Genomic DNA, 547,363 nt, shown 5'->3' on the forward strand with positions numbered 1-547,363 from the left:
ATCAAATCAGAAGTGTCTACGGCCCCTATTTAACGGATATGATATCATTTTTCACCGGAAGGCTGCGCACGCGCGGCGCGCTGCTCTCTCTCCTCCCGCCGTGTTGGCTTTGACTTCCTTTGTCGGCTGCAGTTGCACCATCCTAGCTTTAGAATACTTCTTCTTTGGGATGTATCTATTCTGTACCCTCCAAATTGCTCTCAGAAACTCCACCCATTGTTGCTCTGCCATCATCCCTGCTTGTATCCCTTTCCAGTCAACTTTGGTCAGCTCCTCTCTCATCTTCCGTAATTCCCTTTACTTCACTGTAATACTGATAAATTTGAGAGGGAGAAGCTAAAGTTAAATTGCAGGGTAAATTCTATCATATTATAATCATTTTCTCCAAAGGGTACCTATACCTTAAGCTCCCCAATCAAGTCTGGTTCATTACACAACATCCAATCCGGAATAGCTGATCCCATAGTGAGCTCTACCATGAGCTGTTCTAAAAAGCTATCTTGTAGACATTCTACAAGTTCTCTCTCTTGGGATCTAGTAGCAACCTGATTTCCCCAATCTAACTGCATATAAAAATCCCCCATGACTATGGTAACATTGCCCTTTTGACAAACATTTTCTATCTCCCATTGTAATTTGTAGCCCACATCCTGGCTACTGTTTGGATGCCTGTATATAACTCCCACCAGGGTCTTTTTACCCTTGCAGTTTCTTAATTCTACCCACAAGGATTCTGCATTCTCCAAGCCTATGTCACCTCTTTCTAATGATTTGATTTGATTTTTTACCAACAGAGCTACGCCACCCCCTCTGTCTACCTGTCTGCAAAGTGTATCCTTGGATGTTAAGCTTCCAACAATGATCTTCTTTCAGCCACGACTCAGTGATGCCCACAACATCATACCTGTCAAGCAACACACACAAAAATGCTGGTGAATGCACAGGCCAGGCAGCATCTATAGGAAGAGGTACAGTCGACGTTTCGGGCCTAGACCCTTCGTCAGGACTAACTGAAAGAGGAGATAGTAAGAGATTTGAAAGTGGGAGGGGGAGGGGGAGATCCGAAATGATAGGAGAAGACAGGAGGGGGAGGAATGGAGCTAAGAGCTGGAAAGTTTTTTGGCAAAAGGGATATGAGGCTGGATAAGGGAGAGTATCATGGGACGGGAGGCCCAGGGAGAAAGAGAGGGGGAGGAGGGAAGCCCAGAGGATGGGCAAGGAGTATAGTGAGAGGGACAGAGGGAGAAAAAGGAGAGAGAGAAAAAAAATTAATAATAATAAATAAATAAATAAATAAATAAATAAATAAATAATGGATGGGGTACGAAGGCTAGGTGGGGCATTAACAGAAGTTAGAGAAGTCAATGTTCATGCCATCGGGTTGGAGGCTACCCAGACGGAATATAAGGTGTTGTTCCTCCAACCTGAGTGTGGCTTCATCTTGACAGTAAAGGAGGCCGTGGATAGACATATCAGAATGGGAATGGGACGTGGAATTAGAATGTGTGGCCACTGGGAGATCCTGCTTTCTCTGGCGGACAGAGCGTAGGTGTTCAGTGAAATGGTCTCCCAGCCGGTGTCGGGTCTCGCCAATATATAGAAGGCTGCATCGGGAGCACGGGTCACAGTATATCACCCCAGCCGACTCACAGGTGAAGTGTCGCCTCACCTGGAAGGACTGTCTGGGGCCCTGAATTGTGGTGAGGGAGGAAGTGTAAGGGCATATGTAGCACTTGTTCTGCTTACAAGGATAAGTGCCGGGAGGGAGATCGGTGGGAATGGATGGGGGGGACGAATGGACAAGGGAGTCGTGTAGGGAGCAATCCCTGCAGAAAGCAGGGGGGGGGGGAGGGAAAGATGTGCTTAATGGTGGGATCCCGTTGGAGGTGGCAGAAGTTACGGAGAATTATATGTTGGACCCGGAGGCTGGTGGGGTGGTTGGTAAGGACAAGGGGATCCCTATTCCTAGTGGGGTAGCGGGAGGATGTGGTGAGAGCAGATGTGCCCCCATCTGAGATTCTAAATTGGAAAGAGGCCGATTTTGATGGTATTAGAAATGATCTGGCAAGTGTGGATTGGGACAGGCTGCTTTCTGGCAAACTTTTACTTGGTAAGTGGGAGGCTTTCAAAAACGAAATTTTGAGAGTCCAGAATTTATATGTTCCTGTCAGAATAAAAAGCAAAGATATCAAGTTTAGCGAACCTTGGTTTTCAAGAGATATTGAGGCCCTGGTTAAGAAGAAGAAGGAGTTGCATAGCAAGTAGAGGCAGGAAGAAACATATGAGGTACTTGAGGAGTATAAGAAATGCAAAAGAGCACTTAAGAAGTTCAGGAGGGCTAAAAGAAGACTTGAGGTTGCTCCAGCAGACATGATGAACGAAAATCCCAAAAGTTTCTACAGATATATTAACAGCAAAAGGATAGCAAAGGACAACGTTGGTCCTCCTGAAGATCAGATTAGTCCTCTAATCATGGATCTGAAAGAGATGGGGGCAATCTTAAATTGATATTTTGAATCAGTATTTACTTGGAGGATGGACACAGAGTCTATGGAAGTGATGCAAAGCAGTAGTAGACAGATAACAGAGGAGGAGTTGTAATATGCTGTGAGGCTAATTAGTGTGGATAACTACCTAGGGCCAGACAAGGTGTTCCCTCGGACAGTGTGGGGGCTAGTGTATAAATTGCAGTGGTCCTAGCAGAAATATTTAAAACACCTTTAGCATGGGTGAGGTGCTGGAGGATTGGAGGATAGCTAATGATGTTCCATTGTTTAAGAAAGGTGCTAAGAATAAACCAGGAAATTATACGGTTGTGAGCCTGACGTCATTAGTGGGAAAGTAATTGGAAGATATTTTAAGGAATGGGATATATGTATTTGGATTGACATGGGCTAATTAGGGATAGTCAACCTGGCTTTGTGCGTGGTAGATTGTATATAACCAATCTGATAGAGCTTTTCAAGGAAGTTATCATGAATGTTGATGAAGGCAAGCCAGAGGATGATGTGTACATGGGCTTTAGCAAGGCTTGAGACAAGGTCAGGAACATTCAGTTGCTTGGCACTCAGGATGAGGTAGTAAATTAGATTAGTCATTGGCTTTGTGGGAGAAGCCAGAGGGTAGTACTAGATAGTTGCCTCTTTGACTGGGGGAGCCTGTGACGAGTGGAGTGCTGAGGGGATTATTGCTGAATCCTTTGTTTTTTGTTATCTATGTCAATGATCTGGCTGAGAATGTAATAAACTTTATCAGCAAACTTGCAGGTGACACCAAGATTGGGATGTAGTGGACAGCAAGGAAGACTATCAAAGCTTACAGTGGGAAATGAACCAGCTGGAATAATGGGCTGAAAAATGGTAGAAGGAATTTAATGCAGACAAGTGTGAAGTATTAAGCTTGGGAGGACAAACCAGGGTAGGAATTTTATGATGAACAGTAGGGCTCAGACGAGTGCAGTAGAACAGAGGGATCTGGGAATACAGATCTATAAACCCTTGGAAGTAGTGTCACAGGTAGATTGACCTTTAGAAATCAAAGTATTGAGTACAGGAGTTGGGATATCATGTTGAAGTTATATAAGATGTTGGTGAGGTCTAATTTGGAGTATTGCATCCAGTTCTGGTCACGGGAAAGATGTCAACAAGATTGAAAGTGAAAATTTAGAAGGGTGTTGCTGGGATTGAAGACCTGAGTGAAAGTGAAAGATTGAACAGGTTCAGACTTTATTCCCTGAAATGTAGGAGCACAAGGAGAGATTTGATGGAGGTATGCAAAATTATGAGGAGTGTAGTTAGGGTAAAAACAAGCATGCTTTTTCCACTGAGTTTGTGTATGAGAAGGTCATGGTTAAGGGTAAAGGTGAAATGCTTAAGGGGAAAATGAGGAAGAACTTCTTCATTCAGAGGGTCATGAAAGTGTGAAACAAGCTGCCAGAAGAAGTGGTGGATGCAGGTTTGATTTCAATATTTAAGAGAAATTTGGATAGGGACATGGGTGAGAGGGAGATGAGGCAGGTTAATAATTTTGCAGGGAATAGATGGGCTGAAAGGCCCATTTCTGTGTTGTAGTGTTCTATGACTCGATTATTTTAGTTTAGGAGAATGAGGGGTAATCTTATTGAACTTATTTAAGTGAGACAGCTGGAGGTTGGTGACAGGTCACGTATTAAAATGCTTCCACTGGTGAGAGAAACTCGAACAAGTGGACATGGTTACACAAAAGGGGGCCATAATTTACCACAGAGGTGCAGAGGAGCTTCACATGGAGGATGGGTGAATCTTTGGAAATCTCTATCGTGGGGTTGTGGAAATTGGATCAGCTGAGGTATTTAGAATGGAGATAGGAACTTCTTGAAAGATCAGAGGATTAAGGGCTGTGGGAAACTGTCACAGAAGAAGAGATATGGCATGGGGAAGATATAATCATATTGAAATCAAGGAGGCAGTGCCATGTGGTCAATTCCTGCTCTTATTTTACAGTGTTCTTCTGTGACAATAGACAATAGACAATAGGTGCAGGAGTAGACCATTCGCCCTTCCAGCCAGCACCGCCATTCATTGTCATCATGGCTGATCATCCATAATCAGTACCCCGTTCCTGCCTTCTCACCCAATTCCTTGACTCCACTGTCTTTAAGAGCTCGATCTAACTCTTTCTTGAAAGCATCCAGAGAATTGACCTCCACTGCCTTCTGAGGCAGAGCATTCCACAGATTCACAACTCTCTGGGTGAAAAAGGTTTTCCTCAACTCCATTCTAAATGGCTTACCCCTTATTCTCAAATTGTGGCCTCTGATTCTGGATTCCCCCAACATTGGGAGCATGTTTCTTGCCTCTAGCGTGTCCAATCCCTTAATAATCTTATATATTTCAATCAGATCCCCCTTCATCCTTCTAAAGTCCAGTGTATATAAACCCATTTGCTCCAATATTTCAACATATGACAGTCCCGCCATCCCAGGAATTAACCTTGTGAACCTACTCTGCACTCCCTCAATGGCAAAAATGTCCTTCCTCAAATTTGGAGACCAAAACTGCACACAATACTCCAGGTGTGCTCTCACCAGGGCCCTGTACAACTGCAGAAGGACCTCTTTGCCCCTATACTCAACTCCCCTTGTTATGAAGGCCAATATGCCATTAGCTTTCTTCACTGCCTGCTGTACCTGCATGCTTACTTTCTGTGACTGATGAACAAGGACATCCAGATTTCATTGTACTTCCCCTTTTCCTAACTTGACACCATTCAGATAGTAATCTGCCTTCCTGTTCTTGCCACCAAAGTGGATAACCTCACAGTTATCCACATTAAACTGCATCTGCCATGCATCTGCCCACTCACCTAACCTGTCCAAGTCACCCTCCTCATATTTCACACTGCCACCCAGCTTTGTGTCATCTGCAAATTTGCAAATTTGAGTTACTGTCACCTTCCTGTCAGATTGAACCAGTCTAGCCACTCTCTTCTGACCTCCTAAGGTACCTCCTAACTCCTCTGTTCTCACAATGACCACATTACTCACCTGAAGTCCCACAAACCTGGTGCGGAAACAGGTCACCCTTGATCCTGAGGAACTGTCCAAGATAAAGGTATATTCAAAACTGCATTTCCACACTTGGAGATTTCAAATACCAGTAAGTTGATAAGTGCACTCAGTGGCCACATTATTAGGTACACCTGTACACCTGCTCATTAATGCAAAAATCTAATCAGTCAATTATGTGGCAAAAACTCAATATATAAAAGCATGCATACATGGTCATTAAGACCAAACATCAGAATGGGGAAGGAATATGATTTACATGACTTTAACAGTGGAATGACTGTTGGTGCCACACGGGGTGGTTTGAGTATCTCAGAAACTGCTGATCTCCTGAACTTTTCTAGAGTTTACAGAGAATAATGTGAGAAAGAAAATACATTCGGTGAGTGGCTTTTCTGTGTGCAAAAATGCCTTGTTAATGAGAGAGGTCAGAGGAGAATGGCCAGACTAGTTCAAGCTGACAGGAAGGTGACAGTAACTCAAATAGCAACAGCATTACAACAGTGGTGTGCAGAAGATCATCCCTTCTGGTAACATGGCAGGATGCTTGGTTGCAGCAGTTTCTAAGGGGCCAACCAAGGGTGTTAATGTCTTTTTAAACATATTTGTTTATGATCACAAGACCCTGCTAGACATTAAGAATTTAAAGGGCTGCCGGTCTAGCCCATCGGTGAGTTGCTGATCATCAGAGAACGTAAGGAAGCTGGATAGTGTGGATCGTGCTGCTGCCAATGTCACAGAGGTGTTGGAGGAGTTAGTGTGCAAAGGCAATGTGAAATCTGGCAATAAGTGATTGTCTTAATCACTTTTCTTATGATCACAAGATGCTATAGGACATTGTTAATACAGGATGCTGCAGTCTGATTCATTGATTTATTGGCTGATAATGGGGGAGCTCCATGGCCTCAGCTTTAGCGAGGATTAGACCTCAGGTTGTGGTATTGCCTGTTTACAGCCACCCAGATAAGAGGCGCTGGAGTCTGTACACTTCACTGGAGTGCCGCCGGGGGTTGGGGGGGATGTGGTGGTGGTGGGTGAAATGGTGGGTTGGTGCTGCCCCCAGTGTTCACTCAGCAAAAGACAAGCCATATTGTGTTCAACTGCAGACTGCTGCAATATTCATGGACTCAGGGTCTTGGACTATGTTATTTTTGTGTGACTGTATTTTACTGATATCTTATATGTGCTTGCTATCTTATATGTCCTGTATGTTTCCCATGCTTTGTATGACTGTAGGTACTGTGTTTCACACCTTTGTCCTGGAGTAATGGTGTTCTGTTTGGCTGTATTCATGGGTATTCATGTAAGGCTGAATGACAACTAAACTTGAATTTTAACCCTGAAGTAGATGGTCTAAATCAGCAGAAGACCATTAACATACAGTTAGTGGCCAAGTTATTAGGTACAGGAGATACCTAATAAAGCGGCCACTGAGTGTATGAGATGTTCGTCATTTTTAATTAAGTTCAGCACTGAGTATTTGTTAATCAACCTGGACATGTAAATTTTCTTTCTTCGAATATTGTGAACTCCAGAGTAATTCAGGCTGAATTTGTGGTAAGTACCGTAATTGCAACATTAAGTGTAGTATTTGACTGCTCCCATCTGCAGACAGACAGTCTCCAGTCAAGGGGAGCTATCCCCCAGGTTACTATAGGAAGTGAGTGAAGAGATTGCTGCTCCATTGGTGATTATACTTGCATCATCACTGGGCATAGAAGTGGTACCTGAAGACTAGAGGATGGAAAATGTTATTCCTTTGTTCAAGAGAGGTTCAAGAAAAGATAATCCTGTGAATTATGGATCAGTGCTGGGCAAACTATTAGAGAGGATTCTTAGAGACAGAACTTATGAGAATTTGAAGAACCCATAGTCTAAGTAGCGATCATCAGCATGGCTTTTTGAGGGGTAGATTGTGTCTCAATAGCCTGATTGTTTCAAGAAAGTGATAAATCAAATCAATGAAGCAGTGGATGTTGCATCTATGGGTATTAGTAAGGCATTCGACATGTTCCATGTGGTAGACTCATTCAGAAAGTCAGGAGGCATGGGATCCAGGGAAACTTCGCTGCATGGATTCTGAATTGGCTTGCCTACAAAAGGCAAAGTGTGGTAGTAAATAGAGCCTATTCTGCCTAGATGTCCAAGACTAGCTGTGTTCCACAAGGATTTGTTCTGGGGACCCCTGCTCTTTATGACTTTTATAAATGACTTGATGAGAATGTGGACGGGGTGGATGACACAAAGCTGATGGAGTTGTGGATAGGGTCATCATACGTTACAACAGAACATTGACAGGATGAAGAGCTGGGCTGGGAAGTGGCAGATGGAGTCTAATCCAGAAAAGTGTGGAATGATTCACTTTGGACTGTTGAATTTGAAGGAAGAGTACAAGGTTGATAGCACAATTCTTAGCAATGTGGAAGAACAGGAGGATTTTGGGGTTCATGTCCTAGATCTCTCAAAGTTGTTATGCAAGCTGATAGCATGGTTAAGAAGGTGTATAGTATATTGGCCTTTATTAGTCAGGGGATTGAGTTCAAGGGCTGGGAGGTAATGTTGCAGCTTTATAAAACCCTGGTTAGACCACACATAGATTATTGTGCTCAGTTCTGTTTGCCTCTATATAAGATGGGCGCAGAAGCTTTTGAGAGTAGGGTAGATTTACCAGGATACTCTCTGGATTAGAGAGTGTGTCTTATGAGGAAAGGTTGAGCAAGCTAGGGCTTTTCACTTTAGAGCAAAAAAGTATGAGATGACTTGACAGAGATATAGAAGGTGATAAGAGATATAACCATACAACATGATATAGATATAGAGTGGATCACCAATACCTTTTGTCTCAGAGTGGTAATGGTTATTATGAGAGGGCATACTAAGGTGATTTTAGGCAAGTATAGGGCAGGGTGTCAGACATATTTACACAGAGTGTAGTAAATGCATTGAATGCACTGCCAGGTGTGGTGATGGGGACATTTAAGGTATTGGCACACGGATGAAAGAAAAAAATGGAAAGTTATATGAGAGGAATCACATATATTGATCTTGGAGTGGGTTAAAAGGTCTCATAACATTATGGGCTGAGAAGCCTGCACTATGCCGTGATGCTCTATATTTTATGTTCTATTTATTTTACAGTTTGTCACGCAGTTAATTGAAACTTGACAGAAGTTAGTGATAGAATCTTACATTAACTCTTTTTGCACACTCCTTGCTCAGGTACCGTCAGTCTATCTCTTCATATAGATGCAGCTATAAAGAAGGCAAGACGGCGGTATTCATTAGGAGTTTGAAGAGATTTGGTCTGTCACCTAAAACACTCGAAAACTTCTGTAGATGTACGGCAGAGAGCATTCTGACAGGCTGCGTGACTGTCTGGTATGGGGGGTGGGGAGAGGGCTACTGCATAGGACAGAAAGAAGGTACAGAAAGTTTTAAATTAGTCAGCTCCATCTTGGGTACTAGCATTCGTAGTATCCAAGACGTCTCCCAGGAACGGTGCCTCAGAAACGCGACGTCTTTGATTAAGGATCTTCGCCACCTAGGGCATACCCTCTTCTCATTATTACCGGCAGGAAGGAGGTACAGAAGCCTAAAGGCACGCACTCAGCGACTCAGGAACAGATTCTTCGCCTCTGCCATCCGATTCCTAAATGGACATTGAACCCACGCACATTTCCTCACTTTTTTTTTAACACATATTACCTCTGTTTTTGCACTAATTTAATGTGTTTAATATATACTGTAATTGATTTACTTATCTATGTCTTTCTATATTTCCATATATTGCACTGAACTGCTGCTGCTGCTAAGTTAAAAAAAAAATTCAGGACACATGCCGGTGATAATAAACCTGATTCTGATTCGGTTTCAAAGATTTGTCCGTCGTGGAAGTGCTAATGCTTATCTGATCTCACTTTATTCCTTTTCCACGGTATAGGTTAGAAGTGTTATGCTTTAAAAAGATGTTTGATGTACAAAGTCTTTGTAATTATATCGCACAAAAATCTGCAGACAGACACCGCATACATTCAAGTGGAGTATTTATTTTGCCAATGTACAAGTTAACGGAGTACCAACAATACAGGCAGACAACATTTGAAAAATAAGATTTACCTTAAAGTTCAAAGTAAATTTATCTCTCTTTACATAAATGAGCACAAACATTAGAGCCATTTACAGCCATTTACACCAAAAACCAAAGCAGTGTAGGGAGGTCGAGAATGAAAAAGGAAAACAAATCGCAGGGATGTAGGGAAATGATTTTTATTAAATAAGGTAGTAGTGAAATATGAGCTGAATATCGAACGGGATTCTGAGGCTGCCGAGTCTGAGACGTTTCTACCTGAGACAATCGGGTACTGGCAGCAACCCATCATTGATCTGTTGTAAGTTATGTTTCAGACAGAACCCAGCTGTGACAGATTGTCACGTAATACACCAACAGTGAATGCTCGCAATGCACCGTTACAATGGGCATCATTGATACATGTGAACGCCTCTCTCATCAGTGCAGAAGAAGACACTGATGGGTGGTTTGCCAATACTGATCTCCTAGAGACCAGAGACAGATAATCAGGAAACAGCCGAGGTAGCTATACGGAAACGAGCAAAGGAGATAGGTGCATTTTCTGTTGAGACAGGGTAGCAGTCTAAAACGGGAAATTAACAGTGGAGATGGACATTTTGCCTAAGATGACCAAGCCAGGATTGTCGGGGGATTGTCAGAACAGGCAAAAGCAACGACCCTGCTCTTTTTCAAACGGAAATGAGACTTGGTGCTGTGGTTGTTCGACGGAAGTGTCGGGGTGAAGACGGGATGACAATGAAGAAGTGGAAGGTTGAGCGATTTTCTAACCCAGCACTTCAAGAGGGGTTGGACTGAGCTCCACTGAGAGAGAATATCCCTACCCCATCGACAATCTACCCAATGGTTGTTGACTGGTGGTCAAAAAATCGGGGGGGGGGTGCACTGTGTGTCAAATGAAAGAAAACAAGGAATAAGATATCTAGAGCTTTTCACACATAAGTAATTTAACAACAAATTCTGTGCGCGCCTCTCCTCATAAAATACACGTCAGAATCTGCAGCATCTCTTCACCGTGAAGAACAATATAATCCTGGCCCAGGATCTGCAGAAATAGAGCGGAGAAAGTTTTCCTCTAAACAAGCTACTTACTACCGGTACCATATACACAGAGCAATATTTACAAAGTGACGTGTTCCCTTAATCAGGGAAATACATTTTCTTCAATATGAAGAAAAGCTAACAACGCTTCCAATCTTATCACGAGATCGATATGCCTGATACTGGAGAACGATTCTCCTACAACGGGTTCACCATCGCCCAGTAAACAAGGAATAGTCTTACACGAATCTGGCTTCTGGTTCAGGTTCTACCAGGGTCTCCAGAGAGCCGCAGTGTTGGTCTGGACTGACCGCTCCGTGCCACTCTGACAAGAAGCCGTCAAGGGAAGGTATACGCCGTAAGGCCGAGCCTTGACCGGACACTGTGGCTGTGTTCTTTGGAAGCGCGTCACCAGCTTCTTTTGGATGTCACTTTTGCCTTCTTGTGTGGAGAAAAAACGCAGAGCCTCCTGTAAACACCGGGAGTATCCTTCGTTATAGTCACGCTCCGAGCCGCTGGTCGGGCAGCTTACTGCGAAAAAAAAGAAACGAATGTGCCGGTTAGACCGAGCAGAAAAATCCGTAATCAAACAATGTCAAGCACAACCTATCGGCCGTTTTACCTCTGAACTGCTGGTTGTGATACTTCAGGTAATTCACCGTCATTTTCAGGATGTCTGCTTTCTCCAGTTTCATGTTCGGTTCTTCTGTTTGAAACTCCCTTCCCAGTAAAGTCTTCAGTTGGTTGATGCTACTGTTTATCCGATCTCGGCGCCTTTTCTCTATTGTTATCTTCATAATCTAAAAATAATACGAATTTGAGATATTTTTAGATGACAATTACTTAAGTTTGTAAGGACAGAGTAGATTGTTAATCCGTGTTGCTGTGTTTGACTTTAGACTTACTTTGCTTTTCTGTTTAGCTATGAACTTTTCTTCCGAGTATTCCCCGGTAATAACAGCAGCAGCATTGGCGGGAGTCATGCTTGACAACCGAGGAAGACTCTCAAGGCTTGTGCTTGGTGCGATACTGAAAGTTGCAGCAGCTCCTTCCTCTATTTATACCGCTGAATTTACATGAAAAAAAGCGGGAGTCCTTGTTTCATGAGGTTTCCCACACTCTCTGGCCAACGAGGGCTTTCAGAAGGACAATAGCCCAATCGCTGCCTTGTAAATGCCAAACTAATGATGGGCTTTGACATTACTTTGCGTGGGAATCTTCGCGGACCATCTGGACAGTCCGTATAACAGAGCAAACCCAGGGGCAATTAGTCACGCCTCGAGTTATGAGACTCTGAAAAGCTGATTTTATGTTTTCCGACACTCTGTGATATTACGCTGCGAAATGGCACCTTGACAGCTACCTTAAATAAACCATTTTACAACAATCGTAAAATCTGCCTTAACGTTATTAGCAAACACGTGTGAAAATGTTTGATTTCCTGTGATTGACAATAAGTGTGTTCGATGTACAATGTGAAGATATATCAATCACCAACATATTGTAAGAATAGTCAAGTAATTAAGAATAGTCAAGTAATCATATTTAAATTTTAATTCTATTGCTTGCTTGATGCAGTTCTAATTTTCGTTACATTCGGCTTCAGATGCATTTTCCCGCGTCCTTGTTTCATGATCAAACTACTTCAATACGCAGGAGCAAGGATCAGCTTTATTCGCCGTATACCGTTACGTGTACGGAATTTTCAAAAATAACAACATCCAACAATCATAAAGGATAAAGAATTACATAAAAAGTAATGGTAGAACTACGAATATACAATACTCCAAGTCTGAAGAATGATCACAATGCGGGAATTTCTTTCTGGGGTCAGGTGTAGTATATTTGCCATAGTAACAGATGTGTCGATATAACGACTCGTCTTCCAGATGTTTACCAGTTTACATTCTTACGAGGAAAGTGAGTCAAGCAAGCTTGGTAAGTGGCAGAAGGACAAGAAGGGACAGCTGTTTCCAAGTAAAGCTATGTATTGTGTGTTGCATAGGATCATTGACCCGTCACACTTTCTACCTTCAAGACGACACGTGGGAAACTTTCAGCAACAATTGACTGACGCCTGGAAAGGGATGCGGGTGAATCACTGCATCACTTCTATTTTAATATTTTGCTGTTTTTCTGTGAGCAAATACGATCATTATTGTATTTAATATAACGCCTGTTGGAGAGACCCGAACTTAATAACTGTTGCGCCAATTCAAATAAGCCATAAACACATGTACTGTACATGTCCAGATAATAGGAGTTTACATGATTTAACATTCTACTGTTATCAGCGTTGCCTGGGTGACTAAATTTAATCAATATTTTCTAACATACTGCTGTGTGGGAAACTGGTAACTTGTTCCATTCAATTCAATAGAAGTTCAAAAGTATTGGACAACCTTTATTTGAGATTCTCAGCGGAAGGTAGTCACTACTTTTTAAAAATAAATATCAGGAAAATGGTTCTGGTTTTATTATAACAATTAATTATTTTCATAACGAGAGGAAGAAGATACAGATACCCTGGCGTATTGGTATTGGTACTTTAATGTTGCAAACAATTTCAGGGGGCAAATATCTAAACATAGCACGTCACCAGATGTTTACCAAACGCTGTCAAAAAGTACCTAAATAAAAGCATGTTAGTCTCTTTCATCTCGTTCCAAATCCAGTGCTTTTGAACTGATTGTTGTCTGATGTCACACTTCAGAACAACACTCACTTTTACGAGCAGGATTTGGTTTAATCGCAAACGTGCGTTAACGCAGAAAAGCGACTTAAAACGAAAGTATTCACAAAGTTTCATTGTTTGAAGATTCGCTGTTCCGGGATAGGATTCAATGATATTTGTAGGTGCTAAGAACACAAAACGCGCTTTACGAGTAAAGCAGGTTAATAATAAGGATGGAAACAGTAAGGAAGGGAGAAAAATTGAAGGAGAAAACATTTTACTCGGATATTCTTCACAACGGATGCTATGCCGCCAAAAAGGCACAACAATTTTGTATAACAGGGTAGAAATATTTTAAGTATTTGTTGCTAAATTTTAGAGAAATTCAATTTCTGAAAACAACAACGTTCATTTCCACTCTTGGGAGAGAAAACATTGTTTATTCTTCTGTTTATTTAGAGCCTCTGGTATCTTGCAAGTACATAAAAATTTTGTAAACATTGATGTCCGGATTCGAAATGTCTGCGATGCAGCTGTTGGGCTCGACCTATGCTAATCTTCAACGCGTGGGAAAGAGGCGACAGAAACCGCCTCACGTCCACTTTCAAAAATCACCAAGCACAGGGCGTGGGATCATCAATGGCACGTTTGTATCAAGGGTTTATAGCTACGGCGCGCAGTGCCACGAAAATATTTGCAGAATCATGTTGTACGCAATTAGATGAATGCAGCCGCAAAACGAGAATGGTCCTTGTCATTGGAATGGAGCATATCAGTTTTGTACTTGAACACCAGATTCGTTTTTCTTAATAACCGAAAGGACACGGCCATCTATTTCAAATGTGCAATGTAAAAGTAGAGTGTGAGAACAGGAATGGCACGTGTATCGGTAGTGTATTTAGAGGAATCAAGAAACTTCAGAATCTAGATTCTAGAGCAAAAGACAAACTTCTAGACTGAGGAATAAGTTATGGGAGGGAGGGATTTGACGATGATTCAGGTCGAGACCTACACCAGTCCGATGCAGATGCTTTAGCAGATGGTCTAGATTTGCTGTTAGTGTTTTAAATATCGGTTATCAAAAATATTTGTTGCTTTGACTGTTTTAATTTTAACATTGTACTCTGTGACCATTCGCTGGGCTGCAACAATGACCATAGAAAGTTTCAGAGAGGCAGTATTTGAGAAGCTCTTGAACCAAGTAGATGTGATTTGTTCTGGACTCACTGTTCCTCGTGTGTATTTGTCTGCACGCTTTCAGAACAGATTTGGTTGCTTATTGGCGAATGCACAACCCACATTAGCAACCAGGATAGAAAGGCAAGAAATCAAAAGTCATTGTTCACTGGTAGGATGAGTTCACGTCAATTACAATCTCACGTGGTAAGTCGAGTTACAGATCTGAACAGGAAAAGAAAGGGTAGTACGTGAGAAATCAGTTGCAAGTAAAAGAACAGTTCTAACGCTACTAGAGCAGCAGGCAAAGCTGCTTGAAAGACTGATGGATACATAGTAAATCTCAAGCTACAGCAAAGCACAGGAGCTTTAAAATCATAGAGCAAAGCAATAGAGTATTTTGTTGGGCACATTACATTATTAAGGTGGAGGGTAATGGCGAAGGGAGTTGAATGCAGAAAGAGAAAGAGTCTAATGCAATAGGGGCTGCACATGCATGTTCTGTAAGAAAGTCAACCTCTAACGAAAATGTAAGGAAGATACAAAATCCTTCCATCCAGAGCTATCAGAAACAGTGGAAAATTATAGCTGAAACTTGCAGGGGTCAGGGGAGGTGTTTCACAACTCCATGAATGTTTGTTGGGGTTCCTGTGCAGACTTAGAACATAAGAAATAGGAGCAGGAGTAGGCTATCCGGCCCATTGAGCCTGCCCCAACATTAAATAAGATCATGGCTGATCTGTCCGTACACTCAGCTCCATCTACCTGCCTTTTCCCCGTAACCCTTAATTCCCTTACTATGTAAAAACCTATCTAACTGTTTCTTAAACATATTAAGTGAGGAAGCCTCAACTGCTTCCCTTGGCAGAGAAATCCACAGATTCACCACTCTCTGGGAGAAGCAGTTTCTCCTCATCTCTGTCCTAAATCTTCTCCCCTGAAACTTGAGGCAATGTCCCCTGGTTCTAGTCTCACCTACCAATGGAAATAACTTTCCTACTTCTATCTTATCTATCCCTTTCAAATGTTGTATGTTTCTATAAGATTCCCTCTCATTCTTCTGAACTCCAGAGAGTATAGTCCCAGGCAACTCAATCTCGCCTCATAGGTTAACCCCTTCACCCCTGGAATCAACCTGGTGAACCTCCTCTGCACTGCCTCCAAAGCCAGTATATTCTTCCTCCAGTAAGGAGACCAGAACTGCACACAGTACTCCAGGTGTGGCCTCACCAGTACCCTGTACAGTTGCAGTATGACCCCCCTGCTCTTAAATTCAATCCCTCTCGCAATGAAGGCCAACATTCCGTTTGCCTTCTTACTAACCTGTTGTACCTGCAAGCCAACTTTTTGTGATTCATACACAAGCACTCCCAAGTCCCTCTGCACAACAGCATACTGCAATCTTTCACCATTTAAGTAATAATCTGCTCTTCTACTATTCCTTCCAAAGCAGATGATCTCGCATTTACCAACATTGTATTCCATCTGCCAGACCTTGGCCCACTCACTTAACCTATCTATATCCCTCTGCAGACTCTCCACACCCTCTGTACAATTTGCTTTCCACTCAGTTTGGTGTCATCAGCAAATTTTACTACGCTACACTCAGTCCTCTCTTACGAATCATCAATGTAAATGGACAACAGCTGCGGGCCCAGCACCGACCCCTGCAGCACCCACTCACCACTGACTGCCAACTGGAGAAACACCTATTTATACCAACTCTCTGCCTTCTGTTGGTTAACCAATCCACTATCCATGCCAATATACTTCCTCTGATGCCATGCATCCATATCTTACTGATAAGTCTCTTGTGCAGCACCTTATCGAACGCCTTCTGGAAATCCAAGTATACGACACCCACCTGTTCCCCTCTATCCACTGCACTCATTACGCCCTCAAAGAACTCCAGTAAGTTTGTCAAACAGGGCCTGCCCTTTCTGAATCCTTGCTGCATCTGTCTAATGGAACTTCTCCTTTCTAAATGTTTCGCTATTTCTTCCTTAATGACAGCTTCAAGCATTTTCCCAACTACAGATGTTAAGCTAACTGGCCTGTAGTTGCCCGTCTTTTGCCTACATCTTTTTAAAAAAACTGGCGTGATATTTGCTGTCTTCCAATCCACTGGGACCTGACCAGAGTCTAGAGAGTTTTGATAAATGATTACAAACGCATCTACTATAACCTCCACCAATTCCTTCAGCACCCTGGGATGCATCCCATCAGGACCAGGGGACTTATCTACCTTCAGGCCCTCTAGTTTGCTTATCACTATCTCTTTAGTGACAGTGATTTTATCAAGGTCCTCACTTCCCATTTTGTCCATAACAACCTTCTTTGGCATATTAGACATGTCCTCCACCATGAAGACCAACACAAAATAGTCATTCAATGCCTCAGCCATTTCCTTATCATCCAATATCAATTTCCCCTTCTCATCTTCCAAGGGACCTACGTTGACTTTAGCCACCCTCTTCCATTTGTATATTTATAAAAACTTTTGATATCAGTTCTTATATTTTGTGCTGATCTACTTTCATACTCTATCTTCCCTTTACTTGTTTCTTGTTCTGTTGCTTTTTAAAGTTTTCCCAATCCTCCAGTCTTCCACTACTCTTTGCGACTTTGTAAACGAGCTTTTAATTTAATATTATCTTTTATTTCCTTAGTTATCCAAGGCTTGCTCTCCCCACACTTACTGTCCTTACTTTTGACTGGAATATACTTTTGTTGAGCACTGTGAAAAATCTCTTTGAAAGTATTCCACTGTTCCTCAACTGTCCTACCAAGTAGCTTGTGCTTCCAATCCATATTAGCCAACTCCTCCCTCATCCTGTTGTAGTCTCCCTTGTTCAAGCATAATACATTAGTTTTAGATCTAACTATTTCATCCTCCATCTGAATGCAAAATTCAATCATACTATGATCACTCTTTCCAAGAGGATCCCTGCCTACAAGATCGCTAATCTTACCTGTCTCATTGCACAGGACTAGAACTAAGATAGTATTTTCCCTTGTAGGTTCACTAACATACTGCTCAAGAAAGCCAACACAGAGGCATTCTATGAAGTCCTCCTCAAGACTTCCTTGACCAACCTGATTCACCCATTCTATGTGGAAGTTAAAATCCCCCGTCACTGCCGTTCCATTCTTACAAGCCTCAGTTATCTCTTGGTTAATCGCCTCTACCACTGCAATATGTTTATTAGGTGGCCTATAGACAACACCCACCAGTGAATTTTTCCCTTTACTATTCTTAATCTCTGCCCGGATGGACTCAATATTCTGCTCCGTAGATCTTATATTGTCTCTTACAATTGCTCTGATCTCATTCCTAATGAAGAGCGCCACCCCACCTCCTCTGCCTATCTTTCCATATTACCTGATACCCTTGGATATTTAATTCCCAGTTATCTCCACCTTGCAACCAGGTTTCTGTAATTGCCACTAAATCATATGCCTTGGAACTGATCCGTGCCTCAAATTCACTAACCTTTTTTCTAATACTACAGGCATTTAGATAAAGTGACCTTATACTCATTATTCTTTTAGAACCTAGTGACCTATGCGATTTTTGCTTTTTACTTTTATGCACTCTACTCTTACTTTTTTCTTCACTAAGTCTAGCTTTGGTCTCTGCATCACTTCCCTCTTCTTTTCTGTGTGGGTTCCCATCCCCCTGCTATATTAGCTTAAAACCTCCCCAACAGCCACTAGCAAACAATCTCCCTAGGACATTGATCCCGGCCCTGCCCAGATGTAGACTGTCTGGATGGTACTGTTTCCATGTCCCCCAGAAGTGGTTCCAGTGCCCTAAGTATAAGACAATAAAGCATCAGGGCAGAATGAGGCTATTCGGTCCATCAAGTCTGCTCCACTATTACATCATGGCTGATTTATCATCCCTCTCAAGCCCATTCTCCTTCCTTCTCCCTGTAACTTTTGACACCCTTACAAATCAAAAATCTTTTGACCTTCACTGTAAATATACCCAATGACTTGGCCTCCAAAGCCATCTGTGGCAGTGAATTCCACAGATCCACCACCCTCTGGCTAAAGAACTTCCTCCTCATCTCTGATCTAAAGGAATGTCCTTATATTCTGAGATTGTGCACTCTGGTCCTAGACTCCTCCATTACTGGACACATCCTCTGCATGTCCACTCTATCTAGGCCTTTCAATATTTGATTAGTTTGAATGAGATCCCCATCATTTTTTCTTTCTAAACTCCAGCAAGTACAGGCCCAGAGCCATCAAACACTCCGTTATACATAGAAACATAGAAAATAGGTGCAGGAGTAGGCCATTCGGCCCTTCGAGCCTGCACCGCCATTTATTATGATCATGGCTGATCATCCAACTCAGAACCCTGCCCCAGCCCTCCCTCCATACCCCCTGATCCCCGTAGCCACAAGGGCCATATCTAACTCCCTCTTAAATATAGCCAATGAACTGGCCTCAACTGTTTCCTGTGGCAGAGAATTCCACAAATTCACCACTCTCTGTGTGAAGAAGTTTTTCCTAATCTCGGTCCTAAAAGGCTTCCCCTTTATCCTCAAACTGTGACCCCTCGTTCTGGACTTCCCCAACATCGGGAACAATCTTCCTGCATCTAGCCTGTCCAATCCCTTTAGGATTTTATACATTTCAATCAGATCCCCCCTCAATCTTCTAAATTCCAACGAGTACAAGCCCAGTTCATCCAGTCTTTCTTCATATGAAAGTCCTGCCATCCCAGGAATCAATCTGGTGAACCTTCTTTGTACTCCCTCTATGGCAAGGATTAGGGGACCAAAACTGCACACAATACTCCAGGTGTGGTCTCACCAAGGCCTTGTACAACTGCAGTAGTACCTCCCTGCTCCTGTACTCGAATCCTCTCGCTATAAATGCCAGCATACCATTCGCCTTTTTCACCGCCTGCTGTACCTGCATGCCCACTTTCAATGACTGGTGTATAATGACACCCAGGTCTCGTTGCACCTCCCCTTTTCCTAATCGGCCACCATTCAGATAATAATCTGTTTTCCTATTTTTGCCACCAAAGTGGATAACTTCACATTTATCCACATTAAATTGCATCTGCCATAAATTTGCCCACTCACCCAACCTATCCAAGTCACTCTGCATCCTCTTAGCATCCTCCTTACAGCCAACACTGCCACCCAGTTTCGTGTCATCCGCAAACTTGGAGATGCTGCATTTAATTCCCTCATCCAAGTCATTAATATATATTGTAAACAACTGGGGTCCCAGCACTGAGCGTTGCGGTACCCCACTAGTCACCGCCTGCCATTCTGAAAAGGTCCGGTTTATTCCCACTCTTTGCTTCCTGTCTGCTAACCAATTCTCTATCCACATCAATACCTTACCCCCAATACCGTGTGCTTTGCTTTAAGTTTGCACACTAATCTCCTGTGTGGGACCTTGTCAAAAGCCTTTTGAAAATCCAAATATACCACATCCACTGGTTCTCCCCTATCCACTCTACTAGTTACATCCTCAAAAAATTCTATGAGATTCATCAAACATGATTTTCCTTTCACAAATCCATGCTGACTTTGTCCGATGATTTCACCGCTTTCCAAATGTGCTGTTATCACATCTTTGATAAATGACTCCAGCAGTTTCCCCACCACCGACGTTAGGCTAACCGGTCTATAATTCCCCGGTTTCTCTCTCCCTCCTTTTTTAAAAAGTGGGGTTACATTATCCTCCGGAGCTAGTCCAGAATCTAACGAGTTTTGAAAAATTATCACTAATGCATCCACTATTTCTTGGGCTACTTCCTTAAGCACTCTTGGATGCAAACCATCTGGCCCTTGGGATTTATCTGCCTTCAATCCCTTCAATTTACCTAACACCACTTCCCTACTAACATGTATTTCCCTCAGTTCCTCCATCTCACTGGACCCCCTGTCCCCTACTATTTCTGGAAGATTATTTATGTCCTCCTTAGTGAAGACAGAACCAAAGTAATTATTCAATTGGTCTGCCATGTCCTTGCTCCCCATAATCAATGTACCTGTTTCTGTCTGTAGGGGACCTACATTTGTCTTTACCAGTCTTTTGCTTTTTACATATCTATAAAAGCTTTTACAGTCAGTTTTTATGTTCCCTGCCAGTTTTCTCTCATAATCTTTTTTCCCCTTCCTAATTAAGCCCTTTGTCCTCCTCTGCTGAACTCTGAATTTCTCCCAGTCCTCAGGTGAGCCACTTTTTCTGGCTAATTTGTATGCTTCTTCTTTGGAATTGATACTATCCCTAATTTCTCTTTACATTAACATACATTAACCTTTTTATTCCCTATATGATAAACATGGTCAGTGTAAGTGATAAAATACACATTTAATATCATTTGAGAAAGTCTGCAGTGTAGTCACTGCTTTGGAAAAGACTTTAACAATGTGAAGGAGGTTTGGTCAGCGTAGCTCATTGTTAATGTAGCCTGTGGGCCAGTGAAAGGAAGAGAGACAAGAACTTCAATATTGGGCCACTTCAGCTCAAGCTAGCTGCAAAATTGTTGCGAGGAGTGGGACATAATCCCTGTATGCATTGTCTAATTGTAACACATTGAACGGCCATAGTGCAGTCAAGTAAAGTCATAATGGAAGAATTTGGAATTGGAATTGATTTACTTTCGTCACATAACTGACATACAGTGAAAAACTTGTCTTGCATACTGCTCATACAGATCAACTACACAGTGCGCTGAGGCAGTACAATGTAAAGTAATAACAGAATGCAGAATAAAGTGCAGCAGCTACCATGCAGAGAAAGTGAAGTGGATTTAGACGATAAGGTGCAAGGTCACAGTGGTGTAGATTAAATCTTATCATACTAGGGAACCTTTCAATAGTCTTATAAAGTTGGGATAGAACCTGACGTCAGCCTGGTGGTACACCCTTTCAGGTTTTTGCATCTTCTTCCCAACGGGAAGAGGAAAAGAGAATGTCCAAAGTGGTGGGGCCGTTGGTTATACTGGCTGATTTACTAAGGCAATAGGAAACATGGACAGAGAATAAGAAGGGAGGCTGCTTTCCATGATGTGCTGAGCTGTGACAATAACTCACAGTCACAAACGGAGCAGTTACTTTACCAAGCTGTGGTGCTTCCAGAAGGGATGTGTTCTATGGTACATTTATCAAAATTGGCAAGCCTTCAGAGGGACATGCCAAATTTCTTTGGCCTCCTGCAGAGCTACGGGCATTCATGAGCTTTCTTGGTCATAGCATCTATGTGGTTGGACCAGAGAGGCTACTGGTGATGTTCACTCCTAGGAACATGAAACTTTGAAACCTCATGACCACAGCCATGTTGATGTCAACAGGAGCATATGCATTGCCCTCCCTTCTTGCAAGTCAATGACCAGATCTTTTGTTTCACTGACATTGAAGGAAAGGTTGTTGACATGGCACCATCTTACCAGGTTCTCTATCTCCTTACAGTAGTACTGCTCATCATTATTTGTGATATGAGCCGCTACAATGGTATCATCTATAAACTTGTAGATGGCATTCGAGCAGAATCTGGCCATGCAGAAATTGGTATACAAAGAGGATAGTTGGGCGATGAGGACAGAGCCTAGTGGGGCAACGAAGTTGAGAATAATTTTGGCAGATGTATTACTGTCTGTCAATCAATCATGGCTGATCCATTTTTCCCCCTCCTCAGCCTTCTCCCAGTAAACTTTGATGCCATGTCCTATCAAGAACCTATCAAGCTCTGCCTTAAATACACCCAATGACCTGGCCTCCACAGCTGCCTGTGGTAACAAATTCCACAAATTCACCACTCTCTGAATAAAGAAATTTCTCTGCATCTGTTTTAAATGGACACCTCTATCCTGAAAATGTGCCCTCTTGTCCCAAACTCTCTCACCATGGGAAACATCCTTCCCACATCTACTCTGTCTTGACCTTTCAACATTCGAAAGGTTTCAATGAGATCCCTCCTTCATCGTTCTAAATTCCAGTGAGTACAGACCCAAAGCTATCAAACATTCCTCATATGATAACCCTTTCATTCCCAGAATCATCCTTATGAACCTCCTCTGAACCCTCTCCAATGCTAGCACATCTTTTCTTAGATGAGGAGTGCAAAACTGTTCACAATACTCAAGGCGAAGACTCACCAGAGCCTTATAAAGTCTCAGCATCACATCCCTGCTCTTGTATTCTAGACCTCTTGAAATGAATGCTAACATTGCATTTGCCTTCCTCACCACCGACTCAACCTGCAAGTTAACCCTTAGGGTGTTCTGCACAAGGACTCCCAAATCCCTTTGCAGCTCAGATTTTTGGATTTTCTCCCCATTTAGAAAATAGTCTGTACATTTATTTCTACTACTAAAATGCATGACTATGCATTTTCCAACATTGTACTTTATTAGTCACTTTCTTGCCCATTCTCCTAATCTGTCCAATTCCCTCGGCAGCCTTCCTGTTTCCTCGACGCTATCTAACCCTCCATAAGTCTTCATATCATCTACAAACTTGGTAATGAAATGATCTATTCCATCATCTAAACCAGCCATTCTCAACGGGGGCCATATGACTGCCTTGGGGGCCCTGGCACATTTGAAGGGGGCCACTGACTGAAAACTGTGAGAAGGGGAGCCCCAAGGGTTTAATGGGGGCCCTGGTAATTGAACTGATGAAATGCCCAAGCAGCACCAAGTTGAGGCAGAAATTCATTAGAGTTTGATTGATCTTCAGAGTGATATAACTGCATGTCGTCAGTTCAGTCAGTTTCAAAAAGATTTTTGGATCAAGACTGATCTGCCGAATAAGTTTACAGCACAGTGGGAAAAAGCCCAAAGATTTTTTATTGCCTTTCCCTCAACATATTTTGTTGAGAGCGGATTCTGCAAGGTAGTTTCCTTGACAAAATCCAGGAACAGAAATGATATCACAACAAGAGGTGACCACCGTCTGTCATTATCTAATTTGGAGCCCGATATCATGAACCTTGCAGAAAAGCACCAAGCTCAAGGATCGCATTAGGCCTGAAAGATGTTTAATTTCATACAGTTTTTTTTTTAAGTTTTGTCCAGTATGTCGAAATGTTCAAGTTTTCTTGGTGTTCAATAATAAATTATTTTCTGTCTATCTGTTCGTGTTGTACCCCTGATTGAAAGGGGGTCCTGGAACCTGAGAAGAGCTCCTAAGGGGGCCGTGGCCAAAAAATGGTTGAGAATCGCTGAACCCCTGATATACAGCATTAAAAGTAATGGTCCCAATACTGACCCCTACAGTACACCACTAGACACAGTCAGCTAGCAGGAAAAGGATCCTTTTATTCCTATTCACTGCCTTCTACCAATCAGCCAATGCTCTAACATTGCCAGTTACTTTCCTGTAATGCTATGGGCGCTTAATTTGATAAACAGCCACATCAACCTTGTCAAAATCTGAAAGTCCAAATATACAACATCCACTGCATCCCCTGCTCAGAATCTCCTCAGAATTCCAGCAGGGAAGATTTTCCATTAAGGAAACCATGTTGACTTTGTCTTATCTTGGCCTGTTTCACCAAGTACTCCATAACCTCATCCTTAACAATGGACTCCAGCATGAGCTTAATGAATTATATATACATTTTGAACAGAATGGTGTTGGTATGTCACCACCCACGTTGGCAGCCTCAAATGCACATCAAAGTTCAAAGTAAAACTTATTAGCAGAGTACATATATGTCACCATATACAACCCTGACATTCTTTTTTCCATGGGCATATTTAGTAAATCTATAAAATAGCAACTGCAGTAGAATCATTGAAAGAGCAAGGACATGGAAGATAACAAACTGTGTAATTACAGATATAAATAAATAAGCCATAAATAACGGGAGTATGAAACAAGATAAAGAGTTCTTAAAGAGAGATCATTGGTTGTGGCAACTTCGCAATAGATTTTATCCAGGAGTCGGATGGTTGAGGGGTAGTAATTATTCTTGAACCTGGTGGTACAAGTCCTGAGGCACCTGCACTTTCTACCCAATTACAGCAGCGAGAAAAGAACGTGGCCTGAATGGTGAAGATCACTTGAACGCATTGTTACCATCGGGGATGATCACACCTCGTTATCAGGTGCGGGGAAGCATGCCCAATGCAGGTCACAGCTAGGGGAGAAAAGAAACAAAGGTTGTTAGCTACAACAGCGGGGTTTTATTTAGTGCCAGGAGAAAAAAAGTTGTGAAGAAAAATATTTACAGGTAGACAAATGAGAGGAGAGAAAAAAACACCTACAAGTATAAAAATTTACAAATATACGAAGGCTTTCGCCATGACAAACTTTATCTTTAACTTTTCAATATAAGTCAACCAATATTCACCAAATACAACCTCCACACCTCTCCAGCAAAGCCAAACTGAGCGTTTAAATCTGCCTCCGCCTGGCCTCAAAGAACCAGGAAATTCTACCGCTGGTCTGAGGGGAGGGGAGGTAAAACATGTGACCTGACCATAATAATTATTTCAGATGCAGAACTGGAACATTTTAAACAGGGACTATAGTTTTGTTCCACAACAGATGCCTTAGTTAAACCCATAGATCTTTATCCACATGCTCAGATGAAAATAAAAGAATAATGCCTCCCCACCAGTGGTGTTGCCAGTGTAGGGTGTGGTGTGCCTGCTCCCACTAACCCGAGCATTATTTTAGGATGCCCAAACGGTACCTCAGGTGTTTTGGGGCCATTCTGCTGTCTACGAACTGAGGTAATGGAGCGAGTGAAAATTAATGAAACTGTTGGAATGCTACGAGTTATAAACTAGTTGAATGCATTAACTGAAGGGATTGTGTTGATTAGCCAAGCAAGCGATTGTTTTACTGTTGGGGTGTGTGAATGGTGAACTCCCAGGAAATGCAGAATGGGAGGGCAAACTGTGGAGAAACTAGAACGGGGACAGAGTGAGGAGGAGTGACAAACTGGGGAAAGGAGCAAGATTAGGGGGAGAATTAGTATTGCCTACCTGTTCTGTCACATGGATATAAGACCAATCTTTCAGAGGGTGAACCTATGGAAAGCACCTGGCCCAGATGGTGTCCATGGCCAGGTTCTAAAATCCTTTTCAGGTCAGCTGTTGGAGCTATTTGCAGACATTTTAACTCCTTCATGCTTCAATCTGAAGTTTCCTCAATGTTACAGAGACCACTATCATCAGTACATGACCAAAGCAGGATAACGTGCCTTAATGACTAGCATGCAATGGCTCTGACATCCCCTATCATGAAGTGCTTCGAGAGGCTGTTCATGGCACGCATTCATTACAGGAGAGATGGTAACACATAATTCAGATGAAAGAAATACAATGAAATTGGATTACAGTAGATGTTAATTTACAGTGAGCAGGGAAATGATAAACTGAAGGATCTTTTTCTGTGCTCCATCTATAAATACACTAACAGTTAATAGCAAGGACATAACAGAAATGACAGTGATTTTGCAGTTAATGATCTGTAATCAAAACACAGATAAACATTCTCAGCCGGGCAGGATGGATTGAAAAGGCAGGGTGTCGGGATTGGAGGCGAGGGTCAGGCCAGTTCTGCTCGCTGCTCCGCTCTTCGTTGCACTGCGGCTGTGGACCTGTTCTGCTGCTCCAGGCTCTGTGTCTGTGAGCTACACAGTGTTATGCTCTGCTGTGTGATGAGCTGAGGCTGTGGACCTGTTCCGCTGCTCCAGGCTTCGTGTTTGCGAGCTACACGACGTTATGCTCTGTTGTGTGATGAGCTGAGGCTGTGGACCTGCTCCTGCCTTTGTACCTGTAGACTCAGTTTTGTTCTGAATTCTGTTGTTTGCTTTTATTGTTTGCACGATTTGTGTGTTTTTTCTGTCTCCGTACCTTGCGTGTTTGTTGGATTTTTTTAATGGGTTCTTTTGGGGTTCTTGTTTTGTGGTTGCCTATATGGAGGTGAATCTCAATCTTGTATTATGGTAAAGTAACTTTCTCACCAGAAGTTTAATATGGCAATGCTATAGTAAACATTTTAAGATGAAGAACACTTCTTTTGTGTGACACTGAGCATATGGAGACAAATGGGTGCATAATGGGCAGAAAATAAAGCTGCCACTGACGGCAACTGTTTATGTTAACTGATTGACATTGCTAGGAAGAGGTTGATTGATGGGGAAAAATATTATTTGTAACTCTATCACAACTAGGTTTTAGCAGACCTGCAGTAATATGAAGACATTCAGCATTTAAGAGTCATAAACAGGCATTCAGTTGCATAAAGCTCATACACATAGAAAACTAGATGTCACGTAAACCAGCTTGTGCCCTATCCATTGAAAGCACAAAGAAAAAACAGCTAAACCAATTTTAAACAATGGACAATAGGTGCAGAAGCAGACCATGCGGCTCTTCGAGCCTGCACCGCCATTCTGAGATCATGGCTGATCATCTACTATCAATACCCAGTTCCTGCCTTGTCCCCATAACCCTTGATTCCCCTATCCATAAGATACCTATCCAGCTCCTTCTTGAAAGCATCCAGAGAATTGGCCTCCACTGCCTTCTGAGGCAGCGCGTTCCACACCTCCACAACTCTCTGGGAGAAGAAGTTCCTCCTCAACTCTGTCCTAAATGACCTACCCCTTATTCTTAAACCATGCCCTCTGGTACTGGACTCTCCCAGCATCTGGAACATATTTCCTGCCTCTATCTTGTCCAATCCCTTAATAATCTTATATGTCTCAATCAGATCCCCCCTCAATCTCCTTAATTCCAGCGTGTACAAGCCCAGTCTCTCTAACCTCTCTGCGTAAGACAGTCCGGACATCCCAGGAATTAACCTAGTGAACCTACGCTGCACCTCCTCCACAGCCAGGATGTCCTTCCTTAACCCTGGAGACCAAAACTGCACACAATACTCCAGGTGTGGTCTCACTAGGGCCCTGTACAAATGCAAAAGGATTTCCTTGCTTTTGTACTCAATTCCCTTTGTAATAAAGGCCAACATTCCATTAGCCTTCTTCACTGCCTGCTGCACTTGCTCATTCAACTCCAGAGACTGATGAACAAGTACTCCTAGATCTCTTTGTATTTCTCCCTTACCTAACTTCACACCGTTCAGATAATAATCTGCCTTCCTGTTCTTGCTCCCAAAGTGAATAACCTCACACTTATTCACATGAAACGCCATCTGCCAAGTTTCTGCCCACTCACCCAGCCTATCCAAGTCACCTTGAATTCTCCTAACATCCTCATCACATGTCACACGGCCACCCAGCTTAGTATCATCAGCAAACTTGCTGATGTTATTCACAATGCCTTCCTCTGAATCATCAATGTGAATCGTAAACAGCTGTGGTCCCAATACCAAGCCCTGTGGCACCCCACTAGTCACCACCTGCCATTCTGAGAAACACTCATTCACTGCTACCCTTTGCTTTCTACCCATGTCAATATCCTCCCCCCAATGCCATGAGCACTGATTTTACCCACCAATCTCCTATGTCGTACCTTATCAAATGCCTTCTGAAAGTCAAGGTACACCACATCCACTGGATCTCCCGCGATTATCTTCCTGGTTACATCCTCGAAGAACTCCAATAGATTAGTCAAGCATGATTTGCCCTTGGTAAATCCATGGTGGCTCGGCCCAATCCTATCACTGCTATCAAGATATGCCACTATTTCATCTTTAATAATGGACTCTAGCATCCTCCCCACTACTGATGTTAGGCTAACAGGGCGATAGTTCCCTGTTTTCTCCCTCCCTCCTTTCTTAAAAAGTGGGATAACATTAGCCATTTGTCAATCCTCAGGAACTGATCCTGAATCTAAGGAACATTGGAAAATGATCACCAATGCATCTGCAATTTCCAGAGCCACCTCCTTTAGTACCCTAGGATGCAGACCATCTGGACCTGGGGATTTGTTAGCCTTCAGTCCCATCAGTCTATTCATCATCGTTTCCTTCCTAATGTCTATCTGTTTCAGTTCCTCTGTTACCCTATGTCCTTGGCCCATCCATACATCTGGGAGATTGCTTGTGTCTTCCCTAGTGAAAACAGATCCAAAGTACTTACTAAATTTGTCTGCCATTTCTCTGTTTCCCACAACAATTTCTCCCAATTCATTCTTCAAGGGCCCAACGTTGTCCTTAACTATCTTCCTTCTTTCACATACCTAAAAAAACTTTTGCTATCCTCCTTTATATTCCTAGCTAGCTTGCGTCCATACCTCATTTTATCTCCCCGTATAGCCTGTTTACTTAAGTTCTGTTGCTCCTTAAAAGTTTCCCAATCATCCGTCTTCCCACTCATCTTAGCTCTGTTATACTTCTTTTTTAATGCTATGCTATCTCTGACTTCCTTTGTCAACCACTGTGGCCACTTTCCCCCCTTTGAATCCTTCCTTCTCCGGGGAATGAACTGATTTTGCACCTTGTACATTATTCCCAAGAATACCTGCCATCGCTGTTCCACTGTCTTTTCTGCTAGGATATCCGACCAGTCAACTTTGGCCAGCTCCTCCCTCATGGCTCCATAGTCTCCTTTGTTCAACAGCAATACTAACACTTCTGATCTGCCCTTATCCCTCTCAACTTGCAGATAAAAACTTATCATATTATGGTCACTACCTCCTAATGGCTCCTTTACTTCAAGATCACTTATCAAATCCTGTTCATTGCACAACACTAAATCCAGAATAGCCTTATCCCTGGTCGGCTCACGCACAAGCTGATCAAAAATGCATCCCGTAGGCACTCTACAAACTCCCTATTCTGGGGTCCAGTACCAACCTGATTTTCCCAGTTCACCTGCATGTTGAAATCCCCCATAACTACTGTGACATTTCCTTTGCCACATGCCATTGTTAACTCCCTGTTCAACTTGCACCCAATATCCATGCTACTGTTTGGGGGCCTGTAGATAACACCTATTAAGGTCTTTTTGCCCTTACTGTTCCTCAGTTCTAGCCACACTGAGTCTACTTCTCCTAATTCTATGTCCCCCCCTTGCAAGGGACTGAATCTCATTCCTCACCAACAGGGCCACCCCACCCTCTCTGCCACCTTTCTGTCCCTTCGATAGCATGTACACCCTTGTACATTCAATTCCCAGGTCTAATCCCCCTGCAGCCATGTCTCCGTTATCCCAACAACATCATAATTACCCATTCGCACCTGAGCTTCAAGCTCATCCGTCTTATTTCTGACACTTCGCGCATTCAGATATGGAATTTTTAACCCATTTCTCATCTCTGTTTAAATTGCTACCTATTGTGCATAACCCAGCTCCCCGAACTCTCACCGGGCTATATGCCCCTTAAATTTTGTTGTCCTTCTTAAATTTACTTACTCTTTCTGCACATCTAACTCTATGCTCCGTCAGACCATCCCTCTGCACATGTATCCTCCTTATCACTCGTTCTGCCTCACCTTTCTCTACTTCACACTTAATATTCCGGAACTGTGTAGTCCCCACCTGTCCTTTATACTTCATCTCGCTATCCTCTCTCACATGCTGGATCCCTGCCCCCTGCAAATTTAGTTTAAACCCCCCCTCCCCCCCCCCCGCCAAGCAGCACTAGCAAACTTTCCTGCAAGAAAGTTCAGGTGTAGACGGTCCCGTCAGAACAGACCCCACATTCCCTGGAACAAAGCCCAATTATCTAAAAACCTGAAGCCCTCCCTCCTGCACCATCCTCTCAGCCACGTATTGATCTGTATAATCCTTCTGTTCCACGCCTCACTTGCACGTGGCACAGGTAGCAATCCTGAGGTTACCCTGGAGGTCCTGCCCTTCAGCTTCACACCTAACTCCCTGAACTCACTACGCAGGACCCCCTCACTCTTCCTACCCACGTCATTGGTCCCTACATGGACCACAACATCTGGATTCTTGCCCTCCCTCTCGAGAATAACCTGCACCCGATCTGAGATGTCCCGGACCCCGGCACCAGGGAGGCAACATACCATCCGAGACTCCCGATCTCCCCCCACAAAATCTCCTATCTGCCCCCCTGACTATAGAATCCCCTATCACTACTGCTGTTCTCTCTTCCCTCCTCCCCTTCTGAGTCGAGGGTCCAACCTCAGTGCCAGAGACAGGACCACTGCAACTTGTTCCTGGTAGGTCATCCCCACCAACAGTATCCAAAACGGTATACTTATTGTTGATGGGAATGGCCACAGGGGTGCTCTGCTCTCTCTGCCTGCTCCCCCTTGATCTCCTGACAGTCACCCAGTTGCCTACCTCCCGTATTTTCGGTGTGACTACCTCCCGATAACTCTTATCTATGTCTGTTTCTGCCTCCCGAATGATCTGTAGTTCATCCAGCTCCAGCTGCAATTCCCTAACTCGCTCTGATAGGAGCTGCAGCTGGATGCACCTTCTGCAGATGTGGTCATCAGGGACAACTGCGTTGACCCTGACCTCCCACATACAGCATACGGAGCACACCACTCCTCTAACTATCTCCCCCATTACCTGATCCCAGATTAATCAGAATAAATGAAAAAGTACCTACCAACCTTACCTTTTTACCTCAGCAAGCATGTACTCAGGCTCACTGGTTACCTCTCACCGAAGACCCCCTTACACCGAAGCCCACTGAGCCAAAGCCCAGCACTCTGCTCCCGCGCACTCCGCTGCCTGCACCGACACTGCCCGCACCTGAAAGTGGGCGTCTTTTTAAACTCCGCACTTTAGTAGATGAGAATTAGTGAAAGTAGTATTAAGTAAATGAGCATTCCACATCATGGTGTTCCCTGAGTTGGGTAAAGTATCTGGCTCTGTGGAGAATATGAAGATCTCTAATATGACCTGTTTTAAGAGCAGCTTTTTCCCCTCTGCCATTATATTTCTGTTTGGCCCATGAACACTACCTCATTAGTCATCTTTTGCACCTTATAGTAACTGTTCACCTTGCACTATACTGTTGCTGCATATTAAGAAATTTCATGATATGCATCAGTGATAATAAACCTGATTCTGAAACATACCCTCTGCCTATAATTTAAGATTTGTATACCAAATTGGTAAAATACTGTACAAAACTAGAACTCCGTCATCTTCCTGTTCACAAACGAAGACAGCATTTCTTGACAAGTAACATATGAAAGGTTTGCTCATCTACGAAACTACTGCAAATATTCCAAGCAATGATGCATAAAGTGTTGCAACGTTTATACAGTCAGAATGATAATCTAGTTGGAGAGCCTTCAAATTATTAATCACAATATCATTTGTGTCAGGTCAGGCTTATGAAAAGCAACTGTGTTCTCATGGAGAAAGAAATGATTTATTCATGTCCGTCAGCAAACTAAAAAAGGTTGATTGCAGACAGTAAAGGAAGAAATGGAAACTATCATCAAAGCTGAATTGTTACTGAGCATGGTTCAACACTACCCCAGATTCCTATCTGATCTAAGCATAGAGTTGATACTATTTAGTAAAGTAAGACAAAGTGAGGATTAACAAAAAGTTTATGGCCAGTTCAAGAAAAGCTTCAGCAGTGAATCATTTTTGGTGCATAACAGCTCTAACTCATTACAGCCTGCTTGCAATGCTTCTAATTATGGGGTTGGTGTAGTGATCACTCATGTCAAGGAGAGAGGGTTTGAGAAGTTCCTCATGTGTACACCTCTCACTCAATTCAAATGTGAAAATAAAGTCCCAGAACTAAAGAGAGGCAATATATTCAGAATGGCAGGGTTTCATCCATTACTATTGGAAAGACCACTTACAATATTTCCTGCTGGACATTGCCGTATGTTGCTTCATGGAAGAGGGAGATAACACTCTCTCAGTATGGCTGTGACAAAGTCAAAACCAAAACTATGCAACTTGGGTGGTTACCTCATGACTATCCTCTGAAGAAATCAAGCAAAGAGAACCAAAATTGTAATGACCAGGTAGGTGAGGAAGGTTATCTAAGATTGCAATGTCATCAGGATCAGCTGGGCCAGTGGAGTGAGCAATGGCAGATGGAGCTTAATTTGGATGACCATATGGTGCTGAATTTTGGTAAGACAAACCAGAGGAGGACCTACACAGTAAATAGGAGAACACTGGGAAATGGTGTAGGACCAAAAGGCCTAGAAGTGCCCTGAGTGGGCCCTGGAAGTAAGGAAAGGAGCAGGGGAACCAGCGGGAGGTGATAGCAGGTGAGGAGAAGAGGTATGAGGGGAGCAAGAGTGGGGAATGGAAGTAGAGGGAAGGGGAGGGGAGTAATTGCCAGAAGTTAGAGGATTTGATGTTCATGCCATCAGGTTGGAGGCTACTAAGACGGAATATGAGGTGTTGTTCCTCCAATGGGGAAAATGTGCAAACTCCACATGGACAGCACCCAATTGCAGGATTGAACCTGGGTCACTGGAGCTGTGAAGTAGTGGTTCTACCAGATGTGCCCCTGTGCTGTCCTTAATTCAAGGGCATTTGCATTCAGTTATCAGTATAGTTACACTACAATAATACATTTTGTTTTAGCTTGATTACAAGATAAATGTTGGTTGGTTCAGAATAGTGTCATGGAGTCATACAGTACAACATTGAATTCTCTAAGTTTCGGTAATCAAAATCTCCCTTGTTTCCCCTCCCCCTTTCTCTCCTTTTCCATTCACCATTCAAATTTCCCTTTCAACCCTTCTCTTTTCCTCCCCTGCCTCATATCCTTCCCATCACCTCTCTCTGGTTCCCCTCCTCCTTCCCTGTATTCCAAGGTTTACTTTCCTCTCATGTTTGATTCCTCTTTCTTCTGCTCTCTACCTCCTCCACCTATCATCTCCCAGCTGCCTACATCATTCTTGCTTCCCCAGACAACTGCCTTCCCCACTCACCTGGTCTCATCTATCACCTGGCCGGCTGGTGGTGCAATGACATCAGCGCCGGACTCTGGAGCGAAGGCTCCTGAGTTTGAATCCAAGTCGGGCCACCCCCGCCCAGAGCACGCTTTCCATCCGTGCTGGGTTGAGCATTGAGCTAGCCACTCGGCCTCGTAAAAAAAAAGGGTCGAGTCAGGAACATGCACCGAACATGCACTCCCTTCTTTGAAATTGCTCTGTATTTTATCAGCCAATTGCTGAGTGTCAAATCATAAACACTAGACAAGAGATTGTGCTGGAACTCTGGAGGAACAAACACAAAATGCTGGAGGAACTCAGCAGGTCGGGCAGCATCTATGGAGAGGAATGAACAATCCACATTACAGGCGGAGACCTTTCATCAGGATTGAAAAGGAAGGGGAAGAGTAAGAATGAGAAGGTGGGGGAGTGGAAAGAGGACAAACTGGCAAGTAATAGCTGAAACCAGGTGAGGGGGAAGATAGTTGAGTGGTAAAGAGTGGGATGATGCGAGAAGCGGGGAGGTGATTGGTGAAAGAGGTTAAGTACTGAAAATAAAGGAATCTGGTTGGAGAGAAGAGTGCACCATGAGAGAAAGGGCACCAGAGGGAGGTGATGGACAGGTGAGGGAAAAGGTAAGGGGGAGCTGATGGGAAATGGGTAAAGAAAGAAGGATGGGGGGAATTGCAGAGCTGTTAGCTAAGATTGCTTTCCTGACGTCTCTACCAGTGTCAATATAATTAGGTCATGGAAGAGATTCGGCCTCCGACAAGAAAACAGTACTCCCGCAGATGACACCGCAAGTGTGAATGCGGTTTTCCATCCGATTGTCACACTCTAGTCACAGCGGCCAGAGGAACAATAGCCGAATCTTCCCTTTCTAAACGAGAAATTGTCCAGAGTTTTTGACTTTTATTGTGTATGTGTTGGGGCCGGATCTCAAGGGGACCATCTGGAGAGGTGGCGTGAGCCAGTAATCCCATGCTAGCGGTGCTCGTGTAAAGTCCTGAGAACAGGCGGAAGAGGTTGGTCTCACACGTGGCACACGAGCAAAACAATCGGCTCAATCGACCGTCCCTCTTCAATTCAGAGCCAAGTGGATTAGTTGTTCATAAGTACTTGCGAGTTCCCTTTAGTCACAGATTTAGAGTTTAATAAAGAAAAATGCAAATGTGCAACTTCCTGTCAGTTGCAATCATTTACATTTCGGCTGTCCGAACCAAGTTTTATTAACAGATGACGATTCAAATTCGACACAAACCGCGGTAATAGTTCAAATGGGGCAAAGCGCCGCAAAAGAAAAGTTCTCGAAGTATTTCCCCTTCTAAACCATGCCTCTAAAGCGTCGGCGTGGGGGTGGGGAGTAACCTTTCGGATTTACTCAGTCTATTGAACAACGCCCATCCCCTCTGCTGCTTGGATGAATGAACTCATTCGCGCCCCACTGAATCGCAACGACTGAACGGATTCCTTTGTCGGCGGCACGTGGGAAACTGCGGCGAGAGCTCGGCACACGGAGGGTCATAGGTTGGACACAGCTGCGCGCCTGTGTATCAACATCCCAGGATCAATCTATCTATGACATGACAATATGAATGTAAAGAAAAGTACTGGTTTGTATTTCCTGTAATATATCTCTACGAATAAAGTTCAGTTTTGAAATACTAAAGAGTTAATGTTTACAGCAAGAACAATTTTACACGCAGCGACAGGTCGTACCGTAAACAGACACGGTGCGTTACTTCTACGTTGCAATTACTCGCCATGTTGTTTAGTATTCATGTTACTTTTGGAGAAGTTGATTTGCCAATGGTTACTATTTGAAATACTTTCTCTCAGATATAGATCCAGGCCATGCCCTCTTCTCGTTGCTGCTATCAGGAAGAAGGTACAGGAGCCTCAGGACCCACACCTCCAGGTTCAGGGACAGTCAACCATCAGACTCTGGGGGTAACTTCCCTCGCTCCCTCACTGAACTGTTCCCACAACCTATTGGTTCACTTTCATGGACTCCCGATCCCATCTTCTCGATATCTGTTGCTTATTTATTATTATTATTATTATTATTATATTATTTTATTTTTTTCTCAGCTCAAGCTAGTAAAACGTAAGGTGTATAGCCGATCACGCTCATTTCTCAGTTGCTAGGAACTTTTCTATTCTAGTGGTGTTTAGTATTGTGGTTTTCTGAAGAATTACATAAATATTGCTGTGCAGCCCTGATTATTTAATACTATTGTGTAGTGCCTTTGAGATAATATCAGTTGTAGATGTTACAATCGGGACCATGAATGTACCCTGTTCATGTTCCAAAGTCTTTCAATTTCCTCTTTTAATTCAGCATATTTCTGGTGTTTTTCACTTATTGATTTCTGTAAGTTGTGTGTTTGGAATGGCTGTTTCTATTAGGTAAATTGTTCTTGCTTGTTTATCCTGTATTATCATATCCGGACGGTTATTATGGATTGTCCTATTTGTCATAATGGATCGGTCGTATGATACTTTGTAATATTCTGACTCTGAAACTGGGTCAGGCTTGTATTTATACTAAGGTAACGATTTATTTTATGAGTTTGTGTATTAAAGCGAGATTTTGATGAATTTGTCACTTAATTGTGTCTGTGTAAGTAATCAGACTGAGTTAAATTGCTACAGCGTCATGTAGTATGTTGGATCGTTTCGGTTTTTTTTCCTAGGCATTTTCTACATTTATCGTCTTGAACTTGTTGGTCTTTTATTATGTATTTTTGATTTTTTTGTGTTAACCACCTGGTCCCTATTATTAAGGTAATATTATTGTTATTAATTCTGTATTTGCACCATTTGTTTTTTGTACTTTGGTTGTTTGCCCGTCCTGTGGGCGCGGTTTTTCATTGATTCTATTGTGCGTCTGTGTATGCCCGCAAGAAAATGAATATCAGAGTTGTATATGGTGACAAATATGTACTTTGATTATAAATTTGCTCTCAACTTTGAAATACGGACACGTGCAACTGCCAGACCTAAAAGCCTTTAATTTGTTCCCGCTCCATCCTAAGGTAACTAAATGGTTGAGGGGATAACTTCACTCGCCCTCTCACTGAAATGTTCCCACAAACTATGAACTCACTTTCAGTGACTCTGCGACTCGTTTTCTCAATATTTAGTGTTCATTCATTATTATTTGTTTTTTCCCTCGTCTTGTATTTGCACAGTCTGTTGTCTTTTGTACAATTATTGTTGTCCGTCCTATTTAATGGCGGTCTTTCATTGATTCTACGTGTTTCTTGTATTTATTGTGAATGCCCACAAGATAACGAGTCTCAGGGTAGCATATAGTGACGTGTATATATTTTGTTAATAAACTTACTTTGAACTTCCTGGGAAAGGCGATTGTTTTTGTCCAGTCGATTATCAAGTGGAGATACAAGTTAAACTTCACCGTTTATTTGCAGCGCTGCTAAAATAGAAAAGGGGGAAATGTTCTCAAATCCATTAACTGTGCATCTGCGGTAATGGCGAAGCTGCGATTTTCAGTGTCAACGGATTTATTGTGGTAGGATTCTCCGTAAATTCTTCCAGCGCCACGTCGACCCATGCCACTCCCTAAAACCAACAAATTCCATCCCACACATTAGACGACACAGGAGGCACGTGTCCGGGGTAATTAACGATAAAGAAATCGACATTTCCAAACTGCATGAGGATCTGCCGCGTCTAATGGTTGTAGTTCACATTAATTGTGTGCATAAACTTGACGACCATTCGTAGCTTGCTATTGTGAGCCGGTTCTTAAAATAAGTGTTACAAGGCGAGTCAATCTTAAACGGTAGAGGAGCAGAAAGATTAAATTAAACGTGGGACACGCCATCAGACGAAGAACAGTATTAATGAAGAGGGAAACATTGAAACCAAGGTACAGTGAAGAACTTCACGCCAAAATTAAATCACAAGCGAGAACAGCCTGTGTAAAAATACTTAAAGGTTTCTGCCGGCCTTTTCCCGGAGCACTGTCCATAACGATGTGTCCCCGGTTCTCTAGTGCACCCTACTGTTACTTCATGCTACTAACCTGGTCTCCCATCCAATAACTTTACAATTCAGTTGCGAAAAAGTCTATTGGAGGAACTCCGCGGGTCATGTAGTTTCTGTGCAGAGTAGGAATAGACAGTCGAGACCGTTCATCTAGACTCAATTCGCACAACTGTGGGTCTGTCTGTTTCTCTGTCCTTTATTTTGGTCCTGTTCCTTTAATAAAGCACACACTTAATATATCTTAGTTCTGATGAGCGAAAGCCGTCATAAATTCCATTGTCCAAAAAAAAACTGCAGATGTTGAAAATCTAAAAGGAAAACCAGCAGAATCTGCTGCAAATAGGTGTGTGGAAAGAGAAACAGTTAGTTATCGTTCATCATAATTGGAAGATAAAGAATAAATGTATAGTCTTAAATTTCAGAGAAAGTTGCAGGAAGAATTCAGGTCAAAATCAAAGTTGTTATCTCTGCTTCCTAGTTTTGATGAAGTATTATGGAGTTGAAACTCGGTTTTTCTCTCGACAGATGCTGCCTAATTTGCAGAGTGCTTCCAATATACTCCTTTCGTTCCAAATTTCCAACATCTGCTATTTTTCTTTAATTTCCTGACTGGCCTGCTTAGTGCTTGTTGCGTTTATTGCTCTGGACTTGACAGTGTTATGAATGGTTCTCTGACAAACATCAGGAAGGGGATTTTCAAGTGTTAAAAAGATGTAAAGCCCTTTAATAAAATGGATAGTAAATAGGAATCTTGTGACTCTCAATCCTATTGCAGCAACAACAAGCAGTCTTAACAGAGCATAATCATCCTGGAGTTTTTCACAGGAGCAATATGAAACACAACTTGAGGCTGAAACTTTTTGAGGATATTACAGTGATAGGACTCCAGCTGTCTGTAAAGGAATGCAGATAGGTTAAGTGGGTGGGAAGAATGAGGTCAATGAAAAGTAATGTGGAAAATCTGTGATTATTTGCTTTGGTAATATGAATTTAATAACAATGTTTCCATCACAAAGAAACCATTCAGCTCCTTGAGTCTGTATTAGCTCTGTACCCCAGGTTATCCCCACAGGTCTGGAAGTTCTTCCCTTTCACACTTTTGATGTGAGTTCAGGTCATAGACAATTGGCCGTTAGACATTTGGTTTGTTGTCCTACAGGAAGACAGCAAAGCGCAAAGCCAGTGGACTGGAAGGTCTCAATCTTAGTTTAATTTAAAAGCCAAGTAAGTTACTTGCATTTACTCAATGAAATTGTAAAAACTCAAGGATGGCTTTGATATACCACATGTATGACAAGACTGAACTCTGATTTTAGAACCAAATTGAACTTTGCCCAGAGATACATAATCGTCAAGTTTATTCTCGTATGCACAAGTACATGCATGCATGGGAACAATGAAAAATTATTTACAACTATAGCACAGACACAGAAGCAGCATTCACAAGGAAAATATAAATTATATGCAATTTTTACATGGAAGAACTCGAGTAAGTTAGAGTCCATTTTAGTGCAAAGTCATCATAGTGTTGCTAACTGCAGTAATGATCATTTTGCCAGCTGGTTTGAGAAATGAATGGTTGAAGTGAAATGGCTGTTTTTGAACCTTAGGTTTCTGTACCACCTGCCGAATGGTAGCCGCAAAAAGATGGCATAGCTGATACGGTGGGGATTTCTGATGACTGATGTTGCCTCCTGTAAATACTTCCAGTGGTGAGGAGGGACGTGCCTAATACCCTCTTCTGCTTCCAACATTCCTGTTCATTCAAATTACCATATCAGACCATGACACAACCAGTCAGGATACCTTCATCTATAAAAATTTGCGAGAGTATTTGGTAACAAGCCAAACCTCTTTAACCTCCAAAGAAAGTAAAGATGTTGACATACTTTTCTTATGACTTTATGGGCTGGGTTCAGGACAAAGGGTCATCTGATAGGTTGATGCTGAAGAATTTAAAACTGCTGATGCTCTCCACTTCCAATCCTCTCATGTGGAACTTCCCTCTCCTTCTCCAAAAAACAATCAACTTTTCAGTTTTACTGCTTTTAGTTTTTAAAACTAAAACTCTTTTAGTTTTAGAAATCCAGCATTTAGGATTCTGCTGATTACCATTTGGAACTGGGACAAATCTGTACTGCAATGGTGATACAAGCCTATAGTGGCATGATCTCTGACACATTCATATGAGTCTGTACAGTGATCAACCTTGTGCAAAATTAGGAGTTGAACCCTGGTTCCAGTTTGAACACAAAGGAGGCTTGACTGCGCACCCCAAAGGAATATGCTGGATGTAGTCTCCTAAAAGGAATTCAAGAAAGGAAATGATAATTGAGAGCAACTGCCCCACTGGGATATGTGCAGTGCTAAGGCATGGTTGGCAGTCATAGAGCTTCTGGAATAAAGCAGAACAGCATTCTATATGCAGTCCTACTTGTATTAAGCACATTTGTATTTTTATCTGGGTTAACAAAACAGGCACAGTAGTATTCAGAATAAAGTTTGTCCCGTAGTTGGTCAAACTGTTATTTGCACTGAGCAATTGCCAGCTTGTGGGCTCCTAGGAATCTGTGAGTGTTTTGAACTGGTCCGGGAATCAGACCAGAGAGATTGGGGTGACAGCAAAGTCATTTCCTTTTCAGGTGGTACATCAGGTCTTTTGTATTGGGGTTTGGAGACCCCAGACTAGGGCTGCAAGCTGGAAATTCTGAACCAATAATGCCAAATTAAATCTGGTTAGGTGGGGAAGGTGTGTGTAGGGGAGAAGCCTTCCTAAGAATATGGTTATTAGGTCTTAGATATTCACATTTTACTCTTTTGTGACCAAGTTTAACCTGTTTCCCATTACACTGCCATCACCAATAACTGATCATTATTTAATCCAGGACTTCACATTTGAGTATCCACCCACAATGCACAAAGCCTCGGACAAAGATGTAGGGGTATCATAAATGATACATTAAATGCACAAAGATAGCTACTTTTGTTCATGCCTCAGAAGGTATGTACAGTCATTGTATGCAAATCTCCGTATGCTGAGTTTCCACCTGTCTCCCTCTGGGAAGGCTCAGCACAGAGAGAATGTTTGTCCAGTCAGGCCACATCACTCTCCAGTGCCAAGTAAAGAAGTTCTTGAGGAGGAACCTTATTCCACTGTTACTAGATGTATAGAAGATTGGCAGACTGGCAGGAGGCAAAGAGTGAGAATAAAGGGGCCTTTTCTGATTGACTGCTGGTGACTAGAGCTGTTCTGCAGTGGTTGGTGCTTAAACCACTTCTTTTCGTGTTATATGTCAATGATTTGGATAATGAAATTGAACGCTTTGTGGCCACGTTTGTGGATGATATGAAGATAGGGGAGGGGCAGTTGTTGCTAAAGAAGCTGGGAGTCTCAGAAGGATTTAAACAGAGAATGGTTATAAGTGGAAGATGGAGTACAGTGTAAGGAAGTGTATGGTCATGCACGTTGGTAGAAAGAATAAAGGCATAGACTATTTTCTAAATAGGGAGAAAATTCAGAAATCAGAGGTGCAAAGGGATCTGGGAGCTCTCGTGCAGGATTCCTTTAAGGATAACTTGAAGGTTGAGCCAGTAGTAAAGAAGGCAAATGCATGTTATATTTAATTTCAAGGTCTAGAATATAAAATGAAAGGATGTAATACCGAGGCTTTATAAGGGATTGGTCAGACTGCACTTGGAGTGTCATGCACTGTTTGGGCCCCTTATCTAAGGATTGGAAAAGATCCAGAGGAGGTTCACTAGAATGATTCTGTGAATAAAAGGGTTAATGCATGGGGACTGTTTGGTGGCTCTGGGACTGTACTTTGCTCGAGTTTAGAAGCATGAGAGCGTATCTCATTGAAATCTATTGAATAATGGAAGTACTCAACAGAGTGGATATGGAGAGGATGTTTCCTATAGTGGGAGAGTCTAGGATCAGATGACACAGCCTCAGATCAGAGGGATACCACTTTAGAACAGAAATGAGGAGGAATTTCTTCATTTAGAGGGTGGTGAATCTGTGAATTCATTGGCACAAATGGCTGTGGAATCCAAGTTATTGAGTATAGCTAAAATGGAGGTTGACAGGTTCTTAATTAGTAAGAGTGTCAAAGATTACAGGGAGAAGGCCGGAGAATAGGCTTGAGAGGGATGAGCCATGATGGAATGGCAGGACAGAATTGATGGACCAAGTGGCTAATTATGTTGCTATGCCTTATGGTGTTATGGTCTTATGATTTTAGTTTAAATTGTGGTCTATGCAAATGTTAGGCTATGCCTAAACATTTTGGCTTAGCATGCATAGGATTTTTTTAATGAAAATAAGATCAAACAGTGAATTTCACTGCATTTAACCTAGATGGGATCTTTTCTTTCATTAAAAACATCTCAGTGGCATCATAAATGCCTAAGCCACGCAGGTTTAGCTCACAAAGCCTTTGTGCAATGAATGGACTGTCAGAAATATTCTTGGACTGCTCTGTGAAAAGGGGAGAGTGGAACTATTGGGTTCTTCTCTGGGTAAATGGACAATACCATATTCCAAAATATTTGCTCACCAGTGCTGACTAAAAGGCACCAGGATGTTGCTGGGATATCGGTGAAGAAGGAAGTCCTGCTTTAGTCTTTCCAGTATGCATGGGTCTAAAGATCAATGATAGACATAAGATGATCATACACGTGATGAACTACTTCCTCCCGAGGGGGGAGTGGGGAGTGCCTTGCCGTTGCACTTCCTTCCGTATATCTCATAACGACAGGACATTGTGTTCCTACTTGCTGACACTTCATCGGCACAGATTGGGTAAAAGCAGCCCTGAAATGTGCCTAAACATCCAGCTGAAGTTGTCCATCACAGATGTTGGCATTTACCCCATGAATATTTGCTGTGAGACATGCTTAGGCAGGGTGCCTCCAATGCAAAGGATCTTTGGGGAAAGGCTATGGTGTAAGACCATTATCTTATCATGTGAGGTTCCAGTCCTTGTTTTGTGTAATTTAATGCTGTATATACACGGACAATTAGGAAAGAGGCTAATTATAATTTTTGTCTTTGGTGCAAGATTTTTTTAATTATGTAGAAATACATGCAGGAATGGGCCCTCAGCTCATCAAGTCCACAGCAACCATCGGCCACCCTTTTTGATCAACCTCAGCCTATCCTAACCAATGTTATGCTCCCCACGTTCCCATCCGCTCCACCCTCCCATATGTTAATAGGCTGAACACTATGTGCAAGTTACCAAGGCCAATTAACCCACCAAACTGCACATTTGAGGGATGTGGGAGTGAACTGAAGCACACAGAAGAAACCCCACACGGACACAAGGAAAAGTGTGTAAACTTCACATGGATAGTAGAATTACACCCAACTCACTGGAGTTGTGAGACATCATCCCTTCCAGCTGCACCATGCTCCTGCCTCTGTGCAGCATTAGTCTTCTTTAACAAGCAAAATAAGTAATCTTGTGTAAGAAAGGTAGCATTCTGATTTCACAATCAAGGTATTAGAGACCTTGTTTCAAATGCTTTTCTGGGGAGCTCAAGACACAATATATTACTCACTACCTTCAAATCTTGCACTGGATTTGTGAGCAGTATGTTTTCCGACAGAGGATTCAGGTTAGGTTCCACCTCAACTCACTGAGAGAGGAAAGTAACAAAGCCACTGGTCCTGAATGGATCCCGGCTACAACCCTCAAGGAAGGCTCCTGCACTGCATTCACACCCTGCTCCTGAAGGTCTGGGAAAAGGAACAACTGCCCTCAGAGCTCAGGGGGTCTTCTAATAGTGACTATATTCAAAAAGGGAGACAAAGTAGATTGTGGTAATTAGAGGCATCTCCCTCCTGTCAACAACAGGCAAAGTGCTTGAACCAACTGACTCCTTCCGCTGTCACAGACTTACTCTTGCCCACGCTGCACCAGAATATGTGGATCCCAGACTGGCCTCTACGGCCACCTGAGGATCCACCAATAGACAATTATACTACAATTCGGAGAACACTGTACTTGACTCGAGTGATCGCACCATTACTACTACTATTAATGAGAAGGAAATAAAGCTTAGGCAGTAAACCAATGCAACATTTATGCAACACAGTCCATATGGCGCATCTTAAAATGTTTTTATTTAGGATGCTACAAAATTAATACTCAGCATAGTTACATTTCTTCAGCATTTCAAATGAATTTTCGGAGACATGACAGGTTAACAGACTGTAAACACCCACAATATTTAATTTCTAATATAAAGGGTTCATTATCTTTCTTTCTTTATTAATCTTTTTATTGATTTAAGAAAAGCATAAATACAATCAAGAGGAGAATTAGTTCAAATATATATATCAGTAACAATATAAACCAAGATTAAGATAGACATGGTCAAAATCATAGATATTGTTAAACTAGTATAAAACACATAATTTTTAAAAATGAAAATAACAATTCTCCCCTTACCAGTTTATGAAAAAAGGGGAAACACATTGGGTTTTGAATGGAAAAGAAAAAAATAACCACTACACTATATGAAAAAAAAACAAAAAAAAGGGACTGGGCAGTCCATTTTGAGGATACGACCAAAAAAGAAAGGTTCATTATCAGCTTCTATATATAATTGCAACTCTTTCAGATGCCGACTTCATTGTCGCAATCAATTGATCACAGAATGGATAGTGTCAAAAGAGTCCACTCAACACATTTGAGCTCATTTATGCAAAGCTGTTAAAGTAATTTTCATGGAGACACAAGAGTTTGCAAATACAGGAACCTGGAGCAAAAAAAGAGCAGTTAGAGAAACGCAATGAGTCATGCTTCATCTATGGAGGGAAATGGACAGTTGAAATTTTGGGCTGAGAACCTTCATCTTGACCACTGTAGGTAAGAGCTCCATCAACCACAGTAGGAGGGAAACAATGTTTCCTAAAAAAGGAAGGACATCTCAGACGTCCTGGATCTGAAGCCTTATCTCAAGAACAGGTGCAGCAACAACAGAGAAACTATGAAAACGGTGTTGGATCCTCATAAGAGAGGGGTGTCGAAGGATGTGTAGTCTAGAATAGCTGCAAGATTTGGAGTAAATGTCAGTGGACAGTTTGACTTAAAAGATAAAGTCAGAGAGATCTAGAAAGGGAAGAAAGGTTTTGGAAATATTCCAAGTGAATTTGAAAGCAAGTTGGAGGTTAGTAATGAAATTGATTAAATTAATGAGCTCTGCATGGATACAAGAGGCAGCAGCTGTGCAATCATCAATGAGGCAGAGAAAAACTTGGGGAATGGTACTCTAGCTGATCAGGTACAAAGACTGCTCCATGTAGTGAAAAAGAAGACATGTGTAACTAGGGACCATGGCTACAACTTTGATTGGTATAAAGTGAGACAAATCAAAAGAGAAGTTGCTCAGAGTAGACACAAAGTCTGCCAGGTGGGGGAGGGTATTTGTAAAGGAGAACTGGCTGGGTCTATGTTTTAGCAAGAAAGAGAAAGCCCTAAGGCCTTCTTGGTGGGGAATGGAAGTGTACACGGGCTGTCTTTGGTAAAGGTGAAGTGATGCAGGCCAGGGAGTGGGTGTTGTTAAAATGATGGAGACCATGTGAGGTGTCCTGGATGTAGAGGAGAACGGATTGGGAAAGGGTCAGGGGGGGCATGGTGGAACAAGATAGAGTTAAATATGAAGAGATAAGTTCAGTGGAGCAAGAGCAGGCATAAATAGTGGGCCTATCAGGGAAGTCTTTGTGAGTTCTGGGTGGGAGATAGAAATGGGCAGGATGGTGTTGGGGAACTAATTGGCTGGAGACTGTGGAGGGAAGATGTCCCACAGTGATGAGTTCCGTGATGTTCTGGGGGACAATGACTTGATAATCATTGGTGGGGTCATAGTCCAAGGGTAGGTATAAGGACGTTTCTAAGAGATGCTGTCTGGCCTCTGCATGGTAGTCAGTCAACCCACCAGATCACAACAGCACTGCACTGAATTTAATGATGAGGTTGGAACTGCTGTGGAGTGAGTGGAGAACCATGCACTCAGAGGGCTGAAGGTTAGAATGGATGAGGTGAGTGAAGAAGCCACTTGAGGTTGGAAATGAAAAGGGTGAGAGAGGATAAAAGGACCAGAAGGAAGTGTCCAAGAGGAAGAGGAATGTTTGAGCTCTGGGACAGCCATGGACCGACATGTCGGAACAAGAATGGGAATTAAAATGTTCGGCCACTGCGAACCTCCGTTTTTGGTGGATGGAGTGGGAGTGCTTGACAAAGCAGCCCCCCCTCAATTTACAAGGGGTCTCACTGGTGTAGAGGAGGCCATATTGGGAGCACCAGACACAAGAGACGACCCCAGCCGTTTCGTAATTGGGGTCTTGCCTCACCTGGAAGGACTTGGGGGCCCTGAATGGAGGTGAGGGGGGAGGGGAATGGGCAAGTCTAGCATTTTGGCCACTTGCAGGGATAAGTGCCAGGACAGACGAATGGTCAAGGGAATCACGGAGGAAGTGATCCTTGTGGAAAGCAGAGAATGGGAGGGGGGAGGGAAAGATATATTTGATGGTAGCGTCCCTCAGGAGGTGGTGGAAGTTGCAGAAAGTGATGTGTTGGATGTGGAGACTCCTGGGGTGGTAGGTGAGAATAAGAGGAATTCCGAGGCTGTAGTATCAAGTCTGAGTGAGAACATTGTCCAAGATCAGATAAGCAGTGGACATCACAGAGGGGGAGCAGTGAGAGAGGGGCTCACAGAACTCCTGATGAATATGGGAGGAAAATCTCTTCAAAGTACACATACCTGGAATGAACTCACAACAGAGCAGTGTAATTGAGATACTGGAGACTGCAGATGCCGGAAACTAGAGAAAAGAGAAAGGTGCTCCTGGAGGAACTTGGTGTGTCAGGCAGCATCTGTAGGGGGAATAGCCATTTGATGTTTCAACTGGAGACCCTACATCTGGACTGCTAAAGCAATTGAATGTAATTTCTATTCTCTACATCCCCCGTCCACAACCTGCATCCAACTCTACCCCGACCTTTCACCCCTTCCAACTAATTTTGACTAAATTTCATACTTCATATCTTCTCTCACCTAGAGACCGATCCAAATGCTGAGCATTTTTCCTCTTGAAAGTAGTCACTGAGTTTCATTACACCAGTTTTAATGCCACGCTCCATAATCGATACCTCGTGGCCACATCACTTACATAACCCAGTGCTGTGTGTACTTAGCAAGAACACTGCAAAGCAAAAGGAATTTACCCTCATCATTCTCATTAATGGCCTTCAAACATCTGATGCTTGGTCTTCTGACAAAATCCGTAATTGCCTCGAAGAAGAAAAATTATTTTCGTCCCTAATATTGGGTAACTAATGCTGCTACAAAGTAATTTTACAACCAGCTCATGAAAACTTACACTTTCTATCCGACCCTGTTTAATTCTATTGCATAATAATGGACAGTTAAAACTGGGATGAGAATGTTATAATATAAACCTTTCGTTGAATTCTCTCAAATAAATGGTTCCTGGGTGAATGGAAATCATTGTTAAGCATAAATAATGAACACTATAGATAACGAGAGTTCAGAAACTACACACACAGATCGGATATTGCACAAATGCAGATAAGAAATATCCCAGTCTAAATTAACCTAACCACCTTTTACATTATGAAGATACGTGGATGTGCTTGGCAATTAATTCCCTAAGTGCAAGGCCGAATTAACATCTAGAATTAACTCCCAGAATTAAGAACTAAATGCTGAATAAAAAACCTAGTAGGTCAGGTAATACCTATGGAAAGAAACGATTGATGCCGTCAGGTCTAACCTTTCGTCAGAACTTCAATATTAAATGTTCCTACTTTCATAGATACGGCCCGATCTGCGACGGTTTTTCAGCATTTTCTTCAGGCGCGGCAATTTTGTTAACTCTTTGTATGCTGAGAAGAACGAGCCAAGTCGGAGCCCATTAACTCTTATTTCATATTTGTGGAACGTATCATCAGTTTAGAATGTTCATGTGTTTACAACGACACCTTTCTGTTCCATTAACATGTTCATGATCGCATTACCACAAACGGTAAGTGTTTCTAAAATGTTTTCATGAGAATAAACTGTAAATTCCTCAAACAGATATCAAAATGGAGATGTCTCCATTACAGGAATCATTGTATTTGCTGTGAATTTTCAAACAAATATTATAGATTGCTAATCTCCTAGTAAGTATAAACCACCTTTACTGGACTCTCCTTCATTCTGACAATATGACTAATATTCTTTTCATCCCGAAATACCTTTTCACCACACATTGCATATCCAGTGATATTTTTTCATCCAAGTACTATATCAGTTTCCGAGTCTAATGAAACGTCTCTGTGTTTCTGCTCTGCTGGGGTGCGCGGATGTCCTGATTTATATTTGATACGCAGTGCGGATAATGCAGATGCGAAGCCGATACCTTTGTTCCAATAGTTGGGGATATCCCTCTTGATCTTGATCAGTAGCTATCTGTTACCAATTATTCTGGCTCAGAATCATTGTAGATGCTCTAAAAATTAAAAAAAAAAGAAGAAAATCTGATTTGGGAAACTAGGATCTTTTAAAATTTGGTGTTTATTTACAGTTATGTGGAAGGAATTTATTTCTTCTTTTTCAATATTTTTATTGATTTCTATATAGAAGAATACAGAGTCCAAGAGAATACATATTATAAAACAAAAGAAAAAATATAATAATACTAGGTATTGAATCACACTAATGAACTCCTTACTGTATATTCATATAGATTAGATTAATTCATATATTAAAATATAAACAATTTTATATTAAAAAAAGATCTACACCCACCACCAAAGCCGAAGCTGCTTGGGAAAAAAAAAAGAAAAAACCTTATCAGATAACAAAATATGCTATTAACCAACTTCTGTACTTTAATGAGAAGTCAAAGATTATGAAAATAATTTCAAAACGGCCCCCACAAATTTTGAAAATCTTGGTTAGATTCAGAAATTGAACAACGAATCTTTTCTAAATTTAGGCATGCCATAGCATCCCATAACCACTGAGCATGATTAGGTAGAACAGCATCCTTCCATTTAAAAAAAAGCGCCCTCCTAGCCATAAGAGAGATAAAAGCCAGAATATGCAAACCAGATGTCTTCAAGATGATATCTGTCCTTCCAACAATACCAAATAGGGCAGTCAAAGGATTAGGCTTAAAATTTACTTTAAAGGGTACAGAAAAAGTTTGGAATACTTCCTTCCAATATTTTCCAAGACTTGGGCATGTCCAAAACATATGAATAAATGAAGCTTCTCCATTGTTACACCTATCACAGTAGGGAGATATATCCTTATAAAAACGAGATAATTTATCCTTGGTCATATGAGCCATATGAACCACTTTAAATTGTAGGAGGGAATGATGAGCACATAACGATGAAGTATTAACCAAGTTAAAATTCTCATTCAAAGTTTCTTCAGAAACTGGTCTGTAAATCTTGTTCCCAAAGATTTTTGATTTTGTCTGAAGAATCATTTCTCATTCCCAACAACATATCATAAAAATTGGATATTGAACTATTATAGAATGATTTCATATTAAGAATTTCATCTAATATGTTCTTATCAGGACTATTAGGAAATGTATATAATTCAGATCGCAGAAAATCTCTAATTTGTAAGTACTGAAAAAAAAGTGTTTTTGGTCAACTATGTTTAGTTGACAATTGTTCAAATGAAGAAAGACTTCCTCCAACAAACAGATCGTGTAATGCCCAATCATTCACAATGTTTAAAGACTACTTCAGTCATAGAAGGCTTAAAAAGATAATTTTTAAAAATGGGACTAAAAAGGGAGAATCTCAATAAACCAAAGTGTTTTCTAAATTGTATCCAAATCCTCAAAGTATGTTCAACTACCATATTTTCAGTTATCTTACTTAAGGATAAAAGAAGTGAAGATCTTACCTGGCGATCTTGATTTCAGGTATTACATTTGAGGTGTTACAGTTACAGCGTTCTGCACTCCCTTCAACAACTGAAAAGATGCAAATACATATATTAGTTCGAAGTTCAAAGTAAATTTATTATCAAAGTACAACCCTGCAATTCATTTTCTTACAGGCATTGAACAGTTTTTTAAAAAAAAAAATCACAATAGAATAAACACCAATGCCTTTGAATTGAAAATCCTACAAAAGGTTGTGGATTCTGCCTAGTACATCACCGGTAAAACCCTCCCAACCATTGAGAACTTTGTCACGAAATGCTGTCGCAGGAAAGCAGCATCCATCATCAGGGATCCTCACCACCCAGGCCACACTCTTTTCTCGCTGCTGCCATCAGGTAGAAGGTACAAGAGCATCAGGACTCGCACCACCAGGTTCAAGAAGAGTTAGTACCACTCAGTCATCAGGCTCTTGAACCAAAGGGTATAACTACATTTGCCCATCCATTGAGATGTTCTCACAACCAATGATGGGAACGGCCAAGGTTATGAACAACCAACGATGGTTAATGACTCTTTATCTCATCATCTCATGTTCTCGTTATTTATTGCTATTTATTTAAACTTGCATTTGCACAGTTTGTTGTCTTCTGCACACTGGTTGGTCTTTCATTGATCCTGTTATAGTTACTATTCTATAGATTTCATGAGTATGCCCATAGGCAAATAAATCTATCTCAGGGCTGTATATGGTGATATATATGTACTTTGACAATGAAGTTTACTTTGAACTTTAGGATCAATGAAAAACTGCATACAACAATGACAGGCAAACAACCCATACGCAAAAGACAACAAACTGTGAAAATACTAAAACAGACAAAAAGGTAATACTAATAAATAAATAGATAAGCAATAAATATCGATGACATGATCTACAGTGAGTTCTTGGAAGTGAATCTATAGGTTGTGGAATTAGTCAGTTTTAGGGTGAGTGAAGTTCTCCCCTCTGATTGAGGGGAAATAACTATTCTTGAAACAGGTGTTGTGAGCCCTGAGGCTCTTGTACATCCTTCCTGAGAGTACAGCAGGAAAGCATTGGCTGATTAATATTATACAATTACTCTCCATCCCGTTCATTTACAAATGTAAGTAGATTTTATCCTTGCCTCCACTAGAATCGTGGGTGTATCGTTCCAAAGATGCTAATGTTTTCGATGTCGATATTGATTGAAGTCATGCCGAAACACTCAAAAGCTCTTGTCTCCAGCAGATCTGTCCAGCGTTCATACAATTATCACTCCAAATATATGGTGCGAAGTGTGAGTTCGAGTTTCTTTGCGTTTCCCACACATTGGCAGCCAATCGCTGCGGCGAGAAGATCAATGGCCAATGTGTGTCTCTCCAAACGAGGCATGAGCCATACTGTTTGACTTACTGCCTGGGGCCGAGTCTCCGCAGACCATCTGGAAAGCTGGTACGAGCCATTAATCTTGGACCAGCGGGGGCTCGTGTAAGGTTATGAAAAGGGCGAGAATATGAGAGCGCAATTCGTCAGTGTCACCGAGCACATACGGATAAAAAAAAACTCCTTGGCTTTTCAACATCTTCCGCCAAAACTGATGCAGGCAAACTTCCAACTAACAAACTCCGCAAAGTTCTGTGTAATTCTGTAATTAACAAAATGTCTTTCCACTGAACGATTTTAATGCTGCAACTTCAAAGGAAACAGCCTGAAATAAAATTTCATCCAGGCTTTAACGTAGCGGAGCGATTAGCGCAGGGCTTTATAACGCCAGCGATCGTAGATCGGGGTTCAACTCCCGCCGCTGTCCGCGACCGCGTGGGCCTCCTCCGGGTGCTCTGGTTTCCTCCCATATTCCTAAAACGTAAGTTGTGGGCATCGGAAGCATGGCTGCCCCAGCACATCCTCACACCCTTTTGGCCGTTGAAGCAAAAAGACGCATTTCACTTTACGATTCGATGTACGCGTGACAAATAAAGCCAATCTTTCAATCTGATAAATTCACTAAAGTTCTGGAACCAGTCAGTGCACGTTAGTATTCAGGCTAAGGACTGCACCGCAACGACTGTCGCCAAGCGTTCTGTTGCAACGTACATGAAATAGCTGAGGAAACAGCGTCTGACGTGCACCGCACCTCACAACCAACCTTCCCGACGCGACCTTTGTTGCTGCTGCTAATGGTTTCCGATGTTCGGCACGTATCACTGTTCAGCTGTGTCTCGATGCACTGACACGGCTGAGTCATTGAGCAGAGGGGGAAACAGCCGCAATGCTCTCCGACACGGCGAAGAGCAAAAACAATATGATAAAACAAGCGCACTATTGCACCTGCAGAGATATGCCAGATGCTACATCCAACCAGAATCACATACACACCAACATTAAAAAAAATCACCAAAAATAATCAAAAAGCGCTATTTTTTTTTCATGTAATAGCAACGCACATACAATGCCGGAGAAACTCAGCAGGTCAGGCTGCATTTATGGAAAAGATTAAAGAGTCGACTCGTCGGGCCGGGACACTTAGTCGCGACTCAAAGGGTCTCCGCCCGATACGTCGACTCGAATCCTTTCCATAGATGCTACCTGGCGCGCTGAGTTCCTCCAGCATTTTGTGCATGTTACTCTATATTTCCAGCATTCGCTGAATCTCTTAGGTTGACTATTTTTGTTCATATGTTACCGGAAAGGTGGATCTTAGTAAAGTTAAAAAAAAAACCGGCAGATGTTGGAAATCTGAACTAAAAACGATGCTGGAAACACTCAGCAGGTCAGGCAGCACCAGAAGAATAATGATTTAAAGTTTCAGGTCTGAAACATGTTGCCAGAATTAGATATTGTATTACTGGGTGGTAACGGGGCATTTAGAAGATGCAGTGGCAACGCTGATGAGTTTCGGAACCTGGTTGTTCTTAATTCCTGCGGGATTTGAATGCTCCCAGGCCTGGTCACAATACTAAATTGCGTTTTATGTTCAGCTTTGCTTTCTCCATTTGGTGATGCAAGGTGGTCACCTGTGTCACTGTTAAAAATCTTGCCCTTAACAGTGGACTGTCTTCTTGCATTTGCTCTACCAAGGTCCAACACCTCACATTTATCTGGGTTAAACTCCACTTGCCATTTCTCTGCCCATATCTTCAGCTGATCTATATTGCACTGTATTCTTTGCAAGTCTTCTAAACTATCCACAATTCCATCAATCTTCATATCATTTGCATACTTAGCAAACCACCCATCTATATATTTATCCGGGTCATGTAAATACATTACAAAGAGATCACTGTGGAACACCATCAGTTACAGACCTCCAGCTCAAATAAGACTCTTCAACCACTATCCTCTGTCTTCTATGCACGAGCCAGTTCAAAATCAACAGGCAATTCACCACAGACCCCAGGCATCTTAATATTCTGGATGCTCATGTATTCTATCCTTAAAAAGTTCTTCAGCTATTTCCTTACAGCTGATGGGAGACTCACCTAGAATTTTTCCACATTCCCTTCTTAAATAGAGGCTCAACATTAGCCACTCGCTATTGCTTCGGGACCTCACCTGTGCCCAGAGAGGACACAAAGATACTGGTCAAAGGCCTACCAATCTCGTCTCTTGCCTCCCACAGAAACCTGGGGTAAATCCCATTAGCCTCGGGGACCTATCCACCGTAATACTCATTAGGAGGCCCAATACTGCCTCCTTCTTGAACCTCCAGATGCTGTAATGTAGTTATATACACTGCACTGATCTCCTGATACTCTATATCCGTTTCCTTATCCTCCATATCCTTCAGTATTTACTGAGGCAAAGTACTCATCAAGTACCTTGCTCTCATTCTCCACTTCCAAGCATATGTCCCGCACCCTTTTATCCTTGAGTGGTCCCACCCTCTCTCTAGTTATCCTCTTGCTCTTGATTTATGTGAGCAATGCCTTGGGATTCCCAATTCCCTTCTTTAATTCTTTTCTTGGTTGTTTAAATTCCTCATGTGTTTTGTTTGATCCTAACTTCCAAACCTTGACATTCTTTTCACTTTTCTTCTTGACTAAATTCATCACCTCTCCAGACATCCAAGATTCTCTTATCTTTCCATCCCTGTCCTATCTTTTAACAGGAACATACCTTTCCTGTACTTTATGTCTGATATGAACTTGCCAGAAAAAAAGGTGCTTCCAATTAACTCTGCTTTGTTCCAGCCTAATGTGCTCTTAGTTTGCCCTAGTCCAATTTAAAACTCTCCTGCAAGGACCATACCTATCCTGAAGGTTAAGGAGTTGTGCTCACTGTTACCGAACTGATCACCCACTGAAACAGCAGTCACCTGGCCAGGCTCATTACCTAACACCAGGTCCAATATTGCTCCTTTTCCCATTGGACTGTCCATATATTGATGTAAGAACCCTTCCTGGATATACTTACAAATAATTCCCCATCTAACCCCCTAGCACTATGAAGGTCCCAGTTTATATTAGCGAAGTTGAAATTCCCCATGATGATAACCCTATTATTTTTACATATTTTCTTAATCTGATTACATACCTGTTTCTCAATGTCCCAATTGCTCTTGTGGGGCGGGGTGGAGGGTGGGGAGATTTTGTAGTACAATCCCATCAAAGTGATTGCACTCTTTCTGTTCCTGAGCTCTACCCAAATGGATTCAGTGTCTGACCTCTCCATTATGTTTCCCCTGAGTGCAGTTGCCTTTACCTCCTTCTCTATCTTTACTAAAACTTCAAAATATCTAGTACATTAATCACCCATTCCTTCCCCCTTCTCAACCAAATTTCAAATTTCAGTAATGACTACAGCATCATCTTCCATGTACTGATCCATGCTCTAAGTTCAGCATAATACCCCCAGCATTAAAATATCCACACTTTAAACTGTCCAACCCATCATGCCTGTTATTTTGATTTTGCCTTTCAATACTTCCCTGCCATCTACCTTCTGGTTTGATCCTTCCCTTACTTGAACCAAGTTGAATATTTGATCCTTTAATTATACATTAAATTAAACTAAAACTTTTCTTGTATTCTCCATCTCTGATAGTGTGCAAAGAAAATTTGGAACGTAAGTATCTGTGTTACTTAACTATTTCTTTCAGTTCTAAAAGCTCCATGATGGAGCAGATCAAAATTGTTAAATTGGTTTATTATTGTCACTAGTACTAGTGTACGATGAAAAACTTGTCTTGTTTAGCAAGCACACAGATCAATTCAACACAACAGGTAGTATGAGGTAAAACAAAAACAGAATTCAGAATTAAATGCTACAGTTACAGAGAATGTGCAGTTTAGGCAGACAAAAAATGTGTAAGCTCATAATAAGGAAGATTCTGAGCTTGGGGGTCCACCTATTATACTTATACATTCAATAGCCTGAGCAACATAGAAGCTGTCCTTCACAGTACATACTTCTGTTCTTAATACTTCAAAATTCCAACTTATCATTTTTTTCTGACTCTGGACCTGAAGAGTTGCAAGATTATTTGGTCAGCTGAAACAGTAGACTAGATTCTGAGGGTGCAATGATGATAAAACTCTGTTGTATTTATTGCTCCTTAAAGTTTGACAGCAATGTTTACATGCAGAAATCTTAACATTGCTGACTGCAGTTCAATCACCTTGAATAGCTTCTATTGTCTTGCAGTCCTCCCCACTGGAATCAGTTGAACAGAAGAAATTCTGAAGATATTTAGGATCCTGTCTTCAGGATGATCAACAGTGTCATAGCTATTGAATGCTGGGGAATCCCTTGAACTAAATTATTGTTTCCTATATTTTGTGAATAAAAGTAATTTAAAAATATTTGATTGCCTGCAATGCATTGTAGGATATCTTGACAGGATCGTGAAAGGAACTATATATAAATATCATTTTATTCATCCTTTTTAACTGATACCTAACTTGAAGTAGCTAGTATCATAAAGTAGCTGCCCATGGCATGGGAGATCACCACATCTTTATCGGAGCTTCACAGGCTAAGGCCAACATTGGCTTGTGGTTGGCAGCAACATCTGAACTAAAATTTCAACATTAGATAACTTTATTTTTGCCATGAGTTCTGGCTGCCATTTAATATCAGCACAATGAAAGATATATTTATAATTTACACAGATTAGGAAGCTGTAGGTGATATCCCCTTTGTTTCATGCAGCTCTTCTCTCGAGTTTCTCCCAGGAGGTTGGTCTCTTCCATGTTGCACTCTCAGTTTTCTCTCATTTCTGTTTTCACTGCTCATTAGGGTTGGGGTTAGGCTCATTCACTGACTGGAGGAGAGTTTTATAAATGTCAAAGCTATATAATGTTTTGTTTTGAGGACACATGAGGCTGAAATATGAGTGAGTGACCTCGCCCAAGGCTGAACAGTTCTGAGGTAACTTTCCCCATGACGTTATCACGGAGGGCACAGTGATTGGCATTCTTTGGTCAACAAGGGCCAGTCAGCCATTAGCTTCCTGAGGAGATACAAAATTCCAGGGAGTCCCCATGGACGGTCTTGAAATCCTTGGATTTCCAGATGAAAGATCTCAGCATGAATCATTGACTGTCTTTCGTTCCTTGGATGCTCCCTTACCTGCTGAGTTCCTCTAGCAGGTTCATTTTTCATAACATTCCCTGGCCACTTGGATCAAAGGCTTGTTTAAAAGTGAAAATCTAGAGCAGTACATTACATGTAATCTCATCTTGAACTTGTACTATGCTAACTCTGTATTGGTACACTGGGGGAACACTGTCCTCCAGGAAGTATTATCTTTTAAGAGGGACAGGAAAGCAAGCCCTCATCTGCTCTGTTCACTAGATGTAAAAGTAACCATGGCACTATTTCACAGAGGGGAACAGAATGATTAGCCGCTGTTCAGGGTAATATTCATCCCTCCATAAACATTCCATTAGAACATTGACTGGTTTATTATCATATTCCAATGTGTGGGAGCTTCCTGTTGACATTTGGACTGTTCCATTTCCTAGCAGAGCTACTGTCTCACAGTTTTCTGACTCCACTGCTGTCTGTGTGGAGCTTGCATGTTCTCCCTGAGACCACATGGGCTTCGTCTGGTTTCTTTCCAGATCCCAATGACATGCGGGACAGTCAGTGAATTAGCTGCTGTACATTTCCCCTAGTGTGCAGGTGAGTGGTAGAAGTGGGTGTGAATGTGTGGATCGGTGTACAATTTATACAGTGATTGGAGTAAGCTGAAGTGACTGTTTCCATGTTATACCTCTCTGGCTCTAATAATTGAAACAAGTTCACATATAACACATGGGTGAATATATAGTATACTGGTGTAAGAGCAAGGCATGCAGTAAGCAGTAAAGAAGCCAAGTGTGTCATTATGGCAAAGAGTAGCTTTTGGAGAATAATAAAACCAGAAAATACTGGGAATACTCTGTAGGGTAGGAATATCTGTGGAAGCAGAAAATAGGATTAAAGTCATAAGTCAATAACATTTCATCAGAAATAAAAATTATTAGAAATCAAGTATCATCCAAGTTTCAGAGAAGATGGAGGGGTGGAGAGAGAGTGAGAGTGTGAGAGACAGAGTGAGAGAGAGAGAGAGAGAGTGTGTGTATGTGTGTGTGAGAGAGGGAGAGAGACTGACTGACTGTGTGGCTAGGCACAACTCAAATGCCATCTATAAATTTGCCGATGACACAACTATTGTTGGCAGAATTTTAGCTGGTGACAAGAAGCCATACAGGAGTTAGATAGGTTAGCTGGTTGAGTGGTGTCACAGCAAGCACGCTGTACTCAAAGTTAGTAGGACTAAAGAACTGATTGTGGACTTCAGAAAGAGTAAGAGGAGGGAACACACACCAGTCCTCACAGAGGGATTAGACGTGGAAAGGGTGAGTAATTTCAAGTCCTTGTGTGTCAACATTTCTGAGGATCTATCCTGGGCCCAACATATCGATGCAATTACAAAGAAGGCACGACAGTGACTATATTTCATTGGGAGTTTGAGGAGATTTGATATGTCACCAAAGACACTCGCAAATTTCTACAGATGTACCATGGAGAGCATTCTAATCCTCATCTGGAATGTTCATTGGGGGGGGGTGGTGGTGGTGGTAGGGTACTGCACAGGATCAAAATAAGCTGCAGAAGGTTGTAAACTCAGTCAGCTCCATCATGGGCACCAGCCTCCACAGCATCCAGGATGTCTTCAAGGAGCGATGCCTCAGAAAGGCAGCATCCATCATTAAGGACACATGTCACCAAGGACAAGCACTCTTCTCATTACTACCATTGGGGAGGAGGCACAGGAGCCTGAGGGCACACACTCAATGATTCAGGAACAGCTTCTTCCCATCTACATTCAGATTTCTGAATGGACAATGAACCCATTAAGCCACTACGTCTTTCCCTCTATTTACACTACTTATTTAATTTAACACACACGGATATCTATATTTCTTACCATAATCTACAGTTTTTATTATTATGTACAGTATTGCAACGTACTGCTGCCGCATAACAACAAATTTCATGACATATGCCAGTCATGTTAGTGATATCCTAATTCTGATTCTGAGTCAGGAAAGTCACAGCATGCCTTGTCAGAAGATGCCATGATTCAAACAGTTGAGATTAGACTAGGAATTGCATGAAGAATTACAATACAATATTATTAAATAATTAATGAAAATATTTCAAACACTAAATGATATTGTGTATACCTAAAATTGGTCTCTTTCCATGTATGTATTTAACCCTAAATTCACAACTGATTTGGGTGAGTCCAGATGTCCTGTTTCCAAGTTTGCTGGTCATTTCAGAACTAGATAGGATTGTGAGTAGGAACAAGGATGTGGAAAGGATTCAAGGGATATAGAGAAACTGAGTGAGTGGACAGGAACATGGCAGAAGCAAAATAATGTAAAAAATGTAATGCACACAAAATGCTGGTGGAAAACAGCAGGCCAGACAGCATCCATAGGAAGAAGCACAGTCGACGTTTCAGGACTGACGAAGGGTCTCGGCCTGAAACTTTGACTGTGCTTCTTCCTATGGATGCTGTCTGGCCTGCTGTGATTCCACCAGCATTTTGTGTGTGTTGCTTGAACTTCCAGCATCTGCAGATTTCCTCATGTTTATGTAAAAAATGTAATGTGTATTTTAATACAAATAAAAGGAAAACAGAGTATTTTTAAAACAGTGAGATTGTGTAATATCTAAGTATTCTCGAATGTCACTGAAAGCCACCATGTACTTGCAGTTCATGATTGAGGAGGCAAACAGCGACATAGCCCAAATGAAGATGTGAATATGGGAATAAAGAGGTTTCACTGTCATTACATTGGGTATTTATGACACTGCACCGATGTATTCTATTTAGTTTTGGTCTCCTCACCTGAAAAATTATACATATACCACAGAGGAAGTGTACCAAGGGTTACTCGAAGGGCCGGGAGGGCCTATTCTGTGCTGTATCTCAGTATGTGCATAAGAAAGGTTTAGGGAGATATGGGTCAAATACAGACAAATGGGACTATTTTAGATGGCATTTTGGTCAGCATGGACAAGCTGGGACAACTTCTGTGTTGTTTGACTCTGTGGCCATGGCTCGAACACAGAACTAGTCAATATTACTTTGCACACAGTGGCACAGTGGTTAGCACAACGCTTTACAGTACAGGCGACCTGCTGCTGCCTGTAAGGAGTTTGTACATTCTCCATGTGACCACGTGGGTTTTGTCCGGATGCTCCGGTTTCCTCCCAAAGTCCAAAGATGAATTGGTTGGTATGTCAATGGGCTGTTGTAAATTGTCCTGTGATTAGGTTAGGATTAAATTCGGTAATTGCTGGCCGGCGTGGCTCGAAGGGCCTATTCCGTGCTGTATCTCAATGAAATAGCACCCCCAATGGGAAAAATTCTCCTCTCCCACATTCCTATTAAATCTCTCCCCTTTCACCTTATACCCATGTTCTCTCGTTCTTGATTGCCCACGTGTGCAGTCACCCTCTCTATGCCTGTCATGATTTTATACACCTCTGTAAGTGCACTACTGCAATGAAGTCATATCCTACCCAACTTCTCCCTTTAACCCAGTGTCGCCAGTCCTAGCAAGATCCCCTCACCTACTCTTTCCTGAGTATTTTCACTAGTTTAGTGATATTTTCCGTTTCGCAGGGTGACCAAAACTGAACAGAATATCGCAAATGCACAGCAATCCTGCCTGACGAAGGTGCCTTCTACACTGGTCTACCTGCGACACCACTTTCCAGCATATACCGGGACTCCCCGTCCACAACAGCGACATTGCTGCATCTTTAAGCTCCCCCGACACCAGCCCGATATTCACACGCCCCGGACCATACATGCCCGCGCGCCGGGTCTCACCGGCCGGTTATTGCTAGCGCACGCGTTTAGTAGGAAGTGAAGGGAGGTCCCTTCCGGATTTGAAGGCGTTTGTGTTGACGGTGTTAGTTGTTGGGGCTGAGGCAGGTTCTTCAGGCGCCATGGGGAAGAGGCAGCACCAGAAAGATAAGATGTGAGTTGGGAGTAGTAACTGTGATTTGGGAGCCCGGGTCTTGAAACAGATACCCCCAGTCACGGGGTACAAACTGCCGGCAGGATACGAACGGTCACAAACTCAGAGAAATATACCGGCCTTGGTTTTAAAATTCTCACCCTCTTGCTGTGATCCATGCTTGGATTTCATTCAGCCCATCTTCCCGTCCTTCATCCCTCGCAGAAGCCCAGGTTCTTCCACTTGTGCTGACCATGCTGCTTGCCATCTGCAACACTCTCAATGCTCGTATTGGCAAAAGGTTGCAGCAAAGTTCACGGACGGTAAACGTTGTCCTTTTACAAAGTTAGAATATATGGCCACGCCAACAACGTGGATGCTTTTCTGAAGGCGAAACGAAGTGTTTTGGGTGGATCAAAGATAAACATTGCTGGATGGGTATACTGTTATGTCAACTCGGCTGATATTTTTTTCCCGAGGCACTGGATCTAGGACAATATCGTCTAAGGGAACCAAATTAGTATGCGAGAAATTCAGATTGCAAACTTTGTTGCTTCAAACTAGGTGTGAGTTCCTTTGAGTGACTCGTATAGCTCAATTTCAGCCTGCCCTTTGTGCTATTTGCATTGAGATTTCTTTCTCTTTTGTAGGTACATCACCTGTACAGAATATACTAATTTCTATGGTGGCAAGAAAGCAGGTAAGTAGGAAGGCTAATTGACATTGAAGTTGTGATTTGAGGTTTCTGTTAACACTTAAGGAAGGGGTATTGTTTATGGATCTGTATAAATTTCAAAAATGCACCCAGTGACCACTTTATTCAGTACACCTGTAAACTTCATTGATGCAAATACTGTATCGAATCAGCCATTCATATGACAGCAACTCAATGCATAAAATCATGCAGACTTGCCCAAGAGGTTCAGTTGCTATTCAGGCCAAACATCAGAATGGGGAAGAAGTGTGATCTAAGTGACTTTGTCCACGGAATGGTTGTTGTGCCAGACGGGGTCATTTGAGTATCTCAGAAACTGCTGATCTCCTGGGATTTTCATACACAAGTCTCTAGATTTACAGAGTATGGTGTGAAAAAAACCCAGTGAGGGGCAGTTCTGTGGATGAAAGTTCCTTGGTAGTGAGGGAGGTCAGATGAGAATGTGTAGATTAGTTCAAACTGACAGGAAGGTGACAGTAACTGAAATAACTACATGTTACGAGACTGGTGTGTAGAAGAGCATCTCTGAATGCACAACACGTCAAACATTGAAGTGGATAGGCCACAGCAGCAGAAGACCATGCCAGGCTCCTCTCATGTACTTAATAAAGTGGCCACTGAGTGTATATTTGGATTGTAAAGTACTTGGAGGAAATTGTTGAACTTTTGAATAATTGTGAATTTAAAGAAATGATGGAATTGAAGCAGTTACTGGACTTTGAATGTGATGTGCTCAGCAGAAAGTGTCTTCAGTTCTGGCGAGATGGTTGAAAGTTGGTTCTGTGTGTTGTTTGATTGCTTCTTCTCCAACTCTACAAATACTATCTGTCAATGTTACTAGAAGTATCACTTGTGAAGGTTTTAAAAGTAGCCATGTTCAAAGCTATGTCTTAATTATGCACCATGTTTTCTATGTAACTGCCTGCATACAAGTAATGCTACTGATGAAATGGAGATTAATAATGGATGTGCAATGCCCTCTCACCTGTTTGATACTTTGGAAGTTAGAAGCTACTGAATGGTAGAGATTTGATGTTTCAGCATCATATTACGATGTTTCAACACCGTCTCTTCAAATCTGTGTATCATGGTTTTGACTTTGCTATTTGATCTAGTATTTAAATGATTCGATACTCAGTGACAGATACCTTCACTGCAGTTAACAATTGAACAGTTCAGTAAAATATTGGGCAGCAGGTTCTTGTGGAGGCAAAGGTATTTCATTACTAGTTTGTTGAATGGTTTAAATACTGTCAATTACTGGATTTTCTACTGCTGCAGCAATCTTACCTGTTCCAGAGTAATACTTCGTAGAGTATTGTTTTTAACACCATTTATAGTACCTGTGTCACACTGTGAATTAGTCGTTCAAGTCAAAAGTTTGGTGAGTTTGATGCTGAAATCAGGTTTGCCAATTTAATATGAACCTTACATTTTGATTTGTTGATAACTATGAGGAGACAAAGTTTGGTGATTTTTAGTCAGTTATGAGGTTGGGAGAAAACTGGCACCAATCATTGCATTTTGCCCCGTGGAACAATTCCAGTCAGCCCTTGAAAGGGATGTGCAGCCAGTATCAGATAATCAGACTGCTGGAAGAACGTGAGCTGGTCAGGCAGTAGCTGCAGCTGCAAAGGGATGCTTAATATTTTGGGTCATGATCTTTCAGCAGGCCTGGCAAAGGGACGGCCAACATTTCGGATGGAGAACCTGCGTCAGGTTGCATCCTGATGTAGAGTCTCAATGCAAAACATCAGTGGTCCTTCTGTCTCAGCAGATGCTGCCTGACCTACTGAGTTCTTCCAGCAGCTGTCTTTTTCTCTGGATCCCAGCATCTGCAGCCAGCGTCATTTTACTGATGTGATATTCAAGAAAGCTGAATATATGTATAAATGCTCTGCCTTATTTTGTTTCAGAAAAATAAATGTTCCTGCATTTAAAGAAGACTGAGCATTTTAATGTTCAATTATAGTTATGGATAGCCATTGTACTCCTGCAACCCAGTTCACTGGTGGCACGCTTAGTGATACTCTAGGGCAGCCTTCTGGTGCTGTGGTGATAGGGTCAGACTGCTTACAGGTTGGTAGCACCCAATTTATCTGCTCAGTTTAGTCTATAGCCAAGTGCACAGCTTGATCCTGGCAGATGTTCGGTTCCTTGTATAATGCTTGTAATTAGATCTGAATTTTAATGAGTTGATCTGATTTACTTCAGAAATGTCATTTCTTTTCTGTCCTGCAGTGATTCCACAAGCCAACTTCCGCCGCTTGCCTTTTGATCACTGCAGGTAAGGACATGCTCGTGCTCTGCTTTCTTTTTACTACTAAAAATTAATGACCGTAATAGTAGAGTAACATTCAACTGCAGGTGGCATTGTATTGTGCAATGTAGAACAAGAGATTATGCTTAAAATTTCACACAGTTTAGACTTAAATCATCTGATGCCATTGTATTATTCTCCAGTACTTATTTTTGAAGCTTTGGCATTCTCTAAAATTACTTCTGGTCTTTCAAGTCATGCCAGCCAGCAACCCCTGATTTAATCCTAACCTAATCACGGGACAATTTACAATGCCCAATTAACCTTCTAACCTGCACCTCTTTGGACTGTGGAGGAAACTGGAGCACCCGGAGGAAACCCATGCATTCCACAGGGAGGACGTACAGACTCCTTACAGAGGATGCCGGGATTGAACTCCAGGACTCCCAACACCTCGAGCTGTAATAGCGGAGTGCTAACTGCTGTGTTACTGTGGTGCACCAGGGTAGTGTAGCGTGACTCTATTACAGCTCTCGGCCTTCCAGAGTTTGGAGTTCAATTCCGGCACCGTTCTGTAAGGAGTCTCTGTATGTCCACCCTGTGGAATGTATGAGTTTTCCCCATGTGCTCCAGTTTCCTCCACAGTCCAAAGACACACTGGGTAGGCTAATTGGCCTTGTAAATTGTCCTGTGATTAGGTTAGGGTTAATCCGGTTTGTTGGGGATTACTGGGGCGGCGTAGCTCGAAAGGCGGAAAGGGCCTACTCTATGTTGTATTGATAAATAAAATTCCTCTTTAATCTACTTTTCCTAGCCTGGTAGGCCCTTCTCCCTCATAGTATATTGCAATTTCCTTTGGATCAATTAAAATATTCAAGTGAATCACTTGCATTCTTCACACTGTCCTTGTGTTTTACAATTTTTGAATTCAATTTTATCTCAATATCTTGTGTTTCCAAAATTTGAGCATTGGTCATTGAAAGTGCATTCTTTTTTTTTAATGTGTGATGTCAATTGTTTGTGTCTGGAGATAATATGTTTGCAGTGTCTTATTCAAGGTTGAATTTGTCATGTTAATTCAGGAGCTAACTGTTTACGACCTGTTTTCTCTCCCCCCCCGGACTTCTGCATTATCTAAACTTATTTCTAAATATTGTGTTAAATATGAGCGAAACCTGAACCATTCATACCAATGGAAAGTTCTGCAAAATGCAAGGCTGCATTTAAAACCAAAAATAATATAGTTTTTATTTCTGTTTCCACCCAATTACAACTTTTCATTGATTTACTGATTTTTTTGAATGAATGTTAATTTAAAGCAATGAAATAATCTATACTGAACAAACTCAACCCAATTAGTTATTGCGCTGTAAGTCATTTAATTTCAGGTTTTAAATGTGATGTAAGGAATTTGTAAGACATTGGAAGTTTGTTTTTGGCATTTGTGCAGTTGTGTTCTGAAGAAAAGTAAATTTTAGTCTCTTGATTCTGCCCAGACCAAATACATTTTTCTAAACTGAAAATCTTTTAACTTCTAATTATTGCCAGCAAGGAAAGTATTTTCTGAATAATGTATGTTTGCAGCTTAAACTGTTCAGGGATAAGAGGCTTTAAAGTATCTTTGGAATCTCAATCTTGAAATGTCTGTTATCCATTTACTTTTGGTGTGCTAAGTGAAAATGATTGTCATTTTGCTTGTTTTAACTTGCAGCTTGTCCCTTCAGCCCTTTGAGTATCCAGTCTGCACACCTGATGGAATGGTGTTTGATCTCCTGTGAGTACAAAAGGATTATTATTATTCAGCATGGCTCACTTTGTGTTTTACATTCCAATGAATAATCAGGAGAGGGATGCGCAATAATTTGGTTAAAAGGCTTTGTTTAATCAGTCAGAATCAGATCTATTATCACTGACATATGTCATGAAATTTGTGGTATCAGCTGTGGAAGAGGGTTTTTTCCCCCTCAGCATTTGCAAAGAACTGGAGGTAATAATCCTGGTTGCATTGCGGTTTTTATTTTTAACTGGGGTCTTTAGTTAAGGCTGTGTGCTATATTCAGATTATGGATCACAGGCTGTCTTTACACAACATTCAAATGAATGGTAACAGTAGAAGAGAGCAGTGCTGGAAATCTAAATGAATATCAGAAAATTTGTACAGAAAGTGAGGTGAATCTTTCCATTTTAAAACTTCATCAAAACTGGCCAGCAGTGAGCCATTAAAGAAACTCGGAATTGTTACTTATGAAGTCTACATTGTGGCTGGTTTGGAACTCTGCAAATGGAAGTGAATCTTTGCCATTGTTGTTAAGATCACCAGACCACACATTGAACATTCCTAGAAGTGAAAAAGGCTGAATTTGGCTTTGTAGCAGGAAAATTGCATTTAGTTAGACTTTCTGATGTCTGGGAAAGGAAGTTACACCATTGCTCATTCTGATAGATTTTCTGCATTTTTGTAATAAATGATTAGACTGGGCTAGATATAACTATATAACAATTACAGCATGGAAACAGCCCATCTCGGCCCTTCTAGTCCGTGCCGAACTATTACTCTCACCTAGTCCCACCGACCTGCACTCAGCCCATAACCCTCCATTCCTTTCCTGTCCATGTAGCTGTCCAATTTAACTTTAAATGACAACATCGAACCTGCCTCAACCACTTCAAAATGTGTGTATTGAAACCATTGCAGCAACAGATTGATGCAAAAATATTTAAGCTCTCAAAACTAAGCAAACAAATTAAACTTTTCATGATTAGGCGTTTGACTTTAGCCAAAGCCTGCTGGATTGTTGTAAATTTTATTCCTAGATTAATCATTTTAAATCGTGATGTTACAATGCCCTCTGCTGGGATTTAATAGGATTGCAATAGTTCAGACTTGATTTGTTTTAAGTTGTGGAGGGGCATTATTATGGTAAAAGTCAGCATGGATTAAATTAACTCTCTGGTCCAATTTGAAACTGTGATGGATTAGATAACTGTTATTTTCAAACAATTTGACTACATTGCGTACCCACCTGGCTTCGACCATCATCCTCTAGCTATCCTCCTACCCCTCTCCCCCACCTTTTCTTTCTGTTGTCTTTCCCTTTCCTTTCCAGCCCCAAAGGAGGGTTTCAGCCCAAAATGTTGAATGGTTATTCATTTCCATAGATACTACCTGATCTGCTGAGTAGCTCCAGCACTTTGTGTATGTTGATTTGCAATCAAGGACTTGTAGGAACATCAGTGTGGACTTTATTACCAAATGGCATAATAGGAGGTTTCGTTCAACTACATGTGTAATCTTTCAAACTTGCTAATAGTGTGGGTGGAAGATGAGATCAAAAAGCAAAATCCATACTTAAGTAGAATTAATGAGGTAACATATATATAAATGGAAAGCAAATTGAGGGAAGGGTGAAGATCAAGTTTAACAGCCAAATGAAGCAGTGTACCTCCTGGTCCATGCTGCTAAGCCCAGTACAACATACACACCCAACACAGAACACGTATAGCACATATAATTATTACAGCAGAAAAACACTCCTAACATTGATTTATTTAAAGAAAGGATTGAACTCCAACCACAATATAATTTACTATTAACTTATCCTATTGAAAGAAATTTGCTTCAATTGAAAAGTCAATTTTATGTGTTTGGAGATAAAAATAAGTTATTAGCATCTCAGTTAAAAGCAGGTAGAGCCAAAATTCAAATTTTAAAAATTCGTAAGGATTTGGTATTTTCTATTTGACATTGAATCTGCACAGTAAGACTGGTTTTTGAAGGGTTCAGTGTAATTGAGTGCAAGAGATATCTGCAGAGAGTAGGATCTGAGAGACAAAGCGAGGAGGGGCATTGGAGCGGTGAAGCTGAAGAACAAAAATGCTTCAATCTATAAATTATGTAAACTGTTCTTGTACCCACCCAGAATGTTGGAGAAGCTTAGCAGGCCAGGCAGCATCTAGGAAAAGAGTACAGTCAATGTTTCCACCCGATCCAGCATTTTGTATGTATTGCTCAGGTTTTAAGCATCTGCAGATTTTCTCTTGTTTGTGATTGGATAAACTATTCTTGTGATGTTTTCTATTTTACTTTCAAAGTATCTTTACTTTTGGAAAAAAAACTAAGTCATGGGCATGTAGGTATTTGAAGTAAATATCAAATCATGCGCATACACCATTTGGTCCCTTGAGCTCATGCTGCCTCTATACACGAATAATATAGTTTGTTATATTCCCAGTATAATTATAAAATTGTCACGAAATACCATCCCAACTTTCTGTATTCTTTCCATTCTAAACTGCATCTGAATATTAATGGTTAAAAAGATGGAAATGTGACTTGATAGAGATGCATAAGATGATAGGAAGCATAGCTAGAATGGATAGCCAGTGCCTTTTTCCCAGGTGGCAATGGCTGAAATGAAGGCAGAATTTTAAGTGTTTGGAGGAACGTATAAGACTGTCGGAAACACAAGAGATTCTGCAGATGCTGGAAATCCAGAGTAACACACATAAAATGCTAGAAAAACTCAGGTCAGGTAGCATCTACCGAAGGAATAAATAAGTCAACATTTTGGGTCAAGCCCTTTGATCACGACTTCATTTAGTTGAAGTTAGGGGTTTAATTTGAAGTTACGACTTCATCTGGCTAAATGCAGAGATCCTCCACTGTTTTGTGTGTGTTGAGTGGATGCCAGATATACACTTTTTATGGAGAGATGTGCGTGAAACACACTGTGAGAGTGATTGTAGAGGCTGGTACATTAGGAATATTTAAGAGACTTGGATAGGATGGAAGAAAAATTGTGTGTTATGTGGGAGGGAAGAAGTAGATTGATCTTGGAGTTTGTTAAAAGGTCGGCATAGCATCATGGGTCGAAAGACCAGTACTGTGTTGTACTGTTCTATGTTGTTCCTGGTTTGGATTTGTTGCTGATTTAAAACGGTTTTGAATAGTTTATGAATTTCCCAGTGATTGATCTTACCTGTGTTTCTGAAAATTTCTTGGCAATTTTTCTGTAGGTCTATCATTCCATGGATAAAGAAATTTGGTACCCACCCCACTACTGGTGAGGTAAGGATCTTCTAATGCATGTCACTTATTGTTGATTACTTGTGAAGGATATCATAACTATCATCAAAAGTTATAAACTTTCCTCAAATCTATTTGTCATAGACAATATTTGTAACTTCTAAGAACAAACACCATCAATGAAAATGGAAACACAGCTTGTTGAAGTATTTTGTGTGCACCTTAGTAAAGGAAGGGGAAAGCATGCATAATATTCCAGGGAAGTTATTAATGGATCAAGGACTGGAACTCACTAAAGCAATGAAAAATCCAGGAGAAATATAATGCCGCTTAGGGCATGATGGCTTGTATCCTAGGGTTTTATAAAGACTTCCAATTTTGATTTAGTTGTCCGATGAGGTAGATGCATTGTGTTTGTAGATGGCGCTGGTATCTGGCAATTCTGCGCGCGCTCTTCTGAGCAAACTGCCCTCTACACTATCCTGTACCCAAGAAACCCTTCTAAACCTCCAATCTGCTACATCTAGCAAGATCAACAACACCATGGCGAAGCTACTGACCCAGCTGGAGATCACTGACGCGCCAGAATTGCTTCTTCAACTCGGGACCGCACCTGGATGCGACCAGCGAGGCCTGGTCCGAGGCCCACCACGTTTCCGGAGACCCATGGCCTGCTACCATGCTGGAGCACTTGGAGACGCGGCCCATTCTGACCAGCACCTCTCCGGAGCAGACGACCACACAGAAGTGACGTCGGAGACCTCAACATGCCCCAGACGCTTCTCCGGAGCAACCACTGTAAAGCCCCGTTGGTGGCCATCCACAGCTGCCGGAAGTGAGGCCTCAGAAATCGAGCCCGAGGCTCAGCTGGAGTGGAGGCCTCCACAACCGTGACTCAGCTCGCAGACTTGTTTCAGCCGGCAGCCGACCCTCTGGGATTAAGTGTTGGCGTCGGGGCCCAACCCAATCGACAGTCTGGGACCCCGGCAGCTGGAAGTGGCAATGGAGCCTCGCCCGTCACTCGGCCCGGCCAGGAGCGCCTGACGACGCGATCCTCCGATTGATCCCCGTGGGACGCGTCCACCAACCTCAAAGAGCTGCCAACAACACACTGCATCAATGGAAACCTGGAAAGATGCACTATTTACTGAGGAAGCGTGGGAAAAGAGCTGGGCTGCTGGTCAGATTGAAGCTGAGGGGCTTCGTGTCCCTCTGCCCACCATCCTACTAGCTAACGTGCAAGCTATAGGGAACAAGGTGGATAATCTTAAAGGGAGATGCAGAACTGCTGTGTATTCTGTTTAACTGAGACCTGGCTCTCCCCTGCCACCCCCGACTGTGCCATCCGACCGGAGAGATCTTTGATCCATTTTCGCATGGCGTCTTCAGGCAAGACGAGGGGAGGTGGTGTCTGCCTACTGATCAACACTGCGTGATGCTCGGACACAGTGGCACTGACAAACTCCTGCAGCCCGGACCTGGAACACCTGTCGGTAAAGTGTCGTCCCTACTATCTGCCACGGGAATTCACTTGGTCATACTGACAGTGGTCTACATTCCCCCCCAGGCGGACGTGGAGTGTGCTCTGAACATACAGTATGCAAACATCAGTGAACTCGAGACCAGGTACCCGGAGGTTTTGCTCATTACAGCCGGGGACTTTAACCAGGCCAACCTCAGAAAGGCGCTGCCAAAGTTATATCAACATGTCTCCTGCCCCTCTAGAGGCCTGAATATACTTGACTACTGCTACACAGCAGTCAAAGTTGCCTACCGTTCTGTCCCACGACCTCACTTCGGAAAATCGGACCATCAGGCTGTCCGTACTTCTCCTCCCAGCTTACAAACAGAAACTGAAGCGGGAGGTCACGGTGTCAAAAGTAGTGTCGCGTTGGACGGAGGAAACGGATGAGGCCCTCCGTGACTGCTTTGAATCGGTGGACTGGTTAGTATTCAAGGACTCGGCAGCTAACCTGGATGAGTATGCCTCAGCTGTCACGGACTTTATCTGGAAATGCACAGAGGACTGTGTGTCTTGCAAGACGATCCGGGTATTCCCTAACCGGAAACCTTGGATGAATTATGAGGTCAAGTCCCTTTTGAAGGCTAGAGCTGCGGCTTTTAGGTCCGGGGATACCAATCGCGACACGGAATCCAGGCGTGAACTCCAGAAAGCCATTAAGGGTGCCAAGAGGCAATATCGAGCCAAGTTGGAAGGCCAGGCTAACCAGAGAGATGCCGGTAGACCTTGGCAGGGTCTAAGTGAGATCACTGGGCTCAAAGAAAAGGCTGGGAATATCAATTAACTGTCGTGCTTCTCTTCCTGACAAACTTAACATATTCGATGCAAGATTCGAACAGAAGAGGAGCATCCTGCTCCCTCTGGATGAACTGGAACTGGTGGCATCGAGATTCATCGTCACCGAGGAGGACGTTAGAAGGGCCTTCCAGAAGATAAACCCAAGGAAAGCGACGGGCCCAGATGGCGTCCCGGGATGGGTTCTCCGGGCCTGTGCAAGCGGGCTAGCTGGAGTGTTTGCTGACATCTTCAACTGCTCCTTGCTTCAGTCTAAGATCCCCTCGTGTTTTAAGAAGGCAACAATAATCCCAGTGCCGAAGAAGAGCAAGGCGGCATGCCTGAATGACTACCGACCTGTGGCTCTGGCATCAATTGCTATGAAGTGCTTCGAGCGATTGATTATGGCACACATCAACCACAGCCTACCGGTCAACTTCGACGCTTTGCAATTCGCCTACCGGAGCAACAGGTCAACGGCAGATGCCATCTCTCTGGCCCTACATTCCTCCTTAGAACACCTGGAGAATAAAGATGCATACGTAAGGCTCCTTCTCATTGACTACAGCTCTGCCTTTAATACCATCATTCCAAATAAACCACCATTCCAAATAAACCATCATTCCAAATAAACTGATTCCTAAGCTCCGGAACCTGGGCCTTAGCACTCAGATCTGCAGCTGGATCTTCAACTTCCTCACAGACAGGACCCAGGCTGTAAAAATAGGGGACTAGCTCTCCTCTACAATCACCCTGTGCATCGGTGCCCACAAGGCTGTGTACTCAGCCCCCTGCTGTACTCACTGTACACCCATGATTGTGTAGCCAAGTTTCCATCAAACTCAATATATAAGTTTGCTGATGACACAACAATTGTAGGCCATATCTCGGGTAATGATGAGTTTGAGTACAGAGAGGAATTTAAGAACCTGGTGGCATGGTGCAAAGACAATAACCTATCCCTCAACTTCAACAAGACGAAGGAATTGGTTGTTGACTTCAGAAGGAGTAGCGGACCGCAGGACCCCATTTACATCGGTAGTGTGCAAGTGGAACAGGTCAAAGGCTTTAAGTTCCTCGGGGTCAATATCACAAATGACCTGACTTCGTCCAACCAAGCAGAGTCCACTGCCAAGAAGGCCCACCAGCACCTTTAGTTCCTGAGAAAGCTAAAGAAATTTGGCCTGTCCGCTAAAACCCTCACTAATTTTTATAGATGCACCGTAGAAAGCATTCTTCTTGGGTGCATCACAACCTGGTATGGAAGTTGTCCTGTCTAAGACCGGAAGAAGCTGCAGAAGATCGTGAACACAGCCCAGCACATCACTCAAGCCAGTATTCTGTCCTTGGACTCACTTTACACTACACGCTGTCGGAGCGATGCTGTCAGGATAATGAAGGACACGACCCACCCAGCCAACACAGTTTTCATCCCTCTTCCCTCCAGGAGAAGGCTCAAGAGCTTGAAGACTCCTACGGCTAGATTTGGGAACAGCTTCTTTCCAACTGTGATAAGACCGCTGAATGGGTCCTGACCCAGATCTGGGCCGTACCCTCCAAATATCCAGACCTGCCTCTCGGTTTTTTTCACTACCCTATTTTCCCTTTTCTATTTTCTATTTATGATTTATAATTTAAATGTTTACTATTTACTATTGACTTGTACTCCAGGGAGCGTGAAGCGCAGAATCAAATATCGCTGTGATGATTGTACGCTGTAGTATCAATTGTTTGGCGACAATGAAGTAGAGTAAAGTAACATCCTTATTGCTGAGACAGAGAAAATAGGAATTATTCACTGCTTATTTTTTTACATCTGATGTGAAGATATTGGGATCTTTGGAGTCAGAGTTTGGAGTACTTAAATTTGAACTAATTAGAGAGGGGCAATTTGTAAAAAGTAGACCATATCTAATAAAACTTTATGAGAAAGAGGGCTCATTGAAACCTACAGAATATTGAAAGTCCTGGATAGAGTGTTCTTCAAGAGGTTGCTTCCATTGAAAGGAGATTCTAGGATCCAAGGGCACAGCCTCAAAATAAAGGGATGTTTCTTAAACTGAGATGAGGAGTTTCTTCTGCCAAAGGGTGATGAATCTGTGGGATTCGTTGCCTCAGAGGGCTGTGGATGCTGTTGGGTGTACTTAAGGCAGAGATTGATAGGTTCTCGATTGGTAAGGGGTTAATTTTTATAGGGAGAAGGTAGAAGAATGGGGATGAGAAAATCAGCCACGATTGAATGGTGGAGTGGGCTTGATGAGCCAAATCGCCTAATTCTGCTCCTATAATCTTGGTCTTGTATAGTTTGAAAATGCAATGGAAGTTGTAGAGAAGGGTCATTTACAGTTATCCAGTCTGGCCTATATGTGACTGCAGATCCACATCAGTGCACTGGACTCTTAGCTGCCCTGAAATGGCCTGTGTCATTACTGCTTCAGCGGATAGAAAAATATTAAATCAAATGGGTCCATTTGGTGTGGACCTCGGCTCTGGATCCCGATGTGCAAAAGTTGCTCATGATCCAGTGAACCTTACAATAGCCCCTCATGTTGTGTTCAAGTTGTTCACAAAAAAAAAGGACAAATCCAATCCAACTGGAAACTGCCCACTTATGCCATTTCAGAGGATCATACCTCCTGGTCATGTTCCAGTCTCCTCCATCACAACCTTCTTGCCCCACCTGTAGGACATTCTGTCCAGAGATGGTGGAAGAGTGAGGTACGGACAAGAAGGAGTAGTTATGAAAGTTTTCGACATTGATTGTAGAGCCCATAAAGTCTCATGTTATCAGAGTGATTCACAGACAAACATCCTCCAGATTATCACCTACTGACCTGGTTCAGCTGCTGAATCAGTATGTTAAATAACAGTTTGAAGAAGCACATAAAGAAGTAAGAGCACAGTATGCCTGCTAGTTGCCAGTTGATGGGGTGGGGGTTAAATTTCCATGTTGAAGATAATTTTGGTAGATCTGTTGGCTTGACTAACATAACTGCTAGGTTGTGTAGGCAGCAGGCAATGAGCCATCCAAAATGAGAGAGAAATCTGTAGACCTTGTCTACATCTGTGGACGATGCATCTGTCCATTTCACCATTGGTAGAAATGATAGTGCTTCTACAAACAAAATTCCTCTCTTCACGTTGTTAATACCATCTACTGTGTTGTATAGCACTATGGGATCAAATCAAAACATGAGCCACAGTGGATCATCAACAGCATCAGAACTGTAAACCACCATTCTCTGTAACCTTGTGGCGTGATAGACCCCTGGATCAAACTTAGATCGGAGAAAAATGCTGGGAGTAGTACCAGATACACCTAAAATTGAGATGCTAACCCACAGGTCCATCTCTGTGCTAAACAACAGAAGCAGCATACAATGTACGGAGCTAAGTAATGTCACAACTAATGGGTCAGGCTGAAATTCTAGTCACGAGTGATGTTAGAAATTAAGTAGTAAATTGGAACTTTTCCATTTTACTGTTCCAAAAGAAGCTATGTGGCAGCCATGCCAGCACCACCTGGCAGAAAAAAGGGTTACTTTCCTCAAGCAGTAAGGCTGATCAACACCTCCACCCACTAACCCGTCACTCCACACCCTCAACCACCACTACTTTGTCATTTCCAGTCAGTCACCTTATATACAGACACTTTATGGACGTAAAATCAATCTATGTATAGAAGCTATCTTATGTTTATATTTATTTGCTTTTTTTGCTGTTGTTTTTTTAATCTTACTGTGTTTATTTGTGCTGCATTAGATCTGAAATAATAATTCGTTCACCTTTACACAAGTTTACTGGAAATGATATTAAACAACCTTGAATCCTGATGATTAACTGAAGGCCTCTTTCTGACTTTGATTGTGAAAAGAACCATTTAAACTTCTCAAAAAGATATTTCAGACCACATGACAGGTATGCAGTGAACAGTACGTTAAGGAAAGATGATTTAAATAGTTCTGTGATAGAAAATACTTGGGAACAAAAGTCAGGCAGAACTTCATGAACAACAAGCAATGCACTTCACTTGAAAAATCTTAGAATGATATGGCGTGCTTGAATCTTATCTTCATTTAATGTACAGATGAATAAAGTGAAAAGGAAGCAAAATCTTTTTATTTGGAAGGATGAAATGCACAGGATAACTGTATTTGTCAACCTTTGACAACAACATGGTGGTGTAGTGTAGCACTATTACAGTGCCAGAGATCATTGATGGGGGTTCGATTCCCGCTGCTGTCCGTAAGACGTTTGCATATTCTCCCCCTGACTGTGAGTTTCACCTGGATGCTCTGGTTTTCTCCCACATTCCACAGTTGTACTGTTAGGTTGGAGAATTGTGAACATGCTACATTGGCGCCCTAAATGTGGCGATGATTGGCCCAGCACAATTCTTGCTGATTTGATTCAAGTAACACATTTCAATGAATATTTCGAAGTGTGTGTGACAAGTAAAGCTAATCTTTAAATCTTTACCCTCTATCAAGCAATAGCTTATCAATGTGTTTGCAGTTCAGTTTTGCTCCCACTAGGTGGTAGCCTTTAGCTGTTGAAACGCTTCCTGTTCGAATCCAAACTATTTCACAGGATTTCCTGATCTGTACATTTCTTCCGATCCAGGCACAAATCGAGTTAAAGTGCAAGGCCTGCTCCCACATGCCTGATAATCTATCCCTAGTGATAAGGCAAAGGCAGCAGGGGATGTAGAAGAGGCTTGAATTGTTTGAGTGCAGTAATCTCTAGGGCTGTAATGATGGAAGGGGTAGAAGTACGAAGGTGCAAATCCACCAGTTGGAAATTTGTGATACCAAAACAATATTTTCCAAAGTGAATTACAAATTTAATAGAGACAAAAGAGTACTTACATCAGTCACGCTTGCAGTGGAATGGAAATTACTCTGGGTGTGTTTGTATAATTTAGTTAGATTATACTCTTGGACAGTTGGGACAGTTGATCACTTGAGTAATGGTTGGCTTGTGGATTTAGCAGAAGTCAAGGACAGCTGTACTCTCAGTGTTTGCCCAGTACACACGCCGGCTGCTAAAGCAAACACATTGTGCTGCTCTCTGTTCCACTGGCTCCCAAATTCACTGTAGTCGTCGTTATAACCAAGTGAATGATTTGTAACTGAAAAGTTACTCAAGCTTACTGTAAATCTGTAATGCTTTAGTAAATATTTTTCTCAGAAATCTGGAGTTGCTCAACAAGAGCGAGAGCGTCTTTGGGGAGGGATAAACAGTTAAGGTTTTGGGTCAAGGCCCTTCAGGACTAGAAAGAAAGAGGGAATAAGCCAAAATAAAAAGGTGGGGGAAGGGAAAGGGATTGCAAGTTGGCAGGTTATTGGTGATAGCAGGTGTGGGTGGGAAGTGGGTGGGAAGGGGAGGAAGGGGATAGCTGGAAGAAACAAAGGGCTGAAGAAGTAGGAATCCGTTAGAGGAGACAGTGGAACATGGGGAAGGAGGGGGGAACCAGAGCGAGGTGATGGGCAGGTGAGGAGAATCGAGGAGGTGACCGGATAGACAGATTTGGCACTGGAAAAACAGAGAAAATGGGTAGCAATTGGGAGATCCTGCCTTTTGCGGCAGACAGAGTGAAAGTGCTCAACAAAGCAGTCCCCCAATCTGAATTGCTTCACTGATGTAAAGGAGGCTTCATGGGGAGCACTGAATACAATTGATGACCCTGATAGACTCAAAGGTGAAGTTTTGCTTCATCTGGAAGGACTCTTTGGGTCCCTGAATGGTGGTGAGGGTGGACGTGTAAGGGTACATATAGCACTTTCGGGGATAAGTGCCTGGAGGGAGATCAGGTTATTTTTGACCTAATATCGTGTAATGAGAAATTATTAATTAATGATCTTCTACTTAACAAGCCTTCAAGGAACAGTGATCATGGTATGGTAGGACTTTAGATAAAAGATCGAAATTGATTTAATTCCATTTAAAACCAGGTCTTGTATTTGAGGATTGAGTTGGAAAAGTTATTTTTGAAATTATACTAAAAATGGTTTGGTAATAACAAATAATAGCTAACATTTAAAGAATGAATGCACAGCCTAGAACAAATATATAATAATTTAAGGCACACAGACCCTGTAGGAATAATGCTTCATGTGTAGCTAACAGGAAAATTTAAAGATATTAGTAGATGAAAGGAAAATGCATAAAATGTTGCTAAAAAGAGCAAAAAGCCTGATGAAAATTTAAGACTTCAGTCAGGCATTAATAAAAGGAATTCAAAAATGATGTAGTGTGGAATATAAAATGAGATATTCAAAGCCTCTACAGATATGTAAAATGGGAAAAATTCACAAAATATATTGCCACACACTCAGACTGGAGAATTATTTAGGGGAAAAAAGAAATTGTTGTAGGGAATTTAAGCAAATATTTTGTGTCTTTTGTCACAGAAGACAAAAAAATATCTGAAATTAATGCAGAACAGAGAGTCTGGTGTTAGTGAGGAGTTAAAAGAAATCAATGTTATTTAAAAATAGTATTAAGTAAGTTATTGAGACTGAAATAATTAAATCTCCATGACCTGATGACCTGCATTTTAAAGTTTAGACAGAGCTAATGGATATACTGGTTATCTTCTTCCAACATTCTGTAGATTCTAGAATGGTTCCCACAGGTTAGAAAATAACAAATGTAAGCTCACTATTTAAGGAAGGAGGGAGAGGAAAAGTTGGAACTATGGACACTAGCTTGCTTCAGTTGATGAGAATGTTCTTGAATCAATGAAGTGGCAGCAGAATACCTAGAAAGAGGAATCATGTTTATCAACTCTGCTAGAATTACTTGAGGTTGCAACAAGGAGATTAGTTATGGGGGAACCAATTATTCTAGGATTGGGAGGCTGTAACTAGCAGAGAATAATGGTGGGGCTCCAACTATTCATATTTGCATCAGTTATTTGGATGAAGGTGTTGGGAGATAGAAACATAGAAAATAGGTGCAGGAGTAGGCCATTCGGTCCTTCGAGCCTGCACCGCCATCCAATATGATCATGGCTGATCATCCAACTCAGAACCCTGTACCTGCCTTCTCTCCATACCCCTAGATCCCTTTAGCCACAAGGGCCATATCTACCTCCCTCTTAAATATAGCCAATGAATTGGCCTCAACTGTTTCCTGTGGCAGAGAATTCCACAGATTCACCACTCTCTGTGTGAAGAAGTTTTTCCTCATCTCGGTCCTAAAAGGCTTCCCCTTTATCCTCAAACTGTGACCCCTTGTTCTGGACTTCCCCAACATCAGGAACAATCTTCCTAAATCTAGCCTGTCCAATCCCTTTAGAATTTTATAAGTTTCAATAAGATCCCCCCTCAATCTTCTAAATTCCAGAGAGTATAAGCCTAGTTGATCCAGTCTTTCATCATATGAAAGTCCTGCCATCCCAGGAATCAATCTGGTGAACCTTCTTTGTACTCCCTCTATGGCAAGAATGTCTTTCCTCAGATTAGGGGACCAAAACTGCACACAATACTCCAAGTGTGGTCTCACCAAGGCCTTGTACAACTGCAGTCGTACCTCCCTGCTCCTGTACGCAAATCCCCTTGCTATGAATGCCAGATGAGAGTGAAACATCATTGGGATCACTGAATGGACAATGGCACAGCAGATGGAATATAATATGTGAAAATGCAGTAGAAAAATAGAAAATTATTGTGTTTTTAAATGGCAACTGAGAGGTCTTGATGTTCAGAAGATCTAGGTGTCCTTGTACACAACTCACTGAACTTTAACAAGCAACCACCGCAAGTATTCAGGACAGAAAAATGACATTTGCCCTGTAAGGCAATAAGATTTCAGTGCTAGAATAAAGAGGGTTGCAGTTATGTAAGGCTTAGTGCCCACACCGAATATTGTGTACAGGTCTGGTCTCCCTATTTAAGGAAGGATATAAAGGGAATGCAGTGAAGATTCACTAAGGGTTTATCCCTAAGTGGAGTTTGTCCTGTTATAACAGGTTAAGCAAGATTAGTGCAAGCTCTCTTGAATTTAGAAGAATGGGAAGTGATCTCATTGAACTAAAATTCTTGGTGGCTAGGCAGGGTAGATACAGGCTAGAAAAGGAGGTTACAGTCTGAAGTTAAGAGGTCTGATGTGTGATGTCTTCACTTGATCATTAGTGAATCTTATGGATTCTCCAACCAATGTTGAGTACATTCACAGAAATGACCAATAAATTTTGGTTTATCAATGAAATCGAAGAGTATATTCCTGTATTGGTCCATGTGGCATGGTATAATAAATGAGTCATCATCTGAATGAGTGAGAGCAGGCAGAAGTTTAACGATAGCTTATTCCTGTTTCTTATGTTCTTAAGAAAAATTTAAAGATGATGAGCTGCCACAGTAATATAGTGGTTAGTGTGATCCTGTTACAACTCGGGCCATGGACTTTGGTGTTCAATTCCGGCACCATATGTAAGAGCTCTGTATGTTCTTCCCATGACCGCATGGGTTTCCTTGAGGTGCTCTGGTTTCCTTCCACAGTCCAACAGTGTACCAGTTAGTAGGTTAGTTGGTCATCGTAAATTGTCTGCTATTGGGCGAATGTTAAGTACGTGGTTTGCTGGACAGTGTGGCTTGTTTGGCATGCTGTATCTCTAAATAAATAATAAAAAGAGTGCTGTGAGAGTGAATTGTGTGTCTGTGGTGTGGTATCACTGTAGTTAGTAGGCAAATTAGGAAACATTAGTAAAGTTGTTCTTTTAATACTCCTTTTAATGTTCTTGTAGTTTTAGTCATTGCTGACTGAAATGTCAAATTCTCTTTGAAGCTGATGACTAGGTTTATAGAAATTCAATGCAGAGCAAGGATGGAAGACAATTATGAACCAACTGGTTGAAAGCTGACAGCCTGTGCTGATGACTTAAGTGTGCAGAGGATGTGCCCTGCTCATGGCAGCTAACTTAATGTGAGCAGTAAGGTTAAAGGAGCACTCTGACAAGTAATCAGGTCTTTTAAGTATAAGGTCACAATGCACATTATCTGTAATTTTATTGTTGTGGTTGAAAGCTTAAATGAAATCTTCTGTAAATTAATTTTCTTAACTTGTTTTGGTGAATTAACCAGGAAGATATGAATTTAATGCTTTTGTGGCAGCCTCCTATTTCACAATTATACACTTTTCCACAGAAACGTCATCTAAAACACAGCTAGTTTTATCTTTCCTTGCATAGAGAAACCAAAACTGCTTCAGAATAAATATGTGGTTTCATCAAAGTTGTATGAATGAAGCAAGATTTAGATTATAAAACAGTACAGCACAGTATGAGCCCCTTGGCCCATGATGTTGTGCCAACATTTTAATCTCCTGCATGATCAGTCTAACCCTTCCCTCCTGCAAAGTCCATAGCTCTCCAAATTTCGTTCATCTATGTGCCTAACTAAGAATCTTCAATGTTTGTAAGGTATCAGCCTCAACCACCACCCTTGGCAGTGTATTCTAGGTACCTACTACTCTGTTTATTTTTAAAAAACACCTACTTCTCTCCTAAACTCCTCCACTCACCTTAAAAAGACGTCCTGTCTTGTGGTATTAGTCATTGCCATTGCCACCTTGGGGGAGGGTGGAGGCACTAGCTGTCCATTTTATCTACGTCTTTTATAATAATATACACCTCTGTCAGGTTGCCTCTCATCCTTCTTCATTCCAAACACACTAAATCTAGCTTGCTCAACCTTTCATGTTCCCTAATCTAGGCAGCATTCTGATAAATCCCCTTTGCGCTCTCTGAAACTTTCACATCCTTCCAGTAATGAAGCGATCAGAAGTGAACACAATATTCCAAATGTGGTCTAACTAGAGTTTTATAAAGCTGTAACATTACGCCTCTTGCACTAATCTCCCGACCTTGGAAGGTCAACATGTCATACACCTAGCTCTGCATCCTATCAATGTCCATTGTAATCTCTGACAAACTTCTATACCATCCAGTGTACCACCTACCTTCATGTCACCTGCAAACTTACTAACCCACCTTTCCATTTCCTCATCCAAGTCATTTATAAAATCACAGAGTAGGGGACCTGGTACAGATACATGCAGAACACCATTGGCCACTGATCTTTGGGCAGAATACACTCTGTGTGCTACCATCCCCTCACTTCTGTGGGCAAGCTCATTCTGAATCCATGCAGCCAAGTTTCCCTGGATCCCATATTACCTGACTTTGTGAATGAGCCTATCATGGACAATGTTGTTGAATGACGTACTAATATCCATATACACTATATCACCTGCTCTTCCTTCATCAACTTGTTTTCTCCCTTCCTCAAAGTTAATCAGGTTTGTGAGGCATGACCTACCTCTCAGAAAGCCATGCTGACTATCCCTAATCAGGTAATGCTTCTCCATATGCTTGTAAATCCTCTCCAAAAGTTTGCCTACAACTGATGTAAGACCCACTGGTCTATAATTCCCAAGATTATCCCTGTTACCTTTCTGAAACAAAGTAATAACATTTGCCACCTTCCATTCTTATTGTACTACTTTTAAGGCCAATGAGGATGCAAACATTCATCGCTAAACGCACAGCAGTCTCCTCCCTTGCTGCTTGTAGTAACCTGGTGTATATGCCATTTGGTGCTTGGGACTTACCTATACTAATGTTTTTCAAAATTTCCAGCACGTCTTCTTTCTTAGCATTGGCATGTTCCAGCATATTAGCTGTTCTATGCTCACATTCATCAAGGTCCCTCTCAGGAGTTCACACAGACCCCTTGCTTATTGGTGTTGGTCTGTGGCATAAAACGGTTGGGAACCCCTGCTCTAACTGGAGAATACTGAAGCAAAGTATTCATTAAGGACCTCTCCTACCTGCTCCAGGTACATGTTTCCTTTTTTATCTCTGATCGGTCCTACCCTCACTGTGGCCATCCACCTGATCTTCATGTATGTATAGAACGCCTTTGGGTTTTCCTTAATCCTCCTCACCAAGGCCTTTTCATGTCCCCCTCTGGATGTTTTTCTTCTCTTCTCAACCATGGTTCCTTCACTCTTACCGTCCTTTCCCAGCCTCAATGGGACAGACCTCTCTGGAACCCCATGCCAGTGCTCCCTAAACAACCTCCACATTTCTGTTGTGTGTTTTCCTGAGTACATCTGTTCCCAGTTTAAGATCCCAAGTTCCTGATTCATAGCATCGTGGCGACCCACTTTCTAGCACACACGAACCGGCGCACACCAGCAGAGAGGCCGGCCCCAAAAAGGGCACCAGGCCATCTTCACCAGCAGGGGGAAAATCCCATGCGCAGAAAGAGTCTGCGATTATGCATTCCCCACAGCAGTCCTGCCCCAGAGAGGGCGGGAACGGGAAGGCTTTAAAGCAGGCCGCGAAGTTTGAATAAATCGCTTTTATCACAACTCTAACTCACCGACTACGTGTGGTTATTTTAGCGCTGTGTGTAGCACACCGCTACAGCATCATAATTAACTCTCCTCCAATCAAGCACTTTTTGATACTGTCTGCTCCTGTCACTGTCTAAGGCTGTGGTAATGGTTCAGGAGCTGTGGTCACTGTTTCTGAAATTTTCACTTGCCGGGAGATCTGTCACCTGACCAGATTTAATGCCTGGTATTAGATCCAGCATGGTCTCTCCTAGTCAGTCTATCCACGTATTGAGTCAGGAATCCATCTGTGTTCCAATATGTTCTTCAATATTCCTATTGTAATTAGGGGGTGGTGGTGGTCTATTGTATACTCCCAATAGAGTGGTTGGTCCTTCCTGTTTCAGACTTCCACCTACTCTGACTCAGTAGGCGATCCCTCCACGATTTCTTCCATTTCTGCTGCTGTAATACTATCCCTGATTAGCATTGCTACTCCCCCCACCTCTTTTTTAAACCTACCTCCTTGTCCCTTTTGAAACATCCAGTGTCAATTTTTGTCCATGTGACAGCGAAGTCTCTGTAATGGCTACAATGCCGTAGCTCCACGTACTGATCCATTCTCTCATCACCTTTATTCATGATACTTACTGCATTAAAGTAGACAAATTTCAACCCATCCAACTGACTGCATTTAGACCATATTCACTGTTTGTCCTTCTTCACAGTCTTTCTACATGTTGCTTCTACCTTTACACTAACTGCTCCATCCTCTGATCTATAACTCTGGTTCCCATATCCCTGCCAAACTTGCTTAAGCTGTCCCCAACAGCTGCAGCAAATTTGCTTGCAAGATATTGGACGCTTCAAATTCATGTATAACCCATCCCTTTTGTACAGGTCGTACCTTCCTCAGAAGAGATCCCAGTGATGCACATATATGAAACTCTGCCAAACTATCCTATCCTTGCCCTCCCTGGCAATCCAAATATTTTTAGCTTCCTACCTAGCTCCTCGTAATTCACCCTTAAGCACCTCATCCCTTTTCCTACCCTTATTGTTGGTACCAATGTGTATCAAAATTCCTGGCTACTCACCCTCCGCTTTAAGAATGCCTGAGATGTTTAAGAGATGTTCCTGATACTGGAACCTTGAAGGGAATATGCTATCCAAGAGTCTCACAGCCACAGAATCTCCTGTCTGTTTCCCTAATTATTGATTCCCCTATCGCTACCACTCTCCTCTTCTCTCCCCTTCCCTTAGAGTTTGACACTTGTTTTTATAATTTCAAAAACCATTGTGATGTAGGTTTAACATATCATTTGTCTTCCTAACAAGATACTATATCTGCATGTAAACTTCCTGTGGCTCTTGTAATGTGACAGCAGGTGTAACTGAATGCCAAGATTTTCTGGGTTCTCACCATTTAAAATAATGTGCTTTGTTACTTGCATGAATAATATCTGATTTCCTCACAGTTTTCTTTCTACTGCCTTTTTTTTACCAGTTTGTCTTAATTTCTGTATCATTTTGGAGACTTTTTTTGTAATTCCTTACAGATTACAATTCCACCTGCTTTTTTATCAGTCATCTCTCTGTCATACTGTGAGTAATTTTGGACCTCGTGTCTAAGGAAGGATGTGCAGGCATTGGAGAGGTTCCAGAAGAAGTTTATAAGAATGATCCTGAGACTGAAAGGATTGACATATGAGGATAGTTCTGGGCCTGTACTTGTTGGAGTTTAGAAGAATGAGGGGTAATCTGATTGAAAGTATACCAAATACTGAAAGGTGTAGATACAGTGGATGTGGAGAGGATGTTTGAAATAGTTGGAGAGTCAAGGACCAAAAGGCACAGATATCCCTCTAGAACAGGGATAAGGAGGAATTTCTTCAGTCAGAGGATGGTGAATCTGTGAAATTAATTGCCACACAACTGTGGAGGCCAAGTCATTAGGTATATTTAAAGAGGAGGTTGATAGGTTCATGATTAGTAAGGGTGTCAAAGGTTACAGGCAGAAGGTAGGAGAATGGGGTTGAGAGGGATAATAAATCAGCCATGATGGGAGGGCAGAGCAGACTTATTGGATGAACAGCCTAATTCAATCCTATGTCTTATGATCTTATCTGCACATGCATGGAAGATGTCTTTGATGATGCTAACATACTGATTCATTCACTCACCCAGAAACTTTCTGACCAATGCTTGGCTTAGATTAAACCAAAACTGCTTGGCTGCAATATCAAATATGGTTTTGAGCTAGATGTGGATAAAAGGGCTGAATCCCAGAGATTGACTACCCTTGCTGCCAAAGGTGGTATTCAGCCAAATATGCATCGAAGATCGCTGGTAAAATTTAAATCCTTGGGAACTGAGGGACAAGTTCACCACAGATCATAAGCTATGGCTGTTGGAGGTCAATTAACTTAGCCCAGGACATCTCCACAGGAATTGCTAAGTGCAGTATGCTCGGCCAAACCATTTTTAGCTACTTTATCAATAACTTGTCCTGTAACACAAGGGCAGAAATAGAAATACACTCAGTGGCCACTTTATCAGGTACACCTGTGCACCTGCTTGTTAATGTAAGTATCTAATCAGCTAATCACAAGGCGGCAACTCAATCATAAAAATTAGCAAACATGGTCAAGAGTTTCAGTAGTTGTTCAAAGCAAACATCAGAATGGGGAACCTAAGTAATAGGAGCGGAAGTAGGCCATCTGGCCTGTTGAGCCTGCTCCACCATTCAATAAGATTATGGCTGATCTGACTATGGACTCAGCTCCACCTACCTGCCTTTTCCCCGTAACCTTTAATTCCCTTGCTATGCAAAAACCTATCTAACCTTGTCTTAAATATATAAATAAAAATGGCCACCACTGCTCCATTGGGCAGAGAATTCTGCAGATTCACCACTCTTTGGGAAAAGCAGTTCCTCCTCATCTCCGTCCTAAATTTACTCCCCCAAATCTTGAGGCTATGTCCCCTAGTTCTAGTCTCACCTACCTGTGGAAACTGCTTTCCTGCCTCTATCTTATCTATCCCTTTCATAATTTTGTATGTTTCTATAAGATCTCTCATCCTTCTGAATTCCAGTGAGTACAGTCCCAGGTGACTCAATCTCTCCTCGTAGTCTAACCCCCTCATCTCCGAAAAAAAAACCTGGCGAACCTCCTCTGCACCACCTTCAAGGCCAGTATATCCTTCCTCAAGTTAGGAGACCAGAACTGCATGGAGCACTCCAGGTGTGGCCTACCCAGTACCCTATACATTTGCAGCATAACCTCCCTGCTCTTAAATTCCAATCCCTCTGGCAATAAAGGCCAACGTCCCATTTGCCTTCTTGATAGCCTGCTGCATCTGCAAGCTAACCTTTTGCGATTCATGCACGGTAGCATACTGCAATCTCTTACTATTTAAATAATAATCTGATTTTCCATTTTTCCTTCCAAGGTGGATGACCTCACATTAACCAACATTGTACTTCATCTGCCAGACCCTTGCCCACTCACTTAACTTACCTATATCTCTCTGCAGATTCTCAGTATCCTATGCGCAACTTGCTTTTCCACTCAATTTAGTGTCATAAGCAAACTTAGATACATTACACTCGGTCCCCTTTTCCAGATCGTTAGTGTATATTGTGAACATTTGCAGGCCCAGTACCGAACCCTGTGGTACACCGCTCACCACTGATTGCTAACCAGAGTAACACCCATATATCCCAACTCTCTGCTTTCTATTGGTTAACTAATCCTCTATCCATGCTAATACATCACCCCCCAACTCCATGTGTCCTTATCTTATGGACAAGTCTTTTATGTGGCATAAATGGAAGAAATGTAATCTAAGTGACTGACTGTGGAATATTGTTGGTGCCAGATGGGGCGGTATGAGTATTTCAAAAACTGCTGATCTCCTGGGATGTTCACACTCAACAGTTTCTAGAGTTTACAGAGAATAGTGCAAAAAACAAAATCCAGTAAGAGGTAGTTCTGTGGTTAAAAGTGCCTTGTTAATAAGAGAAGCCAGAGGAGAACGATCAGACTGTTTCAAACTGACAGGTGACAGTAACTCAACTAACCATGTGATAGAACAGTGATGTGCAGAAGATCATCTCGGGATGCTCAGTCATGTTGAACCTTGAAGTGGATGGGCTACAGCAGCAGAAGTCCAGGAATATGCAGTCAGTAGCCACCTTTAGGTACGGGAGGTACCTAATAAAGTGGCCATTGAGTGTTTTTGCTGATGATTGCATAACGAAATACAGTTTCATTCAGCAATCATTCCATGTTGACCAGATGATAGATCAATTTTCAGCAATGTTAACATTTTTTTTAAACACTTCTTCCTCCATCCTTCCTTTCTTCGCTGCTACTATAACCCAAGGAGGAAGTTCAGCAGCTTCAATATAGTGTACAATACAAGTTAACCATTCTGTCACCAATGGATCCACTATTACCTTCACCACTTACCTCAAACAGCTAGGATGCAGATCATAACGGCCTGGGGGCTTATTGAATTTTAGTCCCATTTACTTGATTTTTTCTTTTTGCTAATCCCTTTGTGAAGGCAGCCACAACATAAATATTTGTTTAATTTCTTTGTCATTTCTTTATCAATATTATTCCTATTGTCATAGTTCTTAAAGGACCAATATTAACTGTAGCTGATTTTTTCCCCTTTAGATATCTACTTTCATGTTTCTTGCCAATTTACTCTATTTTGATTTTCCTTATCAATGTCCTTTGTTAAGATTTTCCTAGTCTTTAATATTTTGAAATTATAAACTTCCCTTCATCTAATACTATAATCTTTAATTTCCCTTGTTACCCACATTTGGATCATTTTTCTCGTTTTTGTCAGCTTAAAGGAAAATGTATCCCGTGTTACTTATGATAGAAGCTAAAGAATTTTCTTGTGATGCAGTATGTAAGTTTTTATTGTGAGATGTGAAATGAATTTAAATTAATCGTCCCAGCCGTGGTTCAGTTGTAGGACTCTTGCATCTGAATCAGAAGGGTCACGCTCTACACCAGAAACTTGAGGATACAATTGAAGCTGAACCTCGAGTGCATTATTCATTGTCGGAAGTGTTCATTGGGATATTCTAAACTGGAGCTATATCCCCCTGTATATCTCTGTGCAAGATTCTCTTACAGTAAGAGGACGAGTCATGTTATCCTTGTATTCAAATGAGTAATTAGAACTCAGTTGATAACCTGTATAGTAATTTACTGTATGCCACTGCCCAATTCTGTAGAAGGATGTTATGTTAATTGACTACCGGATTTTCCAATCAACAACCTGCCCCGATTTTCTCATGTTTAAGGCTGACCAAAGACATACATCTTCAGCGCGTGGCCAAGTGGTTAAGGCATTGGACTAGTGATCTGAAGGTCGCGAGTTCGAGCCTCAGCCGAGGCAGCGTGTTATGTCCTTGAGCAAGGCACTTAACCACACATTGCTCCGGCACCTTCATAGCCCAGTGGCGGTTGGTGCAGTATGGACAACACAAGGCACATTCAGAGATAATGTACGTAAATGCATTTAAAAGCTGCTGTATGTTAATCTAACAATGGTGTAGTGTAATCTGGATTTAATGCAAATTATTATCCCCTACTTAACGTTGAGTATATATATATAGTGGTGCAACTACATTTTACAGGATTTATTTGTTTTTAAATACAGAATATTCCAGATGAGGTATAAGATAAATGAAGGAAGCACAAAACAGACATCAGAAACCTGAAACAAAAACAGAGCATCTTAAAAACACTCAGCAAATCTGGGTACATCTGTGAAGACGGAAGTGAAATCAACGACACACATAAAAGTTGCTGGTGAACGCAGCAGGCCAGGCAGCATCTCTAGGAAGAGGTGCAGTCGACGTTTCAGGCAGAGACTAAGGAGCACCAGGCCATTGTCTCCCACACCATCACCGACTTTATCCTCTCAGGGGATCTCCCATCCACTGCTACCAACCTTATAGTTCCCACACCTTGCACTTCCCGTTTCTACCTCCTACCCAAGATCCACAAACCTGCCTGTCCTGGCCGACCTATTGTCTCAGCTTGCTCCTGCCCCACCGAACTCGTTTCTGCATACCTTGACACGGTTTTATCCCCCCTTGTTCAATCCCTTCCGACCTATGTTCGTGACACTTCTCACGCTCTTAAACTTTTCGATGATTTTAAGTTCCCTGGCCCCCACCGCTTTATTTTCACCATGGATGTCCAGTCCCTATATACTTCCATCCCCCATCAGGAAGGTCTCAAAGCTCTACGCTTCTTTTTGGATTCCAGACCTAATCAGTTCCCCTCTACCACCACTCTGCTCCGTCTAGCGGAATTAGTCCTTACTCTTAATAATTTCTCCTTTGGCTCCTCCCACTTCCTCCAAACTAAAGGTGTAGCTATGGGCACCCGTATGGGTCCTAGCTATGCCTTCCTTTTTGTTGGCTTTGTGGAACAATCTATGTTCCGTGCCTATTCTGGTATCTGTCCCCCACTTTTCCTTCGCTACATTGACGACTGCATTGGCGCTGCTTCCTGCACGCATGCAGAGCTCGTTGACTTTATTAACTTTGCCTCCAACTTTCACCCTGCCCTCAAGTTTACCTGGTCCATTTCCAACACCTCCCTCCCCTTTCTAGATCTTTCTGTCTCTGTCTGTGGAGACAGCTTATCCACTGATGTCTACTATAAGCCTACTGACTCTCACAGCTATATGGACTATTCCTCTTCTCACCCTGTCTCTTGCAAAAACGCCATCCCCTTCTCGCAATTCCTCCATCTCTGCCGCATCTGCTCTCAGGATGAGGCTTTTCATTCTAGGACGAGGGAGATGTCTTCCTTTTTTAAAGAAAGAGGCTTCCCTTCCTCCACTATCAACTCTGCTCTTAAACGCATCTCCCCCATTTCTCGTACATCTGCTCTCCCTCCATCCTCCCACCACCCCACTAGGAATAGGGTTCCCCTGGTCCTCACCTACCACCCCACCAGCCTCCGGATCCAACGTATTATTCTCTGTAACTTCCGCCACCTCCAACGGGATCCCACCACTAAGCACATCTTTCCTTCCCCCCCCCTGCATTCCGCAGGGATCGCTCCCTACGCAACTCCCTTGTCCATTCGTCCCCCCCATCCCTCCCCACTGATCTCCCTCCTGGCACTTATCTGTGTAAGCGGAACAAGTGCTACACATGCCCTTACACTTCCTCCCTTACCACCATTCAGGGCCCCAAACAGTCCTTCCAGGTGAGGCAACACTTTACCTGTGAGTCGGCTGGGGTGATATACTGCGTCCGGTGCTCCTGATGTGGCCTTTTATATATTGGCGAGACCCGACGCAGACTGGGAGACCGCCTTGCTGAACATCTACGCTCTGTCCGCCAGAGAAAGCAGGATCTCCCAGTGGCCACACATTTTAATTCCACATCCCATTCCCATTCTGACATGTCTATCCACGGCCTCCTCTCCTGTAAAGATGAAGCCACACTCAGGTTGGAGGAACAACACCTTATATTCCGTCTGGGTAGCCTCCAACCTGATGGCATGAACATCGACTTCTCTAACTTCCGCTAATGCCACACCTCCCCCTCGTACCCCATCTGTTACTTATTTTTATACACACATTCTTTCTCTCACTCTCCTTTTTCTCCCTCTGTCCCTCTGAATATACCCCTTGCCCATCCTCTGGGTCCCCCCCCCCACCTTGTCTTTCTTCCCGGACCTCCTGTCCCATGATCCTCTCGTATCCCTTTTGCCTATCACCTGTCCAGCTCTTGGCTCCATCCCTCCCCCTCCTGTCTTCTCCTATCATTTCGGATCTCCCCCTCCCCCTCCAACTTTCAAATCCCTTACTCACTCTTCCTTCAGTTAGTCCTGACGAAGGGTCTCGGCCTGAAACGTCGACTGCACCTCTTCCTAGAGATGCTGCCTGGCCTGCTGCGTTCACCAGCAACTTTTATGTGTGTTGCTTGAATTTCCAGCATCTGCAGAATTCCTGTTGTTTGAGTGAAATCAACGTTTCAGATTAATGACCTTCATCAGCCTGGCCTGCTTAGTGTTTCCTTAACTTCCCATTTTCATTTGAAATAAATAATTGACTTTTAGTTCAAACTTTATGAAAGAACCCAAGTGGGATGAACTAAAAGTCCCAATATAATGGTGACTATGTTTCATCCTTTCTGTAGACTACATTGATCTGAAACTGGGAATTGCTGACACTGTAGCCATTGGAATAGAGAAACTTCGTTTCATTTTAGTTAATCAGTGTACATTGCTGTTCCCTTTCGTAAATGTGGAAGTGAATCATGCCATCTCTAGAAGGGAGTGACTTTTTCAGTTCATTTGCATTGCATTGCTTTACACTCCGACAGAGGTGATAGTGAAAACCAAATGCAAAGACAAGCACTTGAAGAATCAAGTTCCCACCAGTGTTTTTCTGTGCTCTTCTTCAATGCTAGTTGCTGCTGGTTAGTCATATTGGATGGGCATTCTTAATTTTTACATTAATCTCGATCCGTTGGTAATCTATTAAGTCAAGCTTGATCCTCCTCATTCCTTTGTCATGGTATCACAGATGAGCAGGAACTTTGACTAGTTTTCTAAAGGAATTCTTTCTCCCTTTCTTCTGCCCTATTCCGTGAGATCCAGAACTGGTGTTGGGACCAGCTGTAATCCATTTTGCCCTGCAGAGAGGTAATTTAAAAAAATCTGGCACCGTCCTGCCCTGTCAAGCTTCTGCAAATACTACCTACTAGCGAATTATAACAGTATTGGAGATGTTCCTTTCTATGAGACTAGGAAGAACGTTGCCTACCTCTGGACGTGGAGGTGAAATGTTCCATTGTGGATTTCAAGACGGAATTGGATAAATAAAAAATGAAGGGAATTTTGCAATGCTGTGGACGAAGAGCCAGTGGTTGGAAGTAGCGAGTTACTCTGTCTGAGCTGGCATGGACATAATGGGCAGAATGCAAGCATGCTTACACATTTTTAAGATCTACAGCTTTGACTGAAGCAGCAAGTAGTTGAGAACCCCATGAACTTGACCGAACTATTAGGTATAATATCATAACTTAATGTATGCAATCCTTACTCCACTATTACACAAACTGCTTGGCTACCAATGCCCTTCATAACAGCACTTATTCAAAACTGTGATCCGATGAATTTAAAAATCTTTTAAAATTTCCATTAGGTTGTTCTTTGGTGTCGCTGAAATTGAAGTCATTTCATTATTGCTTTTGTGTTTGCACAAGTATACTACTCAATCATTTGAAAGAAGGCATTAGCTTTAAGATAATAACTTCTTTGTAATGAACTTTTTTGGCTAATCAGCAACAAGGGCATATTGTGGCTACATCACTAATGCAAACTGAAATAACAGCATGTTTGAACTTTAAAATGCAAACAAGTAAATTCCACATTAAAATTAAATCATTAGTTTACAAATTCTATCAGATGCTAATTCTTGCACTGCAGTAGTGATTGTTTCAAAAGGTTCTGAATTGTCTGTAAGGAGGTGTCCTGAGGTTGTGAACTGTTATATAGATTTATCTATCGTTATGAAGTAAAATGTATTGTATTTCTGTGACAGTTGCAGCATTGTTAGGCTGAACCTGAGCCATTCAAATACTCATGATGATTGTGAACTCTTACTGTTTGGTCAGAGTGTTTTGTGAGAAACTTCTATTTTAGTTTATAGAGTTTAATGAAATATCATCATGAATTGGGGTATATACTGAGTGGCCACTTTATTAGGTTCACATGCTCCTCATGCAAATATCTAATCAGCTAATCATGTAGCAGCAACTCAATGCATAAAAGCTGGTAGACATCGTCATGAGTCCTGCTGAAGGATCTCAGCCTGAAATGTTGACTGTACTCTTTTCCATAGCTACTGCCTTGCCTGCTGAGTTCCTCCAGCATCTTGTGTGTGTTGCTTAGATTTCCAGCATTTGTAGATCTTCTCATGTTTGAGACATGATCAAGAGGTTCAGTTGTTATTCAAACCAAACATCAGAATGGGGAAGAAATGTAGTGTAAGTGACTTTGACCGTGGAATGATTGTTGGTGCCAGACGGTGTGGTTAGCGTATCTCAGAAACTGGGGTTTTCATGCACAACAGTCTCTAAAGTTGGTGTGAAAAACAAAAAAAAAAAATTCCAGTGAGTGGCAATTCTGTGGGCAAAAACTCCTTGTTACTGAGAGAGGTCAGAGGAGAATGGCAAGACTGGTTCAAGCTGACAGGAAGACGACAGTAACTTACAACACATGTTACAACAGGGTGTACAAAGGAGCATCTCTGAATGCACAACTCGTTGAACCTTGAAGTGGATGGACTACAGCAGTACAAAACCATGAATATACTCAGTGGCCACTTTATTCTAATAAAGAGCCCACTGAGTGTATGTTCTTGCGCTTCTATTCAATGCCCTTTATGTGTTAAGATTTTGGTTAAGTAACTTCTGTAGTATGGGAGAGCAATTCCATAAATGTCAGTACTTGTTTTTCGAATATAATCATTGTGGTTAAATACTGAAAAGAATGAATGTAGTTCCTCTTATAGTTAGAAATTGAAAAGTGGATGCTGAGTCAATGAATATTTTTCAAATATAAGATCAGTAGATTGCTGTTAAGATGTCCAAGGATGTGGAGAAATTGTGGTTAAATGATTTACAGATCAGGCATGTTTTTTTAAAAAATTGCCAGACTAGGCTTGGGAAGCAAAGTGGTCTCTTGTCCTTTATGAAATCCTGTGTTGAAATGTGTGACTCTTGCTCAAGAGTTTCAGCCACATTTCCTTGGTGAACTATTCTTTCCACAAGAGATTCTTGAATCTTCAGTAAAAGACTTTAGTCAGTATACTGTACACAGTTTCAGATTGGTATCACTGATATTTAAGACCATGTTCAATTCACGGAACCATGTTCTCCCAAACTGAAAGTTACTACTTCTCATTTTGTGATGATCAGCAGCATATGACAAGTCATTTACCAATACCATGTCTGGAATTTGCGGGGTATTGTAAATGCAAGATTACCCTTGTAAACACGAGGAAATCTGTAGATGCTAGAATTTCAAGCAACACAGATAAAAGTTGCTGGTGAACGCAGCAGGCCAGGCAGCATCTCTAGGAAGAGGTACAGTCGACGTCTTGGGCCGAGACCCTTCATCAGGACTAACTGAAAGAAGAGCTAGTAAGAGATTTGAAAACTTGTAAACTTCAGCAAGGTCAAGACAGCATTGTTACTGACCAGAACCTGCTGGTGATTCCCTGCCTTTGTGGGAATCTGCATGGTGTCCATTGGTAGAACATGTGCTAGGAGGAATCCTCCAGCTTCTTGATCGATCGAAATCTTATGGAATGACAGAACAGTCCAGTCCAGCTTCTATTTCTAAAGTTCACCTTATTCTGTATCCAAAGTACATATCCATCATTTAACACAAGAGCTTATCAAGTTTCCATTGCACCATTGCTGGTCACTTTCTTAATTCTATATCATATCATATCATAACTAAGAAGTCTGGCTCAATAGTTTGCTGCAAAGCTTCCCCAGCTTTTTTTAAGCCAATCTACTTTGGATCGCCCTAATTTTAGCAACTGTAGAAAGATATTTGTTTTAAACCTTGCATAATTACATTTGAAATTGAATCAGAGGAACATTAAGACCGCGTGTGTCCTTTGTTTTATGGAATCCTGGTTAACCCCTTCTGTACTGGATACAGCAATTCAGATCAATGGGTTTACTATACACAATCAGGATAGATCTATAGAGTCTCTCAAAAGCAGAGGTGGAGGAGTATGCCTCATGATCAACTCTTCTTGGTGCACAAATATATCAGTGTTGTCCCATTCTGCTCACCAGACCTGGAATATCCAGCATTTAAGTGCCGCCCTTTTTACCTACCATGGATAGGGTATTTTGACCCCTACCATGGGGTCATTTTGGTAGCAGCTTACGTTCCAGCTCAGGTCAATGTCAAGCAGGATTTAGATGATCTGAGCAATGGCATCAACATGCATGAAACAGCGTACCCTAATGCCTTCACCATCGTTTTGGGAGATTTTAACCAAGCCAACCTGAAAAAAATCACTAAGCAATTACCATCAACAGATCACTTGCAATACCAGAGAAAGCAACACACTGGACCATTGCTACACCACCATCAAGAATGCCTACTGTGCTATTCCATGCCCTCATTTCAGGAAGTCTGATCACCTGGCTGTACTTCTATTCCCTTAGTATAGGCAGTGACTGAAGACTGCAACACCAGTAGTGAGGACCAAGAAAGTATGGACAGGGGAAGCACAGGAGTGCCTACAGGACTGCTTTGAATCAGTGGACTGGACTGTATTTAGGGATTCATCTTTGAATCTGAATGAGTATGCTGCAGTTATTGCCTGCTTCATTAAAACCTGTGTAGATAAGTGTGTGCCTACAAAGACTTACTGTACATTCCCAAACCAAAAGCCATGGATGAACCAGAAGGTACGTTGTCTGCTGAAGGCTAGATCTGTGGCATTCAAGTCTGATGACCCAGGCCTGTACCAGAAAACCAGGTATGATTTGTGGAGGGCTATTTCAAAGTACCCAGGACATATTCAGGGAGCAGTGTGTCCATTATTAAGGACTTCCAGCACCCAGGGCATGCCCTTTTCTCACTGTTAAAATCAGGTAGGAGGTACCGAAGCCTGAAGGCACACACTCAGCCATTCAGGAACAGCTTCTTCCCCTCTGCCATCCGATTCCTAAATGGACACTACCTCACTTTTTTTAATATAGTATTACTGTTTTTTGCGCGTTTTAAAAAAATGTATTCAATACATGTAACATACATCAAAGTTGCTGGTGAACGCAGCAGGCCAAGCAGCATCTATAGGAAGAGGCGCAGTCGACGTTTCAGGCCGAGACCCTTCGTCAGGACTAACTGAAGGAAGAGTGAGTAAGGGATTTGAAAGCTGGAGGGGGAGGGGGAGATGCAAAATGATAGGAGAAGACAGGAGGGGGAGGGATAGAGCCGAGAGCTGGACAGGTGATAGGCAAAAGGGGATACGAGAGGATCATGGGACAGGAGGCCTAGGGAGAAAGACGGGGGGGGTGACCCAGAGGATGGGCAAGAGGTATATTCAGAGGGACAGAGGGAGAAAAAGGAGAGTGAGAGAAAGAATGTGTGCATAAAAAGGAGTAACAGCTGGGGTACGAGGGGGAGGTGGGGCCTAGCGGAAGTTAGAGAAGTCAATGTTCATGCCATCAGGTTGGAGGCTACCCAGACGGAATATAAGGTGTTGTTCCTCCAACCTGAGTGTGGCTTCATCTCTACAGTAGAGGAGGCCGTGGATAGACATGTCAGAATGGGAATGGGATGTGGAATTAAAATGTGTGGCCACTGGGAGATCCTGCTTTCTCTGGCGGACAGAGCGTAGATGTTCAGCAAAGCGGTCTCCCAGTCTGCGTCGGGTCTCACCAATATATAAAAGGCCACATCGGGAGCACCGGACGCAGTATATCACCCCAGTCGACTCACAGGTGAAGTGATGCCTCACCTGGAAGGACTGTTTGGGGCCCTGAATGGTGGTAAGGGAGGAAGTGTAAGGGCATGTGTAGCACTTGTTCCGCTTACACGGATAAGTGCCAGGAGGGAGATCAGTGGGGAGGGATGGGGGGGACGAATGGACAAGGGAGTTGTGTAGGGAGCGATCCCTGCGGAATGCAGAGAGAGGGGGGGAGGGAAAGATGTGCTTAGTGGTGGGATCCCGTTGGAGGTGGCGGAAGTTACGGAGAATAATATGTTGGACCCGGAGGCTGGTGGGGTGGTAGGTGAGGACCAGGGGAACCCTATTCCTAGTGGGGTGGTGGGAGGATGGAGTGAGAGCAGATGTACGTGAAATGGAGGAGATGCGTTTAAGAGCAGAGTTGATAGTGGAGGAAGGGAAGCCTCTTTCTTTAAAAAATGAAGACATCTCCCTCGTCCTAGAATGAAAAGCCTCATCCTGAGAGCAGATGCGGCGGAGACGGAGGAATTGCGAGAGGGGGATAGCGTTTTTGCAAGAGACAGGGTGAGAAGAGGAATAGTCCAGATAGCTGTGAGAGTCAGTAGGCTTATAGTAGATATCAGTGGATAAGCTGTCTCCAGAGACAGAGACAGAAAGATCTAGAAAGGGGAGGGAGGTGTCGGAAATAGACCAGGTAAACTTGAGGGCAGGGTGAAAGTTGGAGGCAAAGTTAATAAAGTCAACGAATTCTGCATGCGTGCAGGAAGCAGCGCCAATGCAGTCGTCGATATAGCGAAGGAAAAGTGGGGGACAGATACCAGAATAGGCACGGAACATAGATTGTTCCACAAACCCAACAAAAAGGCAGGCATAGCTAGGACCCATACGGGTGCCCATAGCTACACCTTTAGTTTGGAGGAAATGGGAGGAGCAAAAGGAGAAATTATTAAGAGTAAGGACTGTTACGAGAATACACATAAAATTAAGATGTTTGCTGGCCTGGGCTAGCATCAGTGGCATCAGCAGTTGGTCTGCCACCTGCCCTCAGGGGAAGGAGAGATAAGGAACAATGGAGCAGCGTCTGGAGATGTGTAATGAAGGGATGTGGGAGAGAGAGCTGTCTGGAGCGGCTCCCCCCCTTTGAACCCTGAACTGTTTGAAGTGATGGACAGGCGATACCCCAGCAGGGGGATAAAAAGGGACAGGTTCGCTAAGACAGGAACACACACGCCACCCGAGGTAACGAGACCCTGGAAGCGGTGCGCCTCTCACGAGTGGGTGAGAAGTGCCAGACAACGACAAGGGTGGAAAGGTACGATCAGCGGGAACCCGGTGTGTGTCCGCCCTTGCCTGGGTGCCGGGTTCACTGCAGAGGATCGACCGCATCTGGAGGAGGGGTCACAGTCGGTGACCTCAGGTGACATCACCAAGGACCCGCCCAAAAGTTGGTCTGTGAGCCATCTCGCTGATCTGTGAGTGAAGCTGTGCTGAATGATGAGTTGTTCCTGTTCTCTCTGTCTCTCTTCCCCCACCTTGTCCATCGCCATGGCAACGATTACTGCGAACTGAACTACTAACTGGACTGAACTTTGAGTCATTTTGAAATTGGTCATTTACCCCTAGACAACGATAGAGCTTGATTGATGCTGTTATCTTAATGCTGTGCACATGTGTGTTTATCATCACTGAACTGTTGCATTTATTATCCTTTCGATTACTGTGTTGCTTGTTTCTTTAATAAAACTTTCTTAGTTCTAGTACTCCAGACTCCAACTGAGTGATCCATTTCTGCTGGTTTGGCAACCCAGTTACGGGGTACGTAACAGGACTAATTCCGCTAGACGGAGCAGAGTGGTGGTAGAGGGGAACTGATTAGGTCTGGAGTCCAAAAAGAAGCGTAGAGCTTTGAGACCTTCCTGATGGGGGATGGAAGTATATAAGGACTGGACATCCATGGTGAAAATAAAGCGGTGGGGGCCAGGGAACTTAAAATCATCGAAAAGTTTAAGAGCGTGAGAAGTGTCACGAACATAGGTCGGAAGGGATTGAACAAGGGGTGATAAAACAGTGTCGAGGTATGCAGAAACGAGTTCGGTGGGGCAGGAGCAAGCTGAGACAATAGGTCGGCCAGGACAGGCAGGTTTGTGGATCTTGGGTAGGAGGTAGAAACGGTTCCTTCGCTATATCGACGACTGCATTGGCGCTGCTTCCTGCACGCATGCAGAACTCGTTGACTTTATTAACTTTGCCTCCAACTTTCACCCTGCCCTCAAGTTTACCTGGTCTATTTCCGACACCTCCCTCCCCTTTCTAGATCTTTCTGTCTCTGTCTCTGGAGACAGCTTATCCACTGATATCTACTATAAGCCTACTGACTCTCACAGCTATCTGGACTATTCCTCTTCTCACCCTGTCTCTTGCAAAAACGCCATCCCCTTCTCGCAATTCCTCCGTCTCCGCCGCATCTGCTCTCAGGATGAGGCTTTTCATTCTAGGACGAGGGAGATGTCTTCATTTTTTAAAGAAAGGGGCTTCCCTTCCTCCACTATCAACTCTGCTCTTAAACGCATCTCCTCCATTTCACGTACATCTGCTCTCACTCCATCCTCCCACCACCCCACTAGGAATAGGGTTCCCCTGGTCCTCACCTACCACCCCACCAGCCTCCGGGTCCAACATATTATTCTCCGTAACTTCCGCCACCTCCAACGGGATCCCACCACTAAGCACATCTTTCCCTCCCCCCCTCTCTCTGCATTCCGCAGGGATCGCTCCCTACACAACTCCCTTGTCCATTCGTCCCCCCCATCCCTCCCCACTGATCTCCCTCCTGGCACTTATCCGTGTAAGCGGAACAAGTGCTACACATGCCCTTACACTTCCTCCCTTACCACCATTCAGGGCCCCAAACAGTCCTTCCAGGTGAGGCATCACTTCACCTGTGAGTCGACTGGGGTGATATACTGCGTCCGGTGCTCCCGATGTGGCCTTTTATATATTGGTGAGACCCGACGCAGACTGGGAGACCGCTTTGCTGAACATCTACGCTCTGTCCGCCAGAGAAAGCAGGATCTCCCAGTGGCCACACATTTTAATTCCACATCCCATTCCCATTCTGACATGTCTATCCACGGCCTCCTCTACTGTAGAGATGAAGCCACACTCAGGTTGGAGGAACAACACCTTATATTCCGTCTGGGTAGCCTCCAACCTGATGGCATGAACATTGACTTCTCTAACTTCCGCTAGGCCCCACCTCCCCCTCATACCCCAGCTGTTACTCCTTTTTATGCACACATTCTTTCTCTCACTCTCCTTTTTCTCCCTCTGTCCCTCTGAATATACCTCTTGCCCATCCTCTGGGTCACCCCCCCCCCGTCTTTCTCCCTAGGCCTCCTGTCCCATGATCCTCTCGTATCCCCTTTTGCCTATCACCTGTCCAGCTCTCGGCTCTATCCCTCCCCCTCCTGTCTTCTCCTATCATTTTGCATCTCCCCCTCCCCCTCCAGCTTTCAAATCCCTTACTCACTCTTCCTTCAGTTAGTCCTGACGAAGGGTCTCGGCCTGAAACGTCGACTGCGCCTCTTCCTATAGATGCTGCTTGGCCTGCTGCGTTCACCAGCAACTTTGATGTATGTTGCTTGAATTTCCAGCATCTGCAGAATTCCTGTTGTTTACGTTTATATTCAATACATGTAACTGTAATTGATTTACTTGTTTATTGTTATTACTATTATTTATTTATTTTTCTCTTCTATATTATGTATTGTATTGAACTGCTGCTACTAAGTTAACAAATTTCACGTCACACGCCAGTGATAATAAGCATGATTCTGATTCAGAAAATATTCATAGCCCCTTACCTCTGCAGTTTCCCCTTGGCTCCATAATTAGAAGACAATGGGATGGTTCCCATCTGTGTGGTGATAATGCCTAGCTCGTACTTTCCAAAATTCTGCCAACTGATCCACTTGTCTAGTTGTTTTACTGCTCTTGGATGAATCACAGTTTCTTTCAGTTAAGGTCCAGTGGTCTACGGACCCCTTGGTTAATGGTAGGGATCCATGGCATTAAAAAGCTTGGGAAACCTTAAGTTAAACAGTAGGAAAAATAAAACATTGTCCTCCATTACCATCACAAACTTCTTATCCATTTGATATAATCCTTTTTCCTGCCCGTTTCCTTAAAATAAACAACCTACATTTTTGGTTTCCCTTTGGATCCTAATCTGACCATTTGACCTTATGTTCTATATCAGCTGACTACATTCACCTCCAGAAAATCGTCCACATTTTTTTCCTCCCTCAACCCATCTGCCTCTGAAATCCACGTATTTTCTATATTCAGAGTTGACATTCTTGTGCTGTCTTGTCTGGCCTTGCATCATCCATCTTTGTGATTAGATAATGGAAAATTGATAGCTGCTCATATTCAATCAACAGCAGGATACTTTTCATCAGTTATTTGTGACCTCAGCACTTCAGTTTAAAGAGTGTTTAAGTCCTTGTCCCTCCACCTATTTTGCTTCACTATTGGCAGCCACTCCTTGAGCATTCTAGCTTGCACAGCTCATATTAATCTTCTCTGAACCCCTCTGCTTCTGCAAAGCTTCTTACTTCTCAAGGTCCACAATAAAATATGCCTCTTGGTTAAAAGTTTTTGTCTCTGCTCACAACGCATTGTTGATTTTTCTTTTGCAATCTGTCAATTCCTTGGTGTTCACATTTCCGAGGATCTCACCTGGTCCCTGAACTCCTCCATCCTGATCAAAAAGGTGCAGCAGCGCCTCTATTTCCTGCGAAGCATCAAGAAAGCTCACCTCTGTCCCAGGATACTGACAGACTTTTACCGTTGTACCATTGAGAGCATACTCATCAACTGCATCTCAGTGTGATATGGCAATTGTCCGGTATCGGACTGCAAAGCATTCCAGCATGTGGTGAAAACTGCCCAGCGGATTATCGGCACCCTATTGCCCATCATTGAGAACATCTACCATAAACGCTGCCTGGGCAGGGCGAAAAGCATTATCAAGGATGCATCTCACCCTAACCATGGATTTTTTACTCTCCTCCCATCCGGTAGGCGCTGCAGGAGCCTCTGCTCCCGCGCCAGCAGGCACAGGAAGAGCTTCTTCCCTGAGGCTGTGACCCTGCTGAACCTCACATCACAGCGCTAGGCAGTATTGCACCCCTGTTGTACTGTCTCAGTACTTTTATATTTGTGTGCTGTAGTACTTACTTTTTATTCGCAGTTGTCTTGTAAATAACACTCTTCTTTGCATTTCTGGTTAGATGCTAAATGCATTTCATTGGCTTTGTATCTGTACTCGGCACAATGATAATAAAGTTGAATCTAATCTAATATAATTTTAGCCCATCTCAAATATGAACCATATATACCTTTGTTTAGATTTCACAAATGTTTTCTTCCTTGGACTGATGTAAAGTACTCATTTAGTTCCTTATCCATATTTTCTGCCCATGATTAAATTTAACACTTGCAATCCCTTTCTTTTTTGCATAAACCCCTATGAATATCTAGATTGTCTTGTATGTTTGCTACCAGTCTTTTCTCGTTTTCTATTTCTGTCTTGCCAACTTTAAAAAAAAATAATTTCTCTGATCTATCTCTAACTGTGGAAAAGGCACCTTATGTGGTTGCTGATGGTAGTAAGGAAAGAAATTTGGCTGTAATTTTTAATCAGCGGATTCATGTGGGATGGTGCCTAAAGATTTGGAACTCACAAGTGTTGTTTAAAAGGGGGGGTGTGGATAAACCCTGTATTATCTTGAGAAAGTTCAAGAAACCATAATTAAGGATGGTGTCAACAGCTGATTTGTTTATGTATTAATAGGAGGAAGCCAAGGAAGGATACACAATTAAGATGATTAGCAAAAGGACCAAATGTGACACAAGGAACAATATTTTTCATAGCAAGTGGATAAAAAGAGAATTGTTGTGGAGTAGTAGTAGAAGGAGACTGAATTCTAATATTATTAAGGAATTGGATAAGCCTATGGAAGAATTTTTCAGAGCTATGGAGAGGAAGTGGTGGAGAAGGAACTGTGAAACCAGCTGGATTGCTAATCATCTCTAATAATAGAGATTTTGAAGTCAGTGAGAGGAAACATGGTTGCTGTGGTGTACGTGTATCACAAGGATAAAATACTGCATCAACAATAAAAGGATTTGTATCAGCATGGATAGAAAATAAAACTAGTAATGGAACAGTATTAGGGAGAGCTTATTTTTTTAAACTGGAAGATAAGTGTACTGTGGACTGCCCCTGGACTCAGTATGATGTCCTTGTTTTTCTTAATACAGATTATTAACTTGTTACAGGGCACAGTTTCCAAATTTGCAGATGACTTGGAGTAATACTGTAAGGATATTGGAGAGTTAAAGGAGAAGAAGATAGGTTGGTGCAAAGGGTGGCTCAGTGGCAGAGGAAATTTAGTACTGAGGAATGTGGTGTGTTCATAGGGGCAATAACTCTACTGTGTGTTTTTTTATAGACTCCAGATAGGGAGATAGATTTTGGAACAGTGCAATAATAATAAGGTTGTTGTGATGGGACGTTTTAACTTTCCTAATATTGATTAGTATCTCCTTAGTGCAAGGGGTTTAGGTGGGGTGGAGTTTGTTAGGTGTGTTCAGGAAGGTTTCCTGACACAATATGTAGATAAGCCAACTAAAGGAGAGGCTGTACCTGATCTGCTATTGGGAAATGAACCTGGCCAGGTGCCAGATCTCTCGGTGGGAGAGCATTTTTGGTGGTAGTGACTACGACTATCTCCTACACCATAGCGCTGGAGCAGACAATTTGGGAAAACATTCAATTGGAGTAGGGAGAAGTATGATACTATTAGGCAGGAACTTGGGAGCAGATGTTCTCAGGGAAATACATGGCAGAAGTGTGGCAAATGTTCAGGGAATGTTTATTGGAGTTCTGCACAGGTATGTTCCATTAAGGCAGGGAAAGGATGGTAGAGTTAAAGAACCATGGTATACCAAGGATGTAGAAAATCTAATTAAGAAGAAAAGAAAAGCTTACGAAATGTTCAAGAAACTAAGTACTGTTAGAACTCTAGAAAGTTACAAGGTTTCTAGGAAGGAGCTTAGGAATGGAATTAGGAGAGCCCGAAAGGGCCGTGAGAAGGCCTTGGTGACCAGGATTAAGGAGAACCTCAAGATGTCCTACTAGTATGTGAAGGGCAAGAGGATGAGCCATGTAAGAATAGGACCAATCAGGTGCGATCGTGGAAATGTGTGCACGGAGTTGGAGGAGGTAGCGGAGGTACTAAATGAATACTTTCCTTCAGTATTTACCAGGAAAAAAAAAACCTTGGAAAAGACCCTGAGAAGACTGAAACACTTGAGCATATAGACATTAAGAAAGAGGTTATGATGCAGTTTTTGAAAAGCATTGAGCTAGATAAATCACTGGGACTGGATGAGATATACTCCACGCTACTGTGGGAAGCGAGGGAGGAGATTGCTGAGCCTCTTGCAGTGATCTTTTCATCATCAATAGGGACAGGAGAAGTATCGGAGGATTGGAGGGTTTCAAATGTTGTTCCCTTGTTCAAGAAAGGGAGTAGAGATAACCCAGGAAATTATAAACCAGTGAGTCTGACCATAGTAGTGGGCAGGTTGTTGGAGAAGATCCTGAGAGGCAAGATTTATGAGCATTTGGAGAGACATAATCTGATTAGGGATAGTCAGCATGGCTTTGTCAAGGGCAAGTCATGCCTTATGAGCCTGATTGAATTCTTTGAGGAAGTAACAAAACACATTGATGATGGAAGAGCAGTGGAGGTGGTGTATATGGATATCAGTAAGGTATTTGATAAAGTTCCCCATGCCAGGCTGCTTCAGAAAGTAAGGAGGTATGGGATCCCAGAAGACCTTGGTTTCTGGATCCAGAACTGGCTTGCCCACAGAAGGCAAAGGGTGGCTGTAGATGGTTCATATTCTGCATGGAGGTCAATGACCAGTAGTGTGCCTCAGGGATCTGTTCTGAGACCCCTTCTCTTCGTGATTTTTATAAATGTCCTGGATGAAGAAGTAGAAGGGTGGGTTAGTAAGTTTGCTGATGACACAAAGGTTGGAGGTGTTGTAGATAGTCTGGAGGGTTTTCAGAGGTTACAGCAGGACGTCTATAGGATGCAGAACTGGGCTGAGAAGTGGCAGATGGACTTCAACCCAGATAAGTGTGAAGTGGTTCATTTTGGTAGGTCAAATTTGAAGTCAGAATATAATATTAATGGTAAGACTCTTGGCAGTGTGGAGGATGTGAGAGATCTTGGGGTCCCTGTCCATAGGACACTCAAAGCTGCTGCACAGGTTGACTGTGTTGTTATGAAGGTGTATGCTGTGTTGGCATTCATCAACCATGGGATTGAGTTCTAGAGCCGTGATATAATGTTACAGCTATATAAGACCTTGGTTAGACCCCACTTGGAGTACTGTGTTCAGTTCTGATCACCTCACTACAGGAAGGATGTGGATACTATAGAGAGAATGCAGAGGAGATTTACAAGGATGTTGCCTGGATTGGAGGGCGTACCTTACGAGAATAGATTGACTGAACTTGGCTTTTTCTCCTTGGAGCGATGGAGGATGAGAGGTGACCTGATAGAAGTGTTTAAGATGATGTGGGGCATTGATCATGTGGATAGCCAGAGGCTTTATCCCAGGGCTGAAATGGCTAGCACAGTAGGGGATAGTTTTAAGGTGCTTGGAAATAGGTGAAAAGGGGATGTCAGTGGTAAGTTTTTCACACAAGTAGTGATTGGTGCGTGGAATGCACTGCTGGTTGCAGTGGTGGAAGCAGATACAATAGGGTCTTTTAGGAACCTCTTAGGTGGGTACATGGAGCTCAGAAAAATAGAGGGCTGTGTGCTAGGGAAATTCTAGGCAGTTTCTAGAGTAGGTTACATGGTCAGCACAACATTGTGGGCCGAAGGGCCTGTATTATGCTATAGATTTCTATGTTCCATGTTCCATTTTGGGTGGTACAATGAGAAGATGCAATATAAATTGCAGGTCACAATTCTACATGACAGAGGGATTCAAGGGTAGTTTCAGGGCAGGTTGATAATGTGACTTTTCTTTTAAAAAGAGCATACGGAACAGGGAGTACAAGAGAAGTTATGAATCTTTGTATAATATTGGCTGGATGACATCTGCAGTATTGTGTTCAATTGTGAGCACCATACTTTACGAAAAATACAAAGCATTTAGAGAGAACGCAGATAAGATTTAGCAAAATGATTCCAGAAATGAGGAACTTCAGGTATTTAAATTAGATTAGATTAGATTATGAGGACATGCAGTCCTCTTTTATTGTCATTTAGTAATGCATGCATTAAGAAGTGATACAATGTTCCTCCAGAATGATATCACAGAAACACAAGACAAACCAAGACTTAAAAAACTGACAAAAACCACATATAGTTACAACATATAGTTACAACAGTGCAAAGCAATATCATAATTTGATAAAGAACAGACCATGGGCACGGTAAAAAAAAGTCTCAAAGTCTCTCGAAAGTCCCATCATCTCACGCAGATGGTAGAAGGAAGAGAAGCTGTCTTCCTGCCATGAGCTTCCAGTGCCGCAAACTTGCCGATGCAGCACCCTGGAAGCACCTGACCACAACCGACTCTTGAGTCCGTCCAAAAACTTTGAGCCTCCGACCAGCCCTCCGACACTGAGCACTATCCCTGCCGAGCGCTTCGACCCAGGCCCCGGCAATAGGCAAAGCCGAAGATTTGGGGCCTTCCCCTCCAGAGATTCTTGCTCGCACAGTAGCAACGGCAGTGAAGCAGGCATTTCAGAAGTTTCTCCAGATGTTCCTCCATGCTTCTCACGTCTGTCTCCATCAAATCAGGATTGTGCATGGTACCGATATCATTTCGGAGCAGCCGCACGTGCTGTGTCACACCGCTATCTTCTCCTCCCCTCCTAGACTGGAAAATCTGGGGTTGGTCTGTTTGGAAAAGAGCAAGTTATGAGGAAATGTGATAGAGATACTTAACGTTGTGAGGAGTGTAGACCAGGGGGTTCCCAACCTCTCAAACCTTTCGTAATGATATTGGTCCATGGCATAAAAACAGTTGGGGAACTCCTGGTATAGACTAAGTTGCCAAGTGAAACTGTTCCCACTGGTGGAGGGGTCAGGTGAGAATGATGGTGATTAGCAAAAGATACAAAAGTGAGATGAGAAACCATCATTTTACAAATCAAGTAGTTAGGGTGTGGAATGTAGGGACATAGTAGTGGAGGCAAATTCAATTATCAAAGGAATTGGATGAAGCTGAAAGGGAAGAATTAGCAGGACTGTGGGAGGAGGAGTGTGGAGCTAAGAAGAGCAATGGAACCAACTGAATTGCTCTTACACAGCATCTGTATGGATCTGATGGTCATCATTTAGTGGCGCAGATAATTTATGGTGACATTGTGTGACTTTTGCTGTATTCTGCAATTGTTCTTTGACAATATTGTTTCTGTTTTGGGAATAAGAAGTGTTAATCAGATGTAATAATTTTGCCAGTGGCCCTGAAATGGTCTTGTGGTATTTTGTAATTTAGACAATTGGAAATAAACTACTAGCAATCTTATGACAGCAATCAGCTGCATGTTTGCAAAGAATAAACAAATCCTCTTTGTGAAATGCTTAAAATCAAAGAAACTGTATGTTCACTGTTTCATTTGAGGATGGACTGGTTTCTCTTCCTCCAAATGCTTCCAAAAATAGCTTTCCACCCGAAGGACGCAGCCTTGTTCTTTACTAAAGAAGGCATCTTCTCTATCTCAGTTCAAGTTAGTATGTACATACTTAATGGGGCAATAACTAGATTGGGAAGCAATTTTAAATTCTTTCTCTGTAATTGATTTATTTGCAGAATTTTTAATTCCTTACGATGTCGTCTGGCTTCAGATGGGCAGCCATTGGCTTTGCATTTATCATATTTAGCATCAGTGTCCTGATGCCAGCTGGATGGCTTCTAAATTGATTCATAGAGGTACCGCTCTGTAATTTGCTGGTTGAGCATGCTGTGGGCTCAAGTGACGATAATGTCAGGCAGCCAGCTGATCTTGGTCATTGTAATTACTTGTCAAGAAACTGGGTCACAGCGAAGTGAGACAAATGTTCAAGCTGCATTGCCTTGGCTACACCTGCTTTGTGCCAAGCTATGGAGTGCTTGGCACACTCTTCATTATTCAGTGTTATATGATTGGGTCTGAGTACACTGTCTGGGACTTCTGGCACATGAAAGTAAAGTGTCATGTTGATCTTTTGATAACTGTTGTGCAGCATTTTAAAGGAACTGGCCGGATGGTTATTTTTGACAAACATCAAGGAATAGTTTCCTTGCCCTCTTTAACAACTTTTTTTGAAAGGAACCAAATTTGGAACTGTAATTGGTGCACTCTTAAAGAATACACTCATTTTAATAACTACTTTTAAGAGAAAAGGTTCTGTAAGAAACTTGATTTTATTGAGGGGAAGAATAACATTCGTTCAGTCAACAGATTAACCTTGGGTAATGTAATCAAGGTATTTTGATATTGATCCATTTGATTACTTGCTATTGAAGAACGACAGAATTATAGCAGTGTTCCAGGAGAGTCACTGAACCTGAGTACAGTCTGGGCAGAAGGATAGTTTCTGCAGTTGGACTATGAAAAGACATGTACTGAGCGTGCCATCACATTGACCCAGGTTCAATCCTGGCCTCAAGTGCTATAGGTCTGGAGCTTTCACGTTCTGCTGTGACTTTCGATGCTGGGAACTCCAGTTTCCTGCCCATCCTATGTGAGCTGAACGATTAATTGACCAATTGGCCCTAGTGTGTCATTGAGTGGTAGGAGCTTGCAGGAGTGAAAGGGAATGTCAAATGAATAACAAAAAAAAAATTGTAAATAACATACACAAAATGCTGGAGGAACTTAGCTGGCCAGGTAGTGTGAATGGAAAAGAGTACAGTCGACGTTTCAGGCTGAGACCCTTCAGCAGGACTGGAGGAAATAATGATGAGGAGTAGAGTTAAAAGCTGAGGGGAGGGGAGAGAGAAACACAGGGTGATAGATGAAACCAGGAGGGGAGGGGTGAAGTAAAGAGCTGGGAAGCTGATTGGTGAAAGAGATACAGGGCTGGAGAAAGGGGAGTCTGATAGGAGAGGACAGAAGGCCTTGGAAGAAAGAAAAGTAGGGAGGAGCACCAGAAGTAGGGAATGGGGAATGGTGAGGGGGGGGTGGGGTGGCCATTACTGAAAGTTCGAGAAATCAATCTTCATGCCATCAGGTTGGAGGCTACCCGGGCAGAATGTAAGGTGTTGCTCCTCAGCCTGAGTGTGGCCTCATCACGACAATGGAGGAGGCCAGAGAAAGATATATCTGAATTGGAATGGGAAGTGGAATTAAAATGAATAGCCTCTGCTTTTTCGAGTGGTTGCTCGGTGAAGCAGTCTCCCAATCTACACTGGGCCTCACTGATATACAGGAGGCCACACCGAGTGCACCAGACACAGTATATAACACCAATAGACTCACAGGTGAAGTGTTGCCTCACTTGCAAGGATTGTTTGGGGCCCTGAATTGTAGTGAAGGAGGAGACGAAGGGGCAGATGTAGCACTTGTTCAGCTTGCAAGGATAGATGCCAGGAGGGACAATTGAACAAGAGAGCGATCTCTTTTATTTTCACTTCGCACTTCCATTCCAATATATCTATCCATGGCCTCTTCTACTGTCATGGAGGCCACACTCAGGTTGGAGGAACAATACCTTATACTCTGTCTGGGTGGTCTCCAACCTAATGGCATAAATTAATACCATTGTTCAATACCATCATCCCGCAGAGACTAGTGGAGAAACTGTTGCTGCTTGGCCTTAGCACTGCCATGTGTCACTAGATTCTGGATTACTTGACAGAGAGACCACAGTCAGCCCATGTTGGCAGGAACATCTCTGACTCCATCACGCTGAGCACTGGATCCCCACAAGGCTGTGAGCTTAGCCCATTGCTATTTACACTGCTAACACATGACTGTGCAGCCAGATTCAAGGAGTACCTGATCATTAAATTTGCAGATGATACCACAGTGGTGGGGCTCATCAGCAAAAATGATGAAACTATGTACAGGGAGGAGGTCAAACACCTTGAGAGCTGGTGCAGGGATAACCACTTGATGCTTAATGTCACCAAAACCAAGGAGATGATTGTCGATTTCAGACGGTCTCAGCCTGAGCACACACCCCTCAGCATCAGCGGCTCCACAGTGGAGAGAGTGGAAAACATCAAGTTCCTTGGGGTGCGGTTCTCGGACAATCTCACCTGGTCCAGGAACACCACTGGGATTGTGAAACGGGCCCAGCAGAGATTGCACTTTCTGAGGAAGGTTAAATAAGCATCACTCCCCACTAACATCTTAACTACATTCTACAGAGGCGTGGTTGAGAGTGTGCTGACCTTTTGCATCACAACCTGGTACTCCAGCTGCAGTGCTGTCGACAAAAAAGCCTTGCAGAGGGTGGTTAAGGGAGCAGAGAAGGTTATTGGGGTCTCCCTACCTTCTGTCCAAGACCTCTTTCAGAGTCGATGCCTCCAGAAGACACGGTACATCATTAAAGACCCCTCACACCCTCTCCACGAACTGTTTGTTCTTCTGCCATCAGGCAAATGTTACAGGAGCATCAAAACTAAAACCACAATGCTACTAAACAGCTTCCTCCCACAGGCAGTTAGACTGCTAAATAGCTGCTCTACCTGACTCTGCTTTGGACACCTTTAACTTGCACTGGACACTTATAACTTGATTTTAACTGACATGTGACTGTTGTGTTTTACTATTTATTGTTATGTTTATTATTTAGTGTTGCGTTTGTTATGTTATGATTGCAGTGCTCCTGAGAAACGCTGTCTCATTTTGCCTTGCAGAGCTGATGTATGGTTAGAATGACAATAAAGTTTGTTGAATCTTGAATCTTGAAAATATTGATTGCTTGAATTTCTGGCAATGGCCATTCCACCCCCCCCCCCACCATTCCCCATCCCCATGTCCCTTTCTCACCTTATCTCCTTGCCTGCCCATAATCTCCCTCTGGTGCTCCCCCGTTTTATTTCTTCCATGGCCTTCTTTCCCTTAGATGCTGCCTGGCCTGCTGAATTCCTCCAGCATTTTGTGTGTGTTACTTGGATTTCCAGCATCCGCAGATTTTTTGTTGTTGATTGTAAATAGTTGGCTGATGTTAGCATACACTTGATGGGCTGAAGAGCCTGTTTCCATGCTGTACCTCTTTGATCTCATCATCAGGCTCGTCCTTGTTATTTGCAACCCTTATATGAGATGTACAGCACAAAAACAGTCCATTTGAGTCCAAGTATTCTGCGCCAATGTTTATGCATTAACAGTTCTATTTTCTAACCACAGTTTGATTAAGTACATTTTTCCTGAATTTCTTAATGAAGTTGGATTTGGCCTGGAACCTTCTGTATTTTGTGAAAGTAATCTGGGTTCTGTTGACTTAATTACAAATCTAGCTGAGTGCAGTTGAGCAATCACTACATGATACATAATCAACAGGTTCCTAAGAGTGATGATATGCCACAAAGCTATTTCACACCAAAATATTATTAGAACAAAAGTCATTTACCACCTCATCTGTATTGCTCCCCTCAGTATTTGTGGTAAGTACTCCATCAAAGCCGTGATCTTATCAGTTGCACCAATTAGATATACTATAAAAGTTTTTTAAAAAAAGCACTAAGTTCCAATGTTACTATCCATCAGCAGTTGTGGTCACTATATTATTGAACGGTGCTTTAGCTTACTGACAGGTTGATTATGGCAAGAGCTTGATTTGTTTTTTGCTTTACCCAGCAAAACCCAAAAAAAAATCCTGAAGGCTTACCTTGAATTCAGTTCTTATTTTATTTCACTGACAAAACTTTGTGCCTGCAGTAAATATCAACAATGAATATTTTAAATTTCTTTTTAATTTACTTTCAGAATACCGCGTGGCTTTAAGAATGCACGTTTACTTCCGACCAATCCTATTTGATTGTGGGATGTTTTATTCAGTGGTGTGACAGTGATGAAGTCAAGTCAAGTCACTTTTTATTGTCACTTCGACCATAACTGCTGGTACCGTACACAGTAAAAACAAGACAATGTTTTTCAGGACCATGGTGCTACATGAACAATGCAAAAACTACACTGAACTATGTAAAAAAAAAACAACACAAAACTATGCTAGACTACAGACCTACCCAGGGCTGCATAAAGTGCACAAATCAGTGCAGGCATTACAATAAATAATAAACAAGACAATAGACACAGTAGAGGGCGGTAAGTTGGTGTCAGTCCAGGCTCTGGGTATTGAGGAGTCTGATGACCTGGGGGAAGAAACCTTTACATAGTCTGGTCGTGAGAGCCTGAATACTTCGGTGCTTTTTGCTCAGATGGCAGGAGGGAGAAGAGTTTGTATGAGGGGTGCGTGGGGTCCTTCATAATGCTGTTTGCTTTACGGATGAAGCTTGTGGTGTAGATGTCTGTAATGGCGGGAAGAGAGACCCCAATGATCTTCTCAGGTGACCTCACTATCCGCTGCAGGGTCTTGCGACCGAGATGGTACAATTTCCGAACCAGGCCATGATGCAGCTGCTCAGTATGCTCTCAATACAACCTCTATAGAAAACATTCAAAAGAGTCAAAGTGTGAGCAGAAAAGGGGTGGAAACTAAAAGGTTTTGCAATTTCATTTTATGAAAAAGTAGAAACAAGTAATGAATGAAAAGCATGAAAGAGCCTGTAATTTTTGTCATTGATTTTTATTTATTGAACAAAGACCAAATTTCTGAATACAAATAAAATAAAGTACTGCTGAATTGAACCAGAAGTAAAATGTGGAATATTTATGCGCAATAATGATGTGAAATCCCCCAGGGGGCGAGGAATTATCCTACTTCACTCAATCTTCATTTATGTCAGGCAGTGATGGCAGTGAAATTAATCAGAAATTAACAATAAAATGTTAAACCGACAAGATTCTGCAGATGCTGGAAATCTAGAGCTATGCACACAAAATTCTGGAGGAACTCAGCAGGTCAGGCAGCACCTATGGAAAGGAATAGCGAACGAATGATGTTGGTTGAGACCCTTCATCGGGACTAAAATGATAATGCAGTATTATTGTTGATAGCTCACAAACACTTTGAAAAAGGGGATTAAACCTCATAATAAACTGCTTGTAAATTTTAGTAGGTGGCTACACATCGAGGAAATGGAAGTCATCCAAAAAACGAAGGATAGATCTATATGGAAAACCATGGTCACTAAAGTCTGCGTCGAATATGGTACCTAGACAGACAGACACAAATTTTAGTCTTGTAGTAATATTTAGAAGAACCAACAGTGGTAGTATGTATATGTAATATTATTTGTCCTTTAATATTAAAGGTGACCAAAATATCATTCCATTTTATTAAAAAATGAAATAAGAGGTGAATGAATCTAGGATGAATTAACTGCATCTTTCTTGCAGAATACAAAATCTTGTGTGCAACAAGTGTTTATGCCTTTTCTTTTGCACTGTATCCTAAACTAGGAAAGAAATGTAATTTCAGATGCTTGCAGATGAAAGCCACCTTCAAAGAAAGGGATTGTTTCAAGGTGGAGAAACACTCTATTTTGCTCAGCTGGGGTTGGAGAGTTATATCTAATAAAATCTCTGCAGTCTGGTAACTGGTTCCAATGTGGCAAGCAAAATTGACTTGATAATGAAGGTTGCTTTAATTTCCCTCTTCTAATTTTTCCACCATCTTCACGGTTCCGTCCACCATTGAAGTTCAAAGCTCTTTTTTGATTAAGCATCACTGTTTGGATAGGAAAACAAAGACAATACTGTAGTTAACTTCTCTCAAATATTGATCCGATGCTTTAAAAAAATCTTGGACTAATTGTCAACTTACTGTCCGCTTTTATCAGTATTTTATGAGGGATATTTCATTGTAGGAATAGTGTTTTTATAAAAAAAAATCTATTGAAACTAAATGGTTTAAAATGAATGGAGGTGATTCTGAATCTCTGCATGTAAGAATTATGACAATGCTCATCTTAACACTGATCTGAATTTTCTTCTCAAATAGTTGCTAAAGTTTAAAAAAGAGAATGTCAGTCAAATTGGATTACACTCATTGATTTGAGGTATTGTTGAGAAATCCATTGATGTGTTTCAACTATTTTGCTCAGTATGCGATGTTAGGAAATTAGTATTTGTCCACTCTTGCCGGGAAGCAAAACTCGTTAGTAATACTGCTTTGTCTCATGGAAACTGTAAAAAAATATATATATATTTAAAACATAATGCAAGAATATGTTGCTGCTATGCAGCTTGTTTCCATGTGACAAACAATTTAATCTACTGATTTCTGTTATGTGTAAATCTGAAAGGAACAGTTGACTATAACCAAATTTAAGTTTATGTCCTATACCAGTGAGGAAAGAATCCAGTCAGGCAGTGACAGCAAGGGAGCATTTTATCAGTGGCCAGATTGTTCACTCGATTCTAGTGAATCGTCTCACTACTGAGAAAATGCCCTTTTGTTGTTACTGCTTGTATTTAGAGCATCAAGGAAAAAATAATTCTTCCGGCTTACTCTCGACCACAAAAACCCTTCCGGCAGGACGCATTCAAAATTGTTATTGACTATTACATGGAGTTGTTCATGGTGTATCAAGAGCATTACATCATTAATTCTGCCGCTAATTTTAGTCAGATGCAAGTTGATGGTCATTCACCACAACTGCATGAACTGCAAACTGTGTTAATTAAACCAGATGGTATCACTCATAGCAGCCTTTCTTGTAAACGTGTTCTCGTTGAAATATCTGATCACAAAGGCTAAGTCCAAATGGGGAATTGGTAACTCAGCTTGAATACTCAGTTATGTGTCACCTTTTAAAGTAGTGAAAAAAATCTTACAGAGCATTATCAATGACATTTTGATGCTTAGTGGGTAAGAGATATTAGAATAAATGATAAAAGTTTGGTCAGAAGGCAGGTTTAAAGGAGTATCTTAAAGACAGCAATGTGGAGAAGTTGATGAAGGATTCTAGATTCCAGGAGGCAGCATGGTAGCGTAGTGGTGAGCACAATGCTTTACAGTACCAACGACCTGGGTTCAATTCCTAGCACTGCCTCTAAGGAGTTTTTATGTTCTCCCTGTGATGTGACTGCATGGGTTTCCTCCCACACTCTAAAGGCGTACCGAGTGGTAGGTTAATTGGTCATTAGACTAGGATTAAATCCAGGGGTTGCTGTGCGGCCCAGTTTGAAGGGCTGGAAGATACACTATATCTAAATAAACAAACAATTAAATAAACAGATTTACAGTCTTAAGTAATGAGTATGATCACTAATAAATGCTTTGTAAAAGGCTAAAGTTGTAGGACAGATGTGTTTAGTGAGTGTTTTATCTAGAATCCAGTCTAATAGTGAGAGAATAGTTTTGAAAGAAATGCCCCAGGGTACATCACATACAAAGTGCTGGAGGAACTCAGCAGGCCAGGCAGCTGCTGAAGGGTCTTGGCCCAAGATGTCAACTGTTCTCTTTTCCATAGATGCTGCATGGCCTGCTGAGTTCCTCCAGCATTTTGTTTTGTGTTGGATTTCCTGCATTTGCAGATTTTCCCTTGTTTATATAAGAACACCATTCCTGTCTTGCACTGATGAGGTGTGCTTGTTCTGAAACCCAGCCAAGCTGCTGATTGTACACAAAAGAGATCAAGCACAAAGGATTTGTTTTCACTACTGGCATTGACAGAGTCAAACATTACATTCTTGGCTCATTGATGCTTAGCAGTTCAGAATTTAAAGATAAACTAACTTTCAATAATGAATTGCAAAACTTTACTAGCAGTATTCTGCAAAATTAACAATTATACTTATAATCCAGATCAAGACATACTTGTTGTAGCGCCATTGAGCAGAGTGACCCTGGGGTCCAAGTACATTGTCCCTTGAATAACGGACACAAAATGCTGGAGGAACTCAGCAAGTCAGGCAACATCTATGGAGAGGAATGAAGAGCCGATGTTTCAAGCTACGACTCTTCGTCAGAGCATAGACCCCCGATAGTAGCAGCACAGGTAGATAGTAGTCATAGTCATACTTTATTGATCCTGGGGGAAATTGGTTTTCGTTACAGTTGCACTTCCAGCTACAGATGAGTGATGAAGAAGGCATATGTTAATCTTAACTTCATGTTTCAAAGCATTGAGTATAGAGATTGGGACATTATGTTGCAGTTGTATAAAGCGTTAGTTTCGAAGCACTTGGAATATTGGCGAAACTGCTTGGACCATACACTTCTGGTTGCCATGCTATAGGAAGAATGTGATTAAGCTCAGCAGGGTGCAAGAAAGGTTCCTGGACTGGAGGGCTTGAGTTACAAGGACAGACTGTACAGGCTTGTTTTCTCTGGAGTGAAGGAAGCTGATGAGTGATTTTATGAACATTTATAAAATTATAAGGGGTAGATTGTTGCATTCTTTTTCTTCTGGGGTAGGTGAGTCTAAAATAGAGACTATGCCTTTAAAGAGAGCGTATAAAAATATAAAAGGTATCTAATGGGGGCAGGTACAATTACAATGTTTAAAAGACATTTGAACAAGTACATGGATAGGAAAAGTTGAGAGGACCAAATGCTGGTATATGGGATGAGCGTAGATAGAAATCTTGATTGGCATGGATGTACTGGGCTGAAAGGCCTGATTCTGTGCTGTACAATGAGGAGCATTTAATGGCTCTGGACCATTACCCGCTAGAGTTTAGAAGAATGAGGGGGATCTCATTGAAACCTATTGAATATTGAAAGGTCTGGATAGAGTAGATCTGGAGAGGATGTTTCCTACACTTGGTGAGTCTATGACTAGAGTGCACAGCTTCAAAATAGTCCATTTAGTCCATTTAGAACAGCGATGAAAAGGAATTTATTTAGTGGTGAATCTGTGGAATTCATTGTCACAGATGATTGTGGAGGCCAAATCATTGAGTGTAGTTAACGTGGAGTTCTTGTTCTTGGTTAGTTAGGGCATCAAAGGTTAGGGGGAGAAGGCACAAAAACAGGATTGAGAGGTATAATAACTTCCAGGATGGGGAATTCCGAGAGTGCCTACAAGGTGGCTCTTTAGAGTAGCTCATGATTGAGCTTGCTAGGAGATTAGCTAATCTGGATTGGGTGTTGTGCAATGAACCAGAATATATGATCAAATTCACACTGAAATTTGAGAAGGGAAGCTAAAGTCAGATTTATCAGTCTTACAGTGGAGTAAAGGAAATTACAGAGGCATGAGAGATGAGCTGGCCAGTATTGATGGAAAAAGAACAATGGCAGGGATGATGGCAGATCAGCAATTGCTTGAATTTCTGGAAGCAATTCAGAAGGCACAGGATATATGCATCCCAAAGAGGAAGAAGTATTGTAAAGGCAAGATGCCATGAGAAGTCAAAGCCAATATAAAAGCCAAAGAGAGGGCATATAATAGAGCAAAAATCAGTGTGAAGTTAGAGGATTGTGAAGCTTTTAAAATCCAACAGAAGGCCACTAAAAAAATCATTTAGAAGGTAAAGGTGGAATACGAAAGTAAGCTAGCCAGTAATATTAAAGCGGAAACCAAAAGTTTCTTCAGATACCTGAAGTATAAAAGAGGCGAGAGTGGATATCAGAGCGCTGGAAAATGATGCTGGAGAGGTAGTAATGGAGGGCAAGGAAATGGCGGATAAACTAAATACGTATTTTGCACCAGTTTTCACTGTGGAAGGCATTATGGTGGAAGTTCTAGGTATCGGGGTCATGAAGTGTGTGAAGTTACCATAACTGGAGAGAAGATTCTTGGGAAACTGAAAGGCCTGAAGGAGATGAATCACCTGGACCAGATGGTGTACACCCCAAGCTTTTGAAAGAGGTGGCTGAAGAAATTGTGGAGACATTAGTATTGATCTTTCAAGAATAACTAGATTATGGAATGCAAACACGAGGAAATCTATAGATGCTGGAAATTCAAGCAACACACACAAAATGCTGGTGGAACGCAGCAGGCCAGACAGCATCCGTAGGAAGAAGCACAGTTGACGTTTCGGGCCGAGACCCTTCGTCAGGACTAACTGAAAGAAGAGAAAATAAGAGATTTGAAAGGGGGAGGGGGAGATCTGAAATGATAAGAGAAGACAGGAGGGGGAGGGATAGAGCTAAGAGCTAGAAAGTTGATTGCTGAAAGTAGAAAGCTGAAGACCTACGCTCTGTCCGCCAGAGAAAGCAGGATCTCCCAATGGCTACACATTTTAATTCCACATCCCATTCCCATTCTGATATCTCTATCCATGGCCTCCTCTACTGTCAAGATGAGGCCACACTCAGGTTGGAGGAACAACACCTTATATTCCGTCTGGGTAGCCTCCAACCTGATGGCATGAATATTGACTTCTCTAACTTCTGTTAATGCCCCTCCTCCCCTTCTTACCCCTATCCCTTATTTATTTATTATTTTTTATTTTTCCCTTTTTTTTCTCTCTCTGTCCCTCTCACAATTACTCCTTGCCTGCTCTCCATCTTCCTCTGATGCTCCCCTCCCCCTTTCTTTCTCCCTAGGCCTCCCGTCCCATGATCCTCTCCCTTCTCCAGCCTTGTATCCCTTTTGCCAATCAACTTTCCAGCTCTTAGCTCTATCCCTCTCCCTTCTGTCTTCTCCTATCATTTTGAATCTCTCCCTCCCCCTTTCAAATCTCTTACTATCTCTTCTTTCAGTTAGTCCTGACGAAGGGTCTCGGCCCAAAACTTTGACTGTGCTTCTTTCTAGAGGTTCTGGAAGACTGAAAAATTACAAATGTCACTCCATTCTTCAAGAAGGGAGAGGGGCAGAAGAAAGGATACTATAGACCAGTGGTGTGACCTCAGTGGTTGGGAAGATGTTGAATTGGTTGATTATTAAAGATGAGGTCTCAGGGTACTTGGGGACACAAGATAAAATAGCCCATAGCCAGCATGGTTTCCTTAAGGGAAAATCTTGCCTGACAAATCTGTTGGAATTCTTTGAAGAAATAACAAGGAGGAAAGACAAAAGAGAATTGGTTGACGTTGTGTTCTTGGATTTTCAGAAGGCCATTGACAAGGTGCCACACATGAAGTTGCTTAACGAACTATTACGGGAAAGATTCTAGCATGGATAATGCAGAGGCTGATAGGCAGGAGGCAAAGACTGGGAATAAAAGGAGCCTTTTCTGGTTGACTGCTGGTGACTAGTGGTGTTCCACAGGAGTCTCTGTTGGGACCAATTCTTTTCACATTATATATCAATGATTTGGAATTGATGGCATTTTCGCAGAGTTTCCAGATGATATGAAGACAGACAGAGAGGCGGGTCATTTTATGGACGTTGAGAGGCTACCAAAGGATTTAGACAGATTAGGAGAATGGTTAAAGAAATGACAGATAGAATGCAGTGTCAGGAAGTGTATGGTCATGCTCTTCGGTAGAAGAAATGTAAGGGTTGAGTATTTTCTAAATGGAGAGAAAATATAGAAAAGTGAGTCTATAGAAAAGGAGTCCTCGTGCAGGATACCCTGAAGGTTAATTTGCAGGTTGAGTCTGTGGTGAGGAAGGCAAATACGATGTTAGCATTCATTTCAAGAGGACGAGAATATAAAAGCAAGGATGTAATGTTGAGACTTCAAAGCACTGGTGAAGCCTCATTTGGAGTATTGTGTGCAGTTTTGGGCCTTTTATCTTAGAAAGGATATGCTAAAACTGGAGAGGGTTTAAAAGAGTTTCACAAAAATGATTCCAGGATTGAATGGCTTGTCATATGAAGAGTGTTTGATGCCTCTGGGTCTGTAATCACTGGAATTTAGAAGAATGAAGTGGTGATCTAATTGAAACCTATAGAATGTTGAAAGGCCTCAATAGATTGGATGTGGAGAGGATGTTTCCTATGGTAGGAGAGCCTAAAACCAAAGGGCACAGCCTCAGAATAGAGGGGCATCCTTTTAGAACAGAGATGAGGAAGGATTTCTTTATCCAGATAGTGGTGAATATTTATTTGTCAGGTCACTCGTCTGAGTCCTACTGGTACCATGCAACCCAGTACTACCTGTCACATGGTCGGGTGGTCGGCGACTAAACCGGCTCCCCCACTAGGCTTGCCTGGTGAGGAGGGTGGCTAGACACCCTGCAGGATGAAAAACAAGACCTGTCAAAAGGTGGATGAACACTCTCATAGGGTCAACGACCATCTAGCAAACACGTGCTGTGAAGCGCGGAAAGGGCATCCCTTGCATTGAAGCTTGGTCTGGCCATTCACTGCAACAGAACTTTCTCCAGCCGCCTTGGACCTCACCATGCCGCTGGATCCGGGAGGGGACGTTGAGAGGGTGGGTCTGGACCTGTGCAACCCCCTACTCACCTAAAATCCAATCACGCACACGCTGTTCCTGAGGAGTGGAGTATCCTCACAAACCCCACTAACTTACTGAAAGGAACCATTATCATCCTATGGGATGGATAGCCAGAGAGGCAGAGAGTGTGAATATGTGGAATTTTTTGCCACAGGCAGCTGTGGAAGCCAAGTCCTTATGTATATTTAAGGTAGAGGTTAATAGATTCTTGATTGGTCAGGCATGAACGGATATGGGGAGAAGATAGGAGACTGGGGCTGAAAGAAAAATTAGAACAGTGATAATGAAATGGCAGAGCAGACTGGATGGGCCAAATGGCCAAATTCGGCTACATCTTATGGCCGTATGGTCTTAATCAGCAATGACCGGCCGACTTATGCTCTTTTTTATGGTCTTACACATACTTAGTTATTTCAGTTAATTTTACCAGTAAGACCTAATGTTGTTTGGGAAGCACCATAGAGATGTTCTGTAATGATCATAAGGGGAGGGGATTCTTATTATATGATTGTGATCTTGTGTGACTGTTGGTAATGTGTCTTTGCACTTTGACCCTGTAGTAACTCTCGTTTTTCTGTATTCATGAGTATTCATATATGGTTAAATGACAATTAAACTTGAATTGAATCGAATCTCAGCAAAGACCCCTTGTGAGTGAAACCCAAACATGACAAATGAGATTCCTTGTCTTCATCTTTCAGCTGAAAGGAAAGGGCTTGTCAGGAACTCTCAAAAAATGGAGGAGAATCACAATGTTTTTGATATTATGAAGCAGGTCTGTCAAAATGGCATTTGGCCATGATCAAGATACGTAAAACTCAGCATGCTGGTGAAAGCTGTGCAGTGTCAGCTATTTAAAGAAATTTTGGCTATTGTTCTTTCAGGAGTATTCTCATTTCTCTGCTGTACTCTGGAATATCCTAATTGATTCAAGATGTAGAATTTCTCAGCTCAGCAATGTGGAGCTAAGGGTTTTGAGTTCCTTTCTGTTTGGGTCCTTGGCAATTGGATTGTTTCACTTTTCGCTCAGCGTGGTCCTCTTATACTCCCTGACTTTCCATAGCTGCTGCAGTCCTACTGCTTGCATTATTTTGCTTGGCAAATACTAGCCTGTGTGGAGATCACAGTAGCTGTAATCCATTTCTGAGTGTTTTCAATTTTCAAATTTGCAGCCTGATCACAATAGGGCCCAAGGGAGGATTTTATTTCTTGTCCTTTGCTTGATTGGAGCTACCTTGTACTCGGTTCCATAGGATGTTGGCAGTGTGCTAGCATTCTGCTTTTGTGCTTGTATATGTTGATCACCAAGTGGTAGTGTTCCAAAGATGTCCTACATATTGGTTCTAATTCTATACTTTTAAAGCTGTCCTTTCAAAGATCAAGAAGATGCTGATCTTGTGAGGTGATATCTACAACTTCCTTCATAGTGAAGCTGGTGTGCCATGTTTACTAGTACCATTATTTTGGTAGGTGGGGCTGATTGAAATTTGTCTTGGATCCTTTGCCAAGCCTCTTTATCCATCCAACATAAGAGTCCTTAGTGCTGTTGAACTAACTTTGCACGTAAGTGTGGTCAACCTTCCTGTTATACTGGGAAACTTGCTCTTTACAGGCACAAAGTTCTGTTAGGATCAGATCACAGTTGGCCTGTGATTCATGAATGCTCAGCCCTATTTTGATTGTTTTCAAACTCATTTGGTCCGGTCTAGTGCTTTCCCTTCCCCAGTACCTGGCGTATAAAGTTCAAGAAGTTGGAGGTAAATTTTATTATCAGAGTACATATATGTCACCACACTCTGCGATTCATTTCCTGCTGCTGCTGCTACTGCTACTACTACTTTGACTCAGGCCTAGGGGGCCGGTGTCGGGCATGATGATGGACTCTCCACTTCTCCCTCTCTCTCATCAGTGTGTTCAGTTCATCTACATTAGCCGCGCCGCTGTCTTCTAGGAGCGTGTTGACCATAGTCTTGGGAGGGCACCCAGGGTTCATCCTCCCATGCTTGGGCTCCCATATGATAACTAGACTGGCAGGTAGCTCGGGGTGGCGTAGACAGTGCCCCGCTATTTGCAGTCTTCTCGCCTCGATTTTAGTGGTGAGCATCGGTAGGTTGTCAGCCATACTCAGAAAATGTATAGAATAATAACTATAACAGGATCAATGAAAAATGAAGTAGAGCATAGAAAGCAAAAAATGTGCAAATGCAAATAACGAGAGCATGAAATAACAAGTAAATTGCATGTGATTAGATTAAGGCAGTCTCATCCTCCATGTTTCCTTGCTATACTCCCCTGTCTTTATCTGTGCTCCCTGGACTTTTCATCCTTTTCTGTCTCTGAGTCTTCTTTCACCTTCTTAGGTGTTTGAAATATTTATTTTCTTGGTCCATCGTTGTTTCCCCCAATCTGCGTACAACTTTTTTAAAAATCTATATTTTTCTGAATATATCCCATAATACCTAATATACTCGGTGGTGACTTCATTAGATACAGGTGTGGAACCCCATATGGTACTCTGCAGCTGTAACCCATCCACTTCAAAACTTGACATATTGTGCATGTAGAGATGCTCTTCTGCGCACCAATTTTGTAGCGCGTGGTTGTTTTGAGTTACTCTTGCTTTTCTGTCGGCTTGAACTAGTCTGGCCATTCTGGTCTGATCTTTCTCAGTAACAAGGCGTTTTCGCACACAGAACAGCCCTTCACTGGATGTATTTTGCTTCTGACATCATTTTCTGTAAACTCTGGAAACTGTTGTGCACGAAAATTCCAGAAGATATGCAGTTTCTGAGATACTCAAACTTCCCTGTCTATCACCAACAATTTTTGTACAGTCAAAGTCATTCAGATCGCATTTCTCCTCTATTCTGATGTTTGGTCTGAACAACAACTGAACCTGTTAACCATGTCTGCATGCTTTTTTATGTATTGAGTTGCTGCCATGTGATTGGCTCATTAGTTATTTGTATTAACCAGTAGGTGTGCAGGTGTACCTAATAAAGTGGCCACTAAGTGTAGCTTTAATCAGTTTCTCTGTTGTAATTAATGCTTACACTTATGTAGTTGAAATTCAACAGGAACGTTCTCAGAGAGTCTCCAACTGTTGGATTGCTGCGAAGATCCTTTCTGCTTGTGTAGATCTTAATGTGCAGTTTTTATTTCTAATTTACCCTTTTGTAGAGTGTCCATCGATAGCTTGTATTTACTGAAATCTACATCTTTACTGTTTGACAGTTTGTCTACTTTTTTACCATCTCTCTTTAGTTCCATCCCTAATTACATGGTGCATTCTTCATACAAGTTATTTTATAACTGAATGGACCACTTTTACTATGGTCTCTGATTATTTCTTTAGTTTGTTGCATTTAGCTATTGCTATTTCTCCTTTCTTGGTTTTTAGAGTCATAAAGTTATACAACATGGAAACAGGCTGTTTGGTCTAGCTGGTCCATGCTGATCAAGGTGCCTCATCTAAACCAGTCTCAGTTGCCAGTGTTTGTCCCATGTGCCTCTACACCCTTCCTATCCATATAAGTGCCTCAGCCACTTCCTCTAGCAGTTCTTGCTATACAAGTGTTCCCTCATGTCTCTATTCAATCTCTGTCCTCTTGCCTTAAACCTGTGCCCTTTGGTTTTGATTTCCTAGCCCTGGGGAAAAAGAATGTGCTTATTCACCCTATCTGTGCCCCTCATGGTTTGATACGCCTCTGTATGGTCACTTCTCAGTCTCCTACGCTCCAAGGAATAAAGGCCCAACTTGCCCAACCTCTTTCCCTAACTCAGCCCTCTGAGTACCAGTGACATCATAGCATTTTTCTATTTCTATTTTTTCATTCTTTGGTTCAGTTTATTTAGGTTTAATTATGCTTTAATCCCTTTTATACATGTAGAAGTGGAATCTTCAGGTTCAATAGTTTCCTGACACTTATACTTGTACATGTATATAGTTTATTGCTTGATCTTGTTAATCATCTGATCCTGGATTAAATGAAGCCTATGTTTGACATGTGTACACATCAGCAATTGGGTCAGCTGATTCAGGCTTCACCAGCTAACTCTCAATCCTGGTCATTTGCTTTTTGTCACATGTTTAAGTTGCTTTCATTAGGCAAAAATGACTGGATACTTTTCTCCTTTTGTTTTTTTTCCATGTTATTCTGTGATGAGAAAAACATTGTCGACGGGACTTCCGGTAGAGCTCATGGAGTGAAGTCATGTTCTTGACTCGCTCCATTACCTCTGAGTTTTTCTTCTTATGATCAGCTATATTTTAACTAACCACTAAGGCATCGACTTTTACAATACTTTGGAACAAATTGGGCTCTTCGATAATGGGATGTTTTTAAGGTCTGCTATGTCTAAGAATGGAAAAAATGGGAAAGACGGCAAACCTCCGGTTAGACCGAAAGGTACCGATCTTCCTCCGACTGAAACACCGGTGACTTTGAAAGCTATATCGGATCTAATTCAAAGGGAAATTTCAACCTCTATTACGGAACTGATTCGTTTGGAAATTTCAATTGATTTCCAGAAAATAGCCGATTCAATCGATAAAATACAATTATCTATTACGGAACATCAGTCGGCTATATCTAATCTTCAAAAATCCACGCAACAAAATGAACTCAAGATGGGGAAAATTGAAGAAACAATTACTATAATGAAGAAAAAACTTGACTTTCTGACCTTTAAAAACTCTGACTTAGAATCCAGAATGCGACAGCAGAATCTTCGAATGATTGGTGTGCGTGAAGCTGTTGAATCTGACAACCCTATGGAGTTTTTTTCTCAACTTTTAAAAGATGCATTTCCTACTGTATTTCCTGACCAACCACCGTTATTGGATCGTGTTCATTACTTTCAAGACAAGGAGAAACTGTTTCGATTCGTTCGATCTAAAGGTTACATTGATTTTTCAGATCTTAATTTCAGATTCGTGGAGGATTTCAGCAAACCAATTCGGGATCAACGGGTTCATTACAGATCTGTGATGTCAGAACTCTAAAAGATGGATTTAAAACCAGCGCTGCTTTACCCAGCACGTCTAAGGATTCGCACGTCGGATGGAGCCCTCCGTTTTTTTGAATCTCCATTGGATGTCCAGAGTTATCTGGATCAATTTTCACCTTCAACATCTTAATCGTAATTTTTAACTATCTCCGTTTGATCGGAGGTTGTGAATCTGTCGGCCTTAATTTTTTTTTGCCTTATATGGGCAGAAAAGTGTATTTTTGATTAATTAATATGGTTGCTAAACTTTCTTTCTATCTGCGTCATTCCTTTCTTTTTCCCAGGGGATTCTGGGTGGTTATTTCCTCAGCGTCATTCTATGTATTTCCTTTGAGGCCTTAAATTTTGTAGTTTTTAAATCTTTTTTTGTAGGTTTTTATAACTAGTTTATGTTAATAATTTCATTTCTTTTTTTTGTTTATTCATAGGGTCTGGGGTTTGTTGCGGTTTTTTTATATTTTCTGGCTTTTTCTCTGTTATATTAAGTGTTTGTTTTAATTGATTTACTTTTTTTTATTCTTTTACTGTTTTATAATTTGCTGATCTTTTTTATATTTATACTTTTTTTTAGTGAGCGTCTATCGGAAGTCATGGGGGTAGTTTTAGTGCTTGCTTCTTTCCGGCTGGTCTGTTTTAGATTTAGCCTTGGGGTCATGGGGTGGGGGGTGGTGGGAGGGGCTTCACGTTTTCGTTTTTGTCTTCTTGGGCTATTTACACTATTGAAGTATTGGTTGCGTTCTCCTTCCTGGTATCTCTTGCTTGTTCTGTTCCCTTTCTGGGTTCGTGGGTCGAGCCTATCGTCAATCCTCCTTTTTGTGGGTTGACTTTAGGGTTTATGGAGTCTATTATTAATTTTGTCTCCTGGAATACTAATGGTCTTAACCATCCAATTAAAAGGAAAAAAGTTTTTAAAGTGTTCCGGAGACTTAAAGCACAAATTCTATTTTTACAAGAGACCCATGTGCGGAGGGGGGACAGACTACGTTTTTTTAAATTCTGGAAGGGCCAACAGTTTCATTCGAACTCTAACGCTAAGATTTGAGGCGTCTCTATTTTTATAGACTCCTCAGTTACTTTTATACAACATGACATTATCTCTGATCCGAATGGTAGATTTCTACTGGTTAGTGGTTTACTATTTAATAAAAAGGTAGTTCTGGTTAATGTTTATGCTCCCAATATGGACTGTCCGGAATTTTATAAATCATTATTCAATCAGTTCCCGAATTTGAATGAGTTTTCATTGATCTGGGGCGGAGATCTTAATACCTGTTTATCTCCAGCTTTGGACTGTTCGGCTCCTCTACGGACCTTACCTAATAAATCTGCAACTTTGATTAATTCATTCCTCTCTGATTCTGGGTCGACAGACATCTGGCGTTTTTTGCATCCTCAGGAAAAAGATTTTTCTTTTTTTTCCACATGTTCACCATTCCTATTCAAGAATTGATTATTTCTTTATTGACTCTCGCCTTATTGCCTTATTTCTTCAGTGATTAAATGTGATTATGACTCTATAACCATTTCGGATCATGCTCCACTTAAGCTTTCTATTAAAATTCAGGCCAATACACAAAATAATAGACAATGGCGTTTTAATTCGCTGTTGCTTCAGGACTTGGATTTTGTTAACTTTATGAATGAACAGATTGATTTTTTTTTACAATCAACTATACAGAGGATATTTCTGTGAACATTCTTTGGGATACTTTTAAAGCTTATATTCGTGGTCAGACTATCTCGTATTCTGCTGCTTTGAGGAAGAAGCTGAAGCAGGAGGAGTTGGTAATTGCGGACAAGATTAAGGAAATTGATAAGAAATATGTTATAGCTCCTTCTGAGGAGTTATATAAACAAAGAACTGAACTTCAAATGGAACACAGTTTATTACTTTCGTCCTTGATTGTAAACCAATTAAAGAAAACAAGAAGTGAATTTTATGTACACAGTGACAAAATTGGCAAACTGTTGGCTAACCAATTGAAATCTAATTATACTAAGTCTCAAATTAATCAGATTTATAATCAAAATGATCGATTGATACTTGATCATGATTTTTAGATGACCTAGAATTCCCTGAGATTTCACAGGATATGTCTTCTATGGTAGATACTCCCATTACCACTGATGAGCTTAAGAATGTTATTTCCTCTATGAACCTGGGGAAAGCTCCTGGCCCTGATGGGTTTACCGCAGAATTTTATAAATGTTTTGCATCTCCATTAATCCCGTGGTTCTGTAGGGTTTTCGAGGCTTCATTAAAACTGGGTAAACTTCCCGAATCTTTCAATAGAGCGTCAATCTCTCTAATATTAAAGAAGGATAAAGATCCTGCTCAATGTGCATCTTATAGACCAATATCTTTACTAAATGTTGATTCTAAAATTTTTTCTAAATTATTAGCAAACAGATTAGAAAAAGTACTTCCTTTTATTATTTCGGAAGGCCAAACGGGTTTTATTAAAGGTCGTTACTCTTACTATAACATATGTACACTGTTAAATATTGTTTATACCCCCTCACAAAATGTTCCTGAGTGTGTTATCTCTTTAGACGCTGAGAAAGTTTTTGATAGAGTAGAATGGCCTTACTTATTTAAGGTGCTTGAAATGTTTAATTTTAGCTCGAAATTTATATCCTGGATCAAACTGTTATATCATTCTCCTGTAGCCTCGGTCCGTACTAACTCTTTAAGCTCACCTTTTTTCCCTCTTTTTTGAGGTACTCGACAAGGCTGTCCTCTTAGTCCTTTATTATTTGATATTGCATTAGAACCTCTTGCAATTGCCATTCGAGAATCTCCAAATATTACTGGGATAACTCGGGGCTTAAAGTCCCATAAAATATCACTCTATGCTGATGACTTACTTTTATATATTTCTAATCCTCAAAAATCCATCCCTGCTGTTTTAGATTTATTAGCACAATTTAGTCTTTTTTCAAGTTATAAATTAAATCTTAGTAAGAATGAACTTTTCCCGATTAATAAACAACTTCCCTTATATCACAACTTTCCGTTTAAATTGATTAATAATTATTTTTCATATCTTGGGATTAAAATTACTTGTAAACACAAAGATTTATTTAAGATTAATTTTTTACTCTTAATTGACCAGATTACTCAACTTTCATCTAAATGATTTCCATTATATTTAACTTTGATTGGTCGTATTAATGCAGTTAAGATTTCCAAAATTTTTATATATATTTCAGGCATTACCGATTTTTGTTCCAAAATCTTTTTTTGATAAAGTTGACTCAAAAATTTCTTCATTTATTTGGCAAAATAAAAACCCGAGACTGGGTAAAATACATTTACAGAAAACTAAGAGAGATGGAGGTTCAGCATTACCTAACTTTAGATTTTATTATTGGGCAATTAATATTCGACATATGAAATTTTGGTTACTTGACCAGGATATACTATCCATTCCTAAATGGGTAGTATTGGAATTACAATCTGCTCAGGGCTATACACTTGGCTCTATTTTAGGTTCCTCTCTTCCTTTTGATTTGAAACGCCTCAAACAGGTCTCTAACCCGATAGTTAAATATACCTTACATATTTGGTTTCAATTCAGAAAATTTTTTGATCTTAACCAATTTGGACTTGCGATTCCTATTTTAGGTAACATATTTTTTCCTCCCTCTTTCACGGATTGTGCTTTTCAAATTTGGAAGACTAAGGGTATTTCACGGTTTTTGGATTTATTTTTAGATGGTTCCCTTATGTCTTTTGAACAATTATCTAATAAATATAATTTATCAAGAATACATTTTTTTAGATATCTACAAGTTAGAAATTTCCTAAGTACTATACTTTCTTCCTTTCCAATGCTTCCTCCTACATATATTTTAGATACTATAATTAACCTTAATCCATGTCAGAAAGGTGCATCGGCTATGATTTATAATATTATTATGAAACTTAGGAAAGCTCCATTTGATAAGATTAGGGTAGATTGGGAACAGGAATTGGGCTCTATCATTTCCGTGGATGACTGGGGCAGATTTTACAATTAGTCAATACTTCCTCTATCTGTGCTAAACATTCCCTAATTCAATTTAAAGTTGTTCATAGAGCACATATGTCCAAAGATAAATTAGCTTGTTTTTATTCTCATATTAATCCTTTTTGTGATAGATGTCTGGGGCAGATAGCCTCTTTAACTCATATGTTTTGGTCTTGTCCTACTCTGGAAACTTTTTGGAGAGACATTTTTAATATTATCTCAAAGGTATTGAATATAGATATCTCTCCTCACCCTATTACTGCTATCTTTGGATTACCTAAAATTTCCAGTAATCTTTCTCCTTGAATGATTGCATTTCTTATTTTAATGGCGAAAAGATGTATCTTACAACATTGGAAAGAGCTTAATGCTCCATCTACCTTTTTTTGATTTTCTCAGACGATATTATGCTTGAATTTGGAGAAAATTAGAAGCAATCTTTATGATTCCTCACTTAAATTTGAACAGACCTGGAGATCTTTTATTCAATATTTTCATTTAATGTAATTTTTTTTCTTCCCCTTTTTGCTCCATAGTTATATTCCCTTGTTTTTTTTTCTACTGTTTTTAATGGAGGTTGGGTTTGAGGACGTGATTTTAAGTCTTTTAACTCTACTTGTTTCCAAGTTAGCCCATTGCTTTGCTTTGCTTTTAGTTTAGTTGCACGGTGGGTTTTTTTTTTCCTTTTTCTATTGATATATATATATAAAAATTAGTATACTATTATGTTACCTTATTATTTTATGTTTAAATTACATTGTTTGTATCATTTCTTTTCTGTTTTAATATCTCCTGTAATTTTATTATATTCTAACAGTGTATTAGTGCCTATATGGCTTACCTTTTGCATACTTATTCAATAAAAAGATTTAAAAAGAAAGAGAAAAACATTGTCAAAACCAGGCACAGGATTTTCAGTTGATAATATAACTTCACATGAATCATCCTTTTTCATGTACAGGTGTCCCCCGCTTTTCGAACATTCGCTTTACGAAACCTCACTGTTACAAAAGACCTACATTAGTACCCCGTTTTCGCTTTCAGAAGGTGTTTTCACTGTTATGAAGAAAGGCAGCACGCGATAAAAAATCAGCGCGCAAAAAAATCAGCGCGTGATAAAAGGCAGCACGCGCCCCGAGCAGCCGCTCTCCCCCGGATTCGGAATGGCATTGCTTTAACATGTTGCATTGAGCAGCCGTTAGCAAGATGAGTTCTAAGTTGTCCGAAAAACCTGAAAGAGCTCATAAGGGTGTTTTATTTAGTGTAAGACTAGACATAATTAAGCGTTTCGATCGTGGTGAACGAAGCAAGGACAAAGTGAGTTTGGCTTGTGAAAGCTGACGAAGATGATGTTGAAGAGGTTTTGGCATCCCATGACCAAGATCTGATAGATGGAGAGCTGATGCAATTGGAAGAGGAAACGATAACAATCGAAAGCGAATGCAGTAGCGAAAGTGAAGCAACTGCGTGAGCTTTTTGCTGCAATGATAAACTACGACTTTAATTTTGAAAGGGTACGTAGGTTTAGGGGATATTTGCAGGATTGTTTGAGTGCTTACAAAGAACTGTGTGATAGAAAAATGGACGAGGCTCAGCAGTCAAGCAAGCCTTCCACAGCAGACGACGAACTTCGACATTGAGGCGGGCAGTCATAGGAGAAGATGAGCTGCCTGTCCTGATCGATGATGAGATGACACCCCCGTGTCCCACCACCCCAACCCCCGGGCCCCGGACAGATACTGTACCGATTAGCGGAGAATGCAGCGGTAGCCAGGAGGCACACAGCACATCTTTAAGAAAAAAAGCCGAAATAAACATGCTAATTAATTAGGTGCTGCCTGGCACGTAATTGTCAGCCCAGATCAGAGGCCCGAAACGTTGACTGTACCTCTTCCTGTAGATGCTGCCTGGCCTGCTGCGTTCACCAGCAACTTTTATGTGTGTAGCTCCCATCTTTAGCTCGAACAAGCCTTATTTTCCTGAACAATATTTTTATGTTTGATAAGTATCTTTTTAATGCACGTGAGATTTCTTCAAAATTATATGCATGGATAAGCAGGGAATTAACAACTAATCAACAAACACAAAATGCTGGAGGAACTCAGCAGGCCAGGCAACATCTATGGAAAGGAATAACCAGTTGGCGTGTTGGGCCAAGACCCTTCATCAGGATACCCAGAAACTTGAAGTCAACCTTAAATGTTGTTAACACTAATTGATACAGTTGTTGGTGCACAGGGTGAGCAATGCTGTTTTTGGTGCTGACTTTTAAGATGAGATATTGAATGTTTTTTTAAAGAACAGGCAGTTATTATATCGATCTTGCAAACATTTTTCTCTCAATTGGTATCACTGATTAACTATTCATTCACTTCACAGATGTTCTTGGGACTGTTGAAGAACTTCCCTTTTCCGTTGCAGCATAGCCACTAGACTCCTTAATGTAATTTTATCTGAAAGCTTTAAAATATTCTAACGATGTCATGAAAAACTCTTTCAAAACTAATATTTATTTTCTGTGTTCTCTGATTATAGTCCATGTGTAGTTTGTCAAATGTTGGTGTTCCCACTTTAATGCCAGCCAAGAATAATTTTGCAGTCACTGACCTGTACATCAACAAATACTCTTCTGTAACCGGTTTCTGTATTAAAACTTTACTAGTGTGGGATTCTTCTCCCCAATTTTTTTTTGCTTTACAGCAGTTTCTTTAAGCAACCCAAGTCTCTTTTAAACTTTTTTAAAAAAAAGGACTCCCAACATTTGCCTTCTGCTGCTCAAGCCATCAGTGAACAGAAGCATATTTAATTGGTTATTGGTACTATCGGGGCACTCTCTGTACTTCTTGCCATTTCAACAGAAAATGGTAGGCTGTATTAGACATGTGGAATATCTTTCAAATGGTTTTGAGCTGATGGCACAGGAGAATAAGGGGAGATTTAATGGAGGTATACAAAACTGTAAGGGTATAGATAGGGTAAATGCAAGCAGTTTTTTTCCCACTGGGGTTGGCTGAGACTAGAACTAGAGCTTAAAGGTGAAAAGTGAAATCTTGAAGGGGAGCGTGAGGGGGAACTCAAAGGGTAGTGATATTGTAAATGCCAGTGGAAGTGGTGGATGCAGGTTCAATTTCATCATTCAAGAGAAGTTTGGATCAGTACATGGATAGGAGGAGCAGGCAGGGCAATGGTCTGGGTGCAGGTCGATGGAACTAGGCAGAATAATAGTTTGGTATGGACTAGATGGGCTGAAGAGCCTGTTTCTGTGCCTTAGTGTTCTATAGCTTCTATGATGTACAAATTTTTATCCTGAGGTAAATTCTTTGCGGCGGTGCCTGTAAATCCAAAGGGCAGATGGATATCCCAGATTTGGAATTTGGTTCTGATTAAAAGATGAAATTAACAATGTGTCTCATCATACAGCTAAGGGTATACAGGAAGTGGAGCAGGCGACAGAGAACCCAACTCCAGGAACACCAATATTGAGCGGCAGGGCAGATAAAATGTTATGACCAATTTTAACTGGCTGAGGATCTGCTGGTCAAGAAGTCTAGAAGCCAGTTGCAGATGGAGCTCCAAGACCAAGGTCCAGAAGTTTAAGGATTAATTTACTTGATATTATAGTGCCCTATAAAGTAGTTGCTTAGGCTTTTGTTACTTGATTACTGACTGGCAGAAATGGAAGCCTTAGTGTGGGTGGGAGAGGGAGAAAGGTGGGATCTCCTGTTTCCTTAATCTGTGGTTCTGTGGATTTTTAAAAATGTTGTCCAGTTGACTGTCCTTCATGTACAATCATTATTCATTGTGCTTTTAGTAAAACAACCAATTTTCATCATCTTCTCTGTCATGGCTAGCTTGATGGATGTAACTAATAGAATTTTTTTTCCAGCACAAGTTAATTTTAATACTCATGCTACCAATCTGTTTCAGATCAGCTAAGTTAAAGATAGATTTTATTGGAAAGCATACTATTTGTTCATGTTGTCCCATGAGCTCTCTTTTACTCTATTTTCTCAATTGCCAAAGCATCGCAGCTCAGTCTCCCTTATTTCTGTTCAGACATTTTGTAATTTTACTTTCACAACTTAGATGACATAAATGACTGTCTACTTCAATATTTATGTTTATGTGGAAAAATGTAACTATTTCTGGCTGAATTCTAAGTGATAGAGGATATAAGCTACACTTATTCTAAAACAAGTGAAGTACATATGGAAACATTACTGCAGATGAAGTTTTAGTGATGAGTCTTCATTCTGAAGCATTAAATCTGTTTTTCCTAGATTTCTAGCATCTGTAGTTTTTTTTACAACTTTAATTTGCGGGTGACTGAAGCTTGGTGGAAAATGTAAGCTGTAAACAGTGTCTTGGAGGAGGAGGATGTGGATGTTTAAGGACGGATCTCCAAAGCTAAAAGTGAGATAGTTGGAGCAACCACTGTTGTTGAAGCAGCAAAAACTAGTTGAGTGAGAAGCCAAAGCTGGAGGAGTACTAAAATATTGTAGAGTTATATGCTTGAGAGAGTGGGAGGCAGGACAATAAAAGAATTTGAATGCAAGGTATTTCTGAATCAGGAGCCAAGATAGGCCAGCACGTCATGTACTAGATAAACAAGGCTGACATGGGTTTGTGTGGGATGTGAGACTATTTTTAAGGAACTTCGACAATTGTTGGGAGACATACAAGCAGGTCAAAGTGAGAGCAACTGATCCAGCTTAAGTATTTTGAGAACCAAGACCATCATACACAGTGTACTTACTTCACAGCTTATGGGGCATGACAATTTAGTATGAGTTTAAACCTGTCGTGATGTGAACTGGGAAGGAATTTACCGCCCATTTTTGATTGATCTGAATCATGTGCACAGCATGAGTGGAGTCTCATGAAAGCCAATCTTCTGTTTCCTGACCTGAATGAAGTTATACTCCAGTTTGCTGATGACACCACTGTCATGCACTGAATCAGTGGTGGTGATCAACCTCTCACAATGTCTGCAAGACTAAGGAACTGATAATAGACTTCAGGAGAGGGAAACCAGCGGTACATGAGCCAGTCCTCATTGAAGGATTAGAGGTAGAGAGGGTTAGCAACTTTAAATTCCTCAGTGTTACTATTTCAGAGGAGCTTTCCTGGGCGCAGTGTCTAAGTGCAATTGCAAGGAAGGCATGACAGCGCTTCTACTTTCTTAGGAGTTTGCGGAGATTTGGCATGACACCTAAAACTTTGGCAAACCTCTATAGAAGTGGAGTGTATGTGTAGCGTATTCAGCCTAGTACATAAAAGGTAAATCCCTTCCTGCTGTTGAGCACATCTACATGAAACACTGATGAAAGAAAGCAGCATCCATCATCAGAGATCACCATCACCTAGGTCATGCTCTCTTTCGCTGTTGCCATCAGGTAGAAGGTACAAGAGCCTCAGGACTCGCACCCCCAGGTTCAAGAACAGTTACTACCTCTCAACCATCAGGGCCTTGAGTAAAAGGGGCTAACTACACTCAATTTCGCTTGCCCCTTCTTTGAAATGTTCCCACAACCAATAAACTCACTTTTAAAGAATCTATATTTCATGTTGTTGTTATTTATTGCTTTTTTTTATATTTGCCTTTGCACAGTTTGTTATCTTCTGCCCTCTGTTGATCTTTCATTGATCTTGTTATAGTTACTATTCTAAAGACTTGCTGAATATGCCCACAAGAAAACGAATCTCAGAGTTGTATATGGTGACATATACAGTGGTGCTAGAAAAATTGTGAACCCTGTAGAATTTTCCCTATTTCTGCATAAATATGATCTAAATGTCATCAGATTTTCACAAGTCCTAAAGCTAGATAAAGAGAACCTAATTAAATAAATAACACAAAACATTATACTTGTTCATATATTTATCGACAAAAATATCTAATATTACTTGTATTTGTTAGAAAAAGTATGTGAACCTTTGGGATTATGCCTTCTACAAAAGCTGTTGCAGTCCTGTGTCCCAATCAATGAGATGAGATTGGAAGTGTGGGTTGTAGAGATGCCCTGTCCTATATAAAAAAAGACACACAAAGTCAGGTTACTGACAGCCTGCTCTTAAGAAAGATCTGTTTATGTGCACCATGCCTTGATCAAAATAACTTTCTGAGGACCTTAGAAGAAGAATTGTAGAGATGCATGAAGCTGGAAAAAGCTACAAAAGCATTTCTAAAGACCTGAATGTTCATCAGTCTACAGTAAGAGAAATTGTCTACAAATGGAGTAATTAAATTAACTTTTTTCAAAAGGCCAAGATGGATCGCACTTCTTAAGGATCCTAACCAGAATGCATCACCCAGTTTTAATTGGAATGTTGGTGGGGGCGGGGGGGGTTGGTTCAAAAATACAGGGAAGAAGTGTAAGATGAATAAATTAATTTTGCTGAGCTGACTATGAAAAGAGTCAGGACAATGAAGAAATATTGTTATCTAGAGCTAAAGAACATACCTTACTAAAACAGTCAGAGAAAGAGAATTCAATGACTGTTTTGAAGTATTTCAAAATCATTTGCTAACTATTTATAGAGCTTTTCTTTTCTGTTCCAGAAATTGGATGTTAAATCTCTCATTAAGTTGAACTACCATAAAAACAATGAAGGTACGTCCTCTCTTTGTCACATTCTATTCATTGAAGAACCATGAAGGACCTTGTAGTTTCGTCAAATGTTTTCTTCACCTGTGTGCATATTCAATACGTTATATGGGGGAAGGGAGAAAAATTGTTTTTTCCTTGAACACTAACATTTTGTATTCTCGCACTATATCACAGCACATTAGACTTAACTGCTTGACAACTCTTAACAGAAATTTACATGAAACTGCCAACTGTGGTAGATAATTTTCTCCACTCTTGAAGATGGGAAGGAACCAAAAGATAAGAAATTATAGGCCAGTTAGACTAACAGTGGTGGTTGGTAAGATGTTGGACTCCATTATTAAGAAGGTTCATGAAAATGGTCCCAGGAATGAAAGGGTTAACTTATGAGGAACATTTGATGACTCTGGGCCTGTACTCGCTGGAATTCAGAAGAATGAGTGGTGATCTCATTGAAACTTATTGAATATAGAAAGGTCCAGATAGAGTGGATGTAGAGAGAATGTTTCCTGTTGTGTTGTGTTGGACCAGAGGGCACAGCCTCAGCATAGAAAGATGTACCTTTAGAATAGAGAATTGAGGTCAATAGACAATAGGTGCAGGAGTAGGCCATTCGGCCCTTCGAGCCAGCACTGCCATTCACTGTGATCATGGCTGATCATCCACAATCAGTACCCCGTTCCTGCCTTCTCCCCATATCCCTTGACTCCGCTATCATTAAGAGCTGTATCTAACTCTCTTTTGAAAGCATCCAAAGAATTGGCCTCCACTGCCTTCTGAGGCAGAGCATTCCACAGATCCACAACTCTCTGGGTGAAAAAGTTTTTCCTCAATTCCGTTCTAAATGGCCTACCCCTTATTCTCAAATTGTGGCCTCTGGTTCTGGACTCCCCCAACATCGGGAACGTGTTTCCTGCCTTTAGCGTGCCGAATCCCTTTATAATCTTATATGTTTCAATCAGATTCCCTCTCATCTTTCTAAATTCCAGTGTATACAAGCCCAGTCGCTCCAATCTTTCAACATATGACAGTCCCGCCATCCCGGGAATTAACCTCATGAACCTCCGCTGCACTCCCTCAATAGCAAGAATGTCCTTCCTCAAATTTGGAGACCAAAACTGTACACAATACTCCAGGTGTGGTCTCACCTGGGCCCCGTACAACTGCAGAAGGACTTCTTTGCTCCTATACTCAACTCCCCTTGTTATGAAGGCCAACATGCCATTAGCTCTCTCTTTCCCTGACTGCTTTAGTAAGGTATGTTCTTTAACTCTAGATAACAATATTTCTTCATTGTCCTGACTCTTTTCATAGTCAGCTCAGCAAAATGAATTTATTCATCTTACACTTCTTCCCTGTATTTTAGAACCACCTCCCCCCGCCAACATTCCAATTAAAACTGGGTGATGCATTATGGTTAGGATCCTCAAAAAGTTCAGTCCATCTTGGCATTTTGAAAAAAGTTAATTTAATTACTCCATTTGTAGTAATTTTAGAGGAGGAATTTTATTAGACAGAAGTTGGTGAATCTGTGGGATTCATCGCCACAGACAACTGTGAAGGCCAGGTCACTGGGTATATTTAATGTGGAGTTTGATAAATTCTTGATTAATAAGGGCACCAAAAGTTACAGGGAGTAGGCAGGAGTATGGAATTTAGAGGGCTAATAAATCAGCCATGATGGAATGGCAGAGCAGACTTGATGGGCGGAATTGAGCAGACACCATTGATTGGAGTTGTTTGTGAGATCACAAACAGTAGTGGTAATGTGTGGCATTGTATGTCAAGAAATTAGAGGGGTAAGCAGTAAGGGGGGTTAATTTAAGTATAGACTGGTCAATAGACAGTAGGTGCAGGAGTAGGCCATTCAGCCCTTGAGCCAGCACCACCATTCACTGTGATCATGGCTGATCATCCACAATCAGTACCCTTTTCCTGCCTTCTCCCAAATCCTTTCACTCCGCTATCTTTAAGAGCTCTATCTAACTCTGAGGCAGAGCATTCCACAGAACCACAACTCTCCGTGTGAAAAAGTTTTTCCTCAACTCCGTTCTAAATTGTCTACCTCTTAATCTTAAACTGTGGCCTCTGGTTCTGGACTCCCCCAACATCAGGAACTATATACAACATAAAAACACTGACTCCTGCAGAACACCACTAGTCACTGTCAGCAAACCGGACAAGGTTCCTTTTATTCTCACTCACTACCTTCTTCCAAGCAGCCAATGCTCTAACCACCTTAGTAACTTTCCTGCAATACTGCGGGCTCTTAACTTGGTAAGCAGCCTCATTTGTGGAACCTTGTCAAAGACCTTCTGAAAGTCCAAATATATAACATGCTGTGCATTCCCTTTCTCTATCCCACTTGTAATCTCCTCAAAGAATTTCATCAGGTTCATCAGGCAGGATTTTCCCGTAATGAAACCATGCTACTTTATCCTATCTTTGTTCTGCGTCACCAAGTACTCTATCACCTCGTCTTTAACAATTGACTTTAACATCTTCCCAACCACTGAGATCAGACTAACTGGTCTATAATTTCCTTTCTGCTGCCTTCTTCCTTTCTTAAAGAGTGGAGTGACATTTGCAATTTTCCAGTCCTCTGGCACCATGCCAGAGTCGAATGATTTTTGAAAGATCATTTCTAATGCTGCCACAATCTTTAATGCTACCTCTTTCAGGACCCTAGGGTGCAGTTCATTTGGTCCGGGTAACTTATGTACTTTTAGGTCTTGCAGCTTTTTGAGCACCTTCTCCCTTGTAATAGTAACTGCACCCACTTCTCTTCCTTCACACTAAGGTCAAAGTAAAGTAATGATCATGGTGTGGTCAGCTAATAGGAGATGATTGGACAATTGAGAGTTGAAGACAGGATATTTTAAATCTAGTATTGTGGAAGAGATAGGGTTCATATAGCTAATTACATTAATGAAAGTGATTATCAATATATTAGAACATTTGAATATAAAGATTAAAAGTGATTTAATTTATAAAAATTAAACTCTTAAATCCAAACATAGTAAACTACAAAGGTCTGAGGAATAAATCGGTAAAGTGCATTAAAAATTGAAAGAGACTGCAGATGCTAGAGTCTGGAACAATAAAAAATACTGGAGGAACACAATGGTTCAACAGCATCTGTGGAGGCAAAGGACATAAGTCGATATTTTGGGTCAAAACCCTACATCAGTACTGAAAGGGAAGAGGAAAGGTTGCCAGTACATAGTAGTATGGGGGGGTGGGGGGATGAGAAGTGGAACGAGATGAGAGGATATCAGGCAAATGGATGCAAGTGAGGAAGTGGGGTAGGACAGATGCTGTTAGGCAATGGTGAAAGCAGATTGGGAGGAGATGATGAGCAGATGGAACCAGATGAGGAGAGAAGGAAGATGGGAGAAATGAATAAAAGGGGAAGTCAACTGGGTGACAAATGAGTGAGTGTGGGAGGATAACACCAGGGGTAACATTGGAAAGCTCATTGTTCATGCTATTGGGTTCTAAATGTAAAAAAAAAGTATGATGCCTAACATCTAAGTGATCAATACATAATTGGGAACAAATTATGGCTGGTAATGGAAACAATCTGGTGGGTAATGGATCTCAAGAGAGTGGGTTTGTTGAATGCCTGAGACGGCTTTTTAGAGCAGTTTGTCATTGAGCTTACTAGGGGATCAGCTATATTGGATTGGGTGTTATGTAATGAACTGGAGGCAATTAGGGAGCTTAAGGTAAAAGAACCCTTATATACCAGTGATCACAATGTGACTGAGTTCAACTTCAAATTTGATAGGGGGAAAGTAAAGTCTGACAGAGCAGTGTTTCAGTGGAGAAAGGGAAATTACAGTGGTATGAGTGAGGAGTTGGCCAACGTCAATTGGAAAGAGCTGCTGGCAGGGATGTCAGCAGAGCAGCAATGGCGTGCGTTTCTGGGGAAAACGAGGAAGGTGCAGGACATGTGTATTCCAAAAGTGAAGAAATACTCAAAGGGCAAAATAGTGCAACCATGGCTAACAAGGGAAGTCAAAGCTAAGGAAGTCAAAAGAGAGGGCATACAACAAAGCAAAAATTAGTGGGATTGAGAAGTTTTTAAAAACCTAGAGTGAGCAACTAAAAGAATCATTAGAAGTGTGACGAGAATACACATAGATTAAGATGTTAGCTGTCCTGTGCTGGCACCAGTGGGATCAGCAGTTGGTCTGCCACCTGTCTTCAGGAGAGAGAGAGATAAGGAAAACAATGGAGCAGCATTTGGAGATGTTAATGAAGGAACGGAAAGAGAGCTGTCAAGATCGGCTCCCCCTTTGAACCCTGAACTGTTTGAAGTGATGGACAGGCGATACCCCAGCAGGGGGATAAAAAGGGACAGGTTCGCTAAGGCAGGACACACACGACACCTGAGGTAACGAGACCCTGGAAGCGGTGCGTCTCTCACAAGTCGGTGGGAAGTTTTGGAAGGCTGGTTGCGGGACCAGGCCATTGACGCACAGGGTGGAAAGGCACGATTGGTGGGAACCTGGTGTGTGTCCACCCTTGCCTGGGTGCCAGGTTCACCACAGAGAAACGATCGTATCTGGAAACGGAGGGGGTCACGGTTGGTGACCTCAGATGACATCACAAAGGACTCGCCCGAAAGCTGACTGCGAAGGTCTGTGTGTGGAAGCCGTTTTGAATATTCATTCATTTTGCTCTCTCTCTCCTTCCCTCCACTGTCTGCGAACTGAACTGAACTAAATTGAACTGAACTTTGCGTCACTTTGAAACTGGTCATTTACCCCTAGACAACGATAGAGCTTGATTGATCCTGTTATCTTAATTCTGTGTACATGTGTGTTTATCATTGCTAACTGTTGCATTTATTATCCTTTTGATTAGAGTACTGTGTTGCTTGTTTCTTTAATAAAACTTTCTTAGTTCTAGTAATCCAGACTCCAACTGAGTGATCCATTTCTGCTGGTTTGGCAACCCAGTTACGGGGTACGTAACATAAGGGAAAAGATGAAATATGAAAGCAAGCTAGCAAATAATATCAAAGTGGATAATAAAAGCTTTTTCGAGTATGTAAAACATAAAAGAGAGATGAAAGTGGATATAGGACAGCTAGAAAATGAGGCAGGTGAAATAATAACGGGAGACAAAGAGATGGCATGTGAACTAATTGTGTATTTTGCATCAGTTTTCACTGTGGAAGACATTAGCCGTGTGCCAGATGTTGTGTGTGAAGGAAGAGAAGTGGGTGCAGTTACTATTACAAGGGAGAAGGTGCTCAAAAAGCTGAAAGACCTAAAAGTGCACAAGTCACCTGGACCAAATGAACTGCACCCTAGGGTCCTGAAAGAGGTAGCATTAGAGATTGTGGCAGCATTAGAAATGATCTTTCAAAAATCATTCAACTCTGGCATGGTGTCAGAGGACTGGAAAATTGCAAATGTCACTCCATTCTTTAAGAAAGGAGGAAGGCAGCAGAAAGGAAATTATAGACCAGTTAGTCTGACCTCAGTGGTTGAGAAGATGTTAAAGTCATTTGTTAAGGATGAGGTGATGGAGTACTTGGTGACGCAGAACAAGATAGGGTAAAGCAGCATGGTTTCATTAAGGGAAAATCCTGCCTGACGAACCTGTTGAAATTCTTTGAGATTACAAGTGGGATAGATAAAGGGAATGCAGAGCATGTTATATATTTGGGCTTTCAGAAGGTCTTTGACAAGGTTCCACAAATGAGGCTGCTTACCAAGTTAGGAGCCCGCGGTATTGCAGGAATGTTACTAAGGTGGTTAGAGCATTGGCTGCTTGGAAGAAGGTAGTGAGTGAGAATAAAAGGAACCTTGTCTGGTTTGCTGACAGTGACTAGTGGTGTTCTGCAGGAGTCAGTGTTGGTACCACTCTTTTCATGTTGTATGTAAATGATTTAGATGATGAAATAGATGGCTTTGTTGCCAAGTTTGCAGATGATATGAAGATTGGATGGATGGGCAGGTGGTATTGAGGAAACAGGTAGGATGCAGAAGGACTTAGACAGATGAGGAGAATGGGCACAAAAGTGGCAAATGAAATATAATGTTGGAAAATGCATTGTCATGCACTTTGGTAGTAGAAATAAATATGAGGACTATTTTCTAAACAGGGAGAAAATCCAAAAATCTGAGACGCAAAGTGACTTGGGAGTCCTTGTGCAGAACATCCTAAAGGTTAACTTGCAGGTTGAGTTGGTGGTGAGGAAGGCAAATGCAATGTTAGCATTCATTTCAAGAGGCCTAGAATACAAGAGCAGCGATGTGATGCTGTTGCTTTATAAGGCACTGGTGAGGCCTTACCTTCAGTATTGTGTACAGTTTTGGGCTCCTCATCTTAGAAGATATTTACTGCCATGGAGAGGGTCCAAAGGAGTTTCATAAAGATGATTCCAGGAATAAAAGAGTTATCATATGAGGAACGTTTGATGGCTCTGGATCTGTACTCGCCGGAATTTAGAAGGATGAGGGAGGATCTTATTGAAACCTTTCAAACTTTGAAAAGCCTAGACAGAGTAGATATGGAAAGGATATTTCCCATGGTGGGGGAGTCCAGGAGAAGAGGGCGCAGCCTCAGCATAGAGGGGCATCCATTCAAAACAGAGATGTGGAGAAAGCCAGAGGGTGGTGAATTCATGGAATTTGTTGCTATGTGCAACTTGGAGGCCAGGTCGTTGGGTGTATTTAAGGCAGAGATTGGTAGGTTCTTGATTGGACATGGCATCAAAGGTTACGGGGACAAGTCAGGAAATGGAGTTGAGGAGGAGAAAAAAAGGATCAGCCATGATGAAATGGTGGAGCAGACTCGATGGGCCAAATGGCATAATTCTGCTCCAATGTCTTGTAGTGTTATGGTCAAATGTGTATCCCCTTTAAGAAATGAAAAGTCAGCTGGGAAAATGGTCCCACTATGGTAAAAAGTTAAGTTAAACATACTAATAGATCAAAGGAAAATGTTTAAAATGCATTAGAGCAGCAAGATGCCTGATAATGCCCAAGTTTCTCACATAATGAGTTTCAGAAGATTTTTCTGATCTGAAGGTTACTGTAACATTGTAAAAATAGTTAATTTGGAAATACATGGGATACAGGGGTTAATTGGGGTAGCTGCTTATTAGGGAGAACTCTTAAAGAACAAAACTATTTAAGAGGATAACTAGGATTCCCGTTGTTTATTTGGGATACTATGCTGCTTAATTGGGACAGGAGATTGTTGGCAAACAGTTTTCAACTAACATCAGTTGGGTGCACTTGTGTGGCTGTTAGACACTATACCATGCTAAGAGAAAACAGTTTATAAACATCATTAGCTACGTGTGTTTGTGCTCAAAAATCAGTGATCTTTGTCACTGATAGTTGACAAGAAATAAGCAGTAAGACAATTCAGAGCAACACACAAAATGCTGGAGGAACTCGGCAACTCAGACAGCATCCTTGGAAATGAACAGTCAATGTTTCGGGCCAAGACTCTTCTTCAGGACTGGAAAGGAAGGGAGAAGATGTGAAAATAAAATGGTGTGGGAGGGGGGAGGGCTGTTTTGCTCACTAGTTTCAAGCATTCAGGCTTTGAAATGCCAGGAGTGAAAATGAAACACTTTCACTACTTCAACAATTTCAGAACTACAAAGAATTTGAAGAAATCAATGTTGATTATCACAATGAAAATGAAGATTTGGAGGATACAATTGTCAAAAACATTGTATGAAGGCAGTCCGTTATCTGCATCAGGTGTCTGCACTGATTTTGTTCTTTTACAGTCAATCAAGAGAATGCAGAAGTGTACCTTGGGTGAATTCCTCTGTTGGTAACTAGTAGGAACTAAAACACAGTTTAATAGTATTGTAGTAATATTGGTAGTGTTCCAATCTGCTCTGTGTTTTATTTAAATGCATAATTCGTAACTCAGTTAAATTAGTCCTTTTTATACCTTTTTAATTATTTCTATGAAACTTCGGCTAAATAGGGCAGCCACTTAATTGGGCCAAAATGTACCAATCCTGATGTTTCCCAGTTAACCAGAATCCACTGTATATTGGAATGAATGTATGAATTGTGTTAATTCATTTTCCAAGTGACATCTCTTTCAGCAAAAGTATTGCTGCTTCTAAGATTCTATCCAGTGTAACTAGTTGTTTGTGAGTGCACCCAGACTTGTCTGAGTTTAATTCCATGTTGATCATTTCAGCTAGCATATAATGCATGTGGGAAGTGTCTTTATTTCATAGTCTAAATATTTAATATTATGATTCTGGCTTGTACTAAGCTGGTCCCAGTTCAGTTAGTGCAGTGCCAATAACTAGATCAAAAGAAGTAAAGTAAAATGGTTAAATTTTCAATGTTGTTTGAGTGATTATTCACTTTTTAAAAATAAATAGTTGGTTATCATTGCTAAATTAAGAAAAGAAATTTTTAAATTGCATGCTTTCTTCGTTCTTTAGCCTGTCTACTGACTAGTTCAGCGCTACGTCAGTGTGTTGTTTGGAAGGCTGGGTGTTGCCAAAATCTTAGTTACTGTTGTTTTCGGAGTCTTTATTAAGCTGCATTGTTACTGTGTAAACAAAATAATATTTTACGTTGAGTAAATAGCATCAAATTGGCTTTACACTGGATCATTTGTATTTTTAAATACAACAAGAATATTACTGTAATCTTACTGTTCATAGGCAGCAGATCATTGTATTCTGAACGGAAAGTAAATTTTTCAATTGATTTTTTTCTGCTTGGGTAAATTGTGTTATGGACAAATCTAATTGACTAAGGGTATTCACAAAGAGCATGATCACTGTGCACACACTACATATGGTTGTAATCAATTGATATCCTGTTCAATTCAGCAACCCTATCAATAAATAGCAATAAGCATAAAAGGTAAAGTTAAGTGGTTTATTGTGTGATTTGGGATAATTCTGTGCTGAATTATTGCCTATGTGGTTGCGCCTCATTAATGCCATCCTGTAATGGACAAGTCACAAATTCTTTTCTGAATTACAGCAAACAGCAAGTGCATTTCAAAATGTACTACTTTGGCTAGAGAGCGATTTGAAACATCATGAAGTTATCAAGGCATAATAAAGTTCAAATGTTTTCTCCTTTGATGTCAGTCAGATGGATGCCATTGTATTGGGCTTCTATAGCAAGTCCTATGTTCTCACTGTTATGTAAATTCCTCTCCCTAGTCACTGTTTTAAAATGAACCAGACTCATCAGTTTTAGCCTCCAAGCTGATATTGTCTTTAGCCTTGCTTCAACACCTTCAGATCTGAATAATCTGGTCCTTCTGGATGAACAGGATGAATGTGATGAATAGCATGCATTGCTTCCAATGGTTTATCTACTTCATCTAAACTAATACTTCCATTAGGAGGCCGTGTGGTGTGTTGGCCTTCATCAATCGTGGGATTGAGTTCAAGAGCCGTGAGGTAATGTTACAGCTATATAAAACTTTAGTGAGACCCCACTTGGAATACTGTGTTCAGTTCTGATCACCTCTTTACAGGAAGTATGTAGATGCTATATGGAGAGGAGATTGACAAGGATATTGCCTGGATTGGAAAGCATGCCTTATGAGAATAGGTTGAGTGAACTTGGCCTTTTCTCCTTGGAGCAATGGAGGATGAGCAATGACCTGATAGGGGTGTATAAGATGATGAGAGGCATTGATTATCTGGATAGCCAGAGGCTTTTTCCCGGGGCTGTAATGGCTAACACAAGGGGGCATAGTTTTAAGGTGCTTGGAAGTAGCTACATGGGGGATATCAGGGGTAAGTTTTTCACGCAGAGAGCGGTGGGTGCGTGGAAGATTCAAAGATCCAAAAAACTTTATTGTCGTTCAAACCATACATCAGCTCTGCAGGGCAGAATGGGACAGTGTTCCTCAGGGGCAGTGCAATCATAACATAACAAACGCAACACTAAATAATAAACATAACAATAAATAGTAAAACACAACAGCCACGTCAGTTAAATCAGTTATGTGTCCAGTGCAAATTAAAAGTGTCCAAAGCAGAGTCAGGTGGAGCAGCTATTTAGCAGTCTGATTGTCTGTGGGAGGAAGCTGTTTAATAGCCTTGTGGTTTTAGTTTTGATGCTCCTGTAACGTTTGCCTGATGGCAGAAGAAAAAACAGGTCATGGAGAGGGTGTGAGGGGTCTTTAATGATGTACCGTGTCTTCTGGAGGCATCGACTCTGAAAGAGGTCTTGGACAGAAGGTAGGGAGACCCCAATAACCTTCTCTGCTCCCCTAACCACCCTCTGCAAGGCTTTTTTGTCGACAGCACTGCAGCTGGAGTACCAGGTTGTGATGCAAAAGGTCAGCACACTCTCAACCACGCCTCTGTAGAATGTAGTTAAGATGTAAGTGGGGAGTGATGCTTATTTAAGCTTCCTCAGAAAGTGCAATCTCTGCTGGGCCCGTTTCACAATCCCAGTGGTGTTCCTGGACCAGGTGAGATTGTCCGAGATCTGCACCCCAAGGAACTTGATGTTTTCCACTCTCTCCACTGTGGAGCCGCTGATGCTGAGGGGTGAGTGCTCAGGCTGAGACCGTCTGAAATCGACGATCATCTCCTTGATTTTGGTGACATTAAGCATCAAGTTGTTATCCCTGCACCAGCTCTCTCAGTGTTTGACCCCCTCCCTGTACATGGCGAAGGTGGATACATTAGGGTCTTTTAAGAGACTGTTATATAGGTACGTGGAGTTTAGATAAATAGAGGGCTATGCGGTAGGGAAATTCTAGGCAGCTTCTAGAATAGGTAACGTGGTCGGTACAACATTACCCGACTGCTTTGAATCGGTGGTCTGGGCCGTATTCAGGGATTCATCTTCAAATCTGGATGAGTATACTGCAGTTGTTACCAACTTCATTAAAACCTGTGTGGATGAGTGTGTGCATACAAAGACTTGTTATACATTCCCAAACCAAAAGCGGTGGATGAAGGCCAGATCTGTGGCATTCAAGTCTGGAGATCCAGGTCTATACCAGAAAACCAGTTATGACTTGTGGAGGGCTATCTCAAGGACAAAGGGACAATTTCAAGTGAGGGTGGAGGTGACATTGGATGTACGATAACTCTGGCAGGGTCTGCAAGACGTTACTTCTCACAAAGCAAAACCCAATAGCATGAATGGCAGTGATGCTTCACTACCAGCTGAACTCAACACCTTCTATGCCCGCTTTGAAAGGGAGAATATAATTATAGCTGTATGATCCCTGCTGCACCCGGTGACCCTGTGATCTCTGTGTCAGAGGCCGATGTTAGGCTGTCTTTTAAGAGAGTGAATCCTAGCAAGATGGAAGGTCCTGATGGAAACTTGTGCCAACCAACTGGCGGGAATATTCAAGGACATTTTTCAACCTTTCACTGCTACGGGTGGAAGTTCCCACTTACTTCAAAAAGGCAATATACCAGTGCCTAAGAAGAATAATGTGAGCTGCCTTATTCCCCGGTAGCACTCTGATCTACAGTGATGAAATGCTTTGAGAGGTTGGTCATGACTAGATTAACTCCTGCCTCAACAAGGACCTGGACCCGTTGCAGTTTGCCTATTGCCACAATAGGTCAATGGCAGATGCAATCTCAGTGGCTCTCCACATGGCCTTAGACCACCTGGACAATACAAACACCTATGTCAGGATGCTGTTCATCGACTATAGCTCAGCATTTAACAAAATCATTCCCACAATCCTGATTAAGAAGTTACAGAACCTGAGCCTCTGTACCTCCCTCTGCAATTGGATCCTCGACTTCCTAACCAGTAGACTACAATCTGTGTGGATAGGTGATAATGTCTCCTTTGTGCCGATGATCAACATTGGGGCACCCAGGTATGCTCTACTCTCTCTATACCCATGACTGTGTGGCTAGGCATAGCTCAAATACCATCTATAACTTGCTGATGATACAACCATTGTTGGTAGAATCTCAAAGGGCATACAGAAGTGAGATATGACAATTAGTGGAGTGGTGTCACAGCAACAACCTTGCATTCAACGTCAGTAAGATGAAAGAGCTGATTGTGGATTTCAAGAAGGGTAAGATGAAAGAACACACACCAATCCTCGTGGAGGGATCAGAATTGGAGAGTGTGAGCAGTTTCAAGTTCCTGGGTGTCAAGATCTCTGAGGACCTAACCTGGTCCCAACATATCGGTGCAGTTATAAAGAAGGCAAGACAGTGACTGTACTTCATTAGGAGTTTGAAGAGATTTGGTATGTCAACAAATACACATAGATGTACCATGGAGAGCATTCTGACAGGCTACATCACTGTCTGGTATGGAGGGGCTACTGCGTGGGACCGATAGAAGCTGCAGAAGGTTGTAAATCTAGTCAGCTCCACCTTGGGTACTAGCCTACAAAGTACCCAGGACATCTTCAGGGAGTGGTGTCTCAGAAAGGCAATGTCCATTATTAAGGACCTCCAGTACCCAGGGCATGCCTTTTTCTCACTGTTACCATCAGGGAGGAGGTACAGAAGGTGCAGAATCACACTCAACGATTCAGGAATATCTTCTTCCCCTCTGCCACCTGATTTCTAGATGGATATTGAACCCGTGAACACTACCTCACTTTTTTAATGTATATTATTTCTGTTTTTTGCACAATTTTTAATCTATTCAAAATACATATACTGTAATTGATTTACTTAATGTATTATTATTATTTCTTTTTTTTCTATATTATGTATTGCATTGAACTGCTGCTGCTAAGTTAACAAATTTCATGACACATGCCGGTGATAATAAACCTGAATCTGATTCTAAATGAGTCGTATTCCACAGCGTGGAAACAGGCCATTCAGCCCACTTTGTCCATGCCTACCAGTGGGCACCCTTCAATCAATGAAATGAATTTTGCTTGAAAAGAGAACGAAAGTTTTGTATTTTGAGTACTCATTTGATCATCCTTGTCATCTGTTGGTCTTTTGGGCTGTCGTCGTCATCTCGTGTGAACCCTTGGTGCCTAGGTGGCACATGAGGCCTCTTCGGTTTCTGTAGCGGTTAAGATTTTACAGGGTAGGGTTGCTGGCCCTACGCCCAACCCCCAAACTGGAGGACCAGAAGCTGTATTCGTCTGCCCCTTCACCTGGAACCTGCCCAGCAAGGTTGAACCTACCAGGGACTGAAGTCCCAGCTGGTATAGCTCCCAGGATCATTAAGGCACACAAACCTCCCCACCACGATAAGGAACAGCACATAAGGAGGCTTTTGGGCTGTGGCTCATACAAACCAGATGAACTTTGCTCACCTGTTTCATCATTCTCACCACTAATAAACTCCACACCCATTTCTTCTCCCTCACGCTCACTTGCTCTACCTCGCCCTCCTTCATTAGCTCTCTTCATCCCAAGTCCCTTCTCCGCACGTTCTTCCTCAATTCCCTATCTATGTTCATCAAATTCATGAGGGGTACACTTCTTCCCACTTCTTACTCTTCCTAGTGGGCACCCAATCACCTAAACTCTACAGTAGATTAAAATAAGAAGGTTGCAGATGCAGTAAAGTTTGTAGCCTCTATAGTGGACAGTTAAGAAAATGGTCTCTAAGATTACAACAGAATCTAGATCAACCAGGAAATTGTGCAGGGCAATGACTGATGAAATTTAACTTGGACAAGTGTAAAGTGATAGATGTATGTTAAACCAGAACCAGTGTGCAAAAGACACCAAACTGTACAAATACAAAAAGAATGAAGAAGTAATGATAACTAAATGAGCAATAAATATCAAGAATAAAAGATGATGAGTCCTTGAAAGTGAGTCCATAGGTTGTGGGAAAGCAAGGATGTAATGTTGAGGGTTTATAAGTTACTGGTGAGGCCTCACTTAGAGTATTGTGAGCAGTTTTGAGCCCTTTATCTAAGAAAAGATGTGCTGACATTGGAGAGGTTTCAAAGGAGGTTTAGGAAAATGATTCTGGGATTGAAATTCTTGTCATATGAGGAGTGTGTGATGGCTGTGGAACTCATTGCCGCAGTTGGCTGCGGAGGCCAAATTATTGGGTATACTTAAGGCTGAGGTCGATAGATTCTTGATTAGTCAAAGTGTGAAGGGGTATGGGGGGAAGGCAGGAGATTGGAGCCGAGAGGGAAAATGGACCAGCCATGATGAAACGGCGGAGCAGACTTGATGTGCCAAATGGCTAATTCTGCTCCTCACATCAAAGTTGCTGGTGAACACAGCAGGCCAGGCAGCATTTCTAGATGCTGCCTGGCCTGCTGAGTTCACCAGCAACTTTGATGTGTGTTGCTTGAATTTCCAGCATCTGTAGAATTCCTTGTGTTTGCATTCCTGCTCCTATATCTTTTGGTCTTATGGACGTACACAGTTAATGGCAGGGCCTTGGGGAATGTTAGCCGACAGTGAACACTTGAAAGCCCTCCTGACTAGTTCACTGAAAGTGGCAACGCTGGTAGACCGGGTGGTGAAGAAGGCATATGGTATGCTTGCCTTCAGTGGCTGAGGTGCTACACAGGAGTTGGGATTTCATTGTAGAATTATGTAAATTGTTGATTAGACCACAGTTGGAGTATTGTCCGCAGTTCCTATTGGCTCACAACAGAAAGGATTTGATTAAAGGAGAGAGGATGCAAAAGGTTTCACAGGAATGTTGCTTGGACTGGTGGGTTGAGTCATAAAGAAATGTTGGCAAGTCTTGGAGAGGAGGCTGACAAGTGACAAACAGAGGTTAATAAAGTTATGAGGTGAAAGGCAGTGGAATCTGAAACTAGAAAGCACATTTTTCAAATGAGGTGGGATAGAGGGGATCTGAGAGGCAAGTGTTTACACACATTCGAGTGTGGGTATATGAAATGAATTACTAATGGCAGAGGTGGATAAAATTATGATGTTAGAAGGCTTTTGGACAGGTACAAGAATTGGAAAGGTATAGTAGGATATTGATCAAATGCAGGCAAATGTGATTAGTGTAGAGATGGACATATTACTCAGGATGGGCAAGTTGAGGCAAAGGGCCTGTTTGCATAACTCTATGAATCTCCCCCACAAAGTGATTGACATTGCTTGGACCCATGCGAGTTTCCATAGCAACACCTGTGATTTGGCAGAAATGAGTGGAGTTGAAAAACTTGTTCATTGTGGGAGTTAAGTTCAGCCAAACAAAGGAGGCTGATGGTGGAGGGAGACTGTTTGGCCTATGTTCAAGGAAGAACAAAGAGTATGTTTGATTCCTAACTTAATAGTTTGGACAAAAAGGTCATCAATCTGAAATGTTAGCCAATTCTCTCCCAACATCGTATCCTTTTTTATTTTCTGATTATAGCATCTGTATATTTTATGCTTTTTGATTTTACAAAGATTTGCAGTTTGTTTCTTATTAGTGCTTTGGAATGGAGCAGTAGTGCAGCTGCTTTGCAGTGTTCATTGTACATTACTTCCATTTCCAATGATACAGCTTTGCCAGTGAAGCACTAACAATGTTATCTAGCTCGCCATGTGTGCTATTCAGATTAAATGGATGAATATACATCTGTAAGGAACAAAAGCTGCTTTTAGTTTCAGTACACAAAAATATGATATTGAAGTACATTTGCAATTTTCTCAAATATTGAAAAAATTATCTCCGATATTTTGATATAAATAATCTTGTTACGTCCATATGATGGAATGTTTCCTGCTGTGTTTTGATGCAGTTTAATTCTCAGAAAATTTCTAGACTAGCTACATTTTGTTTCCCATTGAGATTCTGCGTCTTAACGCTTCCTACTTGAAGTTTAAATAAGAAACATATTATTCAATTTGAATAAGGTCCATTACAAAATAAAATTGATATCCCTAAGAGATAGAATATCTTCTCAATTCGTAACACATTTTGGGGACAAACAGCAGAACACTTTGAACTTTATATGGTTCACCACATTTACAATGTGCTGAGGAAACAATGTCTTAAATTGTAATTTTTCAAAATCAACAGTATTTCTTCACCACTCTGTGAATGATGTTTTGCCTGTGTTACCAGTGGCACCTTTTATTTCCAGCTCTTTTTACAGTTGACTTAAAGTGTGGTATTCCCAAATAGGTCTAGAATTCCAACTTGTGATACTTTTCAAAAGCCTAGGTCACTCAAAGAATCAAAGTTAATAGCATACTTCTAGAGTCATTGCATTGGCGGATATTAAATCACTGCTTTTATTTATGATGCAGCTTCATGGAAACATAGAAAACCTACAGCACAATACAGACCCTTCGGCCCACAAAGTTGTCTTGAACATGTCCCTACCTTAGAAATGACTAGGCTTACCTATAGCCCTCTATTTTTCGAAACTCCATGTACCTATACAAAAGTCTCTTAAAAGACCCTATCGTATCCGCCTCCACCGCCGTTGCCTGCAGCTCATTCCACGCACTCACCACTCTCTGAGTAAAAAACTTACCCCTGACATCACCTCTGTACCTACTCCCCAGCACCTTAAACCTGTGTCCTCTTGTGGCAACCATTTCAGCCCTGGGAAAAAGCCTCTGACTATCCACATGATCAATACCTCTCATCATCTTATACACCTCGATGAGGTCACCTCTCATCCTCTGTCACTCTAAGGAGAAAAGGCTGAGTTTACTCAACCTATTCTCATAAGGCATGCTCCCCAATCCAGGCAACATCCTTGTAAATCTCCTCTGTCCCCTTTCTATGGCTTCCACATCCTTCTTGTAGTGAGGCAACCAGAACTGAGCACAGTACTCCAAGCGGGATCTGACCAGGGTCCTATATAGCTGCAACATTACCTCTCGGCTCCTAAATCCAATTGCACGATTGATAAAGGCCAATACACTGTACGCCACCTTAACCATAGATTCAACAACGCAGCTTCTTTGAGCGCCCGATAGACTCAGACCCCAAGATCCCTCTGATCCTCCACACTGCCAAGAATCTTACCATTAATACTATATTCTGCCATCATATTTGACCTACCAAAATGAACCACTTCACACTTATCTGGGTTGAACTCCATCTGCCACTTCTCAGCCCAGTTTTGCATCCTATCAATGTCCTGCTGTAACCTCTGACAGCCCTCCACACTATCCACAACACCTCCAACTTTTGTGTCATCAGCAAATTTACTAACCCCATCATTCCACTTCCTCATCCAGGTCATTTATAAAAATCACAAAGAGTAAGGGTCCCAGAACAGATCCCTGAGACACATCACTGGTGACCGACCTCCATGCAGAATATGACTCATCTACAACCACTCTTTGCCTTCTGTGAGCAAGCCAGTCTGGATCCACAAAGCAATGTCCCCTTGGATCCCATGCCTCCTTACTTTCTCAATATGCCTTGCATGGGGTACCTTATCAAATGCCTTGCTGAAATCCATATAAACTACATCTACTGCTCTTCCTTCATCAATGTGTTTAGTCACATCCTCAAAAAATTCAATTAGGCTCGTAAGGCATGACCTGCCCTTGACAAAGCCATGCTGACTTCCTAATCATATTATACCTCTCCAAATGTTCATAAATCCTGCCTCTCAGGATCTTCTCCATCAGCTTACCAACCACTGACATAAGATTCACTGGTCTATAATTTCCTGCGCTATCTCTACTCTCTTTCTTGAATCAAGGAACAACATCCGCAACCCTCCAATCCTCCAGAACCTCTCCCATCCCCATTGATGATGCAAAGATCATTGCCAGAGGCTCAGCAATCTCCTCCCTCGCCTCCCACAGTAGCCTGGGGTACATCTCATCCGGTCCTGGCGACTTATCCAACTTGATGCTTTCCAAAAGCTCCAGCACATCTTCTTTATTAATATCTCTAAGCTCAAGCTTTTCAGTCTGCTGCAAGTCATCACTGCAATCACCAAGATCATTTTCCATAGTGAATACTGAAGTAAAGTATTCATTAAGTACGTCTGCTATTTTCTCCAGTTCCATACATACTTTCCGACTGTCACACTTGATAGGTCCTATTCTTTCACATCTTATCCTCTTGCTCTTCACATACTTGTAGAATGCCTTGGGGTTTTCCTTAATCCTGCCCGCCAAGGCCTTCTCATGGCCCCTTCTGACTCTCCTAATTTCCTCCTTAAACTCCTTCCTATGAGCCTTATAATCTTCTAGATCTCTAACATTACTTAGCTCTCTGAGCCTTTTGTAAGCTTTTCTTTTCTTCTTGACTAGATTTATTACAGCCTTTGTACACCATGGTTCCTGTACCCTACCATAACTTCCCTGTCTCATTGGAATGTACCTATGCAGAACTCCACACAAATATCCCCTGAACATTTGCCACATTTCCTCCGTACTTTTCCCTGAGAACATTTGTTTCCAATTTAAGCTTCCAATTATCTGCCTGATAGCCTCATAATTCCCCTTACTCCAATTAAATACTCTTCTAACTTGTCTGTTTCTATCTCTCTCCAATGCTATTGTAAAGGAGATAGAATTATGATCACTATCTCCAAAATGCTCTCCCATTGAGAGATCTGACACCTGACCAGGTTCATTTCCTAATACCAAATCAAGTACAGCCTCTCCTCGTGTAGGCTTATCTACATATTGTGTCAAGAAACCTTCCTGAACACACCTAACAAACTCCACCCTATCTAAACCCCTCGGTCTAGGGAGATGCCAATCGGTATTTGGGAAATTAAAATCTCCCATCACGATAACCCTGTTATTATTGCGCCTTTCCAGGATCAGTTTCCCTATCTGCTCCTTGATATCCCTGTTACTATTAGGCAGCCTATTAAAAACACCCAGTAAAGTTATTGACCCCTTCCTGTTCCTAACCTCCACCCACAGAGACTCCATAGACAATCCCTCCATGGCGTCCACCTTTTCTGCAGCCGTGACACTATCTCTGATCAACAGTGCCACGCCCCCACCTCTTTTGCCTCTCTCCAGGTTCTTTCTGAAACATCTAAAACCCGGTACTTGAAGTAACCATTCCTGTTCCTGAGCCATCCAAGTCTCTGTAATGGCCACCACATCATATCTCCAAGTACTGATCCACGCTCTAAGCTCATCCAATTTGTTCACAACACTCCGTGCATTAAAATGCATGCATCTCAAACCTTCGGTCTGAGCGTGTCCCTTCTCTAACACCTGCCTGTCCTACCTCTCACACTGTCTACAAGCTTTCTCTATTTGTGAGCCAACCTCCTCTTCCCCACTCTCTTCATTTTGGTTTCCACCCCCCAACAATTCTAGTTTAAACTCTTCCCAGTAGCCTTAGCAAACCACCCCGCCAGGATATTGGTTCCCCTAGGATTCAGGTGCAACCAGTCCTTTTTGTACTGGTCACACCTGCCCCAAAAGAGGTCCCAATGATCCAGAAATCTGAATCCCTGTCCCCTGCTCTAATCCCTCGGCCACGCATTTATCCTCCACCTCATTCTATTCCTGTTCTCACTGTCGCGTGGCACAGGCAGTAATCCTGAGATTATGCCTTTGCAGTCCTGCTTCTCAACTTCCTTCCCAAATTCCTGTACTCTTTTTTTTCGGACCTTCTCCCTTTTTCTGATGAAGGGTCTCGGCCCAAAACATTGACTGTATCTCTTCCTATAGATGCTGCCTGGCCTGCAACTTTTATGTGTGTTGCTTGAAATTCCAGCATCTGCAGATCTCCTCGTGTTTGCTCATTTGTATTGTTCCTGATTGCATTCAGAATCTTTACTGAACCATGAGAATAATAAATAATGGACAATGAGTTTGAGTCAAAAAAAAGTATTCAAAGCATTAATTTTATGTAAAAGATCACTTACTATTATTTTGCTTCTCCTAGGAAAGTATCACTGCCCAGTGATGTACTCTGTCTTCACAAACAACTCGCATATATTGGCAGTTAAGTCTTCGGGAAATGTCTATTCATACGAGGTGGGTAATACCTGTTTTGATTGAGAAATCCAAAATAACACTTTCTATTAACCTCTGGGCCATTTCTATTCTTTAAGAGCAGAACATGTGCGAAGTCAGACTGCATCTGTGAAGAGCAATAAAAATGCAATTTCAGGTTGGTGACTATTCATCAGAACCATGATGGAGGTAAATAAAATTCATGACAAAAGCTTTGCCCCTGTCAGAGGATTTTTGGGCAAGAGACTTATGAGAAGATTCAATGCTGGTGAGAAGTCATCTACTGAACATCATGTTTTTTCCCTCCATAGACACAACCTGACCTTCTAAGTATTTCCAGCAATGTTTGTTTTTATTTCATAATCTGCAATTTAATGTTCTTTGAAGAACCAGTCCAATATTCAGGCATGCACTGTCTTTTGTGTTTTGATGTATTGTGAGAAAGCATTTGATAATTACCCATGATTAGAATTTTCTGTTTGCTTTTTAAAAATTGAAGCAATGGTACCCTCGTTGCTCGACTCTGAACAGTAAATAATGTTCTAGATCAGGGTCTCCCAACTTGAGATCCACAGACTCCTTGGTTAACGGTCGGGGTTTAGGGCATAAGAAAGTTTGAGAATCCCTGGTCGAGAGAGCAGTTGGCCCAAAGGGCTCCATAATATTTACATCTTATAACGCTATGGGTAAGTACGCCAAATAAAAGGAAAAGGGCATAGCTTGAATACTGAGTAAGTATTTGATCTTGATCCTAATCAAAGAAACACATACTGCCAATACATCAGTAGGAATGGAAGTTATTCAGATCATAGAAAAGAGAAAAACCGATAAAGAAGAAGCGCAAGGAAAACTGCCTGAACGACTATGTAATAGTCAATGGTGGTGCCAAAGGAGCTGTAAAATATGCTGATAGACAAACAAGGCAGTGACAAACAATGCAAACACAAGGAATTCTGCAGATACTGGAAATTCAAGCAACACACATCAAAGTTGCTGGTGAACGCAGCAGGCCAGGCAGCATCGCTAGGAACAGGTACAGTCGATGTTTCAGGCCGAGACCCTTCATCAGGACTAACTGAAGGAAAAGCTAGTAAGAGATTTGAAAGTAGGAGGGGGAGGGGAGATCCAAAATGATAGGAGAAGACAGGCGGGGGAGGGATGGAATCAAGAGCTGGACAGGTGATTGGCAAAAGGAATATGAGAGGATCATGGGACAGGAGGCCCAGGGAGAAGGAAAAGGGGGGGGGGAAACCCAGAGGATGGGCAAACGGTATAGTCAGAGGGACAGAGGGAGAAAAAGGAGAGTGAAAGAAAGAATGTGTGTATATATAAATAAGTAACAGATGGGGTACGAGGGGGAGGTGGGGCATTAGTGGAAGTTAGAGAAGTCAATGTTCATGCCATCAGGTTGGAGGCTACCCAGACAGAATATAAGGAATATAAGCTCTTCCTTCAGTTAGTCCTGACGAAGGGTCTCAGCCTGAAATGTCGACTGTACCTCTTCCTAGAGATGCTGCCTGGCCTGTTGCGTTCACCAGCAACTTTGATGTGTGTTGCAGTGACAAACAAGTCAGTTCAACTACTGTAACTGCAGTTTTAGCCCCTGGTGTTTAGTCCTCAAAATGTGCCTGGAATTTTACCATTTTTGATAATTACTCCCTGTAGGATGTTTAACTCCGTGATCTCTTATTAATCCAACCTCAATGCATACAATATGACCAAATCTGCAGTAGCCAAAGTAGTTTACATTATGTTTTGGTCAGAGAAATGACCCTTATTGCAACTGACAAATTCCTTTTCCACAGTGCTCTTGCCTGTTTAATTAGCATGTACATTAAAATCACCAGAGATATTTGCAGTTCCCTTTTTACATGACTTTTATATTTCCTTATTCATGCTTTGTCCTACCTTGAAACAATACTTATGAACTACTTTTCCTTGAAAAAGGATCTAGTGCTTTTTTACTCTTTCCTCTCCCCTGCTTTTCCTTATTTCTTGTAAACTGATTTCACATCATGATCTATTGCATTTATTCTCTCTGTTACACTTTATAACTTCCTTGGTTAAGAATGTGGTACTCTACCTCCTTCCCTGTTTGCCTTTTATTTTAAAACATAAAGTGGTGTGGAATATGGAGCTCTCAATCCTGGTTACTCTGCATCTACAAGTCTGAAACAGTTTTAAAATCAATCGCCTTTGATGCATCAACTCATCTATCTTGTGTTCATTCGTAAAAAGTCTTGAAGTTCAACTTCTTACAGATGAAAGGCTTCAATGATAGGTCTCAGCCCGATACGTTGACTGTTTATTCCCTTCCATAGATGCTGCCTGATCCACTGACTTCCTCCAGCATTTTCTATGTTACTCTGGGTTTAGAGCATTTGCAGAACCTTGTGTGTGTATTTTTTACAGCCGTTACTCCAGTTACAATTTCTGTTTTCTGCCTTTTCCTGTCATACTTTGATTTTTTGTTCATTACCTGTGCCACTGCTCTCTCATTTATAGACCATGGAACAGCACAGTGCAGGCTCTTCGGCCCCCAATGCTGTGCCAACCCTTTAATCTGTTGTAAGATTTACTCACCCTTCCCTCCTACAAAGATCTCCATTTTTCTTTCATCCATGTGCCTATCTAAGAGTGTCTTAAATGTCTCTAATGTGCCTACCACCACTCCCGGTGGTTCCATGCACCTACCACTCTGTTTAAAAAAAAACAACTAACTCTGAGCCCCCCCCCCCATGCTTTCCTCCAATCATGTTTCTTTTTCATTCATTAAACTTAATGTCAATTGAACCACTCACCGCCCCACTCCTCTAATTAGTGTAAAGCCCTGTCTATTTGATTTTCGAGCACAGTTCGGATGATGCCCACCCCAAAGAAACAGCTCTTCCTTTTTCCAGCATTGCTACATGTGCCCCATGAATTGGAATACATTTCTCCCAAATCAAATTTTCAGCATACAGTTACTTCTCAGACCTTACTCACCCATTACCAATTTGCTTGTGGTTCAAGTCGATAAACTGAAGATTATCACCTTTATGGTTTTCTTTTACAGTTTTGCCTGCACTGCTTGTAATTCTTTAGCCAAACCTCCTTACTAATTCTAACTGTGTCAATAGAGCCCACTGAATGATGACAACTTGGCTTCTACCTCTCAATCTAGGTTCCATTACATCCTAGAAGAGATGTCCTTAAACCATAAGCATGAGGAGAGGTTGGAGAAACATGGATTGTTTTCTCTGGAGCATTGGACACTGAAAGAAGATCTAATAGAAGTTTATAAAATTATGAGAAGTATCGATAGGATAGATGGCCAGAATCTTTTATTACAGAGTAGAAATATTGAATATTGGAGGGGTTAGCTTTTAGTGGATGGGGTGGAAACTTGCAGGGGATGCTTGGGGCAATTTTTTTTAAAAAAACAGATTGTAGGTGCCTGGATCATGCCATCAATAGTGTCGTGCCTTCTTTGTAATTGCATGAATATGTTGGACCCAGGATAGATTTTCAGAGATGTTGACACCCAGGAACTTGAAGGTGGTTGAATTGCTGCAGAAGAGACTGACTGGTGTGATGAAGGATTTGAGCTACAGGTTAGAGTAAAGAAGGTGGGATGCCCTTGTTACATTAAAGAAAATTGGGAGGAGATTTGATGCCGTGGTAGCAACTGTATGTGGCTGTTTTAGATTGGTTAAATAAGGTGAAGCTGTGCCTTTTAGCTGATGTTTTGAGGGCAATGGACATATTCAAAATGATGGGTACATGTAACAAGGGTGTTTTTAAAAACCTTAAAGAGTAGTTTTCAGCTGGAACTTATCACCTTTAAGAGTGGTGCAATCTAATTAGACCAGAGCGGCCAAAAGGGAATTGAATAGAAGCAAGGAGGTCTAAACAAAAACAAGTTTAACTGTCATTCAACCATACCTGAATACAGCCAAGTGAAACAGCGTTACTCTGGGACCAAGGTGCAAACACGGTACCAATAGTCAAATTTCTCTGCAAGGTGCTGACAGTGGGACAAATGATCTCTTGTGAGTTCTATGATTAGGTTCCATAAATAATCAAAAAGGCTAATGGCTAATGGCCTTTGTATTTAGTGACTTGAATCCAAATGGGAAGAAATTATATTGCGCTTTTCCATAAGCCTGTTTACAACACTGTTGGATAACTTGAAGAGGTTTTAGGGATCATACTCTAAAGTTGATGTATTAGCCTTTCATTTTGCAATCAAAATTGTATACATGAACTGAGAGTGGAGATATGATCTGACAGCCTTGATAACCATTACACATACATGGTTTCAGGATGGCATAGATCAAGACCTGAATATCAACGGGTGCATGATATGTGATGGCCAAGAAGTTAAGACAAGTTGGAGGAGTAGCTCGGTTAATGAATGATGGTCTTAGCATAATAGAATGGGGAGCAGGATATTAAATGCAAGAAATCACTTGTTGGTGTGCTACATTGGTCTTATAATAGATGGAGTATTTAGGAAGGTATAATGGGAGCTTGTCAGAAATGTATGGCAACAGTCAATCGTTTTAATCTAGAGATGCACACTAGTGAAAAAAACATCAAATGAGCAAAGAGAGCCTAAATAAAGAGCTCATAGTGTTTTCAGTATGGTTTCTTGGAACAGTATGTTGTAGAGCTAACTAGGGAGCATGTGATTTAAGACTGATAACAAGATAAGATTGATTACTGATTTAGTAGTGAATACTCCCTTAGGTAGCAGTGATCATAGAATGAATTTATACATTCACTGGGAGGGAGAGAATAGTGGGTCCAAGACAAGTAATTTAAAATTCAATAAGTGCAATCATGAAAGCAGAGCAGATCATGATTGCACTTGTTTAAGTTTAAATTACTTGTCAATGCTCATTTCTTAACCATGAAGTAGTTAATTAGTTATGCGATTGGTTATTTGAGATGAAGTAGCAGCTATGCTATCTATGAGCATAAATTGTAGACATGCGGGGGATCTTCTAAAATATATAACATAAAATCTGCCCAATGCAAAAGAAGTATTCAAAGGGGAGGATCAACTATCCATTGCTAACTAAGGAAGTAAAAGGTAAAATCAAGCTGAAAGAAAAATCATAGAATTATTCAAACATTTAAAAGTTGATTAGAAAGTTGGATAGAATACAGATGTCACCAAAGATTAAAAAGGAAGGAAAAACTGGAGTGCGTAGTAAAACTAGGTAGAAATTCTATAGTTAATAAGTGTTTCTGCAGATATTTTAGAATGAAAAGATTTAGATTGAATGTTGGTTGCAAATCAAACAAGTCTGAGGAATTAATCATAGGAAATATGGAAGTGCTGAATAAATTAATCAAGTATTTTGAATCATGATAGTATATACTTATAAAATAGCAGAAAATGGGAATTGAGGGGGGGAGAGTAACTGAGGGAAGTTTGTCACCAAGGAAATTGTGTATCGAACAAATTGCTGTCAAGTTCCAGGTCATAGGGCACGGAAATTGGCTCTTTAACGTAGCTCGTTCATGTAGACCAAGATAACCATCTAAGCCACCGTGGAATTGCTGAGCGACACTACCACATAGAAATATTTGATGTTGTCGGCGGAGATTTCTTGCAGGATGAACTGGGCCTTAGCTTGTATGAACCAAGTGATGGCATTTTGCTCCCAAATCTCTGGCAGTTTCAAAGCGACTGCATTGGCCAACATGTTCAGTAACTCCGGAATCGTCCTATAGCAGGGTCATGAATGTAGGTTTTCGCAAATCAAGCAAAGTTTTAACGAAACACATAACACATTTAATTGAACTCCAAGACCCCCACAACAAAAGTGTGTTAAAAACCTTTTAGGTAACAACGTCATCACGTCAGACCAGCCTCTTAAAGTGAAATGCCAACTCAATGTCAATGGCTGTGATTTATGTACAGTGGGAAAGGAGTTCATTGGGGAGCAACAAATAGACAAAGGAATCATGGAGAAAGAGGAGAGTGATGGTGGGGATCATGTTCGTTGAAGATGCTAGAAGTTGCGGAGAATGTTCTGCTGCAGGCAGAGGCTTGTGGTGGTAGGCAAGGACAAGAGGAATATCCCTGTTAAAGTGATGGGATGATGGATTGAGGGCAGATGTGAATGAGGGCAGCATCAATGGTGGTATGAACATGTCTTTTTCCCGTTTAGGCAGTGTAATGTGTGGTGACCACAGTGTTCAAATCTCAACCTTTTCCAACTGATATAGACATAATGAGCCAAATATTCTCCTATGCCACACATTTTGTGATTCGATGATCTTCCATTTCTGCTATACTCGTGGTTAACTACAAATTTGAAATAATTAGCTTACTTTTTTGCATCTAGGTTATTTGTATAGCTTCAGCTACCATTTTTTGTGCTTTTAACATGGCTGGAAGAAAGTCATTATTTTCCTTCTATTCAGGCTGTGGAGCAATTGAACATTAAGACCAAGAATTTTCGAGATCTGCTAAGTGACGAACCTTTCACTCGGGAAGACATCATCACACTACAAGTACGGAACCTTTCCTTCTTTTGCTTTGTAGAACTGCTTAGGAAATGTCAGTAATCATGTTGCTTTTAATTCTGCATTATGCAACACTCAATGGCCACTTTATTAGGTACACCTGTGCACTTGCTCATTAGTGCAAATATCTAATCAGTCAATCATGTAGCAGCAACTCAATGTATACATGGTCAAGAGGTTCATTAGGTTCATTTATTCAGACCAAATATCACAATGGGGAATAAATGATTTAAGTGGCTGACCATGGAATGTTTTGAGTATCTCAGAAGCTGCTGATTTCCTGGGATTTTCACACACAACAATTTCTAGAGTTTACAGAGAATGGGGCAAAAAACAAAAGAATATTCAGTGAGCGGCAGTTCTGTGGACGAAAATGTTCTTTAAATGAGAGGTCGGAAGAGAATGGCCAGACTGATTCAAGCTGACAAGAGGGCATCAGTAACTCAAACAGCCACGTGTTACTACAGTGGTGTGTCCTCTGAATGCACAGCACATCAAACCTTGAAATGAATGGGCAAATGCAATAGAAGACCATGAACGGACGCTGTGCCACTTTATTAGGTACAGGAGTTACCTAATAAAGTGGCCACTGAGTGTAAATCTGCAGTTAGTAAATTATGTAGTCATTTATTTAAATGGTGAAAAAGTAAATTATGTATTTATTTAAATTGTGAAAGACCGTAGAATGCTGTTGTGCAGAGGGACGTAGAAGTGCTAGTGCATGAATCACAAAAAGTTAGTTTGCAGGTACAACAGGTTATCCTGAGGGCAAGTGGAATGTTCGTTTTCATTGGTGGAGCAGTAAGTGAATATAAGAGCACTTAATGATCACTGATGAGCTTTCTATGATTGGACTTTAACTGAATGATCACTGATAGGACTTAAAACATTTTGAGAAAAGAACAGGACTTTCAATGAAATGCCATTCAATCTATTTATTGTCTTTATCTGTTACCAAATGAATATCACTGATTTATGATACTGTGTAAACAAAAAAATATTTCAGTTCATCAGCAAATTCCTTATTAACTCTAGAATAAGAAAAGACATAAACTTATCCAACAAATTTTTTCATCCAGGTTGCAATTAATGCATTTCTATTTTATCTATAAAAATCGCTGCATTGATTTTTTATTGTGTTTGTAACATTTTTTTTAAAGCTTTTTTTCTAAACTTGGTCTTATCCTATTTTATATTCATGAGGTTGCATTTCATGGCCCTATAGAGCTCTATTCAGAACAGTACTCAGTTTTATTAGGTGAAGATAATCATGAGCTGCAGTAATATGGAAAACAAGGTAATTGAGTGTCAAAGGCAGATCTAGATTGGCAAAAGCAGTTCTAACATCCAACCAGTGGCATGTGACATTGGAAACAGTGGACCGTTTAAAGATGAAAAGCAATTGAAAGTATATCGTAGATGTATCATGTTTATATCCACATTAAAAATAATTGCTCAAGAATGCAATTTACCCAATAGATAAATATCTCCATAAAATTCTCATGGAAATTTGGAGTGCTGGAATGAGCTCTCCTTTGTCTGAGGTCTTGCTTTATTAACTGTGCTGGTGACCAATTTTATGACATTGCCTTAGTTATTTGATACATGAAGAATAAAACAATTACCCCTTATTTCCATCACTGTAGGATAATGGTTTGTGTCATTTGAAATCCAATAGTTGTATTTCATTTTGCATTGATTTCATATTTCTTTACAACTCAGGACACTGCATAACCCTCAGAGCAGTCCCATTGCCCCATTAATTTACTTGTAATATATATTTTCACCTGTTCCCATTACATCTCCCTGATTCTCCCACTTGCCGCATATGCCAGTGTAATTTATAGTCACCTGTTAATGCTTTGCGATTTACACATTCAACATTGAATCTTCCCTTTCTCAGGCAAGTAACTCAAAGCTACTGTACTGTGTGCACTAGCTAATGAATTTTCTGTTAAAAGTGGATAACTATGGAATCCGCTAATCCCACATTATTATAGCCATTGTATAAATGAATTAACAATATATCACTCTTACCATCTCTCAGTGGTTAGAGGTCAAACTAGTAGCAAGCAATAGATTGTACAGCGAACATCATCGATTTAATCTGGAAACTTTTCTAAAGACCAGAGGCAGCATAAAATCTAAGTGGGATATTTTGACAAACAAAATGTGGAATGGTGTCATGTAGGAATTGTGTGCTTCATCTCAATCTCAGATATAGCATTAAAGTTGATGTATAAATATAGTTGTTGCTGAGTAGCAAGCTTCTGGGCAAGTAAATAAGTTTAGGGAAGTTGATTGATAATAGATTTAACCAAGCATACTCATTCTGATTTCTAAGTGCAACACCACTATATGTAGTCATTAAAATAAAAGAATCTATTACATTTATTTGATTTATAGTCTTATAAGTCAGAAAGAAGATTTGATGTGCTATTATAATTATTTTTCTTTGAAGACATGACCTGCTTGCAGTGATGGTGTTCGTTAGCAGTTTTCATATAAAAAAAAATAGATTTTGTCCATTTGCATCCAGTTGGATTGTCATGCTATAGTCATATTCATACTTTATTGATCCCAGGGGAAATTGGTTTTCGTCACAGTTGCACCATAAATAATTAAGTAGTAATAAAACCATAAATAATTAAATAGTAATATGTAAATTATGCCAGGAAATAAGTCCAGAACCAGCCTATTGGCTCAGGGTGTCTGACCCTCCAAGGGAGGAGTTGTAAAGTTTGATGGCCACAGGCAGAAATGACTTCCTATGACGCTCTGTGTTGCATCTCGGTGGAATGAGTCTCTGGCTGAATGTACTCCTGTACCCGACCAGTACATTATGTAATGGATGGGAGACATTGTCCAAGATGACATGCAACTTGGATAGCATCCTCTTTCCAGACACCACTGTCAGAGAGTCCAGTTCCAACCCCACAACATCACTGGCCTTACGAATGAGTTTGTTGATTCTGTTGGTGTCTGCTACCCTCAGCCTGCTGCCCCAGCACACAACAGCAAACATGATAGCACTGGCCACCACAGACTCGTAGAACATCCTCAGCATTGTCCGGCAGATGTTAAAGGACCTCAGTCTCCTCAGGAAATGGAGACGGCTCTGACCCTTCTTGTAGACAGCCTCAGTGTTCTTTGACCAGTCCAGTTTATTGTCAATTCATATCCCCAGGTATTTGTAATCCTCTACCATGTCCACACTGACCCCCTGGATGGAAACAGGGTGCTATTGGAATGTTTAAACCTTCACTTCGATATATAGTAAATTACTAGAGCACAAAACCTGCACAAATCGACTGAAAAGCAATTGCTAATATTAAAGATTTTTATTGGCATTTTTTTTCATAATCAAGGCCATTAAAATCCAAGTTGATAGATTTCTGAGAAGTATGGTGACCTTCTACCTTTCAAATTAAAAATAATCCAACTCCAGAATTTTCAGTTTATCTCAAGTCTAGTTTAGATAGAGAAACTTTAGGATCATTGTTTTATGTAAGAATTTGCAGCTATCCTTGGGAACAGGCAGCTGGTTAAAAGTAATGTCTTTTACAGTGGAGCAAAGAGAATTACAGGGTCATGAGAGAGGATCTGGCCAAAGTTGATTGGAAGGGGACACTAGCAGGGATGACAGCAGAACACCATTGGCTGGAGTTTCTGGGAGCAATTCCGAAGGTGCAGGATCAGACAACCGTGGCTGGCAAAAGAAGTCAAAATCAGCATAAAAGCAAAAGAGAAGGCATATAATAGAGCAAAAATTAGTGGAAAAGTAGAGTATTGGAAACTTGTAAAAACCAACCAAAGGCAATAAGGACAGAAAAGGTGAAATATGAAGGTAAGCTAGCCAATAATATAAAAGATGATACAAATTTTTTTTCAGATATATAAAGAGTAAAAGAGACGAATAAAATGACACTGGAGGGGTAATAATGGGGGATAAAGAAATGGCAGACAAACTTAAGTATTTTGTGCCAGTCTTCGCTGTGGAAGACACGAGCAGAATGCCAGAAATGCGAGAGTGTTGGGGCAGAAGTGAGTGTCATTGCTAATACTAAGGAGAAGGTGCGTGGGACGTTGACAAGTCTGAAAATAGGTAAGTCATCTAGACCAAATGGACTACATCCTGGGGTTCTGAAAGAGGTAGCTGACGAGATTGTAGAGGCATTAGTAATGATCTTTCAAGAATCATTAGATTCTGGAATGGCTCCCAAGGACTGGAAAATTTCAAATGCCACTCCACTGTTTAAGAAGGGAGAGAGGCAGAAGAAAGGGAATTATAGGTCAAATAGTCTGACTTCAGTGGTTGGAAAGATGTTGAAATCCAGAATACTTTGAGGCACGTGATAAAATGGGCCAAAAGTCAGCATGGTTTTCTAAAGGGTAAATCTTGCCTGACAAATCTGTTGGAATTCTTTGGGGAAATAACAGGTAGGATAGATATTTACAAGGCATGGGAGTCAGTTGATGTTTATTTGAATTTTCAGAAGACATTGACAGGATGTCACATGTGAGGCTGCTTAACAAAATAAGGTGTCCATGGTATTACAGGAAAGGTAGTAGAATGGATAGAAGGCAAAGAGTGGGAATAAAAGGGGCCTTTCCAGGTTGGTTGACAGTGACTAGTGGTGTGCCTCAGGAATCAGTGTCTGGCTGTTTCTTTTCACATTGTATGTCAGTAATTTGGATGACAGAATTGATGGCTTTGTGATCAACTTTGTGGACAATACGAAGACAGCTGTAGAGGCATGTGGTGTTGAGGAAGCAGGGAGGCTGCAGAAGGACTGATAAATTGGGGGAATGAGCAAAAAAGTGGCAGTTGGAATATAATGTATGGAAGTGTGTAGAGAGGGAATAAAGGCGTGAACTATTTTGTAAATGGGGAGAAAATTGTGTGGAGGGATTTGGGAGTTCTTGTGAAGGATTGCCTAAAGGTTGAGTTGGTGGTAAGGAAGGCAAATGCAATTTTGAGAGGACTAGAATACAAAAGTATGAAGATTTAGACTTTTGTCTAAACCCAAGATCTTTAAGCAAGGGGTCTGTGGACCCAGTTTGGGAACCCCTAATTTAATTGAAGAGATTGATTCTAGTTTGTGGATGAATCGAAGATAGGTGGAAGGGCAGGTATTTTGAGGAAGCAGGGTGCCTGCAGAAGGACTGAGACAGGTTGGGAGAATGGGCAAAGAGGTGGAATGTAGTTCAGGGAAGTGCACAGTCATGCACTTTGGTAGAAGGAATAAGACAGTGGTCTATCTAGAAAATGGGGAAAAATTTGAAAATTAGAGGTGCAAAGGGACTTGGGAGTCCTCGTGCAGGATTCCCAAAAGATTAACTTGCAGGTTGAGTTGGTGGTAAGGAAGGCAAATGCAATGTTAGCATTCATTTTGAGAGGATTAGAATATAAAAGCAAGGATGTAATGCTGAAGCTTTATAAGACATTGGTCAGACAACACGTGGAGTTCTGTGAGCAGTTTTGGGCCCCTTAGCTAAGAAGAGATTTTCTGGCATTGGAGAGGGTCCAGAGGAGGTTCACAAAATTATCCCAGAAATGAAAGGGTTAACATGTGAGGTGAGTTTGATGACTCTGGGCCTGTCCTTTGTGGAATTTAGAAGAACGGAGGTGGGTCTGATTTAAACCCATTGAATGTTGAAGAGCCTACTGTAGATTGAATGGATGTGGAGAGGATGTTTCCTATTGTGAGATAATTTGGGACCAGAGAGCACGGCCTCAGAATAGAGGGACATCCATTTAGAACAGAGATTTTAAAAAATATCTTTAGCTAGAGGGTGGTGAATCTGTGAAATTCAATGCCACAGATCGCTGTGCAAGGCAAGTCATTGGGTATATTTAAGGTAGAAGTTTGTAGGTTCATGATTACTCAGGACATCAAAGGTTATGGGGTGAAGGCAGGAGAATGGGATTGAGAGGGATAATAAGGCAGCCATGGTGGAATAGTGGAGCAATGGGTCGAATAGTCTCATTTTGTTTCTATGTCTTATGGTTTTATCTCTTTATTTTCAAACATGGTGGATTCCAGTTAATTGGGCCATTGGGTAATCAGGGCAGATGCTTTATTGGGCCAACGCATAAAATACAAAAACTAATTGAGAAAAATAGCAGGAATTTCCTTTGTTTATTTGGGACTCCAAGCTACTTAATTGGGACAGGAGACTGTCGTCGAACAGTTTCAAACTAGTGTCAGTCACGTGCATTTGCATGGCCGTTAGATACTACACCGTGCTTAGAGTGAACAGTTTTCTAAATGGCGTCAGTTGGGTGTGTTTGTATTCAAAATGCAGTGATGTCACTGTGTGTCTGACAGAGTGATCAGCAGCACTGGGGCTCCATAGGGGACTGTCTTGTCTCCCTTTCTCTTCACCATTTACACCTCGGACTTCAACTACTGCACAGAGTCTTGTCATCTTCAGAAGTTTTCTGATGACTCTGCCATAGTTGGATGCATCAACAAGGGAGATGAGGTTGAGTACAGGGCTACGGTAGGAAACTTTGTCACATGGTGTGAGCAGAATTATCTGCAGCTTAATGTGAAAAAGACTAAGGAGCTGGTGGTAGATCTGAGGAGAGCTAAGTACCGGCGACCCCTGTTTCCATCCAGGGGGTCAGGGGGTCAGTGTGGACATGGTGGAGGATTACAAATACCTGGGGATATGAATTGACAATAAACTGGACTGGTCAAAGAACACTAAGGCTGTCTACAAGAAGGGTCAGAGCCGTCTCTATTTCCTGAGGAGACTGAGGTCCTTTAACATCTGCCGGACGATGCTGAGGATGTTCTACGAGTCTGTGGTGGCCAGTGCTATCATGTTTGCTGTTGTGTGCTGGGGCAGCAGGCTGAGGGTAGCAGGCTGAGTTGCATGCCATCTTGGACAATGTCTCCCATCCACTACATAATGTACTGGTTGGGCACAGGAGTACATTCAGCCAGAGACTCATTCCACCGAGATGCAACACAGAGCGTCATAGGAAGTCATTCCTTCATTCCTTCCTGTGGCCATCAAACTTTACAACTCCTCCCTTGGAGGGTCAGACACCCTGAGCCAATAGGCTAGTCCTGGACTTATTTCCTGGCATAATTTACATAATGCTATTTAACTATTTATGGTTTTATTACCATTTATTATTTATGGTGCAACTGTAACGAAAACCAATTTCCCCCAGGATCAATAAAGTATGACTATGACTATGATAGCTGTTGAGGAATAAGCAGTATGATAATTCAGAACTGTTTTGCTACTGCTTTCCCAAGCCTTCAGGCTTGGAGATGCCAGAAAATGCCGGGAGTGAAAAGGAAATTACTTCACTACTTCAACAAGTTAGGAACTATGGAGAATTTGAAGATATTGACAATCATCTTGAATGTTGCAATGAGAGTGAAGATTTGGAGGATGCAATGTCGAAAGCATTGTATGAAGGCAGTCTATTATTTGCATTAGATGTCTGCGCTGATTTTGTTTATTTACAGTTAATCAAAACATGACAGCGTACACTGGATGAATTCCTCTGTCATTAACTTTTAGGAGTTAATACACAGTTTTATAGTATTGTCGTAGTATTGATAGTGTTCTAATGTGTTTTGTATTTCATTTAAAAACACAATTTGTCACTCAGTTGAATAGGTTACATTTTTTAATATCTTTAACTATTTCCTTGCAAATTTGGCTAATTGAGGCAGCTGCTTAATTGGGCCAAAATGTGTCCAAATTATCTGGAATTCACTGTATATTAATTATTTTTTTGAGCACATGCTTGTTTTGTTGAAATTGATAGAAGTCTGTGCATCACTCACCATTTGTTGAAAATGCTGCAACTCACGAAGTTACTTTTTCCCTGATCAGCTTAGTTTCTTTACCCAGGTGTTATACAAATTCCAAAGACATACTGGTTGGTAGCTTAATTGGTCATTGTATATTGTCCCATTGTACATAATTAAGATAGATTTAAATCATGGGATTGCTGGGTGGTGTGGCTCAAAGGGCCAGAAGGGCCTTCCACACTGTATAACAATAAATAAAAATAAAAATAAGTATTTTTTTCTTCCACTAATTTTGCTTACTCTTTAATCTGCAGAAATACTGCTCTCTTAAAGTTATCAATTACCAACAAATCCAATACTTCTAACTTTCTACTGAATGTAAAAAGCTATTTATTTTGATAGTTCTAAGCACCAGAAAGAGGAGCTGATTATAGCTGAAGCAAAAATTGGAAGGGTAGTTCTCTACAAGTCATCATTACCATTCAGTGCAACAGTGAGTGATTTAATAAAACCACACTCAGAGTCAACCAGATACAGATTTACAAAATAGTGGTTGCCATTGTTACACAGTGATCGGAATGTAGATGAGATTGGATTGATAGGGTGGCGTGGCATTAAAAATGTAACATTTAACTAACTGAACAGTGTAAATGTAGATGTCAATCAGTATCTGTTAGGGGAAAAAAAGGCATGTTATTTGTAATCCAGTTATCAGCCCCTTATCAGAGCAGACTCTGAAAACATCATGTTCTTCCAATGCCACTGACTGAATTGCTGAAATGTTTTTCAGCTTCAGTTGCTCCACATCTTCCTTTTGTCATTTTCTTGTTGTTATAGCAACAGCAATGTGCGTAAACATTAGTTCATGCAGATGCCGTGGATGCCAGTGTTCTGAGTTAATTGTTGGAAAACATCTCTGGATCCCTTTGGAGTTTGTTGTTACTAGTAATAGTTGAATTAAGCACTAAACTAAATTAAAAACTTGGCTTGTATCTTCAATACAAGCTGCTGTAAATTATTTTTAAATATTAAGAAATATTTACAATGGTTTAAATGGCATTGTAACTTTTGAATTCACTGCCAGGATACCATCCACATTCTGTGTAAAATAAACTTGCATCTCAGAGCCCCTTTAAAATTCTTTTCTCTTTCCTCAAATGTGTCCTCATTTGATATACCTACTAAGTGAAAAAGATTTTGACTATTTGCCCCGCTGTGCCTCTCATATTCCTATGTATTTCTATCAATCCTCTTCCTTCACTCCAGGAAAAAGGAGCCCAGGCTCTCCAATCTGTCCCTGTTACAAAAGACCTCTGGTCTTGGTAGCAACCTGGTGAATCTCTGCACTCTCCAATGCAATCACATCCTTGCTATAGTGTGACAACTAGAACTGCATGGAATGCTCCACAGGCAATGTTTTCTGAAGTTACAGATTGGGAAGTAGGACAGTAACAAATGCTGATGGACAGAGAGACTTAGTCATCCAAATCATAGTCTCCTTCAAGAGGAAACACACATTGATATATGAGAGAGGCTTTCACTTTGCTGGGGTTATACCATAGGCCTCCCAATAGTCAGTGTGAATTAGATGAATAAGTCGCCATCAAATTGCAGAAAGGTTTAAAAACAATAGATGTGATTTGACAAATGGGAGGATTTGACAATTGGGCTTCATAAAGAAGTGGTAAAGAAGGCACATGGCATATTTGCATCCAAAGGTTGAGTGTTAGAATATGAAGCCCAATAACTTTAGCCATCCAAGGTTCTCTAATCTTGCCATCTTTGCCTTTCACCCTTACCACATTAGCTGGCCCTGAATCCCTGCTGTCTTATAAGACTCCCATTTGTCAAATCACATCTATTGTTTTTAAACCTTTCTGCAATTTGATGGCGACTTATTCATCTAATTCACACTGACTATTGGGAGGCCTATGGTATAACCCCAGCAAAGTGAAAGCCTCTTTCATATATCCGCAGTTCTGCCCTTAGGCCCTTGTTGTATGATTCCCCCCAGGATATCCTCTACCTACTGATGTGATGTTCTCCCTGATCAAAAGTGTGACACCCCATGCTCTTGTTGAATAATCTTCCTTCCATCATTCCTTAAACAGGTTTTGAGTTTCAAAATAAGTGAACTGATGTCAAATGGGTCAGAGACACTGGAAAATGGCTATTTAAATATTAGATGTAAAGCCTTTTATAACGTGCTCTGTAATAGGCTAATGAATAAGATCAGAGGGTTCAAAGCCAGGGTACAAGTAGGAGAATGGTTTGAAAACTGGTTTCAGGATAGAAACCTCTGTGGGAGTGAAAGGTACCTGCTCACTGTTGATGAGGATGTTTTGTGAAGCTCCAGGGAGGTCAGTGTTAGATCCACATTGTGCATTACTGATTCAATCTTAGAATCAAAAACATAATTTTCGGTACCATGGTAGCTGGGACATTGGAGTTGAATTCTGCCACTTTCTCCATGTGACTGGGTGGGTTTCCTCCAGATCCTCTGGTTTCCTCCCATAGTCCAAAGGTGTACTGGTTAGTAGGTTAATTGGTCATTGTAAATTGTCCTGTGATTAAGCTCTGGTTAAATGGGGGGGGGGGGTTGCTAGGTGACCTGGCTCATGGGGCTAGAAGGGGCCGTTCTGTGCTGCTGGATCCCGAAATAAATAAATTGAATAAATTCTAAATTTAGAATGACGCTAAACTGAAGTGGGGGTGATAATTTAATTTTGAGGAAGTTAGCAACAGTAGGATATTAACAAACTTGCTGAATAGGCATTTGGTCATGAATGTGAAAACAGATTAATGTGACATAGTAATTTTGGTAAGAACAAAGAAGACTAATACTTGGAAGATATGAACGTAAATTATGGATCTTGGAGTACATCAACATGAAAAAAAATGTGCCATAGAATAGCACAGCCACAAAATCAGGATGCTAATGTTTATTGCTAGAGACTTGAAAAGGAGAAAAGATGCACTAAGCTTGTATCAAATCTTGGTTTAGACATTCAGTATACTGAGTGGAATTCCGATTTGCCATATTGTGGAAATGGCAAGGTTTACGAGGATGAAACCTCTAAGGAATTATACAGGTCTCTATGCAGCAAGATAGACCTATAAAATTTTGAAAAATCTTGGTAGAAGGAATGCCGATAATTTTATCGAAAGAGTGATGAGAATTTGAGCTCTGGGAGTGGCAGGGTGGATTCATTTAGGGAGGTTAGTCAAGCCAATGATGAGAAGAGAATGAAGGGTGACGCTAATAGATTTAGGTGAGGAAAGTTGAGAGGAAGATCAAGTGGACTGGTTGAATGACCTATTTCTGTATCACATACATATCCTATTCTAATTAATGAACTGTTGAGACGTTGTCATCACAGAGTGGTGTTGGTCCTTCAGATTCTTGATGTGTAAATTGACAGATGTTTAGAATGTAATAAATTGTATTGGTCAAAATGATCTATGCCATGTCTTATCTTATTATAAATTGTTATAAAATATCTGCCAATCTGACAGAGAACAAAATCTTCTTCCAAAACCTCATGAATAAACTGTCATCTCTCTACTCCCCATATTTTTGTTAACTGCAATCTTATTTATCTGGAGACAGGGAATAAATGCTTCAGTTTCTTATGTTGCATCTCTCCTTCTCTTCAGCCAGTGGTCATGCTTTTATATTTTTGAAAAGGTTTTGGAAGGTTTTTGCTAAAAAAGAAATTTTGATGACCCTCTTCTTAGTTTTCTCAAAGTTATGCTCATTTAAAAAAAAATCTACTCTCATATATCTGGCATTGGGACAATCCATCATTTCAAAACAACCTAGATACTCCCAGTCAAAGAGATGCACAACAATGTTTAGACTTCTATTTACACTCTTCTCCAACAGCACTGGAGTACCACCAGCCACCACCCAAGCAACCTGATGTGATTATTATCCCAAATCTAGTACGAGGCCCCACTGAATGCTGCAGTCTCAGATGTACTGTACTCGGTATGCGACACTGAGCTGAGGCACAATCTGATTTCTCAGGTAGACCTAACATATTGTATCGATATTGATCACATTTACAAAGTCAAAGTAAATTTATTTTCAAAGAGTTTGTATGTCACCATATACTATTTTGAAGTTCATTTTCTCGTAGACGTTTACAGGAAAGTAAAGATATATTGAAAAAACTATACATACATTAAGGACTGACAAACAACCAATATGCAACAGAAAACAAATTGTGCAAACAAACAAATAAGTAAATAGATAAGTAAATAAGTAGACAGACAGATAAATAATACTGATAAGTTGTAGAATCCTTGAAAGTGAGTCAATAGAATGTGGAATCAGTTCAGAATTGTGGTGAGTGTAATTGTCCATGCAGGTTCAGGAGTCTGATGGCTGTAGGTAATAAATGTTCCTGAACTCGCTCATGTGGGATCTAAGGCTCCTATGCCTCCTGCCCGATGGTATTAGCAATGCCTGGATGGTGGGAGGACTTTGATGACAAATGCAGCTTTGTTGTGGCAGTGCTCCTTGTAATGTGCTCAGTGGTGGACTGTAAAGGACTGGGGTGCATCCACCATTTTCTGTAGACTTTTTCATTCCTGAATATTGAAGTTTCCATGCTAGGCCATGATGCTACCAGGATACTCTCCACTGCATCTATAGAAGTTCATCAAAGTTCTGGTGAATGCCAAATCTAAACAAACTTTTTCCTGTTTGTGGGATCTTGCTCTGCATAAGTGACCAGGTCCAGGGTTTTCCCAGCATCAAGTATGAACTTGCAACAATTCTGCTACTGGGGAAGCAGAGCCACAGTGGGTTCAGGACTTGCATGTTTGCATTGGAATCCCAAAGTTCTTGGCATTTAGGTGGGGAAATGTCTGCATGCTCATGTGCCCCATTGACTGCATAGTGACTCTGACTACACTCAAAAACATGCAATTTTTTGTAAAATTATTTGAGATATCCAGGGCATCATTAAAAAACACAGTATAAATGTGTTATTTCTTAAATGATTTATTTTGGTACATAAAATGTGAAGCAATGCAAACAAATAATAGAATTGTAATGTGGACTCTGGGACAAATAAAACAAACCATCAGCTTTCTGTGCACAGATATTTGAAGGTGGAAGGATGATTAAAATCCTGTTTAAAGAAAAAGCATACAGGGTCCTTGACTTCTTGAGCAGACGCAGAGTTAAATATAAATAATTTTGCTCAACCTATATAATCATTGATAACCCTAATATTACATGCAAGAACATAAGGGCTTTGGAGTGAAGTTTACAAGAGAAATGCAAGGACAATCAATTTCATTTTCATGAAGTAAGTAGAGAAGCTGCCTAATAGAGATAGGACATATACTGTCACGTGACTGGCAACAATGAATATAGAATTGAGTCAGGTCTTATAAAAACAAAAAAGCATTTATTAAACTTTGCTCATTATTATTAAAAAGATAAACGACCTTAACCGGAAGTAAACTGCTATGTGGCCATTTAACAAACTGCCAAACTCTGTACTAGTTCTTAAAGCGGTAAATATGAAAACAGTTCTTAGAATGGTAAATTTGAAAGTCCAAGAGATTTATACAGTCAATTAGGAAAGACTTTCCTGAAGTAAAGAATTTCTCGAAGACTCAACGTTACTGCCAATCCCAGCCGGAACCTGCCTTGTCCGCAGGATTCACGACGACGGAAATAAAATGGTTTAAAGGCACTGACCTTTTCCTCTGTAGAATAGACTAGATACTACACAACCTTTTCTGCTGCTTTTAGCAGAGGTTATCTCATGCAGATCATTCTTATTTGAACGAATTCAATAATGGTCGATCCTCTCCAAAACCGCCAAATGACTCCTTCAGGTTCCTGACTTCAATATTACTGAAAAGGTACATCAACAAATCTGGCAGCTATTGGTGAAACTGCCGGCCCAACACTTCTGTACCTTACAATAGACAGTAAAAATCTGTTTTAAAATTAAACTGCGTCATGGGTCAAATACGCAGCAAAAACAGAGCATCTAACACAAAACTAAACTGAAAACTAACTGCGTCTGTATCTTATTTTACGGCGGTCGGCATCCAGCTTAATGGTGACCCAGCTTAACTGCGTCACCAGGGGTCTACCCTTATATACCCGGTGAGAACAGGTCATCATGTGACCTCACATTGGCAGGAAAATTACATCATGTGACCTCCGCAAGACCATTACATCATCCTCATAAGACAGTCACAAGATATCCATGAAGTATGTAACAATACTGTAAATTGGCAAGGGAGTAAAAGAAAGTTGTTGCACAGAGAGATATAGGGGTCCAAGTCTATAGTTCCCTGAAAGATATAATGCAGTCTAGTGGTGAAGAGGCCATGTCAACTCCCTATCTTTAAAGATTGGGGCAAAGAATATAAGAGTTGTGATATTATCTTGCAACCTTACAAAATACTGGTTAGGCCACACTTGGAATATTACATGCAGTTCAGGTCTCTTAGGAAAGCCGTATTGTGCTGGAGAAGATGCATAGGAGATTCACCAGAATGTTGTCTGGATTGGAGGAATTTAGCTATAGGGAGAGATTGGGCAGACTGTAATGCTGTCCTTGGAGTCTGAGTGGTGATCTGAAATAGGAAAATAGGTTGAGAGGAAATAAATCAGCCATGATAGAATGATGGACCAGACTCAATTGTCTAAATGGTCGGATTCTGCTCCTTTGTCTTACAGGTCTTTAACGGGACCTATTCTCTCTTTAGCTACTCTTTACTCTTAATATACCCCTATAGCCCAGCCACTTTGTACTTTCCCCTTTTCTTACCTACAGTTTCTTTTCATACCCCCTCCAATTTCTGAAAGTAATTTGTCCAGTTGACAAGTTGTATACTACAGTGAATGCCAGTGTGATTGTGTATGTAATGAGCAAGTACATTATTGTTTTCCATTTGCCCTTTTCATCGCGCTGAGTAGAATTCAATGCACAGTGAAGCCTGCTGTTCTGAACTATATAGGAATAAAATCAGTTGCATCTTGTAGGTTGATCACTCTACCACAACAGCTCTGACAGCTGAAGAACAACTTGGCTTTCTGCTGTTTTATTTAAACTGTGTTATTACCCCTGAAGCTGTATCTTTTTCCTTAAACAAGTGTTGCAGAACAAGATATGACAAGAAAGTACAAAGGATAAAATCCTCAAACTTGTGCTTATTATATATAGAACAAAAGATATTTCTGAGTTTTATGTTCTTTGGCCTTAATTGTAATTTCTGTTTCTTTAACTTTTATCTGCAGGATCCAACCAATGTTGATAAGTTTAATGTTTCGAACTTTTTCCATGTAAAAAGAGGCATAAAGGTTCCTGATCCAGGTAAAGAACTTCTCTCACTCATAGCTCTGCAAATGTTGGTTTGTTTGTTTTTTTTTGGCATGTGCGTGTGTGCATCTGCGTGCGCGAGATGATGTCTTTTTCAAGCCTTTACAAGGCACCAAGCAAGAGAGAGAGAGACTGTGTGGCGCGCCACTCCTCATACAGCCATTTTCGCAGTATTTTTCCCTTTTATTTTATGAGGTAGAGTTGCGATCTCAACACTCAACCCAGCACAGATGGAAAGTGTACTTGGGAGCAGCCCCGACTGGATTTGAACCTGGGAACCTCTGTTCCGGGGTCCGGCGCTGATGTCATTGTGCCACCAGCCGGCCCACAAATGTTGGTTTTAAAGAAGCATCATTTGATTGTGAAATTCTTTGTAGAAAGTAGGAAATCTTCCTTAAGTATAAGTGTAGGAACATTAAATAGATGCAAGAATAGACAATTCATAAATTCATTTTAATTGTCACGGCGTTTCTTTGCAATTTATCTTCTACCTTGCAGGTCTGGAATAACTATACCTTTCTATTTCACATAATTTATTGAGTTTCATTGGATTTTAATAGTCTCCTTTAAAAGTTATTTGTAGACTAAATCTTGAAAAATATTTTGATTTACATAAGAGCATAAGAAATAAGAGCAGGAGTAGGCCACCTGGCCCATTGAGCCTGCTCTACCATTCAATAAGATCATGGCTGATCTGGCCATGGACTCATTTCCACCTACTTGTCTTTTCCCCATAACCCTTAATTCCCCTACTATGCAAAAATCTATCCAGCCTTGTCTTTAATACATTTACTGAGGTAGCCTTGACTGCCTCATTGGGCAGGGAGTACCAGAGATTCACCACTCTTTGGGAAAAGCAGATCCTCCTCATCTCCGTCCTAAGTTTGCTCCCCCAGATCTTGAAGCTATGTCCCCTAGTTCTAGTCTCACCTACCAGTGGAAACAACTTTCCTGCCTCTACCTTATCTATCCCTTTCATAACTTTATATGTTTCTATAAGATTTCCTTTCATTTTTCTGAATTCCAGAGAGTACAGTCCCAGGCAACTCAATCTCCCCGCATAGTCCAACTCCTTCATCTCTGGAATCAACCTGGTGAACCTCCTCTGCACCACTTCCAAAGCCAGTATATCCTTCCTCAAGTAAGGAGACCAGAACTGCACACAGTACTCCAGGTGCCGCCTCACCAGTACCCTGTACAGTTGCAGCCTAACCTCCCTGCTCTTAAATTCAATCCCTATAGCAATGAAGGCCAACATTCCATTTGCCTTCCTGATAGTCTGCTGTACCTGCCAACCAATCTTTTGTGATTCATGCACAAGCACTCCCAAGTCCCTCTGCACAGCAGTATGCTGTAATTTTTATCATTTAAATAATAATCTTCTCTTTCATTTTTTCCTTCCAAAGTGGATGGATGACCTGGCATTTGCCAGCATTGTACTCCATCTGTCAAACCTTTGCCCACTCACTTAATCTATCTGTACCTCTCTGTAGGGTCTCTGTGTCTTCTGCACAATTTGCTTTTCCACTCAATTTAGTATCATCAGCAAATTTAGATACACTACTTTTCCAAATGGTTAATGTATATCGTGAACAGTTGCAGGCCCAGCAACAACCCCTGCAGCACATCACTCACCACTGTTTGTCAACCAGCGTAACACCCATGTATCCCAACTTCCAGCTTTCTATTAGTTAACCAATCCGCTATCCATGCTAATACATTACCCCCAACTCCATGCATCCTTATCTTATGGATAAGTCTTTTATGTGGCACCTTATCGAACGCCTTCTGGAAATCCAAATAAATAATGTCTGCGCTTGTTATATTCTCAAAGAACTCCAGTAAATTTGTCGAATAGGACCTGCTTTTGCTGAATCCATGCTGTGTCTGCCTGATGGATTCATTTCTTTTCAGATGCCTCGCTATTTCTTCTTTAATGATAGCTTCAAGCATTTTCCCAACTACAGATGTTAAACTAACTGGCCTATAGTTACCTGCCTTTTGCCTACATCTTTTTTTGAACAGTGGTGTGACATTTGCTGTCTTCAAATCCATCAGGACCTGCCCAGAGTCCAGAAAATTCTGGTAAATAATCACCAAAGTCTCTACAAACAAGGGGAAATCTGCAGATGCTGGAAATCCAAGCAACGCACACAAAATGCTGGAGGAACTCAGGGCAGGCAGGCAGCATCTATGGAAAAAGTACAGTTGATGTTTCGGGCCAACACCTTTCAGCAAAACTGGTCTCTCCTCAGCTTTTTTTTCTGCAGGAGTGTGGGAAAGTTGGGAAGGAGAGTCCTTACAGATTATTTTTAGGAGCAGTCAGGCATATAGCTGAGGAAGGGGTCATTTCTTCCCTCAATACTGCCAATCATTGTTGGTATAATTTCATAGAAATAGGAATGCAGGAATATACACTTCAGTTAGCAATATTTGGAGAGACAAATACTATATCATAAAATATCATTTATAACTTTAACCAACCTGTTAATGTTGGTTATGTCTATCACCCCTGTCTATCATGCCTTCACCTTCCCACTCTGCACATACCTCATTTTGTGTGAATATTGTGCCTTTTGACCGAATGTTGTGTCTTTATTTAAGAAGTGGTGTAAAGAAGAACCAGAAACTTGCCAGTCTGTAGAGGGCTCTGAGGGATAAGTTACATGTGCATGTAGAAAGGCAGGGGTTTATTAGGGGTAGTGAGCATAGCTTTGTGTAGGGGAGATCATGCCTTACAAACAATTGATATTTTTGATGAACTGACCAAGAAGTTGATAAAAGCTTGGTCTATATGGATTTCAGTAAAGCCTTTGATTGGGTTCATGGTAGGCTGCTCTGGGAGTTTAGATCGCAAGGAATCGGAGAGAGCTAGTTAGATACCTGTTGACCTAATGGTAGGAAGCAGAGAATGATGATGGAAGGTTGCTTCTTGGACTATAAGACTATGACTAATGATGTACCTCAGCAGTTAGGGCTGGCTCATTGCTTGTCATCTATATCAATGATTGGGATGCAAATTTACAGGGTGCAGTTAGCAGATGACACTAAAATAGAAGGTAATGTTGACAGAGAAGAAAATCAAAAATTCCAGAATGATCTTGATAAGCTAGGTAAGTGGGCTGAAGGATGACAAATGGAGTTTACTTCAAGAAAGTCTGTTGCACTTTGAACGTCAATCAAAGTAGGACTTTCACAGTGTTGTGAAACAGAGAGAGTGGAGTTCAGGTCTATTGTTCCATGAAAGTGCAGTCACAGGTAGACAAGCTGGTCACTTCATAGCTTGTCACACCAGACAGCCAGCCAGCCACTCTAGTGTTGTTTGGTTGATGTTGAGCAGGTCAGTGTCAGCTAAATCAGGTGAGAGTGGGCAGTTGCACAGAACGTGTTCAATGTTCTGCACCCTTTCGCCACACTCACAGGATTCGCTGGTCTTTAAACCCCACTTCACCATATTGTCTCCCGCCCTACAAACTCCCGCTCTCGCTCTGTTGAGAGTGCACCACTTCCATCTGTCAGGCAGTGCCCCATCTGGCAACATTTCTGTGGGGTCTTGCGCTGTATTGTTTGGTGGGTTTCTGGCTTCTGTTTGTTGCCAAAGGTCAATCCTGTATGTTTGGGGGGATGTTCCATACAGTAGTTCCTCCACTGTAGCAAAGCTTTCCCTCGATTTTAGGCGGTTGGAAACTGGCACATGATGGTGTAGTGGGTACCATGGATCCGAGTTCTGTTTACCTTTTTCAATTTTTGTTGTAGTGTGTGTTTGGATCTCTGGGGGAGCAATGCCTGCAAGTCTGTAAATGATGTTAGTGGGTGTGGGGTGCAGTGTGCCCATGATTATTCAGCAGGCTTCGTTAAGCAAAGGGTCTATTTTCTTCGCATGGGCTGATCTGCCCTACACAGGTGCACAGTATTCTGCAGGTGCATAGCAGAGTGCTAGGGCAGTTGATCTAAGTGTGTGGCAGTTCAAAAATATCCTCGAAAAGATAATTGAATAAGTACATGAATAGAAAAGATTTCAAAGGATTTGGGCCAAAAGAGGCAAATGGGATTGGCTTGGATAGGCATCTTTTTCAGCATGAACTACTTTTCAAAATGTCTGTTTCTATGTTGTATTTATGAATATCTTTAGGTTTATAACAACATTAGCCCAATCTACTCAACTTGTACTACTAGATTAACTCTCTCATTCTAAGAATCAGTCCAGTCTGTTGTATTGTTCTGGGGAGACAACAGCACATGCCTTATCCTTGGTTGAGCAAGCTAGGGCTTTTCTCTTTGGAGTGATGGAGGATGAGAGGTGACTTGATAGAGGTGTACAAGATGGTAAGAGGCATAAGTAGAGTGGACAGCTAGAGCCTTTTTCCCAGGGTGGAAATGGCTAATACACGAGGGCATAATTTTAAGGAGATTGGACAAAAGCACATGGGGAATGTCAGAGGTAGGTTTGTACACAGAGAGCGAGGAGTACATGGAATGCCCTGCCGGGGGTGGTGATAGAGGCAGGTATATTAGGGACATTTAAGAAGCTGCTAGACAGGCACATGGTGATAGAAAAATGGAGGGCTATGTAGGAGGGAAAGGTTAGGTTGATCTTAGAGTAGGTTAAAAGCTCAGCATAACATCGTGGACTGAACGCCTGTACACTGCTGTAATGTTCTATGTTCTGGTCTGTCCAGTCCTTCATTGGCCAGTGTTTATCAGTCTAATCAAGCTCACCATTTCCTTTAGTTTTGAGAAACTGCCAGTTGGTTTCAAGACTAACATTGAAATTTTCAACCTATGGTGATATTTTGGTATACAGCAACGAAATACAGCAAGGTGTAGCAATGCCATCTATATCAACAGGTTAAAAACTTGGCACTTCCCTGAACCCAATAATTAAAAATGGCTCATTTTTGATTTTGCCTCAAGTCTGAAGTTATTCACTACAAAGGCAACACACATCAAAGTTGCTGGTGAACGCAGCAGGCCAGGCAGCATCTCTAGGAAGAGGTACAGTTGACGTTTCAGGCCGAGACCCTTCGTCAGGACTAAGGGTCTCGGCCTGAAACGTCGACTATACCTCTTCCTAGAGATGCTGCCTGGCCTGCTGCGTTCACCAGCAACTTTGATGTGTGTTGCTTGAACTTCCAGCATCTGCAGAATTCCTGTTGTTTGCACTACAAAGGCATGTCACTTTCATCCATTTTCCCAATTCAAGCTAATTGCTCTGCTCTTTTGGTTAGATGTGGACGTAGATGCTTCTTCACTGGGTGGAAAGTACCATTTGTTGAACTGTATTGAGCGGATGGTGATGGAATTTAGTGAAACAGCTTTAATGCACTGATTTTGCTATTACACTTCTTTACTTTTCACAATGCTTGTGATATCTAGGGTGGCTTAATTGTGTAGCTGGTGGTTTTACTGCTTCACTGTGACAGAGGCCTAATTTTAATCCTGACCTCTGTTGTAGTTGGTGTAGATATTGCATATTTTTCCTGTGACTGCCAGTGTTTCCTCTGGGTTCTCCAGTTTCATCCTACATTGCAAAGATGTGCAGGTTGGCTCTGGTCAAGGTGATGTGAACGATGTCATGGCTCAAACTTGGTTGTTACTTTTTGGGTTTGTAGGGATGAGAGGGGAGTTGGGGGTCAGGTTACAGTTTAGGACAGGGATGTGGGAGAGTTGGAGGTCCAGGGTAGTTAATGAAGAGCCTAAGCAGGAGTTCAAGTCCAGGTCGAAGCACTCCACAGTGGAATGTCAGCAATCTGTGGTTGAAAATCAGCAATCCTGAAAGTCATGTCACAGGTGCTGAGTATATCAGAAATCCCGAGGTTGGAGACCGGTCCTGGGTGAGATCCAGGTATAGGCAGTAGTCATGAGGGCACTGGGGTCAGAGATCTGTGCAAGTCTTGAAATCGAGGTCCGTGTGTGTCTGGTAGTAGAGGCTTGAAGGTTAAAGCTGGTGAAGTCCAGAGGGCAAAGCCAAAGGTCGAAGCCTGAAGGTCAAAGATCAAATGCAGAAGCCCAAAGGAGTCAAGAGTCACTGGGATCAGAAGTCCAAAGATCAAACTTGTAATCAAAGTCTTGTATGAAGTCCAGAGCTGGAGACCTGATGTCTGCGAGTCTGAGAATCTGGAGACAAGGACTGGAAGCCCTAAGGTGGCCTTTCCTGGGTTTGGTGGCCTGTCTGGGTGTGTGATTGTGTGTGTGTTGGGAGGGTGGTAGGAATGGGAAAGGGGCTTGCTTTGCTGTTTATGTTTAATTGTTGTTATTGCTGCTTGTTTTGTCCTGTGGAACATTGTGGGCATGCTACATCGTTGCTGGAATGTGTGGCAACATTTGGGGGCTGCCCCCAGCACATCCTTGGATGGGCTGTTTCAAAGTGCATGTGATTAATAAATCTGAATCTGAAGTTAGGAGAGCAATTGGATGTTGTAAGTTGCATTTGTGTGTTTCGGAATGGTTGGATCTAGTGAGGGTTTGATGAGAACATGGGATTAATGTAGGGTCAGTGTAATTAGGTAGTTGATGGTGGAGATGGTCCTTGATAGTTGAAGGCCTTGCTTTATCTCTCTCTGATTCAATAACAAATGTGTTGTTTTATTATTATCAATCACCTTTTTCTTTCTTTCTTAATTTCGCTGTGCAAGTGCACTTATCCATGTAATTAGGGAGGTTCATGTTGAATTGTACACTCACTGGTGACACCAAAGGAAGGAGTTTATTACATTACATTGCAGATCTCTAAGCTTGAAATGTGGTCCTGGTTCCTACTGTGTGAAAACAATTTATGAAGAGATGCATTTGTAATGAATATAATGAATTGGAATTAGATTTGAAAGATTAAAGAAAATATGAAAACTGCTTGCAGTCAGTTGGAAGAAAAGTTGTGGTTTGTCTATACAGTTAATTAGCCTGGATTATATACTCCACGAAATTTGAGGTTCAAGAATTTTAGCTATAGCTATTCTTAGTTCACACCAGTGGTTATTTGGGCATGGTACTGGAGGACTGCCAATATGAAATGAGACAAAATTCAGATGAAAAGAAGACTGCTTTATTGAGCTACACACACAAAATGCTCGAGGAAATCAACAGGTCAGGCAGCAACTCTGGACAGAAATGAACCCTTCACCAGTCTCAGCCTAAAATATTGACTGTTTATTTCTCTTCATAGATACTGGATGACCCGTTTGAGTTCCTTCAGTATTTTCTGTGTATTGTTCAATATTTTCAGCATCTGCAGAATCTCTTGCGTCACACCTGTTTTATTTATTGCAAGTAGACAATAAAATAGGATAAGTGTAGGATTAGTTAATTGCTTTATTTGTTAGTGGCCTAGTCTGTGGGCTGATGAGCCTGTTTCTGCTCCCTATCTCAAATGATTGAATATCTAGACAGGGTATTGCTGAATGGGGCATCACTACTTAACTGGTTGGCACAATATCCTGTGAAGTCACTTGATTTATTCAGAATAACTTGGGTGGTGTGCTTAATTAAAACAATGTATTCTCAATCAGTTAGGTACTTCAATAAAAAAATTTTATGCAAGAGCTGAAATTCATTTCCTCTGGTTTTCTCTGTAACACACAGAACCAAAAGAAAAGAATAATATTTTAGAATTTCACTCATATCCTGTATATTTTCTAGATGAGGAGAAAGCAAAGTCAGACCCATCCTACTATCTGAAAAACACCAGTCTGGAGCTAAGGGAAACTCTGTCTGAACTATACAGAGATTATAAAGGCGATGAAATGCTGGCGTCTATTATGAAAGAACCAGGGAAAAAGGAAGTGGATAAAATAAACGCGGTGAGTTCAAGTATTCATTAATATATGATAATAAATGATGGCATTTCTTGATAATGAAAGTACCATGTTAAAGGAAAGGAGCAATAGTTTTAATCTGTGAGGAAGCTGGGAAGATTGTCAACACAAATTGGGAGAAAAATTTCAAATGACAAATTGCCCTCTGTTTTCATGCAGTTGAGGCCTTCCATTGTTGGTGGTCATTCATGGATATTGCATTCTAGCTGTCTACGTGATACACAAGCCAGAGCAGTAGGATATGGAGGTTGGGCAGCATCAGTCAGAAACGATGAGTTGATGTTTCGGGCCCGAACCCTTCGTCAGGACTGAAGAATGAAAGATGGGGAAGGATTTGAAGAATGCTTGTAGCGTCAGTTGATAGACCACTAATTCAAATTACTGGTTATCAACTGATGCTACAAGCATTCTTCAAATCCTTCCCCATCTTTCATTCTTCAGTCCTGACGAAGGGTTCCGGCCCGAAACATCGACTCATCGTTTCTGACTGATGCTGTCCGACCTGCTGAGTTCATCCAGCATACTGAAAGTGTTGCTTTGATCTTTTACAACATCTGCAGATTATTTTGTATTTAGGATATGGAGAACAAGCTGTTGCCCATGCAGCATGCTGCCCCTCTCCGCACAGCTGATGAATTCAAAGGAACTGCAGAGATGGATACAGTTTGACACCAGTGGTGTTGCAGTCAATGTTGAACTCAACTTTGGTCTGCCTTAGGGACTCCAGCTCCAGATTTTACCTTGGGGTTTACTCCCAAAGCCTTCCGCTTGAGTGGGTATAGCTGCAAGTCAGTGGAGGTTTGAGATCAAAGTTTTCCTTCCAGGTGAGTTGTCAACCATGACTGATTGAGCCCTATCTACCTGAAGCAGCTGATTTTAAAGTGCCAGAAACCTGTCAGTATAACTGGTTCCACCCGGCTTAGTAGCTAACCAGGAGCTGGACTTGGTTGTCAGAGGCTATTTGAGAAGCATGCTATTGGGAGCATTTAATAGGCAGTGTGAGTTTATCCCCACTACCTCCCCTGGCTAAGACGACCTTAAGGAATTAAATGTAAACTAATAGGTATCTGAATGTCATTTACTTGGAAAATTTCAGTTTCTTCTCTATTAAATATGTAAGATTTATGAATGCCCATTAGACAGAAATTTAGAGCAGTTCACGTCAAATATACTGACAGCAAATGCAAGGTGATTGAGAGCTGAGTACTCTGCTAAGATTAAGATGCTTTTAACAAGTTATTCCATGAATCAGAGTTTATTTTAATGTTGAAGATGTTATGTAATTTCATGTTGTTCGGTAGTTTCCTAGCTTTTCTTTCAGAAGCACCTAGGAAAAAAAAACCTAAGCAGAGTCTGCAATGTTTTACCAAACAGAACTGTGATTGATAACTCTGTTGGAACTTTTTGAGGATATTACTAGTTGAATAGAATAGGTATTTTCAGAAAGATTTTAATAATGTACCATGCAAGTGATTGATTTACAAGGTTAAAGCTCTTGGGATTAGGGGTAGTATACTGGCGTAAGAAGAAAATTTGTTAACAGAGCCAGAGATGGGAATAAACTGGTCTTGCTAGTTTGGCAGGTTGGGAGAGTGGTTATTGCAGAGATGAGTGTTTTTGCTTGACCTGTTCATAACCTATATCAGTGCTATATTTCATAACTAATGCTATAAAACTAGGCAGGATTATGAGAATGAAGGAGATGTAGGCCAGTTAAGTTTGTGGGCAGTAGCATGGCAGATGAAATATAATGCAGAAAAATGGGAAATTGTCCACTTTGGAGCATAAAACAGAAAAGAAAAGTAATTTTTAAATAGTGCCAGACTAGGAAAGGCTGATGTTAAAAGGGACTTGGATACTCTTGTGCACATTATGCCAAATCAACTCAGGAACACTAAGCAATTAGGAAGACATATTGGATGTAAACATTTGATACAAGGGACTACACCTGAAATATTGTATGCAGTTTTAATTTCCTTAATCATAACAGAATATGCATGCCATGGGGTGTTGGGGGGGGGGGTGGTTGCAGATTCACTTCTGGAACATCAGTTTTGCCTTAAGAAGAGAGATTGTATAGATTAAGCCTGTGTTCTCTAGAATTTAAAAAATTAGAGGAAACTATTGAAACATAAAAATATTGTGCAGAGTTTGATAGGCTGCATGCACAGAGGATGTTTTCCTTAGTCAGGGAGTCTAGAACCATTGGTCACAGTCTCAGAATAATGAGTAGATTATTTAGGATTGACATGAAGGGAAATTTCTTCAAACAGATGATAGGAGCATCAATAGTGGAGGAAGGGAAACCCCATTCATTGAAGGAGGAGGACATCTCTGATGTCCTGGAAAGGAAAGCCTCATCTGGGAATGGATGTGGCGGACACAGGATTCAAGAAAAGGGAATAGCATTTTTATAGGAGACAGAGTGGGAAGAGGAATAGTCTAGATAACTGTGGGAGTTGGTAGGTTTATAAAAGATATTGGTAGACAGTTTGTCTCCAGAAATAGAGACAGAGAGATTGAGAAAAGGGAAAGAGATGTCTGAAATGGACCAAGTGAATTTAAGGACAGGTTTGAAATTGGAGACAAAATTACTGAAGTTGATTAGCTCAGCATGGGTGTATGAGCAGCACCAATGTAGTTGTTAATGTAGCGCAGAGTGAGTTGGGGAGCATTACAAGGTAAGGCTTGGAGCATGTATGCAATGAAAAAGCAAGCATAGTTGGGGCCCATGGCTACACCCTGAGTCTGGAGAAAGTGGGAAAACCCTAAAGAGAAATTGCTGAGCCCAAGGACCGATTCTGCTAATTGGAGGAGGATGGTGGAGAAGTGGGGACTGGTCGGATCTGTGATTGGAATGTTTCAGTATTAAACAGCAGAACTGTGCTGTGACTTTGACTTGGTGTTTTAGAACAACCCCTAGAAGGAAACTTCTAGTATCCAACTTTTCATTCAGACACCAACCCAGAACATCCAGGTGATCTGAAGGGTGGTTCACAGTACCTATTGTGTGAAAAGGTGAAGTAGAAAGATACTTCACAATACAAAACCCTTTTTAGAAATTCTATGCTGAACATGTCTTCTATATGTAAAAATTTGACATTTTAACACAAGCTAGCAGACACACAATTCCTTCGTCATAAGAGCAAGTATTAGAAAGGCAAATGTGCAACTAGATCTAAATGTAAAAGCACTAATGTGATTAATTTTGCATCAAACAGAAAGATAGCTGATACATCATTCAAATAAACAGGGAATATGGAATTTTTTGATACTTCATGAACTTAACAATACACAAATAGGAAGGAATTTAATCACATGATTTCTGCAGCTCACTGTTTCCCAATTGTATGTACTACCAGAAGTTGACACAGTGAGTAACAAACCATAAAGACTGGCTGCAGAGAAAAATATAATAAAATACAAGTTAAATACAGTCAGATTGTGAAAACAAAAAAAAAGACTCGTGCTTTTGATTCTTTCAATAGAATGTAATATTGTTCTACAATTGGCAAGCCTGTACTTTCAATGCTGATATTATTCAATAACTGAAGCTTGCCTGTGTAACTTTAATAAACTGTGTCACCTATTAGTGATGGAGGCTCCATCAAAACTGCCATTTGAAAACAAAAGATTTGCTTCTCTTAAAATTATCTAATATTTAGTGCAAGAATACATGAACTTAGAGCATAGAAGGGCAGCCTCCCATTTAAACCCATTCTGACATTGATCAGAATTATGTCTGATCTTCCACCTCAATGCCATTTTTTCCACTATTCCTCTTTCTTTCTTTTTCAATATTTTTATTAATTACTTGCATAGACGAATACAAAATACATTATGGTGTTATGGAAACAGAAACGAGATTGAATTTCCCCATAACTATGTATTGTAAATTAACCATAATATTGAAAAGGTATATTTTATTCTAATCTAAAGCAAAATCAAAACCCCATAACAAAATAGAAAAAAAAGAGAAAAAATACAGAAAAAAAAATCTGTTTGGTTAAAAGAAAAGGAAAAAAATTTCTGACATATAGTCGTAAATTCAAACATATAATAGCTATCCTCATTGCTGACCAAATCGAAAATTGTGAAAGTAGTTCCAAAAGGGTCCACATAAGAGGATGCAGGGTGACTTGGATAGGTTGGGTGAGTGGGCAAACTCATGGCAGATGCAATTTAATGTGGATAAATGTGAAGTTATCCACTTTGGTGGCAAAAATAGGAAAACAGATTATTATCTGAATGGTGGCCAATTAGGAAAAGGGGAGGTGCAACGAGACCTGGGTGTCATTATACACCAGTCATTGAAAGTGGGCATGCAGGTACAGCAGGCGGTGAAAAAGGCAAATGGTATGCTGGCATTTATAGCGAGAGGATTCGAGTACAGGAGCAGGGAGGTACTACTGCAGTTGTACAAGGCCTTGGTGAGACCACACCTGGAGTATTGTGTGCAGTTTTGGTCCCCTAATCTGAGGAAAGACATCTTTGCCATAGAGGGAGTACAAAGAAGGTTCACCAGATTGATTCCTGGGATGGCAGGACTTTCATATGAAGAAAGACTGGATGAACTGGGCTTGTACTCGTTGGAATTTAGAAGATTGAGGGGGGATCTGATTGAAACGTATAAGATCCTAAAGGGATTGGACAGGCTAGATGCAGGAAGATTGTTCCCGATGTTGGGGAAGTCCAGAACGAGGGGCCACCGCTTGAGGATAGAGGGGAAGCCTTTTAGGACCGAGATTAGGAAAAACTTCTTCACACAGAGAGTGGTGAATCTGTGGAATTCTCTGCCACAGTAAACTGTTGAGGCCAGTTCATTGGCTATGTTTAAGAGGGAGTTAGATATGGCCCTTGTGGCTACAGGGGTCAGGGGGTATGGAGGGAAGGCTGGGGCGGGGTTCTGAGTTGGATGATCAGCCATGATCATAATAAATGGCGGTGCAGGCTCGAAGGGCCGAATGGCCTACTCCTGCACCTATTTTCTATGTTTCTATGTTTCTATAATGGTGAAAAAATCTTATCTAGGCATAGAAATAGAACAGCTAATCTTCTCCAGATTGAAACGTGCCATAACATCAATCAACCAATGGGCATGAGTAGGTGGAGCGGAATCTTTCCATTTAAGCAACAAAACTCTTCTGGCTAAAAGAGAAATAACAGCCAAAATATGCAAATCATTCGGCTTAAGAATAAAATCATTTCCTCTAACAATACCAAACAAGGCAGTCAGAGGGTTGGGTTTAAAGTTTACTTTAAAAAGCTCCAAGAAAGTTTGAAATACCTCTTTCCAAAATTTATCAAGCCGCAGGCAGGACCAAAACATATGAATTAGAGAGGCCTCTTCGACATTACACCTACTACAGTATGGAGAAAAATCTGAGTGAAAACAAGAGAACTTATCTTTAGTCATATAAGCTCTATGAACCATTTTAAATTGTAAAAGAGAGTGACGCGCTCATAACGAAGAGGTGTGAACAAGTTAAAAAAGTTCATTCCAAGTATCCTCATCAATTGAAATCTGTAGGTCACATTTCCTAGGGGTTTTTAATTTTGTCTAACGGAATGTTTTTCAATGCCAACAACATATTATAAATATTAGATATAGATCCATTATGAAAAGGTTTCAAAGTAAAAATTGTATCAATTAAATTTTTATCTGGACATTTAGGAAATGTATAAAGTCAAGAACGCAAGAAGTCTCTAATTTGTAAATATCTAAAAAAGTGAGCTTTACGAAGATTATATTTAATATAGTTGATCAAATGAGGAAAGTCTATCTCCAACAAACATATCCTGAAAACATTTAATACCTAGTCTATTCCACTCTTTAAAAGAAGGTTTAAAAAAAAATTGGAAAAAATGGGACTAGAGAGTGATAAACCAAATAACTCAAAGAATTTTCTAAATTGTAACCAAGTCCTCAAAGAATGTTTAACTACAAAATTATTAGTTAAATTACTTAAGGATAGAGGAATTGAACAACCAAGAGAAATAGCAGAAAATTTATTAACAGAATTGACTTCTGAAGAAACCCAAACCGGACATTCTTCACGACTAATGTAATATATCCAAAATGTAAGGTAGCGTATGTTGACTGCCCAGTAGTAAAACCTAAAATTGGGAAGGTCTAATCCCCCATTTTTTTTTTAGCTTTCTGAAGATGAACATTGTTTAATCGTGCGATTTTATACTTCCATAAGTAAGAAGATATAATCGAATTTAAAGAGTAGAAAAAGGATTTAGGAATAAAGACAGGTAGGGCTTGAAATAAGTATAAACATTTAGGCAAAATATTCATTTTAATAAAATTACTACGTCCAATCAGCGATAAAGAAAGGGGAGACCAATTTGAAAGTACCTTCTTAACGTATTCTAAAAGAGTGAAAAAGTTTTCTTAATAAAGAAATTTATAATTCTTAGTAATTGTTATACCCAAATACGTAAATTGATTTCTCACAATTTTAAAAGGAAGTTCAGAGTTAACTGATACAAAATTATTCAAAGGAAAAAGTTCACTCTTGTGAAGATTAAGTTTATATCCTGAGAACTGACTAAATTCAGAAAGTAAAGAGAGTATTGTGGGTAGAAAGGACTCCACATTAGACATGTAGAGCAAAACGTCATCAGCATAAAGCGACACCGTATGAGTGATACCCCTCCTTAAAATACCTGATATATCAACGGATTCACGAAACGCTATGGCTAAAGGCTCTAAAGCCAAATCAAAAAGCAAAGGACTCAAAGGACAATGGTTTAGAACTCTGAGAGTTAGTGAGAACCTGTGCAGTGGGAGATGAGTAAAGTAATTTAATCCATTGAATAAAATTGGGGCCAAATTTAAATTTATCTTATATTTTAAATAAATAATTCCATTCAACCCGGTCAAAGGCTTTCTCAGCATCCAAAGAAATCATGCATTCCAAAGTTTCTTTAGAGGGACAATAAATAACATTCAGTAAACGACGAATGTTAAAATGAGAATAACGATTTTTAATAAATCCGGTCTGGTCATCAGAGTTAGTAAAAGGCAGAATGTTTTCCATCCTATGAGCCAAAAGTTTAGATAAAATTTTAGCGTCAACATTAAGTAAAGAAATAGGTCTGTAGGAAGAGCTATCAGTTGGACCTTTATTCTTTTTGAGAATAAGTGAAATAGAGGCATCATAAAAAGATTGTGGCAACCTACCTAATTTAAAAGAGTCAGAAAGAACAAAGTAAGTGAGGAATAAGCAAAGGAGCAAAAGCTTTGTAGAACTCTCCAGAAAATCTGTCAGGACTAGGAGCCTTCTCCGAACTCAGAGAATGGACAACCCGGACAGTTTCCTCAGAAAAAAAGGTTGATCTAACCATTTTCGATTAACCTCAGAAAGTGAGGGAATGTTTAAACGATCCAGAAAATTATTCATAGCATAATTGGCTTTAGGGGAATCTGAACTATACAGTTTAGTGTAAAAGTCTCTAAAAGTATCTTTTATTTCTAATTGATCAGAAGTTTTGTCACCATTTGCTTTGGAGATTTCCTTAATTTGACGTTTAACTGTTAAAGTTTTAAGTTGATTAGCCAAAAGTTTGCCCGTTTTATCACCATGAACATAAAATTGACTTTTATGTTTTAAAAGTTGAGTTTCAACAGGGTAAGTTAAGAGCAGATCATATTTAGTTTTAACTTACACACATCTTTTACACAAAACGGGATCGGGATCAGAAGCATATTTTTGATCGAAATGTTTCAGCTGATTGGCTAAGTCAGTTCTCTCCTTATTAGCTATTTTCTTAATGCTTGCAGTATAGGAAATAATTTGGCCTCTAATATAAGCCTTGAAAGCATCCCAAATAATAATAATAAGTGCCGTCAAGCATATTCTCTTCAAAGAAAAAAGTAATTTGACTCTCTAAAAATTGTAAAAAAAAAGCCTTATCTGATAGTAAAATTGGATTAAAACGCCAAAATCTGTTTGATCGAGAAACAGCTGGAAGATAAAAGAACGGGGGCATGATCTGAAACAGCAATTTCTTTATAATCACAGGATCGAACAGAAGGGTATCAAATGACTATCGACACAAAAATAATCAATCCTGGAACAGGTATGATGAACATGAGAAAAAAAGGAATATTCTCTACTTATTGCGTGAAAAAAAGGCCATACATCAATAATGTCACATTTCATTAGAAAAGATTGGATATAGACCATAAGACAAAGGAGCAGAAGTCGGCCATTCGGCCCATCGAGTCTGTTCCGCCATTTTATCATGAGTTGATCCATTCTCCCATTTAGTCCCACTTCTCCGCCTTCTCACCATAACCTTTGATGCCCTGACTACTCAGACACCTATCAATCTCTGCCTTAAATACACCCAATGACTTGGCCTCCACTGCTGCCCGTGGCAACAAATTCCATAGATTCACCACCCTCTGGCTAAAAGAATTTCTTTGCATTTCTGTTCTGAATGGGCACCCTTCAATCCTTAAGTCATGCCCTCTCGTACTAGACTCCCTCATCATGGGAAACAACTTTGCCACATCCACTCTGTCCATGCCTTTCAATATCCGAAGGGTGTCCCCTCATTCTTCTAAACTCCAAGGAATACAGTCCAAGAGCGGACAAACTTTCCTCATATGTTAACCCTCTCATTCCCGGGATCATTCCAGTGATTCTTCTCTGTACCCTCTCCAACGTCAGCACATCCTTTCTTAAATAAGGAGACCAAAACTGCCCACAGTACTCCAAGTGAGGTCTCACCAGCGCCTTATATAGCCTCAACATCACATCCCTGCTCCTATACTCTATTCCTCTAGAAATGAATGCTAACATTGCATTCGCCTTCTTCACTACCGACTCAACCTGGAGGTTAACCTTAAGGGTATCCTGTACGAGGACTCCCAAGTCCCGTTGCATCTCAGAACTTTGAATTCTCTCCCCATTTAAATAATAGTCTGCCTGTTTATTTCTTCTGCCAAAGTGCATAACCATACACTTTCCAACATTGTATTTCATTTGCTACTTGTTTGCCCATTCTTCCAATTTATCCAAGTCTCTCTGCAGACTCTCTGTTTCTTCAACACTACCGGCCCCCCCACCTATCTTTGTATTGTCAGCAAACTTAGCCACAAAGCCATCTATTCCATAATCCAAATCGTTGATGTACAATGTAATAAGAAGCGGCCCCAACACGGACCCCTGTGGAACGCCACTGGTAACCAGCAGCCAACCAGAATAGGATCCCTTTATTCCCACTCTCTGTTTCCTGCCAATCAGCCAATGCTGTATCCGCGTATGTAACTTTCCCGTAATTCCATGGGCTCTTATCTTGTTAAGTAGCACATGTGTGGCACCTTGTCAAAGGCCTTCTGAAAATCCAAATGTACAACATCCATTGTATCTCCCTTGTCTAGCCTACTTGTAATTTCCTCAAAAATTGTAATGGGTTTGTCGGGCAGGATTTTCCTTTAAGGAATCAATGCTGAGTTCTGCCTATCTTGTCATATGCCTCCAGGTACTCTGTAACCTCATCCTTGACAATCGACTCCAACAGCTTCCCAACCCACCGATGTCTAGCTAACAGGACTATAATTTCCTTTATGCTTCCTTGCCCCCTTCTTAAATAGCGGAGTGACATTTGCAATCTTCCAGTCCTCCGGAACCATGCCATAATCTATCGACTTTTGAAAGATCATCGCTAATGCCTCCGCAATCTCCACAGCTACTTCCTTCAGAACACAAGGGTGCATTCCATCTGGTCCGGGAGATTTATCTACCTTTAGACTATTCAGCTTCCTGAGTACTTTCTCTGTTGTAATTGTGACTGCGCCCACTTCTCTTCCCTGCCACCCTTGAGTGTCCGGTATACTGCTGATGTCTTCCTCAGTGAAGATTGATGCAAAATACTCGTTCAGTTCCTCCGCCATCTCCTTATCTCCCATTACAATTTCTCCAGCATCATTTTATATTGGTCCTATATCTACTGTCACCTGTCTTTTACTCTTTATATACTTGAAAAAGCTTTTAGTATCCTCTTTGATATTATTTGCTAGCTTCCTTTCATAGTTAATCTTTTCCCTCTTAATGACCTGCTTAGTTTTGTATGCTTTTAAAAACTTCCCAATCCTCTGTCTTCCCACTAATTTTTGCTTCCTTGTATGCCCTCTCTTTTGTTTTAACTTTGGCTTTGACTTCTCTTGTCAACCACGGTTGCATCCTTTTTCCATTTGAAAATTTCTTCTTTTTTGGAATATACCTGTCTTGCACCTTCCTCATTCCTCGCATAAACTCCAGCCACTGCTGCTCTGCCGTCCTTCCCGCCAGTGTTCCTTTCCAGTCAACTTTGGCCAGTTCCTCTCTCATGCCACTATAATTTCCTTTACTCCACTGAAATACTAACACATCAGATTTCGGTTTCTCTTTTTCAAATTTCACAGTGAACTCAATCATGTTATGATCACTGCCTCCTCAGGGTTCCTTCACCTCAATCTCTCTAATCACCTCCGGTTCATCACACAATACCGAATCCCCTAGTGGGCTCAACAACAAGCTGTTCTAAAAAGCCATCTCGCAGACATTCTACAATTTCTCTCTCTTGAGATCCAGTGCCTACCTGATTTTTCCAATCCATTTGCATGTTAAAATCCCCCACAATTATCATAACACTGCCCTTCTAACAAGCCTTTTCTATTTCCTGTTGTAATTTGTAGTCCACATCACTGCAGCTGTTTGGAGGCCTATAAATAACTGCTATCAGGGTCCTTTTACCTGTAGGAGGCAGATCTACTAATATTCAATCGTTTCAAAGATGAACGTGTCTAAAACAGGGTCAAGACAACAATTAAAATCCCCTCCCAAGATTAAAGAGTACAAATTTAAGTCTGGTAAAAAGGAAAAAAAATGTTCAAAAAAGCCAGGATCATCTATATTCGGAGCATAGAGATTAGCAAAAACATAGAACATAGAATAGTAGAGCACAGTACAGGCCCTTCGGCCCACAGTGTTGTACCGACCCTCAAACGCTGCCTCCCTTATAACCCCCCACCTTAAATTCCTCTATATACCTGTCTAGTAGTCTCTTAAATTTCACGAGTGTATCTGCATCCACCACTGACTCAGGTAGTGCATTCCATGCACCAACCGTTCTCCGAGTAAAAAACCTTCCTGTAATATCCCCCTTGAATTTCCCACCCTTTACCTTAAAGCCATGTCTTCTTGTATTGAATAGTGGTGCCCTGGGGAAGAGGTGCTGGCTATTCACTCTATCTGTTCCTCTTAATATCTTGTATACCTCTATCATGTCTCCTCTCATCCTCCTTCTCTCCAAAGAGTAAAGCCCTAGCTCCCTTAATCTCTGATCATAATCCATACTCTCTAAACCAGGCAGCATCCTGGTAAATCTCCTCTGTACCCTTTCCAATGCTTCCACATCCATTAGTTTGTTATCTAGTTTCCCTGAGACTATAACGAACCACCCATTGGGGTCAGACATTACATCATGTTGAACAAAAGCAATTGAATTGTCAAAATCCGAAGCATCTCTAGCTTTGGCTTGAAAGGAAGAATGAAAAACTAGACCATTCCAACGTTTAAACAGGCGCCCACAGTCAGATCTACGAACATGTGGCTCTTGTAAAAAAAAAATTGAGGCATTCAATTTCTTAATATAGATAAAAACCTTATTGCACTTCACAGGGTGGTTTAAACCTTTCATATTTAAACTAAGAAAATTAATATTGTATACCATTTGATTATGTTTAAAACAGAGGTTAAACATAAACCACTGGAATATACCAAAAATCCAAACCTTAAAAATTCAAAGTGCTTGACCAAGCAATAGATGAGGCAGGGATAACCAAACAGCTGATAAAAAAAACACTCCTGTCCACCCCCCCCCAGGAAAAAAATCACCCAAGTGAGGGCGAAAGCTAATCTACTGATAAATCCCTCCCCCAACATCTTATTGGCAAAGCTCCAAGAGAAGAAAAGATTAGTACAGAATGAATTCCAACCTAGACTAAATAACCTTCAAAAGAATTTTAAAAAATCGAAACATAATGTTTGCAAAAAATAATTGCAAAGAAAACTTACTGAAGTTAAGTCTATTAATTTTCCAAACAGAAAAATAAAAAAGAGAAGAAAAAGAAGAATTATTTATGAAAATATATCAAAAAAAAAATTATTCAAAGAGAAAAGTAATAAACAAGTAAACTGCACAATTGCAACGAATTAATCAGTCAAACTGAGGGAACAAGGTTATATGAAGCAGAAATAAACATTTAAACTTCTGGAGTTGATAGACTAAATATTATTCCAAAGAGCTAAAGAAGAGTTCAAAACATCATGTTGAAAAAAAATTAACTCAGCAAAGAAAATACGTAAGAACAGAAACTAATTATAAGAGTATACGAGAATAGAGGAGAGAATTGTTCAAAAAAAAACATACTAAGCCATTAGATTGCAAACACCCAACAACAAAGAATTGGTCAAACTAATGAAGCTTAATTTATATGATACAGTAATAAACAGTTAGTCTTCTGGACATGATTTGGCCTGAAGAAAATCGTTCACTTCCTCAATTGAACAAAATCACTTAGGAGATCCATTTTCCAAAATGATCCTGAGGCAAGCAGGGTAATTTAGTGAAGTTTTATAGCTTTTGGTGTATAACTCCGCCATAACCTTTTTATACATAAAACGTCGTTTAATACCTCAGATGAATAATCTTCGACCAGTCTTATCTTATAGTCTTCAAAACTAATCATACCTAACCGACGAGATTGGCGAATTATAGAAATCTTAGTTTGGAAGTCACGAAAAGCAATTATCGCAGGTCGAGGTTTTTGTTGAGAAGCGGGTCTAAACACTGGGATTCGGTGTGCCCAGTCTATTCTTGGTGGAGTATCCAAAACATCAGAAAACAAAAAAAACCAACAGATTTGCAAAATATTCTGCAGGTCGCTTGCCTTTGACCAACTCAGGAAGACCCAAAATTTGTATATTGTTCCTTCTTGATCTATTCTCTAAAGCGACAATCTTTTGTCTTAAAGATTCAACGATTTTCGATTGTTTATCTCTGAGCTTTTCCAATTCATCCGTCTTAGTGTCCAGTCTGGTTAAAGCATCTTCAGGTTCTTGAATCTGAGTGGTACGTTCCTGTAAAGTGTTTTGCAAAGTCTGCAGCAGAGTCTCCAATCGTTTAAGATCTGTGGTAATTTTTAAACATACACCCGAAAGTTGTACAGACATTTCGCTCTGAGCTTTCTGAATTAACTCCGCAAGAGCTTCCATAGTCACAGAAGGATCCTCTTCTTTTTTTGAAGTTTTAGCACGAGACATCATAATACTCCAAAAGTAAGTTTTTCAAAGCAGATTGGATTCAGTAATTTAAAAAGAACGGAGCTGTTTGAGAAACGCATCTACTGCATGCAATGACAGTAGGAGGAGTCCCACTATTCCTATTTCTGTCAATTCCCTTCAAACATGAAATCTGTGCTTTGGAGACAAAATTGCTGAAGTTGATTAGCTCAACACCAATGCAGTTGTCAATGTAGTGCAGAAAGAGTTGGGGAGCATTACAAGGGAAGTCTTGGAACACGTATGCAAAGAAAAGGCGGAAAGGCAAGCATAGCTGGGTATCATGCAGGTGCATAAATTACCAAGGCAAGTAGATCTATTGGACTTCTTTCTTGCCAGATTTAAAGATCTGTTTTACATTACTTTTCCTCTGTTCTTTTGTTGTGCCCCCAAAGGAGAGAAATGTGGAAAAGAAAGAAAAGGCACACACAGCTCTAAATACTGGAAGAACTCAGCCAGTCAAGTAGCATTTGTGAATATTACAGGGAAATCAACCTTAAACATAGTATTGTAACACCCTGGAAAAGGTTTCACTGCTAACGTAATGGTCTTTCTGTAGAAGCAGTGTTTGAGTTATGATTAGAGATAACAGGTGCCATCCAATCAGGGGAGCGGATTGTGTCTGACACCAGTGTGAGCTGGGGTCTTTGGTGGGAGATGAAGAGAGAAGACGCTGAAGAGAACCGGTCATAGGATTCGACCTGGTGAGGGACTGTGATTCAATGGAACAAGGTGCGAAGGTCTACTGAGGATCATTGAATGTGACTTTTGGAAGAGTTGAGCTCCAACTTGTGCACATTTGACTGTTTAATTATAGTAGGCCTGTTTTGTTGTTTTTCCTCTTTTCTTTGCTAACCCTTTAGTTAAGTTAACATTCATAAATATAATCTCTTTCATCGTCTGCAATGTGCTGTCTGCTATTTCTTGGTACTAAGTTGTAACAGGGTAGCAAATCACACAGCATGCACACAAACCAAGGTTTAGAATGGGAGAAACGTCCCAATCTCATGGGTTTGGCAGGACCGGAGTATGTATTCCCTAGACCTATGCAGCCCAGAGAAACTGGGATTTCAGTATTAACGTTAAGCATTTCTAGATTAGAGTACTACCATAATAGAGACTATACTGTATGACAAATAACTGCAACCTATGGAAAGCAGTTTATAATGTAAGCGTTTGCTTTATTCCTGGATTTCAGTGCTTTAAGAGGGATAGAGAGGGAGGAAAAAGGGGAGGAGGGGTGGCATTACTGGTCAGGGATACTATTACAGCTACAGAAAGGGTGGGTAATGTAGCAGGATCCTCTTTGAGTCAATATGGGTGGAAGTCAGGAACAGGAAGGGAGCAGTTACTCTACTGGGGGTATTCTATAGGCCCCCTGGTAGCAGCAGAGATACAGAGGAGCAGATTGGGAGGCAGATTTTGGAAAGGTGCAAAAATAACAGGGTTGTTATCATAGGTGACTTTAACTTCCCTAATATTGATTGGCACCTGATTAGTTCCAAGGGTTTAGATGGGGCAGAATTTGTTAAGTGTGTCCAGGATGGATTCCTGTCACAGTATGTGGACAGGCCGACCAGGGGGAATGCCATACTAGATCTAGTACTAGGTAATGAACCGGGTCAGGTCACAGATCTCTCAGTGGGTGAGGTTGATGTTCTGGAGCATGTTGATATTAAGGGAGAGGAGATGTTGGAGTTGTTAAAATACATTAGGACAGACAAGTCCCCGGGCCTGACGGAATATTCCCCCGGCTGCTCCACGAGGCGAGAGAAGAGATTGCTGAGCCTCTGGCTAGGATCTTTATGTCCTCGTTGTCCACGGGAATGGTACCGGAGGATTGGAGGGAGGCGAATGTTGTTCCTTTGTTCAAAAAAGGTAGTAGGGATAGTCCGGGTAATTATAGACCAGTGAGCCTTACGTCTGTGGTGGGAAAGCTGTTGGAAAAGATTCTTAGAGATAGGATCTATAGGCATTTAGAGAATCATGGTCTGATCAGGGACAGTCATCATGGCTTTGTGAAGGGCAGATCGTGTCTAACAAGCCTGATAGAGTTCTTTGAGGAGGTGACCAGGCATATAGATGAGGGTAGTGCAGTGGATGTGATCTATATGGATTTTAGTAAGGCATTTGACAAGGTTCTACATGGTAGGCTTATTCAGAAAGTTAGAAGGCATGGGATCCAGGGAAGTTTGGCCAGGTGGATTCAGAATTGGCTTGCCTGCAGAAGGCAGAGGGTGGTGGTGGAGGGAGTACATTCAGATTGGAGGATTGTGACTAGTGGTGTCCCACAAGGATCTGTTCTGGGACCTCTACTTTTCGTGATTTTTATTAACGACCTGGATGTGGGGGTAGAAGGGTGGGTTGGCAAGTTTGCAGACGACACAAAGGTTGGTGGTGTTGTAGATAGTGTAGAGGATTGTCAAAGATTGCAGAGGGACATTGATAGGATGCAGAAGTGGGCTGAGAAGTGGCAGATGGAGTTCAACCCGGAGAAGTGTGAGGTGGTACACTTTGGAAGGACAAACTCCAAGGCAGAGTACAAAGTAAATGGCAGGATACTTGGTAGAGGAGCAGAGGGATCTGGGGATCCATGTCCACAGGACCCTGAAAGTTGCCGTACAGGTGGATAGGGTACTTAAGAAAGCTTATGGGGTGTTAACTTTCATAAGTCAAGGGACAGAGTTTAAGAGTCGCGATGTAATGATGCAGCTCTATAAAACTCTGGTTAGGTCACACTTGTGGAGTACTGTGTCCAGTTCTGGTCGCCTCACTATAGGAAGGATGTGGAAGCATTGGAAAGGGTACAGAGGAGATTTACCAGGATGCTGCCTGGTTTAGAAAGTATGCATTATGATCAGAGATTAAGGGAGCTAGGGCTTTACTCTTTGGAGAGAAGGAGGATGAGAGGAGACATGATAGATGTGTACAAGATAATAAGAGGAATAGATAGAGTGGATAGCCAGCGCGTCTTCCCCAGGGCACCACTGCTCAGTACAAGAGGACATGGCTTTAAGGTAAGGGATGGGAAGTTCAAGGGGGATATTAGAGGAAGGTTTTTTTACTCAGAGAGTGGTTGGTGCGTGGAATGCACTGCCTGAGTCAGTGGTGGAGGCAGATACACTGGTGAAGTTTAAGAGACTACTGGACAGGTATATGGAGGAATCTAAGGTGGGGGCTTATATGGGAGGCAGGGTTTGAGGGTCGGCACAACACTGTGGGCCGAAAGGCCTGTATTGTGCTGTACTATTCTATGTTCTATGTTCTATAACAGTCCGTAAATGAGAATACCAGATATTGCTTAATTCTGACCATATTGCGGTGAATCCAATGCATCTCAAACCTTTCCTTTTGAAACGAGCCCATTTCACTTCACTTTATTTCTCTATGTTTGGCAGAGGAAGAAAGAATTTTATCACCATCAATCCTGGCCCATTTCAGGACGAAAATAAAAAAAAACTGCAGATGTTAGAAATTTAAATAAAAACAGAATGCTGGAAATATTTGTCAGGTCAGGTAGCATGATCTGAAAATAAGAATAGAGTTAGTATTTCAGATTGATGACTTTTCTTGGAACTGAGTGAAATATAACAAAGTTACAGAAAGGTGAAGGGTGCAGAGAACAAAGAAAATGTCTTTGGTAGAGGGAAGATGGAGAGATCAAAGGTTCCATGTGATAGTGGTGTTTGTGTTATCTAGAATTTCTTGTCTGCTGTTGGAGCTGTACTTTCCAATTGTTTTAGATGTCTCTTACATTTATTCAGTTTTCTGTTTTGTCTGTGTGGCTCTATCTGGGCTATACTTGGTTACAACTTTCCAGATCTACCGTCAGGATTCTTACTCATCTTGCTTTGATGGTCAAAAGAAAATCTTAGAATGTCCTTTTAAGTTCAAAAGCTGTCTACTTTTTAGTATTGCCGTATCCTCCAAATATACAATTATCCCCCTTGTCCTCTCACCCTCTTTATCCTCACATCCTGTGATCCTTCTCCCCTTCCTCTTCATGTCTTCGGCTGACTAAAGTCCTGTGCTATGGGGTTGCCTCCATTAATCTCTCCAATATACAGTTCCTTTTTAAGGCCTCCCTTGAATTCATCTGTTTGAGTTCTTTTATCTCTACTTTTCTGTAATCATGTATCAGTCAATCAACTAAAGTCTTATTTTGTTAGCTGAATTGTGTAATGGAAATTATTATTTCACTGTACCATAGATAGTTTGAATGCTTCTTTGCTGTAAAACCCCTTGCAACTAATTTTAAAATTTGATTGGTATCAATAATTACGTGATTTGGTAATTGACCCCATATTATGTCAAAACTGAAGAGATAGAAACATAGAAACATAGAAACATAGAAAATAGGTGCAGGAGTAGGCCATTCGGCCCTTCGAGCCTGCACCGCCATTTATTATGATCATGGCTGATCATCCAACTCAGAACCCAGCCTTCCCTCCATACCCCCTGACCCCTGTAGCCACAAGGGTCATATCTAACTTCCTTTTAAACATAGCTAATGAACTGGCCTCAACAGTTTGCTGTGGCAGAGAATTCCACAGATTCACCACTCTCTGTGTGAAGAAGTTTTTCCTAACCTCGGTCTTAAAAGGCTTCCCCTCTATCCTCAAACTGTGACCCCTCGTTCTAGACCTCCCCAACATCGGGAACAATCTTCCTGCATCTAGCCTGTCCAATCCCTTTAGGATCTTATACGTTTCAATCAGATCCCCCCTCAATCTTCTAAATTCCAACGAGTACAAGCCCAGTTCATCCAGTCTTTCTTCATATGAAAGACCTGCCATCCCAGGAATCAATCTGGTGAACCTTCTTTGTACTCCCTCTATGGCAAAGATGTCTTTCCTCAGATTAGGGGACCAAAACTGCACACAATACTCCAGGTGTGGTCTCACCAAGGCCTTGTACAACTGCAGTAGTACCTCCCTGCTCCTGTACTCGAATCCTCTCGCTATAAATGCCAGCATACCATTCGCCTTTTTCACCGCCTGCTGTACCTGCATGCCCACTTTCAATGACTGGTGTATAATGACACCCAGGTCTCGTTGCACCTCCCCTTTTCCTAATCGGCCACCATTCAGATAATAATCTGTTTTCCTATTTTTGCCACCAAAGTGGATAACTTCACATTTATCCACATTAAATTGCATCTGCCATGAGTTTGCCCACTCACCCAACCTATCCAAGTCACCCTGCATCCTCTTAGCATCCTCCTCACTGCTAACACTGCCACCCAGCTTCGTGTCATCCGCAAACTTGGAGATGCTGCATTTAATTCCCTCATCCAAGTCATTAATATATATTGTAAACAACTGGGGTCCCAGCACTGAGCCTTGCGGTACCCCACTAGTCACCGCCTGCCATTCTGAAAAGGTCCCGTTTATTCCCACTCTTTGCTTCCTGTCTGCTAACCAATTCTCCACCCACACCAATACCTTACCCCCAATACCGTGTGCTTTAAGTTTGCACACTAATCTCCTATGTGGGACCTTGTCAAAAGCCTTTTGAAAATCCAAATATACCACATCCACTGGTTCTCCCCTATCCACTCTACTAGTTACATCCTCAAAAAATTCTATGAGATTCGTCAGACATGATTTTCCTTTCACAAATCCATGCTGACTTTGTCCGATCATTTCACCGCTTTCCAAATGTGCTGTTATCACATCCTTGATAACTGACTCCAGCAGTTTCCCCACCACCGACGTTAGGCTAACCGGCCTATAATTCCCCGGTTTCTCTCTCCCTCCTTTTTTAAAAAGTGGGGTTACATTAGCCACCCTCCAATCCTCAGGAACTAGTCCAGAATCTAACGAGTTTTGAAAAATTATCACTAATGCATCCACTATTTCTTGGGCCACTTCCTTAAGCACTCTGGGATGCAGACCATCTGGCCCTGGGGATTTATCTGCCTTCAATCCCTTCAATTTACCTAACACCACTTCCCTACTAACATGTATTTCGCTCAGTTCCTCCATCTCACTGGACCCTCTGTCCCTTACTATTTCTGGAAGATTATTTATGTCCTCCTTAGTGAAGACAGAACCAAAGTAATTATTCAATTGGTCTGCCATGTCCTTGCTCCCCATAATCAATTCACCTATCTAATTCTATCAAATATCAGTTTTCTTTCCCTGTTCCTTTTGGAGATTATGTAGCTAGAAATATTTTGCTGTTAATTTTATCTTACCTTTAGTTCAATTTCTGACAAGGACTCCTGTATATGTTCAATTCTCTATAATGAATCTCTTGGGAGTAACTCTACATATTGTAGATGTGTTAATCCATTTCTTAACTATTGTAACATCTGAAGTAATCTTAGTTGTTATTATTTTAAATTTTTCCACTTACCTGTTCAAATTTATGTAAGATTTCTTTCTTGTCCAACCCACCATTGCCATTAGCTTCATTGTTCACACTGTTTGTAGAATGATGTCACCCTATATGTTCACAGTTGCTGAAGGTGATGAAATTTGATGCTGCTCGTCACAGTTGAAAAGAATGTGATCTAGCTGTCTAATCACAAAATACCCCTACTGTCCTTTTACTCAAAGTTAACATTTAATGATTCTTCTCCACACTTGCTATAGAAAGGGAAATGTGCATTTCTTTCTTATAAAGAGATTGGGCAGGCTAGAATTTTATTTCTTTGAACATAAGAGATTGAGGGGTGACCTTGTAGAGGTTTATAAATCATTAGGGTTATAAACAGACTGAATGTGCATTATATTTTCCCTGGGAAACTCCCCCACACCCCAAAAGGCAGGTATTCTATCTGGCCACAGCTGATGTAAAGAAGACCCTAGCCAGGGTCAACCCACATTAAGCTGTGGGACCTGATAACATAACTGGTCAGGTGCTGAGGGACTGTGCAGCCCAGTAAACAGAGGTTCTAACATGCATCAACATCTCTGGAACTGTCCACTGTCCCTGCAGGCTTCAAGGCAGCCACCATCATTCCAGTGCCTAAGAGAGCAACAGTAACCTGTCTCAGTGATGACCGTCCAGTGGCACTGATCTCAGCAATAGTGAGCTGCTTTGAGTAGCTGTTTATGGATCGCATTAAATCCCATCTTCTTGCTATATTGGACCCCTTCCTGTCCACTTACTGTTCAGATCGGTCCACTGATGATGCCATAGCATCTGAACTCCACTCCATTCTGTCCCACCTGGAAAATGGTGCCTCATAAACCAGGATGCTGCTTATTGACTTCAGCTGTAACTGGGTCTTGGACTGCTTGGCAGAAAAGCCACAGTCAGTCGACATTGACAGGGACAACTCTAGCTGCATCACGCTGAGCACCTGGCCCCCCTCCCAGGGCTGCCTGTGTAGCTTGCTTCTGTTTACGCTGTTGACACATGACTACACTGTTAGACGCACTTCAACCCAAATCATCAAGTTCACTGATGACACAACAGTGGCTGGCCTCAGCAACAACGACAATGGGACGGCATACAGAGAGGAGGTACAGCAGCTGGTAAGATGGTGCGAGCACAACTTGGGTCCCAATGTGGACAAAACCAAAGGGATGATAGCGGACTTCAGTAAGGTGCACATCTCAGTGCACATAAATGGTTCCTCTGGAGAGAGTTAGAAGTGGCAAGTTTCTGAGATTGCACATAACAGACAATCTCTCAGCACCATCTCTTCGGTTAAGAAAGCACAGCAACATTTCCACTTCCTGAGGAGATTGAGGTGAATGAGACTTCCCACCCCATTCTAACCAATTTTTACAGGAGCACCTTCGAGATTCTCCTGATCAGCTGCGTCACTATCTAGTACGGGAATTGTCAGGCATCAGACTGCAAGTCCCTACACAGGGTTGCGACGACTGCTGAGGTCATCGGGGTCTCTCTTCCAACCATCAGATATATTTACCTCAAGCACTGCATACATAGGGCCCTTAGCATTGTTCAAACTCCCTCCCATGCACCCAGCAATGTCCTTGACCCCCTACCATCAGGTAGGAAGTACCGTGGCATTAGAACAAGAACTGTTAGGATGGCAAATAGCTTCTCCCCCTCTCCCAGGCCATAAGACTACCGAACTGCCTGTCACCACTCAGATCTCATCACGTATGAGTCCATCAGTTTTCTGCATTATACTGTTTACTTTTTACTGTTTTGTAAATGCACCTTATTATTTGTTAATTTATTTATGGTAATAATACTTTGTGTTCTGTGTGTGAGTTATATCTACTGTGCTGTGTACCTTGTCCAGAGGAGAGTTGTTTCATTTGGCAGTATATATGTGTATGGTTGAATAACAATAAACTGAACTTGAACTGAACACTATAAGGCATAACAAAGGTGAGAGGTGAAAGATTTAAAAGGGATCTGAGGGACAACTTCTTCATGTAGAGGACGGTGCATATGTGGAATGAGCTGCCATAGACGGTGTTTGTGGAAGGTAGAATAACAACATTTAAAAGCCAGAGTAACACACACAAATGCCAAGGAACTCAGCAGGCCAGGCAGCGCTTATGGGGGGGAAGTTCATGTTTCAGACCGAGACCCTTTATCAGGACTGGAATTGGGAAAGAAGCTTAAATAAAAAGTTGGGGGAAGGGGGACGAGTACAAGCTAGCAAGTCCAGACCTAACCAGTTCCCCTGTACCATCACTCTGCTTCGTCTAGTGGAATTAGTCCTTACTCTTAATAATTTCTCCTTTGGCTCCTCTCACTTCCTCCAAACTAAAGGTGTAGCTATGGGCACCCGTATGGGTCCTCGCTCTGCCTGCCTTTTTGTTGGCTTTGTGGAACAATCTATGTTCCAAACCTATTCTGGTATCTGTCCCCGACTTTTCCTTCGCTACATCGATGACTGCATTGGCGCTGCTTCCTGCACACATGCTGAGCTCGTTGACTTCATTAACTTTCACCCTGCCCTCAAGTTTACCTGGTCCATTTCCGACACCTCCTTCCCCTTTCTTGATCTTTCTGTCTCTATCTCTGGAGACAGCTTATCTACTGATGTCTACTATAAGCCTACTGACTCTCACAGCTATCTGGACTATTCCTCTTCTCACCTGTCTCTTGCAAAAGTGCCATCCCCTTCTCGCAATTCCTCCGTCTCCGCCACATCTGCTCTCAGGATGAGGCTCTTCATTCCAGGACGAGGGAGATGTCCTCCTCTTTTAAAGAAAGGGGCTTCCCTTCCTCCACCATCAACTCTGCTCTCAAACGCATCTCTCCCATTTCAGGCACGTCTGCTCTCACTCCATCCTCCCACCACCCCACTAGGAATAGGGTTCCCCTTGTCCACACCTACCACCCCACCAGCCTCCGGGTCCAACATATTATTCTCCGTAGCTTCCGCCACCTCCAACGGGATCCCACCACTAAGCACATCTTTCCCTCCTCCCCCCCCCCGGCTTTCAACAGGGATCACTCTCTACGCGACTCCCTTGTCCATTCGTCCCCCCCCCATCCCTCCCCACCAATCTCCCTCCTGGCACTTATCCTTGTAAGCAGAACAAGTGCTACACATACCCTTACACTGCCTCCCTTACCACCATTCAGGGCCCCAGACAGTCCTTCCAGGTGAGGCGACACTTCACCTGTGAGTCGGCTGGGGTGATATACTGCGTCCGGTGCTCCCGATGTGGCCTTCTATGTATTGGCGAGACCTGACGCAGACTGGGAGATCGTTTTGCTGAACATCTACGCTTTGTCCGCCAGAGAAAGCAGGATCTCCCAGTGGCCACATATTTTAATTCCACGTCCCATTCTCATTCTGATATGTCTATCCACGGCCTCCTCTACTGTAAAGATGAAGCCACACTCAGGTTGGACGAACAACACCTTATATTCCGTCTGGGTAGCCTCCAACCTGATGGCACAAACATTGACTTTTCAAACTTCCGCTAATGCCCCACTTCCCCCTTGTACCCCATCCGTTATTTATTTATATACACACGTTCTTTTTCTCTCTCTCCTTCTTCTCCCTCTGTCCCTCTCACTATACCCCTTGCCCATCCTCTGGGTTTTTTCCCCCCTTGCCCCTCTTCTTTCTCCCTGGGCCTCCTGTCCCATGATCCTCTCATATCCCTTTTGCCAATCAACTGTCCAGCTCTTGGCTCTATCCCTCCCCCTCCTGTCTTCTCCTATCATTTTGGATCTCCCCCTCCCCCTCCCACTTTCAAATCTCTTACTAGCTCTTTTTTCAGTTAGTCCTGACGAAGGGTCTCGGCCCGAAACATTGACTGTACCTCTTCCTATAGATACTGCCTGGCCTGCTGCGTTCACCAGCAACTTTGATGTGTGTTACAAGCTAGCAAGTGATAGGTAAGACCAGGTGAGGAGGAAGGTGGGGTGGGGAAATGATGTGAGACATCTAAAAGACATCTGGACAGGTATGGGAATAGGAGGGATATAGAGTAATATGGGCTACACATGGGCAGAGGGGATTAGATTGGTGGGCATCATGGTTGTCATGGGCAAGTTGTGCTGAAAGGCCTGATTCGGTGCTTTAAGTGTGCATTGTAGATACCCATAGCTGAAGAGGTAGTGTCAGAAAATTCGTAGTCCCAAAAAATTTCTCATGACATGTTAAAAAAAAAATGATGAAACACAGAACATTATATTATTTAGCCAGTGGCATACTGGACTAGTAATTTAGAGAATCAAATTCAAATCTGAACATTTAAAATTTGAATTCAATTTTTAAAAATGTTGAATTGAGTAGAAATGACTGTACTTTCAGTTATTCTAATAACTCAATTGTTCACATGTCTATTCCAGGAGAAGAAAATCTTCCATACTTACACTGTCTGCACAGCATGCCACACCAATCCACTCTCACATTAGCCACCCTTGAGCTGTGTTTACAATCCATTGAGGTAAATGAAAACTGTGACAAAGAATAACCCTGCACTTAAGGCAGTGTAGAAGCTTCACCACACAGACCAGGAGGTCTAGTAGGCAGCCCATAGACATTGTGACAAGTGCAGTTAGAAATGGGCATTAAATGCCACCCTTCCCTGCAATACCCAGCTCCCAGCAAGATCTATTTTTAAAAGACAGCAGAACTATTTGCTGAAATAAATTTGACAAATCTTGAAAGAAAGACCCCATAAGTTAAGTTTTTTTTTAAAACACAAAATGCATGAAGAAGGGTCATTGCCCAAAACGTTCCTGTCCATAGATGCTGCCTGACCTTACAAGTTCCTTCAGCATTTTGTGAGTGTTACTTCGGCCTTTTTTTTACGGGTTCCTTGAATGTCAGATTTAGGACAGTAAATGCTCATGACAGATTGGAGACGTGTGTGAAAATTGAGGATTAGTATTCTGTGTTATAATTAAGTGAATTAAATAAAAACTTGAATGTTTTCCACCACAAATCAAATATAGTGCATTGATATGTCCATGTGAAACCATTTAAATTAACAAATCTTTTCATGCACCTTGTCACATTTAATACTGATGCAAAACAGACTTGGTCTGAGCATAGAGAATTAATCTTTTCATTCATCAACCACAATACCTACATTTCCCCCGTTCAAAACTCAAGTTACCTTCCTTCCTTTATCTGCACTGTAGTAGAAATCTTCTACCATGAGTAAATCTTAAATAGTTGCTGTTCTTTTTCTATTTTCTCCATTCATTTAACTATATGAAATGTAAGAAGGGGTCATGCTCAGATGGCATGCATAAGTTGCCCAGTAGCTGTTTGGCAGAATCTCTGAGGGTCCTTTTCAGTCCGTGTGTGCCTGACTCTCTCTGAATGGTTCACTGTGAATGAATGGATACAGCAAATCTCTGTATGTGATCAGAATCAGGTTTAATATCACTGGCATATGTCATGAATTTGTTGTTTTACAGCAACAATACAGTTTCATACATAATAAAAAATATAAATGACAATAAGAATATATATATAATTAGTAGTGCAAAAAAAAGATCTTTAGTGATGTCATATTGGCAGATTATCGAGGCTATTGAATGTTACTCCAATTAATGCTCCAACACACTTTGAATTTATTACTTTTAGATGTCACACTGTTGTATAACAAGTTTTCCAGCAAACCCAATAAATGTAAAGCAAGTACAGGAAATAGAGCCAAGATAGTTTCAAGCTAACATGGAAGCCAGAGTGCCTATGAGTTTGTATTATACTTCAGAATAAAAAAAGACAATTTCTGAATGTGTGGATTGTTGGGGTGCTGGGGACTCATAATGTTAACACTGAGGAGTTTGATAATAAATTGCATATGGATTCAGCAAATAATTAACAAATGAATTTCGACACCAATAGAAGAGAACATTTTTGTAGGAAGATTATGGTGCCACTTTTTAATTGGCAGTTGGGTATCTAAATGAGAAAGGAACAAGGATATCTTGAAGCATCCTAATTACTCATTTATGGTCAGATGGTCTGTTTGTGTACTGTATATCCATGTAATCCTTTGATGTCTTCATTCAGGCTAATGTTGGGTATGCTGTGAAATCTAGATTTCACGTTACACCTTCAAGCATATTTGTAATTTGATCATTTGTATGCCATGCATTAAATAAATTCAAGTTACAAACTGTTGCTTTGTTCTGAAACAGAAGTAAAGAATGGTTTTTTAATTAATTCAGTTAAAATTATTGATTTAGTATTCATTCTAAGATGTTCTGGAAGTTGGTGTTCGTCACAAAGGTATCCTGCATCTGTTGGCTTATTCCACTGATGTGCATCCTCTGTGTTCTGTAAAGGAAATGAGCTAAGTGTGCAGCATGAGGTCACCCTCTCATATCTTAAAGGGATATAGGATTGTCTAGGATGATGTACAAAGTATAGGATCACCCATGATCTTTTTGTAAGGCAGTAGTAGCTTGGACCACCATATGCTTATGTCTGTTCCAATTGCATATGTTTTTAGTTTGCATTTTGGAGGAAAAAATGGATTTCATAAAATTGTTGTTGCTTCTTTCTACAGGCACATTATTCTACAGGAAAAGTCTCAGCTTCCTTCACATCCACAGCAATGATGCCTGAAACTACACATGAAGCAGGTAAAACAGATTAGCTCCTTCAGCTACATGTAATATTGGGATTAAGTCTTTGTCGGTTTAGACTGTTATAGTTGGTGCAATGCTCATCACTGTCTTGCCACTCACCAATTAAAAACAGTGTGTGCTATTTACTTTACAAACGGCATGCGGTTGTTCCTTTGCGTGTCAGTATAAAAAGCAGCATTCTGATTGCCAATACACTTAATAAGAAAAAGCCGCCTGGCTCAGTAAAGAAATGTTGAATTTCGAGGCTAATCTTAAAAAAAGTGAGGAAAAATAGCCAGCAAGCTAGAACAGTACATCAAGTACATATGATTTTAGTTTAATAATTTTGAACTGTAACCACAGTGCATGCAATTTAAAGAGATGAGAAATAGAGACCACAATCTTTATAATACCATTGTTTTCAGATGGAGGTTGATCTAAGTTAGTGTTGATATTGTTTTTGGAAGGGTCTCTAAGTTGAAATTCTTAACATTTCTTGATGTAAAATTAGGAAAATGTTCTAAAAATAACCAGAAGAAAAATAAGTGAGCACCAATTTAAATAAAAATGGTTTAGTGCTCTATCTAAACAGTTTTGATCCAGACTTTGGGTCCTGTCTTTGTGGAGTATTCAGGTACTCCCTAAGTCTAAGTGCTGTGGATGCTGTGGTGTCCTTCCACTATCCCAAAGATGTGTTCATCCATAGCTTAATTAGCTATGGTAAATAACTGCAAGTGGAAGTAGAAAGAGTTGATGGCCACATGGGAGAGAATAGCTTATGGGGAAATAACAACAAGAACAAGATTCATGGGATTACTCTAAGACTCGCTGGACTGAATGGCCTCCTGTGTTGTAAGCAATATTTAAAAAAGAATACAGAAGTATGATATGCGGATGTGGTGAAGTAGGACTGTGGCATTTGCGTTATGATTCCATGGTTTCAAAGTTTTCTTGCAGTTATAGGTAACTGACAAACTACAATCCACCTTAACCAGTCACTCCTCCTGCTCTCACACTACCATTAACCACAAACCCTCCCTCCAACCACACCCTATCACCTCAACAATGACAGCAGCTTTCAAAAATGAAAATACTCTAATTCCAGGAATTGTTTCACGTGGCCAACAACACGTAAAATGCAGTATCCCTTAAAATGGAAGAACCTAGAGATCCATTGCCTTGTTTGACTCTGTAGGTTCCATTGGCTCCATGATGTTAGTCATAGTAGTCATAGTCATACTTTATTGGTCCCGGGGGAAATTGGTTTTCATTACATTTGCACCATAAATAATTAAATAGTAATAAAATCATAAATAATTAAATAGTAATATGTAAATTATGCCAGTAAATTCTGAAATAAGTCCAGGACCAGCCTATTGGCTCAGGGTGTCTGACCCTCCAAGGGAGGAGTTGTAAAGTTTGATGGCCACAGGCAGGAATGACTTCCTGTGACGCTCTGTGTTGCAACTCGGTGGAATGAGTCTCTGGCTGAATGTACTCCTGTGCCCAACCAGTACATTATGTAGTGGATGGGAGACATTGTCCAAGATGGCATGCAACTTGGACAGCATCCTCTTTTCAGACACCACCATCAGAGAGTCCAGTTCCATACCCACAATAGTACGAATGAGTTTGTTGATTCTGTTGGTGTCTGCTACCCTCAGCCTGCTGCCCCAGCACACAACAGCAAACATAATCGCACTGGCCACCACAGACTCATAGAACATCCTCAGCATCGTCCGGCAGATGTTAAAGGACATCTTTCCTCAGGAAATAGAGACGGCTCTGACCCTTCTTGTAGACAGCCTCAGTGTTCTTTGACCAGTCCAATTGCCTGTTTAAATCAAGCTGAAGCATTATATGTTGGTCATGAATATTGGCCCATGCTACAATTCAGCTAGGTCATAGCTGATTATTCGAATCCTATTTATTCGGTTTGGTTCCATTTTATGTAATGCCTTACCTATCACAAAACTTCTTTGGAATGTTCAAATAGCCTAGCTAGAGCACTACCACTCTTGGCACTAGGAGCTCAAACAGTAAGTAAGGCAAATATGTTGTCTAGATTGATGCTGATGGAATACTGTATTGTTGAAAGTGTGAACTTTTGTGTAAAGTGATGAACTGAAGACAGATCTGCTTGCTCAGGATGTTGAAAGGCCTCTTTTCACTTAAAATGTCCCCACGTCACAACACCACCAAAGCTGAATTATTTGTTCATTTGTTTTTTAGTTGCGCAGAGCTTAGTTTGAGCAGAGAACAGTTTTCCTACATAATTGTCCAACTTTGGGATGTCCTTAGAACCTGGCTTGGGACTGGAACTTTACAAAATATTTTGAACTGTGAGCTTTCTGAAGTGAATCAGTTGTAAAAGAAATAACAAATATATTACAGCTCATTATAAGCCCAGGCTCATACATTGTGTAAGCATTTTCACCGCAAACACTTCATCAGATAGGCTCTTAATTCTAGCTGTTCTGCCATCCAAAGGGCATACATGAGTCAAATATTGACTCTCCTTAGGATAGTATACTCCTTAACAGAAACAGTGGCCCACAACCATTGAATAAACACGGAACAGAGCACCCTTCAGGCTATTAAATACAACCCACTCTCACAGACTATTTCATTCTCTTCTATTATCTTGTTCTTTGCTGATAGTTCTGCAAATTAACTTCCTTTAAGCCATAGAATCAGAGATATGCAGGGTGGAAATAGGCCCACCTAGCCTGTGTTGACTATAACACACTCATTAACACTGGACCTACTGTCCATTTACTGTTTTTTTTACTCTCCCAATTCTCTGTTTCTGCATTTCCATTTGAAACCCCTTGTTCATGTACTCCTTCTACCATCATAGGCAGTGAGCTCCAGGTGATGGCAAAGCGTGTTTAAAAAAATTATCTTTGCACCCTCCCTGTAGATTTTCTCTGTCATTTTGATTCTATGCCATTGGCCCTGCTGAAGGCAGCAGCTTCTTTATTTAGCCTGCCCAAAATGGTTATATTCTTCAGCATCCCCAGCAGGTCTCTTCTCAAGTTGTAAATGAAATCCCTCCATACTGAAATCATTATTTTAACTTTTTTCTGCACCTTCTCTTTGATCTAACTTCTCTTCTCCATATGATGCACAGCTGTGTCTAATGCCTTGCCTAGTGGTTCTGTGGGACCCTCTTCATTCAGAAACATGAGAACTTATTGAGGTGTATGGGCTGGGAGAGGGGAGACCAGAGAATGGCAAAACAAACGTAAGAGGAACAAACTAATCTGCTTAAATATATGGTAAAATGTTTTATTTGGTTGCCACTGGAACAACAAAAATAAATTTATTTTCCTCAGCATTCTGCTACGGTTACTGCAAACATCAAGACTACGTAAGATTAATTAGAGCTTGAAGCTTCATAACAACCTATGATCAGATTTGCACTATTATGCTACTCTGTCATTAAACCAAACCTCTCCTTCCATGTATTTTTTTATAAAATATTGAAAAACCTCTCACCTTTGTCCTCTTTTATAAAATATGCAGTGACATTTTACTTTCCAGTTTGAATTAGAAATATTAATTCTTATATATGGCATGTACTGGTGGGTTAGAAAGACTAACTTGGTATGGTGTGGTGGGCTACTCAATTATTATACTTACAGATATTTCAGACTTTGGCTTGGCAATATATGTAATTAGTGATTGGTTATTTTGGTTCTCTATTATTTTGTTATATACACTGAAAAGATCACAGGACATGAGTGTTTAATTTTCATCTGTGCATGAAATAAAAAATGTGAAAACCATATCTGTTCTACACTCATGGGATGAACTTGCCAATGACAAGAAGTAGTTCCATATTGACTATTGACAGCAAGTTCTCATAAGTGCATTTGAATGTTCATTCGTTTTACTGTGCTAATCAAATGCAGAAACAGAACAGTAAGGCAGTGGGATATATAGGTTTCTTCCAGTTATAAATTCCTGCAAAGTGTTTCATTCTGTGGTTTGCTAAATCCCTTGAAATCTACAGACCTGAAAACAGAAAAATAAGAGACATTCCCCCGTAGATTTTTATCACTAGAACTTTATAGAATATGGCTAAAATAACCTTCCTTTCTGAATTTGCTGTTCAATACATTCAGCTCCATTTGCTACTAATAAGTTTCATTGAAAGGAAAGATGTTGTTTGAAGTAGAACCTCATATCCCAAATTCAGAGAGACCCTTCAGTTTACACTCCTGGTGAATAAAAGCCTCATTGAGGGCTCTGCTTCACATACCTATTCTTTGACTATTCTATTTGTTCATTTAGGTTCAAATGCTTTTGTATAATAGCCCAAACTCCACGTGCTATGAAATAGAAACTAAAATCTAGACCACAGCAATTTCTTTGAGGAGTTGCAGATTTGTATTCTGCTAACAGGTCTATTCTGGGAACATTGGAGCAGTTGACTATTCAAACACTAACCTGTGATTTAATTGTGGTTGACCTATACTTGATTTCCACTTATCCATCTTTATATCATTTGAACTGCTATCTGACAAAAATCGTCCAGTCTCTGTCTTGCAAATTCTGTTTATCTCCTTATCAGGATCCACATCCATTTGTTGGTAGAGTTCCAGGTTTTTATTATCCTTTGTGTGCAAAAGAGATTTCCAAATTCATTCCGAAGTGTCTCAGTTCTCATTTTAATACCATGCCCTTGATTCTAGGATTTTCCCACTGGGAAGTTAAATACTTTTTCTGTAACTTTTATATTGAACATTTTTGATATAAAGCTTGAGAAATCCAAACCAAACTTTATGCAACATGTCCTTGTAATTTACTCCTTTTAAGCCCGGTGTCGTTTTGGGGTATCAGTAGAAGCTAGCCCAAAGCAAATGCATGCCATTGACAAAGACTGGAATAAAAATATTGCCTGCTATGATGGATGGCGTCATGGTGATTTTACAGGTGCAATATGAGTCTCATTCTCATTCAATATCTCATTCAAATGGTGTGAAAAGCACTAGAGAAGAGTACCCCAGCATCACTTTCAGAGCACTGTTTTCACAGTCTCAGTTTGCTTTTAGAATTTCTCATGTTCATGGAAATGCTTCATTTGGAAACTGGTGCTTGCTCATGAGACAAATGTGAGCTTCTACCTTTGAACAGCTTTGAATAATTTCTCTTTATGTACATAATATAAGGTGTACCAATAGCAGTGAAGAGTTCTGGTAATTGTTAGAGTGAGGCTTAAAAATCAATCAGCTTACATGATCTTGTTTTGCTGAAATTTATCATTCATGTTGAATAATGTTCAACTGGGAACTTGATACCACCTTCACCTTTTTCAGTTTTAATCCAATAGTGAACAAAACCAAGTATTTTGTAATAATTTCAGAATCTGTGGAATATTATAAATTGCTTCAATAAATCTTTAGTTTCAGTTTTCATTGTCTTTTATGTATTTTCTTTCCTGTCTTTACAATTCCTCCTCTATCTTCATTGAAACATTAAAATCCACCTGCTTTTTGCTTCATCTTCTCCTTTCGTTATCTCAAGGATCAAATAAATTTGCCATATACATCTGTAAGTATTAAGAATTTGCTGTGTTGTTTTGCTCAGGGTGCAACATGCAACGCAAAACAATGTTAAATAATTATAAATCATTATGTAAGAATAAAGCTAGAGGTTAAAGTACAAATATGGAATAAGGTGTATATAAATACAGGTGTCCCCCGCTTTTCGAACATTCGCTTTACGAAACCTCACTGTTACGAAAGACCTACATTAGTACCCTATTTTTGCTTTCAGAAGGTGTTTTCACTGCTACGAAAAAAAAATTCAGCACGCGAAAAAATCAGCGCGAGATAAAAGGCAGCGCGCCCCGAGCAGCTGCTCTCTCCCGGATTCTCGCCAGCATTGCTTAAGCATGAGCCTGTGAGCAGCTGTTTGCAAGATGAGTTCTATGGTATTTGAAAAGCCTGAAAGAGCTCGTAAGGGTGTTACACTTACGGTAAAACTAGACATAATTAAGCATTTTGATCGTGATGAACGAAGTAAGGACAATGTGAGTTTGGCTTGTGGAAGTTGACGAAGATGATGTTGAAGAGGTTTTGGCATCCCATCACCAAGAACTGACAGATAAAGAGCTGATGCAATTGGAAGAAAAAAGGATAACAATCGAAACTAAATGAGTAATGATAAAGTACGACTTTAATTTTGAAAGGGTACGTCGGTTTAGGGGATATTTGCAGGATGGTTTGAGTCCTTATTAAAGAACTGTGTGATAGAAAAATACGCGAGGCTCAGCAGTCAAGCAAGCCTTCCACATCAGCCACAGCAGACGACGAACCTCGACCTTCGACATCGAGGCGGGCAGTCATAGGAGAAGATGAGCTGCCTGCTCTAATGGAAACAGGCGACAAGATGACACCCCAGTGTCCCACCACCCCAACCCCCAGGCCACGGACAGATACCGATTTGTGGAGAATGCAAAGGTAGCTGGGAGTCACACAGCACATCTTTAAAAAAAAGTCGAAGTAAACATGCTAATTAATTAGGTGCCACCGACACGTAATTGTCGGCCCGGATCAGAGACAACGCAATTGGAAATCGGCACTGATCTGGGCCGACAATTACGGGCGGCACCTAATTAATTAGCATGTTTATTTGGGCTTTTTTCTTAAAGATGTGCTGTGTGCCTCCTAGCTACCGCTGGACCACTGCGTTCTTCGCTGCAATGTATCGCTTAGCGGCCTGGAGGGTAGGGGGGGGCCACTGCACCACCCAAGCTCCGACGACTCAGTCTAACACACCATCATCAGTGTGCTCGGCGCTGTCCCGATTCCCATAAGTGATACTACACTGTACATACATTATTTCTACTTTATATCGGCTATGTATTTTTACGTGTTATTTGGTATGATTTGGCAGCTTCACAGCTTAAAGGTTACTGGAGAGCACTTGCGCGTGTTTTTGCCAACAGCGCTTGCGTGAGATTTTCTGCCAATGGCGCTTGCGTGAGATTTTCGCTCCGGAGAACAGTTCAGTAATGATTGTGGAAAAGTATTTCTACTTTATATAGGCTGTGTATTTATCATATCATTCCTGCTTTTACTATATGTTACTGTTATTTTAGGTTTTATGTGTTATTTGGCATGATTTGGTGGGTTATTTTTGGGTCTGCGAACGTTCACAAAATTTTCCCATATAAATAAATGGTAATTGCTTCTTTGCTTTACAACATTTCGGCTTACGAACCATTTCATAGGAACTCTCTACCTTTGGAAGGCGGGGGAAACCTGGACATAAAAAATAAAACATGTCTACAATGTAAACAACATTATTAAAAAATGGTTTAAAGTGGATGGTGGTAGTTGGTGATGGGTGACCTCACCTTAACTCACTTACACCTTTCCCAAGTCCTCTCTTCCTGACCCGCTCTTTCATTCACTCAGTCACCCTCCATCCTGTCCCCTAATTAGTTCACTACATTTATACTACACATTCACTTCCTGCTGCCCCATTTATAATTTCTTTCCTTTCCTCAGACGAATTTGCATTTGTTCCTCTTATTTTTCCTTCCTCAGTCTCCTGTCTCTCCCTTTACTGGCACCACCACTAGTGTTCCCATGTCACTTGACCTAGTTTCTCCAGTAGTGTGGCTTCCCTGCCTGTAAACCATGACGTTTTCATGTGTAGACATCTAATTCACTGGAATAAATTAAGGATTAAGTTCAGCTATACAGTACATGTCTTCTGAAGTTCTATGTCAGTGACAGAAACCTGGAGATAGGTTGCATTTTTATTTCAATTCTTCAGTGACATGTAATTTGAAACGGTGACTAGAATGTAGCAAGAAAATACTAAGGTTAGATTTCGCTTTCTTCTATAACCAATCTAAATAAGTAAGATAGGAACTATTAATTGTAAATTGCCTTGTACCATTCTGATAATCACACGATGAAGCAAAAAGGTGTTGTTAACAAAGCAGAACAATTAAATACTATCAGCTATTTTACAGAAGGTACAGACTATGCTGTGATGATAGTCCCATTGATAAGAAGTTTTGACGTGGTGGAAGCTCGTGGCACAACGAAGTATATGAATCAGAAGTAGTTTCAACATTAGAAGAAAGATCTGGAGTTACGGTTCTGAAGTCACCGGGTGCAGCATTGTTCTACACTGGGTCTTGTCACTATCAGAGTTTGTATAAACATTAGAATTATACCCAGGACAGCAAGAGAATTGGTTACTGCCCAAAATTTTATAAAAGTATTAAGTACCATTACAACCGTTCGCTATAGCCTTTGTCGAAAAAAAAAATTTGCATTCTTTTAAGTGAGACTTGATCTTAAGACCTGAACAGTTGATTCAGTGATCTCTGCTGTTAAGTTAACCCCACCACCAGATCTCTTGTTAACATTGGTGCCTAACCATGATTACTGCTGTGTGAGCTCTGACCAACTACCTCACCCTGAAAAATCCTGATTTGTTTATTTGATTAGAATGGAATCAAAATGATCAAACGTTTCTGCCACCATACTTCTCACCACTTAGCCAAACTGTATCAAAATGATTTCTCAATTTGCTCTTGTAATAGGTTCTTCATCTTGCTAATTGTTGGGCTTCTTTTAGCTCCCATTCCCCTTGGTGTGCAACTGTTGAAAAGGTTAAACATTAAACTTTACTTTTATCTTTCCTTCACAGCGGCCATCGATGATGACCAGGTCCGTTACCGATATGTCAAAAAGAAGGGCTATGTCAGACTCCACACAAACAAAGGGGTTCTCAACTTGGAGCTGCATTGTGAAATGGTTTGTACATTATTTAGCTTCACACTGATCGTTTGCAAATCCTTGCTATAATGTGAAAAATTATGTTATGCAGACACAAGACACTGCATATGTTGCAATCTGAAGAAACACACAAAGAACTGGAGGAACTCACCGGACCATGTTGCATCTTTGGAGGCAAATGAATAGTCAGTGTTTTGGGTCAAGACCCTTTAACTGAACCGAAAGATCACTGGTATTAAAAAGTGGAAGGGAGGGGTGAAGCAAGAGCTGACAGGTGATAGGTGAATCTAGGTGAGGGGGCTGATAGGCAGATGATGGAGGAGTGGAGAATGGGAATGATGTCTGAAGCTGGGAAATGGTAAATGGAAGTGACAAAGGGCTGACGATACTGGAATTTGATAGTAGAGGAAAGTGGAACATGGAATAAAAGGGAGGGGGCGTGAGGAGGAGAACTGATGGATGGAGTGTGCAGATGATGGGCAGGTGGAGGTGGTGAGGGAGGAGAAAGAGAGACTAATGGGGGCCAATTGGATCAGATGGGCACAGAGCAGAAAATTAGAGAAAAGGGGTGGTGGGGCAATTACCAGAATTTTGAGGTTAATATTCATGCCACCAGGTTGGGAGCTGCCCAGGCAGGATCTGAGGTGCTATTCCCATCATTTTGTGTTTATTTTCATTAAAACACAAGGTGTATGGCAGTTGAAAGTTTTACCTTGCACTCGCTTACTTTGTCAGTTTTCAGTTTGAAACAGTTTTTCTGAAGTCCTAAAAGTTTAGCTCTTGAGAAAAGTGGACACTGAGTCTTGAGGTATTGATTACTTTTCCCCTTTGGAGATGTGTACACCAACTTCCATGATTTAATGTAATGCAGAGAAAATAACTTCTACTCCAGATGATATAGATTTAGTGTGAAGGGTGAGAAATTTAAAAGGGATTTGAGGGGGCCTTTTTCACCCAGAGAGTATTGAGTACCTTGAGTACACTGCTGGAGAGATAGGGGCAGAGCTTCTGACAGCATTTAGTAAGTGTCTAATTGAGCACTTGAATCCCCGAGACATAGAAACCTGGAAAATGGGGTTATTACAGATGGATTCCTACTGGTTAGCATGAATGTGGTGGGCCGAATGGCTTGTTTCCATGCTATATAACTGAGCCTCAGATAACCAGGACTTGAACCTTTGAAGATGTGATCTGGATAGGCGGAGAATGACCTCTTTCCCAAATGTAGTTTGATGGCATGAAGGTAATGCAGAAAACAGAGAAGAGATTGTTCATCTGCAGAGGCGCATCATCATTGCTAAATGCCTTGAAATGAAAAGCTGGTTAGATACTGAGCATCTCTGTCCAGGCCGGCATTTATCACCTTTGAGAGGTGAGAGTGAAGCATTTTACAAATTTCCCTCGCTTGGGATGCAGCACCCTTTCCAATCTCTACCTGCTTATTAAACTCCCCCATGACTATTATAACATTGCCCCTTTCACATGCCTTTGTTTTTAATCTCCCATTTTAATTTATATTCCACATCTTGGCTACTGTTCAGGGGCTTGTATATAACTCCTATCAGGGTCTTTTTACTCTTTCAGTTTTTTAACTCTACCCACGAGGATTCTACATCTTCTGATCCTAAATCATCTCTCTAAAGATTTGATTTCATTTTTTACCAAGAGAGCCACACCACCTCCTCTGCCTACCTCCCTGTCATTTGGATACAATGTGTATCCTTGGATGTCCAGCTCCCAACTATAATCTTCTTTCAGCTACAATTCAAAACGTTATACTTGGCAATTTCTACCTGTGCTACAAAATAATCCACCTTATTCATAATACTACATGTATTCGAATATAACACCTTCAGTCCTTTATTCATCTGTCTTTTTGATTTCCCCCCATGTTACACTTTAACTCATTCCTCTGACTGCAATTTTGCCTGATCATCTGCCTGTCCTTCCTCATAGTCTCACTACACAATGCATCGACTTGCATACCAACGACCCCATCTTCTAACCTTTCACTCTGGTTCCTATCCCCCTGCCAAATTAGTTTAAATCCTTCTCAACAGCACTAGTAAAACTGCCCACAAGGATATTGTTCCCCCTCGGGCTCAGGAGTAACCTGTCCTTTTTTTTAACAGGTCACATCTTCCCCAGAAGTAATCTCAGTGATCAGAAATCTGAAACTCTGCCCCATATACTAGTTCCTCATCCACTCATTCATCTGCCAAATCATCCTATTCTTACCCTCACTGGCATGTGACACTGGCAGCAATTCGGAGATTACTACACTGGACTACTCTGTTTTTCAGCTTTCTACCTAACTCCCTATATTCTCTCCTCTGGGCTGTCCCTTTTCCTACCTATGCCATCGGTAGCAATATGTACTATGACTTCCTACTGCTCACCCTCCGGCTTTAAGATGAGTGGACCCGATCTGAGACATCCCTGACCCTGGCATTTGGGAGGCAATAAACCATCTGGGTGTCTCTTTCCCATCCACAGAATTTTCTGTCTGCTCCTCTAACTATGTAATCCCTTACCACTACTGCTGTTCTCTTCCCTTCTGAGCTACAGAGCCATACTTGGTGCCAGAGACCTGGTCACTGCGGGTTCCCGTGGTTGGTGACCCCGCCACCCAAGCACCCCAACAGCAGTATCCAAGAGATATACTTATTATTGAGGGGAATAGCCACAGGGATTCTTTGTACCGGCTGCCCGTTCCCTTCGCCTCTCCTGACAGTTATCCAGTTACATGCCTCTTGCAGTGTGGGAGTGACTACCTCCCTGTAGCCCCTATCTATCACCACCTCAGTATGAACCAAAGATCATCCATCTGGAGCTCCAATTCCTTACACAGTCTCTAAGGAGCTGCAGCTTAGTGCACTTTGTGCAGATGTAGTTATGAAGGGAGACAGTGGGTCTCCCAGAGTTCCCATATCTCACACAAAGAACATACTACTAAATCTAGACCCATTCTCACTACACTAGCAATGTACTTGTAGACAAAGAAAGAGAAAAATAAACTTGTTAGAAACTTAGAGCCTCTGCTGAAGCCTGTTGAGCCAAAGCCTGGCTGCTCTAACACTGACAACTCCACCAATGGCAACTCCTACAATGGCTGCTCCTGCTTATCAGTCCCTGCCAAGTGCCTAAGTGATTGTTATGATTGCAGCCCACCGAAAAGTCCTGAAAGGCTCCGAAATCTTTTTATCAGCACATTGTCCAACAGCAGACCCCAAGAGCAGACACTGATTACCAGCTAGTCGAACGAATGAACCATTTGCTCAAAATGGAGAAGTATTGAGAACTTAAGATCTGTCTGGGAATATGTAGTGCACCATTTTCCACACCCACCTCCCTGTTCTGCCAAACTCCTACTGCCTCATCTCGAGGAGTTGGCAGCTCCCACTTCAGGTGCAGATACAGTACTGGAGTGGAAACAGGACCGCCAAAGGGACCACTATAAAGAAGGAAGACGTATTTCAATGGCAAACTTGCACAGAATAGGAAGTAAATAATAAAATCAAGAGGGAAAGATGATTTTGCTGTTTTTCTTCTTCGGCTGTCCATCGATTTTCGATGTTGACTGAGGCCTGGGCAAGCTTGTATGGAAGACCAGCAGTTGCCCATGCTGCAAGTCTCCCCTCTCCACGCCACAGATATTGTCCAAGGGAAGGGCACTAGGACCCATACAGCTTGGCACGGGTGTCATCACAGAGCAATGTGTGGTTAAGTGCTTTGCTCAAGGACACAACACGCTGCCTCAGCTTGGGCTCGAACAACTTCTTCTTACGCCCTTAACTCCTGGTGGAGCCATCGGGGCACCGTCATGACAAGCTTTGCACCAGCTTTTTGGTGTGCTCATCATGCAGTGTATCTTGGGCATCTGAAACCTGGCGGAGCCCATCCCTCTCCAGGTTTGACCACAGCTGGTTTCCTCCAACTAGGTGGCTCACCTTGGTCGTGAACACGTGGCCGTTATAGTTCATCTGAGAACCTTGCCGCAAGGGCCGGTGACTTCATTATGGAAGTCTTTCACCCAGTGGTGCCGTGTTAACACCACCCTCACGTGGTTTAGCCCGCCAGCCGAAGCAGTTTACTGGGGTATCGCGCTTGGAGCCAGCACGAGATATTTAGGAGATGGATGAGGACCAGTGATGCCCATCCACCCTGTCTGGTAGGGAGCAGCATGCCAGACATCAAAGATACTACCTCTATCCAGAGCCCTGAGGCTCGAACTAGCGACCTTCCGATCACTAGACCGATGCCTTAACTACTTGGCCATGCACCATATGTTTTTGACAATTATAACTGAAGTATCATGGCTATTTACTTTTTAAGTTAATTTTCAGTGTCAGAAAGTTTGTTACAAAATAATTATGATAGAATGAATCACTGGAACGACTGAAGCCCTAACATTTTCTGTAAGTGGTCCAGTTGTAGTTAATCTGTTGTAGACTATTAGACTATTGCGTTCTAATAGTCTCAATGCTAATCACAAAATCTGGGCTTTTGCATGGTCACAAGTTAACGAATTTATTCACAGCAATGTCCCATAAACATTGCTGCAATAAATTTTCAACTAATTTGCTTTTTATTGGTTAAAATATAAAAACTATTTCAGACTTCGGAAGCAGCACCCCATTTCTTGGTCAAAAGTATCATGTAATCTTTAGAGAAGAGAGGTAGTTTTGGTTCAGTGTCTCATCAGAAAGCTGTGACAGCACAACAGGTAGAGTGTCAGCCTGGAATTCAGGTTGCATCAGTGGAGTGGAGATTGAACTCCAGATCTCTGATTCAGGTAACAGTGCTGCTGTCCAGTTAAGGTTGAAGATAGAATATTCAAAATTAAAAAAATCTGGGGAAAAGAATGAGAAAGACCTAAAAGTTTAATCATTTGAACTTTTCATTGATGTGAATAGGATGTGATCAAAACCGAGTAAATCAGAGTCGGCATTCAGTAGCTTTCTCCCCAACCCTAGTTTTCTCACTGTTCCTTCAAAGATAAGGAATGGTACATTTCTATCAGCAGTGGCATCCTTCCAATGCTTTTCTCAATTGACTGTGTATTTAGCAGCCAAAGCAGTAAGTGTCAGCATAGTATTTAGCTATGAAGACTTTTGGCATAAGCAGAGAGTTCTGTTATCACCCAATATTGAAATGGTGCATTTCCATTGAAATTTATTGGATGGTGATAGAAAATAATTTGTTTTAATTGCCACAATTCCTCCTCCTAGTATTTTGGAGATTGCTCTTGACCCAGATGTTTAATTATCCAGTTAGGGTAGTTAAGAAAGCTTATGGGGTGTTAGCTTTAATAAGTCGAGGGATAGAGTTTAAGAGTCGCGATGTAATGATGCAGCTCTATGAAACTCTGGTTAGGCCACACTTGGAGTACTGTGTCCAGTTCTGGTCGCCTCACTATAGGAAGGATGTGGAAGCATTGGAAAGGGTACAGAGGAGATTTACCAGGATGCTGCCTGGTTTAGAGAGTATGCATTATGATCAGAGATTAAGGGAGCTAGGGCTTTACTCTTTGGAGAGGAAAGAGGATGAAAGGAGACATGATAAAGGTGTACAAGATAATAAGAGGGATAGATAGAGTGGATAGCCAGCGCCTCTTCCCCAGGTCACCACTGCTCAATACAAGAGGACATGGCTTTAAGGTAAGGGGTGGGAAGTTCAAGGGGGATATTAGAGGAAGGTTTTTTACTCAGAGAGTGGTTGGTGCGTGGAATGCACTGCCTGAGTTAGTGGTGAAGGCAGATAGACTCGTGAAGTTTAAGAGACTACTAGATAGGTATATTGAGGAATTTAAGGTGAGAGCTTATATGGGAGGCAGGGTTTGAGGGTCGGCACAACATTGTGGGCCGAAGGGCCTGTACTGTGCTGTACTATTCTATGTTCTATGTTCTATAATATTAGCGAAAACTGCAGGTTTTCAAAGTCCGATAGTGTTAACTGCTTCTCTTTCCACTGATAGCATATGACCTGCTGAGTATTTCTCGTGTGTTCTAAATTTCCACCTGTAAAACAACAAAATCGTTGTCAAACTATATGTGGTGCTTGTCTTCTAAACGTTCAATGGCTGAATAAAAATAATTAAGAAGAAAATGATTTTTCAAAACAAAATTCTAGTAGAGTTCCAATACCACCAAATGTAGATCATATTTGTAACTTGGGATTTTTCTTGGAATGTATCACACATCTGTGCGTTTGGATAAGAGCAGGCAGTCTGGGAACATCAGGAGATGTAAGAGATATTTGGAATCTTTGGATTGTTTTATTTCATCGTGTTTAACTACTTCTTTGCAGCATTATTTAAGCTCATGGACTCCAGACATTTATAATGTAGTTTTTAAGTATCTAGACAACTGAGAACATGTGTATAAGTTTGTACTATCTTTTTGCTTTGTACCAAGTCTAAAGACCTTTACACTGCTGTTCACTTCATTAGCCACCAGGAGATGCACTAGGCTAGTGAAGGCATGAAGTGTAAGAACAAAAAAAATAGCTGATTCCCCAGAATGGACAGTGGCACCTGAACCAGCACAGGTATTATACTACCCGTCCCCTGAATAATGTATTTTGAATTATGTATGCACGTTTCAAGATTGCACTCCAGGAACCTGAGGCTAAAGAGGAAAACTGCTCATTGTGTTCCTCCACTTTCCCATGTGACACAGGCTACTTTAGGAGCATTTGGAGCACAGAGATTCAAGTACTGGATACAGAGTCTGGCTGCAGTATAGTATTCATTTACTTTGTGCAAAGGGCACAATGAGTAGCAGGGAAGTGTGCTGCCCGTGACCAGTGAGAAGATTCTGGGCCAAAAAGTCCCAACCTTGAGCAGCAGAAAAGTGGGGAGAAAAGTTTACGTTGAATATCCTCGTAATAAGTTTGAAGAATATTTCATCACATATTTAATATATATTTCAATGATAGTGTCTCAGTTGTCATGGAGAGCCAGCTTTTGAGTGTAATGACAATCATATAAATCCCTCCTTTAGATTTAGGTAGAATTGTTCATACCTTGAATGTAATCTCTGTTTAGTGCAGTGTTGCATCAGGGTACCCTGTACTTTATTATAAATGACATTTCAATTCTGGCAGTTATGTTTAATTGTAGGGGTGGGGGTATTGTGTGCTCAAATGGGTGTGGGGCATGTGCAAATGAGTGGGTTCAGCTTAACTTAGTAATTAAGCTTTCAGTTATTAGACTTTTCTGAAGGTTCTTTGGAATGCTTGTATCATGCTTCATGAATATTACTGAAGATGTTTTTGTCAGCTTGGTCTCCTTAATGAACCTCATCATACGGTAGGCTTATTCAGAAAGTTAGAAGGCATAGGATCCAGGGAAATTTGGCCAGGTGGATTCAGAATTGGCTTGCCTGCAGAAGGCAGAGGGTGGTGATGGAGGGAGTACATTCAGATTGGAGGATTGTGACTAGTGGTGTCCCACAAGGATCTGTTCTGGGACCTATACTTTTCGTGATTTTTATTAACGACCTGGATGTGGGGGTAGAAGGGTGGGTTGGCAAGTTTGCAGACGACACAAAGGTTGGTGGTGTAGTAGATAGTGTAGAGGATTGTCAAAGATTTCAGAGAGACATTGATAGGATGCAGAAGTGGGCTGAGAAGTGGCAGATGGAGTTCAACCTGGAGAAGTGTGAGGTGGTACACTTTGGAAGGATAAACTCCAAGGCAGAGTACAAAGTAAATGGCAGGATACTTGGTAGTGTGGAGGAGCAGAGGGATCTCGGGGTACATGTCCACAGATCCCTGAAAGTTGCCTCACAGGTGGATAGGGTAGTTAAGACAGCTTATGGGGTATTAGCTTTCATAAGTCGAGGGATAGAGTTTAAGAGTCGCGATGTAAATGATGTAGCTGTATAAAACTCTGGTTAGGCCACACTTGGAGTATTGTGTCCAGTTCTGGTCACCTCACTATAGGAAGGATGTGGAAGCATTGGAAAGGGTACAGAGGAGATTTACCAGGATGCTGCCTGGTTTAGAAAGTATGCATTATGATCAGAGATTAAGGGAGCTAGGGCCTTACTCTTTGGAGAGAAGGAGGATGAGAGGAGACATGACAGAGGTGTACATGATAATAGGAGGAATAGATAGAGTGGATAGCCAGCGCCTCTTCCCCAGGGCACCACTGCTCAATACAAGAGGACATGGCTTTAAGGTAAGGGGTGGGAAGTTCAAGGGGGATATTAGAGGAAGGTTTTTTAGTCAGAGAGTGGTTGGTGCGTGGAATGCACTGCCTGAGTCAGTGGTGGAGGCAGATACACTAGTGAAGTTTAAGAGACTACTAGACAGGTATATGGAGGAATCTAAGGTGGGGGCTTATATGGGAGGCAGGGTTTGAGGGTCAGCACAACATTGTGGGCTGAAGGGCCTGTACTGTGCTGTACTATTCTATGTTCTATACTTTTTGGTCTGAAAGATGGGATTTAACAGTTTTTCAGATGGCCTGGAGCAGCAACTGTTTGTATTGTTCTGCAACATTGTTTATGCCACCAAGGTATCTTACTGAGCTCTAATGGTGATGGCTGATATTTAATGAGCTTTCTGCACATTAATAGTTTGGTCATGGGAGATTTTGGTCTCTATTGTGACAGTTTCACCTCTAGCACTTGGAATCAGGAGAGCCATTTATGCCCATAAATCCACAAAACTGGCATTTTTATGGCTGATCTTCGAGACTGGTTGTGTGTTGTTTTTATTCATTTCCAATGAGGCAGTTAGCATTAGACCCTCATTGACAGAAGAGAAAAAGTAACTGGGCTCCTCCCTTTCCTTGACGCATTCACAGAAATTGGAAGGCAGTGTAATCAAAGCTCTAAACGGACAGTATTCCAACTGTGGGATGTTCTGTCAAGTCTCACTCAGCAAAACAATTGTTTCTCATCCATGATTAAAACTGTTTCATTTCCTTGAAAAATAGATCCTTAAAGAAATAGTTGTCTGTCAATCAGACCTAGTGTATCCTATTGAATACATTCATAATTTTAATACATTGAAATTAGATTGCTGTCTAAGTTAGTAACTCAGAATTGCAGGCAAGTTTATACATGCCGCCATCTAAATTCATCATTTCTTGCCCTGTGTCATTTTTGTGTAGTTGTGTTCTACCATCCAGGGATGCTGTGGATTTAAATTTTCCAGGTGCAGCTAGCACCTTCCTTACTGCTGAACAACTCTCACTTTGATAGGATCTTCTGACAAGAGCTTCCTGATTGATATCTGATATGCAGCACATAAATCCCATAGAAATACATCGACAAGATGTTGTGATATGCAGCACATAAATCCCATAGAAATACATTGACAAGATGTTAAACCGTGTTCCAAGTTTAACCAGCTGTTCACAACATTCAAAAGCTATTAAAAATTTAATATTTTAGCAACATGTTGGAAATTTATGAAGAATATAAACATTGAAACAGTAAAAAGAGCACTAAATTTGTTTATATCAATACAACGACAGTTTAAAAATGCAAAGCAACTTGCACAAAATGCTCGAGGAACTCGGCAGTTTAGGCAGCATCTATGGAGAGGAATACGCAATCGAAATTTTGGGTTGAGACTCTTCATCAGGACTGGAAACAAAGGAAGAAGAAGTGAGAAATGGGGGGGGTTTGTGGAAGAGTATAAACTGGCAGGTTATAGTTGAGACAGGTGGTGGGGGAGGGGGAGATGAACTGAGGAGCTAGGAGATACAGTATAGGTGGAAAAGAGAAAGGGCTGAAGAAGAAGGAATCTGATAGGAGAGCAGAGTGGACCCAGGGGAAAAGGGAAAGGAGAACATGTACCAGAGGCAGGAGAAGCGATAATTTTATTTAAGGAATTAATTTATTTCATTTATAGTCGTAGTCATAGTCATACTTCATTGATCCCAAGGGAAATTGATTTTCGTTACAGTTGTCCCAACCAAGAATAGAGTATAAATATAGCAATAATTATTTATTTAGAGATGCAGCGCAGAAAAGGCCCTTTGAGCTGTGCTACCCAGCAACACACCGATTTAATCCTAGCTTATTCATGGGAAAATTTACATTGACCAGTGCATCTTTGGACTGTGGGGTGGGGGGGTGAGACGGGGGAACTGGAGCACTTGGTGGAAACTCACACGCACATGGGAAGGAAGGTACTTACAGAGAACGCTGGAATTCAACTCTGAACTCCGATGCCCTGAGCTGTAATAGCATCGCGCTAACTGCTATGCTGCCACGGCGGCCCAGTAGGGGCATGGTAAGATGGGAGCCAGAATGGGAAATGGAAATGAGAGAGAGTGGGGTGGGGGGAGGAATGACTGGATGTTAGAGAATTTAATGTTCATGCCGTCAGATTGGAGACTACCCAGATGGAATATGAGGTATTGTTTCTCGAACCTGAGAGTCTTTGTTGTCATTCTTCTCAACTGTAGCAGATGGAGCAAGTTGGCTTTTCACTGCTGAACTCTATGATCAGTCCAATATCACAGCACAGTTAGGACAGCCGCAAGGATCTGCCAGAAGTTCAGGATTTCCTCATTAGTGTACAGAGGAATCCGAGGCATATAGTATATTATGCAAAACTAAACAAAAAAATTAGAGTCCAACTGAAGTAATATTTGACTGATGATCCTTTGTACTTCCCTCCAACATTCACTTTAGCATTTTAGAATACTTTTATACTGATGTCTTGTTTTAGTACTATGATTACAGTGTGTACTGAATCACTGTACTCTGTACTTTCCAGCTTCTCACTATAAAGAAAATACTGCAAGTTGTTTTGTTGGATCAAAGCAGTTCCTTCATTTTCTGCTATCTGCTACTTCTTTGCTCCTTCACTCTATAGATGTCCCTTTATAACTTCCTACTCCTGGTAATCAAGACAGGTAAAAAGAAAGGAAGCATATTAACAAATTAGAAACTTCAACTAAAAATGCGTTTTTTTTCCCACTGCCGTGATTTCCTGTTCTGTAAAAAGGTCAGTCACTGCTTGTCCCTTGAGGTTAAGAAATTGTTCGGTTGACACCATAGGGTGCAGTAGCAGTGTAGTTACCTTAGAATCTACTGGGCAGAGTACCAGACTTCTCCAGATGCATGAGTTCAAATCTCACCATGGCATCTGGGGGGAATCTACACTCAAGTGTTTGACAAAAATTTGCAATGAAAGTAATAGTCTCTGAAACGCTAGGCATGAAACTGGATAGTTGTAGAAAATGCCCCGCATTCATTTCAGGAATGAAAATCAGCCATTAATTTGGCTAGACAATATGTGGCTCCAGACCCACTGATGTGTTTGATTCACACCTCTTCCTCTTCCTCAGTTAAGGAACAATTAGAGACAGATAATAATATTGGTGTCCCAAAGGCCACACCTGTAAACAAGTAAATGAACAAATCTAGCAATGAGCAAAATCTGTCATTAAAAGAGAGCAAAGCACCTTTTCCAATCTAAAGCAATATAAAAGTTTGCATGATAATATTCATGGAATGCTATGTCCTTGCCCAGTGGTTCCCAAACTCTGTTGGGTTACCGCCCTTTTGGCTCCCAGGCCACGTACTCAGCACACCCCTCTTCCTTTCCAGCCATTACATAAAAGGTATAAGGAATTCTGATTTATGATACACAGCGAAAGAAAATAGAAATTGCAATTTCAAGGCAGTGACAAATAATTGCAAACACAAGGAAATCTGCAGATGCTGGTAATTAAAGCAACACACATCAAAGTTGCTGGTGAACGCAGCAGGCCAAACAGCATCTCTAGGAAGACTCATGACAAAGGGTCTCGGCCCGAAACGTCGACTGTACCTCTTCCTAGAGATGCTGCCTGGCCTGCTGTGTTCACCAGCAACTTTTATGTGTGTTACACAAATAATTGCAAACAATATTCAAATCCATTTAAATTTACAAATAAAATAATTATAGTAAAACAGTTTTAGAGCATACATTAGTAGTCCAACTATTCACTGCTTCATTGTTTTTTCACGTTTCAATGAGATCGATGGGCTTGGTGCAGTGATATCAGCTTCTCAACATCAAGCCGAATGTCACTTAGGAGTCTCAGATCACTATGTTCAATAATTTGCAGTCTGTTTCATTGCTTTGAAAGCAGTTGGGCGACTGCTCTGAAAACACACTTCACTAAATATGATGTTGCAAAGGCAATCAAGAACAACCTGATCTTTTTCCACAGGACAGTGTTCAGAGATTTCTTTCTGCAACCAAAAGTCTTGTTATGATTTTTTGAAACTCAGCTTCAGCTGTAAAACATTTTGTAGCAAGATTAGTTCTTCCATCCTTGCTGTTAGTTCTTGATCATTGATCAGGAATGGATCTATTACCCAATCTAGAAATTGGATTGAGAGACAATCCTGAAATCTCTCTGATATATCTTTATGCAGCTCACCCAGGTGGGCACAGTATACTTGAAGATCATCATCTGGTACCCTTTCTTTCTCTTACAACGCAGAGAGGCTCAGAAATTGGAAAAGGTCACAACGATCAAAGTTGCACTTAAATAGAGTTAACTTGGACTGGAGTGTGGAGACGACTGATTTGACTTTGACAAGATTCACATCATTTATTTGCAATTGAGGATTGATTTAATTAAACTTTGCAAATAACTCTGACAAATAAGCAGTGCCATATCTAATATTTTTGTGTTGATTATTGAATGAAGCAGTTGAGTCTTCAAAGAATTTTATCAATTATGAGGCCTGTAATCCCTCTGTAGCTCCCCTTGCTACCGAGCATTTCCCACTGCCCCCTTTATCTTTATTGCTGCTTTGGAAACTCCCACCGCCCCGGGGGATGTTATCACCCACTGGAACCACTGTCCTAGCCCATACTTCTCCCTTGGCCAGCATGTTAAAACAGCAAAATATTAGTATTTTTGAAATTTGGCAATGCCATTATCATTATTGTAAAAGTTAAAAGTAAATTCAAAAGTTCAAAATATGTATATGTCACCATATACTACCTTGAAATTCTATTTCTTGCTGGCATTCTCAGCAAAACAAAGATATACAATAGAATTAATTTTTAAAAACTATGCACAAAGTCAGACAAGCAACCTTTGTGCAAAAATAAGACAAACTGTAAATACAAAAAAACTTATAATAATATATAAGTAAAAAATACTGAGAACATGAGTTGTAGAGTCTTTGAAAGTGAGCTGATAGGTTATATTCAGTGATCAGTTTAGTGTAGAGGTGAGTGAAGTTATCCATGCTGGTTCAGGAGCCTAACACAAGGAATTCTGCAGATGCTGGAAATTCAAGCAACACACATCCAAGTTGCTGGTGAACGCAACAGACCAGGCAGCATCTCTAGGAGGAGGTACAGTCGATGTTTCAGGCCGAGACATCAACTATACCTCTTCCTGGAGATGCTGCCTGGCCTGCTGCATTCACCAGCAACTTTGAGGTGGTTCAGGAGCCTGATGGTTGAAGGGTAAGCTAATGGTGTGGGACCTAAGACTCCAGTGGAGGAATGTATTGTAGAGGAAGAGACTGTATCTGAGGTAGAAATGAACAGCCACCTTTAAATAGAAGAGGTGGCGGAGTAAATAAAGAAACTGGATAGGCCAAATACATTAAGAAGAGCTATTAATGGTTTCCTAAATTCTGGACAGGTTCCAGCATACTGGAAAATGACACCTCCTGAAAAGTGAGATAAAACAGGGAACCAGAGTACCTGTGGAGCAAATGACTAGAATCCATCATTCATCTCTAACAAGGCCATTAGAAAATTCTGATTTGATGAGGCTGAGTTGACATGCTTTATCAAGGAAAGAATATGTTTGACAGAGCTAATAGTCTTTGAGGATGTGATCACGAGTGCAGCTGAAAGGGAATTTTATTCTCAATGTTGGAATACTTAAGGGATCATTTTAAAAGAAAGAAAACAGTAACAATCATGCTGGTCTTTTAGTGTTCAGTGTCTCTGCATCAGTATTAACGACTTATAATATTGACTGATGAATTAGTCAATAATATAAAGTTCTGTAGCAAACAGACCTGTAAGAATGACGAATCTGCAATGGAATATTGACAAGTAAGCAAACAAGAAAGTGGCATCTGGAATATAATATTGGAAAATGTGAGGTTATTGAATATGGTAAGAAGCATTGAAAAACAGAATACTTATTAAATGATGAGAAACTGGTAAATGTTGGTCTCCAGAGGTATCTGTAAATACTTGTTTATGAGATTTAGAAAATATATGGGGGTATCAAAGCAATTAGGAATGCAAACAGAATGCCTTGCTTTACAGTGGATTGGAATATAAAAGCTCAGCTTGGTGAGACCTAATACTATCTGTAGTTTTGGACCCATCCCTTGGAATGAGTGCAGTATGGTTTAACTAAGTTAATTCTTGATCTGAGGGTGTTGTCCTTTGAAGCAAGTTTAAATAAGAATGCCAGATAATGGAATGCTGAGCAGTGATTTCAGTGAGGTGTGGGAGATTCTGAAAGGCATTGATAGGGTAGACGGGGCCTATAGCTGGAGAGTCCAAGACTAGGAGATAAGGGGCGAGCTATTTTTAAGCTAGATGAGAAATTAATTTCCTCAAAGGGTTATAAATCTTTGAACATCCATACACTGGACTTTGGGATATCAGTGTTTGAATATGTAAAAAGGCAAGATTGTTGCAGTTCTGGATGCTCGAGGGAAATGTGAATGAGGTGTGGTGCCAGCTCTGAACCTGTTAAATGGTGAATCACGCTTCTGGTGCTAAATAGCCAAGTCTTGTTAGAAAAGGTACTCAAATGAGGATTAATATTTGGCTTACTGCTCTTGTTGAGATAGCTTGGTCATATGGTTTTGGATGCACAGACTATGATATCAAGGAAGGTACAAAATTAAAATATTGTTCAGAAGAGTAATAAACTTCAGGAGTCACAGAACCAAGTGGATGAAATAGATCATGGAAAAATATGGAGTGATGCGCTGATGAACCAAAATTGCAACGGATGGTGTGAATTAAATGGGATAATTTTAAAAAGTGTGCAGTTTGAGGCTATAGATATTAAAAATATTTAAGGATTTTGCTGCAATAGGTTAAACAGTACATTTTCAGTGGCAAAAAGGTTGGTTGTCAGAAGACAAAAGTTTAAGGCAGTGAGCCAAAATCTACTCAGCACCTCTTTATTCAGTACACCTGTACACCTGCTCATTAATGCAAATATCCAACCAGTCAATCATGTAGTAGTAACTCAAGATTTAATATTGTTTAATGTAATTTCCAGTTCACAAATGTAAAGGAGAATGAAATAATTGTTAATCTGGATCCGATGCATCACAAAAAATACACAGTAAGATAAGGAACACGAAAACAATTAAAAACACAATAAATAGAAATACGTAAGCTAGCTTATATATTTAGATTTATTGTGTGCCCAATGCATAAAGGCATGCAGGCATGGTCAAGAGGTTCAGTCATTCTTCAGGCCAAACATCAGAATGGGGAAGAAATATGATCGAGACGTAACGATTGCTGAGTTTCTTAGAAACTGCTCCTCTGAGATTGTCATCCACAAGTCTCTACTATTTACAGAGAATGCTGTGAAAAACAAAAAACATCCAGTGAGCGGCCATTCTGTGGGTAAAAACACCTTGTTAATGAGAGAGGTCAGGAAAATGGCCAGACTGATACAAGCTGACAGAGTGTGCAGAAGAGCATGTCTGAACACACAACACGTTGAACCTTGAATTGGATGGGCTACACCAACAGAAAACCAAGAAAATACCCTCAGTGACCACTTTATTAGGTACAGATGATATACACTGAGTGCATATAGATAACATGAGGAAAAACTATGTTGAAACTCGAATGCAGATCTGAAAATTAGTAATAGCTGGCCCAGTAACAATGATCAAAATTGAACTAGAAAGCTAAAAGAAGAAAATGCAGAGTTTTAGGGGAAGAGAATGACTATCAGACTAATAAGATTGATCAAAGGGCAGATATGATGAGCTAATAGGCCATTAACTAACTACTCTATTTGTGATTATGAGAATGACCCAGTTCAGTAGCTGGAAAATGACATGACACAAATATCATACAATGATTTGACAGTGAAAAATCCATGTTTCATATATGTGGTCAATAACCTGTTATTAATCACATGGTATATGAAACGGTTGTTGAAAATCTTGTCGATGAAAATAAATCAATGAAGCAATCCTACCTTGAGCACGAATGCTTAATAATAGATTAAAGATGTACAATTTCTGAACAGCAGTAATTTTGATAGAGCTGCATGTTTTCCATGAAAATGCTGTAATAGCTTTTAGATATTTCCATAGCAGTTACTGCTTGGTTTCTTGGCTCTGTTTTTATTTAAATGGAATTTTCCAAAGCATTCATATCCATGTGCTAATAATATTGCATACTGACTAAGTCACAGCAGCAGTCGTTTACAGCCTGTGCCAAATCATATTTCTTTCTGGTAGTGTTCCTCGAAGGGATTCAGTCAGCTATCCATTGAAGCCCTGGTTCCTGAGCAGAGTGAAGAATAATATTGCATTACTCACATATAGATCCCGTTCTTCTTAAGCCAAAAGGACGTATCCTGTTTTTGAAGCAGCAGGAGATCTGAATTAGTAAGGATTTTAAATTTTCAACAATTTAAACATAAGACATTCTGCAAATAATGGACATCCAGAGTAACACACAAAATGGTGGAAGAACTCAGCAGGTTCCTCAGCATCTATGGAAAGGATTAAAGAGTTGACGTTTCAGCTCGAGTGCCTTCATCAGGACTGGAATGGAAGGGGGAAGAAGCCATAATAAGAATGTGGCTTGCAATACCATCTAGAAGGTGATAGGTAAAGCCAGGTGAGGGGAAAGGTGGGGGAGGGGTGGATGCAGTGGGAAGTAGGGAGTTGAAGAAGGAGGAATCTGAGAGGAGAAAATAGTGAACCATGGGAGAAAGGGAAGGAGGAGGGGCACCAGAAGGAGGTAATGGGCAGGAGAGGATTAAAGAAGGGATAATTTCAAAATGTTAATGGCTCATTAATTCAATAATTACTACACAATAGCCAAGACATTCTCATCAACTGAATTTACTTTGGTGAAAGAAACAAGAAAGCTGAACTAGGTACTGCCATTAATTTATTCCCCATTTCTTAAGAATGTGTATACTTTCAGCATTTTTATTGAATAGCCGCAAATAGCTCAAGAACAATGTGTATTCTTGTTGTTTTAAAAACATTTTTTGTAGATGTTGGCCTGGGACAAGAGACTGACTAATCTTTCTAGAGAATTTTGAAGATTTTGCGGAGGCAACATTGGTGATATCTTTGCAATAACTTGATGTTCCTGTGGCAGATACTCCAGGACTCAGTAGCAAATATAGGATAAAGATCACTGCTACTGAGTTAGCCTGGAGTTTTATGTAGATCTTGCACAAAGTTAGATTACTTCATAACAGGAAATGATTTGTACATGTCACCTCATATTCTATGCTGAACTAAACTGCAAAAAATTCCATAATTAGATTCCTGATTATTCAAATATCCACTTGCCAAAGTACTACAAATAAAAATAAAATTCTGCAGTTGGTGGATACGGGTAAAATTAATACAGGAAAATATAATTGTCTTTTCTCTGTTTGAATTTCATAGACCCCAAAGACATGCGAAAATTTCATCAAATTGTGCAAAAAGGGATATTATGATGGAACAAAATTTCACAGATCTATACGGAACTTCATGGTGAGTCTATTGCTTAATGATTTTGAAATCCATCCTGTGCTATGATACTTGCAGTTCACACCAATTAAAGGTGGAAATTCAAGATACAAACTTGATGTTCTAGGATTTACTGATGTTAGTAAAAGAAAAAAACAGGCCATTTTTTACATTTTGATAGAGTTCATCTATAAAATCCATTTTGCATTAGGAATTTCCTAAGAGCGCTTAAGCTTTCAACCTACTGTGGCAGTTTATGTCATAGTCTTTTGAAATGTATTACATTTACTGAGCTTCAAGTCATATATGACACTTTTTAGCTCAAATAAAATCCTAAAATAATTATGTTATTAAGCATAGGTAGCCATGAATAAATATTTTTCTATGTAATTATGTAATCCTATTGCTCTTATTTAAAAGGTATGGGTGTTCATTTACAGCTTTAAAATGAAATAAATTCTGTACTGATCTTTGTTTTAAATTCCATGAAACAGATTTTTTGATAAGCACTGAGGTAGCTGCCCCTTGATGACTTCCTACAAAATTATTCAAAGGTCTGCAAATATATTTGGTGCTCACTAGCCTTATTTCCTGAGAAGCACAATTGCGTCCTATAAAACTACTTGCAGTTTTGCTCAGTTAACCATACGATAGCTTGCACTTGAATTGGTAGCATATCACATGCATTTAAAAAGTGTTTCATTTAAATTACCACATTTAAACAAATTGATACCAAGGCATATGGAGTATTATCTACATCTCACCTGTATTGTAGTTTAGTTGAAATTGTTACACTGTGATACAGGGCATTAAATCTTTAGATATGGCCATGCCAGCATTACTAATGCCCAACAGCAAGCAATGTTGGTGAACGGATCTCCACAGCACAATGAGAATTGTGTGAGCAGGTATCCTTGTGGTGAGCAGCAGCTGTCATTGCTCCTGTGCGTATCCTAATGGCCACATTATTTTGTATGCTTCAAAAACGCTAACCTAAAAACGAAATTAAAGAGTTTTTAACCTTTCAGTAATCTGTAGGTTCTTGGCATTTTCCCTTTTTTCCCCAATGACTGCAAGATCACATAGTTTGGATTGACCAGTTGCATATCAATAAGTTCATTAGAATATTAAACTGTCATTTAACTTATCTATCAACATCTCATTTTTTTTAATCCAGTTTTTGAATTTTATTGCTTATTTTTAGCCATTCAATTTCATTAAATATTTTTAAAATGGATTTCTAATCTTTTCAGCTTTCAGACAGAAAGAGCAAAGTGGCTGAGAAGGCTAAGACTACCATTCCTGGTTGCCTTAGATTTCTCAGCCTCCTAACTTCCGCTGTCTGAATCTTTCCTGTTTCACAGTACATCCAAGTGACAATTCCTGCCTTAGACATATACTAATATATTATTAATAACTGTACTTAAGACTGTAATTTAAATTATAAAGCATTGTTGAATACCACTAGGGTAACACATTGCTCTGTCTTTAAATATAAATTTCAGTGATGTGTATGAAATAATAGAGAATAGTAGAGAATAGTTGTTAGTATTGAACTTGAAGCAAAAATATTCTGCTGAATTATTTCACTCACTAGGTTCAGAGCATAGCTCTCATCAAATGTGATTATGAAGCAGTATATTGCAGTTGTTAAGTTGGACAATCCATCTCCCATCTCCGTGGGAGAGAGAAAATAATACCTTATGGCAATCTATGAAAAGATACATGGCATTTCTATCTAATTCTTTAGGTCAATCTGTCAAGTTATAACAAATCGTTAACACATGATACAAGTATTAGCCTGTAATGGATAATCTTTTCGATTGCTGTCACGTAATCTAAATGTTGAATCCCTCATGAGCACGATTGCACTTTATTGGGCAACACAAATACAGGACATAGCAACTGCAGCAATTAAACATTTTATTATAATTTCTTGGTGTTTGAATCGTACATGCTATTTCAATTTTAAATAGGTACACTTATTACCATATAAATAATGAAATATAAATAGACTAATCATAGTCGGACAGGTTAACTATTTCCACCTGAGCTTCCTGAGTTCTTGAATAGCTTTAAAATTTTGAATGTTAAACTATTTGCCACCTCTCTTCTATCAATTATAATCCTATCTCCTATTTCTTCCACTGTTCAATTTCTTTTATGAAGCCAGTTATGGGGTACTTATTCAGTATCTCAGCCTTCTGCCTCCATGAAATTTTGCCCATGATCATTATGACCATGATTCCTTGTTCCTATTTTACTGCTTGCCAAGAATTGTTCTTTGCCACTCTGCCCTTGTGCTCTTCAATGTCTTCACTGCCTGGTTACTAACTGTACTCTACCTGTCTTGGATTTATGTCTGGAGCTGTGAAAATCCACCATTGATTATCAAATGTTTTCATAACCAGATTTAGTTTCCTGCCCAGCTGATCTATCCCATCTTGTTATATAAACAACATAATAGTTGGACAGTTTCAGCTTGAATCTTTCTTTGCCTGTTCCAAATAGGTGTAATATTTTATTGAATAATATTACCTAGGTTCTCCTCCAATTAAATGCTCACCTTTTGCTTTACTTTATTGTCCACACAGAGGTTCAGTATCCCTTTATTCAAAGCTGGGTTAGAAATGTTTTGCATCAAGAACTACGTCATCTTAGTTGCTATTTATTTCAACTTAAAAGTTCATACTAGAATAATTATGGTCCCCACTAACTAGTTTTGAATGTCTCTGATATGTGCTGCCACAAATTGGCTCCTCTAACTCTATCAGTATTTTAATTTTTAATAACATCTAGAAAGGTAAAAACTTGCTTTCTGTTCCTGGGCTTTGAACCATCCATTATTACATTGACATCAGATCAGTATTGCTACACAGCTCTCCTATGCTCTTGGTCCCTGACATATCCATGCTGAATATCTTGCAATATCTTTTTTTCTGGCTTGACAATGCCAAATGTTGAATATCTAATCCTCCACCACCTATCAGTCGTTAAAGTACAATCAATAAAGCTACAAGTTCACACACTATGACTACTGAATTGTCACAATAGATAAGTTAAAATTTGAAGTGTTCATCTTGTCTTCAACTGCATTCACCATATCCATTGTTTTGCAGAATTCAGTGAGTTAACATAGAGCATAAATTTTTGCCTAACAGTTCCTGTATTTTTAACTTCTAAATTTTCCTCCAGTGTCCAATTGAAATGATCTGTGTAATTGGATGTGCATAATTTTGATAGCCTTTGTCATTTTTTTCTAAGCACATGTTTCTCTATTGAAACTTGCTTACTGCCAGTTTCAGCACTGGTATTTAGAGCAGCTATAATGGTCCTCCATCTTTGGCAGCATTCAAGACTTCTCTCATTGTGTCAGTAGCTTCCTCTCGGTTTTCACTACTGTCAGCCTTGAGAGTCCTGCTTGAAGACTCAGGAATACAGTCGCACTCAGATGTAGAAGGATTCTTGATTGCAGTTTCTGTAACAATTTTGCTTTACTAGTCAGAGATGCTAGCCTGAGATGAATCTCTGAACCCGGAGGGCAACTTTTCTGTTGAAAATTCGCCCAAATTATCTGGCATGTTTTAAAGATTGTGTTGTGGTTTGCATTCTCTTGCACCTAGTTGGTAAACTCGATAGCCATCACCATGTAAAGATACAAAGACTGGAAATAGTGCAGAAGTTTTTAAGAGTTTTAAACTATCTGAGTGTTGTACATTTTGCAGTACATTCTGGTTAATTGTGACACATTGACACCTGTATATTTTGGCTCCATTAAACAACTGTCCCAATTAGCTGAATTTCATGGAAATCCTTAAAAAGGTGTACAAAAAAAAGGCAAACAGAGCAACTTATTAGGTATTTAAAGAAATACATATTAGAAATAAGTATCAGAAACTAATAAACTGTTTTACTTATTGATGGAAGAATTCATCCACTTTGTGTTCTTTTGACTGTAAGTGAACAAAATCTGCGCAAACATCTAATGCAGTAATCTAGTGCATCTAGTACAATGATGTCGACGATTACATCCTCCAAGTCTTCATTTTCATTGTAGCATTCAAAACTATTGTCGATACCTTCAAATTCTTCATCATTTCTAACTTGCTGAAGTAGTATTCAACAAGTTAGTAACAAGAAACCAGTGAAATAATTTCATTTTCACACCTGGCTGTTTCTGGCATCTCCAAGCCTGAATGCTTAAAATCACAGTGAACAAAACTGTTCTTACTTGTCTTACTGTTTGTTACTCACCAACTATCAGTGACAAAAATCTCTGCTTTTTGAACACAAACACGAATGTGATGCTATTAAAAAACTGATTTCTCTAAGTATGGTGTAGTGCCTAACAGTCACACAAGCGCACATGAGTGACGCTAGTTAGAAACTGTTTGGCAGCTGTCGTCTGCCCCAATTAAGCAGCATCATATCCCAAATAAAGTAAGGGAATCCCGGCCATTTTCTCGATTAGATTTTATTCTTTATCAGTTGTCATAAATAAGTGGCTACCCCGATTAACCAATAGCCCAATTAACCAAAATCTACTCTATTTAGTTTTTATTTGGCCTGCTACCTCCCTCTGTAACTGGATCCCCAACTTCTTGACCAACAGAGCACAATTAGTAAGGTTAGGCAGTAACACCTCCACCACAATTATTCTCCACACTGCTGCCCCCTATTCTACTTGTACACTCATGAATGCATGTCCAGATCTAGCTCTAACTCCATCTACAAATTTGCAGATGATATCATTGTAGTGGGCCACATCTCAAATAACAATCTAGAGTACAGGAAGGAGATAGAGAGCTTAGTAACATGATGTCATGACTACAACCTTCCCCTCAATGTGAACAAAGCAAAAGAGCAAAGTATTGACTTCAGGAAAAGGGGTGGTGTGCTTCATTCTGCCTAAATCAACAGTATTGAGGTTGAGAGCTTCAAGCTTTGTAGCAGTAAACATCATTAATAGCCTGATCCAATCATGTAGATGACATGACCAAGAAGGCTCACCAATCCCTCTACTTTCTCAGGAAGCTAAACAAATTTATCATGTCCCTATTGACTCTTACCATTTTTGCAGTGCACCATAGAAAACATCCTGTCTGGATACATAATGGCTTGATACAGCAACTGCTCTGCATGTGACCGCAAGAAACTGCAGAGAATTGTGGCGAGAGCTCAGCACATTATGGAAACCAGCGTTCCCTCTGTGGACTCTGTCTATACTTCTCACTAGCTCAGTAAAGCAGCCAGATAATCAAAGACTCCACCCACCACATACATTCTCTCTTTACCCCTCTTCCATCAGGCAAAAGATACAAAAGCCAGAAAGTTCATACTACCAGGCTCAAGGACAGCTTCTACCCCACCATTATCAAACTATTGATTTCCTAGTACGATAGGATAGACTCTTGGCCCCACAATCTACTTGGTTATGATCTTGCACCTTATAGTTTACCTTCACTGCACTTTCATACTTTATTCTACATTCTGTTATTGTTTTAACTTGTTCTACCTCAGTGCACTGTGTAATGATTTGATCTGTATGAACAGTATGCAAGGCAAGTTTTTCCACTGTATCTTAGTACATGTTTTAATAATAAACCAAGTCCTGTTACAAATCCTGAAACCTTTAAGTTTTTAATGGCTTCATCATACTATTTTGAAACTCCTTTCACTTATTATTGATGACTCCAGCAACTTTGCTCTGTGCAATAATTGACCATTAATTATATAAATGAGCCTGGATTTCTTTGTGCATGGATGCTTTGCACTGTACTGCTCTAACGCCATCAGATAAAACACTCATCTTCCAACTCAATTGCTTTATCCTATTTATTTGATGTAAATCCCCAGCTCCTGTGTACCTTTATGGTTGTTGTGCATCCTCCCAAATGGTTCCATAATTTTGTTTACTTTGTATCTGTCACATCCAAATCGTCAATAATTGCAATGTATGGTATTAGTCTCAATATAGAGTCCCATTCCTGCCCCCAAATAGATCTTCTATTTGTGATGACCACTTGCCTTTCACAGAGTTTCAAAGTTTACAATAAGCTAAAAACTTTTCCATTGCCAGCAGCCTTCTACTATATTTATACATAGAGTCAGAGAGTTAATCAGTACAGAAATGGGCCCTTCAGCCCAAATTGATCTTGCCAACCAAGTTGGCTTTCTGACCTCGGCCTCCTTTTAATGAAAGTTCAAAGTGAAATTTATTATCAGAGTACATACATGTTACCATATACAACCCTGAGATTTTTTTTCCTGCGGGCATACTTAGCAAATCTACAGAACAGTAACTGTAAACAGGATCAATGAACAACAAGCTGTGCAATTACAAATATAAATAAATAAAGAGCCCTTAAAGTGAGACCATCATTTGAGGGAACACCAAAAATAGAATGAGTGTAGTTATCCCTTTTTTTTCCCCAAGAACCTGATGGTTGAGGGATGGTAGCTGTTCTTGAACCTGGTGGTGCAAGTCCTGAGACATTTGTACCTTCTACCTGATGGCAGCAGTGAGTAAAGTGATGGCCTGGGTGGTAAGGGTCTTTGATCATTTCTAACCATCACAAAAATAGGGAAATGGTTAACTGCGTAGAAAATAACATAACTTATTGGGGAAAATTGAAATGATATCGGGAAGTACAAGGGATTGGAATGCACTTTTCAGAATGTAAGCACAGAAGCTTGAATTTGAAAGACCATCTTCTTAGCTGTTAAATTTTATGATTCAAAGTAAATAGCTCCTTTATGAAAACTGTGAGCTTTTTCTTGTGAATCAGCAAGCTGAAATTGCAGCTGTATTTCCACATTATCTGTTTGCACTGAAAAACGAATCTCCTAAAGAAATTGGAACTCATCCTGGAAAGAACTTGTCCTTCCTTTAACTATTCTGTCACCCCATACTTAGCAAGCACCACAAGATCCACATACCCCAGCAAACTGGTATGGTTTCTATACTCAATTTTGGATGTCTTGGTCATCTTGCTTCTAGTTAACAGTCATCACAAGATATCCCTTCAGCAAGCCTTTTATTCCTTCACATTGCGTGGTTTCTTCTTTCTTTCTTCATTGCTCCTGAACATCCTCTGTCCATTGCTCCTGTTTTTGGAAAATCTATCTATAGATTCTCAGGCTGGTCACTTCTATTAATGCCTTACTTTTATTACCTCTGCTTTCAAATCTCTCTCAGCTACTTTTTTTTCCATTTCCCACACTGCCCAATATTTACAAAGTGTCTTGCAAAGCTATCTCAGGATTTCCCCCCATTAATGAGCAATGTTGTGGAAAATTTATGGTATAAGTGAACGCACTATCAAAATACAAGTTGTTTCTAGTACTAGAGTACTATCTTTCTTTTTTTCCAGATTCAAGGAGGTGACCCAACTGGCACCGGCACTGGTAAGATTTTGTCCACTTTTGAAATGGAGTTCATTTCAACAAGGTTCTTAATAAATAATGTATGCAGGAGGGAGAAGAAACTAAGGATGTTCTTCCTGCATGAAAGTAGTCTGTTGCTGCCTCTGTTTCCTGGTGCTCTGAATGTTGATAAAGGTTGGGTTTTGGAATCCGTACTAATCATCTGCACAATGCTCCAATGTTTATCAGTCAAGCAGAACTTGCTTTTGAATTATTTTCACATGTTTCATTTGCTCTGTTCATGAAGTTGAGGCTCAGTGTGACATTTCAAATTGTAGATCCCAGCACAAAATATTGCATTTCTATATTTCCACCTTCGTTTTTCGTATGCAGTCGAGTTGGCATATGAGAGTTGCCATAAAACTCTTTGTCTTCATACAAGCAAAGTATGGCAATTAGTTGATGCAATGGATTCTCAATATACACCTACCTCTGTGTAGAGGATAACTTATTAAATTTGATAAGTCAATAAAGACAAATTTGTTGTATTTCCTTTGTTAAGTTGAGAAATTAGATCAAAAGATAATGCATATTGCTTTCAGTGGCTGATGTGTGAATTACTGATTCTAGGCATAGACATTGCCACCGGGAGTTGTCGGAGTTCCCACTAATTGTGCCCTGACACCTTGTCACCTGCTTTCTCTTGTTGTGGAGCTGCATCAGGGAAGTTCAAAGTAAATTTATTATCAAAGTACTTAGGATATGCTTCTTTGAGATTCATTTTCTTGCAGGCATTTACAGGAAAAAAAATTGCAATGAAATTTTACAAAAAACTATACATATCCAGACAAAGACTGATGAACATGTGGAAAGGAAAGCAAACCGTCCAAAGAAAGTGGAATTTATTCCAGCAACTTCAACCATCTGTAAATAACTTTTGGAAGCAGAGATGTTTTGAGAGGACGTTCCTAATCTCCTAAATTAGGGAAACTTTTAATTGGAGTAAGGGGAAATATAATATGAGGCTATCAGGCAGGAACTTGGAAGCATAAATTGGGAACATATGTTCTCAGGGAGACGTACGGAAGAAATATGGCAAACGTTCAGGAGATATTTGCGTGGGGTTCTGAGTAGGTATGTTCCAATGAGACAGGGAAAGGGTACAAGATTCGTGGTGTACAAAGGCTGTTGTAAATCTAGTCAAGAAGAAAAAAAGAGCTTACGAAAGGTTCAAAAAACTAGATAATGATAGGAATCCAGAAGATTATAAGTCTAGCAGGAAGGAGTTTAAGAATGAAATTAGAAGAACCAGAAGGGTCCATGAGAACCTTGGCAGACAGGCTTAAGGAAAACTCAAGGCATTCTGCAAGTATGTGAAGAGCAAGAGGATAAGATGTGAGAGAATAGGACCAATCAACTGTGACAGTGGAAAAGTGTGTATGGAACCAGAGGAAATAGCGGAGGTACTTAATGAATACTTTGCTTCCGTAATCACTACGGAAAAGGATCTTGGCGATTGTAGGGATGTCTTGCAGTGGACTGAGAAGCTTGAGCATGTAGATATTAAGGAAGAGGATGTGCTGGAGCTTTTAGAAAGCATCAAGTTGGATAGTCACCAGGACAGAACGGGATGTATCCCAGGCTACTGTGGGAAGCGAGGGAGGAGATTGCTGAGCCTCTGGCAATGATCTTTGCATCATCAATGAGGACAGGAGAGGTTCCGGAGGATTGGAGGGTTGTGGATGTTGTTTCCTTATTCAAGAAGGGGAGTAGAGATAGCCCAGGAAATTACAGGCCAGTGAGTCTTACTTCAGTGGTTGGTAAGTTGATGGAGAAGATCCTGAGTGGCAGGATTTATGAACATTTGGAGAGGCATAAAATGATTAGGAAGAGTCAGCATGACTTTGTCAAAGGCAAGTCGTGCCATACGAGCCTGGTTGAATTTTTTGAGGATGTGATTAACCACATTATTGAAGGTAGAGCCGTAGATGTAGTGTATATGGATTTCAGCAAAGCATTTGATAAGGTACCCCATGCAAGGCTTATTGAGAAAGTAAGTAGGCATGGGATCCAAGGGGACATTGCTTTGTGGATCCAGAACTGGCTTGTCCACAGAAGGCAAAGAGTGGTTGTAGACAGGTCATATTCTGCATGTAGGCTGGTGACGAGTGGAGTGTCTCAGGGATCTGTTCTGGGATTTTATAAATGACCTGAATGAGGAAGTGGTGGGATGGGTTAGTGAATTTGCTGATGACACAAAGGTTGGGGGTATTGTGGATAGTGTGGAGGGCTGTCAGAGGTTACAACGGGACATTGATAGGATGCAAAACTGGGCTGAGAAGTGGCAGATGGAGTTCAACCCAGATAAGTGTGAGGTGGTTCATTATGGTAGGTTAAATATGATGTCAAAACATATCATTAATGATAAGACTCTTGGTAGTGTGGAGCATCAGAGGGATCTTGGGGTCCGAGTCCATAGGACACTCAAAACTGCTACGTAGGTTGACACTGTAGTTAAGAAGGCATACGGTGCATTGGCCTTCATCAATCGCGGGATTGAGTTTAAGAGCCAAGAGGTAATGTTGCAGCTATATAGGACCCTGGTCAGACCCCACTTGGAGTACTGTGCTCAATTCCAGTCGCCTCACTACAGGAAGGACGTGGAAACCATAGAGAGGGAGCAGAGGAGATTTACAAGTATGTTGCCTGAATTGGGGAGCATGCCTTATGAGAATAGGTCGAGTAAACTCGGCCTTTTCTCCTTGGAGCGATGGAGGATGAGAGGTGACTTGATAGAGATGTACAAGATAATGAGAGGTATTGATCATGTGGATAGTCAGAGGCTTTTTCCCAGGGCGGAAATGGCTAGCATGAGAGGGCATAATTTTATGGTGCTTAGAAGGGGAGGTGTCAGGGGTAAGACTTTTACGCAGAGAATGGTGAGTGCGTGGAATGGGCTGCCAGCGGTAGTGGTGGAGACGGAAACAATAGGGTCTTTTATGAGACTCCTGGATGGCTACATTTTAGAAAAATAGAGGGCTATGGGTAAAGCCTAGGTAGTTTTCAGGTAGCGACATGTTCAGCACAGCTTTGTGGGCCGAAGGGCCTGTATTGTGCTGTAGGTTTTCTGTGTTTCTATCTCAGCATTCATGGTCTGGTTGTTATCAAAGCTTTGTGAAACGGATATTGAAAAATTGTTAATTCTTATGTTATGTACCCCGTAACTGGGTTGCCAAACCAGCAGAAATGGATCACTCAGCTGGAGTCTGGATTACTAGAACTAAGGAAGTTTTATTAAAGAAACAAGCAACACAGTACTCTAATCAAAAGGATAATGAATGCAACAGTTCAGCAATGATAAACATACATGTACACAGAATTCAGATAACAGGATCAATCAAGCTCTATCGTTGCCTAAGGGTAAATGACCAGTTTCAAAGTGACGCAAAGTTCAGTTCAGTTCAGTTCGCAGTAATCGCTGTCGTGGCGATGGACAGTGGGGATGGGGGGAGGAGAGAGAGAGCAAAAAACGAATGAATATTCAAGGCTTCCACACACAGACCTCCGCAGTCAGCTTTCGGGCGAGTCCTTTGTGATGTCATCTGAGGTCACCGACCGTGACCCCTCCATTTCCAGTGTTACGAGAATACACATAAAGTTAAGATGTTTGCTGGCCTGGGCTAGCATCAGTGGCATCAGCAGTTGGTCTGCCACCTGCCCTCAGGGGAAGGAGAGATAAGGAACAATGGAGCAGCGTCTGGAGATGTGTAATGAAGGGATGTGGGAGAGAGAGCTGTCTGGAGCGGCTCCCCCTTTGAACCCTGAACTGTTTGAAGTGATGGACAGGCGATACCCCAGCAGGGGGATAAAAAGGGGACAGGTTCGCTAAGACAGACACACACGCCACCCGAGGTAACGAGACCCTGGAAGCGGTGCGCCTCTCACGAGTGGTGAGAAGTACCGGACAACGCACAGGGTGGAAAGGTACGATCAGCGGGAACCCGGTGTGTGTCCGCCCTTGCCTGGGTGCCGGGTTCACTGCAGAGGATCGACCGCATCTGGAGGAGGGGTCACAGTCGGTGACCTCAGGTGACATCACCAAGGACCCGCCCAAAAGCTGTTTGTGAGCCATCTCGCTGTTTGTGAGCCATCCCGCTGGTCTGTGAGTGAAGCAGTGTTCTGAATGATCAGTTGTTCCTATTCTGTCTCTCTTCCCCCACCTTGTCCATCGCCATGGCAACGATTACTGCGAACTGAACTACAAACTGGACTGAACTTTGAGTGATTTTGAAATTGGTCATTTACCCCTAGACAACGATAGAGCTTGATTGATGCGGTTATCTTAATTCTGTGCACATGTGCGTTTATCATCGCTGAACTGTTGCATTTATTATCCTTTCGATTAATGTGTTGCTTGTTTCTTTAATAAAACTTTCTTAGTTCTAGTACTCCAGACTCCAACTGAGTGATCCATTTCTGCTGGTTTGGCAACCCAGTTACGGGGTACGTAACATAAGTGGGGTTCTCGTCCGCGATTTTGAACGCTAAATTTGGGACGGAGTAAATTGATTGGGTTAAAATTCCCGAAAGAAAGAAAAGACAAACAGCAGAAATGGAGGTTGAGGAATTTATAAAGGCGCCGACCTTGGAGGCATTAGAGGATGCCAGGAAATCGGAATTGATAGCTGTGGCCAAACGGGTGAATCTTGCTAAGGTGAAGTCGACAATGAGGAGAGAGGAGATACACAGAGCTATTGTAGAGCACTATGTATCTAAAGGTGTGTTTCCCCAAGGTGAGCTGGGGGTGGTGTCTATTGAAAAACCTGCTGGAGACGCGGTACAGGTACAGCTTGAAAAACTGAGACTCGAGCACGAGTTCCGGGTACGGCAGTTAGAACACGAAGAGAAGCAGTTAGAAAGGCAGGAGAAAGAGAGAGAGTTAGAAAGGCGGGAGAGAGAGAAAGAGGTAGAAAGGCAAGAGAGAGAAAGACAGTTGGAGAGAGAAGAGAGAGAGAGGGACAGACAGTTGGAGAGAGAGGAGAAACAGAGGGAAAGGGAATTTGAGCTGGAGAAGTTAAAGATAAGGGCCGAGCAGGGGCTCGTGCCGAACCAAGGTGGAGGGTTCCGGGCGACCCAGGAGGTTAGGCTGGTTCCCCCATTTGACGATACCGATGTGGATCGGTACTTTCTCCATTTCGAAAAAGTGGCCATAAGTCAGGACTGGCCAAGGGATAAGTGGGTTGTTTTACTTCAGAGTGTACTGAAAGGGAAAGCCCAACAAGCTTACTCCGCTTTATCCGCGGAAGATGCCCAGAAGTATGAGGTGGTGAAGGAGGCCATCCTCAGGATTTATGAGTTGGTCCCGGAGGCATACCGGCAGAGGTTCCGGAATGCGAGGAAGCGGTGGGACTGCACGTATTTGGAGTTTGCTCGTGAGATGCAAACATATTGTGAGCGTTGGTGCGCCTCGAAGGGGGTAGAGGGGGATTATGACAGACTGCTGCAGCTGATTCTGATTGAGCAGTTTAAAGGTTGTGTCCCTGAGGGTATGAGACCCTACCTCGATGAGAAAGAGGCAGCCACGTTAGCCGCAACTGCTAAGTTAGCGGATGAGTATGCGTTGACGCATAAAATGAAGGTTGCCCCGAGTAAAGGCTACCAGAAGGGTATTCAGGACGGCGGGGAGAGTCCGCCGGAAAAGTCAGAAAGTAAGCCGGGGACTAGTGAAAAGGATAAGGTAGACCGGGAGCAGTCTGGTAGGAAGTCTCCTGGGGTCGTCTGTTTTAATTGTGGGAAAGTCGGACACTTTGCGTCCAGGTGCTTTGCCCCAAGGAAGGAGACGGGGAAAGGAAAAGCGGAAATTTTGAATGGCTGTATTGAGCTGTTAAGCGAACCGCTAGGGAAGGACAGGTCTGAAAAAGTCCAGGAAGGGCGCGAGAGGTTTATCTCGGCCGGACTGGTGTCAGTGAAGGAGAGGTTAAAACCAGTTCCAGTGCGGATCTGGAGAGACACGGGAGCGTGTCAGTCACTAATACTGAAGAGTGTATTAGAGTTTAGCTCAGAGACCCAGACTGGGGAGGTAGAGGTCAAAGGTGTTGAGGAAGGGACAGAGTCGGTCCCTTTGCACCAGATACATTTACAGAGCAACCTGGTCTCTGGACTAGTCACGATCGGGGTGAGGTCCGAATTACCGATGAAAGACGTGGAAGTCTTGCTCGGTAATGACATCGCCGGAGGAATCGTGTTCCCAGTCGTGAGATTGACGGGTCAGCCTGCCAGCATGGAGGCCCTGCCCGCGATGGTGAATTTGGCTGAAACATTTCTGCCAACCTTGTATGAGACAGGGTGTAGTGAGATAAGAGGTAGTGAGGGAGCTGGGACGGACGTAGCAGTAGCCAGGAAAGAATTTGTGCAGACGCAGGAGCGAGGCGAGGGGCTGATGGGTTTTGCCGAGACCGCTCTCTCTGACACAGCCTTGACAAGCTATTGTGCGGATGAGGAAGTGCTAAGGAAGAAAGGGAAATCAAGTACGGTACCCGCAGATGAGGAATGGGGGTTGGTGCAAAAGAGTTATGGGGATGAGGTTTTTAACATGGCCCACGAGGTACCCCCCGGTGGACATTTTGCGGTGCTGGAGGAAACAGTTGGTGGAATCATGAAAGAGATTTACCGGCTGCCCAGGGGGAAAAATGTTATTGATCATGACCGACGCGAACTGAGACGGTCACCGGCTTTTGATATGCTAACAAACCTAGTCGGTGTTAGCGTGGAAATCAATGAAGCTAGGGGCCCCCTGCTAAGAGGAAAAAACCATTTTGAAAAGATTAGGATGGGATCGGTCAGATGGGAGAAGGCTATTGTTTTGGCCAGGTCTACTGATAAGGTCTCTCCCTTAATCCCCGAAGGAGTAATTAAACGACTCGCACCCATGTGTTTGATTGTCCCGAGGAAATGCAAAGAACTGGGACGTTGGGTGATTGTGGTTACAATAGGGCAGCCAAGTAAACAACACCCATATTTTTTGAGTAATTCAGTGACTAAAGGGCTGATGACCACAGAGGTGTGTATTGGCAATTTAATACGGCTGTCTGAAGCCAGTTTGATAGTGAACCTTGAAAAAAATGAATTCGGCCACACGAGGGTCACCTACCTGGGAATTGTGGTGACACAGGGGCAGCTGGCAGTGATGCAAGCTACAATGCAGGCTATCGCTGACCTCCCAACCCCGACAGACAAGAGGGCCCTCAGAAGGCTCTTGGAGATGGTGGGGTACTGCAGGAAGTTTTGCAATAACTCTGCGGTCAATACCCGTCCCCCTCCTACTAAGCCCTTGCGAGAGAAAATTGAGTCGGAATGGGACGACCCTTGTTATTGTGGTCCGGGACAAAACCAAATGAGAGGTTACATTGGTCGCAATTCATCAGTGTTTTTGGCCACTATGAAGTTTGCTGAGTTGGAGCCTGGTCTAAGGGATTATTAATAACACGTGTAAAAGGAACAGAAAATGTGATGACTGTCTGTCAAGGTGTTGACAGCTTCAAATTCTCTGTATTAGCTAAATAACTGTTAAAGATGTATATTGTGTATGTATCAGATAATGTAGTCATGTTTGTAATTTTTACCTCCTGGTAAAAATCCTTAAAGGGGGGAAGTGTTACGAGAATACACATAAAGTTAAGATGTTTGCTGGCCTGGGCTAGCATCAGTGGCATCAGCAGTTGGTCTGCCACCTGCCCTCAGGGGAAGGAGAGATAAGGAACAATGGAGCAGCGTCTGGAGATGTGTAATGAAGGGATGTGGGAGAGAGAGCTGTCTGGAGCGGCTCCCCCTTTGAACCCTGAACTGTTTGAAGTGATGGACAGGCGATACCCCAGCAGGGGGATAAAAAGGGGACAGGTTCGCTAAGACAGACACACACGCCACCCGAGGTAACGAGACCCTGGAAGCGGTGCGCCTCTCACGAGTGGTGAGAAGTACCGGACAACGCACAGGGTGGAAAGGTACGATCAGCGGGAACCCGGTGTGTGTCCGCCCTTGCCTGGGTGCCGGGTTCACTGCAGAGGATCGACCGCATCTGGAGGAGGGGTCACAGTCGGTGACCTCAGGTGACATCACCAAGGACCCGCCCAAAAGCTGTTTGTGAGCCATCTCGCTGTTTGTGAGCCATCCCGCTGGTCTGTGAGTGAAGCAGTGTTCTGAATGATCAGTTGTTCCTATTCTGTCTCTCTTCCCCCACCTTGTCCATCGCCATGGCAACAATTACTGCGAACTGAACTACAAACTGGACTGAACTTTGAGTCATTTTGAAATTGGTCATTTACCCCTAGACAACGATAGAGCTTGATTGATGCGGTTATCTTAATTCTGTGCACATGTGCGTTTATCATCGCTGAACTGTTGCATTTATTATCCTTTCGATTAATGTGTTGCTTGTTTCTTTAATAAAACTTTCTTAGTTCTAGTACTCCAGACTCCAACTGAGTGATCCATTTCTGCTGGTTTGGCAACCCAGTTACGGGGTACGTAACACCAGATACGACCGCTTCTCTGCGCTGAACCTGGCACCCAGGCAAGGGTGGACACACACCAGGTTCCCGCCGATCGTGCCCTTCCACCCTGTGCGTTTATGTCCCGGTACTTCCCTCCGACTTGTGAGAGGCGCACCGCTTCCAGGGTCTCGTTACCTCGGGTGTCGTGTGTGTCGCCTTAGCGAACCTGTCCCTTTCTATCCCCCTGCTGGGGTATCGCCTGTCCATCACTTCAAACAGTTCAGGGTTCAAAGGGGGAGCCGCTCTAGACAGCTCTCTCTCCCATCCCTTCATTACACATCTCCAAATGCTGCTCCATTGTTTTCCTTATCTCTCTCTCTCCTGAAGACAGGTGGCAGACCAACTGCTGATTCCACAAGACAGCTAACATCTTAATCTATGTGTATTCCTGTCACACTATCTCTTACAAAATTCAATAACAGTGCAAAGTAGTGATGTGTGTTGTGATAATGGGGAACTGGCTTGAAAATAGAGTAGAGGTCAAGATCAGATCAGCCACAGTTTTACTGAATGACAGAACAGAATCAAAAGGAAATTCCTGTTCTCACATTCTTTCTGTCTTGATGCAAATGAAATAAATAAGTCTATGAGCTGGTCATCTCTTTTGCAGCTCATGACATTGGGAAATCTTAAGTATTAATCATATTGGTTTATCTTGCAAAGCATGAATTGTGATGAGGAACATTTGAAAGGTAGTGTAGTTGCTGACCATGGAAGGGCTGTTCATTATCTGGCTGGCTATAATTGGATTTGTCTGAACAATATTGTAGGAAATATTTTTAATACAACTTTTGTGGATGCCATCCACAAAAAGTCTTTTCTTTAACAGGCTATCTTTTTAACCTTTTGTTTCCTTTTATTCAAATAATTCTTTCAACAGTGTACATATAGCATATTTTGAATCATACTGACAATTTCATGAACCCCTACTTTATTGCATTCTTGTAAAATTTACACTGCAACAGATGACAATATGAATCGTAGACTATTTCCAAATCTTGTGACAATACTCAATTTGCATTGATTTAAACTTGAATTGCTCTGCCAGCCTTAGCTCTTCCCACAGGAACAACATGATACAGATTTGGAGTCAGGAGGCCATGCTATCACAGTTCTATCATCAGTATAGATGAATTTTACTCATCCTTGACGTATGTACTCTCAGCAATTGGTGAAATGTAGACTTGTGCTATCACAAACGCAAAGCAATTGAGAGGCAGTTGTATATTCTGCTTATATTTTTGTCTGAAACTGAATGGTTTAATTTTCTTAATTTTTCACTTTGATCAAAATAAATTGTTAGATCCAACAAGGAAAATAATATTTTTAGAAAGTACCTTTGGATATTATGGTTATAATGTCCACTAAATAGATGGAACTCCAGTCAGTTTAAGTTTAGCTAGTACCATTTGGCTCCAGAACTCATGATAACATTGGTCCAGACGTGAATCAAACAGCTAAATTCCATAGTGTAAACAACAGGAATTCTGCAGATGCTGGAAATTCAAGCAACACACATCAAAGTTGCTGGTGAACGCAACAGGCCAGGCAGCATCTGTAGGAAGAGGTGCAGTCGACGTTATGGGCCGAGACCCTTCGTCAGGACTAACTGAAGGAAGAGCTAGTAAGAGATTTTGAGAGGGGGAGGGGGAGATCCAAAATGATAGGAAAAGACAGGAGGGGGAGGGATGGAGCCAAGAGCTGGACAGGTGATTGGCAAGAGGGATACAAGAGGATCATGGGACAGGAGGCCTAAGGAGAAAGAAAAGTGGGGGGGGGGGTACCCAGAGGATGGGCAAGGGGTATAGTGAGAGAGACAGAGGGAGAAAAAGGAGAGAGAGAAAAAGAATGTGTGTATATAAATAAATAACGGATGGTGTACGAGGGGGTACTTATGCCCCAGCTCCCCCTCGTACCCCATCCGTTATTTATTTATATACACACATTCTTTTTCTCTCTCTCCTTTTCTCCCTCTGTCCCTCTGGGTACCCCCCCCCCCACTTTTCTTTCTCCCTAGGCCTCCTGTCCCATGATCCTCTTGTATCCCTCTTGCCAATCACCTGCCCAGCTCTTGGCTCCATCCCTCCCCCTCCTGTCTTCTCCTATCATTTTGGATCTCCCCCTCCCCTCCCACTTTCAAATTCCATGGTGTACTCACCTACCTTTCTTTGGTCTTCTCCAATGCTGTAGGGAGGCCAAATGCAAATTGGAGGATCATCTTTTATTCTGCGTGGGTAGTTACAGTCCAATGGTATGAATATTGAATTTCTTTTCTTTTTCAATCTTTTTATTAATTTCGAAGTATAGAAACAAAACATAGCAATAATACAAATAGTAGGAGAAATATTGTTACACTTAGGAAAAGTAATTGTAAAATCAAATAGTGTAAGTTAACAAAGCTCCCAATCATGTAGAACTGACAACGGATAATACAAATAAAAAAAACTGGAAAAAAATCATGAAAAAGAAAAAAAAACAAAACCAAAAAAAACCAAACCCCATCCCCAAAGAAAAACAGAATTAATCAACTAAACTAAAAGACTTAGACAAAACTAACAACTTAAAAATGGAAAAGAAGAAAACCTTAGTGTCGACGACTCCATTCCCCTCCAACAACAGTACAGAGAGATAAAACAAGTTTGGAAATGATCAAATTACATCAAGTGAAAATGCTGAATGAATGGCCTCCAAGTTTTTCAAACTTAATGGAAGGGTCATAAACTGCACTTCTAATTTTCTCCAAATTCAAACACACCATAGTTTGTGAAAACCAATGAAATACCTTAGGAGGGTTAATCTCTTTCCAATTCAACAAAATGGACCTTCTAGCCATTAAAGTAAGAAATGCAATCATCCTTCATGATGAAGAGGTTAAATTATTTAAGTCTATCATTGGTAGTCCAAGGATAGCAGTAATTGGGTGAGGTTGTAAGTCTATGTTTAGGACTGTTGAAATAATATCAAAAATATCTTTCCAATATTTCTCCAACAAGGGACGTGACCAAAACATGTGGGTTAAAGAAGCTACCTCGAAATGACATCTGTCACATATTGGATTAATATAAGAATAATAACGAGATAGTTTATCTTTGGACATATGAGCCCAGTGCACTACTTTAAACTGTATCAACACATGTTTAGCACATACAGAGGATGAATTCACCAACTGAAGAATTTTTTCCCATTTCTCAGTCGGTATATTAATCTCAAGTTCTTTTTCCCAGTCAGCTTTAATTTTATTAGAAGCATCAGGACATAAATTCATAATTATATATAATTGCTACTACACTTTTCTGAGAGAGATTTAAATCTAAGATTTTTTCCAGAATGTCCATTGGATATGAGTGTGGAAAATTAGGGGAAACAGTAATTAAAAAGTTTCTAATCTGTAAATATCTAAAAAAGTGAGATCTGGGTAAATTATATTTATTAGAGAGTTGATCAAAAGACATAAAACAATTATCCAAAAATAAATCGCCAAAAGATATTATACCTTTGGTTTTCCAATCAAAGTAAGCTTCATCCATATTGGAAGGTTGAAAAAGAAAATTTGATATAATGGGACTTGCTAGAATAAATTGATTAAACCCAAAAAATCTTCGGAATTGAAACCATATACGTAAAGTATGCTTAACTATTGGGTTATTCATTTGTTTATATAATTTAAAAGAAGTAAAAGGAAGTGAAGTTCCTAAAACCGAACCCAAGGAAAACCCTTGTAATGAATTAGATTCAAGATTTACCCAATGAGGGTTCAAAGATATGTCCAAATCTCGTAACCAAAATTTTAAATATCGAATATTAATTGCCCAGTAATAAAATCTAAAATTCGGGAGGGCGAGCCCCCCCTCCTTTTTAGATTTCTGTAGATACCTTTTACCTAACCTAGGATTTTTATTCTGCCAAATATATGAGGAAATTTTTGAATCTACGTTATCAAAAAAAGATTTTGGGATGAAAATTGGAACCGATTGGAATATATACAAAAATTTGGGCAAAATGATCATCTTAATAGCATTAATCCGACCAATCAAAGACAAAGAGATTGGCGACCACTTGGTAAATAAAAGTTTAATCTGATCAATTAAAGGTAAAAAATTAGCTTTAAATAAATCTTTATATTTTTTCGTAATTGTTATCCCTAAATATATAAATGAATCAGTAACCAATTTAAATGGTAAACATCCATAAGTAGGTACATGCTTATTTAAAGGGAATAATTCACTCTTATTAAGATTCAATTTGTAACCAAAAAAGTTACTAAATTGAGCTAACAGATCTAAGATAGCAGGAATTGACTTCTCCAGGTTAGAGATGTATAACAACAAATCATCTGCATATAATGATAATTTATGTATTTCGTTTCCACGGGTAATACCAACAATATTTGGCGAGTCACGAATAGCAATTGCTAAAGGTTCAAGACCAATAGTAAAGGACTAAGAGGGCAACCTTGCCTGGTGCCACGAAAAAGACAAAAAAAAAGGAGATCTATAATTATTTGTACAAACCGAGGCTACCAGGGAGTAATATATAACAATTTAATCCAAGATATAAATGTCAAATTAAAATTAAATTTCTCAAGAACATTAAATAAATAAGGCCATTCAACTCTGTCAAAGGCTTTCTCAGCATCTAAAGAGATAATACATTCTGGGGTAGTAAATGAGGGGGTATAAACAATAGTCATTAACCTCCTAATATTAAAGGATGAATAGCGATTTTTAATAAATCCAGTTTGATCCATAGAAACAATTTGAGGTAACACCTTCTCCAATCTACTTGCTAGAATTTTTGAACAAATTTTAGAGTCTACATTCAGAAGAGGTATCAGTCTGTATGATGCACAATCAGTAGGATCTTTATTCTTTTTAAGAATTAAGGAAATAGAGGCTTCGTAAAACGATTGTGGTAATTTACCTAAACTGATTGCTTCCTTGAATATTCTAGACAACTTAGAAGAAAGAATGGAGGAAAAAAATTTTTTAAATTCCACTGTAAACCCATCCGGACCGGGTGCTTTACTGGAATTCAATGATGAGATTGCAGTTATTATTTCTTCCTCTGAAATGGAAGTTTCTAATGATAGGGACTCTTCGGTTGATAATTTCCGAAAACTCAATTTACCTAAAAAAATCATGCATGAAGTTAGAATCATGAGGAAAATCAGAGTGATATAAAGAGGTATAAAATTCTTGAAAGGTTTGGTTTATCCCAACATGATCAACTGTGAAAGTATCATCCTGTTTGCGAATCTTAGTAATTTGACGTTTAACCGAATCAAATTTCAATTGGTTGGCCAGTAGTTTACCCAATTTATTGCTATGAATATAAAAATCACTTCTAGTTCTCATTAATTGATTTTCGATCAAGGATGTTAATAATAAGCTATGTTCCAATTGGAGTTCAACTCTGTGTTTGTACAGCTCCTTACTGGGAGAAATAGCATATTTTTTATCGACTTCTTTAATTTTATCAACCAACAAAAGTATTTCATTGTTAACACGTCTTTTCAAACCGTCCGAATAGGATGTAATCTGACCACGGATATAAGCTTTAAAGGCGTCCCAAACAGTTCCATTGGAAACTTCTTCCGTAGTATTAGTTGAAAAGAAGAGATCAATCTGCTCCTTTATAAATTTGACAAAGTCCTGATCTTTTTTTTTAATATAATTTTTATTGAGTTTTCAAAAAGAATACATGAAAAAAAAGAATCTACCCTCCCCCCTCCCCTTAACCCCCCCCCCATATATAGTCCTACCTAAAAAGAAAGAAAAAGAAAAAAAAAGAAAGAAAAAAAAGAAAAGAACCGCCTGGTTATTGGGAGGTTTCCACATGCTCCATGGGATTCAAAATGAATTTGGTATAATTATTCGTTACTTTCCCCAAGTAACCAAAGTCTTTATCGGAGCACTTAAATATGCCATCCTATCTTTTGTAAATAAGGGCACCAAATATTCAAAAATGTTACATATTTATCTCTTCAATTATAAGTAATTTTTTCAAGTGGAATAGAACTAGCCATTTCATTATTCCAACGATCCATACTTAAATACGAATCAGATTTCCAAGTAACTGCTATGGTCTTCTTAGCTACTGCCAATGCAATTTTTATAAATTCTTTCTGATATTTATTCAATTTAAGTTTCGGGTTTATCCCTTCAATATCACCTAATAAAAATAATACAGGGTTATGTGGAAGTTGAATTGCAGTAATTTGTTCCAATAAGATTCTTAAATTTATCCAAAAGGGTTGAATTTTAAAACAAGACCAAGTAGAATGTAAAAAAGTACCAATTTCTTGATTACACCGAAAACATTTATCAGAAAAATTTGAATTTAATCTATTTATTTTTTGCAGTGTAGTATATAATTGATGTAAAAAATTATATTGTACTAATCTAAGTCAAACATTTATTGTATTTATCATACTGTCAAGACAAAGTCTTGACCAATTTGTTTCATCAATAATAATATTCAGATCTGTTTCCCATTTTTGCTTTGACTTATGGGTTCCTTGTTTAATTGTCTGTTCTTGAATCAAATTATACATACAAGAGATAAATTTTTTAATTTTCCCTTTTTGAATTAAAATTTCAATTTCATTAGGTTTTGGCAAAAACATTGTTTGACCCAGCTTACCTTTTAAGTAAGCCCTTAGTTGAAAGTAACAAAATAAAGTATTATTAGATATTTTATATTTACCCTTTAATTGTTCAAATGACATCAATATACCTCGTTCAAAACAATCTCCTATAAATTTAATCCCTTTTTGGTACCAATTATATAAAAGTTGATTGTCCATTGTAAAAGGAATAAGTCTGTTTTGGAACAAAGGTCTCCTTGCTAATAGAGATTTCTGTGTTTCATTATCAACATTTATCTTATTCCATAGATCAATCAAATGTGTTAATATAGGAGATTCTTTCTTTTCCCATATCAATTTAGATTCCCATTTATATATAAAATCTTCAGGTCTATTTTCTCCTATCTTGTCTAGTTCTATTTTAATCCATGCTGGTTTTCGATCATCGAAGAAAGATGCAATAAATCTAAGTTGATTTGCTTTATAATAGTTTTTAAAGTTTGGAAGTTGTAACCCTCCTAACCCAAATTTATATGTCAATTTTTCCAATGATATTCTTGACATTTTACCTTTCCAAAGAAATTTTCTCACACATTTATTTAACTCTTGAAAAAATTTCTGTGGCAATTGTATTGGTAATGTTTGAAACAGATACTGTAATCTAGGAAATATATTCATTTTTACAACATTGACTCTACCTACTAATGTTATTGGTAATATCATCCATTTGTCAAGATCTTCTTGAATTTTTTTCAATAGTGGTAAATAATTAAATTTATATAAATTCTTTAGATCATTATCAAGTCTTATACCTAAATATTTTATACCATTTACCGGCCATCTAAATTGGGTTACTAATCGACATTGACTATAGTCTCCTTTAGTAAGAGGTAAAATTTCACTTTTATCCCAATTTATTTTGTAACCTGATACCTTCCCATATTCATCCAATCTAGAAGATAATTTATATAACGAATATTGTGGATTTGTTAAATAGATCAAAACATCATCAGCAAAAAGATTAATTTTATATTCCTCCTGATTAACTCTAAAACCCATAATTTCTGGATCAATTCTAATTAGTTCTGCTAATGGCTCCATTGCCAATACAAATAAAGCAGGTGATAGTGGACAACCTTGTCTATTTGACCTTTTTAACTGGAATGGTGTTGAAATTTGAGAGTTTGTCACCACTTTAGCTTTAGGGTTAGAATTTAAAGTTTTAATCCAATTTATAAAAGATGTTCCTAACCCATATTTTTCTAGTACTTTAAATAAAAAATCCCATTCTAATCTATCAAATGCTTTTTCTGCATCCAAAGCTACTACTATACTCTTCTCATCCCTTTTTTGTGCCAAATGAATTATACTGAGTAGCCGAGTTACATTATCTGCCAATTGTCTATTTTTAATAAATCCTGTTTGATCCATATGTATTAATTTTGGTAAATATTTAGATAATCTATTCGATTAAAATTTTTGCTATTATTTTATAATCCGTATTCAATAAAGAAATAGGCCTATATGATGCTGGTTTCATAGGATCTCTGTCTTTTTTTGGCAATACTATTACAATCGCTGTTGAAAAAGATTCTGGAAGTTCCATAAAAAGAGGAAATAATAAATCTTTAAATTTTTTATAAAATTCAGGTGGAAAACCATCTTCTCCTGGAGATTTATTACTTTGGAGTGATCCTAAAGCTTCTTCAACTTCTTTTAATGTAAAAGGCATATCTAATCCCTTCTGTTCTTCCAAATTCAATTTTGGAAGAGAAACTTGTGATAAAAATCTTTCTATCTCATTAACATCATTTTGGGATTCTGGTTGATATAATTCAGAATAGAAATTTTTAAAAGTTTCATTTATTTCAAGAGGTTCATAAGATATTTTATTTGCCCTTGTTCTAATTGCATTTATTGTTTTGGAAGCTTGTTCTGTTTTCAACTGCCAAGCAAGAATTTTATGTGCTCTCTCACCTAACTCATAATACCTTTGTTTAGTTCTTATAATTGCTTTTTCCGTTCTATATGTCTGAAGCGTATTATATTGTAACTTCTTATTGACAAGTTGTTTTCGTTTTTCTTCTGACATATATCTTTGAGATTCTTTTTCTATTTTTGTAATCTCTTTTTCCAATTGATCTAGTTCTGCCATATATTCTTTCTTAATTTTAGACGTATAACTTATTATCTGGCCCCTAAGATATGCTTTCATCGCATCCCATAATATAAATTTATCATCCACTGAATGAAAATTTGTATCCAAAAAAAATTGAATCTGCTTTTTCATAAAATCACAAAAATCTTGACGTTTTAATAATGTTGAATTAAATCTCCATCTATAAACCACTTCGTCCTTATCAGCCATTATTATTGTCATTAATAAAGGGGAATGATCTGATAATATTCTTGCTTTATATTCCATATTTTTCACTCTGTGTTGAATATGCATTGATAATAGAAACAAATCTATCCTTGAAAAAGTATTATGTCTATGGGAATAGAACGAATAGTCTCTTTCTTTAAGATTGATTCTTCTCCATATATCAATCAGATTTAAATCCTTCATCAATGATAAAGTTAAATTTACTACCTTCGATTTTATAACAGCCTTGGTTGATCTATCTAAGATTGGGTCTAAGCAAAAATTAAAGTCTCCTCCAATTAATATTTTTTCATGCGCATCCGCCAAATTCAGAAAAGCTTCTTGTATGAATTTTGCATCATTTTCATTTGGTGCATATATGTTCATAAAAGTCCATAATTCAGAAAAAAGTTGACAATGTATAATCACATATCTCCCCGCAGAATCAGTTATTACATTTTGTATTCTAATTGGTAACGTTTTATTGATCAAAATTGCTACTCCCCTCGCTTTTGAATTAAATGAAGCCGCAACAACAATACCCACCCAATCTCTCTTTAGTTTCTGATGTTCTGTTTCCGTTAGGTGCGTTTCCTGTAAAAAAGCTAAATCTATCTTCATTTTTTTAATATGTGTTAAGATTCTTTTTCTTTTCACTGGTCCATTAAGCCCGTTAACATTAAAACTCAAAAAATACAATAAATTAGTCATTATTCTTCACAAAGTTACTCCAATCTAAAACATTATTTATCTTCTCAACTTTCATAGTTCCTTGGGGAATCTCTTTAAACTTCGCCATGTTGCTATGTGTCTCCCTCCCAACCTTCCAGGCAGAAAGAAAAAAGAAGAAAGAAAAAGTACAAAAAAAGAAAAAACAAAATACCCCCCCACTAATGTTGTGAACGAAAGGATACACAACACTACCCCCCTCCATTTTGCGGGTCGTGGCAAAAGCCACGCTTGCACACATGACTAGTGTAGCAATCGATCAGTGCTTCTTCCAGCTCCCCCGCAACAAAAAAAACATTTTTTATATATATATATATATATATATATAGACAAAATTAGTATTACTATTTCCGACTAGTATTCCTCCAGTTTTAACCTTTCTTACCCCCCTCGTATAATTAATAATATATTTATACATTCATCCAGCTTCAAAAATCCATCAAGCCATTCTTTAACCCAATCTTCATCTTCAATCTATCTCACTCTCCTGGGTTTGTTCTTGTGTCTGGTGAGTTTTCAGAGAATCTCGCACAAACTGCTCTGCTTTCTGATAATCATCAAAAAATCTTTTTTCTCCACCAGACAAAAAAATCTTCAAAGTTGCAGGATAACGCAGTGTAAATTGATAACCATGCTCCCATAGGGTTTTTTCCACTGGATTAAATTTCTTCCTTCTCTTCAAAAGTTCGTAACTTATATCAGGATAGAAAAAAACTTTGTTTCCTCCGATTATCAATGGCCCTTTTCTATCTTTGGCAGCTCGAGCAGCTGCCTGTAGAATCCTTTCCTTGTCTTGAAATCTTAAGAATTTTATTAAAATCGATCGTGGTTATTGGTCATCTTTTGGTTTTGGTCTTAAAGCTCTATGTGCCCGCTCAATTTCAATTGATCAAACCTCCTCTTCCAGTTGCAAAACATCCGGGATCCATCTTTGAAAAAGTTCTATTGGTTTATCTCCCTCTATACCTTCTTCAAGACCAACAATTTTAATATTATTACGTCTACTAAAATTTTCTAACATGTCCACTTTCTCCAAGAGTCGGTTTCTTTCCGAATTCCAGACAAGCAAATCATTTTCTGTTTTTTCCACTCTATCATTCATATGCCCCATTGCTCTTTCCATCTTCTGAAGCTTCTTATCCATTTTGTCCTGTCTTGCCATAACTTTATCATAGCACATCTTCGTATCTCTAAGTTCTTCTCTTACTTTTCTTAATTCAGCCGTTAATTGCAATATAGCTTCTCTCATATCACTATCATCTCCTTTACTTCCAATCGTTTCCAGTTCTTCCTCCTCTTCTTCATCTATGTTCTCTGCAGAATCCGATTCTGACTGTGAGTCATTTTCAATTGCAGTGGCTGTCGGTTCTTGTAGTTTGTATTGTGTCGGTTTGCACATGTGCTCTTCTTTGCGCATGCGCATTACCGGTGTCTTCTTCGAAGAAGCTGTTGCCACCGCCGTTGCTCCCTGTTCTACCGAAGGAGATCCAACCTGAGTCCGAGGCTCCATCGTTGCAGTAGGCCCTTTTTTCTTCCCGTCTCGTGGCTGCTTCGCAACAGCAGACTTCTTTTGTTGCGGTTTAGGAGGCATATCGTAAAGTAATCTTACAAAGTTTATAAATAGTTTTCAGAAAATATTTACTAACTTTGTTTTATTTAAATGGTACTTTACTAACTTGTTGCGGGAGAGCTGGATTTACACGTCTTAATCCCACGTCATCACGTGACGACCCCCCAAAGTCCTGATCTTGAAGCAAAATAGGGTTAAATCGCCATTGTCTGCTAGTACAAGAGGTGTCCATTAACTTGATGGAAAGTTTCATTGGAGCATGATCTGAAATAACAATACTGTCATAATTACAATCAACTACATATGGAATCAAACGAGAGTCAATCAAGAAATAATCAATTCGAGAAAAAGAACGATGATCAGGTGGAAAAAAAGAAGAATTCCTTATCATTTGGATGTAGAAATCTCCAAATTTCTGAAATCCCAGAATCCAACATAAAAGAGTTAATAATAGTAGCCGACTTATTCGGTAAAGCCGGACTAGCTATGGATCTGTCCAACATGGGATTAAAACATAAATTAAAATCACCGCCCATTATCAACATATACTCGTTTAAGTTAGGAAAGGAAGTGAATAAGTGTTTAAAAAATTCAGGATAATGCACATTCGGAGCGTAAACATTAACCATAGCGACCTTTTTATTAAAAAGTACCCCAGTAATTAACAGAAATCTGCCATTAGGATCTGAAATAATGTCTTAATGAATAAATGTAATTGAAGGATCAATAAAAATTGAAACGCCTTTAATTTTGGCTTGAGCATTTGAGTGGTATTGTTATTCTTTCCAAAACTTAAAGAAGCATTGATTGTCCTCTTTGCTTACATGAGTCTCTTGTGCAAAAATAATATGAGCATTCAGTCTTTGGAACACTTTGAAAACCTTTTTCCGTTTTATTGGATGGTTTAAACCATTTGTATTCCAAGAGACAAAATTAATAGTATGAGGCATAATTGAGAATTAACCCTTTGGTGAGTAAGGGGTTAACCATAATGTGAGCTCATGAAATCGAAGAGGATTACATGATTAGAGAGGAACCGGAAATCTCGACACTGCGGACATCTTTGTAGTTCTGAATCAGCCCAATAGAAAAAATTAGAAAAGAAAAAGACTATCCCCTCCCCCAACCCCAAGAACTCCGAACTAAGCCAAAGAAGGCTGAAGAAAGCTCTAGCTAAAACTAATTCTAACCCCATTTCTGCAGGGGGCAACTCCAAAAATATATGTTAAATAGGTGACCTCCCAGAGACTAATAGATGTAAAAAATAACCAGTATAATAATTAGTCTACATAGTAAAAATTACTAAAATATATGAAATAAAAAAAACTTAGTCAATACGTATAATTAGTTATAGACGAGTAAATAAAAAATCACTTCCAAAAGGAAAAAAAGGATTATGGGAAGAAGAAGCATAAGAACATGGCGTCCCGAAAAAAAAACAAAGGAGGTTATACAAAGAGAAAGACAAGTCGCCATTTTAATTATGCAAAAACCAAAAATAGGAAACATATAACTAAAAATGATCGTCGGATCAGATCATTAGTGATAACGAAAAAGGAAAAGTTAAAACAAAAGGTTAACTAAAGGAAAATGATGTTATTCACAGGAGATGAGTATTCTATATAAGTTATAGAATAACAACTATGGTAATAAACAAAGAACAAAAATCTTGGGCTTATAAAAAACCTTCATCGCACGGTAGTAAAAGGTTTATTTTAAAAAAACACCAGAAAAGAAAAAAAAATTGGTGCTGGAAGCACCCGACACAGATTAAGAGAGGGTGTCTGTATCAGATGGGAAGTTATCATCCAAAAAGCTTCGAGCGGCAGTTGTAGAGTGGAAGACACGACGATTACCATCGGGAAGAGAGATTCTGAGACGTGCAGGATACAATAGTGCCGGTTTGAGTTTTTTTTGATAGCATTCCGACATTAGAGGTTTAAAAGTCAGTCGTTCCTTCATCACTTCAGGACTGTAATCTTGAACTATCCTGAAGGAATGCTGGCGATACTTCATCACCCCTTGTCGACGAGCAGTCTGGAGAAGTTGTTCTTTAACATTGACATAATGGAAATGAAGAATAACTGGTCTGGGTGTGGAAACAGCCGCTGCCGACTTTATCCACAGTATATGATGGGCGTGGTCAAGTAATGGGGGATCGTTGGGAAGAACTGAACCGAACGAATCCTTTAAAAGTTGAGCAAAGTATATTGCAGGGTCTCCAATCTCAACATCCTCGGGTAAGCCAATTAAACGTAAGTTTTGTCTTCTCGATCGATTCTCAAGATCAATAACTTTGGATTTAAGTTGTTGGAGTTGTTTAGTAGTCGAAGCTAGATTCTTCTCTAAGCTCTCAACTTTTGTGTCCGTCTTCTGAGATTTAGTATCCAGTTCAGAAATTTTTGCATCGTGTTTTTGAACATCAGAATCCAGGGATTTTAAAGAGTCCGTGATTGAGTTTAAATCTTCATTGAGGCTTTGACGATGTTGTTCAAATTGAGCAGTTAAACTTTCAGATAGTTTTATCCGATGCTGCTCAAACATTTCCTCCATAACTTCATAAGTTAATTCCGTTTGTTTGGAATCGCCTTTCTTCTTTCCTCTGTTCCCATCAGCGTCTTTCCCATCTTTAGTTCTAGATCTCGTACTCATTTCTCTAAGCTCGAGAGTTACAGTTGACAAAAGGAAATCAATTAATCAGTAAATCAAGAAGATAAAGTAAATCTTCTGGTGTACTTAAAGTTGATTAGATCAAGAAGATCATAGGTTAAAAAACGGATAACGGGAATGGAGCGAAGCCAAAGAGACGACCTCACTCCATGAGCGCTCCCTGCAGAATCTCGAATATTGAATTTTTGAATGTCAGATGACACATTCTCCCCTGTGTTCTCTGTTCAGACACATTCATCTGTCAGCCTAGCTTACTTTCTTTGTACGTTCCTCCCATAGCTTCCTTTTCATGGTTTAGTCTGCCCATTCCCTCCCCATATGGGTCCACCCATCACATACTTGCTTTTATCCCATAAGACATAGGAGCAGAATTAGGCCATTTGACGCATGGAGTCTTTTCTGCCATTCCAACATGGCTGATCTATTATCCCTCTCAACCTGATTCTCCTGCCTTCTCCCTCATAACTTTTCACACCTTTACTAATCAAGAACCTATCAACCTCCGCTTTAAATATACCCAATGATTTGGCCATCACAGCCATCTGTGGCAATGAATTCCACAGATTCACTACCCTCTGGCTAAAGAAATTCCTCTCATCTCTATTCTAAAGGGACTCTATGTACCGGCATCCCTCACAGTACATACTGGCAATCCCTCCTGTTCCCAGTGCAAGGTTTCAACCTGCAATGACTACTTCCACATTTTGCCTCCACAGATGCTGCTTGACCCACTGAGTTCTTTCAGTGTTAGCTTTTTGTTCTAGATTAAAGTATCTACAGTCTTTTTGGTTTTTTTTTAATCAACTGATTGAGGTGGCTAGTTATGAGCATGTAACTTTTTGTGCCAGATTTATTTGTGGTATGAGGGTATTACTGGCAATGCAACCATCTATTTCTAAACATCTCTGAATGAAGAAGACTGAGAAGAGACTATGATATTGGTAGCTTTGGAGGTATATACAGCCAAGGTTAAAAGGACAGCAAATTTACTTCCCAAAAAAATGCATTAGTGAACCAAATCAATTGTTGCGGCTTTAATTCCAGGTTCATGTACAGTATATATTTGAATTTAAATTAAATGACTACCTTGGGGAATTCACACTTATACTCTAGAGCAATAGTTCAAGGCTTTAGCTGTTAATACAGTAACATAGCTGCTACACTGCCATCCCTAACAGTATTCCCATATGCTTGCATTGCTGCATCCTTGAATATTAGAGACCAACCTTTTGGATACTGTGAATCCTCAACAATCTTAGAATAATACGGCATTAATTCTTATAATTTTCTACACGACATGCTGTCTAATTATCATGAAAAAGTTCAAGGAAATTTTGAGTCTCTCACTGCAGCTGTTGCTGCTGAAAACTGTAGGCCAGTTGTTCATCTCAATGTTCAAAGTAAATTTATCAAAGTACGTGATCACCAGATACTACCCTGAGATTCATTTTCTTGTGGGCTTTCACAGTAAATACAAAGGCGCACAACAGAAGCAATGAAAAACTGCACACAATAACGGGCAAACGTCCAATGTGTAGAAGACAACAAACTGTGCAAATGCAAAAAAGTATATATTAGAAAGAAACAAATAAGCAACAAATATCAAGCAGATCAGTTGTAGAATCCTTGAAAGTGTGACCATATGTTGTGAAATTGTTGCAGTGAGTGAAATGTCGTGAAGGTATCCTCTCATTCAAGAGCCTGATGGTTGAGGGGTGATAACTGCTTCTGAGCCTGGTGGTGTGGGACCTGAGGCTCTTGTACCTCCTTTCTGATGGCAGCAGGGAGAAGAGAACTTGGCCTTGTCCTTGATCATGGATGCTGTTTTCCTGTGATAGCGGCCCTTGTAGATATGCTCAATGCTTTATCTGTGATGGACTGGGCTATATCCACTGTTTTTTTATAGGTTTCTCCATCCAAACCTTGGTGTTTCCATACCAGCTGTGATGCAACCAGTTGATACACTTTCCGCCACACATTTATAGCAATTTGTTAATTAAGCTTCCCTTGGACTAGCTTGAGTAATCCTACTGCAAAGCTGCAGTTCCAGCAGTGCTGTAGGAAGGGTTTGCATGTTTCTAATGTACGTAGTCAGCCCTGTGCTTCTCAGTTTGATTCCAGAGGTACCATGTTTAAGCATCCTTTAGAAAGTTATTGACATTCATGGTTCAGATTCAGATTATTTACTAGGCATACATTGAAATATACTGTGAAATTCATCGTTAACATTAACGACCAGTACACATAAGGATATGCTAGGAGCAGCCCGCGAGTGCAGCCACATTCTGCCACCAACGTAGTATGCCTACAATACCCAATGAACAATGGTTAACAGAGGCTCCATCTTCCTCTCACTCCAACCCTCCCCTCTCCATTGACACCCCCAGCCTCCCCCCTCCCCCCTCTGATCCCAGCTCTCATCCGTGCCGGGTCTTTACCATCCCTTCCGACCTTCAACTGTCAGAGGCAGAACGCTCTGTTCTCAGTAAGGGCCTCACCTTTGTCCCCCTTCGCCCACACCTCAGCGAGTTCCGTGTTCGCCACGATGCGGAACTTTTCTTCCGCCGTCTCCGTCTCCGAGCCTATTTCTTCGGCAAGGACTCTTCAACCCCCACCGATGACCCCTTCTCCCGTCTTCAACCCTCCTCTTCTTCATGGACACCCCGCTCTGGTCTTCTGCCTGCTCTGGATCTCTTTATTGCTAACTGCCGATGGGACATCAACCGTCTCAACTTCACCGCACCTTGTCCCCATTCCAACCTCACTCCTTCGGAACGCTCTGCTCTCCACTCCCTCCGCACTAATCCTAACCTTATTATTAAACCCGCCGATAAGGGGGGGTGCTGTTGTAGTCTGGCGTACTGACCTCTACCTCGCCGAGGCACAGCAACAACTCGCGGATACCTCCTCTTATTTACCCCTCGATCGTGACCCCACTAAGGAGCACCAGGCCATTGTCTCCCACACCATCACCGACTTTATCCGCTCAGGGGATCTCCCATCCACTGCTACCAACCTTATAGTTCCCACACCCCGCACTTCCCGTTTCTACCTCCTACCCAAGATCCACAAACCTGCCTGTCCTGGCCGACCTATTGTCTCAGTTTGCTCCTGCCCCACCGAACTCATTTCTGCATACCTTGACACTGTTTTATCACCCCTTGTTCAATCCCTTCTGACCTATGTTCGTGACACTTCTCACGCTCTTAAACTTTTCGATGATTTTAAGTTCCCTGGCCCCCACCGCTTTATTTTCACCATGGATGTCCAGTCCTTATATACTTCCATCCCCCATCAGGAAGGTCTCAAAGCTCTACGCTTCTTTTTGGATTCCAGACCTAATCAGTTCCCCTCTACCACCACTCTGCTCCGTCTAGCGGAATTAGTCCTTACTCTTAATAATTTCTCCTTTGGCTCCTCCCACTTCCTCCAAACTAAAGGTGTAGCTATGGGCACCTGTATGGGTCCTAGCTATGCCTGCCTTTTTGTTGGGTTTGTGGAACAATCTATGTTCCGTGCCTATTCTGGTATCTGTCCCCCACTTTTCCTTCTACTATAAGCCTACTGACTCTCACAGCTATCTGGACTATTCCTCTTCTCACCCTGTCTCTTGCAAAAATGCCATCCCCTTCTCGCAATTCCTCCGTCTCCGCCACATCTGCTCTCAGGATGAGGCTTTTCATTCTAGGACGAGGGAGATGTCTTCCGTTTTTAAAGAAAGGGACTTCCCTTCCTCCACTATCAACTCTGCTCTTAAACGCATCTCCCCCATTTCACGTACATCTGCTCTCACTCTATCCTCCCGCCACCCCACTAGGAATAGGGTTCCCCTGGTCCTCACCTACCACCCCACCAGCCTCCGGGTCCAACATATTATTCTCCGTAACTTCTGCCACCTCCAACAGGATCCCACTACTAAGCACATCTTTCCCTCCCCGCCTCTCTCTGCATTCCACAGGGATCGCTCCCTACACAACTCCCTTGTCCATTCATCCCCCCCCATCCCTCCCCACTGATCTCCCTCCTGGCAGTTATCCGTGTAAGCAGAACAAGTGCTACACATGCCCTTACACTTCCTCCCTTACCACCATTCAGGGCCCCAAACAGTCCTTCCAGGTGAGGCAACACTTCACCTGTGAGTCGACTGGGGTGATATACTGCATCCGGTGCTCCCGATGTGGCCTTTTATATATTGGCGAGACCCGACGCAGACTGGGAGACCGCTTTGCTGAACATCTACGCTCTGTCCACCAGAGAAAGCAGGATCTCCCAGTGGCCACACATTTTAATTCCACATCCCATTCCCATTCTGACATGTCTATCCACGGCCTCCTCTACTGTAAAGATGAAGCCACACTCAGGTTGGAGGAACAACACCTTATATTCCGTCTGGGTAGCCTCCAACCTGATGGCATGAACATCGACTTCTCTAACTTCTGCTAAGGCCCCACCTCCCTCTCGTACCCCATCTGTTACTCATTTTTATGCACACATTCTTTCTCTCACTCTCCTTTTTCTCCCTCTGTCCCTCTGAATATACCTCTTGCCCATCCTCTGGGTCCCCCCCCAACTCCATGTCTTTCTTCCCGGACCTCCCGTCCCATGATCCCCTCGTATCCCCTTTTGCCTATCACCTGTCCAGCTCTTGGCTCTATCCCTCCCCCTCCAACTTTCAAATCCCTTACTCACTCTTCCTTCAGTTAGTCCTGACGAAGGGTCTCGGCCTGAAACGTCGACTGCACCTCTTCCTGCAGCTGCTGCCTGGCCTGCTGCGTTCACCAGCAACTTTGATGTGTGTTGCTTGAATTTCCAGCATCTGCAGAATTCTTGTTGTTTACGGTTAACATAAGCATATTTAGGAAACTATCCTAAAGGTTTATGATGATTTCTTCAGCAGTGAAACAATTGTCAAAGTAGTGACTATTTCTGTTTTATTCACTGAAGGAAATAAATGAGTCACTGCATTTTTCCTAGAAATCTAGAAAAATAGATAGTGAAATATGAAATATTCATTGTTGCGACATAATTCAAGTTGTGGAGGGAAAGGACATTGTCGTTCTTTGCTCTTGAGCAATTAAAGAATGTTATTTTGGCCAGCCTTTGAAAATATTGGAGGCAGAGCTACTTTAGAGCTACAAAGAATCAATTTCATGCATCCTTCCAGATCAACTGTATTCATTTGTAACTTATGGAACCTTGGTGTGGCAAAAGCTGCAAATACATTCAAACGTAATTTGCTGATGATAGAAGGGCATGAGAGGAAACATAAATTATTATCTTTTTTAAAAGAAATCTCTTTCTGCTGTTACAGCTCTTTTTTTGTCCTGAACAATTGCAGCCTTCAAATCCAATTTTCCAGAAAACAAAATCATTCTAGCTACATCTACTACTTCCTGCTCCTGTCTTTTACTGCACACTAATGATATAGAGCATAGAACATCACAGCACAGTACCTGTCCTCATATCTGCTCAGATCGCTGATCTTTCCATTTTCTTACCCAGTTAAAGCAACTTGGAGTATCCTCTGTAAAATCTGATTCTGAGGAGGTCCTTCATTTCAAATTGCCCCCCACCCCCCATTCCATTATAGGTTTAATATTCATTTCAATTTCCTTGGGTTACCTGGGATTAAAATATAAAGTATCTCATTAAATGTGTCTGTTTTTGTTATAGTCTTCAGTGAATGCTTAGAAATTTTGAGTTTTTTGTCCATCAGAATTTCAACATTTCATCTGCTGACATCACTTCGGAGGTTCGGAGCTCTGACTTCCTTTGAACTAGAACATTTGTGGACTTGCCCTGTCCACATTCCTCCTGTCGTAAAATTCAGTTGATTTTCCTGTACCCTCCATCTTTCTTGAGCTTTAATTTTTCCTAATTAGAGGGCACTTCTAAACACTTGCATGCCTTAAATCTTGAATATCCTGTGGTAAATCACTTTGCAAACTAATAGCAATAGTTTGGCGATGGAAGCTAGATCTATAAGCTTGCAGCTTTCTGGAGACTAATTGTCCTAAGTGGTTTACTTGAATGCATTTACTTTTATACAATCTCCTAACTGTGGAATATTTTGCTTCTATTATTTTTGCCCTTCTTGAAACTCTTTTAAGCTGGTGCTATCCAAGAACTGCCTCTTGTCTCTCCTTTAAAAACAGATGCAAAACTGAGCTCTTTGTATAATCTTTTGGTCATCCTTACCATGCCACATCTTCTCAGTTAACTATATGCTGCCTTTGAAGTGTTTTGGGAACTTTTTCCATTGATGGAATGATAATAATTATCATATGATAAATATGATACTGTAGCGGTGTGCTGCACACAGCGCTAGAATAACCACACGGAGTCGGTGAGTTAGAGTTGCGATGAAAGAGATTTATTCAGACTTCGCGGCCTGCTTTAAAGCCTTCCCGTTCCCGCCCTCCCTGAGGCGGGACTGCTGTGGGGAATGCATATTCCCAGACCCTTTCCGCACGCGGGATTTTCCCCCTGCTGGTGAAGATGGCCTGGCACCCTTTTTGGGGCTGGCCCTCTGCCTGCGCGTGCTGTTGTGAGCCGGTTCGTGGGTGCCAGAAAGTGGGTCGCCACATAACCCCCCCCCCCCAGAACCGGCGATACCTCCCCCAATGTCCACAGTCTGAATCAGCCTCTATTTGGGAGGTCTGCCCCTGCGCCGTGGTGCCTGAGCCTGGACCGGCTGCGCCAAGTCCACATGGGCCGGTTTGAGTCGGTCCACCGTGAAAACCTCCTCTCTCCCCGGTTCTCTGTTGCGGGTGTCGTAACTTGTTGGAGGTAAGACGCTGATCTCCGCTCCGGTGTCAACCAAAAAGCGGCGTCCCGACTGCTTGTCCCAGACGTACAGGAGGCTGTCCTGATGGCCTGCCGCCGTAGCCATCAGCGGCGGCTGGCCCTGGCGTTTCCTGGGAATTTGCAGGGTGGTCTGCAGCGGCGGGCCTCTGTGCCCCACCGCTGGTGGTAGAAACACCATTGTTCGTTGGGCTCCTCACTTGTGTCGCCGGGTTTTGTAGGCTCTGCTGCCGGGCCTGGTCTGGTCTGTCGTTGGGCACGCGGCTTGGTGATCTGTGCGACGGATGCCCCTCTCTCTTTCCTGGCATTCCACAGCACATCTGCTCAGGCCGCCACCTCCCGGGGGTTGCTGAAATCTGCGTCAGACAGCAGCAGGCATATGTCCTCAGGCAGTTGCTCTAGGAACGCCTGCACAAACATAAGGCAGGGTTTGTGTCCTTCAGCCAGGGCCAGCATCTCGTTCATTAATGCTGAGAGCGGCCTGTCTCCCAAACCATCTAGGTGCATTAAGCGGGCAGCTCGTTCGCGCTGTGAGAGTCTGAAAGTCCTTATGAGCAGGGCTTTGAATGCTGTGTATTTGTCGTTCTCCGGGGGCGACTGTATAAACTCCTCAACTTGTCCAGCAGTCTCTTGGTCGAGTGAGCTCAGCATGTAGTAGTAGCGAGTGGACTCCGAGGTTATCTGCCAAATGTGGAATTGTGCTTCTGCTTGTTCGAACCATAATTGGGGTCGCAGCGTCCAGAAGCTTGGCAGTTTTAACGAAACTGCGTGAACAGATGCAGCGTCGGTCATCTCTGGTCCAAATATTGTTTGGGCCGTCGGGGTCACCAATTGTAGCGGTGTGCTACACACAGCGCTAGAATAACCACACGGAGTCGGTGAGTTAGAGTTGCGATGAAAGAGATTTATTCAGACTTCGCGGCCTGCTTGAAAGCCTTCCCGTTCCCGCCCTCCCTGGGGCGGGACTGCTGTGGAGAATGCATATTCCCAGACCCTTTCCGCACGCGGGATTTTCCCCCTGCTGGTGAAGATGGCCTGGCGCCCTTTTTGGGGCCAGCCCTCTGCCTGCGCGCGCTGTTGTGAGCCGGTTCATGGGTGCCAGAAAGTGGGTCGCCACAATACCTTACTTCACATTTTATCCTTTCAGTTTGCTGCTATGAATATTAGCTGTTTTCTTTTCATGCTCAGTCATCAGTTGAATAAGAAATCTGTTGTTGAAGCTGGCTTTGAGTTAAAAATAAATTCTGATTTAAGTCAGAATAAATAGATTTTTTTCCATTCCTGACTTCCAGTCATTGCCACAAACAAAACAGTCTCGTGTCTGGTTCTGATCTGTTTTAGGATGAAGTACCAAATATTGTTTGGGAATGCTACGTATTCTGTATTAATATTTATGGAAATACTAAGTAGGCTGCCTTGATCCAACAAAAGTAATAAACCAGGATGGCATTCCATGACCTAATCTGAATCTAAATTTTTTTGGGGAAGAAATCTAGTTGGGAATTCAGAAGAATCCAATTTAATGAACGGCATTTAGTTGAAGTGAATGCAATGGATACACTTAAGGAGAGGCTGGGCAAGCATACAAGAAAGAGGGGAATAGACTGTTAGATTGGGTAAGAACCCCCTGCTGCTCCATTGGTTTTGCGTGCAAGTTATCTGAAATTGCATCATAGTTTCTGATATTTTACTGTGGTCCCACTGCACTCTTAACTATGGTAGCAGTTTCATATTCCCATAGATTAGCAAGTTCTCTGAAGCAATCAATAGCATATGAATTAGGATAACAGTAAAATATATTGCAATAAAAGAGGAAGTACTCCCTCAAATTGGTTCGCATTATATTTGTGGTAAATGATACTGGTGAGGGGTAGGAGGATGTAATCACAGTCGAGTCCTGGCTAAAAAAAAAAGTCAGGGCTGGGCACTTATTCCTAATTGGAGTCTAGTCAAAAAAGTGGGACAAAGTATTGATGAAAGAAAATTGTGATGGCATTTATAAACATCAAATGTTGTTTGTTAGATCTAGGAAGCAATGAAGGAAGTATATTCTGCTGTGCTTTATTTCCACAGTGACCTCTTAAATAGAAGAGGGAAATAAATGTTCAGATTTCTGGGTAGCTTGCAGAAAGTTGCAAAGGGATGCTAAATTCATCAATATGATGTATGTTTTACAAGTCATGCACAAAGTTTACAGGTTAGCAAAATGTGTAAAACTTCGAACATTTACGGGGACACCTAAGCAACCAATCTCTTGCTGTTGTGCGCTTGTTATTCTATCTGTTGTGTTTATTGTGAGCTTCATGAAAGCAAGGAATTTCCTTGCACTCTGGTGTGTGTATGACAATAAACTAATCTAAAACCAAAACTGGATCTGAACAACAGGTCCAGGTGCATAGATCACTGAAATTGGCCACATAAGTATATGGCATGGTTGCCTTCACTGATTGGGGAATTGCTTATAAGGTAAAGGAAATCACATTGCAACTATATCAAACTTTGTTTAGACTGCAGTGGAGTACTCTGTGCTGTTCTGGTCACCCCATTACAGGAAGGATGTGGGGACAGAGGAGATTTATCAGGATGCTGCATGGATTAGAGGGTATGGGTGATAAGGTGTGGTTGTACAAACATGGGTTGTTCTCCCTGGAAGCTAGGAGGTTGAGGGGAAACCTGATGAAGTGTATAACATTATGGGAGGCATAGGTATGTTAGACCGAATCAAGAAAAGTGGGGATATGTAACAATATTAAAGATTGTAGAACAATATTAACAACTTCTAATTTTTTTAAAAATAATAACTGAGTAGGAAGATAAGAGTGGAAAGTAATGGAAAGGAGTGAAGATTTCTAAAAATGCCCAAGAGCTTTCTGGATCTGCTCATTTCACCAATAAGGCAGTTCTATATCCAGTTCTGGGCATGTTTCTGGGAATTCCTGGGAATCTGATCACACCACACTCAGCTTAGAATAACAATGGAAAAGGAGGAGCAGAAACAGAATCTGGAAAATATTCAATTGGTTAAGTTATCTAATCAGTATGACTGCTTGTTCCTGCAGCTCACCAACATTATTTGCTATGTACAGTATTCATTTTAAACTGATTTGCATTTCTTCCCAATCTGATCCATCTCAATTACAAAATAACCTCCATTTTAATTGTGCTCAATTTTTCCAGTCCTGTGTTTGGCTTTTATCTCCACAGTGCTTCATCTGGGGCCCCAATGTCTGAAAATGATTTATGTAGATAGATACTTAACCAAGCCCATCAGTTCTAATAGCCTTGGCACCAGTGAATTCATAGAGCTTGTGTTAGTTACGCAAATTGTTCTCTCTGTCATGAAGCAAATGAACCTGAGCACTCCAGCCTATCCCATGTTAGGAGTGCATCTGCCCTGAAACTAATAACTGAATAGCATTCCTATCTTACAAACATAATGAGAGCGATAAAAGGAATGTGCAGACAGATGTATCAAGAGGCTAGAGTGTTGCTGAAGTATTAGGCGCTGGCGAATTGATTGAATTGCTCAAAGTGAGATGTCTCTTGCTCAGAGCTCCGCATGGCATATTACAAGTACAGAGTGCCTCATTCAAAGCAACGATGAAGCTGAGGTATTTATAAATAACCTCTTTGTTATGTTTGTCTCCAGGTGGACTTTGCAGCCACTTAATAATTATACTTCTTCTAACAGATGGTGCAGTGTTTATATAAACCAGTCTGAAGTCCTTCAGTGGATGAATAATGATTGGCAAATAAACTGATCAAGGGGAATTTTCAAGAAGATGCTTTGGTACAGACAAACCTGTTTCCTTGAGGGAGAAAGGAAGGGAAGGATTTAAAGGAAGAGCTCGTGGGGGGAGGGTCAAAATAGACTAGACAGATTAAAAATTAGAAATTAAAGGGGCTACTGAAGCTGAAAGCCCAGAGGTATAGCGATGAACCTATTTCAATAACGTTGTGCAAACAATTGTCAAAATATCTGCTGCTCCAATTGCAGTATCTTGGTCACAGTGAAATTTAACCACTCCATCATTGGCAACCTGGGACTGAAGCTCTGGAAATTCACTTCCAAAACCTCTCCACCGTTCTACCATTCTTTGAAAAGCTCCTTAAAACTTCCCATTTTGACAATGTCTTTGCTCATCATCCTTAAACTCTACTGATCAAATTTGCAGAATGCTACTCTATAGTATCTTGGGATGTTTTACAGCATTAAAGCTTCCACAGAGATGCCAATTCTTGTTATAAATTAAAGTTTAGATATGCTAGTGTGAGCTTTCTGTCATGTGACATTAAATATGCTTGTTGATCAAGAGGCCAGCCCTCCATTGGCCGGGGTTGACCATGGATGTTGCATCCCAGCTGTCTCTTCAGTCAACAGTATGATATGGAGGGCAAGCTGTTGCCCATGCAGCAAGCTCCCCCTCTCCATGCAGCTGATGAACCCAAAGGAACAGCAGAGACCAATATGGTTTGGCACCAGCGGCATCGTAGGAATTGCCATTCAGTGTTGAACTACCTTAGGGACTCCAGCTCCAGTTCTTTCCTCGGAGTTTACTCCCAAAGTTTCCCCATGAGTGGGTATAGTCTCAAGGCAGAAGAGTTTTGAGACGAGACTTTTCCTTCTAGACGAGCTGCCAATCACAGCCTCATTGCCGGAAGCAACTGGTTTTAAGGCACCAGTAACCCATCTTTGCCACTTCTCCTGTCAGTAGAAACAGTTCCACTGACCTTTGTAGCTAAGCCACATGTGAGGGCCAAGTACTGGAGTTGGTTCTTATTTGAAACGCACACCATTGGGATCATTTAATAGGTAGTGGGAGCTTAACCCCACTACTCTTCCCACAAACCGCCCCCCCCCAGCTTGTAACTTTGACAACCTTAAAGAGCTGCTTGTTGATAAGACCAGTAATTTCTAATAGCCTTCAAGTTTGATGTTTTACTTACAAGAAATTTGTGGAGGCTCCTTGCTCCCACAGTTGAGTGTTGAGTGCCCAGTTATGTGGATTAAATCTTCCCTTAGACTAATACTGACAATGACTGAATGGCAAATATAAGCTTAATGTGTTAGAGCCCTGCTATCCTTCAAACTTAATGAACACAGGAAAAGGAAAATACAATCCTTCACAAGCATAAACATGCGATTCTGCAGATGCTGAAAATTCAAAGCAGCACACAAAATGCTGAAGGAACTCAGCAGGTCAGGCAACATCTATGGAAATTCATAAACAGTCGAGGTTTCAGGCTGAGACCTTTCATCAGGACTGGAAAGGAAGAGGGAAGAAGCCAGAATAAGAAAGTGGGGGAGGAAAAAGAGTATAAACTAAAAGAAGCCAGGTGGGTGGGGGAGGAAGTAAGAATCAGGGAGAAAACTCCAGTGCCCCTCCACCTTTCCTTTCTCTCATGGTCCACCTTCCATCCCTTTATCTTTTTCACCTATCACCTCCCTGCTGCTTACTTTCTCCCCACCCACCTGACTTCAGCTATCACTTTAAAATTTCTACTCCTTCCTGTCCCTCCACCTTTTTATTCTGCATTTTTTCCCCTTCCTTTCCAGTCCTGAAGAAGGGTCTCGGCCCAAAACTTGTTCATTTCCATAGATGTTGCCTGCCCTGCTGAATTCCTCCAGCATTTTGGGTGTTATCTTTCACAAAAGGCATTTAAGTAGCCAGCAAATTACTGATTAGGTACTGCAGCATTGGTTATATTATTGAATTGCTGGAACTGACGTAGCTCTTGGTCAGAGCTCTGGATGGCATCAGTCAGCTGCAAACACTGTGGTGTCTTGTACAAGCTAGAGATAAAGCTTCGATATAACTAACCTCTTTTGTGTTTGTCTGTAAGTGGGCTTTGCAGCAACTTAACAATAAACTGCTTCTGGCAGATGGTGCCGAGTTGAGGGTTGTTTACATTGACCCAGCAACAGAATTCAAAATGTGTACAAGCTCCAAGCTCTGCTTTTCTGCCATAACAGGTGTTGCTGAGAGATTGAAATATGCAATTACTTAAAGTAAGATTGGATTGTGTACGTCATGTGGAGTGGCAGTTTTTGTATTTCAGAATATACTTTATTCAAAAATAAAATTATAAATAATAAACCATTCAATAACTTTCCATCCTTTACATACATTTCCATTATAGTCTGTACATAATCCATACTTATGGCCACCCGCGTGGCACTCCAGTTGTTCACCTTACCACATCATTGTTCTGGAGTGGCAGTTTTTTTTTATTTCAAAATATACTTTATTCAAAAATAAATATATACAATAAACCATTCAATAACTTTTCATCCTTTACATACGTTTCCATTATACTCAATACATATCCGTATTTATAGCCACCCACGTGGCACTCCAGTAGTTCAGCTTAGCATATCATTATTGAGGGGTATACTCCCCGCCCACCGACCCCTCCCACTCCCACGGGTGGAGAAACCTATACTGTGGTCCTTCCCCACCGGGCCCTTGCGGTGGCTGCACCGAGTTTCAGTGCGTCCCTCAGCATGTACTCCTGCAGCCGAGAATGTGCCAGTCGGCAGCATTCTCCCACGGACATCTCCATGTGCTGGTAGATCATCAAGTTTCGGGCCGACCAAATAGTGGCAGTTAAATGTTTGACTGATACCAGAACCGCTGAGGCAGAGGTAGATGAGGAGATATGTCTTCCCTTTGCTCAGTGGCCCTCTCATTAAATTTGAGAAGTTCAGACTCATTTGTTTTACACAAGAATAACCATAACTCTAGGTGCTAATTATCTAGAAATTATTTTTTCTTTTGTGATTAAGGTTAAAGTGATGGAACATAGTAACCCTTGTATCTGCCCTTGGTGCATTGAAAGATGGGTGCAAATGCAAATATTGAAATGGTTAATGGTTCCAGCTGGCGACTGAATTAAAATCACAATTTGAGCTTCTCAATTTGAGCTCAAAAATAATTTCACATTTCACTGTTTATGTGTATATGTGAAATTAATGAATAACCTTGTAATCTTCATTTGAAGCAATTCTAAGTATGAGCATGTTAGAATTTTTGACAGAATAATAAAAATACACAACACAACAGCATTTGAAAAGGAAACATAGGTTAATATATTAGTAGAGCCTCTCCAACAGAGTCTAACTGCAATCAGCTGTGCCTTTGAATATTTAATCTCTTTTTCTTTTGCTGAAATCACTGCCTTGCATTTCTGGTGTTTTTGTTTTTAATTGGAGAAAAACTTGAGATTGTTTTGCTTTTAATTGAACTGCAAGGTCCACGTATCGAAGGTGACCTTGCAACTAACGCAGTGAGTGAATGGTCTGACTGCACACACTATGTACTGCACTGAGTCTCATTCATCACACTAACAGCCTGCAGGAGGCTGGCTGGATCTCACTAAGGGAGATCGTCCCGCTTTAGGTGCCACATTCAAACGAGGTAGTAAGTGAACATGAGCTGTCCTCATTAATTCAAGCTGTTGCCTCGACAGGGCATCAGGCAACCTGATTGGCTACAATGCAATAACATTGAGGAGAATGTTGATGCGATGAAAGCTGACAGTAGTCGGGAAATTAAATCACAGCTCAAGCGATACCTTGGTGCTTGTTCAGATACAGGGTACATACCCAGTCTTCCTCGTGCACACTTCTTTTTCTTTTTCCTCTTTGAAATGGAACAAATAAATGTACACCACTGATTTTGATATGCTAGGGCATATCAACAACTGACTCTGTTCCTTCCATTCATTACTGATTATTCTTTGCTAAGTAAAGTGATGCACGCCAAAGAATGGCACGTTATGTTGAAATTTGCTTCAATAATTATTCATTGTATCTTAGCAACCTGCTAATAGATGACTGATGATGTATTTGTGAAAATGCCTTCCTTTCCAGGTGCTGTGCTAACCACAGTGCATCACGCTCTGCTGGAAGCTTCATTTAACTCATCAAAGCCCTTTTGATTCTTTGGGTTTTTCAGTGGGCCCTGGTGTGTACAAGTCAAGCCAGCTAAAGCATCAGTATGTTTTTGAAAGGTAGCAAGGGCATTTGCTGTGTTCCGGCTGACTGACTATGGCAGCATATTTGCTTCCAGTAAAGAATACAACAGTCTGAACTTGTCTATCCTGGTGTGTAATGTGAAAATTCTAAATGACTGCAACAATGTTTGAAAGCAGTAATTTAGTCAAATTATAAGGATCCTGGGACCAGCAGGCATCAGAATTTGAAACAATAATTATCTCACGATTGCAATATTTAATGTAGTTCCTTTCAAAGAAAATGATTTCTATACCCCTTTGCCTTGACTATGACTAGAGTTCCTGAAGTGGTTGAGTGCTGAGCAATAACTTAAATTTATACAGAATTATTTTTACATAAGGTTCCCAAAAGTCACTTTAAAGCTGTGTGATCAAATGTTACAAAATTCAACAATGCCATAAAAGAATATGATAGCAAACTAGAGTCCAGCTTGCAGTGAGGAGAATGCAGAGATAATTTAAAGAGAAATTATACCGAGGGCAAGAATTTTATATGGTGATAATGGAGGGTTTCGTGTTTCCTAAAGATTAGATTAGTAACGATGTTGAAAAAAAGTTAAGAAGAGGTTTGCTGAAATAAGTTCAGGAGTGCATTGTCTTATTGATACGTTTCCAAGCTAGTAGGGAGGCATTGCTAGATCTGTTGCTAGAGAACTAGAGAAAACTGGAGAAAATCTCAGTGGTAGAATATTTTGGAAGCAGTAAAATAATCATAATGTTTAGATTCGCTGAAAATGTGCTGGAAAGTTTTATGATTAAAAGTGTATCAGTTTTACTGGGCTGAAAATGGATTTGGCCAAGATCTGCTTCTTGACCTTATGAATATTTTCAACAGTTTCTTTTGGAGATCATCTGTGATTAACCAGTCCTCACTGCCCTCTCTCTGCTAACACCACCACCATTTGTCTTAATCATTTCCTTTGGTCTCCACTCTATCACAGACAACTAGTTCACCATTCTCTCTTCGTTGTACCTTGAAGCATGTTTAATTTCTAACTTTACCTTGTTCTGGTTAAAAGTCATTGACTCTACTTCTCCTTCCATTTATTTGTTATTATTTTCATTTGTATATCAAGCTCCCAATGTACTCAGTTTTTAGTTTCAGACAATAAGACCTCCTAGGTCTTATTGCATATTTGGCCATTTGGTCCATCATGTCTGCCTGACCATTCCACATGGCTGATATATTATCCCCTTCAACCCCACTCTCATGCCTTCTACCCATAACCTTTGATGCCCTGACAAATCAAAAACCTACCAATGTTCACCTTAAATATACCCAAATGATTTGGCATGCACAGCTGTCCGTGGCAAAGAATTCCACAGATTCACCACCTTCTGGCTAAAGAAACTTTTCCTCATCTCTGTTCTAAATTGACATCCCTTAATTCCTAGACTGTGCCTTCTGGTCCTAGACTCCCCCACTATAGGAAACATTTTCTCTGCATCCACTATCCAGATCTTTCAATATTCAATAGATTTAAATGAGATTTCCCCTCTGTCTTTTAAACTCCAGTGAGCATAGGCCCAGGGCCATGAAGTGCTCCTCACATGTTAACTCTTTCATTCCTGGGATCATTCTCATGAACCACCACTGTACACTCTGCAATGCCAACACATTCTTTCTTTTATAAGGGGCCCAAAGCTGTTTGCAAAACTTCCAAGTGCTATCTAACCAATGCCTTATAAAGCCTCAGCATTACATCTTTGCTTTTATATTCTAGCCCTCTCAAAATGAATGCTAACATTGCAATTGTAATCCTTACCACCTGAAAGTTAACCTTTTAGGGAATCCCAAATCCTTCTGTAACTCTGATTTTTCAATTTTATCCCCTGCTACAAAATAATCCACACATTTAATCATTCTGCCAAAATGCATATCATGCACTTCTCTATATTATATTCCATCTGCTACTCATTTGTCCATTCTCCCAATCTGTCTGAGTTCTTTTGCAGACACCCTGCCCTTCCACCTATCATCACATCGTCTGTGGATTTGGCCACAAATCCGTTAATTTCTCAATCCAAATCATTGACATACAACATGAAAAGAAGAGGTCCCAACACTGACCCATACAGCACACCACTAGTCACCCACAGCCAACCAGAAAAGACACCTTTGTTCCTACTTTGTGCCTCCTGGCTATCAGCAAATCTTCTATGCATTCTAGTACCTGTCCCATAATACTGTGGGTTCTTATTTTGCAGCCTCATGTGTGGCACCTTGTCAAAGGTCTTCTGAAAATCTAAATAAACAACATTCACTTACTCTCCTTTATCTATCCTGCCTGTTATTTCCTCAAATAGTTCCAACGGATTTGTTAGGCAAGATTTCCCTTAGAAAACTAAGTATTGTTTGCCCAAAGGGTGTGTCCAGCATTTTCTTTTTCAGTTGTCACCAGGTTAAAGGGGAATCAAACTTGGCAAGCATGACTCATAGCAAATGGATGCCTTCAAAATGCTCATTAATGCACATATATTAATCAGCTAATAATATGACATCAGCTGTGTATAAAAGCATGCAAACATGGTCAAGAGTTTCGAATATTGTTCAGATCAAGTGCCAAAATGAGGAAGAAATGTGAACTAAGTACCTTTGACCATGCAATGAATGTTGGTGCCAGACACGGTGGTTTGTTTATCTCAAAAACAGCTGATCTTCTGGGATTTTCATGCACAACAGTCTCTGGAGTTTACAGACAATGGTGCAAAAAATACAAAAAAAATCCAGTGAGCGGCAGTTCTGTGGGCAAATATGCCTTGTTAATGAGCGAGGTCAGAGGAGAATGTCCAGACTGGTTCAAGCTGACAGAAAGGTGGCAGTAACTCAAATACCCCACGTTGCAACAGTGTTGTACAAAAGAGCACCTCTAAACACACAACACATTGAACCTTGAAGTGGATGGGCTACAGCAGAGAAGACCACGAACATACACTCAGTGGCCACTTTATTTGGTGCAGGAGGTAGCTAATGCAGTGGCCACTGAGTGTAGGTCTGTAACTGAGAAGAACAGGTAAGACAACTAGTGTCTGCTACTAAAAACAATAATTTTTATATGTGGAAAGAAAGAGGAAGCAGAATGAAGCAGAAAAAGATATTTTATAGTAGAAGACAGATAGACTGTGTGAATGAGAATCAGGCCAAATATAGAAATTCAGAGAGAACATTAAGAAGGGGAAATAGAAGAGTGAAAAAAATATTTCTTCACAAGACTGTAATTATATGATATTCATTGTTCAAAATGCAGAATTCAGTGTTACATTTACAGAAAGTGCACTGCAAGCAGATTATAAGCTGCAAGGCCGTGACGAGGGAGAGAGTGAGGCGAAGAGTCTGTCTTATTTAGGGGGACCATTCAGTAGTCTTTTAACAGTGGGAATAGGCACAGTCTTTGAGTCTGGTGCTACATTGCTTTGAGAATTTTGTATCTTCTGCTCAGTACCATATGAAATGGGAAGCAGTGCTCCTCTAGCTTGTACAGAAATATTCATTTTTTCTTTGGAACCCTTGTCTGCACTCTGCCTGTAACCCCTGATTACCTGGGGACATAAGAATACAGATTCCGGATTCTGGAGCAATTCCCCTCCTCAAATCCAGGCCAACCTGTTGGATTTTGGCTGTTTCCACCACAACAATGAGACTAAGCACACATTAGAAGTACACGACCTTGTATTCTACTTGGGTATAAACAACTCAGTGGTACAAAAATTCAATTTCCCATTTTCAAGTAACACAGAGTTCAAGTCCCTTTGGTTTCCTTTCCCACCCCTACTGGTTTGCCCCCCACCCCCCCAGGTTCTCTCCAGTTTTGCACCTTTATCCATTCCTCCTATTCCCCCTGCACTTTCAAAGATTTGTTACCTGGTTCCATCTGCCCATCACCTACACACCCCAAACCACCTGAGTTTCTTCTGCCTGTGTCTTTTCTTCCTGTTCCCTCTTCCGCCTGGTTCCATTTGCCCATCACCCATCCATTAACTGTTTCTGTTTATTACCTTCCAATCTCTGGCTTTACCTTCCCCACTCCCCTGCTCCACCTGGTTCCATCTGCAGATCACCCCCCCCACCTCACCTGGTTCCATTTATCACTTACCTGCTCCTGCACCAGCCCACTCTCACCTCTGTACCTGCTATTGTCCCTCCACCTTTCAGATCTAATCCTGAAGCGTTGACTATCCATTTACCTCCACAGGTGCTCCTTAACCCACTGAGCTCCTCCAGCAGTTTATTCATCTGGTTCCCTTAGTTTTGAATATATTTACAGGATCAGTGTCCACAGCTTTGGGGATGAGGAATTTCAGACACTTAAAACACCTTGAGAGAAGAAAGCCTTCCTCATCCCTGTATTATGTGGGCACCATGTTACTATGAAACTGCACTCTGGTCCTAGGGGAAATATCCTCCCAGTATTTACCTTGTCAAGTTAATCTTCAATAGTTCTATTTAATATCAGAGAAATATATGCAATATACATCCTGAAATTCTTATTCTTTGCAGACATCCACGAAAAGGGAAGAGTCCCCAAAGAATATATATATAAATTAATATATATATAAATAAGAATATATATATTTTAGCTAGGGTGCCTAAGATTTTGCATAGTATTGTATTTGTCAATGAGGAGCAGAGAGCGAGTTTGTAAATCTGGCTGGAGCAAGGAATGTTGGGAATGGTGAGAGTGGAGTATTGCAGGAAGGGTGTGGGACAGGTAGCAGAGAAGGAGTGCCAGGAGCGGGGGAGGGGTGCTACAGGTGCAGACAGCAACCCTGCAACACCAGGCAGGTCATTTAATTCCAAATGGTTTATTGATTATTTCAGAATGTCTCTTTAATGATTCCCACTCCCTCCACTCTCCCTTCCCCTTTTCCCAACCATGATTCCACTCTCCCTGCCCCCTTCCTATTTTCAGTCTGCAATAGAGACCCATATCAGAATCAGGTATATCATCACTCACGTATGTGAGTGTAGTGCAATACATAAAATTACTACAGTAATATGCAAAAGTCTTAGGCATACGAACTATATATATGCACCTAAGTCTTTTGCATAGTACCGTTAGTTTCAATAATATTGCCTACCATTCTTCAAAACAAAATAAGGATGAACATTCCATTAACTTTTGCAATTACAGTGACCTTCATTCCTTCATTGATATCCTAATGTCAGGCTTGCAGCTTTTTTAAACGTTGCTCCATCTCCACTGTCTTAGCTATTTCTTTCACCACAGATTTCCTTGTGTTTGTATTTCTTTCACTCATTGGGTTTGACTGTCTTTGTTGTGTGTGTTTCTTTAATGGATTCTATTGTGTTTCTTTGTTTTGTGGCTACTTGCAAGAAGTCTAATCTCAAGGTTGTATCTGGTATACATACTTTAATAATAAATTCACTTTGAGCTTGAACTATTCCTTGTGAATGTACTCTTAAATTCCACCTTCTCCCTTGATCATTTTTTAAATTTTCTTTTACTGTTTTCCAAATTCTCCAAATCCTGAAATTTGCTTTTTTTCGGTGTCATTTCTGGTAAACTAGAACCTATACTGTTCTGTAATGTTCTAATGTTCCAATGTAACGTAATATAATTAGTGGAAAAGTACATAATTCACAACCACTGACATTGAATAGGTGCTGTCGACGTTTCAGGCCGAGACCCTTCGTCAGGACTGACGAAGGGTCTCGGCCTGAAACGTCGACTGCACCTCTTCCTAGAGATGCTGCCTGGCCTGCTGCGTTCACCAGCAACTTTTATGTGTGTTGCTTGAATTTCCAGCATCTGCAGAATTCCTGTTGTTTACCACAGACATTGAGTTGGGCTTCACTTTAACAGGCTGATCTGACGCAATGAGGTAATTATGTAAAGGACTCTTACCGCACTTTGTGTTCAGTGTTTGGAGTACCATAAATGAGTTGTTACTGTTTTTCTTAAACATAAAACACCTCATGCCACTTTATTTGTGAAAATCTGCACTGGTGATCCCGATACTCTAGGTTGATTCCAGAGTTATTGAACATGTGGGCCAATTCAGTTGCTTTAAACTCCCAGAGTTTTAGGAGCAAAATGCCATTGCTTTGTTTGTACAAGATGAAGCTCAATTTGCACTGCGAGACAATACCAAGTTCTACCTGGTGGTAAAGTCGCTCGGCAACTCCACGGCTGCAAGAGTGGTGAGTCTACTAGAACCCCTGCCTGAACACAATAAAAACCGATCACTGAAAACTCATCTTTAACAGACTTTTGGACTGTCAGAGTCTGAGCATGACAATCAGTTGTTCTCCTTGCCTGACTTTGGTGTTGTTGGTCCTTTGGAGCTACTGGACCACATGCTGTCTCTCCTGGGAAATCACTCTTCAAGGAGCAAATGCCTGATCAAGTTCGCATAACCCTTGTTAATGCACCTGTGTAAGACTATAGGGAGCTGGCTAAAATGGCTAATGATCTACTCTCAGCCAGACTGAGATGCATCACTCCTCTTCCTTTCCCTGCCTGAATAATGCCCCCCCTCCCAACATGAGGATCCCGTGGATGCAAAGCAGATGATGCCAGGCCTGTGTTTTTACCACGTTCACTTTGGTATGAACGCTAGGAAGGGCCAACCACCTTGCAGCTTTGACAGTGCCTGCACATCAGGACATCAGAGGTCTGTGAACACAGTGGGTTCCACTTGTCAGAGTTGTCTCCTGTTCATTATGTACAGCCTTTCAGGGCGATGTTCCTGTGTGACACGGGTGCTCGAGTGAGTGTGCTGTGAGCATCTCCTATTGATGAGAAGGCAAAGAGTGATGAAACCTTGCTGGAGGCTGCCAAAAGCAGCAGAATCCAGACTTATGGGATATGTGTGACGCTCTGCTTCTGTGGGCGATGTTACACATGGGACTTCATCCTGGCTGAAGTGGCTAGACCACTGCTCAATGCAGATTTCCTGGGTACTGATCTTAAGAACTGCTAGCTTGTGGATATCAAGGACTTTGGGTCATTAGCTGGACAGTTGATTTTTTCCTAAAATCCATCTAATTAGGGGCTACCATCAGGTGCCTGTATGCTTGGAGGACATTCTCAAAATGGCTGTGATAACCCCGTTTGGCCTCTTTGAGTTTCTGTGCATGCCATTTGGACTGAAAAATGCAGCACAGACTTTCCAACGGCTGATGGACTCTTTTTGCCGGGATGACACACTTGTCACCAATGCATCCAAATCTGAACATGTATCTCATCTCTGCACACTTTTTGAGCGCTTAAGCCAACACAGGTTGATTATTAATACTACTAAATGCCATTTGTCAACCACTGACTTGCTGTGCCATTGCAGAAGGTGCAAAACCCTCCCATCAAAAGCAGCCACTATTATGGATTTCCCATTGCCCCGCACTACTAAAAAGTGACAGGAGTTTTTAGGCATGATAAATTTCTACCACAGCTTCATTCCACAAGCTACTGAGCTTATGCTTAAAGGCAGTATCCCTAATCACGTGCTTAACTGGTCAGCAAACATGACCAGGGCATTTGAAGATACCAAACAAGCTCTTTCCAATGTGACCCTGGTGGTGTACCCACTCCCCAATGCACCAAAGCCGTTGCTACTGATGCTTCAGACTATGCTGTGGGTGCTGTGCTGGAATGGTTGGTCGAAGGCCTTCTTCAGCAGGCTGCTCCGTCCCCCTGAAAGGAAGTACAACACATTTGACTGTAAGCTTTTCTGTCTCTATCTGGCTGTCTACCTTTTTCTTTTTCTTTTTCTTTTTCTTCTCAAGGGTCACCATTTCAGGGGAAAAATAATGCCATGACTGATTGCCTCTCACGGTTAGCCATCGAGAACCTAGGGATTGACTCTGCTGCCATTATAGTTGACCAAGCCACTGACCCAGAGGTCCAGGTCCAGCAATAAGGGGCTGTAGCTGGCTGACATTAAGTTCAGGGAAACTGGGGTTTCTCTCCTGTGCGATGTCTTAATCGGTCACTCTTGCCCCATAGTGCACAAACTGGAGGCGGACTGTTTTTGACTCTGTACGTAGCCTCTTGTATCCAGGCCAGAAGGCCTCACAGAAACTGGTTGCACTGAAGTTTGTGTGGCACAGCCTTAGGAAGGACGTGCATGATTTGACTGGAGGCTGTATAGAATGCCATTGGTACTTTTTCAGGACCCTGAGTGACAGTTTGACCATGTCAATGTCCTCCCTCTCCCATAGTTTCATGCATCTACTTACCATGGTGGACAGTACCCCCAGGTGGCCAGAGGTTGTCCTTCCAGCATCGACAATGGCCACAGACATAGCTCGGGCGTTCACCAACACCTCAGTTTGGTGCCCCATCTGATATTTCGTCTAGTCATGTCCCCTATTCATTTGAAACCTCTGGACTGCGATGGCCCAGAACCATGCCATTAGGCTACGTCACTGTTCCTTAAAGGCTGCTCTGAGGGCTTCCCTTACAGATAAGTGTTGGCATGATCATCTCCCATGGGTCCTGCTGGGACTTAGATCAGCTCCAAAAGAGGACTTGCAGTCATCCATGGCTGTTGGCCCACAGGCAGCCGTTACAAGTGCCAAGTGATTTTATTCCTGACACCATGACCACCTGGTCAACCTCTCGATTGTTCCACCCACCTCGGTAAGTTCAATTCCTTTGCACCTATTCTTACCTCCTATCATGGCGTGCAGCACTCTTCCGGTTCTTGTTGACCTAAATTCCATCTCATTTGTTTTTGTCCTCCATGATGTACACCAACATCCTCTTAGGCCCCCTTATGCTCCCTCATTCCAGTTTTTGGAAAGGAGAAGAAAAACTGTTATCATAGCTAGGAGGAGTAAACCTGAATGTATTTTGTTAGATCACTTTAAACAGCCCACCAAGATTTGGAGGATTCCGCTACCAATCCCCTGCCGTCACAAGTAAGAGCTCTGAATGAGCCAGAGTCACCTGCTGTTCCTCCACCCATGGTACGTAGGACCCAAGATGGATGACTCGTCCGAGCTCCAGACAAGCTCACGATGCTGGTTTTAGTGAATCTGGGGTGGACTTGTGTATGGTAATGTAATTGGTGGAAATGTGAATAATTCACAACCACTGGCATTGAGTTGGGTTTCACTTTAAGAGGGTGGTCTGATGTGATGATGTAAATACATAAAGTACTTTTACTGCGCTTTTTGTTCAGTGTTTGGAGTGCAATTAATGAGTTGTTAAGGTTTTGCTTAAGCATAAAACGCCTTATGTCATTTTATTTGTGAAAGCCTACACCAATAATGTCTGTAATTTCTTTAGTTATCACCAGTGGATCATTCTTCCTGCAGTGTTCTTTGTCAGTGGGATTTATATGTTGAGAATTCTGAGGCTTTCATATTTCTTCAAATCTTTGCTATGTTTATTAACCCACACATTTTGTGACCTATCTATTTTGCCAACCTACTTTAGTTAATCCATCCTTCATACTGACTTAATTCACACTGGTTTTCACCTTTCGTGTGTCACACTCAAACTCAAAGTAAAGTATGGCCATATTGTAATTGCTTTCTCCCCTATGATCCCTTTCAACAAATCACAAATTGACCTTTACCTAACTTTAGATTTTATTATTGGGCAATTAATATTCGACATATGAAATTTTGGTTACTTGACCAGGATATACTATCCATTCCTAAATGGGTAGCATTGGAATTACAATCTGTTCAGGGTTTTATACTTGGCTCTATTTTAGGTTCCTCTCTTCCTTTTGATTTGAAACGCCTCAAACAGGTCTCTAACCCGATAGTTAAATATACCTTACGTATTTGGTTTCAATTCAGAAAATTTTTTGATCTTAATCAATTTGGGTTAGCGATTCCTATTTTAGGTAACATATTTTTTCCTCCCTCTTTTATGGATCGTGCTTTTCAAATTTGGAAGACTAAGGGTATTTCACGGTTTTTGGATTTATTTTTAGATGGTTCCCTTATGTCTTTTGAACTATTATCTAATAAATATAACTTATCAAGAATACATTTTTTTAGATATCTACAAGTTAGAAATTTCCTAAGTACTATACTTTCTTCCTTTCCAATGCTTCCTCCTACATACATTTTAGATACTATAATTAACCTTAATCCGTGTCAGGAAGGTGCATCGGCTATGATTTATAATATTATTATGAAACTTAGGAAAGCTCCATTTGATAAGATTAGGGTAGATTGGGAACAGGAATTGGGGTTTATCATTTCCGTGGATGACTGGGGGCAGATTTTACAATTAGTCAATACTTCCTCTATCTGTGCTAAACATTCCCTAATTCAATTTAAAGTTGTTCATAGAGCACATATGTCCAAAGATAAGTTTGCGCGCTTTTATTCTCATATTAATCCTTTTTGTGATAGATGTCCGGGGCAGATAGCCTCTTTAACTCATATGTTTTGGTCTCGCCCTACTCTGGAAACTTTTTGGAGAGACATTTTTAATATTATCTCCAAGGTATTGAATATAGATATCTCTCCTCACCCTATTACTGCTATCTTTGGACTACCTAAAATTTCCAGTAATCTTTCCCCTTCAGCCTGTAGAATGATTGCATTTCTTACTTTAATGGTGAAAAGATGTATCTTACAACATTGGAAAGAGCTTAATGCTCCAACTACCTTTTTTTGGTTTTCTCAGACGATATTATGCTTGAATTTGGAGAAAATTAGAAGCAATCTTTATGACTCCTCATTTAAATTTGAACAGACTTGGAGATCTTTTATTCAATATTTTCATTTAATGTAATATATACCCTTCTTGTTTTTTTTACTGTTTTTAATGGAGGTCGGGATTGAGGACGTGATTTTAAGTTTTTTAACTCTGGTTTCAAGTTAGCCCATTGCTTTGCTTTGCTTTTAGTTAGTTGCACGGTGGGGGTTTTTTTTTTCCTTTTCTCTATTGATATATATATAAAAATTAGTATACTATTATGTTACCTTAGTATGTTATGTTTAAATTACATTGTTTGTAGTTTTTTTTTGTATTAATATCTTCTGTAACTTTATTATATTCTAACAGTGTATTAGTGTCTATATGGCTTACCTTTTTGTATACTTATTCAATAAAAAGATTTAAAAAGAAAGACAAATTGACCTTTTGTCATGGCATAGGACAAGATCTGAAGTAGGTTTTCCTGTTATTAGTTTCATGACATGTAGCACCAAGAGCTGTCCCAAATTCATTATTTAAAGACAGCTTTCAAGCAACATTGGTCACTTTGTTTTATTTTGCTTATTCAAGATGAATTTCCCTACGATTATTAGAGTCCAGTGGAGGGTTTTCACCTTCTTTTCCTGTCCAATATGTTGGTTGACCCACAGATTTCTTCCAACAAAATGTTTGTTGCTGTAGATTCCAGTATCTGCAGTTTCTTGTGTCTCTGATTATTAGATCCCTTTCACTTAAGTTCATCTTATTTCTCCAGTAAAACCATCTTTTATAGGGTCTTTGTTGAAGTTTTTTTGAATTTGCAATATCGATCTCCTAAGGCAAGATTATCCTTTAAGGTGGCATGGTAGTATTGTGGCGGGTATAATGCTTACAGAAGCAGCTGTAAGAACGAGACTCATATCCTGCTGTTGTCTGTAAGAAGACTGTACAATCACCCTGTGGCTGTGGGTCTCCTCCAGGTGCTCTGGTTTTCTTCCACACTCCAAAGACATATGATCAGGTTCAGTAAGTTGTGGACATGTTATGTTGTTGCCAGGAGCATGACGATGCCTGCGACTGCCCCCAAGACATCATTGACGCAATGACCTATTTCTCTATATGTTTTGATGTTTTAATGTACATGTGACAAATGTAGCCTGCTTTGTCTTTTATCTCTAGTTTTGCTATTACGTCACTATTTAATATCAAGGTTTCTTTGCCACCTCACCACATGCTGTACATTTTTCCCAACACCAGCACAATGTTATCCACTCTCTGATACTAAGCATCAAAGACTTGGGAATATTCAATTTGTGATGGCCGTTGCAACCATGCCCTAGCCACTAATCCTTACAAATTCCACACCCACGGAACTCTATGAAGATGTCTCTTCTGCCTATTTAATGTCTAGTTTATTTTTTATGCTTCTTCTAAAAGTGGTCTACCTTCTCCCAACCCTTTCATCCTTTTATTTCACTCTGTTATTTGCATCACTGTAACAAAAAAAAATCAGATTTATGTTCACATCTTTTGTATTTTCAAATGTCTGTCTTCTGATTATAGTTCTACATAAGTGAGTTTACATTTCATTGTATTACAACTGTAACTTTTATTCATTATCTTTGAGTAAATTCATACTTAACAACCTCTGTGCCTGGATTAGATGTTGCTCATGTTGACTGAGAAACTATATGGTAATCCCAGTCACTTTAAGTTATAGCTCCCCCTCCTTGCCCTTGTCCCCTTGTTGTGATTGCAATTAGTATTGTTTGTTGGCTAATTGTTGTTTAGCAAGTGTCTGATTTTTCTCTGTCATTGCCAGAAGGAGGGAATTGGAGAATTTGACCTGGGTCTGATATTTAGTTTTATCTGCATTACCAGCCAGGATGAAATATATGCAGATAAAAATAAGTGAATGTATGAAAGATCAGTAGAACTAAATAGTCATTGTACTTCCTGGCTTTGTTCTTCCTGTGTATTTAGCTTGACCACTATTTTTTTAACTGTTCCTGTTGTTTGTTAAATTGAGCTTTATCTTCCTGGCCAGAAGGTATTGGTGATAACCAGGTGCAGCTTGGATAATGGGTCATCTATTTTTTATTTTAATATATTAACATTGCGTCAAACCCTTAAATTTACATGGACTGTGCAGTCTTGGTAGCCCAACACAGCTTGAAAGCAAGGGTATTTTTCACACTGTGTCATTGAGAATGCACAATGTTAAAGAGGACTTGTGGTTACGCAATTACAGTAGGAATACTTCCACCAGAGTATTAAACTCATAATTGTTATTTATGTAATTATTAAATTTATTCAGTCAGCAATGGTAACAGTAGTACTTACAGGACAAATGCACAAAATGCATACTTATTACATTTCTTTTCCTAATAGATTGTTGTAAATGATATGTGTTGGATGTATTCACGCCCCAGTTGGTACTTCATATTGTTGTAGCTGTAGATACAATCTTTGCAGTGCATTTACTTTTGCTATTGTTCCACAATGTATTTCACAAAGGGCAAAATGGACGCCTATTTTTATATATCATATTTTACACAAAGCCCAAGTAATTGGTGATTGATTTATTACTGTCGCATGTGCTGAGATACAGTGAAAGACTTTTGTTTTCATGCCACCCAGATGGATCATTTCATGCATAATTTTATCAAGGTAATACAAAAGGAAAAAAAAAGCACAATGCTTAATATAGTGTTACAGCTACAGAAAAAGTGCAGTGCAGAGAGGCAAAGTGCAAGGGCTACATCCAGATGGGATGCTTTCTTTCTATGATGCATCTCTTAAAAATGCTGAGGGTCATCAGATACATGCCCAATATTCATAACCTCTGGTGTCCTTTATTGTCCATACTGTCCACATGGCTGGGCCGGGACAAATTGTTGTTGTGTTCCTCTTGTTAATGAATCTTGTAAAATTGGTTTCCACAGTTGTGCAAAGCATGTTAATAATTGCATAGTTGAAATACTGTTACCTGTTTCAATGTTATATATTGCCATTTGGATATAAATTAAGTAGTGCACAATCCAAAGTTCAAAGTAAATTTATTAACAAAGTATGTATATATCATATACAACTCTGAGATTCACTTTCTCGCGGCATTCACAGTAAATACAAAGAAATACAATAGAATCAGTGGAAGACTGTACACAAGATTGATAAACAACCAATCCGCAAAAGACAACAAACTGTGGAAATACAACAAGAAAAAAAATAATAGTAAATAAGCAATAGATATTTAGAACATGAAATGAAGAGTCCTTGTGTGAAAAGATCAGTGATAGGGCAAGTGAAATTATCCCCTCTGGTTCAAGAACCTGATGGTTGTAGGGTAATAACTGTTACTGAACTTGATGGTAAACACAAGGAATTCTGCAGATGCTGGAACTTCAAGCAACACACATCAAAGTTGCTGGTGAACGCAGCAGGCCAGGCAGCATCTCTAGGAAGAGGTACAGTCGACATTTCGGGCAGAGACCCTTCGTCAGGACTAACTGAAGGAAGAGCTAGTAAGAAATTTGAAAGTGGGAGGGGGAGGGATGGAACCAAGAGCTGGACAGGTGATTGGCAAAAGGGATATGAGAGGATCATAGGACAGGAGGCCCAGGGAGAAGTAAAAAAGGAAGTTACGGAGAATTATATGTTGGACCCGGAGGCTAGTGGGGTGGTAGGTGAGGACAAGGGGAACCCTATTCCTAGTGGGGTGACGGGAGGATGGAATGAGAGCAGATGTGCGTGAAATGAGGGAGATGCGTTTGAGAGCAGAGTTGATGGTGGAGGAAGGGAAGCCCCTTTCTTTAAAAAAGGAGGACATCTCCCTCATCCTGGAATGAAAATGCCACCTCCAACGGGATCCCACCACTAAGCACATCTTTTCCTCCCCCCCCCCCACTTTCCGCAGGAATCGCTCCCTACGCGACTCCCTTGTCCGTTCGTCCCCCCCATCTCTCCCCACTGATCTCCCTCCTGGCACTTATCCTTGTAAGCGGAACAAGTGCTACACATGCCCTTACACTTCCTCCCTTACCACCATTCAGGGCCCCAGACAGTCCTTCCAGGTGAGGCGACACTTCACCTGTGAGTCAGCTGGGTGATATACTGCATCCGGTGCTCCCGATGTGGCCTTCTATATATTGGTGAGACCCGACGCAGACTGGGAGATCGTTTTGCTGAACACTTATGCTCTGTCCGCCAAAGAAAGCAGGATCTCCCAGTGGCCATACGTTTTAATTCCACATCCCATTCCCGTTCTGATATGTCTATCCACGGCCCCCTCTGCTGTAAAGATGAAGCCACACTCAGGTTGGAGGAACAACACCTTCTATTCCGTCTGGGTAGCCTCCAACCTGATGGCATGAACATTGACTTCTCTAACTTGCGCTAATGCCCCACTTCCCCCTCGTACCCCATCCGTTATTTATTTATATACACACATTCTTTCTCGCTCTCTCCTTTTTCTCCCTCTGTCCCTCTGACTATACCCCTTGCCCATCCTCTGGGTTTTTCCCCCCCCCTTTCCTTCTCCCTGGGCCTCCTGTCCCATGATCCTCTCATATCCCTTTTGCCAATCACCTGTCCAGCTCTTGGCTCCATCCCTCCCCCTCCTGTCTTCTCCTATCATTTTGTATCTCCCCCTCCCCCTCCCACTTTCAAATCTCTTACTAGCTCTTCCTTCAGTTAGTCCTGACGAAGGGTCTCGGCCCGAAACGTCGACTGTACCTCTTCCTGGAGATGCTGCCTTGCCTGCTGCGTTCACCAGCAACTTTGATGTGTGTTGCCTGAACTTGATGGTGTGGGTCCTAAGACTCCTGAACCTCCGTCCTGATGACAGCAATGAGAAGAGAGCATAGCCTGGTTGGTGATGGTCCTTGATGATGAATGCTGCTTTCATATAGCAGTGCTCCATATATACACTAATTGCTGGAAGGTTTGCCTCTTTAGTCACTTAACACGTGCATATACTTCCTCCTTTGTAAATGAAAGGACAGTTCAGTTATTTGAGAATAAAATCTCTATTTGGTTTCCCCAAGTTGAACCTTTCACCCATTTGAAGTGGACAAGGTATAATCAGAAGGTTTAAACACAGAAACAGGCTGATGGTTATGCTCCATAAGAACTACCGCTTTGGGTCCTTCGTCTGCAACTCTTCCAGTAAATATCACAAATGGGAGGGGGGATGGAGACCCAGATGATCCTCTCGGCAGTTTTTACTGTCCTCTGTAGGGTCTTGTGGTCTGATGCCTTGCAGCTTCGGTTCCACACAATGGTGCCAGACAGGACACTCTCGATGGTGCTCCTGTTGAAAGTTTTTGGAAAGGGGCACAGGGAACCTTGCATGCCTCAATCTCCTCAGAAAGTGTAGGCACTACTGTGCCTTCTTGAGTAGTGAGGAGGTGTTGTGGGAGGTTAGATCACCCTTTATGTGCACACCGCAGTACTCTTCACCCTCTTAACGTGCAATGGAGAGTCATTGACCTGTGCTTTCCTGAATATCATCTGTTTTGTCTTGTCCACATTAAGACTCAGGTCTTGAGCCTCTATCTCCTCTCTGTATGCTAACTCATCATTGATGTTGATGAAACCAACCACTGTCGTATCAACAGTGAACTTGGTGATGCAGTTTGAGCTGATTCTGACAGTGTAGTTGTGAGTCAGCAATGGACTGAGCACACACTCTTGAGGATACCAGTGCTCAGTGTGATGGAGCCTGAGATGTTGCTGTCAGTTCAGACAGATTGGGGTCTTTCATCCAGAAGTCCAAGATCCAGTTACTGAGAGGGGTGTAGAGCCTTAACGAGGACAGTTTACCCACCAGCCTCTGAGGTATAATCATGCTAAATGCTGAGCAGAGATGGATGAACAATGTCGTGTCGTACAAGGGAGCATTTTTTAAGTGGGACAGGATGGAGTAGAGATCGGAGGTTATGGCATCATCTGTGGACCAGTTTGAGCAGTAGGTGAACTGGAAAGGGATTTTATACAATCCATTACCAGCCACTCAGACACTTTATTATTGTAGAAGTCAGTAATCATTTAGGCCCGTAACCGTTGGCCGGATAGTTCCATCTATCTGCTCCCAGCTTCTGGTGCTATTCCCACTCTGCTTCCCTCATTCTCCACCCCTTCACCTGGATTCACCTGGCTGTCTTCTGAAAGGTCACAACCCAAAATGCCAGCCTCCATAGATGATGCCTGGTCTGTGTTACACTTGCCCTGGTTCTGCAATTGTACTGAAGAGTGTACCTGTAGCGCTCAGCATCTACTTGCACAAGTATGTTAATCTAAGATATAACAACGTCTAATTTAACACGTTCCCTCCCTTGCAGTTTTCTAATACTCAGAGCAATGGATGCCACCACATTTTACCTAAACAGAGGTAACCCGCGTGCTCATCTGTGAACATGTAAAATAATGATAATGCACAATATTATCACTTTTTTATCCAGGTTTTCCTGCTCAGGCTTCTGAATCCAAATAGCTTTTTACTAGAGAATGAGTTTTCCGTCAGTAGCATTTCTCCCCCATACCAGCTGGTTATTTGCTTGCCTCTTCATGTCCCTTTTTCTGTTCCCAATCTGGGGAACAGCTACTCCTCTCACAGTTCCCATTCAAAACCTTTCTTTCTTTCACCTTTGGAATTTAATAAAGATACCATCTGTTCCTAGTGAATAGGGACTTTGATTGTAATGTTGGCCGTTATATGATGCATCAGAATTGGGTTTAAAATCACCAGCATATGTCGTGAAATTTGTTGTCTTTGTGGCAGCAGTACAAGGCAATGCATAACAATAGAAAAAACTGAATTACAGTAAATATTAGAATCAGGTTTATTATCACCAGCATGTGACGTGAAATTTGTTAACTTAGCAGCAGCAGTTCAATGCAATACAGGACATAATGTAGCAGAGAGAGAGAGAAAAATAATATTGATGAAGAAACAAGTAAATCAGTTACATATATTGAATAGATTATTTAAAAATGTGCAAAAGCAGAAATACTGTATATTAAAAAAGTGAGGTAGTGTCCAAAGCTTCAAAGCCCATTTAGGGCAGCTAAATTAAATAAGTAGTGCCAGATGAGAAATAAGAAAGTAGTGATGTAATGTTCATGGGTCCAATGTCCATTTAGGAATCAGATGGCAGAGAGGAAGAAGCTGTTCCTGAATCACTGAGTGTGTGCCTTCAGGCTTCTGTACCTCCTTCGTGGTGGTAGCAATGAGAACAAGGCATGACTTGGGTGATGGAGGTCCTTAATGATGGACATTGCCATTTTGAAGCATTGCTGCTTGAAGCTAGTTCACATTACATTTTGCAGAATGAGCCATCTAGCATGCATGTTGTAAATATTTTGAACTTTAAAAAAAACTGTATCCATTTCTTTTTCAAGGCACAACAGGAGTTATTCTTAAATCTGTCAATGAAAGAAAACTAAAATCTTAAAGAATTAAATCTTTGTGGAATTCAAAATTTTGTGTAGCCCCCTGATAAGCCTCAGGCTCACTCAGCTCGCTTTCGTCTAGGGGAGTAGCCTTCGGCCCCGCCAAACTGGATAATCAAGTTTGTGTGGATGTTGTGTGATGTACCCCACCCCACCAAATAACAGACAATACACCATATGCGATTAAATGATTACACTTTATAGATCTTACTGGAACTATGTAATTAACAGAGATAAAATATAAAAGGAAAGTAAAAGGCGCCAAACTTATCAAAGTTCAACCACTTCGTACACAACAGTTGGAGCTCAATTCACGGAGTCTTCTTTCCACCATTCGATCCCCTCCGACCTCTTCGACCCGCCGCCTGGGACCAACCACGGTCGACCAGACACTCCACACGAGTCTGTCTTCGTCTCCTCTCCTCGCCAAAGACCCTGGGCCTGGGACTCCCGCTTGGGGTCTGTTCCATCGGCCAGCTTACAGCATCGCGTCTCCTCTCCGTCCCCATCGCGCCTTCTGCCCCAAAGCCCGCGAAAACAATAGCTTACAGCAGCGATCCTCAACCACTGGGCCGCGGACCGGTACCGGGCCGCAAAGCATGTCCTACTGGGCCGCGAGGAAACAATATGATTTGGCGATAAGAGTCAGCTGCACCTTTCCTCATTCCCTGTTACGCCCACTTGAACGCACGCGAGGTCAATACCCACGTGTCATCCATGTCAGCGCGGGAAGGAGATCAACTCTTCGAGCTTGCAAATGACGGTGGGCTGAATAGTATGTTTGACATAACGTCTCTGTCGGCATCCTGGATCAAAGTCAAGGCTGAATATCCTGAGATAGCCATGAAAGCACTGAAAACGTTGCTTCCATTTCCCACATCATATCGCTGCGAAGCGGAGTTTTCTGCAATGAATGCAACGAAAACTAAATTGCGGAATAGACTGGACATAAGGAACCCCCTTCGAGTATCGCTGTCTCTCATCACCATCTTGTTGCAGGGAAACAAACCCAGGGCTCCCACTGATTCATACGGGGAAAATAAGTGCTGTGTTTTTAATATCTGAACGTTACATAAAATATTATGATGCTATTGACTTACTTATATAACCATATAACAATTACAGCACGGAAACAGGCGATCTCGTCTCTTCTAGTCCGTGCCGAATGCTACTCTCACCTAGTCCCACCGACCTGCACTCAGCCCATAACCCTCCATTCCTTTCCTTTCCATATACCGATCCATTTTTTCTTTAAATGATAATATCGAACCTGCTTCTGCCACTTCTAGTGAAAGTTCGTTCAACACTTACTTCAAGCTCCCCTGTCCTCCCCTGATAATTGACTTATCACTATATTCATGCGAGGAAAATATGCGCTGTGCGTTTAATATTAAATTCGTTAGATAATCCCTTTTAGAAATGAAATTGAGTGTATTAGCCACTTATCACCTGTATTCCGGTCGTGATTAACACCCCCCCCCAACAGAATTGTCAAAAACGATTTGTAGAAAAAAATCGGCACATACATGCATGCGCAAGTCACACATGCGCACTGGTGCCCGTGCAAGGCTTCATGGTCATTGTAGTCTTTCTCGGGGTAAACACAGCGTATTTGACTGCTGCTACTCTTGTCCGTTGGCAACCCTAATCTCCCCCCCCCCCCCCCGGCCGCCAGGTTGGCCAGTCCTCAAGAATATTGTCAATATTAAACCGGTCTGCAGTGCAAAAAAGGTTGGGGACCCCTGGCTTACAGACACACAAGAAAGAATAAGATCTATCCCAATTGGTTAGCAAATGAATACAATTCTCTTATTAGTAATTCTAACCCAAACAAGCTGCGAGAGAGAAGCACTTTCTCAGCAGCTAACATAACAAAGAAGCCATTTTATTAGCCTTAGCAGTAACATAAAAGAAGAAACCACTTACACTCTTCCCCCCCCACCAAATTTAGTCATGTCCTCATGACTTCTAAATAACTCGCCAGCCCTTCCTGCAGACACAAAAACCCAATCCAGGTACAAACAGTGACATTGCTCCCCAAACAGTGGACCTTACACCCTGTTCTTCAGGCGCTACATAGGCCAAGCTATCTGGGAGTTTCCTAATCCTCTGAGACCTCCGAATTCCCTCACCTAAACCCTTCAGGCTCGGACACTACTGGGGATACCTCGGGTCTGCTTGCCAACTCCTCTCTCAATTTCTCACTCATGCTCCCACTGCAACTCGGAGCCCCCGTCCCGTGTCCGGGGCCCTGCTTCTTTTCATTCAGGATCCTGCAGTAACCCAGGCTGCCCACAGCTAGCCCTCCCCACTACACCTGACTCAGGGGGAGAAGGGCCAAAAGTCTCTTCCTCAATCAAGGGGAAGTTAGCGAAAAGCAGCATGTACCACACATCCCGCACATCATCCTTCGAATCCATATTCTTCCCCATTTCCTCAATCGGTAGCTGCTGTTTGATTTTCTCCAAACTGAAGCACTTAGCCTGGGCTGCCTCTGCAGCCTCTTCAGCCTCCTGCAATCGAGACGTCAGCTTCTTCTCTGACTCCTCCAACTCTCGCCCCAGTCTCAGCAGTTCTGACTCAAGCTTCGTGGCCATCTCCATTTGGGACGCAATTACACCACCAGCTTCTAACAATCTGTTCTGGATCGATTTCTTCAGTTTCTGCTGATCCTTTCGAAGGTTGGTCATTGTTTCGTCTCTCTGGATTAATTCATCAGTAAATGACTGCAGTTTCGGCTCGGAATTCCGTTTTCCCGTCTCCACTTTGACGAGCGTGAACTCCAATTCTTCAATGGTTGTCCCAAAATTGCAACACTCCATCTCCAGCCTGCATTTCTGAGCGTTCAGTTCAGCGGTACAAATCTCCTCTCTTAGCCAAACACTCAGGATCTGCGTCTTTCTCCAGACCTGGCACTCGTTCAAAGAAAGTTTTACTTTGTGAATTTTTTGTCGCCCGGGCTCCAGCACTCGCCTCATATCGTAGCCCCCAAGGCGAATCCAAACCCTAAGCGATCATCCACATATGCCAAAACTCCAAACACCTCCACATCCCCCATGGTCTTCCTCATGCCCCGCGGGAAGGATGCAGGGGCTCTGGATATTCCCTGTGGCATCTTTTCAGACCGGAAAAATCCTAGGGGACCTATAGCAGCCGTCGTCACCTTGTCGGCCTCACTCATCGGGATCTGGCAACATCCACTCCTCAGGTCCAGCACATTAAACCACGTCGCACCACACAAACAGACCTCGCGCCTTTGGCCCTCAGGACCATATTCTGGTCAAAGACAGTGCGCCTGTTCAAAGTCCTATAATCCACACACAAGCTGCCTACATCTTCCACAGCTACAGGGTCCAGTCGCTGCAACCTCTCTCTCACCAAGGGGTCTTCAGCGGTCAACTCCCCTCCCTCGTGGTATTTCGGAGCGTCTACTAAGAGGGTCTCAGATAATTCCCCCAGGCCGTAGCACAATCGGGTCTCGTTTAAATTCGGTACCGGCCCAAGGCTGCTACACACGTCCTCATGAGCAGCTCGAAACACTGGGTGCACAGACAATGCCCCCATGAACTCCCGTTTCACTGACCAATAATCGTCTTCTGGATAATCACTGGCACTGGTACCCCAAATCTCCAGTGCCCTTAATGTTGTCAAGGGTAAATGCTTCAGAAACCGGTTGTAAAACGAACTGTACAACAACTTTACCATGGCTTCCATCTATCCGTAATGACACCCGAGGGCGTGGTCCCTCTAAGCCTTCAGGAATAGGGTCTTTTCCTTTCGGAAGTTCCTTGGTACATTGCTGGGAACGTGCTCCCCCAGAGACCCCAAGCCACTCCCCCACTGGGCCTCCACTAAGTTTCCCGACACCTCTCTGATCAGCTGAACAACTGAGGGAGGGGCTGATCCCCTTAAATGATCCCCTAGCTCTGCATTTTACTTCCAGTCGAACCAGACTCATTTTCCCCTGCTTTCAGATAACTGGCAGCTGTCACTACAGGGTAATTGACCCTGACAGTTCTAACACCGTCAACAGCCTGCCTACTCAAACTTGCAACCAATCCCTGCCGCTCTCCTTCAACCGAGCACTGCCACTCATCTAACAACTGAGAGGTCCACTCTGCCCGTGTCTCACACGCCTCTGCCCCTTTAGGGGTGGACATTATCCCAAAAACCACGCGGAGCCTGCCATAGCTGGAACATTTATTTGCAGACACTACCTCCGAATCAGACCACTCTTTCCTCTCTCTCCTAACAGTATAGACAGCCCATGGTCCCACCTCACCTGGGGCACCAATAGACACTGGCAGTCCCACCACCATTTCGTCAGCGCTAGTCTGAAATCGAACAAAGACCTCCGGTGTACCAACAGCCACCCCACCCACCACTTATGCAGTAACAACCAGTAATTCCACAGAGGTACGCCAGCTTTCCGTCCCCACAGCATGCATAATTTAAAGAGGGCGATCACACAGCTTCCTACAAAAAATCCATATTCCGGATGAGTAACCCCACAATGTAGCCCCCGGTAAGCCTCAGGCTCGCTCAGCTCGCTTTCGTCTAGGGGGAGCAGCCTTCGGCCCCGCCAAACTGGGTAATCAAGTTTGTGTGAATGCTGTGTGATGTACCCCACCTCACCAAATAACAGACAATACACCATATGCGATTAAATGATTACACTTTATTGATCTTACTGGAACTATGTAATTAATAGAGTTAAAATATAAAAAGAAAGTAAAAAGCGCCAAACTTATCAAAGTTCAACCACTTCGTGCACAACAGTTAGAGCTCAATTCACGGAGTCTTCTTTCCACCATTCGATCCCCTCCGACCTCCTCGACCTGCCACCTGGGACCAACCACGGTGGTCAACCAGACGCTCCACACGAGTCTGTCTTCGTCTCCTCTCCTCGCTGAAGACCCTGGGCCTCTGACTCCCACTCGGGGTCTGTTCCGTCGGCCAACTTACAGCATCGCGTCTCCTCTCTCTGTCCCCATCGCGCCTCCTGCCCCAAAGCCTGCAAAAACAATAGCTTCCAGACACACAAGAAAGAATAACATCTATCCAAATTGGTTAGCAAATGAATACAATTCTCTTATCAGTAATTATAACCCAAACAAGCTGCGAGAGAGAAGCACTTTCCCAGCAGTTAACATAACAAAGAAGCCATTTTTATTTTTAACATAACAAAGAAGCCATTTTATTAGCCTTAGCAGTAACATAAAAGAAGAAACCCCTCACATTTGCAAGACATGTTTGACCTTGATGTATAATGTCCTACTTTGTTCGATTTTAACACGCCTAGCTACTCACCACCAGAACTGATGGATGATGTAGTAACACTTATCACATTTACAAATTGGTTGGAAACTAACTACTAACTAAATCAGGGCTCTGGACCTTATTCTAGCAGCTGGGATTCAGTTGGTTAAGTTTTTTTTGACTGGCAGTGAATGGCCTCCTTTATAATACGTTTTCTATGATTCGTGTGGCAAGTTTTAGCACCAGCAAGTTCAGATGGATGAATATATTCCCTTGTTACCATAGTTTATCCCTGAATTAATTTACAATACCAGTTTTGATTATTGAAAAGGGATTTATTCTATTGCATGTTAATAATGTTACCAATCTATTTCTAAGTATTTAACATAAAATTCTAAATCTCAAATTGGGAATTAAAAAAAAACCAAAATGTTGAAAATGTGGCCTTTTTCGCGTTTCTGTTGAATTCACTGCCACTTCTCTTCCAGGAATATGTAGCCTGCAGAAGCTCTTCTCCACTCTCCAACAGGATTTCCATCTGTCTCTCTTGCCTTGTTTACCCTTGCCCCCATGGTGTCTCATTCCTTTCTTGCTTTTGAAAAGGTGTTGACCTAACCCTGCTTCAGTAGCCACATCTCTTTCCTTTGCGTCAAATAGGGCAGAGCTTGTACTCTGTTACGTACCCCGTAACTGGGTTGCCAAACCAGCAGAAATAGGCCACTTGGTTGGAGTCTGGATTACTGGAACTAAAAAAGTTTTATTAAAGAAATAAGTAACATAGTACTCTAATCTTAAGGATATAAATGCAACAGGTTAGCAATGAATAAACACACATGTACACAGAACTAGGGTAATAGGAATCAATCAAGCTCTGTCGCAGTCTAGGGGTAAAATGATCAGTCTCAAGTGACGCAGAGTTCAGTTCAGCTGAGTACAGTTCGCAGTAATCGCTGTTGTGCCGTTGGAGAGAGAGAGAGAGAGAGATAATATGCAAATTCTGATTCACACAGACCTTCGTTCTTCGCAGTTAGCTTTTGGGCGAACTCTTTTATGTTTTCTGTGGTCACCGACTGGGACCCCTCCGTTCCAGATACGACCGTTCTTCTGCGGTGAACCCGGCACCCAGGCAAGGGCGGACACACACACCAGGTTCCCGCCGATCGTACCTTTTCACCCTGTGCGTCTATGGTCGGTTCCCGCGACCAGACGTCCAAACTTCCACCAACTTGTGGGGGCACACCGCTTTTCCAGGGTCTTGTTATCTTGTGATCTCGTGGTGTCATGCCTTAGTGAACCTGTTTCTTTTATCCCCCTGCTGGGGTATCGCCTGTCCATCAAACTTCAAACAGTTCAGGTTCAAAGCAACCGGTCTGTCAATACTCGGAACTGTGTCTCTTTTCGTTAATCTCTCTCCTCTCTCATTAACATTTTGAACGCTTCTCCATTTGTCTCTCTTATCTCTCTCATCAGCATAAATCTTCTGATAACTTGGTTTTTCGTCACAACTCTTAAAGAAATTCTAGGATGCTCCAAAACAGCATGCCATGACTTTTACTCTCAAATAGGTCTGCAGCCTTTCTGTTCGGAAATGACTGCCACTTAGCCACATCTTTGAAAGCTACAGTTAGATTAGCAGTTCAAACAGGGAGCTGCAGTTCTGTAATTACATTAACCCATCCTCAGTCTGAAGGTTTATTTCCACCTATTTTCAGGTTTCTTCCAGATTATCTGGTGTCCATTTCACCCAATTATTTTCGATCAACAAAATTAGCTGTGCAAAGCAACTGTGTAAGTTGTTTTCTTGCAGTTAAAATGAATGGTTGGGAAATGATATCTGAAACATTTTTCCTACTACATTAACTTTTTATATTCTTAAAGACTAATAATATAATTGTAACATTTATGGATGTTTATTTCCTGCATTCATTTTCAAAATAATTACGTTTTCTTATTTCCAAAAAGGATAGGAAGGAAGCAATTATGTATTTTAATGAAGTTGTACCATCCTCACACTTTAAATGTTAATGCTTCCTTCCTATCTTTGTGCTTATTAACTTCACACATTAGACAATGTGAACTACCTGCTGCATCTGGGCACCCATTACTGCTCTTGCTGCCTCTGGGATCCACTCTAGCTCCTCAATTTGTATCCACTACCACCCCCCCACACAGCACACTCTCTCCCATCAATACCTCTGCAGTCCCTCTTCTGCCATCACTTCTGGAATCTTACTTCAAAATTTCCTGAACCTTTACAAATGCACTGGCATTATTGTGTGTAATGTCCAAATCATCTACACAAGAATCCTTTGTAAAGGTGGTTTCTGTAGAGGCTTTCTCAGGTTTGGCAGAATGAATACTCCAAACATCTTGTATGGAAGATGCCTCACTGCTTTATTACTAAGAAGATGGATGGTGTCAATGTGATAAGACAACAACTAACTAGTTATTTATGTTTATCTTCAACTTGTCCAAACACAGACTAATTCAATATCAGACATGTCTTGACTTAATTTGAATCAATAATCTCAGTAAGAGGTGTAGAGTGCAATAGGTTTTGATTAGATTTGCCTAGTAGTTTATCATCCATGATTTTGAGAAAATTTATATGTTCCCCAGACTGACTCACTTAAAAATAGTTAAGCAATCTGTTGAAGTATTCCAAACCACAGTCTCTATCCATTGTAGGCTCCTGGATTTTGCGTCGTGATTGTCTGCCTACTGTCCATTTCCCAAAATATAGCTACACTGCTTTTCTCATCACAAGTTTCAACAAACCATCACACAGCACAATAATGAGAAGGTGTTGCTCCATTTATCCAGAGTAACATACTGTGTATTTCATTGTTCAGTCCCTGGGTAAAACAACTTATATTTAGAGGATTAAACCCTTTGTCAAAGTGCGATTTAAAATAAACTGATGGGAAATTTTATTGTATTTAAAAGCACAGTACAAAATGTATGTGTTCATCTATACTATTCCACAATTCTTAAAAAAACACTGTAACATCATAAACTGAAAGACTTGCTTTTCCCAGGAGCTTAAATTAGTCAGGTTTTAACCCCCAAGAGTTGTTTCTACTTTGTCCCTGGAAAAGATCATGCAAGTTCTTTATCATGAAAGGTAGTTACACCCTAGGAACAATCACATTCTTTGCCTTGCCTTTTGGAAGAGTGTTTCTAAGTAGGCATTATTTCTAACATGGGGTATTACTTATACTGTTATAGAACATGTAGACTCAATTTTGTATCAGTAAAATTAAGTATTTATAAAGAGGCAAATAGATGTACGTTTGCTGCTTTTCACTCATATCTGCACTCTATTTGTTTCAGTAAGTGGAAAATACTCAGTAAAACCACACCCGTAAACATCTGACATGTCTTGAAAGATAAAGCCCAGTATTTACAAAGAGATTGAAACCTAGAATTGTTCCAGGGTTTGTATTAATCATTATGGTTATATTTGTTATTAAACCATTCTTGCTTGACATGCTTCCATTATTCAAGGTAAATTCCAAAAGTAAATCTATATTCAAAGTACATATGGTATATGTCACCATATATTACTTGGAGATTCATTTTAATGCAGGCATTCACAGTGAATACAGAAACAATAGAATCAATGACAAACTACACACAAATGCAGACAGCAAAACAACCAATGTGCAAAAGACTAATTTTGTGGAAATAAAAAAGTAAAACAAAATAATAAATAAATAAATAATATTGAGAACACGAGTTGTAGGATCCTTGAATGTGAGTTGAAGTTTGTGGAATCATTTCATTGTTGAGAGTGAAGTTATCCACACTGGTTCAGAAGCCTGATGGTTGAAATGAAATAACTGTTCCTGAACCTGGTGGTGTGGGACCCAAGAGCCCTGTACCTCCAATTGAGTTTTCAGGTAGAAAAAGTATTCAGATGGACAGGCTAATGAATCAAACACTGTATGTAGATTCTTGTCACTGTATTGCTGAAACTGACAGTTACCTCTAAAGTCTTCATATGCTGAGTAAAATCCAAAAACCTATATATCATTGTCAGTGACATCCTGCTCCCCTGCATTGCTCACCATTGGAGATATTCTCAGATAAAACATCTACTGGAAATTGAGAATTTAAACATTTTATATAAACGTGTAATAAAATCCCACAGGAAAAAGATCTCTAATTTACAGGGCTCATCTGACATTTTAACAGTATCAAAGCCATAATTAGCAAAAAAACACACTGTTTGCTCTAAAATAATTTTAGATGTGGATTCTTACAACTTTTGAATATTTCAAAATTCTATATTTTTCAAATAATTTAAATATTTTGTATTTTTAGTAATGTTCTCTTTTAGTTTTATTTCTACCTTAATTTTGTATACATTTCAATCTTTTGTTTAATTTCTGTGAAAAGTTTAAAATTTAGCTCAAAATTGAAACTTAAATTTATAACCATATAACAATTACAGCACGGAAACAGGCCATCTTGGCCCTTCTAGTTCACGCCGAAATGTCTTGTGCAATCTATGAAAATTATTCACTGTAACTGGGTGCTCAGTTGCCTTCATGACATTGCTGTTGCTGAACAATGGATGTTTTGGTTGCTAAAATGAAATTAACATCAAGGAAATGAGAAATTAATGGAGTAAAGTTCATAAGATCTTTGTGGACTGCTCTTTATATTTAGATCAACACCAACATACTTTTTTCACCATTTCAAAATAAGGGCCTGAATTTTGAGGCATGGTATGTGACTATTTAAAGACTTTGGGCACGTGGCCAAGTGGTTAAGGCATTGGACTAGCTACCTGAAGGTCATGAGTTCGAGCCCCAGCCGAGGGAACGTGTTGTGTCATTGAGCAAGGCACTTAATCACGCATTGCTCTGTGACGACACTGGTGCCAAGCTGTATGGGTCCTAATGCCCTTCCCTTGGACAACATTGGTGTCGTGGAGAGGGGAGACTTGCAGCATGGGCAACTGCCGGTCTTCCATACGACCTTGCCCAGGCCTGTGCCCTGGAGAGTGAAGACTTTCCAGGCCCAGATCCATGGTCTCGCAAGACTAATGGATGCCTTTAATTTAATTTAAGGACTTTATAAGGCTAAAAAGGTACTCATTCTGTTTGGGCTTATTGCACTCACAGCTTTCCACCAACATCAATTATTCTTATTCCAAATTTATTCAAGACAAATTAACAAAGATTGATTGCTAAGAGTAGTAAACTCTATCAATGTACCAAGTGACTAAGAACATGATACAGTGCTTTGAAAAAGTATTCAGCCCCCAAACATTTGTTCATATGAATGAGTATCACAACCAAGGATTTTTATCAATTTAACTGAGAATTTTTATTTGTGAATAACATGCTCCTTTTTCACACGTAGAAACCAAAAACAAGGGAGCATTGTAAAGCATGAAAAACTAAAAATTCAAAACTGGAATGTCAGCAGTTCAAAACTATTTGTCCCCCTTTGCTCAGTACTTAGTTGAACCCTATCACAGCCAGTAGTCTTTTTGGACAATGTGATGAAGCAAGATTTACCCATTGTTTCTTGCAAAATTGCTCAAGCTGCACCAGGTTAGTTGGGGAACAGTGGTGGACGGCAATCTTGAGATCATACCAGAGATGTTCGATCGGTTTAAGGTCAGGACTCTGGCTGGGCCGCTCAAGGACATCAATTTTCTTCAATTGAAGCCACTCTATGTTTCCTCTGACAGTGTGTTTTGGATTGTTGTCCTGCTGAAAGATGAACTTCCTCCCCAGTTTAAGCTTTCTGGCAGAGGCTAGCAGGTTTTTATTCAGGATTCCCAGTACCAGCTACTGAAAAGCATCCCCATGGCCTATGCTACATCCATACTTTATAGTAGGGGTAGTGTTACCCAGCTTATGCACTGTGTTAGATATATCCCACATGTTGGCTGGTTGGCATCCATCTCGAAGGATAATGATCATCATCACAAGCCTGGGCAGAACGTCTGGAGATCCTGAGATGCCCAATCATCAAGATCCCCCTCTCGGCCTCACCAGTATAGTCCAAAGGAAAGCTTATGAAGCAATACATTTGGCACCAGCTTGGTTACAGGAACTGCTGGAAGGATGTTCAATGATGTCTAGCTGCTTGAGGGGCTCCACTCCGGATTTGCTGTCTGGGTTTACTCCCGTAGCCTTTGTCTCTCCCAAGACAGCCCATAAGGCAGTGGGGCTGCTTACCCACAAGCACCAGGGCATGTCCACATACCGGTGGGCCTGCATGCTACATGTGCAGGGGCCAGACCTCTACCCTGTCCTCTGCAGTTCAGCCTGAGTCCGAAAGGAGTTCAGTTTCCATGTGTCACCAACAAGGAGGCACTACATGAGGCTTGCTGTTGGAGAGGCTATGTACTGGCAGGGAAAGACTTTAGACATTCAGCTCTCCTTTTCATGAGACTGCTAGCTAGCAGTGGAAGCTGAAAGTGAGGGGGACAAGCACTACCCACTACACTACCGCACTAGACACATCGCACCAATCATTTTGACACCACACGTACTGATGAAAAAAAGCACATCCTTGCCCGTAAAGATTTTCTAAAAAGACTACTAGCTGTAATAGCTGCAAGAGATTGTTCAACTAAGTACTGAGCAAAGGGAATGAAAAACTTTGAACTGCAGGTGTTGCAGTTTTTGAATTGTTAGTTTTTCATACTTTACAAGTTTCCCTGTTTTTGGGCTCTACTGTGGGGGAGAAAGGACCATATCATTCACAAATAAAAATTCTCAGTTATATTGATCAAATTCTTTGGTTGTAATACTCATTTACGTGAACAAAGACACTGTAAATGGGCCGACTTCTTACCTTTAATCTAATATTTTCAGAATCAGAATTAGGTCATGTGACGTGAAATTTGTTAACTTAGCAGCGGCAGTTCAATGCAATACAGTCGGCCCTCCTTATCCATGACTTCCGCATGCGCGCATTCAACCAACCGCGAATCAAGAAAACCCAGAAGTGCTCTTCCAGCACTTGTTGTTCGAGCATGTACAGACCTTTTTTTCTTGTCATTATTCCTTAAACAATGCAGTATAACAACTATTTTACCTAGCATTTACATTATATTAGGTATTATAAGAAATCTGGAGATGATTTAAAGTATACGGGAGGATGTGTGTAGGTTATCGTGGATCGGGATAGAAAGAAAAACGGAAGTTCTGCTACTAAGTAAGTCAGAACAGGTACATCTGGTATATTTAGCGTCAATTAGTCAAAGGTTTGTCTTAGTTTATAGTATATATTTTACCTTTCTATGCATATAAAACAGTTAAGAAACGTATGTTTCAGTGCCGGGCTCGGGAACAGAAGTTCCCGAGTTCAATCCAGTGACAGATTGCTCCCGAGCGCGCTCTCCACCTGTGCCGGGCTGATGTGCAGGATCAAAAACCCAAAACCCCAAAACCCAGTAATTAAACCACTGCATTGCTTAGTAATAATTGTAGCTTTCATCGGGGCAGAGCCTTTCTCACTTTATCCTTTAAAATTGTTCCGATCGTTGACCGACTGTAGCCTAGCGCTTTTCCAAAGATCGATGGCGTTTCACCTCTTTTTGATTGCTTTATTATTTCCACTTTATTTTCCATCGTGATTGTGATTATTTTCATGAACAGAAACACTGCAGATTCAGAGCTCTGCCACCGGGTCCTAATGTCCACTGCACTGAGACAGGTTAAATAAGGTCCGGGGTTCCACTGGGTCCTAAGGTCCACCACATTGAGACAGGTTGAATAAGGGACTTGAGCGTCCGTGTTTTTTGGTATCCTCGAGGGGTCCTGGAACCAATCCCTCGTGGATAAGGAGGGCGGACTGTAGTTAAAGACAGCCCACAAGGCACCTGATGGAATGCACCCTCGGGTTCTGAAGGAAGTAGCCAGAGAGATTGTGGAGGCATTAACGATGATCTTTCAAGAATCGATAGATTCTGGCATTGTACTGGATGACTGGAAAATTGCAAATGTTACTCTGCTAGTTAAGAAGGGTGGGAGACAGCAGAAAGGAAAATATAGGCATGTTAGCCTGACATCAGTGGTTGGGAAATTGTTGGAATCAATTGTCAGAGATGAGATTATAGAGCACCTGGAGGCACATGACAAGATAAGCCAAAGCCAGCATGGTTTCCTGAAAGAAAACTCCTGCCTGACAAACCGACTGCAACTCTCTGAGGAAATTACAAGCAGGGTAGACAAAGGAGATGCAGTAGACATGGTGCATTTAGATTTTCAGAAGGCCTTTCACAAGGTGCCACACATGAGGCTGCTTAGCGAGATAAGAGCCCATGGAATTACAGGGAAGTTACTAGCCTGGGTGGAGCATTGGCTGGTCGGCAGAAAACAGAGAGTGGGAGTAAAGGGATCCTATTCTGGCTGGCTGCCGGGGGGGTACCAGTGGAGTTCCACAGGGTCAGTGTTGGGACCACTGCTTTTTACGATGTATGCCAATGATTTGGACTACAATATTAATGGATTCATGGCTAATTATGCCAATGATACAAAGATATGTGGAGGAGCGGTAGTGTTGAGGAAACAGAGCCTGCAGAGAGACTTAGATAGTTTAGGAGAATGGGCAAAGAAGTGGCAAATGAAATACAATATTGGAAAGTGTATGGCCAGGCACTTTGGTGGAAGAAATAAACGGGCAAACTATTATTTAGATGGGGAGAGAATTCAAAATGCAGAGATGTAAAGGAGTCCTTGTGCAAGATACCCTGAAGGTTAACCTCCAGGCTGAGTCGGTTGTGAAAAAGGCGAATGCAATGTTGGCATTCGTTTCTAGAGGTATAGAATATAAAAGCAGGGATGTGATGTTGAGGCTCTAGAAGGCACTCATGAGACCACACTTTGAGTATTGTGTGCAGTTTTGGGCTTCTTATTTTAGAAAGGATATACTGACATTGGAGAGCGTTCGGAGAAGATTCACAAGAATGATTCCAGGAATGAAAGGGTTCCCATATGAAGACCGTCTGGCAGCTCTTGGGCTGTATTCCTGGTGTTCAGGAGAATGAGGGGGTCTCATAGAAATATTCTGAATGTTAAAAAGCCTGAACAGATTAGATATGACAAGGTTATTTCCCATGGTAGGGGATTCTAGGACAAGAGGGCATGACTTCAGGATTGAAGGACATCCATTTAGAACTGAAATGTGGAGAAATTACTTTAGTCAGAGGGTGGTAAATCTGTGGAATTTGTTGCCATGAGCGGGTGTGGAGGCCAAGTCACTGGGTGTATTTAAGGCAGAGATAGATAGGTTCTTCATTAGTCAGGGCATCAAATGGTATGGGGTGAAGGCAGCAGAGTGGGGATGACTGGAAGAATTGGATCAGCCCATGATTGAATGGCAGAGCAGACTCGATGGGCCGAATAGCCCACTTCTGCTCCTATATCTTATGGTCTTAATATAGAAGAGAAAAAAATAAAAATAATAATAATAAATCAATCAATCAATTACAGGTTACATATATTGAATAGATTTTAAAAAGTGCAGAAAACATATACTGTATATTAAAAGAAAGTGAGGTAGTGTCCAAGGGTTCATTGTCCATTTAGGAATCGGATGGCAGAGGGGAAGAAGCTGTTCCTGAATTGCTGAGTGTGTGCCTTCATGCTTCTGTACCTCCATCCTGATGTTAACAGTGAGAAAAGGGCATGCCATGGGTGCTGGAGGTCCTTAATAATGGACACTGCCTTTCTGAGACACCACTCCCTGAAGATGTCCTGGGTACTTTGTAGGCTCGTACCCAAGATGGAGCTGGCTAGATTTACAACCCTCTGCAGCTTCTTTTAGTCCCATGCAGTATCCCCCGCCCCCAATACCAGTGTATTTGTTGACATGCCAAATGTCTTCAAACTTCTGATGAAGTATAGCCACTGTCTTGCCTTCTTTATAACTACTTGGATATGTTGGGATCAGGTTAGATCATCAGAGATCTTGACACCCAGGAACTTGAAGCTGCTCACTCTCCACTTCTGATCCCTCTACGAGGGTTGGTACGTGTTCCTTCGTCTTACCATTTCTGAAGTCCACAATCAGCTCTTTCGTCTTACTGATGTTGATTGCCAGGTTCTTGCTGCGGCACCACTCCACTAGTTGGCATATCTCACTCCTGTACACCCTCTCGTCACCATCTGAGATACTACCAACAATGGTTGTATCGTCAGCAAATTTATAGATGGTATTTGAGCTATGTCTAGCCACACAGTCATGTGTATATGGAAATTAGAGCAGTGGGCTAAGCACACACCCCTGAGGTGTGCCAGTGTTGATTGTCAATGAGGAGGATATGTTATCACCAATCCGCACAGATTGTGGTCTTCCGGTTAGGAGGTCAAGGGTCCAATTGCAGAGGGAGGTAAGAGGCCCAGGTTCTGCAACTTCTCAATCAGGATTGTGGGAATGATAGTATTAAATGCTGAGCTATAGTCGACAAACAGCATCCTGACATAGGTGTTTGTGTTGTCCAGGTGGTCTAAAGCTATGTGGAGAGCCACTGAGATTGAGTCTGCTGTTGACCTATTGTGACGATAGGCAAACTGCGATGGGTCCAGGTCCTTACTGAGCCAGGAGTTCAGTCTAGTCATGACCAAACCCTCAAAGCATTTCATCACGGTAGGTGTGAGTGCTACTGGTCAATAGTCATTAAGATTGTACTGAGAGCATCCTGAGCAGCTGCATCACTGCCTGGTTCGGAAATTGCACCATCTCGGATTGCAAGACCCTGCAGCGGATAGTGAGGTCAGCTGAGAAGATCATTGGGGTCTCTCTTCCCACCATTAGACATTTACACCACATGCTGCATCCGTAAAGCAAACAGCATTATGAAGGACCCCACGCACCCCTCATACAAACTTTTCTCCCTCCTGCCATCTGGCAAAAGGCACCAACGTATTCGGGCTTTCACAACTAGACTATGTAACAGTTTCTTCCCCCAAGCCATCAGACTCCTCAATACCCAGAGCCTGGACTGACACCAACCTACTGCCCTCTACTGTGCCTATTGTCTTGTTTATTATTTATTGTAATGCCTGCACTGTTTTGTGCACTTTATGCAGTCCTGGGTAGGTCTGTAGTCTAGTGTAGTTTTGTGTTGTTTTACGTAGTTCAGTGTAGTTTTTGTATTGCTCATGTAGCACCACGGTCCTGAAAAACGTAGTCTCGTTTTTACTGTGTACTGTACCAGCAGTTATGGTCGAAATGACAATAAAAAGTGACTTGATTTGACTTGATTAAGGCAGCTCATTATTCTTCTTAGGCACTGGTATAATTGTTGCCTTCTTGAAGCAAGTGGGAACGTTTCCATTAAAACAATACCAAATGTGGTTCCAAAGTTTTCATCCTGACAGGTGGATATCACTTGTTCCTCTTTCTGCTATTTAATTTTACTCCCATTCACCCCATTTCCTGCTATTTTTTAGTTTCTCTCGATTTCTATTTTTTACATTCATTGAGGAGAACATGCTGTGTGTGACTGAAGGTACCAGGTGTTAACACAAACTTAAATAGACTTTAGTAAGGCATTTGACAAGGTCCCTCATGGGGCGCTGGTCAAGAACGTTCAATCACTCAGCATTCAGGATGAGGTAGTATATTGGATTACACATTGGCTTTGTGGGAGTAGAGGGCCTGACTGGAGGCCTGTGACTAGTGGTGTTCTGCTGGGATCAGTACTGGGTCCTTTGTTGTTTGTCATCTACATCAATGATCTGGATAATAATGTGGTTAACTGGATCAGCAAATTTGTCGATGACACCAAGACTGGGAGTGTAGTGGACAATGAGGAAGGCTATCCTGGCTTGCAAAGGGATCTGCATCAGCTGAAAAATGGCAGATGGAATTTAATGCAGAGAAGTGCAAGGTTTTGCCCTTCAGAAGGACCTACCAGGGTAGGTCTTACACAGTGTGTGGTAGGGCACTGAGGAATGTGGTAGAACAAGGGGATCTGGGAATACAGGTCTGAAATTCGTTGTAGTGGTGTCACAAGTAGAAAGGGTCATAAAGAAAGCTTTTGGCACATTGGCCTTCATAAGTTAATGAATTGTGTACTGGAGATGGGATGTTATGTTGAAGTTGTATAAGACATTGGTGAGACCTAATTTGAAGTATTGTGCAGTTTTGGTCACCTATGTTGTAAGAATTACCTCTTGTAACAATGATCAGTGAGGCACAGAGAGATCTGTATTTTCCGACAAGTACTTTTATTGTTTAAAAGAACAAGTACGTGAATTCATACACTAAATACCTTCTGTGCACACCCAGTGAGTATCCCTGGCTCTCCTGAATAGTCAAAGAATAGCAAAGGTATTACCCGGGTAAAGGAGTTTCCGCTGGTCAGGCGTTCCTCGTAGTCCCAATTCAGTCACCACCTGTTTCACGCAGGGTCGCTCACGCTTGTATCCATGATGGTTATTCTTCAGCACACATGAAACATCCACTTTTATATCCATTCATTTTCAATTCAAATATCGCATTCCAGTGTTATTGGCCACAGGTCATGTGTCCGTTGTTTAACATCTTGTTATTGGCTCTGCTCCAAGCCAACATCTATTTATTGCCCTCTTCCCATCAAGTGACAATCAATAATTTATGGCTCTTTGTTCTCAATCAGCAACGAGCTGGAATCACTCCGGGCAGGCATCAACCGCAACATTCACAAACTATAAAATATAATGTTATATCCAACCAAAGAACCTCTCACAAATAACTTCTTATTTGGAAATGATCTCCAGTCCAGCAAATTACCTGAAGTATCATTGTATCTTTTTTAAAACTTTGATCAAGTCAAGCATGTCAAGCTCACAAAATGGAGAATAGAGTGTCTTCACAAAATGGCAGCCTCCATCCCCCAAGTACACAGCAAGAACAAAGACAGCTAGTTTGTCTGCTTCCATTGTCCTTGATTCATTTGAATTCACTGATTTATAGAATGTAGTTCTTTCTGGCCAACACCTACCTGGAGGAATGGTGTAAACAAGGTTGAAAGAGTTCATAGAAAATTTGCAAGGGTGTTTGCCGGGTCTGGAGGACCTGAATTGTAATGAAAAATTGAAGAGGTTAGGACTGTAGTCTTCAGAATGTAGAAGATTGAGAGCAGAGTTGATAGGGTTATACAAAATTATGAGGGGTATAGACAGGGTAAATGCAACCAGGCTTTTTCCACTGAGGTTAGGTGAGACTACAACTAATGATCATGGGTTAAGGGTGAAAAGTTTAAGGGGAACTTCTTCACTCAGAGGATCGTAAGAGTGTGGAATGAGCTGCTAGCACAAGTGGTATATGTGAGCTCAATTTCAACGTTCGAGAAGTTTGGATAGGTACATGAGTAGTCGGGGTATGGAGGACATTGGTCCCAGAGCAGATCAATGGAGTAAGCAGTTTAAATGGTTTTGGTATGGATTACTATAGATGGGCCTCGGGACCTGTTTCTGTACTGTACTTTATGACTCTTAAGTGTATTGTTGTAGAGTCATAAATTTGTTACAGCAAAGAGGCCAATCATTAAAGTGTCAATATTCTAACAATTTGGAATATAAATATTGTTTTTCTAATGGTGTGCATGCATGGAAGACTCATTTATCTTGTATGCTCACATAGCTCACAATTGCAGCAAATTGTGGCCTATTATAGTCTCACTTACCAGTGAACTATAACAGACAAACTCTGCGAGGCCAGCTTGTAGTGTCAGCAGACCCATAATTGCCTTGTGTTGAAGCAGAGGATCTATCTTTCTTGCCTGAAGCAACCCTGACTCCAACAGTATGACCTACATATGACAGGGCTTCCATGGACACAAAGGAATTTCCACACTTGAAATGCCGCTGAAAACATTGCACCCATGAAGTAGCCGGCTGTCAAAGATGTTTGATTTATTTCATAGTTTGAGGTATGTAAGAGTTGGTAAAACTGAACTAAATAAGTTTCAGAAATAATTTTAAAGTCTCTCTTAAGTCTGTAACTGCAGACAGCTACAAAATTTACCGCTGTTGAAACAGCTAAACAGCAGCAAATTTTCCATAATCCCTTGTGACATCAGGTGAAATCTTGCCTGAGTATTCTGTATCATTACTCCCAATTACCATCATTTTAATTTGGTGAACTGATCCCATAATTTAAGAGGAGAAAAGCATGATCAGTCTTGTGAATGTAATAACACAGAGGATACAGTATACAAGTGCTACTTTTTAAACAGTGCAGCAGTCGATGTAACACTGGAAGAAAAATATTTTGCAAGTTTCCGCTTGTGGTTGTTAGTGTTAGATCACATTGGTGTGTGCAAAATTGATAAGATTCCTTCAATCAAACAGAAAATTGGAATGTTTTTCAATTATACAGCCAGAAACAAAACCAAACACATTTAAAAATTCAGAAACTCTGAATTATTTTTACCCTGCAATGCCATATCCGTTAAAATCGTTGCTCAACAGAAGGATGCATGTTGCTTCAGGCAGTTTTTGTGTTCAGAAAGTGAAACTATTTCACATTGATTTATGAGCAATTGTACAAAATGATGCAAATGCCTCAGTCTTGCTTCCAATTGATCCATTCTGCGCTGATACCCAGCAGTGCCGGTGTATAGGTAGCAGATATAGAGAAGTACTTCACATTGACGGTTCTTGCTCTTTATACTTTCAGGTGGTGAGTCGTACTGGGGGAAACCTTTCAAAGATGAGTTCAAGCCCAATCTCTCCCATGCAGGCCGAGGCATCCTCAGTATGGCTAACTCTGGGCCCAACACAAATAAGTCGCAATTGTAAGTGACATTATTCCATCCAAACATATAAGAAAGCAAGATAGTTACAAATATTTGTGTTACTCTACAAATATTTTATTATATTTGTTGAGAGAAATACATTTGTAAAATTCTCTTCCTGAATTTTTATTTAAAGGATTTAGATTTTTCACCCTAAAGGGAAAACATACTTAAGTATTCTGGTCTTTTGTTGAAACTAAGGCTTTATAATGTTCATGGAAGAGTTACTCCAACTTCACTTCCATTATGCAGAATTTCAATTCACTGCCATGCTTTGATTCAATTCAAATCACACAGACTCCTGGATCCAGGCTGAAAAAATCCTCCCATAACTTGAATTCTGTTAACTGATGCATTGACTATTGTTCATTGTGTTTTCAATGTGATATGATTTCATTTCAGTCTCCTGCATTTGCACTCAGTGATAACTCCTGTTAAAAAGTGGCTATTGAATGTATGGATGTGGTCTTCTCCTCTGACCACTTTCTAACAAGACATTTTTGCCCACCCAACTGCTGTTCACTCAATTTTTTTTTTTTTGCACCATTCTCTGTAAACTTGTGCATGAAAATCCCAAGAGATCAACAGTTTCTGAGATACTCAAACTACCCCGTCTGGCACCAACACTTATTCCATGGTGGAAGTCACTTAAATCACATTTTTTTCCCCATTCTGATGTTTGGTGTGAACAACTGTATCTTTTGACCATGTCTGCATGCTTTTATGCATTGAGTTGCTGCTACATGATTGGCTGCTTATATATTTACATTAACAAGTAGGTGCACAGGTGTACCTAATAAAGTGGCCACTGAGTGCAGAAAAGGAGCAAATAGTATTTCCTGAGAGAAGAGGTTATCTAAAACATTGCACATGGGCAGTTTTGGTCAACTTTGGAAAAAGATTGGAGAAGTTACTATCTTCTGAGCAAAGAAACAATAATGCTGGCTGACAGGAATTGGGAACAGAGAGAACTAAAAAAAAAAACAAGCAGCTATATTTTGATGCATGATATTTGTATGGTGCAATATTAGAATGATGTTGTAGTGATTATGTAGATCTTCCTTCTACTTTTAAGTAGGAAGCCATGATCTAGAAATCCAAATTAAAGTTCCCATTTGATTATATGCATTGCCTGTAATATTTGAAAAAAATTAACTTAATATATAACCACAGAATTCTCTAGATGCAAAGAAATGTATTTTTTTCATTGCATTTCCCAATTTTCAATCTATTCAGAAGTGACTTAATTGCTGATCTCCGTATCTTCCTTAAAGTAGATAACTGGAAATCATTGTCATGCTATTAAATCTTGAAGAACCAAATCCTGATGTTAAATATCCATATGTTATGTATATACATATTAATGCATTTTCACCATTTCTTTATGATAAACTAAGTGGAAGTCTTGTTAAATAACCACCAATACTGGGCTTAATAAAATGTTGGTTTACTGCCTGTTAAAATACATGTTTATCTTCCTACCCATGGTTTGCGTTCTTTCTACAGAACTTAAGATTTGAAGATAAAATTATTATTTATGTTAAGTTGTGCTTTTGCTTTAATTTTAGCTTCCTGGTTCTCATATATAGGAACTGTTAACTATTTAAAGCCCAACTAAATTAGCTTTGCAACTTAATAGGTTAACTTCTGTCAGATGTCAATCCCAAAAGCAGATTCTTATAATTGTCTTTCTGTTTTCTCAGCTTCATTACCTTCCGTTCGTGTGTCTACCTAGACAAGAAACACACAGTCTTTGGAAGGTAAGTGGTATTAGATATTATCTCCATATGGCAAAGGATATGTGAAAGGGTTTAAAAGAAAAACTGCCACTGTTGGAAGTTCACAGTAGATTGGTCAGAATTAGTAAGGAGAAAGGACAAGCTTTGTATATGAGACATTTTCTTCATCGGTGTGACTCTTTACAAATAAAGATATTCTTAGTTTTCTGTTTGAGTACAAGAAATGCCTCAGTGATGCCTGATTTCTCCATCCTTGCGTATAATTTTTATTTTAATGTTCTCCATGAATTAGAGGGCCAAGACAGGAAAGGAAATGTGTCAGTGCTCCTCTTTACTCACATACGACACTCCATTCATTTGTATTAGAGATTGGTTTCTTTATTTGTAACCATGCCCAAATAAGTTTGATATCATTCCTTAACCAGCAATTGCCAAAGCCCCTCAGAAATTTTGCAGGCATTGTGACTATGAAACTGGAAATTTGGTCTTAACTTTTATGTTGGACTAGATAAATAATGTTTTTGCCGAGAAATGGAAGTGCTCATACTAAAAGTGAATAAAATTTTACTGTTCCATTTCGCATTTTGTAGGAAACCCAAGGAATTATTAAACCACATGGGTTTCAATTATAAATCCTGGAATCTTCCGTCCAATGAGATACCTAGCATGAGCACTCCAATTTGTTCTATACATTCTGAATTGCAAATATATTATTTTATAATATATAAAATAATTTTTAGCAAAAATGGATGCAGTTTCAAACTCATCTGTTTTTTCAGTTGCTATTTTTTAAATTTATTCATTTACGGGTGTTGCCGTTGCCAGCAAAGCCAGAATTTATTGCCCATCCCTAGTTGCCCTTGAGAAGGTGGTGATGAGTTGCCTTATTGAACCACTGCAGTCCCTGAGGTGTAGGTACATCCACAGTGCTGTTATGGATGGAATTCTATGATTTTGACCCAGTAACAAGGAAGGAATGGCAATGTGTTTCAAAGTCAGGATGGTTAGTGACTTGGAGGGGGATTTCCGAGTGGTGGTGTTCTCAGGTATCTGCTGTTCTTCTCCTTCTAGATGATAGTGGTCGTAGGTCTGGAAGTGCTGCCTTTGGTGTGTTGTTGCAGTGCATCTTGTGGATAGTACACATTGCGGCAACTGTTCGTCAATGGTAGAGGGGTTGGTTGCTTGTGGAAAGGGTACCAATCAAGTGGGCTGCCTTGTACTGGATGGTGTCATGGTTCTTGAGTGTTGATGGAGCTGCACTCATCCAGGTGAGTGGCGAGTATTCCATTACACTCTTGGCCTGAGCCTTGTAGATGGTGGACCGGCTTTGGGGAATCAGAAGGAAAGTTACACTCCACAGGATTCCTGGCCTTTGACCTGCTCTGGTAGCCATGGTGTTTATATGGCTAGACCAGTTTAGTTTCCTGTCAATGGTAACCCCCAGGATGTTGATAGTAGGGGATTCAGTGATGGTGATGCCACTGAATGTCAAGGGATGATGGTTAGAACCTGTCTTGTTGGAGATGGTCATTGCCTGGCACTTGTGCGGCTTGAATGTTACTTACCACTTGTCAGCCCAAGCCTGAATATTGTCCAGGCCCTGCTGCATTTGGGTTTGAACTGCTTCACTATCTGAGGAGTCACGAATGGTGCAGACATGATGCAGTCATCTGCAAAGATCCTCACTTCTGACCTTATGATGGAAGGAAGGTCATTGATGAAGCAGCTGAAGATGGTTGGTCCTAAGACACTTCCCTGAGGAACTCCTGCAATGATGTCCTGAGGATGAGATGTTTGATCTCAAACCACCACAAACATCTATCTTTGTGTGAACTATGATTCCAACCATCAGAGGGTTTTCCCACTAATTCTGATTGACTCCATTTTAGCTAGGGCACCTTGATGCCTTACTTGATCAAGTGCTGCCTTGATGTTGAGGGCTATCACGCTTACTTCACCTCTGGTACTTAGCTCTTTGGTCCATGTTTCGACCAAGAAGGTGATGAGGTCAGGAGCTGAGTGGCCTGGACAGAACTCAAACTGGGCATCTGTAAGCAGATCGCTTGTCTAATGAGACTCCACGTAATGCAAATATGTGAACTTCTCATCGAACTATGAAATCCAATAGCTGTATACTATATTTATAATTTTATTTGTGTCAATCTTTATACACATTCTGTAGACTATATGTGTCCAGATGAGGAAAATTGTTCCATCCTTTATCCCTAGAAATGATTGGCCCAATTGAATCCGGACTCTATTTCTGGTTCATCGACAGAGTTGTAAAGATGTTAGTAGCTAATTATAGATTTCAAAGCTCCCTTATCCCCAAATCTGCTTTAAAATGGTTTACGTTCAGTTTTCAAATAAAGCAAATGCCAAACTTTTACTCAGGACCCTCCAGTCTTTTAGCACTAATTTAGAACACACCTTGTCATTATTTTTGACCTTTGTACTCTGCTTTGTGTTCTCTCACTATACCATGACTTTGATTCCTTGTTCTTCTTTTCTGATCCCCAGTATATAACCAAATCCTTAGCCTGTTTGGCATCTCTCCCTTAACCTGCTGTCATGCTATTGCGTTACTGTTTGGTGTCCATGCGAATGCCTGAGGGTCAAGTGAGCATTGCTCTATCCCTGGTGTTGAACCTTACCAACATTTTGGTTTTGAGTAGTTGGAAGTAGCTATTTGTTTCTCATCACTGATGTTCTCTGTAATTTACTCTACTACATAAACACCAGTAATTTTAATGAGACCTAAGTTTATCAACCACTGTAAACTGCCCCTATTTTGTACTTAAGTGATCAAATTTAGGGGTAGTTGATGGGAATGTGAAGGGAATAAAATGGGATTAGTGTAAATGTGCCCTTGTTGGTAAGTGTGAACTCCTTGAACTGAAGAGCCAGTTTCTGCGCTGCCTATCTGTAGGACTATTCAGAATCAGAGTAATTTTAATTTTATTGAATTGGTCCATCACATTATAGAGGCAGACAATTGGCTGCTTTATGCCGCAGGTGTGCACGGGTCATTGTGCCTACTGCACATTAGCTGTGATCCACTGATTCCATATTTTCAAAGGTTCAAAGGTCCAAGTTAATGTCAGAGAAATGTATACAATATACATCCTGAAATGCTTTTTCAACACACAATCATTTGTTATCTTCTTTCTCTATAAGGCAGGGGACTGCTCAAATCAAATTGATCCAATGGCCAAAACAAACTGGACCCAAGCCTGAGGACTGTTCTTTTTAATGTGTGACGTAACCCGAAACTAATAAATATACTATGTTTTTAATATATTTTCCACGATTTCTTTATGGTAAAATAACTTCTTATCGGGCTTAAGCCAGTTGTCAGAGGGAAGGATGATGTTTTGGCCTGGGGCTCTAACAGGTTGGCAGTATTTCAGTAGACTTTCCTCCAGGCACTGCCCAAGAGGTCCCTCTCGTCTCCCACCCCCACCCCTCTTTCTGACTTGTCTGACTGAAGATCAACTCCCAGCCTCGGTTCCTTTGCATTCTCTCTCAGGTCACCAGCATAAGAAGCTCTTACACTGGATATGGTACACAGACTGGCACCCAACAGTGGCGCCAATTTTTAATTTATTCAAACAGTTGGTCTGACTCTAGGACTCAAGTAATTTTTTTACCCAACATATCAGAATCAGAATCAGGTTTATTGTCACCGGTATGTGATGTGAAATTTGTTAACCTAGCAGCAGCAGTTCAATGCAATACATAATCTAGCAGAGGGAGAAAAAAATAATAAATAAAACATAATAATAAATAAACAAGTAAATCAATTACATATATAGAATAGATTTTTTTAAAGATGTGCAAAAACAGAAATACTGTATATTAAAAAAACTGAGGTAGTGTCCAAAGCTTCAATGTCCATTTAGGAATCGGCTGGCAGAGGGGAAGAAACGGTTCCTGAATCGCTGAGTGTGTGCCTTCAGGCTTCTGTACCTCCTACCTGATGTTAACAGTGAGAAAAGGGCATGGCCTGGGTGCTGGAGGTCTTTAATAATGGATGCTGCCTTTCTGAAACACCGCTCCCTGAAGATGTCCTGGGTACTTTGTAGGCTAGTGCCCAAGATGAAGCTGACCAGATTTACAACCCTCTTAGCTTCTTTCGGTCCTGTGCAGCAGCCCCTGCATACCAGACAGTGATGCAGCCTGTCAGAATGTTCTCCATGGTACCACTATAGAAGTTTTTGAGTGCATTTGTTGACATACCAAATCTCTTCAAACTCCTAATAAAGTATAGCTGCTGCCTTGCCTTCTTTATAACTACATTGATATGCTGGGACCAGGCTGGATCCTCAGAGATGTTGATACCGAGGAACTTGAAGCTGCTCACTCTCTTCACTTCTGACCCTTCTGTGAGGATTGGTATGTGCCGCTTTGTCTTACCCTTCCTGAAGTCCACAATCAGCTCTTTCGTCTTACTGGCGTTGAGTGCCAGGTTGTTGCTGCGGCACCATTCCACTAGTTGGCATATCTCACTCTTGTACGCCCTCTCGTCACCATCTGAGATTCTACCAACAATGGTTATATGCTCAGCAAATTTATGGATGGTATTTGAGCTATGCCTAGCCACAGAGTTATGTATATGCAGAGAGTAGAGCAGTGGGCTAAGCACACACCCCTGAGGTGCGCCAGTGTTGATCGTCAGCAAGGAGGACGTTATCACCAATCCGCACAGACTGTGGTCTTCTGGTTAGGAAGTCGAGGGTTCAATTGCAGAGGGAGGTACAGAAGCCCAGGTTCTGCAACTTCTCAATCAGGATTGTGGGAATGATGGTATTAAATGCTGAGTTATAGTCGATGAACAGCATCTTGACATAGGTGTTTGTGTTGTCTAGGTGGTCGAAAGCCGTGTGGAGAGCCATTGAGATTGCGTCCTCTGTTGACCTATTGTGGCGATAGGCAAATTGCAATGGGTCCAGGTCCTTGCTGAGGCAGGAGTTCAGTCTAGTCATGACCAACCTCTCAAAACATTTCATCACTGTCAATGTGAGTGCTACGGACGATAGTCATTGAGGCAGCCCACATTATTCTTCTTAGGCACTGGTATAATTGTTGCCTTTTTGAAGTAAGTGGGAACTTCTGCCCGTAGCAGTGAGAGGTTGAAAATATCCTTGAATACTCCCACTAGTTTGTTGGCACAGGTTTTCAGATCCTTACCAGATACTCCATCAGGACCTTCCACCTTGCGAGGGTTCACTCTCTTTAATTAGGTCTCTAGATGAGCACTTAAAAGCTTAAGCTATAGACCAAGTGCTAGCAGAAGGAAAGACTATTGATAGTTACTTAATAGGCACATTGGGCTGAAGCACATGTTTCCATGCTCTTTGACTAAAGTATTTCAAAGTATTCAACATTAGGAAGGACAAGAAAAAGGAAAATGAAGTGGGATATTGCTCAGAGTAAAGGATGATGTCAGTACAGTAGATAAAGAGACTTGGCTTAGAAGCTCGTGGTATAAAATTATACCATGAGACAAACTGTCTATCAATGTACTTTACAAACCTACCAATTCCCACGGCTATCTAGACTATACCTCTTCCCACCATGTCTCCTATAAAAATGCTATTCCCTTTTACCAGTTCCTTTGTCACCGCCATATCTGTTCCCTGATGAGGCTTTCCTTTCCAGGGAATCAGAGATGTCCTCCTCCTTTAAAGAATGGGGTTTTTCTTCCTCCACCATCGATGCTGCCCTCACCCACCTCTCTTCCATTTTCCCAGATGTCTGCACTCACCCCATCTTCCCATCACATTAACAGGGATAGAGTTCCATTCCTCATTCCCATTCTGACATGTCGGTCCATAGCCTCCTCTTCTGAGGCTACTCTCAGGTTGGAGGAGGAACACCTCATAATCCGTCTAGGTAGCCTTCAACCTGAGAGCATAAAGATTGATTTTCCAACTTCTGGTATTTTTTCTACCTTTCGCCTTCTATCTTCTTCAGTTCCCTATTCTGTCCCACCCACTTTTTCTTTCTTCTCCTCACCTGCTTATCTCGTGCCCCTGGTGCCCTTCCTCCTTCCCTTTCACCCATGGTCCACTCTCCTCTCCTATCAGATTCCTTTTTCTCCAGCTCTTTACCTTTTCTACCTATCACTTCCCAGTTCCTTTCTTCATCCTCCTCCCTCACCCATCTGGCTTCACATACCGCCTTCTAGCTTGTACTCCTGCTCCTCTCCCCCACCCCCACTCCACCACATTATTCAGACGTGATCCCCCTTCCTCTCCAGTCCTGATGAAAGGGCTTGGCCTGAATCGTTGATTGTTTATTCCTCTCCATAGATGCTGCCTGACCTGCTGAGATCTTGCAGCATTTTGTGTGTGTTGCTCTGGATTTCCAGCATCTGCAGAATCTCTTGTGTATAGAATTAGAATCCGTCTTAGTGGAGCTAACAAGCAACAGGAAACAAAAAACAGAAAACATTCGTGGGGATTGGGGACCACTTTGTTGAACACCTGCCGCAAAGGCAGGATTTCATGGTGACCACCCATTTCAATTTGATCCCATTCTCTTTCTAAAATATTGGTCCATGGCGTCCTCTACTGCCACTATGAGGTCACACTCAGGTTGAAGGAGAAACACCTTATATTCTGTCTGGGTAGCCTCAAACCTGATGGCATGAGCATAGATTTCTCTTATTTCTGACAATTTCTCCCTGCTCATCCTTCTCTCTTTCTCCATTCCTGATTCTGGCTCCCTCTTACCCTTTCTCTTCTCAGCTGCCCATCACCTCTCTCTAATGCCCCTCCTTTTTTCCCAGGGTCTGCTGCTGTCCTCTCCTATCAGATTCCTCCTCCTTCAGATCTTTACCTCTTCCACCTACCCCACTCCCAGCTTCTCACTTCGTCCTCCCTCCCCCACCCACCTACCTTCCATATCATCTTTTTCACTTATCTACTTCCAGCTTGTACCCCTTACCCTCACCCCACTTTCTTATTCTGGAATTTTCCCCCTTCCTTAATGACAGGTCTTGGCCCTATTTCCCTCCATAGATGCTGCCTGACCTGGGGAGTTCCTCCAGCACTTAGTGTGTGTTCCTCAAGATTTTCAGCATCTGTAGAATCTCTTGTACTTGTGATTAATGTGTTGACTGTTTGTCAACAGAACTAGGTTAAGAAATTCACTTCTCAACTCATAATTAATCAAACCTCACACTTGTTTGTGCAGAGACAGTAAACAACGTAACCATGTTGACACCAGACCCACAACTTTGAACATGAATTTTACTGTTCCTCTGTACCAATACTCACTCAGACCACTTGTTCAATTTATAACACCGAAATAGGGGATCTCCGTTGGCCAGGTGATCGACCCTTTCATCGCCCAGCCCCTGGCATGGGGGTTCTTCCTTAGGATGCTGGGTCTCTGGAAAGTGTTATTACTGATAGCTCACTGGAAGTGTCCACTTTTATATCCATTCCTTACCAATTCAAATATTGCATTCCAGTGCCATTGGTTGTAGGTCATCTGATTGACCTTTAACACCTTTTTTATTGGCTCTGCTCCAGGCCAACATCCATTCATTGCCTTCTTCCCAGCAAGTGACAATTAGCAATTTACGGCTCTTTGTTATCTTCAATACCCAGCTCGAATCACTCCAGGCAGGCACCAACCCCAACATTCACAAACCTCCATATTATATCAAAGAACACCTCACAAATTACTTCTTTGGAAATTATCTTTAGTTCCACAGGTTACCTGAAGCAGCATTGTGTCTGCTTTAAAACACACAAAGCAAAGCAACTCCCTCTCACAAAAAACAGGAATTCTGCAGACGCTGGAAATTCAAGCAACACACATCAAAGTTGCTGGTGAACGCAGCAGGCCAGGCAGCATCCCTCGGAAGAGGTACAGTCGACGTTTCAGCCAACACTTCACCTGTGAGTCGGCTGGAGTGATATACTGCATCTGGTGCTCCCGATGTGGCCTTCTATATATTGGCGAGACCTGATGCAGACTGGGAAACCGCTTTGCTGAACACCTATGCTCTGTCCGCCAGAGAAAGCAGGATCTCCCAGTGGCCACACATTTTAATTCCACATCCCATTCCTATTCTGACATGTCTATCCACGGCCTCCTCTACTGTAAAGATGAAGCCACACTCAGGTTGGAGGAACAACACCTTATATTCCGTCTGGGTAGCCTCCAACCTGATGGCATGAACATTGACTTCTCTAACTTCCGCTAATGCCCCCTCTCCCCCTCGTACCCTATCCGTTATTTATTTGTATACACACATTCTTTCTCTCACTCTCCTTTTTCTCCCTCTGTCCCTCTGACTATACCCCTTGCCCATCCTCTGGGTCCCCCCCCCCCGTCTTTCTCCCGGGCCTCCTGTCCCATGATCCTCTCATATCCCCTTTGCCAATCACCTGTCCAGCTCTTGGCTCCATCCCTCCCCCTCCTGTCTTCTCCTATCATTTTGGATCTCTCCCTCCCCCTCCCACTTTCAAATCCCTTACTAACTCTTCCTTCAGTTAGTCCTGACGAAGTGTCTCGGCCTGAAACGTCGACTGTACCTCTTCCTAGAGATGCTGCCTGGCCTGCTGCGTTCACCAGCAACTTTGATGTGTGTTCCGTCTCACAAAATGGAGGATGTCAAACAGCTCCCCAAAGTGTCAGCCTCCATCTCCAAGCAAGTGGCAGGAACAAAGATAATTGATCTGTCTGCTTCCAGTGTCCACTGTCTGCTTCCAAACCCATTTGAGTTTGACAATTTCTTCCACGTTTTAAATCCACCATGGCCAACAAATGGGGGCTGTTTTCTTGGGTCTCTGAATAGTAATTATGATGTATCATAGTGTAAATTAGGAAGTCAGAGGTTGTGAAGGAGCTTTAATCAACATATAGAGTGGTTAAATTAAACTAGTACTAACTGTGGATGATGAATTCCCAGAATATTTACAAGTATATTTCTAGATTGGTATGTTGAGGAACCAACTTCGTCAGGCTGATGGCAGAACAATAAAAAAAAGATAATTAATTTTGTTTTAATGTGGCTGCAAAGAAAGTGTGCCCATCACATAATAGAATTTTCCAGTAAGTTCAAAACTGATGTGGTTTAATCTGTACAAAAGAAACTATAAAAGTACAAAGTGCATGTTGGTAAGATTGGAAAGCTACATTAAATACAAGAATGCCTAGTATTTGAAAAAAGCATTATTTGTACACTAGTGCTCAAAGATTCAACAGGAAAAATGATGCAATCATAAATTAGAGGAAGAATTAAAAACACATTAAAACTCAGAAAAAGGCATATAAGTTTCAAAAATAAGCAGGAAGCTTGAAGACTAAAAATTCAGCAAAAGATGGCCAAGACATTGATGAAGAAAAGGAAAATAGAAAATAAAAATAAACCAGTGGCAAACTAAAGTGATTATAAGAGCTTCTGTCAATATTAAAAAAAAGAAAAGTCTAACAAGGGGAAAAGGTGGATTCTTTAGGGATAACTGAATAAAGCTAAGAAATATTATAGGAATGGCAGCGGAATTAAATAAATCCACTGAATGTTTCTCAGTTTTCAGAGGAGCACTGAGGAAACCTCTCAAATAATATGAGGCAATGAAGGCTGTAGTGCAACTGAAGAAATAGAAGGTATAAACGGTAATGCTGAGATCCTACAAGTGAACTTAATAAGCAGGAAAACTAAGTAGATCTCAATCCTGGAGCTTTGAAAAGGGTGACTGCGGATGCTCAGGTTATTCCCTTAGAAAGCTCTTACAAATTTTGGAATGAATACTGCAGATTGGTTTATTGAAAATTAAGTTGATATATTATTGGCTTCTGTATCAGAGTACAGTGAAAACTTTGTATTATCCATTCAAATCACTTAAACACTTTAGTGCAGTGAGGTACAACTCAAGGCATCGGAGTTCAATTCCAACGTTCAATTCCAGCATCCTTTGTAAGGAGTTTGTACATCCTCCCTGTGGAATGTGTGGGTTTTCCCACACAATAAGGTACAAGGCCATAATAAGGTAGATTGTGAGGACAAAACTCCATCTTAGTTTACCAAAGGTACAGTCAATAGTCTTATAGTAGTAGGACAGAAGCCACACTTGAGCCTAGTGCTACATTCTTTCAGCCTTCTGTATCTTCACCCGACTGGGAAGATGGAGAAGAGAGAGTGTCTGGGTTGAGTGGGATCTTTGAATATGTTGGCTGCTGAGGCAGTGAGAGGTGTCGACAGAGTCCACGGAAGGGAGGCTGGTTCCTATCCACAACTCTTTGCAGGTTCTCATGGTCCCGTGCAAAGAAGTTGCCATACCAAGCCATGGTGTATCTATACAGATTGGTAAGGATCTAATGGGACATGCCAAATTTACTTTGCCTTCTGAGGACATAGAGGTACTGGTGTGTTTACTTGGTCGTGGTGTCTATGTAGTTGAACCAGGACAAGCTTTCAATCCTGTGAATCTTGGCACCGCTGATGAAAGTAGGAGTATGTACACCATGCCCCTCCCCTCCCTTTCTCAATGACACGCTCTTTTTTTTGCAGGAAAGGTTGCTGTTATAACATCATGCCAGAAGGCTCTCTATTTCCTTCCTGTACTCCGATTCATCATTTCTTTTTAAACCTGGCCCATATGGTGCTATTTGTAAAGTTGTAGGTGGAGTTAGAGCAGAATCTGGCCATGCAGTCTCAGGGAGTAGAACAGGCGGCTAAGGACGCAGAGTTGTGGGGAACCAGTGTTGAGGATAATCATGGTTGCTGACTCTCTTGACTGATTGCGGTCTTTTGATCAGGTAGTGAAAGATCCAATTGCAAAGGGAAGTGAACAGTTTCTGATCTAGGTGTTTGGAGATGAGTTTGCGTGGAATTATATTACTGAAGGCAGAGTTGCAGGCAATAAACAATAAACTTATTACAGATCCCTGTACTTTCCCAACCTGAGATCCACTGACCTCTTGGTTAATGGTGAGGGTCCATTAACCTTGAAAAAAGGTTGGGAGCCCTTGGTCCAGTGTAAGTGCCTTTACTGTCCAGATACTCCAGAGATAAGTTTATGGCCCAGGAGAAGGCATCTACTATGAGCTGTTTGGTGGTAGGTGCATTGCAGTGGGTTGAGCTTGTCTGTGCAGCTAGCAATTGTGATTCTGCTAGTAAAGAAAAGAGGAAGAGAGCATGCAGGGAACTGCTGACCCCCTAGCCTGACATTGATGGTAGGTAAAATACAGGAATCTGTAGTAAGCATTGTGAGATGAAGACAGTTGGAAAATAATATGATGAAGCAGAGTCAAAATGAAATTAAGAAATTAAAGATATAATTAGCTTCATTTGTTACATGTACTGCACATTGAAACATGCGGTAAAGTGCATCCGCCCTGCTCTGCTGGGGGAGAAACTGACAACGATGCAGGTGGATGCTTTCCTGGTGTCATGGATTGTTGATTACCTGACTGACAGACCACAGTACGTGTGCTTGCAACACTGTGTGTCCGACAGAGTGATCAGCAGCACTGGGGCTCCACAGGGGACTGTCTTGTCTCCCTTTCTCTTCACCATTTACACCTCGGACTTCAACTACTGCACAGAGTCTTGTCATCTTCAGAAGTTTTCGGATGACTCTGCCATAGTTGGATGCATCAGCAAGGGAGATGAAGCTGAGTACAGGGCTACGGTAGGAAACTTTGTCACATGGTGTGAGCAGAATTATCTGCAGCTTAATGTGAAAAAGACTAGGGAGCTGGTGGTAGACCTGAGGAGAGCTAAGGTACCGGTGACCCCTGTTTCCATCCAGGGGGTCAGGGTGGACATGGTGGAGGATTACAAATACCTGGGGATACGAATTGACAATAAACTGGACTGGTCAAAGAATATTGAGGCTGTCTACAAGAAGGGTCAGAGCCGTCTCTATTTCCTGAGGAGACTGAGGTCCTTTAACATCTGCCAGACGATGCTGAGCATGTTCTACGAGTCTGTAGTGGCCAGTGCGATCATGTTTGCTGTTGTGTGCTGGGACAGCAGGCTGAGGGTAGCAGACACCAACAGAATCAACAAACTCATTTGTAAGGCCAGTGATGTTGTGGGGATGTCCAAGTTGCATGCCATCTTGGACAATGTCTCCCATCCACTACATAATGTACTGGTCGGGCACAGGAGTACATTCAACCAAAGAATCATTCCACCGAGATGCAACACAGAGCCTCATAGGAAGTCATTCCTGCCTGTGGCCATCAAACTTTACATCTCCTCCCTTGGAGGGTCTGACACCCTGAGCCAATAGGCTGGTCCTGGACTTATTTCCTGGCATAACTTACATATTGCTATTTAACTATTTATGGTTTTGTTACTATTTAATTATTTATGGTGCAACTGTAACGAAAACCAATCTCCCCCGGGATCAATGAAGTATGACTATGACTGTGACTATGACTATTTTTGCACTGCCTTTTCAAGATAGCAGGCAAAAGTTCCAACTAACCAGTTCTTGAGCCTGCATTACTCACAACCTGTGTCATCAGTTTAGCTGAGGGGGCAGAGTAATATTTCTACCTTTGCTGATGACACGAAGCTAAGTGGGGATGAGAGAAGTGATGAGAATGCTAAGAGGCAGCAAGGGAATATAACCAAACTTAGTGAGCGGTTAGACATTTTGGCAGATGGAGCAAGGTGAGGTTATCCATTTTGAGGGTTACAACAAATAATAGGCATTTTTTAAATGGTAAGAGGTGAGAACATGACTGTCCTTGTACACTTGTCATTGAATGGTTAGGAAGGTTAGGAAGACAAATGGTGTGTAACCTTTAGAGGATTTCAGTACAAGAATAAAAATCTTATTACATTGGTCCTTGATCACACCATATCTTGAAGTTCTTTGTATGGCTTTCATCCCCTTACCTAAGGAGAATATATTTGCCCTGGAAAGTATGTAGTGAAGGTTCAAAAGACCAGTTCCTGGATATCAGTCACAATATGAGAAGATATTATTTGGGCTTAAATTCTGCTCCTTAGAGTTTTGAAGAATGAGGGTGACTTCTTTTAAGAGCTACAACTTTGATGAGGGCTATATGGGCTAGGTATGAGGGATGGACTAAACTGAAGAGCTATTTCATCAAGATCAGCAGCCATCTTATTGAATGGTGAGCATGCTCAAAGAACTAGGTGGCCTGGCCCTGCTTATATTCCATTCATTATTATGTCTGGTAGGGTCTGACTGGGCTCAGTTCAGGTCATCAGACACTCTACCGCAAACACTGCTTTGCCCTTTTGTTGTATATAATTTAGAAAAACTGAAAAAAATGTTTGAATGCATTCCATTGAGCTGAATAGCTGTTGCCAGGAATTGAAATGTGATCTATTTGAGATACTTCTGGGTTTCAATTACCTGAAAGCATCTTGCCTACACAGGATTGAGGCAAGCGGTGATTCTAGATGCCAAAAGGAGCAGAAGGACAAAATAAGCAGCCGCAGCAAGTTATTGTGATTCTGAAAGCTCACCCTGAAGTGACAGTGGTAGCAGATTCAGCAATAATTTTCAAAACTCGTTCAAGATGCCCATCTTTTATAATTAATAAACTGAATAACAGTATTTGCACATAATGTTAGAGATGTGTTCAAATGAAACATTTAATGCAAAATGAAAATGTGGAATGCAACCTAGATCAAATTTTACAAATTGATATCAGTGGGCAACAGCAGGACTTCAATTGGAAGGAAAGGCAGATGAGAAGATGGTGGTAGTTAAAGCATTCTATCTTGTTTAAGAATCTATTTTGAACTGATTCTACTCAATTCAACTGAGTAAACTTAGAAAATTTAGATGATAATACAGGATAGTAATAATAAACATCTCCCATTAAAATTGAGGTAAAATGATTTAAAGAAAGATTGAAGCTTCTTCATCTAAAAGCACAGAGGCATCTGTAGCACAATAGATTAATGGCACAAATAAGAAAATAATAGGTATGATTCAACAACTGTTATGAGGACATTATAAACTGATCAAGATTTGCAATTAAATTCAAGATACTTACCAGAAGTGCTACAGCCTGACAGTAAAGGATGAGAGCCAGGCAACTCAGAAAACAAGAAAGAGAAGTCTATGGATAAAGCTGGAAAAGCAATGGACCTGAAATGTTGGGGTCAGGGATGTTGTCCATAGTCCCCTCATTCTGCTCTTGGTAGTGATAATGGAAGGGAAGGTATAAATGGGGAAGTTGGAAATGCATGTCAGGTCATATAGTCATCATGAGAACCTCGGCACATAGACTGAGGAAAATATTGAGCAGTAGTAGTGTGGAGAATCAGTTTTGTATCTGGGAAATGGCATGTTTAACCACATTGGTATGGGATTCAAAGTACCGGTTTGTATCACTTCATCTCATCTGAATGTTCTGAGGAATTATTTTTAGAGTGTATTTCCACCTCACTTCATTGTACATTGTGTTTGGGCTTAGTGATTCCCTTGTATTGTTTTAAACTTTGTGTAGATGCCATAGATGTCTGCAGCCTCAGGGCAGCGACACTGTCTATGGTGCAGATTTATGTATATTTGATCGAGGGTAAGTATCATGTTTTGTTGCATGAGCTTTCTTGATAAAATTGCCTTCCGCAAAGGGAGAATTATGTGTTTCTGCCTGTATGTGTCAACCATTGGTGCTTGAGCAGGAGTTATTTTTAAAATTTGAAATGAATTCACTCTTTGTTCTTGTGATATTGGCTTTAAAACACTTGTGTCATTCACTTTAATGGCCCAGGCAAAATGGCACCATTTAAAAGTGATATGCCTTTCATTGGCAATTCAGTGAATCATGTGGCTGCCAAAAATCTTAATTGAACAAACAATATGCTGAAAAATTCAGTTTATGTAGTTTTATTTTACAAAGACTTAATTCTTCCTTTAATGAGCTACTAGTTATCAAATTCAGTTCCCATTAACTTTCTCAGAATCTGTAAATGCCAAGAAATGGTGGAGCTGGTCAGAGTTGGTGAACAGTTCCTTTCAGGGCTTCCCAAAGTTACTCCACCTCTTGCAAGATGAGTATAGTGAGTGATGGAATACTCTTCACGCTCCTGGATGGAACAGCTGCAACAGAATTCAAGAAACTTGTCACCATCTGAAACAAAGTGCTCAATCAGCAGTCTATCCTCCATTTTAAGCATCTATTATGGCGACTAATGTCAAAATGTATTGCAACGGCTTCCAAACCTACGTCACTTCAGAAAAACAAGGAAATGGTTCAAGGTGTGCATAAGAGCAAACTCTCCTGCTAATAGCATATTATCTGAAACTACCCAATTTGTAGTCTATTGGTCTTGTTTGTTAGTTGCCACGTCAGGACAAGATAATTTCTAATTGCCCAGCTTTGTAGAAGTATTTTCAGCACAGGAACTATAGTCAGATAGTCAAATGGCTCAAAGACAGCTTTTATCCCATTTATAGGACCATTGAATGGTCACCTACCTAGTATGATAAGATAGACTCTTGATTTCACAGTCTTCCCTGTTAGAATCTTGTCTGCCTGCTCTGTACTTTCTCTGTAACTGCAATAATTTATTCTGGATTCTGTTGTTGTTTTCCCTTGTACAACCTCAATGCACTGTTGTAATGAAATGACCTGAATTGGATGGCATACAATACAAGTATTTTACATCACTTCATACATTTGACAATAATAAACTAATTTACCATTTTACCAGTTTACTTTTCAAATGACAATATGGGTAAGAAAATCAATTATGGCTGTTGAACAGCACCCATAACCCCAGAATGATTGTTTTAAACATTGAGGCTGGCGCGTGGCCAAGTGGATAAGGCGTCGGTCTAGTGATCTGAAGGTCGCTAGTTCGAGCCTCGGCTGAGGCGCAAGTTGTGTCCTTGAGCAAGGCACTTAATCACACATTGCTCTGCGACAACACCGGTGCCAAGCTGTATCGGCCCTAATGCTCTTCCCTTGGACAACATCAGTGGCGTGGAGAGGGGAGACTTGCAGCATGGGCAACTGCCGGTCTTCCATACAACCTGGAAACCTTTTCCAAGGCGCAAATCCATGGTTTCACAAGACAAACGGATGCCTATGTAAACATTGAGACATAGTCTAATGATGTGAATTCCAGGTGAGTTACAATGTGTTTTTCTGCCAGTTCCGGTTTATTATGGAAATTTAGTCAAGCACAAGATCTGGATCATAGTCATAGTCGTAGTATAGTCATAGTCATACTTTATTGATCCCGGGGGAAGTTGGATTTTCGTTACAGTTGCTCCATAAATAATAAATAGTAATAAAATCATAAATAGTTAAATAGTAATATGTAAATTATGCCAGGAAATAAGTCCAGGACCAGCCTATTGGCTCAGGGTGTTTGACCCTCCAAGGGAGGAGTTGTAAAGTTTAATGGCCACAGGCAAGAATGACTTCCTATGACGCTCTGTGTTGCATCTCGATGGAATGAGTCTCTGGCTGAATGTACTCCTATGCCTGACCAGTACATTAAGTAGTGGATGAGAGATATTGTCCAAGATGGCATGCAACTTGGACAGCATCCTCTTTTCAGACACCACCGTCAGAGAGTCCAGTTCCATCCCCACAACATCACTGGCCTTATGAATGAGTTTGTTGATTCTGTTGATGTCTGCTACTCTCAGCCTGCTGTCCCAGCACACAACAGCAAACATGATCGCACTGGCCACCACAGACTCATAGAACATCCTCAGCATTGTCCGGCAGATGTTAAAGGACCTCAGTCTCCTCAGGAAATAGAGACGGCTCTGACCCTTCTTGTAGACAGCCTCAATATTCTTTGACCAGTCCAGTTTATTGTCAATTCGTATCCCCAGGTATTTGTAATCCTCCACCATGTCCACCCTGACCCCCTGGATGGAAACAGAGGTCACCGGTACCTTAGCTCTCCTCAAGTCTACCACCAGCTCCCTAGTCTTTTTCACATTAAGCTGCAGATAATTCTGCTCACACCATGTGACAAAGTTTCCTACTGTAGTCCTGTACTCAGCCTCATCTCCCTTGCTGATGCATCCAACTATGGCAGAGTCATCAGAAAACTTCTGAAGATGACAAGACTCTGTGCAGTAGTTGAAGTCCGAGGTGTAAATGGTGAAGAGAAAGGGAGACAAGACAGTCCCCCGTGGAGCCCCAGTGCTGCTGATCACTCTGTCAGACACACAGTGTTGCAAGCAGACGTACTGTGGTCTGCCAGTCAGGTAATCAAGAATCCATGACACCAGGAAAGCATCCACCTGCATCGCTGTCAGCTTCTCCCCCAGCAGAGCAGGGCGGATGGTGTTGAACGCACTGGAGAAGTCAAAAAACATGACCCTCACAGTGCTCGCTGGCTTGTCCAGGTGGGCGTAGACACGGTTCAGCAGGTAGACGATGGCATCCTCAACTCCTAGTTGGGGCTGGTAGGCGAACTGGAGGGGATCTAAGTGTGGCCTGACCATAGGCCGGAGCAGCTCCAGAACAAGTCTCTCCAGGGTCTTCATGATGTGGGAGGTCAATGCCACCGGTCTGTAGTCATTGAGGCCGCTGGGGTGCGGCGTCTTTGGCACAGGGACGAGGCAGGACGTCTTCCACAGCACAGGAACCCTCCGGAGCCTCAGGCTCAGGTTGAATGTGGCGAAGTACTCCACATAGCTGAGAGGCACAGGCTTTGAGCACCCTGGTACTGACACCATCCGGTCCTGCAGCCTTGCTTGGGTTGAGACGTTTCAGCTGTCTTCTCACCTGTTCAGCTGTGAAGCCCACCATGGTGGTTTTGTGTGGGGAAGGGGTATAGTCATGAGAGCAGGGTGGGGGACCTTGAGGAGGGGTATGAGGGGAGAGTGGAATATGTGTTGGTTGGGGGCAGATAACAGATGACTCGTGGGGGATGGGCAGGGGCCACAATGTCAAATCTGTTAAGGAACGGGTTAAGTTCATTGGCCCTGTCCACACTGCCTTCAGCTCCTCTGTTGCTAGTTTGCCAGAACCCAGTGATGGTCCTCATCCCTCTCCAGACCTCTCTCATGTTGTTCTGCTGGAGTTTCCACTCAAGCTTCCTCCTGTACCTGTCTTTAACCTCCCTGATCCTGGCTTTCAGGTCCCTCTGTATTGCCCTCAGCTGCTCCCTATTTCCATCTCTTAAACGCCCTCTTTTTAGCGTTCTGGATGTCCTTAATGTCCTTTGTTACCCATGACTTGTTACTTGAATAACAAAGGACAGTTCTTGTCGGAACATTGCAGTCCACACAGAAGTTGATGCAATCAGTGATGCACTCTGTGAGCCAATCAATATCCTCTCCATGTGGCTCACAGAGTGCCTACCAGTCTGTCACCTCAAAACAACCCTGGAGCACCTCATAAGCCTCCTCCGACCATTTTCTCATTGTCCTCGAGGTTGCAGGTTTACTCTTCACCAGAGGCATGTAGCAGGGTTTTAGGTGCACCAGGTTGTGATCTGACCTTCCCAGTGGGGGGAGGGGAGAGCAGCTGTATGCATCCTTAACGTTAGCATACATCAAATCCAGAGTCCTCTCCCCTCTGGTTGTACAGCTCACATACTGCGTGAAGTTGGGCAGTGTTCTCGCCATGATAACATGGTTGAAGTCACCCGAGATGGTGATGAGGGCACTCGGGTGCTGGGTTTGTAATCTGGCTATGACGGTGTAAATGATGTTACACACCAACGTCGGGTTGGCAGAGGGAGGGATGTACACAACAACCACGATTGCATGCGAGATTTCCCTTGGCAGATAATATGGCCGGAGTCCAACAGCAAAAAGTTCAATATCCGGGCTACAAACACGTTCCTTGATCGTAATATGCCCAGGATTGCACCATCTGTTGTTTACCAGAACCGCAAACCCCCCCCCCCCCATTACACTTACTGCTCTCAGTGGAATTCCGGTCAGCTCAAACGGTCTGGAAGCCCTCTATGGAAAAGCTTTGATCAGGTATGTCCTCGTGCAGCCACGTTTCAGTAAAACACATGACACTACTCTCCCAAAATGTTCTCTGACTCTTGACAAGCGCCATCAATTTGTCCATTTTATTCCCCAGCGATCTCACATTTTCCATGATGAGAGACGGGAGACACGGCTTATAGCTTCTCTTCTCTATAAGCCTCTTCCCTCACTTTTTTGATCCCCCTCTGCATCCTCTGTGTGTTTTCCTCCAGATTTCAGCCGGATGTCCACTGCCCTGTTCGCTAAACCTGCCCTCGTGAGCGCAATCAGCTGGTCCCTGAAATAAACAATGCGGCCATCCTGCTGCCACGCTAACGAGACGTGTCCGAATGTAACTATTTCCAGCATTAAAAAAAACAAATAAAACTCTCTGTACCAGCATGTCAGAGAGGGTGCAGCTTCAACGTGTTACCGTGAGAAAAAAATACAACAAATAACCTGAGTTAAAAAGTTTACAAAGTAAGAAACTAAACGGAGCAACTGTAACCGGCTGCATGCACGACCAGTGCATGCGCACGGGATCTACTATAATTTGACGCATACACTCAGTAGCCACTTAATTAGGTACACTTGTTGACCTGTTGACCTGCTCATTAATGCAAATATCTCATCAACCAATCATGTGGCAGCAACTCAATGTATAAAAGCATACAGACTTGTCAAGATGTTCAGTTGTTGCTCAGACCAAATATAATGGGGAAGAAATGTGATCTAAATGACTTTGACCATGAAAGAATTGTTGGTGCCAGACAGAGTGGTTTGAGTAGCTCAGAAACTGCTGATCTCTTATGATTTTTCTAATCGGTCTCTAGCCTTTTACAGAGAATGGTGTGAAAGGGAAAAAAAGCATTCAGTGAGCAGCAGTTCTATGAGGGAAAACGCCTTGTTAGTAAGAGAGGTCAGAGGAGAATGGCCAGACTGGTTCAAGCAGACAGGAAAGCAACAATTAACTAGAAATAACATATACCTTCCTCGTATATTAGTTCTATGTCTGTGACTTCCCAAATTACGGTTGTAATAGTTAAGTTAACATTACAGTTACAGTGCTACATGGCTGTTATTGTGACCAGAGCCAGGATCCAGAGTGTGGGAGGGGTGTGCGCCCAGAGCTAGGGTCAGCTGTGGGCTGTCAAAATGGGTAGCTGTGATAGCAATTCTGCTGTTTCCTGCCTCATTAGTAACCATTTGGTACAAGCTGTAATGGGTGTGAGTAAATTCAATGTTCAGTCAATCTCCTCCTTGTCAGTCTGCAGTAGGTTAAAAGTTGCCTGTTTTAACTAACTGAAACTTGGAAGATGCTTATAAATCAGAGCATTGAGTATAGGAGTTGGGATGTAATGTTAAAATTGTACAAGGCATTGGTAAGGCCAAATTTAGAGTATTATGTACAGTTCTGGTCACTGAATTATAGAAAAGATGTCAACAAAATAGAGAGAGTACAGCAACACACATAAAAGTTGCTGGTGAACGCAGCAGGCCAGGCAGCATCTCTAGGAAGAGGTGCAGTCGACGTTTCAGGCCGAGACCCTTCGTCAGGACTCTACAATGGTAGAGTACAGAGAAGTTTTACGAGAATGTTACCTGGATTTCAGCACCTAAGTTACAGAGAAAGGTTGAACGAGCTGGGTCTTTATTCTTTGGAGCGTAGAAGGTTGAGGGGGGACTTAATAGAGGTACTTAAAATTATGAGGGGGATAGATAGAGTTGACGTGGATAGGCTTTTTCCATTGAGAGTAGGGGAGATTCAAACAAGAAGACATGAGTTGAGAGGGGGCAAAAGTTTAGGGGTAACATGAAGGGGAACTTCTTTACTCAGGGAGTGTGTGGAATGAGCTTCCAGCAGAAGTGGTAGGTGCAGGTTCGATATTGTCATTTAAGGTAAAAATTGGATAGCTATATGGACAGGAAAGGAATGGAGGGTTATGGGCTGAGTGCAGGTCGGTGGGACTAGGTGAGGGTAAGCATTCGGCATGAACTAGAAGGGCCGAGATGGCCTGTTTCCGTGCTGTAATTGTTGTATGGTTATATGGTTATAAGATGAACTGCACATGGAAGTTGTTATATCCATGGAGGACTTCACCCTGTACGTTGTTGCAGCCCTAGTGTTACGGCTAGTGGCCTTGGACGTAACTGCATTTTTTTTATTATTCACGACAAGTATCCCATTGTAGATTATGAATAATTGGTGTTATTGGAAAGTGTCTTGAGAAAAAAGTGGATGATGGAGGTGGAAGCGTGAGCCAGTGAGTTGCAAAAGGAATGGCCCTTTCCAAAAGGTGAAAGGGGGGCTGGAATGGCCATGTGGAAGTGAGGGCATGGTAGATATTGGCAGCAAAAATGAAGATGTTTTGTACCAGTGCAGGAAGCAGTGCTAATGTAGTCATCGCTGCACCACAGATAAGGAAAGGGGACTGAAAGGGAGTTTCACAATCTACTGCAAAAAGATTGAAATAGGTCACAGCTGTGCAAACTCTGTGACCACTGTTTCGATTTTGAGAAAGTCAGTGGAATTGAAGCAATGTCATTCAATGTCTGAGAAGATGAAATCCAATCTTCTCAGAGCCAGGACATCAGTACTGGAGTCCCTCAGCCGAACTATCTTTAGCTGCTTCATCCATCAGAAGGTCACAAGTGAAGATGTCCACTCGTTTCCCAGTATTTACTTACATTTACAACTCCTGAGGTAGTGAGACATGTAGAAACAGCAAGGCAACAACGAGATGTGGACCAATAATAAGGAAGTAACATTTCTCCCAACAAACCACCTGCACACTACAGTGAGTGCAGTGGCATTAGCATTGCTGATTCTCAGACCATTAGCTTTCTTGGGTCATCACTTTCACTACTGAGAGACTAGATTGAGCTGGCAAATGCAGTAGCTACAAAAACAGCTCAGAGGCTGACTCTCCTGAGCTCAGTGGTTCACCTCGTGACTTTCCTGAATCCTTGCAATATTTATCAGATGCAAATCTGAAATATGATTGAGTGCTTTTAATATCTGGTTAGATATTGGAAGAAAAATGAAGTAGGTACTATAGGAGCAGATGAGTCTATAATTATGTAATGCTTACAATTTTAAGCATAGTAGTACAGAAAAAAATGTGATTCAGGGCTTATAAATATGGCTTTGGAGCACACAGTGAGCAAATTATAATGGACCTTTAAAAGCAAGAGAAAGGATTTACTGGAATGCCTTTAAGAGTAAAGGTTTGTGTGACAGGGAAAGGTGGAGAAGCTGGGATTAGTCTCAAAAGAGTAATAAGGGTTGAAACTGATACAACTAAGATATTTAAAGCGATCCAGGCAAAGCAGGAAAAAGAAACTGTTCTCTTTGATGAAACGTTCAAAAAATAGAGGGAAGGAGATGGATTTAAAGTGATTGCAAAAGAATCAAAGGTGACATGATCTAAAACTTGTTTCTCCATCAAGTGGTTAGCATCTGAAGTGTATTACCAGACAGGTAGTGGAGGCAGAGTTCAAAAGGCAATACGTTTGGAAAGAACAACATTTTGTGGGTCTCTGGTGACCAGCTGCACTGCTTTTGTGGAAAGTCGGCTTGGATTTGAAGGGCTGGAAAGTGGCCTTCTTTGCTGTTTCTATTCCAGTAACTCATTCAATATGTGGAGCAACAGCAAGAAGCTCAACAGTACCCACTGCACAGCAGCCAATTAATTTGGCATCTCCTACCATCCCCCTAAACAATAACGCCTAGTTTCAGTATGTACAGTTTACAAAGGTAGCTAAGCAACTCACCAAAACCTCCTTTGAATCAATTCACAAACCTACAGCCACAACAGCCTTGAAGTTCATGGAGACCAGGCAAAAGGGAACACCTTCATCTGCATGTCCTTTCAGGGAGCTTATAATTCTACAGAAACGTATTGCTATTCCTTCATCATTGTTGATTTTAAGTCTAGGAACTTCCTGTATAAAGACATTTTAAGTACCTTTTCCACAAGAGGTGTTTCAGTTTCATGTAGCAAGCTCAGCTCCAGCTTATATGCAGTTGGAGATGAACATTAAGTTCCTGCCTTGTCAGCAACACTGTAGCATAAATGAATGAAGTAAAGGTTTGCGTTTCAGTGCAAGCGATGTGAAGCAGGCGATAGCTTTATTGGCCAGCATCAATCAGAATTCCTTCCTACTTAATTGGCTGTAAACTGATGTAATCAGAATATAGATGATCAGTGAGAATAATAAAATACAGGCTTAATAAAAACTTTGTAGTATTAAGCATAATAACAAATTACTGCCGCAAGGTTCATAGGGATGGTTTGAGGACAGAGTTGGGATCAGATTAGGATTTAGGGAGAGGGATGTGGGGGAATTAAAAATTAGGCCAGAGTCTAGGCCTCTGCTCTGCATTCAAAAACCAGTCGGATGAAGGATACACATGGACAGACCAGTGAGGACGAGAGCTGGTGTCCCAACCCTTCACCTGCGAGTCTACAGCAGGTTCCAGGATCAGGTGTCTGTGCGAGCTGGAGGCACAGGGTTCGGTGAGCACTTAAGTATGCAAGTCAGTGAGTCTGGAGTTTGGGATCCTTATTTGTTGTCATAGGCAAATGCTGGGTTGATGCTGAGGACTGAAGCCCAAAGGTCAATTGGAAATCCGTAAGTCAAGGCCTGATGGCCGGAGTCCTGGATCTGCGAGTCTGCACGTCCACCAGGGAAGTCAAAGGCCCAATGTCTGTGAGTCCACTGAGGCTGGAGATAACCTGTCTTGCGGTTGGAGGACTGTCTGTGTATTCATGGGTGGAAGGAAGGACCACTTTCCTCCCATCCTTGAACACACACTGACAGTCGCCCAACTTGCTTTGCTTTTGTTCTGTTGTTTTTGATTACCACTTTCTATCAGATGACAATACAAAGCCCAGTCTGCCCACAGCACTGTTCTGAAGAAGTGGGGTGTGCGGTTTCCTGGCCAGTATCTCACCGTCAATCAACATTATTAGAATTAACTATGTGGTCAGCTATTTCATAATGGAATGAACACCCTACTGTGCTCCAATTGGCTGCCATATTTTTTACATGACAACAGTGACCACACTGCCTACGCTATCAATCATCTGTTCCCATCACCTATATGTGCCTCTTTTGGAATGTTCTGGTTTGCGATAATTGCGTGCATATCCCTTTCTTTAATTACTTGTTTGCATTCAACAGCTCCATACAAAGTGCTTAGATTTGTAAAGCAACATCAACCTAAGGGGAACAATCGCATCTGGAGAGACTGTCAAAGCATTTTAGATTCTGATGATGGACGGTCAGTTCTGCTGCAAGGGGAGAAGCAACAACACATGGTCTGCAAGATTCAACATTGTTTAATGTTTTTTCCAGAGGACAAGTGTAAAGGAGAACAAAATAATTGTTACTCCAGATCCGATGCACCACAAAAACACACAATAAGATCAAGAACACAATAGTTAAAAAACACAATAAATATAAATGCTTAAAATAGCATATATATAGGTTGATTGTATGTTGACAAAGTGAGGCTAGGCACAGCACGCAAGATGACTGACAGGAATAGTTAAGGCAGTGAATGGGGTGAAAGTCTTGAGTTGGGAGAAAGTTTGAGTAAAATGGGTTTATGCTTGTTGCACTTTAGAAGAATGGGAGGTCTCATAGAAGTATATAATATTCTGAGGGGGTTGATAGGGTATCTGTACCTTATGCACTGTGACCAGACGTTTAGATGGGAACATGCATTTCAAGGCAATGAATTGATTCAGTCCTAAATATGAGTACTGACGAAACAATGCAAAGAGGTGCAGCTTCTAAGAGGGACGATGTTAAATATTAAATAGGTTTAAAATTTAAATATGCTAAACTATTCTATTACAGAGTGGCAGTGATACAAGCTCATAAAAGGCAAATATAGCAATGATATTGGTGAATTGTGTACATGAAGTGTTGTAAGGCAATAGAAACTGACAGCTCCTCAGAGACTGTGCTAGGGATCTGGAGCTGCAGCTTGATGACCTACTGCTTATCAGGGAAAGTGAAGAGGTGATAGACAGGAGCTACAGGGAGGTAGTCATCCCTAGGCTACAGGAGTCAGAACACTGGGTCACTGTCCAGAGAGGGAAGGGAAATGCCCGGATAGTGGAGCACACCCCTGTGGCTGTCCCCCTCAGCAACAAATATCTTGTTCTGGATGCTGTTGAGGGGGATGACCTGACGGGGGACACCCACAGTGACCGGGTCTCTGGCACTGAGCCTGGCGCTGTTGTGCAGGAGAGAAGGAGGGTGAAGAGAAATGCAGTAGTCGTGGGGGATTCAATAGCCAGGGGAACAGACAGGAGATTCTGTGAGCCTGACAGAGATACCCGCATGGTGTGTTGCCTCCCAGGAGCCAGGGTACAGGATGTCTCGGATCGAGTCCAGAATATCCTGAAGGGGGAGGGTGAGCAGCCAGTTGTCTTGGTACATGTTGGTACCAATGACATAGATAGGGCAAAGGAGGAGGTCCTGAAGAGAGATTTCCAGGAGTTAGGAAGGAAACTGAGAAGCAGGATCTCCAGGGTAGTAATCTCGGGATTGCTACCTGTGCCACGTGCTAGCGAGGGCGAGAGTAGTCGGATCAGGCAGATGAATGCCTGGCTGAGAGACTGGTGTAGGGGGCAGGGCTTCAGATTCTTGGATAATTGGGATCTCTTCTGGGGGAAGTATGACCTGTTCAAAAAGGACAGGTTACACCTGAACCCGAAGGGGACCAATATCCTGGCGGGAAAGTTTAATAGAGCTGTTAGGGAGGGTTTAAACTAATTTGGCAGGGGGATGGGAACCGGAATGATAGAGCAGAGGAAGGGGAAAACAGAAATAAATCTAAGATAGTGAACAGTAAAGATGTCAGGAAAGACAGGCAGGTGATGGGGCAAATGTGTAGCCATTGGGATGAGTTGCAGTGCAATAAAGTTGCAGTGAAATCAAAGCAAAAAGTATCAAATACTGGTCTTAAGGTGTTGTACTTAAATGCACGCAGCGTAAGAAATAAGGTGGATGATCTTGTTGTACAGCTACAGATTGGCAGGTATGATATTGTGGCCATCACTGAGACCTGGCTAAAGGATGCATGTCTCTGGGAGCTGAACGTCCAAGGATACACGGTGTATCGGAAGGATAGGAAGGTAGGCAGAGGGGGAGGCGTGGCTTTATTGGTAAGAAGTGATATTAAATCATTAGAAAGAGGTGATATAGGATCGGAAGGTGCAGAATCTTTATGGGTTGAGCTAAGGAATAGCAGGGGTAAAAGGACCCTGATGGCAGTTATTTATAGGCCTCCAAACAGCTGCAGGGATGTGGACTACAAATTACAACTGGAAATAGAAAAGGCTTGTCAGAAGGGCGGTGTTGTGATAATTGTGGGGGATTTTATCATGCGAGTAGATTGGAAAAATCAGGTCGGCACTGGATCTCAAGAGAGAGAATTTGTAGAATGTCTGCGAGATGGCCTTTTAGAACAGCTTGTTGTTGAGCCCACTAGGGGAACGGCTGTACTGGATTGGGTATTGTGTAATGAACCGGAGGCGATTGGAGAGATTGAGGTGAAAGAACCCTTAGGAGGCAGTGATCATAAAATGATTGAGTTCACTGTGAAATTAGAAAAAGAGAAGCCGAAATCCGATGTGTCGGTGTTTCAGTGGAGTAAAGGAAACTACAGTGGCATGAGAGAGGAACTGGCCAAAGTTGACTGGAAAGAGACACTGGCAGGAAAGACGACAGAGCAGCAGTGGCTGGAGTTTATGCGAGAAATGAGGAATGTGCAAGACAGGTATATTCCAAAAAAGAAGAAATTTTCGAGTGGAAAAAGGATGCAACCATGGTTGACAAGAGAAGTCAAAGCCAAAGTTAAAGCTAAGGAGAGGGCATACAAGAAAGCAAAAATTAGTGGGAAGACAGAGGATTGGGAAATCTTTAAAACCTTACAAAAGGAAACCAAGAAGGTCATTAAGAGAGAAAAGATTAACTATGAAAGGAAACTAGCAAATAATATCAAAGAGGATACTAAAAGCTTTTTCAAGTATATAAAGAGTAAAAGACAGGTGAGAGTAGATATAGGACCGATAGAAAATGATACTGGAGAAATTGTAATGGGAGATGAGGAGATGGCAGAGGAACTGAACAGGTATTTTGCATCAGTCTTCACTGAGGAAGACAGCAGTATACCGGACACTCAAGGGTGGCAGGGAAGAGAAGTGTGTGCAGTCACAATTACGACAGAGAAAGTACTCAGGAAGCTGAATAGGCTAAACCTCCTGGACCAGATGGAATGCACCGTCGTGTTCTGAAGGAAGTAGCTGTGGAGATTGCGGAGGCATTAGCGATGATCTTTCAAAAGTCGATAGATTCTGGCATGGTTCCGGAAGACTGGAAGATTGCAAATGTCACTCCGCTATTTAAGAAGGGGGCAAGGAAGCAAAAAGGAAATTATAGACCTGTTAGCTTGACGTTGGTGGTTGGGAAGTTGTTGGAGTCGATTGTCAAGGATGAGGTTACAGAGTACCTGGAGGCATATGACAAGACAGGCAGAACTCAACATGGATTCCTTAAAGGAAAATCCTGCCTGACAAACCTATTACAATTTTTTGAGGAAATTACCAGTAGGCTAGACAAGGGAGATGCAGTGGAGGTTGATTTTCAGAAGGCCTTTGACAAGGTGCCACACATGAGGCTGCTTAACAAGATAAGAGCCCATGGAATTACAGGAAAGTTACATACGTGGATAGAGCGTTGGCTGATTGGCAGGAAACAGAGAGTGGGAATAAAGGGATCCTATTCTGGTTGGCTGCCGGTTACCAGTGGTGTTCCACAGGGATCAGTGTTGGGGCCGCTTCTTTTTACATTGTACATCAACGATTTGGATTATGGAATAGATGGCTTTGTGGCTAAGTTTGCTGACGATACGAAGATAGGTGGAGGGGCCGGTAGTGCTGAGGAAACGGAGAGTCTGCAGAGAGACTTGGATAGATTGGAAGAATGGGCAGAGAAGTGGCAAATGAAGTACAATGTTGGAAAGTGTATGGTTATGCACTTTGGCAGAAAAAATAAACAGGCAGACTATTATTTAAATTGGGAAAGAATTCAAAGTTCTGAGATGCAACGGGACTTGGGAGTCCTCGTACAGGATTCCCTTAAAGTTAACCTCCAGGTTGAGTCGGTAGTGAAGAAAGCGAATGCAATGTTGGCATCCATTTCTAGAGGAATAGAGTATAGGAGCAAGGATGTGATGTTGAGGCTCTATAAGGCGCTGGTGAGACCTCACTTGGAGTACTGTGGGCAGTTTTGGTCTCCTTATTTAAGAAAGGATGTGCTGACGTTGGAGAGGGTACAGAGAAGATTCACTAGAATGATTCCGGGAATGAGAGGGTTAACATATGAGGAACGTTTGTCCGCTCTTGGACTGTATTCCTTGGAGTTTAGAAGAATGAGGGGAGACCTCATAGAAACATTTCGAATGTTAAAAGGCATGGACAGGGTGGATGTGGCAAAGTTGTTTCCCGTGATGGGGGAGTCTAGTACGAGAGGGCATGACTTCAGGATTGAAGGGCGCCCTTTCAGAACAGAAATGCGAAAAAAAATTTTTTAGTCAGAGGGTGGTGAATCTATGGAATTTGTTGCCACGGGCAGCAGTGGAGGCCAAGTCCTTGGGTGTATTTAAGGCAGAGAATGATAGGTATCTGAGTAGCCAGGGCATCAAAGGTTATGGTGAGAAGGCGGGGCAGTGGGACTAAATAGGATAAAACGGATCAGCTCATGATAAAATGGCGGAGCAGACTCGATGGGCTGAATGGCCTACTTCTGCTCCTTTGTCTTATGGTCTTCATTTGTCACATTTACTTTATGCAAAAACTCTAAAAACGTGACCGTTTCTCCAACTATTTTTCAAACAATCCATGTCTTATTTGCATTCCTTGCTTCATTTATGCCAGTTGTGCTGCTTATGGTTTTGTGCCAGAAGTATCTATTATAAATATCAAACCATTGGTTAGTATCTTCAGTTCTATTTGATGTTGTATCGTAAAATAATCAGTCTGTTAAGCGCTTACAGGGTACCTATAGGTCATCCGCAACACCTTTCCTGAACATTATTATGAGATGTAGCAAGCACTGATTGAAAATTTATATTATCGCACAAGTCCAGAAGGAAGTGTACTCCATTATTTTTGGTTGTGAGCGCATCTATTCCCTGTTGTCAAAGTTTCATTGTCAGACATTACATTGAAGTTAATTCTGCTTTGCATTTGACTGCATTATTCAATCAGTTTTCCACAGATTAGCAGCCTGGAGTTTCTGGGTGAGAAGTTATAATATCCTCGGATGTTACTAAATATTTAATCAGAACTAGATATGAACAAGAGTGGACTACTCAGTGCTCTGACGCTGCTCCACCATTCAATATGATCATGGCTGATCGTTATCACAAACCATACTCTCACTCTGTTCTCTCGCACCTTGACTCCTTTTGTGTCTGAAAACCTGGGGTCTGTGACAGTGAATTTTATAGATTCAGCACCCTGTGAAATGAAATTTATCCCTAACTTATCACCAATCTCTTGGACTATAATTTGCAACCAATAACCAATTTCCCCCGGGATCAATAAAGTATGACTATGACTTTGACTATGACTATTCACTGCAGTGACTATGGTTTCTTGTTCGAATTGTGGCCAAGAGAAACATCATCCCTACATTCATTCTGTGTAAGCATGACAGAACTGTGTTAGTTTCAGTTAGATCCTTTCTTATTCTTCCAAACTCCATCTAGTGAATATAAACCTAGATCTAATCTTTATTGTGACAGCAGTGTCCCACCCCAACAATCAGTCTGGTGGATCTCATCACACTCTGACAATGACAGATATGTCCTTTTTCAGATAAGAAAACCAAAAACTGCACACAGTGCTGCAGGCGTGGACTCACCGAGGCCCTACATAATTGTAACTAGCCATCCTTGATTCTTTGTTCAAGTCTTCTTGAAATGGTCTTGAGGGCTATCTTTTGCCTTAACTGCTCATTGTACCTGAATAGTTGCCTTCAGAGACTGGTGACCCTAGTTTCTTTTTCTATCAACACTTGACAATCTAACAAGACTTAAGTAACACACGGGCCTTCTGTTTTGCCTCCTGAAGTAGATAATGTCACATTTTTCCATATTATACTGAATCTGGCATGTATCTATCCACTCAGTCAACTTGACTGCCATATTGCCATTTCTTCTTACCTTGCCACAATTCACAATCCCATGTAGTTATGTGTTGTTGGCAAACATCGAAAGATTACATTCTGTTCCCTCATCAGATCCCTGATAGATACATTATTGATGGTTGAACCCTAAGCAGTTAATCAGAAGTCAAAGCCCAATGGCCGAAGCCCGCACACTGGGGGCTGGAGATCAATGGCCCAGAGGCCTGTCCTGGACTTGGAATCTGTCTGTGTGGTAGGGTGGGAGGGAGGAAAGGGGCTTGTTTTGCTGTTGTTTTTACGTTTGTTGTGTTCTGTGTTGTTCTGCTGAACATTGTGGGTATGCTATTTGGCACCGGAATGTGTGGTGATAACTGCGGGCTGCCCCCAGCACATCCTTAGGTATGTTAGTTATTAACACAAACAACACACTTCAATGTATGTTTCAATGTACTTGTGATAATTAAATCTGAACCTGGATCTGACTGTCTGATAATATCCATTTATTCCCACTCTCTCGAGAAACTATTTCAATACAGTGTATTTTAACTTTTGCGGTAACCTTTCTGTCGGACTTTATCAAAGACTTTCTGAGCAGCTAACTGCACTATGACCATTTAATTTCCCTTAGCTATTGTACCAGTTACTTCCTCAAAAAACCTCAGTAAGTTTGTTAAATCTGATTTCATTTCATAAATCTATGTCAATTTTTAAAAATTCCATTTATTATTTTCCAAGTGCCGTGTTATCTCATCCTTCATAATAGCCTCCAAATTTCCCCACCGCTGATGTTAGGATAACCTTTCTGAAGTATCCTGTTTTCTTCTTCACCCCTTTTTAAATAGTACAGTTACATTTGCCCCCATTTAATCAGCAAGAATTATTCCATAATCTATACATTTTCAGAATCTCGGTGAGGGAAATTTCCAGGTCCTAGGAATATATTGGCATTCAGAGCCATTAATTTTTCCCAGCACTTTTTTGTCGCTAGTATTAATTTTCTTTCATTTCATTGGAGAGGGTTCAAAGGAGATTCACGAAAATGATTCCAGGATTAAACGGCTTATCATATGAAGAGCCTTTGATAGCTCTGGGCCTGTACTCACTGGAATTCAGAAGAATGACGGGGGAATCTCATTGAAACCTATCGAATATTGAAAGTCCTCAAAAAAGTGGATGTGGAGAGGATGTTTCCTCTGATGAGGTAGTCTCAGACCAGAGGACACAGCCTCAGAATCGAGGGACATCCATTTAGAACAGAAATGAGGGATTTCTTTAGCAAGAGAGTGGGGAATCTGTGAAATTTGTTGCCACATGCAATTGTGGAGGCTGAGTCATTGGGTGTATTTAACGCATAGATTCATAGTTTCTTGATTAGTCAGCATGTGAAGGAATACATGGGGCTAAGGGGGAAATGGATCAGCTATGATGAAATGGCGGAGCAGATTTGATGGGCCAAATAGCCTAATTCTGCTCCTATATCTTATGATCCTTCATTAAGTTGCAGAGTTGTATTCTGCACACACACTTTGCTTCTAAAATGAACCTTTGAAATTAAAGACGCAAACATGAGAAAATCTGCAGATGCTGGAAATTCAAGCAACACACACACAAAATGCTGGTGGAAGGCAACAGACCAGGCAGCATCTATAGGAAGAAGTACAGTCGACGTTTCAGGCTGAGGCCCTTCATCAGGACTAACTGAAAGAAGAGATAGTAAGAGATTTGAGAGGGGGAGGAGAGATCTGAATTGATATGAGAAGACAGGAGGGGGAGGGATGGAGCCAAGAGCTGGAAAGTTGATTGGCAAAAGGGATACAAGGCTGGAAAAGGGAGAGGATCATGGGACGTGAGGCCTAGGGAGAAAAAAGTGGGGAGGGGAGCCCAGAGGAAGATGGAGAGCAGACAAGGAATGATTGTGAGAAGGACAGAGAGAGGAAAAAAAGGGGGGGGGGAATCAAAATAAATAAGGGATGGGGTAAGAACGGGAGGAGGGGCGATAACGGAAATTAGAGAAGTTAATGTTCATGCCATCGGGTTGGAGGCTACCCAGACGGAATATAAGATGTTGTTCCTCCAACCTGAGTGTGGCTTCATCTTGACAGCAGAGGAGGCCACGGATTGACGTATCAGAATGGGAATGGGATGTGGAATCAAAATGTGTGGCCGCTGGGAGATCCTGCTTTCTCTGGCGGACAGAGCGTAGGTGTTCAGCGAAACGGTCTCCCAGCCTGTGTTGGGTCTCACCAATATATAGAAGGCCACACCAGGAGCATCGGACGCAGTATACCACACCAGCCGACTCACAGGTGAAGTGTCGCCTCACCTGGAAGGACTGTCTGGGGCCCTGAATGGTGGTGAGGGAGGAAGTGTAAGGGCAGGTGTAGCACTTGTTCTGCTTACAAGGATAAGTGCTGGGAGGGAGATGGGTGGGAAGGGATGGGGGGGACGAATGGACAAGGGAGTCGCATAGGGAGCAATCCCTGCAGAAAGCGGGGGGGGGGGGAGGGAAAGACGTGCTTGGTGGTGGGATCCCGTTGGAGGTGGCAGAAGTTAGGGAGAATTATATGTTGGACCCGGAGGCTGGTGGGGTGGTAGATTAGGACAAGGGGAACCGTATTCCTAGTGGGGTGACGGGAGGGTGGAGTGAGAGCAGATGTTCGTGAAATGGGAGAGATGCGTTTGAGAGCAGAGTTGATGGTGGAGGAAGGGAAGCCCCTTTCTTTAAAAAAGGAAGACATCTCCTTCGTCCTGGAATGAAAAGCCTCATCCTGAGAGCAGATGCGGCAGAGATGGAGGAATTGCAAGAAGGGGATGGCATTTTTGCAGGAGATAGGGTGAGAAGAGGAATAGTCCAGGTAGCTGTGAGAGTCCGTAGGCTTACAGTAGACATCAGTAGATAAGCTGTCTCCAGAGATAGAGACAGAAAGATCAAGAAAGGGGAGGGAGGTGTCAGAAATGGACCAGGTAAATTTGAGGGCAGGGTGAAAGTTGGAGGCAAAGTTAATGAAGTCAACAAGCTCAGCATGCGTGCAGGAAGCAGCGCCAATGCAGTCGTCGATGTGAAATTCTTGGTTTCACAACACTTCTAGAAAGTAACTTCTATCTTCTCCAAGAAAATGTATTTGTTTAATTGTTCTGCTGTTTCTTTGTTTCCCATGATGAAATGTCCTGTTTCTGGCTGTAGGGAATCTGTAGTGTAGAACATTTTCTTACATGTTTGTCAAAGATTTAGCATCTTTACATCCTCTACAAATTTACTCTTTTACTCTTTTGCTTTCTTAATCAATTTCTTTTTCCAACATTTACTGAAATCTAAGCTTTTCCCAAACCTCAGGTTCACTGCTTTGTTGACCATCCCCGGATCAAATACTTTCCTTGATTCCTTTTGTCAGTCATGGTTGGATTGTTTTTCCTTTCCAATTTTTACACAATTGTACAACGATTGTACTTCCCGCCCTATGTCCCATAAATATTTGTTATTGTCCATCTATTGTCATGCTGTTTAGTGATGCTTCCCATCAGCAACTGTTTTGTTTTTCATTGTTTTGAGTTGGGATCCTAGTTCTGGATTGATTCACTTCATTAGTCTATGCTGGCTGTCAGAACAATTGCATGATTTGCATTTCCTCACTTGCCCTACATTTTCCTGCAACTTCCCTTTCTTTCCTACTTGACCATTAATTCCACCCACTTCTCCAACCTCCCATCTACCAAGGCAGCTTACAGTTACACAGTGCATAATTAACCCATTAGCAGGCATGTTATGATGCAGGAAGAATTTGGAGCACCCAGAGAAAACTCTGGGGAGAACCTGCAAACTACAAAGAGAAAGTACTGGGGTCAGGATTTAATGTAGCTTGCAAAGTTTATGAGGCAGCAACTCCACCCACTGTGCTATTGCACCACCATTTATGATTATGTTATGGTTACACTCTACTAGACACCTCAGAATAAGATTGATTACTACTCCTTTCTCCTTTCACAATACTTTATCTACGCAATCTGTTCCCCAGTTGGCTAATCGACATTCCAATCCGTAAAGCCATCCAGTCACAATCCAGAAATTCTTATCCCACAGTACTGTTATAAACACAAGAGATTCTGCAGATGCAGCAGGTCAGGTAGCATCTGTGGACAGGAATAGAGTCAGAACTGTGAAGGGTCTCAACCTTGAAAAATCAATTCTTCATTCCTTTCCATAGATGCTGCTTGACCTGCTGAGTTCCTCCAGAATTTTGTGTGTGTTATCCGCAGTACTGTTGATACTTTAGTTTGCAGATATAGGTCGCACATGTTTATTGTGATATCCTTGCTACATGCCACTTCCTTCTTGATAAGGTTCCCTACGTTACCATTACTATTTGGAGCCTATAGGGAAGATATATTAAAGAATCTAAAGCATTTTGTACTATGTTTATTGTTATATATTTTTATTATCAATGAAGTTTATTTTTGAAATAAACTCCCTCCATTATCTTCACCCCAGTACTTCTTAGCTCTCATCAGACTGATTCGACATAATTTTCTGAACTAAAGCTCTTTCTCATTGTTGCATTGGCTTTTTGCCTGTCCTTCTTAAACCCTGCTGTTCATTGAATACAGTAACTGATGAAAGATAAGTGACCCTACATTTCGGTGAAGGTTGTGTGTTCACTTAGGTTGAATTAGTAGTGCACTTATTGTTGAAAGACACAGCGTTCATTAACAAAGGTTTTCCAGATGCAACAATGCTCAGCGCAATCGTGTTTTAAAGTTATTTGGATGGTTAATGGTTATGGTTTGGATGGTGAATGGTTATCACAATTTCAGTGGGAACTTATAAAATGAGTTTGAAATCCAGTCCAACTTAAGCAGGAGGGCTGAGACTGGAGTTGGATGGGTTTAGGCCAGTGGTCCCCAACCTCTGGGCCGCGAAGCATGCAAGGGTGCAGCGGTAGCCGGAGTGCACCCAGCACATCTTTAAGAAAAAAGCCGAAGTAAACAAGCTAATTAATTAGGTGCCGCTTGGCACATAAATGTCGGCCCAGATCAGAGGTGATTGCCGATTTCTCTTGCTCCACACGATGTTCACTCCTCCTTCCAGGGCGCTGGAGCCTTTAGCTGTTCCATTGTTTGGTCAATTTAAACGCCAGCCCAGACAGGCTGAAAAGACAGGGCTGTCAGGATTGAGGTGACATGTCGAATCTACACAAACTTTTAATAAAGTATAGGCACTGCCATGAGCTTTCTTTGTAATGATGGTTACGTGCTGGTCCCAGGAAAGATCCTCTGACACTTTTCAGAGAGAGAAAAACGTCAATCCTTAATGCCGAAGAATTTAAAGTTATTGACTCTCTCTACCCCAGTTCCTGTAATGAAGACTGGCTTCTGGGCGGCACCTAATTAATTAGCTTGTTTGTTTCGGCTTTTTTCTTAAAGATGCGCTGGGTGCGCTCCGGCTACCGCTGCATCCCTGCATGTTTCGTGGCCCGGTATCGGTCCACAGCCTGGACGTTGGGGACCACTAGTTTAGGCAGAATAAATGTGGCAGGAGACTTGTCCTGTGATGACCTGCCAGTAGATGTCACTGTTGTGCAGATTTATAAATCTGCCAAAGCTATTTCTTTTGTTAAAAATATCTTGGTAAATATTCTTGCCTCTTGCAATAACTTATGAATTATACCTCCAAACTCTCTTCACTAGAGGACACCACTATAACACTGACACGGGAGACCACAAGCCAGTACAGTTGTGAAACTTTATCCTGTGTTTTCTATTAAAGAGGAGTAACCAGCAATAATGGGTGACAGTGGAGATACATCTCTACCAAGATGTAGCTCAGTCAGGGTCACATAAAGCCATGGGAGCAGGACCAAGGAAGCAGCATCCATCCTCAAGGACTCCCACCATCCAGGCCATGCTCTCTTCTCACTGCTGCCATCAGGAAGGAGGTCCAGAAGCCTTAGATCCCAGACCACCTGTTTCAGGAACAATTAAAAACTACCATCTACTATCTATCCTGAACCAGTGTGGATAGATTCACTCAGCTCAACTCTGAAATGATTCTACAACGTATAGACTCACTCCATAACTGATGTTCGTCGTGTTATTTACCAATATTAGTTGGCACGTTCGAACTAGCTGAGCTTTACCATCATTTTGTGAAGAGCAGTGACAGAAGTCACCCTGCTCCTATCTGGTGACACAGAAAGTGCAAAAGTAATCCTGCTTTAAAATGTGTCTGTATAAATTAACTATTGGATTCCCTACCCATCAGGCACACTGAAGCAGTTCCAAGAGGAGGTTCACCATTAAGTTCACAAGTGTACTTAGTGTTGCTGACCTTGCCAGCACCATCCATGTCCTGTAAATGCATTGAACAACTATATGGTCCGATCTTTACATGTTAAATCAACCAGTGTGATTTATGAATGCATCAACACGTTGCAACTGCATTATTTTGAAGAGGCAAAATGCAGTTTTCTGGGTAGGAAAATTTTATCAGCTAGGGAAGACTCAGAGCTTTCTCAGGGACTTATACTATAGTTATCTATATATGATAAATACCAAGCCATTTCAGGACAAAAAATGAAAATAAAAAAGGCAAGATCATTGCTGATAGACTGGCCAAAGTGTTGCCACTTAACTATTCATCAGTGTCATTTGCTACATCCAGTGCTCCTGGTGCGGGCTCCTCTACATTAGTGTGGCCCAACACAGATTGAGGGATCACTCCAATAACATCATGCCACAATCCGCTGTTACAGCCAGGGTCTCCTGGTGGCCAGCCATTTTACTTCCTCTTTCCATTCCCACACTGACATGTATGTCCATGGCCGCCTCTACTGCCAAGTTGAGGCTAGGCACATATTAGCAGAGCAACCGTTCAGGAGTAGGGGCATTATCTTGAAGTTATAAGTCATTGGTGAGGCCAGTTTTGCTCAATATGTTATAGGAAAGACATAGTCAAGCTGGAAAGGATGCAGAAAAGATTTATGAAGATGCTGCTTGGACTAGAGCGTCTGCGTTATCAGGAGAGGTTGGAGTATAGACGATGAATGGTGACCCCAATGAAGTTTATGAAATCATGGGAGGAGTGGGGTATGGATAGGATGGGCGGTCACAGTCTTTTCTCCAGGGTTAGGGAGTCCAAAACTAGAGGGCACAGATGCAAGATAAAAGGAGAGAGATTTAAAAGATATCTGAGAGTTAACTTCTTTACACAGAGGGTAGGGAGGAACTAGAATCAGTGGCTAGAGGAAGTGGTCAAGGGAGGTACGATTGCAGCATTTAAAATGTATTGATAGGTACTTGGGTTATGGGTCAAACACAGATAACTAGCAGGGAGGAGGCTGTGGTCGGCGTGTTTCCATGTTCTATACTCTATATGGTTAGGGCATGGTATCTGAAGGGAGCATAAAACATACAGGGGTACGCCACTAGCGCATATGTAGAAGATTGCAAGGAACCAGTTGCATTCACAGGAAAGTGTGAGAGACAAAGAGGATAGTGACTGCAGCCTGGAAACAATGCTCAGAAAACTAGACAATGTTCTCTTTTTTTTGGAAAAGTAAACATATCCTTTACAAAAAAATTGGAGCCAAGAAACATATGTTTAATCAGATCCAACTTGTAGCAGAAACTTGATAGGCCTCATTCTGATAGTTGCAGACTATAAATTGTAAATATATTTTGGAAGTTTTATGGCGTGTTGCAAATTAAATAGCTTGAAGAGTTCAACCTGTCAATTTTATGAGAAAGTTGAGCTACTTATTCATTGGCTGTCTAAGCTCGAAGCAAATCCTTGTGTTCGTTTGGTCAATTTTCTGTTTTTTCCCATTTATCATTTTACATACTGTGTCCAACAAAGTGTCATAGGAATTGAAGAGTTAACTTTTCCATTTCTACCTACACGGGCAGATTTATCTTTGTGGAAGTTGATTCATTTCTGTGAAGGGGTTCAGGGAGTATTCATTGTTTATGAATCCATATTCTGTATTTTTTTTAAGTGAGGTGCAAATCTTTTGTGTGGAATTAGATCCAAGAATGGCAACAACTGTAATTTATTTGTCTCACTTTCACTCAGTGGAAGTCTAATTGGAAAAACGAAGAAATGTATGATTAGCCTTTTTACATGGGGCTTCCTTGTTATTTTAGCCTGATTTTGTATTGACAGATGTCTCTTTCAGTGGGTTTGTGAACAATATTGAACTTCAAGTTCAAACTTATTCTCATGTGACTATACATATACTGTATCCAACCAAATGAAACAACATTCCTCTGGACCACAGTGCACCCACAGAGCATATGTTTCACAGCCTGAGGGAAGAAGCTGTTACCCCGTCTGGCAGTTCTAGTCCTGATGCTCATGTAACTTTTTCCTGACAGTAGTGGGTCAAAGAGATTGTGGGATGGGTGGTAGAGGTCCACTCATCTCTAAAATTGTATGAACTATGATGTTCACACAATTTTAACATCAAAGATGTGTATCCTTTTAAAAACCATGTGCACCCATTGTTTTCCAAGTGCAGTTCAAGACTGTGGCTTTGTTGGTACAAAGGAAAAAAGCATTTTGTTTTTGTAAAATTACTATACTAGAAAACTGTAACTCCAGGTCCTGCTGTGTGCCTTTATAATTTATTTTGTTTTCGACATTTGGGAATGTTCTTGGAACTCAATTTAAATAAGGATTATTGGAAGAATTGTTCAAATTGTATGAAGCGATAAATTGTGGACTACTCAGCAATTTTGCACACAGAGGATCTAGCTGATTGCCACAGAATTCAAGAAATGTGACTTTTTTTTGCTTCAGGGTATATAAAACCTGAGTCTATACATCAGGGTCCATTGTCTTCTCAAGCTTACAACCATTTCTTGAGTTACTGGTGCTGCCTTTGTATATTAAGTGATGTTCATGACTCTTCTTCCCCGAGTCCTCATTCCAGATACTTTAATGTAATTCAGACTGCCACAGGGAAATGCCAGAATTTTGCAGGCACGTTCTAATGAATGAAGCCAATAACTTCACCAGAACTCAGATGAGGGAAATTCCAAAATCACCCAGCAGGTGCGACATCATCTAGGGCAAAGGATATGCTGGATAGCGACCCACTAGCGAAACATTCTATTCCTTCCACCATTTTGTACCATCCACAAAAGCCTCTGTAGTAATGGGCCATGTTTCAGCAGCATTTTCCTTACCTGTGACTTCTACCACATGGAAATATGAGGACAGCTTGCTCATAGGAATATTGCTGCCATTGCTGAGTCTAACCTTGAATTCTCTTCAAGAGGTTAAGAAGGTAGCTTGTCTCACCTCAATGGAAAAGAATAGGTGAAAGATAAATACAAGGCCTTCCCCTGGTGCCCACATCCTGTGTCTTAGTCAAGCAAACATATGTTGGCAGTTTCTGAGAGCTATTTGGTTTTCACACGGAGAAATAATAGTGTGGATTACATCACTGATCCTGCTTGTTGTATACTGCAGGGTGAAACTTATATAGGCCTGGTTCAGACATACTAGGCTAAGATATTTTACAGGCTGAGCCAATTAAATTTAATTTATTTGCACCCAACATACAGAAAGAAGCTCAGAGCATAGATATGTAATGTGAAATAAAAACACACACACACACACACACACACACGCGCGCGCAAAAAAAATTGTGAATCCTTTGCAATTACCTGGTTTTCTGCGTTAATTACTCATGAAATGTGGTCTGATCTTCATCTAAGTCACAATCATAGACAAACACAATTTGCCTAAATTAATAACACACAAACAATTGCACTACTTCTCGTCAATACTAAGTACACCATTTAAACAGTCACAGTCCAGGTTCAAAAAAGTATGTGAACCTCCAGGGTATCAGGTAGGACTTCCTCCTGCTAACTAGTGCTGTGTGCGCAGAGATTCCTTATGAATGCTGGTATATTTGTAACTTGACAGGAACTATTGCAGGTACAGTTGTCTTGAAATTGATGACACTTTTGTCTGACTTTACTAAGACTTGAACTTTAGATTTTATTCTTTCTTTGTGAACAAAATACACTTCCATTGCTTGTTAAATCTAATCAAATAACTTCAGATGTTTCACCCAACATTTCCCACTAATTTGGAGATCTTGGCGAAGAATTTGCCTGTAGAAATCCAAAAAGTGGACAAAATCTTTTCAAACTTTTTTATGTAATTCTCTTCTGTGCCCATGCTCCTAGTGGCCTTTTTCATGCCTGTCTAGTGCTATTCAAAACATTAGTTTCATCAGTTCTTTGTTTTTATTTAATGTCAGTTTTTAAATATTTCACAAAATCAAAATGTTCTTTGGTCAGGCTGCAAACTGAATTATACTGTGATTTTTTTTGTTGTGTACTTCTGGTATTGCTTGGATACTATTTTCAAAAAAATGTTTGAGGTTTTGAATTCATCAATAGGATCAATGAGTGTTTTTTTTCTAGAGTGTATGCTGCTTTTTATAAACCGAATCTATGTCCAGTGATTGAAGTCCCTATTTCAAATAATGCTTTACAGTGTGCAGTTTATTTGGTTGCCTTTAATTATGGATCAACTTGCCTTTGAAGTTTTCTTTAATCGCTTTTGTGAAAAATCCCTTTTTCCTCACTCTGTGCACAGAAGCTGGTAGCAGCAACCATAAAATCTTCACTTTGAAGTAATTGTTATTAAGGTGTTTGTCTTGTTACCCTGAAGAAAGCTTCTGTATTTATAATCAGCAAAATGAAATTTGTAAGTCCCAAAAAAAAGAATATTTTACTTAAATATTTAAAAATGAAATATAACACCTTCTATACAGTTCCAAAACAATTTATCATATAGTGTCTCAGGCATGGAAAAAAATCCCATGGAATTTTCCAGAATTATATCCAGCAAAAGTAGAGAGTCATCTCAAGAGGCAGGAACCACTTGGCTGATACCTGGTCTCTAAAGAAGCAATTTCTGCTCCACAGGAATTTCTTAGCTTTTAAACTTACACAGCAGATGACTCTGGATTTGAACTAACCTCATCCCATTCCCTCATTTAAGATTATTACAACTAAAAAGAGGCAGGCCCACTACAAAACCCCCATTTTAATCCTGTTTTTTTTTTCATTGAAACCAAAAGAGTAAAAATAAACCTTTTAGCACAACCAGCTTTTTCATTCAGTTAGTTACTGCCTGTTAAGCCACTGGTGTGTAGGGCAGTAATGAAGGTGCTTCATCTCTGTCTGTCCTTGGCCCTCTTCTCTATTGTGTGGTTCAGATGTGTGCCCAGGTGTGGCTCCTCTCAGTTTTCACTATTGTCAGTCATGCAAATCCCAGTTGGAGACTCAGGAATACCATCGCACACAGATACAGGATTCTTCATTGCTGTTTCTGTAACATTTTTTATTGACCATTTCACTGAATGTTTTTGATGTAAGTGTGATTAATCAGAATCTTGTCAATGGGAGTTATGGCATTCATTCTGTCGTATGTTTGTTCAACATACACAGTTTGATTAAGTAAGAAGAAGTGGGCTGTGGTTTCATGGTGTATCTGGAAATTGTATTTATCTTTTGTTTCTGAGATACATTTCATCAGTTCTTGGTCAGCTTTGTTTCATGTTTACAATTTATTCTTAATAAATAGATTTTCTATCTGCCATACTTGTTATGTTTTCAGTAAATGCAGTCCATTCGTATGATTCATTCAATCAATTATTGGGCATCAGTCCTTTTGACAATTTAGTCCATTCTTCTCTTTTCCTCCAGCTTTAATATGGTATATTATTCATATTGGAGGTGCATTATATACTGGAGAATGCAGACAGTGAAGTGTTTTATAGGCTGCTCAGTTACGAAGTGAGGATGTGATGTGCTCCATGGTTTATGTGTTGTTACTACTACTGCTGCTGCTACTACTACTACTTCTTCTTCTTCTTCTTCGACTCAGGCCTAGGGGGCCGACATCAGGCACAATGACGGACTCTCCACTTCTCCCTCTCCCTCATCAGTGTGTTCAGTTCATCTACATTAGCCGCGCCGCTGTCTTCTAGGAGCGTGTTAACCATAGTCTTGGGAGGGCGCCCAGGGTTTGGGCTCCCATATGATGACTAGGCTGGCAGGTAGCTCAGGGAGGTGTAGACAGTGCCCCAATAATTGCAGTCTTCTGGCCTCGATTTTAGTGGTGAGCATCGGTAGGTCGTCATAGAGCTTAATGTTCGTCATGTGCTGTTGCCAACTCACGTCAAGAGCCATCCGGAGCATTCGTGTATAGCAACCATCTAGAGACTTCCGCGTAGTCTTGGTGAGTGCCCACGTCTCGCATCCGTACGTGAGAATGGACTCTATGACTGCTATGAAGATCCTCTTTTTAAGTCCTCAGGTCAGTTTCATCTTCCAGATTTCCTTCATGTCGTTCATAGCCCTCCACTATGACTCATCACTCTTGACCCAAGGTACTTGTAGTCAAAGACTTTCTTAATGGTATCATTCTTTACGGTCTTGAGAGTACCTTCATTGCAGTTAAACACCATGTACTCTGTCTTTTTAGTGTTTAGGTGAAGTCCAACTTTATTGCACTCAATTTCTGCTTTTGTCAGTAGTTGCTGTGCTTCCTCCATCTGGTCAGAGGGCAGGACTATGTCATCTGCAAAATCAAGATCTGTGAGCGTAACTGGTCTGACCCTTTTGGTTCGTCATGGTTTTATGGTAAAACCAAGCTTGTCATGATCTTTGGTTGCTTGACATAGAGCATAATCAAGGACGATTATAAAGATGTAGGGTGCCAGAGTGTCTCCTTGCAGCGCTCCAGCTAGGAGTTCGAACACTGCTGTTTCTCTGTCTGGTGATACAACTTTCGCTATGGTTTTGGTATAGCTGGACTCTATTGCTCTCAGTAGATGGTCTGGCACTCCGTAAGCTTTCAGGGTCTTCAGCATTTTACCTCAGTGAATGGAGTCAAAAGTTTTGTGAAAATCAATGTAAGTAGCACGGCTGGTAGGTTGTTCTTCTTGACTTCCCCGATGATTCTACGGAAAGCAAGTATATGCATTACTGTTGTGCACTTCTGCTGAAAACCATTCTGATTGAATCTTAGCTTAGGGTCAATGGTGGTGCAAATCCTGTTCAAGATCATCTGATTGTATAGCTTTGCTAAGATGCAGGTCAAGCTGATACCACGGTAGTTATCTGTCTTTGTGAGGGATCCAGACGTGGGGACTGGGATAATGTTTGAGAGTGACCACTGTTCTGGTTTGTCGCCTTTCATCAATACCGTATTACGTATGTCCAGCAAGATGTCGTCCAGGTTGCAGTTCTTCAGGACATCTGGTGGTATCCCATCTGGTCCAGCGCTCCTGCCCTGTTTGAGTAAATATTTGGCCTTCTTCAATTCCTCAATGGTGAATGGGCCGTCATTGATGTCAACTTGAGTTAGTATCATGGGTATATCCTCTTCTTCTTCTGTGATCGTTGATGGGCTTCCCAGCAGGTTCTTAAAGTGGGTAAACCATGTCTGGACACGGTCCTCTGCTGGTTTACCACTTATTTGAACTGGGGACTTCTTCCGTCTGCTGATCTCGTTGACTAGGCGCCATGCTTCTCCATGCTGCCTGTCTTCATTAGCAGCCTCTACCTCTCTAATCCTCTCAGCTAGTTCTTCTTCCTTCAGTTGGTTGTAGCTGGCAAAGAAATTCTTCTTTGCTGTTTTGAACTTGTCTGTTAGCTCTTCTGTTTCACTCCTTCTAAGTTCAGCATGACAAGCATTGACCACACTTCTTACTGTGACAACGTCAGGATGTTTCAAGATCCGGCTCTTCTTGATTCGCTTCACAGTAGGCAAACTCTTTGTTCCACCTGTGTGTGCATCTATGAGCCATTGGTAGCGGTCAGTAGCAGTCTCTTCCTCCTCCCTTTCCAGTGGGCCGAAGCGATTTCTCACCTCCACTGTTCACAGGGCTTGAAGAATAGGTTGTGAGGAGAATGCCTTCCAGTCTACCTTCTCCTTGGGACCTGTGGCTTTGGTTGCTGCGAGCTTAGTCTCACTTGCATTGACACTACTCTGTGATCAGAACTGACCGAGTTGAAGGTGCTGTAGGCTTCTGTGTTGATCACACAATTACGCCATTTTGTTCTTACGAGGATGTAGTCGAGCTGTTTCCTGTAGATGGAGGCTCTGTTTTCATATGTCCACAGTTTACCAGATCTCTTCTTGAATTGTGTGTTGGCGGCAATGAGACTGTGTTCCTGGATGAAATCAACTAGATATTGTCCATTTCTGTTGGTAAAGTCTTGGTATGAGTATGGAACATCTTCCAGCCTGACCTGGGTATTAAAGTCACCGAGCACAGCTGGGAAGTTATGTGTTGGTATTGAAGTGATAGCTTTGTGAAGTTTACTGTAGAAGGCCTCCACCTCCTTCTCCTCGCTGCAGTTGTGCGGAGAGTAACAGACGATGACAGAGGTCACCAGGTTTCCACTGAATTCCGCAGTAAGAATTCTGTCACTGCCTTCTTCGCCTTGCGGCTCAACATCAGCCCTACTCCACCTTGTGCTGATATCGTCAGCGGCTCTCTCCATGCGGACGAGGTGAGAAGATGCATCCCCTCTACCTCTGTGAACCTTATCTCTTCCTCACTCCATTTCATGATGGAATCACATTGCAATATAAATCATTGTTCCCAGTATGGTACATTATAATTATAGGCAAGTGGTCGAGAAATTGCCACTGATTACATCAAAGTCCTTTAAACCCATTGATCTTTTGGCTTGTCCAACACTCATAAATTCTTTAGGAATTCAGTATCTTTTAAACTTACTGCATGTTTGTGTACTTGACAGACTGTTATAGGATACTGCTATTGCTTCAGTGCTTTCTAAATGTTCAAAGGAATGTTGCAAGTGGTTCTTCCCCCACCCCCACCACAATTCACTTCATTGGCTTCACATTTCCATTGTTTTGCATGTTATGTCATGACTAATGCTCTTTTTCGCATTTTGATGCAGCCAGCATTTCTTAACAGGAAACTAAATATTTTGCCTGATTTTTCACAATACTGAGTAAAAAGCACTTGCAGCCCAGATACTGACTTATTTTTGTTGGGGTAGAACGGTTTATACTTTTTATTTTCCAAGGTCTTGTGCAAATTACAGTGAATAGTTATCTAAGGCAGGAAAACATCTATTGTAGTCTGGAGCAACTTCCGATATTTTCTCCCTCTAACTAGACCTACTACTGAACCAATTTCAGGGGCAAGGAGCCTGGGAATGTTGGTGTTATGTCTCTGTGTCAGGATGTGATATCAGCAGTTTGGAAACACTCCACTCTGTGTACTTGCTGTGTATTTGCTGTTAACTAAAGCCAGGTTAAGCCTTATAAACCTAACAAAATGAGTGTGTAATCGATTTATGATCTGTCATTATTTATGAATTGCTTGAGAATTAGACTTTTGGATCACTTAAGTTTAAAAGGCAACTTAAAGTACAGCCATTATACCAAGAAATGATCTTGTAATGCCGTGGTAAAGGTTTTACTTCTAATGTATCAGGGTATTTCATGTAATGGTTTTTCTGTAGAAGCAGTGTGGTCTGCTGGCAGTGTTTGGAATACTGTTAAAGATAAAGGATGCTTAGGAATGTGTGTGTCATTCAATCAGGAGGGTGGAACTGGGAGAAGGTTCTAGAGAACGCTGGGGGAGCAGCTTTTGTGACGGACAGTGGTGTGAGTCGAAGCCATTATTCGGTGGGAGATTACTACATTACTACATTAGGTTTTGATTATGCTGTCATGTGAGGCTCATACTCAGCTTTCTGAAACCAGAGAAAGACTTGTTAACGCGAACTGGCTGGATTCGCTCAAGCATTTTTTATTTTTATGAAAAATATGGCAAATACTCACTTGAGTGTATTTGTACCAGTACTTGACCTTGCCATTGTTAAAAGATTGAGATCGGTGACCTGTAAAGTTATCTTGTTCCAAACGTTTTCCCGTCCATAAGCAATTCAAAATAACAACACGAGCACCTCCAGCACTTGCCTCTGCTATGCTACGTAACTCCTCAACAATTCATTTTGGAAATAGTGCAGGTTCCACATGGTTATGCAATTCATTAAGGTGAGCAGATTCCTGAGAAAATTAATTCATTCAAATTAATGCCAATGAGATGAAAGATCTGTTAACTTTCAGGTATGTATAACCATGAGCTGGACCATAAAACTTAGGAACAAAATCAGTCCATTTGACCCATTGAGCCTTCTCCCTCCATTCTCCTGCCTTCTCCCTTTGTGATGCCCTTACTAATCAAGAACCCATCAACCTCTGTTTTAAATATACCCGATGACTTGGCCTCTACATCTGTTTGTGGCAATGAATTCCACAAATTCACCACCGTCTGGATAAAGAAATTCCTCCTCCTCATCTCTGTTCTAAAGAGACGCCCCTCCATTCTGAGGCTGTGCCCTCTGGTCCTAGACTCTCCCACTATTGGTCCTTCCTCAATACATCCACCCTATCTAGGCCTTTCAGTATTCAGTAGGTTTCAATGAGAACCCCCCACCCCCATTCTTCTAAACACCCAGGGTCATCGCTGCTCATCATACTAGGCTGTATCATCCTGGGACTACACTTGTAAACCTCCTCTGGACACTCTCCAATGTCAGCACATCCTTTCTTAAATATGGGGCCCAAAACTGCTGACAGTACTCCAAATGTGGTCTGACCAATGCTCATAAAACCTCAGCATTTCACTCTTGCTTTTATATTCCAGTTCTCTTGAAACAACTGCTACTGCTGCTCTCGCCTTCCTTACAACCCACTCACCCTGCAGGTTAACTTTTAGGGAATCCTGTTCTAGGACTCCCAAGTTTCCTTGCCCTTTTGGTTTCTGAATTTGCTTCCTATTTAGAAAATAGTCTATGCCTTTATTCCTTCTACCTAAGTGCATGACCATCTATGACTGTATTCAATCTGCCACTTTTTTGCTCATTCTTCTAATCTATCCAATCTTTCTGCAGATTCCCTGCTACCTCAGCAGTACCTGCCCCTCCACCTACCTTTGTAATGTCCGCAAACTTGCCACAAGGCTATTAATTTCCATTATCCAGATCATTAACACATAACATGAAAAATATTGGACCCATCACCAACCCCTGCGAAATATCACTAGTCAGCAGTAGGGCTGCCAACTGTCCTGTATTAGCCGGGACACCCCGTATATTGGGCTAAATTGGTTTGTTCCATATGGGACCGCCCTTGTCCTATATTTCCCCCACTAAGGTAGAGCGTTCCTATGAAACCGTTCGTAAGCCAAAATGGCGTAAAGCGAAGAAGCAATTACCATTAATTTATATGGGAAAATTTTTTTGAGTGTTCCCAGACCCAAAAAGTAACCTACCAAATCATGCCAAATAGCACATAAATCCTAAAATAATACTAAATTATAGTAAAAGCAGGAATGATATGATAAATACACAGCCTATATAAAGTAAAATAATGTATGTACAATGTAGTATAGCACGTACATGCATGCGCACACAGGTGCCCGCGCAAGGCTTCATGGTCATGGTTGTCTTTCTCGGGGTAAACACAAGTGTCCAGTATTTGACTGCTACTTTTGTCCCTTATTTGTGAGTGAGAAAGTTGGCAACCCTACCAGTACCCAACCAAGAAAGGCCCCCATTTTCCCACTCTTTGCCTCCTGCCAGTCAGCCAAGCTTCTCTCCATGCTAATGCCTTTTCCATAATTAATAGTTTAGCAACCTTATGTGCAGCACCTTGTCAAAGGCCTTCTGAAAATCCAAGTAAACAAAATACCCTAATGTTGTTTTTGCTACTTGTATTGTTTTGCTGAACATTGTGGGTATCTGAATGTGTAGTGATATCTGCAGGCTGTCCCAACACATCCATGGGTGCACTGGTTGTTAAACACAAACAACAAATTTCATGTGATAAATTATCCTGAATCTGACTCTTCTTTGTCTGTACTTCCTCATGAACTCCAGCAAGTTTGTAAGGCAAGATTTGTCTTTAAGGAAACCATGCTGACTTTGGCCTATTTCATAGTGTGCCTCCAAGTACCCAAAAACCTCACCCTTAATGATGGATTCTAACATCTGGCCAACTTCTGAAGACAGGCTACCTGGCCTATAATTTCCAGTCTTTTGTTTAGCATTCCATGTTAAAATTATGAATGACATTTGCAGTTTCCAGTCCTCTGGGAACCATTCCAGAATCTAGTTCTATCTCCCAATGTAATTTGTATCCCACATCCTGGCTACTGTTCAGAGGCCTGTACATAACTTCCATCAGGGTCTTTTTTTTATTATTGCAATTTTTCAACTGTACCCACAAGGATTCTACATCTTCTGATCCTATGTCACTTCTTTCTTGAGATTTAATTTCATTTTTTACCAATAAAGGCATCCCACTCTCTATGCCCACCTGCCTGTCTTTTCAATGTGATGTGTATCATTGGATGTTAAGCTCTCAGCTGTGATCTTCCATCAACCACAACTCTCCAATGCCCACAACACCATACTGCCAATTTCTAACTATGTTACAAGATCATTGACCTTATTTCATATATTGCATGCATTCAAATGTAACATCTTCAGTCCTGTATTCAGCACCATTATCTTCATTATTGTCTTAAGATAAATTCCTATCCCTTTCTAAGCTATTTGGCTTTTTCTTTATTCTGGAGATTTCCGTAACCTCTCCTGCACTCTCCTACCTTTTTACTTTATCCGTATTTTTCCAAGATGTTGAACACCCTAACACCCCCCCCCCAACTACCCCACAGTTTAAAACCCTATCCACAGCCTAGGTATGCAATTTGCCGGAACTGTGGTCCCAGCATAGTTCAAGTGGAGCCCGTGCCATCAGAACAGCTCCATCCTTCCCCATTTTAGTTCTGCATTTTAAGTTAGTCCATTGCTGCTCAAGTTCGGTCTGCATAACCAGGGCTTTCTGTGTTCTTTCTACATTTTCGGTACCCACATGGACCACAACATTCCTCTGCAGGCCAAATGAGATGTCCTGAACCAGGCACCAGGCTGACAACACAACCTTCTGGACTCTTGATCCTTGCGATAGATGGTAGTATCTAACCCCTGACTCTACTATCCCTGATTATAACTGCATTTCTCTTCCCTCCCAATATCCGGCAAACTAGCAACAGAGGAGCTGAAGGCAGTGTGGACAGGGCCAACAAACTTAACCTGTTCTTTAACAGATTTGACATTGTGACCCCTGCCCATCCCCCACATGAGTCATCTGTTGTCGGCCTCCAACTAACACATATTCCACTCTCCCCTCCTACCCCTCCTTACAGTCCCCCACCCTGCTCTCATGACTGTACCCCTCCCCCACATGAAACCACCACGGTGGGCTTCACGGCTGAACAGGTGAGAAGACAGCTGAAACGTCTCAACCCAAGCAAGGCTGCAGGACTGGATGGTGTCAGTACCAGGGTGCTCAAAGCCTGTGCCCCTCAGCTATGTGAAGTACTTCACCATGTATTCAACCTGAGTCTGAGGCTCTGGAGGGTTCCTGTACTGTGGAAGACATCCTGCCTCGTCCCTGTGCCAAAGACGCCGCACCCCAGAGGCCTCAATGACTACAGACCGGTGGCATTGACCTCCCACATCATGAAGACCCTGAAGAGACTTATTCTGGAGCTGCTCCGTCCTATGGTCAGGCCACACTTAGATCCCCTCCAGTTCGCCTACCAGCCCCGACTAGGAGTTGAGGATGCCATCGTCTACCTGCTGAACCGTGTCTACACCCAACTGGACAAGCCAGCTAGCACTGTGAGGGTCATGTTTTTTGACTTCTCCAGTGCGTTCAACACCATCCGCCCTGCTCTGCTGGGGGAGAAGCTGACAGCGATGCAGGTGGATGCTTCCCTGGTATCATGGATCCTTGATTACCTGACTGGCAGACCACAGTACGTGTGCTTGCAACACTGTGTGTCCGACAGAGTGATCAGCAGCACTGGAGCTCCACAGGGGACTGTCTTGTCTCCCTTTCTCTTCACCATTTACACCTCGGACTTCAACTACTGCACAGAGTCTTGTCATCTTCAGAAGTTTTCGGATGACTCTGCCATAGTTGGATGCATCAGCAAGGGAGATGAGGTTGAGTACAGGGCTACAGTAGGAAACTTTGTCACATGGTGTGAGCAGAACTATCTGCAGCTTAATGTGAAAAAGTCTAAGCAGCTGATGGTAGACCTGAGGAGAGCTAAGATACCGGTGACCTCTGTTTCCATCCAGGGGGTCAGTGTGGACATGGTGGAGGATTACAAATACTTGGGAATACGAATTGACAATAAACTGGACTGGTCAAAGAACACTGAGGCTGTCTACAAGAAGGGTCAGAGCCGTCTCTATTTCCTGAGAAGACTGGGGTCCTTTAACATCTGCCGGACAATGCTGAGGATGTTCTACGAGTCTGTGGTGGCCAGTGCTATCATATTTGCTGTTGTGTGTTGGGGCAGCAGGCTGAGGGTAGCAGATACCAACAGAATCAATAAACTCATTCGTAAGGCCAGTGATGTTGTGGGGATGGAACTGGACTCTCTGACGGTGGTGTCTGAAAAGAGGATGCTGTCTAAGTTGCATGCCATCTTGGTTAATGTCTCCCATCCACTACGTAATGTACTGGGTGGGCACAGGAGTACATTCAGCCAGAGACTCATTCCTCCGAGATGCAGCACGGAGCGTCATAGGAAGTCATTCCTGCCCGTGGCCATCAAACTTTACAACTCCTCCCTTGGAGGGTCAGACTCCCTGAGCCGATAGGCTGGTCCTGGATTTATTTTATAATTTACTGGCATAATTTACATATTACTTTTGAACTATTTATGGTTCTATTACTACTTATTATTTATGGTGCAACTGTAAGGAAAACCAATTTCCCACGGGATCAATAAAGTATGACTATGACTATGACTACTATTGAATGGCTCCTTGAATCCGGTGCCATGGTTCAGTTTCAGAATGTAGGAATATTTCACAGCATTGAACATTAAGATTGTGATTCTTTAGAATTAAGCTGCTTCTGTTGAATGTGCAATCCACTTTGTTCCTTATGAGCTTTTTCTCTTTTCTAGGTTAGTCATCTACTGTGCTCTTGCTCTCACTCTTGCTGTCTCTGAGCAGTACCTCATCTTTCTACACCTGCTCCAGATTGACCAGCCTATTCTTTTACCACCCTGTTTTTCTCTCATCTTTGTTGCTTTGTCTGTCCTACCTTCCATTCTAATGTGGTCCTCCCTTCTTGTTCTCTCCTCTTCTCCCTGCTCTTCCTGAATGTTAAAGCCAGTTTATCATGAGCTTTTTCCAGTTCTGTTGGGAAGTCTTTGATTTGAAATGTTTGATATCACTGACCACAAAAGCTGCCTGAACTGCCAAATATTTCAAACATTTCCTGTTCTTTAATTTCATTACAGCATTTGCTGTTCTTCGTTTCTCCTTAAAGAAAAAATATACCAAAAACGTAATCAGTAAACTTAATATAATTTAGACTTCAGAGTTATGTTTTAACTATTAAAGTTATTGTAGTTATTGTCTTATATCAAGCATTCTGTTTCTAGCTTACAATAGATATGCATAGAATGATTTGTGCATGTGGAAAAAGTGTTTTGATTTTTAATGTTAAGTTGTGTGCCAGGGCTCAATCCTGCAAACACAGCACGTTGGCTGAATCCACAATGTGGACGTAATGGACAAACATCTAGGAAAGTCACTTGCAAAATGAGATTGACCTTGACAAGGAAATTAGTTTGCATGACATTGATCTGATTGTGCATACAAATTTCCCCCGCTATCCGACGGTAGAGCGTTCCTATGAAACCGTTCGTAAGCCAAAATGGAGTAAAGCAAAGAAGCAGTTACCATTAATTTATATGGGAAAAATTTTTGAGTGTTCCCAGACCCAAAAACTAACCTACCAAATCATACCAAATAGCGCATAAAACTTAAAGTAACACTAACATATAGTAAAAACAGAAATGATATGATAAATACACAGCCTATATAAAGTAGAAATAATGTACAGAATCGGGAAGATTTAGCCAAAACCGATTTGTTGAAAAAAGTCGGCACATACGCGCATGTGCACACACCTGCCTGCGCAAGGCTTCACGGTCATGGTAGTCTTTCTCGGGGTAAACACAAGTTTAAAGTGGGCATCTTTTTTTCGTAAAAGTGGAAATCCTCTTTTGGTTAGCGAAAACAGGTACTGATGTAGGTCTTTCGTAAAAGCGAAGTAGCGTAAAGCGAACGTTCGTAAAACGGGGGACACCTGTATGATGCTTTGCAAGTACTATTACCTGGCCCGTAAAGTGAAATTCTGCCAAAAGTAGCCTGTGCCTTCAAGTAACAAATGGGTTTTGCACGGATTACTAAAAGGAAGAAACTGCCCACATCAGTGTTCAAAATTGCCAGAGTCATTCTGAAACCATGACTCTTGGTTAAACTTGGTTAAGCGTCATCCTGCATTCTTCCCTGACATGCTCCAGTGGTAATAAACCATATTCTGGTCTTCTGAATTACCTCCTATTCTTCCAAATTGTGTGTGATTACATGCCTATTGTACTTTATCTTAGACATATTCTGCAAATAAGTCCATTAAATATTCAGTATGCCTCATCTGAGACATTATACTATACTCTTAAGCATAGTGATGCAATTTGTATATGTGATTTCAGTACGATTTCATCATGCTTCAAGAAGTATATGACATGACAGTAGAGCTTTGATGGGAATGGTAGTTTGGCTAAGGGAGATATCTTGGTATCTGGACAGTGTGTGAGGTTTCCAGTTAAGAAACACTGGGTGAATGACTCAAAAATTAAGCGATGCTTCAAATTCTAACTAAGAGATTACTTACGGGTGCTTCATTAAGGCCACTGTGTATCAACAATGTCAGTAAGAATGAAGACTGAGTGTGGTGTGGTCTTAGATGAGTTAACCTGGAAGATAACAACACTTTGCAATAGTTTCTTGAGATATGACATGGCTTTCTATCCCTGCCTGATTCTTGTAAAGTTATCAATAACTATATATTGTAAACTAGTGAACTTTGTGCTGTTTATCCTGTAATGCCCTTCCCTACTGCAAACCGATTTCAGTGTTTTTGAACTGACAGTTTTGTCTCCAGTGATAAGAATATAGTGCTGCGAGACTGATAAATGAAATCCACTAGGCAAGCACTAACCTGTTACATGTCTGAATTCTCACAAGCACTGCTGTAGAGCATGCACTGATCTGATGCTGAATCCTGAGTTATCTGCTCCTCAAGCAGCCAGGCTCTCCATTGCAACCTTTCTTATCCATCTTTATTTTATTATTACCACTTATATCTACAATACTAACTTGTCTTTTTCAGCCACACTGATCCACAGCTCAGCACCATTTCCTGATTTGTTTGGTTAATGATTTTTATTTGGACTTCGGCTTTTTATTTTGACTTGTATTTTTCAGAAAGAGAAGGGAACACTTGCTCATTTGTGAACCACTAAATGCTAATTATTTTGAAACACATCGAACTGCATCTTCTCAGGGTCTTTGGGAAAATAAGCCATTTTCCCAGCTTACCTAAGCTTGACACTTCTTCCCATTGATTGGAACTAAAACAGTTGCATACTTTCTCTACTGTTCGAACAAGGAAGGATTTGTGTTGAAGTGACAAAGTGTATCTGGAGGCATTGCTTTTAATCAGACCAGGAAGACGAAGATCATCCAGCATTCTTGCAAGTATGCTTCAACAAATATATAGGGTTTTAAAACCCTTGTTGGCAGTTTTTTGATATGAAGAGAATCAGTTCGGTTTCTGTGGTAGTGGAGGGTAAGCTAAAATGGGTCATCCATTAGTACTTCTGCCTAAATATTATTACAAATTGTCTTTGGCACTCGTATGTTGGGCTTTACTATCATTGGTGAAACAGATGTTCTTGCCATTATTTCCTTCCATTACCTGTATACTTGTCACCTAGAACTAATGTCGAAATAAAGCTCTGATCTGCTGGCTGTGTATCATAGCTGCGTCTATTGCTTTTTGTGTTTGCTATTTACCCCTATGCTGCCCTTGAATTTTACTCATCCGTAATGATGATCAGGATGTACCTCCTTGCACTAATGATGAACCAGTCATGGTCCCCAGCTTGATGGGAATGTTAGGTTGTGTGAAATACAACTCTTCTGCCTATGATGACCCGCAGCATCTCATGGATACCCATCTGTGATTCTCCATGCCTGTTTTCTATCTACCTAGTTTACGTTGATGACATGACGTTGTGAAGACGGCTGTGTAATGGTTTGCTTACCACCTGTCTTGGGTCTAGTCTGGTAGCTATGTTTTCCAGAGAGTAGTGCTGCAGTGTTGAATTTCCCACCCATGTTCCTCTTAGAATCGGAATCAGGTTTATCATCATTGACAAATATCATGAAATTCGTTGTTTTGTGGCAGCAGTACAATGCAAGACATAAAAAATTAAATTCCAATAAGAAATATATTAAAAAATAAATAAGTAGTGCAAAAGAAAGCAAAATAGTGAGGTAGTGTTCATGGGTTCATAGGCCATTCAGAAGTCCAATGGCAGGGGGCAGAAGCTATTCCTAAAATGCTGATGTGTGTTTTCAAGCTCCTGTACCACCTCCTTGATGGTAGCAAAGAGAGGAGGGCATGCCCTGGCTTAGTGCTGCTGGTAGGTAGTGTTCCATAGAGAGTGCTCACCATCTGGGGGAGGGTTCCTTGGCTGTGTTTGATTTCTGCAATGCAATATCGTGCTATCCAGAGTCAATGTAGAAGACCTCCTGGTCCACTCCTTCTTGCCTCTATACAATATGCTGGTTAGAGGATTCTGAGATGATGACTGTACTAGGTTGTTGTTTCAGAAGTCTGTGGGACCGCTCCTAATTTAGACACTGGCCCCCATTTGTTTGTGAGGAGAATTTTGCATAGTTGAGTGGCTGGGGAGCAGCTTTCTCCATAAAATAAACTCAATGAACAGGTCAGTGCCATTTGATTTCATCATTGTTGCATTTATTTAATGCACAGGACAATTAAATGTCAACCACATTGCTATTGTTCTCCAGCCTGGAGTTACCAATTGGCAAGCCCAGATAATGGCAGCAGACTTCCTTTCTTCAAAGGCCATGATGGACCGGATGGGTTTTACGTCAATCCAGTATTCCATGATCACTGTTAACAGACTAGTTTTAAAGTAAGTGATTATTTGAACTCCCCAGCTGCTGGGCTGGGATTTGAACTCGTATGTTTGTATTGTTAGTCTGGGTCTCTGGGTTTCCAGTCTGCACATTTAACTTTAGGGTAGTTTTATCTCAGTAAGATCGGATTGGTCTGGGCACTGCTCCAATCTCATCCCCTTGTCCTTTGATTTCCTTTGTTGTCTTCATTAAAAAGGAATGAGTCATAAAATCGAATGATTTATTTAACTCTGTAGTGGCAAGGGTAATGCAGTTAACTAGCATACAATGAAAGAAAAAATAAGTCAATACACAGAAAATGCTGAAAGAATTCAGCAGGTCAGACAGCACCTGTGGAGAGTAATAAACAGCAGACATTTCAAGCAGAGCCCTTTCATCGGTTCCTGATGAAAGGCTCAGTACGAAACGTCGACTCTTCATTCCTCTCCAATAAAGAGTTTGGGAGCTGATAGCATAAATGTAACTGGAAGCAAGAAGTTCAGTGGCTCACTTCAGTAAGCTTAGATAGGAGCAAGGAGTGTGATACTGATTGAAGTCAGGGACTTGCATCATCCATGGATTACCGAGAGATAATCAGAAACTTTAATAAGAGTGATCTCTTTTAAGTGCAACTCCGGTGCCAAGTCAGCTAATCTCCTAATAACATGCTTGTAGCCTTGATTTGTACGTGGGGTATCAAAGCAAGATCCTTTAAACCCAACACTACCATTCTGTACATATTGCAACTGGGTTTTCAAGAATTTGAGGTTTTTAAGAGAAGCATTCATGGTAAAAGTTAACTAAATCTTTTACAGTACCTCAGCTTTGTGGTCCGTTGCGGTTTCAAGAATTATGTTCATCATAATTGACTGAAGCTCAATCCCCTGCCCTAATCTTCCTAATGATCTTGAACTGTAATTTGTCAATGGCTTACATCCTGGTAGTCATCAAAGTAAATGTGAATGAAGGAACAGGTGCTGTTCTCTTTATTCACTCACCTGTGTTGGCTGTTCCCCCTGTCCATTCTTTGAACTGATGGTATCTATTCCACAGTTATTCCAGTTTAATGCTAACGTGTGAGTTACAGTGCATGACATATTAGATGTAAAAGACTTTCTTTTGCCTTTCACAACCTGAAGACCTCCCTAAAGCAAACAAGTACTATTGAAATATAGTCACTGTAGAAATAAGATGCCGATTTAAGCACAGAACTGTTATGAGCCTATAAAGCAGGAGGCAGGCTTCATTTATAAACAACTTTCTGTAGAATACAATTGGCCATAGCACACTCCGCGCATCAAGATGTCTGATGTGTGGGGTTATGGTGGTGAGGCAAAGAGAAGTAGCAAATAAAATGAACCTTGTGAGTAGACACACACACACACACGCACACACACACACTTGTTAATTCCATATTACTTGTACTATTGAAATCCCTTCAAAAATGAATTTGTTCCAGATCTACCAAATGTTTAAATTACAATTCAAAAAGAAATGCCTCTTCCATTCCTCCCCTCTCCTGCTGGATTTTCACAGTACAGCACAGAAACAGTCCTTTCAACCCATCTGGAACATGTTGACCATTTTGCCTATCTGCACTCATCCCATTTGTCTTCATTATATCCTATTTTGTATTAGCTTGTCTATTCAATTGCCTGTCTAAATGTATCTTACAGGTGGTAATTGTATCTAATTCCACCATCTCCACTGGCAGCAGTGTCAAGGTATCAACACACACCACCCACCCCATTTCCCCAAACATCTATATTTGGCCATCTTTCCTCTTCCTCCCCACCTGCACTACCTACCCCTGAGTCTTAATACAGGGTCTCAAACTGAAATGTTGACCCTTCTCTTTTGCTTCCACAGATTATGAAAGCCCACTGAGTTCCTCCAGAAGTTAGTCTGTACCTCCTGTACCTAATAAAGTTGCCACTGAGTGTATGTTCATCGTCTTCTGCTGTTGTAGCCCATCCGTTTTGAGATTTGAAATGCTGTGCATCGAGATGCGTTTCTGTCAACTTGAGCCAGTCTGGCCATTCTCCTCTGACCTTTCTCATTAACAAGGAGTTTTTGCCCCTGGAACTGCCATTCACTGGAGAGTAATTGGAGAGTGCTGTATTGCACGGAGGGGAGGATGGTAGGCTGATAATTGGAGAGTGCTGTATTGCACGGAGGGGAGGATGGTAGGCTGATAATTGGAGGGTGCTGTATTGCACGGAGGGGAGGATGGTAGGCTGATATTGGAGGGTGCTGTATTACACGGAGGGGAGGATGGTAGGCTGATAATTGGAGAGTGCTGTATTGCACGGAGGGGATGATGGTAGGCTGATAATTGGAGGGTGCTGTATTGCACGGAGGGGAGAATGGTAGGCTGATAATTGGAGGGCGCTGTATTGCACGGAGGGGAGGATGGTAGGCTGATAATTGGAGAGTGCTGTATTGCACGGAGGGGAGGATGGTAGGCTGATAATTGGAGGGTGCTGTATTGCACGGAGGGGAGGATGGTAGGCTGATAATTGGTGAGTGCTGTATTGCAGAGAGGAGAGGATGGTAGGCTGATAATTGGAGGGTGCTGTATTGCACGGAGGGGAGGATGGTAGGCTGATAATTGGAGAGTGCTGTATTGCACGGAGGGGAGGATGGTAGGCTGATAATTGGAGGGTGCTGTATTGCACGGAGGGGAGGATGGTAGGCTGATAATTGGAGAGTGCTGTATTGCACGGAGGGGAGGATGGTAGGCTGATAATTGGAGGGTGCTGTATTGCACGGAGGGGAGGATGGTAGGCTGATAATTGGTGAGTGCTGTATTGCAGAGAGGGGAGGATGGTAGGCTGATAATTGGAGGGTGCTGTATTGCACGGAGGGGAGGATGGTAGGCTGATAATTGGAGAGTGCTGTATTGCACGGAGGGGAGGATGGTAGGCTGATAATTGGAGGGTGCTGTATTGCACGGAGGGGAGGATGGTAGGCTGATAATTGGAGGGTGCTGTATTGCACGGAGGGGAGGATGGTAGGCTGATAATTGGAGAGTGCTGTATTGCACGGAGGGGAGGATGGTAGGCTGATAATTGGAGGGTGCTGTATTGCACGGAGGGGAGGATGGTAGGCTGATGAGCAGTGTGAACTGCATTTTCCGAGCGTTGAACGAACTTGCCCAAGTTGGGCTGAGATGTCAGCCTCTCCCTCCCGAATTACCACCTTCAACTTCTCCACTGACTGACTTATGGGAGTGAACAAACTACCAGTGTAGTAAAAAATTGGAGGGGAATTTTCATTCTAAATATAATCCAGTGTGGCAATTTTTGAAGAGGAGGTGTAAGATGGAAGAGGAGAATTCTGGGCGTAGCCATACAAACAATTCTGATGAGGTTCATGATGGAGAATTACAATCTTCTGAGTCATTTCACTGCACTAGTGCAACAACACACACAAAAGAGAGTCTGTCTTTACAACGAAAGCTACTGATCATTGGGTTTTACATGGACTAGTGAACCTAGTGAACCAAGTTGTCCTATTCCATTGTGCCTACTCTATTGCATACAACGTACAAATGTAGCAACAGCTCCAGTAAAATTTAAAGGACGCTTAACTTCAAGTACAGCCACATGACATGTAAAAGTGCTGATTATTTTAAACAGCTATTGGAATCTCAAAGCAATCAGATGAAAGCTATTGAAAATAACATCACAGTTTGTAAAAGGGCTCAGGAAGTAAGTTATTTAGAAGCTTTAAGACGAGTTCACTAGAGAATGTTCAAGAAACTGTGAAAGCCCATCTATCTCCTGCTGCATACAGAAATCCGGTGGCTTAGCAGAGGAAGAGTTCTCAACAGGGTGTTGGAGCTGAAAGGTGAATTGCAGGAGTACTTTCAAGAAAATAGTAGCCAGATTTTGCTGAGTGCTTTGAAGATGAAGAATGGCTGCAGAAACTGCCCTACTTAGCAGACATTTTTCATCATGTGAACCAGTTGAACAAGTCTCTGCAAGGCCCTGGAGAAAATGTTTTGACTTCAAGTGACAAGATTTTTGGATTTGAAAGGAAATTGAATCTTTGGAAAAATTATTTTCCAAAAGAAATCTTGAAATGTGTGAAAATCACTGCTGCTTGGGCTTGAGAGTGAGGAAGGATATCAGAAAGTCTCAAGTCTAATTGAAAACCACCTGGAAGAACTGAAGAACAAAATTAAACAGTACTTTTCCTCCCTTTCAATACAAGTGTATGACTGGGTGAGGGACCCTTTCTGAATTTCTACTCAGCCTGAGAACTTTACTTTGAGAGAAGAAGAAGAACTTTGTAATCTGTACCTCTGATCATGCACTCAAGATGAGATTTACTGACCTGCCCCTGGACAAGTTCTGGGTTTCTGTGAAAGAAGAGTATCCTGCTATTCATAGGAAAGTAGTGAACATTTTGCTACCGTTTTCAACTTTTGTTGTCATTTGTGTGAGCAAGCTTTTTCTTGTTTAATGAGCATCAAGAGCAGGGATAGAAATTGTCTCATTTCAGTTGAAGGTGAAATCCATGTGTGCTTATCTCAAGTTCGACGCAGAATTGAGAAATTTATTATGCTTGCCTTATGAGTTTTTAAAATTTATGAAAGGGAAAGAAAGATTAATTTCAAGAAAATTCATTCTCTACTCAAAAGAGCATTGGCAATTATTTTTGGTTTAATATATCTGCAATTTACTGATCACACTAATACACCATGAACTGTAGATATAATAATTTTTACGCAGGGGTTCCCTGAGACCTGGAAATCAGTCAGCAGTTTCTGAGATACTCAAATGACTCTGTCTGGCACCAGCTATCATTCTACATTCGAAGTCACATTTCTTCCCCAATGCATGATAATCATTGTACTTCCTGCATTTGCTCCTTAAATGTTAGCTCTGTTTTGGTTTTAGTTTGGCTGACCTTGGTAGTTTTCTGGTTGCATATTATCACTTATATTATTATTCCAACATACAGAGTGGAATCTGAGAGAAGGAATTAAAAGTAGTAAAACACTAGTTCAAACTGCAGTGTGATGCCTTAACTGTTTGCCTGTCTTGGACAGGCTGTGGTAAGACCAATTCAATATCCATTGCCAACACTTATCTGAAATCCCAAAATTATCACGTGTAGGTTACACATTGTGGCTAAGTAATCCTAAAACAAAGATATGGATTTATTTTCAGAGCTGGTGCAGTGAGTAACTAGCCTGTGTTTCACTGAGCATCTCCAGCACTCAGGAACAGTCAAGTGGACCAGCATTAAATTTGTTCCATTAAATCTATCAAAGGGTTTTCCAGAGCTTGGTGATAAAGTGTTGATGAACTGAAGCAAAAGTCTAAAGTGTAGCAGGATTGCATATTTGAACGATGATGTTTTTGGTAACATTTCACTGTTCCTGGAATCCTCACTTTTGGAAGAGACTTGTTATCTTCTGACCTTGCTGCTGTTATGTTTGATGCTATCCTGTTTAAGCTAATTACAGAATGAAGTTCTTGAACATGAATTCTGATAATATTTGTGAGCAATCTAAAATAGTACATTGTCTACACTCTGGTTAACTGTATACATAGCCACATAAATGAGAATCAAATGTATTATCATTTACATACTGTGTCATGAAATTAGTTGTTTTGCATCAGCAGTACAATGCAATACATCAAATGTACTGTAAGTCACAATAAGGAATATATATACACTGTATATAAAGACTTTATGACTAGATAAATAAATAGTACTAAAAGAGAGCAAAACTAGTGAGGTAGTCTTCACAGACTATTCAAAAGTCAAATATGTTGTACCTTTTCTGTTGTCTTTGCTCAATGCTTTTAGTCTGTTTTCACAATACTCAGCACAGAGTTATCACAGAGTTTCCACTTATTCAGGAACTGCAATAGTTAGAACCTTTATTTATACAGCAAGGCTAAGGGATAAATGTGACATGACTGCTTAATCAGCAAGATGACTTGATAATGACTGAAGCTTCATATCTTCACATTCTTAACTGATTCTATCAAAGGTGCTTCAGAGGGCACTATTTACATTGTGCAAATGTACAGCAAGCCTCTTTTATTATTTGCAGAGGGAATAATGTTTCCATCGTGATAGCATCACATGCTGGTGATAGTGTGTTCCAATGTAGTTTGTTATTCCACTAGCTTTATGAAAAATGAAAAACAAACTTTGCATTGTGGTGCTTTCCATTACCTCTGAACAGCTAAGTTTCCTTAGAGATAATTCCCTTAAAGTATAGTCACTACTGCACCTAATTTTTTTGCCTAATCCCCAGTGCTTCCATTTTAAAGGAAAGCATTGAAAATTTGTTCCTTTTCGGATGAAACTCATTGCATAATTGTCTGTTATCAAAATGGTTGATCAAGGCCCGATGATTTTGGAAAATCTTCTCTGAAGACAGCACTGATATTGCTCTTGAATTAATTTCATTGATCATGGACCTAAGCTGCTGGTAGTGGTACCTTCTGTATTGTCAGCCACAGACTCCACATCACTTCTGCCCCTATTGGCATTATTGACCCTCTCAGCATTTTCCCTGTACCAGTTCTAACTCCCACAGACTTGCCAGCTTTCAGGTTGGAATCTGCTGTCCATCGTACCAACCCCCACATCGCTCAAGTTCGGATTGTTGGCTGGTTTTGACATCAACCTACTCCAGTCCTATTCGAGTGAATGGGAGGAACTGATGATCCAGATCCTCGAGCGCTATAATCAATCTGTGGTAGAATCATTTATCAGAGACCATAACTATATTAGAACATAGAATATTGCAGCATAGTACAGGCCCTTAAGCCCACAATGTGGTGCCAACCTTTTACTCTAAGATCATTCTAACCCTCCCCCCCCCCGACATAGCTATCTATTTGCCTTTCCTCCATGTGCCTAAGAGTTTCTTAATGCCCCTAATGTAGTTGCCTCCACTAGCACCCATAATTTAAAAATAACTTGCCTCAGACATCACCCTTATACTTTCCTCTAATCACCTTGAAATTATGCCTTCTGGTAGTAGCCATTTCTGCTCTGAGAAAAAGTCTTTGTCTGCCCACTCAATATATGCCAACTATCATCTTGTACACCTCTGTCAAGCCATCTCTCATCCTCCTTCACTCCAAGGAGAAAAGCCGTAGCTCGCTCAACCTATCCTCATAAAGCATACTCTCTAATCCAGGAGGCATCCGAGTAAACCTTCTCTGCACACTCTCTAAAGCTATAATGTGGCAACCAGAAGTGTACACATTATTCCAAGTGTGTTCTAACCAGGGTTTTATAAATTTGCAACATTACTTCATGGCTCTTGAACTCAATCCCCTGACTAATGAAGGCCAATGTACCATACACTTTCTTAACAACCTCAGCTTGTGCAGCAACTTTGAGGGATCTATTTGTTACATTGCTGTTACATAGAATGTATTTATCCTTATAGCAGATTCCTATCATATGCCCATCCTTCTATTCTCATCATGCTTGCATATTGCGTGGCTCCAAAGCAGAGTGTACACAAATGATTTCTTGCTAATTATCATCATTCATCATGTCTTAGGATTGAAGAGATTACGGATATTGTGCGTTTAATATTTCAGTAATATTGTAAATATGTTACTGATTAAACATGCTTTGTTTAAGTAATTCATTACAGGACTGAAGGTGTTAAACGTGAATGTGCGCAGTATTCAGAATAAGGTAAATGAACTTGCAGCACCGTTGCAGATTGGCAGGTGTGATATATGAAACCCATTTTTAACCAGGCGTCTCTAGAGATGCGGCTCGTTAGCCACTCGTTAACCAGACTCAGCGGTGAGAAAACCACCTTTATCAGATTCCGTACAGCTAGGATCAATATGACTTGGGTCCCACCAAACCCGGGAGATTGGGATGTCTTGCCCACCCGAACCCCGATCTATGAATACTGTTTAACAACTGCCCCCATGCAATCGCCCGTTGGCAAGAAATAACACAGCATACAATTATAAAGTATGTTTACAAATTTCAGCTTTATCGAACAGTTAGTAGGAAAAAGAAAAGGAAAGAAATAAGATGGGCCCTTTACAGTTAACCCAGTCCAAATGTGCACACAAGTTGGAGCTCATCTCATAGTTGTCTTTAACTCACGCACTGGACCCATGGTCTGCATGAAAGCCCACACCACCTTCCAAATGTTGCTCAAAATCCATCTCGAACAAATGGGCTCCCCCACGGGAATATTGGCCCTTCCTCCTTGAAGACATTCATCTGCATAAGGCACTTTTTGCAACAGGGATGACATCCTCAGCCATCTTTCCTCCTGTCTTCTCCCAGCTCCTGCCAGAAAGACCTTGACCCACACCAGTGTCCGTCACAAAAACCTCTCCCCCCAGCGTTCTCTAGAACCTTCTCCCAATTTCACCATCCTGATTAAATGATGCTACATTCCTCATCATGAACATCACAATCCCTTATCTTTTGCTCAAACCCAAACATGCTGAAAGCAGAACAGACTGCTGTTACAGAACTGCTAAAATGAAATACCTACAGCATAGCAGTAAAAATCTTAACCAGGGTGTTACATGTTGCAAGCGTCACTACATCATGGCTGAAAGAAGATTATAGCTGGGAGCTTAATGTCCAAGGATACACATTGTATCAAAAGGACAGGCAGGGAGGCAGAGGGGGCAGTGTTGCTTTGTTAGTAAAATATGAAAAATGAAATCAAATCATTAGAAAGAGGTGACATAGGGTCGGAAGATTTGAATCATTGTGGATGGAGCTAAGGAATTGCAAGGGTAAAAAACCCTGGTAGGAATTGTATACAGACCCCCAAACAGTAGAAAGGATGTGCTGTACAAATTACAATGGGAGATAGAAAATGTGTGCCAAAAGGATAATGTTACAATACTCGTGGGGATGTCAATATGCAGGTAGATTGGGAAAATCAGGCTGGCGCTGGATTCCAGGAGGGGGAGTTTCTAGAATGCCTACGAGATGGCTTTTTAGAGCAGCTCATGGTTGAGCCCACTAGAAGATCAGATATTCTGGACTGGGTTGTGCAATGAATCAGAATTGATTAGAGAGTGTAACATAAAAGAACCTTTGGGGGCAAGTGGTCATAATATGATCGAATCCACCCTGAAATTTGAGAAGCAGAAGCTAAAGTCAAATGTATCAATATTAATGTGAAGTAAAGGGAATTACAAAGGCATGAGAGAGGAGTTGGTCAGAATTGATTGGAAAAGACCACTGGCAGGGATGACAGCAGAGCATCAATGGCTGGAATTTCTGGAAGCAGTCAGGAAGGCTCAGAATATATACATCCCAAAGAGGAAGAATTATCCTAAAGGAAAGATGACACAACATTGACTAACAAGAGAAGTAAAAGCCAACATAAAAGCCAAAGAGAGGGCATAATAGAGCAAAAATTAGTGGGAGTAAGTAATTAAGAAGGTAAAGATGGAATACAAAACCTAATAATATTAAGAGGATACCATAAGTTACTTCAGATACATTAAGTGTGAAAGAGAGGCAAGAGTGGATATCGGACCGCTGGAAAACAATGCTGGAGAGGTAGTAATGGGGGACGATTCTAGCATGGATAAAACAGTGGTGATTGGCAGGAGGCAAAGATTTGGAATAAAGGGAGACTTTTCTGGTTGTCTGCCAGTGACTAGTGGTGTTCCACAGGGGTCTGTGCTGGGACCGATTCTTTTAATGTTATATGTCAATGATTTGAATGATAGAATTGATGGCTTTGTTGCAAAGTTTGTAGATAATATGAAGATAGGTGGAGGGGCAGGTAGTTTTGAGGAAGTAGAGAGGCTACAGAAAGACAGATTAGGGGCATGGGCAGAGAAAAGGCAAATGGAATACAATGTCAGGAAGTATATGGTCAATGCACTTCGGTCGAAGAAATGAAAGGGCTGACTATTTTATGAATGGAGAGAAAATGCAAAACACTGAGGTGCAAAGAGACTTGGGAGTTCTTGTGCAGGATTTCCTAAAGGTTAATTTTCAAGTCGAGTCTGTGGTGAGGAAGGCAAATGTAATGTGAGCATTCATTTCAGAGGACTAGAATATAAAAGCAAGGATGTAATGTTGAGACTTCATAAGACACTGGTGAAGCCTCACTTGGACTATTGTGAGCAGTTTTGGGACCCTTATCTTTGAAAGGATGTACTGAAACTGGAGAGGGTTCAAAGGAGTTCACGAAAATTATTCCAAGATTGAATGGCTTGATATATATATAAAATTTAGTATACTATTATGTTATCTTGGTTTTTTATGTTTAAATTACATTGTTTGTAGTATTTTTTTTGGTATTGATACCTTCTGGAATTTTATTATATTTTAACATTGTATTAATGTTTATATGGTTTACCTTTTTGTATACTTATTCAATAAAAAGATTTAAAGCAAGATTGAATGGCTTGTCATATAACCTTATAACCATTACAGCACGGAAACAGGCCATCTCGGTCCTTCTAGTCCATGCCAAACTCGTACTCTCACCTAGTCCCACTGACTTGCACATAGCCCATAACCCTCCATTCCTTTCCTGTACATATAGCTATCCAATTTAACTTTAAATGACAACATGGAACCTGCCTCAACCAGTTTTGCTGGAAGCTCGTTCCACACAGCTACCACTCTCTGAGTAAAGAAGTTCTCCCTCATGTTACCCCTAAACTTTTGCCCTTTAACTCTCAACTCATGTCCTCTTGTTTGAATCTCCCCCACTCTCAATGGAAAAAACCTATCCATGTCAACTCTATCTATCCCCCTCATAAACTCAACCTTCTATGCTCCAAAGAATAAAGACCCAACTTGTTCAAACTTTCTCTGTAACTTAGGAGATAAAACCCAGGTAACATTCTAGTAAATCTTCTCTGTACTCTCTCAACTTTGTGGACATCTTTCCAATAATTCGGTGACCAGAACTGTACACAATACTCCAAATTTGGCCTTACCAATGCCTTGTACAATTTCAACATTACATCCCAACTCCTATACTCAATGCTCTGATTTATAAAGTCCAGCATACCAAAAGCTTTCTTCACCACCCTATCCACATGAGATTCCACCTTCAGAGAACTATGCACCATTATTCCTAGATCCCTCTGTTCTACTGCATTCTTCAATGCCCTACCAATGTCCTATTTTGATTAGTCCTGCCAAAATGTAGCACCTCACATTTATCAACATTTAAACTCCATCTGCCATCTTTCAGCCCACTCTTCTAAATGGCCTAAGTCTCTCTGCAAGCTTTGAAAACCTACTTCATTATCCACAACTCCACCTGTCTTAGTATCATCTGCATACTTACTAATCCAATTTACCACCCCATCATCCAGATCATTAATATATATGACAAACAACATTGGACCCAGTACAGATCCCTGAGGCACACCACTAGACACCGGCCTCCAATCTGACAAACAGTTATCCACCACTACTCTCTGGCGTCTCCAATCCAGCTACTGCTGAATCCATTTTACTACTTCAATATTAATACCTAACGATTGAACCTTCTTAACTAACCTTCTGTGTGGAACCTTGTCAAAGGCCTTACTGAAGTCCATATAGACAACATCCCCCGCTTTACCCTCGTCAACTTTCCTAGTAACCTCTTCAAAAAATTCAATAAGATTTGTCAAACATGACCTTCCATGCACAAATCCATGTTGACTGTTCCTAATCAGACCCTGTCTATCCAGATAATTATATATACCATCTTTAAGAATACCTTCCATCAATTTACCCACCACTGACGTCAAACTCACAGGCCGATAGTTGCTAGGTTTACTCTTAGAACCCTTTTTAAACAATGGAATAACATGAAGAGTGTTTGATGGCTCTGGGCCTGTATTCACTAGAATTCATTGAAATAGTGAAAGGCCTTGATAGAGTGGGTGGTGAGAGGATGTTTCTGATAGTAGGAGAGTCTAATACCAGAGGACACAGAAAAGAGAAGAGTCCCTTTAGAATGGAGATGAGGAGAAATTTCTTTAGCCAGAGTGGGGTGAATCTTTGGAATTCTTTGCCACAGGCAGCTGTGGAGGCCAAGTCTTTGTGTTTATTTAAGGCAGAGGATGACTCTTGATTGGTCAGAGTATGAAGGGATACAGGGAAATGGCAGGAGATTAGGCCTGAGAGAAAAATTGGATCAGTCATTGGTTGACTTAATAGCCAAATAGCCTAATTCTGCTCCTATATCTTATGATCTATTACGGGTCATATGTAAAAACTCATGAATTACATAGGTCAGGACACTACCATGTGATACATGCACACCTCACTTAAAGTAAACAAGAAGTTAGAATCATATTTAGAACTGAAGCAACTGTTGATTGCAGAACACTTTCGGTTTCATAAGCAGAATCAAAAGGAAGGAATCCATTACAGCGTACATGGCTGAATCAGAGATTGAGCATTGTCAGTTTGGTAATGGGCTTAATGACGCTCTAAGAGATCATTTAGTTTGTGGAATCTTACAAGAAAGCATTCAAAAATGGCTTCTAACCTAATCACATAATACATTTAAAAGAGCAGTTGAAATTGTATCAATGGAAACAGCAGACAGAAATGCAATTGAGTTGCAGTCAGGAGTGAAAGTGAGCATGAACCAAATTGCAGTGTCTAAACAGATATTGGCCTAGCTTAACAAATTCTGCTACTGTTGTGGCAGGGGCTCACATACACCAGACCAATGCAGGTTAATGGACAAGCAATATGGCTTACACCAGAAGTTAATGGGAAATTAATTAAAATGGAATTGGACACTGGTTCTGATGTTTCAATCATTCCATAAAATGAGATTGAGCAATATTTCAAAGATACTGAACTGCAGCCTACAGATATCCAGCTAAGAACTTACACTGGAGAAAAGATAACCCCTGTTTGAATGATGTTCATAACTAACTACAGGAAGGCCAGCATTGTGGGAGTGCGACTGGCTGAGATAATTACAACTTGAATGGAGATCTCTCAACTATTTGCATGCCACATCCCCTGCAAGCGAATTAAGAAGGGCACTAGATGGTGCCACAGCAGTGTTCAAGGATAACACTGGTAAATTCAACCATATCAAGGGTAAAATAGAGTTAAGTGATAGTGCTGCACCCAAGTTTTGCAAAGCCCCTTCAGTTCCTTATACTATCTCTGATAAAGTAGTCAGTGAACCAGATTGCATGGAAGCTAAAGGTATTCTTTCACCAAGGTTGAGTTGAGCCCATGGGCAATACCAGTGGTCCCAGTAGCCAAGAAAAATGGGTCTGTCAGGATCTCTGGTGTTTTAAAGGTTACCATCAACCTTGTACTGAAAGTAGATCTAAATCATCTGCCCAGGATAGAGGACATCTTTGCAAACCTTTTGGGAGGGAAATACTTTAGCAAAGTGGACTCAGCAGAGGCCTACCCACAGATGGAGATGGAGGAAAAGTCCAAAGTTGTTTCTTACCATAAACACTCAGAAAGGGCTTTATCGCTATAAAAGGCTTATTTGTGGAGTATCATCTGCACCTGCACTCTGGCAAAAAGCTATGGACCAGGTGCTGCAAGGCTGCCCAGGCAATGTTCAAAGCAGTGTGAAGTGGCTTTCAAGTGGCAGATGGAGTTCAACCCAGATAAGTGTGAGGTGATTCACTTTGGTAGGTTAAATATGATGGCAGAATATAGCATTAATGGCAAGACTCTTGGCAGTGTGGAAATCAGAGGGATCTTGGGGTCCATAGGACACTCAAAGCTGCTACGCAGGTTGACTGTGTGGTTAAGAAGGCATACGGTACATTGGCCTTCATCAATCGTGGGATTGAGTTTAAGAGCCGAGAGGTAATGTTGCAGCTATATAGGTACCCCACTTGGAGTACTGTGCTCAATTCTGGTCGCCTCACTACAGGAAGGATATGGAAACCATAGAAAGGGTGCAGAGGAGATTTACAAGGATGTTGCGTGGATGGGGAGCATGCCTTATGAGAGTAGGTTGAGTGAACTCAGCCTTTTCTCCTTAGAGTGACAGAGGATGAGAGGTGACCTGATAGAAGTGTACAAGATAATGAGAGGTATTGATTATGTGGATAGTCAAAGGCTTTTTCCCAGGGCTGAAATGGCTGGCACGAGAGGGCACAGCTTTCAGGTGCTTGGAAGTAGGTACAGAGGAGATGTCAGGGGTAAGTTTTTTTAAGCAGAGAGTGGTGAGTGCGTGGAATGGGCTGCCGGCGGCGGTGGTGAAGGTGAAAACGATAAGGTCTTTTAAGAGACTCCTGGATGGATACATGGAGCTTCGAAAAATAGAGGGTTATGGGTAAGCCTAGGTAGTTCTAAGGTAGGGACATGTTCAGTACAGCTTTGTGGGCCAAAGGGCCTGTATTGTGCTGTTGGTTTTCTATGTTTTTATGAAATGGTGATGGCAGGCACTGTACTCGTACATTATATCCAGTGAAGCTTGTCTGTGGCATCACATTATGGTATAGGTGCAGTCAGGTCACTGTTATGAGTGATAGGGGTGAACCCCCCATAGCCTTTGCATTATGTTCCTTATGGCTCCAGAGAAAAATGATGCACAGAATGACTGAGAGTCCCTGAGCCTGGTTGGGGATGTAAAATATTTCAACCAGTACCTTTATGGGAGAGATACATTACAGATAATCAACCTCTCATGTCCGTTTTCAATCCACAGCAGCAGTATGAATGTAGAGGTGAACTCTGTTTTTTGGAGGACCCAGTTATAAGAATGAACTCAGGAGGAGGACTAATCATGGAAATGTTGATGGATTGTCCCGTTTTCTCTTGGAAAAGGAAACGCTGAAGAAATTTACAAAAAAGTACATACCTCTTAAAGTGTTCTCCCTAACGCTAATCAAAAGTCTCCCTATTATGGCAGAGGTGATCCAACGGGAAACCAAAAAAGACCCCACATAGTCTTAGGTTTATGTGGCCACCCAAAATAGCTGTGATGTGCAACAGAAACTCCAGTTTCCCCAGTTGTATCTGCGCCAAGAAGAACTTGCCGTTGATGCAGATTGCCTTGTGTCAGGATGGAGAGTAGTTGTACCATCCAAGCTGAGAGGTAAAGTATTGGAGGAGCTATATGCCAGTCACCTAGGTGTGAAAATGAAAGCATTAGCTCAAAGCTTTGTCTGGTGGCCTGGGACAGATCAGCATTGTTGGGGATACCAGCGCGTCAAGAAAATGCCAGGGGTGGTTCCTCTACATCCCTGAGAATGGCCTGCCTTGCCCTGGCAAAGGATTCATATGGATATTACCAGACCATTCTTAGGCACAACTTTCTTAGTAGTAGTGGCTGCAGCTACGAGGCCAGAGGTGATCTCAATAGCCTTCACTGCAGCCTCGCTCACTGTTGATGTGTTGAAAGCCACTTCTCAAGAACTGGTATTGCAGATACTTAGTCAGTGACAATAGACCACAATCAATGTACTCTCCATCACACCTCTATAGAAGTTTGTCAGAGTATTAGATATCATGCCAAATCTTGCAAACTTCTAAGGAAGTAGAGCTGCTGTCATGTTTTCTTTGGGCATAGAACAGGTCCTCTGAAATGATAATACCAAGGAATTTAAAGTTGCTGACCCTCTCTACTTTTGAATCCATGATGAGGACTGGCTCATGGACTTCCAGTTTTCTCCTTCTGAAGTCAATAATTAGCTCCACGGTCTTGCTGACATTGAGTGAGAGGTCATTGTGGCACCAGTCAGCCAGATTTTCAATCCTCCTATATGCTGATTCGTCACAACCTTTGATTCAGCCAACAGAAGTGTTGTCATCAGCAAACTTGAATGTGGCATTGGAGCTGTGATTAGTCACACAGTCGTAGTGTAAAATAAGTAGAGCAGGGGACGAAGCAACAGCTTTATGATGCACCTGCGCTGATGGAGATTTTGGAGATATTGTTGCAAATCCGAACTGACTAGGGTCTGCAAGTGGGGAAATTGAGGATCCAATTGCACAAGGATGTATTGACGCCAAGGTCTTGAAACATTGATTAATTTTGAGGAGATGATAGCATTGAATGCTGAGCTGTAGTCCATAAAGAGCGTCCTGATGTATGCATCTTTGCTGTCTAGATGTTCCAGATGTTAAATGAAGAGCCAATGTAATGGCATCTGCTGTGGACTTGTGCTGGTTGGCAAATTGGAGCAGATCGAAGTTGCTTCTCAGTGAGTGATGTGCTATGACTCAGTGCAAAGCTGCAGTATGTTACTTCCTCCCAGACCTGACTTGAAGTGAGATACTGTGAGAGATTCGGAAATAGTCTCTGGATTTAGCTGATAGTTAGAAACTGTTTTGAGCTTAGTGTTTTGTGCTGTTAAATATGATATTGGGTTGCTTTTTATCCTGCCTACATGCAATTGTGGGATTCTTTTAAATGTCTTGGTTCTGAGATTAGGTTGCATTTTCAACTCCCTTTTTGTGTATCAAACTTTGTGAGATGTATCCCAAACATTCAAACAAAGCTGCATCTGTTCATGCCTACCAGCCTGGAGCAGTGATGTCCTGTACGTTGTACAGCAGACATAGAACATAGAACAGTACAGCACAGCAAAGTACAGGCCCTTCGGCCCACAATGTTGTGCCGACCCTCAAACGCTGCCTCCCATATAAGCCCCACCTTAGATTCCTCCATATACCTGTCTAGTAGTCTCTTAAACTTCACTAGTGTATCTGCCTCCACCACTGACTCAGGCAGTGCATTCTACGCACCAACCACTCTCTGAGTAAAAAACCTTCCTCTAATATCCCCCTTGAACTTCCCACCCCTTACCTTAAAGCCATGTCCTCTTGTATTGAGCAGTGGTGCCCTGGGGAAGAGGCGCTGGCTATCCACTCTATCTATTCCTCTTATTATCTTGTACACCTCTATCATGTCTCCTCTCGTCCTCCTTCTCTCCAAAGAGTAAAGCCCTAGCTCCCTTAATCTCTGATCATAATGCATACTTTCTAAACCAGGCAGCATCCTGTTAAGTCTCCTCTGTACCCTTTCCAATGCTTCCACATCCTTTCTATAGTGAGGTGACCAGAACTGGACACAGTACTCCAAGTGTGGCCTAACCAGAGTTTTATAGAGCTGCATCTTTACATCGCGACTCTTAAACTCTATCCCTCGACTTATGAAAGCTAACACCCCATAAGCTTTCTTAACTACCCTATCCACCTGTGAGGCAACTTTCAGGGATGTGTGGACATGTACCCCAAGATCCCTCTGCACCTCCACACTACCAAGTATCCTGCCATTTACTTTGTACTCTGCCTTGGAGTTAGTCCTTCCAAAGTGTACCACCTCACACTTCTCCGGGTTGAACTTCATCTGCCACTTCTCAGCCCACTTCTGCATCCTATCAATGTCTCTCTGCAATCTTTGACAATCCTCTACACTATCCACAACACCACCAACCTTTGTGTCGTCTGCAAACTTGCCAACCCACCCTTCTACCCCCACATCCAGGTCGTTAAAAAAAATCACGAAAAGTAGGGGTCCCAGAACAGATCCTTGTGGGACACCACTAGTCACAATCCTCCAATCTGAATGTACTCCCTCCACCACCACCCTCTGCCTTCTACAGGCAAGCCAATTCTGAATCCACCTGGCCAAACTTCCCTGGATCCTATGCCTTCTAACTTTCTGAATAAGCCTACCATGTGGAACCTTGTCAAATGCCTTACTAAAATCCATATAGATCACATCCACTGCACTACCCTCATCTATCTGCCTGGTCACCTCCTCAAAGAACTCTATCAGGCTTGTTAGACACGATCTGCCCTTCACAAAGCCATGCTGACTGTCCCTGATCAGACCATGATTCTCTAAATGCCTGTAGATCCTATCTCTAAGAATCTTTTGCAACAGCTTTCCCACCACAGACATAAGGCTCACTGGTCTATAATTACCCGGACTATCCCTACTACCTTTTTGAAATTATTTCAAGAGGAAATGAAAGTATGGTGAAGGCTGTTTAGTGAATAAAATGTACTTTGACTTTTAGAAATGAGCTTCTATTACTCAAAATTTGTGGATGGCTGATCAAGCTGATGGCAGGTTGGCTAGCTGGATTGAAATCAGTTTTAATAGAAAGTAAAAAACTTCAATGATTCTTCAAATAAGCATCTCAGTTTACTCTGTGTGTTCTCACCATCAACCCCCCCCCCCCCACTCTTGGTTGTAGGAGAACCCACATCTAGTTAGATTAAGTTTATAGATGACACTAAACTTTGTAGCTGGAAATTACTTGCAATCAGAGGACTCCAGACAGACCACATGAGATAAAAATGGAAGCAGAATGCTGATGCTTCTGCATTGCCAAGGCTGTCTGTAGCGGCAAAACTCAAAACAATTGCCGTGAGCCTGTGACCGCCAGTAGGTTGTTATACTCAGCTGCAATTAAATGATTGTTCTAAAGAATCAAATTTCTTATTCTGATTCTTTACTAGCAATTAGCAAACATACAATTAAATATTATCTCAGCGGTCAGCAAAGATAAAACCACGGTCCCAAGCTACAAACTGCCACAAAATAAACATGAATATGTCTTACCCCTTTCACTTCTACCACACTCTCACTCACGTGACGAGTTACCGTAATAAATGCGCAACACAGAATGCATGGCACCTATATTCCAGCCCCCTAATTGTTATACTATAATAATTACAAATACATGCTATTAAGACACAGGAAACATGAAATCTCAACATTTACACAAATGTCCTCTTTTGGTAAGCAGCTGGATTGTGCTCTTTTACCAAACCAGGTTGTCCTTCTTGACTATATTCAGGAAAATCCGCCTTGAAATGCTGATGCCAAAGCTTATTCAAACACAAAACTGAAATCCCATAACTGTCAGCTCTGGCCAAGCGTAGTCTCTTCCAGCACCATGGTCTCCTTTCAGTGATCCATTAACAGTCCAACCCAGCATTATTCTGCTGCATAGGGTCCATCATTAACACTGTGAATCACTTGGTCACCTCTATCAATAGCTCAATTTCTGAATCAATTTCCGGCAAACAAACATGTTTCAGGTGAGACCATTCCTGAAGATCTCTCTGATGAGGAATGTTCCCTTTGTGGACGGGCATATGTTCCTATGTATGGATGTTAGGCAGTTCACAATATTTCACACTATCTAAGCCAACCACTTCCAATCCTGAAACAAAGTAGCTATTCACAACCTTCTCTTGACCCATTGTGCATAAGAGTATGTATGTTCCTTTTCCTCTCAGGTTAAGCTTCTTTATGAGGTCCACTGTGCAGAACACTGCTGTACTTCCTTGATCTAGGAAAGCAGAAATAACCACTGTCTTGTTACTCTTCTTAGACTTCATCTGAACTGGAATTTACTGTAAGCTTACAATCATGATCACCAGCCTCCATAAGACCATTAGATACCACGCCAGTACTCACTGCTCTGTTTGCTTCATTCATGACTTTTTTTCAAATCTGCACCCTTTTCATCAGAGTGCAGATGAAGTATGATGGGATGTTTGCCACCGCATATCTTGCATGAAAGGCACTTTTTGCAATCCTTGTTGATGTGTGCCCTACACAAACTACCAAATCAGACACCATTTTCTTTTTGGAAGACATACTTCTGTTTATGAATTTTTTTTTATCAACTTAGAGCCTGAATCCAAACTATGCTCATTCTGGCAGAACAGACAAACCTCATCATTAGTTCTAGGCTCAAATTTTTGCTTCAGTTTCTACAGTAGCCACGGTAGTGGCAAAGCGGCTTCCTTTAACTTCAGAATGAATTTATGATCCAGTCTTGTTCACACCTTTACTTACTGCCAGCAACGGAGCTTTGTATTTTTTTCCCTAACAATGGGCGTGTAGCAATCTTTACTTGCTTTTTGATAAAATCAACAATGTCACTGAAAGTAACCTTGTGATTATGCCTTTTGTGTAGTTCATACACACTGATCAACATTCTTTCCAAAGTTCATCAGGCAATTTATTTATGACAATCTTCATATTCAATTCGCTCAAGGCCTGAGCATCTTCCATAGCCTTGTAACAACTCCTAAGAAAAAGACTAATCTTGAAAAGTTTTCACATCAAGAAAGAGCCTTTTCTATGTAGGCTTCAGAAATTTTCTGCTCATCACCAAAATGTTGCTGTAGTAAAGTTTGAGTCTTTCGATATCCTTCCTCTGGACTGGCCGCTAACAACTTTTGACATGCTCTCTAGGGTAATCTCCATCGTCCTGTTTGAGATTATAGAGACAGTCACCACAATCTTGCCTTCAAAACTATCCTTGAAACCCTTCATAAATGAAAGATACTGCAATGGATTGTCATTGAAGATTTGAATCTCTTTTTTAGACAGAGATGTAATGCATTGTTGTTGCATCACTATGGTTGTTATTTCCTTTCATGTCCTTATGGCTTCCAGCATGGCATTTAGATCTTTATCATCTGAAACATGAGTGTCATCATACCATAAGTCAATGTTCTCAGAAGCACCTTGTGCTATTGGATATGGCATAGGTTCAAAGTACCTCTTTGGTACAGGCTGAGAGTGAACTACCTCTTGGGGTTCAAACTCGTGGCTCATAGACTTTTGATTCTTGAGTATGTTGGATTTTCTCTGTTCCACATCAACATAGGAACTCTCACCAGAGAACTGCTCTGCTGGAGCACGATTAGCACACACAGCATTTGCAGCCCATAGCACTTTAACTCTGACTATCTTGCCTGCAGTTTCTTTCTGCAACTTAAGCTCCTCCATCTTTCTTTGGAGTTGTTGTTCCTGGTCTCTTCAAAGCTGTTCCTGGCTTCTTCGAAGCTTTTCCACCTTTTCCTCCAAGGTACGTTTATCTCTCAATATCTGTTGCCTTGCGTACTACTCAGCTAGATCAGCCTCCATTCTAATGCATACCAGTGTGATATCAAACACATGGAATGTGTTGCTTGTGGCTGCAGAACGTACTTCACGCATGTTAGGCACACTGCTTTCAGCTTTATACGTATTAAAAGCTTGTTCTTTGACTATGTAAATTTTCACTTGCCCAGAGAACTGACCTTCAATATCACATATTTGTTTAATTTCTCTCTTAGCTTCAAGCTTACTGCTTCTAGCTGAACTCATTTTGTCTTCCAAGCGCACAAAACGAGACAAAACAATGGTAGATCCAATTCAGCTTTTCGACAATGGAAGCAATTATTTCAATTCTTCAGCATTTCAACAAAATCAAGTGTTGAACACTTCAGGCAAAACCCGCTGTAGAGCTTTCCTCTCCACCAATTAGACACAGCAATGCTGACCACTTCAAAACTGTGTTTCAAACCAGATAAAACACACATTGAAAACAAAAGGTAGTATTTGCCACAATCTACTCCAGGCTGGTCAGAATGCTGATGTTCATTTGGTATATCTGTCAAAATCTTTGCTGACAAAATGTAGTGACAAAAAATCTCATCCAAAAATCAAAATGATTTCTGCTAGCCTGCAGCCGCCACGGGTTGTTACACTTACATGACGGACCCTCAGCTCCAATGAAATGATTGTTCCAAAGAGTCAAATTCCTTATTTTGTTCCTTTATTAGCAAACATAGAATTAAGCATTATTAAGCGTTTTCTCAGAGGTCAGCAAAGCTATGACCTCCGCGGTCCCGAGCTACAAACTGCTACGAAATAAGTGTGAATACATAACTTAATTCCCTGCACTGTTACCACACACCCACTAATGTGACTAATTATCATAATAAATACGCAACACAGATTACATGGCTCCTAGACCATCTATAGACCAAACATCCAATGCCCTGCCCTTCCACTGAGAGCTGTGATCATCAAGGATAGGGAGACACTCAGAATCTTCAGAAGGGAACATTTCTTTAAAATAAGTGCCTGTGACTCCATCCCACAGCAAGTAATTTTGTCCAGCCCAGCCAACTAAAATTGGAAGTTTTTGGAAACTGATGTCCTGCTGACATTATAAAACTTAGTGGAGAGGAACTTCAATCACAATTGCACAATCACTAACAATCCACCCCACCAACCCACACTACCACTACATACACATCAGCCAGTCCTCCCCTGCAGCCCCTCAGCACCATTCAACCCTCATGAATTATTTTACTCTTACGCTCCACACCTCATACATACACTGACACAGCCACTGTCCTATCATGTTTTCATATGCCCTGCTGCTACCTAGAAAAATTCCTCTTGCCAAGAGTCACTTGTCATTTTATCATTTCTGTCATAATTTTATGTCTGGATACTCCTGCACCTAGTGTCACTTTATGTACATGCATAAATCAATGTATATAAGATAATCTTATCTACATGGCCGTACTCAGTTACTTTACATTGTGTTTTATAGAAATATTTTTTCATTTATATTTATTGTGTTTTTCTGATGCTGCATCGAATCTAGAGTATTAAGCATTTCACTCTCCTTTAAGCTCTTGTACTGAAGAATGACAATAAACCATCTTGAATCTTGATGATTAGAGCTTGAGGATGCCGTAATTGTGGCAGCCTTCAAGAAAGGAGGCAAACTCTACTGCAGTAACTGCAGGAAGATCTCTCTCAGAGGAAGTGGTTGTGGAGATCCTGGTGGTGCCTTTCCCTGTGGGACTGCCACAGGGAGTGGTAATGCCAAAATCTCCACAGCCACTTCCTCCCAGTGGATGAAGAGCTACTCCCGAACCGCAATATGGATCCGTCCAATTAAAGGCACAGTAAATGCGATCTTTAGCTTTCAACAACTCCAAGCAAAAGGTAGCGGCTCAATGTTATCTGTCATTATTCAGGCAATACTGCTTCCGGACTCCTTTCCCTATAATTATTTTTACATAGTTTTATTTTAATCTTACAAAGCTCTGGTTTTTGGCAATTCTCTAGAAATAAAAGAATAATAGAACCTGGCACAAGGCCTGTGTCCTCTGACGTATACTGTAATTATAGCTTGTGCTTTTTAAAATTTTCCTTTATCAACAGGAAAGTCTTGATGGTTTTGAAATGTTCATATTTTGGTGGACAAAGAGGACAGAAAGTACAGTTTGTAGGATACTCAGTAGCATAGCACCACTGTAAGGTTGCACAACACAATTAACTTTACATACCTTTTGTCAGTGGATATCCAGAGTAAAGGAAATACATCATGGATATGGATACAAATGTGTTGATAAGCATAATGTCAATGTGAGGCATTGTCAGTATGGCTGTTTGCATCCTAGAATGACGTAGGTAGTTCTCTCTAAATTAGCTTGGGTGTTTTGAGTCCTACAGTAAAAGTGCATTTTTAAAACTTGATTGTGATTAATTTTATCTACTTTGTCATCAAAAAGGAATTCATTAAAGTGGATTAAGGGAAGAGCAAACGGATAATTGCAAGAACCAATGCATTAAATTACTATGGTCAAGATATCAAAGAGTTGAGTACAGGTTTCCCCCGCCAGCCGAAGGTAGAGCGTTCCTATGAAACGGTTTGTAAACCGAAATGTCGTAAAGCGAAGAAGCAATTACCATTTATTTATATGGGAAAATTTTGTGAGTGTTCGCAGACCCAAAGATAACCTACCAAATCATGACAAATAACACACAAAACCTAAAATAACAGTAACATATAGTAAAAACAGGAATGATATGATAAATACACAGCCTATATAAAGTAGAAATGCTTCTCTACAACCATTGCCTGCACAGATCTCCGCAACGAAAATCTCACGCAAGCGCTCTCGGCAGAAAATCTCATGCAAGCGCTGTTGGCATAAACGCGCTCTCCAGTAACCTTTAAACTATGAAGCTGCCAAATCTACCAAATAACACATAAAAATACACGGCCGATATAAAGTAGAAATAATGTATGTACAGTGTAGTATCACTTACGGGAATTGAGAAAACAGTGCCAAGCACACTCATGGTGGTGTGTTAGACTGAGTCATCGCAGGCTGGGTGGTGCAGTGACTCCCACCCTTCGGGCCGTCGACCCGATACATTGCCGCGAAGAACGCAGCAGTAGCCGGGAGGCACACAGCACATCGTTAAGAAAAAAGCCGAAATATCAGAGGCGATGCAATCGGAAATCGGCACTGATCTGGGCCGACAATTACATGTCGGCGCCACCTAATTAACTAGCATATTTATTTCGGCTTTTTTCTTAAAGATGTGCTGTATGCCTCCCGGCTACCGCTGCATTGTTCGCGAATCGGTACAGTATCTGTCCAGGGCCCGGGTGGTGGGACACGGGGGTGTCATCTCATCGTCGATCACGGCAGGCAGCTCATCTTCTCCTATGACTGCCTGCCTCGATGTTGAAGGTAGAGGTTCGTTGTCTGCTGTGGCTGATGTGGAAGGCTTGCTTGACTGCTGAGCCTCGCGCATTTTTCTATCATAGAGTTGTTTGTAAGTACTCAAACCATCCTGCAAATATCCCCTAAACCTATGTACCCTTTCAAGATTAAAGTCGTACTTTATCATTGCAGCGAAAATCTCACGCAGTTGCTTCACTTTCTGCATTCGGTTTCGATTGATATCCTTTCCTCTTCCAATTGCATCAGCTCTGCATCTATCAGTTCTTGGTCATGGGATGCCAAAACCTCTTCAACATCATCTTCATCAGCTTCTACAAGCCAAACTCACTTTGTCCTTACTTCGTTCACCACGATCGAAACGCTTAATTATGTCTGGTTTTACGCTAAGTGTAACACCCTTACTCTTTCAGGCTTTTCCGACACCTTAGAACTCATCTTGCTAACGGCTGCTCAATGCAACGTGTTTCAGCAATGCCGTTCCAAATCCAGGGCAGAGCGGCTGCTGGGGGCGCGCACTGCCTTTTATCGCGCGCTGCCTTTCTTCGTAACAGTGAAAACACCTTCTGAAAGCAAAAACAGGGTACTAATGTAGGTCTTTCGTAACAGTGAGGTTTCGTAAAGCGAACGTTTGAAAAGCGGGGGACACCTGTATCTGACTATTAGAAAAATTAAAAAATGAAACGACACAGATAAAGATTTTAGATTGCTTCAAGGAATGATTAATAGAAATTGACCAGTAGTTCTGCTGTTCATGGCAATATGCAACTGAGCCACACCAGTCAATAGGCCCAAGGTTCAGTTCCTGTTGATGTAGCAAATCGCACAGAAAAAAAAGAGCAACCTATATTTGAATAGTACCCTTCTTAGTTATAAAGAGATCCCAAAGCACATTAAAGCCATTATGGATTCAAGTTATTTTGTAGCATTCCTACAAGTAGATTGGTGCCCTGGGAGAGGGTGGGAAAGGGTTCTATGGAAAATTTTCTGGAAAAAAATCATACATTGGTGTTAATAGAAGTTGGTCCACAGCATTCCTGCCTATAGCTGAACAAGATCACCTTGCGTGATATCTAGGTTAAAGAACATAAGAAATAGAAGCTTAAGCATTCAGCTTTTTGTGCCTGATCATCACTCAATAACTTAAGTGATCGTATACATTACTGATCCAATACTTAAGCATCAATCTTTGTCTTGAAAGTACTGACTGACTGAGTCTCCACACCCTACGTGGGTAGGGAATTCCGAATATTCACCACACCTTTCACAATTACCAGGAGATCAGATATACACATACTCCAAATGTGATCTCACCAGGATTCTATATAATTGGAGCAAGATGGCTCTACCCTTGTAATTACATTCTCTTGCAATATAGGTCAATACTTTGTTTCACTTTCTAATTGTTTGCTATACCTGTATGTTAACTAATGATGATTCCTGTATAAGGCATTCAAGTGCCCATGAATACCAAAATATTTTACCTTCAAAAATATACTCTCAATTCTTACTGCAGATATGCACAGCCTCACGCTTCTGCATATCATAATGTATATTCTGAACCATTTCTTCATCTTCCCTACAGCCCACACAGCTGTCTGTCATGAGGAAATCTGGTTATGTTATTATTTATTTCCCTAATCCAAATCAATGATATAGATTGTGAATGACTGTAGACCAACACTGATCCTTGAAGCACCTCACTTGTCACAACCTCTCAACTTGAAAATTTATACTATTCCGCAGTTGCCACTAGTTTATTATACCCAATATTGAGCTCTCCCATCCTGTTTAATAATCTCGTATAATTGTCTTCTCAAAGTCCTGGTGCATAACATCAATAGATTTACTCTTATTTATTCCGCCAGCTGCAAGCTCAGGAAAATTCAAACCAATTTGTCAACATGATTTCCCTTTCCTTAGTTTATGTGGGGTTGAACCGGTCCTGTTATATTTTTCTTAGTGTACTGTTAACATATGGGAGAATTTCCCTTAGTACTGACTTCAGGTTAACTGGACTGTAATTTCCTGTTTTCTCATTAGTTTCTCCTTTTTTAATTATTTTACTAATACTTCACATTCAGTTTTAGTTTAATTGTCATTTAACCATACACATGTGTACAGCTAAACAAAACTTAGTTCCTGCAGGGCAAAGATGCGAAACGAAGTACATACAGTCACGCTAGCTCATATAATTACAATAGCACATACAGTCACAAAATAGTTTGTTTCTTTGATCTCCCTTTCACCCTAGATCTGTTGGTCGCCACTATTTCTAAGCTTCTTCCCTGAAGACTGAAACAAACAACTTAATTTCTCTGCCATTTCCTCTTTGCCTATTATAGTTCTTTCTGTCTCAGCCTACAGGAGAGTCACAGTGCTCTTAGTTAATTATTTCTTTTTGACATATCTATTGAGGCTTTCACTGTCTGGCTTTCAGCTTCTCATTAATCTACTTCTGCATTTTACTTCCCCTCTCCTGATCTCCCCTCCCTTGTTGAATTCTAAAATTTTTCAATTTCTTTTTGGCAATAATTAAGTCTGTTCCTTTGTTGTAATGTTATTTTTTTATCTCCTCTTGATGGCCACAGCTGGATCACTTCCCTTGTTGTAATTTTTGCCTTAAAATTGATATACATTGCTTGTAAACTGCAATAATGCTCGCCAACTAATCTGCTTTTCCATTTTGCCTATCTCTGTGAAAAGTTGTAAACTGAGACTTCTAATTCTCAACCTTTGTCACTTTGCAGCCATGTTATTGGTAGTTCCCATTTATTTCTATCTGTGCCATTGTCATGAATACAGAGTTTATTCAGATAATTAACTTTTAACTCTTACCTGCTTACCATCCCCACCCCTTCATGGCTCTGATTGGTTATAATATTTGCCTGTGCTTTCCCTTCCTGACTGACTGATGATTATTACCCATTTCGCTGTCTTGCAGTTGCATTTGAAATTTCTCTGTATCTTTATTAGGTGTTTAGTTTAAAGCCTTATCTGTAGCCCTAGCTATCCTATTTGCCAGGACACGGTTCCCAGCTTGCTTCAGAGTTTAACCATGAAGTATGGCCATGTGGTGGGGTATCAGGTGCCAACCATCATATGATAGCTCACATCAACTCCTTCGGGTGAGGAAAAAATGGCAGAGTATGCCAGCAATCACATTATCAAGCTTTAATAGCAGTGACTTTGCACACTGATTACAAAGAGGATAAATAGAGGCAGGTTGTAGCAGTTACACAGGATGCAGTATCAGTGTTGATGCTGAAGATTTTAAAGAGTGTGAAGAGTTGTAAATATTCTGTTGCCAATGTAAGAATTCATGGGGTGGCACTTGGAGTTGCCAGTCAGACTCTCAATTGGTAGTAAAAACATAACCTGAGCCAATAGATAAATTCTGTCTATTATTGGACTGTCTTGATGAAGGGTCTGGGCTCGCTTCATCGACTGTTTATTCATTTCTATCAATGCTGTCTGGCCTGCTGAGTTTCTCCAGTATTCTGTGTGTGTTGCTCTAGATTTCCAGCATGTGCACAATCACTTGTGTCATTGGAGATATTGCCTTCTTCTTAACCTATCATTACTGTTGCTGATGTTTCTCCAGGCTGGTATTCTTCAGTCGAATCCTCGGTTTCTAAAGGAAGTACTTTGTAAACCATGTCACAGAAACCATCCAGACGAGGCAGCAGCACACCAGGACAGATGGTTGTTTGCTGGCGTGAGTCACTGTGAAAATGTGGGTGTGAAGTTTTTGAAATATCCAGGTGGCTTGATGTGCCACCGTTCCGTACTCATTAGCTCTTTCCTTTCATTAACAATCTCTAATGACAAAAGGCTAGTGAGCAAGGAGATCCAGAAAATGATTCTTTTTGCTTGAGTTGCTGTAATTGTGACATCTATGGTTGTAATAACAGAAGAGAGTTTGAGGGCTTTTCCTCTGCCTGCTGTCTGTCTTTTCTCCACTGGGTCCTTGCTAAGGCTTTACTGCATGGGTATTGGAAGTAGACCTCAAATCCTTGTCAATACTGACATTAAATTGATATACCAGAGCTAATAGAGAGATTGCAGTTTATTTTCATGACAAGTGAATTATAGTCTTTCATATTCTTGGTTTTACTCTCTAGAAGCATTCTGTTAACAATGTTTGTGGTCACTTGAACAAGTGATGACAGATCATGCAGATTATATCTTGCTGCAGAGATTTACGGTAATCATTCAGAACAATCTTTCCCATATTCTCCAAGGTAGTTGTAGCCTTCCCAGCTGGGTCCAGCTAATCTGGTCCAGTATGGGAATCAAACGTGGAACCAGTTGATTTGTACGGTGGTGCTAGCCACCACAAAAACATCTGCACCAGCATGAAATCAGGGACCTTTCTATGTAGAGTTAATTAAAGTACCTGCGGATTATACTGTTCTAAAGTGTGTTGTTTAACCATATGCCAATTACTAATACTCATGCTCAGGATTATGTAGAATCTTGGGAGGCAAAAGTGAAGCAACAAAAGCAGGAAATAAACTGGCATTCTGTGTTAAATTGTAAAGGAGCAGGTGCAAAATGCTGGTTTAATTCCATCTGGCACAGTGTATGTGATCTGAGTCCATATTTTGTTCTGTATGGTGTGTTGTAACATCTTATTGTAGTGCATCTTTTCTTTATGAGGAAGTATTAACCGTCAAACGTTTCTTTTCCTGTGAAAACTAAACAGGGGGATAGTTTGTAAATAGGGCAACATGCATCAAATTTAGTTCAGCCCTCTTTCTTTCACCTTCCCTCTCTTTTTCTCATGTAACTGCCAACAGAACCATTCTGTCTCAGGATACATGCTTCTCTTGTTAGTCTTTCTGACAAGACTGTGGTTCAGAATAGCTCCACCATAAAGAAAGGAATAAAGCTTTGTTCTTTTAACACTTAAACTTTCCGAAGTTTCCTTGGCCTTTCTATTTAAGTATGGCATTTATAGAAATGTGATCCATAAAGGTGACATTGGATTGCTTCAGTATCAACAGCAGAAAGAAAGATATTTGTGTGTACCTTCATTGTTTTAAGAAGACACCACTAATAAAACATAAAGAACTAAAAGGAAATTTCTAAAGCTGAATCACAATGTTATTGTGTGACTGGATGTTCTGTTCTACTCAGTAATACAATTTCAAGTTGCTGGCAGCCACTCCTCAGTTTTACACCAAGGGAACTCAATCTGATAAAAAGAAATACTTACATTTTTTATAGCATCTTTGACAGTCACAGAAAATCCCAAGGAGCTTTACGATAATTAACCACTTCTGAAATTTAGTCACTATTGTGTCTAATATGACAGCAAGGTCCTGTATGCAACAGTGTGATAATGGCCAAATCCTCTACCATTGGTGTTCCTTGAGGGGAAAGAAAAAAATCTGGGTCACTTTGAGCTGATTGGGGAATCACCAGCATTCAGCTGTACCTGGATGGGGAGGTTCTGGACTTGAACAGTCTACCACAAGACAAGGATATATTGAGTGACAGATGCGAGTGACAAATCCAGATGGTTTCACTATAAAGTTTCTCTCTCTCTTCCACACAATACTGCCAGAAGGTAGTTTGTGTTTGCTTGACAGGGTGAGCAGTGGCTGAGCTTAGTGAAAATGTTCCATCTCAACAATACTGAGAAGTGCTTCTCTGGGTTTAAGTCTTTGGAGCAGAACTTAGACCCATAGCCATTTCCAATTCCCATTCCTGTTCCTAAATGTTCGCCCATTTTGTGCCAAGATGAGGCAATCGTCAGGATGGAGGAGCAATGCCCTATATTCCATTTGGATCGCCCCCAACCTGATGGCATGAATATTGATTCCTCCTTCTGGTAAAAAAAAATCTCCTTCCCTTCACCTCTTCTTCTATTCACAACTCTGGCCTCTTACCTCTTCTCACCTTCTTTCACTCCTCCTTTTTCCTGGTATTTCCTTTATTCTAACGTCTTCTCCCTTCCTTTTCAGAACTGAAGAAGGGATTCAGCCCAAAATGTTGACTGTTTATTCATTTCCATGGCTGCTGCTTGACCCGAGTTCCTCAGTGTTTTGTGTGCGTTGCTTTGGATTTCCAGCATTTGCAGACCTTCTCATGTTTACCCATTACCATTGCTATAAAATAACAACTGATACAGGTGGCCTATATTCCAGAATCTTTGTAGCTCATTCATTTTTACTGAGAAGTTTTGGCATTTGGTGGTCTTGTGATATTCATAACTATTTTTCTTGCTAACTTTATCCACACATTTCACCTCAACCACCACTATACCCGCATATTTTTGTCTTTTAATCCTAGTTTATGTAAATAATTACAGATTGAGAGGTCATGGTTCTAATACCTTGCCTTTTGTGAAGCTGCATTTAACAATAATGTTTGAATGAAGAGATCTACAGTACATACGCATATCTTTGTCAGACCATTTAAACACTGTGAATTTCCCCGTGACATTAACCATATATTCCACCTGTCATAAGTACACGAGCTTCTACAGATGTTTGAAATCCAGAATAACAAAACACAAAATGCTGGAGGAACTCAGCAGGTCAGGCAGCATCTAAAGAGAGGAATAAACAGTCGTAGTTTCAGGCTGAGACCCTTCATCAAGAATCATGAAATCGTGCATTCCTGATGAAGTGTGTCAGCCTGAAATGTCATTTGTTTATTCCTTTCCATTGATGCTGTCTGACTTGCTGAATTCCTCCAGCATTTTGAATGTGTTATTCCACCTGTAAGTTTTTTAACATAATCACTGTGAGGTTTGTTTGCAGTTAGCCAGAAGGATTGATGGCTCAGGGTCAGACCAGTTAAATAAGCTATCTAATCCCCATGGATAAACGTTGCTATACTTAGGTGACCAAGAACTGCACTCTGTAACGTGCTGACCAGTTTGTCACCTTCAGCGGAGTGCTGTCTTATAAATAAGATTTTACATCTGAACCTTATTTAAGTACAAATTGTTCATCTTTGAATCCCATAGACTAATAAACTACAAATCTGCTGTATTAAAGAATTTCAATTAATCTGTTTCCTGGAATTCTCCAGATATACATTTAAATAATGCTGTGATCAAACATGGTTATTTCAAAACATCCCACATCAATGTGTTCTATTGGCAAATTAATTTAACAGCTAGAAATGATTCGGCATGCGACGTCAATGACAGTGACGCATCCATTGTGTGAGGTACTTCAAAATTAAGCGACCTTAAAGTTCACTGACATTTTTTCATTTAACACAGACTTGCAATATCAGATTGATCTTCCAGCCTCCAATCTTGGTACTGATCAAGTGTATGAGTATTTGTCTATATCAGACTGATGGCTCACTTACCTTCTCCCGCTCTGCTGTGAGACAAAGTAAAATATATTGAGGCACAATTTTTTGCACAGTGGGCCCAGTTTTATATTCACAACACCAATACATTTAGAAATAGTGCGTGGACAGAAGCACACAAGGAACAATTACAACATGTAATGGGAATTTAGATAGATATATTTTGGGGGGGGGGGGGGTGCTTCGAGTCCAACGCAGGCAGCTAGGTCTAACATGGACCAATTGGGCTGAAGAGCCTATTTCCATGCTATATGACGCTAAGGAAGCCATTCAGCCCATCAAGCCTTTCAAGACAATTTCATGAGTTATGAAATTAGTCCTTGAGATAAGCAATGGAAATAAACTAGTTTTCCCAGTCCTGATTACTGATATTTTCTTACTGATGTATGGGGGGGAGGGGGTGATTGATAAGTTCGTGGCCTGAGGTAGGAGTCAATTTTAGAAAACCTAGCACATTTATTTTTCAACATAGTCCCCTCCTACATGTACACACTTAGTCCAGCGGTCGTGGAGCATACGGATCCCTTCTTTGTAGAAATGGTCTACAGCAGGGGTGATTGATAAGTTCGTGGCCTAAGGGACAAGGAGATGCGTTATTAACTTCGAACTTTCTGCATTTATCACTCAAAGAGTTGAACTGCACATGCATGTAACAAAAGCATCTTGGACCTCCAGGGGTGATTGATAAGTTTGTGGCCTAAGGTAGAAGGAGATGAGTTATACAGCTCTGGTTACATGCACGTGCAGTTCAACTCTGAGTGAAAATGCAGGAAGTTTGAAGTTAATTACTCATCTCTTTCTACCTGAGGCCACAAACTTATCAATCACCCCTGCTGTGGACCACTTCTGGAGGTCCAAGACGCTGACTTCTACAAAGAAGGGATCCGTATGCTCCACAACTGCTGGACTAAATGTGTAAATGTAGGAAAAATAAATGTGCTAGGTTTTCTATAATTGACTCCTTCTACCTTAGGCCACGAACCTATCAACCACCCCTGGTACATTGCTTGAACAGCCAATGAAAGGAAAGATGACCAAAACACCTTCACGTCCTTGCAACACCCAAAAGTATTTTGCAGCCAGTGATTCATAATTTTTTTCAGCAATGTTGCTTAAAGGCTCAAAGTTAGTCAGAATCCTAGGAAGACCCATCTGTTCTGGTCTGAGGCGTTGTATTTCATAATTATTTGTTTATGGCAGTGTATGGCACATCCATTCAGCACTCCGATATCTGACAAGTTAGTTGCTTTTCAAGCTTCCCGAAGTATTATCAATGAGGTGATTAGTTGTGCAATTTTTGCATATCATTCGTGTGATCAATTCTGAACAATGCTGTTGAGCAGAAAGTGAAGTTGAACATAAGATGCAAGCTTAATCCAAAAATGATCAGTGTCAGGGTGTATGTCGAGACAGGTCCTGGACATATTAATTCCTGTACCTGACTGCTTTAAAACTGCAGCTCCAAATCAATGAAAACTCGTTCAAATTCGGAAACTGATCAAACAATGATTTATAAAATTCCGGACAATCCATATTAGGAGCATAAACATTAACCAAAACTACTTTTTTATTAAATAGTAAACCACTAACCAATAAAAATCTACCATTCGGATCAGAGATAATATCCTGTTGTATAAAAGTAACTGAGGAATCTATAAAAATAGAGACGCCTCGAATCTTAGCATTGGAGTTCAAATGAAATTGTTGTCCCTTCCAGAATTTGAAAAAACGTAGTCTGTCCCCCCTCCGTACATGGGTCTCTTGTAAAAATAAAATTTGTGCTTTAAGTCTCCGGAACACTTTAAAAACTTTTTTCCTTTTAATAGGATGATTAAGACCATTAGTATTCCAGGAGACAAAATTAATAATAGACTCCATAAATCCTAAAGTCAACCCACAACAAGGAGGATTGACAATAGGCGCGACCCACAAACCCGGAGAGGAAACAGAACATACAAAAGATACCGGGGAAAAGGACGCAACCAGTACTTCAATAATGTATATAGCCCAAAGAGAAACAAACTAAAACGTGAAGCCCCTCCCACCACCCCACACCCCAAGACCCCAAGGCAAAATCTAAAGCAGACCCGCCAGAAAGAAGCAAGCGCTAAAACTACCCCCATGACTTCCGGTATACGCTCCCTAAAAAAAAGGTATAAATATGAAAAGGATCAGCTAATTGTAAAACAGTAAAAAAATAAGTAAAAAAAAGTTAGCTCAATTAAAATACACACAGAACAGAACAAAAGCCGGAAAATATATATTAAAAAAAAACCACAATAAACCTCAAACTCATGAATAGACACAGCAACAAAAAAAATAGGATTATTAACATAAAGTGATTATAAAAAGCAAAACAGAATAAAATTTTAAAAAAACTACAAAATTTAAGGCCGCACAGGAAATACGTAAGATGACAAAAGGGAAGTAACCACCCAGAATCCCCTGGGAAAAGAAAGAAATGACGCAGTTAAAAAGAAAGTTTAGCAGCCATATTAAGAAATCAAAAGTAAACTTTTCTGCCCAAATAGGGCACAGAAAAGTTAAAACCAACCAATTCACAGCCTCCGATCAACGGAGATAATTAAAAAAAGGCAATTAAGATGTTGAAGATGAAAGTTGATCCAGATAACTCTGGGCATCCGATGGAGAATCAAAAAAACGAAGGGCTCCATCTAACATGCGAATCCTTAGACGTGCAGGGTACAGCAGCGCTGGTCTTAAATCCATCTTATAGAATTCCGACATCACGGATCTGTAACGGACCCGTTGGTCCCAGATTGGTTTACTGAAATCTTCCACGAATCGGAACTTAAGATCCGAAAAATCAATGAAACCTTTAGATCGAGCGAATCGAAACAGTCTCTCCTTGTCTTGAAAATAATGAAAACGTAAAATAACATGCCTAGGTCTATCTGACCTAGACGAGTATGATGGGATTCTGTGAACACGATCCAGTAGCGGTGGTTGGTCAGGAAATACAGTAGGGAATGCATCTTTTAAAAGTTGAGAGAAATATTTCATGGGGTTATTGGCTTCAACAGCTTCCCTCACGCCAATCATTCGTAAATTCTGCCGTCGCATTCTAGATTCCAAGTCAGAGTTTTTAAAAGTCAAAAAGTCAAGTTTCTTCTTCATTACATTAATTGTTTCTTCGATTTTCCCCATCTTAAGCTCACTTTGTTGCGCGAATTTTTGAAGATCAGATATAGCCGACTGATGTTCCGCAATACATGTTTGCATCTTATCAATTAAATCGGCAATTTTCTGGAAATTAGTTGAGATTTCCGTATGAATCAGGTCTTTAACAGAGCCTGCAATTTCCGTACGAATCATCTCCCTAACAGAGGTTGAAATTTCCCTCTGAATTAACTCCGATATCGCTTTCAAAGTCTGTACTAATACATTTCACTAGCAATAATAAAACACAAGTTCAGTATTCCTAATTGAATAATTGAATTGAAAATCAATGTCAATAATGAAACTACACAAATGACATTGAGCTTACTTTTTGGGAAGGAATTTTTTTGCCCTTGTTTGCGACTCCAGAGAATGCTGGCCTTTGTCCTCAGAAGGAATCAAAACCAGGAGAATATCTCTTCAGGCAATCAGATTGCACAACTTTGCTGAACTAACATAGATTAAATCAGGAATACAAGGTAAAACCCAACTGCAAGAAAGCAAAATAAATAAAGGAAAAGAAAGAAAGAGATTAAGATTGGTCTTTTCTTTCTTTTTAAATCTTTTTATTGAGAAAGTATACAAAAAAGGTAAGCCATATAAACATTAATACAATGTTAAAGTATAATAAAATTCCAAAAGATAACAATACCAAAAAGAAAATACTACAAACAATGTAATTTAAGCATAAGAAACCAAGATAACATAATAGTATACTAGATTTTATATATATCAATGGAAAAAAAGAAAAAAAAACCCCAAAAAAAAACCCACCGTGCAACTAACTAAAAGCAAAGCAAAGCAATGGGCTAACTTGAAACCAAACAGAGTTAAACTTAAAATCACGTCCTCAATCCCGACCTCCATTAAAACAGTGAAAAAAAAACAAGAAGGGTAAATATTACATTAAATGAAAATATCGAATAAAAGGTCCCCAAATCTGTTCAAATTTAAATGAAGAATCATAAAGGTTACTTCTAATTTTCTCCAGATTCAAACATAAAATCGTCTGAGAAAACCAAAAAAAGGTAGTTGGAGCATTAAGCTCTTTCCAATGTTGTAAAATACATCTTTTCGCCATTAAAGTAAGAAATGCAATCATTCTACGGGCTGAAGGGGAAAGATTACTAGAAATTTTAGGTAGTCCAAAGATAGCAGTAATAGGGTGAGGAGAGATATCTATATTTAATACCTTAGAAATAATATTGAAAATATCTCTCCAAAAAGTTTCCAAAGTAGGGCAAGACCAAAACATATGAGTTAAAGAGGCTATCTGCCCCGAACATCTATCACAGAAAGGATTAATATGCGAGTAAAAACGCGCTAACTTATCTTTGGACATATGTGCTCTATGCACCACTTTAAATTGAATTAGGGAATGTTTAGCACAAATAGAAGAAGTATTAACTAATTGTAAAATCTGCCCCCAATCATCCACAGAAATGGTAAGCCCCAATTCCTGTTCCCAATCTACCCTAATCTTATCAAATGGAGCTTTCCTAAGTTTCATAATAATATTATAAATCATAGCCGATGCACCTTTCTGACATGGATTAAGGTTAATTATCAAATCTAAAATATATATAGGAGGAAGCATTGGAAAGGAAGAAAGTATAGTACTTAGGAAATTTCTAACTTGTAAATATCTAAAAAAATGTATTCTTGATAAGTTATATTTATTAGATAATTGTTCAAAAGACATAAGGGAACCATCTAAAAATAAATCCAAAAACCGTAAAATACCCTTAGTCTTCCAAGTTTGAAAAGCGCGATCCGTAAAAGAGGGAGGAAAAAATATGTTACCTAAAATAGGAATCGCTAACCCGAATTGATTAAGATCAAAAAATTTTCTGAATTGAAACCAAATACGCAAAGCATATTTAACGATCGGGTTAGAGACCTGCTTAAGGCGTTTCGAATCAAAAGGAAGAGATGAACCTAAAATAGAACCAAGTGTATAACCCTGAACAGATTGTAATTCCAATGCTACCCATTTAGGAATAGATAGTATATCCCGGTCAAGTAACCAAAATTTCATATGTCGAATATTAATAGCCCAATAATAAAATCTAAAGTTAGGTAATGCTAAGCCTCCATCTCTCTTAGCTTTCTGTAAATGTATTTTACCCAGTCTCGGATTCTTATTCTGCCAAATAAATGAAGAAATTTTAGAGTCGACTTTATCAAAAAAAGATTTAGGAACGAAAATTGGTAATGCCTGAAACACATATAAAAATTTTGGCAAAAAAAACATCTTAACTGCATTAATACGACCAATCAAAGTTAAATATAAGGGAAACCATTTAGATGAAAGTTGAGTAATATGGTCTATTAATGGTAAAAAGTTAGTCTTAAATAAATCTTTATGTTTACAAGTAATTTTAACCCCAAGATATGAAAGGTAATTATTAATCAATTTAAATGGAAATTTATAATATAAGGGAAGATGTTTATTAATCGGAAAAAGTTCACTCTTACTAAGATTTAATTTATAACCTGAGAAAAGACCAAATTGTGCTAATAACTCTAAAACAGCAGGAATAGATCTCTCAGGATTAGAAATATATAAAAGTAAATCATCAGCATAGAGTGATAATTTATGGGACTTTAATCCCCGAGTTATCCCAGTAATATTTGAAGATTCTCGAATAGCAATTGCAAGAGGTTCTAATGCAATATCAAATAATAGGGGACTAAGAGGACAGCCTTGTCGAGTACCACGAAAGAGAGGAAAAAAAGGTGAATTTAAAGAGTTAGTACGAACCGAGGCTAGAGGGGAGTGATATAACAGTTTAATCCAGGATATAAATTTCAAGCTAAAATTAAACATTTCAAGCACCTTAAATAAATAAGGCCATTCTACTCTATCAAAAGCTTTCTCGGCATCTAAAGAAATAACACACTCAGGAACATTTTGTGAGGGAGTATAAACGATATTTAACAATGTACGAATATTATAAAAAGAGTAACGACCTTTAATAAAACCCGTTTGGTCTTCCGAAATAATAGAAGGAAGTACTTTTTCTAGTCTGTTTGCTAATAACTTAGAAAAAACTTTAGAATCAACATTTAATAAAGATATTGGTCTATAAGATGCACATTGAGCAGGGTCTTTATCCTTCTTTAGTATTAAAGAAATTGATGCTCTATTAAAAGATTCCGGAAGTTTACCAAGTTTCAAAGAAGCCTCAAAAACCTTATAGAGCCAAGGAATCAATAAAGAAGCAAAACATTTATAAAATTCAACAGTAAACCCATCAGGGCCAGGAGCTTTCCCCAGATTCATAGAAAAAATAACATTCTTAATCTCATCCATTGTAATGGAAGTATCTAATAAAGAAGACATATCCTGTGAAATCTGAGGAAAGTCTAACTTATCTAAAAAATCATTCATATATTTAGAATCTCGAGGAGACTCTGATTGATATAAAGAAGAATAAAAATCACAAAAGGTTTGATTAATCCCCACATGATCCAATATCAATCGATCATTTTGGTTATAAATCTGATTGAGTTGAGATTTAACATAATTAGATTTCAATTGATTAGCCAGCAGCTTGCCAATTTTATCACTGTGAACATAAAAATCACTTCTTGTTTTCTTTAATTGGTTTACAATCGAGGACGAGAGTAGTAAACTGTGTTCCATTTGAAGTTCAGTTCTTTGTTTGTATAGCTCCTCAGAAGGAGCCATAACATATTTCTTATCAATTTCTTTAATCTTGTCCACAATAGCCATCTCCTCCTGCTTCTGTTTCTTCCTCAAAGCAACGGAATACGAAATAATCTGACCCCGAATATAGGCTTTAAAAGTGTCCCAAAGAGTGTTAACCGAAATATCTTCTGTATGGTTAATTGTAAAAAAAAGCTCAATCTGTTCATTCATAAAATTAACAAAGTCCGAGTCCTGAAGCAACAGCGAATTAAAACGCCATTGTCTATTGTTCGGTATATTGGCCATAATTTTAATAGAAAGCTTAAGTGGAGCATGATCCGAAATGGTTATAGAATCATAATCACATTTAATCACTGAAGGAATGAGACGAGAATCAATAAAAAAATAATCAATTCTTGAATAGGAATGATGAACATGTGAAAAAAAGGAAAAATCTTTTTCCTGAGGATGCAGAAAACGCCAAATGTCCGTCGACCCAGAATCAGAAAGGAAAAAATTAATCAAATTTGCAGATTTATTAGGTAAAGTCCGTAAAGGAGCCGAACGGTCCAAAGCTGGAGATAAACAGGTATTAAGATCTCCACCCCAAATCAATGAAAACTCGTTCAAATTCGGAAACTGATCAAACAATGATTTATAAAATTCCGGACAATCCATATTAGGAGCATAAACATTAACCAAAACTACTTTTTTATTAAATAGTAAACCACTAACCAATAAAAATCTACCATTCGGATCAGAGATAATATCCTGTTGTATAAAAGTAACTGAGGAATCTATAAAAATAGAGACGCCTCGAATCTTAGCATTGGAGTTCGAATGAAATTGTTGTCCCTTCCAGAATTTGAAAAAACGTAGTCTGTCCCCCCTCCGTACATGGGTCTCTTGTAAAAATAAAATTTGTGCTTTAAGTCTCCGGAACACTTTAAAAACTTTTTTTCTTTTAATAGGATGATTAAGACCATTAGTATTCCAGGAGACAAAATTAATAATAGACTCCATAAATCCTAAAGTCAACCCACAACAAGGAGGATTGACAATAGGCGCGACCCACAAACCCGGAGAGGAAACAGAACATACAAAAGATACCGGGGAAAAGGACGCAACCAGTACTTCAATAATGTATATAGCCCAAAGAAAAACAAACTAAAACGTGAAGCCCCTCCCGCCACCCCCCAGCCCAAGACCCCAAGGCAAAATCTAAAGCAGACCCGCCAGAAAGAAGCAAGCGCTAAAACTACCCCCATGACTTCCGGTATACGCTCCCTAAAAAAAAAGGTATAAGTATGAAAAGGATCAGCTAATTGTAAAACAGTAAAAAAATAAGTAAAAAAAAGTTAGCTCAATTAGAATACACACAGAACAGAACAAAAGCCGGAAAATATATATTAAAAAAAAACCACAATAAACCTCAAACTCATGAATAGACACAGCAACAAAAAAAAATAGGATTATTAACATAAAGTGATTATAAAAAGCAAAACAGAATAAAATTTTAAAAAAACTACAAAATTTAAGGCCGCACAGGAAATACGTAAGATGACAAAAGGGAAGTAACCACCCAGAATCCCCTGGGAAAAGAAAGAAATGACGCAGTTAAAAAGAAAGTTTAGCAGCCATATTAAGAAATCGAAAGTAAACTTTTCTGCCCAAATAGGGCACAGAAAAGTTAAAACCAACCAATTCACAGCCTCCGATCAACGGAGAAAATTAAAAAGAAGGCAATTAAGATGTTGGAGATGAAAGTTGATCCAGATAACTCTGGGCATCCGATGGAGAATCAAAAAAACGAAGGGCTCCATCTAACATGCGAATCCTTAGACGTGCAGGGTACAGCAGCGCTGGTCTTAAATCCATCTTATAAAATTCCGACATCACGGATCTGTAACGGACCCGTTGGTCCCAGATTGGTTTACTGAAATCTTCCACGAATCGGAACTTAAGATCCGAAAAATCAATGAAACCTTTAGATCGAGCGAATCGAAACAGTCTCTCCTTGTCTTGAAAGTAATGAAAACGTAAGATAACATGCCTAGGTCTATCTGACCTAGACGAGTATGATGGGATTCTGTGAACACGATCCAGTAGCGGTGGTTGGTCAGGAAATACAGTAGGGAATGCATCTTTTAAAAGTTGGGAGAAATATGTCATGGGGTTGTTAGCTTCAACGGCTTCCCTGACGCCAATCATTCGTAAATTCTGCCGTCGCATTCTAGATTCCAAGTCAGAGTTTTTAAAAGTCAAAAAGTCAAGTTTCTTCTTCGTTACATTAATTGTTTCTTCGATTTTCCCCATCTTAAGCTCACTTTGTTGCGCGAATTTTTGAAGATCAGATATAGCCGACTGATGTTCCGCAATACATGTTTGCATCTTATCAATTAAATCGGCAATTTTCTGGAAATTAGTTGAGATTTCCGTATGAATCAGGTCTTTAACAAAGCCCGCAATTTCCGTACGAATCATCTCCCTAACAGAGGTTGAAATTTCCCTCTGAATTAACTCCGATATCGCTTTCAAAGTCACCGGTGATTCAGTCGGAGGGAGATCCGTAGCTTTCGGTTTAACCGGAGGTTTACCATCCTTGCCGTCTTTCCCGTTCTTAGACATAGCAGATCTAAGTATCATCCAATTGTCAGAGAATTCAGTTTAATTCAAAGTATTGTAAAAATTGATGCCTTAATAGTTAATTAAAGTATAGCTGACCATAGAGAAAAAAACTCAGAGGTAATGGAGCGAGTCAAGAACGCGACTTCACTCCATGAGCGCTACCGGAAGTCCTCAGATTGGTCGAGATTAAAAAAGCACAGTATTAGTTTATTATGAACTTTTGATGTTCTCCAATGATAATTGGAACTTGAAGGAATTAGTGCCCCGTACTTGTGAATTCATAGATTCGTGAAGTTATAGCTAAAACTGGACCTTTAACCCAACCAATGTGAGAGCATCCTTCAGGAGGGTGAACCCACAGAAAACATTTGGACCAGATAATGTACCTGGCCAACTACTGAAGACCTGTGCTAATCAACTGGCTGGAGTGTTTACTGACATCTTCATCCTCTTGCTCCAGCAGTCTGTACCCACCTGCTTCAAGCAGGCTTCAATCATACTGATGCCCAAGAATTTACTAACCCGCCTCTATAACTATTATCCAGTAGCATTTATGCACTGTAAGGAAGTGTCTTGAGAGGTTGGTCATGAAACATATCAACTCTTTCCTGGAGTGACTTTCATCCGCTCCATTTTGTCTGCCATCACAATGTGTTGACGGTAGATGCCATTTAATTGTCTCTTCATTCAGCTCTGGAACATCTGGACAATGAAAATACATGTTGTACATCACAATGTTTTTTATTAACTACAGCTCTATATTTGACACCATCATTCCCTCAAAACTAAACACGAAGCTCCTGGGCCTCTGCGCAACTGGATCCTCAATTTCTTCACTTGCAGACTCCAGTCAGAATGATTTGGCAACAATATCTCCTCTGCAATCACCGTCAGCAGAGGTGCCACACAAGGCTGTGCTCTACTGCATCCCCCTGCTCTACTCTCTTTACACTTATGACTGTGAGGCTAAGTACAGTTCCAATGCCATATTGTTGTTGGCCAAATCAAAGGTGAATTCCTAGCTTCCCAAAGCGCATTACTTCACAATTACCTGAGTGAATTTCATCCGCAATTCCCTTGCCTACTCTCCCAAGTTGATTTATAACCTTAAGCAACCTTTTTCACTATCCTCTACATCACCAATGTTGGTGCCAGCTACAAACTTACCAATCATGCCAGTGCATCCTCGTCCAAATCAAATAGCTGAGTAGCAGAGTGTTTGCTAGTGGTTTAGACTTAACAGGGCAATGTAAGTTCAAGATTAGAACAGTTTACCAGCAAAAAAAAAAGTGGAGTGGATACGCCTCATTTTGTTTCTGACATGTTTTAAATAAGTATGCAAGTTCATACAAATGTGATGGCTGTCACCAAGGAACTGGAGTGATGAAGCCTGTGGAAGGGGAGGCCAGAGTATCTCAAACAGCAACAACTTTGTTTTCTTATTCAACCACGCTTGTTGTCTATTCTACCTAATAACCAAGTGCTGATAGCTTGCAAATACCAGATTAATACCTTACGTCCCATACCCCCAGGGTCAGGAACAGTTATTAACCTTCATCCATCAGGCTCCAGAACCAGCAGAAGTAACCTCAACTCTGAGCTGATTTCACAACCTAGCAACTCACTTTTAACTCTGCAACTTATGTTCTCGTTATTTATTTGTCCAGTTTGTCTTTTTCACATTGGTTGTTCGTTGGTCTTTGTTGTTTTCACTGATTCTGTTGTATTTATTTGTCCCACTGTGAATGCCTGCAAGAAACTGGATCTCAAAGTAATATAAGGTGACATATATGTACTTGGAATAATAAGTTTACTTGAACTTTGAACTGTCGGTTAGATGAGATTTTGAAAGTCATTGGTGATGTTTGTCTGATTTACACAATTTATCTTTGGAGGATTGAATGGGGCCCAGAGACCATAAGACAAAGGAGCAGAAGTAGGCCATTCGGCCCATCAAGTCTGCTCCGCCATGTTATCATGAGCTGATCCATTCTCCTATTTAGTCCCACTCCTCCGTCTTCTCACCATAACCTTTGATGCCTTGGCTACTCAGATACCTATCAATCTCTGCCTTAAATACACCCAATAACTTGGCCTCCACTGCTGCCCATGGCAACAAATTCCATAGATTCACCACCCTCTGATTAAAAAAATTTCTTCGCATTTCTGTTCTGAATGGGCGCCCTTCAATCCTTAAGTCATGCCCTCTCGTACTAGACTCCCCCATCATGGGAAACAACTTTGCCACATCCACTCTGTCCATGCCTTTCAACATTCGAAATGTTTCTATGAGGTCTCTCCTCATTCTTCTAAACTCCAAGGAATACAGTCCAAGAGCGGACAAACGTTCCTCATATGTTAACCCTCTCATTCCCGGGATCATTCTAGTGAATCTTCTCTGTACCCTCTCCAACGTCAGCACATCCTTTCTTAAATAAGGAGACCAAAACTGCCCACAGTACTCCAAGTGAGGTCTCACCAGCGCCTTATAGAGCCTCAACATCACATCCCTGCTCCTATACTCTATCCCTCTAGAAATGAATGCCAACATTGCATTCGCCTTCTTCACTACTGACTTAACCTGGAGGTTAACTTTAAGGGTATCCTGTACGAGGACTCCCAAGTCCCGTTGCATCTCACAACTTTGAATTCTTTCCCCATTTAAATAATAGTCTGCCCATTTATTTTTTCTGCCAAAGTGCATAACCATACACTTTCCAACATTGTACTTCATTTGCCACTTCTCTGCCCATTCTTCCAATCTATCCAAGTCTCTCTGCAGACTCTCCGTTTCCTCAGCACTACCAGCCCCTCCACCTATCTTTGTATCATCAGCAAACTTAGCCACAAAGCCATCTATTCCATAATCCAAATCGTTGATGTACAATGTAAAAAGAAGCGGCCCCAACACAGACCCCTGTGGAACACCACTGGTAACCAGCAGCCAACCAGAATAGGATCCCTTTATTCCCACTCTCTGTTTCCTGCCAATCAGCCAACGCTCTATCCACGTATGTAACTTTCCCGTAATTCCATGGGCTCTTATCTTGTTAGGTAGCCTTAAGAGTGTAGAAGTAGAAGAAAGAGTTTAAGTTAAATCACAGTGTCAATTTATTTGATATGGGACAATAAGTGCTAGCACCCAAGTAACTATGAGTGTGGTTGTGCACAGTTGCAATACCAGTATAATTTATGAACAGAACACTGGAGTTTATTGTAAATGGGGATTGAGGAGCGTGTCATAGGAGATGCTGAGGAATAGACATGAAAGTCAAATTCAAAGTAAATTTATTATCAAAGTACGTATGTGTCACCATATATTACCTTGAGATTTATTATCTTGCAGGCATTTACAGGAAAGTAAAGAAATACAATAGAATTTAATTTAAAAACTATACATAAACAAAGGCCAACCAGCAACTATTGTACAAAAGAAGACAAATCATGCAAATCATAAAGAAGTAAATAAATAATACTGGGAAAATGACTTGTAGAATCTTTGAAAGTGATTCTATACATTGTTCATGAAGGTGAGGGTGCTCTGGTGTAGCGCTGGTAAAATATGTCTACAGTTGACAACAATCTATGTATGATTTTCATCATCCAGTTATACTCACCACCTGATATTTGGTTCCAGTAGGTTTAGTATCAATTCATAGGTGTGAGATGTCAACCAGTGTGGCTGAGTGTAGGTAGGTAGATAGCTCAGACATTGGAGGCAAATGGGATGTTGCTTTTTCCCTTGCAGGCTGGGTTATCATAATGTAAAAGCAGGACATCTGGATTCACTGCTGAAAGATCCTTAGATCATGCACTTACAGAATTGACTACTTACAAGTAGTTTACTCTTCTGAGAATCTGAAGCTGAAATCCAGGTTTGCAGTCCAATGGTTAGAACTGTTTGAACAGTTAATACATCTTCTATTTACAAACGTAGTTTAGACCTTCATCTTTAATTCATACTGACCACCTTTCAAAGCATGTTAACGGTTTGCAAAGCAAACCAAGCTCCCTGCCTCGTGGAAAAAAAGTTAGTATGGGGAGAACTGCCTTGAGTTGATATTAGTGACAAAATGGTTTTGCTAAATATTAGAATTTATCCTTTTCTAACATAAATATTTTAAAATGTTATGCATGGCGTATTACTAATTATAAAACTCTGTCAGGAAGGAATTGATGGCTCAATTAAAACAATTATTCATTCTTGAGACATGAACTTTGCTGTCAAAAACTATCATTTATGCTGTCAAAACCATCAATTTCTCACTGCACTGGATAGATCATGTGGACTGGTATGATCCATATGAGAAAGATTGCTGTTAGACTGGGGTTTTCCAGGATTTAAACCTAGCCGGGATTTACACCAGAATGGAAGTGTATTTTTGCATTGAGAGTTGTGCGTAACTTGGAGGAAAAAATACAGATTGCAATGATCCCGTTTATTATTCCTACATGTTTGGTCCAACTGTGTGGCTTGATAGTTATTTCATAGGTTAGTTAAAAATCAATTGCATTCTGGGGTCTAAAGTTGCATTTAGATTTCTATGAAAGACTTCATTCCAGTAGTTCATATTCACTATATCAGCTGACTTTACTTAGCTTTAACTCTAGTTTATTTAGTTAGCTGACTTTAAATTTCCCAGCTGTCAGCTGTCAATTCCCATTGAATCTCAGGTTTACTCGTCCAGTAATTTAATCACCACACTACTATTCCTAACAAAATTAAAACATAAAGATTTTTGTTGTGTGTGGAATTAATTCTGAACATATTAGTTCTTGCTAATAGCAAATATTTACAAGTCGAGTACTGAAGTGGATGAACAACCATGTCGTATCGAAAGGTTCCAGCAGCGTGAGAACAAAACCAGGCAGGTGGTAACTTTCTCTCAGGAAATGGCACCATCCTATTGATCATGCACATATAACTCGCATTAAATGTGAATAGTCTCAATTTCTGTAACAGTCTGATCTGGTCCATTACCCTGTGGCAATGATGGCATTTTTACAATCTAATGATTATGAGGAACTGTATCCATCAAGTTCATTTGGTTTTCTGCCCTTCCTGAATGCTGCAAATAATTGATTGTCAATATTAAAAGTTCTGCCCTTCCATATGCTGCAAATAATTGCTTGTCAGTATTAAAAGTTCATTAATTTGTTGGACTTTGTCAATTTGCAACGGTGAGCTCTCAGAATTACAGAATTTTGTTAAGTCAAAGATCTTCACATTTACAGGAAAATGAGGAAGCTGATATACCCTCTTGCAGTTTTGTTCTTTTGCAAGTACCTGCAACACAATGCATGTCAGTGTGTTATTTCTTTTTGCAGAGTGGTTGGTGGCTTTGAGACATTGACAACCATGGAGAATGTGGAGAGTGATGTAAAGACTGACCTGCCAAAGGTACTGGTAACCTGTTACTAGCACAACTTTAGACAGTCTATCCATCTTTTCCACATTTTATATCATATAATGGTCAGAAATTAACAGTTGTATTCCTATCTTGAATGAAGCGTGAGTGAAATCCTGAGTTTGCAATGGCTGGTATTGAGGGACTGGATATTTGTTACTGAAACTGATTACCAAAGTATGATTTGTTCAGAAGGGCCACTGTTTTGAATATCTACGCCAACAACAATAGCAACATTTTGCATTTTATTAGTGGCGTTGATGTTGAAAATGCACAAGAAATTTTCACATAATTAGCAAAAAGACACTGGTCTAGAATTCCTAGTTCTGTTGGAGTCCACTTCTGATCTACAAAGAACATTCCTCGGCTGTCACGAAATGTGAACTGTAAGGGTTGGCCGTTCCTATTGTAATTGTCTAAATCCCTAAAAGAATTCCAGTTGCTTCAGAATGTGGAAGAAAATATGTCAATTCATGCCTCTTTGCCTATCATATCATAAGATCCTTGACCTCAACTCCACTCTCCTGTTCAAGCCCATATCTATTGTTTCCAAAATTTTCATCAGTCTCAGCCTTGAATATAGAACATAGAACATAGAATAGTACAGCACAGTACAGGCCCTTCGGCCCACAATGTTGTGCCGACCCTCAAACCCTGCCTCCCATATAAGCCTCCACCTTAGATTCCTCCATATACCTGTCTAGTGGTCTCTTAAATTTCACTAGAGTATCTGCCTCCACCACTGACTCAGGCAGTGCATTCCACACACCAACCACTCTCTGAGTAAAAAACCTTCCTCTAATATCCCCCTTGAACTTCCCACCCCTTACCTTAAAGCCATATCCTCTTGTATTGAGCAGTGGTGCCCTGGGGAAGAGGCGCTGGCTATCCACTCTATCTATTCCTCTTATTATCTTGTACACCTCTATCATATCTCCTCTCATCCTCCTTCTCTCCAAAGAGTAAAGCCCTAGCTCACTTAATCTCTGATCATAATGCATACTCTCTAAACCAGGCAGCATCCTGGTAAATCTCCTCTGTACCCTTTCCAATGCTTCCACATCCTTCCTATAGTGAGGTGACCAGAACTGGACACAGTACTCCAAGTGTGGCCTAACCAGAGTTTTATAGAGCTGCATCATTACATTGCGACTCTTAAACTCTATCCCTCGACTTATGAGAGCTAACACCCCATAAGCTTTCTTAACTACCCTATCCACCTGTGAGGCAACTTTCAGGGATCTGTGGACATGTACCCCGAGATCCCTCTGCTCCTCCACACTACCAAGTATCCTGCCATCTACTTTGTACTCTGCCTTGGAGTTTGTCCTTCCAAAGTGTACCACCTCACACTTCTCCGGGTTGAACTCCATTTGCCACTTCTCAGCCCACTTCTGCATCCTATCAATGTCTCTCTGCAATCTTTGACAATCCTCTACACTATCCACAACACCACCAACCTTTGTGTCGTCTGCAAACTTGCCAACCCACCCTTCTACCCCGACATCCAGGTCATTAATAAAAATCACGAAAAGTAGAGGTCCCAGAACAGATCCTTGTGGGACACCACTAGTCACAATCCTCCAATCTGAATGTACTCCCTCCACCACCACTCTCTGCCTTCTACAGGCAAGCCAATTCTGAATCCACCTGGCCAAACTTCCCTGGATCTCATCCCTTCTAACTTTCTGAATAAGCCTACCATGTGGAACCTTGTCAAATGCCTTACTAAAATCCATATAGATCACATCCATTGCACTACTCTCATCTATATGCCTGGTCACCTCCTCAAAGAACTCTATCAGGCTTGTTAGACACGATCTGCCCTTCACAAAGCCATGCTGACTGTCCCTGATCAGACCACGATTCTCTAAATGCCTATAGATCCTATCTCTAAGAATCTTTTCCTACAGCTTTCCCACCACAGACGTAAGGCTCACTGGTCTATAATTACCCGGACTATCCCTACTACCTTTTTTGAACAAGGGAACAACATTCGCCTCCCTCCAATTCTCCGGTACCATTCCCGTGGACAACGAGGACATAAATATCCTAGCCAGAGGCTCAGGAATCTCTTCTCTCACCTTGTGGAGCAGCCTGGGGAATATTCCGTCAGGCCCCGGGGACTTATCTGTTCTAATGTATTTTAACAACTCCAACACCTCCTCTCCCTTAATATCAACATGCTCCAGAACATCAACCTCACTCATATTGTCCTCACCATCATCAAGTTCCCTCTCATTGATGAATACCGAAGAGAAGTATTCATTGAGGACCTCGCTCACTTCCACAGCCTCCAGGCACATCTTCCCACATTTATCTCTAATCGGTCCTACCTTCACTCCTGTCATCCTTATTTTCTTCACATAATTGAAGAATGCCTTGGGGTTTTCCTTTACCCTACTCACCAAGGCCTTCTCATGCCCCCTTCTTGCTCTTCTCAGCCCCTTCTTAAGCTCCTTTCTTGCTTCCCTATATTCCTCAATAGACCCATCTGATCCTTGCTTCCTAAACCTCATGTATGCTGCCTTCTTCCACCTGACTAGATTTTCCACCTCACTTGTCACCCATGGTTCCTTCACCCTACCATTCTTTATCTTCCTCACCAGGACAAATTTATCCCTTACATCCCGCAAGAGATCTCTAAACATCGACCACATGTCCGTAGTACATTTCCCTGCAAAAACATCATCCCAATTCACACCCGCAAGTTCTAGCCTTATAGCCTCATAATTTGCCTTTCCCCAATTAAAAATTTTCCTGTCCTCTTTGATTCTATCCTTTTCCATGATAATTACAAAGGCCAGGGAGCGGTGGTCACTGTCCCCCAGATGCTCACCCACTGAGAGATCTGTGACCTGACCCGGTTCATTACCTAGTACTAGATCTAGTATGGCATTCCCCCTGGCCGGCCTGTCCACATACTGTGACAGGAATCCATCCTGGACACACTTAACAAACTCTGCCCCATCTACACCCTTGGAACTAATCAGGTGCCAATCAATATTAGGGAAGTTAAAGTCACCCATGATAACAACCCTGTTATTTTTGCACCTTTCCAAAATCTGCCTCCCAATCTGCTCCTCTGTATCTCTGCTACTACCAGGGGGCCTATAGAATACCCCCAGTAGAGTAACTGCTCCCTTCCTGTTCCTGACTTCCACCCATATTGACTCAAAAGAGGATCCTGCTACATTACCCACCCTTTCTGTAGCTGTAATAGTATCCCTGACCAGTAATGCCACCCCTCCTCCCCTTTTTCCACCCTCTCTATCCCTTTTAAAGCACTGAAATCCAGGAATATTGAGAATCCATTCCTGCCCTGGTGCCTGATTCCTATGTTCTGCAAAAGAGCATTCCCCCACCCCACCATGGAATAAGGACTTTAAAAGATTTAATCCTCCAGGTGATTACCTTTTTCTCAGCTTGATCCTAAATACGCCCATTTCTTATCTGATATCTAGCCAGCAGAAACAGATTTACAGCAGATACCTTGTTCAAATAAGCAGCGGCTGAAAAAGATAAACTTTATTGATTCTTAAGTAGATGTGTGTAATGAGCACTGGGGAATGTTAACACCTAATGGTATTAACATACTTTTTGAGAAAAGGCCTGGCTGCTAAATTCACAAAGGCAACTCTGCACTACATTACACATCAGCGAAAAATGAATTTTAAATCTTATTTTTTCAATTGTAACTGTTCATAGTTAACTACAGAATAAGGCAAAAATAAAATTTATAAGCTCCTAATAATTTAACCTGAAGAATTCCATGGATGTTTATATATCTCGCATGTGCGTTATTTTTTCCAGGCTTGGTGTCAAACTTTGACATAATTCATTTAATATTCATAATAAGAATAGCTGAACCCTTTTTTTCTGTATGTTCACAGGAAGAGATCAGAATTGAGAGCACAGCAGTATTTGTGGATCCTTTTGAAGAAGCAGATCTTCTGGTGAGTTCAAAGAAAAGATGGAATCACGTCATTAGATGTTTTTTGCACTCTAGCCCTGCAAGAATTCCGTACCAGTGATGGTTAAAGGAGCACATTAGCTCATAATTAATAAGAAATTGAATTGTGTCATCCTAATCCAAAATTAATATACAGTATATCTGTTTGGTTTATGTGTTAGTAGGCTCTCCTGTTTGGAGAAAAGGTTATTTTAGACCGAGTGCTATAAACCAAAGCAGGATTAATTAATCAACATGTACAGTATTTAAAAAAATCTTCTGGGGGATTGTATTTCAACTGAGTTACACATTAGGGTTGAGCAGACTCTTAAATTCAAACAAAGTCAATCATGTAAACAGAGATGGCAATGGACTAAAGTAGGGTTGGAAATAGGATATCATGACATTTAATGGGTGGATAATGTAGCAGGATCCTCTTTTGAGTCACTATGGGTGGAAGTCAGGAACAGGAAGGGAGCAGTTACTCTTTTGGGGGTATTCTATAGGCCCCCTGGTAGCAGCAGAGATACAGAGGTCAGATCGGGAGGCAGATTTTGGAAAGGTGCAAAAATAACAGGGTTGTTATCATGGGTGACTCTAACTTCCCTAATATTGATTGGCACCTGATTAGTTCCAAGGGTTTAGATGGGGCAGAATTTGTTAAGTGTGTCCAGGATGGATTCCTGTCACAGTATGTGGACAGGCTGACTAGGGGGATTGCCATACTAGATCTAGTACTAGGTAATGAACCAGGTCAGGTCACAGATCTCTCAGTGGGTGAGCATCTGGAGGACAGTGACCACCGCTCCCTGGCCTTTAGCATTATCATGGAAAAGGATAGAATCAGAGAGGACAGGAAAATTTTTAATTGGAGAAAGGCAGATTATGAGGCTATAAGGCTAGAACTTGCAGGTGTGAATTGGGATGATGTTTTTGTAGGGAAATGCACTATGGACATGTGGTCGATGTTTAGAGATCTCTTGCAGGATGTTAGGGATAAATTTGTCCCGGTGAGGAAGATAAAGAATGGTAGGGTGAAGGAACCATGGGTGACAAGTGAGGTGGAAAATCTAGTCGGGTGGAAGAAGGCAGCATACATGAGGTTTAGGAAGCAAGGATCAGCTGGGTCTATTGAGGAATATAGGGAAGCAAGAAAGGAGCTTAAGAAAGGGCTGAGAAGAACAAGAAAGGGGCATGAGAAGGCCTTGGTGAGTAGAGTAAAGGAAAACCCCAAGGCCTTCTTCAATTATGTGAAGAAAAAAAGGATGACAGGAGTGAAGGTAGGACCGATTAGAGATAAATGTGGGAAGATGTGCCTGGAGGCTGTGGAAGTGAGCGAGGTCCTCAATGAATACTTCTCTTCGGTATTCACCAATGAGAGGGAACTTGATGATGGTGAGGACAATATGAGTGAGGTTGATGTTCTGGAGCATGTTGATATTAAGGGAGAGGAGGTGTTGGAGTTGTTAAAATACATTAGGACAGATAAGTCCCGGGGGCCTGATGGAATATTCCCCAGGCTGCTCCACGAGGCGAGGGAAGAGATTGCTGAGCCTCTGGCTAGGATCTTTATGTCCTCGTTGTCCACGGGAATGGTACCGGAGGGTTGGAGGGAGGGGAATGTTGTCCCTTTGTTCAAAAAAGGTAGTAGGGATAGTCCGGGTAATTATAGACCAGTGAGCCTTACGTCTGTGGTGGGAAAGCTGTTGGAAAAGATTCTTAGAGGTAGGATCTCTGGGCATTTAGAGAATCATGGTCTGATCAGGGACAATCAGCATGGCTTTGTGAAGGGCAGATCGTGTCCATCAAGCCTAATAGAGTTCTTTGAGGAGGTGACCAGGCATATAGATGAGGGTAGTGCAGTGGATGTGATCTATATGAATTTTACTAAGGCATTTGACAAGGTTCCACAAGGTAGGCTTATTCAGAAAGTCAGAAGGCATGGGATCCAGGGAAGTTTGGCCAGGTGGATTCAGAATTGGCTTGCCTGCAAAGGCAGAGGGTCATGGTGGAGGGAGTACATTCAGATTGGAGGATTGTGACTAGTGGTGTCTCACAAGGATCTATTCTGGGACCTCTACTTTTCGTGATTTTTATTAACGACCTGGATGTCGGGGTAGAAGGGTGGGTTGGCAAGTTTGCAGACGACACAAAGGTTGGTGGTGTTGTAGATAGTGTAGAGGGTTGTCAACGATTGCAGAGAGACATTGATAGGATGCAGAAGTGAACTGAGAAGTGGCAGATGGAGTTCAACCCGGAGAAGTGTGAGGTGGTACACTTTGGAAGGACAACCTCCAAGGCAGAGTACAAAGTAAATGGCAGGATACTTGGTAGTGTGGAGGAGCAGAGGGATCTGGGGGTACATGTCCACAGATCCCTGAAAGTTGCCTCACAGGTGGATAGGGTAGTTAAGAAAGCTTATGCGGTGTTAGCTTTCATAAGTCGAGGGATAGAGTTTAAGAGTCGCGATGTAATGATGCAGCTCTATAAAACTCTGGTTAGGCCACACTTGGAGTACTGTGTCCAGTTCTGGTCACCTCACTATAGGAAGGATGCGGAAGCATTGGAAAGAGTACAGAGGAGATTTACCAGGATGCTGCCTGGTTTAGAGAGTATGCATTATGATCAGAGATTAAGTGAGCTAGGGCTTTACTCTTTGGAGAGAAGGAGGATGAGAGGAGACATGATAGAGGTGTACAAGATAATAAGAGGAATAGATAGAGTGGATAGCCAGTGCCTCTTCCCCAGGGCATCACTGCTCAATACAAGAGGACATGGCTTTAAGGTAAGGGGTGGGAAGTTCAAGGGGGATATTAGAGGAAGGTTTTTTACTCAGAGAGTGGTTGGTGCGTGGAATGCACTGCCTGAGTCAGTGGTGGAGGCAGATACACTCGTGAACTTTAAGAGACTACTAGACAGGTATATGGAGGAATATAAGGTGGGGCGTTATATGGGAGGCAAGGCTTGAGGGTCGGCACAACATTGTGGGCCAAAGGGCCTGTACTGTGCTGTACTATTCTATGTTCCATGTAAACAATGCTACATTTTATAGAAACATTTCCTAATTTTCATATGAATACAAATTCTTGAGAATTGAAGAACTCCATTAAAGATTATATTGGAATTAACATAAGCTTACAAAAATGTCACAAGGATAATAAACCTGAGGATTACTAAGCTGTTTAAAATCATCAAAGGATGACAAAGATACAGAATGAGAATAAACAAAAGATGATATTATACTACAAGCAATATCAAAATGGATTTGAAAGTGATTATAAAACAAAATGAAAGTAAACCATTGAAACAAAGGCAGTAGAAATTATAATGGAGCATAAGCTTGCTGGACCTTTAAACTGACAATAAAAACTTTGGTAAATTATGAAGGAAAAATGTTAGTGAAACTAGTATAAGTCCTCTCCAATTAGAAATGGAGCTATTATGATTGGAGCAAAGAAATGGCAGAATAACACATACTTTGATTTTGTTTCCACAAAAGCACAAATAGTGGCACGGTTCCAGTAACCCAAGTTCAATCCTGGCTTTCCGTGTTCTGTCTGTGTGGAGTTTGCATGTTCTCCTTGCGATCACCAGGTTTTCTTCCAGTCTCTAGTTTCCTCCATATCCCAAAGATTTGCGGGTTGTTGGGATTGTTTGCCACTGTTAATGGTCCCTGGTGTGTAAGTGAGTAAGGACTTCATGGGAGTGTGAAGAGAATATATAAAGTTAGTGTAAATGGGTGCTTGTTGGCTGGTACACACTCAGTGGAAGCAAAGGGTGTTACTCCATGCGGTATGAATGCATGACTCCATATATATTCGTGAACCAGTGGTCTATAGACAGGGAGGAAAGAAATGGGGTGTAAGGCTAAAAGATTCCATTCATCTTGTAATCTGCATCTCAAAGTACCAAAGTGAGTGGCCCTAGAATTATCAGTCAGTAAATTACAGATTGGCACAGTAGCGTAGCAGCTAGCATAATGCTAATTCAGCACCAGCAACCTGGGCTCAATTCCACCAGTGTCTGTGTGTTCTTCCCATGATGCGTGGATGTTTTCCAGCTGCTCTAGTTTCCTCCTACATTCCAAAGACTTACAGGTTAATAGGTTAATTTGTCACAGGTATAATTGGACAGTCTGGGGCAGAAAGGCCTGTTACCTTGCTGTATCTAAATAAAATAATTTAATCTAAAGTCAGTAGTGGGGAAAATGCTGAAATCTATTCTAAAGGATGCAGTGACAAAACACTTGGAAAGCATTAACAGGATTCGATAAAGTAGGCTTCTGATAAGATCCGATAATCAGTGGTAAAAGGTCAAATGAAAACACATGGGATAGTGGGGTAATATGAACTGAAACTTGGTAAATAGTCAGAGAGCAGAGTTTGGGCTCCATCTGTTCATAATGTATATCAATGGCTTGATGAAATTTATTATAACATTTCTAAGTCTGCAAATGACACGAAGCTCAAGATGGGTTATGAGCTATGAGTAGGATACAAAGAAGTTTCAATGCGACTTAGACAAGTTCACTAGATGAGCAAATGGATGGCAGATACAGTTTAACATGAAAAAATGTGAGGTTATCCACTTTGTTTCAAAAACAGAGTGGCAAAGTAACCTAAGTATTAAAAGATTAGCAAAAGGAAAGGGACATCCAGATATGAGTATCCTTGTAGAAGCACAAGTAAATAGGAAGCCCAAGTGGAATGTTGACCTTCATTGCAAGAAGACTGGAATACAGGAGAAAAGATGTCTTGCTGTGGCCAAGCAAGCCTTGGGAGATCCACTCTGGAATTTTATGTGTAGCTTTGGTCTCCTTCTCTAAGAAAGAATGCTCTTGGCTTGAATGGAGTACAACAAAGGTTTAATGATGTGATTCCTAGGATAGTAAAATTGACTGAAGATGCAAGAGTCTGCAGATGCACAGACCTGGAGTGAAAAACACAAATGCTGGAGGAACTCAGCAGGTCAAGCAGCATCTGTTCCCACTGATGTTTCAAGTCAAGTCCCTTCATCAGGACTGAGAATTAAGGTGGCGGGCGGCGGGGGGAGCGGTAGCTAGTATAAAGAAGGGAAGGAGAATGGTGAGGAACTTATCTGGCAGATATCCCTGACATTGCTGTCCTGGGGAGATCATGTCCCAGGAATGCAGAAAGAATCTGTGAAGGTTCTAAAGAAGTATTGAACAGGGTCTTATCAGTGAATGATACAAGCAATTTACCTAAAATTGTGCTAAAATAATGTCTAAAAATAAAAGACAAGGCTAACTGGTTTAGGCAGCCTTGGTTATCAAGGGATATTGAGGCCCAAGTGAAGAAAAAGGAAGCTATATCAGGTATACACAGTTAAGATCTAACAAGGAGCTTGAGTATGAGAAAGCAGAAAAAACGAGGAAGTCATGGGGTTACTCTGGCGGAAAAAAATCCCAATGGCAAGAGGATAGCAAGGGACTAAGTTGATCCTCTTGAAAATTAACGTAGTCATTTATGCATGGAACTGATAGAGATGGGGGGAGATCTTAAGTTAATTTTTTGCAATTTACTTGGGAGACAGACATGGAGTCTATTCAACTAGGGATAAAAGTACTGACATCATTGACTGTATCCAGATTATGGAAGAGGAGGCGCTTCTTGTTGTGAGGTGAATTAGGGTGGATAAATCCCGAGGGCCTGGCGATGCAGAGACATCCTTAGGCACGGGTGAGGTGCTAAAGGACTGGACAATAGCTAAAATTGTTCTGATGTTTAAGAAAGGCTCTAAGGAAATTCTAATCGGGTGAGCCAAGTTAGTCATGGGTAAATTATTGGAAGCTATTCTAGCCGACAGCTAACATCAGAATCTGTCTGCTTCACTGATACCTGCAGGAGAAGGTGATCAAAGTTCAAAGTAATGTTTAGGGCACCATGGTTGAGTAGTGGTTAATACAATGCTAGTACAGCTTAGAGTGTACTAGCAGATTTAATTCCAGTGCTCTTCTGTAAGGAGTCTCTGTACCTCCTCTGTGTGAAATGCTTTTTATTTAAATATTTCTTACTTACTTACTTACTTATTTAGCTAGCTAGCTAGCTAGCTGGCGATACAGCATGGAGTAGGCTTTCTGGCTCTTCAAGCCCCACCACCCCAGCAACCCCCAGCAAACCCAATTAAGCCTAACTTAATCCCAGGACAATTTACAATGACCAGTTAACTTACTCGGTACATGTTTGATCCGTGGGAGGAAACTGGAGGACCTGGAGAAAACCCACGCATTTGACGGGGAGGACGTACAGACACTCCTTAGAGAATGGTGCCAGGATTGAAGTTTGACCTCTGGAACGCCCTGAGCTGTAATAGCAATGTGCTAACCACTACGCTACCGTGGCACCCTAAAAGTTTACTTTGAACTTTGATCACCTCCCCCGCAGGTACTGGTAAAGCAGATAGTTTTCCACTATTTTAGTAATATCAGAAATATTGTTTTGCGGTGAAATTAGCAGGATTTGCTGTCAATCCAGTAATAACACAACTGTATCTCTTCTTATTTGTCCCCACTACTCCCCACAAACTGGGGACGACTTACTTAACCCCTGGGCTGTAGGAATTGGGGTTAGGATTGAACCCATGTCATTGGATAGCGAAGCAGCAACTCCACTAGCACGTCACCGTGCCCCATTCGTTAAATAGGATCTGATTAAGGAAAGTCAATGTGGCTTTGTGTGTGGCAGGTTATGTCTAAGGAGCTTACAAGAAGGCTGATGAAGGAAAGGTGGTGGACGTAGTCTACGTGGACTTTAACAAGGCCTTTGACAAAGTCCTGCATGGGAGGCTTGGCATTCAGGATGAAGTAGTTATTGGCTACATGAGGGGCAGGACTGGCAGCTTAATATTCCAGGGTTCTGATGTTTCAGATGTGATCGAGGCAGAGGAGTGAAAGGTGGGGGAGTAGCATTGCTTGTTAGAGAAAATATTACAGCAGTGCTCAGGCAGGACAGATTAGAGGGCTTGTCTACTGAGTCCTTATGGGCAGAGCTGAGAAACAGGAAAGGTATGGCCACATTAGTAGGATTGTATTACAGACCACCCAATAGTCAACGAGACTTGGAAGAGCAAATCCGCAGAGAATAGCAGGCAACTGCAGGAAACATAAAGTTGTGGTGGTAGGGGATTTTAATTTTCCATATATTGATTGGGACTCCCATACTGTTAGGGGTCTAGATGGTTTAGAGTTTGTAAAATGTGTTCAGGGAAGTTTACTAAATCAATATATAGAGGGACCAACTAGAGAGGATGCAATATTGGATCTCCTGTTAGGAAACGAGTTAGGACAAGTGACGGAAGTCTGTATAGGGGAGCACTTTGGTTCCAGTGATCATAACACCATTAGTTTCAACTTGATCATGGACAAGGATAGATCTGGTCCTAGGGTTGAGGTTCTGAACTGGAAGAAGGCCAAATTTGAAGAAATGAGAAAGGATCTAAAAAGCGTGGATTGGGACAGGTTGTTCTCTGGCAAAGATGTGATTGGTAGGTGAGAAGCCTTCAAAGGAGAAATTTTGAGAGTGCAGAGTTCGTATGTTCCTGTCAGGATTAAAGGCAAAGTGAATAGGAATAAGGAACCTTGGTTCTCAAGGGATATTGCAACTCTGATAAAGAAGAAGAGGGAGTTGTATGAAATGTATAGGAAACAGGGAGTAAATCAGGTGCTTGAAGGGTTTAAGAAGTGCAAGAAAATACTTAAGAAAGAAATCAGGAGGGCTAAAAGAAGACATGAGGTTGCCTTGGCAGTCAAAGTGAAGGATAATCCAAAGAGCTTTTACAGGTATATTAAGAGCAAAAGGATTGTAAGGGATAAAATTGGTCCTCTTGAAGATCAGAGTGGTCAGCTATGTGTGGAACCAAAGGAAATGGGGGAGATCTGAAATAGGTTTTTTTCGTCGGTATTTACTAAGGAAACTGGCATGAAGTCTATGGAATTAAGGGAATCAAGTAGTGAGATCATGGAAACTGTACAGATTGAAAAGGAGGAGGTGCTTGCTGTCTTGAGGAAAATTAAAGTGGATAAATCCCCGGAACCTGACAGGGTGTTCCCTCGGACCTTGAAAGAGACTAGTGTTGAAATTGCAGGGGCCCTGGCAGAAATATTTAAAATGTCGCTGTCAACGGGTGAGGTGCCAGAGGATTGGAGAGTGGCTCATATTGTTCTGTTGTTTAAAAAAGGATCGAAAAGTAATCCGGGAAATTATAGGCCGGTAAGTTTAACGTCGGTAGTAGGTAAGTTATCGGAGGGAGTACTAAGAGACAGAATTTACAAGCATTTGGATAGACAGGGACTTATTAGGGAGAGTCAACATGGCTTTGTGCGTGGTAGGTCATGTTTGACCAATCTATTGGAGTTTTTCGAGGAGGTTACCAGGAAAGTGGATGAAGGGAAGGCAGTGGATATTGTCTACATGGATTTCGGTAAGGCCTTTGACAAGGTCCCGCATGGGAGGTTAGTTAGGAAAATTCAGTCGCTAGGTATACATGGAGAGGTGGTAAATTGGATTAGACATTGGCTCAATGGAAGAAGCTAAAGAGTGGTAGTAGAGAATTGCTTCTCTGAGTGGAGGCCTGTGACTAGTGGTGTGCCACAGGGATCAGTGCTGGGTCCATTGTTATTTGTCATCTATATCAGTGATCTGGATGATAATGTGGTAAATTGGATCAGCAAATTTGCTGATGATACAAAGATTGGAGGTGTAGTAGACAGTGAGGAAGGTTTTCAGAGCCTGCAGAGGGACTTGGACCAGCTGGAAAAATGGGCTGAAAAATGGCAGATGGAGTTTAATATGGACAAGTGTGAGGTATTGCACGTTGGAAGGACAAACCAAGGTAGAACATACAGGGTTAATGGTAAGGCACTGAGGAGTGCAGTAGAACAGAGGGATCTGGGAATACAGATACAAAATTCCCTAAAAGTGGCGTCACAGGTAGATAGGGTTGTAAAGAGAGCTTTTGGTACATTGGCCTTTATTATTCCAAGTATTGAGTATAAGAGTTAGAATGTTATGATGAGGTTGTATAAGGCATTGGTGAGGCCGAATCTGGAGTATTGTGTTCAGTTTTGGTCACCAAATTACAGGAAGGATATTAAATAAGGTTGAAAGAGTGCAGAGAAGGTTTACAAGGATGTTGCCGGGACTTGAGAAACTCAGTTACAGAGAAAGGTTGAATAGGTTAGGACTTTATTCCCTGGAGCGTAGAAGAATGAGGGGAGATTTGATAGAGGTATATAAAATTATGATGGGTATATATAGAGTGAATGCAAGCAGGCTTTTTCCACTGAGGCAAGGGGAGAAAAAAGCCAGAGGACATGGGTTAAGGGTGAGGGGGGAAATGTTTAAAGGGAACATTTTGGGGGGCTTCTTCACACAGAGAGTGGTGGGAGTATGGAATGAGCTGCCAGACGAGGTGGTAAATGCGGGTTCTTTTTTAACATTTAAGAATAAATTGGACAGATGCATGGATGGGAGGTGTATGGAGGGATATGGTCCGTGTGCAGGTCAGTGGGACTAGGCAGAAAATGGTTCGGCACAGCCAAGAAGGGCCAAAAGGCCTGTTTCTGTGCTGTAGTTTCTATGGTTCTATGGCTTAGTGGGAGAAGCCAGAGAGTGGTAGCAGATGATTATGGTAGGCAGAAAGTTTGAAGTTAATAACTCATCTCCTTCTACCTTAGGCCACGAACTTATCAACCACCCCGATGAGTTATTAACCTCAAACTTTCTGCATAATCACTCAGAGTTGAACTACATGTACATGTAATGTGAGCTGTATAACTCATCTCCTGCCACCTTAGGCCACGAACTTATCAATCACCCCTGTTGTGGGCACTTTCTGGAGGTCCAAGGTCCGTATGCTCCACAACTGTTGGACTAAGTGTGTAAATGTAGGAAGGGACTATGTTGAAAAATGAATGTGCTAGGTTTTCTAAAATTGACTGCTTCTACCTCAGGCCACGAACTTATCAATCACCCCTGGTATAAGTAGGTGAGTTATGATGTACCTTTACAAGATGGTTAATCCAGATCTAGAATATTAGGTAGGATTTACGTCTTCATGCTTAACAAAATGTATATTTGCACTGAAGGGCTTCAAAGCTGAAAGTACAAGTATGTTACCATATACATCCCTGAGATTCATTTTCTGTGGGCATACTCAATAAATCCATCAAATAATAACTATAACAGAATCAATGAAAGACCGCACTAACTAGGGCATTCAAACAGTGTGAAAAACACTGTGAAAATACAAAAAGGAAGAATGAATGAATGAATAAATAAATAAATAAATAAATAACCAACCAACCAATAAGTATTGAGAACATGAGATGAAGAGTTCTTGAAAGTGTTTTCATTGGTTGTGGGAGCGTTTCAATGATAGGGCAAGTGAAGTTGAATGAACTTTGACTCAAGAGCTTGATGGTTGAGGGGTAATAGATATTCCTGAACCTGGTAGTGAGAGTCCTGAGGCTCCTGTACCTTCTTCCTGATGGCAGCAGTGAGCAGCGAGCAGGTCCTGGGTGGAGAGGGCACTGATGATGGAAGCTGCTTTCCTGCGACAGCGTTTCATGTAGATGTGCTCGGTGGTGAGCATCCTTTTAAGACAGCTGGGTAGAATTTCTTCTCTCAGGGTTGTGACTGTTTGGAATTCTTTACCCAGGGAACTATGCAGGCAGACTCATTGAATATTGTGATGGACAGACATTTGAAATGCAAGTTTGGGATGGGGGCAGTGGTGGGCAGGCAGGAAAGTGTTTTTGAGGTCAAGATTGGATGACTGTAATCTTATTAAATAAGAGAGTAGCTGGGAGAGGCCAATTACCCTGCTGTTCTATTAGCATTTATATTTTCAAGACATTTCCCCTGTGGTGTGCTTTCCCCATTATTACATCTCACGGATGTGACTTACTAATAACTTACAATGCTCGTTATTTCATGTCATGTTTATAAAGCAAGGAACTTATATAACCATATAACAATTACAGCACGGAAACAGGCCATCTCAGCCCTTCTAGTCCATGCTGAACTCTTACCCTATCCTAGTCCCACCGACCTGCACTCAGCCCACAACCCTCCATTCCTTTCCTGTCCATATACCTATCCAATTTAACTTTAAACAACAACATAGAACCTGCCTCAACCACTTCTGCTGGAAGCTCATTCCACACAGCTACCACTCTCTGAGTAAAGAAGTTCCCCCTCATGTTACCCCTAAACTTTTGTCCTTTAACTCTCAACCCATGTCCTCTGTTTGAATCTTCCCCACTCTCGGTGGAAAAAGTCTAACCCCGTCAACTCTGTCAATCCCCTTCATAATTTTAAACACCTCTATCAAGTCCCCCCTCAACCTTCTACGCTTCAAAGAATAAAGACCTAATTTGTTAAACCTTTCTCTGTAACTTAAGAGATAAAACCCAGGCAACATTTTAGTAAATATCCTCTGTACTCTCTCAATTTTATTGACACTTTTCCTATAACTCAGTGACCAGAACTGTACACAATACTCCAGATTTGGCCTTACCAATGCCTTATACAAATTCAACATTACATCCCAACTCCTATACTCAATGCTCTGATTAATAAAGGCCAGCAAACCAAAAGCTTTCTTCACCACCCTATCCACATGAGATTCCATCTTCAGAGAACTATGCACCATTATTCCTAGATCCCTCTGTTCTACAGCATTCTTTAATGCCCTACCATTTACCATGTATATTCTATTTTGATTAGTTCTATCAAAATGTAGCACCTCCCATTTTTCAGCATTAAACTCCATCTGCCATCTTGCAGCCCACTCTTCTAACTATCCCAAATCTCTCTGCAAGTTTTGAAAACCTACCTCATCATTCACAACACCACCTATCTTAGTATCATCTGCATACTTACTAATCCAATTTACCACCCCATCGTCCAGATCATTACTAAATATGACAAACAACATTGGACCCAGTACAGATCCCTGAGGCACACTGCTACACACCGACTTCTATAATAAAGTCCATTACAATGAGCCAATAACAGTTTGTCTGTCTATCCCCCGTACAGAGCCTTTCTGAACTGGTTTCGTCAGAAATGACTGAGTATTTCTGTACAAGTAGCATGCATAGTCAGGCAGCCTCTCCAATTGAGCAACTTTGCATGGATCTGGGGCAGAGCATTGACCCAGGTCTTATCTGTAAATCAAACAAACGGCAGATGCTGGAAATCTAAAATAAACTCTGAATCACTCAACAGGTTAGGCAGCATCTGTGGAAAGAAAAGGTTAGTACTCCAGGTTGGAGACCCTTCCTCAAAGCAGCCATTCTGGTGAAATTCTCCAACCTGAAATGTAAACTCTGTTTCTGTTTCCACAGATGCTGCTTGACATGCTGAGTATTTCCAGCAACCTGAATATGTACCCATCTCACCTCACCTCACCTCACCTCACCTCACATCATTACCCTGTTGCAGCAGGAATGATTGCAGGTAGAATGTGTCATCCTGTTTTGGAAAATTAAGCACCAGAGGAAAAGACTTTTCTTCCATATAGCTGGATGTTGCAGGTTTAACTCATTGTACTGTACAACAATTATAAGTTTGTTTTATGCACTTTAATATACGCAGACAGAAACCCTTGTGGATGGGGTGAACGTTTCCTTATCCTTCATTTCTTTATTATTAGATTGCAGCAGAAAGGGAGAAAAACAGGAACGAGGAAGAGGAGGAAAAGGCCAAAGCAAAGCCATCAGAGCCTAAAAGCAGTGCAAATACTGCCCCAAGAGCCTATCGACAAGGAGTTGGGAAGTATATTAACATGGAAGCTAAGTAAGTGTCATTTTATAATTTCAAAGTGCATGAAAACTATCAGCTCTTCACATCAAATGCGGCAGGGTCCAGGAAAATGTAGCGTGCATCTTCACACATGGAGAGCAAGTGTCATCCAGGCGACTGGGTAGATTTCACCATACTTGCACGCTGACTTCAGGAATTTGTTATACTTCCAATATTAGCTAAAGACATGAATCCTTGGGAGAAATTTGTGCAGAAAACTTCCCAATAGTTTTTATTTCACTCTTTAATGGAGATCCTGCTGAAATGAGAAGGATAAGAGAGTAATTGAAAGTGTCAGATAATTCCATCTTTGGTACAATAACTTTATATTAGGTGCTGGGCACAGACCCAGCAGAATTTTGGGGATGTTGACTGGTGACAGAGTAGTGGCTGAGTGGTGCCTGAATGTCAGCAAGATCAAGGAGCTGATAATTGATTTCAGGAGGGGGAAACCAGTCCTCATTGGACGATCAGAGGTGGAGAGGGTCAGCAACTTTAGATTCCTTGGTGTAATCCTTTTGGAGGACCTGTCATGGGCCCAGTAGGTAAACGCAATTATGCAGAAAGCACGGTAGTGCCTCTACTTCCTTAGGAGTTTGCGAAGATTTGGCATGACATCTAAAACTTTGACAAACTTCTATAGATGTGTGTTAGAGAGTATATTAACTGGCTGCATCACAGCCTGGTATGGAAACACCATGCCCTTGAACAGAAGATCGTACAAAAAGTAATGGATACAGCGCCATCCATCACAGGTAAAGCCTCCCCACCTTTGAGCACATCTACACAAGGTGAGACAGGAAAGATGTAAAAAGAAGCTGAGGGATAACTTTTTCACACAGAGGGTGATTGGTGTATGGAACAGCCTGCCAGAGAAAGCTGTAGAGGCAGGTGAAATTACAATGTTTTAAATACAATTTAATGTATGGATAGAAAAGACAGGATTATTACCCAAACAAGGCAAATGGGACTCGCTCAGATAAACGTTTTAGTTGGTGTGAATAAGTTGGGCCAAGGGCCTAGTTCCATGTTTTACTCTATGACTGCATTACGACTTGCTGTGTGCATTTCCATCATATTGTTTTAAGGTTGCTGATCAAATAGTCTGTTTACCACTTGAGATTTCTGTGTCAGTAGCCTCGAAACATCAAAGGTCAACTTTGAATTTGCTGAGGGAGAACTTAATTCGTGGTTTGGTGCATGCTCTGGTGTGGTGTTGCATACAGTATCTTTTTTTCAATACCTTTCTCTTTTCTGTGCTAGAAAACGGATAGCAGAAGATCAGGACAGCGGCCCGTCGACCAGCAGTAGCAAGAAAACCAAAGGGATCACTGGTTTCGGTGACTTTAGCTCATGGTAGAGCTCGGTCTACAAAGCAAACATGCAAGAGGAGAGAACACCAAACAGGAATACTGGCTGCCCACTTTACAAGATCTTTCCATGTTCAAAAGGAACTCTAAAGGATCTGCAGGTCATCAGATGTGTGACTGATTTTCCACTGGAGGACTCTTCCTCTGCTAACTAGAAGTAGTGTGAGATGGGGGAGAAAGGTGAATAAACTAAGCAATTCCTGAATTTCCATCCTAGCACAAATGAGAATTTCATTCTTTGCTGAGACCACATTCTGGATTTTGTCGAATGTCATATTTGCGGACAATGGAGTTAGCCATTTTTTCTCATGAAATACTTTTTTATTGTGGTTTCAATTAAACCCTTTTGGATTTTGAACTGAGGTGATTTAATCTGTCCTTTACCCGGCTGAGCCAGAAGAACAGTATGCTGAGATGGAGAGTTGTTGCATTTATGTTGTGGGCATTTCTTCCCTCCCGTGTGGTTGTTAAGACTGATTATGGTTAAGAGATATATTGGTTGTTGGTTAATAGGTATCTCTTAATTCCATGTACTTATCCAAACTTCTGTTAAATGTTGAAATCGAACCACATCCACCACTTCCTCTGGCACTCCTCTGTGAGGGAAGAAGTTCCCCCTCATGTTAACCTTAAATACAATTTTCCCTATTACTCATGTCTCCAAGTCCCAGTAAAACCCTTGTAAATTTTCTCTGCATTGTTTCAATTTTATTGATATCTTACCTGCTGAATGCAACTCAAACAACACTCAAAAGATTCAGTATACCCAGGACAAAGCAGTCTCCTTGATTAGCTCTCCATTCACCACAGTTGGTTTCTTTTTCCAAGAGTGCACTGTGGATGCCATGTGTACCATCTACAAAATGCAAAGCACCTTCAAGCACACTCCAAAAGCACTTTCAACCTCTCAAGATGTGGCAGCAATACATGTGTACCTCTCCAGTTGCTGGTTCTGCTGACTTGGAAATATGTCACCATTCCTTTGTCACTGTTAATTCTAAGTCCTGTACCTCCCTGTTCAACAACATTGTGGGGGCACTTTCACCAGAATGACTGGCAGTAGATAATGCTGCTCTTGGCACTAGCACCCAGATGCTGGAAAATGAACCAAATAAACAGAAGTGGGTGAAAAGCATGTACTTGATCTGGCCGATGTGCAATTATCAAAGTTGGGTTTCATCCCATGTGCACATGCAATGCAAAACTTTCTTGCAACAGCATCACAGAGACATATACAGAAATTTTACAAAGAACAACACAAATAAATACAAAACAAAAATGAATTTCAGTGCATAATCAGAAAAATCATATGCCAAATTTTACTCCGTACATCATCACCCCTCAATTTGATGAATCTAAGAATTTACCTGAAGTATTCATAATGAAAAATTACTTATTAAGGCCATAGAAGTTGTAACATATGAATTATAGTCTATTTGTACAACTGATTGTGGGCAGTCGTGAGAGGGTATGTCAACGTCACAGCTTCCCCCTCCCCTCCTGATATAACCCCGTACAAATACACAGTGAGTTCGTGGCTAAGCAAAAGGTGAACTTGATCTTCTGCAAGGTTAACCTTTTGCTGTGTAGTCTGGAGTCTGATGTGATTGTCACTTAAACTCAGCAAAGAATAAGAATGCTGGGCACATAGGAAAAGAGTTGTTATGTGGAAGGCAGTCAACTTGAACTTAGTCGGTTTTGGGACATCACTGGCAGTAAAAATTCTGCTTTCGGAGTACTGATAGGGATCCCAACATCTTAAAAAATGTCGGCGCTACAGAGTGTCGGATCAGCAGCCTGAGCACAGCAGACAATGACAAGGCCGGCTAAAGCAGATATTTGTCAGCAGCTGGGTCTGTTGTACAGCATAACTTGTCTTGAGTACACAGATACAGTAGTTAAATACAGCATGTTTCCATCACAGACTTTGCGTTGTCACTGTACCAACAACCAGCACTTCAAATACCTCTGTTTTGTGTGTCTTCTGATTCAAGACCAGTGAAACCAAATTCAAATGCACATTCACTAATGATAGCCCTAGCTGTTGCCAGCACACTGAAGAGTCTGAGGTCTTGGGCATCAGTTAGGATTGGCTACACAAGTGCAGCTGGCTGCAGTGACAACTTACTCCAGTTACTGCAGTCCAACGTCCGTCTTTACTCAGTGCCAGGGAGAGGGAAAATATGACTTACTCAATGCTGAAGCAGCATTCTTGTTGCACATGCAGATCGTGAAACAGAATTCCAAATGAACCGGTCATCCTATTTGAGGTTTGGAATGGTCACAGGGTTTGATTACTGATACCCACATGACCAAGGGCATCACATGCTGACGGATACTAATTCACTCCTGGAATTTGGATGTTACCAGCAAGGTCAGCATTTAATCCCCATTCCTGAGTGCCCATGTGCCGAGTGGTTTACTAGCCACATCAGGGATCAGTTTAACACGTCTACCACTTAATTGTGAGCCAGAGCCACTTGTGGACGGAGAGGTTACAGTGGTGAATCTCCTCCATCTAGATGTTAGGTTTCTACAGCACTCCAGTAATTTCTCAGTCACTATTGTTGTTTGCTTTATGGCATTGAAAGTCATTCCTCTGGAAAATTAAACCACGCCTCTACATTATTAAAATAATAAATTAGCACTACACCAACATACCAATTGAGGCATCAGTCTGACATGGACAGGAAGCCAGTGTGGGAGAGTTTTTAAAGTGGAACAGCCATTGCACTAGAACAGCTCCACTCACTCGGCCTCAGAAGTCTGGGTCCAGTGGTACAAACACAAGTCACAAATTGGGGTCTTCCTTGTTTGCAGTGGATGACCATGACGTCTTCTGTACCTCGTCATGCTCTTCGCACTCCCCAGAGCATTGCAGTACAGACTGTTAAAATGGTGTACTTGGGTTTGGCCGTGGTCACATGCAAACAGCTACCTGCAGCCACACATGAGAGCTGAGTGTTCAGTGGGGACCAAAGGTGAGTGAGGTACCCTGGAATAGGCATGATAAGCCCCTTCACCAGAGGTGCTACCCATTCGTGGACACCCCATACATCTACATATAAAATATGTCTCTGCCTGTGTGTATTACAGTTTATTCCAGTTAATTGGGCCATTGGTTAATCAAGGCAGCTGCTTATTTAGGAAAACAATTAAAAACAAAACTAATTGAGAAAATTGCCAGGATTGCTTTTGATTATTTGAGACACTATACTGCTTAATTGGGATAGGAGACAATTGCTGAGCAGTTTCTAACTATCGTCATTCCCGTGCACTTGTACAGCCGATAGACGTTACAGCGTGCTTAGAGCAAACAGTTTTTAAGTAGAGTTGTGTGTGTGTATATATGTTTGTTTTTATATATTACCTACCATAATAGCAGCACGTGGATGAAAGAAAAATGGAGGGCTATGTGGGTGGGAAGCATTTGATTGATCTTGGTTAAAAGGTTGGCACAGCTTGTGGGCCAAAGAGCCTGAGCTAATTTTGAAAATCAGTTATTGGTTGTGAAGGAAAGGTCAGCAACCATCATGCGCTCAACAAAGTCACACAAAGGACTGTAGGACTTTATATTATGAATAGGAGGCCATTCAGTCCATCATGTCCATTCCAGCTCTCAGTGGACTAATCCCACCAGTTCCACTTCCCTTTCTTTGTTCTACTCTCCCTCTACAAATTATTCTTCTCACTTACCCATTGACTTCCCATTCTTTTGCAACTTACCCACACTAAAGAGTAACTTACAGTAGCATTAACCTGCCATCACATCTGTGATGTGTAGGAAACTAGAGCACTTGACCGAAGCCCACGTGGTCACAAAAATACATGAAAACTGAACATAGACAGCAGTCAAAGTCAGGATTGCATGCACGTTCCTGGATCTGTGAGGCAGCAACACTGACTGCTGCCCAGTCTTCTCTTGGTTGTAGTGGAAACATTAGGTCGCACACCAAAAGAACCCCACATTAGAGATAAATTACTATGGGACTTTTCATCCAGCCAAGTAAGCAATCAGACCTATGTTCAATAAAATAGTGGGTGTTTTTTTTTTGGAGGGATGGTGACTTTGACATATCAGAAAGCTTCCAATAGCCACTTGCCAAGATTTGTTTGGACAAAGCTCACACATCTGTCCCTCTCCTGTGTCTTTCTAAAACTGGCTCGTTCTTGTTCACAACTCCCACATCTCAGGCCGAGTCCTCATTGTTGTCTCTGCTGCTTCTTCAACATTTCCTCTCCTCCCATTCCTTGCCTCCTGTCTCTCACCCCTCATTGTTGGTGTCACTTCTGTTTTTACCAGTGACATTTGTCTTCTAAATATTTTGAAGCACACTAGCCTCATTGTAAGAAAGCTTTTGTATTTAAATAGCACGATCAGTAGTGAACAAGTGAGCTCAAGGATCTCACCCAGCTACCAGATCATTCCAAAACATGGGTTTTCTCCTGACCAATTGATATTGAACAGAATCAGAATAAGGTTTATTATCACCAGCATGTGATGTGAAATTTGTTAACTTAGCAGCAGCAGCAGCAGCAGTTCAATGCAATACATAATATAGAAGAGAAAAAATAATAATAAATAAATATGTAAGTCAATTACAGTATACATAAATTGAATAGATTTTTAAAAATGCAAAAAACAAATACTGTATATTAAAAAAGTGAGGTAGTGTCCAAGGGTTCAATGTTCATTTAGGAATCGGATGGCAGAGGGGAAGAAGCTGTTCCTGAATCGCTGAGTTTGTGCCTTCAGGTTTCTGTATTTCCTGCCTGATGGTAACAGTGAGAAAAGGGCATGCCCTGGGTGCTGGAGGTCTTTAATAATGGAAGCTGCCTTTCTGAGACACCACTCCCTGAAGATGTCCTGGGTACTTTGCAGACTAGTACCCAAGATGGAGCTGACTAGATTTACAACCCTCTGCAGTTTCTTTCAGACCTGTGCAGTAGCCCCTCCATACCAGACAGTGATGCAGCCTGTCAGAATGCTCTCCACAATACATATATAGAAATTCTTGAGTGTATTTGTTAACATGCCAAATCTCTTCAGACTCCTAATGAAGTATAGCCACTGTCTTGCCTTCTTTGTAACTACATCGATATGTTGGGACCAGGTTAGATCCTCAGAGATCTTGACACCCAGAAACATGAAACAGCTCATTCTCTCCACTTCTGATCCCTCTATGAGGATTGGTTTGTGTTCCTTCGTCTTACCCTTCCTGACGTCCACAACCTGCTCTTTCATCTTACTGACGTTGAGTGCCAGGTTGTTGCTGCAGCACCATTCCACTAGTTGGCATATCTCACTCCTGTATGCCCTCTCGTCACCACCTGAGATTCTACCAACAATGGTTGTATCGTCAGCAAATTTGTAGATGGTATTTGAGCTATGCCTAGCCACACAGTCATGTGTATACAGAGAGTAGAGCAGTGGGCTAAGGTACATTAGTGTTGATCGTCAGTGAGGATGATATGTTATCACCAATCCGCACAGATTGTGGTCTTCCAATTAGGAAGTCGAGGATCCAATTGCAGAGGGAGGTACAGAGGCCCAGGTTCTGCAACATCTCAATCAGGATTGTGGGAATGATGGTATTAAATGCTGAGTTATAGTCGATGAACAGCATCCTGACGTAGGTGTTAGTGTTGTTCAGGTGGTCTAAAGCCAAGTGGAGAGCCATTGAGATTGTGTCTGCTGTTGACCTATTGTGGTGATAGGTAAATTGCAATGAGTCCAGGTCCTTACTGAGGCAGGAGCTCAGGCTAGTCAGACCAATCTCTCAAAGCATTTCATCATTGTCGATGTGAGTGCTACCAGGCGATAGTCATTAAGGCAGCCCACATTATTCTTCTTAGGCATGGGACCTGGAGGAACCTCTGACAGCAGCCAATCTGACACAAGACTTGTGATGTGCCGCAGCAATTTAACCCATCTCCCAAAAAAAAATGAAGATAAGAGACTAGAGATGCTGAAATCCAAAGCTAAACATTCCAGATGAATGGTGTCTACTAGAAATGTTGACTGTGCCCTTCCACAGATGCTGCCTGACCTGCTGAGTTCTTCCAGAAGTTTGTTTTTTAACTCCTGAAGAAACCCCTCTGTCAAGAGAGAAGCCTTCTTTGAACTGCTTAGCCTATGCTTTGAACTCACGACCTCTGAGTTACAAAAGCAGGTCCAATGGAGGTTAGAGGCGACAAATTTCATTTTTCAACTTTAAAATATATGTTGTTACTCATCTCAAATTCATCTTTCGTTTGATTATTTCAATGTGACCTAATTATAATAGATCTGCAAGACTTGAATAGTATTTTAATTTACAACCCATTTATCACAATGAAGCAACTTTCATGTAAATCATATTGATTTATTCATAAGAATCATAATGGTCAGATCCATCATCTAAATAAGTGGGTGGTCAATGGCCACTTCAATCAGGACAGCTTTTTGAGGCACTTTGGTTCTACCAGACAAGAGTCAGGATTAAACCTAATGTTGGAGAAATTAATTGTGTGAGTGACCAGATTGTCAGGTGGAGACCGTATCGAAGGCCAATTTCGGTCTGGTAAGTCAGAGCCTGAAAAAAGTAGGGTGAGAGTAGGTACTTGCAAGTAAGTCTTTTTGGAATGAAATAGTTCAGATGCTGGAAATCCAGAGTAACACACAAAATGCTGGAAACACTCAGCAGGTCAGGCTGCATCTATTGAGAGGAATAATTCCAAGATACAGGAATAAGATCCTATATCTTGGATCTCTGGCTTGCTGAGCTCCTCCGGCATTTTGTGTTCAGGGCCAACATGTTCCCATGACAGTGAAAGTACAAATCCAGACAACTCTGGATGCCTTAGGGGAGATAACAAGAATTAAAGTATATGGCAGGTATGGAGAAATGTGTTAATGAAGGCTGTGCAGTTGATGTAGTCTGATGGATTTCTGTAAGGTCTTTGACAAGGTCCATGATGGGAGCCATTTGTCCAAGTGCTTAGACCCCATGGGATCCAGGAGAATTTGGTAATTAGGATTCAAAACTGGCTCAGTAATAGTAGAAAGAGGTGATAGTAGAGGAGCATTTATGTATGAGGAGAGTTGTCATGCTACAGGACGATATTGATCAGTCAGTAAGATGTGCAGAGCAATGCCAGATGGACTTTAGTCATGATTGTGGCCATGCATTTTGGGAGACTACACAATAAATGGTGGGGCTGTGTAAGTTTTCTGCAACAGTGGAGTATTGGTATACAAATCCAAGGATCCCAGAAGGTAACAACATATATAAATGGTTGAGGGGGCATATTGGACACTTTCATTGATCATGGCATAGCATGGGCTGCAGGTTATGGTACAAATGTATAAAACAGTGAAATGTTACGCTCAAATTAACATGAGAAAAGAGATACAGCAGGATGGTGCCTACATTAAAGCATTTAAGTCATGAGGAGACCCTGAATGGGTTGGGTTTGTTTTCTTTGAAGCAGAGGAGACTGAGGGAGGAGCTAATTGAGGGAAATAGGTACGACCGTTGGTTAGAAACTTCTCCTCATGGCAAAGTTATAAAAGCAAATTACAGAGGTTTAGAATAAGGAGGAGATGATTTGGAGAGGATCTGAGGAAGAGTTTTTTTCTCTCCCAGAGAGTGGTAGAATCTGGAATGCACTGCATGAGAGGGTGATGGAGACAGAACCCCTCACAAAATGTAAGTTTATTCAATGAGTCCTTTAATCACCAAGGTATTGAAGGCCATGGACAAGTCCTGGAAAAGGAAACTAGTTTCAGCAGGCTCTTGATGGTCAGCATGGAAATAATCAGATTAGATTAGCTTTATTTGTCACATGTACATCAAAACATACAATGCGTCATTTACATCAAATCAAATCAGCAAGGATTGGGCTAAGCAAGTGTTGCCACTCTTCTAGAACCAGCATAGCACACTCTCAATTCACTAACTCTAGCTGTACATCTTTAGAATGTGGAAGGGATCTATGTCTTATGGTCTTAAGGTCCTAGGAAATCAGAGCATCTGGAGGAATCCCACATGATCACAGGGAGCATGTACAAACTCCTTACAGGCAGTGGTGGGAATTGAACCACAACTGGTGATTGTTGGTTGGTGCTGTGAAGCAATGTGCTAACCCCTACGTTACCATGCCACCGGTGGTGGGCCGAAGGCCTGTTACTATGTTCCATTATTCAATTACAAGGTGTGACACCGATGGGCAAATTGAAGGGGGTTCCAAGGAACTAGTTTTCTAGCTCAAATCCCTGTGGCACATAGTTAAAGCTCAGAGGGAATGGGTGAACCTTGGCCTGTGGAATGATTGGGAACAGACTTCTATTTCTAGTTAGCTTCAAATGAGAAGTTTCCAAGAGGTTACCAGTCACATACTGGCCTTTAAATAGAGGCATTTCTAAAGATAGAAAGGACAAGAATGTATTTAGTGCCTTATCACATCATTCAACCGTCTCAAAGCATCTCACAGGCAATAAATAGTTTGCAGTGCAGCCACTGTTTGTATGCAGATGAACAGATGGTAACTTGTACATTAAAACCACATGTCAGCTAGTATAGCTTTCCTGGTTTCTCCAATATGAGGCGCAATTGCTCAAATCTGAAACAACCAGTCATTTGCACTCTGGTACATTGAGAGCAGGCTGGTAAAGAGTGACCAAGTCAGATTTACTCCAAATCAACTATTGACAAGATGACTATATTGATCTGTTGCAGTCACTCGTGTGCAAAAGGAAAAGAAAACCATTAAAATGCCAACAGCAACAACAGCTTTTGCTTAAGAACATTACAGCCCACCTCCCAGAGCCATAGCCCTAACACTAGGGGACACTGCAGTGAATTAATGCGACCTATTAATGGTCAAGCTGGTTAAGCTGCTGCCTCAAATATCAAGCAACCCAAGTTCAGTCCTAAACTTGGGTGCTGTCTCTGTGGAGTTTGCACGTTGTCCCTGTGACTGCATGGATTTCATTCTGTGTCCCAAAAAGTAGGAAGTATATAGATTAATTGACCACTTTAAGTTGTCCCTTTTGTGGAGCTGAGTGGTAGAATCCGGGGGAGTTGATTGGTTGTGGGTGGAATAAAATAGCATAGGATCCATGTAGATGAATGGTTGATGGTTGGTGTGGATTCAGTGGGCTAAGGCACCTGATTCCGAATGTGTCTCCCTTTGACTCTAATGCAATTTCTGGTGGCTGTTGAAGTTGGATTTTAATGAGAACCTTCCTGGCTCAGGCAAGAATAAGGATTTTGACTTTGTATTGGAAATGGGAGACAATAAAACTCCAGTGGTAAAGTCAGGAAGTTAAGGTCAGCTTAGTGGGGTGGCATGAGATTTAACTGGTGCAGCTGAATTTTGGATGGGGGACGTCACATGCCAGACCTCACCAAGGAGTCAGCATTGGAAGGGGTGAGAAGCTTCAGGTTTCTCAGTGTCGACATTTCTGAGCGTTGACATCCTGGCACCAACGTACAAGATCAGAGAAAGCTGCAGAATATTGCAGACTCGGCCAGTGCCATCATGGGCAAAAGCCCCTCCCCACCATCGGGGACACAAGCCCCTCCCCACCATCGGGGACATGGAGGCACACACTCACCATTTTAGGAACAGCTTCCTCCCCCACCACCACCACAATTAGATTTCTAAATGGTCCATCAACACTCCTCACTTTTTACTCTATCTGCTCTACTTGTTTATTTTTATACATACATCTTATTGTAACATAATCATTGTTTTGTGCATTACACTGTGCTGCTGCCACAAAACAACAAATTTCACAACATATGTCAGCTAAAAAGCAAATCAAAAACACCCAAACACTAATCCCTCCTACCTACAAAATGACCATATCCCTCCTCCTTCCTCATATTCATGTGCCTATCTAAGCATCTCTGAAAAGCCTCTAATGTATTTGCCTCTACCACCATACCAGGTAGCACATTTCAGTTCTCTGAGTAAAAAACTTACCCATCACATCCCCTTTGAACCTACCCCCTCTCATCTTCAATGCATGCCCTCTGGAAAACAGATACTCCCCGTCTACTCTGTCTATGCCTCTCATAATCTTATAAGCCTCTATCAGATCTCCCCTCAGCTTCTGCTGCTACAGAGAAAATAACCCAAGTTTATCCAGCCCTCTAAACTAGGCACTGTCCTGGTAAACCTCTTCTGCACCTTCTCCAAAGCCTCAACATGCTTCCCATAGAGGGGCAAACAGAACTGTATGTAATACAGGAATAGTCCAGATAGCTGTGAGAGTCAGTAGGCTTATAGTAGACATCAGTGGCTGATGTCTACTATAAGCCTACTGTCATCTATTTAAAACTCAGATGTTTTGGCATCGGGCTTCTTCACTTGTACTCGCTGATGTGCTTCCCAGCAGCAGCATTGCTAAAAAGTGATGAAACGGACGATTCTATAAGGTTAATGTCAAATGATCTCGGAACTGGAAAGATCAGGAGCACTGCTCTGATGAGCTAACCCAGCCTGTTCAAAACAGCGGAGCTGGCGGCTTCCCAGCCAAACACCGGGGAATTTGTGGTGACTGTAAGGAAATCCTGCTGCAGTAATGATTCACCTGTGTGTATCTATAATGCATTGTGCAGACAGGGGAAAATAAATATTAGTTGGACTGACAAGGCACTGGAAACACCTCAAAGCATAGTTAACTTAAAAATGCTCAAATCCACAACTTATTTCTCAGGGAAAGTGGGGCTATTTATACGTAAATTATCCAGTAAAATTCAGGCCTCTTTTTAAGTCACCTTTGTCACAGACTGATACATTAGTTTAATATTAAACGTAAATGGCCATACAACAGCAGCTCATTGAGCCAACAGTGTGTTATGTCACTGAAGCACAACATTGAGCAAAAAACTGGCATCAGGTGACAAAAGCATGTTAGTGAAAGATCATAAACATGAGAGAGTTTGCAGATGCTGGAAATCCAGAGCAACACACACAAAACGCTAGGGGAACTCAGTAGGTCAGACAGCATCTAAGGAAATGAATAGACAGTCGATGTTTTGGGCTGTGACCCTTCTTCAGGCCTGAAAAGGAAGGGGGGAAATGCCAGAATAAAAAAAGTGGAGGGAGGGGAAGGAGGTTGGCTGGAAGGTGACAGGTGAAGCTGGGTGGGTGGGAAAGATCAAAGGCTGGAGAAGAAGGAAACGATTGGAGAGGAGAGTGAACCATAGGAGAAAGGGAAGGAGGAGAGGACCCAGGGTGAAGTAATAGGCAGGTGAGAAGAGGTAAAGGTCAAAGTGGGGAATAGAGGAAGAGGATAGGGATGGAATTTGCTTACCAGAAGGAGAAATCAATATCTATGCCATCAGGTTGGAGACTAACTGGGCTGAATTTAAGGTGTTGCTCCTCCACCCTGACTGAGGCCTCATCTTGGCACAGGAGGAGGCCATGGACGGACATGTCAGAATGGGAATCAGAATTAAAATGTCTGGCCACCGGGAAGTCCCACTTGTGGCAGATGGAGCAGTTAGTGAAAGAACAGCTTTTAAGAAGTCTCCTAAGGAAGAGGGAGCAGGGAAATCTTGGAAGGGTTTTTCCAGAGTGGAGCCTCAACATCTGAAGGTTTTGCTGTCCAGGATGGGTTGAAGAAAGTGTGGAATGAACATGGTGGTGTATGTCCCTCCTGGCTTTTGTTCCTATATTATGTTGTTACTTAGAAAGAAATATCCATAGACTTTCTCTCAAGGTGGAAATGGCTAATACAAGGGAGAATAATTTTAAGGAGATTGAAGGAAAATATAATGGGGGAGGGATGTCAGAAGTAAGTTTTTTACACACACAGTGGTGGGTGCGTAGGTTGCCCTGCCAAGCATAGAGAGAGATACATTAGGGGCATTTAAGAAACTCTTAGATAGGCACATGGATGATGGAAAAATAAAGGTTATGTAGGAGGAAGGGTTACATTGGTCTAAGAGTAGGTTAAAATGTCAGCACAGCACTGTGGACTGAAGGGCCTGTACTGTACTGTGAAGTTCTGTGTTCTGTAACTAGCTGTCCTCCCTCCAACCCTTCTATGTTGTATGTCCATGTCTCAGGTACCCTTCACTTTCCTCATCTTTCGTCAGCCCTTTCTAGCACCTTCTCCCAGACCCTACCCGAGTCGCTTGGCTTCTGTGAAAGTCTTCAATGTACCTGCAGACCATTGTAGTACCAGTCATGCACTCCGGTGTCACAGGGTGAGCAGATTTCAAGGGAGTGAAGGAAAGACATTGAAAGAACCAGGAAAAGATCCAAGGAAAAATGGTTTATAACAAAGGGGCAGGAAAAGGAGAACAATGGAGAAAGCACACTAAATGAAGGTACAGTAATTGGTAAAACAGCTCAATTAAGGCAAGAATTAGAAGAGGAGTTGATATTTAACACAAAGTCTTCCTACAGGGCCACTCAACAGATGTTTGATTGGATTCTCATTAACCTTTGTGCACTGTTGGGAAGTAATTGACCTGAAATTCAAGGTTAAGATGACGTAGTCAACATGGATTCCTCAGGCGACATCTCCAGATAGCAAATCTCTCCATTTATTTCACTTTTTCTACGTCTTCTGCTTGTTCTTTTTGCCTTGTTTGTGTTACTGTAACGTTTGGAGCCTGTGACATACAGTTTGGAACAGTGGAAGGATCCATTTCTCTGCTGTGGTCAGGGAGCTGCTTCTTGGAGATCAGAGACAGGCAGGGGGGCACAGAAAGATCCGAGAACACAAGCTGGAAAAGGCCAGAGACAAGGAGCAGGGTCATGAACGACTGCATTTCAAAGCGGCAAGGAAGACTGAGGCATCGAGCTGAATGCAGCAGGGTCAGTGATAGCTCCCAACGGAAGCATTCAGACTGGTTTAGCAGTCACTCTACAGTGGGACTGAGCTTGTGCGGTCACTCTCCTCGTATGCAGATGAAAATATGTTTCTGATATTCTGACATTTATGTGAATATTGTACTATACTTTATATTGGTTTCCTTCAGTTTTTTGGTGTTTTCTTTCTTGTGGCTGATTGACGGGTGGGTGATTTGTTAATTTTTTTGTGTGCAAGGGGGGAGTTGGGGGTTTTGATGCTACTGTCGCTGTTTCTTTCAACAAATGAAGGGGTCGGGAATTGTTATTGTCGCTGTGTTTTCTGTGGGGGAGGGGGTCGGTGATTGTTATTGTCACCATTTTTTCTGCAAGGAAGGGGTTCAGGGATTGTTATTGTCACCGTTTTTTCTGTGGGAGGAGGTCAGGGATCATTACTGTCACTGTGTTTTTCTGTGAGGGAGGGGGTCAGGGATTGTTATTGTTGCTGTGTTTTTCTGTGAGGGAGGGGTCGGGGATTGTTATTGCTGCTGATTTTTCTGCAAGTGAGGGGGTCAGTGAATTGTCATTGTCGCTATTTTTTTTGTTGGGGAGGGAGTCGGGATTGTTATTGTTATTATTTTTTTCTGCGAATGAAGGGGTCGGGGATTGTTATTGTTGCTGTTTTTTCTGCCAGCGAGGAGGTTGGATATTGTTGCTGTCACTTTTTTTGCAAGTGAGGGGGTCAGGGATTGTTATTGTCGCAGATTTTTCTCTGCAGGGGAGGGAAGGGGATTCTTGGGGTCTGCAAGTTTTGTTCCTTTTCTTTTTATGCCAGGGTGGGGGGCAGAGAGTTGACTCTTTCCTTTCATTAACTCCCATGGTCTTTCTGTATCTCATGGCTATTTGGAGAAGACAAATATCAGAGTTGTACTTGCATACTCTTACAATAAAGTTAACCTTTGAACCTTTGAAATGATGATATCTTTGTTTCTCTCTACAGATGATGTCTGACCTGTTGAATATTTCCAGCATTTTCTCTTTTTATTTCAGCTTTTCTAATGATTTTTATGAAGGGAAATCCTGCTGTCTTTATCCATAGAAACAGGAGTCCACAGATGTTTGAATCTGAAGGAAAAAATGAGCTGCTGGAGGAAATCAATGGATCAGAATGCATCTGTAGAGGGAAACAGACAATTGGTATTTCAGATCAAGACCCTTCATCTGGACAATAGAGTGGAGATAGCTTGTATGAAGAAGTGGGGAGAAAGGTGAGGAAAGACAATAGATGGATCTGGGTGAGGAGGAGTTGGTTGTCAGGTGATGGTTAAAAGGTGGAGATAGTGACAGAGGCTTGGAGGTAACAAAGGCCTGTTATTTTCATTGCTTCCTAACATGGATCCACCTATCGCTTGCCAGCTTTCGCCCCACTCCATATCCCCACCTCTCTTCTGGTTATCTCGCCCTCTTTCAGTCCTGATGAAGCATCGTGACCTGAAATGTTGACTGTCCAATTCCCTGCACAGATGCTGCTTGAACTGCTGAGTTCCTCTGGCAGTGCTCTGCTTCTTTCTTAGTCCAGTCTGACCTCTGTGTGGCTCAACACCCAGAGAGGGTGGTTGACCATTCACTACCCTCTGAAGTGAGGGGAGGCCTCTGCGAACTAGGGATGAGTTCAGGATAGGCAGCAAAACCCCATTCCCTGAAGGAGTAACTTTTAAAAAAGGGCCAATGAAAACTCTTTCAGAACAATCCAATCTTGTGGGAAAGTTCTGCTAGGAAAAGACATGCAGTAGAATGTGAATAAGGACAAAGGAACAAAGCTATGTGGAATGGCTAAGCTGATTACTGATTACAGATTGCGCTCTGGCATAATCGTAAATTAATTGAAGCCATGCTTATAGTCTTAAATACCCAAGCAAGCAGTGTATTACCTTGCCAGTGGACTCGAATACAAGGGCATGCAGCTGTTCATTGGGTTCCATTCCTTGCGCGCCAGTAGACATACAGTATACTGGAGAGGTTGGATAGAGTTAATGTGCAAAAATTCACAAAGATTTCAAAACTAAGGAGCAAATGTAAGGAAGAAGTTGTCTGTTCAGTAATTTCACCCACAGGGTGATTGATGCCCAGCCACGGGAGCTGAATCGGACAGCATGGCCGTGTGGCCGTTAGCGTGATGTTGTTCCAGTGCTACCCATCACCAGTCGCTGTCCATGTCCTGTCTACAAGGAGCTTGTACATTCTCCTCGTTGCCGTGTGTGTTTCCTCTGGGCGCTTTGATTTCCTCCTACGTTCCAAAGACGTACAGTTGGTGTTACTGAGCTGTGGGCACGCTCTGCTGGCACCGGGCACCGGGAGACCAACACACAATCCCTACTGATTTGATGTGACACAAATGGCTCATCTCACTGTATGTTTTGATGCTTCAGTGTAAATGTGACAAATAAAGTTAAACTTTATGAGAAACAGACAAACAGTCAGCAATCAGACCGGGTCTGATGGTGAGGACTTGAACATAAAGGCATGGGGCGCGGAGGGGGCAAACAACACAGGGAGCCTAGAGCTCCGCTGTCACGTACCAGGGAAGCTGAAGAGGTGTCTCTGAAGAGAGGATGTGACATTAAAAAGCACACTGTGCTCTCTCTGATGTCTTTGCGTGTGCCTAGTGAATACTGCGTATATCTGCTCCGGGTAGATGGAGGCCCCACATCTGATTTAGGAAACACGTAACAACACTGCGTGCTGAGGGAGGAAGTAAGTGAAGGAGAGAGTGCTGAGAGGAAGGGAGGCTGCAGATTAGGGTCACTAGGGCAAGGGAAGAAGGTGTGGCAGTCTCATCAGTGCTAGTGTGTTCAGAGTGCACCTTGTCAGTGCTCGGTATCCACACAAGTGTGTGTGATGAAGTCTGGTCTCACCCTCTTTGCGTATGGACAAGTCTGAGTGATAGCAGGCATGTAAAACCCACACAGGCACCTTCCACTGTTCAGGAGTGAATGCAAGTCTTCCCTGGTCCCAAGTCATTGTTGAGACAGGGCCACACAAGGTTCCACTATGGGTATTTTATTTTCTATTCCTTTCGAATTAAGCTTAATACTGGTAGGGTTGAGGAGCGTTTTGGAGTTTATATATGGGTTTCATACGCATCCGAAGTTTGCCTATCTGTTTTCTGATGTCTTCTTCCTGTTTCACCCCTATTGAGATACTTATTTTCGAAAGTATTAGATCCATATTTTTCTTACCAAAATGTAATATCACATATATACACTTGTGTTAAAATCTAATAGCCAATCATGTGCCAATTGCATACATTAATAATATTAATAACACTGATAAACTAGTCCTGGGCTTTCACCTGAAATGCTGATGGTTTCTTTTCACCCACAAAGCCTGTTCTTCCCACTGAGCTCCTCAGGCAGACTGTTAATGGCCACACATTAATAATCTTGCGCTGTAATTTGATACTTTCCTCCTTAGCATTGATTTTCTGCCCCACTCTAATGTGGTTGCCTCAATAAATTAATTATGGGAATAATTTAGTCCCAATAGACGATAGCCTCGTTTTCACTATGAATGTTCAGTCCCTATACACTTTTATACCCCCTTGAGTCTCTCCGCTTCTTTCTTGACAACAGACCTAACCAGATCCCATCCACCTCCATCCTCCTCCCTCTGGCAGAGCTGGTCCTCACACTCAATAATTTCTCTTACAACTCCTCCCACTTTCTCCAAACTGAAGGTGTAGCAATGGGCACTCACGTGGACCCCCAGCTATGCCTGCATTTTTGTGGCTACATGGCACAGTGCATGTTCCAAGCCTTCATTGCTAATCCTCCCCAACTCTTTCTGTGCTGCATTAATGACTGTATATCTGCTGCTTCATGCACTTGTGCTGAGCTCATCAATTTCATCAACTTTGTCTCCAGCTTCTACCCTGCCCTTAAATTCACTGAGTCCGCCTCTGATACCTCTATGCCCTGTCTCAATCTCTCTCTATCGATATCTTTTATAAACCTACTGACACTCACAGCTATCTTGACTATACCTCTTCCCACCCTGTCACCTGTAAATATGCCACTCCATTTTTGGTAGTTTCTTCATCTGTGCTACACGTGTTCCAAGATGAATCTTTCCTTTCCAGAACATCAGAGATGTCCTCCTCCTTCAAAGAACAGGGTTTCCCTTCCTCTACCATTGATGCTGCCCTCACCTGCATCTCCTCCATTTCTCAGACATCTACCCTCACCCCATTTTCCTGCTGCCTTAACAGGTATAGAGTTCCTCTTCTCTTTACCAAACACCCCATGAGCCTCCACACCCCCCAGCACATCATTCTGCACAACATCCGCCATCTTCACCAGGATCCTACCACCAAACACATCTTCACCTCTCCCCATCCCCACTGTCTGCTTTCTGCCGGGATCGCTCTCTCCATGATTTCCTTATTCCTCCCCACTAATCTTGCTCCTGGCACTTGCCCTGCAAGCAGAAGAAATGCCACACATCCCCATTCACCTCCATTCGCGGCTCAAGCCAGTCCTTCCAGGTGTGGCAGCACTTCGTCTGCTAGTCTGTTGGGATCATCTCCTGTATCCGGTTCTCCCAGTGCCGCCTCTTCTATATCAGCGAAGGGCCGCTTTGTCGAGCACTTTGCTCCGTCCGCAACAAGACAAGCAGGATATCCTGGTGTTCAACCATCTTAATTCCAATTCCCATTCACATTCTGACATGTCAGTCCATGGACTCCTCTACTACTACAACGAGGCTACTCTCAGGTTGGATGAGCGACACCTCATGTTCCCTCCACCTAGGCTTCAACCTAATAGCATGAACTTCAACTTCTCTAACTTCTGGTAATTTCTCCCCCTCCCCCTTCCCTCTTCTTCCATTCCTTTCTTTTCTCCTCACCTCCATATCAATGTCCTTCTCTTTCTCCCATGGTCCAATCTCCTCTCTTATCAGATTCCTTCTTCTTCAGCCTTTTACCTTTTCCACTGGGGTGTATGGGGTGTCAGGGAGGGGTAGCACCTCTGGTGGAGGAACATGTCGTGTCCTTTTCAAGGCGGTTAGTCCACCTTTGGTCCCCATCTGGCACTCAGCTCTCACCTGTGGCTCCCCGTAGCTGTTTGCATGTGACAGCGGCCACACCCCGGGCAACAGCTTCGACAAGCCGGCTAAACCAGGTGAGGGTAACCGACGGGTCTCAAACCTTCAGTGAGATAGGGAGTTGTCTATCCCAGCATGTGAAGACAGACTCTGGCGGATTGAGCAGATGAGACCAATGGAAGGTCCAACAGTCAAGAAGACAGGTCTCTGCAAGCATCATGGAATGTGTAGAGCAGGACAAGACACAGAAGACATCCTGGTCATCCACTGCACCTAGTCCCATCTCCAGCCATCTCGACTCTGTCTTGCCACTGGATCCAGATGGGAATTGGGAAGAGAGAGTGAGGCTGACGCTACGCAACTCTCCCTCACTTAAATCCAAGTCACACGCTAGTCTCGACACCATCAAATGGTGTCAAGGTCCTCACCAACTGGACGATGGACGAACACATCTTTTCCACCTCTCGCCTCCCAGCTTCTTACTTCATCCCTGCCTTCCCCCACCCACCCTGGCTTCACCTATCACCTTCCAGCTTCTACTCCTTCCCTCCCCCACCTTCTTATTCTGGCTTCTTCCCCCTCCCTTTCCAGTTCCTGATGAAGGGTCTCAGCCTGAAACATCAGCTGTTTATTCCTTTCCATAGATGCTGCTTGACCTGCTGAGTTTCTCCAGCATTTTGTGTGCTTTGCTCTGGATTTCCAGCATTTGCAGAACCTGTTGAGGTTATTAATTCTGGGGCCCTGCTTTCCACAACTCTGTATGGTTGTCCTTTACTCTTGTTTGCTCTGCTTTTGTCTTGAAATCAATTATTTATCTGTTCACAGTCACTTGTCCAGTGACATTGGTCCAGTGATATTTCCCAATATCCCCAGATTTTCCACACCTTTTCTTTAAAATTGAATTCTGTAATGCATAAAATTTCTAGCCATAATATGTAAGTTTTATCTTTGCATAAGGATTCAATTTTCTGCCTTTGATATTGTCCCCTGGATGTTTTCTGACTGCTTATTACGTTTGCTACTTACTGACTCTCTGGCTCTGCACCTTTTCCAATGTATTATTAAATATATGTGATAGTCTATGCCCTAGATTCTTTTCAAGCTATCAAGGGGAACTGATGTTAAGATTTTCACCCTTAAGATAAATCACCCTCTGACTTTGCAAATTCCAGGGAATAAAACTTCAGTTTCAGAAGTCTTCTTCTTGGAGACTCACCTCTATCGTCTAAATGTTCCACCCCCCCCCAACCCCCACCACCACGACACTCTGCACTTCCTTCACAGACGCACTACACAGGCACATGGAATTCCTCCACAGACACACTGAATCCCTCCACTAACACACTGCACTCCGATCATAGACACCCTGCACCCCAACCAGAGACACACTGAATCCCTCCACTAACACACTGCACTCCGATCATAGACACCCTGCACCCCAACCAGAGACACACTGAATCCCTCCACTAACACACTGCACTCTGATCATAGACACCCTGCACCCCAACCAGAGACACACTGAATCCATTCACAGACACTCTGTCGCACTGAACCACTCCAGCTAAAGAATTTCATTAGCCAGAGGATGGTGAATCTGTGGAATTCGTTGCTACAGACGTCTGTGGAGGCCAAGTCACTGGGTGTATTTACAACGGAGGTTGATAGGTTCTTTATTAGTAAGGATATCAAAGGTTACGGGGAGAATAGGGTTGACAGGCATCCAGGTACTTCTTCCAGGTTAATTTACTCCTTCAATCCTGTGTAATGTCATTGCTGCTTACAAAGTGATCTTGAAATTGAAGAAACTATATTCACTTTTAAGAGCATTACCATTCAATTGACAATGGTAGCCCTAAGCTTCCAGTTGCCTGTCTTTTAACCACTCCATCCCACTTGACTGACCAGTTTGTTGTCTTTTACAAATTGGTTGTTTGTCCGCCCTGTCTTTCATTGATCCTGTTACGGTTCTTGGATTTATTGAGTATGGCTGCAAGGAAACAAATCTCAAGGTTGTGTATGGTGACATGTATGTTGATAATAAATTTACCTTGACCTATCTGTCCAAAGCCCGCTGCACTGCTCCAGTGGGGAAGAGCTCCTCAGGTCCCTTAGAAACAACATCTCATTCTTCACCTGGCATTTGCAGCTCTCCAGACTCAGTAATGAGATACTCCCACCCCTCAATCACCACTTAGCTCTGCTACCATCAGAACCAGCCATTTCTGCCATCAAATGCCATCAGCTTATCCTCCTCTAACATTAACTGTGTCTCTCTCTCTCTCTCTCTCTCTCTCTCTCTCTCTCTCTCTCTCTCTCTCTCTCTCTCTCTCTCTCTCTCTCTCTCTCTCTCTCTCCCCCCCTCTCCCCCTCTCCCCCTCTCCCCCTCTCCCCCTCTCCCCCTCTCCCCTCCCCCCCCCCTCTCTCCAGCTCTGCTGGGATTTCAGAGCTTCTCTTTTTGGTTTCAGTTCTCAATAGTGCCTCTGATTGACACTTAACTTCACTGTCTCTTTGTTCTCTCTCTCTCTCCAGTTTACTCATTAATCTGTTCACCAGAACATTTGTAAGCCTGGTCTCATCTTTCCCTATCCCAATCCGACTCTTCAGTCTCCCACCTTCTCTGCTTCTGGAATCTATCTTTTTTTCTCTCTTTCCAAGTTCTGATGAAGGGCCTTAGACTGAAACATCATCTCTGTTTTTCCACAGAAGGTGGTCAACTTGCTGAGAAGTTACAGCATTTTCTGTTCTTCAGCTTTCCTGTTGTATTTTTATTCATTCATTGCCTTACTTAACTTGCTGTTGACTTTTGGTGGGGTTTATTTTTTCATGGTACAGCATTTTAAATATCCCTCTGTTATTCTACAGCAGTCTTTGTTAATATTGTTTTACTTCACAGGGTCCATTCTGGTCACTCGAAAATAAGTTTCACCTCAGTTTATTGCCCTGGGATGCCCTTTCTTTCTTAATCATTAGCTTAAAATATTTTTAATGTTAACATGGTAAATTGATAAATTGGTTTATTATTGCCACGTGTACCAAGGCACAGTGAAGAAATTGTTTTGCAAACAACAGGAATTCGGCAGATGCTGGAAATTCAAGCAACACACATAAAAGTTGCTGGTGAACGCAGCAGGCCAGGCAGCATCTCTAGGAAGAGGTGCAGTCGACGTTTCAGGCTGAGACCCTCATATTGTTATAAATTACAGTTATAAAACTATAAATTGTTTTGCACACTGTTCTTACAGATCAAATCATTACACAGTGCATTGAGATAGTACAAGGTAGAACAGTAATAGAGTACAGAATAAAGTATAACGTTTACAGAGAGAGTGCAGTGCAGGTTGACAATAAGGTGCAAGCTCATAGTGAGGTAGATTGAGGTCAAGAGTCCATCTTATCATACCCGGGAACCGTTCAATAGTCTTATGACAGCAGAATAGAGGCTGTCTTTGAGCTTGATGGTATGTGCTTCCAGGCTTTAGTATCTTCTGCCTGATGGGAAGGGGGAAATAGAGAATGCCAGGGTAGGTTGGGTTTTAGATGATGCCGGCTGCTTTGCCGAGGCAGTCAGAAGCATAAATAGAGTCCATGGAGGGGAAGTTGGTTTCCATGAAAGTCTTTTTCTCAGGTTTCCTACTTCTATTTCATTTCTCTACTCTGGTTAATTCCCCATTCTAAACCAGTAGTAAACCCTCCCATACTGAGCTTCATATGTACAGGTTATAAAGCATGCTGTACAAACTCCATACCTTTCCTTCCTTCATCGGTCCAATTAACTAGATTGGTGAATCTCCCTCCTCATGCTTCTCTCATTCCCTGGCAATCTCCCTGATAGTGCTGATGAAGAGTCTCGGCCCAAAACTTTGTCTGTTTATTCCTCTCCGTAGATGCTGCCTGACCTGCTGAGTTCCACCGGCATTTCGTATGTGTTCTCCGGATTTCCAGCATCTGCAGAATCTCTTGTGTTCCGCAAAACCTCCACAGTCACACCACATTGGTCTTTGTTTGTAACCTCAAGTTCTTTCATGCTGTGAGGTGCTGCACACTGTCCTCATAGCCACCGCACACAAGGTGTTGTGACTACCTCAGCCCACCTGAACACTAATTCTCAGGTTCGTTGTGAGTTCTCACTGCTCTCCTGTGTATGTGAACTTTATTCTGCCCTTTCACAGCATTTTTCCCATCCAAAGTTTTCCTTCTCATTCTCTCCCTTTTCTTTCCTGTCTCTTGCTCCCATACATCCCAAAGCACATGTTGACCAGACTTTTAAAAGAGTGGTGCTAATTGTCTTGAATAAAAATCTAACCACAGCCCCTCCCCTACTCTGCTGATCTCAAAGCAGGTGCCCTGTCGAAATAAGGGAAAGTAGATGAAATGTTTAATTACCTGCCGTTCAATTCAGAACATGATGCTTAGTGTAAAGCCCTGGTGAAAGGGTTCATCTCTATCCCAGAGAACAGGCTTTCAGAGCCCCACACTAAATGTGAGGTGGGTGAAAGGTTAATCTGACAGGAGAGAGGCAGCTGTGTATGAATAGCCGGTTTGGTTTTGGGGTCTGTTTGCAGGTTTTGTGTTTCACAATATATTGTGTTCAACCCTGAGAAACATCTTACAAGCACCCTAATAAAAAAAGATTGTCAGAAAAATTGGCACAGAGGTCGAAAGAGAAAAAATATGTTAAAACATGCCAGACTTGGAAAGTTACCTCAGCATTCTGTCCTGGAAACTCTAAAATTAAACACCAACTGCATAAATTTAGACCAGATAATTCTCCCAGAGTAATAGCTATGTGTTAGCCACATGTGTTCACCGCAGGCATAGACTTACCCTTGAAGCTACAGCAGTACCACAGTCACCTTTCCAACCAGACAATGTCCAACAAGAACTTTGGACAGGTACTACTTATGAATCAGACGAGATGCGATCACATTTTCAACTGAGAGTTACCTATGTTAAGACATATCCTTGCTGAATTTCCTGCTGATTCTGGCTTGGTGAGAAAGGCTGAAGGTAGTGGACGGATGAATTTCCAAATGGAAGTCTGTGACCAGAGGCTATCAGTGCTGGAAACCTTTGCAATAAATACTGTATTAACATTGAGGTGTGAATGCGTGATGTATTGCGACTGACATGAAAATTGGTGATGGTCTGGATAGGAAGATTGCCAACAGTAGGATATAGGTCAGCTGGAAAGTTGGGTGGGGTATTGGCAGATGGAACTTAATCATGATACAGGATGCATTTTCATTAGTTATATAAGGTAAATATATATATATATGTATATATGTGGTGTGGTGAACAGAGAGACATTAGGGTCCAAGTCCATAGTTCCGTGAAATTGGCAACACAAGTGAACAAAGTATATAGCATATTCTGGGGATACAGAATATGGTTTTGATTCCTTGGATGTCATGTTGCAACTTTGAAAAACTCTGGTTAGGCCACGCTCGAGAACTGTGCACAGTTCTGCTCAGTACTCTATAGGAAAGATGTGGTTGCTCTGGAGAGAGTACCCAGGACATTCACAAATATGTTCTCTGGATAGGAGGACTCAAGTTATGATGAAAGATTGGATGGGCTGTTCCTATTTTTTTGATGTAAAGGAGTGAGAGACAATATGATAAGTGTATATAAAAATATTAAAGGCATAGACAGAGTATAGTCAGAATCTTTAACCCGTGTAGGGTACCAAAAACAAGAAGGAATAGATTTAAGGTGCAGGGAAGGAGTTTTAAAGGGGATTTGAAGGGAAAGTTTATCACTCAGAGTTGCACATATCTAGGATATACTACCCAAGGAGGTGGAGGAAATACAATCACACCACTTAGACGTGCACATGAATAGGCAAGGGATAAAATGATTTGGATCTAATGTGAGCAAATGGGACTAGTATGGATAGGCAGAACAGCATGAAGGGCTTGATTCTGTGCTGGCTGACTCTGTAACTCCACAGAGGAACAGAGAGATGGTGAATGGAACCCTACTCTTGTAGATCAGGGTCTGGATCAGTGAGTTTGCAGCACAGGTTAGATCCCTGTGCACAATCTGCAAAATAAACACAGCCAAATGTTTCTTTCCATCCACCCCAGAGCTCCTGTTTCAAGAACTGTAAGGGCCAGACAGGCAGGTGAGTTTACCTGGTTCAGCCAGAATGAACTAGTTTGTTTTAGACAATTAAACTCTATTAGCAGTCCTGCCATATTTGTTGGTCCCTAACTCTTCTATCAACCTGCTGGACTAAGTTCAAAATTTTGCTTGATAGTGCCAGTGTTGGAGGGGAAATGATGTGTGCAGCATATGGGGTAAATAGAAATAGTAACAGTCCAGATTTTGGGGCATTTGATTTGAAGACTCAAAAAGATGAAGCTGGTTTCTTTAGGGTCAGAAAGTCAACTGGCCAAGTAGAACCAATACAAGTTAGCATCAAGTACTCAGGAGGAAGAATGAGGCTGTGAAGTCAATTCCCTTTTGTGTTGTATTCTCTTTTATTTTCCTTTGGAAATGCAACCCGGAATCTGAAACATTGATATGAGCACCCCAATATTTTTGTTTCACTTTCCACTACACATAGCTTGCACATGGGTTCTGGAGCCATGAAATAAAGTGGACCCAATTGTTTCATCAGGAGTTTCAAAGTTCCAGAATTCTTTCCAACTTATACTGAAGTTAATTCTTTCTCAAATGAAGAATTAAAGGATCATTTATTAAAGAATAAATGTAGGTTCAAATTGGAATTTGTTTATTATTGTAGTGTACTGAGGTGCAGTATAAAGCTTGTTTTTCATATTGTTCATACACATCAAATCATTACAATGTGCACTGAGATAGTACAAAGGTAAAACAATAGCAGAATGCAGAATAGAATGCAATATCTAGTACAGGGAGGCGATAATGTCCCGGATCATAGCGAGGTAGATTGTGAGGTCAAGGATCCATCTTACCATACTACAGAATCATTCAACATTCTTGTAGCAGTGGGGTAGAAGCTATCCTTAGCGTGCTGGTAGATGATTTCAGGCTTTTTCATCTCTCTGAGAAGAGCAAATGTCCATGGTGACATTTATTTATTGATTATTTATTTCTTTTTGTATTTGTAAAGTCTTGTTTTTTGCACACTAGTTGAAAGCCCAAGCTGGTGTGGTATTCCATTGATTCCATTATGGCTATTATTCTATATGGATTTATTGAGTATGCCCACAAGAAAAATGAATCTCAGGGTTGTATGTAGTGACATATATGTACTTTGATAATAAATTTACTTTGCATTTTGAACTTTTCTTCAACTAGAGGGTGGTGAATCTGTGCAATTCATTGCCACAGACAGCTGTGGAGGCCAAGTGAGAGGGTGTATTTAAAGCAGAGATTGGTAGTTTGTTGATTAGTAAAAGGGTTAAGGGTTATGCAGAGAAGGCAGGAGAGCAAAAACAAAATCAGCTATGAGCAATGGGAGAGCAGACTTAGACCATAAGACCACAAGACAGGAGAGCAGAATTAGGCCATTTGGTCAATCAAGTCATCTACCCCATTCAATCATGGGTGATCTTCCTTTCTCCACCTCAGCCCCACTGCCCAGCCTTCTCCCCGTAACCTTGATTGCCAGGGCCAATCAAGAACCTATCAATCTCCACCTTAAATACACCCAACAACCTGACCTCCAAAGCTGCCTGTTGTGAACCTCCCCTGAACCCTGTCCAAAAGCCTCACAATTGCCCGATAAAGCCTCAGCATCACAGCCCTGCTCTTAAATTCTAGACCTCTGGAAATGAATGCTAACATTGTATTTGTCCTCCTCACCACCAACTCTACCTGCAAGTTAACCTTTAGGGTGATCTGCACAAGGGCTCCCAAGTCCCTTGAATATCAGATTTTTGGATTTTCTCCCCAGTTAGAAAATAGTCTGTGTGTTTATTTCTTCTACCAGAGTACACGACCATTCATTTTCCAACATTGTATTCTTTCTGCCACTTTCTTGCCCATTCTCCTAATCGGTTTAAGTTCCTTCTGCATCCTGCCTGTTTTCTCAACACTACCTGCCCCTCCACCAATCTTCGTATCATCTGCAAACTTGGCAACAAAGCCTTCTAGTTCATCATCTAAAACGTTGATATACAGCATAAAAAGGAGCGGTCCCAACACCGATCCTTGCGGAACACCAATAGTCACTGGCAGCCAACGAGAAAAGGATCCCACTATTCCCACTCACTGCCTCCTACCAATCACCCAATGCTTTAACCTGTAATACCATGGGTTCTTAACTTGGTAAGCAGCCTCATAGAAACATAGAAACATAGAAAATAGGTGCAGGAGTAGGCCATTCGGCCCTTCGAGCCTGCACCGCCATTTATTATGATCATGGCTGATCATCCAACTCAGAACCCCGCCCCAGCCTTCCCTCCATACCCCCTGATCCCCGTAGCCACAAGGGCCATATCTAACTCCCTCTTAAATATAGCCAATGAACTGGCCTCAACTGTTTCCTGTGGCAGAGAATTCCACAGATTCACCACTCTCTGTGTGAAGAAGTTTTTTCTAATCTCGGTCCTAAAAGGCTTCCCCTCTATCCTCAAACTGTGGCCCCTCGTTCTGGACTTCCCCAACATCGGGAACAATCTTCCTGCATCTAGCCTGTCCAATCCCTTTAGGATCTTATACGTTTCAATCAGATCCCCCCTCAATCTTCTAAATTCCAACGAGTACAAGCCCAGTTCATCCAGTCTTTCTTCATATGAAAGTCCTGCCATCCCAGGAATCAATCTGGTGAACCTTCTTTGTACTCCCTCTATGGCAAGGATGTCTTTCCTCAGATTAGGGGACCAAAACTGCACACAATACTCCAGGTGTGGTCTCACCAAGGCCTTGTACAACTGCAGTAGTACCTCCCTGCTCCTGTACTCGAATCCTCTCGCTATAAATGCCAGCATACCATTCGCCTTTTTCACCGCCTGCTGTACCTGCATGCCCACTTTCAATGACTGGTGTATAATGACACCCAGGTCTCGTTGCACCTCCCCTTTTCCTAATCGGCCACCATTCAGATAATAATCTGTTTTCCTATTTTTGCCACCAAAGTGGATAACTTCACATTTATCCACATTAAATTGCATCTGCCATGAATTTGCCCACTCACCCAACCTATCCAAGTCACCCTGCATCCTCTTAGCATCCTCCTCACTGCTAACACTGCCACCCAGATTCGTGTCATTCGCAAACTTGGAGATGCTGCATTTAATTCCCTCATCCAAGTCATTCATATATATTGTAAACAACTGGGGTCCCAGCACTGAGCCTTGCGGTACCACACTAGTCACCGCCTGCCATTCTGAAAAGGTCCCGTTTATTCCCACTCTTTGCTTCCTGTCTGCTAACCAATTCTCCACCCACACCAATACCTTACCCCCAATACCGTGTGCTTTAAGTTTGCACACTAATCTCCTGTGTGGGACCTTGTCAAAAGTCTTTTGAAAATCCAAATATACCACATCCACTGGTTCTCCCCTATCCACTGTGCTAGTTACATCCTCAAAAAATTCTGTGAGATTCGTCAGACATGATTTTCCTTTCACAAATCCATGCTGACTTTGACCAATCATTTCACCGCTTTCCAAATGTGCTGTTATCACATCCTCGATAACTGACTCCAGCAGTTTCCCCACCACCAACGTTAGGCTAACTGGTCTATAATTCCCCGGTTTCTCCCTCCCTCCTTTTTTAAAAAGTGGAGTTACATTAGCTACCCTCCAATCCTCAGGAACTAGTCCAGAATCTAACGAGTTTTGAAAAATTATCACTAATGCATCCACTATTTCTTGGGCTACTTCCTTAAGCACTCTAGGATGCAGACCATCTGGCCCTGGGGATTTATCTGCCTTCAATCCCTTCAATTTACCTAACACCACTTCCCTACTAACATGTATTTCGCTCAGTTCCTCCATCTCACTGGACCCTCTGTCCCCTACTATTTCTGGAAGATTATTTATGTCCTCCTTAGTGAAGACAGAACCAAAGTAACTATTCAATTGGTCTGCCATGTCCTTGCTCCCCATAATCAATTCACCTGTTTCTGTCTGCAGGGGACCTACATTTGTCTTTACCAGTCTTTTCCTTTTTACATACCTATAAAAGTTTTTACAGTCTGTTTTTATGTTTCCTGCCAGTTTTCTCTCATAATCTTTTTTCCTCTTCCTAATTAAGCCCTTTGTCCTCCTCTGCTGAACTCTGAATTTCTCCCAGTCCTCAGGTGAGCCACTTTCTCTGGCTAATTTGTATGCTTCTTCTTTGGAATTGATACTATCCCTAATTTCTCTTGTCAGCCACGGGTGCACAACCTTCCTTGATTTATTCTTTTGTCAAACTGGGATGAACAATTGTTCATGTGTGGCACCTTGTCAAAGGTCTTCTGAAAATCCAAATATATAAAATCCACTACATCCCCTTTATCTATCCTACTTGTAATCTCCTCAAAAAATTCCAACAGGTTCATCAGGCAAGATTTACCCTTAAGGAAACCATGCTGACTTTGCCCTACCTTGTCCTGTGTCACCAAGTACTCTATAAAAATTGACTCCAACATTTTACCAACCACTGAGGTCAGTCTAACTGGCCTACAATTTCCTTTCTGCTGCCTTCCTCCTTTCTTAAAGAGTGGAGTGACTTCGCAATTTTCCAATCCTCTGGCACCATGCCAGAATCCAATGATTTCTGAAAGGTCATTAATAAAGCCACTACAATTTCTACCGCTACCTCTTTCAGAACCCTTGGCTGCAGCTCATTGGGTCTGTGTGACTTACGTACCCTTAGGTCTTTCAGCTTTTTGAGCACCTTCTCCCTTGTCACAGTAACTGCACTCAGTTCTTTTCCATCATACCCTTCAATATCTGACACACTGCTCATGTCTTCCGCAGTGAAGACTGATGCAAAAGACTCATTGGGCTGAGTGACCTAATTCTGCTCCTGTATCTTATACTCTTTCAGTTTGTTTTTACTCATCAAAATAATAGAAGTGATATCACCAATGATATTTAACAGATGAAGTGCTGTCATCGGGAAAGTTGCAAGAGACAAAACCAAAAAATAGCAAGGATCTCAGCTTTAACCATTGACTATCCCTCTGCCTCCACGGGTGGTTCCCGATCCAGCAAATTGATTCCTCCTTGCAGAAATAAACAGAAACCCAGCATCTATTCCCACATACAGGTATCTCTGAAAAACATGCATTTCATTCGGAGTCTCCTTAAAGGGACGCCTGGGAGATGCACCTGTTTAAACTTGAAGGCTAAGAGTCAGAGAAAGGCAAGCAGGAAGACCTAGGTCAAGTAAGAGAACTGTGATGAGGGAAGTGTAATGTATTCATAGATTTATATTTACAAGCAACAAGAACCTCCACTGAATGACCTGAGTTCAGTTGTAATTGCTCAGTATGTACACTCACTGAAACACAAGAGCCAATAATTTGTGTCTTGCTAAGTCGTTTCCAAATCCACCATCAAAAAGGCTGGAGCACTGAAATGGGAGCAGCTGCAAAGGATCTATCTCAAACTGCATGGAGCCATCATCGTGGCAGCCTTTCTTTATTGATTCATTCTTGTGGTGTGGACATTACTGGCAATGTTGCCATTTACTGTCTACCAATCAGTCTTCATTCTTTGGTTCTGGAGTAAAATTTTGTCTCCAAGGACTTGAGTACAAAGACTAGGCTGCCGCCAGTGTATGGAACTGAAGGAGAGTTAGTATGCAAAATGCAGTGTTTCAGACAAAACATTACTGAAACATTCCATCTAATCTCCTAGAACAACATAACAAAACAAAAAACAGGAAGATCTTATTTTATCAACAACTTACGACATAGTAACTCTAGCCTTCCCCTATCAGAAATGTACATTTTGTCCTTTCCATCTTTCCAACCCTCTCTGCAACTTAAAACTAACTTGTTTTCTCTCTTCCCCAGATCTGATGAGGGGTCTCAGACCTGAAACATTCATTCTCCTTCTCTTTCCACAGATCCTGCCCAACTTGTTAAGTGTTTCTGCATTTTCTGGTCTTATACACATTTACTACATTTGTGGTCATTTTGATTTCCTTTTCAACATCAACATCAAAGTACATTAATTATCAATTTCTTTAATCTTGTCCACAATTGCCATCTCCTCCTGCTTCTGTTTCTTCCTCAAAGCAACGGAATACGAAATAATCTGACCCCGAATATAGGCTTTAAAAGTGTCCCAAAGAGTGTTAACCAAAATATCTTCTGTATAGTTAATTGTAAAAAAAAGCTCAATCTGTTCATTCATAAAATTAACAAAGTCCGAGTCCTGAAGCAACAGCGAATTAAAACGCCATTGTCTATTGTTTGGTATATTGGCCATAATTTTAATAGAAAGCTTAAGTGGAGCATGATCCGAAATGGTTATAGAATCATAATCACATTTAATCACTGAAGGAATGAGACGAGAATCAATGAAAAAATAATCAATTCTTGAATAGGAATGATGAACATGTGAAAAGAAGGAAAAATCTTTTTCCTGAGGATGCAGAAAACGCCAAATGTCCGTCAACCCAGAATCAGAAAGGAAAAAATTAATCAAATTTGCAGATTTATTAGGTAAAGTCCGTAAAGGAGCCGAACGGTCCAAAGCTGGAGATAAACAGGTATTAAGATCTCCGCCCCAAATCAATGAAAACTCGTTCAAATTCGGAAACTGATCAAACAATGATTTATAAAATTCCGGACAATCTATATTAGGAGCATAAACATTAACCAAAACTACTTTTTTATTAAATAGTAAACCACTAACCAATAAAAATCTACCATTCGGATCAGAGATAATATCCTGTTGTATAAAAGTAACTGAGGAATCTATAAAAATAGAGACGCCTCGAATCTTAGCATTAGAGTTCGAATGAAATTGTTGTCCCTTCCAGAATTTGAAAAAACGTAGTCTGTCCCCCCTCCGTACATGGGTCTCTTGTAAAAATAAAATTTGTGCTTTAAGTCTCCGGAACACTTTAAAAACTTTTTTCCTTTTAATAGGATGATTAAGACCATTAGTATTCCAGGAGACAAAATTAATAATAGACTCCATAAATCCTAAAGTCAACCCACAACAAGGAGGATTGACAATAGGCGCGACCCACAAACCCGGAGAGGAAACAGAACATACAAAAGATACCGGGGAAAAGGACGCAACCAGTACTTCAATAATGTATATAGCCCAAAGAGAAACAAACTAAAACGTGAAGCCCCTCCCACCACCCACCACCCCAAGACCCCAAGGCAAAATCTAAAGCAGACCCGCCAGAAAGAAGCAAGCGCTAAAACTACCCCCATGACTTCCGGTATACGCTCCCTAAAAAAAAGGTATAAATATGAAAAAGATCAGCTAATTGTAAAACAGTAAAAAAATAAGTAAAAAAAAGTTAACTCAATTAAGATACATACAGAACAGAACAAAAGCCGGAAAATATATATTAAAAAAAACCACAATAAACCTCAAACTCATGAATAGACACAGCAACAAAAAAAATAGGATTATTAACATAAAGTGATTATAAAAAGCAAAACAGAATAAAATTTTAAAAAAACTACAAAATTTAAGGCCGCACAGGAAATACGTAAGATGACAAAAGGGAAGTAACCACCCAGAATCCCCTGGGAAAAGAAAGAAATGACACAGTTAAAAAGAAAGTTTAGCAGCCATATTAAGAAATCAAAAGTAAACTTTTCTGCCCAAATAGGGCACAGAAAAGTTAAAACCAACCAATTCACAGCCTCCGATCAACGGAGATAATTAAAAAAAGGCAATTAAGATGTTGAAGATGAAAGTTGATCCAGATAACTCTGGGCATCCGATGGAGAATCAAAAAAACGAAGGGCTCCATCTAACATGCGAATCCTTAGACGTGCAGGGTACAGCAGCGCTGGTCTTAAATCCATCTTATAGAATTCCGACATCACGGATCTGTAACGGACCCGTTGGTCCCAGATTGGTTTACTGAAATCTTCCACGAATCGGAACTTAAGATCCGAAAAATCAATGAAACCTTTAGATTGAGCGAATCGAAACAGTCTCTCCTTGTCTTGAAAATAATGAAAACGTAAAATAACATGCCTAGGTCTATCTGACCTAGACGAGTATGATGGGATTCTGTGAACACGATCCAGTAGCGGTGGTTGGTCAGGAAATACAGTAGGGAATGCATCTTTTAAAAGTTGAGAGAAATATTTCATGGGATTGTTGGCTTCAACGGCTTCCCTCACGCCGATCATTCGTAAATTCTGCCGTCGCATTCTAGATTCCAAGTCAGAGTTTTTAAAAGTCAAAAAGTCCAGTTTCTTCTTCATTACATTAATTGTTTCTTCGATTTTCCCCATCTTAAGCTCACTTTGTTGCGCGAATTTTTGAAGATCAGATATAGCCGACTGATGTTCCGCAATACATGTTTGCATCTTATCAATTAAATCGGCAATTTTCTGGAAATTAGTTGAGATTTCCGTATGAATCAGGTCTTTAACAGGTCCTGCAATTTCCGTACGAATCATCTCCCTAACAGAGGTTGAAATTTCCCTCTGAATTAACTCCGATATCGCTTTCAAAGTCACCGGTGATTCAGTCGGGGGGAGATCCGTAGCTTTTGGTTTAACCGGAGGTTTACCATCCTTGCCGTCTTTCTCGTTCTTAGACACAGCAGATCTAAGTTCCATCCAGTTGTCGGAGAATTCAGTTTAATTCAAAGTATTGTAAGAGTTGATGCCTTAATGGTTAATTAAAGTATAGCTGACCATAGAGAAAAAAAACTCAGAGGTAATGGAGCGAGTCAAGAACGCGACTTCACTCCATGAGCGCTACCAGAAGTCCCCCAAAGTACATTAATTATCAAAGAATGTATAAATTATACACCTTGAGATTTGTTTGCTTACAGGCAGCCACAAAGCAAGAAACTCAAAGAATCCAATTTTAAAAATATAAATAACCAATGCGCAGAGAGACGGGGAAAAACGCACACATCATGCAAACAATAGCATTCCGAACCAGATTGAGCCCTTAGATCTGCTCCCCGGAGCAGCTGGAGAACTAGGCCCAAGCCTCAATCTCAGTTCACCATATTAGCAAGGAAAAACGACAGCCAGCGTAGGGGTGGATGAATATTATGGGAGAGCGAGTGAAATCAGCTTGATCCTCACCTCTGCACTCAGGCTTTCAAGTCTATCTGGGCTGATGTTTAAATTGTCTAAGCACCGGTAAATGCGTGGCTAAAGAATGGGAACAAGGAGCAGGGATTCAGATTTCTGAATAATTGGGACCGCTTCTGGGGCAAGTGTGACCTGTACAAAAAGGATAGGTTGTAAGGGATCAATATTCCTGTGGGCATGTTTACTAAAGCTGCTGGGGGTGGTTTAAACTAAAATGGCAGGGGGATGGGAACCAGCATGATGGAGCTGAGGATGAGCCAGCAGGTTTACAAGTAGTTGATGGGTGTAATAAGAATGTAAGGAAGAACAAGCCAATGACTGGGTACAAATGCAGACAGGGCAAAGAGTTAAATTGTAACTCGGAGGGCAAAGAATGGACTGAAGATGCCCCATTTAAATGCATGTAGCATTCAGAATAAGGTGGATGAACTCGTGGTGCAATTAGAGATTGGTCGGTATGACGTTGTGGGCATCACTGAGTTATGGATGAAAGAAGGCCATAGTTGGGAGATTAATATTAAAGGATATAGATTATATCGAAAGGACAGGCAGGAAGGCATCGGCGCTGATGTGGCTCTTTTGGTAGGAGATGGAATTACATCTTTAGAAAGAGGTGACATAGGGTCAGAGAATGTTGAATCTTTGTGTGTGGAGTTAAGAAACTGTAAGAGTAAAAAAAAATATTATGGGAATCGTATATAGGCCTGCAAATAGTAGCCAAAATGTGGGGTTGAGATTGCAAAGGGAGCTGGAAAAAGCATATAATAAGGGTAATGTCACAATTGTAACAGGAGACTTCAATATGCAAGGGGATTGGGAAAATCAGGTTGGTGTTGGATCGCAAGAGGGGGAATTTGTTGAATGCCTATGAGATAGCTTTTGATACAGTAGTGAAATTTAAGAGACTACTAGACAAGTATATGGAGGAATTTAAGGTGGGGGGGTTATATGGGAGGCAGGGTTTAAGGGTTGGCACAACATTGTGGGCCGAAGGGCCTGTACTGTGCTGTACTATTCTATGTTCTATGTTCTATAATATGATTGAATTCAAATGCAATTTGAGAGGAAGAAGCAAAAGTCACATGTATCATGATCGCAATGGAACAGAGTGAACTACAGAGGCATGAGACAGGAGCTTGCCCAGGTGGATTGAAGGAAAATTCTGGTGGGGATGACAGCAGAGCAGAGATGGCTGAATTTTCTGGGAATAGTTCACAAGCCGCAGGAGAGATACACAGAAGACGTTATCAAGTGGCAGGGGTAGGCAACTGCAGCTGACAAGGAAAGTTAACATAGAAACATAGAAAATAGGTGCAGGAGTAGGCCATTCGGCCCTTCGAGCCTGCACCGCCATTTATTATGATCATGGCTGATCATCCAACTCAGAACCCCGCCCCAGCCTTCCCTCCATACCCCCTGACCCCTGTAGCCAGAAGGGCCATATCTAACTCCCTCTTAAACATAGCCAATGAACTGGCCTCAACAGTTTACTGTGGCAGAGAATTCCACAGATTCACCACTCTCTGTGTGAAGAAGTTTTTCCTAATCTCGGTCCTAAAAGGCTTCCCCTCTATCCTCAAACTGTGACCCCTCGTTCTGGACTTCCCCAACATCGGGAACAATCTTCCTGCATCCAGCCTGTCCAATCCCTTTAGGATCTTATACGTTTCAATCAGATCCCCCCTCAATCTTCTAAATTCCAACGAGTACAAGCCCAGTTCATCCAGTCTTTCTTCATATGAAAGTCCTGCCATCCCAGGAATCAATCTGGTGAACCTTCTTTGTACTCCCTCTATGGCAAAGATGTCTTTCTTCAGATTAGGGGACCAAAACTGCACACAATACTCCAGGTGTGGTCTCACCAAGGCCTTGTACAACTGCAGTAGTACCTCCCTGCTCCTGTACTCGAATCCTCTCGCTATAAATGCCAGCATACCATTCGCTTTTTTCACTGCCTGCTGTACCTGCATGCCCACTTTCAATGACTGGTGTATAATGACACCCAGATCTCGTTGCACCTCCCCTTTTCCTAATTGGCCACCATTCAGATAATAATCTGTTTTCCTATTTTTGCCACCAAAGTGGATAACTTCACATTTATCCACATTAAATTGCATCTGCCATGAGTTTGCCCACTCACCCAACCAATCCAAGTCACCCTGCATCCTCTTAGCATCCTCCTCACTGCTAACACTGCCACCCAGCTTCGTGTCATCCGCAAACTTGGAGATGCTGCACTTAATTCCCTCATCCAAGTCATTAATATATATTGTAAACAACTGGGGTCCCAGCACTGAGCCTTGCGGTACCCCACTAGTCACCGCCTGCCATTCTGAAAAGGTCCCGTTTATTCCCACTCTTTGCTTCCTGTCTGCTAACCAATTCTCCACCCACACCAATACCTTACCCCCAATACCGTGTGCTTTAAGTTTGCACACTAATCTCCTGTGTGGGACCTTGTCAAAAGCCTTTTGAAAATCCAAATATACCACATCCACTGGTTCTCCCCTATCCACTCTACTAGTTACATCCTCAAAAAATTCTCTGAGATTCGTCAGACATGATTTTCCTTTCACAAATCCATGCTGACTTTGTCCGATCATTTCACCGCTTTCCAAATGTGCTGTTATCACATCCTTGATAACTGACTCCAGCAGTTTCCCCACCACCGACGTTAGGCTAACCGGTCTATAATTCCCCGGTTTCTCTCTCTCTCCTTTTTTAAAAAGTGGGGTTACATTAGCCACCCTCCAATTCTCAGGAACTAGTCCAGAATCTAACGAGTTTTGAAAAATTATCACTAATGCATCCACTATTTCTTGGGCTACTTCCTTAAGCACTCCAGGATGCAGACCATCTGGCCCTGGGGATTTATCTGCCTTCAATCCCTTCAATTTACCTAACACCACTTCCCTACTAACATGTATTTCACTCAGTTCCTCCATCTCACTGGACCCTCTGTCCCTTACTATTTCTGGAAGATTATTTATGTCCTCCTTAGTGAAGACAGAACCAAAGTAATTATTCAATTGGTCTGCCATGTCCTTGCTCCCCATAATCAATTCACCTGTTTCTGTCTGCAGGGGACCGACATTTGTCTTTACCAGTCTTTTCCTTTTTACATATCTATAAAAGTTAAGGACTGTATAAAAGTCAAGGAAAGGGCATATAAGGTAGCAAAAGTGAATGGGAAGTTGGATGATTGGGAAGCTTAAAAATCCAACAAAAGGCAACTAGAAAAGCTATAAGAAGGGAAAAGTTGAAATATGGAGCAACTAACCAATAATATAAAGCAGGATACTGCACATATTTTCAGTTATATAAAGAGTAAAAGGGAGGTGAGAGTTGATATTGGACCACTAAAAACTGATGCTGGTGAGTTAGTAATTGGGGATAAAGAATAGTAGATGTACTTAATGAATACTTTGCATCACTTCTTACTGTGGAAAATACTAGCAAAGTGCCAGAGGTCCGTGAGTGTCAGGGAGCAGGAGTGAGTACCATTGCTATCACACAGGAAAAACTGCTAGGCAAACTCAAAGATCTGTAGATTGATAAGTCACTTGGACCAGGTGGACTACATCCCAGAGTACTGAGAGAGGTTTCTGAAGAGATAACGGATGCATTGGTCATGATCTTTCAAGAATCACTTGATTCTGACATAGTCCTAGAGGACTGAAAAATTGCAAATGTTACTCCACTCTTTAAGAAGGAAGGAAAGCAAAAGAAAGGAAATTATATGCCAGTTAGCCTAACCTCAGAGGTTGGAAAAGTGTTGGAGTCTATTATTAAGGAAGAGGTTTCTGGGTACTTGGACACTAATGATAAAATAAGTCGAAGTTAGCATGGTTTCTGTAAATGGAAATCTGGCCTGACAAACGTGTTGGAGTTATTTGAAGAAGTAACAAGCAGGGTGGATGACATTTACTTGGACTTTCAGAAGGCATTTGATAAGGTGCAACACATGAGACTTCTTAACAAGATAAAATCCTGTGGCATTCCAGGAAAGATACTGGCATGGATGGAGAAATAGCTGACAGATGAGAGCCAGCGAGTGGGAATAAAGAGGACCTTTTCTGACTGGCTGCCAGTGACTAGTGGTGCTCCTCAGGGGTCAGTATTGGGACTGCTGCTTTTCACATTGTTTGTCAATGATTTGGATAATGAAACTGATGGCTTTGTGGCAAAGTTTGCGGATGATATAAAGATAGGGCTGAGGAAGCAATGTGACTGCAACAGGACTTAGATAAACAGGAAGAATGGGCAAAAAAGTGGCAAATGGAATACAATGTTGGGAAATGTATGATAATGCATTTTGGTAAAAGGAACAATGGTGCAGATTATTATCTAAATGGGGAGAGAACTCAAACATCAGAGGTGCAGAACGACTTAGGAGTCCTCGTGCAAGACTCCAGAAGCTTAATTTACAGGTTGAGTCTGTGGTAAAGAAGGCAAATGCAATGTTGGCATTTATTTCAAGGGGAATAGAATATAAATCCAAGGAGATAATGCTGAAGCTTTATAAGACACTAGTCAGGCTGCACTTGGAATATTGTCAACAGTTTTGGGCCCCTTATCTCAGAAAGTATGTGTTGCCATTGGAGAGAGTCCAGAGGAGGTTCACAAGGATGATTCTGGAAATAAAGGGGTTAACATATGAGGAACGTTTGACAGCTTTGGGCCTTACTCATTTAAATTTAGAAGAATGCTTGAGGATCTCATTGAAACCTACCAAATGTTGAAAGGACTGGATAGGGTGGATGTGTAGAGGATATTTCCTCTGGTGGGGGTATCCAAAGCTTGATGGAACAGGCTCAAAACTGAGGGGAGGTCCTTTAGCACAGAGGTAAGGAGGATTTTTTTTTGCCAGAGAGTAGTGAATCTGTGTAATGCTCTGCCACAGACTGCGGTGGATGCCAAGTCCATGCACATACTTAACTGGAAGTTGATAGTTTTCTGATTGGCTGGGCATCAAAGGATATGGCAAGAAGGCAGGTGTATGGGGTTGTGTGGGTTCTGGGATTAGCCATGATGGAATGGCGGAGCAGAGTCAATTGGCTGAATGGACGAATTCTGCTCCAATGTCTTATGGTCTTAGGGTCCCAGCTCAGCGACACACCTGGGCCACACAGCCTGAAGCCGTTCTCCATCTCACCAGAGCTAGAGGCCATCTAACTTCACACCACCAGGTTAGGTGGACATTCATTGAAATGCTTCCGCATTGAATCCGCTCCAAATCGTTCACTCCAACAGTATTAACCCTGCCTGTGGCCATCTTGACCACGTTGCATTCCAGTTTTGCAATATCCATCCTTCGAATCAGCTTCCCCTCTGCTTGCTTCTTCACTGTTTACGGTGATAGTTGACCACCATCTACTTCAGTAAAGGTGTTATTAGTCATGTTTTAATCGTATTTCTTGCCTTCAAAATGACCATTAAATTGTCTCACAACTTCAGTACTTAATCTCACGGTTAAATTAAAATATTTAATCTCAGGATTAATGAAGTTTTTTCCTTACTTGGACATGAAAACATAGAATATTACAGCACAGTTCGGGTCCTTTGGCCTACTATGTAGTGCCGATCTTTTAGATTACACTAAGATCAAACTAATGCTTCCCTCCTACATAACCCTCCATTATTCTATTATCCATGTGCCTGTCTAAGAGAGAGTTTCTTAAATGCCTTTAATATATCTGCCTCTCCCACCACACCTGGCAGGGTGTTCCACGCACCCACCACTCTCTGGAAAGAACTTACCTCTGATATACCTCCTATATTTTCCTCCAATCACCTTAAAATTATGCCCCTTGATAAGATTATGGTTCAACCACAATGTGGAGTATTGTGATCAGTTCTGGTCACCTCATTATAGAAAGGATGTGGAAGAGTTTAAAAGGAGACGATACTTCTTCAGTGGATTGATCGGGGCACGACAGCGCAAGCGCGTGGATGTCAGCCGGTGAGAACAGTGAGAAGAGTTTAAAAAGAAGATAGCTTTATAGAGCAGGGAGACAGAGTAGGAAGGCTTTGGCTCAACGGCTTTAGCTTAGGTGATAACGGGTCGAGGCGAGGTAGGTTATCGGTGTAGAATACAGGCAGGAAATATGTGTGTGAGGCTGATGTTCTGTGCTCACTGTCAGATGTGGGATGCAGCTCGATGACCTTCGTCTGGTCAGGGAGAATGAGGAGGTGATAGAAAAGAGCTATAAGTAGGTAGTCACACCGGGGCCTCAGGAGACAAATAAGTGGGTAACAGTCAGGAGAGGGAAAGGCAAGAGTCAGATACCAGGAAGTACCCCAGTGGCTGTCCCCCTTGTCAATAAGTACTCCTGTTTGAGTACTGTTGGGGGAGACAGCTTATCTGGGGGAAGCAACAGTGGCCGTGCTTCTGGCACAGAGTCTGGCCCTGTGGCTCAGGAGGACAGGGAAAGGAGGAGGATGGCAGCAGTGATAGGAGACTCTATAGTTAGGGGGTCAGTCAAGTGATTCTGTGGACGCAGGAAAGAAACACGGATGGTAGTTTGCCTCCCAGGTGTCAGGGTCCACGATGTTTCTGATCGCGTCCATGATATGCTGAAGTGGGAAGGAGAACAGCCAGAGGTTGTACTACATATTGGTACCAACGACATAGGTAGGAAAAGGGAGGAGGTCCTGAAAACAGACTACAGGGAGTTAGGAAGAAAGTTGAGAAGCAGGACCACAAAGGTAGAAATTTCGGGGTTATTGCCTGTGCCACCTGACAGTGAGTATAGGAATAGAGTGAGGTGGAGGATAAATGCGTGGCTGAGGGATTGGAGCAGGGGGCAGGAATTCAGATTTCTGGATTATTGGGACCTCTTTTGGAGCAGGTGTGACCTGTACAATAAGGACAGGTTGCACTTGAATCCGAGGAGGACCCATATTGTGGCAGGGAGGTTTGCAAAGGCTATTGGGGAGAGTTTAAACTACAACTGCTGAGGGGTGGGAACTGAACTGAAGAGACAAAGGAAGAGGTGGTTGGCTCACAAATAGAGAAAGCTTGGAGACAGTACGAGAGGGAGGATAGGCAGGTGATAGAGAAGGGAAGTGCTCAGATGGATTGTTTGAGATGTGTCTATTTTAATGCAAGGAGTATTATGAACAAAGCGGATGAGCTTAAAGCGTGGATCAGCACCTGGAGCTATGATGTTGTGGCCATTACAGAGACTTGCATAGCTCAGTGGCAGCAATGGTTACTTCGAGTGCCAGGCTTTAGATGTTTCAGAAAGGACAGAGAGGGAGGCAAAAGAGGTGGGGGCGTAGCACTGTTGATCGGGGATAATGTCGTGGCTACAGAAAAGAAGGAAGTTATGGAGAGATTGTCTACGGAGTCTCTGTGGGTGGAAGTTAGAAACAGGAAAGATTCAATAACTTTACGGGGTGTTTTTATAGGAAAAGTGTACATGGAACCGAAGGAGATAGCAGACGTACTTAATGAATACTTTACTTCAGTATTCACTACGGAAAAGGATCTTGGCGATTGTAGGGATGACTTACAGCGGACTGAAAAGCTTGAGCATGTAGGTATTAAGGAAGAGGATGTGCTGGAGCTTTTGGAAAGCATCAAGTTGGATAAGTCACCGGGACCGGACAAGATGTACCCCAGACTACTGTGGGAGGCGAGGGAGGAGATTGCTGAGCCTCTGGCGATCACCTTTGCATCATCAATGGGGACAGGAGAGGTTCTGGAGAATTGGAGGGTTGCGGATGTTGTTCCTTTTTTCAAGAAATGGCATAGAGATAGCCCAGGAAATTATAGACCAGTGAGTCTTACTTCAGTGGTTGGTAAACTGATGAAGAAGATCATCAGAGGCAGGATTTATGAACATTTGGGGAGGTATAATATTATTAGGAACAGTCAGCATGGCTTTGTCAAAGGCAGGTCGTGCCTTACAAGCCTGATTGAATTTTTTGAGGATGTAACTAAACACATCGATGAAGGTAGAGCAGTAGCTGTAGTGTATATGGATTTTCAGCAAGGCATTTGATAAGGTACCCCATGCAAGGCTTATTGAGAAAGTAAGGAGGCATGGGATCCAAGGGGACATTGCTTTATGGATCCAGAACCGGCTTGCCCACAGAAGGCAAAGAGTCGTAGTAGACAGGTCATATTCTGCATGGAGTTCGGTCACCAGTGGTGTGCCTCAGGGATCTTGTCTGGGACCCCTACACTTCGTGATTTTTATAAATGACCTGGATGAAGAAGTGGAGGGATGAGTTAGTAAATTTGCTGATGACATAAAGGTTAGGGGTGTTGTGGATAGTGTGTAGGGCTGTCAGAGGTTACAGTAAGACATTGTTAAGATGCAAAACTGGGCTGAGAAGTGGCAGATGGAGTTCAACCCAGGTAAGTGTGAGGTGGTTAATTTTGGTAGGTCAAATATGATGGCAGAATATAGTATTAATGGTAAGACTCTTGGCAGTGTGGAGGACCAGAGTGATCTTGGGGTCTGAGTCCATAGGACACTCAAAACTGTCGTGCAGGTTGACTCCTGGTTAAGAAGGCATACGGTGCATTGGCCTTCATCAATCATGGGAAATGAATTTAGGAGCCAAGAGGTGATGTTGCAGCTATATTGGACCCCGATCAGACCCCACTTGGAGTACTGTGCTCAGTTCTGGTCGCTTCACTACAGGAAGGATGTGGAAACCATTGAAAGTGTGCAGAAGAGATTTACAAGAATGTTTCCTGGATTGGGGAGCATGCCTTATGAGAAAAGGTTGAATGAACTCAGCCTTTTCTCCTTGGAGCGACAGAAGATGAGAGGTGACTTGACAGAGGTGTATAAGATGATGAGAGGCATTGATCGTGTGGATAGTCAGAGACTTTTTCCCAGTGCTGAAATGGCTAGCATGAGAGGGCACAGTTTTAAGGTGCTTGGAAGTAGGTACAGAGGAAATATCAGTGGTAAGTTTTTTAGACAGAGAGTGATGAGTGTGTGGAATGGGCTGCCGGCAACGGTGGTAGAGACAGATACGATAGGGTCTTTTAAGAGACTCCTGGATAGGTACATGGAGCTCAGAAAAATAGAGGGCTATGGGTAACCCTAGGTAATTTCTCAGGTAAGGACATGTTCAGCACAGCTTTGTGGGCTGAAGGGCCTGTATTGTGCTATAGGGTTTCTATGTTTCTATGTTTCACACTTTAGAATTCCCTTTTCCGTAGAAAAGAGTACAAGTCTTTTCAGTCCTTCCTAATGGCTGTAAGTTCTCAGTGCTAGCAATCTCCCTGAATATCGATGAATCTGTCCTTTTTGTGGTGTTGAGGTTCGAACTGCCGAGATTATCTGAGTGTGTAAAACTTGAGTCATTTATATTTTACCACTTATCCTGCAAATGTGCTGCTGGGACCTGTAAACTTCAGTTGCCAGGTTTAATGATTTGCACCTGAGTTGTGTTGCAGGCATCAGTAAAAAAGAACAACATTTCAGGAAAGGCACTTCGTTTATTTATCAAAAGTCCCTTGTGTAAAACATGAATCAGTGTTTGTGTAGACTCCTTCCTTTCTTTTGTATTGAATCACAGTGACTGTCAATGGTTTCAGGGTCTCTGTCAGAACTCATTTCCTTCATGTTAGAAATTGCAAGCACGATTATCTGCCAGACAGCCAGTGACTTGGCAAATACCAAGAGTACAGGTTTTTTAATATAATGTCTCACTTCCTTGAGAGGGAGAAGGAGAGAGAAATCACGCTGGTATAAATAAAAATAATAATTAAATGTTACAGACTGGATGTGCTCATGCCTCAGCTTTGGCCTTTGACTGATGTTAAAATAATTTAGTTCTGCCAACTGCTGGCTTTAATCCAGGGATGAGTCATTCCTATGAGATCAGAGCCTGACTGACATCATGTCCAAGAATAGAGTCAGGGTAATGGAACACAACTGTAAATCTACCTCTGACTACACAGCGCCACAGGATTTAACACCAAGAGCCATAGGAACTGTTAGTTCAACATCCTTGGAAACAGCGTGCTGTGGGTTTAGGAAATCTATTAGCTTGCTATTGTACCAGACTAGGCCTAATTGTCATGGGCTCGAGTTATTCAGTCCTCCTTCCCCCTTGCCCTGTCGGCCGACAACAGCTCCCCTACTGCCCTGCCATCGTCCCTTGGTTTAAGTAGTCTTTTTTATGGCTCTGCCCTACAGTGTTGCACTGAGCCTGAGTTGTTTCCAGAATTGCTTGGATAATTAGCTCCTAGGGACTCCAAGACAGTTCTGCCGAGCTGCCAATCCCTTCGCTGGGCAGTAAACAGGGGAAGAGATTTTAGTTTATTTTCTCTCATCCTACGCCCTAAAGGCCCTGACATTTCTTTTCACTGCTGATCAAAATTCATTATTCAAAATTCGAAGAAGGAAATCTGAGAGTCGGAGCGGGAGTGCGGAGAAAGACATTTTTGAAATTTTCCTTTTTTTTTCTCCAACGGCGTTCAGAGAGGCGGGACTGCGCAGGCGTGTGATGTCGGGCAGTGCAGCGTGGCAGATTTAAAAGCAACAGAGCCTCATACAGCGGGCAGTGTAGTTTGCAGGCTGCGGAGTGAGCCTGGAGCAGAGTGAAGGCTTAAGGGCTTCGGCTCTACGGGCTTAGGCGGAAACGGGCGAGGCGAGGAAGGTTTGGTATTCATTTTCTGTTGTTATTTGAGAAGAGGGGCAGTATGAGTGTGAGGGCAGTTTGTTGTTCTCGGTGTCGGATGTGGGAGGCCCTGGAGTCTCTAAGCCTCCCGGACGTCTACATCTGCACCAAGTGCATCGAGATGCAGCTCCTAAGGGACCGCGTTACGGAACTGGAGCTGCAGCTCGATGACCTTCGTCTAGTCAGGGAGAGCGAGGAGGTGATAGAGAGGAGTTACAGGCAGGTGGTCACACCGGGGCCACGGGACGCAGATAAGTGGGTCACGGTTAGGAGGGGGAAGGGGAAGAGTCAGGTAATAGAGAGTACCCCGGTGGCTGTGCCCCTTAACAACAGGTACTCCTGTTTGAGTACTGTTGGGGGGGACAGCTTACCCGGGGGAAGAGCCGGTGGCCGTGCCTCCGGCACAGAGTCTGGCCCTGTAGCTCAGAAGGGTAGGGAAAGGAAGAGGAGGGCAGTTATGATAGGGGATAGTAAGGGGGTCAGATAGGTGATTCTGTGGACGCAGTCCAGAGACCCGGATGGTAGATTGCCTCCCTGGTGCCAGGGTCCGGGATATTTCTGATCGTGTTCAAGATATCCTGAAGTGGGAGGGTGAGGAGCCAGAGGTCGTGGTACATATAGGTACCAATGACATAGGTAGGAAAAGGGAAGAGGTCCTGAAAGGAGAATATAGGGAGCTAGGAAGGGAGTTGAGAAAAAGGACCGCAAAGGTAGTAATCTCGGGATTACTGCCTGTGCCATGCGACAGTGAGAGTAGGAATGCGATGAGGTGGAGGATAAATGCGTGGCTGAGGGATTGGAGCAGGAGGCAGGGATTCAAGTTTTTGGATCATTGGGACCTCTTTTGGCGCAGGCGTGACCTGTACAAAAAGGACGGGTTACACTTGAATCCTAGGGGGACCAATATCCTGGCAGGGAGATTAGCAAGGGCTACTGAGGTGACTTTAAACTAGAATGGTTGGGGGGTGGGAATCAAATTAAATAGGCTAGGCGAGAGGAGGTTAGTTCACAACAGGGGGATGGGAACCAGTGCAGAGAGACAGAGGGGTGTAAAGTGAGGGTAGAAGCAAAAAGTACTAAGGAGAAAAGTAAAAGTGGCAGGCCGACAAATCCAGGGCAAGCATCAAAAAGGGCCACTTTTCAACATAATTGTATAAGGGCTAAGAGAGTTGTAAAAGAGCGCCTGAAGGCTTTGTGTGTCAATGCAAGGAGCATTCGTAATAAGGTGGATGAATTGAAAGTGCAGATTGTTATTAATGATTATGATATAGTTGGGATCACAGAGACATGGCTCCAGGGTGACCAAGGATGGGAGCTCAACGTTCAGGGATATTCAATATTCAGGAGGGATAGACATGAAAGAAAAGGAGGTGGGGTGGTGTTGCTGGTTAAAGATGAGATTAACGCAATAGAAAGGAAGGACATAAGCCGGGAAGATGTGGAATCGATATGGGTAGAGCTGCGTAACACTAAGAGGCAGAAAACGCTGGTGGGAGTTCTGTACAGGCCACCTAACAGTAGTAGTGAGGTCGGAGATGGTACTAAACAGGAAATTAGAAATGTGTGCAATAAAGGAACAGCAGTTATAATGGGTGACTTCAATCTACATGTAGATTGGGTGAACCAAATTGGTAAAGGTGCTGAGGAAGAGGATTTCTTGGAATGTATGAGGGATGGTTTTTTGAACCAACATGTCGAGGAACCAACTAGAGAGCAGGTTATTCTAGACTAGGTTTTGAGCAATGAGGAAGGGTTAATTAGCAATCTTGTCGTGAAAGGCCCCTTGGGTAAGAGTGACCATAATATGGTGGAATTCTTCATTAAGATGGAGAGTGACATAGTTAATTCAGAAACAAAGGTTCTGAACTTACAGAGGGGTAACTTTGAAGGTATGAGACGTGAATTAGCTAAGATAGACTGGCAAATGACACTTAAAGGATTGACGGTGGATATGCAATGGCAAGCATTTAAGGATTGCATGGATGAACTACAACAATTGTTCATCCCAGTTTGGCAAAATAATAAATCAAGGAAGGTAGTGCACCCGTGGCTGACAAGAGAAATTAGGGATAGTATCAATTCCAAAGAAGAAGCATACAAATTAGCCAGAGAAAGTGGCTCACCTGAGGACTGGGAGAAATTCAGAGTTCAGCAGAGGAGGACAAAGGGCTTAATTAGGAAGGGGAAAAAAGATTATGAGAGAAAACTGGCAGGGAACATAAAAACGGACTGTAAAAGCTTTTATAGATATGTAAAAAGGAAAAGACTGGTAAAGACAAATGTAGGTTCCCTGCAGACAGAAACAGGTGAATTGATTATGGGGAGCAAGGACATGGCAGACCAATTGAATAGTTACTTTGGTTCTGTCTTCACTAAGGAGGACATAAATAATCTTCCAGAAATAGTAAGGGACAGAGGGTCCAGTGAGATGGAGGAACTGAGCGAAATACATGTTAGTAGGGAAGTGGTGTTAGGTAAATTGAAGGGATTGAAGGCAGATAAATCCCCAGGGCCAGATGGTCTGCATCCTAGAGTGCTTAAAGAAGTAGCCCAAGAAATAGTGGATGCATTAGTGATAGTTTTTCAAAACTCGTTAGATTCTGGTCTAGTTCCTGAGGATTGGAGGGTGGCTAATGTAACCCCACTTTTTAAAAATGGAGGGAGAGAGAAACCGGGGAATTATAGACCGGTTAGCCTAACGTCGGTGGTGGGGAAACTGCTGGAGTCAGTTATCAAGGATGTGATAACAGCACATTTGGAAAGCGGTGAAATGATCGGACAAAGTCAGCATGGATTTGTGAAAGGAAAATCATGTCTGACGAATCTCATAGAATTTTTTGAGGATGTAACTAGTAGAGTGGATAGGGGAGAACCAGTGGATGTGATATATTTGGATTTTCAAAAGGCTTTTGACAAGGTCCCACACAGGAGATTAGTGTGCAAACTTAAAGCACACGGTATTGGGGGTAAGGTATTGGTGTGGGTGGAGAATTGGTTAGCAGACAGGAAGCAAAGAGTGGGAATAAACGGGACCTTTTCAGAATGGCAGGCGGTGACTAGTGGGGTACCGCAAGGCTCAGTGCTGGGACCCCAGTTGTTTACAATATATATTAATGACTTGGATGAGGGAATTAAATGCAGCATCTCCAAGTTTGCGGATGACACGAAGCTGGGTGGCAGTGTTAGCAGTGAGGAGGATGCTAAGAGGATGCAGGGTGACTTGGATAGGTTGGGTGAGTGGGCAAATTCATGGCAGATGCAATTTAATGTGGATAAATGTGAAGTTATCCACTTTGGTGGCAAAAATAGGAAAACAGATTATTATCTGAATGGTGGCCGATTAGGAAAAGGGGAGGTGCAACGAGACCTGGGTGTCATTATACACCAGTCATTGAAAGTGGGCATGCAGGTACAGCAGGCGGTGAAAAAGGCGAATGGTATGCTGGCATTTATAGCGAGAGGATTCGAGTACAGGAGCAGGGAGGTACTACTGCAGTTGTACAAGGCCTTGGTGAGACCACACCTGGAGTATTGTGTGCAGTTTTGGTCCCCTAATCTGAGGAAAGACATCTTTGCCATAGAGGGAGTACAAAGAAGGTTCACCAGATTGATTCCTGGGATGGCAGGACTTTCATATGAAGAAAGACTGGATGAATTGGGCTTGTACTCGTTGGAATTTAGAAGATTGAGGGGGGATCTGATTGAAACGTATAAGATCCTAAAGGGATTGGACAGGCTAGATGCAGGAAGATTGTTCCCGATGTTGGGGAAGTCCAGAACGAGGGGTCACAGTTTGAGGATAGAGGGGAAGCCTTTTAGGACCGAGATTAGGAAAAACTTCTTCACACAGAGAGTGGTGAATCTGTGGAATTCTCTGCCACAGGAAACAGTTGAGGCCAGTTCATTGGCTATATTTAAGAGGGAGTTAGATATGGCCCTTGTGGCTACGGGGGTCAGGGGGTATGGAGGGAAGGCTGGGGCGGGGTTCTGAGTTGGATGATCAGCCATGATCATAATAAATGGCGGTGCAGGCTCGAAGGGCTGAATGGCCTACTCCTGCACCTATTTTCTATGTTTCTATGTTTCTATACCTGTCTAGTAGTCTCTTAAACTTCACTAGTGTATCTGCCTCCACCACTGACTCAGGCAGTGCATTCCACACACCAACCACTCTCTGAGTAAAAAACCTTCCTCTAATATCCCCTTTGAACTTCCCACCCCTTACCTTAAAGCCATGTCCTCTTGTATTGAGCAGTGGTGCCCTGGGGAAGAGGCACTGGCTATCCACTCTATCTATTCCTCTTATTATCTTGTACACCTCTATCATGTCTCCTTTCATCCTCCTTCTCTCCAAAGAGTAAAGCCCTCGCTCACTTAATCTCTGATCATAATGCATACTTTCTAAACCAGGCAGCATCCTGGTAAATCTCCTCTGTACCCTTTCCAATGCTTCCACATCCTTCCTATAGTGAGGTGACCAGAACCGGACACAATACTCCAAGTGTGGCCTAACCAGAGTTTTATAGAGCTGCATCATTACATCGTGACTCTTAAACTCTATCCCTTGACTTATAACACCCCATAAGCTTTCTTAACTATCCTATCCACCTGTGAGGCAACTTTCAGGGATCTGTGGACATGTACCCCGAGATCCCTCTGCTCCTCCGCACTACCAAGTATCCTGCCATTTACTCTGTACTCTGCCTTGGAGTTTGTCCTTCCAAAGTGTACCACCTCACACTTCTCCGGGTTGAACTTCATCTGCCACTTCTCAGCCCACTTCTGCATCCTATCAATGTCTCTCTGCAATCTTTGACAATCCTCTACACTATCTACAACACCACCAACCTTTGTGTCATCTGCAAACTTGCCAACCCACCCTTCTACCCCCACATCCAGGTCGTTAATAAAAATCACGAAAAGTAGAGGTCCCAGAACAGATTCTTGTGGGACACCACTCGTCACAATCCTCCAATCTGAATGTACTCCCTCCACCACCACCCTCTGCCTTCTGCAGGCAAGCCAACTCTGAATCTATCTGGCCAAACTTCCCTGGATCCCATGCCTTCTAACTTTCTGAATAAGCCTACCGTGTGGAACCTTGTCAAATGCCTTACTAAAATCCATATAGATCACATCCACTGCACTACCCTCATCTATATGCCTGGTCACCTCCTCAAAGAACTCTATCAGGCTTGTTAGACATGATCTGCCCTTCACAAAGCCATGCTGACTGTCCCTGAGCAGACCATGATTCTCTAAATGCCTATAGATCCTATCTCTAAGAATCTTTTCCAACAGCTTTCCCACCACAGACATAAGGCTCACTGGTCTATAATTACCCAGACTATCCCTACTACCTCTTTTGAACAAAGGAACAACATTCGCCTCCCTCCAGTCCTCCGGTACCATTCCCGTGGACAACGAGGACATAAAGATCCTAGCCAGAGGCTCAGCAATCTCTTCTCTCACCTCGTGGAGCAGCCTGGGGAATATTCCGTCAGGCCCCGGGGATTTATCTGTCCAAATGTATTTTAACAACTCCAACACCTCCTCTCCCTTAATATCAGCATGCTCCAGAACATCAACCTCACTCATATTGTCCTCACCATCATCAAGTTCCCTCTCATTGGTGAATACCGAAGAGAAGTATTCATTGAGGACCTCACTCACTTCCACAGCCTCCAGGTACATCTTCCCACCTTTATCTCTAATCGATCCTACCTTCACTCCTGTCATCCTTTTTTTCTTCACATAATTGAAGAATTCCTTGTGGTTTTCCTTTACCCTACTCACCAAGGCCATCTCATGCCCCCTTCTAGCTCTTCTCAGCCCCTTCTTAAGCTCCTTTCTTGCTTCCCTATATTCCTCAATAGGCCCAGCTGATCCTTGCTTCCTAAACCTCATGTATGCTGCCTTCTTCCACCTGACTAGATTTTCCACCTCACTTGTCACCCATGGTTCCTTCACCCTCCCATTCTTTATCTTCCTCACCGGGACAAATTTATCCCTTATATCCCACAAGAGATCTCTAAACATCGACCAATTGCAGAGAGACATCACTGTCAATTAGCCACTCAACCGGCTAAATGATCTCACTCCTGTACACCTCCTTGTCCCCATCTGAAATTCTCCCAACAATTCAATAGTTTAATTTAATATCAGAGAAATGTATGCAATATACATCCTGATATTCTTGTTCTTCACAGACATCCACGAAAACAGAGGTGTGCTCCAAAGAATGAGCGACAGTAGAAACGTTAAACCCCAAAGCCCCCTCCACTCCTCCCTCCCATGCACAAACATCAGCAAGACAACAACCCCCCACACCAACTTACTTCAGCAAAAAGCACCAGCACCCTCCACCCACCAAGCAAGCAAAAGCAAAGCCCCAAGAAAGACCATAATCTGAAGTACCTCAAAAACTAACCATTCCCCCAAAACTTCGACCTGACACAGGCTCTCTATCTCTCTTTCTCTCTCTTCTCAATAAAAGGACAGAGAGGTGTCGCAGTGAGAGGGGAGGTATATCAAAACAACTCCCTGATTTGCGATAATAAAGTCTCTTTAAAAAAATTTTTTGACTCAAGAAACAGCGCAAATTCCCCCCCATCGATGAGAGAGAGAGAGAGAGAGCACGTGATTTGGCACGTACAAAGCCCCACCAACTGATCCGCCATTTCCAGTGTTCCATCTTCTCCCACGATGCTTCAGTTCTGTCTAGTCATGAGTGTAGAAAGAGTAGAGTAGCGGGCTAAGCATGCATCCTTAAGGTGCAGCAGTGCTGATTGTCAGTGAGGAGAAGATGTTATTTGCGATCTGCACTGATTGTGGTCTTCTGATGAGGAAGTCAAGGATCCAGTTGCAGAGGGAGGTACAAAGACTCAGATTTTGGAGCTTGTTGATTAGTACTGAGGTTAGTAGACAGCTCAACTATGACAATATGTAAAAAAAAACTACATGTCAGGCCTGCACAGGCAAGCACTTCCCCGTCTCCTACCAGCTAACAGGAGTTACCTGCCACTCACTTCCAACTCATCACCTGCAGCCTATTTAAACCCAGCACTCATCCACAGTCAGCCTCAACCATTTACTCCTCGCCTTCAGTTACCTTCTTGCCTTGTGTCAAGTATCTGTTCTCTCTTATAGCCCCTCGTGACATATTATTTTACAGTTTATTATTAAAGTTATTCCTTAGCACTAAATCATCTCCACTGCTCTGTGTCTGAGTCAAGTCTCCTCTACATCTCCAGACACTGTGAAAGATACATGAAAAGTAATTGATCCAGAAACACCCTGCCAGATCCTTCCTCTCCCCATCCAGCAGGAGAAATAGAGTGGATCAAGAGCAGTTTGATGGAAATCCTTGTTCATGGTCCTGTGACTAATCTCCAGTTTCTCAAAGCCTGGCCATAGAACTAAAATACTGTTTTCACTTTTACCCATAATTTTGTTACAAACAAAATCAGCATTCAGACAAAGAGAAGGGCTCCAGGTTCATTCTTCTGGAATTCAGAAGGATGAGAGGAGATCTTAGAGAAACATATAAAATTATGAAAGGGATAGATAAAATAGAGGCAGGGAAATTGTTTCTACTTATAGATGAGACTACAACTAGGGGACATAGCCTCAAGATTTGGGGGAGTAGATTTAGGATGGAGATGAGGAGGATCTGCTTTTCCCAGAGAGTGGTAAATCTGCAGAATTCTCTGCCCAGTGGAGGCTACCTCAGTAAATATATTTAAGACAAGGTTGGATAGATTTTTGCATAGCAGGGGAATTAAGAGTAATGGGGAAAAGGCAGGTGGGTGGAGATGAGTCCATGACCAGATCAGCCATGATCTTATTGAACGGCGGAGCAGGCTCGACGGCCCAGATGGCCGACTCCTGCTCCTATCTCTAATGTTCTTATTTTCTTATGTTCAAATCCTTGGCTAAGTACAGCTGGAACTAAATGTTATGTAGAGATTCTGTTCCTATTCAGTGACTGGCCCTAGAAAAGCTGGGAAGACTGAACACAGTTGTGAAACTCTGGGATTAACGAGCAAAAACAAAGAACAGGAGGAACTGAGCAGTTCAAACAGCATCTGTGGAGGGAAATGCAGACACTCGAGGCTTGGAGAGAGATAGGAACAGACAAGTTAGAAAAGTGTTTAATTGGAGTAAGGGGAAATATGAGGCTATCGGGCAGGAGCTTGGAAGCATGAATTGGGAACAGCAGTTCTCAGGGAAATGTACAGAAGAAATGTGGCAAATGTTCAGGGGATATTTGCATGGAATTCTGTATAGGTACATTCCAATGAGGCAGGGAAAGGATGCTAGGGTTCAGGAACCATGGCGTAGAAAGGCTGTTTTAAATCTAGTCAAGAAGAAAAGAAGAGCTTACGAAAGGTTCAAAAACTAGGTAATGATAAAATCTAGAAGATTATAAGGCTAGCAGGAAGGAGCTTAAGAATGAAATTAGGAGAGCCAGAAGGGACCATGAGAAAGCCTTGGCGAGCAGGATTAAGGAAAACCCCAAGGCCTACAAGTATGTGAAGAGCAAGAGAATAAGATGTGAAAGAATAGGACCAATCAAGTGTGACAGTGGAAAAGTGTGTATGGAACTGGAGGAGATAGAAGGGGTACTTAATGAATACTTTGCTTCAGCATTCACTATGGAAAAGGATCTTGGCGATTGTAGGGATGTCTTGTAGTGGACTGAAAAGCTTGAGCATGTAGGTATTAAGAAAGAGGATGTGCTGGAGCTTTTGGAAAGCATCAAGTTGGATAAGTCACCAGGACTGGATGAAATGTCCCCCAGACTACTGTGGGAGGCGAGGGAAGAGATTGCTGAGCCTCTGGTGATGATCTTTGCATCATCAATGGGGATGGGACAGGTTCTGGAGGATTGGAGGGTTGTGAATGTTGTTCCATTATTCAAGAAAGGGAGAAGAGATAGCCCAGGAAATTATAGACCAGTGAGTCTTACTTCAGTGGTTGGTAAATTTAGATTAGATTAGATAATGAGGACACGCAGTCCTCTTTTATTGTCGTTTAGTAATGCATGCATTAAGAAATGATACAATGTTCCTCCAGAATGATATCACAGAAACACAAGACAAATCAAGAATGAAAAACTGACAAAAACCACATAATTATAACATATAGTTACAACAGTGCAAAGCAATACCGTAATTTGATAAAGAACAGACCATGGGCACGGTTAAAAAAAAAGTCTCAAAGTCTCTCGAAAGTCCCATCATCTCACACAGACGGTAGAAGGAAGAAAAAAAATTCTCCCTGCCATGAACCTCCAGTGCCGCAAACTTGCCGAAGCAGCACCCTGGAAGCACCCAACCCCAGCCGACTCTTGAGTCCATCCGAAAACTTCGAGCCTCCGACCAGCCCTCCGACACTGAGCACCGAGCACCATCTCTGCCAAGCGCTTCGACCCCGGCCCCAGCAACAGGCAATAGGCAAAGCCAAGGATTTGACACCTTCCCCTCCGGAGATTCTTGATCGCACAGTAGCAGTGGCAGCGAAGCAGGCATTTCAGAAGTTTCTCCAGCTGTCCCTCCATGCTTCTCATGTCTGTCTCCATCAAATCAGGATTGTGCATTCCCCCTACTTAACAAATATGATATAATTTCGGAGCGGCCGCGTGCGCTGCGTCACATCGCCATCTTCTTCTCCCCTCCCTAAATTTATGGAGAAGATCCTGAGAGGTAGGGTTTATGAACATTTGGAGAGGCATAATATGATTAGGAATAGTCAACATGGCTTTGTGAAATGCAGGTCATGCCTTACAAGCCTGATTGAATTTTTTGAGGATGTGACTAAGCACATTGATGAAAGTAGACCTGTAGATGTCATGTATATGGATTTCAGCAAGGCATTTGATAAGGTACCCCATGCAAGGCTTATTGCGAAAGTAAGGAGGTATGGGATCCAAGGGGACATTGCTTTGTGGATCCAGAACTGGCTTGCCCACAAAAGACAAAGAGTGGTTGTAGAGGGGTCATATTCTGCATGGAGGTCAGTCACCAGTGGTGTGCCTCAGGGATCTGTTCTAGGACCCCTACTCTTTGTGATTTTTATAAATGACCTGGATGAAGAAGTGGAGGGATGGGTTAGTAAATTTGCTGATGACACAAAGGTTGGGGGTGTTGTGGGTAGTGTGGAGGGCCGTCAGAGGTTACAGCGGGACATTGTTAGGATGCAAAACTGGACTGAGAAGTGGTAGATGGAGTTCAACCCAGATAAGTGTGAGGTGACACACATAAAAGTTGCTGGTGAACGCAGCAGGCCAGGCAACATCTCTAGGAAGAGGTGAAGTTGACGTTTCAGGCCGAGACCCTTCGTCAGGTAGTCCTGACGAAGGGTCTCGGACTGAAACATCGACTGCACCTCTTCCTAGAGATGCTGCCTGAGTTAGTCCTGACGAAGGGTCTCGGCCTGAAACGTCGACTGCACCTCTTCCTAGAGATGCTGCCTGGCCCGCTGCGTTCACCAGCAACTTTTATGTGTGTTGCTTGAATTTCCAGCATCTGCAGAATTCCTGTTGTTTAAGTGTGAGGTGGTTCATTTTGGTAGGTCAAACATGATGGCAGAATACAGCATTGATGGTAAGACTCTTGGCAGTGTGGAGGATCAGAGAGATCTTGTTGTCCAAGTCCATAGGACACTCAAAGCTGCTGCGCAGGTTGACTCTGTGGTTAGGAAAGCATACAGTGCATTGGCCTTCATCAATCATGGGATTGAGTTCAGGAGGCGAGAGGTAATATTGCGGCTATATAGAACCCTGGTCAGATCCCACTTGGAGTACTGCGCTCAGTTCTGGTCGTCTCAGGATGTGGAAACCGTAGAAAGAGTGCAGAGGAGATTTACAAGGATGTTGCCTGGATTGGGGAGCACGCCTTATGAGAATAGGTTGAGTGAACTCAGCTCCTTGGAGCGACAGAGGATGAGAGGTGACCTGATAGAGGTGTATAAGATGATGAGAGGCATTGATCGTGTGGATAGTCAGATGCTTTTTCCCAGTGCTGAAATGGCTAGCACGAGAAGGCAGAGTTTTAAGATGCTTGGAAGTAGGTACAGAGGAAATGTCAGGGGTAAGTTTTTTATGCAGAGAGTGGTGAGTGCATGGAATGGGCTGATGCCGACAGTGGTGGAGGCGGATACGATAGGGTCTTTTGAGAGACACCTGGACAGGTACATGGAGCTCAGAAAAATATAAGGCTATGGGTTACCCTAGGTAATTACTAAGGTAAGGACATGTTTGGCACAGCTTTGTGGGCCGAAGGGCCTGTATTGTGCTGTAGGTTTTCTACGTTTCTATGTTTTTAACCATAAAGCACAATGCGAGGTGGTGAAATAGGTCACCCAAAATGTGTTATAAACATTAACTGTTTCTCTTTCCACAGAAGCTGCCTGCCTGACTTGCAGAGATTTTCCAGCACTTTTTGCTTTGTTACAGGTTTCCACAGTCTATTTTAATTTTCGTATAAATGCAGTATTTCTTTCCTACATTTTGGCCCCCAGTGCCTCTAGAATTGGGATGTCGTTTTCCAATTCAGTGCCTTTGGGAGAAAGCTGCAGAAAGTGCAGGAGGAATGCAAGTTGTGATTATATACTTCACTGAAGGATTATTGGAAGACCCTTGATTCAATTTCCTAAGACATCCACGTTTTTGGAAGGAGATTTCTTCATCCAAAGGGTTCTACGTTCAAGAGTACTGTGGGAGTTACTGAATGAGAGAGTAAGCACAGGGCCAGGTGGCTTTCTGATCCTATTTCTAATGTTCTTACTGTTTATCTTCCAAATCCCAATAAAAGTTTGCAGTTCTAATATTTTTCTCCTCCATTCTCCATAAAGGAGTGGGAATGTTTCTGCAGCTGAGTGTGGTCTCTGTAATGGTTACAGGGCAACATCAAATGAATATTTAGCAGTTGTTGAGCTCAATTTTTGAACACTCCATCAACTCAGGATTAATACTCTGGTGGACATTTGCTACTTTATTGGATTATTGCCTCAAGGAATATAGGAATCTGGAATCTGGAAATATCACATTCCAACCACAGCAAGACAGAGAGAATTTTCACTTGCTTACTTTGCACTTCACAGAATCTTTGTGGGAGCATTAATGGCTCCACCCCCCACCCCCACTTTACTTTGGAGGACCCTTAAGAGAACTGCAATGGTTTACTGGATACAGTCACTAAAGCCACAATCCTCATTATCTTGAAGGAGGTTGTCTATCTGGATTATATGTGTGGAATGAATGTCAGTCCAGGATTGGAGAGTGAAGAAAGAAGTGAATAAAGTTGGAGTCATTCAGCGGTTTTATAAAGGATTGACCTTATTGAGTTTTCGTTCAGAAATAGTGACATGTATCTGAGATAACTCCTGCAACAGCAGGGAAGTTTGTGCAGTGTTCACTCGCCAGAAAAGGTTCAGTTCCTTTAAGCCGTTTTATTTCCTTCGTTGTGAATCCTTTGGAGAATCAGCAGTAACGTCACGTCTTCGAAGAACTCTGTTTCCAGAGAAGTCTCTCCTTATTGACTGTGTAAATCACTTGAACTTTCGAATTTTACGCCTTTAAGAACTGTTCCAGAGCTGCCTTATAGCAGTTAACTTCCGGTTAAGTTAGTCGTTTAAATATTTTTCCGCTATTGTTGAGCAGAGTTTAATAAATGTTTGTTTGTCTATAAAACCTGACTCAATTATATATTCATTGTTGCTGATTACGTAACACTATGGAGAGAGATGGACAGTGAATGTTTTGGGTCAAGACCATTCATCTGGGCTGAAAGAAAGCGGGAACATAACCTTTATAAGAAGGTGGAAGAAAGGGATGGGGCAACAGATGGCAAGTGAGAGAGGAAAATGAAATGATACCAGAAGAGGCAAGATGATAGGTGCAAGTAACAGAGGGCTGAAGGTGAGGAAATCTGATAGACAAAGTAACCATATTAACAGACACCCACAGACACATTCAGTGCAAAATCCTGTCTGATGCAATCACCTACCGCTCTTTCTTACTTCTACCTATCAGCTGCCTGGTCTAGCTCCACATCTTCCCTCCACATTTCAATACTGACGTTCTCCCCTCTTTCTTCCAATCCAGGTGAAAGGACCCAATGAAAAATATTGACCATCTATGTGTCTCCATTGACCCATTGAGATCCTCCAGCATTTCAGGTTTTACTTCAGACTCCAGCATCTGCAGTCTCATTTATTTCAGGTCATGTAATCTTTTTTTTAATGAAAAACTGCTCAGATTTTCATTTTCTTGATCCTGATGGGAAATCTTCACGAGTGCTGAGGAGGGGAATGTTCTTCCTCTATACCACCCAAATTTCTGGCTGTGTATTCTCAGATTCATTCCATACATAATCCAACCACACAAATCCTACCTGCAAAGTACATATATCTGCAGGCATAACCAGTGGAAAAATATATACATAACCACAAAGCACAAATACACAAACACACACCACTCAAGTACATGTACACACATAAGTACATTGTGCGCATGCCTTGTGCTCAGATAAAGCAACGCATATACAGAGCCCAAACTAATGTTGTATTCCCTATACGCATGCACACACTTTCCTTATATACTGCCACACACCCTAAACTCAGCCTACGTACTCACAAGCAAGTGCCAGATATTTACATTCAACCTGAGCCCTCTCTGAGGCTTCCTTCGATCAGGGTTGACCATGGATATTGCATCCTAGCTGTCTAAATACACAAGCCTGAACAGTACAATATGGAGAGCAAGCTGTTGCCCTCATAGCAAGCTCCCCCCCTCCAAGCAACTGATGAACCCAAAGGAATGGCAGAGATTGATACAGTTTGGTACCAGTCGTAGGAGTTGCCGGTCAACATTGAACACATTGTAGGACTGCCTTAGGGACTCCAGCTCTGAATTTTTCCCTCAGGGTTTACTCCCGAAGCCTTCCCCATGAGTGGGTATAGCCTCAGCAACAGAGATTTGGGATCAGATTTTTCCTTCTCCTAGATGAGCTTCCAACCACAGCTGATGAGCCCCATCTGCCCGAAGCAACTAGTTTTAAGGTGCCAGTAACCCACCTTTGCCCCTTCTCCTGTCAGCAGAAACAGTTCCGGCAGGCTTAGTAGCTAAGCCACACATGAAGGCCAGGAGCTGGACTTGGTTGTCAAAGACCATTTGAGGCACACACCACTGGGAGCATTTAATAGGTAGTGGGAGCTTGTCCCATTACCACCTCCGGTTATAACAACCTTAAGGAGCCAAGCTGAGCACTAATCTACATACAAACAAAGCGATACTTGTAGATGTATAAGTGCACACCACATATCAAAGCACAACTGCAATTTACAAATGAGCACCACTCCTGCCGTACAAAGACAAGTGTTGTGAGCCACATGGCCAAACGCTCATCAACAAAGCAGAAATGACCTGACATCAACAACCCACACCCACCTCATCCCCTCTCATAAACATGTGGGGATGAGACGCAGATATCCACCGATTCATGCAGCTAAACTTTCCCTGTCCTGAAACTTCAAAAGTGAAATGTTCCTCTATGATCTCACACCTCAGAGTTTCTGCTACCTTTGTCAACCCTTCCTTCCTCTCTTCCCACCAATCTCTGATTGATTATGCAATCCCCATTTCTTCAGTCCTCCATTACCTGTCATATCTTCAGCCCCCTGAATTTCTCTCTACTGCTCCAAAATCCTCCCCTTAAAGTCCATCTCCTTAGGCATATTCTGATCATTCCTTGTTTTGTGAAATGCCTCGAGATATTTTCACAATACTGAAGTTGCCATGTGAATACAAAGTGTCCTCTGTGAACAGTCCCCAGTGTTACTGGCAAGCTGTGGTTCATGCAGCTGATGTTCCATCTTAAGAATAAAGTCCAAGTCAGAGTACATTTTTGGATGGGTTGTTTTCATATTTCTAACCTGGTACTTAATTATTGATTATATTTTCCTAGAGATGAGTTAGCCACTAGCAGAGTTACTGTAACTAAAGTACAAGCAGAAAATGCTGATGAAGGGTCTTGGACTGAATTGTCTCCATCAACGCTGCCTGATTTGCTGAGTTCCTCCAGTGTTGCTCTGGATTTCCAGCATCTGCAGGGTCTCTCGCGTTTAGAAAATGCTGGAAATACTCTGTGCATAAGGCAGCATCTGTGGAGAATGAAACAGCACTCTCAGATTCATTCCATATATAATCCTAACACAAGCTGTAGACTCCTACCCACAGATTAGATAAATCAACAGGCACATCCAGTGCAAAACATACATATAACCATCCTCCACGAATGTTAATTACACAATTCCTCTGTGTACTTAACTTGCATGGCCTAGATGGGCCAAAGGGTATTTATCCCTCTAAGCCAACTCTCCTCTTCAAAGTTGCATCAACAGGCCTTTTAAACTACACCTGAGAGGGGAGGTACAACCTTAGTTTGCTACCTCATCCGAAGGGCATCATTTTCAGTGTAGCTCTCCCTCCTTTTTGCTTAAGTCTTTACAGTGATACTTAACTTTCTGACACCAAGGTCAGACTGCAGGCAACATCAACAAGGTGAGCACTCCAATGCCGGTGAGTACGGGTGTTCCACAGGGGTCTGCATTGGAAACGCCTCTTTTTATGTTATATGTCAATGACTTAGATGACAGAATTGATGGCTTTGTGACCAAGTTGGTGGACCATATGAAGATAGGTGGAGGGGCAGGTAGTTTTCAGGAAGCACAGAGGCTACAGAAGGACTTGGACAGATTAGGAGAATGGGCAAGGAAGTGGAAGGTGGACTGCAGTGTCAGGAAGTGTATGGTCATGCACTTTGGTAGAAGAAATAAAAGCATAGACTGTTTTCTAAATGGAGGAAGAATTCAGAAATCTGATGTGCAAGGAGACATGGGAGTCCTGGTGCAGGATTCCCTAAAGGTTTATTTACAGGTTGAGTCAGTGGTGAGGAAGACAAATGCAATGTTAGCAGTCATTTCGAGAGGACTAGAATATAAAAGCAAGAAAGTAATGTTGGGACTTTATAAGGCACTGGCAAGGCCTCACTTGAAGTATTGTGGGCCCCTTATCTAAGAAAGGATGTATTAACATTGGAGAGGATTCAAAGGAGATTCACGAAAATGATTGCAGAATTAAACCGCTGATCATATGAAGGGTGTTTGATGCCTCTGGGCCTGTACTCACTGGAGTGCACAAGAGTGAGGGCGAGGACCTCATTGAAACCTATGGGAAGGTGAAAGGCCTTGAGAAAGGATGTGGAAAAGATGTTTCCTATGGTGTGGGGAGTCTAAGATCAGAGGACAGCCTCAGAAAAGAGGAATATCCATTTAGAAAAGAGATGAGGAGGAGTTTCTTTAAACAGAGAGTGTTGAATCTGTGGAATTCATTGCTGGGATGGCTGTGGAGACCAGGTTATTGAGCATATTTAAGGTATAAGTTGATAGATTCTTGATAAGTCAGGGGGCCAAAGATTATGGGGAGAAGGCAGAAGATTGAGACTGAGAGGGAAAAGGATCAGCCATGATGAAATGGTGGAGCAGACTCAATGGGCCAACTGACCTAATTCTGCTCCTAAATCTTATAGTCTTATGTTATAAACACAAAGGCCCCTGCCACTCCTCAGAATCATTTAGAAGGACATAAAGTTGCTGATAATTGCACGATCATTGTCCGTGAAGAGGGTAAACCAAGTTAACAACTAAACTTCCCAAAAATCCCTTGCTGCTGAATTCACACATATATAATCTGTACGATCCTGTGTGGTGGCAGGACCCTGGGGTGCCATTAAGCTTGGAAATGTGGGTGTTGTACAAGAACAAGGACCACCCACAAAACAGCTGAACAGAAATTGGACACATGCCAAAACCACATGAACAAATTAACAATTTATAAAAAGTGAAAAGCACATATCACCTAAAACATTATTGCACAATTGGAGACATGAAAGCAAGAATACTGAATGTCTAAATAAAGTAACTTTATAAAGTAACTCACCGTCAAATCTGCAGATGGGGGAGGGGTGCTGTAGTAGTCCGGCAGACTGACCTCTACCTTGCTGAGGCCCAGCGCCAGCTCGCAGACACCTCCTCTTACTTACTCCTCGAACAGAATCCCACTAAGGAGCACCAGGCCATTGTCTCCCACACCATCACCAACCTTATTAACTCAGGGAATCTCCCACCCACTGCCACCAACCTCATAGTTCCCGCACCCCGCACCTTCCATTTCTACCTCCTACCCAAGATCCACAAACCCGCTTATCCAGGTAGACCCATTGTTTCAGCTTGTTCCTGCCCCACTGAACTCATATCTGCATACCTAGTTTTATCCCCTCTGGTTCAGCCCCTTTCGACCTAAGTCCATGACACTTCTCACGCTCCGGATCTTTTCAATGATAATCACTTTCCTTGGCCCCATCATCTTGTTTTTTACTATGGATGTCCAGTCCCTCTACACCTCCAACCTCCATCAGGAAGCTCTCCGTTTCTCTCTAGACACCAGACCCCTCCACCTCCACTCTCCTCCGTCTGGCAGAACTTGTCCTCACTCTCAATAATTTGTCCTTTGACTCCTCCCACTTCCTTCAAACAAAAGATGTAGCCACAGGCACTCACATGGGTCCTTGCTATGCCAGCCTTTTTGTCAGCTATGTGGAACAATCTATGTTTCAAGTCTACACTTGTGTCCGTCCCCAACTTTTCCTGCACTACATCGACGACTGCATTGGTGCTGCTTCCTGCACCCCTGTGGAGCTCCTCGACTTCATCAACTCTACCTCCAACTTCCACCCTGCCCTCAAATTTATCTGGTCCGTTTCCGACATCTCCCTCCCCTTCCTCGAACTCTTTGTGTCTGTCTCTGGAGACAGCTACCTGGACTATACCTCTTCCCACCCTGTTACTTATAAAAATGTCATCCCCTTCTCTCAATTTCTCCATCTCTCTCCACATCTGCTCTCAGGATGAGGCTTTTCATTCCGGAGTGAAGATGCCCTCCTTTTTCAAAGAAAGGGCCTTCCCTTTCTCCCTAATCAATGCTACCTTCAGTTGCAGCTGTTCCATTTCAGGCATGTCTGCCCTCACCCCATCCTCCCGTCACCCCACCACGGGTAGGGCTCTCCTTGCCCTCTCCTACCACCTCACCAGCCTCCGCATCCAGCATATAATTCTCCAAAACTTCCGCCATCCCCAACGGGATCCCACCACCAAGATCATCTTTCCCTCCCCGCCCCCCCCCAAACACACTTTCTGCTTTCCGCAGGGATTGCTTCCTACATGACTCCCTTGTTCATTCATCCCTCCCCCACTGATCTCTCTCCTTGCACTCCTGGTTCTTGACCCTCAGCACAGGTGCCCCTCAGGGCTGTGTGCTAAGCCCCCTCCTTTACTCTCTGTCGCCATCCACAACTCCAATCTGCTAATTAAATTTGCTGATGACACTACACCGACTGGCCTAATCTCAAATACTAATCAGGCAGCCTACAGAGAAGAAGTCATCACCCTGACACAGTGGCGTTGAGAAAACAACCTCTCCCTCAAGATCACAAAAACAAAGGAGCTGGTTGTGGACTACAGGAAGAATGGAGACAGGCTAACTCTATTGACATCAATGGATCTGGTGAACAGCTTTAAGTTCCTCGGCATAAACATCACCGAGGATCTCACATAGTCTGTACATACCGGCTGTGTGGTGAAAAAGGCACAACAGCTACTCTTTCACCTCAGACGTTTGAAGCAGTTTGGTGTGGGCCCCCAGATTCTTTTTATAGGGGCAAAACTGAGAGCATCCTGACGGGCTGTATCACTGCCTGGTATGGGAACTGTACTTCCCTCAGTTTCAGGAGACTCTGCAGAGAGTGGTGTGGACACCCCAGCGCATCTGTAGATGTGAACTTACCACTATTCAGGATATTTACAAAGACAGGTGTGTAAAAAGGGCCTGAGGGATCATTGGAGACCCGAGTCACCCCAACAGCAAACTATTCCAACTGCTACCATCCAGGAAATGGTACCACAGCATAGAAGCCAGGACCAACAGGCTCCCGGACAGCTTCTTCCACCAGGCCATCAGACTGATTAATTCACACTGACACAATTGTATTTCTATGTTATATTGACTATCCTGTTGTACATACCACATATTATAAATTACTATAAATTGTACATTACACATTTAGACGGAGATGTAACGTAAAGATTTTTACTCCTCATGCATATGAAGGATGTAAGTAATAAAGTCAATTCAACTCACTAATCCTTGCAAGTGGAACAAGTGCTATACCTGCCCCTACACCTCCTCCCTCACTATCATTCAGGGCCCCAAACAGTCCTTCCAGGTGAGGCGACACTTCACCTCTGAGTCTGTTGGAGTCACACACTGTATCCGATGTTCCTGGTGTGGCCTCCTGTATATCGGTGAGACCCGACGTAGATTGGGAGACCGCTTCATCAAGCACCTACGATCTGTCTGCCGGAAAAAGCGGGATCTCACAGAGGCCACCCATTTTAATTCCACTTCCCATTCCCATTCTGACATGTCAGTTCACAGCCTCCTCTACTATCACGATGAAGCCACACTCAAGTTGGAGGAGCAACGCCTTATGTTCCATCTGGGTAGCCTCCAATCTGATGGCGTGAGCATCAATTTCTCAAACTTCTGGTAATGCCCCTCCCCCCTGCACCATTCCCCTCTCTCACCTTATCTCTTTGCCTGCCCATCGTCTTCCTCTGGTGTTCCTCCTCCTTTTCTTTCTTCCATGGCCTCTGTCTTCTCCTATCAGATTCCCCCTTCTCTAGCCATATATATCTTTCACCAATCAACTTCCCAACTCTTTACTTCACCTTACCCCAGCTTCACCTATCACCTTGTCTTCCTTTCTCCCCTCCACCCATCTTCTAACTCTACTCCTCATCTTTTTTTCTCCAGTCCTGATGAAGGGTCTCAGTACAAAACGTCGACTGTACTTTTTTCCATAGATGCTGCTGGGCCTGAGTTCCTGCAGCAATCTGTGTCAATAACCTTATTTTTACCTTTTTCTTTCTCATCCATAACACATTTTTGGAATCTGTGCTGTCTAAACTGATCAGCCTCAACAGGCAGAATCCCCTTCAGAAATGATGAGGAGATCCATCTTTGGTGTTAGGTTTAGCAATGGGACACAACCCAAAACAGAGCAGGAACTTGAGGAGATGGTTCAATAGAGAATATCCCAACCAATTCCAGTGAAACTTTTCATCAGAATTGGCACAGGTTAGGCAAATTTGTAATAATCAGGTTCTGAGTACCATTTTCCAATCCTCTTTGACAGTGGGTAGACTACTAACAGTTTGCTACTGAGGAAATGTTATTTTTATATTATGAGAAAGAATAGGCCATTTAACCCCGAGCCAGTGAGCTCAACATCATAACAGAACATGTTCTGAAGGACAGCATAAATCACAGAGGCATGGGCTAATCAAGGGAGGGTCGTCCCTAATAAACTGGATTTTTAGAGAGGTTTGATAAAACGCATGTGGATTTTTTGGTCCTTTAATCCGGAAAGTAAAATCCCATGGGATTCAAAGGGAAAATGGAAGAATATATTAAAATGAAAATAGAAAATAGAATATTTCAGCAGATCAGGTGGCATCAGTTCTTCCTCTTTTTCAGTTCCGATGAAGGATCTTTAACATGAAATATTAACTGGTTCCCTTTCCACAGGTACTGCCTGATGATGTCTACATTTTCTATTTTCTATTTTCTATTTTCTATTTCTAGCATCTGTAGATTTAAGATTGGACCAAATGCTGGCTCAATGGGAGAAAGGAACAGGAATATTGGTGATTCTGTGCAATGCACTTCCATTGGTTCTTGCTTTGCTGTAAAATACATGCTAAACTTGACTGGAGGGTATAAAATTAAGTTTCCTGGTGATACCAAAACTACCAGCAATGAAGAATATTCCACCTGAAAGCACTGTGGGATTGTGTTGTCCATTGTTTAAAAAGGGCACTAAGAGTAAACCTAGCAATTATCAGCCTGTGAGTTTGACGTCAGTGGTGGATAAATTGATGGAAAGTATTCTTAGAGATGGTATATATAATTATCTGGATAAACAGGGTCTGATTAGGAATCAACATGGATTTGTGCGTGGAAGGTCATGTTTGACAAATCTTTTTGAATTTTTTGAAGAGGTTACTAGGAAAGTTGACGAGGGTAAAGCGGTGGATGTTGTCTATATGGAATTCAGTAAGGCCTCCGATAAGGACCCACATGGAAGGTTGGTTAGGAAGGTTCAATCATTAGGTATTAATATTGAAGTAGTAAAATGGATTCAGCAGTGGTTGGATGGGAGACGCCAGAGAGTGGTGGTGGATGACTGTTTGTCAGATTAGAGGCCAGTGACTAGTGGTGTGGGATCTGTACTGGGTCCAATGTTATTTGTCACATACATTAATGATCTGGATGATGGGGAGAAGAGTGGGCTGAAAGATGGCAGATGGAGTTTAATGCTGATAAATGTGAGGTGCTACATTTTGGTAGGATTAATCAAAATAGGATATACATGGTAAATGGCAGGGAATTGAAGAATGCAGTAGAACAGAGAGATCTAGGAATAATGGTGCATAGTTCCCTGAAAGTGGAATCTCATGTGGATAGGGTGGTGAAGAAAGCTTTTGGTATGCTGGCCTTTATAAATCAGAGCACTGAGTATAGGAGTTGGGATGTAATGTTGAAATTGTACAAGGCATTGGTGAGGCCAAATTTGGAGTATTGTGTCCAGTTTTGGTCACCGAATTACAGGAAAGAGGTCAACAAGATAGAGAGAGTACAGAGAAGATTTACTAGAATGTTACCTGGGTTTCATCACCTAAGTTACTGTGAAAGGTTGAACAATTTGGGTCTTTATTCTTTGCAACGTAGAAGGTTGAGGGGGGACTTGATAGAGGTGTTTAAAATTATGAGGGGGATAGATAGAGTTTATGTGGATAGGCTTTTTCCATTGAGAGTGGGGGAGATTCAAACAAGAGGACATGAGTTGAGAGTTAAAGGGCAAAAGTTTAGGGGTAACATGAGGGGGAACTTCTTTACTCAGAGAGTGGTGGCTGTGTGGAATGAGCTTCCAGCAGAAGTGGTTGAGGCAAGTTCGATGTTGTCTTTTAAAGTTAAATTGGACAGCTATATGGACAGGAAATGAATGGAGGGTTATGGGCTGAGTGCAGGTCGGTGGGACTAGGTCAGAGTAAGGGTTCGGCACAGACTAGAAGGGCCAAGATGGCCTATTTCTGTGCTGTAATTGTTATATGGTTATATGGTTATATGGTGCCTATAATGCTGGCTCCTTGACACAGTGAAATGAAGAGACAAATAGAGGCTCAGTGCAATATTTAAGCCAAATGAAAGATTCATTTCCTGTATTGTGTTGTTTGTGATACCATCAAGTAGGAGGTACAGAAGCCTGAAGGCACACACTCAGCAATTCAGGAACAGCTTCTTCCCCTCTGCCATCCGATTCTTAAATGGACATTGAACCCTTGGACACTACCTCACTTTTTAATATATATTATTTCTGTTTTTTGAACGATTTTTAATCTATTCAATATTGATTGATTTTTTATTATTATTATTATTTTATTTTGTTTTTTTTCCTTCTATATTATGTATCACGTTGAACTGCTGCTGCTAAGTTAACAAATTTCACAACACATGCCGGTGACAATAAACCTGATTCTGATTCTGATTCTGCTTGCATTGACTGAGCACTGCCCCTTGGTGTTTACACATTTTGTAGTATAACAGTGACATTAATGTACTATTTCATCAGTGTGACTGCCCTGGGAATGGGCACGTAAAAGGAAAATACAGCTGGGTGAAAGAAAACTCAAAGGTCTGACGATGGATAAGTCACTTGGACTAGATGAACTACATCCCAGAGTCCCGAGAGAGGTTGCTGAAGAGATAATGAATGCATTGGTCATGATCTTTCAAGAATCACTTGATTCTGGCATGGTCCTGGAGGACCAGAAAATTTCAAACATCACTCCACTTTTAAGAAGGGAGGAAGACAAATGAGAGGAAATTATAGGCCAGCTAGCCTAACCCCAGTGGTTGGGAAAGTGTTGGAGTCTATTATTAAGGATGAGGTTTCGGGGTACTTGGAGACTAATGATAAAATAAGTCAAAGTCAGCATGGTTTCTGTAAAGGGAAATTTTGACTGGAAAATCTATCAGAATTCGAGGAAGTAACAAGCAGGGTGGACAAAGGAGAGACAGTGGACATCATTTACTTGGATTTTCAGAAGGCATTTGATAAGGTGCCACGCATGAGGCTGCTTAACAAGATAAAATCCTATGGCATTACAGGAAAAACACTGGCATGGATGGAGGAATGGCTGACAGGCAGCAGACAGTAAGTGGGAATAAAAGGGGCTTTTTGTGGTTGGCTGGCAGTGACTAGTGGTGCTCCTCAGGGGTCAGTATTGGGACAGCTACTTTTCACATTGTTTGTCAATGATTTGGATCATGGAATTGCTAGCTCTGTGGCAAGGTCTGTGGATGATACAAAGATAGGCAGAGGAATAGGTAGTCCGGAGGAAGCAATGTGATTGCAGCAGGACTTAGATAAATTGGAAGAATGTGGAAAAAGTGGCAGTTGGAATACAGTTGGGATTGTATGATAATGCATTTTGGTAAAAGGAACAATTTTGCAGACTATTAACTAAGTGGGGAGAAAATTTAAACATCAGAGGTGCAAAGGGACTTAGGAGTCCTCGTGCAAGACTCCCAGAAGGTTAATTTACAGGTTGAGTCTGTTGTAAAGAAGGCAAATGCCAATGTTGACATTTATCTCAAGGGGAAAAGAATATAAATCCAAGGAGATAATGCTGAGCCTTTATCAGAGAGTAGTCAGGCTGGACTTGGAGTACTGTCAACAGTTTTGGGTCCCATATCTCAGAAAGGATGTGTTGCCATTGGAGAGAGGCCAGAGGAGGTTCACAAGGATGATTCTGGGAAGAAAGTGGTTAACATATGAGGAGCATTTGACAGATTTGGGCCTGTACTCACTGGAATTTAGAAGAGTACTTGGGGATTTCATTGAAACCTACCAAATGTGGAAAGAACTAGATAAGGTGGATGTGGAGAGGATGTTTTCTGTGGTGGGGGTATCCAGAACTAGAGGGCATAGCCTCAAAATTGAGGGACGACCTTTCAGAAACAGAGGTAAGGAGGAATTTTTGTTAGCCAGAGAGGAGTGAGTCTGTGGAACGTTCAGCCACAGACTTTGGAGGATGCCAAATCCATGCGTATATATAAGGTGGAAGTTAATTGTTTCCTGATTGGTCAGGGCATCAAAGGATATGGTGAGAAGGCAGTAATTTGGGCTTGAGTGGGATACAGAATCAGCCATGATGGAATGGCGGAGCAGAGTCAATGAGCTATGACCTCTAGTTGAATGAATGGCCTAATTCTGCTCCTATGTTCTTATGGTCTAAATGCGTGGTAAGAGATTAAACTGTAAAGAGAAAAAAGATAAATTATGTGCCAGGAGAGTAGGAAAATAAACTGGAAGGCAATCGGTAGCTTAGAATTACACCTGCAGATTAAATGGAGTATTCTATAAAGTTGTTGGCCAATCAGTGTTAAGTTTTCCCTGTCTAGAGGAGACTACATAGAAAGCAGAGCTGCTCTGCTGTCATCCCTGCTAGTATCCCCTTCGAGTCATCTTTGACCAGCTTCTCTCTCATGACTCTGTAGATCCCTTTAATCCACTGTAACACTAATGCATCTGAGAGCCCATGCCTCTCAAACTACAGGATTGTTCTATCATATTATGATCAGTACCTCCTAAAGGTTCCTTTACCTTAAGCTCCCTATTCAAATCTGGTTCATTACACAAGATACAATCCAGTATTGCCTTTTCAAGAGTCTGCTCTAAAATAAAATAAAAACATCTTATGGGCATTATACAAATTCCTTCACTTGGGATGCAGCACTGATTTGATTTTCCCAATCTATCTGCATTGGTGGCAAGATGGAGATACGTCTCTACCAAGGGAGGTGTGAGGCACTCCTCTACGCTAGCCTTCAGGTCACTCTTGGACAAGGTATAGCACCAGCTTGGACCCTGATTAGGGTCACATGAAGCCATGGGAGCAGGTGAATGGCTGTGTGAGCAGTTGGTGCACAACACAAGTCCTGGTTATGCGACCATTGACACTGGGCAGATAAGCTCTGAAGAGTATTAGTAATGGCCAGGGTAATCTGTCTTATAAAGACGTTGTCCAGAAGAAGACAATGGCAAACCACTTCTGTGGGAAAATTTGCCAAGAACATCATGGTCATGGAAAGACCTTGACCGTCCACGTCATATGACACAGCACATAACAAATGAACAAACCTGCGTTTTTAAATACCCAATGACCATTGTAATATTAAACCCCTCTTTTCTATATCCTTTTAATATCCCTTATCTACTCTGGAGACCAAAACTGTAGAGTATAATACTAAGTGATCACTCAAAATAAAAGGATTCCTTCTGACCTGGCTACCTACCAACATCTTACATGGTTTCTTATTACCACTAAGCTTTGTTTTCCATCAGGACTGCCAGGTCTCGTCAATGATCCATATTCATGAATTTCTTTCTATTTATGCAATAGTTCCTTTCCGGGATTTTTTTCTCTGCGTGAAACATTATATTAATTTCAGCTCAAATCACAAGTATATTCAATCATAACTGCAGCTAATATTGTCCAAATTTAAAGTCTACATCCTTCATTAACATTGTGATACTTGCATTTACTGTTATTTTGCTTGAAACTCTTGATTTTGGTTCATTAATAATACAGATATTGAACATGGTAGGCTGGTTAGATCACATGGGACCCAGCATGTGCTAGCCAACTAGATACAATATTGGCTCAGTGGAAGGAGATAAAGGGTGTTTTTCTTTTTGCAGATTAGAGACTTGTGACCAGTGGTGTTGCACAGGGGATTGGTGCTAGGTCAACTGTTAGGATGAGAATGTAGGTGGCATGATCATTAGGCTTGCAGATGACACTAAATTTGGTGGCTTAGGAGACAGTGTAGAAGATAGTCTAAGGTCACAAGAGCATCCAGGTCAACTGGGAAATTGGGTGAAGGAAAGGCAGGTAGAATTTAAACAGATGCAAAGTGGTGCAATTTGGGAAGTTAAACCAGGGTGGGAATAAACTGGAAACAACAGGTTCCTGGAGAGTGAAACAACAGCATCCTAGTGCCCTAAAGTATATAGTGCCCTGAAGGCGGTGACATGGGTAGACATGGACCGGACTGGAACTAAACTGGAAACAACAGGTTCCTGGAGCTGAACGGAGTCCTAGGAAGTACGTACATAATGCCCTGAAGGTGGTGACATAGCATGCTTGTCTTCATCAGACAGGCCACTGAGTTGGAGCATCATGTTAGAACTGTACAAGATGTTGGTAAATATACATCTGGAATATTGTGTGTCGTTCTGGTCACCATACTATAGGAAGGACTTGATTAAGTTAAAAAGAGTGCCGAAAAGATTCAGCAGGGCTGGAACCCCTCGGTTACGAGGAGAGTTGGATAGGTTGCTGCTCTTTTCCCTGGAGCAAAGGGGGCTGAGAGGTGATCTTGTATAGATTTATAAAATCATGAAAGGCATAGAGAAGAAAAATGATTACAGTCCTCTTCCCAGGGTCGGGTCATCTTAAACTAGGAAGCAGGGGTTTAAGCTGAGGGGGGAATGATTTAAAATGGACCTGAGGAGCAAGTTTCTCTCCATGCAAAGGTGGTAAATACATGGAACAATATACAAGTGCAAATGGTAGAGGCAAATACAAATACAATGTTCAAAAGACGTCTGGACAGGTACATGGATAGGAAAGGTTTAGAGGGACATGGGACTGGCTCATGTTGCTCGATGTGGATGAATTGGGCTAAGAGGGCTGCCTCCATACTGTATAACTCTCAGACTCGATGAGATTCCAAACAGATGATGGTACTTCCTATGTGTGGGATCCAGAGGCTAACAATTACTACTCTGGGCTCTGGAGACACAAAAGACTGCAGATGCTGGAATCCTGAGTCCATGTTTCAGGTCACAACCCTGCCTCAGGAGTTGATGTGTCTCAGTCTGAAATGTCTCATTGCCTCCACCAACAGACTCTACCTGCTGAGTTCCTCCAGCAGTTTGTTTTTTTGCATTCTGGATTCTATTGGTCTACTGATAATGGGTCATTGCAAACAATGTCTGCTGTCCCCATCTCCTTTATCTTCAGCAGCAGATTTCCCAAAAACCTGGTATGAAAAAGATAAACACATTGGTTTGTAATCTCCGTTCGTGAGTACATTACCAACCACATTTTAAAAAGATCAACATGTCCAGGCCAGAAAAGCCTGCTTGATTGGAAATTGATCCATTTCAATGACTGCAGTCTGTATCATTTATAAAATGCACAATGACACCTTGCTAAAATCCTCAATAGTACCTCTCAAACTCACAGTCTCTAGCACTAAGAAAGACAAGAGTAGCAGTTGTTTATAAACCCCACCGTCCTTCAGCTCAAACAGCATCGGATTGTAAATTATCTTTTACTGTCGCTAGATTTAAATAATAAAATTCCCTATTCCAATATGCATTATCACTGGCAGAAATTGGCATTAGAAACTTATATGTCACTTAATTCCATTTCTCTCCTGCAGGAGAGGAAGAAAATAATTTTTAAAAATTTAACTGAATATTAGCTGTTTTGACCAGAAGCCATCATTAGTTTCATCTTCACGCCAAGGTGTTTCAGACAGAAAGCTGATGAGACTGTGAAACAATACTGGCCCAGATTGTTGACCTTGGAAGCAACTTGGTCACAAAGCTTTATCATGCTTAGTGGAGCTATTAATCCTGGAAAACTTCAGCTGCAATCAGGCATCAGTTTAAGTGGATCCAACAACAACAATGTCAGCAAACTAACTGAAGAGTCAAATTGAAGAATGTTCACTTGTACTGAACGTGGTAGTATAAAGCTCTACATTTTTAAGCATTTTACAGAAATCAAAGACTGGAACATAGTCTTCTGTGCCCTGATGTTTCAAGTGTTCATCTACTAATGAAATGTCAAACCATCTACCTTCTTCTACCACCTCTCAGGCAGTGTATCAGATTTCAAATCCCCTCCATGTGAAACTCCCCTCTAAATCTCCTACTCCTCTCCTTAAGCTTGTGTCTTCCGTTAGTGATGCATTTGTTATGAGAAAAATTATCTCACTATCAAACCTAGCTATACCGCTCAAAATTTTATACATCTCAATCAGATCCTCCTTCAGCATTCTCTATTCCAAGGAAAACAAACCCAGCCTCTGTTCATTGCTGAAACCTTCCATCCTAGGAAACATCCTGGTGAATCTCCTCTGCATCCTCTCAAGTTCAATCACACAATACTCCAGCTGCAGTTGAACTAACCTGGTCCCAACATGTTGATGCAGTTATAAAGGGGGGGGGGTGGGGGCTACTGCACAGGACCGAAGGAAGCTGCAGAGGGTTGTAAATTTAGTCAGCTCCATCTTGGGTACTAGCCTACAAAGTACCCAGGACATCTTCAGGGAACGGTGTCTCAGAAAGGCAGCGTCCATTATTAAAGACCTCCAGCACCCAGGGCATGCACTTTTTTCACTGCTACCATCAGGTAGGAGGTACAGAAGCCTGAAAGCACACACTCAGTGATTCAGGAACAGCTTCTTCCCCTCTGCCATCCAATTCCTAAAAGGACATTGAACCCATGAACACTACCTCACTTTCCAAATACACATTATTTCTGTTTTCTGTACGATTTTAATCTATTCAATACATGTATACTGTAAATTGATTTACTTATTTATTTATTATTTTTTTCTTCATCTATATTATGTATTGCATTGAACTGCTGCTGCTAAATTAACAAATTTCATGACACATGTTGGCAATAATAAACTGATTCTAATACTTCTTGTATATTTCTTTCATAACCTCCCTGCTCTCATATCCTATGCACTGGATAATAAAGGCAAGTAGCCCGTGTACTTTCTTAAACATTTTTTCCAACAGTAATGCTGCTTCAGGGATCCTTGGACAGTACACCTGAGTCACATTGATTCTCAGCATTTTCCAGGGTCCTACCATTCATGATGTATCTCTGAGCCTTATCGACATCACATTGCTTTCCAGGATTAAATTCCATTTACCATTTCCCTGCCTATTACACTCATTAATCAGTATTATTCTGCAGCTAAAAACTACCATGGGAAATAAAACACTGTGGGACAGGAACAGAAATTATAATTTTATATAGAACATAGAACAGTACACAATGCTGTGTCGAGACACCTAAGAAGCACATCAAAACCCCAAAAACGAATCCCTCTGACCTACACAATGTCTATATCCCTCCATCTTCTTCATATTCATATGCCTAGCTAACTGTCCATTAAAAATCTCTAATATATTTGCCTCTACCACCATACCAGGTAGCACATTCCAAGGCATCCACCACTCTGATTAAAACACTTACCCCTCACATCCCCTCTCATTTTCAATGCATTCCCTCTGGTATTAGACATATCTACCCTGGGAAATGGTGCTCACTCTCTACTCTATCTCTCACTCTCTACTCTATCTAAGCCTCTCATAAACCTCGATCAAATCTCCCCTCAGCCTCTGCTGCTCCAGAGAAAACAACCCAAGTTTATCCAGCCTCTCATGATAGCACGTGCCCTCTAAACCAAGCAGCATCCTGGTAAACCTCTTCTGCACCTTCTCCAAAGCCTCAACATCCTTCCCATAGTGGGGCAACCAGAACTGTATACAGTACAGTACTCCAGATGTGGACTAACCAGAGTTTTATAAAGTTGCAACAGAGCCACCTGATTTTTGAACTCAATGCCTCAACTAATAAAACCAAGCATTCCATAAGCCTTCTTAACCACCTCATCGACCTGTGTAGCCACTTCTATTGAGCTATGAACTTGGACCCCAAGATCTCTCTGCTCAGCAACACTGTTAAAAATCTTGCCTTTAACAGTGTACTGTCTCCTTGCATTTGCCCTACCAAGGTGCAACACCTCACATTTATCTCAGTTAAACTCCACCTGCCATTTCTCTGCCCATATTTGCAACTGATCTATATTGTGCTGTATTCTTTGCCAGTCTCCTACACTATCCACAACTCCACCATCTTGGTGTCATCTGCAAACTTACTAACCCACCCATCTACATTTTCATCCGATTCAATATACATCACAAACTGCTGTGGTCCCAGCACCGATCCCTGCGGAACACCACTAATTACAGACCTCCAACTTGAACAAGTCCCTTCAACCACTACCCTCTGTCATCCATGTACAAGACAGTTCTGAATCGAAACAGCCAATTCACCATAGATCCTATGCATCTTAATCTTCTGGATTAGTCTGCCAGGAAGGACTTCATCAAACGCCTTGCTAAAATCCATGGTAGACAACATCCGCTGCTGTACTTTCATCAATCTCTCTCATCACCTTGTCAAAAACTTAATCAAGTTGATAAGACACGGCCTGCCCTGCACAAAGCCATGCTGGCTCGCCCTAATTAGATCATGGGTTTCCAAGTGCTCATATATCCTATCCCTAAGAATTTTTCCAGCAATTTCCCTACAACTGACGTGAGACTCACCGGTCTATAGTAGCCAGCAATTTCGCTTGTCCCTTCTTAAATAGAAGTACAACATTAGACACATACCAGTACCCCAGTGCCTTGCCTGTGCCTAGAGTGTATACAAAGACATTGGACAAAGCCTCAGCAATCTTGTCTCTTGCCTCCTTCAATAACCTGGGGTAAATCTCATCAGGCCCTGGAGACGTATCCACCTTAATACACGATAGGAGGCACAACACTTCCTCCTCCTTGACCTCTAAACGCTCTAAACATATTTATACATTCAGCACTGATCTCCTTAATTTAAAACTCTCCTGCAAGAACCATACTTATCCTTATCTATAGCTGATCTGAAAGTTAAGGAGTTGTTTTCGCTGTTCCCTAACTGCTCACCCACTGAAAGGCCAGTCACCAGACCAGGCTTATTGCTCAACACCAGGTCCAGTATAGCTCCTCGTCTTGTTCAACCATCCACATATTAGTTTAATATCCCCTCCACTTAACTAATTCTGCCCCACCTAAGCCCCTTGTTCTAAGAAGGTCCCAGTTTATATTAGGGAAGTAGAAATCCCCCATGACATCAACCCTATTATTTACTTTTTTTGGACACATTTTCTTAATCTCTTTTCATATCTGTTCCTCAATGTCCCGGTGGTTATCGGGGGTGGGGGGGGAGGGGGGTAGATGTAGTACAATCCCATTAGTGTGATTGCAGCATTCCTATTCCTGAGTTCTACCCAAATGGACTCAGTTCCTAACACCTCCATTATGTCTTCTCTCAGTGCAGCGGTGATATTGTCCCTGATTTGTAGTGCAACTTTCTCCCCCTCCCCACCTTTTACCTCCTTCTCTAGCTTTTCTAAAACTTTGAAAACCTGGTACATTAATTACCCATTCCTGCTCCTCTCTCAACCAAGTCTCTGTAATGGCTACAACATTGTAGTTCCACGTACTGATCCATGAAACAAGAGAAACAAGATTTTCCAAGCTGTTCCAGCTAATGCTCTCTAATCCAGGCAAGACCCTAGTGAACCTCCCTTGCACGCTTCAAAGCCTCCACATCTTTTCTGTCAGAAGGCTTACTGAACTGACCCCCATTACCAACTTCCTCTAATAATCATGTGGATATGCAATTCTTGTTTAATTTTCTGGCAAAAAATAATCCAAAGAATATAGATTTCTAAAATATTATAATTTGATAAGAAAATATTTCAAAAGGCTAATTGAATGCCGGTCATTGTGACACAATGTACAAGGTCTGATTCACCTACACAAAGTCCAAGTTATATCACACCCAGCAAATGGTGAGCAGTTCCAGGTAACACACCAAAGAAAGGAAATAAGTGGCTTGGAATGAGTTCAGCTGAGTTAAGCAAAACGGTGCTTGGGCTCCAATGGCTATGCAGAAAAATGACAGAAGCTAGGATTGTATTCCCAGGAATTCAGAATTGAAGTAATGTAAGATTTGATATTATTGAGAATTAATTAAAGATACTTCCACTGGTTGAGGAACCTAGTTGGAGACAATTCAAAAATTAGAGCAGCTCCTTTTGAAATGAAATGGAGAAATCGTTCTACACACACAGGGTGATGGAAATTTCCACAATGACATTGTATCTGACCGTCTTCCTCAGCACTCTCGTTTTTGCATCCCTTTTTCAGATCAATCGTCGTGTTGTCGGCAAAGTGGGATGCATGAAATTCTGTCTTCATTTAAGTCATGAATGCCATTTGTGAATTCGCTGAGAACTGAATATTAATTTCGTTGGCACCTCACCAGTAACCGTTTGCCAAATTGAGAAAGACGCACATATTCCTACTTACTGTTTACTATCCTTTAATCAATCATCCCTCTTGCAAGTAGGTTACTGCCAACCCTTTAGGTGTTGGCTTAAGCAATAATCTTTTATACAGTAGCTCTATGAATACTTTTTGAAATTTCAAAAAAAAACTAGGCATGCAGATTCCCACTTAGATTCCGGAGAAGGATTTTCTTGTGAAGATAATTAACAAAGGATGCCAAAGTAGATAAGGAACTAAAAGTAATTGAACTAAACCTGTCTGTTGTGTGAACTGCACTCATTTTTCAGAGAAGGCATTAAACTAAACTGTTTCTGCTTTCTTGGGCAGAAGGAACAACCTTATGGTGCAATTTTGAAAAAGAGCCCTCCCAAGTATCCTGGAAAGTATTTATTTCCCCAATATCATGAAAGCCGATTATCAGGACATGTATGCATTTCTATTTGTGAGACTTCAGTGTTCACAAATTGGCTGCCACACTCCTTTACTTCAATTACAGCTGACATTTCATTGGTTGTACTTTAGATTGTCTTGAACTTTCTGACTTACTTTGAGACAGGAGGAGACCATTAGGCCCATCAAGTTAATGCTGTCTCCCTATAGAGCTCCTTAATTGCCTGAAACATATTCTCTCTCATACACCTATCAACTCCCATTTGATTTTCTTTTGTCATTTCCCTTCATCAAGGGGTAATTTACAATAGTAATTTTTTGAGTATGGGAAGAAGCCAGAGAGCCTGAGAGGGTCCACACAATTGCAGCAAGAACAAGGAAGTTCTGTATTTGTATCTATTAACACCAGGGGTCACGATCAAACCCAGATCCCTGGAGCTGAGTAAAGCAAACTCAATGGAAGTCTCTCTTTGTTTCTCCATTAATATTTTGGAATAGTTATCCAAATTTTCAATCAAATGGATAGCAAAATATATGCTACCATGATTTTGAGCCAGTAGGTGTGGGATTCTATAAAATTTTCTATCTATGCTAACTGAAGCCAGACATTTTCATGTGGGATAAGAGGTAGAATCACTGAGCAAAATCACAAGGTAATGGCCTGAGAGGCACCAGAAGCAACAGTACAATGGTTACGTGTTTAATGAATAGTATTCTAGGGGTGTGTAACCCATGGGCATCATACTAAATTTAAGCTCAGTGATGCTATTTAACTGTAGTAGAAACCTAGTGATGGCCAGTTTGGTCAACTATAGCAAGAACATCAAAAACGTATTATAAGGTTATTGGAACGATCTCATTGCTAGGGAAATCTTCCTGATTTAAGAACCGTAAAAGGATATCTTCTTCACTCAGAGGGTCATAAGAGTATGGAATGAGCTGCCAGCACAAACAGTGCATCCAAGCTTGATTTCAATGCTTAAGCAAAGTTTGGATAGGTACATGGATAGTAGGGATATGGAGGGCCATGGTCTCCATGCAGGTTGGTGGGAGTAGGAGGTTTAAATGATTTCAGCATGGAGACTAGATGGGCTGAAGGGCCTGTTTCTGTGCTGTACTTTCTACGTCTATGACTTACAGGTAATATCTCACTAATCAAAAAAAAATCACAATTTTTGTGGAAGAGAGGAAAAACTGGTATTGTACTTTAAGGATATTGTTAAATCTACTTTACATTCTGAGCACAGGACACAAACCCAGCCATCACGATACGAAAAGACGACTGAATCATCAATCTCTGGGGCTTGTTTATTCCAAAGACTGTCTTCTTCTTACATTTTAACCCCATTCCCTACAGATTAATTAGCTGAGATATGATTCAGTGCTCTTTGGCCAGCAGGTTACAGTAACATGTGGCAGGAATTAGAGTCAGCAGAAGAATTGCATACTTTTATAGTATCACTTCTCAAGCCTTTGAATGTTAACTGTATTAATATTCACTGTGTTGTCTGCCCTTACACCATTTGACTGGGTATTGAGGGCCTTGTAACATACAGTCAGAACTGTACATCCATTTGTGAATTCTAGGATTAACCATGACCCGTGAGTCTGTGAGTAGAATACTTGTTAGTGAACAAAGTGTATAGTCATCAAAGATCTCACCGTTAAAAGAGTGGACATCGTCATTGGATTTCAATGGACAACCGAAGAAGAAGAGTTACTGATACACTAAGTTTTTGGGAAGAGACGGATGACAGGTCCTGATGATCATGTAAGCACTCAAATTTCTTCGGGAATTCTACTGACTACCACATGTAGATTCAATAGAAAGATGTACAACACAAACCAATAGCCCAGTTCATTTTTAATGAAACAATAGCACTGCTGACACAATGCAGTAGAATAATGCTGACTTATAGCACCGAACGTGAGGAAAATTCTGGGCATCATTAACAACAGGTCTTTTTCTGTGCAACCTCCAAATTTCCTTGACATTTTAGGGACATTCAGCAGAACTTCAATTGGAAATTTCTACCCCCATGGAAAAGTGTAAGTTATGAAATATAAATCATTAACAAGCTCTAAAATGGCAACAACATCCCCAATCTCCGTGCTTTCTCCAGTACAATCACAACTTTCTCACAATGCGGTGGCTAAAACTAGTTTAACTAGTAGTGTTGCATGCATGCCTGCACAATTACCTGCTCTTAAATCCTATGCCTTGGCAAATAAACAAAAGCATCCAATTTGCTTTTATGAGCACCACCTTCTTGCCACATCCTGCTGCATTTCGGGATGTGCCTTTGTCTCTCCAGTCGCTGTCCTCCTGTTTGTTTTATATTCCCTTGTCTCTCTCACACTTGCCTGAATTGAATTCTATTTGCCATTTTTATTCTCAACTGACCAGCCCATCTATATCATCCGGCAGTCTATAGTTTTCCTCCTCTCTATCAATCATACAGCCAATTTTAGTGTCATCTACAAACTTCTTTATTGGGTTCCCTCCATTAGTCAGAACTACAAATGTGTATAATAAAAAGCTATCATTAAAAGCAGCCGTCTACCTTTACATGCTACTTTCTATTACTAAACACATTTCTGATCCATTTACTACTTTCCCATTGATTCAACTGGCCTTCCCTTGTTCAGCCTGTCATGTGAAACCTTGTAAAAAGTCTGGCTAAATTCTATGTAAACAGCATCAAATATACTGCTTCAACAATCTTTGTTAATTCCTGAAAATTTGTCAGGCAGCTTGCCCAGCACCCAATAAATCCACGCTGACTGTTCATAATTAGCCTGTGATTTTCCAAAGCTTTATACTGTCTCTTGTTATAGAATCCAATAACTTGCCTGTGATAAATATTCTGGAAGAAATCCAGGAAAAACTTCCACAGAATGGGCAATCAACGGCTGTAGACTGTGACACACATACAGTGGTATTAAGGATATGGAAGAGAAAATGATAAATAGACCAAGGATACAGATCATAGGGGATTGAACTGAATGATGGAGCAAAATTGAGAATCTGAACGGCCTATTGCTGTCTTTGTGTAATTTAAATTGAAAGTATACTTTGGAATTTGTTATTTTTATTGTTATTTGGATAGATTTTTGCATAGTAGGGCAATTGAGGGTCATGGGGGAAAAGCAGGTAGATTGAGATGAGATCATGCCCAGATCAGCCATGATCTTATTGAATGGTGGAGCAGGCTCGACGGGCCAGATGGCTGACTCCTGCTCCTATTTCTTACATTCTTATTTTCACATACACCAAGATATAGTTAAAAAGCTTCTGTTTGCATGTCATTCAGATAAATAGAGTATTCCAAACATATGTACAGGGACAGTTAGTTAGTTGAAAGAGAAACAAAATTCAGAATATAGTGTTACGGTTACAGGTAAAGTTAGAAACATAGAAAACTTACAGCACAATACAGGCCCTTTGGCCCACAAAGCTGTGCCAAACATGTTCTTACTTTAGAACTACCTGGGCTTACCCAAGGCCCTCTAACTTTCTGAGCTCCATGTACCTATCCAGGAGTCTCTTAAAAGACCCTATTGTTTCTGCCTCCACAACCACCGCCGGCAGTCCATTCCACGCACTGGCCACTCTCTGTGTAAGAAATTTACCCCTGACGTCTCCTCTGTACCTACTTCCAAGCACCTTAAAACTATGCTCTCTCGTGCTAGCCATTTCAGCCCTGGGAAAAAGCCTCTGACTATCCACATGATCAATGCCTCTCATTATCTTGTACACCTGTATCAGGTCATCTCTCATCCTCCGTCGCTCCAAGGAGAAAAGCCCGAGTTCACTCAACCAACTCTCATAAGGCATGCTCCCCAATCCAGGCAACATCCTTGTAAATCTCCTCTGCCCCCTTTCTATGGTTTCCACATCCTTCCTGTAGTGAGGCGACCAAAATTGAGCACAGTACTCCAAGTGGGGTCTGACCAGGATCCTATATAGCTGCAACATTACCTCTCGGCTCTTAAAGTCTTGCCATTAATGCTATATTCTGTCATCATATTTGACCTACAAAAATGAATCACCTCACACTTATCTGTGTTGAACTCCATCTGCCACTTCTCAGCCCAGTTTTGCATCCTATCAATGTCCTCTGTAACCTCTGATAGCCCTCCACACTATCCACAACACCCCCAACCTTTGTGTCATCAGCAAGTTTACTAACCCATCCCTCCACTTCCTCAACAGGTCATTTATAAAAGTAAGGGCCCCAGAACAGACGCCTGAGGCACACCACTGGTCACCGGCCTGCAGGGAGACAAATGAAGCACAAGGACCATGACAAGGTAAACTGGGAGATCAAGAGCAACACACACACAATGCTGGGGGAACTGACCGATCAGGAAATGATCAACTTCCACCTTAAATATACCCATGGACTTGGCCTCCACTGCAGTCTGTGGCAGAGCATTCCACAGATTCACTACTCTCTGGCCAAAAAAATTCCTCCTTACCTCTGTTCTAAAGGGTCACCCCTCAGTTTTGAGCCTGTGCCTCTCCACATCCACCCCATCTAGTCCTTTCAACATTTGGTAGGTTTCAATGAGATCCCCAAGCATTCTTCTAAATTCCAGTGAGTACAGGCCCAAAGCTGTCAAATGTTCCTCATACCTTAATCCTTCATTTCTGGAATCATCCTCGTGAACCTCCTCTGGACTCTCTCCAATGACAACACATCCTTTCTGAGATATGGGGCTCAAAACTGGTGACAATACTCCAAGTCCAGCCTGACTAGTGCCTCAGCATTATCTCCTTGTTTTTATATTCTATTCCCCTTGAAATGAATGCCAACATTACATTTTCTTTCTTTACCATATATCCAACCTGTGAATTAACCTCTGAGAGTCTTGCACGAGGACTCCCAAGTCCCTCTGCACCTCTGATGTTTGAGTTTTCTCCCCATTTAGATAATAGTCTGCAGAATTGTTCCTTTTACCAATATGCATTATCATTCATTTCCCAGCACTGCATTCCATCTGCCACTTTTTTGCCCATTCTTCCAATTTATCCAAGACCTGCTGCAATCCCATTGCTTCCTCAGCACTACCTACCCCTCCACCTATCTTCGTATCATCCGCAAACTTTGCCACAAAGCCATCAATTCCATTACCTAAATCACTGACAAATAATGTGAAAAACAGTGGTCCCAAAACTGGCCTATGTGGAACACCACTAGACACCGGCAGCCAATCAGAAAAGGCCCCCTTTATTCCCACTCTCTACTTCCTGCCTGTCAGCCATCCCTCTATCCATGCCGGAAACTTTCCTGTAACATCATAGAAACTTATCTTGTAAGGTGCCTCATTTGTGGCACCTTATCAAACATCTTCTGAAAATTCAAGTAAATGACATCCACTGCCTCTCCTTTGTCCACCCGGCTTGTTACTTCCTCAAAGAACTGTAACAGATTTGTCAGGCAAGATTTCTTTCTACAGAAACCGTGCTGACTTTGACTTATTTTATCATTAGTCTGCAAATACCTCGAAATCTCACCCTTAATAATAGACTCCAACAATTTCCTATCCACTGAGGTTAGACTAACTGGCCTATAATTTCCTTTCTTTTGTCTTCCTCCATTCTTAAAGAGTGAAGTGACATTTGCAATCTTCTAGAACTCTGGGACTATTCCAGAATCAAGTGATTCTTGAAAGATCATGACCAATGCATCTGTTATCTCTTCAGCAACCTCTCTCAGGACTCTTGGATGCAGTCCATCTGACCCAGGTGACTTTTCCACCTTAAGACCTTTGAGTTTTCCTAGCATTTCTTCCTTTGTAATAGCAATGGCACTCACTCCTGCTCCCTGACACTCACAGACCTCTGGCATACAGCTAGTGTGTTCCACAGTGAAAACAAATGCAAAGTACTCATTCAGTTCATCTGCCATTTTTTTTATCCTCATTACTACATCACCAGCATCATTCTCCAGTGGTCCAATATCAACTTCCATCTCCCTTTTACTCTTCACATAACTGAAAAAATTTTTAGTATCCTGATTTATATTATTGACTAGTCTGCCTGGCTATTTCATCTTTTCCCTTCTTACGGCTTTTTTAGTTGCCTTTTGTTGGATTTTAAAAGCTTCCCAACCATCCAACTTCCCATTCACTTTTGCTACCTTATATGCCCTTTCCTTGGCTTTTATGCAGAATTTAACTTGCTTTGTCAGCCACGGTTGCCAACCCTGCCACTTGAGAACTTCTTCCTCTGTGGGACATATCTATCCTGCACCTTGTGAACTATTCCCAGAAACTTCAGCCATCTCTGAACAGCTGTCATCCTCACCAGTATCCGCCTCCAATCCACCTGGGCAAGGTCCTCTCTCATGCCTCTGTAATTCCCTTTGTACCATTGTGACACTGATATATGTGAGTTATGCTTCTCCCTCTCAAATTGCAGTATGAATTCAATCATATTATGATCACTACCTCCTAAGGGTTCCTTTATGTTAAGCTCTCTAATAAGTTCTGGGTTATTACACAACACCCAATCTAAGATAGCCTTTCCCTGAGAAAGCTCAAGCACAAGTTGCTCTGAAAAGCCATCTCAGAGGCATTCAACAAATCTCCATTCTTGCAATTCGACACCAAGTCGATTTCCCAATCCCCTTGCATATTGAAGTCTCCCATTACAATTGTCTCACTTGCCTTATTGCATACCTGTTCTGGCTCCCTTTGCATTCTCCAGCCCACATCTTGGCTACTATTTGGAGGCCTATATATGATTCGCACAATGGTTTTTTTTACCCTTGCAATTTCTTAACTCCACCCACAAAGATTTGACATTCTCTTACCCTATGTCACCTCTTTCTAAAGATGTAATTCCATCTCTTACCAATAGAGCCACACTACCACCTCTGCCTTCCTGCCTGTCCTTTCGATATAAAGCATATCCTTTGATGTTAAGTTCCCGACTATGACCTTCTTTCATCAGCGACTCAGTGATGCCCACAATGTGATACCTACCAATCTCTAATTGCTCATTCACCTTATTCCAAACGCTGTTGTGCATTTAAATGCAGCACCTTCAGTCCTGCATTCTTTACCTTTTTGAATTTTACCTCTGTGGTACAATGTAACTGTACTCGTACATTGGCTTGTCCTTCCTTACATTCATGTTACACCCATCATCTACTTGTAAACCTGTTGGCTCATCCTCAGCTCTATCATACAGGTTTCCATCCTCCTGCCATACTAGTTTAAACCACTCCCAAAATCTCTAGTAAATCTGCCTGCAAGAATATGCGTCCCTTTGGATTCAAGTGCAACCCATCCCTTTTGTACAGGTCCCATCTGCCCCAGAAGAGGTCCCAATGATCCAGAAATCTGAGTTCCAGCCCTCTGCTCCAATTCTCCATTTATCTGCCAGCTCATTCTATTCCTATTCACACTGTCTTGTGGCACAGGCAGCAATCCTGAGATTCTCCTGCCTTCTCCCCATAACATTTGACATCCTCACTAATCAACAACCTATCAACCCCCGCTTTAAATATACCCAATCAACTTGCCTCCACAGCCACCTGTGGCAATTAATTCCACAGATTCACCACCCTCTGACTAAAGAAATTCCTCCTCATCTCCACATCCAGTCCATCTATAGTAGGTTCTTCAGAATTCAATTGGTTTTAATGAAATCTTCACTCCTCCCCCTATTTTTCTAAACTCCATCGAGGACAGGCCCAGAGCCATCAAACCCTCCTCATATATTAACCATTTCACTCCTGGGATCATTCTTGTGAACCTCCTCTGGACCCTCTCCAATGCCAGTATATCTTTTCTTAGATAAGGGGTCCTAAAACATCTTATAAAGCTTCAGTATTACATCCTTGCTTTTGTATTCCTGTCCTCTCAAACTGAATGCTAACACTGCATTTACCTTCCTTCCCATGACTCAACCTGCAAGTTAACCTTGAGGGAATCCTGCACAAAGACTCCAAGTCCTTTGCACCTCCAATTTTTGAACTTTCTCCCCATTCAGAAAATAATCCACACCTTTATTCCTTCTGCCAAAGTGCCTGACCATGCACTCCCCCTACCACTCCTTTATTCACATTCCTAATCCAAGTCCTTCTGCAGACTCCCTGCTTCCTCAATGCTAATCGCCACTTCATATCACACAGAAACCTGCTAACAAAGCCATCAATTCCATCATCCAAATCTCTGGCATATAACATGAAAAGAAATGGTCCCAGCACTGACCCCTGAGGAACACCACCAATCACTGGCAGCACACCAGAATAGGCCTCCTTTATTCCCAATCTTAACCTCCTGACAGTCAGCCAATCTTGTATCCATGTTAGTATCTTTTCTATAATACCATGGGCCCTTATCTTGTTAACCAGCCTCATGTGTGGCATCTTATTAAAGATCTCCTGAAAATCTAAGTAAACAACATCCACTGACTCTCCTTTGACGATCATACCTGGTGTTTCTTCAAAGAATTCCAAGTGATTTGGCAGGCAAGATTTCTCCTTAAGGAAACCATGCTGACCTTAGCTTATTTTATATGTGTCTCTGAGTACTCCAAAACCTCATCTTTAATAATGGGCTCCAGCATCTTCCCAACCACTGAAGTTAGGCTAACTGGCCAATAAGTTACTTCTTTCTGCCTCCCTCCCTTCTTAAAGAGTGGAGTAACATTTACAATTCTCCAGTCCTCCAGAACTGTTTCAGAAACTGGAGGTTCTTAAAATATCATTACTAATGCCTCCACAATCTCTTCAGCCACCTCTTTCAGAACTGCGGGGAGTAGTCCATCTCTCCAGAAGATTTATCTATCTTCAGACCTTTCAGCTTCCCAAGCACCTTTTCCTTAGTTATAACAACTACACTCACTTCTGCCCCCTGACACTCAAATTTCTGGCGTACTGACATGAAGAATACCACTAAACCTGGACTAATCTCATTGTACTAACAGACAAGTAAAGATAAAAACTTACCAGAAACTTACTTTGTCCTTTACTACTACATGCCTAAGCATGTTGAGCCAAATCCTGACCACTCTGACATTGCCCACTCCAACAATGGCTGTTCCACTTTCACCTCTGCTGTGTATCAGCCTTTGCCAAGTGGTCGTTATTATAGGTCATTATGATCGATGCTCGCTGAGAGGTCTCAAAAGGATCCAAGCTCTTTTTAAACCTCACGCTGTCTCAGTCAAACAAACAACGGCTCACGATGATTGAAGCCCACCTCGACATCCTTCCTATAATGGGGTAACCAGAACCAAGTGCGACATTTCAGATGCGGCCTAACTAGAGCTTTTTTTTTTAAATATAAAGCTGTGACATAGCTTCCAACTTGAACTCTGTTCCTTGACTAATAAAGGCAAGCATACCATCTGCTTTCTTTACCAGCTGATTAACCCATGTAGACACTGTCAGTAAACTATGGACTTAGACACCAACATCCCCATGTACCTCAGCCCTGTTAAGGGTCTGGCCAGTAACAAGTTTTTTACAAACAATCTCGTAAAGGGCAATACATCACATTTGGCGAGGTTAAACTCCATCTGTCGTTCCTCTGCCTATATTTGCAACCTCTCCATATTTCACTATATCCTTAGCTAGTTTTCTAAGCTATCCACAATACTGCCAATCTTTGTATCACCTGCAAACTTACTAACCCACCCCTCTGTTTTCAACCTGATTTTTAAATTTATAGTATACACATATATACACACAGCAGAGATCATCTTTTTTCTTGAGCCCATTATGCTCAATAAATAAAAATGAAGATCACATTCAAATCTACTAAGCATTTACATGGAGAAGCAGCTAATGGCTTAAAAAGTCGACTTAATAGATTTTTGTTTGCCCAGGTAAGATGTTTATTTCCAGCCTGTCTTCAGAAGGAAAATCTGATCTACTTTTGCCTTATTTTCAGAAAACAGGCAGTGCAGCCACAATCTTTTTAATCAATGTGTGCTTGAGCTAGAAGCATCTTTTCAGGGTGATAACCTCAGCATGGTGGGTTCTTGTTGAGGGGTAACCAGGGAGAAGTGCACTCTAAGGTGCAACCTGCATTTCGTCATATTTTTCTTGAAGTAAAGTGTAACAAATATATAAAGCAGAGCTGACAAGTAGATGTAACTTCAGTTTAATGTCTCATTTGAAGTTTATCAAACTTAAAACCCTCAGATTTACTTTGAAGCACAAATGTAGATTGAACTAAGGAGCTAAACTGGGACTCATTATAATGAAACTTCTCGCCATCTCTCAAACAGAATGGATATTGTTGAATTTTGATTGTAATTCCAGTGGATGTATCATTGGGGTACAGTATATATAGTAAAATGACAAAAATTACACGACAGACATTATTCTTTACTCTTTACTCAGCTGCTTTGTGTTATTGCGTGCAGTGTTGGTCCATTGTGTGCAGTTTTGGTCCCCTAATCTGAGGAAAAATTCTTGCCATAGAGGGAGTACAAGGAAGGTTCACCAGATTGACTCCTGGGATGGCAGGACTTTCATATGAAGAAAGACTGGATCGACTAGGCTTATACTCGCTGGAATTTAGAAGATTGAGGGGGGATCTTATTGAAACATATAAAATTCTAAAGGGATTGGGCAGGCTAGATGCAGAAAGATTGTTCCCGATGTTGGGGAAGTCCAGAACGAGGGGTCACAGTTTAAGGATAAAGGGGAAGCCTTTTAGGACCGAGATGAGGAAAAACTTCTTCACACAGAGAGTGGTGAATCTGTGGAATTCTCTGCCACAGGAAACAGTTGAGGCCAGTTCATTGGCTATATTTAAGAGGGAGTTAGATATGGCCCTTGTGGCTAAAGGGATCAGGGGGTATGGAGAGAAAGCTGGTACAGGGTTCTGAGTTGGATGATCAGCCATGATCATACTGAACGGCGGTGCAGGCTCGACGGGCCGAATGGCCTACTCCTGCACCTATTTTCTATGTTTCTATGTTTCTATGTTTACACAGAACATAGAAAAGCACATTATAGAAACAGGCCCTTCAACCCTCAATGGTGTGCTGAATCAATTAACTTAGTGATCAAATGTCTAGCTAAACTAATCTCTTCTGTCTACACCAAGTCTGTATCCTTCCATTTTCTTCACATTCATGTGTCTATCTAAATGTTTCTTAGAAGTCTCTAATGTTTCTGCCTCTACCACCACCCCAGAGAGCACGTTCCAGGTACTCCAGATACAGCTGAACTAGAGTTTTATAAATCTACAACATAACTTCCTGACTTCTGATCTCAATGCCTCGACTAATTAAAGGTAACAAGCCTATCAGCTTGTGCAGCCACTTTCCGGGAGCTGTGAACTTAGACCCCTGAGATCTCTCTGCTCATCACCACTGTTAAGGATCTGGCCCTTAACAGCCATCTCCTTTCCTTGCATTTCACCTACCAAAGTGCAACACTTCACATTTGGCCGGTTTAAACCCCATCTGCCATGTCTCTGCCCATATCCGCAACTGGTCTATATCGCATTATATTAGGGTACAGTTAACAAATAGTGAAAATAACTGCCAAAAGTGTTTCAATATTTTCCAAAAACTTATGTTTAAAATAACAAGTTAAAAGTACATTGAATTCCAAGTGCTCTTCAATGATAAGGGCTGGCTTGCAAACTTTGAGTTGAATTATGTGTTTTTCTTTCTTTGTTCAAAGTGCAGAACCTACCTTGCCTCTCAGTGCCCTGGAAATCTTTACACACCCTCCAGAACTATGCCCGCTAGTTTTAAGCTCCCCTACCCTGGCAAAATAAAAAGCGTATAACACCCTTCTTATCTATGGCCCTATTGATTGCATAAACCTATCTAAGGGCATATCCCAGCCTCCTGTGTTCCAAGGAAACCAATCCCATCCAGTCTCTCCTTATAGCTCAAGCACTGCAGTCCCAGCAATGCCCTGGTGAATCTTATCTGCACTGGCTTTAGCTTAAAATCACACCCTTCCTATAGCAAGGCTACTAGATCTGCACACAATACACTAAGTGAAGTTTCAAAGTCTTGTATAGCTAGCGTGTGTCCCAACACTTTTACTACAAGACCTCATATTCCATCTGGGTAGCCTCAACCCAACAGCATAAATATTGATTTCCATTTCTCCCCCCTCACCCCTTTTCTTCTCTCCATCATTTCCTTTTGGTGCCCTTCCTCCTTTTCTTTCTTCCATCAGATTCCTCTCTGATCGCATTCCTTCTTGTTCTTTATCTTTTCCCACCTATTGCCTCTCAGCTTCTCACTTTATACCCCTCCCTGATCCACCCACCTTTCCCCCTTACCTGGTGGCTCTCATTATCTCCCAGCTTGAGCTCCTTCTGCATTCTAGTCCTAATGAAGACCCTCGGTGTGAAACTTTGACTGTTTATTCCTCTCCTGATCTGCTTAGTTTCTTCAGCATTGTGTGAGTTGGTCTAGATTTCCAGCATCTGCAGAATCTCTTATGTTTATCTTTTACTTCACGCCCCATCCAATGAAGGTAAACACTGCCTTCATCAACCTGTCTACCTGTATTGCCACTTTCAGGGAATAGCATACTTGTACCCCTGGGTCACTCAGTTCTGCAACATTTCCCTAGGCCTGTCATTCACCATGTGTATGCCCTGCCCTGGTTTAACTTCCCAAAGATGCATCACTTTGCACCTGTCTGACTCAAATTGCATTTGCTGTTCCTTGATCCACAGTTCCCTGTTGTAACCTTAAACAACTTTCACTGCCCATCAGTGTCATCTGTAAATTTACTGATGAAGTCACCTATATGATTATTATTAATAATTTGGATGCTAATGACAAACAGAGGACTCAGCACCAACCCCTGTGGCACAACACTGGCCACAGGCCTCCAAACTGAAAAACAACCCTTTCTATTACTAATAAAGGAACTGATATTTTGATGTCAAAAGCAGTCACTTTCCCATCTCTAGAATTTACTTGCTTTTTCTATGTTTTGACTAAATGTGTAATTAGATCTGGAGTTAAGTAAGTTTTGGCAAGACTCAAATGAAGTATCTGTAGGCAGATTATTAGTGGTTGGTTCGTAGCTTTGACAATCATCCCTCTTATCTTTCTAGTTATATTTGATAGTAAACAGATGGGATTGTAATGAGCTGGAAATCAAATGTACTTCATTTTGTTGGCATCACATACCCAAGCATTCCCTCATACCCAAACTATTCCCTCCTACATAGCCCTCCATTTTTCTACCACCCTTGTGCCTGTTTAAGAGTTTCTTAAATATATGTGCCTCTACCACGGCCTCTGGCAGGGTGTTCCAAGCACCCACCACTATCTGTGTAAAAACCTCACCTTTGCATCCATCTATACTTTCCTCCCATCACCTTAAAATTATGCCCCCCCCCCTTCATATTAGCCATTTTGCCCTGGGGAAAATGTCTCTGACTATCCACTTTCATCTTGTACCCCTCTATCAAGTCACCTCTCATTCTCCTTTGCTCCAGAGTGAAAAGCCCTAGCTCACTCAATCTTTTCTCATAAGACAATTTTGTTTTAGAGCAAAATTCTTCAGAATTACAATCAAATTCTTTTTCTTTGGTATTCACTAAGGAGAAGGATATTGAATTGTGTAAGGTAAGGGAAACAGGTAGGGAAGTTATGGAAACTATGATGATTAAAGAAGAGTAAGTACTGGCACTTTCAAGGAATATAAAAGTGGATAGGTCTCCGGGTCCTGACAGGATATTCTATAGGACCTTGAGGGAAATTAGTGTAGAAACAGCAAGGGCTCTGACAGAAATATTTCAAATGTCATTAGAAATGGGGATGGTGTCAGAGGACTGACGCGTTGCTCATGTTGTTCCATTATTTAAAAGAGGTTCTAAGAGTAAACTGAATTATAGGAAAGATGTCAACAAAATAGAGAGAGTACAGAGAAGATTTACTAGAATGTTACCTGGATTTCAGCACCTAAGTTACAGAGAAAGGTTGAACAAGTTGGGTCTTTATTCTTTGGAGTGAAGAAGGTTGAGGGGGGACTTGATAGAGATATTTAAAATTATGAGGGGGATAGATAGAGTTGACGTGGATAGGCTTTTTCCATTGAGTGTAGGGGAGATTCAAACAAGAGGACTTGAGTTGAGAGTTAGGGGGTAAAAGCTTAGGGGTAACATGAGGGGGAACTTCTTTACTCAGACAGTGGTAGCTGTGTGGAATGAGCTTCCAGCAGGAGTGGTAGAGGCCGTTCGATATTGTCATTTAAAGTAAAATTGGATAGCTATATGGACAGGAAAGGAATGGAGGGTTATGGGCTGAGGGCAGGTCGGTGGGACTAGGTGAGAGTAAGCGTTCAGCATGGACTAGAAGGGCTGAGATAACCATATAACAATTACAGCACGGAAACAGGCCATCTCGGCCCTTCTAGTCCGTGCCGAACTCTTACTCTCATCTAGTCCCACCGACCTGCACTCAGCCCATAACCCTCCATTCCTTTCTTGTCCATATATCTACACAATTTAACTTTAAATGACAACATCGATCCTGCCTCAACCACTTCTGCTGGAAGCTCGTTCCACACAGCTACCACTGTCTGAGATGGCCTGTTTCTGTGCTGTAATTGTTATATGGTTATATGGTTAATACCAATTTTAATCTTTGTGCTACTGAAGAAATGACTGAAGGTACAAAATACAACAGAAGGAGCAGATTTTTGGCTGAAGGATAGTTTGTGAAGGTGGGAATCCCAAGGGCAGACAGGGAGATCATCTGTTTCCGAGCTGCAGACACATTGGTCTTGTGTTTTCTACCAGGTGCTGGGCTACACCATTTCTGGAATAAATTCAGCTGGACAGGAGAATGCAGATGAATGATGGTGACTGATTTTAAATGTTAATATTAATGTCCTCTTACAGCTCTGAGTAATCAGTGCAGTGTATGGTAATAAACACTTTCTTCAGCTTGAGTGTAAAATAGCACAGGATTGGAAAAAGCTGCAGAAAGTCGTTATCTCAGCCAGTTCCATAGTAGGCACTTGCCTCCCCATCATCGAAGACACCTTCAAGCGGTGATGTCTCAGAAAAGCAACATCCATCATTAAAGGATCCTATCACCTAGAACACGTCCTCAACATTTCAGGAACAGCTTCTTCCCCTCCACCATCAGATCTCTGAATGGACAATAAACCCATGCACACTACCTATTGTTTCCTCTTTTTTTTTTACACTGCTTGTTAATTTATTTAAAATAAATTTCTTATTATAATTTAGTTTCATTATTATGTATTGCAATGTGCTGTTACTATAAAACAACAAGTTTCAGAAGATATGCCAGTGATGGTAAATCTGATTCTTCTATCACGCTCCCAGTAATGATCCTGGTACATTGAGTAAAATGGAAACAGACATCCGCAAAGGTCATCGTCCTCTGCAACTTCTGTCATCTCCAAAGGAATCCTAACATTAAACATCTTTACCACCCCACCCCCTCTGCTTTCCACAGGGATCACTCCCTCCACGATTCCCTTGTCCATTCCTCTCTCCCAACTAATCTCCTTCCTGGCATTTATCCCTGCAGGCTGCCCATACACCTCCTCCTACCTCCACTCCAGATACCAGGTGAGGAGACACTTCACCTACCATCTGCTGGGGCCATCTATTGTCTCCAATGCTCCTGACACTGCTGCCTAGACATTGGTGAGACCAGTCATAAATTGGGGGCTGCTTCATCGAGCACCTCTGCTCCATCTGCCAAAAGCAGAACTTCCCAGTGGCCAAACATTTTAATTCCAATTCCCATTCCTGTTCTGACATGCCAGTCCATGGCCTCCACTTGTGCCAAGATGAGGCCACCCTCAGGGTGGAGGAGCAACACTTGGTATTTCATTCGGGTAGCCTCCAACCTGATGTCATGAATATCGATTTCTCCTTCTGGTAAAAAAAAACCCTCCCCCTTCCCTCTATTCTCAACTCTGGCCTTTTACCCCTTCTCACCTGCTTTACTCACCACCTTCCAGTTAGCCTCCTTCCCCTCCTCCCACCTTCAGTCCTGAAGAAGGGTCTCCGCCCAAAACGTCAACTGTTTATTCATTTCTATAGATACTGCTTGACCTGCTGAGTTCCTCCAGCATCTTGTGTGTGTTGCTTTGGATCTCCAGCTTCTGCAGACTTTCTCGTGTTTATAATAGGCTTTCTACTTTCGATAATGGTCTGGTCCTTTCCACAAAATTTCCTTTATGAAAGGAATCAGAAGGCGGTAACTGTTTTTCTCGATGGGAAGCTGGTGACCAAACCCTATGGTCCAAGTTTCAGGTGTGCACAGCAAAGAAAGTTATTTAAGAATATAATAGGAATCAGATCAACAGGAGAGAGGGCCAAAGAATGGCAGATGGAATTGAAATCGGACAAGTTAAAGATATTGCATTTCAGTAAGTTAAGCCAGTGCAGTATTTACATAGCAAATGGCAGGGCCTTGCAGAACGTTGTCGAACAGGGAGACCTAGACATACAGGTACATAGTTCCCCAAAAGTGGAGGCACAGGTAGACAGGGTGATGAAGTTGGCAGCAAAATAGTCTTATCCCATTATGTCAACTGTCCATTTCCCTGCACAGATGCTGCACGACCCACTCAATTACCCCAACGTCTTGCTTTTCACTCAAAACTCCAGCACCTGCAACCGTGTGTCTCTGGTGAAGGCGACATTTGGTATGCTTGCCTTCATCAGTCAGAATATTGTGTACAGCAGTTCGGATGTCATCTAACAACAGTACAAGATGTTGGTGAAACCACACTTGGAGTATTGTGCACAGTTCTAGTCAACCAACTTAAGAGGGCATAATTAAGCTGGAAAAAAATTGCACAAGACATTCATGAGAATGCTACCTGTACTGGTAGTCTTGAGTTAGAAGTAGAGACTGAAATATTTCTTGTTTCTTAGGATGCTGAGGGGCAACCTTATATAAAGTCATAAGGAACATAGATAAGGTGAAAGGCCACAGTCCTTTTCCCCACTGTAGGGAAATCTAAAAATAGAGGGCATAGGTTTATGATGAGAGGGGAAAGATTGGGGGGGAAAAAGAAGGGACCCAGCAACCTTTTCCCCCATGTAGAGGGCAGTGCGTATATGGAACAGATGCCAAGAAGAAGCTGTAGAGGGGAGTACAATTACAACATTTAAGAAATTTAGACATGTACATGGATAGCAAAGATCCAGAGGGATATTGCTAAACAGTGGCAAATGGGACTGACATAAATGGACATCTTGGTTGGCGTGGACAAATCGAACAGAAGGGCTTGTTTCAATGCTGCATAACTTCATAACTCTATATTCCAGTCATGGTCAAGAAATAGTGAACCAACACCAATTCACATGTTGAATCAGACTTGGACTGCAGTGATTTAAGGACAGGTGGGGGTGGTGAAATAACAGTAATGCCCTGGTCCTGAAAATGAATATAACAGAAATTGAATTTTAATTAATAACTCAAATAATTTTGTACATTAAAATATACTAGCTGTCTAATCCACCATATTTTTAAGAAGGTAGCCGGAGAAGAGGATACTCTAGCCACATTGGTTGCCAGTGACTATTGGTGTTCTGCAGTGGTTGGCATTGGCGTTGGGGCCATTTCTTTTTACATTGCGTGACAATGATTTGGATGACAGAATCGATAGCTTTGTGGCCAAGTTCATGGATGATTCAAAGATATATGGAGGACCAGGTTAGGTTGGGGAAGCAGGGAGGCGACAAAAAGACTTAGACAGATTAGGAGAGTGGGCAAAGGAGTGATAGATGGAATACGGTGTTGGGAAGTGCATGGTCATGCACTTTGGTAGAAGGAATAAAAGCATAGATTATTTTCTAAACAGGGAGAAAATTCAAAAATCCAAGGTGCACAGGGACTTGGGAGTCCTCATGCAGGGTTCCCTGAAGGTCGACTTGCAGGCTGAGTCAGTGATGAGGAAGGCAAATGCATGTTAGCAGTCATTTCGAGAGGACTAGAATATAAAAACAAGGGTATAATGCTACAGGCTGATCTATACTTCGCGTCAAATCTACGCCATAGGTACGGCGTAGCCGCGAACCCTACACAGAGCCTACATGGATCCCTACGGCGTAGCCTGACGCACACCTCTCCCAAAATGTAACTATGCGTCGCGGCAATGCAGACCGCAACAACTGTGATTGGTCTGCTTGGTAGCATCGCATTTCCTCCTACGCTGCAATAGTTTCCCATTGGGTGACTGAAGGGCAGAGAAGGAACTCTGGCTGCAATCCTTTCCATAAAGCTTTACAGACCTCTGAAATTATGGAGGACACATTTCGCTTTTATGAAAAAAGATGCTCGCTTGAAACTTTTTTACCCCGAGAAAGACTACCATGACCATAAAGCCTTGCACGGGCAGGTGTGTGCACTTGCGCGATGTGCCCGAATTGCAGAGTGACGCAGACACACCAACGCACAAGTATAAATGCTCACAACGCGCATAGGTCACTTGTGTAGGCTATGGTGTTGATTTGACGCAGAAGTATAAATCAACCTTTAGGCTTTAAAAGGCATGAGTGAGGGCTCAGTTAGAGTAATGAGCAGTTTTGGGCCCCTTATCTAAGAAAGGATATGCTGACGTTGGAGAGGATTCAAAAGAGATTTGCGAAAATGATTCTGGGAATGAAAAGGTTATCACATGAGGAGTGTTTGATGGCTCTGGGCCTGTACTTGCTGGAATTTAGAAGAATTTGATTGAAACCCATCAAATGTTCACAGGCCTTGATAGAGTTGGTGTGGAGAGGATGTTTTCTATAAAGGGGAGTTTAGGACCAGACAGCACAAACTTAGAATAGAGGAATGTCCACTTAGAATAGATTTGAGGAGGAATTACTTTGACCAGAAGGTGGTGGATCTGTGGAATTTGTTGCCACAGGTGGCTCTGGAGGCCTGGTCATTGGGTGTATTTAAGGCGAAGGTTGATAGGTTCCTGATTAGTCAGGGCATGAAAGGTTACGAGGAGAAGGCAGATAACGGGGTTGGGATGGAAATGGATCAGCCATGATGATGGCTGATGGTGGAGCAGAATTAGGCTATTTAGCCCAATGTCTTATGGCTGCACTTTCCTTTTGTTGTTGAGAAAACAAAGTTACATCCATAAGCACAGAAATGTAATTAAGCCTACAATGAGGATGATATTTTGTCATAAACTTCATATTCATTTGCAGACTGCATTGTTTATAAAGAGAAGTGGATTGCCTTGTATAAACTAATAAAAAGGGAAGACAGTTTCAAATTCATTAATAACTCTATGGCTCCAGGTTGGGCTTCTGGGCTGATCATAATAATAAGAGATTCATGAAACCAGAGAAAATACAACTGGTGAGAAATTTCTATATGCAAGAGAGCAGTAGAGCTAGAAGCCAAGGCAGAGAAATAAAGAAATTTTGAACAGATATTATTGAGCAAACTAAATGGAAAAATGGAACTGAGGAATGATAAATCCCTGATCTGACGGCTTCCATCGTGCAATACTGCAAGAAGTGGGAATAGACATGGTAGATGTAACATTACACATTAAAAGGGGGGAAGAGAGAAAAAAATAACTAAAAAGCTAGTCTGCTTACCATTACTAATCAAGAAAAATACAGGGATCTTCAAATATGAAGGAAATGGAAACAGAACAAAGCATTACATCAAGTAAAGTTAGCATGGTTATACAAAACAAAATAGTGTTCAAATTTTCTGGAGGATGAAATTAGCAAAGTTGAAAAGAGAACTGAGTGGATACAATGCATTCCCAAAAGGATTCACAAAGCTCACGGCATTGAGGACAACATATTAAAATGTTCAGCAACACACATCAAAGTTGCTGGTGAACGCAACAGGCCAGGCAGCATCTCTCGGAAGAGGTACATTCGACGTTTCAGGCCGAGACCCTTCGTCAGGACTGACGGAAGGAAGAGCTAGTAAGAGATTTGAAAGTGGAAGGGGGAGGGGGAGATCCGAAATGATAGGAGAAGACAGGAGGGGGAGGGATGGAACCAAGAGCTGGGCAGGTGATTGGCAAAGGGGATACGAGAGGATCATGGGACAGGAGGCTCAGGGAGAACAGAATTCCTGTTGTTTGCATTTTAAAATGTTCAGCAACTGGTTGACAACAAAAGGCAGCGATAATGATCATTTACAACGTGGCAAGTTATTATCAGTAGGGCATCACAGGAATCAGTGCTGGGGCTTCCACTCCATACAATCTGTATTTATGACTAATAGGAAGGGGTCATAAACAACATATCCAAAAGATATTTGGAAAAGCAAGTCGCAAGCTTGAAGTGCCTACAGAGAAATATACATAAATAGGCATCCGTTAGTCTCGTGAGACCATGGATTTGCGCTTTGGAAGGTTTCCAGGGCGCAGGCCTAGGCAAGGTTGTACGAAAGACCGGCAGTTGCCCATGCTGCAAGTCTTCCCTCTCCACACCACCAATGTTGTCCAAGGGAAGGGCACTAAGGCTGATACAGCTTGGCACCGGTGTCATCGCAGAGCAATGTGTGGTTAAGTGCCTTGCTCAAGGACACAACTCGATGCCTCAATTGAGTCTCAAACTAGCGACCTTCAGATCACTAGACCGACGCCTTAACCACTTGGCCATGCGCCAACACTATACATAAATAGTGGAGGCAAAAATGCATCAGATACGGAGAAATGCACAGCTATCAATTTGGTAGAAAGACAAATACAAATTAATCACACACACATACAAACGTGCACAGGAATCAGACACCAGGTCCCTCAATCCTCTCAATATCACCACTGATCAATGCTGGTATCAACTTATCTTCTGTGCTAGTTCACCATAATCCTCAGTTCTTTGATCTTTTAAATATTTAACTCATCTCCGTCATAAGTATCTAAAGATCTACCTTCCATTTCCCCCGGGGCAAAAAAAAACTCCAGAGATTTACTGTCCTCTAAGAAATGGCTACACATTTTTAAATGACTGGCCCCTTATTGTGTGATTATGTATCCTTCATGGTTCCTTAAAGTTGTTATAACCGGAGATGGTAATGGGACAAGCTCCTACTACCTATTAAATGCTCCCAATGGTGTGCACCTCAAATAGCCTCTAACAACCAAGTCCAGCTACTGGCCTTCACGTGTGGCTTAGCTACTAAGCCTGCCGGAACTGTTTCTACTGACAGGAGAAGGGGCAAAGGCGGGTTACTGGCACCTTAAAACCAGTCGCTTCGGGCAGATAGGGCTTGTCAGCCATGGTTGGCAGCTCATCTAGGAGAAGGAAAACTCTGATCTCAAACCTCCGCTGCCTTGTGGCTATACCCACTCATGGGGAAGGCTTCAGGAATAAACCCCCAAGGGAAAAGTATGGCGCCAGAGTCCCTAAGACAGTCGTACATTGAGTTCAACGCTGACTGGCAACTCCTGCGACGCTGCTGGTACCAAACCACATCAGTCTCTACCATTCCTTTGGGTTCCTTAGATGCATGGGGAGGGGGACCTTACTACATGGGCAACAGCTTGCTCTCCATATCATCTTGCTTGGGCTTGCATATCTAGACAGCTGGGATGTAATGAGCATGGCCAGCTCTGACTGATGGGGGCCTCACTCATTCATTCACCCTTCATGACTCTCATTGAAAAAAAAATATCATCAAGCCTCACCAGGTTGTTGCATGTTTGAATAAGGTCAGCCCTCATTCATTTAAACTTCAAGGGAACTTCAAAATATTTAATCTCTCTTGGGAGGGCAACATTCAATCCATTAACTAGTCTGGTAAATTGCCTTTAGATTGCGTCCATGCTACTGAATCATATTCAGTAAATGACAGTAAAACTGCCCAGTATTTCGGGTGTGACCTCACACTGTATAATGGTGACAAAGCCATTATATTGTCGAACTCCAGCCTCTTGCAATAAAGACCCATATGTCATTTGCCAGCTTAACTACTTATTTAGATCTGATAGCTAACATTTTATGAATCATGTACAGTTGGTTCTCTATGATTTTCACTTACTTGCAGCCCCGCTCCATTTAGATAACAATCTACTTGTTGGTACCTCGTACTTGTTGGTACCTTTTACCTCTTACTGAAAGGGCATTAACTCTCACTTCCCCACATGAAAGCATTTGCCAGGTCTTCACCTGATTACACTATCTGCATCTTGTTACAAAACCACAATGTCCTCAGATTCAGATCTATTTATCATATCGAAATATACCATGAAATGTGCTGTTTATGTTAACAACCATCATCCTCTCCATAACATGCCCTTCCACTCATTTTCATATCATTGGCAAACTTGGAAACCTTGCATTTCATTCTTTCCTCCAGATCATTAATGTAATTAGTTAACAATTGAGTGTGGCAAACCAATCTCTCGTGTACTTCCTTAGTTACTTAACTCTAGCTCAAAAAGGGCGCGTTTATTCCAATTGTCCTCTTTGTTGGGCTCATAATTCATTCACTAGCCTTTTACATGGTACTTGGAAGTTTTAGCAAAGATAGAGAAGCAGTTAAGGGTGAAGGGTTGGAGCAGCACAACTAATCAGGGCAGCTGCCCTCGGGAGAGACATAACAGAGGGTTCAGGCAGAGTCCATTTAGCTAGGACTCAGGAATAGGAGTGCAATCACCCTTCTCGGCCTGAAATGTCGACTGTACTCTTTTCCATCGATGCTGCCTGGCTGAGTTCACCCAGCATTTTGTGTGTAGTGCTTGGATTTCCAGCACCTGCAGATTTTCTCTTGTTTGCAACAGGTATGTAAACAGATTAAGAAAATGTGCAAAAGTAATATGGTTGTTGTCATGGGAGATTTCAACTTCCCCAATTCAAACTGGGACCCTCTTAGTACAAGGGGATTAGATGGGGCAAAATTTGTTAAGTGCATCCAGGAGGGTTTATTGAATCAGTATGTGGATGGTTGAACAAGAAAAGGGGTTGTATTGGACCTGGTGTTGTGTAATGAGCCTGGCCAGGTGACTGATTTCAGTCGGTGGAGCAGTTAGGGTAGTGACCACAACTCCTTAACTTTCAGGATAGCTAAAGATAAGGATAGGTATGGTCGTTGCCAGAGAGTTTAAAACTGGAGTAGGGCAAATTACAAGGACATTAGCAGGAACTAAAAGAAGTTTATTGGGAATACCTTTTTTCCCCAAAAGTCCACATCAGACATGTGGAGGGTGTTTAAAGATCAGTTGAACAGAGTACAGGAAAGGCATGATCCTATTAGAAGGACGGTCAAGGATGGGAAGATTAGAGAACCTGGATGTCCAGAGAGGTGATGAATTTAGTCAAGATGAAAAAGGAAAAAGCTTTGGAAGTTAGGATAAAACAGAGCACATGCGGAGTATAAAGAAGCTTGAAAAGAACTAAAGAAGGGAACTAGAAAAGCCAGGAGGGGCCACGAAACATCCTTGGCAAGTATATTAAGGTGAATCCCAAGGTATTCTGTACATTCATCAAGAGGATAACCAGGGAGAGGGTAGGACCACTCAAGGATAAAGAGGGGAACATTTGCTTAGATGTGGAAATGTGAGTGAGGTATTTAATGAGTGCTTTGCTTCAGTACTTACCAAGTAAAAAGACGTAGAGGACCAGGAGATTCGTGCAGAGTATATAAAGGAGGTCAAGGAGGAAGAAGTGTTGGCCGCCTATTGAGTACTAAAGTGGATGTCCCCAGGATCTGATGGGATTTACTCCATGTTACTGAAGGAAGCAAGAGAGGAGATTGCTGGGGCCTAGACCAGTATCTTCATGTCCTCTCCAGGCACGGGCAAGATCCCAGGGCACTGGCAAATGGCTAATGTTATACCTCTATTTCAGAAAGGAACAAGGGAAAATCCTGAGAACTATTACCTGGTGAGTCTCTTGTCAGTTGTAGGGAAATTGTTGGAGAAAATTCTTAGGGATAGGACATATGTGTATTTGGAAACCCATGGGCTAATTAGGGAGAGTCAGCATGGCTTTATGTGGGGCAAGTCGTGTTTTACTAACTTGATTGAGTTTTTTTGATGAGAGAAGTTGATGAGGACATGGATTTTAATAAGGTGTTTGACAAACTCCCTCACGGGAGGCTAATCCAAAAGATGAAGATGCATGGGGTCCGTGGTGAGTTGGGTGTTTGGATCGGAACTGTCTTTTTCATGGAAGACAGAGGGTAGTGGTTGAAGGGACTTACTTGAGCTGGAGGTCTGTACCTAGTGGTGTTCTGCAGGGATCTGCGCTGGGACCTCTGCTGTTTGTGATGTGTATAAATGACCTAGATGAAAAGGTAGATGGGTTAGTTAGTAAGATTGCAGATGATATCAAGGTTGTGTGGAGTTGTGGGTAGTGTAGAAGACTGGCAAAGAATTCAGCACAATATAGATTAGTTGCAGATATGGGCAGAGAGATGGCAGATGAGGTTTAACCCAGATAAATGTGAGGTGTTGCACCTCAGTAGGGTAAATGCAAGGAGACAATAACTGTTAAGGGCAAGATCCTTAGCAGAGTTCCTGAGCAGTGATCTTGGGGCCCCAGGTTTATAGTTCCATGGAAGTGACTCCACAGGTCGATAGGGTGGTTAAGGCTTACGGAATGCTTGCTTTTTTTTAGTCGAGGCGTTGAATTCAAAAGTAAAGAGGTTATGCTGCAACTTTATGAAACTCTGTTAGGCCACATCTGGAGTATTGTGTACAGTTCTGGTCGCCCCACTATAGGAAGGGTGTTGAGGCTTTGGAGGATGCAGAAAGGATTTACCAGGATGCTGCCTGGTTTAGAGGGCATGTGCTTTCATGACAGGCTGGACAAAACTTGGGTTTTTTTTTTGGAGTGGCAGAGGTTGAGGGGAGATCTGATTGAGGTTTATAAGATTATGAGGCATAGATAGAGTAGACGAGGAAAATCTTTTATCCCCAGGGTAGAGATATCTAACACCAGGGGGCATGCATTGAAGGTGAGAGGGGGTAGGTTCAAAGGGGAGGTGGGGGGCAAGTTTTTATTTAAACTCACAGTGGTGTATGCCTAGAATGTATTGCCTAGTATGATGGTAGAAGCAAATACATTAGAGACTTTTAAGAGATGTTTAAATAGGCACATGAGTGTGAGGAAAACGGAGGGTTATGGACATTGTATAAGTAGGAGGGATTAGTTTTCAGGGAGTTTTGACTTACTTTTTAACTGATCATCACGTTGTGGGCTGAAAGGCCTTTTTCTGTGCTGTACCGTTCTAGGGCATTACTTTTTACAAATTGAAACCCAATAGACTGAATGGCAATGATGCTTCACTACCAGATGAGCTCAACACCTTCTATGCCTACCTTGAAGGGGAGAACACAACTACAGCTGTGAAAGTTCCTGCTGCATCTGGTGACCCTGTGATCTGTGTCTCAGAGGCTGGTGTCAGGCAGTCTTTCAGGAGGGTGAATCCTTGCAAGGCAGCAGGCCCCAATAGAGTACCTGGTAAGGCTCTGAAAACTTGTGCCAACCAACTGGCAGGAGTATTCAAGGTAGTATTCAATTCCTCACTGCTATGGTCAGGAGTTCCTACCTGCCTCAAAAGGGCAACAATTATGCCAGTCTCCAAGAAGAGTAGTGTGAGGTGCCGTAATGAACATTGTCTAGTAGCGCTCACATCCACAGTGATGAGAGGTTGGTCATAGTTGCCTCAGCAAGGACCACTGCAATTTGCCCATCACCACAATAGTTTTATGGCAGACACTATCTCAATGACTCTTCACACAGTCCCAGATCACCCAGACAATAGAAACACCCATGTCAGAATGCTGTTTGTTGACTATAGTTGTGCATTTAACACCATCATTCCCACAGTCCTGATCAATAAGCTACAGAACCTGGTCTCTACCTCCCTCTACAAATAAGGCAGAGTTTGACAGGTTCTAGGTTAATCAGGGTATCACAGGTTATGGGGAGAAGGCAGAAGAATAGGGTTGGTGGTGATAAATCAGCCATGATGGAATGGCTGGGCAAACTCGATGGGCCAAATAGTCTAATTCTGACAGGCAATTCTGGTAGTTTGCATCCCAGGTGCCAGGGTCCAGGATGTTTCTGATCACGTCCATGATATCCTGAAGTGGGAAGGAGAACAGCCAGAGGTCCTGGAACATATTGGTACCAACCACATTGGTAGGAAAAGGGAGGAGGTCCTGAAAATAGACTACAGAGTGTTAGGAGGGAAGTTGAGAAGCAGGACCTCAAAGGTAACAATCTCAGGATTACTGCCTGTGCCACGTGACAGTGAGTATAGGAATAGAATGAGGTGGAGGATAAATGCGTGGCTGTGGGATTGGAGCAGGGAGCAGAGATTCAGATTTCTGGATCATTGGGAATCCATTTGGGGCAGGTGGTACCTGTACAAAAAGGACAGGTTGCACTTGAATCCCAGGGGGACCAATATCCTGACAGGGAGGATTGCTAAGGCTATTGGGGAGAGTTTAAACTAGAATTGCTGGGGGGTGGGATCCAAACTGAAGTGACAGAGGAAAGGTAAGTTGGCTCACAAATAGAGAAAGCTTGGAGACAGTGCGAAAGGGAGGATAGGCAGGTGATAGAGAAGGGACGCACTCAGACTGATGGTTTGAGATGTGTCTCTTTTAATGCGAGGAGTATTATTAAAGCAGCGGATGAGCGTAGGGCGTGGATCAGCACTTGGAGCTATGATGTTATGGCCATTACAGAGACTTGGATGGCTCAGGGGCAGGAATGGCTACTTCGAGTGTCAGGCTTCAGATGTTTCAGAAAGGACAGGGAGGGAAGCAAAGGAGGTGGGGGCATGGTACTGTTGATCAGAGATAGTGTCACGGCTGCAGAAAAGGAGGAAGTCATGGAGGGCTTGTCTACGGAGTCTCTGTGGGTGGAAGTTAGGAATAGGAAGGGGGTCAATAACTCTGTGTGGTTTTTTTTTGAATATATAGACCACCCAACAGTAACAGGGACATCGAGAAGCAGATGGGGAGACAGATTCTGGAAATGAGTAATAATAACAACAGAGTTGTTGTGGTGGAAGATTTTAGTTTCCCCAAATATCGATTGACATCTCCCTAGAGCAAAGGGTTTGGAAGGGGTGGAGTTTGTTGGGTGTATTCAGGAAGGTTTATTGACACAATATGTAGATAAGCCTACAAGAGGAGAGGCTGTACTTGATCTGATATTGGGAAATGAACCTGGTCAGGTGTTAGGTTGCTCAGTGGGAGAGCATTTTGGAGATAGTGATCACAATTCCATCTCCTTTACCAAAGCATTGGAGAGGGATCGGAACAGACAAGTTAGAGAAATGTTTAATTGGAGTAAGGGGAGATACGAGGCTATCAGGCAGGAACTTGGAAGCATACACTGGAAACGGATGTTCTCAGGGAAAGGTACGGAAGAAATGTGGCAAATGTTCAGGGGATATTTGCGTGGGGTTCTGCATAGATACATTCCAATGAGACAGGGAAAGGATGGTAGGGTACAGAAACCATGGTGTACAAAGGCTGTTGTAAATCAATCAAGAAGAAAAGAGCTTATAAAAGGTTCAAAAAAACTAGGTAATGATAGAGATCTAGAAGATTATAAGGCTAGCAGGAAGGAGCTTAAGAATGAAATTAGGAGAGCCAAAAGGGGCCCTGAGAAGACCTTGGTGGACAGGATTAAGGAAAACCTCAAGGCATTCCATAAGTATGTGAAGAGCAAGAGGATAAGACGTGAGAGAATAGGACCAATCAAATATGACAGTGGAAAAGTGTGTATGGAACTGGAGGAGATGGCAGAGGTACTTAATCAATGCTTTGTTTAAGTATTCACTACAGAAGAGGATCTTGGTGATTGTAGGGATGACTTGCAGTGGACTGAAAAGCTTGAGCATGTAGATATTAAGGAAGAGGATGTGCTGGAGCTTTTGGAAAGAATCAAGTTGGATAAGTCACCAGGACCGGATGGGATGTACCCCAGATTACTGTGGGAAGCAAGGGAGGAGATTGCTGAGCCTCTGGCGATGATCTTTGATGGGAGAGGTTCTGAAATATTGGAGGGTTGCGGATGTTGTTCCATTATTCAAGAAAGGGAGTAGGAATACCCCAAGAAATTATAGACCAGTGAATCTTACTTCAGTGGTTGGTAAGTTGATGGAGAAGATCCTGAGAGGCAGGATTTATGAACATTTGGAGATGCATAATATGATTAGGAATAGTCAATATGGCTTTGCCAAAGGCAGATCATGTCTTATGAGCAGTAGGTGCAGTGTATATAGATTTTAGCAAGACATTTGATAAGGTACCCTATTGTAAGGCTTATTGAGAAAGTAAGGAGGCATGGGATTCAAGGGGACATTGCTTTGTGGATCCAGAAATGGCTTGCCCACAGAATGCAAAGAGTGGTTGTAGACGGGTCATATTCTGCATGGAGGCTGGTGACCAGTGGTGTGCCTCAGGGATCTGTTCTGGCACCCCTACTCTTTGTGATTTTTATAAATGACCTGGATGAGGAAGTGGAGGAATGGGTTAGTAAATTTGCTGATGACAGAATGGTTGGGGGTGTTATGGATAGTGTGGAGGGCTGTCAGAGTTTATAGCAGGACATTGATAGGCTGCAAAACTGGGCTGAGAAGTGGCAGATGGAGTTCAACTCAGATAAGAGTGAGGTGGTTCATTTTGGTAGGTCAAATATGATGGCAGAGTATAGCATTAATGGTAAGACTCTTGGCAGTGTGGAAATCAGAGGGATCTTGGGGTCCAAGTCTATTGGACACTCAAAGCTGCTACGCAGGTTGACTGGTTAAGAAGGCATATGGTACATTGACCTTCATCAATCATGGGATTGAGTTTAAGAGCTGAGAGGTAATGTTGCAGCTGTATAGGACCCTGGTCAGACCCCACTTGGAGTACTGTGCTCAGTTCTGATCGCCTCACTACAGGAAGGATGTGGAAGCCATAGAAAGGGTGTAGAGGACATTGACAGGGGTGTTGCCTGGGTTGGGGAGCATGCCTTATGAGAACAAGTTGAGTGAACTTGGCCTTTTCTCCTTGGAGTGACGGAGGATGAGAGGTGACCTGATAGAGGTGTATAAGATGATGAGAGGCATTGATCGTGTGGATAGTCAGAGCCTTTTTTCCCAGGGTTGAAATGGCTGGCACGAGCGGGCATAGTTTTAAGGTGCTTGGAAGTAGGTACAGAGGAGACGTCTGGAGTGTGACGGGGTCCTGAATGACCCCTATGAACAGAGACAACAGGAATTCTGCAGATGCTGGAAATTCAAGCAACACACGTAAAAGTTGCTGGTGAACGCAGCAGGCCAGGCAGCATCTCTAGGAAGAGGTACAGTCAACGTTTCGGGCCGAGACCCTTCGTCAGGACTAACTGAAGGAAAAGTTAGTAAGAGATTTGAAAGTGGGAGGGGGAGGGGGAGATCCAAAATGATAGAAGCCAGGAGGGGGAGGGATGGAGCCAAGAGCTGGACGTGTGATTGGCAAAGGGGATATGAGAGGATCATGGGACAGGAGGCCCAGCGAGAAAGACAGGGGACGGGGGAAACCCAGAGGATAGGCAAGGGGTATAGTCAGAGGGACAGAGAGAGAAAAAGGAGAGGGAGAGAAAGAATGTGTGTATAAAAATAAATAATGGATGCGGTACGAGGGGGAGGTGGGGCATTAGCGGAAGTTAGAGAAGACAATGTTCATGCCATCAGGTTGGAGGCTACCCAGACGGAATATAAGATGTTGTTCCTCCAACCTGAGTGTGGCTTCATCTTTACAGTAGAGGAGGCTGTGGATAGACATGTCAAAATGAGAATGGGATGTGGAATTAAAATGTGTGGCCACTGGGAGATCCTGCTTTCTCTGGCGGACAGAGCGTAGGGGTTCAGCAAAGCGGTCTCCCAGTCTGCGTTGGGTCTCGCCAATATATAGAAGGCCACATCGGGAGCACCGAACGCAGTATATCACCCCAGTCGACTCACAGGTGAAGTGTCACCTCACCTGGAAGGACTGTCTGGGGCCCTGAATGGTGGTAAGGGAGGAAGTGTAAGGGCACGTGTAGCACTTGTTCCGCTTACAAGGATAAGTGCCAGGAGGGAGATAAGTGGGGAGGGATGGGGGGGGGGCGAATGGACAAGGGAGTTGCGTAGGGAGCGATCCCTGCGGAAAGCGGGGGGGGGGGAGGGAAAGGTGTGGTGGGATAGTCATAGTCATACTTTATTGATCCCAGGGGAAATTGGTTTTTGTTACAGTTGCACCATAAATAATAAATAGTAATAGAACCATAAATAGTTAAATAGTAATATGTAAATTATGCCAGTAAATTATGAAATAAGTCCAGGACCAGCTTACCGGCTCAGGGTGTCTGACCCCCCAAGGGAGGAGTTGTAGAGTTT

The 547,363-nt window shown here is 41.6% G+C and overlaps 2 protein-coding genes and 2 long non-coding RNA genes across 4 annotated transcripts; 1 reads left to right on the forward strand and 3 right to left on the reverse strand.

The window, feature by feature from the left end:
* Positions 1-9,583: 9,583 nt before the first annotated feature.
* LOC134359828 (transcription factor HES-5-like) lies at positions 9,584-11,688 on the reverse strand. The gene is made up of 3 exons (XM_063073540.1): positions 11,579-11,688; positions 11,296-11,473; positions 9,584-11,204 (listed from the first exon to the last, which is right to left on the reverse strand). Exons 1-3 carry the CDS (start codon positions 11,654-11,656, stop codon positions 10,942-10,944), a joined length of 519 nt encoding a protein of 172 aa, XP_062929610.1. The 5' UTR covers positions 11,657-11,688; the 3' UTR covers positions 9,584-10,941.
* Positions 11,689-47,386: 35,698 nt separating this feature from the next.
* LOC134342589 (uncharacterized) lies at positions 47,387-60,337 on the reverse strand. The gene is made up of 3 exons (XR_010017045.1): positions 59,919-60,337; positions 49,284-49,353; positions 47,387-47,862 (listed from the first exon to the last, which is right to left on the reverse strand). It is a non-coding gene; the product is annotated as an uncharacterized LOC134342589 (long non-coding RNA).
* On the forward strand, positions 59,658-448,725 carry ppil2 (peptidylprolyl isomerase (cyclophilin)-like 2). The gene is made up of 20 exons (XM_063040908.1): positions 59,658-59,778; positions 60,408-60,457; positions 62,714-62,759; positions 64,444-64,506; positions 67,749-67,800; positions 133,953-134,004; positions 153,756-153,847; positions 160,247-160,336; positions 175,409-175,484; positions 183,126-183,286; positions 209,577-209,652; positions 218,320-218,426; positions 236,033-236,122; positions 243,472-243,505; positions 318,732-318,849; positions 320,553-320,609; positions 422,256-422,328; positions 426,229-426,291; positions 438,966-439,108; positions 440,378-448,725. Exons 1-20 carry the CDS (start codon positions 59,747-59,749, stop codon positions 440,472-440,474), a joined length of 1,572 nt encoding a protein of 523 aa, XP_062896978.1. The 5' UTR covers positions 59,658-59,746; the 3' UTR covers positions 440,475-448,725.
* Positions 335,060-381,729, reverse strand: LOC134359831 (uncharacterized). The gene is made up of 3 exons (XR_010021212.1): positions 381,676-381,729; positions 366,567-366,794; positions 335,060-335,650 (listed from the first exon to the last, which is right to left on the reverse strand). It is a non-coding gene; the product is annotated as an uncharacterized LOC134359831 (long non-coding RNA).
* Positions 448,726-547,363: the final 98,638 nt, after the last annotated feature.

This window comes from Mobula hypostoma, chromosome 2 (genome assembly GCF_963921235.1).
Source record: "Mobula hypostoma chromosome 2, sMobHyp1.1, whole genome shotgun sequence".
Lineage (NCBI taxonomy): Eukaryota > Metazoa > Chordata > Chondrichthyes > Myliobatiformes > Myliobatidae > Mobula > Mobula hypostoma.

What these genes read in the sequence shown, in the direction of transcription:
- ppil2 (XM_063040908.1), top strand. Translation starts at nt 59,747, where the DNA reads ATGGGGAAGAGGCAGCACCAGAAAGATAAGAT. An exon ending in CTATGGTGGCAAGAAAGCAG is followed by an intron (nt 60,458 to 62,713) that starts GTAAGTAGGAAG and finishes TCTGTCCTGCAG; the next exon opens with TGATTCCACAAGCCAACTTC. An exon ending in TGAAACTACACATGAAGCAG is followed by an intron (nt 209,653 to 218,319) that starts GTAAAACAGATT and finishes TTTCCTTCACAG; the next exon opens with CGGCCATCGATGATGACCAG.
- LOC134359828 (XM_063073540.1), bottom strand. Translation starts at nt 11,656, where the DNA reads ATGACTCCCGCCAATGCTGCTGCTGTTATTACCGGGGAATACTCGGAA. An exon ending in TAGCTAAACAGAAAAGCAAA is followed by an intron (nt 11,474 to 11,578) that starts GTAAGTCTAAAG and finishes TATTATTTTTAG; the next exon opens with ATTATGAAGATAACAATAGA. An exon ending in TCACAACCAGCAGTTCAGAG is followed by an intron (nt 11,205 to 11,295) that starts GTAAAACGGCCG and finishes TTTTTTTCGCAG; the next exon opens with TAAGCTGCCCGACCAGCGGC.